The following is a 576,716-nucleotide window of genomic DNA, read 5'->3' on the forward strand; positions in this document are numbered from 1 at the left end:
CACAGACATGGCTCAAATGCTGTATTGCTGTGGGTGTGGCATAGGCCAGCACCTGCAGCTCTGATTCGACCCCTAGCCTACGAATTTCTATATGCTGTGGAATTTCCATATGCTTTTTTTTTAAAGCAAAAAAAAATTTTTTTTAATTAAAAAATTTTTAAATAAAAATGCCTCATATTCTTATACCTACTAATAAAAGTGAACAAATCAGAAATAATCTTTAATGTATTTGTATACACATACCAACCTCTAAGAAAAGTCCAGTCTCTCTCTCACACACACACATGCACACATACACATACACATACACTTTCCAACATAAGCCAAGGACAGAAAATTGAATTGAAGTGCTCAAGGGCTAAGACATTTGATGGAAGAGCTAAAACGGATAAGCATGCATAGAGAAGGCTTTTATTTTATTTTACTTTTTTACTTTTTTTCTTTGCTCTTTCATCTACAGTGATGTCCATTTCCTGGAACTCATTGTATGACTAGAATAATTGTAAAAGCATTGGCCTATCATCTGGATGAAGTATGGGTCTCTACTGATGAAAGGAAACTTCCAGAGCATACCTTTTCCATCCCAGTTCTCCAGAGGGAGGCCATTCAGGGGTTAATATGACCAAGTAACTGCAGACTTTAGTGATTTCTCAGTAACAGTATGCTATCAACAATACTTGCAAAGATATTTTTCTATTGCTGTGTAACAAGTTACTACAAATGAAGCAGTTTAAGACAACAAGCATTTATTCTCTCACATAATTTCCATGAGTAATGAGTCTGGACACAGCTTATCTGAGTCCCGCTCAGTGTCACAGGGCTGCGATCAGGTTTTGATGGGATACTTTCTCATCTGGAGATTAACTACAGAAGTATCCACTTCTGAGCTCTTTTAGATTGTTGTCAAAATTTTTTCTTCACAGCTGCATGACTGTGAAATCTGGTGTTTTCTGAGTTTCTGGAGAGTACAGTGAGGTTCTAGGGAAACACCCCAGTTCCTAGAAGCTTCCACCTTGTCATAAGATATTCTTTAATATAATAAATATTTCATCAAGCTAATAGGAGAGTTGGCTGAGACTTATAAGCATAATATAGTCAGGCAAGTAACATCCAAGGACCTTTGCTATATAACATAAACCATTCATGAAAATGACATTCTATGACCTTGGCGTATTCTAGCAAATTACAGGTTGTACCCACACTCAAGGGAATGGATTATACAGAGTAGGAACATGGAGTTAGCAAAGTGTCTGTCTATCACAATCTGATTGGCTTGGAGTCATTAACCTTGCATCTTGATCATCTCTATTTGTCCATTAGAAGTATAATTAACGTTGCTCTGTATTATCAATTTGTGGCCAGTGTACATACAAAACATTATAATTTAAGGACTGAGATCTCCAAGAACAAGATGTTATCTTCGTAAACTCAAACAGGGAGTTTTCAAATTTCATTTCTTTTTCAGAATTTTTAAAAATTTTCAGATTTTAAAATTAGAGTGAGATCACATGTTAGAATCAGCTATTGGCAAGGAATTCACACTGAAGACACATTTGCACATCTAGCACATCTTTTTTTCCACTAGTAAGAATCCTTTTTGGAAGAACATTGAACTAATCTAATAACCAGGTCATGAACAATTTATATGCATGTGTATTTGAATTGATGGATAATGCTGTTACTTACTAGCCAGGTTAATTTTTATTTTTTTTAATACAGTGACAGCTAAGAGGCTGATATGACACCAAGTCTTCAACATATTCATGTATAATTAGTATTCAAAATATGAGTTCTAACATGTATTTAAGAAGGAATATATTTAGTAGATCAATAAGTATGAAAAAATTATATGTATATACCACAGATTGAGAAGAAGACAAAAATTGAAATTATCACAAAGAGTAGCATCAAGGAAGAAGTTTGAAAATCTGTTTTTGGAACACTTTTCCTCAAAGAATTAGATTTGTTAAAGGCAAAAGTAAAACCACAGTTAGCAAGTTTAAAAAAAAATCTTCAGAATTTGGTATGTGAACAAAAAGTAAAGTTCAGACTTTGAAATAAGAACATCAGAAACTCAGGAAGATATAGGATCAACTTAAAAACAAATTTTGATCTTGTGGTCAAGAAAAAAATTCTAGGATAGAAAGAGAAAAGAGGATCCAACAAATTCTTTTAACCTACATGTGGTAGAAGAAGAAAGGGGCCAAGTTAAGCAATAGGTAAAAATTTTAAAACACAGATAAACTTTCATAAAGAAGGTAGATATACACCATGCAGAAATAAAATGTAACTGAAAGTTTTTGCTACTATTTGAAAAGAGAATGGGCATAGGAGTGTTTATGCAGTTTTCATTATGAAAAAGTTTGAACAAGGTCGTGGATATTCATGTTCACAGTTGTGTTATTGAAGCACAGGATAGGCATGCTGTTCCTTTCAGCTTTAGGTTGCACAGCAAACCTTCTTGAAAGTACAAGAAATGTAATGAAGAAAGTAGGCACAGAAAAGGAATTAAGCAGTTTTCATATTTAGGATAATACTAAGGAAGATGTTGGGAACTAACCTCATCGTCAGATAATCTTACATTCTGTCAAAGAAAGGCAATCCATGTGGATGGTAAATTTCTCCTTTAAATATGGAAAACTTAGTGTCACATTTTTAGGTATTTGATGATCAATTAGTCCAAATTAGATTTTCCAATTTCAAACACAATTGGGAACAAAAGAGAAACTAAACCTAGGACCTCTTTCTTTTTTTTTTTTTTAATTTATTTATTTATTTATTTTTTTTTTTATTATTTTCCCACTGTACAGCAAGGGGGTCAGGTCATCCTTAGATGTATACATTGCAGTTACAGTTTTTTCCCCCACCCTTTCTTCTGTTGCGACATGAGTATCTAGACATAGTTCTCAATGCTATTCAGCAGGATCTCCTTATAAATCTATTCTAGGTTGTATCAGGACCTCTTTCTTAGTCTCCCCTTCTTCCTCTCCCAATCATCCACCCCCAATCCTTCTTTTTTCTTCTTTCTTTTCAATTGCATATCACATTTTTCCTAGATAACATTTTTTGTATGTGATTGGCAGATACAATATAAGTCTGATGGCAGCATGTACTAAATTATAATACATACATTTTTCTTGGAAAATATATTTTGCATATACTGTAGACATCTGAAATTGTTTTGATTGGTTCTCGGATTTTTCCAGCATAATATTTTTACGAAATTAATTCAGTAATTTCAAAAGATATTTCTTGGCATCTACAATGGAACTTTCATACAAACATTGATATGATAAATGGCATAGAAACATTGATTTTGTTACTCCTTCAGTAGGAACTAATTCAGTTAAGTTGTTAATTCAAGTCAGCAGTGATTTTTCTAATAATGTTGTAGGAGACTATGAAAAGTAGCCCATCATATTATTAGAATTTATTTACATATTTCAGTATAAGTATGTTTTATAGTGACATCATTATGGTGCCTAAGGGAAGAGAATTGTTGGAAGTAGAAAACTGAAATTATAAAATATATATCCATTAGGCCTAATCAATAATTTAAATATTGGCATGTTTGAGAGGTTAATCCATTGTTCCAGATATTTAGGGGTTTAGCTGAGGGAGCAGATTTTTTTTTTCTTTTTAGGGCTGCACCCACAGCATATGAAAATTCTCAGGCTAGGGGTCGAATCAGAGCTGCATCTGCCAGCCTATGTCACAGCCACAGCAACACAGGATCTGAGTCATGTCTGCAACCTAAACCACAGCTCACAGCAATGCTGGATCATTAACCCACTGAGTGAGACCAGAGATCGAACCTTCATCCTCATGAATATTATTCAGATTCATTTCTGTGGCGCCACAAAGGGAACTCCCGATCTTTATATCCCTCATGAGGAGTCACTGGCCCAAAACTGAAGGCCGCAACTGAAGTTTCAGTTCAGCCTAATACTGTATGGGATTTTTCCCCTTTCTTTTAGTCAGTAGTTTTAAGTGTGTTAATTGAGTTCTCTTCTTCTCTTTGGAGAATCTTCAAACAAAAACAGAGATTAAAAATGAAAATACAGAGCTCCTGTTGTGGCTCAGTGGAAACAAACCTGACTAGTATCCATGAAGTTGTGGGTGTAATCCCTGTCCTAGCTCAGTGGGTTAAGTATCCAACATTGCTGTGAGCTGTGGTGTAGGTAAGCACCCTATTCAGACTCAGATCTGACATTGCTGTGGCTGTGGAGTAGCCTGGCAACTGTAGTTAGGATTAGAATCCTAGCCTAGAAATTTCCATATGCCACACCAGGCATCCCCCCAAAAAACGTGAAAATAAAATACGGGACTGCAACTATCAACATCTCTTTTAGTCCCTTGTAAATCTGATCATTGTTTATTTCGACTAATTTCAGAGGTTGATTACTTCCTGGTTAATTTTCATATAAAACAAAAATATCCAGGAGTTCCCTTTGCGGCTCAGTGGTAATGAACCCAACTAGTATGCATGAGGATATTGGTTAGATCCCTGACCTCGCTCAGTGGGTTAAGGATCCCGTGTTGCTGTGGTTGTGGCATAGGCCAGCAGCTACTGCTCCAATTCGACCCCTAGCCTGGGAACTTCCATATGACACAGGTGCACACCCCCCCCAAAACAAAATTGGGAAAAAAAAATCCATCATTGTTTTGACTAAATTTTCTTTTGAAAGTTCTCCTTCATGTGCATAATGAATTATGGAAAAAAAATCTATGTACCTCATTCTATGCCAACAACAATAAATGAAAATATCATTTAAGGATTTTTTTTTTCTCTCAATACTTAGAGGAGAAAAATATCTTGCACAATTCCTTTATTTGCACTGTAGGGTCACACCTGAGGCATATGGAAGTTCCCAGGCATGAGGTCCAATCAGAGCTGCAGCTGCCAGCCACAGCCACAGCAATGCAGGATCTGAGCCACGTGTGTGGCCTACACCATGGCTCATGGCAACACTGGATCCTTAACCCACTGAACAAGGCCAGGTATCAAACTTGCATCCTCATGGATACTAGGAGGCTTCATTATTGCTGAGCCACAACAGCAACTCCAACTTGCACAATGATAATTAAGCCCATTGCATATTGTGTATCCTTATAGGATTTCTCAACCTCTCCACCACTGACATTTTAGATTGGATAGCTCTTTTTGTGGAGGAATGCCTTGTGCTTTGCAGAAAGATTATCAGCATACTTAGTCTCTGCCCTTGATGCAAATAATTCTTCCATTTATGACAATAAAAAATGTCTCCAGAGATTGCCAGTATTCCCTGGGGGACAGAATAACCCCCTTCACATTGAGAAATGCTGCTTTAAATTGAGCGTGCAAATATCAGTTTTAAATTCATAACATACTTGAAATAATAATGGAAGTGAGAGTTTCATAAAAGAAATGGTTATTTGATTTAGGATAGAAAATGTCTGAAATCTGTGTATCTGAATTACTCCTGTAAAGCTCTGTTGAAATAAGAAATCAAAATATAGGAAAATTCATGTCAGCTTTAAAAAACAGGAAGTGTAAAAACAGAATCTTTGGTTGATGTTTTGTTTATTTGTTGTTTTTGGTTTAGTACTGATTGCACTGATTGCACTGAGTTCCCTATTCTGAAGGTAGATTAGGCAAACTTTTGACTGACTCTATATGATATCTCTCTTAGGTGAAAAAGAAAGTGATACTCAACAGAATTTTATCAACATCATTTAGAATAGAGGACCAGAAATCAGAAGATGCCATAAATTATTTCAGGTCGAAAAAAGACAAATATTGACATTATGAGGGGTTTCAAGATACACCACAGAATCAGCCCTTCAGTACTTTACTCTTGTTAATGTTTCATAGAAAGAGCAAGTGAAATAGGAGAAAACTTTGTTATGTGGCATCTGAATTTGAGCAGTCTGTCAAATAGGGAGAGAGTTTGTATCGTCTCACATACACACACACAGGAATACTTAGGGAATGATGATATTACCTGAGTGTTAGTGAATTTTCACACTATTCTCCAATCAGCCACTTGACCTTTTACTTGTAAAATTATTTCTTGCAATTAATAACATTAATTCTATATTTTCCTTTAATATTTTTTTTGGAGTGGGGGGCACACCAGTGGCATATGGAGGTTCCCAGGCTAGGGGTCCAACTGGAGCTACAGCTGTCAACCTGTGCCAGAGCCATAGCAATGCCAGATCCGAGCTGCATCTTCAACCTACACCACAGCTCATGGCAACACCAGATGCTTAAACCACTGAGCAAGGCCAGGGATCGAACCCGCAACCTCACGGTTCCTAGTCAGATTCATTTTCACTGCACCACAGCAGGAACTGGTTTTTGTTTTTTTTTTTTTTTCCCCTTAATCTTTATTTGAGATTGATATGATTATATAGAAACTAAAAAAGTATCACACAGGATCTATATTAGTCCCTGATACTGTGCAAACTTAGATTCTTACTGTGGGAAATTCAAAAGGAGAAAGAAAAGATGAAATTATTCTAAGTAATCTTAGGGATCAGAGAAAATATCCCATATGAAACTGATTTATTGCAAGAAATAAGCCCAAAAAGCTGGATAATAACTTTTAAACTTCTAATTTTCATTTGCTAATGAGATTTGAGGTATATCATCTCTGAAATGAGAATAATATGAAATTAGATAAGATTGTGTTTTTACCTAAAATGCATTACTTCAATATCAAAAGGCATAATAGAAGAAATAACATGTTGAATCCTTCAAAAATCCACATCCTGTAAACCCACTGGAACTGTAGCATGCTATGGGATAGTCTGGTCTAGCGTTTCTCATGTATCTCCATTCTTCCAGGAAAACACCTTGTAGGTGAGTAAGCATGTATGGATAGACTACAGTCTATTTAAATCACTTTGGTTTGTAAGAGCTCACTTTCAGGAAATATATTTTCATAAACTGCATTTTAGTGCTTTTATATTGAGTACCTAGTATATGTCAGATATTTTGCTAGGAGTGAGGATAAAATAATGGGCAGAGCATACAAAGTGTCTGTTCTTGTGGACCTGATATGTCATTGGGGGAACAGAACATTAAAAAATGATATAGACCATATTTATATCAGTGTGGAAGTCTGAATATTTCCATTGCCATCCAGAAAAAGATGCCTTCATGTTAATCTTTGGAACTTGTGAATATGTTACCTTAAATTGTAAAAGGCCGTTTTCATTTATGACTAAATTAAGAAATTTTGAGTTGATGATACTGTCCTAGATTAAACCAGAAGGGCCCAGTGAAATCACAGAGATCTTTATAGAAGTAAGTGGATAAGTGAAGGTCAGATACATAGAAGCAGAAGATACACAGAAGTGGAAGGAAGCAGTTTGAGAGAGAGAGAGAGACAATGCTACATCCCTGGTTTTGGAGATGGCGGAAGAGTCTGGAGGCAAGGAATGCAGTCAGCCTCTGGGCAGGGAGGGGATGCTATGGAATGGCTTCTCCCCTATAGTCTCCAGAAGAACTTCAGGCCTGACCACACATTAATTTTAACCCAATAATACTTATTTCAGATTTCTGACCGCTGGAATTGTGGTGTTAGAAGCTACTCAATCTGTGGTGATTTGTTATAGTGACAGCAAGAAACAATACAAACTGGTTTAAATGCTGTCAAGAGAAATTAAACAAAGGAAGGGAATAGAGACCGGTATTTTAAATAAAATGGACCAGCAAGAAAGAACTTCCTGATAAGGTGGTATTTGTACAGAGACACAAATGAAATGAGGACATAAAATAAGTGAATAGCTAAGGCAGTACAAGGGCAAGAAGTGCAAAGTCTCTGTCTGTGGTTAGAACATGCACCTGCTTGTATTCTAAGAAGAGCTAAAATCCCAGTGTCAGCGAGGTGCAGTGGACATTGAGGCATCCATAAGGAGATACAGTGGAAAAGACAAGTGATCTGAATTGCTCAGGTAATCTATGTGCCAGAGTAAAATCCTGGCTTTTATTTTATGGGAAAGGAAAAGCTGAGGTATTTTGTGATGAGCAAAGATGCATTATAAAAAGATTACCACAGCTTTTCTGCAAAGAAGAAATTTTTGTGTCTAAGAAACCTGTTGCTCTTGTCTAGACAGGAATTATAGGAACATGGTTGCTACCTGTATAAAAACACCTTTATCTATGCTTTTGACAAATCCCAATTTAACAAAGCAGACTGAAACCTAACATTAATAAAGACAGCATTTAATTTAGTAAATAGATTATGAAGTAAAATTCTGTTCTGCATATTTCTGTAGAGTGGTGTTTGAAAATATATCTCCCACATAGAGCAGCAACTTCATCAACACATTAGCTGTAATGAAAGAGTTGATATATAAACAAAGACAAAAGAGAATAAATAAACCTAACACAAAACACCCACCTCATGTACCGTAATTATGTTTGTGTGTGGTGAAGTATTTCTACATTTAAAAGACAGAATTGAAAAGACACATAAAAAGGTATTACAATATTTACTTTTCTAAAATATTGAAATGCCATGGTCCCTTGAAAAAAAATTTTTATTTTACTCTTGATGCTTAATTTTTGAAAGAGTGTTCAGAGACTGCTCATCCAAGATACATATACAAGAACAATATTGTGCCATATTCCATGTATAATTATTTTGCATTCCTTTTAAATATATAGATATAGATTTATAGAGATTTCTCCTCCAGAGGGAATAATGATTAGGAATGAAAGTAGTTTATGTTGTAGACAGGGAAGCATAAATCTTTACTCATGGCTACAGAGAATGGGAAATCTGATGAGATAGATGAAATGTAAATGATTATAATTGGTAAAAAGTTGAGGCACTAACCTGGTTTGCACCAACAAGAATAATTATACAAGTTAAAGAATAAGATTTTGTTTCCATTGTGTTCTACTTCCTAATATAATCCCAGAGTAGAAAATATTCTTCATGGTGGCAAAGTTTCTCCTGCAGAGGCTTCTCTAGTCCTTATGTCATCCAAGATTTTCCGATTCATATAACACAGCTATACCTGGATGTCACTTAGGCTTCTAAACTTGGTGTCATCAAAAGAAAGATCTTGATTTCCCTTCCAGATAAAACATGCTCCAGCTTTGGCCACTGAGAGTTGGTTGTGGTATCCCTTTTAAATATTCCCATTGTTGTGTGTGTGTGTGTGTGTGTGTGAGAGAGAGAGAGAGGGAGGGAGAGAGAGAAAGATAGAGAAATGTTATTGTTCCCCATCTCCTGACAGAGCAGTGAGGGCATTTTTCAACTTGGAAACCTAGTGGATTCCTCAGAGATAAAACCCACAAATGGGGGAGACTTCTATGACTATGACCCCCAGGAGTTTCTCACTGTCACATAAGTTGTCACTCAGTCTGCATCGATTCCTCAAAATGATCACTTAATTCTTCCACCAGTTCTCAGCTTAGTCTCCTCTGGATGTGCATGCTTCTCCAGATGTCTGCAATCTCACTTCTGTGATGAGTCCAAGAAAATTCATTATTATTTTGTTTAGCTTTTTCTTGTTGTAAGGACAGGAGTGACAATTTCCAATTTCCCTTTACATTTTCAGGCTTACTCTGAAAATCTTTCATGTGGTTCATTTATTTCCCTGGTGTTAATGATGTTGAGCACATTTTATATGGTTAGCCACTTGGCAATGACTGTTTATGTGTGCGAGTGTGAAGAAAAAAAAAACAATGTTGGTCAAAGGAAGAGAAGTAGTATTTTTATATCTATTAATAAAAAAAGAGCTTGTATTCAGAAAAAAGAAACTCTTCAAGTCTAATAAAAAGACAGTCCAATAAAGAATGTCTTCATGCTATTGAGATAATTTCTCTATCAAGATTTATTGACCATACATACCAAAATCCCCCAAATCTATTCACCTGTCTTATTCTGTACTTTTTTAAAAATGATTTTTATTTTATTCTGTACTTTTATCATCATAATCCAAAATGAGGTCATCCTTTACTTGAACACTGTAATTACGCCCATATTTATTCTTCTTTCTTCTAAGCTCTAGTATGTATTTTACCATACTAGAGTTGCCATCCTCCAAAGTTAGCCAAAGTGATTTTTAAAGCATAAATGCCATTTCACTTCCCAGCTTAGAACTCTCCAGTAGCTTCTAAATGCATATAAAATAATATCTACATTTCCAACCATAGTCTCCAAGCCTAGCATGTCACCATTTACCACTTCAGTTTTTTACACTGCATCCTCAAGTATTATGCTCTATCAGTTCTGGCCTCCCTTTTGTCTCTTGTTGAGGGTCTGCCTTACATCATGTCCTCGGCCTGAAATGATTTGTGCGTTGTGAGCTTCTGCTTATCATTCAGGTTTCAGCTTAAATGTCATTTACTAAAAAAAAAAAGTCTTTCTTTAACCATCAAATTTAATGTAATCTTCTATATCGTCAAATATTTACAGCTGTAAGAGAAATTTTTATTCAGCTGGCTTAAATCATTAAAAGATGTATAACTTTACTTGTTAGCAAGCTCTGAATTAGGGCTAGCTCTGGGTGTAATTTCTGAAATTACTCAATGATGGCATCAGAGACCCAATTTTTTCCATCTTTCTGCCAAATAAATTTTATGGCATCAGCTTACTGAGGATTAAAGAAGGGGACAATGGCAGCTGGGAGGCAACCAGTGGTGTCAGTCAAATGCAATGCCTTCTTTGACAGTCATTTTCTTGGCTAGCCTCTTATTTTATTTCTCATCCAACCATTTTTACTATTTGATATTTTACTGTTTGTTTATTTGTTCAGAAAGGATACCACTTTATGAAAAATAGTACAGATTCCAGAGCCCCCATGCTGAAGTTAAATTTCTGACCCCACTTCTTCCTAGCTCTTTGACTTAGACAATTTATTTGACTTCTCTGTGCCTCAGTTTTTCATAGAAAAATGAGAACAATTATAACAGTGTTTGTTTCAAAGCATCATTGTTAAATATTGTATTAGTTATATGTAGAACACTCCCAGGGGTATAAGGCCTATATTAAGTGCTGTATCAGGATTTATTATTTTTTAAATGAATTGCTTCTTTTGTCTCCCCTCCCCATCTACACATGCACATACCAGAAGATAAGTCCCAGGAGAACAAGGATTTTTTTGTGACTTTGTTCAGAAAAGAGTTAACATAGCAGTCCTGAGACCTTCAGAGAGTCTGTTTGCAAGTAAGCTCTGCTCTGGTATTTGGAGTCTTGAATTGCAGGAGACTTCCTAACAATCCCTATTTTATGACTCATGCATCCTAAACTGTACAAATATATGGCTTGTGCTGAACACCAGTTTTCTTTCATGGAGTCTATAGTTTTTGCACAAGGTAGTTAGAAATTGCTTTAGTGAGTTGCACCTAAAAAACACCTTTGTTATTGAGTATTTAGTGAGTTTCCCTGGAAGACAAGATTTTACAAACATTGTCATAACTAATTACTGTAGGAAGTACTGTGTGTAATATGTCTCCATTCCGAGAGGACCCTTTGCAGCTTGTGCCTGATTTACTTTAGACTTCACTCTTTGTAACTCTTCCCTTTGCTGAATTTGCTTTGTTTCCTTTTGCTGTAATAAATCAGGGCCATGAGTGCAACTATATAGTGCATATTGTGAGCCCTTCTGTGAATCACAAATCCTGGGGGTGATCTTGGGGAACCTGACATATTCTTATTTATCAAAATCTAGAATAGTGCCTTCCTCACAGTGGATACTCAACGAAAGTTGAATAAATTGACTCAATAATAAATGAATAATTTATGACTTCATACAGTCACATACACTTAAGAAACAAGAACCTTTAACTCAGAGAGGAGGCTCCTTTCCAACTGAAGGGACTGTGTTCTTTGATGTCTTTGTACTTACCACAGTTTATCATAAATAACTGAATTATCAGAATGGTGGAAATTGTGGGAAGGCACAAACAATGAATCTGTAAAACCTTTTATTATATCTACCAGCTGTTTTGGTCAATGCCTTAACCATCAGTTGAGAATTAGTGCAGAATATAAGTGCTGGAATGTTATAAGAGAAGGCTACTAACAAAGGTATAATAGACATTATGATTTAATGTGAACCTGATTTTGACCCCATGCAATCAGCCAGATGTGAGTGGGATGAGATAAGTAAGATAAATAGGAAAGTTCAGATAATTTTGAAAGCATGGAGTAAAGGAGAACTAAAAAAATTAAAAAAAAAACCCTATATATTATTCACATGCAAAAAAGCAGGGATTCTAGGAAGATGCATCAGTGGCTCCTTGCCTGAATCCTGCACACTTTCTTATTCCCTTTCCACTTTGGAAAAATCAGACGATGTTAAATTTGTATTTTGTTTACCTATTTTTTTCAGTCTGGACTTGAAGAACACTTTTCAGAACAACCCACAGAATGCTGTTGTGTTTTTGTTTTCTTTCCCATTCTTATTCCCAAACATATGTTTGACAGCTTACTAGAGTGTTCAGTAGAAGAGAATACAGAATTGTACTGACCATCTAGTAGGTAAAGCCTCTTCACAGAGGTTTCCAAAGGAAAGAACATAGTAGAGATAAAAACACTTCTGGGGCCTTAACATAACATCATCTTTCTATTTTACTTTGTATCCCAAGTACCTACTCTAGTGTCTTAAACAAGTAAGGAAACCAACAAGTACTTCTTGTAACAATTTTAGGTTACCTAGTTTGAAAATATGGAGACAGTAATGGCATGCTACAAGAATTATTAGGCTGGGGTCTGAAGATGTCAATTCAGGTCCTGACATATGGGGGTGCTATTGATGAGTCATTTATTCTTTTATTTTTATTTTTTTTATTTTATTTTTTTTCCCACTGTACAGCAAGGGGGTCAGGTTATCCTTACATGTATACATTACAATTACAGTTTTTCCCCCACCCCATTTATTCTGACTTCATCTGTAAATTGGAACAAATCATAGAGCATATGTAAGGATTAAAGAAATAGTGTAACCTAGAAAACTATTTTACAATCACTTTAGAAATGCTAGGCATTATTATAATCTGAAGAAGTGGTAGAAATTAAAAAGTAATGTTTTATCAGTCTTTGCAAGGCCTTGAATGTTTATATGGCAGCAGTGGAAGTTTTAGGAGGATAGTGGAATAATTATTTTTGAGGTTAAAATGTAAAATATTTTAATTTCTGTGACTAAATAGTATTAGAGCAACTCTAGTCTAGAAAAAAGTTGTAAGTTTATTGCAGAAATTTAAATGAAAAGAAATATACATTGATGGTGGTTACAATAGTGGAAATATAGGTAAAATGAATTGTAGAGAACTTTAAGAATTTGTTTCTAGTTCTTCCTAATTCTTATTAGTTTAGCCATTCGTTTTCAACTAAATAATATTCTGCTTAAATCTGTAGCCCACATCGCCTAGCATAATTGTATGCTTCTTTATATATTTAAACATTTACAATTTGTGCAGTTTCATTTACTATATTTCTAGATTCTTGGTAACAATATCTGGTTATATATCATTTGTTTCTTTCAATAATCTACAGTTCCTTGGAAAGGACTTTTCAAAAACTTACATTCAACAAAAATTGTTGAAGGAAAGAAGAAAATGAATAAATGAATAATTGAATCACTGATGTTCTAAACATTACCTCAGGGAGCTAATAGATGACAACCACATTTTACCACTCCAGTAGTTTTTGTTTTAAATGAATTTTAACTCCTTTTTTAAGGAAAAATATATTAAAAAGTCTTGAGAAAAAAATGTGCCAATGGTTTTTTTGAAACACTTTTTTTAAGGTCCTTTGAATTTTGATTGTTTATCATTATTAAAATTTTGCTTGTTTTCTGCATGTTCAACTGTTTGAATAAACAAGATTGAAAGTCAAATATGGTAACATTTTCTTTCTCTTAATTCAAAAGGCCTCTGGAAAGTAATGAGATTTATTCTGTAAATTACTTTATAATTGTCCTTTAACCGCACTATGATATTTGATAATGTCAGAATGATTTTGCTTTGGGGAAAGTGATTTTAGTCCTTGAAGAAAATTAATTACCTTTTCCTAAATAGACAATATTTTATATATTTTAGGTGAACTAAGAAAATATCTTTAAGGTTACTTAATCTGTCTTCTGAATTGCAGAGAAATTTTGAAGAAAATATTTTCTTATGTATTCAGGTGAGTTTTGCTTATGTCAATATACTGACACTTGAGGAAAATATCAGATTCATTCAATTATTCTTGAAGAAAAGGACTTCCATTTATTCCCAAATCCGAGATAAAAGGGTATATTTTATCTATTCTATTCTATTGTGACCTCAATTCTATTGTATGATCCACTTTCTAATGTACTTTGTTTAAAAGCTTGTGCCAGGAGTTGTTGTGAGTTTAAAAAGTGCCTCATTTCTACAGAAAATAATACATCTGTTATTGTTTTCTTGATGTTTCCAATTATTAATAATCTTTTTTTACATTAAACTCTCCAAGACTTTGTAGATAGATACACAGATATGTGTAGATAGATTAGTTATCCATTGCGAAAATCCTGTTTACAGTGATTATTTACCTTTGGGGAAAGGAATTTGATACAGGGGGAATAAGGTATAGAGACTTCTTTTTTTACATTATTTTTCTTTTTGTATTATTTCTTTCTCATATTATTACTGTTCATGTTATTCTGAGTAATTTGGGGATTTGTACACATTTTACTTTTTTTATCCATATACATTTTTAGAACAATGAAAATAAGAAAATTCCTTCTTCCCCACCTTCCATACTGTATGTACACAAATAACTATGGAAGAGCAAAAGACATAGTTCTGTAATTTACAATACATTCATTATATTTATGAAGCACTAATATTTATTTATATAACTTTTAAAATTATATGTTTTTGACAAATAATCATTGATGTATTCCTGCTCCAGGCACCATGCTAGGTACCTGGGATAACACAGTGAACAAAACAGACCAGGTGCTTCAGAATGGTGTTTCCTTTGTACTGGAGGAAGATATTAGGGAGATAAATGTATAAATGAATCATTGAACAAGATAATTGCTGGCAGAGATGGATTCAATACAGGAAATAAAATACGGTGATGAGAGGGATAGTGACAGATAGCTTTCCATCAGAGGATAAAGGGGGTTCTTTGAAGAAATAATTCAAGTGAGATTTGAATGACAAGAAGAAATGTAAAGAGCTAGAGACCAAGATCCAGCCTGAAGAAAGAAGTAAGTGTAGGTGTAGTGAGGCATAGTTCCAGGACATAGATATAATAGATAATATAAAGTGCACATCAGCTTGACCATTCCAGAAGTGGATTGAAGATCTGGAGTATAAGGAAGTAAAGAAGAAGCTGTAAAAGAAGAGGGTGGAGTGAGAAAAGTTCATGGATTTGGAGTCCATGATGAAAAATTTTATTTTATTCTGGTCACTATGAAGGGAAAGAAATATTTGTAGTTTTAAACTAAGACAGTAACTTGGGTGGTTTAAATTTTAAAAAATTAAATTGAAACGTTCCAGAGAAAAGAGTAGAGCTAGGAAATTGTGGACACAGAACTACCAGTTAGGACGTCATTTTCATTGTCCAGTTGAAACATAATGGTGGTAGCTGAGGACATACAATTGGATGGATTGAAGATGCTAGATTTAATGAAATGAAATTGTCACTGTTGAACTTCAAAAACAGTTAAATACCAGTTATTTTATAATAGTTCGGACTGACATATTGACCCAGCAAAAGTAATTGTGGAGTCATGGTAGGTAAGATGTGTCAAAGAAGGTAGACAGTACAAAGTTAAAGAAGATCTGGGTTACGTGCATTGGAGTGTGAGAGATCAGGAGCTCTCTTTGGACATAATCATTTGGAATGATTATTATTCATTCAACTGAGATGTCCAGTAGGCCATTAGATAATGTTATGGAGTACAGTGAAAAACAGAAACTGCAGAATGATGTCATCTCAATGCTTTTCACCTTGTGCAATAGTGGGAAATTCTTGTTCAGTTTTACAGTTTTTAGGAGATTATTCTCTCCCTTGTTTCAGTAATGGAGGTTGGTCATAATTTATGTACATTTTATAGTCTCTTTCATTTATTAAATAATAAATCCAGACTGGGGGTTTGGGATCAAAATGTTCTAAAATTAGATTGTGCTGATGGTTGTACAACTATAAATAAAATAAAATTCGTTGAAAAAACTAAAAAAAAATGATAAAATCAAGCCATAATTTCACATTCTTCAATTATTTCCTTTAAAAATCATGAAATACCAGAGCCAGATTAACTCTCAAGTTAATTCATGTCAATATTTGTGTTTTTTATGAGATGCTTATATTTTCTTTAATTCTCACCCTCACTCTTCTAGGTAACAGAATTGTCTAAAATGATATTCAGTCAACTACAACAGCATATTATAATATTTAAAATTAAATATTTTTTTAAAATGTCTCATATATTCATAATTTTAAATAAAAAAATCATGCTTAAAATTCTAACCATGACTTGTTCCACTGCAAAGAGGCAGGGAATATTGGATTTGGACAATCTAAAAGGCATTTTTTTTTTTGTCAATAAACCAATTCATTTTAAATATAAGGCAATTAGAATAAAACTCCAGTTGCATTATTAGAATTTTTAAGTTATTGTTCATTGAAAATTATTAAAATTCTTTTGGAAGAATTAAATATTTGAAGTAGCCAGGAAATTTATTTATTTTTTAAATGAGGAATTACTGGCTCTTTCAGAGACTTACATTTATAGTTCCTAGCATGCTTCAATTATGAAAACAGAATGATATTGTTATAAACTTATTAATCAAAAAAGTATGTAAATTAATTTTATGATAAAGTTAGGATTTCAAATCATTAAAGAAAAAAGATAAGTTGTTCATTAAATTGTTTGGGGAAAGAAATGAATCTATGTCAACCTCATGCTTTATTTTAAATTAAATTCCTTATAGAAGAAAGCTTTGGGAGGTCCTATTGTGGCTGAGCAAGTTCAGAACCCAACTAGTATCTTTGAGGAGTCAGGTTCACTCCCTGGCCTTGCTCAGTAGTCTAAGGATCCAGCATTGCCCCAAGCTTCAGTGTAGGTCACAAATGCAGCTTGGATTTGGCATTGCTGTGGCTGTGGCGTAGGCCTGCAGCTGCAGCTCCAATTAGACCCCTAGCCTGGGAACTTCCATATGCCACAGGTGCAGCCCTAAAAAGAAAAAAAAAAAGAAAGCCTTAATGTTTAGGAAAGAAATTATATGATGTATAGTCAGATTGTCCCACATATCAAGCCTGAGATTCTCCCAAATAATCACTCTGCATTTATTTCAAACATGTAGAAATCATGGATGCATGGATGGGTTGCAGTAAAAACAGTTAAAAACATATAGGTAACTCCATGGACCTTTCTTCCCACCAGAAAAAAAAAAAATATGTATATGACAGTTACATTTGAGGCTATGAGACAAATTGAATTACCCTGATTTCATTTTCTCTGGGGTCCCTTGTGAGGAGGACATGAGTTAAACTCCATATAAACTTGGAACTTGGGTGAAACTCTGCACTAGGGACAGAGAATGAGGGAGGTAAAACACCCACACACACACATACACATACAGCCAAGCATCATAGCTGTGCTGAACTCCTGTTGGGGTTAGTGGGAAGTAGATAGATACTCAAATAGTAACAGGCTTAGTAAGTTGTGAGCTCAGCTATGTCTTAAAATTTGAGACACTGAATCACTAATATGAGATGTTTGTGAACTGTAAAAACAGAGGATCAGATGAGAGGAACTTAAAAATACAATTGCAATAAGAAAGAACCATATCCTATTCAGAAGTTATCATCTTCTCAAAAACAGCACCAAAATTCAAGAAGTGAAAAATATTATGCCAACAAATAGAAATAAGAGAGGAATCTGAAAAGGACTTTATAATAATTATGTTTCAAATTTCTCCAAGATATAAATGACAGAATTGGAGTTAGGAAACATATCAATAGATTGTTATGAAAAACGAAAACAAATGCGAAGACAAATAATACGAACTGTAACATTTATGCAGGAGATGTTTATACAAGGAGAAAGAGATGAGAAATATAACATTAAAGTTAAAACCTATGAAAAAATGAATGAAATATTCAGTGTAAGTAATGGAAGAAATAAATGGTGCAGAGAAAAAAGTTTAAGAGAAATGGCTGTAAATTTGAAGAAACAGCTGCACAATTGGAAAATACAATTAAAACACATCAATTCAAATATAAATAAATGCACAACCAGAAACATGGTAACAGTATTATAAAATATCAAGTTAAAATAGAAAACCTTACAAGAATCCAGAGAAAAAAACATTATCGATGATAAAATATTGACCATAGGTTTCTTGCAGTAAAACTGTTCATGTCGGATGTAAAACTGACAGAAAGTAAAACTTTCAGTAACTACCAACCCAGAGATCTGTACTTATGTCTGCTGGCATTCAAGGGAAGAATGAAGTTACAATTCAAAATTGCCACCCAAAGACAGTCATAGAAAAGACTTAAAAGAATGGCAGCAATAACCAAAAATAACAGGAGAAAATGATGGAAAGCAAAAAATAATAATAAGCTAGATAATAGGAAAAATACATTGGTAAATCCAATACTGTAATGCAATTAAGACATACTTTTTCCTTGTAAAAATAAAGTCTATATTTTTGCTTATAAAACATGAAAGATAGGGTAATCAAGAAAGAGGAGAGATTCTTAAGGAAGTTAACATGGTAATTTGGCTGCTCTGGTAAGAGGAAAGAGGTGCTGAATAAAATTTAAATGTGTTTTTAAAAAAGTAAATGTTTTCAAAATATTATGGTTAAATTCTAAGAGAAAATAAGTGACTTCAATTTGTAAAGTATCTGATGTAAAAATAAAAAAATGACTTTCTTTTGAGTTTGTATACATTAAATATATATGTTTATCATACTTCAGTAAAGTGTTTTTTTATTATTTCTCCAATACAATTTTTTTCTACTATACAGCAAAAGTGGGTTTTTTAAGCAATAAAAAGCAAGCAGCTATATATATATTTTATGCACTATTTTTTATATTATTTTCAATCATGATCTACCCCAAGAGATTGGATATAGTTCCCTACACTTTAAAAAAAAAATTAAAATCAAACACCTACCAGAGGAAAAAGTAATTGTGTGTGTGTTTAACGTTTATACACTGGAAAGTATCAAAGATCTCTATCTAAGCTATAAGAACAATGCCAATGAAAAAATTAACAATAAAATTTGAATAATTGTCAGGAGTAATAAATAGGCATCAACAATATTAAGGGGCATTAAACAATAATAAAATAAAGTATACTGTACTCTCATTATATTCACAAACATTTAAGTATTGATAATATGAAGTATTAGCAAGGATCCAAGGAAAGGGAAACACCTTAAACATTGATAGGTGGCATATAAACTTGTAAAGTACTTTTGTAAAATCCATGGCCTTATCTAATGAACTTGAAAGACAGCAATATCTTACAGAAAGTGTTATAAACAATGGTTGTTCAGTAGGCAGTTAAGTGAAATCAGATGACAGGGCCATAAAGGAACATGCAGTTTCCTTGCATCACTTCACTGGTGGGGTGAGAATGAGGAGAGCGACATGATTTCCAGTGTGGATAAATGTCCAAGTTCCAGGTATTTTCCAGCAACAAAGCTTACCTGTGAGCCTAGATTGGGAGATGCACCCTGAGTCATGGAATAAAAAGGAGCCCCAGTTTCTCAAATCAGCTAGAGAAGAATGACCTTTGAAAAGAGGGTAATGAGGCAATTGAGTTGCATGTACAATCTTTGGAAGTTTCTTCCAGAAAACATTGAAAAGATATATTTCTACCGCTATTTTTCCCCCACCTTTTCTTTTGAATATTTGGCAGTTTTTTTCCCTTGAGTATAGTGTTTTTATATCTATTTATAATAATATATGATATTCTGAAAATCGCATTGTTAGCTCCGCTGGACTTGCTTAATTTGAGAGTTATAATTAGCTTCAATTTTCTTGAACAGAGTGAATGCAGAGTGTATTGGATTTTAATTTAAAATGCTATTTCATAGTTGATTTAAGTACTAAAATGTAATACACAAATTGCACTTTTAGTCAAATGACTCTGAAGTATTTTTTGAAGTGTATAATTAAAATATTCAAATGTGTACTGATAAGCCACTTTTAGAAGCTCTGAAGTACTCCTGAAGGTGACTTGGAAAAAACCCCAAACCAAACTTCCTCTGTTCCTGCCTTCCACAACACCTGGTAGACACTTTGAATAATTTGTTTTTGAAGTGCTTTGGAATAAGATACTTTTCACTAGTTATTAACATAATTCAGCAGAGGTAGTCTATTTTGCATTTTATAGGCATTAGAAGTAGGACACATTTTCAAATGACTACACCTCATTACCTTTAATAAGAGCAGCCTCCTGCTACTTCTATGGAAGCTATTCACAACCTTCCTTGGCACGTGTGATTAAATAAACATATTTATCTTATGCACATAATCATTGCTATCCCATCATAATAAGACCTTTTAAGTCCTTGGCTTTTTTTCAGAATGATCTATTCTTAAAAAAAAAATGTGTAACTTTGATAATTTGTTAAGGATTATCTTAAAGAGTTCAGGTTGCCTGCAAGATATTTTTGTGTCATCTAAGCTACATGGCTACACCTAAAAAAGGCAAACAGGCATTTCACTTCATCACATAGCAGTAAGATTGAAAGATAGTGGTGATATTTTTCCCTCCTATCTCAGGAAAGTAGTTTACTATGCCTTCTGCATTGGGTCAGTAATTTGTTGGACAATGTATACTAATTGAAGTGATATTTCACTCTGTGGATTGAAGTATCTCATATCTGTAGCAGCTTATAAATTGTTCTCCTTTTCCCTGATGACAACACAATTCAAAAACACAAATTCTCATTTATTAATGTGAATGACATTAATCTCTTTACTGTCAAATGCAATGTAAACACTTTACTCTTTTAGAACAGATAAGAGCACACTGTTGTATTGTGGGACTTTATTTATTCCACAGACACATTATGCATCGAAGCCTTAAATCAGATTGTGTCTCTTCTTAACAACTACAGAGATCCAGATCAAGATTAAAACTCACAGGAAACCCCTCTTCCCTGTCAAATGAAAACCTCTGTTTATAAAAAAATGTTTAGATCAAACATGATAATTCTAAAAAGAAAAAAAAAAAAGAATTATGCAATTGCTCTGGGTACTGAAAGCCAATATTTGAAAGGCAAATGTCCATAGAGGAAAGCTTGCTTTATTCTGAAGAACCGCAACTGGGGGAGAAGACAGACTCATGTCTCAAGGCCAACTCTACACCATCATTATTGGGCAAGAACTTTTAAAGGGGAGTTTTAGGTGTCTTTGGGTTGAGAGGTTGGGGGTACATGCAGAACAGCATAGTCAGCTTTCACAGTCATTTTTTTTTTTTTTTTGTCTTTTTGCCTTTTCTAGGGCCACTCCCACAGCATATGGAGGTTCCCAGGTTACGGGTCTAATCAGAGCTGTAGCCGCCAGCCTACACCAGAGCCACAGCAACACGGGATCCGAGCTACATCTGCAACCTACACAGCAGCTCATGGCAACGCCGGATCCTTAACCCACTGAGCGAGGCCAGGAATCGAACCCACAAGCTCATGGTTCCTAGTCGGATTTGTTAACCACTGAGCCACGAGAGGAACTCTTCACAGTCATGTTGAAATTGGTCATGCAGTGGTCTGATCAATATCACCTCGATCGTTTAAGTAGAGTTTATCTTCAGTTCCAGGGTCAGTTTGTTCCTACATCTTTGAGGCCAGTTATCAGAATTGTGGTATCTTATGTCATGGCTACAGTCTGGTCATCATATAGTTAAATTGGCAGTTTAAGTATCTACAAAAGAGTTCAAAATATATAACTTAGAATATTATCTATAGCCCTGGGGGGAGGAACTAAATATCCTTGACTTTTTTAGTGACTCAGGCATTATTATTTGGTCTTCTTTTACTGCTTTCCTTTGCTTCTGCATTTTCTCATTTCTCAGATTAAATTTATTCTTTGGCTAAATTTTTCCACAGACAAGGGTCAGGCAGAGGACGTGGGAGTGTTCTGTCTTGGCAAAGGATCCTCAATATAATGAGTCTAAAAATCATAAGTTATGGACTCCTTATATAGTTTACATATCAAAACATAACGAGAGCAGGTTTAGATATCAATGCATCATCATCTATGAGACTTTATTGCTTGTTGTAAGGTTCATAAATTGGCAGCTAACACTAGAAGTCAGTGATTTTCAGAGTTCTCATTGTGGCGCAGTGCAAACGAATCCGACTAGGAACGATGAGGTTGCGGGTTTCATCCCTGGCCTTGCCCAGTGGGTTAAGGATCTGGTGTTGCCGTGAGCTGTGGTGTAGATCACAGACACGGCTCAGATCTGGCATTGCTCTGGTGTAGGCTGGCAGCAACAGCTCCTATTAGACCCCTAGCCTGGGAACCTTCGTATGCTGTGGGTGCAGCCCTAAAAAGTCAAAAGCCAAAAAAAAAAAAAAAAAAAAAAAAAAAAGTCAATGATTTTCAAATTGTGGTCAATGGTCACTTTGAATCAGAATCTCCTGAGAGAACTGTTAGAAATACAGACCACCTGGATACTTTCCAGGCCTACAAAATCAAGTATCTAGAGGAATATGCATTTTGCCAGCTAGCTTGGTGATATGGATGTGCAGTGATGTTTGAGGTCTATGACACTGCTCAGCAGGTTCGGTTTTGTGTATTGTTTTTTCTCTCATTGCTCTCTCCCTTTCTCTGCTCTCTAGAGAACATCTGGAGAGGATGTGAATGCCTGAGCATGAGAGAGAATCCTCAAAGAATAAGGCCTGTAGATGGGAGCAGAGGGGAGGAAGAGACATAGCAATCATGGTACCCTAGAGACAGTGTTTTTTCATGTACTCCAGCTGCCAGAAGTATCAGAGAGCCAGACCATGGCGCTTAGATAAGAATTTATCTTGGACCAACAGTCTTCACTGCATCAAAGCCACAGCATCAGAATAAGAGCCATGTATATCAACCTGCTATCTAGCTGCAGATCTGAGAAGATCTGAACGTCATCTAAGTGAATAGAAAGTAAAGTAGGAAAAAAAATAACAAAAAGTAACACCTATCAAAAACCACAAAGTAAATGCATTCCCTATTTCTGACACATTTGAAGGGATGTTAGAAACATCATTGCAAGTAAGTGAATAATTATATATAGGCTTGAAAAGTAAAATACTGCAGAGCAAAGAAAGAAACACTATGCTGAAAACCACCAGGACAGTCAGGCTTCTGAAAATTATTTTTATAGAATCTGAGACATCTGACATACTCTCTGATATAGGAATCCAGGGATGCTGGGTAAAGAGAAGAAAGGTTCTCAGTATACACATATACAGTCCTTGTCTTCACTTAGTTTCATGGAAATACCCCCCTAATTGTGAGTGCCAGGCTTGAAGAAGGGAGGCAAGCAGACATAAATGGTGACTCTAATACTTCAGTAGCTATTGGCAACTGAGAAGGCATACAGGTCCTGACGGAGTGCCACAGGACTTTGCTGCTAGTGCAGGCAACATGTGTATTGGGCCCCTCAAGGTGAGAGCAGATTCAACAAACAAAACAAGTTTAGAGAGGTTTCAAAATTAGGTAACTAGGAAAAAATAATATATACCTCAATGAATGGAAACATTAGAAGTAAATACTTTTTCTGCTACAAAGAGATAAGGGAGTATTTTTTGAGAGTATACAGTTTTTCCAAGATTTTAAAAGTCCTTTTATTTATTAAGCTAGAAAAATTTATGTAATAAAAAAATTTTTAAATATGTGACATAAAGATATAGGACACGATCAGACAATTTTACGTGATAGAGTGATCCTCTTTCAAGTATGAAATAGTTTCATAAGCAAAAGGAGAAATTGATACATGTATAGATTTTTTAAATTAATATGGAGAATGATCTCTTTTTGTGTATTTAGTGGCCACTAGTTTTCTTAGAGTCAGAGTTGCCTCTTCTCTTCAGTCTATCTGAACTGGGTGTTCTTTTGCCTTTTTGATTGCTAATTGCTATTTTCATGTACAATACTTTAACTTTTCAGACTTTCCTCTTCACAAGTGTTTTCTTGATAATTATATTTACTTTTTAATTGCGTTAATTTATTTTCTTTTTAAGGCCACACCTGCAGTATATGGAAGTTCCTGGGCCAGGACTCAAATCAGAACTTCGGCTGTGGGCCTACGCTATAGCCACAGTAACACAGAATCTGAGCCACATTGTGACCTACACTGCAGCTTGTGACAACACTGGATACTTAATCCACTGATAGAAGCCAGGGATCAAACCCACATCCTCACAGATGCTATGTTGGCTTCTTAACCCGCTGAGCCACAACACAAACTCCCTGTTAACTTTATTTATGATAAAAAAGATTCAGCAGAATGTCTTTCTCCTCTGTGTTCCCCAATGATCCAGTTCCACTTTCAAAGAAAACACTGTTACCAAATCCTTAAGTATTTTGAAAAGAACATAATATGTTTATATAATAAAATGTATGTGTTTGTGTGTATATATGTACATGTATGTCTATATCTATGTCTACTTTTGATTATCACTGCACAAATTATACCATACATCTGCATTTGCTTTATCAAATGCATTTTTATTCATCAAATTTGTTCCATATCAACAATACATTTTAAGAACAACGTATCTCCTTAAATGAATCCACCAGAACTCATCTAACTAGCCTTCTACTGGGAGACATTGAAGCCATTTCCAATCTTTTGAATTACACACAGTGTTGTGATAATATCTGTGTACATAATACATGTTACCTATTTATGATACATCAATAATAATGCATTTCTAAATGCATCTGTGATATCAATTCCTAGAAGTGGAATTGCTGAGTTAAATAGTATTGATGGACTTTTTTTTGCCAAATTGTTCTTCATAAAGGTTTTGCTATTTTATAATCTCTATAATAGAGTGTTTATGCCTTCATCCTTTTGCATACAATGTCTTCAAAAAACTTGTTGAAATCTGCTAATCTTATAGTGAAATGTTTTCTCAGTTTATGCTAGTCTTTTGTTCTTATTTTGAGTATATTTAAGCATATTTTCACATATGTAAGAGTTATTTTTTCTCTTATTTTCTTTGTCCAAATTGTTAAAATTAAATAGAAGAAATGTTTTTCCTTATTTACCTTTTACCCTTGATTATTATTTGTTATATTTTATTCTCCATAATTTTTCCTTTGTAGCCCTAATGTTAAACCCAACAAGTCGTGGGTTGCTGCTCTAGCTAAAGTGGTCTCTATAAGTAAGTTTGGATGCCCCCAGATCTCTGCTCCTTAATCAGTAAAGTTGTCTTAATCATTCCCATAACTTTATAATCAATATTTTAAATGGTAAGCAGAAAACTGTTACAAAATAGGTGTTGTAATTTAGTCTAATTATTAATGCATATTTTTCTCAATAATTGAATTATTTTAATAATTTTCAAATCCACAGTGAATTGAAGGAACAGCACACTAAATACCCAAATATCTTTCTTTCAGATTTACTAACTTTTAACATATGCCAGATTCTGTCCACATATATACATATGTCTATATATACAGCTACATTGATGTAGATAGATCGATCTAGCTAGCTAGCTAGATCACACTCAGACACTTCCCTTTTGTTCACACTCAGACACTTCCCTTTTGTTAATTTATCAAAAGGTAGTTTGAAGATTTCATGAGACTCCATCTTTAAATATTCCCCCAATTTTACACAGCCATATCTCCATGCAGCATGTAAAAAAATCAGTATTGTTGTTTCAATTCCATCATCTAAAATATGACTCATATTTAAGTTTTGCAAATAATTTTAAAATGACCATTAGTGTTTTCTTTTTATGCAAAATCCATTTAATGTTCACACATTATACTTGCTGTTATGTTTTTTCCATGAAAATCAAGAACAATCTCAGTTTCACTTCTTTTGAGAAGGTCAGGTCAAGTCTCTTAAGAACATGCAATTTTAGAATCAACCAACTGTTTCTACTTGATTAGATTGAGCTAAGTGATTTCCAGCAAGATTACTACATAAGTGATGCATGCTGTCCTACTGTATTATATAACAAAAGCAATGCTAAACTTCAACATCTAGTTAAGACCTTGCCACCAAGTCTCCTTTTGTAAATTCGCATTTCTTCTTTATAATTAAGATGAAATCTGTGCAATGATGCTTTAAGATGATGTGAATATTGTTTTCCAACTTTTGCCTATTAGTGTTAGCATCCATTGGTTAAATTGCCTGATACAGTTATTACATGGGTTATTACAAAAAGGAGATTCAGTTTTTAATGAGCTAAAAATGTCTTTATGTATGCACAATTCATTTAGTAAAGGACATGAAGTTTGGATGACATTTATATCATTCACAATGACAAATCATAATAAAATTTAAAGCCTTTATATTGAAACTCATGTAAACTCACAACTACAAAATTTGCATATAATAGATGTATTCATTTTTAAGTACTTAACTGTATTTTAGTAGTTTTAATGTTTATTCTAATTTTACAGATTCTTTTACTTTTAAAAATAATTTTGCCACACTAAGTTATAGAACAAATGCAATATCTTCTTGAATTCAAATTTTACTTAGATAATTCACAGCATAGATAATATTCATGTGGATGATCAATAACTTTCCTTCATAATCAGAGAAGAGTAATTTATCATAGCAGTAGCAAGAGAGTCATGAGAATTTTCCCAGGAATAAGCATCATTGATAAATGTTCCAGAAATGGAGAAGAGCTGTAGGGAAAAAGAATATTAAGATATAAGGGTTTAGAGGTGAGGAAAGGGGAATGGATCAATATCTAAATGTGGTTACAAAATGTTAAACAGCTATTTATCTATGGGAAATGGATAGTCTTTGCAGTTCTGCAACTGAATAAGCAGAGACATGATTGTTGCACTACATCATTCATTCACTTCTAAGACATTGATCTATTTCATTTTGCTAAAATTGAATGACCAGTACATAATTCTTAGCTGGATCTTTTCTTGTTTAATAAATTGAAATACTTAGGTTAGTAACTAGCCATGTGGAAATCTCATAAATATTAATGCAATGTTCTGAAATGTTCCGTTTATTGTCCATGAATAGTCGTGAAAGGTAGTGAAAGAACTTGATTGAAAATAAGCCTTAAACTTCTATAATAAAGACACACTTCACTGGAAATTTTCCTGTAATGTCATGGTTTTATCTTTTGTTATTCTTTTTCATCAGTAATGTAGAGAATTGCAGGGAGGTTGAGCGAGAAATAAAGGTCTGAAGCTACCAAGCATAGCAAAATTCATTGCTTACATGAGATTTAATGATCCTTACATTTGTTAAGTGTTGGAGTCTGTATACATTTAGTTCTTTACCATACTCAACCAAAATACATACCATTTTTTAGATTCACAAGGCAAAAAGATTGTCTTAAACTTGGGAAAAATTTGCATTTGCTGACATGTATGGTTTTTTAATACCTGGAATTTTTTGTATTAACTAAAATTCTGCAAAGTAATGACTTAGGAGATACCATAGAAATAATTAGTTTTAATGAAAAACATGTAGAAGAAGCCTAATGTGTATTTATGAATCAGTCACACTTTATGTCACTAGTCTGTGCCTTACTGTGAAAATGGAAGTTTAAATTAGATGTGAATGAATTAGAAGCTACAATTCTGGTCAGTGATGCATTTATCAGAGTAATACTTCCTATATGCCCGGATTTGTTGCATATTTGTTCTTTTCACAGCAATTTGGAACAAAGAAGACTCCTGCCATTATAAGTAGGATTGACTAAGCAATGGTTCCGTACATGAATATCTTCATGTATATTGGATAGCTCCCCAACCCTTGTTAATTATGGATGCAGTAATTGTGGGCTATACCTCAGTACTCAAAGTATAAATCTGATAGTGCAATAATTAAACTTTTTGAATTAATTAAAAATTGTTCAAATATCCACAGTCTGGATTATCATGAATTTGTTATCTCACTCATGGGAACTTTCTCTTTACATTTCCTTTTTGGAAAAATAAAAGGGCCTTATGATACCCAAAAGGAGTGATTCCATAAACAAAGTGGGAAGACTCTAGGGTCTGAATCAAATAATCCTGCTAATGATTACTATGGTACATAGTATCCCTGCTGAGCCCTGGTCAACTCACTGATGTAACCTTTCTGAAGCAATCTTTTATTCTCCTAAAACGAAGAAAGGTGTTCCCACTGCCACTATACATATATATGTAGTGCCAGCAATATTAAAATTCCTGCTGTTTGAAAGACACTGTTAAGAAATTGAAAAAATAAACTAAACATTGGGGGAAGTACTTGCAAAACACGTCTGACAAAAAGTCCTGTAGCCAAAATACATGAAGAAATTCACAATCCCAGAGCAAAGTGAATAATAACAACAAAACAATGAAATGGGCTAAAGATCTGAATAAACATATGTGTATGACAATTTAACATGCTTAAGATGTTCAACATTATTACTTAGTACGGAATGTAAGTTTAAATCACAATGCGGTATCACCACACATAAACTGGAATTAATTAAAACAAACACAAAGACCAAAAACCTGTCGATACCAGGTGCTGCTGAGATTGAAGAACAATTTGTGTTCCTAAACAATGTTGTGGGGATGCAAAATGGGAAAGATAGTTTGAAAAATATTTTGTCTGTTTTTATAAAATTAAACATGCTTAAGAAATAAAAGGGAGGTCTGTGTAGCTTCTAAATATAGGAAATGAAAGACTAGTGGGAAATTTTGGGACAATGCCATCCTGAAACTTTAGGCAAGGCTGTGATGTAGGTTGAAGGAAATGGAAGAATTCCAGTTGTGTTTTGAAAGAACAAGATGCAAAATTTTCTGATTTACTGGCCTATGGATAACTATCAGTTTTTTTTTTTTTTTAACAACTAATAATGTATTTAATGGGAACATGAATAATGTAAAAATAAAATGTTCAAGGAACATGTTTCTAGTGCTAAGCAAGAATTGAGAATTCCTCCTTTCATTCATCTTTATTTCTCAATGAACTTGGATGGACCTCGGAGACATTATATTAAGTGTAACAAGCCAAGTGGTGATCTCATTTATATGTGGAATTTAAAAAAGTCAAACTCATAGAAATGGAGTGGAATGGTGGTTTCCGGGGACTGAAAGGTGGGGGAAAGGAGGAGATGTTGGTCAAAGGACACAAACTTTTAGGTATAAGACGAAGAAGGTCTGGGGATCTAACATCCTTGTAGATTCTTGCCAGAGATTTCCATGTATAGTTAATACAATGCTGATGACCTTGGCTGTGTTAGGATTATGGAATGTCTTGTCAGAAAGTATCTTCGTAGCAAAGACCACATGATATCCAAACCTCTTTTTTACCATATCCAGTTTGCAGAGTGAAAACAGATGGAGTCAAGATACGTTAGAAAACAGATACATAAAAATGAGATGGAGTCTTGATAAAAGCATAGAGAACAGAACAAATTTATGGGAATTTCTTGAGACTAGTGCAAGTGCTTTTGTATCCAGGTAGAATATGATTTATACAATTGCACTTTGTATCGTATAAATAGGAAATCAAGGAAAATATACCCATATCAATTAAACTTCCCTCAGCATGCAGACTCAACTTTTCTCTTGTGCACAAAACTGAAATCTTTAATATATTTTGACATTTCTGATGGGGAATGTTGGCTCCCCTGGCTTCTCTGGCCATTTATTTGGACTTTAGAGATCCACCTTGGGTAAGTCAAGACAAGTTGTGGAGATTTAAAATGAAAAATAGAGTTCAGTAAGATTTTCTTACCTGAATACCTAGAGTGCTGTATATCTCTGACTAAACTTAACATTGAAGTATTCCATGTAACAGTCCTGTAATTTGTGATATCAATGTGTTTGAGGGTTGTGTTTATATTAAAAATAGATAGTCTAATCCAAAGTTATTTTCTAATATAGAATTCAGCTTTTCTTTATACATTGGACTAGACTTTGGCAAGATGGAATTATTTCTTTCAAGAAGGTGGCATAAAATGCAGGTGTGAATTTTCCAAGGAGGATAAGACTGAAAGGAGACAATGCTAGGTAGTCCCTTTACTAGTTCCTCTAAAAGCAGGGGTTTTTTATGTATAATTACTCAACTTCCTTAATACAGACTCAAGCTTGTGACTGCACTCAATTCTGAATGTCTACTTGAAAAACAGATATAGACATGTGGTGGCATGATTTCAAGTTCATCAGGAGGGAAGGGGAATGGTCTACATCAGTTAGCTGGTATACTGGCCACTGTCCACATATTTATTCTAATAGAATTGGGAGTCTATGACATACAATGCTTCTATTCTTATTTACTAGTGTGTATTGTCCTGATGTTGCCTTTCACCTCTGCACATAAAATGTATAATCCGATCTAAACGGTATATAAAAGAATTAGAGATTCATGGACAGCTGGTTGTCAAAATTATACACATTGAAGTTAATCACTTCTAAGTTGACAAGATGATTTTTTAATTTATTTTTATTTATTTATTTTTCTTTTTAGGGCCACATTTGCAGCATGTGTAAGTTCCCAGGCTAGGGGTCAAATCAGAGCTGCAGTTGCTGGCCTATGCCATGGCCACTGCAACACGGGATCCAAGCTGCATCTGTGACCTACACTCACAGCAACACCAGATCATTAACTCACTGAGTGGGGCCAGGGATTGAATTCACATCTTCATAGATACTAGTCAGGTTCATAACACACTGAGCCACAACCTAAACTCCCACAAAATGATTTAATATACTAATTAGTGCCGTTAAGTGATTCAAGTGTTCTCAGAGAAGTGCCATGCAGGCAGTAAGGCATACAATCTTAACCCTCCATTTTTAAATTAAAATGTTGGAGGAAAATATACCAATCCATGTGCACCTGAAAGCTACTGCATTAAAGGAAATTCTAAATTGGAAAAGAGAGATCAGCTCTCATCCCTTTCACCCACCCCCCAAAGTAAGTTGTTTTTCTTTAGTTTGGAGAAAAGGTTTTGATACACATTAACATAGCACTTGGGTAAGCCTGATACTACCTACCATTGTGCTCAAGACCAAAATAGGCTGAACCATCACCTTCTGCCTGTGCCACGTGAAGTGATATTAGATATGAAATCAGAAGTCAACTGACATTTTGCTTTTTCTGAGACAGTGAGATGTAGAACTCCCCAGAAAATGAATAACTTAAATGATTATCTTCTCTGTAGGTAGATTAAGAGAAAAATGATAAAGATCAGTTGATGGTTTCATGGCACTCAGGATGGACAAAGCAGCATTGGCTTCTTGTAAGTGAATGGAGAGTTATGAAGAAAATTAGCCCTTTAAAAACATGAATCAGAATTTTCTAGTAATGCTAATTGCATGGCCATATCAATTCTGCTTAATATCCTTTACATGTGGCTTTTTTTTTTTAATTCAAAATTTTAAAATCTCTTTATTCCCTAGTGTTCTAAAATTTCACAGGTGTAGAGCTAATAGTCTTATTGAGGCAAGTGTTTGGGAGGCTCTGCCAATCTATTAATAATTATATATATGCTTATTATATATTTTATTTTCTAATTTCCACACAGAAAAGTTTTCTCTCCTCTCTCTTTCAGAGATTCCTTTTAGCTGGACTCCTGGATTGAAACTCTAATTTTCATATATCCTCTTGCTTTCTTTCTATGCATTCTTCAGTTCTAATTTTTGGAAGATTCCTCTTTCAGAAATTCTATAGGTACCAAAAAAATTTAGCTATCGTGTTTTCAAATAACTTTTTTGATGATTTTCTGATTTCATCTTTATTATTATGTTAGATCAATTTTCTTCTTTGTATCATCCATTTGCTTTCGTTTGCCCTCAAATAAATTAAAAAAAAAAAAAAAAACGAAAAGATAAATGGTCCATTGCTTCCTATGAAGCAACAATACTTTATCTTTACTTTTACTTGATAGTTTACAGCTGTTGTTCAGCTTATAATTCCCTCTGCTTTCAATCTTCCACCATGTCACATCTAAAAAACCCAAAGTGATTTCACTGATTAACCTGTGCAGATTGACTCCACCCACACCAATGACTTCTGTGGCATTCTTCTGCCTGGGATTTGGCATTATCCATTCTCATTCTTCTATTCTGTTGTTCTATAAACTAGTGGCTATTAAAAAATTAATTTTTTATTTAAAAAATTAGTCCTTTATTTAAAAAAAAGAAATCAAAGAGGAAATTAAAAAATACCTAGAAGCAAATGACAACAAAGATATGACACTCCAAAACCTATGGGATGCAGCAAAAGCTGTTCTAAGAGGAAAGTTTATAGCAATACAAGCCCACCTCAGGGCTAACTTTACATCTAAAGGAGCTAACTTTACATCTAAAGGAGCTAGAGAGAGAAGAGCAGACAAGACCTAAAGTTAGCAGAAGGAAAGAAATCATGAATATCAGAGCAGAAATCAATGAAATAGAAATGAAGAAAACCATAGAAAAGATCAATGACATGAAAAGCTGGTTCCTTGAAAATATCAACAAAATTGATAAACCGTTGGTCAGACTTATCAAGAAAAAAAGAGAGAAGACTCAAATCAATACAATTAGAAATGAAAAAGAAGTAACAAAAGACATCACAGAAAAACAAAGGATCATGAGAGACTACTGTATGCAACTATATGCCAATAAAATGGAAAACCTAGAAGAAAAGGACAAATTCTTAGAAAAGTACAATCTTCCAAGACTAAACCAAGATGAAATAGAAAATATGAACAGACCAGTCACAAGAACTGAAATTGAAACTGTGATTAAAAAACTTCCAAAAACAGGAGTTCCCGTCGTGGCACAGAGGTTAACGAATCCGACTAGAAACCATGAGGTTGCGGGTTCGGTCCCTGCACTTGCTCAGTGGATTAATGATCTGGCGTTGCCGTGAGCTGTGGTGTAGGTTGCAGACGCGGCTCAGATCCTGCGTTGCTGTGGCTCTGACGTAGGCCGGTGGCTACAGCTCCGATTCGACCCCTAGCCTGGGAACCTCCATATGCCGTGGGAGCGGCCCAAGAAATAGCAAAAAGACAAAAAAAAAAAAAAAAAAAAAAAACTTCCAAAAACAAAAGTCCAGGACCAGATGGCTTCACAGGTGAATTCTATCAAACATTTAGAGAAGAGCTAATATCTATCCTTCCGAAACCATTCCAAAAAACTTCAGAGTAAAGTATACTCCCAAAGTCATTCTATGAGGCCACCATCCCCCTAATACCAAAACCAGACAAAGATACCACAACAAAAGAAAACTACAGGCCAATTTCACTGATGAACATCGATGCAAAAATCCTCAACAAAGTACTAAAAACTGCATCCATCAATACATTAAAAGGATTGTACATCATGATCAAGTGGGATTTATCCCAGGGATGCAAGGGTTCTTCAATATCCATAAATCAATCAGTATGATACACCACATTAACCAACTGAAGAATAGGAAACCATATGATCCTCTCAACAGATGCAGAAAAAGCCTTTGACAAAATCCAACACCCATTTCTGATAAAAACCCTTCAGAAAGGGAGCATAGAGGGAAGCTACCTCAACATAATCAAGACCATATATGACAAACCCACAGCTAACATCATCCTCGATGGTGAAAATCTGAAAGAATTCCCACTGCGATCAGGAACAAGACAAGGATGTCCGCTCTTGCCACTACTATTCAACATAGTTTTGGAAGTCCTAGCCACAGCAATCAGAGAAGTAAAAGAAATAAAAGGAATCCAAATTGGAAAGGAAGAAATAAAACTATCACTATTTGCAGATGATATGATACTACACCTAGAGAATCCTAAAGACTCTACCAGAAAACTGTTAGAGCTCATCCATGAATTTGTCAAAGTCACAGGATACAAAATTAATACACAAAAATCGATGGCATTTCTATATACTAAAATGAAAGATCAGAAGGAGAAATTAGGGAAGCAATCACATTTATCATCGCATCCAAAAGAATAAAATACCTAGGAGCAAACCTACCTAAAGAAACAAAAGACCTGTACTCTGAAAACTGTAACACACTGGTGAAAGAAATCAAAGATGACACAAATAGATTGAAAAACTGGATTGGAAGAGTTAATATTATCAAAATGACTATACTACCCAAGGCAATCTACAGGTTCCATGCAATCCTTATCAAATTACCAAGGACATTTTCCACACAACTCGAACAAAATAGTTTAAAGTTTGTTTGGAAGCACCAAAGACCCAGAATAGCCAAAGACATCCTGAAAAAAAAAAAAAATGGAGCTGGAAGAATCAGGCTCCCAGATTTCAGACTCTACTACAAAGCAACAGTCATCAAAGCCATATGGTACTGGCACAAAGACAGAAATATAGATCCATGAAACAGGATAGAAAGTCCAGAATTAAACCCACACATCTACAGCCAACTAATCTATGACAAAGGAGGCAAGAATATACAATGGAGAAAATACAGCCTGTTCAATAAATGGTGCTGGGAAAACTGGACAGCCACATGTAAAGAATGAAATTAGAACACTCCCTAACACATACACAAAAATAAACTCAAAATGGATTAAAGACCTAGATATAAGACCAGGCACTATAAAATTCTTAGAGGAAAACATAGGCCAAACACTCTCTGACATAAATGACACCAATATCTTCTCAGATCCACCTCTTAAGAGTCATGGCAGTAAAAACAAAAATAAACAAATGGGACCTAATTAAACTTCAAAGTTTCTGCACAGCAAAGGAAACCCTAAACAAAACGAAAAGACAATCCTCAGAATGAGAGAAAATCTTTGCAAGTGAATCGACTGACAAGGGATTAACCTCCAAAATTTATAAACACCTTCTGCAGCTCTATACCAAAAAAAAAAAACAACCCCATCCAAAAATGGGCAGAAGATCTAAACAGACAATTCTCCAAAGAAGACATATGGATGGCCAAAAAAACCATGCAAAGATGTTCAATATCACTCATGATTAGAGAAATACAAATCAAAACCACTATGAGGCACCACCTTACACCAGCCAGAATGGCCATCATCAAAAAGTCTATAAACAATAAGTGCTGGAGAGGGTGTGGAGAAAAAGGAACCCTAGTACACTGTTGGTGGGATTGTACATTGGAACAACCACTGTGGAAAACAGTATGGAGAATCCTCAGAAAACTAAACATAGAACTACCATTTGATCCAGGAATCCCACTCCTGGGCATCTATCCAGAGAAGACCATGACTCGCAAAGGCACATGTACTCCAATGTTCATTGCAGCACTATTTGCAGTAGCCAAGACATGGAAACAACCTAAATGTCCATCGACAGAGGAGTGGATCAAGAAGAAGTGTTACATATACACAATGGAATATTACTCAGCCATTAAAAGGAATGAAATACTGGCATTCTTAGCAACATGGATGGACCTAGAAATTATCATGCTAAGTGAAGTCAGCCGTACAATGAGACACCAACATCAAATGCTTTCACTGATATGTGAAATATGAAAAAAGGACAGATTGAACTTCTTTTCAGAGCAAATACTGACTCACAGACTTTGAAAAACTTATGGTTTCCAAAGGAGACAGTTCAGGGGGTGGGGGGAATCTGCTGGGGATGTGGGATGGAAATCCTATAAAATTGGATTGTGGTGATAATTGTACAACCATAAATGTAATAAATTCATTGAGTAATAAATTAAATAAAAAATAATAATTTCACTGATTGACCTGTGCAGATTGACTCCACCCCCACCAATGACTTCTTTGGCATTCTTCTGCCTGGAATTTGGCACCATCCATTCTCATTCTTCTATTCTGTTGTTCTATAAACCAGTGGCTATTAAAAAAAAATCTGTAATTGTCTACTCACACTATGTCCTCATTACTGCTTCTGAGAGCAGATATTAGAGCAGGAATTGCACTAAGAATTACTATGAGTGGTTTCAAATTTTTTCCATCCTCAGCATATAATTTTGCAAACATTATGCATGTGTACATGCTTCTGTTAATATTTCCCTCCATTCACTATTTCTACTTTGACACGTTTAACTTGTATTAGTACTGAAATTCTAAAATACAGAATTACTTCCTCATCTTTGACTAAATACAAGTTTGTATTTAAACAAATTGAAAAGCTAAACTAGATACTTTATCCACATTCCAAACCTAACCAAGGATTATGACATAACCCCACTTCCACTTAGGAACTGTTAACAAATTTCCTTAGTTTTTTTCTTATTTAAATATTTTCATTATGTGTCCATAGAAACTCTCAGCTAAACAACTCACAAAATTCAAAATATATCTTTAATCTTGAAAGAATAAAAAAACAGGGCATTATCATTGCTCAAAGTCACCCTGCATGACAACTAGAATTATTACAGAAACTCACTATTGTTTTCACTCTTAAAAATTTGCCAAAGCTTACAGCAATCACACCTACAAAGGGAGAAGTACAATGGTATTAAAACATTACAAAATAGCATATCATATTCATGCCCATAAAGTACACATACTGATAATTAATACTTTCTGAAGGAGTTCCTGTCTTTGCTAAGCAGAAATGAATCCAACTAGGAACCATGATGTTGCAGGTTCAATCCCTGGCCTCGCTCAGTGGGTTGAGGATCCGGCGTTGCCCTGAGCTGTGGTGTAGGTTGCAGACACGGCTTGGATCTGGTGTTGCTGTGGCTCTGGCAATTGCCTGTGGCTACAGCTCCGATTAGACCCCTAGCCTTGGAACCTCCATATGCCTCAGGTGTGGCCCTAAAAAAACAAAAGACAAAAAAAACCAAAAAAAACCCCACAATTTCTTGAAGAGAAAAAAGAACACCTTCAACATACATACAGATTAAACAAAAATTGTCTACTTAGAAAATGTTATCATAACCAATTATGTTGAAATTTCTAAATTCTGTTTTATAGTTACTGTCATTTCTAAATCAAATTTATGTCTAATTAATTCACACAATTACAGAATGTGTTGGTATTATAAACATCCAGTTAGAATTGAAACTTCCTATTCAGGGAAAAAGAAAGTCTATTCAGCAAGCATTGCTGGGAAACCTGGACAGCTGCATGCAAAGCAATGAAACTAGAACACACCCTCACACCATGCACAAAAATAAACTCAAAATGGCTGAAAGACTTAAATATACGACAGGACACCATCAAACTCCTAGAAGAAAACATAGGCAAAACACTCTCTGACATCAACATCATGAATATTTTCTCAGGTCAGTCTCCCAAAGCAATAGAAATTAGAGCAAAAATAAACCCATGGGACCTCATCAAACTGAAAAGCTTTTGCACAGCAAAGGAAACCAAAAAGAAAACAAAAAGACAACTTACAGAATGGGAGAAAATAGTTTCAAATGATGCAACTGGCAAGGGCTTAATCTCTAGAATATATAAGCAACTTATACAACCCAACAGCAAAAAAACCAATCAATCAATGGAAAAATGGGCAAAAGACCTGAATAGACATTTCTCCAAGGAAGATATACAGATGGCCAACAAACACATGAAAAAATGCTCAACATCGCTGATTATAAGAGAAATGCAAATCCAAACTACCATGAGATACCACCTCACACCAGTCAGAATGGCCATCATTAATAAGTCCACAAATAACAAGTGCTGGAGGGGCTGTGGAGAAAAGGGAACCTTCCTGCACTGTTGGTGGGAATGTAAACTGGTACAGCCACTATGGAGAACAGTTTGGAGATACCTTAGAAATCTATACATAGAACTTCCATATGACCCCGCAATCCCACTCTTGGGCATCTATCCAGACAAAACTCTACTCAAAAGAGACACGTGCACCCGCATGTTCATTGCAGCACTATTCACAATAGCCAGGACATGGAAACAACCCAAATGTCCATCGACAGATGATTGGATTCGGAAGAGGTGGTATGTATACACAATGGAATACTACTCAGCCATAAAAAAGAATGACATCATGCCATTTGCAGCAACATGGATGGAACTAGAGAATCTCATACTGAGTGAAATGAACCAGAAAGACAAAGACAAATACCATATGATATCACTTATAACTGGAATCTAATATCCAGCACAAATGAACATCTCCTCAGAAAAGAAAATCATGGACTTGGAGAAAAGACTTGTGGCTGCCTGATGGGAGGGGGAGGGAATGGGAGGGATCGGGAGCTTGGACTTATCAGACACAACTTAGAATAGATATACAAGGAGATCCTGCTAAATAGCATTGAGAACTTTGTCTAGATATTCATGTTGCAACAGAACAAAGGGTGGAGGGAAAAAATGTAATTGTAATGTATACATGTAAGGATAACCTGACCCCCTTGCTGTACAGTGGGAAAATAAAAAAATTAAAAAACAAAAAAACAAACAAACAAAAAAAAAGAAACTTCCTATTTAGAGAAAGAGAAAAATTAGGTACATATTTGTAAACAGTAGTTCTATATCTTTGACACTGGAAAATTTGTAAGTCTTCATAGATAGCTCTCTGTGATTATGTCTTAGTATCTAACACTGGTAGGCCAGTTGGGAAGGGGTATGCAAAATTGTAAAAAGATAAAGTACAACTCTTTCTTTGACTGACCTATCCTGCAGTCTTTTAAAATAGTAGTAGTCTATCTTCTTATAATTATTTGAAGTTTACTAAATTATAAATTGTTGATTAGGACACACAGTTTTATGTTCCCACTCATAAATTTTAATGATAGTATGTATAAATTGATTATAAAATATTCTATGTGGTAAAAGGAACATATGTCTATAATTATGGATTGCTTGAGTTGGTCAATTTTCATATCTGATTGCTTTCTTTTCTTATTCCTTTTAAATAATAAATCACATGACTAACCATAGTTCCACAGTATGAATCATTGTAAAAACTATGTTGGATGGTTCTTGATTTTTTGAATTGAACAGAAAGCCAGAAATTGAGAAGTGTTCCCCCAGTGAAAGAATTTCCTGCTCTTTCAGAAGATTAGTCTTTTTCTGTATCATATTTAATATCTGAGGTGGTGGCAGAGGTATAGACAGCAAGGAGGTTGACAGTTTCAATTTTGGAGGTAGCATGATTGCATATCTATTACTCCCTCATTTTAGACAGCATGGAAGACCATTTCTTCATTTTTGTGGCATTTGAATGTTTCTTAAAATACACCAAATATATATTTGATGTCTTTCTCAGCCAGCAAAGAAATCTGCTATGTCAGGAAAAATATAAATTCAGCTAGCAAATGGCTTTCAGCATAGTTTGCTTTAATAAGAAATCTTCAATATTAAATTCATGATGTTTGGGCTAAAATAATGTCAGCATGTTCAAGACATTGAGCATATTTTTGAGATATGCCCTTTAGCAAGCCACTTGAAAATATGGAAATGGGAGTTCCCGTCGTGGCTCAGTGGTTAATGAATCTGACTAGGAACCATGAGGCTGAAGGTTCAATCCTTGGTCTTGCTCAGTGGGTTAAGGATCCGGCGTTGCTGTGAGCTGTGGTGTAGGTTTCAGACACGGCTCGGATCTGGCATTGCTGTGGCTGTGGCCTAGGCTGGCGGCAACAGCTCCAATTAGACCCCTAGCCTGGGAACCTCCATATGCTGCAGGTGCACCCTAGAAAAGACAAAAAAAAAAAAAAAAGAAAAGAAAATATGGAAATGATCTTTAGAAAGAACAATCATATAATGAGAAAGCCATTTGTGCTGTCATTTTTTTTCTATATTTTTCCCATTTTTAAAGTGCAAGTACCTTTTCTCTGAAAATCATTTGTGCATCCTTGTGAATTTAAATTTATCACATTTTTTCTTTCATTGCACAAAACATGAGACAGTTTGATCATATCAACATTATCTGAAACTTCAGTCAATAGAAACAAAAAATGGAGCAATGACAACTAACCACTCTTGGTTTTGAATAAATATTGTTTAGTAGGCATTTTATTACATTTTTGCTTGCATGCTGGCCCTCTTTCTGTTTTATACATTGTTGATTCTCCAGGAGCAGTAACTTAAATTGTCTATTACAATCATTATAGTCTTCAATTAAATGGAAATTCCCTTCAATGTAATAGAGTTTCACAGATAAAGAGTACAAAAACATCCATCAAACGCATTGACCTTGTGTATTTACTACTTTTATGCCAGGAACTGCTTTGTACTTTGCATACCAGAGGTTTAATCTGACTATAGAGCAACATACTTACTGTGAATCTGTCAGTAATTGCTTTTACAGATTGCGTGCCAGTGAAATTATGAAATGTGAAATAATGCCATTCAATGAAGCATTTTTTTCCTGATAAAATATTGTCTTCTTTCCAAACAGAAGGCATGATACTTTTTACCAATTTTTTCTTTTTGGCTTTTTGTCCTTTTTTAAGGCCTCATCCGTGGCATATGGAAGTTCCCAGGCTAGGGGTCTAATTGGAGCTGTTGCTGCTGGTCTACACCACAGCCACAGCAATGCGGGATCCGAGCCGCGTCTACACCACAGCTCAGGGCAACGTGGGATCCTTAACCCACTGAGCGAGGCTAGGGATCGAGCCCACAACCTCATGGTTTGTAGTAGGATACGTTACCGCTGTGCCACAATGGGAATTCCTTTTATCAATTTTGTGATCAGTAAGTTAAGCATCTCAAAAAAAGCCTAATAAGTTATGAAATTCTGTATCTTTTATTTTCCCTTGGAAAATAATTCAAGTTTTGTATGGAAAGGTATTCATTTTTCTTCTGGAAGCTTAAATTGTATCACCAGAGAGATCTTTTTTATAAAGAGAAAAATTTTATATTCTTTCCCCTTTTTATGAAAAGAAGGATTGTTTAATTAAAACAATCTTACAGATTCAATTCTCCAAGCCCAAACAGATTCATAGAATCATTTTAATGTGTATATTTATCACAATATTCTATGCTTATATTTATATTTCTATCTTTTTTTCCTCTTTGTGATTCCATGGCCATAAAATAAATGTGTAAACATTATGTGTATATTTTATAAATGGTTGACCCTTGAACAAGGGTTTGTCTTTTTTTTTAGAGCCTTACCCACGGCATGTGGAGGTTCCCAGGTTAGGGATCAAATCGGATATGCAGCCGCTGGCCTACGCCACAGCAACAGCAATGTGGGATACAAGCCGTGTCCATAGCTCATGGCAATGCCAGATCCTTAACCCACTGAGCAAGGCCAGAGATCAAACATGCATCCTCATGGATGCTAGTCAGGTTTGTTTCTGCTGAGCCACAATGGGAACTCTAAAAACATGGGTTTGAACTATACAGGTCCACTTACATGTGGATTTTTTCTTCCATAAATATGTACTACAGAACTACACAATTTGTGGTTGGTTGAATCAAAAAATGAGGAACCTTGGACAGAGAAGTTCTTCTGTAAAATTACACATGATTTTCAACTGCATGGGAGTCAATGCCTTGTTCAAGGTTCAACTGAACATATATATATGCACAATATGAGTCATATATTATGCAAATACACATGTTAAAACATATGTAATTAAAATGCTGTATTCAGAAGATATAGACTAAGATGTTGCTCTTGATATAAACTTCCAAATATTGTAAAAATAATAAATCATCAGAACATGATTAAATGATTATCACATTGAGTTAGTTAACATATACATCATCTCACACAGTTACAATTCCCTTTTTTTATGTTTTTAGTTTTTAATGTAGTGAGAATACTTAATATCTACTCTCAGTAAATTTCAAGTAAGTGATACAGTACTATTAGCTATAGTCATGATGTTGTATGTCAGATTATTTGTTTTATAGATGAGTTTATGCCCTTGACCAAAATCTCTCCATTTTCTGCACTCCCCAAATTGTGGTAACCACCATTCTATTCTCTGATTCTCTGAGTTGTTTTTTGTTTTGTTTTATAGACCACATATAAGTGAGATCATACTGTATTTGTCTTTCTCTGAATTATTTCATTTAACTCAGTGTCTTCCCGGTGAATGCATGTTGATGCTAATGGCAGAATTTCCTTCTTTCTTATGGCTGAACATATTCTACTGTGTATATGTATGGTGTATTTTCCTTATCAAATCATTCATCAAGGGGCATGTCGTTGTTTCCATGTATTGAATATTGTGAAAAACTCTGCAATGAATGTGGGGGCTCAGATTATCTAATCGAGATACTGATTCCATATCCTCTGGGTACATAATCAATAATGGAATTGCTGGGTCACATGGTAGTTCCATTTTTTAAATTATTTAAGAAAACTATATGCTGTTTTCCATAATGGCTACACCAATTTACATTTCTACCAACAGTGTGTAAGTGTTCTCTTTTCTCCACACCCTCAATCAACATTTGTTTCCTCTTCTCTTTTATATAATAGCCATCCTAACAGGTATGAGATGATATCTCACTATGGTTTTGATTTGCATTTCCCTGATGGTTGAGCATCTTTTCATATACTTATTGGCCATTTCTCAGTTTTCTTCGGAAAACCATCTATTCAGTTCTCTGCCCATTTTTTAATTGGATTATGAGGGCTTTTTTGCCTTTTTTTCAGTTCTTAACTTGCACAAAAAGTTTGTCTATAGCACACTTAGATAAAGGATAACTAACTATAACATTTTAAAACTGGAGGAAATAACTGGCAGCAAGAGACCATACATCAGCAGCATCATGAAAAAAATAAATTCAATATTTGAATCCCTGATTGTGGCTGGAAAATGTTATAGATTTAAAAATCACCTTTCTATATAACAACTGATTTATAATATGTGAACATTTGAGAACGTTTCTAAGATTGTTTGTAATTAGAATGTTAAACATGGATAGAATTTCACCCAATACCACAGATACAGCATTTTGAAGCCAAACATTGAGCTCTCACAATGCATCTTTTAAAATAATAACTGCATTCACCTAGCTGGCTTATATAGTAAGCAGAAATTTTCTAAAAATTGTACCCTCTTTTATACATTTCCTACATTTGGCTTATTTCCCTGAACAAAAATTTTTTTCCTGGCACTAAGTTGTGCCAAGCTTAAAAACAGACAATAAAGCTCCTCAACCCCTCCATCTCATGATCATTTACTATTATTATTTTTTCATTTTACATTTTGACTTCCTTCATCCATTTCTCCCACTCCTATCCTCTACCTCAGGCAAGCACCAATATGTTTTCTCTAACTATGAACTTTTTAAGAATCCCACATATAAGAGAGATCATATAACATGTCTTTCCCTATATGACTTATTTAAGTTAGTATAATTCCTTCAAGATCTATCCATGTTGTCACTAATAGCAATAGCAATGAATTAATTCTAATTATTAAGGCTGAATAATATCTCAATGCATATATTTGCATATAATAATATATATATATGCATGTCACATTTATTTATCCATCAATAGACACTTGTGTTATTTCCATATCTTGTCTTTTGTAAATAATGCTGCAGTGAACATGGGGAGCATATATCCTTTTGAGTTACTATTTTTATGAATACACAGACGCAATTGATGGATTGTATGTATGGTAGTTCTAATTTTTAGTTTTTTGAAGAAAATCCGTAGTGTTTTCCATAGTGGTTGCAGCCATTTTATTTCTTTTTTTTCTTTTTTTTTTTTTTTTGGTCTTTTTGGTCTTTTTGCCATTTCTTGGGCCACTCCCACAGTATATGGGAGGTTCCCAGGCTAGGGGTCTAACTGGAGCTGTTGCTGCCAGCCTAGGCCACAGCCACAGCAATGCCAGATCCGAGCCGCGTCTGCGACCTACACCACAGCTCACGGCAACGCCGGATCCTTAACCCACTGAGCAAGGGCAGGGACCGAACCCGCAACCTCATGGTTCCTAGTCGGATTCATTAACCACTGCGCCACGACAGGAACTCCCTATTTCTTATCTTTTTAATAATATCCATTCTAACATGTGTGAAGTGATATGTGGTTTTGCTTTTTATTTCCCTGATGATTAGTTACATCGAGTATCTTTTCACATACCTGTTGGCCATTGTATGTTTTTTTTGAAAATTTTATTCAAATCTTCCGTCTGTTTTTAAATTGGGCTCTTTGGTTTTTTGCTATTGAATTACATGTTTTCTTAATATATTTTAGATACTAGACCCTCATCAGATAAATGATTTGCAAATATTTTCTCATTAATTGGCTATCTTTTCACTTTATTAATGGTTTCCTTTGCTATGCAGAAGCTTTTTAGTATAGTGTAATTCTACTTACTTACTTTTGCTTTTGTTCTTTTTGCTTTTGGTTCATAAAAATCATCACCAAGACCTATGTCAAGGGGCTTATTGTCTGTTTTCCTCTAGGAGTTTTATAATTTCATTCAAATCTTTATCCATTTTGAGTTAATTTTTGTGTATGATATACAATAGTGAGTTTTTTAACATGTGGCTCTTCATTTTTCCCAAAAATATTTTTTTGTTTGGTTGTCTTTGGCTGCACCCAAGGCATATGGAAGTTCCTAAGCCAGGGATTGTATCTGAGCCATAACTGTGACCTACACTGCAGCTGTAACATTGCCAGATCCTTTAATCCACTGGTTCTTCTACTTTGTTCCACTGATTTATGTATCTATTTGTATGCCAATTCAATACGGTTTTAATTACTACAGCTTTGTAATATAGTGTGAAACCAGGGAGTGCAGCACCTCCAGGTTTGTTCTTCATTCTCAAGATTGCTTTAGCTATTCATGATCTTTGTGATTCAGTATAAATTATATAATTATTTGTTCTATTTGTTGAGAAACATCATTGGAACTGTAATAAGAATTGCATTGAATATATAGATTACTTTGGATAGATGAACATTTTAATAATATTGACTCTTCCAATCCTTGAGCATGGAATATTTTTCCCTTTGTGTCTTCAATTTATTCTAACAGTGTATTCTCAATATACAGGTCTTTATCCTCCTTGGTGAAAATTTTTTCTAGGTATTTTATTCTTTTTGATGCAATTTTAAAGGAGCTTGTTTTATTTCTCTTTTTGTTAGTTTGTTATTATTGTATGAAATAAAAAATTGCATATTGATTTTGTATCCTGAAACTTTACCAAACTTATTAGTTCTAACAGTTTTTGATAGTCTTATAATGTTTTCTATACATAAATCATGTTGTCTTCAAATAGTGACATTTCACTTCCTCTCCTTTTCGATTTGGATGTCTCTCATTTCTCTTTCTTAATTGCTCTGCCTAGGATTTTTTCTAATACTATGTTAAATAAAAGTAGTTACAGTGGGTTCCTGATCTTCAGGGAAAGACTTTCAGCTTTTCACTGTTTTCAGCTTTTCACTGTTTCAGTACAATATTAACTGTGGGCTGGTATTATATATTATTTATTATTATGAAATGCATTCCCTCTATACCGACTCTGTTGAGAGCTTGTAACAACTTATCTTCAATTACATACAAAATTTCTACACTTTTTCTTCTCTTCCCCCCACATCTTAGGCTATTGATATCACACTTCACACCTTTTTATAATGTGTATCCATCAACCAATTACTATAGCTTTACTTTATAAATAATTTATAATTTGTTTATAAATTATTATAGTTACTTTTAATACTATTGTCTTTTAAGTTTTAGCTGGGTAGGTCCTGGGCATGCAAGACTGGACCTAGCCTGTTACTAAAAGAGGCTGGAACAAAGTCCCAAGGCTGATTCAGGGCCCTAGTTAGGATGAGGTCTGCAGATCTATCTCTGGGACATGAGTGAGCATGTCATGTCTCTAACCAGGTTCTGAGTGGGCAGAACTGATCTTTGATCAAGGCTGAGGGTACTGGATCTGTCTCCCTGCAGGGTCCTGGGCCACCAAGACTGCTTATAGATTGGAATTGGAGGGGTTGGAACCAAGTATAGGTCTATTTCAGATGTCTGTGATGTAGACTGGCGTGTTTCCTGCCAGGCCTCTTGGCCAGCAGGACAGTTCACAGACTGCAGTTGAAAGGGGCTGTAATCCAGTTACAGGGCCATTTCAGAATGCATTGTCAAACTGAGTTCCACAGTCTTGCCTTCAGGAACTCCCAGGCTGAAGTCAAGAGGGACTGGAGCTGGTCACAGGCCAACTTCAGGGTTGATAGCTGGGGTCAAAGTCTGCAGGTCTGTTACCTGAGGCATGGATCTTCCCAAGTCCATTGACATATGGTGCTCATGGCAAGATCAAGGCCAAATAGAGCCATAGCTGAGTCCACAAGGATATGAAGATTTTTTTGGCTTTATAAATGGGAATATGGTCAGTGAGACAGCCAACTGAGCATAGCCTGCCATATCAAAATGAGCCTCTTTGGTCTTGGACCCCCTGGAGTTTCACAGTCTTCTTCCTGGATCCCAAAGCTCCCACAAATTCACTTTTGTTTATGGATAACTACCAAATTACAGTTGCAAAGGGGACATGTGAGCAGGAGACCTCCTATTCTGCCCTCTTGCTGACATCATCTTAATTGAAGATTTCTGCTTTTAATTGTGTTTTCTTCCACCAATGTAAGTGCTTGATGCTGGTTTGTGATGTTTGATACATACTTTTCCATGAGTTTGATATATTTCTTAGAGTTTTGACATTTTAATCACTGACATGTGTTGTAAATATATAGTAACGATGACATAGGATAAGATGCATCTTTATGATTATAAAGAAAATTATGGCTGTAACACTGTATTCAAAGAGACTATAAAGTTTCTTAGAGAAATGAACAGGCTGTTATGCTCATTAAAAGCTCTTAATTAATTAGCTTCTTTCAGGTGACATTCTTGCACACTAATTTAGGACACTGAACAAATGACAAAGATGCCACTGGAGCCTTGGGAAGGTTATTTAATGAATGCCCAAGCAAATAAAGTGCTATATGAATCATTTAATTGGATAAGTTGCTTAAACAACCAAGATTTTTTTTTCCTCTTTTTGTTACCAGGTGCAAAGGTGACTTTCCTTGCTTTTCTATTATTATTTTAATAGTGGATGGTAGAATCGATTTGAAATTGAACAGTCACCTCTAAAATGCTAATTCTCCTTAGTCCTCAAAATAATTTTTAATGTTAGAAGACACATTATTTTTTCTGTGTATGTCATTTATTTCTTCCATTGTTTTCACCTTTCTTTTAAAAAAGGATGTATCTAGTTGTTAAATCTTGCTTTTGAAATATATGTGATTATTTACAAATCTGTTTAATTTCAAAAAATTACATAGAAGAGAAGATGGAAAAAATGATAATTAGCAGAAATTTCTATTTAAATAGTAATGGATGATTTAAAATATGGGAACAGTTTTATTCATTCTAAATATGGTTTCCTTCGAGTTTATCAATAATCAAATAGATGATTTCTTTTTAACATATACATCCTAGAAAAGATGAGAAGTTGCAACTAAGAGTTTATTGTTGTTGTTTTCTACAGAAAATCCCTTTTTCTACCAAATTACATTAAAAACTGTTCATTTTTAGGAGTTCCCATTGTGGCTTAGCAGAAATGAATCTGACTAGTATTCAGGAGGACTCAGGTTCTATCCCCAGCCTAGCTCAGTGGGTTAAGGATCTAGCATTGCTGTGAGCTGCGGTATAGGTCACAGATGCGGCTCATATCTGGTGCTGCTGTGGCTATGGCATAGGCCAGCTGTGGCTATGGCTTAGGCCAGCAGCTGCAGCTCCAGTTCGACCCTTAGCCTGGGAACTCCATATGCTGTCAGTGCAGCTCTCAAAAGACAAAAAAAAATTATTCATTTTTACACCAAGCAAGGCACCTCTGGTAGAATAAACTGAATACTTTTGATATTGAAAATCAATGTCATATTATGATGGATTTGGAAATGTCAAATAAAATATATAAATAATTTTCCTTTATTTAAAAAATGAACCTGTTGCAGTTAAGTGTCAATAATGCTTTATTCTACTTCTAAATCAAATCATTTTAAATATGTTTGAGGATGCAATAATAGGAACAATTTGGGGAAGAAAAATTTCTTAATCACTTTTCCTGTGCTATCTTTTATCTCTGTTCTGCTTTATCCCCACAAAAATAAAAATTAGCTCCTCTTCTTTCAATAATGTAATACAATTATATTTTCTTTCATTTTGCCTCCTTGTGCTTCAGACTGGATGCTTTCTTCCGCCCTATCTCTAGTTCATTAATTCTTCTTTCCATTCAAAAATCAAATAACTACAGCATTTTTTATAAGCAAATTTAATCAGCCTGCATATATTATTATCACTGAATATATGTTTTGTCATGTCTTATGTTTCTTATATACTAGGTTTTCTTATTTCTTCCATTCTTAACCTTTCTCTCTACAATACACATGATTCTTCCATATTTTTATACATGTTTTTTCCAAAAACTTAGGGCTGCTTCTGTCTTTTTCCTCTCATACTAATGTGAAAAAAACTATTTGATGGAATTCTCATCATGGTTCAGTGGTAATGAACCCGACTAGGATCCATGAGGACGCAGATTCAATCCCTGGACTCACTCAGTGGGTTAAGATCCAGCTTTGCCATGAATTGTGGTGTAGGTCACAGATGCAGCTCAGATCCTGCATTGCTGTGACTGTGGAGTAGGCTGACAGATGTAGCTCTGATTCGACTCATAGCCTGGGAACTTCCATATGCTGCAGGTTCAGCCCTAAAAAAGCAAAACCCACAAAAAACCAAAAACAAACAAAAAAAACTCCAACTATTTGGGGCAAAAATTAACATTGTTAGTAAAATGGCTCTTCTACTCTTCTGATATTGGGCCTTGGGACATATGCTCAGCCTATTTTGTTAAAGAGAATTCCTCCAGCTACACATTTTTTGTAGTTAATATTTACCTTAGCACTTGTCCCAGGCTATTTTCCACTCTTTTAATCCAAAATTTGGATTTTTTTTTTTAAATAGTTTGCAATTTGTAGTTGCCTTCTCCATTGTGTGCAGTATGTTTGTGAGTTTGCTTTTTGGTATGTATTATTTTTGGATTGTTCCTATCCCTGCTCCACTGTATCTATTGATTTTATCTTGTAAAATGTTTAATTTCTAAAAAGTCATTAATGTCTGTTTTTTCTGTTGCCTGAATTTGTGAATTTACTGTTCCCATTTATATTTCTTTGCCACTGCAATAGATTTCAAAATAAAATGAGAGATAGATGCATCTTCTACTTTATTCATTCTAACAAATGTTGATTGTGGTCTCTTTAATGTCTGACACTATTCTAAGTGCTAGAGATATAGTAATGAAAAAACAAATTTCCTAATATAATTGCCCTTAAAATTAGATGCATGTGTAAGAGAGATACATAGAGTATACAGAAAAATCTCTAATATTTCAAATACTGTGTAATGATGTTACAAAAATTAGAATAAAGTAATAAAAATTGGTAGAGACTTAAAGTAGGGAGGTGCTATTTCAGATAAGGGCATCAAAATCAGGGTAAATTTCTCTGATAGATATCCTTTGCTCAGGTTCTCAAATGAAGTGAGAGACAAGCAAAGTAAAAACCGAGTGCAGGTCTTTCCAGAAGAAGGAAAAGATGAAGTTCGATTTGACGCATTGAGCAAAATTAAAGGACTAGTAATACTATATGCAACACAATACAAATAAAAATGTTGTATGAAACAAAGAATATAGTGGCTAATTTAACCTAAAGGAATCCAGTATTTAAAAACTAAAACAGCCTTGAATTTTAAATACAAGTGAATAAGGCAAAGAAGCAGAAGTAGGGTTGTGTGTGTGTGTGTGTGTGTGTGTGTGTGTGTAATCCCTTGATCCCTCCCAGAGGCAATAAATATAGCTGTCTAGTGTTCATCATTACAGTGAGATTCAAGTAGAATATATTAACAGAACACATGTAGTTTATGTAGTTTTCTTTTGTCAGTAGTATAGACTATTTTCAGATTAAGTGCTTTCTTTATGGCTCTGATACATAGTTCCATCTATATTCCTGTGAGGAAAATTGATACTTCAAAGGGATAATCCAAGAGATACTTTAACCTTTGCTTACTATTTCAGATATGCACATGATATGCATACTATTTGTCATATGCACATGACATTTATCTATGAAAGTAAGTAGTTTGTTGAGAATTAGGGCTATTATCACATCATCATGAAATAGAATATTTCAGGGCATTGGTGATCCTATGATCATTATTTAACTCAGCAGCAGTGGTCAGTACATACTTGATTATTTCAGTAAATAAAAAGCAGCAACTAAAAGGAAAATATATAAATAGCAAAACATATCTGAGAAAGTGCACATTTCAAAATAATCTTTCATCATAATAGAATGAAATAAAAACTGCATCAACTATTGCCATATATATTATATGTGTATATAGGTATATGTGTGTGTATGTATACATATATATATATATATATAAATAAAATAAATGATGGAAAATAAATTACACTTATGGAGTAACAGTCCTTAAATTAACTTTGAATAAAATTTAGACATCAGAAATAACTGGATTCATACATGAATCAAGGATTTTACCAGTATTTAGAATTTCTAAGTTAACTTCTGAAACATTACATATAATGATTTCTTCCAACTGATAATATTTACCCATTTGGCAAATAAAAGTATTCTTTAATTATGAATTGATAGTTTTGTAATTATGAACTTTATGTCAAAATTTGAATATAAACTTCTTAAGTTTCTCTCACACAATCCTTCCATTAACACTTTCATGTGGATTTCTTTATTTTTTTAATTTTATGTGTTTTTAATTAAAGTATAGTTTAAGTTACAATGTTTCTTCAGTTTCTGTTGTACAGCAAATTGACCCAATCACACACAGTTCCCTGTGCTGTACAGTAGGATCTCACTACCCATCCATTCCAAATGGAACAGTTTGCTTCCACCAACCTCAAACTCCCCGTCCATTGCACTCCCTTGTTCCACCCCACTGGCAACCACAAGCCTGCTCTCCTTGGCCTTGATCTATTTCTGATTTGTAATAGGATCATTTGTGCCATATTTTAGATTCCACAAATGAGTAATATCATATGTATTTCCCTTTCTCTTTCTGACTTACCACTTAGTTTGAGGGTCTCTAGTTGCATCCATGTTGCTGCAAATGGCATTATTTTGCCATTTTTAATGGCTGAATGAATTAACATCTTCTTAATCCATTCATTTGTCTATGGACATTTAGGTTGTTTCCATTTGTTAGCTAGTGTGAATAGTGCTACAATGAAGATAGGGGTGCAGTATCATTTTGAATTATGGTTTTGTCTGCACGTATGTCCAAGAATCAGATTTCTGGATCATATGGTAGTTCTATATTTAGTTTCCTCCATACTGTTTTCCATAGTCGTTGTAACAATTTACATTCCCACCAACAGTGAAGAAGGGTTCCCGTTTCTCCACATCATCTCCAGCATTTGTTATTTGTTGACTTGTTAATGATGGCCATTCTGACCATGTGAGGTGGTACCTCATTGTAGTTCTAATTTTTATTTCTCTAATAATTAGTGATGTTGAGCATTTTTTCATGTGCTTCTTGACCACCCATATTTCTTCTTTGGAGAAATGTCTGATTAGGTCTTATACCCATTTTTTATTGTGTTTTGTTGTTGTTGTTATTGAGTTGTATGTGTTGTTTATATATTGTGGAGCTTAGGCCCTTGTCTGCTGCATTGTTTGCAATGATTTTCTCCCATTCTTTGTGTTGTCATTTTGTGTTTCTTGTTTTTTTAAATAGTTTCCTTTGCTGTGCAAAAGCTTTTAATTAAGTCCCATCCATTTATTTTTGTTTTTATTGACCTTATTCTAGGAGGTAGATAAAATAAAAAAGATATTGCTGTGATTCATGTCAAAGATCATTCTGCCTATGTTTTCCTCTAAGAATTTATAGTGTCTGGCTTTATATGTTGGTCTTTAATCCATTTTGAGTTTATTTTTGTGTATGGTATTAGAATGTTCTAATTTCATTCTTTTGCAAGTAGGTGTTAATTTTCCCAGCACCACTTATTGAAGAGACCATCTTTCCTCCACTGTATGTTCTTGCCTCCTTTGTCCTAGATTAGGTGTTTAGGTTTTTACTACTGGGCTTTCTATCCTGTTCCATTGATTTATATATCTGGTTTTATGCCAGGATCATATTGTTTTGATAACTGTGGTCCTATTTGAGGACACCAGCTTGATCCCTAGCCTTGCTCAGTGGGTTTAGTATCCTACGTTGCTGTGGCTGTGGCTGGCAGCAACAGCTCTGATTCAACCCCCAGCCTGGGAACTTACATATGCCACGAGTTTGGCCCTAAAAAGACCGAAAAAAAAAAAAAGATAAGAAAAGAAAAGAAAAAAGTAGGATCATTTGCATCTTTACTAAATCATGTGAAGTACATCTCAGTGAATATGTGCAGAGTCAGAATTCATTCACTTTAGTGTCATGACTCTTGAGTCAAATACATATTTTCCCTATTTTATTCAGAATTTGAGGTGGGATGGATGTCTTTTAGTTAGGTTATATTTGAATTATTTATCCCACCTGTGGAGTCTGAAACAACAATATCGGAGGAAATTATTTCAAACATGTGAAACATTATTAATATGAAGCTGTATTCTGTAGGTGGAGATAAAAAGCTAAAAATTAGGAGTTCCCGTCATGGCTCAGTGGTTAACGAATCTGACCAGGAACCATGGGGTTGCGGGTTTGATCCCTGGCCTTGCTCAATGGGTTGAGGATCCGGTGTTGCTGTGAGCTGTGGTATAGGTTGCAGATGCGGCTTGGATCCTGTGTTGCTGTGACTGTGGTGTAAGCCAGTGGTTACAGCTCTCATTAGACCCCTAGCCTGGGAACCTCCATATGCCTCAGGAGCGGCCCTAGAAAAGACAAAAGAAAAAAAAAAAAAAAGCTGAAAATTAAACAGAAGAGGTAGAGAGATAGATTCAGGAGATCTCAGTAAGCTATAATAAATAAATATTGGAGAATTGTTGATGTACATGCAAACAACACTAGCCTAGTCAGTTTTCATCCTCAGCTTCAAAGAGGTTGAAGCTTATTATCAAGAAAGTCTGCCTTATCCAAACCCTTTACAAAGCCTTCACTAAACATAATAGACTCAATAAAGTAATTTTAAAGCTAGAGGGAAAAACACAAAAAGGCATGTGTGTCTATTGAATGGTTAAAAAGTAAATGGGCCACTATGCTCATTTAAGAAACACTACTGTATTATCATAATGAATAGACACTGAGGTCAAGAAAAGCTAATAATAACAGAGCAAAAACATTAATAAGTCTTGTAATTCCATTTAGTGGACCACAAGAAGCAGATCAGAACTCTGAGATGCTTGTAATTTCAAATATTATCACATCTGAGATTTGAAAATGAACAAAAAACAAGTAAACAAGCCAAAAACCCTCCTACAACCTTAAATATAAGATCAAGGGCAGTGTATAGAAAGGGAATAACATTCCAGCGATTATGGAATCTACATTAAAACTACATAAATGGACCTTTACAATTCCACAGAGAGTATTTTATGACTATCATCTACTCCAAAGCTTCATATTACATTTTAATTAAACAACCATCATTGCAACACTCTGCAAACATTAGGTGCAAAAAAAAAAAAGAAAGAAAGAAGAAGAAAAAAAAGAAATGAAATAGTTCTGCCCTCAAGTAGTTGAAAGGTGAGGAGAAAAATCAACTAAAATCTAAGAATGCTACATAGATATATTAATACCACTGGAAGGCTTTGTTCATAAACTGTCAAAGAATGAGTAAGAAGAATTTTTAGGGATGGTTCTGGATTTTCTGGTTTGTGCATACTGATGGATGGGGATATTATGTACTAAGATGATACATCAAGGAAGATAAATAGGCTTGGAGATTCCTTGGAGAGAATTTTAGTAGTCAGCTGGACATATTCAGAACTCAGAAAAGATCCAAGAAGCATATAAATTCGGGAGCCATATGAATAATAACCAAAGAGTTCAGTGCATGAGATTTTCCTAAAGAAAAAATTAAGAAAATATGTGTAAGAACAGAAACATGAAGATTATCATGATGTAATTGGTGACTAAAGAAAATCTATCTCTAAAAAAGGCTTAGTATGGATCCCTGGTGAGGATAGAGGAAGGAGTGTGGTGCCATGGGAGTCAAGATAATTCATATGTCAAAAACAACTTGGCAACAGCATCAATTTTGTGAATGAAACAGAGATCAGGACCAACAGTTTCAAAGCTTTGTTGTCATATTATCAATTAAAACATTTTAGGGAGTTCCTGTCGTGGCTCAGTGGTTAATGAATCCCACTAGGAACCATGAGGTTGGGGGTTCGATCCCTGGCCTTGCTCAGTGGGTTAAGGATCCAGTGTTGCCGTGAGCTGCGGTGTAGGTCACAGACGCGGCTCAGATCCAGCATTGCTGTGGCTCAGGCCTATGGCTACAGCTCCAATTAGACCCCTACACTGGGAACCTCCATATGCCGTGGGTGTGGCCCTGGGAAAAAAGACAAAAAAAAAAAATTTAAATAAGAACCTAAGTTTCTATCACACAATAATGTAAACAAATACCTACTCTCAAGAAGAGAATTCATTTTTTTCCATGCCTTCTCCTAATTTTAGACATTGTCCACATCCCTTGGTTCATGAACCCATTTCTCCATCTTCAAAGTCAGTAATAGTCAATTGAATCCTTCTCACCTTGCATTGCTTTGACAGAACTCTTCCGCCTCCCTCTAAGGATTCTTGTGATATATATTCTATCCACCTGAGTAATACAGTTTTCTCTCTTTATTTTGAGGTCAGCTGACTAGCAATATAATTTTAACCTGCAACATTTATTCTCCTTTGCCCTGTAACCTGACATAGTCATGTGCTCTAGGGATTTGGACATGAACAGCTTGGAGAGCCATATTCTTCCTATCATAGTATTTTCCTGGTTAATTAATTTTATCACTTTACTTTCAAATGTTATGTGACATATTCATTAACTGTGCTCAAGGTAATATAGATGTAGCCGAGTCTTTCTTCTTTTTCAATTTGATTTACTAATCTCTATTTTTAACAGGCGAAGTAATAAATTTGGTGATTGTGATTACTACTAAATTTGCTTGAGTCTTCTCATTTTTATCTTCTTTTCGTCATGCACTTTTTATTGCTCTCTTTTCTTTCTCTTCTTTACTTTATGTCCTTTATTCACGTATCTCCTTTATCTTGACTCTGACTTTCCTTCATTATTTTATACAAATCTATTCATGTACTTTAATACAGTCATACTTCCATATCCCAGGAGATAGATTCCAGGATCCCCTAATGTTACCAAAATCCATGGATGTTTAAATCTTCTCTATAAAATGACATGGTATTTGCATATAACCTACCCATATTATCTCTCATATACTTTATATCACCTCTAGATTATTAATAATGGCTAATACCATGTAAATGTGATGTATGTAGTTGTAAATACAATGTAAATGCTATGGAATAGTTACCAGAGTGTGGCAAATTCAGATTTTGCTTCTTGGAACATTCTGAATTTTTAAAAATGTTTTTGATTCACTGTTTCATGAATTTGCAGATTCAGAACCTGCAAATCCATGGGGACAAATGTACTAATCATTTATTCAGTGAACTTCCCAAATATAGTCTTGCTATTTTTGCACAAAGTTATAGTTTCAACTTTTGAAATACAAAACACATTTTATAGCCTTTAAACAGATATACTATCTTATTATAATTCATTGTCATGCATTACTTGCTTCTCACTTTTTCAACTCTCATCTTTCTTCTCCGTAAATATATTCTTCACTAAATGCTTCATCAAGGTATTGTAGGTTATATACTTTGATACCTTTTTTTTATATCTGAAAATATATGCCTTGATTAGCATGGTTGACTGAATATAGAATTCACAGTGACACTTAATTTCCTTCAACACTTTGCAGAAATTCCTCCATTGTCTTCTTACATCTGGAATTGCTTATTTTGCTATTATTCTGTGATTACTCTGCAATTAGTCTGATTTCATTCCTTTGAATATCATTTTTGTCTCTTTCAGGTAGTTTTAATATTTTCTCTTTGTCATTCATACTCTGAAGTTTTACTTCTCTTTTCTAGGTGTGGATTTATATTTACACATCTTATGTTTTCCATCTATAGGTTCATATATTTTATCAATTCCAATAAATTCTTAGTTATTATATCTTTGAATAGTTACTCTGACATTATCCCTGGTCTCTCTCTCTCTAAAACTCCCATTGGGCACATACTAAACTTTGTCAATCCTTCCTGCTTTCTTTTAAACTCTATCATGTTTTTAATTGCTTTATTTTTATGCATTGCTATCTGGGTCAATTCTTATTTAAAGCACCCAAATAATGTATTTTCACTTTGGCCAAGTTGAGTCTGTGTTTTCAAAATGTTCTCAAGTTTTCTAATTATTTCTTTGCATATCTGTGTGTAATGCTTTTTTTTTTTTGTCTTTTTTATTTTTTAATTTTTAGGGCCACACCCACAGCATATGGAAGTTTCCAAGTTAGGGGTCTAATTGAACCTTCAGCTACAGGCCTCCACCACAGCCACAGCAATGCCATGGGCGACCCGCATCTGTGATTTAGACCACAGCTCACAGCAATGCCAGATTGTTAACCCACTGAACAGGGCCAGGCATCAAACCCATGTCCTCGTGGACACCAGTTGGGCTTGTTTCCTCTGAGCCACAACAAGAACTTTTAAAATATGTCCGCACATTGTTTGACACTCATCTCACAAAAGATGAAGCCTCATTTGTGTACTTTTAAAAATCAGCCAGGCTTGTTACTCACTTATAAAACATGTGGAGGACATGATGCTCTATGGCTTCTGAGACTATTTTATAGAAAAAAATACAGTTTCTGCTCTTTTTTTTCCTTTCTGTGTCTCTCTGTTTTCTCTGTGTCACTCTCTTTTTTTCTGAAATTTAAGAATTATGAACTGCCAGGTAAGATGGTCCTGCTCTTGCAATTCCATCATTCTGGGAAAGCCATGTGTGGAGACCATACAAAGACAAAAAAAAAAAAAAAAAAAAAATGTGCAAGAAGACAGTAGCCACTCCAGAGGCCTAAGATATCCAAATCTTTACAGCTCAGACAGGTAAGTTAAAAAAGAGAAAAAGAAAAGATAAAGCTTCCCATAATGAATGCCTCTCATCCTGGGAATGAGAAGTGTCCAAAAAAGGACTTACCTTCTTTTTCAAAACCTTGAAAACCTGAGCAACTGTGTCAGAAGTCTGGCTGACTGGAATCCACCACCAGGAAGAGATTATCTAGAGAGAACACAGAGATAAAGATACTTGAGGAAACACAGCAGTTCCAGCTTTAGCTGTTCTGGTCTTACCAGCTCAGGGTTAAGACATATGAATGAACTAGGCATCTAGATGCTTCCAGGTCCTAGTCTTTGAGCTGCAGAGCTGCCATCAAGTAGAACAAAAGTGAGACTTCCTTTTGTGAGTTGTTCAGATTCCTGACCCACAGAATTCATGAGCTTGATAGATATTTGTTTTATGCCACTGAGTTGTGGGGTCATTTTATCACAGAGTAACCAACAACACGAGATCTTTATTCAAACCTTTTGTTTTCATTTCAAACTTACTTACTTCTCTATGTAAGTTTTGATTTAAGGCTCTTTGAACATCTTAATTTTAGAAACTTGTTATTTTAGGATTAATCTATTATTGATATTAATTAGAATAATTTCAACTATTTGATGTTAGTTGGCTTTTCTTTTATGTAAGTTTTATCCATATTTCTCCCAAAATAAGAGGGCTTATTTTGATATTTACCTTAATTTTATGTATTTTTCAATTTTCTTTTTTTGAGCTTAGCCATTTTGTCTAGCATTATGTGCCATTTTATCCAGTTGCCTCATTCCAGCACCTAAATCTATTTCAGAACATGATTGTATTTTTAACTGAGGATTTTATGTCATTGTGACATTGTAGATGTTTCAAAAATATTAATTAGCTATTATAATGCTCTATGCAGGTTTTATTTGCCTCATACTTTCCATTTCCTCCTGCTTATGCATATACTCAACATGACTCAGTTTCAGGAAGCAATGCAATATTTTTTAAGCCTGCTTTCTTTAGAGAGAGAGACAGGAGATTCATCCACCTAGGGAGTTTTAAATTTCCCTGTGATAGGAGGAGATGACAATGACCCAGAGACCATGGAAATATTGCCACGTTGCTTTGACAATGTGGCTCTAATAGTAGGCTACACATCGTTGTCTTGATCTGTGTGTTTGCTTGATAGATAATGTGTCTGGCAATTGGATTTGATCCAGAGATGGAAGTTTCCTAGTGGAAACAAAGAAAAGGGGTAACAGAATAAAAAGTTGACTATTCCCACAAGGGTTGCTCAGCATTGGACAAAGCCCCATCATCTACAAAGGCAGGAGAGTATTGTCAAGGAGAAAGAAGGGACCCATTCTGTGGGAGACCTAGTCGCTTCAGAGCAACTGGTGATGTATAGAAATGGAGAAGATGTACTCAAAAATGAAGTGTTTGGAGTTCCATCCATGGAACAGTGGGTTAAGAATCTGACTTCAGTGGCTTGGTTCACTGCAGAGATGTGGTTCACTCCCTAGCCTAGCACAGTGTGTTAAAGGATCCAGTGTTGCTGCAGCCGCAGCACTTGGATTCAGTCCTTGGCCCAGGCACTTCCCTATGTCACCAGTGCAGTCATAAACAGGGGGAAAAAATGGAGTGTTTTCACCTAATACTTCTGATTACAGATAGTTTAAGATTATTCAGTGACCCAAAATGTGGCCAGGTGAGTGAGCTGAATGTAGATAATATTTACCAGAAATGGATAATCTAAGTTAAAGCATTGGCTTGGGGATCCTAACAGACCTGGAATTCTCAAGAATGGTGGCAGCACTAGAAGGACAGTGAGTTAGCTAATAAAACAAGTCAGTCAATGGTAAGAAGCTTGGACATTAATGGTTTGATCATATTAATGACAAAAAGTAGATATATTGAGGAATGACAAAAAGTAGATATATTGAGGAATATTAGTGATATGTTTTATAAATACACAGTAGGAGTTCCTGATGTGGCTCAGCAGGTTAAGAACCTGACTGGTATTCATGAGGATGTGGGTTCAATACCTGGCCTCACTTGATGGGTTAAGTATCTTAGCATTGCCCCAAATTGTGGTATGGGTCACATAGCTGGCTTGTCTGGGTATCGCTGTGGCTGTGGTGTTGGGTGGCAGCAGTAGCTCCAAATTGATCCCTAGACCAGGAACTTGCATATGCCACAGATGCGGCTCTAAAAAGAAAAAAAAATATATACAAATAAAAATGATATATGTATGAACCAAATACTAAAAATTTGCCAGAATCTGAAGGGTTAAATGATAATGTTGTGTTTTATGGTTTTGTACATGTTTCCTTGATTGTTGTGTATTGCTCTTTGTGACAGAAGAGTAAAAAAACAGATACATTTAAAGAATAGTGTAGGTTGCAGATGAAATTAAGATCCAGTGTTTCTATGGTTGAGGCATAGGCCTACACCTGCAGCTCCAATTCGACATATAGCTTGGGAACTTCCATATGCTGCAGGTGCAGCTGTTAAAAAAAAAGAAGAAATACTAAATGTATCATAAAGATCATTAGATAAAAGGCTAGATGTTTTTAAGGTAGTTTTCCCAACCCTGACATTCCCGTGTTTTAAGTGTTTTAAAATTATTTACTATGAGTTAATCATTATAATTGTTCTTAAGACAAAAAATAAGATAGCATCCCTGAGTAAAAATCCAATAAAATTAAGATGATCATATAAACATTAGTTTTTCCTACCCTGTGTGTATGAATGAATATTATTTATGGTTGTTTGGGTGACCTTTTTTTTTCTGGTCCTTTTTTTTTTTTAATTGTTATTTCCCCAATACAATTTTTTTTTCTACTGTGCAGCATGATGACCCAGTTACACATACATGGATACATTTTTTTTCTCTCATTATCATGCTCCATCATAAGTGAGATCCTAATATTGCTGAACCCAAGTTCCTATGCCCAGTACACAGCAAAGCCAAAATGTGCCTTGCTGAAATGTCAGAGTTTGGAACAAAGAAAGATTACTGCAAGGGCCATACGAGGAGAATGGGGCAGCTCATCCCCAAAAGACCTGAACTCTGCAATGGGTTTCTAGGAAGCTTTTACAGTTTTAAATTTGGGTGGAGGGATGCAGGGTGTGTAACCCTCCTCTGATTGATTGGTGGTAAGGTCACAGGGTGGTTTCTGACTCATCAACTTTCTGGTTCCAACCAGAATGGGGTCCACATGCTTGTGCTCAGCCTGAAGTTGGCATCCTCCCCCTGGGTGGAGGCTTTAGGTCCTGTAGAATTAACTCAGAGATTATAACTGGATTGTTATGCACATTCCCCAGGAGTAACCAGGACCAGGCCCCATCCCTGTGGTGTTTCTTTCTGCCTTCCCTCACTCTCCTAATTAGTAACTGTTTAAGTCAGCCCTTGAAACTCAGGAAAGGTCTAGGAGACAGATAGCTTTTCCCTACAAATGAGTAACAGAGAACACAGAAAGACATTCATGCCCAGAAAGGCCCCCACTGGGTCCTGCTCAGTTTCACTAACACAATCATTTATGTCATAATTATACCAGAAAGTAACTTTACCAGAATGTTCAATTATTTCTTCATACATATGGCATATCTATAGTGATGAAGTTATGTCTTAAAACAGTGACATCTGGTTGCTTCAAGTGAGTGTTGTGTTTACTATATTTAAATTTGAATACAAATAAGACAGAGTGGTAATGCAACATTCCATGATGACCAATATGCTTGAAGTTATTTAGTTTAGAAATATATTACTTCTAATATAATGTTATATTATCATCTGAACATATTATTTTCAATTTAGAAAAATATTAACATTTGTAACATATGGTTTGACTTTCCATAATTACAATGTAAATCTTACTATAATAAAACAAAAACTTTGACCCAATATTGATTATTCTCATACTGTAGAAATGGGGCAAACATACCATAATTTTTATGATTACTTTTTTTACATTATTTTTAAAGAGACAATTTTGATTTGAAAGAAAAAAAAATGTTATCTTAAAATGTCCTGTCATATTCCCTGACTTTATATGAAATAAGGTATAAATAATAAGAAGAGCAAAGCTATTTTTCCCTTTTAGGCTTTTTTAAAGCTCTATTTTTATCGAGACATTTACTTTTGGAACTATTTTCCTTTTCTTGCATCTAAAAAATCAAATAACTGAAACAGAATTATGATCTTGTCTGATGGACTATAACTTCTCTCATCTCTACCACTTCAACTCTCCAATAGATTGAATATTATAACTGGAAAACACGTTAAGGGCATAAAGCATCTTCGATTTCTCTGAAGTCCTTCTTGTAACATGTGCAGTGCCAACAGTGCTAAGAACAAAGTTACATGTTCAATAAATTCTTGCTGAAACCAGATTCATCCTGAATCTTCTTTATTTACCCTTGCAATCATTTCCCTCTCTGCTCCAAAGTATCCTCTGGTTAATACAACTTTCCTCTCTCTAAGGCTAAAATTTCTGCCTATTCTCTTGACCCCGCCTCTCATTACCTCCTCAGGGAAATTGCTCCATCAATTACACATTTTTTCCCAGACTCTTCAATCATTCGCCTTTCACTTGACTTCTTCCTTTCTGCTTTCAAAATGTGTTTCTTCCAAAGTTGAAAACAATTCAAGCCAGCCAACCAAACCAGCAATCAAGAAGCCACAAGAAGAAATAGCTCTTTATTTCACACTTTAGATGTCTTTCTTTCATGGCCCAAATTCTACCTTGTGTCCACTTTCGTGCTTCCTCTTTTGCATAACTTCATTCACAGCTAATTTAATAGCCTCCAGAACTTTATAAAGACATTTTATTTGAATTGCCTTCTGTCTGAGCTCTTGTTTGGTCTTTGAAGACATATGCTGAGAAACCCACTTTTCTCTCCCTAAACCAGCTGCAGCTGATAGCTAAAATGGAACTAGGTATATTAAGCAATTCTGTGTCCTTCTGTCTTGGGCATCTAGAGGTAATGCTCAAATCCCTACCTCATCAGTTTGTCAATACATGGTGAACAGAAGAAAAGCTCTGCCTGCCTGATTTCCTTATTGACAAATGAAGATAAATAATAGAGAATTTCCTTATAGGAGTGCTGTGAGGATTGAATGAGCTAATACAAATAAAGCACTTAGAACATTGCCCTGCACTTAGCAAATGTCCAATAAGTATTAGCTATTATAATTACAGTGTAAAACAGTTACTTATTGTTCAATGATTTTCTGAGTACCAGTACCCTCCCTGCTTGTTTTGAACTTTTACCTAGTCATTGTTCATGTGTGTTTAAACAATAAGCCTCATGATGATTTCTCCCTTTCCATGTCACATTCGAATTACCCAAAAAGAATGATACCTATGTGTCACAAGCTACAACACCCATGCTACTCAATAAAGGCACTTGCCCATAAATCCTTATTCTGAACTCTCTCTGCCTGCTGTGACCAAACATGAGGTTGTCGCATGACTTTATGTAGCCCTCTGGTCATGCCATGCCCCTCTCTCTAGGACCCGTATGTATGTTGAATATTTTCATATGTATCTCTGAATGTAATTTCCACAGCCGTGTTGGAGTGATGCTGAAAGACTATGGAAGAGGTAGATACTCCCCCATTTAAAAACAGAAGTTAGTAGTATTCTTATTATTCATTATATTTAAAAAAAAAAAAATCAACCCCCCCCCCACAGTTTTTCCAAGGATTTAATGAAGGAGAAACTTAACAGTGAATTCCTGTTCTGAAACAATTTAAGATTCTATTCAATGCTGACTCATCTTTACTCCTGAACCTGCTGTCTTGTCTTCAGACTTCATTCACTGTGCCTGAGTGCAGCTCTCCCTTTATTCAACCACATTATGCAAGGTTCTTGCATATGCATTATGCATAGGAAACCAACTCTAATCAGATTTTCAGAAATATTGGAGGAGGAATACAGCACAGCTCAGAAGATGATGTGACTTCAAACTGGTCTCATGACATCAGGTTCTTAAAGTTCTATGGCTCTCTGAACCACAATACACTCATCTCTTTCCCTCATTTGTTTTGGGCCCCTGACCTGCCAGTATTTTGCTCAGGCCCACCTCAGTCCTGTTTCTCATCATTCTTATTTTCCTTGAATTCAGTAGCACCCTTCCAACTAACAACACATCTCAGTTCACAGAAGCTAATACAAAAATCTCTGTTACATTTTTAAAATTAGTTTCAAGTTTAATTGAAATCTCATTCATACAGTTCAACTTGCAGCTTTGTTTTACAAAGCAAAAGATTTTAAATCTTCTGAGTGAAAGAGCCAACATCTGCCGAAATGAATTCTTCTGCCCTACCACATTTCTATATTGCAAACATGAATGTTTTTGTATTTGTTTATATCACATTGTCTTCTTTTCTGCTCTCTGTATATTATGTCTGATATTTCCTATAGCCTAAGACCTTCCCTGTTATTTTAAGTAATATCATTCTTATTTCAGTTCACTTCCAACAAAATATCTTTTTTATTACTTCAGGCTTAACATGGGTAAAAATGGATTTCTCTTTTATTTCAAATTGTCTGCTGTCTGACTTTTCCTGGTTTTATAGATCTGTAAACAAAAACTACTTTCTCTTTCTTGCTAACATATATTTCCTTCATGCAGACAGTTCTTGAGAGATATCTCCTCTGTATACATAAATAGATTGACTTGGGTTTTCACTTAATAAGACTCATTTGCAGACTTGAACTACAAAAGACTGGTAGACTGGTACCCACGTCATTTAATATGGAATGATGGTGTGGTCATTTTTTTTATTATTATTAGAGAAGTATGAAGTAATTATTTTGCAGTAAATATTCTCCAGGTTTTTTTCTTATATTTTTATATTGTATGTTCACAGGTATCTGGATAGTTTTTTTATTTTTTTATTTTTATTTTTTTGAAAAGAATAGTTTATTGCAAAGGGGGACACAACAAGCTCATTCCTTCAAAAACTCAGTGTCCCTGGATAGTGTTTTTATACATTTGTTTCTTTTGATATATTCCACTGCATGCATTTTCTTCACTTGTGCACCAGAATCTTGGTGTAATTTATTTTGAATTGAGCTTTTTAAAATATTTTTCTTTAACTAGCAGTGATATTTTTGATCAACACTTTATAAATACAACCAAATAACTTTATATAATATGATTAAATCTCATAATATATACATAAAATACATGTAAAATTTATGTGCAGATCTAAATGGCACAATGTCAGGACAAGGTAAAAAAGATCTTGTAATTGATTCTAGCTTGAGTCTGCTTATTTTATTATTTTTGGTATAAATGATTTATTGACTTCAGAAAGTTCACATTGGTCTATGTCAGATACTTAACCTTCTGCATCTGATCTGAGAAATTAATCGCAGTCTGTCATTCTGCATTTGCTTAAGGTTTAAAAGTTAAATGAAGAGTTGTTATTTAGTATTATCTCTTCAGTTACAAATACGGTTATTATCTACTTTACAGATGTATGTACTTTGGAACACCAAGAACGTTTATCATTTCAAAGAGTGCTATGAAGAAAAACAAAAACCAAATTTTTTAAACAAATTTCTAACCTCCAGCGAGATGAACATCTTTAACAGTATTGTGAGATGATGGAAGTTTATACCGATAAGGGATACTAGGTTGAGGTCTGCATGATAAAATTTTCTATGGCTCTAAGTCAACTTGTTTTGGACACCTAAGGACCCCCAACTATGACAGCTTGAGATTGTGCATTTAAACATTCAGAAATAATTTAAGTATATACTACAGAGATGTTAGTGGTTTTGAAAGAAAATGCAAATTCAAAATGACCATTTAGAAAACTATAAGACGATGTTGTGGGTATCGAGTGAGAATCCAATTTCAGTTTGTCCACACATTATTGATTAATACTAGAACAGCCTTGAGTCAGACAGTCTTCATGGATGATATAGAATATGAACAATATTCACAAATGATGGTACCATAATAGTAATTTTCAGGGTTAATAATGAAGGTAAAATTAAATAATACGTCTGAAGGTTATATTAGATAGTACATATAATATTATGGGTACTCAATAAATGATTATTTTTTAATACTTGTTTTATTAGGTCCATTGAAGTGATAAAACTTTGGCTTTCGAATGTTGTTTGAACACATGTTGTTATCACCTTATATCCACAAAACCGCTAAAAAAATGGTGGAGTGAAAACATAGCAACAAACAAACAAAATTGGATACAACCACAAAGAGCAAAGGTATTATGAAAAGAAAATTCTGAAATAACACTTCAGAAGTTAGAATACCAGTAACTGTAGTTATCTCATTTAGAAGACTGGATAAATCTGAACTCAAGCCTGCAAGGTAAACCCACAATCCTAGACAACTGCAGGACTGGAAATATAAATCTTCTAAAAGTGTGGGAATGGGTGAGGCTGAAAAAATGTTGAATGTCTATATAAAGATCTTAGATTCACAGATCCTTTTCCTCAGCCACACTACTGCACAAACCTATCTCCCTAACTCCAGTGGAAAACTACAGGTTTATCCTTTAGTCAAGAGAAATTAAACCAGAGGGACTCAGGCAGAGACATACTGAACATGGGAGGTTGAAACTGAGTCCCCTAAATCGAAGTTCTTCTGCCAAGTTTATGATTAACTTCCAATCCCTTTCTTGTCCTGCTGCAACAGATCCCAAAAAGGCTTGTTTTACCTCTTTTTCTTTCCTTCTTTTTAACTTGCTTCCTAAGCCTTTAAGTATTCGTGCCTGCCCTGAAACCAGCATAGTCTTTTATACGTTATTCACTTAAACTAATACCTTGATTTATGACCCCAGTCTGCTGATATAATGTCCTATGGTTTCAATCAGCTGGCCCCGATCAGGCTTAGTAATCAATGACAACTGGAGTTCCCTTCATGGCTCAGTAGTTAATGAACCTGACTAGGATCCATGAGGATGGAGGTTTGATCCCTAGCCTTGTTCAGTGGGTTAAGGATCCGGTGTTGCTGTGTTGTGAGCTGTGGTGTAGGTCACAGGTGTGGCTCGGATCCTGCATTGCTGTGGCTGTGGCATGGTCCAGAGGCTGTAGCTCCCATTAGACCCCTAGCCTGAGAACTTCCATATGCCTCGGGTATGGCCCTTAAAAAAAAAGGCAAAAACAGTAGTAATAATAATAATAATCAATGACAACTGCAGGGTCAATTGAGAAATGAAACTCTTGAACCATCATTTAGGCCCTAAACAAATGATGAAATGCCTCAACTATTGCTTCTACTCTTTCCAGGAAAATTTCCCAGAATTGAAGGATATTCATTTTTATTTGTGTTTACCAAGTGCCAAGCAAAATAGAGGCGGGGGAAAGAGATGAAAATAACACACAACAATGAAAATGTCATTGGAGAGAGAAAGGGAACCTCGAAGCTCATGGAGAGAGCAGATGTCAGTACTAGTTATGCTATTTTGAACCAAATGAGGATAACCAAACTAAGCTAACTATCTAGATAACTTGACATGCGTTTTGTGGCATGGTTAGGCACAGGCACTGGTTCCTAGAGAAATCAGAAGATGTGACGTCATTTTTAGTTCTGAAGTAAAAATTGAGGGCTCTTGTGCGTGCAGTGCCCCACCCCCCCATAGGATTGGGGAATAGGAATTTTGATTTTCCTCTAGAGGAAGCATCATGGAAGGTAGCAGGGAGAAATAAATAAATTGAAAGAATCTTACTCAAGAAATGCAGGTAGGGTCACCCTAATGGGGCAGGTTGAGTGGGGTATGGATTGTTTCATGAAAACTTGTGCTAGAAATCAACCCAAAAGAGAACAATTTACATCAGGTGACCCCCAAAACAGTGCTTCTCTACGGAGGACAAAATCTACTTCATGAGAGCCCATTCTAAGGGTTTTCTTAACATAGGGTTCAAAAAGCAACGATTACCTTATCCATGGCTTTGATTTTAGGTGCCGGTTTCAGCGCCCACTACTTACATATTTCTTGGGGTAAATATTTAGTGAACTCCTGCATGTGCCAGGATGTGTTCTAGCAGTGACAATATATCTGTATAATAGATATAAATCCTCGTTTCATGGAAGTTTCAATCTAATATCCATATTCAGATGGCCAGGAAAGCAAGAAATGAAAATTTAATTAGACTATTTTCCATACACCACTTCTGTCCCAACAACCTTCTCCATACCTTTCCTGAACCCATACTGGATGGTCACATAAGAATTGGATGTGGCGGGGTCTAAATCAGTTATGTTTAAATTATAATGCATAAGTAAACCTTTTTCACTGTTGTGGCCTCTAATGAACTTCTGTTTTGTACTAGAATTTATCTCAGTTTATTCCATTCCCTAACTGTGAAATAAAGATTAAGAATAGCGTGCAGCAGGACTTCCTGTTGTGGCACAGCGGAAATGAATCAGACTAGTAACCATGAGGTTGCGGGTTCAATCCCTGGCCTTGCTCAGTGGGTTAAGGATCTGGTGTTGCTGTGAGCTGTGGTGTAGGTCACAGATGCAGCTCGGATCCTGCATTGCTGTGGCTGTGATTAGGCCAGCAGCCATAACTTGGATTTGACCCCTAGCCTGGGAACTTCCACATGCCACAGCCCTAAAAAGCAAAACAAAAACAAACAAACAAAAAGAATAGCATGCAACAGGCAATACCGTGTAGTAGTTTTATCTGTTTTCCCACTGTCTAAATTTAGACCTTTTAGACCTCAACTCTTTCCTTTGCTGTGTCTTCAGACAATGTTTCTTAAATGTTCTATGTCTCAGTTTTATTTTATTTAGTGAAGTATTGCAAATGTTTACCTATAGTTCTTACACGTTTTGTTTTAGTGTTATTCACAATTATTTTATTTCTATGTGTTATTGTAAAGAATTTTTTAAATGCTATATAATTTTTGAAAAAAGGAGAAATATTCTAGCATTCATGGAAGAAAGAAAATGACATGCTGATGTCAAATGGTTATTAGTTATATGTATAGCTCCTTATTTTTAAAATATTTTATTTTGTAGTTTTACTAAATTCATAAATTTGTGTTGCTTTTTGTTTGTGCATGTACGTGTGTGTATGTACATGCTTGTTTTTGAATTGTGTAACCTCAAGGTTATGCTAGCTTAATTAAATGAATTTGAGCAATTTTAAAAATTTTTGTCATGGAAAAACATGAAATTCAAAATAAATATATGCTTTCACTGGCCTCATATAGATTACCCTTTAAAATTATTGAGGCCTACTATTACCTAGTTTTTCCTATATTCATTTTTAATTTAAATTTCCTATTTTATTTCCTTTGTGTTTCTAAATATGCTACGTTTTTCTTGAAAACAATCTTTCCCAATTTCTTCTTTAAGACTGATATTGTAGGAGTCTCATCATGGCTCAGTGGTTAACGAATCCGACTAGGAACCATGAGGTTGCGGGGAGGTTCGATCCCTGGCCTCACTCATTAGGTTAAGGAACCCGCATTGCCTTGAGCTGTGGTGTAGGTCGCAGACCCAGCTTGGATCCTGAGTTGCTGTGGCTCTGGCATAGGCTGGAGGCTGCAGCTCAGATTGGACCCCTAGCCTGGGAACCTCCATATGCTGTGGGTGCAGCCCTAGAAAAAGACAAAAAAAAAAAAAAAAAAGACTGATATCGTAATTTTAAATGTGCTTATAAAGATTACCCCCCAAACCCTGGAATTTCTTGAAAAAAAAAGAAGGCTTAAAACAGAAGCTGTTGCTGATGTTTCAAAAGGAAGCATTAATTATTAGATGTTGGAATAAGTGCCAAGTATTTTGACTTAAAATTTTAAATTACTATGAGCGAAGCAATATTGAGACCAACTTTTGCTTTCTCCCATTGCTGTTTTCTCTGTACATTCTCTACATTGGGAGGGGACTCTAAGTTTTTCTGTCTTGTTAACTAAACAGAAAGAATAAATAAGCAAACAGGAAAGGGAGCCAAAGCAGACTCTAAAGTTTTTTCTCATTGCCAAGTGTGACTGTACCACATGTGTGTCTTTCTTTCTCCAGCTGTAGATACATCTGCTGGTGCTTTTTTTGGCATTGTAGTAGATACCCCACTAGGATTTCTCCAAAACAGCAATCTGTTAGTGCAAATGTTTACAAGTGCCATTTTCTGAAAGATGTTTTACATTCTCCCTCCCAATATATATAACAAAACATTTATACAACTAAATATTTTTATTGGAATAAAAATTCTTTATTGTGGAATATTTCAAATGATGTAGAAAGATTAAAGAATAACATAACAAATGTTCTACCATACTCTTGGTTCTACCAGTTCTAGTTATTATGTGTATTTGTTTCAGTTCTTCTAAGTATTAAAATCGGACAGGTAGGTGAGGTCCCTAAGTTCTTCTACCTAATCTCATTTCCTTTTTCCCCATCTAAACGGTAACTTCTACAACGAATCAAAGTTTGCGATTTTTGTATATATTTTTCCAAATAATCATAAATTGTCTATAAAGTATTTACATATAATCTATTATTATTTTGCATATAAGCTATTATTTATCTGGAATCAAATGCATATATATGTATACATGCATAATTCTGCAACTTGCAACTTTCTGTTCCTTATTTTTGATATATATATAAATATAATTTACCCCTTATCTTCTATACAATATTTTAAACAGTATGTGAATATATCAAAATGTCTTTATCTGTTCTGGTGACTGACATTTCTGATGTTTTCAACTATTTACTTGTTTTGAAATATAGAAATTAATATATTTGTAACTTTGTGCACCACTATGTGATTTTCCAGTAAGTAATAAAGGGAATGCCTAAATTACAGGGTTGGATAATTTTACATTGTATCATATATTGTCAGATATCTCTCAAAAAAGCTTTAGTGTTCCTTGTTCCAGCCCTTTCCAAAAATAACATTGTTAGACTTCTCAGTATTTGCCAAGTCAATGGATGCAAAGTGATGCCAGTTATAACAATAATTTATTATTCTTAAACAATTAAGTAAAATTGAACATTTTCACTAAATAGGTCTTTGGATTTTTCTCTTCTGTTACTTCTTTGTTCATTTTGCCTCTTTTGGCTTGGCTATTCTCTGTAGACCATGAAAAGCCTGCAGAAAAAGACAGTGGTTAAATAAGTTCCCTTCTAAAGGAACTTTGCTGATTTTTTTCTTCAAATTGAAGAATGAATTTTTAATCTTCCAGATGTTTTTCTTCATGCATTGTGGCGTATAATTACTGTTTTCTTTAAATCTTAGAGTTTTAATTTTTTCTGCTATTAAACTTTAATTTATATCTACCAGTAGTTTATATATAATTTGTATATATTTTATGTGATATTGGGATATAATTTTCTCTTTCTCGTAATCTTGAATAAAGAAGATTTTTATCAAAGTTTCAGTGTCTTTTTAAAAGAGAGACTTAGCTATTTCTCTTTTTCTAGTTTCTAAAACAGCAAATATATATTTAAAATGTTCTGAGATATTTGACAGCAGTATGGTAGCACCAACATGTGTTGGTATTTGCTCAGTGTTTATATTCCAGAATTCCCATATAAAAATACATAAAGCAATTAGATAACAACATCAAAATTCACAAATAACACCAAGTTAGAAAAGATATTCTCCTGAACCCCAAAGTATCTGGACAAGAGAAAGTGGGACATGGCAGAAGATAACAAAACCTAAAAACAAGAGAAGCCCTAAATATCCTCCATTCCAATATTCACAGTGTTCAGTGCATAATGCATAGTGCAATGAATTGAGAATGGCATCTGGAACTGTTAGCAGTGTTCTGATCAAATCACAGTTTAACACAAGGGGCTCGTGCTAAGTTCTCAGAGGCTTTAACCATATGAATTCATGTATGTTTGAAACAGATATGTAAAAATAACAGATGAGGTGACTGAGAAGTTTGACAAACTATTGTAAACAGTGTGTCCTTCTATATAGGCAAAGGAGATCCATCACATAGATTGGAAGAGTTACTAAAGAAAAAGACCAAACTAGAGGAGCAAAATATTTGTTAAAAAATCTATTTCAAGACTGCTGTCCTGAAATTTAAAAAAAAGAGAATACATAAACTACATATTGGGAAGCAAACATCAAATCCAGTAAAACTAACAACAAAACACAATCTAATAAAACTGGTGTGGACTATAAAGGAAAAGAAAAGAAAATGTTTTGGGGCATCTTGGAAAAAGGAGCCTGTAGCTATGTAAGGGGGATGAAAATAAGATTATCGTTCAGCAGCAATGCCTTTGCTAGAAGTAAATGGAGTCACATAATTGAAATACCCAAAGAGATTATAAGACGGATTTCACGACATAGCAAAATTGACCGTCAAATATAAATGGTGCAAATTTATCATTATGCCAGAATTCAGGAAAGATTGTTTAAATGAATCCCTCTACAGGAATCTTTTATAGAACATGTCCTAGATAATCAGAACTGGAGTTGTGCATTAAATATGAAGTTGTTTAGAAAAATGAAAACTAAATGAGACAACAGGAGAAAGTGTAGAATGCAGTGGATGTATACTTCAGTGTGCTGGCTGCATTGCTATAATACAGCTATTTAAAAATGAAAGGATAAGAAAGATACATGCAGAAATGTTTTCATTGTTTTCAATAGCTCTACTGGCATTCATAACATAGGCATTCTTTTTTCTTTTACTTTCTTTTTTTGTTTCTTTGCTTTTTAGGGCCTCACTTGTGGTGTATGGAAGTTCCCAGGCTAGTGACCTACACTACAATTCACAGCAATGTTGGATCCTTTCAATCCAAAAGCATCATATATATTTCCACTTTCTTGAATCAGCTTTGATTTCCTTTATCAATGCCGGATCCTTAACCCAGTGAGCAAGGCCAGGGATGGAACCCACATCCTCATGGATACTAGTCAGGTTCATTACCACTGAGCCACAATGGGAACTCCCATAATATTGTTATAGGCTCAAGGATAGTAGTTATTATGGAATATTCTATTTCTGTCCTCTCCTATGTCTTTGAAAATCATGATCCTGGAGTTCCCGTCATGGCGCAGTGGTTAACGAATCCGACTAGAAACTATGAGGTTGCGGGTTCGGTCCCTGCCCTTGCTCAGTGGGTTAATGATCCGGCGTTGCCGTGAGCTGTGGAGTAGGTTGCAGACGCGGCTCGGATCCCACGTTGCTGTGGCTGCAGCTTCGATTCAACCCCTAGCCTGGGAACCTCCATATGCTGCAGGAGCGGCCCAAAGAAATAGCAAAAAGACAAAAAAAAAAAAAAAAACATGATCCTCAGTGTAGAATAAAGAGATAGATAAACTATGGCCTTTATTTAATATTAGTGTGTAATATTGGTTCATTATAACAAATGCCTGACAACATTGTTAAATAGTAGTAATATGAAATAACTCAAACTGTGAGTGGGATAAGAGAACCTATCCATACTATCCTCTTTATTTTTCTGTATATCTAAAACTGTTCTAAATATGAAGTTATTTAAAATTTTTGCATCTATATTTATCAAAGATATTGGCCTGTAGTCTTCTTTTTTTTTTTTTTTTTTTTTTTTAAAGTGTTTTTGGTTTTCTTGTCAGGGTGATGGTGGCTTCATAGAATGACTTTGGAAGTGTTGCCTCTTCTGCATTCTTTTGGAAGAGTTGAGAAAAAATAAGTACAAATTCTTCTTTGTATGTTTAATAGAATTCCCCAGTGAAGCTATTTGGTCCTAGACTTTTCTTTGCAGAGTTATTTTTTTTTTTTTTTATTTTGTTTATGTTGGTCCTCTCTATCTTTTACTTAGGGAGCCTGGCTAAATTTTTGTCAATTGTGTTTATCCTTTCAAAAAGCCAAAATATTGATTTTTTTTTATTTTTAAAAAATCTCTGTTGTATTTATTTTTCCTCTAATCTTTAATATTTCCTTTCTTCTGCTGACTTCAGGTTTTGTTTGTTCTTCCTTTTCTAATTCTTTTAGGTGGTAGGTTAGGTTGTTTATTGGACTTTTTCTTGTTTTTTAGCACAATGAGCTTTTCCTCTCAGGACTGCTTTTGCTGCATTCTATAAATTGCCTCTAGTTGTGTTTTCATTGTCATTTATCTCAAGGTATTTTTTTTCTTTGACTTTATTGTTAACCTGTTGGTTTTTAGTAGCATGTCTTTAGTCTCTACGCAAATTTTTTTTCTTGCTTTTCTTTCTGTGGTTGATTTCTAGTTTCACAATATTGTGATCAGAAAAGATGTTTAAAATAATTTCTCTTCTTTCAAATTAGTTGATATTTTTTTTCCCTAGTATGTAATGTGTCCTAGAGAATGTTCCATATGTGCTTGAACAAAATGTGCATTCTGAGGGTTTTTGAGGGGGAATGTTAGGTCCTGTAGATAAGAATTAGTTCTAACCGTTCCTTAGTATTCTTTAGGATCTCTGATGCCTTATTGGTTTTCTTTCTGGAAGATCAGGCCATATTCTTGATAGACTTTCATTTGATGACATTTTTCTCTTGTCAGGATTATCGTTCCTCTGTAAAATTTACTTTACAATTAGTTTTACAATTATTTATGTGTATAGCTCATTTAATGTGTATAGCTCATTTTTTTGTGTGTTTTCTTTAAGCTAAAATGAAGACTCTGTCTCTGAAAAATGCAAATATCATTCATATTTATGTCATTCTGAAATATGTATACATATACTTTCATTTTGTTTTCCTATGTCTGATACTCATACATTTTTAATATCTTTCTAATATAAAAATATGCAGGCTATAATATAACTAATTCTTTATATCTCAGAGCCATTATCATAAAATTTAAGTTTTTCCTCTGCTGGTGTTCTGAGATTTTTCAAATCATAAAAGAATTTTAGGTTTCCAACTGGCCTCACTGCAGATCTTCCTCCTGTTACTTGTTCTAGTTGCCACTTTTTCATGTCACATAATATTTTTGATATATTCCTTTAGGTAATGTTGATTTTTTTTTTTTCTGGCAGATTTTTAATTTACTTATAGAATAGTTTGTTTCTTTTGAGTCTTATTTTTAAGCTTAGCTGTGATGGATCTAGGATACCCTTTACTCTATGGTTAATTTAGCTCTACTTGAAAGATGTAGCTTTTAAGTAGCTACAAAAAAAATTCTGGTATTCAACTTTCTCCCATATTCCTGGCCAACTAGTCTGTTTCTTGGTTTTTTTTCTTTACATCATAAGTAGAATCCTAAAATAGCACTACAAGACTCTAGCTGCCTGTCGTACAAACATCTCTTTCAGCTATTCAATCAAATAGTAATCTAGAAAATCCTCTGATAGGATTTTGCAGATGTAATTAAAGATCAAAGTTGTTTGATCTTAAGAATTTGAGATTATTCATATAAGCCAACATAAACAGATGAGCCTTTTCAAATCAGAGAGTTCCTCCAGGTAGTCACTCAAGTGGAAGTCATAGAGACAGACTCTTTCTGGTCTGGAATAAAGCAAACATCTATTCTGTGGACTGCCTATGGACACAGTGTGGCAAGTGTGAGTGTTCCCTAGAAGCTAAGAATGGTCCATGGCTCTTAGCTAAAAGGAAAATAGGAACTTTGTCATATAACCATGCACACACAAAATTAATTCTGTGACTCATCACTCAGCTTGGAAGAAGATCTCGATAAAAAATGAAGACATGACTCTCACTTTGGTCTCAGCCTTGTGATACCTTGAAAGGAGAATACAGTTCTGTCAGCCCCAACCTCTGACTCAATGAAATTGTGAGATAATAATTTTTCAGTTGCTAAGTATGTGGTAATATATTATGCAGTATTAGTACATTAAGATACTCCAGTAGCTTTTCATTGCCTGGTCTTAGGCAGTCTGGCCTGAATCTTTCAACCAAAGTTTCAACAGAACTCTAAGGATTAGTGTTTGCTCTGTGTGTATTATGATGCCTCCTTTTGGGCAGTATACCCTGTTAAATTTCACCTCTGTTAGCCCTCACAAACTCTCTGACTTTTCAGGTCAGCAATAAGGTTGTTCTTTGGTTACATTATCTCTCCTTGTTTTGGTGTAAGATAAATGCTTCAGGGGAAAAATATAGAATATGTATATTTTGTCCTTCCAAAGATTTTAGCCCTTTGTTTAGTATTTGAGGGCAAGGTCAATACCATTTATACTAGTATGTTTCCCTCCAAAACTAGAAGTTTCTTATGAGTTCATTGTGTTTTCTCCACAATACAACCCACAAATATGGTATTGAGAATTTTTTTTTTTCATGTATTCCTTTTTGTTTGCTCTCTGCTGGTTTGGAAACTTTGAATTATATCAGTGTTATTTTATGGATAGCTTTCATATCTTTAAAATTTTAAGTTTTTTTTTTTTCTGAGAAAATCCATTAATTAAATCCTTTTATTCTTTCCTCTTTATGGTCATCTTACCGCAAAGCAATCCTCTTACGGAGAATCTCCTCCCATCCTGTTAATATTTAAACATTCATTTTTTAATAAAAAATTAAATAGTTAAATAAATTTATTGTTATATCAATTATGTTCTTAATAGATTCTTATATTTTGTTATTTCTGTCAGCATTTGATTTTCCTTTAATATATTTTAGTCAAATTCTGAGGCCAATCAAATTTCCTATTATTCTGTGTGTCTTTAGCTGAAATACATTTTTATTGTGCTCACTCTTGAAAAACATACTTGGATATAAAATTATATGTTAGAGTTATTTTCTTTCAGCAGTGTGAAGATATTATCCCATTTTCTTTTGGCATTTATTGTTGTAATGAAATATCTATTGTCAGCTGGTCACTCCTCTATTGCTAAAACGCCTTTTTGTTAGGAATGTTTATAACTTATTTTACCCTAATGTATAGCATTTCTCACTGTAATGTACCTACGTATAGGTTTACTTATTTTTTATTATTAAAACTGCATATTTTACTAGGGTCACATAATGTCCCCTCCCAGTTTTGGAGACATTAAAATTGTTTATTTAAATACAATTTCTCCTTTATTTTCTTACATTCTTCCTTAAAACAACAAACAAAAAACAAAACTCCTATCGTGTAAATGTTCTACCATTCCTCAAGTTGGCACTTGCAATTGCTGTAGGTAGCATTTGGCGTTGTTTTTCTTTAACTTCCATTCTTTAGCCTAAGGGGCCTAAAACTAATCACTGGTTGTAATCTGTGAGTCTGATTCAAGTATTTAATCTTGACTAGGGGTCTTTCAGATGTTTCTTTCCTACAGAAGCAAATTTCCTGACTGGTGCCACCCACTTCTGTATCTGTCATAGCTCAGTGAGTTAACTCATGCATCATTGAACACATTTGCCATTTTATATTTCTGCTCTGTTTCTTGTTATAAAGATGTTGACCTTACATTTGATCTTTGATTATATATGTACATATTGTATATTTTTATATTTTGCCTTACAAGTGGCATTTGAAACATACACTCACATTATAATCCATATCTTGTGTTTCTACTCTCAATTTAAAAACTATTTAGGAGTGATTTTTTCCTAACAGCAACTTTTTATTGTCGTCATAGTGCTTTAGAAATAAATACATCTCCATTTTGCACATGCTTAAAAAGAAGTTAATTTTCCAAGAAAACATAATTGTTCAGTGTTTACAAATTTCAACCAATTAAACTCAATTAGTTCTCAATCATTGAGGACATTTTATAAATTAAATTTGAATGTAAGCCACATGAGATAAATCATAGTGTAGTCATTTTGAATCTGAATTATAGTCAAATATTCTGGGTCTATATTCCAGTTCTGCCATTTTCTATGTGATATTAATAAGGATTTCGAAATTCTCTTGTTTTTAGTTTATTGATATATGTGAGTGTATAACAGTATCTAAATGCACATAGATTTATTTAAAAATTAAGTCATTATGCACAAAGTACTTAGAACAGTACTTCACAAACTTCCTTTGATTATGAAATTACAAGAAAATGAGTAACAGAAACACTGTAAAAATTGTGTTCAAAATTACTTCAGTTGAATCTAAAGTTTTCTGCTATTTATTGGGCAATAAGTGCGAAAAATAAAAATTACTGCAAGAACAGAAAAAAGTCTAAATGTATTTAGTGATTATGATTTATGCATAATGTTATAACACTTACAGAAATAATGTGGACCCTGGAATGATATAAATAACTTTTTTTTCCAAAAAAAAATCTAATGTTTATACCACTAAATAAGGTAAAACGATTATTCAGAGTTTTACTATGTGTGGCATATTTCCCTCCCCTTCAAAATATATATACATACTTAAAAATGGCTTTCAATGACTCTGTTGTTCATTTAGGATAAAATAACAGATCTTAAGTAAAGTGACTTGAGTAACCTAACAGATCTTTAATAACCTCTATATGAATTAAGTGACTTCAGAACATAGCAGAATATAGAGTATATTTTCCAAGATATCAAAGTTAGCCTCTACATTGAGTAAGACATGAGTTACTATAGCTGCCAACCTGCAGCATGCTCTGAGTGGAATTCAGGGTGGAGACCAGGAGTGAGGCACTCTGCGGTGTGGGAAAACTGGAAGAACAGGTCTTCAGATATTTTTAGGAGATTTTATGAGTCCAATTCTTTTTTTTGTTGTTGTTGTTGTTGTTGTTTTTTTTTTTTTTGTTGTTGTTGTTGCTATTTCTTGGGCCGCTCCCGCGGCATATGGAGGTTCCCAGGCTAGGGGCTGAATCGGAGCTGTAGCCACCAGCCTACGCCAGAGCCACAACAACACGGGATCCGAGCCGCGTCTGCGACCTACACCACAGCTCACAGCAACGCCGGATCGTTAACCCACTGAGCAAGGGCAGGGACCGAACACGCGACCTCATGGTTCCTAGTCGGATTCGTTAACCACTGCGCCACGACGGGAACTCCTATGAGTCCAATTCTTACATCTCCTCATATGTAGAAAAAAACTAAAATCTGTGACTAGTAGTAACCTTCACTAGACCAGCAGAAAACTTCTGTAAAATGTGTGCATGGCTGCGTGTACCTCCCTCTTCACATTTATGACTTATATCTTGATATTTTCCCCTTTCCTCTTCTGAAATACTGCCTCCTGGGCTGTAGTTAGTGGGCAAAAGATGTCATGGCCATCTTTGAACAGCCACTCCCAAGGGTGGGTCAGTGAGCCCTGAGGGAATTCAGGGAAGAAACAAAGGAGACTGGCTCACAGCGGAGGTGCATATCAAAGGAGTGATTTCAGTAAGCCCAGACCTTCATGCCTTCCCACAGAAAAGGGTTTTGTGTAAATCTTCTTCTGTTCCTACTACCTTCCCTTTGCTGAAAAAACTTATTATCCTACCCCTCCTCCCAGCAGTTTCTCAGTGCCACCTGAGAGGCTGTCTCCTGGGCTTAAGTCCTAATTCACCCCAAATAAAATTTAACTCTCAACTTTCAGGTTGTGATTTTTTAGTTGACACTGGTTAACTTGCTTCTTGAAGGGATGAACAGATAACAAAAAGAATATCTATGGGAACAATAAAACAAAATGAGTGAACAAGTAGGCAAAACAGTTCTGCAGCCAAGATTCGTACTGTGTGATCTGTGATCTAATTAAATGAAATTTCAATATGTACTTTTAAAATTTTTTTCTTGTATGCAAATACAAATAATATGGCTTCCCAAAACACAATGATATTTCTTCAACAAATGATAAAGGAAAAACTGGGTATCTTTTTATAAAGAAGATGGAAGCTGGACTCTTACTTTATACCATATATCAAAATAACTCAAAACAGATCAAGAACTTAAATATAGGACATAAAACTATACAACTTTTAAACAACAATGGAAAAAAAAAAGAAGAGAAGCTTCATGGCATTGGATTTGGCAATAATTTTAGGATATAATATGAAAAACATAGATAACTAAGTAAAAATAATTGGACTACATCAAAATTAAGATACCTGTGGATCAGAGCACACAATCAGTAGAGTTAAAAGGCAACTCATAGAATGGGAGAAAATATTTGCAAATTTATGTGTGTTATGGGGTTAGCATCCAGAATATATACAGAACTCCTACAATTCAACAATAATAAAATAAATAACACAAAAACTCAGTTATTAAAAAAATAGGCAAAGAACTTGAATAGGCATTTCTCCAAAGAAGACATATAAGTAGCTAACAATCACATGAAAAAGTGCTCAACAACACTAATAGCTGGGGAAATACAAATCAAAATCATAATAAAATATAACCTCATACCCATTAAGCTGGCTAATATTAAAAAAAAAAGAATAATGGGAAGCTCTTGCTGTGGCTCAGCAGGTTAAGGACCTGACATTGTCTCTGTGAGGATGCAGGTTCAATCCCTGGCCTCCATCAGTGAGTCAAGAATCCAGCATTGTCTCAAGCTGCAGCTTAGGTCACAGATGTGGCTCAGATCCAATGTTGCTGTGGCTGCAGTGTAGGCCTCAGCTGCAGCTCGTTCTTCCATATGCTGCAAGTATAGCTGTTAAAAAGAAAAGTAAAGGATAGAATAATAACAAGTGTTGACAAGGGTGTGCAGAAATTGTAACCCTTGTGTAATTTTGTTGGTAATATAAAATAATTGCTATGGAAAACAATATGAAAGTTTCTTAAATTTTTTAAAATATATTTTTCATATTGATACTGGAAAGATGATACTGGAATCCGGGTTCTTGTTCATGGTAATCAAAGAATGAACTCCACAAACACATAGGCAGCAAACAAGCAAAGTCTTTATTAAAGGAAAGCAAATAGCTCCCAGGGCTGCTGGAAGAGGGGAGAAAAGCCCCCTTTCTCTATTGTCCTATAGGTGTTTTTATTCCTTAAAGTTGGGGGGGAATACCAATGTGGGGTCCAGAGAGATGTGTTCTTCTCCCATTAGCCTTGCTCATTTACTCATATCAGTCCTTGTCCAATAGGGTCTCAGGGGTGGAAAAGTCTTATGGTTTCTTTGTCCTTTTTGTCTGGTAAACTGAGTCACAGGGGTTTAAGGATCTACGTCTACCTGGGCGGTGAGTACACTTCCTACAGTAAACAAGGCCTGTGGGAATGTTACTCCCTGGAGCCCTTAAGCCACAAATGTTAATCAATAGCCTATCAAAGAATGCATCAGAAACCCAAGCTCCTACTCTGACTACCTGAGTTATTATTCTGCCTCAATACCTAGGGGCCATGGGGAGTGGAAATACACAGTTGTTTAAAGATATGAAATTGGAATTTATAATTTACACTATTTAGTGTTTATCTCATTCCTTGCACACAGCTCCAGAAACCCTTGTCATTTTCTAAGTGATAAGAGCCATAGAGCATCTTTTTGTTATAATATTTGGTCTTTTGCCCTCCATTCCTGAATGACTGCAGAGCCACAAAGAAGAAAGAAACATCTTTCATTATTTGTATCAAGCCCCTTTCAACCACTTTGAAGTTTATGTTAATGAGGTGGCTGTTGGAAAGATGTCCTTAGAGAGGCTGGTTGCCAGGGGAACTAACCACTAATTAGAGAGTTGGAACACTCTGCTCCACCCCTAATCTCCAGGTAAAAGAGAGATCCTGGAGATTAGGTTTTATCACCAGTGGCCAATGACTTAATCAGTCATGCTGCTGTAATGGAGACTCCTCAAAAATCCCTAAAGAAAGCAGTTCAGAGATTCAGAGAGCTTCTGGACTGGTGAACATGTGGAAGTTCTGGGAGAGTGGCATGCTAGGAGAGGGTATGGATATTGTGTGCCCCTTCACCCATGCCTTTCCCTATGCATCTCTTTCATCTGGCCTTTCCCAAATTGTGTCCTTTTATACTAAAGCAGTAATCTGTTTATAACTATTTTCCTGAGTTTTGTGAGCTGCTTTAGCAAACGAGTGAACTTGAGGAGAGTATTGTGGGAACCTCTGATATATATCAAGTTCATGGTAAGTATAGTGACCACCTGGACTTTTGATTGATATTTGATATGAATTGGGCAGTAGGGGTGTGTTGGTCTTTTGAGACAGACCGAACCAGTGAGATCTGGTGCAAACTCCAGGTAAAGTCAGAATTAAATGGAAAGACATATTTGGTGTCTACAAAGAAGTGGAGAATTGCTAATTGTGGGAAGACCCCAGCCATCTGGTATTCAGGCAGAATATTAACTCAGGTAGTCAGTGTAGGAGCATGGGCTTTGATGCATTCTTTGGTATGGCTATTGGTCAACATTTGTGGTTTAGGGGCTCCAGGGAGTAACATCCCCACAGGCCTTGTTTACTATAGGCAGTGTGCCTACTCCAGAAAGAAAAGGGCAAAGAAGCCATGAAATTTATGGGACATTTCCACCCGTAAAACACTTATTGGATAAGGTAATTGAGCAAGACCAGTGGGAGAAAACCACATCTTTCTGGACCCCACATTGGTAGCCCCCACCGTTAAGGGATAAAAACTCCTACAGGACAATAGAGAGCAGGGTTTCTTCTCATCTCCAACCCCCACCCCCACCCCCCACAGCAGCCTTGGGTTCTATTTGCTTTCCTTTAATAAAGATTTTGCTTGCTTGCTGCCCATGTGTTCATGGAGTTCATTCTTTGACTGTGTGAACAAGAACTTGGATTCTGGTAACATCTTTCTGGGATCAGTATCAGAAGTAAAGTGTTTTAAGAGTACTGAGAGGAGAACAGGTTTTTCCTTTACATATGTGCATAGAGTTTCAGTTTTGCATAATGAAAAAAAAATTCTGGAGATTGGTTGCACAGCAATGTAAACATACTTAATGCTATAGAACTGTATACTTTTAAAAGCCTAATATAGTAAATATTCTGTTATATATATTTTCCCACACTTTTAAAAACATTCTATGACAGTAGTAAAAGTGAAAAATACTGTCAAAAGAATGACAAAAAATCTTCATTGTAACCTTGGAATCAAAAAGTTTAAAACTAAAAGGACAGTAGAAATTGGCACACTGTAAGTCAACTATATTAAAAAAATTAATAAAATGGTACAAATTGTCACATTAACAGTTGTATTATTAAAATTGTTCCTTTCCTTAGTCTTAAGAGATATACAATTTTGACTTAAATATCCAATTTAAAAAAAAAAAAGCTCAACAATTAGAAGTTAAGTCATTGTATGCTATTTTATCCCAAATATTAGTTTTCTTTAAATTACCTAACTTCTATAATACAATTTACCTGAGTTGACAGTTCCTGTATATAAAGAAAACATGATTTACTGAAATGCTGTTTTTCAATTCTTAAGTGAAATAAATATTTGAATCATCTTATTTAAATCAAATTACTGGCTCTATTCTTTTAATAGTAAGCATCACTAAGTTCAACATTTTGTCTAAAACAGTAAGGATGTTAAGCGATTCATATTTTCAACATACTAATTTGGCATTTTCATAAACCTAGCTGAAGTTTAAAGCTGAGATTGATAGGAATAGGTTAGGATAGTTATACAGGTAGTTGTAGAAGTCCCAGAATGTGACCATAAATAGAGAGGGAAATCTAGGGAACTTTGGAAAATCATTATAATTGCTCAAGAAAGCCATCAGAAAGTTGTGGAATGTAGCCAACTTGCTTAACTATAAAACCACAAATAGAAGCAAGAGATATGCCTCAAATCATTAAGTGAAATATAAAATGAGGTCTGCATTCAAGGTCAGCAAGGTAATGAACCTTAGGATCAAAGACAGAAATTTAAGGGAAAGATGATATTCCAAAGTAGGAGACCTTCATTATATGGAAACATAGTATTATTCAACATCTTTTAGCATATGCTACCACCTTTCTACTGATTTGAATAAGTACCATGACAGTCCTAGGATCAAATACTCCCTTACCTGATACAGAGTAACTAGTGATATAAGCCTGATGTCTACACAGAGAATGAGGAAGAAAGCAGTCTTCCTACTCCTCCACTATCTTTGGATTTAAAAAATGAAGTCTACATAATCCTCAGGGCAGAGTCTCCTCACATGCCCACTTGTGTCCCTCACAAGCATCCTATTTTGATAAATCTGTTTCTTGCCTATCACTGTCTCTTGCTTAATTCTTTCTGTGCTGAGACATAAAGAACTTGAGCCTCAGTCCGGACACCAGGTGAATGATTCTCATTAAAGAACTCTGGGTTCATGCCCCAATCTGGGTTTAGGCTGGGTTCAAGTCAACAGTATTTTGGTTTCAAGATGATTCAAAAAAAGTGGGAGGAGCACTCTTAATCATTCTGAATTCCATGTTTGGATATTTTTCCATTTTGGAACTATGATGACCTTGTGGTCATAAAAATCCTAGTTTCATAAAAATGTATAATTATATTTTATATACATAGTAAATGCAACATCATATGCTCCCACAAATTTTCTCAATAGAAAATAAAAAGTTTTATTTTTGTTTTATTGAACTGTGTATGAACTGTTCCATAAAAGAAAGAAAAATGCATTGAGTCTTTCTAGTCAGTTTTAGTCCATTAGATTTGGTCTATGATTTAATTTTAGCACATTACGTAGTATACCCTGAGATTTGTTTTTAAAATACCTCCAAGAAGATTAAAATGTCTTGAGATGCAATAAAACTTACATCTTATTTTCTGTGTGTTAATCAATTTTTTTTCTATTTTAACTTACCCAGATACTGTTTAAATATCTAATTTGTATTTATATCAAGAAGTAGTATCACATGAAATGTTAGCAAAAATGTTGCCTTTTCAGCCTTTAAGTCACAGTTATTTAATTTTAAGGTTGTAACAATACAGCAGATGCATTTTTTTGTTTTGTTTTGAAAGATCATTGTTTCATGACTACAAAGTTTTTATAACTATGGTTCATAATAATAAAAAATATTTAATAATGTAATGACTACTCAAATATTTGAGTAGATGTAAATGATTTAATCATCCAGTACTTTATTAGTAGTAGCTTCATCTTCTAATTATTGATAATTGTATATCAGTAAGCATCTTTTTTTTTATTTTACTTGAAATTGGTGTAAAGTCAACCGAGTCATTATTGGTGGTACTATGTGAAGGGTTACCTAACACACCAGAATACACCTCATTTTTTTTGTTTTGTTTTGTTTTGTTTTGTCTTTTTAGGGCCGCACTCACGGAATTTGGAGATTCCCAGGCCAGGGGTCTAATCAGAACTGTTGTTGCCAGCCTATGCCAGAGCCACTGCAAAGCTAGATCTGAGCCTTGTCTGCGACCTATACCACAGCTCACGGCAACGCCAAATCCTTAATCCACTGCACGAGGCCACAGATCGAACCCACAACCTCATGGTTCCTAGTCAGATTCATTTCCACTGAGCCACAATGGGATCTCCTACATCTCATTTTTTGCAATCTGTTGAAAAGGGGGCTTTTCTTTTCCAAAATGTCCTTCATAAATTTTAATCACTTTAATTATTTTAATCTATTCTATTTCCTTTTTCCTGGAGTACACATCTTATATCTTCTCTAGTCATCTAGATTGTTTTCCTAAAGTTTCTGTTCTTCATTTTTCTTCTTCAAATGTCACATAAATTTTATTATTGCATGGCTGACTTCATTATAGTCTTATTTCATTACTCTGACATTTTTCATGACTATTGTAAGGTATGCTTTCACATGTATTAATCCTTAATGAACTTTTTACAATGACTTTAGATTCAAAGAAAATTTCTAAAGAGTTCCCAAGTACCTTGATCCAGTTTCTCCTATTGCTAACATCTTACATCAATCTGATTTATTTGTCATAATTAGTGAGCCATTATTAAAACATTATTATTAACTGAACTTCATGCTTTACTCAGATTGCCTTATTTTAATTTATTGTACCTTTTTTGTAAGCGTACTAGGATCTTAACAAGGATAACATGTTAGATTTAGTTATCCTGTCTCCTTAGGCTCCTCTTGGCTGTCACAGTTTCTCAGACATTCCTTATTTATGATGATCTTGACAATTTTGAGGACTGTTGGACAGATATTTTACACAATGTCCCTCAAATGGTTTCATCTGAAGTTTTCCTCATGATTAGACTTGGATTATGTGTTATTTGGAGGAAAAAATACACACAAAAATACCTGCAGATATACAGTGCCATTTTCATCACATTATTTCTGTGGTACTTGCTATATGTGTGAGTTATTAGTATTAATTTCACCTTGATCATGTCATTTGGCTGATATAGTTTTTGTCAGTTTTCCCCACTGTTCAGTCCCCCTTACCACACTCCCTTGCATACTGTACTTTTCAGAGAAAAATCACTATGTACAGCCCACAGTTAGGGAAGGGAGGTGTTGTGTTCTACTTCCTTGAGGATAGAGTATCTATATTTATTATGTGGAATTATTCAGCACTGAACAGCTATCTATTCTCCCTCATATATTTATTCAATCATGTATTGAAAATTGTATGGATACCTGTTATATGCCTATAGTGTATGTGTTTTGCATGAATGTTATTACATTTCTTTGCAACTTTGATTTTCATTAATCAGAATATGACATTTTTCCATGTCAGTAATCTAAATTTTCCTTTCATTTTATTTGCTGATTCTTATTTAATACCAGATTTTATTGACTATAATATGCATTTTTTGATGCTTTATAATTTCTTAAGTAGAGATGACTTAAAACCGACAGTAACTTTTATTCACTATAAGCCTCAGGAATTTGTATCCTATGAGTCATTGCTTAAGCACATAAATACTTGGTGAGAGATGTTCATATTTTCATCACTTCAATTGAATTTTGTTGTTATTGGTACTAACTGTGCTGATTTTAATTGACATTCACATACTTGGAAAAACTTATGCTCTGATTTGGCATTAAATTAAATGTTATTTTCCATGTAGAAAGGCATGGGCACAATAATGAAGTGTAAATTTAAAGTAACTATCCATCATTATAAATAATATATTTTGAGTTATTTTTAAAAAGCACAATAAAATTCTCTTTTAGGACCTAAGAGATACCTAGAGTAAATGATATCAACATTATTACTGAGAAATGCACAAAAGTTTGCTTTAATATTTCATACAATGCCACTTTATATGTACAAATAGATTATGATGATGATAGATGATATGTAAATAGATATAGATAGAAAATACCTCATAATAGTTGAAATAAATTTCCAAGTAAATAGAATGCAACTCATACAAGATGTTTAAGGGTCTTAAAGAACTATATTAAAGGCATTCTTTTGTATTTTAATATACTTTTTTTTTTTTTTTTTTTTACTTTTTATGGCCTCATCTGCAGCATATGGAAGTTCCCTGGCTAGGAGTCGAATGCAAGCTCCATCTGCAGCCTATGCTGCAGCTTGTGGCAATGCCAGATCCTTAACTCATTGAGCAAGGCCAGAGATCAAATGTGCATCCTCGTGATACTATGTTGGATTCTTAACTTGCTGAACCACAATAGGAACTCCAGACTTAATGATTTTTATTTTTTTATTTTAATTAATTTTAATTCAATTTATTTTTGATGCACAAAGACTAATGATTCAAGTTACTAATTATTTCACTTTAGATTCAGTATAATAAGCAAGCATGACTTTATCATATTTTTAACCATTTAGGTCTTTTACAATTTGGTTATTTGGTTATTACAGCTCATTCTTCAATGAACACATTTTCACATGCCTGCTTATTCTCTTGTTAAAGTATTTCTCTTGGGTAGATATCATGGGATAGAATTGATGGTCATAGTACATACACGTAAAAGTTAGTGTTATTATATTATTCTCCAAAGTGCTTATAAAAATAATTTAGTTTTATCAGGAGTGTATGAGACTATAAATTCTCTTCTCCCTTGAAAACATGTATTATAAAATGTTTAAATTTCCCAATTTTAAACACAATAAGTGGTGTCAGCATAGTTATAACTTGAAATTAATTTGCATTTTCAATTGCTGTTCTTCTACTGCCTGCATTAGTTGTTTCCAACCTTGAAACCATAATGATAGGAAAGAAGGAAAATGGGAAAAATTTAGGTACCATTTGATGAGCATTGGGTTTTGTTCCTCCTGGTTTTCATGGTTGTGAAGTAGCAAATGGTGCAAATGCCTGACACTCTGTGGTTCAGGAATAGGACCATTTCCAAATGAGTAAGGCATTGGAGTTATTGGGAAACAGGTTAGGAGATAATCTTGGAAATGTAAATCAGTACTAAATTGTGAATTGAATTTTAAATTATACCAAGAAAATTGGATTTTATTCTTTAAGGAGTGAAAAACAATTGTGCCTTTGAGCACATAAATGACATGATTTGAATGGCAGCATGAAAGATTACCAGGACAGAGATGATAAAAAAGTTAAAATTAGAGGTATGTATGTAGTCAAACAAGAATGTATTTATGAAGAAGCTATGGTTACAGAGATATTTTTGGAGGTTTACAAAATGAAAGTTACTGCTCCAAAAATTTGTGAAGAGAAAGGAGAAGGAACAGAGTCATGTATGACTTAAAATATCCTCGCATTGAAAACCAATGGATAAAATTCATTTTATTAAAAATCAAATTGAAAAGACATGCATAGGATACAGCATTATAGAGCAAAGATCACCTTCCTGTGACTGTGGCGTGGGCCAGTGGCTACACCTTTGATTTGACCCCTGGCCTGGGATGCCGCAGATGCGGCAGTAAAAAGCCAAAAAAAAAAAAAAAAAGAGCAAAGATCAACTGACTGCCAGCCAATAGTAGTCAATAGTAGTATAAATTTATTTATTTAATTAACCAAGAGAGCATCTGCCATCTACCTTGTTTAAGGACCAGATTTGATTATATAATCATGATAGGAGAGTATACCTTTCATGTATAATAGTCTTACTGGAATGCAGATAATAGAACTGTTTGTCAGTGGAGTCCATTGTGGACACAGATGAGCTCCAAGCTAACCATGAGTTAATGTGGTAGATGTAACAATCACAATATAAAGACATTCTATTGGGCTTGTTTGGGGGGCTACTCCCCAATTATAACCATGTTTAGCAGTGTTCCTCCTGAGTCACTGATGCAATAAATCTATAACTCCAAATCCCCTAGCTATTTGCATTTAGGCTGTTCTCTCTAGCTTTGCTATATTAAATGCATTTTCTTTACTAAATGGTACTTATCTATTTTTTGAATTCCTAATTGTGCTGCTCTCTGAGCTTCTCTCCCAGTAGCTGAAGAACCTGGCTAGGAACTTACTAATCTGCTGCCCTTAAAGCTACACTAGGTAGCTTTAATAAACTTTCCCAGTCTCTACCTATTCCAACCTTAGAAGTATGCAGTGAAGAAGAGTATCCCATCCTATTGTCAGGAATCATCTCTCTGAGTTGGCTCAGGCTAGCAATTTGTTCTCCCCAACTTTTTCTCTCTGCCAACATCCAACTACTGTCCTCCCTCTCTAAACAAGGCCTGTCTATAGAACAAACAGTGGGAAGGAAAAAATTCCACTAATACCAACTTATGAATTCATAATGAGAAGTACAACTGTCAAGTGAGCCAAATATGCTTGACATGCAAGAACTGCTGAATGAAAAGTTAATTATAATGTGAGGGCCAGCTTATTATTTTACTGTAGGGAGAAAACTTCCAAAGCCAACAAGCACATTATTCAGGCAGCACATTCTCTCCTTGTGGACATATTATTTGTTAAGCCAAATAATAATCAATTCTTGTGATGATAATTTCATAATAAAGGATGCAAGATACATGATTTGAATTTTAAGTGGCATCTCCTAAAGGTAAAATTTCTATCACTGTGGACTTCAGCAAAGCTGTTTACGCATTATCTTTGATTCCCAACAATCACTTCCCTGGACAGTGCTGGGTGTGTATCCTTACCTTTTGCCTCTTTTTGGTCTACTTATGTGTAACAAAGTAAGATATTATATATAATCAGCATAGAATTGGGAGACAAAGACAAGAAATAAATATCTCAGAAAAACATTATAGGAAAAGAAAGAAACAGAAGTATAAGGAATAGAGCATTAAAATAAAAGTATCATGAGTTGATCGACTATGGGTTCAGATTAACTATGAAAAGATTATATTAAATTTTTGAAAGAAAATCAGCTATACATTTATAGCTGCCCTTAAAGAACAACAGTTGCATATTTATGTTTTCAAGGATGATGAAGTAGTTTTAGAAGTTAAAAAAGCTTTAGGTGTAGCAGTGGTGAAATGACACACTTTGGCCAGGATCTACTGCTCAACACATCAATATCTAATGCCAAGAAATTATGTGGAAAATCAGTGAGTGAGGAGCCAGAAGCATTGGGTCCATTTGGATATTCAAGCCAGTTTGGATTTAACCAGATATCACAGCTAGCCTCAATCAGTTTTCACGCAGATGGAACTATTACTCCAAGTAGCTTGTATAAGGTCACAAAACATCAAAGATGGCAAATGTGTTTTCATCAGAAAGGTAGTAGGATAGATAATTTGAGAAATGGTTGCCTTAGGCAATTATGAACAATATCTTACTTTCCTCATTTTGCAAAAATGTGTATGTAATGAAAATGACACCCAGTGAAACACATGGAAGAAGCACATTGAAAGGAGCTTCTTTCAGAAAGTCTTGCTAATCAATGTATATAAACCATCAAAATGAAAAAGCAATGGGTTTTCACTCATTATCTATTCTACTACTAAAATATCTAAGACTTTTTTGATGCCCCTAGTTATGCCAGACTTAGTAAAGGATAAACAATTAGCAAATGATTCTCAAGCATTTGACTTAAAATCTTGCCTTTTCTTGGGTTACTTAGACCATTTAATTCATTTAGAAAGCAAATTCTGTTTCCACAAGGCAGAGGAGAAGTCTGAGCTGAAAAATTAGACAAAGTAGAAGTTCTTTACATACTTACTTCATATTTATCTTTTTAGCATGATATTTTTATCAAAAAAGTCAGAGAGACATGCTAAATATTATTCATGAATATAGTTATCACATGCAAGGGGAGTGCTTGTTGCAGGAAGTTCATGTTAAACGTTGTACATGCTTGGGTCATTACACTTCTAACAGGGAAGAAATATTTTTCAGATCTTTAGAGAAGATGAAGCTATCTCTGTTGTACGGTAGTGTGTTTTATGCAATTTGATATTTGTATCACTTATTCATCACAGAATTCCTATTGGGGTATAAAGATGGGGATTTGTGGGAGCATTTAAGTTCTTATTTTGTAGCTTTGATTAGTCCTGAAGAGAGCTATTGTACCATAGGGGAGGATGGAGACCACTCTCCATTTCTCTAGCCAGGTCGGTAAAGTAGATGAGTTTAATCTTATAATCCATGTCTTAAATCTCACTAGGAGTAAATACATTTCTCTTTCCAAGCACACTGGTCCTGCTGATTATTGCTACTTGGAAGGCAGATGCTTAGAATATAGCCCTTTTTTATGTTTCATAATAACTGAAATGATTGAAGCCAACAAGGCTAATCTGATTTGTAAGAATAATTGGGGTCAATATGTTCAGACTAGAGAGTGGAAGACTTACTATTAAATATAAATGAAATTATAATCTTCTCCATCTGAATGATAAGCACAGAGAGAGGAACAACTCAAGTAAAACTCAGCCTAAATAATTATAAGAATCGAAAGATGAAATGCTTGGCTATAATGCCTACCTGACATTTAATGGTAGACTGAGTTGAAGAAAAACATCATTACAGTACAAAATAAGCTATCATATCTAAATTACTTATCACTGAACATAATTAAAATCTTCTTAATAATTTAATTGCACACCATCATAGTACATGGAGAGGAAATGAACACAGTCCTTAGCAAAATATCACCGGAATCTCTTTTTATAGTGGGTTCACATTCAAGAAAACACTGGGTTAATGAAGTTAAGACCAAAAGAAATGTAATTCACCAGTAAAGATATGTTCATCATTATAAAATAGTCCCCAGTGAAAGACAATGAAGGCATTTTTTTCTTACTATAAGCACACGTATTGTCAAATCTTTAACGGCATGAGACATCACTTGTTTATTTTTCCATTCAACAATCATGTATTGGACATTTCAGTATGCTCAGTATGGTGCCTGACACCATGTGGGTTCATAACAATTTTGATTTAATAGGTATGAATAAATATAAATGATATAAGGTTGTACTGAACACATGTACGTGCAACCTTTTTAAACATCTTTCTTTATTAGGATCATTTGCATAATTAAAACAAAGCATATAATACAAATACAATTGGTAGGTTCCAAGAGTAGGAGCATATCTATTGCTAAAACTGGCTTCATTCTAAATGACTTCAGAAAATTAAATTTCAAAACAAAATGAGAATGTCTTCCATTTTTTTTTTTTTAGTTTACTAATTTAGCATATTCAAATTAAGAGCACAATTTCTAAACACTGTGTTGACAAATGAAGGCATCACAGGCTCATCTGTGGAAATGGCAACTGCATTATGGCTCCCCTCTTACAAGGCCTTTCTACTCTTCCCTGTGTCCTCCCATCTTCACTCTTTGGAAGTGAGGTTACAAATGGGAAATCACAGTCTCCATCAAAATAATAAAGCAATTATACTCAGCAATGCTGGAAAATGCTATACCAGCTGGGTACCTTGTAGGAAGGGTCCAGTCATCAACTAAAGTCTTAACTTGAAATTGACACTCTACAGGAAAACTTTCTCTTAGTGACACGGGAATTTGAATGAAAAAAAAAATGTTGGCTAACTTACTTCTCTGACTTCAGGCAAGTCAATATTTTTCTTAACTATATTTTGATGCCCAGATGCTGGTCCACAATGAAGCTAGAATCTAAATACCTTAGATATGCAAAGCCCCAATTTCCCACAAAGCCAATAGAAGGGGAGAGATGCTCGACAGGAAACTGATGGGAAATGAGTAATGTCTTATAAGTGCATGATTTCTGATATAAAAAAATGAAAAGGACAGTATGAAAGCTATGGTGAACATAAAGTTGCTAATGGCTTTCAATTTAAATTTCTGTTTCACTCATACAAAGAGAACTGACAATTTGAAAAGGAAAAAATTGTTGTATTGTTTATGGTTCATGTTTTCCTGTTTTGCATTGAGGTATAATCGGCATAAAAACCAATTTCTCATTTTTCAAATATCTATTTGATAAGTTTTCAGGTAAGTATACCAATGAAAACATCACAACCATCAAGAGAGTGAATGCATCCTTTACCTCCAAAAGTTGCCTTGTGTACCTTACAGCTTTTCTAGGGCTCCTCTTTCCCCATTCCTAGGTAGCTACTCATCAGATTTCTGTTCTTATAGATTAGCAACATTGGCATAATTTTACATGCATGCAATTACAAAGAAAGTACTCTCACTCAGCGTAATTTTTTTAAACGTTAATGCTGAGACGTTTCTCAATTATGGATATACAATAATCTGTTCATCTGTTTATGGATGCACATTTGAGTTGTTTCAACTTTTGAGATGTGACAAATAAAATCAATATAGAAATAGAAATCTGTGTACAAGATTTTCTGTAGAGATATATCTTCTCCTCAGTGAATTCTTAGGAGTGGAATTGTGGCAAACTACTTTCTAATGTGATTATTGAATCATTTAATTACATTCCTATTTGAAGTGCATGAGCGGTCCAGTTTCTCCCTTTCCTTGACAATATTTGATTTAGTCAGCCTTCTTTTTTCTTTAGGTTCGCACCCATGGCATATAGAGATTTCCAGGTTGAATTGGAGCTACAGCTGCTGCCTACACCACAGTGACAGTAACATGGAATCTAAGCCACATTTGCCTCCTATACCACAGCTCATGGCAATGCTGGATCCTTAACCCACTCACTAAGTTAGAATAGGGTTCGAACCTGCATCCTCATGGATACTAGTCAGATTCATTTCCACTGAGCCACAACGGCAACTCCCGCAGCCTTTTAATTTTAGCCATTCTAACAGGTATATAACTAGTATAAACTATGATTGTAATTTGCATTTCCCTAATAACTAATGATGTTGAGGAAACTCTGTTTCCTTTTTCTTTTTCCAAGTAGTGATTTTGTCTAGTTTTGTTATAAGACTCATTTTGGTTTTGCAGAATAAATTAAGAAATATTTATTCCTATTTATCTTTCAGAGTTTGTTTTGAGTTGATAGTATCTCTCCTTAAATATTTTGTAGAATTTACCGTGGAACACAATGGTCCCTGTACTGTTTTTTAAAGTTTTTTAACTGCAGTTAAAATTGCTTTAATGAATACAGTGTTGTTCTGGTCTCCTGTTTCTTCTTAAGTGTGTTTTGTTTGGTAGGTAATTTGTGTCTTTCAAGGAATTTGTTCATTATATCTAGTGTGTCACATTTATTGGCTTATATTTTATCATAATATAGCCATATTATCAATGTTCATATCTGTAAAATCTGTAGTAATGGTACCTCTTTCATTCTTGATATTACTATATTTGTCTTTCCCCTTTTGTTCTGCAATTGATATGACTAGAGATTTACCAGTTTTCCCCAAAGAAAAAGCTTTTGAATGAATTGATTTTTCTCTCTGCTTTTCTTTTTTGTTTTTGTTATGATTTTTTTTTTCCTTTAAGTTTACTTTGTGACTCTTCTCTAGTTTCTTGTGGGAGAGATGAAGTCATTGCTTTGAGACCTTTCTTTTTTTCTAATATAGATATTTGATATCATAAATGCCCATTTGATACTGCTTTATCAGAGTAGTGTCATTTTTACATGTATCTTTTTTCACTTCAAAATACGTTTTATTTTCACTTTTTAGAGCTTCTTTGGCCCATTTATTATTGAGATGTTTATTATTTAGTTACCAAATATTTGGCAAATTCCGAGAGGTCTCTCTGTTTTTAAGTATTAATTTAATTCATTGTGAACAGAGAAGAATATATTTTGTACAACTTTTATTGAAACTTGTTTTATGATCTAGCTTGTTAAATGTTTCATGTGCACTTGCAAAGAGCTTATATTCTACTGGCTTTGGGTTAATAAGTCTATAAATGTCAATTAGATAAAATTGAATGATGGCCTCTTTCTATACCCTTAGTGATTTTCTGTCTATTTCCTCTCTCAATTATTGAGAGTGGTATTGAAATCTTCCTCTGTAGGAATTCCCCTTGAGGCTCAGCAGCAGGGAACCTGACTAGGATCCATGAGGATGTGAGTTTGATCCCTGGCCTTGCTCAGTGGGTTTAGGAACCATCATTGCTGTGAGCGAGCTGTGATGTAGGTCTCAGATGCATCTGAGATCCCACGTTGCTGTGGCTGTGGTGTAGGTCAGCAGCTGCAATTCCTATTCAACTCCTGGCCTGGGAACTTCCATATGCTATCAGTGTGGCCTTAAAAAGCCAAATAAATAAATAAATAAATAAAAATAAACAAACAAAACAAGCAAACAAAAAAACTTCCACTATAACTGAATTTATCTAGTTCCTCTTGTAGTTCAATCAGTTATAGATTGGTGTTTTTTTTGTTTGTTTGTTTGTTTGTTTGTTCTACAATTGCAAAACAAACATTTCATTTATTATTGTTATGTCTATTTGATGTTATGATATTATGTTATGTCCCTTCAATGCTGTCAAATGGCCTTCTGTGCATTTTTACATATTTTTTGCTTTGAAAACTTTTTTCTGATATTAATATAGCTACTGTAGCTTTCCTTCTTTTCTTTCTTATTTTCTCCCTTCATTTGTCTCCTCACAGTTGTGTAAGCTAGGAATCTTGATAGTCTTAACTGGTTCTCTGCTTAGGGTTAAAGTCTGAAATCAAGATATTGGTTGGATTGGAAATCATCTAAAGGCTAATTATCTTCTAAACCCTTTCAGGTGGTTGGAAGAATCCAGTTCCTTGTGGTTTTAAAATGAAGTTCCCTGTGTCCTTTCTAGCTTTCCACTGGGGATAGTTTTCAGGTCTCAAAGACCACTCTCAAGTTCTTGTACTTTGTCCCTTCCATTGACAAGCCAGCACGAGTGCATCAAAGTCAGTAAAAGTGAATCTAGTCCTTCTCATGCTTTCAATCCCTGATTTTGTTTTCTGTAACCTGTCAGAGAAAACTGTATTTTTAAGGACTCATGTGATTAGATTAGCACTCCTCCGATCTTTGTTTGATTAATTTGTCAACTAATGAAGAGTTTAATTAAAATTTTAATATCCTTTGCAGTGAAACAGAGCCATGCATTCATTTTTTATCATTATATATTGCCTTTCTTTATCTTGGATTACAGCCTTGTCTTAAAGTCTATTTTGTCTGTTATGAATATAGCCACTTCTGTTTTCTGTTATTTCCATTTGCATTAAAGATCTTTTTCCATTCTAACTTTCAATCTGAGTATGATTTTTAGCTCTGAAATGAGTCTCATCTAGGCAGCATATAGGTAGGTTTATTTTTCACCCAATCAGCTACCCTATGTTATTTGATTGGTGCATTTATTCCATTGGCATTAAGGAAATGATTGATAGGTCTGTACTTATTGCCGTTTTTATTATCTGTTTTACTGTTGTTCTATAGTTCTTATCTGTTTTTTTCTTCTTTTTGTTTCTTCCCTTGTGGTTTGACAATTTTCTTTAGTGATATGATTATGTTTATTTCTCTTGATTTCTTTGTATTGATGCGCATTTTTGATTTGTAGTTACCATGAGGGTCATATATGTCGACCTATATGCTATGTCCTTGTTTTAAACAGGCTATCCTTTGAATTCAAGTACATTCTAAAAGACCTACATTTCTGTAATCCCTCCCCTCATGTTTTGTGTTTTGGATGCCATATTTATATCTGCACATAAATGTGTTTTGATTATTGTAGTTATAGTTGGTTTTATTAGCTTATCTAAATGTTTATCAGCTTTTGCTATATTTTTTCCTTAACTAGAGTTTTTCCTTTGATATAGATTCTTTCTTCTTGTTATAACTTTTTCTTTTCCACTTAAACATGATCTTTTACATTTATTTTAGAGTAGCTCAAATATTGGTGATCTCTTTGTTTTCTTGTCTGAACTTCTGAAAAGTTCTTTATCTCTTCCTTTATTATAAATGATAATTTTTCCGGATAGAGTATCATGGTTTGCAGAGTTTCCTTTTCAGCACTTTTAGTAAATTGTCGGGAGACAGGTTTCTACAATACCTTCGTAGCCTTTTTACTTCTATTTTCAATGCTTAAAACTCCATCCTGTCCTGCTTTACTTGACCCCATTTTCCTGCTTGAAAAAGCAGTGTTGGTAAATGACTTAAGCTTAAGAACAAAGACCAAAAGGCATAAGTTATTCATGTGGTCAGATGAATGAGGACATAATGCGTTGGTCTAGGTATTCTGGACATGTGCAGATTGGCATGCTGTTTGCACAGCATGACATGTCCTGTTAAAATAAAAGAGGAACCTCACAGCCCCAAGTGGTTTATGAGCAGTGGTTAGCAGAATATGCATCAGCAAGGAAAGTGAGGTGCAAACGTAGGCACCCTGGGGGTTGCCACAGATAGGCATGCCATTTGTGGAAGCACAATGATGATTTTCTAGATGCTATGCATAGATAGTTAACACCAAGCTTCCTCACATGCTAATGATTGTTAAATGCCTAAAGGTCAGAATAAAAGCTTAACTATCAACCAGCTGTGTGACTTTTAAGATAATAAAAGAACTTTTAAAATAATAATTAAAAAAAACTATATCCTGCACCTACAACCCCCTCCTCACTTGATGTAATCCTAAAGAGCACAATGAAAGCAGTGTGGTTTCTTGAGGTGGCACTCTTGGTCCCTGAGACCTTGAGTCCCCTGGTTTCTACATTTAACTAAGATAAATGTTTCTGTGTCTTGTTTTATGTTAACTTTTTTCTTAAGTTCTGCAGCACCCGTTCTTCAGCTCCATCCTGCTGAGCTGGTCTCCGCAGTAAATCATGCCACTCCAATCTGTTCTGCAAATTTCTGCAGAAAAATCAGCTGATGATCCTAGCAGGGGGTCCCTTGCTGCTTTAGAATTCTCTTTTTATCTTAATTTTAATTATGTTATGTTTTGGTGTGGTCTGTTTGACCTCATCTTGTTTGGGACTCTCCTTGTTTCCTGTACCTGTTTATCTTTTTCCTTCTTCATGGTTGGGAAGTTTTTAGTCTTAATCAAATGCATTTTTGAACCCCTTCCCTCTGTTCTCCTTCTGGGACATATGTAATGTGAGTGTTGGTATGCTTGAAATTGTACCAGAGATACCCTAATCTATTTTGATTATTTTTTTAACTTGTTTTTTCTTTTTGTTCTTCTGATCGGGTGATTCCCATCATTCTATTTTCCAGATCGCTTATGTATTCTTCTGTTATCATCTAGTCTGCTATGAATTCCTTCTAGTGCATTTTTCTTTTCAGATATTGTATCCTGCTCTGGCAAGATCTTTTTTTTTTTTTCTAGTTCCTTGTTAAATTCTCACTTTGTTCATATATTCCTTTACTTAATTAAGTGAGCAGTCTTTTTTTTTTTTTTTTTTCTTTTTCCTTTTTAAGGCCACACCTACAGCATATGGAAGTTCCCAGGCTGTAGATCTACTTGAAGCTGCAGCTGCTGGCCTACACCACAGCCACAGCAATGCAGGATCTGAGCCACATCTGCAACCTATACCACAGATCTCAGCACTGCTGGATCCATAACCCACTGAGCTAGGCCAGGGACTGAACCTGAGTCCTCAGGGATACTAGTCAGATATGTTTCTGATGAGCCACAATAGGAACTCCCAAAGTTAGCATTCTTATTAGTAATGATTTGAATTCTTTATCTGGTAGATTGTTTAGATCTGTTTCATTAGCTGTTTTTTTCAATAGTTTTTCTCTTGTTCTTCAATTGAGGCAAATTCTTCCCCTTATTTTGCTTAACTTTCTCTGTGTCTGTGACATTAGGTGAAATAGTTACCTATTGTAATCTTGAAAGGATACCCTTATATAGGAGCACCCCTATGCAGTATGCATGTTCCAGTGGCTTTGGTGGAAAACTTGGATTTGATATGAAAACAAGCCACGTCTTTCCTCAGAATGTGTTGGCAGGTATCACTTTCATAGCAGGTGAGGCTGAAGATGGAGGGTCTGGGGCTGAAAACAGTTATAAGCCAGGGCTTCCCCTCTGCTCAACGGTCATTATGGCATCACCCCATCAGGGGCAAGGGTGGGTCCCTGGTTTCCTGAGCATAAGTTCTGAGATTTATGTCTGAGCCTCTGAGCCAGAACATTTTCCTTTAAGTATGTTCTCTCTCTCACCCGGGACTACCACTTTTACCCCAAAGTGGAGCATTGCTAGAAGTAGAGGGGCTGTTGTGGACACTTGGCATGGCTCAGGGCACAGGCTGTGGTGGTCTGCCTGGGCTTTATGAACTAGGATATTTCTATAAGCACTGGTAATACTTGCCCATGCCCTGCTTAGATGCTGCTTTAGGTCTGAGCTGCTCCTGGGTCTCAGAGCTAAGCCCTCACCCCAGTACAGAGTTGTTTTGTGAAGTAAGTAGGACTGGAGTGTTTGCTCAGCTCAGGCTGGGACAGTCATGAGAAGACAGCCAGCTACCAAAACAATTTTCAATCCACTCTCTCTGCCCTGCTTTAGGATCAAGATAGTGTGAAAACTTTCATCATGAGTAGAGCCTAAGTTTCCCACATCCCTCCTGTCATTCCCATTGCCTGTCCAACCCACCAAGAAAGCTCATTTTCCCTATGTCAGACCCTAGAGTTGGGCACCCAATATGTGGCTTGAACTGTTAACTCCTTAGGGAGAATCTCAGCTCATACAGTATCCCTTCTGAAGGTCATAGGTTCAAACCTAGTTGTTTGTCTTCCCTTTTACCCAGTTTTCTATTTCTCTTTCTTACATCCTTGATTGTACAGAGGTCTTTCTGAGATTCTCCAGTTAGTTTTCAGTGTGAATTTTTCCACATTTATATGTAGTTTTGATATGTTCGTGGGGAGAGATGAATTCCATGCCATCCAACTCTGCCATCTTGTTCTCTCTCCCTTATCCTTCTTAGTATTTGAACAGTGTTTCTTTTTCCATTTTTTAATGTTATTCTATTTGAAATAAGCAACATATATTTGGTTTTGAATTTTAATTCAGTATGACATTTCCTGATATTTAATTAGAATGTTTAAATCATTTATATGTAATTATCACCATGTTTAATTAAAATCTAACAACTCATTATTTTCTATGTAGCTCATTTTTTCTTTGTTGTAAGTTTCTTCTTATTCGGCTTTATTTCAGATTGAATCTTTTTTATGATTCCACTTTATATCCTTTGCAGGTGATTAGCCATTTTAGTGGTTACTTTAGATTATATAGTATATTATATATCTTTAGCTTACCACAGACATTTGGCACAAGGAACTAAAACAAAGGAAGCTGGAAATAAAAATACAGCTAAGTAGAGTATGAGTTCATAGAATTCAGGAAGCTGACCTGAACAACACTCAGATTAATAGTCATAGATTATTCCCCTTCTTGGAGTTCCCGTCATGGCTCAGTGGTTAACGGATCCGACTAGGAACCATGAGGTTGTGGGTTCAATCCCTGGCCTTGCTCAGTGGGTTGAGGATCTGGCATTTCCATGAGCTGTGGTGTAGGTCGCAGATGCGGCTCAGATCTGGCATGGCTGTGGTTGTGGCATAGGCCAGCGGCTACAGCTCCGATTTGACCACTAGCCTGGGAACCTCCATATGCCATGGGAGCAGCTCTAGAAAAGGCAAAAAGACAAAAAAAAAAAAAAAGATTATTCCCCTTCTTACCTCCTAATTTGAGGAAAGATAAACATGTCATATGTGGTCATGAACTTATTCTGTGTGCACTCAGCAGAAGAATTCATGAATATAAGCATGTGAAACACCATGTAATATCATTGTATTGTATAAAAAACTGGATTCTCCAAAAGGACCCCCTGAACTTTACTACTGAAAGTATGCTTTTAGTATAATATCTATGTAGAAATTAGTTATGCAATTATTTAATATACTTCCCTAAAAGTTTTCCTAGCCCTCTTGTGATATGTATTCATTCAATAACCTCGGAAACATTTTTAAAGGAAAACTTATTATCCAGTTTGGTTGATGCTATAAATGTAAATTGTGTTTATATTGTGGAGAATAATGATGCTTTTACATAGATCTTATACGCTCTTAAACAATGAAAGTCTTTGATCAGAGTTTATAAATGATAACCATTATGCTTCAGGAAGAATAATCAAGCAGAATTATACACAATTTGAATAGGGTGAAATACAGGGAGAGAACTTAGCTTATCAGAGGAACCAAGGAGCAATGCCCAATTAAAGGCACTCAGGCATCTTCTATTAATTCCAATGGGACATTCAAATTTTAATGGGATAATCCAGTTAATCCAGTTTTCCATGTATAAATCCTTATACGAGTGCAAAATATAATTCGGGTTTAATACCTTTTAGTGCACAGAATGTATTCTTGTATTGAACATAAAACCAGAAAATGAAGTAATTTGTCTTTTATTACACTATCTTCTAAGATCAATCTTAATCATAAAGAACCTCTATTTTGCTGAGTAACAACAATCGTTTCACCAATGTTGTAATGACCTATCACATACTTGAATAATTCAGTGATTTATTCTAAAGTTTAAATATTCTTTAAACTTTGAGATAGACCTTGGGGTAGAGTTATACTAATCTAAATAGGCAGTGCCAGCTGTCAGCTAGGGTCCTAGACTGGAAAAGGCCCCACTCTTGATTTAATGGTATTCAATTTTCCTCTTGAAATTCCTATCAGTTTTATCTCTTTTGTGTTTTGAGGTTGATATCTAATGGAAGAAGGACATGCGCCAGAGACTAACAGCCTACTCTTGGGTGCAGTGGTACTTTTTAATTTCTCTCTTCCTCCCTAGAACAGGATTGCAGCTGCATTCCTCTGTTCCTGCCCAGCTATTGCTGGGGGTGTAAGAGGGCATAATTTTGGCTTGTGGCCTGGATATTGGATGGTACAGTGGACAGAGTTCCTGTGGGCCTTTGAGGGGTGCACTGCCTCCACCAATATCCTTGAGCCAAAGGCAGTACATTATTAAGTAACAAATTGGAAAACTCCATGACAGGACTAGAGAGAATCTAGGAAAGTAAAACAAGCTTATTTTTTGGATTTTGATTAAAAATCCATATTATCATTTTGCACTGGGTCTGACAAATCATGCAGCTCGCTCTGTGTTTAAGGGTTGAAACTATATGGAGAGGACTTGAGCAAGGGTACAAAAGAAGTGGAAACTAAATGGGGAAGCATAAGTTCAAAATACTGAGGGCTATTGATAAAAGAAGAGACTTCTACAAGATCATGGAGAAAGATGTATAACAGATACTTTTTTGTGTGAAATGATATTCTATATATATTGTCCCAAATAAACATTTATTATCAAAATCTTCTGAAAGTTGTATTTCTTACCATTCTAGTTATAGGAATTCAATGTTTCATAGTGAAAGCAGAAAAAAAGAACATACTACTCCAAAATTTCAAGTAAAAGGGATATAATAATAATTATTAGAAAACTGGTTTCTCCCTACATCCATGAAATAAACATCTATTAATATTTATTAGGGATTTTGATATATTTTACAAGTACCTTCAAGATATTTTCTTTTCCTAAGAGCATATCATGATTTAGGAGAGATAGCTGATGTGACGTCAGAAACCCAGCCATCAATAAACAGCACATGACAAAGAATATTTAATTAAATGTACATAAATTAATTAATAAAACTGATCCCAATGGAACCAAATGTAATTTAGAGTATCAAGAAGAAACAAAAATATTAACATCTTAAGATATCTGAGAAAAAGCAGTATATCCACAAAATGGCATGGAATGACCTAATTGCCTTTGGTAATACAAATGTTACTTCTAAACTATACCAGGATTAGATATATTTAACAAGTTTGACAATAAAACATCCTTAAGTTAAGAATCAAAAGTACCTCTTTGGGGGAGTTCCCGTCATGGCTCAGTGGAAATGAATCTAACTAGGAACCATGAGGTTGCAGGTTCGATTCCTGGCCTTGCTCAGTGGGTTAAGGATCCTGTATTGCTGTGAGCTGTGGTGTAGGTCAAAGATGCAGCCCCAATCTGGCGTTGCTGTGCCTGTGGCATAGGCCGGCAGCTATATCTCCAATTAGACCCCTAGTCTGGGAACCTCCACATGCCATGAGTGAGGCCCTAAAAAGACAAAAAGACAAAAAAGTCCTCCATTGGTTGGTCCTCAGTCCTCTCTGAATAAATGTAAATACCTAGAAGAACTTTAAAATAATCCCAAAACTTGACCATTGGCCTCCCTTCTCTGTTCCAGAAATTGGGGTTGAATCGGCTCAGCAATTTTACAGTTCTCCAAGTTTAAGAACAACTGCTTTAAGACAGAACAGACACTGAGCTACAGCCCTGAATTGTGTTAATTCTCTGCAATATTTTAAACCCTCTCTGATTTGATCGAGTTTCTATGCAAAGTTGGAGATAAATTTTCATAGAAATGCTTCACACTTTGCTACAACACTATGCTCCTTATATGAATCTGTCTCTAGGATTCATGTAAGCATATGGTATATAAAATAGATTAACAGACACACTCTAATTTCTTTGGGAATTTGCAGATCTAAAACGTGTCATTTATAACTAATTATTATGTGTTATATTAAGAATACTCTTAATTTGTAAATATTAGTGATATGTGATTCTGTCTGATTTCATTTACTTTACAAATGGTTAGCTGTTTCTTTCCATGATCCAGATATGACTTCAAATCATGCTTTAGGGCAAGAAAATGCATAGCTGCTGTGTTTTATGATAGTACCAAAGCCGTTCAATAGAATGATTGCCTTCCTGTATTACATATTGTTATAACCTACAATATATATGAATTTTCTGCTATTGAATAACACAACATCTCTTTTGTGGTGTGTCCCTACATATCATGTATCTTAATATTAATAAATCTATGTTCTCTCCACATTCCTCTGTGAATTGGTTTAGTTTTATGCCCAGGATAGTCAATCTTGTCAATTCAGATAGCATGTATTATTAAATATTTAATTGAAATAAAAAATCCATGAGACCCCTCAAAATTTCAAGACCATATTTACAGGGTACAAAGCTACCAAATTAGGACTGGTAATGTTTCTTCTTTTTTTCCTGGGGCTGCTATTTGCAAAAGTAAAATTTTATGTCAGTATTTAAACATACCAGTGTTCATAAAAATAAAAAAGCTCATTACTTTCCATTAACTCTTATGCTTATATTCATAGAGTTGTAAACAAATTTTTATGTGACACGCCCATGTGAATAGTTAAATGCAATAACCTTCCAAAGCTGGGGTTTGAAATTGCCAGGAGCTCCCTGAAATGGCCAATTGTTTTTATATTCTTAAGTAAACACAGCCATTGATTGAGGAGACTTTTTTATAAAATAGATACAATAGCTGTCATCTGCAAATTATGATCAGTTATAGATAGGACAAAAGTTTAAAAAGGTACCCAAATAATTTATGTTTCAGAAAATTAAAACATCCTGTGAAAATAAAATTTGGTAAGTATGTTCTAAGCAATAGGTATTATAAATCTGTCCTTTGGGTTATATGGCTATTCTGAATGGATGATGAGTCAATTCATCAGGTTTCTGTTCAAATTATATTTATATTTTAGCTGTATTTATACAATTTATCTCATAAATGTTAGGAGCCAATTTTCCATGAGTATCAGCTATCTCTGCATGTCTTGCCATCAAAGGCTCTGATAGTCTATAGTACTGTAGTTTTGTTTTTGTTTTTTCAGGGCTGCACCTGCAGCATATGGAAGTTCCCAGGCTAGGGGTTGAGTCCGAGCTATAGCTGCCAACCTAAACACAGCCACAGCAACATGGGGTCCAGGCCACCTCTGTCTGAGACCTACACCACAGCTCATGGCAATGATAGATCCTTAACCCACTAAGTGAGGCCAGGGATCAAACCCACATCCTTATGGATACTAGTCAGATTAATTTCCCCTGCGTCACAACAAGAACTCCCTATAGAACTATGGTATTTTTTTTTTTTTTAATGTTTGCACAATATACAAAGAGCTTTAGCAAATTGAGATCATGTCTCCTAGAGAGCAGATTTGTTTGCTGTCTAAGATATTGTCCCTCTGAGGCAATGTTTTGGTGTGTTTGCTTGCAGCCCATGTAAAAAATTAAGGCTTAAGCTCAAGGTTCTTCAGCTTGGAGAAATCAGACTAGATAAGCAACATTTTCCTAGGCCATCTGCTTCTCTCTCTTTTGAAACAGAAGCTCTTTCCTAGAAACCCCTCAGTGTACAGCCTTCCCATTGAATTGGCCAGAGTTGAATTTGTTACATTATTATGGATCTCCTAGAATCTAGGAAGAGATGGTTAACTGAAAAAAATGTTAGGTTCTATGAGGAGTAAAAAGGGGAGGATGGACTCTATGTAAGAAACCCAATCTGGTCATTACATGTGAAAAATTCTTTTATTATTTAAAAATGATCATTTGTATCCAGTCAGACACTGATATTATTATGTATTTATTTGGCCACTCTAGGCTAATTTATTATTTTGAATAGCTTCTTAATTTATCTTCTGGACCTTTCTAGATATAGAATTTTGTAATCTATAAATAGTGATAATATTTGGGAAGGGGAGGAAAATATATACCTGTAATAATTTTCTTTTTTAAGCTAGTAAATCCAAAACAATATTAAACAGTAGTGATCCAAATAATCACTCTTAAGTCATCTTCAAATCACATTATTTCCTAAATGAGTCAATCAATTAAAAGTGACTTGAGCTTAAATAACAACATCAATTTGGAGAGGTTGATAAATGCCATAAAAATATTTGAAGAAATATTAACACTGAAAGAATAATGCATTTTGAATAGAATCCCCTTACTACATATGGAAACACATTAAAAAGCCATTGTAATCAAGTTAGTTCGATTGTAGAGTAGGAATGCAAATGTTGCTTTTAAACATGCCAAAATCTGGGATTTCCTGTCACGGCTAAGTGGAAACAAATCTGACTTACATTCATGAGGATGCAGTTTTGATCGCTGGCCCGCTCAGTGAGTTAAGGATTTGGTGTTGCCGTGAGCAGGGATGTGGTGTTGCCATGAGCTGTAGTGTAGGTCGCAAACATGGCTCGGATCTGGTGTTGCTGTGACTGTGGCATAGGCTGGTGGCTACAGCTCCGATATGACCCCTAACTTAGGAACCTCCATATGCTGCAGGTATGGCCCTAAAAAGACAAAAGACAAAAGACAAAAAAAAAAAAAAAAAGCAAAAAACACACCCAAAGTCTTAGAAGTCTTTGTGGTAATTTTAGTGGAAGAAATAGAAAAATAATACAAGAATTCTTCACTGATGTAATATTTTAAGATCAATTCACCAACATTAAAAATCAAGATTAATCACTCTCTTAAGGAATTCATGTTTGTCTGCTTGGTGCTCAAAAACCAATACTTGAGGAGTTCCCACTGTGGCAGAGCGGGTTAAGGATCCAGTGTTGTCTCTGTGGCAGAGAAGGTTTGATCCTCAGCCTAGCACAGTGGGTTAAGGATCTGTCGGTGCCTCAGCTGTGGCATAGGTTGCAGCTTCATCTCAGGTTTGATCTCTGGCCCAAGAATTTCCATTTGGTGTGGGTGGGGCTAGAAAAAAAAAAAAAAAAAAAAAAAACAAAGCCAATACTCTAGAGATAAGTTCTAGTAGGAATGGAAAGATTGCAGGATCCTGCAACCTGGGGAGAAAGCAAACTCCTATTCCAGAACCAACTATGGAGATTTTGCTCAGCCATGAAAGTTTTTAATGGGAAAAAGAGGAAGTAATCTCAGAATCTCAGTTAATCACTGAGGTAGGTAGTTAGATTTAACACTGCCATTGCATGCAGACCTGTTGACTCTGTAATCTTTCTTTAAAGGCTTTTTTTTTTTTTTTTTTTTTTTTTTTTAAGGTCTGCCTCTGTGGCATATGGAAGTTCCCAGGCTAGGGGTCAAATTAGAGTTTCAGCTGTCCATCCACAATACAGCCACAGCAACGCCAGATCCAAATTGCATCTGTGACCTATACAACAGCTTGCAGCAATGCTGGATTGGATCTTTAACCCACTGAGCAAGGCCAGGGATTGAAGCCACATCCTCATGGATACTAGTCCAGTGCATTGCCCCTGAGCCACAATAGGAACTTCCCCCCCCTCGCCCCATGGCCACACTTCTAGCATATGGAAGTTCCCAGGCCAGAGGTTGAATCAGAGCTACAGCTGCAGCCTACACCATAGCCACAGCAACACCAGATCCAAGCTCCATCTGTGACCTATGCTGCAAATTGCAGCGTGCCAGATTTTTAGATGCTCTCTTGTTCACATAGAATGCTTACATTATTACTGAAAGGGAAGCTGGGGGAAAGATCTAGCCATTTGTTAATTACTTATTCTTCATTTCTACTTCTTTAAGGAAAGAATCAACAGGTTAGGCAGGGCATGGTGTGATCAAAAGATTTGAAAGTTGTACTTGGGTGCAAGATGAATAGAGTGTGGAGAGACACCTAGTATAAAAGTTAAGTTTAAAAAAATAAAGTTAACATACAGCTTTGCTAGAATGACAAAAAAGGCCTCCTATGGAGCGTTGTTGCCTGCAAAGAGCTGCTTCTTGCAAAGAGCCATTTACACATCCCCACCATCAGACATCATTCCATTTCTATAGGATTTTGGGTGAAGGTGCATCTTCCATAACTTATCCATGCTGACATAGTTTGCTGTATTCTTAGAGTGGAAAGTGTTGGCATGGGTCTATAGCATCTCTTTGATAATGCAATCTTAGTTGCCAGGCAGAGCAAGTTACAATTTTTATTATTATTATTATTATTATTATTATTATTTACAATTATTTTGGTGCAAACAAGGATATTGCTTATTATGAGCAATAATGTTAATCCTATTCTCTTAAGGTCAGTTCTTGGAATTCTACTAGCTGTAGATCCTGTACTGATCAAGATGGAGCAGCTTATGTCTAGCTTCAGTCTGGTCTACATATAGTTAGCTTTTTCCCTAGGGTGGCACTTAAAGTATCTCTAAAACAACTCAGGAATATGCCTCTAAAACAGAAAGATTTTGTGACTCTGTTGTTCTAATCATGAACTGATTAAGCCTGCTCTTTTGTGACTCAGGGGAGACCTAGGAGCTTTCAGCTTTTCTATAATAAGAGGCAGGGGATATGGAGTGGTCTTTGTACTTGGGAAGGTCCCATAGGGTTCTGCTTGGTTTCAACACTTTGACCTAAATATCTAATTTCCATCAACTTATTTTTCAACTATTCTCACATGGACACAGAAAAAAACATCCAAATATATTAATTTTTTAGCATTGTTTGCAATAGCAAAAGCAAAAACAAATAACTTGGAACCATGTAAATAATCACAAATAATTTAATTCTGTAATACCATGATAATACAATGTAAAATAATAATTTAATTTATGTAATACAATAAAATGGTTATTTAAAAATAATGATATTGATCTGTATCTGCTAATATAGAAATATCTACCCAGATAAAATGTTTGCAGTTCTTTTAAAAAGTTAGAAAGGCTTGCCTGTATGACATGGAATATGATGATATATCATTGGCTGAAAAAGAGTAGAGAGTATTTCTGTGTATAAGATTCTCTCTTTATACAAATGAGGAAATCTGGAATGTTTTATATCTAACATTCAGATGTCCATACATTTTTCAGTAATTTGGGGGAATAATAAAAATAAGATAATCAGAAGGATTTTATTTTCATTTTCCATTCTTTTACACTATTTAAGTCTCTTCATATTCCTTCAATGTTTTAATAATAGTAATAGAACAACAACTACTTTACATGTATAGTGTGTTTTGTGTTTCAGGGCTGTGAATAATGCATGCTGTGTCCCTAATATCACATGTGTTCCATGGCCTGAAATAAAGGATTTACATTTAAAAGACGTACTAAGAAGAATATACTTGGTTCTATAATGAAAAGCAGAGAAGGTAGCTATCCAGGTCTATAACCAAGCAGGACCCTATGGGTCCTTCCTGGGAAAGACTCTTTCCCCCAAGTTCCTCTGCTTTAGTTTTTCTCTGTAGTACCTAGACAACAGTATCTGATGCATATTCCCTGAGTTGTTTTACAGATGCTAAGACCTCCACCAAAAGGAAAAAGTCAACTACTTGATGACCACACGCACCAGACTTATTGGAGCCTGGGGACTGGTGATGTTAACCCCTGTGACAGCACCCTGTTACCTCACTATTGACCAATCAGGGAGTTGTACACCAGCTGATCACATACCCTGTGACTCCCTCCCCACTCCTCGCCTTTAAAAATACCTTCTTGAAGTCTATCTAAGAGTTTGGGTTTTTTTGAACACTAGTTGCCCCACGCTCAATAAACACTGCACTTTTCAATAAATAAATGCCTCACTTTCCTTTACCACAACCTGGTGTCAGTGGATTGGCTTTACCATGTGCAGGTGAGCAGAGCCAGGGTTGGTTTGGTAACAGTTCCAAGAAGATTGAAAAAAAAAAAAGCTGTTGTGGTGAACATAGGTCAGATTACAGAATGTGCTAAGAGCCTCCACACAGCTATTTTTCCCAAGAAACTATAGCATCCTTGGACAATAGAAAGAGTTATGTCTCAGAAGTCCTCTTTCATTTCCAGACTCGTAGGTAGAGATTGGAGACAAGCATCAGTAATAGTTTACAGGAAAAGCAGACCACACAGAGTAACTTGTAGGTCATAGGCACATCATGTGGAGAGAGCAGGCAGGAAGAATGGGATGAGAAGACTGGGTTTGGATAGGGCAAGCAACAGGAAGGAGTGAGGAGCTAATCCAGCTGGGAGCTGGGAGTGAGTAGCCTAACGAAAAAGCTATGTACAGAAAGTAACAGTCTCATCAAACACAAAGGGAAAAAATACAGAGATAAATTTCTCTTGGGCTGCCACTGCCTCTGGCATCCTTCCCAATTAATCTAATTCATTGCTCAACTGGTGACATAAATTTACATCAACCAGACCTGCTGCTTAAGCTCTAAAGGGACCTTCCAACAGTATGCAAGTGGACTGTTATTGCTATCAAGGAGAGGTCACACATGGGAGCTTTCAGGAGAATAAAAAAAATATCTGGAGGTCATTCATGCCAGCTAAGAAAAATTAATAAAAATAAGATCAAATCTTAAAGCTCAATTTTGCAGTTTAAAAGAAAGTTTTAAGGGAGAAAAAATAAACATTTTCTCTAAATGTAAAAATAGAAGAGCAAGGCTGTTAAAGAAGCAGCTTTGTAATATCCAAATGAAAATTGTTTTTGAAAAACAGAATGGTACTAGATAGTATTGTTATGTTGTGTGTTTTTCCTTTCAGTCAGAACTTACTTGGTATATTTTTTGGACAGATTTTTTTTGTTTTTTTTTTTTAATTAATTTTGTGAGTTTTCAGTTTTACTGAAGATGGTAGTGCAGGAAATGGATACATAGTAGATAGCTCAGATAACTTTAAGGAACTGCTCTGAAGAGATGGAGGTTAAGCCAATGTGTGTGTGTGTGTGTGTGTGTGTGTGTGTGTGTGTGTGTGTGTGTGTGTGTGTGTGTGTACTGCAGTCAAGCATACATCTCAATAAAAGTTTACTGCCAGTCAAAAGGCTCAGATATCTCATTTAAAGATTTTAGTGCTTTTCTATGTATGGGAAGAAGCAAGAATCTGGGTTTATTAAAATCTTTCCTGAGATATATATAATGACTTAAGGGCCTCTTTTTCCAAAACAGAGTATCTTATCCTGTTTTTTGGCCTGAATTCCTTTCAGGATATACTTAGGTCAATGATTGCAGTGTCCAATGGTTTAATCTTTTCAGAAACTGAGAGTGAGCAACTTTCTTTGTTTTACATAAGGCTGTTTAAAAGAGGAAAAATACATGTAAAATGTGATTTATAACATGCTTTAATATGCGATAGGGAGAGAAAAATCTAACACCGTATTAGATCTGTTTTCATTTTCTTTAATCTTTTCTTTCTGTTGCCTTTGTTACAAGTGAATCTCTAAAAGAATGTTGCCTATGGTTTATATCATGCATAATGGTTTCAGAGAACCCTGCCCCCTTGGCTTGAATGTTAAACTAAAATCCCTTTGTTCAGCTCACATGAAACATCCTGACCTTGATAGGGCTCACCTGTTAATGACTACAGGAAAGAAGAAATTAGCACACTGCTTCCTGGGTCTGGAAAAATCAAGAGATATTTGCAGAACTTAAAGACTTTTTACTTTACCTCCTCACCTCTCCCTTTTTCTGTTCTATGAAAAGACTAGCATCTGGACCTCCCTTAAGATGATCCTTTAGGATACTAATTCTCCATCTTCTTGGACTCCCAGCTTTCTGAATATAGTCATTATCCCTTTCCGCAACATATTGTCTTCCAATTTATTGGCCTATTGTGAGGTGAGCAGAACTAGCTTGGACTAGGTAAAAAATATAGAGAGTGTAATGTGTATGAGTGTGTTGCAGAGGGAGGATTTAATGTATAAGTTAGGTTTTCTTAGTTTGCTTTAATTGAGATGTATTAATTGAGACATATGAATGTACATGAATGAATGGTTAGTTAAGACTGATAAAAATTTTAATGCAGAAGTAGCTGTCATAAATGCTTCAGCTTCAACTCCAATCATCATCATTGTAGCTTTTTTTTTATTAGCTAAATGAATGAGAGAAGTGTTTGTTTGTTTGTTTCTTCCCTAGTTTTGGAAATAGTAAACTAGAGATATGGAGTGGCTAGAAATATAATATGGACACTTTCTACTACTGAATGTACTGTGCATAAGAATCTAGTGAACTCAATAATCTATATACTTGGAAAACCTATCCAAGGGTTGTTATGAAGGCCAACAACTATACTGGAATATTTTGGAAATCATGATTTCATTGTAAAGTTAGCTGAATACTGCCTTTAGACATTCCACAACTGCTTGTATTGAAGCAAGCTGTGCCACCTAGATAATCGGAAGGACAATAGCTGAAGCTTTATTGACCTTATAAAACAAGCTCATCCTCTGTGTCTCTGTGGGAGAGTTCAGTCTTAAACATCCATTTATCATCCTTTTGCAAGCTCCAGAAACTAGGAAAGAAACTTGTACATGAACAAGATTAACTTATGTATATTTGCAACCCTCATATACAAAATATTTAGGATAATAAATAAGTGACTATCTTAAATGCCAAAATTACAAACATTTATAAAAGAACTGTAAATTTGAATCTAAGAAATGAGAAAGCCTCTATAAACTAAAAAAAAAAAAAAATTCCTAAGAAGAAATCTTCAAAGACAAATAAATATAAAATGAAATTTAAAATTATCCTAAATTTAAAAGCATCAAACTCTTTCCAAGTAACTTAACTGTTTCCCAGAAAAAAAGCACAAGATTGTAAACAAAATACAAAGGTATCCAGAATTCAGTGAAAATTTGCAGTGTCTAGTCTAATGAATATAGTTGACTTTTATTTTTGTAAAGCAAGTGCCTGATTTGAGCCTTGATCATGGAGGCAGCCACTTAAAATAGAGCTCCACTGCAAAGATGACTATTTGTAATAAACACATTGCCAGTGATAGCCTGGCCTGGCCTCCCCCAGACTCCTTTGCTTTAGAGATTCTGGTTGATTTCTAGATAATTGACCATTTGCCCCTCCCCCATTTTCTCCTCCTGTACTTAAATTCCTGCTCTTAGGTTTTAAATTCACCAATAAAGATTCAGCCCAGAAAAGCCCTTGCTCTTGATCCCAATAAAGCAGAACCCCAGGCCTGCATGTGCTCTTCCTCCCTCTCTCTCTCTCCCTCTCTACCAGGGAGGCAGAATAATAACTCAGGTAGTCAGTGCAGGAACATGGGCTTTGATGCATTCTTTGATATGACTATTGATTAACATTGTGGCTTAAGGTCTTCAGGAAGTTACATCCCCACAGGTCTTGTCTACTATATGGAGTGTACCTATGCCCACATGGACATTAATCTCTAGCCCTGTGACTCAGTTTACCGGAAGGAAAGGGCAAAGAAACCACGAGACTTACGGGACATTTCTACCCCAAGACTCCTATTGGACAAGGACTGATATAGGTAACTGGGCAAGGCCAATGGGAGAAAACCACATCTTTCTGGACTCCATGTTGGTACACCCCCATCTTTAAGGAAAAAAAAAAAACCCTATAAGACAATGGGGGTCTCTTCTCACCCTTCCCAGTAGTGCTGGGAGCTATTTGCTTTCCTGTAATAAAGACTGTGCTTGCTTGCTGCCTTTGTGTTTGCAAAGTCCATTCTTACGCTGCAGGAATAAGAACCTGGATTCTGGTAACATCTTTCCAGCATCACTAGGACCCCACAACTTCACCGTGTGGGCCTAGCTGTGCCATGCAATTTCCAAGACGTGTAAGTAGTAAGTAAGATACTTTCTGTATTTTCACATTTTCCTGATGGTAATTGCTAAGGGCATCTTGAAATCATTCATAATAAGAACCACAAGGGCCAGCCCAGCCGTAACACTGGTTATTGTGAGGCTGAAATCAGCAGACAACTTATTGTATGAAATAAATTAGCAAGCATGTGATGAACACAGGTATGAGAATGAACAGACCCAGATATCAAATCAACTAGTATGACTGTTTTCTACATGTTGAATTACTTTGGAAAATAGTATTTTTTAAAACATTAAAATAGTATTTTTTAAACATTATATATATATAATGTGATCCAGTCATCCTATATTAAAGAGGAAAAAAAAAGCATAGTTCATAAAATATTTGCAAGTAAATGTTCATAACAGCTTTATTTTTAGTATCTCAAACCTAAAACATCTGTGACAGAAAATTAATCAATCGATCTAAGAAATAAATAGAAAATTTTACTTGAGCCAAATTGATGATTATGATCTGGGAACAGCTTCTGAGAAAGCTCTGAGAACTCTTCTGTCTATTAAAGGTCAAAGCACAATTATATAAGTTTTTGATGCAGAGGGCCACACCTTGAATGACTCATTATTGACAATTTACAAAATCTAGATCAGAGCTTACAAATTAGTGGGTCATGGGTCATCATGGTTCCCTTACAAGATTAAGAAGAAAGGTGATCACCTAAGCAGATCTGACTAATGCAGATACATAATACACATGGAAAGGGAGAGAGAAGGCCCAAAGGGCCAAAAAAAAAAAAAAAAAAAATACATATGCTTAAATGTTTGTTGTCTTGGTATAAAGTTGAATTGTATTCCACCATATTTCAAACCTCCAGTCACAAATTAAGGGTTAAAGAAATCATGATATGTCCATATAATGAGGCATTACTCAGTAATATAAAAGAATATATATTGATACACAACAACAAGAATAAATTGCAGCATAATTATGCCAAGTGAAAGAAACCAGACCAAAAAAGAGCACATATTGAATGAGTCACCAAAAATGCAAAAAGAAGATCAATTATTGCCTGAGGACTGGATGAGCAGAGCTGGTAGTAGAGTGGACCTATTTCATAGAGGCATTAAGGAAATACTGGAGAGTGGTAGACATTCTTTATCTTTGTGGTGGTTACTGCTCATGTAATACAGATACACACAGATAAATATATGTGTTTTTCAAACATAATTTTCTGAACTTTAACATCATTGTGGTACTTTGGAAACAATCACTGTTTATACAGTGAGAGATTTTATTTCCATCAATTTCTTAGTTTTATGTTAGAGAAGAAAAATGAAGAGGGATTATATGTACATCTTTCTATAAAAGTACCTACCATTTGAATGACCCCTGTGGAAAAATAACTTGTGTGATTTTGTCCAGAGTTTTCTGCAGGATATTTCATGATGTCCTAGGAAGATCCTTGTGTGTTGAATTTATGTTTCAAGTATCCCTCATGCTTCCTAGAAGCATTATGTTTCAAGTATCCCATGCTTCCTAGGAGCATTCATGCTTCCTAGGAGCATCTAGGGCTCAATCTTAAAACTGAAGTTACAATGCTAATATTAAACGATGCATGGTAGCAAGGGCTTTTATTCCTTACCTTCAGCTTTCAGCAAAGTTAAACCAAGCATTACATGTCCAGTTCATCAGCATCTCTCAGTTTTCTCTACTTTGATTTTCCAGTCAAATTCTTTAGAAGTAGTTAAATTAGACACAGTAACATACTTGATGAAAAGTTTTAAAACCTTATTTCTTAGCAATTTCTGGATCACTGTATTTGAGCAAGAGTACTCGGCATTAAATAACTACAGTTCAATCTAGGTTCCTGCTGCTTCAAATCACCCTTTGGATTCATAATTATTGCTTCTAGTTTTGTTAAGTGTTTTCCTATGGTTCTGTCATGGAGAGTTCATTATTTTCCTTCAGAAATATCTGGTCTTCAAAGGAAGAAAAAAAAGGTACAAATTTGTATTCTGCATAAGTGTCTCCCACAGTGCTCAGGACATATGAAATTGTACCCTTTAACCATCCATGCATGGGCTGATCCTGATAAACCACAAAAGTATTTAAATTATAAATTAGCAGCAAATCTGGGTTATAAAACTATCTCAAAAGTGTTTTGTACTTAGTACAGTTCTATCCCTGGATAATTCTCTGAAATAATTCAACAATTATTTATAGAGCAATATATATATGTGCATGTGTGTATGTGTGTATACTCATGTATACTATATACTCTTGGTTATGTATATTGAAAGGCTGAAAATGTCAGAAAAAAATATGTTGTTTAAGCTGCTACTATTAAGCTTGGGTGTTGGACAAATAATTAGTGTGTTTTTATAAAACAAAGTGTAATGTATTTTTTTGTGTAATAAGAACAATACAAATGCTTTGTTGGAATGTGGTGTTTGATGATTCAGAAAAGAAGCTAGTCACAGCCTAAAAGAAGAGAGAGAGAGAGAGAAGGGAAAAAAAAGAAGAAGGAAAAGGACCAGGAAGTCTAAACTAAAAAGTTGGCACTTGAAATGAAGGGCAAGTTGAATTTCACCCTTTCTCTATATTTGTATTGAGATGACAGAATTAAGTTGTCCTGAACTCAGCATTCCTAAATTGGATTACTAGTTCCACCATTGGTATAATGAACTGAGCAAATAATGTAATCTTTCTAAGCCTCTAACATATGATGTATATGATAGAGATAGTAGCATTTTAACCCAGATTTGCTGTGAAGGTTAAATGAGAAAATATTTAAAAAACATGATACATAGCCCTCAGTATATAGTACATGTTCAATGAAGGTTTAGTTCTTATCAGTAGTTACAATAATAATTTTAATTACTATATCTACTAGTGGGAACAGTACAATAGCAATAAAACAAATATGAGCCATACTCAGAAACAATAGCATGAGCATTTTTGAGAAACAGAAGTTAATTTTGACTGGAGGATATGGTTCATTTAGAGAGGCGACAGGGTGGCAATGCTGAAAAAGTAGATTGGGGATTTATGGAGGGGCTCAAGTGCCAGGTTAATAAATTTGTATTAATTTGAATAATACAAAAATGAGTCACAGGAGTTAATTGAGCATGGAAGTGATATAATTTGGCCTATTCTTTAAGACGATTAGTCATGGACTTTAGTGGAAAAAAGGCAAGAAAGAAAGTTTGAAACTTAATAAAGTAGTCATTGCAAAGGGAATAGCGTCCTTTATAAGGATAATAACTGTAGTAATAGGAAGAAGTATTCCAGAAGGATTATTGAAGAATAAGCTGCATACTGGTTTTGGGTAGAACATAGAAGATAAAAAGGTTAAGCTGCCTAAGATTGTTCACAACAACTGGAAGTCAGGTGAGAACTAAAATAAAACCTGGAAGGCAAGGTTCAGGGGATATTGATTCTCTGGAAAAGGTGGCATTTTTTGATTGGCACATGATAAGCTTGATGAGTCAGTGGGATGTACAGCCTAAGGAAATAAAGGTAGTTAAAATCCAAGCTGGGCCTGAAGAGAGATATTAGGACTATAAACAGATATTCTGGATCTATTTACATTGCATGCTGGTTTAATATATCAAAGAAGTTAAACTTTAAAGAAGGGTTTGAGAGAGAAAATAAAACTGAGAGTAGACCCCTGATTCTTTTCGTTCTTTTGTCTTTTTAGAGCTGCACTCTCAGCATATGGAGGTTCCCAGGGTAGCGGTCAAATCAGAGCTGCAGCAGCCAGCCTATGGCACAGCCACAGCAATGCCAGATCTGAGCCACATCTGACACCTACACAACAGCAGATCACAGCAACACTGGATCCTTAACCCACTGAGCAAGGCCAGAGATCAAACCCAAATCCTCATGGATACTAGTCTGGTTCCTTAACCACTGAGACACAACAGGAACTCCTGATTCTTTTCTTTTAGCTCTTCTAAACAGTTCAGATCCAACGGGGTCAGGTAGGGAAACCAATCTAAATTGTAGGTTTCTGCAAGTGATTGTCATAAACCTTGGTGTGCATATACCATACAGATCAGTAAGACATCACATATTTGCTCATCCCCAGTTCAAATCTGGTTATAAAAGCTGTGCAGAAGCTGGAGAGGTAATCAATGTGAGCAGCTACATAAACTACTATCTACACCAGAGGATGAAGTAATAAATTGGTGCCTTACCCAGGAATTCTTCTACAGATAGGTTCAGAATTCTTTTTCTCTCATGATTTCATTCTTTATCTACTACTGAAACCCTTCCTTAATTTCATCCCTAGATTTTCCCTCAAGGTGGAACTAGTCTGTTCAAGATGTCTGAATTTATTTTTCACTTTATTTTTTGCATTGTATTCTCATATTTGTAATACCATCAGTTTAAGTGGCATTTTAAATCCCCACTTATACTTTTGCTCCTTTGGGACAAATGGTTCTTGACTCATTCCAGTTTTAAAATCACATTCTTTTAAGCATTGAAAAATTCAATAAAATGTGTCCTGTGAGTTTACTGAATTTAACATTTTATTTGAAATTACACTGCTCATGTCCCCAGTATGATAAACAATCCCCTTATCAATATTTTCCAATTAATACCGATAACAGAAACATGAGGACCTCCTATTTTTCATTAGGCATATGAAGAGAAAGAAAAAGTGGAGCTTTCAGAAAAAGAGAAAAACAGGAAATTTCCACAGCATGAGAATTTCTATAGAGGAAGAAGTTTTAGTTCAATGTAGAGTTGTCAAAATATGAATAGTAGAAATAATTTGTAAATTACAGTTGATAATTTAAAAGTTTTTGTTAACAGATGAGGAATGTATTGCTAAACACTGTGAATAGAGGAAATCATATAAGCTACAGAAAATAGAGTCAGCAAATATAGACAATTCTTTCAAAACTTAGGTATTTATGGGATAAGATGAAATTTGATCTAATTATAACTACCCTATCAATAGTGTTAAATATTATTGGTTTTATTGTGAGCAGGGCAAGGAAAAAGGAGAAAATAAATAAAAGGATGGTAAAATCCTATCTTAGAAACTTTAAAATAGGGTTTATATTTATATTAATAAATATTAATAATATGTGTGGCTTTCAAATCTTTAACCTGAATTCTTTGCTACAAATACTGAACTAAAATATATATATATATATATATATACTTAACATTATATTCAAGTTCCTGGTTCTGTTTTCCAAATGAAATCTCCAATCCCATGTGGCAACAAAAACGTTGTTGATTCTTTAAAACATCTCATAATTATTATCTATTGTCATTTTTATTTTTGGAACTATGCTCCTTTTCTTCATCCCACCAGGCCTGGGAAAAAAAAAGCCACTTATTCCTAAAACTGTATTCTTAAGATCCTTTTTTATTCCATTTTATTTTATAGACAGTTAAAATTATTTATCCTGTAATGTTCAACCTTTGTCTGCAGGACACACTCTACCATTCAGGAAAATATAAACTGAAGTGTTCAGCATTTGTTAACATTCCCAGGTGTTATGTCATGGTCATTCTAGACTTTATATTTCCTCTTGTCTAGAGGGACCATGACTAGGAACTCCTAACCACAGAAAATTCTTATTTCACTGTGATCTATTTTTCTTGACTTGTCTAAATCTTTCTGTAACTAATACACATAATTACAATTTACAGAAGATTACTCTATATTTCACCAAGTACTTCCATATATAATCATATGCTAATCAATATTGCTATTATCTCTTGATCTTTCCTGCCGTGGATATTGAAGCTGGTCCATCCCCTGTAAATAGAATGAACCAACATAGTAATGTACTAGTAAGGTGTAAGCACTTCCACAGATGTTATATCTTATTCTCATTTTGCACCTGAGAAAAAAGGAGTTCAGAGAGATTAATTGATTTGTCTGCATAGTCTAGTGACTATGTAGTAGGGGAACTCCTCAAATTTTGAACCTAGGCCATTTCTCCTACTTCAAACACACTATTTTCTTTCATTTCCAATTACTTTCTCCACATAAATATAAAAACCCAGCACTACAGCACAAAGTGATGTATATAGATTAGCATTTCTATTTTCTATTTCTTCAAGGTGCTGAAGTGTTGGCATTAAATAAGAACTTTGGGTTTGACTTTGCTTTGGATAATACACCAGTTAAGAGATGCAAGCTTCAATCATATAGGATAATAGATGATCTGCTGAAGAGAGAAATTGATTTTGAAGTTGTAATTTACTTGAAGTGTTTTGATGATCTCATAAAATACAGGCACAAAATTGAAGTTATTTAGGATTTCATGGCTCTCTTAAAGCTTGAATTACTGCTTTAGTGCCAAAGTCCCCAGGAAAGATCCACAGGTTCCTGTATTACAGACTATATATTTATTGCACTGGTACAGGAGCTTTTTTTCACCCTCTCCATCTATTATTCATGACCTCTTTCTCTCTCTCCCTCTCTCAATCTCTCTACCACTCTCACTTTTCTTTTCTTTTTTCTTTTTTTCTTTTTTTTTTTTTAATTTTCCTTCTCATTCTCTCTGTCTCTACCCAGCAACTACTACACTCTTTCTGTGTGTGGCCTATGGCTGACATTTTTATTCAAAAATGTTTTTATTTAGGCTAGTTAGAATAACCCCATATGTATTATCTCTTTAGCTAGCAGCCATTTCTCTTGACCACAATTCTGGTGTTGTATTATTAGGTGGGAATTTGTCATTTACCTTTACTTTTTATCATTTGATCTATTTGAGTGAAGATAATAACATCCAGAAAGAAGACACAAGAAAACAATCTTCTCTTCCTAGTCTCTTCTAAGGAAGGAGGGTAGAAAAAGAGGCTGGAGAAGCTTGAAGGGTTGTTCTGCAGTGGTCTTCAGTACTGGAGGCAGAATTGAATCACCTGGAGAGCTTTTGAAACCACCCAACAAGATAAATCAGAATCTCGGGAGGACATAGATTTTTAAGCTTCCCAAGTGATTTCACTGTGCAGCAAAGTATAATAAGCATAGCTCTAGTGCAAGTACCTTTATTAGAAACATGAGAGCATTGGAAATCTTTATCCTCTGATAAGGTGTTTGTGTGTAGATAGATGGGCACTTATGGAGGTAGGAAGACAGACAGGTAGAAGTAGAAATCAAATAAGAATGCAAATTATACTTCTCAATTGGTTCAAAACCTAGAAAAATAAAAAACGAGTAACGTGATTATTACTGATGCGATTCTTACTTTGGGTGATATGCTGCCTGAAATACACTTGATCAACATTTTTTGATAAATACAATCATTTAGGTGGCAAAATATAAATATATTTTAATGGTTTTCACATAATGTGTAAAAGAAATCTGTATCATAGAAAAATATAAGATTTTATTGATTTCTTTGCTTAATACGAAGTTCTCATAGGAATTATTGCAACTATCCTTTTTTGCAGACTTCATAATTTACAGATGGCATTTAATCTTACCAGTGAAGCTTCTAAACCATTAATTTTTGTACCTCTTTTTAGGTTGTTGGATGTATAGATTACAGAGATAATACAGATCATGTGCATGGATTTTGAAATTTGAATTTCAAAAAATTCTTGTGGTTTTTAGAGTGATAAGTCTAAAACCATCTTTAGAAGTGAATGATTAATTAATCAAGTTTCTATAAACACATATAATAACTAAATATAATTGTGGCTACACTTTTATTGCTGTGGTAATGATAGTGATATTTTTTTAAAGCATCACTAACCCATGTTTAAATCTGGAATTTTTAAAGTGTGATGGTGCAGGTTTTAACTACTCAATGGTGTTCACACAAAAATTATACATTTGATTTTTGAGTGTTGACAAAGAGAGCAGTTCTATTTAATTTTCTCTCATCTGTGAAGTACCATTCCTAAATTCTGATATTGAATATTTCCATTTGAAATGTTTTAAAACCAAAAAATAAAAAAACAAAAATCACCATCGAAAACCTAATTTTGTTAAAAAAGAATAAAATATTCAAGTATCATAAGAAAAAGATATGCAGTGTGACTGGAAATAATGATGGAAAAGCAACATAAATATTATTTGTAGTCTTGTATTAAAAACACTGTAGCCACAAAAGTAATTTTGAATCACTTTTAAGAACATTTTTTAATGATAAAGGTATAAAAAGTAGCAAAATATGAACAATGTTTGATTAATTTCCGGTTAAACACTATAATTCATTATGGAATTATAGTTAGGCCTGGCATCTTGATTTATCAGACTATACCAACATGAAAAGCTAATAGTTTTCACTGAAGACTGTTGATACAACAAATGCTTTTAACTCCGCAAACTATTTGGTGTTTATCAGCTAATAGCTGCATAAGCTTTTGAACAAGAAAGTCTATAATTTTCCCATATCTATAACTGAAAATAATTGACAATTTACTAATGTGAACAACTAATGAACACAATACAATCTAGAAACTATGTTTTGGAAAATTGACAGAGGATGCTAAAGCTCTAATTGGTCTCTAAAGAGCATCGTTCCTCAAATCCAAGTTTCACATTATTTCAATTTTTCTGCTTTAGGTGCAGAATAGACTCAGATATACACACATGGGATCCCACCCCACCAGATATACTGAAGAAATGTGTTATTCATGTTAAGGGCAGCTTACCAGATGTCTCTCTCTTTTTCTCTCTCTCTTTGAGATCGTAAACAACTCATTTTCCAATGATGCTTGCTTGCTGGACTTTCATGCGTAAAAGTACTCTGCCCACATTGAGAAAAGAACATAAGATTATACAAATAAGACAGCATTTCAGAAGCAATGAATACATGCTTTGTTTAGCTTTGCATGTTAGCAGATTTAATTGTTTCACTTATCTTTAGAGGCAAAGTTATGTAGCAAAATTAAACTGGATGTTTGCAAAAAACTGGAGAGATATGCCTACATTCATATACTTGGTTTTATATTATCATGTAAAGAACCCACTCACAATATTCTTAATGTTATGAAAACATTTTTTTAATGGCTTACGTTTATTTTCTTTAGTGAATTAGAGTCAGTATGTGGGTGAGAAACTTTTGTCTTTATTTTGTGAGCATCATCAGGTAATTTGAACTAATCAGAAGAAAAATAGAATCTGGGCCTTATTCAGAAGACTTTTTGAAGTGAGTTAGTTGAACAAAAGATTTTTTTGCTGTGAAATTAATGTTCAATAATATAGTTCATCAAAGGACATAGTAGATTTTTGCCTTTTAGGATTGTACATCTATGAGTTGAAAATCTCAAGGAGAAGTAGAAACAAAAGTATAGAACAAAATTGAATTCTTGTCTTAGAATTACTTATTTTTAACTAAGTGACATTAAGTAGAGTATATATTTTATTGACTGATCAGAGTCAGCCTCATTCTTTCTTTATAATAATTTTCAGGGTTTTTTTTTTGGTAAAATTGGCTCAAGTTTTTCTTTTTGTAAATATCACTTTAGTCTGCTTTTAATTATATAATTTATCATTTGCCTGTCTTAATTGCATGATTTGATTTTTTATTGCATTAATTTGTTAGGCACTTCTGTTTTCCAAAGGATAGGGTTCCCTTTAAAGAAAATGGAATAAAATAAAATCCTTAACACAATATTATTTAAATTTAAGATACAGAGTTCCCTCTATGGTGCAACAGGATCAGCGGTACCTTGAGAGTACTGGGACGCAGGTTTGATCCCCGGCACAGTGGTTTAAGGATCAGGCATTGCCACAGCTGGTGCATAAGTTCCAACTGCAGCTCAGATCTGACCCCTGGCCTGGGAACTCCATAGGCTGCAGGGCAGCCAAAAATGGGGGAAAAAAAAAAAAAAAAAGAAAAAAAAGAAAAGAAAAAAAATTAGGACACAAGTTGATTTAAATAAGTAATAATAATGATGGTAGGCAGATATACTCAAATAGCTAAGATAGTATACAAATGACTGAAGCTGTTAAATACTGCACACATTGTTCCTACTTATTCTCTACCCCGCCTATTTTATATCCATTTATTTTCCTCAAATCTTATCCTCTTCATGAATATTGAAAATGCCATCTTAAGAGAAAAAAGTAGGTGTGTTGGAATAGAGCAGATAGAATTAGCAATTTACCTATTCATCTGATTGGTACAGGTTGTTTTTCTGATTCAGGGAAGGGACAGGGGAAGTTAAAAATTCTCACTTTCACTGAAGGCTGACAGGTTTTCTTCTTTTTTTTTCACACCTCCTCCTACCATCAATTTCTACCTCCATAGTAATGTACGCTAATGTAGTTTAAACTTCTGAACAAGAACTGGCTAGAAGTTTTTCAAAATGTTATACATTTAAAATCACAAATTGTAAGCAATGTAATGAACATGCCATCCAGTTTTAGAATTATGCTGTATTTGTTTTAAATTTTCTATTAGTCAATGATAGTGTAAACCTCTTTGTAACATGCTTCAAAGCCAATCCCATTCATTTCTCCCTCCCTAAAGGGAACTATCATGAAATGCCTGGGATTTTAAGTACCTTTATATTCATATGAATATTTCATCTTTGAAATAGCATTATTTATGTTTTTAAAAGTTTATTATATTATTCATAATGTGTTTTGACTTGCTTTTGAGAAACTTGCTTTAAAATTATTTTGATATATAAATAAAATTTGTAAGTTGTAGCTAGTATACTGATTCTTTTGAGTAAATATACTATATTTTATTTATGCTTTCATCAACTGGTGGGCATTGTGTTGCTTCCCAGTTTTTAATATCATAATCAGCTATTTTTTAATTATACTTGTATGTATATCTTTTTGTACATATGTAAAAAATTATCTAAGACATATCTGGAAGTTAGAATTGATTGGTAATTAATCATATCCATCTTCAAGTTATAAAAAACATCACATTTTTCTCTAAAGTGCTTTATTCTGTATATCCTATTACATTATAAAATAGCTCCACCTTTTTAATCCTTGATATAAAGTAATAATATCAAACATTACAGTTTTGCCAGTCTGATTGATATGAATTCATTTGTTTTAGTTTATATTTTCTTATGCCTTGCTAATCAAGAGTAGCTTTCATAATCACATTGGCTATTTTTTTCCTTTTCTGTTAATTACCTGTTTTTATCCTATGTAAAATTCTACCTTTAGGCTTTTGTACTTTTTTAGTATATTGAATCAAAGACATTTCTGGAAATAGTTACCTTTTTTTGGCTCTGTGCATTGAAAATATATTTTCACACATTTAGCTTTTTTCCAACCTTACTTTCAGAGTATTTTGACATACTTATAAAGTTTTAACATTTACCCTGGTCAAGCTTTTTTTCTTAATGATTTGTTCTTTCTTACGTTTGAGAAATTCCTCCATTTCCAGAGGATATGAAAACTTGCTCCTATATATAGGTCTAAAAATTCAAAACTTTCATTTTATAAATAGCCCAATAATCTATCTAGATTTTTTTGTAACGATATAGGTTGTCAACATATTTTTCATTTTCACTTGGAGATCCTATTGCCTTAGCACAGTTTATTGAATATTTGAATGCATTCCCACTAATTTGTAATGTCCCTGCTCTGTCATATTTCAAGTTTCCTTAACTTTTGGAGTCTCTTTATTGGTTCTCTATTTTTTTAGTGTTGATTTATTTGCTTTGCTCTATCAATTCCACATAATTTTTTTATTACTATAACATCAATAAATTTAAGCAACCAGTAAGGAAAACCTAATTTTCCTCATATTTCCTCTTAGAAAATAATCTTGGTTATTGGCTTCTTTACTTTCCTATAACTTTAGAAGTAGTTTATGATTATGAGTTAAGATTTTAAAAAAGTCTGTTCAGATTTTTATTCCAAAGACTTGGAATTCATGTGTAAATTTGGAAAAAGTTGATATGACACAGTAATTTATAATATGATTGATATGTCATCCTTGGATATGACAGTTCTATGCTGCCTCCTCCCGAACTCCCAGTACAGAAACAAGTTTTGTATCTGTAGTTAAGAGATCCCATAGCATAATGATATTGGGGCTCTTCCAAGTCCAGTATGTGGCTTGTTCCTTCTTGGTGCATGTTTGTACATGCTCATGCCAAATTCCCTTTCTGAGCCCCTTTATGTAATCCACAAACCCAGGCAGAGGTTGATTGCTCTTTCTTAGTTTCTCCCCAGATGAGTACATAGCCCCAGGTTTTAAGCAGTGAAGCTGACTTCAGTTTCCTGCCTTGAATGAACCAGTTTCTCCTAATTTTCTCAGGAGCCATCTCTTCTGCATGATTATAAGAATCAGGGATTACGTGAAGGCAATCAGCTTCAGTTCTGGGAACCCATGTGTTTATGTTCCATTTTCTGTATTTGGACATGCTTATTCTGTTTGGTGCAGATATATTTAGTTCATTTTATTTAAATATCTATTATAGTCCTCTATTTAAGGATGAGGATCTGAAAATCTTAACTTATATTTGTACATTGACTGGAAAGTATGTGCTTAATCATTTTTAAATGTTTGTAGTAAGAGTTCTTTTTTCCTTTCTTTTCTTTTTTTTTTTTTTTTTTTCTGCTTTCCAAGAAAGTTGAGAGAATATATTGGGGTGGTTAGTAAAAAATCATTTTAAATCAGACAACTGCAAAAATATTAGTAACATAAAAAGATAAATACAGTTTCATTTCATCATTGAAACTATCCCCGATAGTCTGATAGAATTATATAATGGTGAATCTCCCTTTGCACATTTATTATAATATCAATGATGATATAAACTTATTAGAGATTTGGAAACTGCTATTTCTTAAAACAAAGATGTTAATTAGTTTATTTTTGTATTCAGTTGAAATTGGTTGAAAATAACTTCTGTGTGCTCAAATCTCACAGTGGCATTTTTTTTTAGTTTTAATAAAAATTGTGTGGGAGTTCCTATTGTGGCTCAGAGGTAATGAATAATGAACCCAACTAGTATCCATGAGGACACGGGTTTGATCCCTGGCCCTGCTCAGTGGGTTAATGATCTGGTGTTGCTGTGAGCTACAGTGTAGGTTGCAGATGCGGCTTGGATCTGGCATTGCTGTGGTTGTGGTGTAGGCCCTCAGCTGCAGCTCTGATTCAACCCCTAGCCTGGGAAGTTCCATATGGCACAGGTGTGGCCCTAAAAAATAAAGTAGTCTGGGAGTCCCCTAATGGCCTAGTGGTTAAGTTTTTTTGGCATTGTCACTGCTGTGGCTCAGGTTTTGATCCCTGGCCCAGGAACTTCCACATGCTGTAGACATTAGCCCAAAACTAAAATAATAATAATAATAAAAATCAAAAGAATATATATATTTTTAAAATAGTCTTAAGACTTTGCCTTGGGGAATATAAATCCTAATGGGAATTAAAATTATACTTGGCAATAATGATGGCAGATACATACATTCACAGTAAAATGAGGATATACTCATTGCAATTACAGTCCTTATTTCTGTAACTGGTTACATAGTCATAGCTGTTATTTAAAAGTACCTACTTTTACTACCTGTTCTTTATTTCCTTTAACTTCAGCAAGCACATCAACTGGTCATGGTTTTTACCTGGTGGGTTACCTAATCCTTCACTCCTGAAGGGTCTGGAACATACCTAGCCCTGCTTTGATCTGAGTTTTCCCTTAACTTGAACCTCAAGCATGGTCATACCAAGAGATACTCTAAGGGATCCCGCATATTCCAGACATAATGTTCCTCACCTCCATGGTAAAGTAGCAGTCTAATTTTTCCTTGGTATTCAGGATCAATCACCCCAGCCAGCACAGAAACTTCCTTCTTTACTGGTGATTCAGAGCTAGGAGAAACCCAAAGTTGCCAGGTAGCTAGCAGTCCTAACTTCCAGTTCAGTTGAATCTATATACCCTACAATGAGCTCACTACCAAAACTCATTTACCATCCATTACTGTACAGTTGATGCCCTTTACCCATTTCATCCTCCCCCATGCCCTTTCCCCTCTGATAACTACTACTTTATTCTCTGTATCTACATGTTTGTTGTTGTAGTTCATTCTGATCATTAATTTGGGGTTTTTTTAATTAGCTTTCTTATATTCCACATAAGAGCAAAATCATATGGCATTTGTCTTTCTCCATCATACTCAAAATTCAAACATCACCCTTACAGCCACGTTGGCAAAACAATTTTGGCAAACTATGAATCTGATTTTTTACTTTGAGCTGTTCCAACAATAATTTTATTGCAATAACCACTAACAAAACTATACACTAGTGATTAATAACAAAATAAAATGTATTTGTGGTGAAGCATACATTTCCATTTTCATACCAAATAGATGTGTATTATACTAAGACGGACAACATACCTGCATACTTATAGCTCTTCTTAGGCATGAATAACCTTAAAAAAATGTTTCTGATTTCAAACTGTGCCTTATTAAACAAAAATTACTAAGAACACAAATATGATATTTTCTAAAGTATTTTTCTTAATAATATGCTCTACTACTTCATTGTAAGTTTTGTAGATGAAACTACAGATCACTTAAAAAAATCTTTCTTCTTATTTTCTGCTACTCTAACCATTGCCTCAATTTCCATAGGGGAATAAAATGCAGGTCAGGTATTGGTTACACTTACAGTGGAGAATGTCACATAAAAAAACAAACAAACAAACAAAAAACATTGATACTAGGGAGCCCTGACTTTATATGGTGCATATTGCCAATCCTGTCTTTTGACAACAGAGAGACATGTTATTTTCATTACCCTGAAACTTCATACAGGTCTTCTCTAGGAAAATGACATTTCTACCTTTACTTTTCTGGAATGTAAATAAATCTGATTCAGGGAAGGAGATATTTCTAGTTTAATGTCCTGAAATGTAAGTATATATATATGCTCCAGGAAGAGACATGTCTATATTTCCAAGGTTGCCTGCTATGCAAACATATTTGAAAAGGCAGTATGGAGACAAAAAGCTATGAAAGCCTTTGAAAATGCTCAGAAATTTGCTTGATTTACGGAGAATTTTCCCTCAAGAAGAGATAGCTTAAGTTTTGGAACAAAGCACTATACCTTACATGTCTAATTTGTTTGTGTGTCCAAATTTTTTATCTGTATTTTCAAAATCAAGGTCTCTAGGTAAATGAACTTGAAGACAGTCTCAAAAAGTGATGCTTGTTCTCATTATGTTGTTTATTTTAGCGTATGAGCTGATAAGGATGTTTATTTAGCATATAAACTAATGTACCAGCGATTATGAACAAAAAGCCAGGCCTTTCACAGCCAGGAAGACAGAGATGGCTCTTTCAAACCCAAAGAAAATAGATTTTTCACTGAGGGAAACTAAAGAAGAGGAAAATCCTGAATTAGTTAGTACCCCGAAATAAATGTGAAATGTATGGAAGTGGCTATATTTACCTTGTTTTTATTATATTGATTTTTATACCCCTAGAAGAAATGGGAACAGATTAAATGATAAATTGTTCTCTTAAAAAGAAATTTAAATTTTAATATTTTTCCTTAAGTTAGCTAGTGAAAATTAATTCAAGCTGCACACACAATAGTGCACATTTTTTCATAATGTTCAAATATTTTCCAATGGGTTTTTATAATTTTTTACTTAAATACTTTTTTTAGGATTTGTCCAAGGAAAATGAGGAAAGGAATCAGAGAAGAAAGATAAGAAATTATGTTGAAAATATTGTGATAAAAAGTGAAGAGGGATGATTGATAGCTGGAATTTATGTGGGCAGAGATGATATTTTCTTGACAGAAGATACTAATTACAAAATGTTTGTACACTTCTAGTTAAAATCCATAGGAGAGAAAAAAGTAAGACACAAAGATAGAGGGGAAATTTCTGAACTCAACTCTTGGAGTTAGCAAGAGGAGTAGGATTCTAATTCTTAAATATTATCATTGATGTCATGGTCCATACATGCAGGCCAGAAAAGGAATTTTCCAGCATAGCAAAGTGAAGAGAAAGAAGGGTTTATTGAGATAAGAGATGCTGCTAGTGCAGCAGGATGACTTTCTGATGATCAGGGAGAACTGACCTTGGGTACATGGTCATGTCTGTTTTTATAGCCCAGGGAGAGGAGAGGTCTTTCTGTATACCTGCTAATTGGTTGGGGAAAGAGAAATCTTATGACACGCTTAATGGCTTATTGAAGGCTTAAAATGTCCTTATAGGGGCGTGTGAGGAGGGGCCCACATACCTTTCCTGCTAGAGGGTAGGAAGGAGTAGTACAGGTTGCTCAAGTTGGAAGAGGGGGCATAACAATGAGAAGGGTAGAGCAATACGGATCTGGTAACTCTTGCCTTGGCCAGAGGTTTTGAGTTCTAGCTCCTTGAAGAGGCATTGAAATCCAACAGTTAATCCTATATGTAATCATGAAGGTTTCAATTATGGTAGCAGGGGTAATTGTAGGGATATGTGGAGTTTTTGAGTTGAAAAATTAGCTAAAGAGAAAAGTTAGCTAAAGAATTAGCTAAAGAGATTCCACTGTGGCACAATGAGATCAGCGGCATCTCTGGAGCACTGGGACACAGGTTCAATCTTAACACAGTGGGTTAAGCAACTGGCTTTGCTGCACCTGTGGAATAGGTTGCAACTGTGGCTCGGTTCTGATCCCTGGTACCCGAACTACATATGCCACTGGGAACCAACAAAAAAAAAGCTGATTCTGGAAATGCTAACATTTTAATTAATGGGAAAATAAAGAACAATTTAATTATATATTAGTAAAATAAATTTGAACTCTATAGAAAAGTAGGACTATTATTAATCAAAATAGTTTATGTGGTTTGTAAGTTTACATTGTATTTACTTATAAAAGTATGTATAAGGAGTTCCCATCATGGCACAGCAGAAACGAATCTGACTAGGAACCATGAGGTTGTGGGTTTGATCCCTGGCCTTGCTCAATGGGTTAAGGATCCAGCATTGCTGCAACTATGGTGTAAGTCACAGTTGTGGCATGGATTCAACTTCTGGGCCAAGAACTCCATATGCCATGGGTGTGGACAGAAAAAAAATGGTGAAAAATCTACTTGAACCCATAACCTAGAGTATAATAATTTATAAATTAAAAATTATTGTGAAAAGTGTCTGTTACAACTTCAAATATGAATATATGAATATACAGATGTGTCATTTTAGGTATTCTTCAATAAATCATAAAAACCCAATGTTTTATTTTGTCTATGTTTTTTGTTTTGTTCTTTTGCCATGCCTATAACATATGAAAGTTGTCAGCCAAGAATTGAATCCAAGCCACAGCTTTAACCTGTGCCACAGCTGCAGCAATGCTGGATCCTTAACCCACTGAACCGCATTGGGAACTCCCCAAACCCAGTGTTTAGGAAGTGTCAGCTTCCTTCCTTACCCAAAGATTATAATTATGAAAGAAAATAATTTTCATTTGACATTTAAAAAGAGGATAGGAGTTCCCGTCATGGCGCAGCAGAAACGAAGCTGACTAGCAACCATGAGGTTTCAGGTTAGATTCCTGGCCTCACTTAATGGGTTAAAATCCGGCGTTGCCATGAGCTGTGGTGTAAGTTGCAGATACATCCTGGATCCTGTGTTGAGTGGCTGTGATGTAAGCCAGCAGTGTAGCTCCTATTAAACCCCTAGCCTGGGAACCTGCATATGCCACGGGAGTGGCTCTAAAAAAAAAATAATAATAATAATAATAAATAAAATAAATAAAAAGAGAATAAAATAACTAGATTTTTAAAAATAAAGCTATTACTCTTGTCATGGATACTATTATTTATATATCTATGCACTTAAATAGAAAAAAAGATAGGTCTGTCTGATGAAATGTATCCTAGGATGAGCAAAATTAGTATTTTATATTATAAAAAACATCAAGGTATATTTGTCTTTATTTCATTTCTATTATGGGATTTTGCATTATATTATAACTAAACTTAGTCTTTGCTACAGAGTTTATTCTTTCTTTATTTGTTTTCCTCCTCAGTATTATGTTCTGTGTTACTTTTGTGATAAATGTACTCAAAGTGTCTACAAAGACAGTTACATGTAAACATATTTATTAATTCTTATAATATTTTCTCAAAAAAGTTTACCTTTTAAATATCAGAAACTCTACTAGATTTGGAAGATAGAAGATAAACCCGATTACCTGGGAGATAAAAGAAGGAATGAATATAGCTATTGAATTACTTTAATGTAATCATAATCCAAAACAAGAATCATTTAAATTTAAAGGTTACATTAAATTTAACCTAGCATAAGAGCCTAAAAAATTAGTTTTAGGTTTGTTATCACAAAATAGGGATGTTTGTACACTGAAATATGTGAACTGGAATTCACAATTACATACCATTTTTAATTTCGAAGCAAAGACGTGATATACATACTGAGATATACATTTTTCTTTCTTTTTAGGCTTTAAGACTTCTCTGGATTTTTTTTTTACATTTTTAATAAATTTTGTTGAAATATAATATTACTCAAATTTGAATAAATATTATCACACTACAACTTGATGTTTTCATTTAATATTATGTTTTAGAGACAGCTTCATTGGTATATGTACCTTTAGTTTATTCATTTTATCTGGTATAGAGTGTTCCATTATATAACAAAAACATTTATTAATTTAGTATCCTAGAGTAGACAGTTTTGATTTGTTTTGTTTACCTACTGGAAAGTGTTGCAATGAAGAGCTTTGAATATATTTTCTTGTATATCGATATGTGCCCAAGAATTTATCTAGGTAGGCACTGAGAATTAGAATTCCCTTATGGTCAGGAAATATATTTCTGTCTGTCTGAAGTAGTATTATACTGGACCTCAGATTCCAACTTGAAGGTTAGATTAATGCTGTGTCAGTTTGTTGGTGATAACAAAACTCCTTTGCTTCAATGGCTGGGGTTGGCAAAACTAAATGTGTAACTATTTTGCCTGAAATGTTTGTAATAATTTAGGAAATTCCAAATATCAAAATTAATCATATCTAGAAAGAATTCATTTGCCAGCTTTCCTTCTTTCAGACCATATCACATATCTGTGTTAGATATCTAAATCCTGTTTTACCACTCTTTACAACTCTAATCCTTCCCAATCCATGGGAAATTTTGAGGGTCCGTATTAAATATGCATATGAGTTTTATTATGGGGCATGAGCATAATAGCTCTGGTTGACCTGTCCTTGGCTATAATATGGAGTGTGTAATTATTCAACTATGCAATTGGTACAATACACATTATCAGAAATGATTTCTTATGTGTCTCAATTAGAGACAGGCACGGATTTTGCTTAACAGAGTAAATGGATCTGCTCTTTCTTGTCTTCGTTTATTCATAATTGCCACTTCAATTACATCTTGAAACAGGCTTTCTCAGGGCTGTTACAGTAATCTTAGTTTTATGTTTTGATTTTATGTTACCCTCAAGCATACTGGAAACATTCTACTGCTTCACTATGATACAAATAATGAAGTCAACAGGATTGTGACAGATCAATTTATTAAACAAAAAATGTGGATATGTTGTGGCTACTGGTTCCTACCTCCCAGAGATATTTCCCAGATTAGAAGAACAGTCAACTGTGGTCTTAAATTCCCAAAACTTGTAAGGTTGTCTATCACAATTCATGCTAATGAAGAACATGGAGCCCTTTCTTAGGGCCCTTACTGTGTTTAAACTCTTTATTTTTTTAATCAGTTATTTCTCTCTAAAATAAGTACACTTCTTTTTTAGTTAAGGTGTAATATGAATTAGGGAAATCTTTTTTCTTATAGATCATGCTTGTGTTGTTAATTTTTCTGTTTTGTTTTGTTTTGTTTGTCTCTATGCCCACAGAATGTGACAGTTTCTGGGCCAGGGATTGAAGACTGCCACAGTGGGGACAATGTCAGATCCTTAACCACTAGGCTACCAGGGAACTCCCCATTAATTTAGCTTGTAATAGGTCATAACTTTGGAAAATAAAAATAGCAAAATATGACCCCTTTCTTCCTTCGTTCTATACTTTGATCTGATCTGTTCCTTAAGACAATAAGTATAAAATACTTTAGTCAAATTCAAGGGCTAAAACACTATATAAGTATTCAAAAACATACCAAAGCAACAAGAAAGGATGCATGTTGGTATGTGAGCATAAAAATATTAATTCTCAGATTTCCATGTCTGGCTTTGAAGTGGTGAGATGGCCTGGAATTACTTAAAAAATAATAATAAGCAATTAGGAAAAAGAAAAAAAACTTAGAAAATATCTATTTTTAGTTTTAGGACAAACTGTGGAGGAATGTTATTCCTAATAAAAGTAAAATAAATTAGGAGAGCCTTATCATAGTCTAATCTTTATGTGCTAGAAATTCTTCACCTGTGTTATAGTACAAAAAGCAAAATAGATTGGTAATCTTGCTAAGTTCAAATTCATTTATATGATATACAAAGAATCTAGAGTAGTTAAATTACTTTTGAAAAAAGACAAAGTTTGGAGATTGATATTATGTGATGTCAAGGCTTAATACAGTGAAAAACATGTTTTGATCTTTATGGTAACAATAATTATGGAGATAAATGGAACTGAATAGATAGGTCCATTCATATATGATCCATTAGTTTTGGACAATGGTTAAAAATTTGACAATTTTATATAATGAGAAAAGGTATCATTTTCAACAAATGATAGTAGAATGCGTAGATATCTACGTGGAAAAATAAGAAAAGTCATTTTCACCTCATAAAACAAAAAGTGTCAAAATAGATCTCAGACCTAAAAATTGAAATATTTTTTATAGAAGGCATACAAAAGAAATAATGATTTGGGGTTAGAGAAATATTTTAATTGGTATACAAATAAATCAAAAGTGCAAACATATTGAAAAAATAGACTTCATAAAAAAGTAAATTGTTCTTCTTCTAAAGTAGATGCCAAGCAAATTAAAAGGCAAACAACACCCTAGAAAGAAATTGCTGTGAATCATTTCTGATAAAGGCCTTGATACAAAAATATGTAAAGGACTCTTACAAGTCAATACCAGTTATTGAATAAATGAATAATGAATAATGAAGGGAGATATAAACTAAAATCATAATTAAATCTTCTTACATAAACCAAGAATGACCAAAATTAAAAATTTTGATAATATCAACGTGTAGGTGACAGTACGGAATTACTAGAACTCATATATTGTCCACAGTGTTTCAAAATGATGCACCCACTTTGGAAAACAATCTGTCAATTTCTCATAAATCTAAAACATCCACTTAAAATGATTATTATAGTTTCTTTCTCTTTTTTCGCTGGTTATTGTCCTTTTGAGGTCTATTTCATATGAAATTAATATAGTCACTCCAACTTTTTTTGATTAAAATTTGCAGGGTAAATCTTCTTTCATCAGTTTATTTTAACTACTCTGTGTCTTTATAATTAAGTTGTCTGTTATATGCAGTGTTTAGATAGGTCCTTTTTTTCCCACCAATTTGACAACTTCTGCTTTAAATTGGTGCGATTTTGCTATTTATGTTTAAAAGGAAGAGTGTTGAACTTTTGAGTTAATTCTTCTGGGTCTCTACATGCATACACACTGTTAAGCTCTGTTTGATTTTCTACAGAAAATCAAAACCTAGAAGGGTAGAGGAAAACTTCTTCCTCTCCAGAAGTTGGTGACTTCGGTAAGATGCAAATTTACTAGCTGGACACTACTTGCCCAAAGTTGTTGCAGTTAAGAGGTAATAGATCAAGTAACAAAAGCTAGCAAAACATAAAAATTCTCATCATGTAAATCAGTCTTCTGATCTTGGCCTTCAGAGTCTGTGGGAAATGAGGGTGGTAAGAGTTTTTCTTTTTTTCTAAAATTAAATTATCAGGAGAAAGTATTTGTAGGGTTATCTCCTTGAACTCAAGACTCTAAAAAACTTTGAAAAATGAGTTATGCTTGGTCCAGCTGACTAAGATTGGGATGACTTAACTGAGCAAATTTTAATAACCAACGTAAGCTGGTGAAACTAGAATTTGGTTTTCACTATTAAGAAGACATTTCTTAAAGTATTGATCTATGTTTTGTAACAGATTATAAAATATCTTTACATTTTACATAATATGTTGTAATATCCTGTATTTGCCATTGAAATATTTATTGTCACTTTTGTTAAGTGATAAAGTATTGTTTCCTGGTGACCTATGATTATGTTTGACCAAGTGGTTAAAAACTTTTGATATCTTTGGCAAACTTTCCCAAATCAAGTTCTAAATAAAATCCTTTTGACCTCTAGTTAACATTGGGTTGTGTCAAACGGCACCTGGGAGTTCCCATCATGGCACAGTGGTTAACAAATCTGACTAGGAACCATGAGGTTGTGGGTTCGATCCCTGGCCTTGCTCACTGGGTTAAGGATCCGGTGTTGCCATGAGCTGTGGTGTAGGTTGCAGACGCGGCTCAAATCCTGCATTGCTGTGGCTCAGTGGCTACAGCTCGGATTAGACCCCTAGCCTGGGAACCTCCACATGCTGTGGGAGTGGCCCTAGAAAAGGCAGAAAGACAAAAAAAAAAAAAAAAAGCCCCTGAAACATCTCAAAGAGAGATATTAAAATAATTATGCTTATTTGTTATGTTAAATTACATAGGAAGCATTGTAAAATGAATATAATTCTTAGATAATACTGTATGGGTAAATGTAGCTAATAGAAATGTTTTAGAAATTATATAAAATTCTTAAAATTTGGACATGTCCTTATATGTTATCATCATAATTCTGGTTATTGTCTTAATACATATGTCACAGAAATAACCAAGTTTCTTTGTTAGTTATACTGCAATCATACCTTTAATTGTGTCATTTTATGACTTTTTTCATTTATAAAGAGTTAATTGTTTTACTCTGCTTTTACAAAAATACTTCATCTTCAAAAAGATTCATGGAAAGGACTCATTGACATAAACGGGTTTCCGATAACTTTTAGCTCACACTACTGAATAGAGTAAGAAATTACAGAACTCTAATGGAAAATTGATGAGTTTATAAAATGGCTAACAAAACATCAGATTCAATAGGAATTAATTGCATAGGTCTAAAGAAACTGATGAATAGGATTTTAGTTTTTATGACTTTTTGTCTGAATTACTACTGGCTTTTTACATCTTTGTTTTCCCCAAATAAGGAAACAGTTCCTCTTAAGCTAACTATGACTAAAAGCAATTTCTTAAATTATAACACATTTATAATTGTTATAAATTATAACAAGCAAAATTGAAACATTTACCTATTTTCTCCCTACCTGATTTGTCTAGAATTCGGAAACTCGGTGAATATTCTCATTTTCCTGGCAGTCATGTTATTTACATACATTCTGTAAGAATCTGTTCTTACAACAGGACACAGTTGGAAACATTGGTTATATTACCAAGGCTTTGTTGTATTTGAGAATGTGCATAGATTCAGATATGACCAGATGGCTTTAAGGGACTAAGAATGACTTTATGAAGCTGTAAATCTTGGAAAAGACAGTTCCGTAGCTTGCTTACAAGGATCCCAACAGACTTAACCATGTTAAGTAAACTTCCTGACAGGTACAAAAACCTCAGAATATTTTAGGTATCTCAAGAAGAGAGGAACTTACCCAAATCCATAGGTATTACAGGTAAATCTGATGACAAATCCTTGACTGGTTTCCTGGATTCAAGACATTGATGAGTTCAATCTGGAAATTCCCTTAAGAAAATTCCAACAAAGCAGATTGAAAAGAGCCTATAGGATCAATTGCTGTTATCACTGGACTTATGTAAATAATTAGGCCAAGTTAACTGAATAAAGACTTAATTTGAAAACAAATTAGTCTTCATTGGCTATCTTTGGTAGAACTGAGGGATAAAGTTGTGTTTCTGCAGGAACTATAATACAGTTATGGATATTAGTCTATTGTTATCTTAATTATGAGGTTTTCTTTTTCCATAAATTGGACTGAATCTTGAGTTCTAGTTTTCTCAAATTTTGGCACTCGTTCTTCAAACTAATTTTTCTTCTGCTTGTGACTTAGAATCATTGAAACACATAGCTTCTCTTTTCCTGAAGACCTGCTAACTACAGCTTAACAACTTGATATAAACACAAGAAATCAACACAATAAACCATATTTAGAAAATCTTCATGGCTGTTGCTGTTTAACTCACTCAGAAAGTTTACCCTAACACCCAGTGACATCATCAGAGACATTTCAACCTGCAAAAGATGTTTCAATACTGACATCTAGAAATCTTCTTTACTGGCAGCTCTCAGGACTCAGGCACTGCGTTTATAATTTGCACCAACCATTAACTTTTGTTTTCCTTTTTGTGTCCAGGGGAATGCCTCGTTAAAAATCTGATTGCTTGAGAAAACAGGTGTTGAACTGATACACAGATGAGTTACTTTGGGTCTGGTTATTTCTTTCAAAGTGTATTTTAATTATATTAGGAAATGTCCAGAGCAGTCTTTATTCTGAGGCTAATTTACCCTCACTACTAAAGTGATAATCACTGAGTATTCCTCATTATGTCTCATATATAACTCCCTTTTACTCCAGTATGGAAACTCTCTTTCCATCATATATGAATTTCAGAAATATTTTGTGTATTTCTTTCTAGCGGTTCTTTCGCTGACTTGAATCACAAGTATAATTAGATAAAGACTTGAAAGGACTCATCTGTGGATATTTACCCCTCTCTGTGTATCTTTCCTCTAAGGTATTTTTGACCTGCAAATTCTAGCTGCCTCTAATATTTAACTCTCTGTCATTGAATTAGCCCAGTTTTCTAATTAATAAGGCAGAGGAAATATTTTAGTCCCACTTAACAAATACAGAAATTAAAATTTGGTTCTTAATGTGTCAGTGAACAAATAGTTGACCCATCTCTGTTTTGTTAGGATCACTTAGGAGTTATAATTTTGATGTAATAATGAAAACAGAGTATATCAGACACTCAGTCATTTGTCGAATGCGGCCCAATCCTTATCTTTGTAAGAGTAATGGAAAATCTTTTTTACATTATGCCTAATGATTAATTTAATAGATGCCAGGAAGATATCCAATAAAATCTGCTAATATTCCTAATCAAAACTCTTAGATAAATAGCAATCATTTCCATAATAAAAAATAAAGATTGCACTTAACATTACAACTTCCTACTAAAGGATGGAACACTAAAGACATCAATTGAATTCATAAATAAGAGATAATAATAAATGTACATGAGTCATATAAAATGTATGAATGTAACTTTATTGAAAAGCATAAATGAGACGGTTCATGGCAAACATAGAACCCTCTTGGGTAGGAATTATAAATCATGTAAAAATTTCTATTTCCATAAATTTTCCATCTATTGAGTACATTTACAATAAAAAAATCAATGGTAATTATTTGTCCTTTGACAAAGAACTCTAAAATTCATTTGGAAGAATTCTAAAAACATTTTATTTTTATTTTATTTTATTTTTGTCTTTTTAGAGCCACATCCATGGTATATGGAGGTTCCCAGGCTAGTGGTTGAATCAGAGCTCTAGCTGCTGGCCTACACCACAGCCACGGCAACATGGGATCCGAGCCACGCCTATGACCTATGCCACAGCTCATGGCAATGCTGGATCCTTAACTCACTGAGCAGGGCCAGGGATTGAACCTGCATCCTCATGGCTTCTAGTCAGATTCGTTTCCACCGAGCCATGATGGGAAATCCTTAAAAATAATTTTAGAAGTATTAAGGAAGAATTTGAACAATTAGGGAGACCTCTAATCATCTTCTTGAAGAAATTGAATGTGTACATTTGTACAGTTTCTAGTAGAAAGTCGTGTTTTGACTAGAAATTCTAGAAAATTATCAAAGCATCTTAGAGATTAAGAGTGGCATTTCAAATCAGAAATAGGATTATTATTATACTCATTACAGGCTAACAAGTTGGGAGAAAGTGAGAAGACTAACTCATGTCATACGTAATAGTTCCTACGGTCAACATAAAACACCACAGACACTGAGGGTTAAAATAACAGAAATATATTATTTTACCATCTGGAGACTAGAAATCTGAAATCAAGTTATCAATCTCCTTCTGAAGATTCTAGGCAAGAATCCTTCCTTTCATCTTATGGCTTCTTATGGCCCTTGCCATTCCTTGGCTTGCGGCACCATCACTCCAATCATTGTTTTTATCCCAAATGACCTCCTTCTCTGTGTCTCTTTACATCTTTTTGTCTTTTAAGAAGACCACCAGTCATTGAACATAGTACACATTCTAAATCAAGGATGATCTAATCTCAAGATCCTTTACTAATCATATGTACAAAGAACACATTTCTACATGAGATTACATTCTGAAACTTTTCAAACTACTACACTATACTTTAAATAAATTTCATGTTTTCGTTTGTTTGTTTTTTCCCTTCCAACTTAGGCCAAATTTTTGATGAGGTATAGAGATTTAAATTAGTTCAAATATAAGTTCATCATACAAATAATAAGTGGAATAGCAGAGAAGAGCAATAATTTAAGTCATAAAAAAGTGAATGGGAATTCCTCTCATGGTGCAGCAGAAACAAATCTAACTAGGAACCATGAGGTTGCGGGTTCGATCCCTGGCCTTGCTGGGTGAGTTAAGGATCCAGCATTGCCATGAGCTGTGGTGTAGGTCACAGATGTGGCTTGGATCCCACGTTGCTGTATCTGTGCTGGTGGCTATAACTCAGATTCCACCCCTAGCCTGGGAACCTCCATGTGCCGCAAGTACAGCCCTCAAAAGCCAAAAAAATAAAAAGTGACTAAATAAAATACAAAGAAATAAGACCAAAATTGTTGAAACTGTAGATGACTATGCTTTTTCATACAATGTTGGTGATAGTGTAAGATGTGGTTACTTCTGGATCCTGTATTTCAAGAATATTACAATTAATTACATAGACAAGCATACAATTTCAGAGTAAATGTTCTGCTAAGTTGTCTTATAAAATCAAAATACAGGAAAATTCTTAAAAAGTGCTATTTAAAAATTTTTGTAATGTTTTAAATTATTTTTCAAGTGGCATTTGAAAAACTGTTTAGCTGTCAGAAATGTCATATATGATATATTTAAACTAAAGAACAATTTAAAAATAAATCAATAAATCATAATTCATTTCTGTGCTGGAAAAACAAAAGTAATTTATTACTTTTTTTCTATGAAATATAAATTGTAATCCATAGTCTTAAATCTGTAATGATAGTTTTTTAATAACTGTTTTATTTTCTTTCAGTGTTATTGACCTGGAAAGACATAATGTAAATATTGATAGTTCTATAATATACATATTAATATTTTCAAAAATTTTAGTTCAGCCTATCATATGATTATTTTCCTAATCTCTTGAGTGACTAGAGTTATATTTTTTCAGTTGTATCAGTGTAGATTTATCTTTTTCCTTTTTATCTGATTAGGCTTACAAGACGTTATTTTATTAATGCTGTTTAAAGATATGTTTCATAAAACACTTTTGTGTTAATCTTTATAAATAAGCTCTTTAGGGTTAAGAAATATATATGTGCATATTTGGAAAATTATTTCATGGAAATAAATGGAATCAAACACAGATGAGGGGACTCCATGCTCTGTGGGGATGACTTTACCCTGAGAAAAGAAACAATCCTGAATATTTCGCTAGACTCAGCAGTTAAACTGAGGATAACATGTAGGTGGTATGTCCGGGTACGACTTGATGGTTGTTGCTAATACATATTGCAAACACATCCCCATTAGGAGAATTCATGCAATCTAGGGAGAGAAAACCTATAAGTGAAATGTATAAAAAAGCCAAAACTGACACCCCCAAAAATCCTGCTATGGGAACATTTTGAAAGTGTTGACATCAAGAGAGACACATTTCTCCACCTATTTTACAGTGTAACAGTAAGTACCATATTGGAGCAGAGTGGAGTTAATGTCTTAAAATAATATGGCATGAATAGAAATGAAAGCTTTCCCTGGAGTAGAGCACCTGTGATACCAGGCCCCCACGTGGTATGGAGGAAAAATTGTAGTACCTTTCCAGGGCAACAACTGTGTGTATGGCAGCCTAAACTCTAAAAGATATATGTTGACTACCAACAGTGAAATTTTTCTCAATTGTGGGATAATTCAGGGTTTGTTTTATATAGTTTTATACTTGTTTACTTTCCAGCTATTCTACAATAAAATTGAATTTTATGTATATACTTGTTATCATACAATTTTTATTTTGGAAATAATTTTCTATAAAAACATATACATTCTCTTAAGAATTCTAAAAGAAACATAACTACACAAATAAACTAATATTGATTGAAATATACAAAATATTTGTAAAATTGAAAATATCACTACACTGATTTGACTTTCTCTGCTAAACTTCAGAGAAGCTAAGAAATTTTTATAAGCCCCCACAAATTTAAACAATGAAAATTTCTTAGCCTGAATCCAAGTAAAAAGGCAAGATAACTTAAAAATGTGTCCCTGAACACAGAAGAAAAGCAATCTGCGGAAAGAATAACAAGAAATTTGTACTCTAGGATTTGTTATTGTTGCTTTTTTTTTTTTTTTTTCCAAATATTGGCTTAGAAATCAGATACATTACAAATAAGTTACAAATAGCTCTAGGATTTAGTATCTGTATGTCTTTATGTTTACTGCAACCTGTGGTATAGGACACAGGTGCAGCTTGGATCCAGTGTTGCTGTGGCTGTGACGTAGGCCAGCAGCTGCAGATCCAATTCAACCCCTAGCCTGGGAACTTCCATATGCAATGGGTGTGGCTCCCCAAAAAAAAAAATTACTTTATGTCTAAGCTTCTCTTTCCTGGTTTGTAAAACAGAATTAGTAATACCTCTCTCGTTGCATTTTTATAACCATTACATAAGAAAAGCTATAAAATCAATTAGCCCAGTGGCCAGAGAAAATTCCCAAAATTGGAATTATGATTAATATATCAAGAGTTTATCAATCAATAAAACTATTAATAACATTAATCACCCTACTAACTTGATAAAATGAAGTGCATTCCAATGATCTTTGAATTTCCTCAAGAAGTCTCTTCTCTTAATTGCATATAGCACAAGAAGTTATGGAATCTCTGGGATGTTTAATTAAGAATTCCCAATATTCCTGTTATAATTGCAGAAAACATAGCCTCTGTTAATATGCAGTATGCTGAACACATTTCATGAACCAAATTTTAAATGGGTGTAAACTCAGAGGTCCCTGAAGTCAGTTCCCAATCAGCCTACTGCTAAATGGAATAACCTCAAAATTGCATTAGATGCTTTGATTAAACATAAAAAAGCTCTTGTTAAACAGCCGTAATGAAATATCTCATTAACTGTGAGATAGGTGTTTGTGTATGTGTGTGCATGTGTGCGTGTGAGTGTGTGTGTGTGTGAATGAAATCATACCACTTTTCAACTAGAGAATAGTTAACTAATTGTCTGCTGTTTGCCTTATGTGTGGAGATAGCCTCCTCCTTGGTCTTGATTAAGGTTAGATCACTAAAAAATCATTCACCTTTCAACCTTGGAGTTTACAAGCCGTTATTAATAGTCCCTACATTATATTGATGTATAATTAAAAGACCCTATTGGCTTTTGTGTCAACAAAGATATAGTCTCCAGAACTCAATTGAACACACTTTATATTTCATGGAGGGATCATGTCCTGAGGAGTCATCACTAGTCTTTAGATCAAATAATTTGTATCTCTGAAACTTGTCTTAGCTCAACCATGTACCCAAAATAAGGTCAAAAAAAAATTCCTTTATCAATATCTAGGTTTTGAACTCGTCATTTAATTTGCTGGTAAGCTGCAGAAATTTCTTAAGTTAATGGTAAACAAAAGTATAATGTTTTACTTCCTTGGCAGCTTTTATTGAATTTCTATTCCAATCTGAATGGTTTAGAACCATGACTCCTTTCTTCCTTTCTCTCTTCTTTCCTTTTTTCCTTCTTCCCTCCCTCTCTCTCTTTCTTTCTTTCTTTCTTTCTTAATGGCCACACCTGTGATATATGGTACTTTCTGGGCCAGGGTTTGAATCTGAGCTGCAGCTGTGGCCTATGCTTCAACTAGGGTGGTGCCAGACCATTTAACCTATTGCACCAGGGTAGGGATAGAACCCATGACTCTGCAGTGACCTGAGCCACTGCAGCTGGATTCCTAACCCACTGTGCTACAGCGAGAGCTCCAGAACTATGACTCTTAAACATTCATTGTGCATCAATATTATTAATGCTGCCTTTAAAAAATGGATTTATCTCAAACCCAGCATGAGAATTTATTAGATTGTGCACTGAAGTACCATAATTTAGCTTTCACCATACTAATGGCTATAAAAACTAAAAAAGAAGAAAAACACTCAAAAAGTAGTAAAAGATAGTATTAAGGAAGGAAGGAGAAAATTCTTGCCAGAATCTAAAATGAAACCAGCCTAAACAACAACCTGAAATCTTTAACAAATTATTAAAATTCCTCACATTGTAGGGAGTGTTCAAGCTCATATGTTTAAAAATGCGTGAATTTTTGACTTTTTTATCTTATTTCCTGCTCAAAAATCCCTAATAATTTAAATTATTATCACAGTAGCTCAGTTTATTTTAGCCTATAAAATATTTGTGTTTATTTGTCAATCACTTAGTTAATATTAGTTTACACAGAGTATTTTATAATATTCTCCAATTCATTTTTCTTTGTAATTAAACACATGTAGCTTGAGAATTAAGATTGGTTTGAGACTATAGATAAGAGACTTCTGGTACCTAAACATACCTCTTAATTGTATTCCATTTTTTATACCTAAAATTCTTATCATGTATCAGCAACTCCATTTTCCATTCTCTTTTTGCTTTTATAGCATAGTGGAATCAAATGCAGCAACACATTCTGTAACTGAAACAACTATTTTAGAGCCAAAGACGATGATGCCAAAATTAAAGTTAATTGACACACAGAACCACTGTGTTTATGCTTGAGATGCTTTCATCTTAGCTGATGGACAAATGTTTGAAATTATGGCAAAATTTTTATCTTAAATATAATGGTTTAATTGCCTAAAAGTTCACTGTATAAAAATTAAGCCACAGGCGTAGAAGATTTCCCTGTAATAAGCGAGCAGTAAATTCTAGACATATTATTAAAAACCTGTGATTTTACAAGTTGCACAAACATCACACTGGAGGCCTTGTGTTATAAAATATAAAACAAATATATAAATATCTTTCTATGTATATATCTCAAGAATCTACCTTTACTTGTTACTTCCTCTTTTCTTCCCTCAGTTGCCCTAGTATCCTCTGAGACAAACTCCGTAGGACTTCTCTGAGCTGGTAGGATATATTCTGCTTCTGAAGCAGGGACTCTGTGACACCCCTTTCCTTTTGCCTCTATGGCTTTCCTTAAAAGCATTCAACAAAGTTCATAATTATTTGCTTATTTGCATTAATGTTAAGTTAATGTGACTCTTCCATTAGATGTATTTATACTAAATTATAAAAATATTTGTGATATTTATGGGTATTAAGATTGGAGTGAGAATGTTCTGAGGTATCTCATCGCAGGGACAAATAATCAAGAAAGTTGATATACACATTTTAGTACAAGTTGTAATCCATGCAATCAATTCAGATATTTAGGGGGAAGGCGAAATATACAGGTAGGAGAGTTTTCTGGGCTAGAGACATATTTAAGTCCTGGGAGCTTTGATTGCAAAAGTAAAGATTTATAGACTTGTGTGAGAAACCTGTAAGTCATCTTTGAAACAGCCTAACTTCCAAATCATTAATGGAATCTGTATTTTTTTTTTTGTTGTTAAAAACATGATGAGTATGTCTTTGGAGTTCCCGTAATGGCTCAGCGGTTAACGAACCCGACTTGTATCCAGGAGGATGCGGGTTCAATCCCTGGCCTTGCTCAGTGGGTTAAGGATCTGGCATGCCATGAGCTGTGGTGTAAGTCACAGACAGGGCTTGGATCCAGCATTGCTGTGGCTGTGGCATAGGCCAGCAACTACAGCTCTCATTCAACCCCTAACCTGAGGACCTCCATGTGCTGTGGGTGTGGCACTAAAAAAAACATGAATGATGAGTACATCTAGTCTTCACTGTATGATATAGACAGCTAGAAGGAATGTTACTCTCACTTCTTCTCATTGCCATGAAAATGATCTAGAATAACTTTCAAAATCTTTTTTTCTTAACCTATTACGATCTAAGGTCACAGGGTAAAAACTGGTCTCAAATGAAATAAAGATGAAAACCTTCAGAGAGAGATGAAAAGAAAGTACTTGCTCATCCAGGGTAGAATAATTCAACTGAACACGGTAAACAAAGTTTGGTGAGAATTGTTGGTGACCTTGCTGACCCTGGAAAAGGAACTGGGGGTACTGTGCGAAACCCAAGAATCTGCTGAAATAACTGCAGTCAGTCAATTTTGTTGCTTCTTTTTTTCCTCTTTGAAGCTTTACTGGATTTTTCACTGAAAACAAAACAAACAAACAACAACAACAACAAAAAGAGAAGAGGTGCTAAGAATTATCCATTGTATGTGAAGGGCAAGAAACTCTGCCCAGATTCTTCTCCCCTATCCCCCTATGGGGGGAAACAGTTCGAATTTGAGGGGAAAAGGGAAACAGACTATGCTCTTCTTGGAAATTGTTAAAAACACATGGCTGCCAGGAAAGGGAAGAAAAGGAAAAGAACCCTACTCCTGGTGGAAAAGCAGAATTATGCACTGAATTTGTAACTATAACAAAAAAAAAAAAAGGAGTAAGAGAATGAAAAGGACAATATCAATGAATTTCCTTGACACAGTAGTTGCCAATACCTTAAGTTAATTGGAATAAATTACTCTTGCCCAAGCCAATAGGTCTTAACTAACAAATAACCATATTATATTACTGGGAGAGCATAGAGGATGGCTGTCTCTGAGATATAGAGCAAGAAGGGTTAGGCTCAGAACATAACAAACACGGTTGAACAAATCTACCCTACCCTAAACACAAAATATTGCTAGTGTTCAAAGTATATGCTATAATGAAGGTACCCATAGGAATGGCAAACCTTGGAACCTGCCAAAGTTCTAACTAAATAAACTTACAATTTCATAACAGAGCCTAGTAAAGGGAATTTTGTGCCCATTTCCAGGCATTAAGATTATTTACCTTATTCCACATCCCCTAGTCTACATAATTCTGCACAAAATATCTGGTTTCAAAGAAACTGAAAAGCATTTCAAATGGCAAGACAAAACACACTTTGAAAATACAAAGCAATTGTCAGAACACTCAATTATGAACAGAGACATTAGAGCTATATGACATGGACTTTAAAATAATTGTGATTAAACTGTGAAAGGCTCTAAATAAAACCTGGAACACAAGAGAGAGCAAGTAAGCAACATCATCAGATTCAAAAATTATAAGAAAAAATCTAATAGAAAGGTTAGACATTAAAAAAATTTTGCTATCAGAAATGAAGAATGCTTCTAGTGAGCTCATCAATAAATGTGACACAAATGAGAAAAGAATCGAATAACTGGAGTTCCCACTGTGGCACAGTGGTATTTCTGCAGCACTGGGACACAGATTCAATCACCAGCAGGTTCCAAACCTGGCCAGGCACAGTGGGTTAGGGAACTAGTATCGTGTTCAGATCTGATCCCAGGCCTGGAACTCCATGCTATGGGACAGCGAAGAAAGAAAGAAAGAAGAAAGAGAGAAAGAGAGAAAGAGAGAAAGAAGGAAGGAAGGAAGGAAGGAAGGAAGGAAAGAAAGAAAGAAAGAAAGAAAGAAAGAAAGAAAGAAAGAAAGAAAGAAAGAAAGAAAGAAAGAAAAAGAAAAGAAAAGAAAACCAATAAAGATTTTCTCAAAATTAAAAAATGTTCAAATAACTTGAAAAGTCAGGCAATATTACTCAAATTAAAATACACAGACACATACACATATATATATATATATACACACACAAATAGCATGTGTACCTGAAAATGTGCCAACTGAAATGAACAAATGAACACAAGTGTTATTGTTATCAGAATTCTTTTTTTTCTAATTTATTTTTATTTAATTAATTATTTTTATTTAATTAAAGTATAATTTATTTACATGGAGTGCCAATTTCTGCTGCAAAATGACCCAGTCATATATATGTATATAAAGGGAAGATATTCCCTTTCTTATATTGTCATCCATCATAGTCTATCCCAAGAGACTGGATATAGTTCCCTGTGCTATACAGCAGAACCTCATTGCTTATCCATCCTAAATGTAATGGTTTGCATCTACAGGCTCCTTTTCTATTCAACTATAGCTCTGCCTGGTGACATTGTAGAAATAGACAAAATGCATTCTATAACATCATGTAATAGAATAAAATAGAATAGGCCTGGATGGTTTTTACTCTTCCACATATTATGGGAGTAAAATAAAACAAAAGAAACACTATCAACATAATAATATATCAAAATTACATGATGAGAAAAAGTGTGTAGTTGCTCTCTGGTAAATAGAATCATAAAATGACCGGAAAATTTGAGCCTGCAAATATAAGAAAGAAAATTAATTTACAATAGTCCTTGCATTTGGAGTGAAGAAAAAAAAAATGCAAGAATCTTTAGAGATAGAAAAAGGGGCCAGACCAGCGGGCTAAAAGAAGAAAGAATAGGAGTTCTCATTGTGACTTAGCAGTTAGCGAACCTGATTGGTATCCATGAGGACTCAAGTTCCGTCCCTGGCCTCACTCAGTGGGTTAAGGATCTGGCATTGCTGTGAGCTGTGGTGTAGGTCACAGATGTGGCTCAGATCCCGTATTGCTGTGGCTGTGGCGTAAGTTGGCACCTACAGCTCTGATTAGACCCCTAGCCTGGGAACCTCCATATCCTGTGGGTGAGGATCTAAAAAGACAAAAAAAAAAAAAAAAAGAAAGGATAGAGGGAGAATTAAGAGAAGAAAAAGCCAGACTCCAATTGCATCCTCCTTTGCATCTCTGTATGTGACTAATCCTAATTTTATATTTGTGTCAGGGTCCAAAATGAACATTTGCAGACATTTGGGGCTTATGAAAAGTTATATTTGTAAAGAAGGAAACAGGAAGTTTGGGAATATTTGATGCATTCCAATTCTTGTGACCACTGATGTTCACAGCCCTCTGCAGCCTAACTCCTTTGTGACAATTCTAGAGATCAATAATCATAAGACATGCGGATATTTATATACCATATCAAAGAAATACAGTCTTAAATCTATTCTCTTAAAAACTACATCTTCATCTAACTCAGGAGAACATGCTTTCAAAATGTTTACATCTGGACAATTGTTCTCTGTTGTAAAATCTTGGAAGAGAGGAAATCTGTTATGAAAACCATAGCATTCGCATTAGAAGATACTGGTTGGAATACAGAGAAAATAGGGGGTGATTCAAAGGAGCTGATGGTAAGAAGCAGTTGGAAGATACTTTTTAAACTTCTGTCATTCAGTTCAAGTTACTATATTTTTCTTTGAATAGTATTCCTTTGTACGATTAGTTTTAAGCTCCTAATATTAAAAGATTTGTGAATCCATGACTTTGAATAATCATGACTATCTGAATATGTGATGTGAGCATTAAATTTCAAATGTAAAGAGAACATGGGTTTCAAAGTCTAAACTCTGAGTTCTAGTCTAAGCTCTGGTATTTACTAGGTGTGTAAACTTTGTAAATCACTTAAGCCTTTTGGGACTCAATATCACCACTTCTAAAACGCTTTTGTTCCAAAATTATTAAGGCTTAAAAGAGCTACCAAATGTGAAAGAAATTTTTATTCTATTTGATACAAACGTAAATGTTATTCTTAAGTAATTAATTTTGCCCAGCTGACTTCCTTTCTTTAAGGAGAACTCGTCATGGTCTGACTCCATGTCATGTGGTTCTAACAGTGGATGGCCAAGGACTGCATACACATACAGTTCCATTGAAGGGGTGAGAATATTACCTCTCTGTAGCCACATCACTGAAATTCCTTCCCTAGAAATTATAAGGTTGGAATCAAAGAAAGCAAGTTCTTCTATCAGATGGTGAGGCTGTGAAGATGTGGGCCAGATGGAATAAATTAGAGCAGCATGCAGAGATAGACTGACATTAAGATAGGAAGAATGCTGGCATTTTCCTCCTTAGTCTCTGTCCTTAGGGTCTGCTTATCTTCAGATGATTTTATTTCCTGGGTCAAATATATCATATTGCCTAAAAATTACATTGAATTGTCACCTATGAACAAAAATGACCTCATAGAATTATAAAGACAGGCTCAAACTTCTTTGGCTTGCTGGTGGTGTTTCAGACCCCTACTGCCAAAGGATATATTTCCTAAAGATGGTGAACTTACTTTTTTATTAAAAATAAATTAAATAGGTATGAGGTGATAGGATAAAGATATGCTAGTTCACACTACCACTGTTTCCATAATGAAAGCAGAAGATAATGGAGACAGGGAAGAGTTATATTTTCGAAGATAGCATCCTAAAGGGAAATTCCATTCTGCCAAAATCATTCCCTTTAATTCCCTGTCAAATACAGTACATAGCCTTGAGGCCATGAGAGCTAACCCAGTCCAGTATTGAATTTTCATTCATTTATTTGTCATCATGAAAAAACAAAAACAAAAACTGGCTATGATCTTGTGGAGGGTAAGTGTATATATCATATTTATATATTTTCCCCTAAATCTATTCCGTGGGAGATGCTTTATAAATATTTCCATTATAGAGAAATCTTGCCTTAAGCTCTGTATTGGAATCTTTGAAGATAATTTATTAATTATTTCTAATTATTTTCATGCATTTCAACGTTTTAATGTTTTACTTTCTTAGGTTTTGTATTTTTTTCCCTTGAAAAATAACTTCCTTGTAAGTACCTTAATTTCATTAAAAAGTGAAAAAAATCTTTAAAACGTGTAACACTTGTTTTTAGAGAGTAGATCAAATGCATTAATATTTTATTAAACTTATGCACATTATGAACTGCTATAATAAAAGCCTAAAATCTTTTAAAGAGAAATTTTAAAGGAAATGGCATAATATTCAATTTAAAGTGATAAATGAAAACTTAGCATGGATTTTAAATTATAATAACTGTAGACATGACACTTTTATATATGCTAGGTAGACATTTCTGGTATATGTATAATGAACAAATACATGGTATAAAATATCAAACATATATATCCAATATATTATGTGAATGTATCAGATAGAGGCTACATAGGAGGAAAGAAAAAAACATAATCATAAATCAACTTTTAATAAATAATATCCTTCTAATTTAAAAGATAACCAAAGTGACAATTTCCCACTTATGAGAACAATTAGACTGTCTTCTGATCCTTAAAAATTATAATTTAAGTGAACTAATCAGTGTGACAACAAATAGGTTAATTTGTAAGGAAAGTAACATATTTTCATAAGGATGAAAAACTCAGAATAGAAAGTGGGGTATAATTTTATCAATTACTAATTTTATCAATATATCCATTCCTCTTCTTATAGGTTTTTAATGTTTTCCCATTGAGTAGTTTAGATTTTTCAAGTTTCCATTCATATCCCCAAAACAATATTTTTATATCAGTTTTGCTAACTTTTAAATCTCTCATTTATTTGTATTTTCTAACCATATAGCATTTTTATTCTACGATATGTAATAAAGGAAGAACAGTCATCACTAGAAATCCTGACTTGGCTGTGGATGCCATATTACAATGGTATATATACATATTTTTTTTTAAATGGGTCTTGGAAATGATTCCAGAATAATTATCTGTGGATTCCAATAATAAAATTCTTTGAAAAAGAAATGAACAAAGCAAGTCCATTACACAGATTTTGGGTCATTCATTTCACCTCAAGATTTCTAGGAGAAATCACATGAAAATGCAAAAAAAAAAATAATAATAATATTTTTCTCAGTTTACTTTCAATTCTATTTTATTGGTTTAATATCACATTTTTAAATTATTGTAAGTAATATTTATCAGTTAAGTATTTGGAGGTAAATCAAAATTTTCAGTTCCTCTGTATAATCTGATTTTCCTGCTGAAGCATTAATAGTGTCTGTGTGCATGTATTTGCATCTGTTTTCATGTGTAGGATTAAGGGCATCTACTCATTACAGTATTTTTAAAAACATTATTTATTGTCTATCCAATTTGTAATAGGTTGTTCTGAAACTATTTCACAACAAATACAGCCTTCTCCTTTCTGATTTTCAGTGTTCTTTTCCAATGTGCCTTTCTTCCATATTGTAAACAAAACAGATGGACCTTAAATTTTTATAAATTTTCACATTATTTTAAATAAGTCATTTTAAACTTCAGCTGATGTCTCTAGGAGTTAATTCTAACATGCCACACATTCTTAAAGAAAAGGTCTGTTAAAATAGCCTGAAAAATCTTCCTAGTGACATCCAATGGAAGGGGCTTTATTTTTCTTTTTTGCAGGTTACAAGATCTATAAAAGCTTCTTTCACATAAGTATTTCTGAGTTAGAGGACATTTTGTAGAATTCATGTACTCATAGAAGAAATTTTACAAAAGAATCTAAACCAAGGCTCCATAAAGAGACTTACAAATCTTAAAGTAGTTATTTTAGACACATTTTGGGAGACTCACTTGGATATGAGATTCTACATATTAAAGCATCAGAGAGGTCCTTAATTGATTGCACCTGGCTGAAGGCAGAATATTTATGTCTTAATAAATATATATCAGGCGAAATAATCACTGCACTGGCTGCGATACAAGAAAGCTAAATATATGTGAACTAGATTTTATAGTCTGGTGGTACACAATTTAGGTACTTCTTGGCTCTGTTTCTTCTCCTGGCCTGCAGTCCTGATAGACCCCAAAGAAACTCATTTTTGGGATCAGCCAGGAATTGGAATTCTGGGTTCACAAATCTTTCTTGTGTTCTTTTAATTCTCAGGCCTAGCCGCCAAACCTAAGAAGGGGGAGGGAAAATTTTGCTCCCAGGGACATCTCCCTTCCTTCCGTGCCCAAATCCCAGATTCTGAATTCTTCTGTGTGCTGACATGCCCTCAGTGCCTATCTTCAGAAACACTGTGAATTCAGGCAGTATCTTTCAAAATGAAACACACTCTAACTATAAGCCAGTTCCAGGCTCCTGGGTACAAATGGACCTGAAGGAGTTGAATGCTGACATCCATGGAGCAACTTGTACATGGACCCTGGCAACTGAGAGATGTCCGTCCTTCAGGAGGTGAATGGACACATGCCTGGTCTACCTACATGCCATGGAATGTTATTAGCCTCTAAAAAGAAATCAGGCACAGAGAAGTATATCCAAGGTCCTATGATAAACCATAATGGAGAATAATATTTTAAAAATGAATGCATAAATATGTATAACTGAATCACTTTGCTGTACAGCAGAAATTAATAGAACATTGTAAATCAACTCTACTGCAATTAAAATAAATATATGTGAAGGAGAGTGGACTTTGTTTTCTATAATTAATCCATTTGTTGTTATTATTGACTAACACTACATTTACAATCACTTGTCTGTTATGAGTTTCAAGCAGTGCTTCATTTTTAAATCATTAAAAAAATCACTGTATTCTCATTATAATACTTATCCTCAAAGGTTTCTCATAGCTCTCTATAATTTATCTGACAGACTTAACTCTCATTATGCACACACAAATCAAATAGCACTGCTCACTTTCCTTAATTAAAGATTTCCCTGAATACATATTATTATATTATATTATTGTTATTAAATATATATAACATTACTTACAGAGAAAACTAATTATAAAACTAATTTTATTTATAATCAAACAGTGTAATATCTCCCATGCACTTTTAGATGTATTGATATTTTATAACCATCCATAAATGATAGACCATTCATGCCTGCCCTTCTATCCCTTTGAACGTGACAAAGGGCAGTTACTTCTTTATAAAGAACTTTAATATTTTATACTGTCAATGTTCTTATTGTATAATTACTTTCATTTGATGTGTAATTGATGTGAATTCATAGATTTTGAAGGATGAGGTTAATGATATCTGCCTAGGCAGAATTCTTTTTGTATTGTATTTTTTGTTCTGCAGAAAGGACATTTCTCAGATTAGTATTGCTATTCTTTTCTTTACAATGCCTATAATTAGAAAATATAGGTTTTGTTAGTGATCCATAAAATTATCTAAAGACCAAAGTTTTTGAATGTTCATGTGTGATTTATGACTATATGGAAAAAGATTTAAAGCATTACCATTTTAGGGCTGAAGGAAGTTAAATGATCCTGATATAATTCTTAGAAAATTATGCATTTATATTTTGATGAGATAAATATATATGGAAGCAATTACTAGAAAATATAGATTATATTTTACGGAAATATATTGTTAGTACTTTGAGTTCCTCTAAAGTATTTTTTTAACTAAGTTTGCAAAAATGCCTTGTTGAGAAACAAAGTTAATAAATAAATGGTTTTTGGCAATTATATCAATGCTCTGTGAGCAGAAATAAAATTTCATTTTGTATACAATATTACTTTCTCATTCAATCACAAACTTATTTACACTCATTCAAAAGTAGAAAATTCTGGTGAATAAAGGTGATAACTCCACTTCCTGTATTCATCTATCTTCAGTGAACACACCTAAATTACATACTAGATGGCAGAACCACAACCGAGCTAGCTAGAATTTTCTCCACTTTCAGCACCATTTCAACTTTGCCTATAAGACCCATTCACTGGAGATCCCATTATGGCTAATCCAGTTAAGAATACAACTGGTAACCATCAGGATGCAGGTTTGTTCCCTGGTCTTGCTCAGCATCGCTATGAGCTGTGGTGTAGGTCACAGATGTGGCTCAGATCCCTCTGTTTCTGGGGCTGTGGTGTAGGCTGGTGGCTGCAGCTCCAACTGGACTACTAGCCTGGAAGCTTCCATATGCCACAGGAAGTGGTGCTAAAAAGAAAACAAACACACACCCAAACAAAACCATTTGTTTTGACATGTAAGCAATGGTTAACAGTTTTTGTGTCAATCAAGTTTCCTGACTACAAATAACTTGAATTGTCTTCAATGAAAAACAAAATTATTGGCGATGTATAAGAGAATCACAGACTCATTCTGTAGCCTGGAGAAACAGACTTGGAAATTAGCAGGAGGCAAAGTTTCCAGGACCATGAACAATGTCAGGCCACAGGAATTCGTTTTTAAAACTATTTACAAATGCATACTGTGTTTTTAGTGTAATCATACATAATATAAATGCTCTAAGTACACTTAATACTGCTTACATTTATTTCTACTTTCATAATTAAACATCTACAGTAGAACTCTTAACTGGTACTCAATTAACCTACTTAGCAAACCTTCAAAACTAAAGCTTCTGGCATGTTTATGAGCCTAGACAGAAGGCCACTCTGCAGCAACCCTGGACATATCTACTCCAGTCAGTCCTCTTGTGTTTACCATCTCCTAGCAAGTGAATTCATGAGTCCTCAAGTTTCACGTGTTGAAATCCTAAGCTCCATATAACTGTATTTGGTGATACGGCTTTTGGGAGCTAATTGAGATTAAATAAGGTCATAGGAGTGGAGCCATAGTCTGAAAGGATTGATGGCCTTATAAGAAGAGTAGAAAGCTTTCCTTTTCTCCATCCATGGACACACAGTAGAGTGTGAGTACACAGAGACAAGGTGACTGTCTGCAAGTCAAGAAGAGAGCACTCATCCGAAACTTAATAGGCTAGCCTCTTAGTCTTGAACATTCCAGCCTCCCGAAGTATGAGAAAATAAATTTCTGTTGTTTAAATCATCCAGTCCATGGAATTTTGTTATGGCATCCTAGGCAGCCTAATACAGCAAGCCTATTTATGCTAAGTGTTCACATTACTATATCGTGTGATGAGTGTGTAAGTTAATGGAGCTTAAAAAGAAAACCTATGAAAATTAAGGTAACTGATTGGGAAATCTTCTGTAGAGTTTGCTTAAAAAAGTATTGTCATTTTAAGTGTGCAGACAATTGTAAAACCCTAGACAAAATGATAAAATCTGGAAAGTTTCTCAACTCACTTGCTTTCTTAAAATGGTTCTTTCGTAAATAACATGAACATAGAATTTTTTTTTTTTTCTTTTTTAAATGGCTTGTGGTATGGGGAAGCTCCTGGGCCAGGAATTGAATCCAAGCTGCTACAGCAGTGCTAGATCATTTAATTCACTGAGAGGGCTGGGTATCATACTTGTACCTTCTCAGTGACCCAAACTGCTGCAGTCGGATTCTTAACCCATTGTACCACACAACAGAATTCTGAACATAAGAATCTTGAAAAATGTGTTAATGTGTTATACAAGACATTTGATATGGAACACTAATCAGCATACTAATCCTCAAAGAAAATGACTTTGCACTCCCTGAAAAGATGTATGGATAAATTAAAGTGAAATGTTCTGAGAACATACATAGACAACCTTAAAGAATATTTATCAGGAGTTCCCATTGTGGATCAGTGGTAATGAACCTTACTAGTATTCATGAGGACATGGGTTCGATCCCTGGCCTTGCTCAGTGGGATAAGGAACTGGCTTTGCCGTGTGCTGTGTTGTAGGTCGCAGACATGGCTTGGATATGTCCCACTTTAGTGTGAGTGTGGCGTAGGCCGGCACCTGCAGCTCCCATTTGATCCCTAGCCTGGGAACTTCCATATGTCTCAAGTGTAGTAGGGTTGGCTATGACTGCGCCACAAAGGGAACTCCCTATACATAACTTTTTTTAAATATTCTTTTCTATCATACTCTTTCTTAGGAAATTGGATATAGTTCCCTGTTCTATACAGTAGGACCTTATTGGTTATCCATTCTTAATGTAATAGTTTGCATCTATTAACCCTAAATTCCTGGTCCATCCCACTCCCTCCTTCCTTCCTCTTGGCAATAGTAGGTCTGTTCTCTATGTCTGTGAGTCTGTTTCTGTTTCAGATTAATACTTTCAACACAATGTTTGGAACACAAATATCAGACACAAGGTAACATACAGAAACAAACACAATTATAAAAAAAAAACTCAGGGAGACTTCAGGTATTTAAGGATTTTAACACAAATTTTAAAGTACTTAGATTTTATATTCAAGAAGATAAAAGATATGTATATTAGCAAAGAACAATAAACTGTAAAAAAGCAGATTATTGAAGTACAATATATAATTAAGATTTTTCATACATACTAAGAATCTACTGGCAGAATATTTAAAAAATTCTTACATACATAAAATACCACATAGCGGAACAAAATCAAAACAGAGAAAGTGGAAAACAGCTAAATAAATCTGGGAGAGTGAAAGAGAGGCAAAGGGACAGAGAGACAGTATGACAGAGAAATGCCTTAAAAAATAATTTAAATGAAAAAAATTGGGAAAAAATGTGAGTAAATGGATGTTTTAATTCACTTGACTGTCATAATCATTTCACAATGTAGGGGTATATTATATATCTTAAAAAACAATTTTTAGGTGTTAACTATACTTCAATAAAATTTTTCAAAATCTAAAAATAAAATATAACACAGTAACATCAATAATAAAAAGTAAATTGAGAACTCATCTCTCAAAATTAATGAATGCTAGAAAAATATAGTAATATATTTTATCTACTTAAAGAGTATAACTGCCAATGTGCAATACTGTACTTAATAAAGATATCCCTCAGGAATGAAAATTGAATTAAAACATTTTCAGTTAAATAAAAAAAATGAGATAATCTGTGACTAGCAGACCCACACTAAAGGAAATATTAAATGTCATAATTAAGTCTTAATGAAGTATGTATACAATAGTGCAGGATGTAACTTAATGAACAGTAAGTGGAAATAATTATTTCAAGGTACTTAAATTACTCAGGAAGAAACTGAAAATATCACTTAATATTAAATTTTATAATTTAAGATTGCATAATGCTTTCTCTCAACACACTAGTAAACATTAAATAATATCTAAATTATAGATTAAATAAGAAAAAATGAAAGTATATAACATTTAACACAAAGAAATCATTTTTTTTGTGTAGACTAGTAATGGAAAATCTCAAAAGGAAATCATGAAAATAATTATATAAATAGTAGCATCCAAAAGAATAAAATACCTATGTATACATTTAACCAAGGAAGTGCAAAGACTTGTGCACTGAAAACTATAAAAATTTGCTGAAATAAATTAAAGACCTAAGTAAATGGAAAAAGATCAAGCATCTATGGATTGGAAGACTTAATATTGTTAAGACGTGAATGCCACCAAAAATGATCTATATATTCAATGCAATCCCTATCAAAATTACAGAACCTTCTTTTTTTTTTGAAATAGAAATGCCAATTCTTAAATTCATATGCACATGTTGGGGGGCCTGCATATTCAAAACAATACTGAAAAATAAAAATGAAGTTGCAGGACTTAGACTTTCCAATTAGAATAGAACTGAGTTCAGAAATAAGCAAAAACAATCTATTACTAATTAATATTTAATAAAGGTACCAAGACTATTCAAGAAGTGTCTCTTCAACAAATGGCATTAGGATAACTGGATTTCCACATTCAAACAAGTGTAGTAAAAGATTTGAATAAACCTCTCCCAGAAAATTACCAAAGAGAAGAAACATAACAACAAAATTTCAGTAAGCTTATGTAAGGGTTGAACAACACAATCAATGAACTTTATTTACTGGATATGCATATAACACTTCACTGAACAACTCTTTAAGGCCCATTTATTTAAGAACATAAGGAATATTTGTGAAAACTGACTATCTGCTTTATTTGATTTGTAAGAATAAAATGATTATCTTCAATTTAATGAACAAAACAAAATTAGATTAAGTAGACCTCTTGTTTTCTTTCCTTTCCTCATTTTTTTTAGAATTCAATTATTTCCCTGTTATTAAAGCATTCTATTTTGTCACCTTAAAACAACAATTTGGTTTAGTCTAGTTGAAGATTTTTGGCTTGTTGCCAGCTCCTTTGGCATATTCTCCATGTGAACTCTTGGCATGTTTGAGGTGGTCTCGAGGATAGAAAATTCTTAAATTCTTTTGTTCAAATTTATTTTTCCATACCTTTCATACTTGAAGGGCAGATTAGCTATATATCAAATTCTTGGCTCACAATGTCTTCCTTTTGAAATTTTTTTACGTATTGCTATATGTCTTTTTTTTTTTTTTTTTTTCCCAGAGCCACATGTATGGCATATGGAAGTTTCCAGGCTATTACCAGCCTATGCCACAGCCATAGCAACCCCAGATCTGAGCCACATCAGCGACCTACTTGGGCATTGCTCACTGCAACGCTGGATCCTTAACCCACTGAGATCCTTAACCCACTGACCAAGGCCAGGGATTGAACCCGCATCATCATGGATACTAGTTGGGCTCATTACCTCTGAGTCACAACAGGAACTTCTGCTAAATGTCTTTTGTGACATTGAATTTTGCTATAAATGAATTTGAAGCAAGCTTTGTTTTTTACTCTTTTAAGTTACTTGATATTTTTATTTTTAGCGTAGAAGAAATAGATATACTTACAAGTTAAATATTTTACTAAATTATATTGTGTATATTGTCTTCTGTATCTATTGTCTTTTGCATATGATGTCTACATGCTTACAGGTTTTTTTTAATTTATTGAAAGTATTCTCAAATTATATACCCAGTATATTTTATGTATTACTGTTTATTCTCCATGTGCTCCAATTAGGCATATTTACATATCTATTTGAACTACTTTGCATATCTGTTGTATCTATCTTTATTTCCTTGGTCTTTAAAAATGTTTCCTTTTACTTTTTTTCCCTTGCTAATTTCTACCTTGTCTCTTAGATGTTTCTTTCAGTGTTTATTTTTTCCTTCCATTTTCATCTTCATTCTCATGATTATTTTACTTTACTAAACTATGCCAACTCCTATGTCATTGTCTTACCATGATTGATTTACAAAATTCTATCATGGGAGCAATTGCTTTATTATTATTGATTTAATTCATTGAGAAATAGTTGGTCAAAATATGTATTAGATCTGTGAAATCATGTATTTTTGATGATTGAGTTCTATGTATTGTTATGTTTTTATTTGTATAGAGTATCTCCTTAAGAGGTGTTTGTTTCTTTGTTTGTTTGTTTTAGGACCACTCCCATGTCATATTGATGTTCCCAGACTAGGGGTCGAATTGGAGCTGTAGCTGCTGCCGGCCTGTGCCAAAGCCACAGCAACGCAGTATCCAAGCCGAGTCTTCGACCTACACTACAGCTCACAGCAACGCCAGATCCTTAACCCACTGAGCAAGGCCAGGGATCAATCCTGTGTACTCACGGATGCTAGTCAGATTTGCTAACCATTGAACCACGATGGGAACTCCAGTTTTTTTGTTCATTTATTTATTTATTATTTGTTTTAAATGCTGGTACTATGCTAGAGGACTTTCCTGAATGTGTTTGTACAAGAAATATTACTCTCTGAATAGGTCCAGGATATGTCCAGAATACATTTCACAAAGGCGTATTCCTTTGTTGATATAGTGACAATTGTTTCCTGTGAAGATGGTGACTCCTGAGCTCCTATGGGTATTTCTAATTTTCCCACTTACTCAATAGATTCAATAGATTTGCTTATCCCAATTCCTATAACCATCTTGCACATATGGGATGTCGATTCTGTTTTACGTTCTCTTTTTCTTTCTAAGAAAATGAGATTTTGCTGGAATTTTCTAGAAGATTCCTGCTATTTTCTTAACATTCTCTGCACTTTTTTGTGATCTTAATGGGGCTTTTAGCTAGTCTAAGCTGATGTGTCAATTTTTGCCTGATTTTGGTTGATGGATTATTTCTTTTTATCATTTTAAATGAGAAATAAAATTTTTATTGGTTTAAAAATATATCTTTGTTTCCTTTTTTAGGTTTCAAAAAGGGGAAAAATGCTAAGTTTCACAAATATTATTGTGCCTGGAACTTTGTCATTTAGTCTTTAAGGAAAAAAAAGTTCATAAGTGCCTATTCTTAGAGGAGCTAAGCAAAAAAAAACTAAGCAAAAAAAAGTTGCCTGAAGCTCCCGTATTTCCAGTCTGTTCCCAGGCATTCTTGAATTTCAGTATCCTGCAAATAAGTTATTTTTATTTTTTTTTATTTTTTATTTTTTGCTTATGTTATCCATGACCACCTTATTTTATTTCACCCAGAGAATTATTAAAGTTGAATACTGATATCATAACATTATATCAGCTAATTTTCAAATAAATTTCTTGTGTGAAAACAATAATCTCCTGGAGTTATAAATTCTATCATATAGCCTAATTTTAATATGGGCTATGTGATCTTTTAACAACACTGACCACTGTCAGCTTTATATTCTGATATATCTCCAAAATAGAGAGTGTATTTTATTGCTTCCGCAGAAAGTTTTTAAGATTACTTATTTCAATAGTGGTTCTGACAGACTATGTTAAAAACTTGCAGTTGTTCAAAAATACCTTTTAAAAATCATGCGCAATAAATTCAAGGATAATATGATGCACTTAGTTTTGTCTCTTTAGTATCCTTTAATCTTTTTGTTTTCTTGAATAGTTCATTCAAATTTTAAAAGCATATAGGTCAAATACATATAAAATTATAAAATTTTCCACAGTATGGGATTATATGAATTAATTTTCACTTAGATTAAGCTTAAACACTTTAGTAAGAATACTGCATTGCTAATTGATGTTGTATTCTTGCTATTGCATATCAGAAAATGTATATTCTTTATTTGATCCATTTTGGGTGACACCAGGTTTAATCACTTGTTTGATTTATTATTCACTCAATATCACTAATGTAAAAATATTTGTATTCTTGTAATTAAGAAGTAATCTGTGGGGTGATAGTTTGAAACTCTCAACATTTTTGTATTGTTTTGTTTTGTTTTGATTTTTAAAATTTTTCAGCATCTTTCGATGTGTTTGATATTTGTCAATTTTACAGAATACATTTTAATTTTAGATAAGTTGTATAAGAGAGTTCTACCATCATTCTCACATACAGAAACACAGCAGTTTTTATTTTTCTATTTCTAGAATAATGAAAGGAGGAGTTCCCGTCGTGGCTCAGTGGTTAACGAATCCAACTAAGAGTCATGAGGTTGTGGGTTTGATCCCTGGCCTTGCTCAGTGGGTTAAGGATCCGGCGTTGCCATGAGCTGTGGCATAGTTTGCAGAAGAGGCTCGGATCCCACGTTGCTGTGGTTCTGGCATAGGCTTGGCAGCTGCAGCTCCAATTAGACCCCTAGCCTGGGAACCTCCATATGCCATGCGTGCAGCCCTATAAAAGGCAAAAAGACAAAAAAATTAAAAAAGAAAATAGAATAATGAAAGGAAAGACTGAAAGACAAAGGGAGTGAAAATTAGCTTTCAACTTCCTTATATGTGCCAGAAAAATGGCCAAGTGAAATTCACCAAGGCAAAATTATTCCCAGTTTTATCTTAGAGCATTGGGCAGAGTTTCCTAATAAAACTCTATGTTACACTTTAAGTGATAAAAATTGGATGTTTTTACAGTGAAGTTAAACATTAGTATTGCCCTAAACTTAGATTTTTAATTTTACAGATTGGAAAATGAAGTTCCATTACCAAGAGATAATGTCAATATTGTCAATGTAGCCATAAAAATGCAAATAATGTCATGCATACAAAGGACTTTTATGCTTTAAAAACACTCCTCACAACTGCAGTAAAGACAGATTGCAACCCTCTCTTCTTGAAATGTTAAGATGCAGGGGTGAGGAAAGTAGCATAATGTCTCTTTCTGTCAGAAATGTGCTTGTATTTGCTTTTGAAAATCCAACTATTACTCAAAGTTCCATGTTCAAGCTAATCTCTCTTATTTCCTCTTAAATGCACTCTGCCTTTTCAATAGACCCATGTGATGTGTCAAGAAGCGTAAACCATTAATGTGTTGTCTTTTTCTTGTCCTTTCTAGGGTTTTTCTCATGTATTCAATTATGAAACAAAGAAATCACCCTTGTTTATAGCCGTCAAGAAGGAAACACACTGTGTAAATAGATATTTACAGAGAGTAGAAATAAATGGTAAAATGGCTTACTTTAAAATGGTGAATTTTGTGACACCTTTGAAAGAAAAAAAATTACTTTCTTGTCTCATGGATAAACTCCTCCATTCTTGATCATCTGCTGGGTAAGTAATCAGCTTAAATGTTCTTCTGGGAAATCTGGAAGTCCCAGGTATTTTGAACTTGCCTAAAACATAGTCTAGGGAGCACTGAAATCCTAAGGTAAAGTATGATTTTCAATACGATAGAATTTAAAAGTATGGCAAATTATAGAGCCCCAGATTCAATTCTGAAGTGGCTAATACTTTGTTCTGGAATTATATTTAAGGGACGGCCCTCAACTTTTCATTCAATAAAGGCTCCCTGAGTCCTCACAGAGACCCCCAGGGCTCCCTAGAGCCACTTTCAACACTTCTAATAGAGTTCAACTCACTTTCCAGTCAAGAAACTGTATCTCCAAGGACAAGGCAACAACTTCAAAGTCACTTATTTAATCAGGGAGAAAGCTAGAAGCAATACCTGACATCTACTCACATGAGTTTTTTGTTCACTCTAAAAATTAAATTGGTCTCTAGATGTGATATCATCCAGCAGCCAAAATTCCTCCTATATCTAGGATTTCTCTTCCATTTGCTGACTAGGTTTTCTATCCTTTTCTTTTCCGATGGAACATTTCAATAAGGCAAAAGAAAAGGGAGAAGTGGCTAGTGAAATGGAGGGGAGGAATGTAAGAAAAAGAGGTAAAAAGATGGTTGCAGGTGACCAACATCACACATCTCAGAATTTTACACAAGGATTACCTTGTGTTCACTGATGCTGAAGAAACAATTTTTGTCAGTTGCTGTTTGCCTATGCTGGCCAGCTGTCCTTGCTTGGTCATTAAAAGAAGATGAGATCTATCCTGTGATGCTGTTCCAAATCAGTAAATTAGACCAATACAAAATATGCAGAAAGCCTCAGAGAAATGAAAGAATCAGGGAAGATAACAGGGTCAAATGTGCTCCCTGACAATGAAGGTATTATCTTCTGGGAGAGATCCTCACTATCAAATCTGTCAACTACTCCATGACCATACCTAGACAATTAGAAAGAGCTTCAGGGAAACACATTTTACCCCTACCATTTCAACCTCTTCATTAGAAATGATTCTAAAATGAAATTCCTAGGATCACAAACATGTTTTAACTGTAGGTATATTTTATCTAACAGCATATATGCCTACAAATCTGTACGAATTTATGCTTCACAGAACAGAATGATATTGTTGCATAAATAATCCATGTTTGGACACTTTTTATGTTAATCTTTTTCCTATTATCATTCCATGTGTCTAAGCAAAGTTCTAATTTTAGGGATTGAATGCACAGGCAAAAACATTCCAAATAAAACAAATCTTTATCACCTTAATAGGTCATTATTGTTATAACTAATAGGTGCACTCAAATTACACAGCATCCTAAGTTAATTAGTAAGTAGTTTGAACTTTTGATGGAAAAAAAGTAACTTTATAAAATATTTAATATAAGTTTTAAAACACATTATGTTTAGTGTCATTCAGTATTCACTAGATACATTACTGTTACAGATGACCTGGTGTCAGGATGTAAACCCACATTTTTCTCACTTTCATGTCTGTGCATTCTAGCTCTTTACTAAAGCTTATTTACTTGTGTTAGCATCAAGTAGCCTTGCCTGAGGATAGTTCTTACCTGATTAACTTTACTATAAAATAACGGTTTTTTTTTTTTTGGTCTTTTTTTTTTTTTTTTTTTTGGTCTTTGTAGGGCCGCACTTGTGAGGTTCCTAGGCTAGGTGTTTAATTGGAGCTGTAGCCACTGGCCTACGCCAGAGTCACAGCAAGGCCAGATCCAAGCCGCCTCTGCAACCTACACCACAGCTCACTGCAATGCCGGATCCTTAACACACTGGGAAAGGCCAGGGATTGAACCTGCAACCTCATGGTTCCTAGTCGGATTCGTTTCCACTGCACTGTGTCACGACAGGAACTCCTAAGATAAAGATCTTATAGTGAGAAAACGCAATCCAGAAACTTAGAAAAATTGTAAATTTAGGGATAGAGATAATAGTATATGTTCTTCATTATTTCCAGCATCTGATTATGGTGAAAAAAATCAATTTACTGTGAATTAGGAAACAAAGATTGGAGTTTAAAAAAAGATACATTTTTACAAAAGATCTATGTATAGATCAGGACCACTCCAGCTACACCAAAAACAACCCTACCAAGTAAGGATTGCCTATCTTTTGGACAAGTATAAATATATATATACATATATACACTTATATATATATATATATATATATACATGAGTGTGTGTGTGTGTGTGTTTCTACCTCCTTGTTAACTCAAAATAGTTCTTTCTAATTCTTCTTCCAGTGATTTTTTACATTTTTGGTTACAAGACAATCTAGCATACACTTTTCAAAGGCATTTTACATGCATGACATATCTCAAAATTCTCAGAGAAATTTTAGTTATAATGAGTAGAATTATATACATTTAAAACAAATCAATTCCTTCTTTGTGTGTGTGTGTGCTGGAAATAATATCTTTTCCATCTTGTATCAAAGTGTCTATTGATAAAACAGAATCAGATAAGGAAACTATTTTAATGTCATTGATAAAGTAATATTTTTATGTATAAAAGGGTGGTTTAAATCATTGAATCATATTTATTAATTTTGAGTATAAATCTGTGTAAAAGACTTTTATTTAGGAGAATATTTTCCACTTTGTATTAGTTCTTTGCCCTAAATTTTCAAATCTATACAGCTAGAAACATTGGCTCCTTCTCTTTCTTATTCTTCTTAGCACTTTCCTACTATTTTCAAATTTGCTCATGCTCAAAATGGCCACAGAACTCAGCCATTACAATTGCACTCATATATCAGGAAAAAGACATATAAAAGGTAAAAGAACTGTATTTCTGATTGAGCCATGTCCTTCAAAACTCTCTTCTCAGGAGTGTCATGCAATATTTCTATTTATGTCTTATTGGCCAGAGTTTAGTCATATGGCTACAGTGGAAGTTGGGAAAGTATAATATAACTCTGTGCATCGGAATTCTCCACAAAATACCAAGGAAGAATGCTGTTCGGCAACTAATTCTCTCAGCTACAAGATAGAGAAAATGAATCAGATAAAGCAATTGTTTGTGTAATATTTTAATCCTAACTATGTTTTCTCTTAAGCTATAAAGATAAACCTTCTATATGAGTTTGCTAGGGCTACCATAAGACAATGCTACAGATTGGGTAACTTAAGAGAGAATAATTTTCTCAAAGTTCTGAAGACAGAAGTTCAAGATCAAGGTGTGGGTGGGTTTGATTTCCTTGAGGCCTCTCTCCTTGGCTTGCAGATGGCAACCTCCTTGTGTGCTCACATGACCTTTCCTTGCACCTGAGCTCCTGGGGCCTCTTCATGTATCCAAATTCCCTCTTTTTATAAGGACTATAGTCAGATTGCATTAGGGTGCCCCTAACAGCCTTACTCACCTCTTTAAAGGCCCAATTTCCAAAGACAGTCATTGTGAGGAAGTGAAGGTTTTAACATGAACTCTGAGGAGGCACAACTCAGCCCACAACACTAGGCCTTTAGGAATGCAGAGGATATAAAAGGATAAATTCAAACTTCAATATAATTAATTTTATTATAACATGTAACATAATGGACTCAGTGAAATGGATTTTTCGCTCTTTTCACTACTTGTATTTTTTCATTACTTCTAGCAATCGCTCCCCATTTTCACTTCTGTGAAAGGGAAAAAATATTTCCTACTTGTTTCTAATTCAAAAACTTATCATTTCTATGTTAAAAGGAAATATTACATAATTATATTCTTCAGTGATTCACAAATGAAGGCTCAACTGCTTTGTTGTGGCTTATCTACACAATAAATTTTTCTTCAGTCATTTAATTAATGTCATTTTTATATAATTAAATAATACACAAGTAGCCATACGAATCCGTATTTCTTTCAATGAAACTTTAACATTGGTTTATATTCTTCCACATTCTTGTTTTTGCATTTTGGAAGGAGTGCAAACACACATACATATACTTCTACTTTACAAACATTTGAGCATCTAATATAAATTATTTTGTCACTGAATTCTTTTCCTAATATATAATGCATAATGATTATCTTTTCAAACAACAATTATATTTCTACATCCTTCTTGTAAGTAGTGGCATAATATTTTATAACATTTATTTGAATTTATTTGCATAATCCAGTCTTCTTGGCAAGTTATCCCTGTATTTTTCAAGCCCATACCCCTATAGAAAAATGGCTATAACATTTATTTTAAAAAGGGAGAGTATTTTGACAAAAAAATTTTAAGATCAAAAGAATTACCCTCTCTTGATAGCATTTTATATGAAGGCAAACAGTTTTGCCCATCACCCTCTTAAATCATATCAGGGACATCAACATTAGAATAAATTTCTTGTAAGCCAAACTCAAGATGCATGTGACACGATACCCTTGTTTAGGAATTAATAACCACAATTTTTTCCTGAGCTTTTACTTAACATCACAGTCCCAGGGGAGGCAATGAAAACATGAAAACCAAGGATCTCAGGAAGTACACTTATTGTAAAGAATCTGACTTTTTTCCTACTTAGCTACATCTTCATCTATCTACAGGCAAACTGAATGTTTATGAAGTTGAGAGTGACACAATAACAGCCCCTAAAGCAGTTAAATTGCAAGAACTTTTTTTAAAACTAAGGAATTATAGGCCTAATATCTATTATTCAATGCAGAACAGTGAGTGAAAATACTGATATGCTGAAAATTGTAATTTCTAAAAACAGGGCTTTAATTCATGTAGTAAACTTTAGATTCTGACTTCATGACTTCATAGTTGTTATGGGTTCCCCATTTGGTAATATAGCTTCATGAAAGAGACAATTTTTTTTCTAAAACCAATTATACTGAAGGGTTTCCTAATATTTTACCTCAATAATGTTTGAAATTCACACATCCAAATCCAAATATCCAAGGCTGCTTCATTTGTTGTTGGAGAATTTGGGGAGTAGGTATTTGTTGTTGTTTTCTAATTTTACACATATAAGCAATTACTTTTTTAAAAAACTAAAATAGAGTTGATTATGATATTGTGTCAAATTCTGCTGTACAGCAAAGTGATCCAGTCATACATATATATATATTCTTTTTCTCATATTATGTTCCATCTTATTCTATCACAAGAGATTGGATATAGTTCCCTGTGCTATACAGTAGGACATCATTTCCTCTCCATTCTAAATGTCATAATTTACATCCCACTAACCCTAAACTCCCTGTTCACCCCACCCCTCTCCCCCTTGGCAACACAAATCATGATTTTTAGACTTAATTAATTTGCCAAGGGGAACTTGCTCATGTAACCAGAAACTCACATCAACAAACGGAAACTTGCCGCACCCCAGAGACCCCAACTACCATTATGAAGTCTGAATTTGCAAGAGTAACTATGATCTTTTCTTCTATCAAAACAGAATTTTAATGTTACATGAAATGTAATCATAATATAAGTGCTCTATTCTGGTGGTACTACTGAGTGCACAATTTTTGTGAGAATCATTTGTTTCTATATGTAGCAATGGTTTGCTCATTCTCGTTGCTGTATATCCCTCATTGTTTGAGTATATAATTATTTGTTTATTCATTCTCACAGGTAAGGGTTTGTATTTCAGTTTACTCAGAATGAAGCTCCTGTGAGCATTCTTCTTATGTGTGTATTCCAAGAACATATGTGCACATCTGTGTTGTATACATAGCTAAAAGTGGGATGGCAAGGAAACAGGTAACATGTAAACTTTAGTATATGTGGCAAAAAATTCGCCAAGTAGTTTTTTCAATTCACGACGTCTGTGATGGTACACACATATTTTTGATGTTGAGAAACAATTCCATTTGATTATAAAAAGCCAACAATAGGAGATTTCCTTTATAAAGATTTTGACAATCTATATGAAAGAACTGACTCTGCATAGATATTGATAAAATTATTCCAACAAAATAATTTATTTTCAAAGATAGTGTTACATTAATCAATGGAAAATTTCTACTAAAAATATCGACTATTTGTTATCATCTTTAGGTAGTATTTATAGGTGATTGACAACACCTATAAATATTACCTAAAAATTGTATGGTTGTTATATATGGAGAAAAGCATAATTCAAAAAGGTTATGCACCCCCAATGTTCATTGCAGTACTATTTACAATAGCCAAAATGTCCATCAACTGAGGATTGGATAAAGCAGATGTGGTACACATATGCAATGAAATATTACTCAGTCATAAAAGAGAATGAAATAATACCATTTGCAGCAACATGAATGGACCTATAAACTGTCATCCTAAGTGAAGTAAATCAGACAGAGAAAGACGATTATCATATGAGATCACTAATATGTGGGATCTACTAGAAATGATACAAAATAGAAACAGACTCAAAATATTTTGAAGCCAGGGAATTCCTACCATGATTCAACAGTATAGGGACCCAGCATTGCCTCTGTGAGGATGCAGGTCCAATCCCTGGCCTCTCTCAGTGGGTTAAGGGTCTGGTGTTGCTCAAGCTGCTGTGTTGGTCATAGATGCAGCTCAGATCCAATGTTGCCGTGGCTGTGGTATAGCCCTTAGCTGCGTCTCCAATATGACTCCTAGCCTGGGAACTTCCATATGCTGCAGGTGTGGCTATGAAAAAAAAAGAAGAAAGGAAAAATAATTGAAACCAAAGTTGTTAATAGTATACGTACTACAGTTTAGGTATTTCACAACTTTCATACAGGACAATCTTGCTTTTGCTGCCTGGACAAGTAATCCGCACCTCTGCTTTCCTGGTGGTTTTCTTTGTTGTGAACTGAAAATAGAGCTACTCGGTTTTCCAGTCTATTTTGCAGCTCAGTGTTAGAGTCAGTTTAGACTCGTGGTCTCTAAGCAGAGTTCATCTGAGGCAGTTTGTTGGAAAATTCTTGCCTCTTTTTGAAGGATCAAAAAAGGAAGATACTTCTTTTGCCCATTCCTCTCCTTCCTGACTTGATATGGTGTCTAGAACACCATCATTCACCCATTGATCATGAAGCATTCAGCATAAGTGCAAACAGCCTACATTTCAGGCATCACGAAATGCAGCCTGGGACTTTGAAGTCATAACTGAACCGTTTACATACAACCTGGACTACCTATACCCTGACATGTTCAGTAATAAAGAAAATGTCCTATATGTGCAGTCAATGTTGGGTTGTACATTTCTGCTGAATGCAATTCTAACAGGTATATTTTTGTAATTGTGTAATGGGCATATTCTTGTCCAGTATCTTTCAGGTTAAGAAATATTACATTGCTTTAATTTCCTTAAGTCACCTTGTATTTTAACACATCTGTCTTAATGTAATGAGAAATATTTATCCCACCCAGCCACAGGCAGTCAGTGGAGAGCTCTCTCCCCCTCTCTGGGATTTTTACATTTGCCACAGAGGGACTTTCTCTGACCAGAATATTGAGACAAAGCACTTGCCTATACACACACCTCCTAAATGAATGATCTAGTCAACATGGCAAACTAAGGCCTATGATCATTTTGAAAGCTTCCAACTTAGTTGGCTAAAGTCTATCTCTACTATCATTCATATAGACAGACCTGAGTTGTCTGGCTCCAGGTCAATTTTATGTCTAATTATTCAAGTCCAAACATAAGCACTGGCAAAGTCTTTACTTAAGGAGAATCACAGGGGAACACTGCTCTGCTCACACCAGACTTTACTGTATGGCCAATGCACTGCAGTCTCAGAACTCAGGGATCTGAGTCACACACACCCTTACATATACTTGAATTCCTGGCCCAAGCTCTCCATTTGGATGCCTCCCTATCTAAGGCCCATTGCAGAGAAGGCCCTCAGGTTATCTCTGTCCAGATCACCTGTCAGGGATCCTTGAAAACAGTTTTCTCCACTCTAGTTCCTAGCCCTTCCCTTTTGTCCGCCCTCAGCCCTCAGGATCAAAAATGAAAGGACCCTTTTGTTTGGGGGCTTCCTGGACAGTAAGCCAAACATCTATTTTGATCTATCTGGTGCCATTCCGTGGGGGAAAGTGGATCACTGGGGGAGCTGGCACTTTCTCCTGTTCAGTCTCTGACTGTATTATCTCAACAAGGAATTAAAGGCTTGACCATTACATTCATTTGGGCTTTTGCCTTAATCGACTACTTCAACATCTAGCAGCTAAGCTCTCCTTTAGCTCAGCTAGGTCTTGACAAGACCCAGAACAGGAACACACCTGCAAATGCTGTGTGAAGCAGAACCGGATCAGAGCCAATCCTTAGCAAAACACTCTAGGAAACATCATCATTTGGGGCCATATAACTGTCTTTCACTTTTGTCTTTTTTACTTTTACACATTTTGGAACATTCTAATTCTTAAATTTGAGTATTACCTAAGTTATTCTCACAGTTGTCCTCTCAAATACAGAAAAGCCACAATCCCTAGGATATAATGTTTATCAGACTTTGAGGAAGAGGGTAACAATTGCCTCTCATTCTTTAGTGGTTAGTATATATTTGCAAGAATGAAATAGAAATTAGCATCCATTAAATAATCCCGTCAAATTTATAATGATAAAAACTATTCTTTTGTCGAATATCTTCCCGGGCCTTAATTTCTCCTGAACCTTAAACCAAACACTTCTTTCTTGAGTCATACCTGCTACTTTGCTTCTGTTTCCTGTGTACTTAATGTTTATGGTAGCAGGTTTTTGGTAGTATTCTCTCTTGTAATTCTTCCTTCCCCTTGTCCCTGCTTCTTTTCTCTCTCTTTCTTTTTCTTTTCTTTCTTTCTTTCTCTTTCTTTCTTTCTTTCTTTCTTTCTTTCTCTCTCTCTTTTTTTTTTTTTTTTTTTTTTGCAATAGTTTTATTTTTGTGGGGAGGTTGCTTTTGTCAGTTTTTTGTTTGTTTGTTTTTAGGGCCGCACCAATTGCATAAGGAAGTTCCCAGGCTAGGGGTCCAATCAGAGCTGTTGCTGCCAGCCTAAGCCACAGCCACAGCAATGCCAGATCCCAGATCTGAGCTGCATCTGAAACCTATACCACAGCTCATGGCAACCCCGGATCCTTAACGTACTGAGTGAGGCAAGGGATGGAAACTGCAACGTCATGGTTCACAGTCGGGTTCATTTCCACTGTGCCGCAACAGGAACTCCTGTTTGGTTTTTTTTTTTTTTTTCTTTTCTGATTTTTTTTTTGTTGCTGTTGTTGGAAAGCATATGGTTCAACAACTTATGCCCAGACTGCACTGATACACAGCATGAGCAAATACAGAAATGACAATATGTCAGGGAAGGGGAGAATATATATGGACACACACATGATCAGAAAAATGAATCCTGTGTCACCATAGTTGTCACACTTCTCTAAAGTTCTCTTTTTTGTATTCTGTAATTGACCATGTCAGTGTCTCATGAAGACTGAGTGGATGGGAAAAGTGGAGGGAGTGAGAGAGGTGACATCTCTATACTATACTCTTCTATATGGCTCCTTTACTATGTGGAAAATTGGCAGATTCTTTTATAAAATATAATTGTATTTTTTCCAAGGGAAAAACTAGATTTTAAAAGGAAGAAGGAGTGTCCAATGGGAAAGCATGATTGGCCCCTGCAGGGGTAAAACAAGAAATATAGAAAAGAGGATAGTAGAACAAATGTATGGTTATTTATGTTTGTTTCTAAAATTGAAATATTTCCATAGTTTGTTCTATTTATTTATAGTCCTCAAGTTTGAAATGGAGAACAAAGCTAGTCTGTTAAAATATTAATACTTAAAAGAGTTTTTAATATTTTAAAGAAGAAAAACATTTGGGGTTTGTTCTTCTAAAAAAACCTACAGCAATTAAATTTTGAATGTCTCTAAAAAACAGCTTCTGGATATATCTGAAATTTTGTACAATATCAGACATATTATTAAGATCTGACTGATAGATAGTACCAATAAATGGGAAAGTATACTGCAGTCCTACTTGCCTTCCTTTATGAATATGTAAATTAGATAGTGTCAAATATCTCATTTCAATTATTTTTGGCAGATCAGAATTCCACTGTCAGTTGCTCAAACTTTTGACATTTTCAGGTTGTGATTTCTGACTTGTAATAGCTCACAATTGTAGCTGATCCAAATTTTTTAAGAAGCAGCTTCCTTGAAAAAAATAAGTGTTCCTAAATTTTTATACACTAATTTCCAATCAAATAAACTTTTTTTTTTTTTTTTTTTAAATGGAGAAAAGCCTTCAGAGGACATCATGTCTCTTTGGAGAATTACTGAGCAACAACACTGATAAAAATTGAATGTTTGCTGTTTGGAAGAACTCTATGGGCCTCAATCAGATTTGTAAGAGAACAATAAGACACTTTGTACTGCTGCATTATTCAGACTTTTTTGCTTAAAAATGACATGGATTCAAACTAGATTAAGCCACAAAAGTGTACTTATTGTTCCACATATCCAGCAAGTTAAATACCTGTGCTTATTTTAGGTGAGAATGGATCCCAGGGCTCAGATATGTCCACTAGCAACCTGTGTCATTTTCTGCCTCTCTTGTTTCTGGTATTTTTCTGAGACATCCTATCTTCATCATTATAAATGTTGCCTATTGTGTCCAGTTTAACAAAAACTTATTTTTCAAGACTTCACATGCAGAGATATTTTCCTTCCCAACTTCCATGTCTATAATTTTACCTACCTCTCCTTCTATCACCCTGAAAAAAGGATAAATCAAGCCAAATCACATTCATCAAGCTAGCAGACAAGGTAGCAATTCCAATTCTGACTGGTTCAGCTTATCCATGGGATCATCCTTAAACCAATTGCAATCTAAATGGAAAAAATAAAGTTTAAAAGTTGGTCTGTGCGTATTGCAGTGATAATTCTTAAAACTTATTTTTGAAATTACCTAAAAACTTAGTTTTGAAAAATCATATTCATTTTGCTCATGGATTCTGTAGGGCATGGTGCGGTAGCCTTGTCTCCTTCCCTTGATGTCTTGCCAGGGCCTTCCAGAGGCAGGAATCTGAAATCATTTGAAGTTTCTCTCACTCATTTGTCTGAAGGTAGATGCTAATTGGAGTTGAACAGCTTAGGAACAGAATAGACAAAACTCCTTAGGCATCTATCTCTCATTCTATATAATCTGATCACCTGACCTCAGTATTAAAGCATTAGGGTAGCCAGAATTTTTACATGTCAGCTGAGGAAGAGAGTGCTAGGTGGAAGTTGTATCCCCTCTTTCTTAAGAGATACATTCTAATCATTTAGAAGTGAATCAATAAACCAATCCAGATTCCAAAGATTCACATACTTTGTGAGAAAAGACAAAGAATTTGATGATACGTTGAAAACAACCTCAATGTGCCTAACTTTGGGAAGGATGAAAGACATTTTGATAGAAATTTCTCTCAAGTAGGAGAAAAAATAGGTAACAAATGTATGTTTGTGTGTGTTAGAGCATATGGGAATGGAATATATAAACAGCAATTAAAACTAATTTCAGTTTTAGGGGTTCAGTATACTACAGATATTCTTATTAATTATAATTTGCTTGTACTGTTCTAATGAAATTAATTATTATTTATATCATCTCTGAAGTATCCCTGTCTTATTTGTTTTACATTTTTATCAACCTTTTAATTTGAGTATTAATTTTGCTTTTTCTATCAATTAGTTGAAATGATCTTTATACATTTTTTTAAAGAAAGTAAACAAGTTCAAATTTTTCTTGAGCTATATTTATTCGAGTGGCTTTTATCTTTAAAAAGGAATATCTGGTCATAAGCTTTTATTTTCAACACGAAATTGCTGATGATGATGTGACTTTATATTTTTCTTCCACCATTTTGAGTTTCAATAGAAAATGTGAGGAAAATATGTTTGTTTATTTGCTTTTATTAGTATAAAGTTAATCTTTATTTTTGACTTGCTTTACATAGTTTATGTAATGAGATATCTAGCTATTCTTCTGTGTTTACCTGTAGGTGTCTTAAGGATAATATTGCATGACCCATAGTGATCATTCCATTACACATGTGATATTTTTTTTTCTAGAAAACATACATACCCTATAATTTTGGGTACAGCTTCTTCCCTATTTGTTTTATTCTACCAGTAATCTCTGGTAATATCCATTTTTAAATCACCAGTTTCCAGCCTGCCTCCATAGATACACTTGCATCTTTTATTTGGTAATTTTCATCTTGTCCTGTGAATTCTGGGAAAGCTTTTCAAATTATTCCCCATATCACTTAATCAATAAATTATTCTTCTGAGAATTCAAAATGATTCCCCAAACATTTTTCAGATCATGGAGTAGATCATCTTAAGAATTAATATCTTCCTTTAAGCATTTTGTATTTTGTTCAATATATTTTATTCTGAACTATATTTTCATGGGTTAAATGTTGTCAGTAATTACATTTTCTTCTTCCTTTTCTTTTTTTGGTTGCACCCACAGCATAGGCGTATGGCAGTTCCTAAGCCGTGGATCAAATCCAAGCTGGAGCTAAGACCTAGGCCATAGCTGCATAAACACTAGATCCTTAACCCACTATGTCTGGCCAGGGACCAAACCTGCACTCTACAAAGACAACACTGGATCATTAACTCAATGAATCACAGCGGGAACACCCTTTATTTTATTTTTTTTCTCCTAATACCATTTGAACTGTAAGCTCTCCAATTGTTTATCTAGAGATGGGGCAGGTTAATTCTACTGTTTGGCCCTGCCACTCTGTCTTGAATAATGTTTGCAGTAAATTTTGAAATTGGGAAATGTGAGTCTTCAAACTTTGTTTTCCTTTTCAATACTGAGGCTATTCTGAGACCTTTAAATTTCTAATAAATTTCATGGTCATTTTATCAATTTCTGTGAAAAGTCCAGATAGAATTTCAATAGGGAAAGCATTAAATGTGTCAGTTAATTTGGGGACTATTGCTATCACAATAATATTAAGTCTTCCAGTTCATGAATATGGGATATCTCATCACTTAGGTAGATCTTACTTAATTTCTTTCAAAGATGTTTTGTGGTTTTCAGTGTACAAGTCTGCACTTCATTTGTTTAATTTATTCTTAAAATATTTTATTATTTTATATGCAACAGCATAAATAAATGGATTTGTTCCCTGCTACTATATAGAAGTACAACTGATATTTTATATTGATTTTATATCCTACAATCTGGCTAAACTCATTTATGACTTCTAATTGTGTGTGTGAGAAATCCTTTGTAATTTCTCTATCCACTAGTATGTCATCTGTAAACATGTGTAAAATTTTATATTTGGCAAGACTTTCATATTTTCCTTTTGTTCATTAGGCATGCTTTACTTTAGTTTTTGGAATATATGTTATAAAGTTTGATACAAAGTTTTTGTCAAACTTTTTTCTCAGGGACAGTCCCTTTAGTCTTTTATCCCCCCACAAGTACCATAATTTTGTAATTATTTGCATGTCTCATAGTTTTTATTGAAAACTAAAAGCTTAAGATAAATAATATGGCAACTCTAGAAATAAAGATTTGTCATATTGTGACATAAGCAACAATTGTTGCTTACGGTTTTTAACCATTGTCCTGGAGTGAAAACTTATCACTCTGAATCACATGAGACACAGGTTTGATCCCTGGCACTGCTCAGTGTGTTGAAGATCTGGCATTGCTGTGAGCTGTGAGCTGTGGTGTAGATTGCAGACACAGCTCAGATCCTGTAGTGCTGTGGTTGTGGAGTAGGCAGGCAACTGCAGCTCTGATTCAAAGCCTAGCCTGGGAACTTCCGTGTGTTGTGGGCGTGGCCCTAAAAAGCAAAAAACCAACAAAGAAAAAAGCGGTGCAAAGTTTATAGGGGGCTGTTAGGTCAAATAATAAAAAATTCTGTAGGAATGGGGTTCCTTGGGGTACTCCAAACCTCTTCTGCCCTATTAGGACACTAACTTCAGGACTTCAGGAAGTGTTTCCCATTCATTTTTTTTTTTTTTTTTTTGTCTTTTTGCCATTTCTTGGGCCGCTCCCGTGGCATGTGGAGGTTCCCAGGCTAGGGGTCAAATCAGAGCTGCAGCCACCAGCCTATACCAGAGCCACAGCAACGCGGGATCCGAGCCTCATCTGCAACCTACACCACAGCTCATGGCAAGGCCGGATCCTTAACCCACTGAGCAAGGCCAGGGATCAAACCCACAACCTCATGGTTCCTAGTTGGATTCGTTAACCACTGTGCCGCGACGGGAATCTCCTGCCATTCAGTTATTTTTAAATAGATGTATAAAAGTACTTGAATAATATTTTCCTATTTATGCAATGAACGGGGGTAGTGAACAGAGGGTAGCTATCTTAAGTTTATAAATACCATAAAACTTTCTATAAAATTCATATTTACTAGAAACTTTTAGATACATTTTTCTTTTTTGAAATCGAAGTATATTTGATTTAGCAATATTATGTAGTTTCAGGTGTACAGCATAGTGATTCAGTATTTTTGTAGGTTACATTCCATTATAAGTTATTACAGGATAATAGATATTATTCCCTGTGCTATGCAATAAATCCTCATTGTTTTCTTATATAATGTAGCGTGGCATCTGTTAATTCCTTATTTTCTTAAGATTGAAAATAAGATCAGGTGACCACGCGTCTGCAACCTACACCACAGCTCAGGGCAACGCCAGATCCTTAACCCACTGAGCAAGGCCAGGGATCAAACCCACAACTTCATGGTTCTTAGTCGGATTCATTAACCACTGAGCCACGACGGGAACTCCATGAAAATTATTTTTTTAGTAAATACTCAACACAAACTTTCTAAATACACAGCAAGATTATTCGTCCAATAATAGTCCAAATATTAAAATAATAATAACTTGGAAGACTTTTCCTTCCCTGAGAGGATGGCATATTTTAAAGAATCCATGTTAATAAACAGTGTAGTATAAGCATCACAGTAAACAAATTAGCTTGTTGAACAGGATGGATATTTTTTAAATAGAAGTAAAACTCATATGAATGAGTCTGTTTTGTGATCAAAGAATTACAAGTGTTTGACAAAGTGTGGATTATTTAAGAGATGATGTTAGAAACCTGACTTACGTAGAAGAGTATAACTTTGGATCTCTGTTTTTCACTATTATACAAGGACCTACAGGAGAACAGAAAAACTGCAAATGTAATAGAATAGATCCAAGGAAAATATATGTATACCCCTGAGTTCAGTAACAGGTTTTAATGAAGCATTTGAAAGCACATATTTAAGGCCACAAAGTAAAAATTCTCTTTCAGTATTGTCAAATTTAGTATTGTTGTTCAATCAAAGACACAACTGAAAAATAACCTGAGATGAGAGAGAAATAGGAATTCACAAAATTAGTGCCCGGAAAATATTTCATATTTACAGTACACAATTTCATGTCAACAAAATAAAAAAAGAGACCTAATACAAAGAAGGCTAAGCTTGTCCATAAGCAATTAAAAGAAATACCTATATATACATTCAAGAAACATTATACTCTTGTCTTTCAGTATGTATTTTCAGAATATTTATTACAGCATTGTATGTGGAAGTAGCTAATTGGAATCGTCCTTGTAATTGGTTACTGAAAAATAATAATGCAAAATTAGGATATGTGTAATACAAATGATGCCATTATAGGTAATAAAAAGCAATGCTTAAACTAGAGGTACTCAGAATATATGGATGGCTTTTAAAATGTGAAATTCTTTAAAAACAAGAAGAAAAATAAAGCATTATTGTATTGCCATTGCACAGTACCACTTACGCATCTATACAATATAAACGTTCAAGAAAACACAAGCTTTAAAGGATACATATATATGTATATATGTGTATGTATACACACATTATATATACATATATATATTCAATTATTCTTGCCTGATATATTAGAGCGAGTGTCTCTTTTGGGGAAAATGGGAGTATCGAAAGCATTTGGAGAGTAAAAATGGGGAAATAATAGGCTTAATTACTGCACTCCAGGTACAAGATAGTGAGAGAAAAAACAAAAATAAAGTTATTCTAACCTCATGGGTAAAATCTTAAATAACTCTTGACCTGTGATACAGCTGTTTTACACTTTTTCTCCTACAACCTCTTTTCACAATCAAACTGTTATCCATATAATGAATAAATGTTTATTTCATGGATGCTGGTGGCTAATATCTTAAATATATTTTCCTCTAAGATTAAGATAATAGAGGAATCTATTTCATAGTGTTGTTATAAAGATTACATAATTTAATAGGCAAAAACATTTAGAATAATATTTGAGACATATTAAATGCTTAGTAAAATTTCCTTCTTGAACTTTTTGACTCTTACTACACATAAAGAAAAAATGAAATTATAAAATAAATAAAACAAGAATAGATATACACATATGCTATATCTATATAGGTATTTGAATAAAAGTCATTGTCTTTTATTCATATATTAAGTGACTAGAAATCTAAATTCTTTATTGTTTCAGTTCTAAAATTTACTGGTGGCCTAAATTTTAAACTAGTCTTTAAATAATTTAAACCAGTTTTTTAACAATTTAATTAAATATGGTAATAAATAAATATAAATTCACTTATTTAAATAAATAGGTAATTGATTGGAACATACAACAGAAAAGACTAGAAGGAGGACTGGATTCAGCTGAATGTTAATTTCAACATTCACACATCCTCAGAACTTTAGTTTCATTTTTGTGTATTCTGTGATGTTTTTGGCATTTTTCTCCTCTGTGAGTCACTTTCACTATTAGGACAGCTCATCTGATGAGTAAAAATATATGTAGCATTTACTAAACTCCCACCCCTATATATTTCAACTCTTCCATATTCTTTTAGTTCTCAAGGAGTTAGATAAAGCTTCTTCCCTCACTGCCTTAACAAAATGTTCTAAATGCCACATAATGTAGATTGGGTTTCATGATCATCTCAGGACAGAATTCTGTGGCTAAGCAAATGGGAGTGCTTCATGGAGCTTATGATGAATCATTCCCATAGAACTTTAAAGTAGAGAGTGCTATTACACAAAAGAAAACCTGGGTGATTTAGTGAGAACTCTAGGGAGTGAGTCTTGGGTAAGGAGCCAACAACTATCAACTGTAGAATTAATATGTGGAATACTTAATAATTCTATGCATTTCCTCTAGAGTTGTATTTTTTGTTTTAATTACAAAGTCTTAGCCAACAGGTGTGCTCCATTTTGTCTCCATTTTCTGCATGTATTTAAAGGTTTTTACAACACATCTACGCCCTTGGCTCCTTCTATGTCCGTGATTCAGATTCTGAAAAATCTATTGATTTTCATATTGATATTGCTCATAGAGTATTTAGATGCTCCGCTATAACAAGCAAAAATGGAGAAGTATAAAATTTTTCAAAAAAATCTGTCCTACAAAGATATTCAATGTTGTATTTATGTTATTCTTTTGTTATAGACAAAGAAAAGCAAGCACATATAGTTTGATGAAATATGTTCAACTGTGAAATTACCAGGGTCAAGATATAGGTTGATCACATCCTCTAACTACATGTTCAATTTTCCCCACAGTGCAAGACGAAGAAACTGTGATGCTGACACTTAAGAGGCCAATCAGTGTGATATTGGGGATGTCCCTGTTAAGGGAACTAAGCTAATTTCAGAGTCCCAGGATGGACTGCACCTTTCTTAGAGGCATGACACAAATTTGAAACTGATTTCAGAGAATGTGTGTAAAGTAGGAAACAAGTATAAGACCCTGGACTATTTTCTCTCTCACCTATAGATGTCAGATTGCAGAAAAACACAAGTGGAAGACCCCGTATATGGAAGAATGAAAGCTTGTTTCTAGAAAAAAAATACATAACAACAAAAAATAACCATAATAAATTTATCTCTGACCACTGAATGGTCAGGATTTTTTGTCAGGAAACGTGGGTTTTTTTCATGATTAGTCCAAAGTACAAATGAATATTTTACTTGATATCATAATATCTAACACAAAAAGCATGAATATAGCTTGTTTTGCTTCTGTCCTGTATTTAATAAATATCTGTGTAAAGGAAGTTCAAAAAATAAAGGAGCATGTTGGGGTACTGCACATTTTGCTGTATTGACAATAAAATTTAAAATGTCATTCAGGTACAGATTGTAAGCCTTAGGCCATAGTTTTTAAAATTCAAGTGTTAGATATAAACCATTTACATCCCAGAAACAATACTGTCAATGTGGTCAGGTCATCTGAAAACCTAGAGAAGCAAGCACAATAGGCCAGTACATTTACTTGGAAGTTCCGATTTCAAATAACAGAAAATCCCAAAACAATTTGTGATGAATGGCACATATATTAATGGTTGTAAGACATTTAGAGACAGGACATCACCAAATTTAGAAAGTTTAGCTTTGTTAACATCCAGCTATATTAACAAAGATCCTGTCCTTCCGATCTTTCTTCTCTTCCATCCTGAGGCTGTTTGGTGAAATGGCTGCTGAATAGCAAGGAAGGTGCTACATACAAATGTGGCCAAAGCAGGTAAATTCATTCTGAATTAAGAATTCTTTTTACCAGGGAGTTCCTGCTGTGGCTCAGTGGGTTAAGAGTCCAACACAATGTCTGTGAGGATCCGGCATTGCTGCAAGCTGTAGATTGCAGATGCGGTTTGGATCCAGGGTTGCTGTGGCTGTGGTGTTGGCCCCAGGGGTAACTCCGATTTGACCCCTAGCCTGGAAATTTTCATATGCCTCAGGGGCAGCCATAAAAAAATAAATAAAATAAAATAACTTAAAAACAATTAAACATTTTTAAAAAAGAATTATTTTTTCCAAAGACAAAATGGTTGAAATTATCTAGAATGAAGTCCACCAGCTGGGATTAACAGCACAGTTGCCTGCATTACCAAAAACTCATGAAAATGTTCCCATTGTGTCTTGTACGACATGTGGAAACCTGGAATAGATTAAGCATTTCAATGAGATTCATGTCTTAAATGGACTAGTTTTTTCTTTCTGCACCAAGCAGGAATTCCTACAGGATGGAGATTTTCTTTGATAAATTTGAATAGTTAGCCCTCTCCTCTATTCTGGAGGTTATAGGTGTGGTCATTTTTAGAGTCTTATGTACTCAATTTTGCTTCATAGATTTTTGTTGCTGCTGTTGTTGGCTAATTTACCAAGCTGGTTTTGCCTGCTTTTATCTGGGAGCAATTTTGTAAATGTCAAATCTGGAGGTGGAATTTAATCTATTTTGCTGATTAAAAAATTTTACTTATTTTGTATGTCTTGATGATTTCATTAGAAATTTGGAAGACTAAGCCAGTGGGTGGAAAAACACATCTTATTTTAAAATTTTTACTCCTTACATGGTACCATGTAAGCCTTTATATTTTTATGCATATGAACATTAATATATTAAAAAACATATTTTGCATCAATATGAACATTTTGGTATGTTGCTTTATCTTAAATTACTTTACAGGAGAAAACGAACTTTCATTGATGGTGACACTGTAGGATATATAATTATTGCTATTAATACAATTCATTAAGAGGGAAAAATAACAAATTGCTTTTAATGAGTCTTCCAGACATAAATTTGTTTCAATCTACAAACTCATTTGTATCTTTGTGTTATATCCAAATTAAATTAGCATTCTCTGATGTTCTCAGAAGAGCTCTTTCTTTGTAAAGTAATAAACATAGCACATAGATCAAAACAATTTCTTTTGTCAAGTTTTATAGCACTTGCAGGAAATTATTAATACTTCTGGAAAACTTTCTGCTTTAAAAAATACTTTTCTGTTCAATCGAATAAACTCAGACATCACTATACGAAAATGTGGAGCAGAACTTTGAAAAGGCCTCTTGTCTAACCAATCAGTATGTTATACGTACAATATTCCAGAATCATTTTTATCCAAAATATTGCAGCTATAACTATATAAATGCAGAAACAATATGTAAACCATCAAACTCTAGAGTATTTGATTGTCTCTGGACTATCTGGCTCTTTCTAGATATGGACAAGTAACTTAGAGCCTTTATGCTTTAGTTTCCTTATGTGTAGAAGTAAGAATAAAAATAGCATTTTCCAAATGAGTGACTATGGCATTTGAATATTATAATATAGGTGAAATGCTCACTAAAGCCATATTATTTTAATTATTAAAAAGTGTTTCTTATCTTGAATATATATATGAAATATATTAAAAATATGGTCTTTGCCTCCAGTTCCTGACACACAGCTTATAAAACTCTTGCAATTTCCTGAATGATAAGAAGATCTTTTGTTCTAATGAGACAAATTTTGGTGGGCTCCTGAATAACTTCAGAATGGGAACTGGTCACTAAAAAGATGAAGACATGATTAGACCCCCATTCTCCAGAAAGTCAGGAGGGGCCAGAAATTGACTAAATATTTGATCATGTCTATGTGATGAAGCCTCCATAAAAATCCCTGAGCTACAAGGTTTGAGAGCTTTCAGGTAGTGTACAGTTGAGAGAGGTGCACCCCCAGCTCCACAGAGACCCTTCCAGACCTTGCTCTATATGCATCGCTTCATCTGTATCCTTCATCACATTCTTCATAATGAACTGGTAAACATGTCAATGTTTTTCTGAGTTCTGTGATTTGTTAAAGAAATATTGAACCTACTGAGGGCACTGTTCAAACCCCCAATTTATAGCTAGTTGAGCAGAAGTACAGGCAACAACTTGGGACTTGGGACTTGGGACTTGGGACTGATGTTCACAGGGGGCACTGTCTTGCAGGACTGAATTCTTAATCTGTGGGTTCTGTGCTAACTCTGGGTAGTTGGTGTCATGATTAAATTATAAGACACCAGTTGGTGCCTGGAGAGAGGGAAATTGGTTGGTGTTGGGCAAAAACCTGACACTTTAGGTGTTGGGAATATTGTGAGCACAGAGGAAGCATGTATTTATTTTAAACACATACAGGCACAACATTTCCTTCTACAAAATAATAGCTATTAGCATGTTTCACTAGTCAATTTTATTAGCAGTTTTTATATTTACGCTTTAAAATTCATTTGCATTACTGTTCTTCCTCATGCCTCTTTTTTGTCTTCATGTACATCTTATCCTTTTCATGTACACATTATTCTTCTTGTAGACTCTTCTCCACTTTTGGCTTTTCACTCAGTGTGGTTGACTGGTTTTCAACATCTGCTGGTTAATACACAAACTGAAAAGGGCATGTCCTCTGAGAAGGGAAAGATAAGGTAAAGTAGAACAGCAAATTCAAAGCATATCTGTAATTTGTGGTTGTAAATCTGAAGGTATTCTATGTGGGTGAGCATATTTTAACTAATCAAACTATTTCAAAATGTTAAGAACTGTGTAGTTTCCAATCAGATGGTTTTGTGAACTTGTAATAGTGTGTAATTTTAATGACTTATCCAATCAGATATTAAGGTGTACTTGATTCCATTTTGTTTCCAAATTTATGGGAATTTTGCTAATTTCTTATTTGGGTCTAAATTTTTGGCTTTTTTTTTTTTTTTTTTTTTAGCTTGAAAAGGGTTAGAGAACTTCGCTCTTTTATAATTCTCATCTGATTTTGATGAGTTTTTAGTGTCAAGAACTATGTGAGGGCCCTGACAATTTTACCTTACAGGCAAACTTATAATGTAGCTTGCCAGGTTCATAGACACTAGCAGAAGAGATGAGACTCCTGGGTCAAAGTCTAAATGCTTTATTACTTATGGCATAGAGGCAGCATGAGCTTAATGCTCACATCTCTTCCTTTTGTCCCCCAAATCTTACTGAGGTGACATGCAAGAGCTCATATTGGGTGCTGCACACTGGGTGAATTGTGTCACAGCTGAAGAAACTTAAGTTTTAAGAGGGCTGCTGGTTAATATGTCCAATGACTCTTCCAGGGGAGGGAGGGATTACCATTAATATTATAAACAGTAACAATAGCCAACAACAACAAAACTTTCCTCTTCCTTAGAGGGACACACTATGCCTTTTTTCCAGCGCTAATTACTATAATAAATTCTTGAAGAAATAATCAGCACAAAGGCTGTCAGTACTTCACTCAGACTGTGTAGAAATATGAGAAACCCATAGAGAATTGTGTCCTAATTATATCAAGAATTGTTACTGGTCAATAAAGAAGCGATAATATATTAAATGTTGCTGGGAATATTTCTTCTAAATATGAAAAACAATATAGCATCTCTCATGTAATAGATTCATAAAACCATCTCTGTAGATTGAAGACTTAAATATGAAATGTAAACTTTTTAAATGTGCCAAAAATAAGTGAGAGTGTCTTGTTATTCTAGATTCAGATAGAATTTTAAAACAATACACTAAAATCAGTTATGTAACTGCTAAATTTAAATAAAATTACAAAATGACATGTATATGTATGTATAAAATCTTAAAGCATCCTTTTTTGGGCCACATCTGTGACATGTGTAAGTTCCCAGGCCAGGGATCAAACCTGTACCGTAGCAGCAACCCAAGCCACTACAGTGAGAGTGCCTGATCCTTAACCTACTGTCCCACAAGAAAGCTCCTTAAAATATCATTTAAAAGCTGGGAAAGTATTTGCAAATCATGAGATTTATATGGAGAGATTTTTAAATTAATAACAAAATGAAAAATTAACCAATAGAAAATTTGCAGAATTCTTGAATTGGCATTTCAGGAAAAAAATAAATACAAAAGACTAATTAACCAGCAAAAATTGCAAAACCCAGTTATCAGGATATGTACACTAACATTAATTTGCAACACTATTTTAGATGGTAAATCAAAATGAAAAATAAAAATAAATATGTTTTCAAAGATATGTGGCCACATATCTTTTGGACTAGGATTTGGGGTAATCAGACATGAAGAAAATTTGCATTACACAAATAAAATTGATTTACATACATAAAACAATGCAGAAATATCACTTCTAGGTATACTCTAATTAATCAAAGGGAAATGCTTGTGACAGCATTTTTTAGTAGTAGCAAAACCAATGCAGAGCACAAATATTTGTTACTATGAGAATGAAAAAGCGAAGTGTGATATATTCAAAGGAAATCTGTAATAGTAAAAAAAAGAATGTACAATGGCTCCATCCATTAACATAAAGTTATACGTTAATATAATATTAAATACATAGTTATAGAATACATACTGGGTGTTTCCATTTATGTAAAGTTTCAATCTTATAAAGCTAATCAGTATATTATTCATAAATACTACTATAAAATAATCAAAGAATAAAATGTGAAAAATGGGATATAACTGTGAAAACATCAATAAAAGTATAAATCAAATTATGAAATATGTGAACAATGAAAACCTTGATGACACTTTTGCATTACTAAACATACAAATATACTTCCAAAACTAGCACAAGAATAGAGATATTTAATATACTAGGAAAATAACTTTATTTTTTATTTTTTTTTATTCAGACAACCAAGAAAGTCCTTGCCTGCTGGACAGGACTTCAATCTGGGCACCTCCTGGTCAAAGTTTGGAGATAAAGGAAGAATACGCTAAACAAAATAAGAAGCTCAAGTATGTACTGGTAGTTCTTTAAGTTTTTAATTCTCTGCTGTCTGCTATTGTTTATTTTCAGAGTTCTCAATCTTTTTTGTTTTCTCTCCAGAAATTTTAGCTGTCGTCTGTGGGAGTTGTTGACTTGAGTGGTCTACTCCTTGTTGGATGGCACAAGAAAGGAAATGGTACAGTTCTGAAAACTAGAAAAAAATTTGCCTCCTGCAGGATGCTATAAGGATGTAGTAGTATTAAACATTCAAATATATGATAAGTGGGGTATCATTAGAAGCCATGTAAGGCATCCAATACGCAGTGTACCTAGGCCTTATGATATAGCTACCTGTTTCCTGATACTGGTCTCTCTATTTCTGTCCTCCATATAGCATCATCTCCTGTATTTTCTACCCATTCCCTTCCTGCCTGCTTTCATAGATTTTTTTTTTTTTTCTTTTTAGGGCAGCACGAGTGGCATTTGGAAGTTCCCAGGCTAGGGGTTGAATCAGAGCTACAGCTGCCAGCCATGGCCACAGCCAAAGCCACAACAACATGGCTGAGCCATGTCTGCAAGCTGTATCACAGTTCATGGCAATGCTGGATGCCCAGCCCACTGAAAGAGGCCAAGGATCAAACCTGAATCCTCTTGGATGCTGGTCAGATATGTTTCCACTGTGCCACATTGGGAACTCCTATAGATTTTTTTTTTTTTGGTCTTGTCTGTACTACTAGCTCATGAATTTATTCTTTACTCAATCTTTTCTGTAATTTATTATTTTTGTCGTGTTCTTTATAATCTTCATTATTTATTCTTCCATATGGTTCTTTTCATGACTTCCTCTTTCTGTTTTACATTACTAATGCCATACATTTCCTTTTTGAAAGATATTTATTATAATTATTTTAATTTCTAGGTTTTTCTGTTTTATTTATTCTGGTTCATGTCGTACCTGTAACTTACTCAGTGTCTTTCTTTTATTGTCATTGAAATTGTGAGGTATCTATTTTGGCAAATAAGAATATCTGATGGTATCAGCTTTCCTATCTGGTAATGTGTAGTGGAAAAGCTAAAGGTCCTATAAAAGTTTGGGGCCCTCTCATTGGGTTTATGAAGTGGGCATATAAAATTGCTAATGATCACATCACATCACCAGGCAACAATTCTGCTAATGAGTCACTCTTAAACATTTACAAAGGAACCGTATTTGGAAAATATACTCTCTGATCTCCACAGTTTGAAGTATATTGTTGGGAATTTGATGTAAGAACAGAGGGAGCTGTGAACACCTGGAATCTAAAGGTCAGTTGCACCTCTTTTTAAAGCTCCTAATCCAAGCAAAACTTTATGCCAACCCAGCATTATGCCCATTCACACTGAGCAGCTTGGCCTGATGCTCATTATTTCTGATGTGATAGGTCAGTTGAAGGCTTTCCCAAATAACTCGTGTGTGTCAAGAACAGAACTTAAATCTTTCCCCAAGTGCATTCTCTTCCCAAGGGAATCCCGCCTTCTTTCTCATGAGTTCATGATACTCTTTATTTTCCCTAGGAGTTTCACAAAAATTGTATGTCATTTTTTCACATTCAATCTCCTCTGAAATTTCTGTATTTTTTTTTTTTTCTACAGCCGATTTTGGAGAATATACACAGGAGCACCTTCTATTTGCCACCTTGTCTGGAAATTTTAACCTGTTATGTAGTATTACCTATTTTTAAGCCCTACTTAAATTGATTCTTCCAAACGATTGCTTAGAAAACCTGCCTTTCTATCCTTTTATCACCCAGAAACATATTTTAGAAGTCTCCCCTTGCTTTAGAATAACTTGCATTATTTCCATGCCCCCAATAGATAGTTTTTCAGATTACTTTTGAATTTTCTTGTTTTCAGATATTTTGCACACTGTTTTCATCAATAAATATTTTAGAAATCATTCCATCTTGATTATTTAAAGATAAAATATTCTATTACCTAAAATTGAGGAGGCGTTAAAGTATTACTGAGAGAAATTCACATGCATAACTATTTCCTATTCTTCACCAAGAATATACATATTTATAGAGGAAGCCTGAACTACAAAGCTGTAGAAAAAGAAAGCTAATGTGAAAAAGTGATCTAATGCATATCCCAGAGGAAGTATCATTATTATGCAAATAATATATTCTACTGATGAACTGTTCAGAGAACTAGATAATGCAAAATAATAGATAAGCTGCCTAGTTACAACCTTTCATTAAACAACGCTGAATTGGAGGTAACATACTCACAGCATATCTTATATTTTCTAACGTATCTAAAAGATAAGTTTTATTATAATGATGTTATAAATGGTCATGATAAAGAGAATATACTTTCCACAAAGGTAGTAGTTATAACTAATTCAAGTATAAGATTGAATCACATATAACATGATCCTAAATGTTCAAGATGGTTGGTAAATGCAGTTTTCTGATTAATTATATACTTTAACAATGAATAACTGTTCTTTTAACACCTACTCTGGGTGTATATGCAGAATATATAATAAAAATAAAGTAATAGGCACAGAACTAATTAAATATTTGACTTTAAAATACATTTGAGCAGACAATAATTTCTTTCTGAAAGCAGCAAAAGAAATGTACAATGTTGTTATAATTTAGAGAATAGCCAGTGTAAAGAATGCTATTATTTAGATACTATATCAAGATAAGATGATTGAATACAAAAACGTCAGATGATTGAATACAAAAACGTAAATGTCATCAAAAGATTCAATTTTAAAAGCATTTTAGTCATTACACCATATATGAATAATAATTCTGAGTTTGAAAGCTTATTGCTTCCTGTTTTATTTTTATATTTTAAGTTTACTGCAATTTGAATACAGTTAAACTCTTTTTACTGAATGTAATATGATTGCAATTACTAATTACTTATCTATTTTTCACACACACAAGCATATACGTAAACATAACGCATATATACGTATCTGTATAGACAGACAAAAATCTTAATATATTGATAAATGAAACATTCTTTTAAAAGGAGTCTGAAAATAGCAAAAAACAAAAAACAAACGGAGTTCCTGTTGTGGCACCACGGAAACGAATAATCCGGCTAGGAACCATGAGATTGCAGATTCAATCCCTGGCCTTGATCAGTGGGTTAAGGATCCAGACACTGATGGGATTTGGTTTTTCTGTGGCCTAGGCCAGCAGCTGTAGCTCTGATTAGACCCCTAGCCTGGCAGCCCTAAAAAAGACAAAATAAAAAAATAAAAAAATAAAAAATAAAAGGAGTTTGAAATATTTACAGAAAGAGAGGAATTCACATGGCTGCACAAAGAAATGATCATGTAGTTGAAACAAAAATGAATATACCAACAACAACAACAAAAAATAGGAGTTCAGACAACCAAGCTGCGTAAGGAAATTGCTTAGCCTTGTGGGTGCAAGATCAAAAAAATCACAACGTAAAATTGTATGCAATTTGCCCAAGACATCAAATGAAATGGGACGAAAGTTCCTAAATACATAGAAACAAGATGAGTATCAGAGAAAATGTAACCTTTGCTGTCCATGGAGACAAAACCTAGAAAAGTCTATGACATAAAAAATCACTCAACCATTAACATAAAATTGTTGAACATCTATTACTAGTAAGAAATGCAGAAAGAAGAAAGGAATGTCTGACCCTTATTATTTTCCCCATTCTGCAATAGGATATAAATATTCAGGTGGAAGATCATATGCTCTGTTAGGTTTTTCCACTCCCACTCCATAGCCACTACTGGGCTTCTTTCTCTGAAGAGGAACTTCAGAGTGATGTATAAACAGCTGTTACCTTCTATGCAAAAAGAAAAGCTAGGTTCATATATGTTATTTTACCTTTTACCAGCTCCATGATTTGGGACATATTAGTTAAGCTCTGAAAACTGTTTCTCCAGCTTCCAGTATTTTTACAGTATTAATTTGATACTGTATTTTACTTTAGTCTCGCAACTCTCCTGTAAAAGGAATTAAAGGGGTGCCCACAAAGTATACCTTAGATGCTAATAAGGCAGTCATGTCTGCTAGTCTTATTGGTACTTTCTATTAACATCTTGGTAACAGCTTTTTACTCGTCTCCATTCATTCCAAATGAATGACTAAATTGCCCCTTTAAGTTTAACAAGTGGATGATGATGTGCTTTGTGTTACATTCCATTGAAAACATGTACAAAAAGAGCTACCTGCACTACATAGTTAAAAAGTGTTTTAGTGAAAATCTTCTAGTGTTGTAACTTAGTTTGGTCACCAAGGGCAACTCAGCTGAGAGACATATCCAAAAAACAAACACTTTACTATTATCAAAGTTGATTCTTCCGTTTAATGACTAGGGCGCTTCTTGGGACTAGGACGTTTTGCCTAGTTCCACTTTCTAGAGTAATTGTCTCCCTATAGGTTTCTCAATTGCTATCCCATTTATTTAATCCGATTTATTTACCTCTATCCCATTTATTTAATAAACAAATGTTACAAGTTTTATGACTGCCAGGGCTATTTTATATTGTTTCTGACTTTTCACTATAACATGTAATAGGGAAATGAACATCTCTTCTAAGGCTTTTCACTTACATTGGTTTATTACTTTGGGATCACTTCCCAGAAGTGGTATTACTTTTTCAAATAATATGAATATGTTTATGACTTCAGATACTTCTTAGTGAAATGCTTTAAAAAGTGGTGTGTATAAATTTACAATTCCTCTAAAGTGAGAATTGAGCCAATTTAATTGCATATGCACAATAACTGTGGATACTAAACAAAACATGAAGAGAAATGCCATCATGAAATACAGTATAACAGCATGAAAGTAAATTTGAAAAAAATATGATGTGGATGTACTGTAATAATATTATCTGAGAAGCAGGAAAAATGTCATTGTACTGAAAAACTTAAAATATATTTCGGTTTTTATTAAAAGATTACAGCAAAAAAGCCACTTACCCTGGAACATTATAAAGAGAATCATTTCAAATCATTTTAAACATTATTCTCATGATATATAATCTGATGCATATCATATATCTTAAAAATAAAGCAACAGATGACAATAAAATTATAAGTATTGCTACTAGAAATAATTAGGATAATTAGGATTCACTCATAACTAATACCAATAACCACAAAAAAATAAATTCCATTCAACCTATTAACATGAATATACATTATTATGACATTTATTTATATCCAAAGAACAACCAGTTACAATTTATAATAGAAGTTAGCATAACATATTTAAGGATAACTAATGAAAATACAACTATTTTTACGGTGACAGTGGGAATGGAGAGACTGGACACAATTCAACAGAAAAATAACATGTAGAAGCAGTAAGAAAGCACTAAATAGAAAATCACTGTGGGCTAACTTGTCTTAATGGCTATTAAAAGTTATAAAACATCAAAAATGGTATATAAATAGACCAATGTGAATGATAAAGGAAATCTGGAAAAAGTAAATTCATGTAGGAGGGTATGGGATCTCAATTTAGAGAATTTTCAATAATGTTGGAGTAATTTTCCAGCCATCTGGAAAACCATATATTTGGAAATTAACACTATATACTAGCATAAGCTCCAAATGGATCAAGGATTTAAATGTGTAAAAACATAAAAATTACAAAAATGTAAAAAATGTTTGAATAATACTTTTATATGAATATGTGCTCTAAATTAAAGAAAGCACTTGGAGTTCCCGTCGTGGCTCAGCGGAAACAAATCCGACTAGGAACCATGAGATTGCGGGTGTAATCCCTGGCCTTGCTCAGTGGGTTAAGGATCCTGCATTGCCATGAACTGTGGGGTAGGTCACAGACACGGCTCAGATGCCACGTTGCTGTGGCTGTGGTGTAGACTGGCAACTGTAGCTCCAATTGGACCCCTAGCCTGGGAACCTCCATATGCCATGGGTGCAGCCCTAAAAGAGAAAAATAAATAAATAAATAAAAAGAAAGAAAGCACTTAAGAAAATGATTTTTTTAAATGTTGCTATAAAAAGAGGAAACATACTTGCACATCTTAGTAAAATGAGTAAAAGTAAAATATAAATGAAAACTAAGAAACGTGCAATTTTCATCACTCTCCATAATATATAAATCTCACGATGCATAAAGATTTTTGATGAATATTGATAGGAGAAGAATAACAATCCTATGGAAAAATTTGAAATCACATTGTAGATATATGGACTTGAAAATAGTATTTAAACATAGTAAAATATAATGCGTTCTATTTTTGAAAAAGGAAACCAAGTAATTTTACAATGATACCATGCTTCTTAATAACATTTCCAAAATTTAAAAGTTTAATGGCATTCCCTAGGCAAGGCTGTAGGGGAGCAGGCACACAAAATACTGGTTCTGGCATTAGAACTTGTCAATACAATTTCAAATATATAGACATTGACCTGGGAATGTTTAAAATTCTATTATACTTGAACAATTGCTTGGTATTATTTATTTAGGCTTATTTGTAACTGAAAAAGACTTTAAGCAAGTTGATGGAAGGTTAAACAATAAAGGATGGTTAAATAAATCATGACATAGCTGGACAATAGAATACTAGTTAAACAAATGTCAAAAAAAACCAGAGTTCTTTTGAATGTAAATGTAGATCTAATTATTAAATGATGAATTTAAATATCTGAAATTATTAAAATTAGGAAGGAATATTAGTAAATAATAAATAAGAATGAAAATCAGTATTAGGATTTAATATTGCAAATACATGATACACAAATGAAAAAACTTTTCAAACTTTGTCTAATCAAGATATTTTTGTGAACATGTATGTTTACATTTAAAGATCCTGTACAATATGGATTAATAGAGTGTAAAGGAAACTATAAAAAGTATCCAAAAATAGATATTCACAATATAACTAATAGAGCTTTAGAAATTTGGTATTAAATCCTGTGAAATTGGATTGTTATGATCATTATACAACTACAGATGTGATAAATTCATTTGATTAATAAAAAAAAGAAATTTGGTTATTAAAGACAAATTATACCAGAAATGTACAAGATTTATTTAATAAACATATAATGTATCCTTATCTCATACCCTAAATAAATTTTAAATGGATTAAAATTTCATTGAAAGTACTTAAAGTTTTTGGAGTTCCTACCATGGCTCTGTGGATCAAGAATCTGACTTCAGCAGCTTGGATTGCTCTGGCTTGGATTGCTCTGGCTTGGGTTGCTCTGGAGGAATTGGTTCAATCCCCATCTCAGTGCAGTAGATTAAAGGATCTGGTATTGCTGCAGCTGTGGTGTAGGTCACAGCTGTGGCTTGGATTCAACACTGGCCAAGGAACTTCCATATGCTTCTGGTTCAGCCATAAATAAAAAAATGAAAATACTTAAAGTTTTGATAAAAAGAATATCAGTTAAATTTTAGATACATGAGGAGAGTGATCAAGATGGCAAAGGAATAGGACTTTGAGCTTACCACCTCTCATAAAAACATCAAAAATACACTGGTAGAAGAACTCAGACTTTTAAAACGGCAAGAAAATTTCCACATGACCAGATAAGAGAAAGGAAAAAAGAAAAAAAGAAAGAAAAATGACTCAGGAGGGAACCTGCACCCCTGAGAAGGAATTGTGAAAGAGAAATTGTTCCTACAACCCGGAGAAATCCCCTCACCAGCAGTGAGATCAGCCAGAATGGGGAGGGAGATTCAAGGCATGGAGGAGAACGCAGCAACTGGTCTGTGGGAGGCAAAAGGGAGAGAGACCTGAAGATAGTTTGTACCGCAGCCTTAATTCTCCCTGGCCTGAGATGCTCATCTCCTGGTACAGGCAAGGCTGAGTGTGTAAGCTTTGGTTGTCAGAAATCAGACCCATGGTTGGTTGCAAAGAGATAGCCTGAGCACCCTGGAGTGTGGAGTTGGCTCCAAATAAGGGTATACATGGAAGAAGCCTGGTCCTGCCAGAGAAGCAAGGCACCGTTGTTGGAAGGCCCAGTGTAGGGAGGGGTGGGATCACCATAGAAGCTTCTTTATTCATATGTACATGCTTTTAAGCAACAGGATACTGCCTATATGAGCTCCTGGGGCAGGCATGAGCTGCCCTAGAGGTGGGCATGGAGAACAGACATGTAGTTGCCCAGAGGAAGGGGCTGGGAGTGGGTTGGATTGGGAGTTTTGGGTTAACATATGCGAACTATTGCATTTGGAGTGGATAAGCAATGAGATCTTGCTGTACAAAGGGAACTATATTCAGTCAGTTGTATTGGAGGGTGATGGAGATAATGTGAGAAAAAGAATGTGTGGGCTACTTTGCTGTACAGCAGAAATTCACAGACTATTTTAAATATACTTTCCCAGCTTTTAAATGATATTTTAAGTCTGACAAAAATGAAATAAATAAATAAATAAAGGGTGGATTCAGGCCAAAAAAAGATAAATTGAGTCTAGTGGATGAAAAAAACAATTGCTAATTCCTAATACATGTGACAACTAAAGTATAAACATCTCATAATAAAGAAATAGAAAGATATTCCATGCTCCTGTGTTGGAAAAGTTAATATTGTAAAAATGGCCATACTACCCAAAACAATCTACAGATTCAGTGCAATCCCTACCAAATTTCCCAGGACATTATTCACAGAACCAGAACAAACAATCCAAAAATTTATATGGAACCACAAAAGACCCAAAATTGCCAAAGCAATTCTGAAGAGCAAAAACCAAGCAGGAAGCATCTCTCTCCCAGACCTCAGGCGATGTTACAAAGCCATAGTCATCAAGACAGTGTGGTACTGGTACCAAAACAGACATACAGACCAATGGAACAGAATACAGAACCCAGAAATTAACCCAGATGCCTAGGGTCAATTAATCTTTGACAAAGGAGGCAAGAATATAAAATGGGAAAAAGACAGTCTTTTCAGAAAGTATTGCTGGGAAACCTGGACAGCTGCATGAAAATCCCTGAAACTAGAAGACAACCTCAAACCACGCACCAAAATAAACTCAAAGTGGCTGAAAGCATAAATATAAGACAAGACACCATCAAACTCCTGGAAGAAAACATAGGCAGAACATTCTCTGACATCAGCCTTACAAATATGTTCTCAGGTCAGTCTCCCAAAGCAACAGAAATAAGAGCAAAAATAAACCAATGGGACCTAATCAAACTGGCAAGATTTTGCACAGCAAAAGAAACCAAAAAGACAACTTGCAGAATGGGAGAAAATAGTTTCAAATGATGCAACAGACTCTAATCTCTAAAATATACAATCTAAAATATACAAACAACTTATACAGCTCAACATCAAAAAAACCAACTACACAATGGAAAAATGAGCAAAAGACTTGAATAGACATTTTTCCAAGGAATATATACAGCTGGCCAACAAGCACATGAAAAAATGCTCAACATCCCTGATTATTAGAGAAATGCCAATCAAAACTACCATGAGATACCACCTCACACCAGTCAGAATGGCCATCATTAATAAGTCCACAAATAACAAGTGCTGGAGGGGGTGTGGAGAAAAGGGAACCCTCCTGCACTGTTGGTGGGAATGTAAGCTGGTATAGCCACTAAGGAAAACAGTATGGAGGTACTTTAGAAAATTATAATAGAACTACCATACGACCCAGCAATCCCACTCTTAGGCATATATCTGGACAAAACTCCACTTTAAAAAGACACATGCACCTACATGTTCATTGCAGCACTATTCACAATAGCCGAGACATGGAATCAACCCAAATGTCCACTGATAGATGACTGGATCAGTAAGATGTGGTATATATACACAATGAAATACTAATCGGACATAAAAAAAGAATGACATAATGCCATTTGCAGCAACATGGATGGAACTAGAGACTCTCATCCTGAGTGAAGTAAGTCAGAAAGAGAAAGGCAAATACTGTATTATATCACTTATATCTGGAATCTAATATATGGCACAAGGGACCCTTTCCACAGAAAAGAAAATTATGGACTTAGAGAATAGACTCGTGGTTGCAAAGGGGGAATGGGAGGGAGTGGGAGGGACTGGGTGCTTGGGGTAGATAGATGCAGAATGTTGCCTTTGGGATGAAGTAGCAATGGGATCCTGCTGTGTAGCACTGGGAACTCTGTCTAGTCAATTATGATGGAACACGTAATGTGAGAAAAAAGAATGTATACATGTATGTGCAACTGGGTCACCACGCTGTGCAGTAGAAAAAAATATATATATAAAGAAATAAGAAAATAAATAAAAAATAAAAAGTGTAAACATCTCAAAGAAAAATATGTTTAAAATAATACGAAGTTAACAATAAATAAAATTTAAAAGGCCAATAGGAGTGTGAAATAAGAGAACAGCTTTAGTTTTGATGAATGGGGCAGCTAATTAAATCATAATGAGTCAGAAATTTAGGTCTGCAAATTGGCTCATAATACTTTGGTGGTTTTAAAATACAATATTCTTGGTGCTAAGAGTAAGCAAAATGAATAGTCTTACAGCTGGTAGAAATGTAAAATAGTAAATGTGAAAAATCTATATTTGTATGCATATACGCTTGTGTATATGAGTGTGTGCATGTGTGTGTAGAAGAATAAATCTGACAGTGAATATAAAGACCTAAAAACTCTGAATCCCTCATGCTTCTTCATATAGCCATTTTACTGCTAAGTATTTATACTCTTAATGTAAGAATCATGTGTGAGCAAAACTGCATGAACAGCAGTCTATGCTGAACTATTTTTCATTTATAATCTTTTGAACAAAAATATTCCTATTAATGTTGTAAGATGGAAAGTGATAAAAATTACAAATTATATCACAGAGAGATGATTATAAACAAAAGAAATGTTCATAATGCACCAAGTAAAAAGTTCAGATCTCTATATAAAATCTGGAAAATAATGATAGTAAAAAAATCAAACCTACTATATTGTCACTTTGAACATAAACCCTGTTCACCATGAGGGAAGGGGTCATATAGTGACATATATGTAGTGTATATGTAACACACGTATGTTATTTGTATGTGAGGACATATATATTTTTTCAGCATCAAGTCTAAAGTACAAATGTAAAAATGGAAATTCTTTATAAATTTATTTTTCCTTAATAATCTGTGCAAAAAAAATCTCATGCATAATGAAATAATTCTTAATGAAAGATGAGAAATTGTCGTGTACCTGTAACTGGAATTTTCATTCTATACACTAATTTTTTTTCTTAATCAGTTTCATTATCTTAATTCTATTTTGAAGTATGGTATCTCTGATTCTAAGAAGTAAAACTAAGCTGTATATTGTCAAGACAGAAAATAATATACATCAATATGAATAGCATGTTTTTAAGTTTGTAGACAATATCCCAGTGAAGTTTTAGGGGAAGTTGTATCATAGTACCAGTTTATATAGAAATTACTTCTAAATTTGAGCAATTGAGCAGGATTTGCACATTTTATTTTAGTAGTGGTGGTGATTAAAGATTTTTTAATGAGAAGTAAAAAGAAATATGATGATTATGGAATTTACCTTCTTTCTTTCACCGTAAAAATACCAGAAATATTTTCTCCACCTCAACCTTAGAAAGAAATGTAGGTAGTGATGCAAATTGCAAAATAAATTCTAGAAAAGAAGTTCTGTTAGAATGTTAGTAGTCTAGCGTGGTTGGTTGCTTGAAGGCCATTGGGATTCTCAGAGTTTATCTCTATCACTCCAGATATAAGGTCAGGTTAGTGGATTTATTAAATCCAAGCACAAATATGATGGTAGAGCTGACTTTTATTATTCTTCCTGTGAATGTTACGAGTGTCACACTTACTGTGATAGGATTGAAGCTATGTTGGGGCCAGTGAGCTTGGTCAACAAAAATTCTAGGTTGATAACAGTGATATACTGTACAGACCTCCAGAGATGAGACTAAAAATGTGGCCTCAATTCTATGTCCTAATACTGACATTCTGGTGACTATTAGAAAGACATCTCACCCATTAAATGTTTATTAAATTGTTTAATCCTTTATTTCAGTAGCTATACTTCTCTCTCTCTCTCTCCCTATTTCTATCCCTCCCTCTGTCCTTATGTGCATATGAGTGTGTGTTATGTATGTTATATGTGTGTAAATATTTAGATCTCAGTCAGTTGTATTCATCTAGAATGAGTAAATGGAAATTGGAATTAATATGTATTAAATACAATATGAAATTTCAGATTTAAAGACTAGTATCTATTCTTTCTACACATTTTATTTTGTATCATGCAGACATGATTCATGACTAGTTTCTCCAACTCTTATGACTGTATTGTTATAAGAAGCCATAATAATGTTTCTTACAATGTTGAAATGGACAAAACATTCAATTGAATGACTGTATGAGGAGAAAAAAAATGTATTAGCCTGGTTTAAAAGATATATTTATCACCGGTATGAAGAATGCTATTCCGGCAACATTCTTTCCTATTATCATAACAGTTTTAACTCAATATTACAAATGAGTTCAGTTCATCAATTCTTTAAAGCCTTACTTTGTAAGGAATTTGGAATTAAATTAGAAAATTCCAGTAACTTCCTGTTATTATTAAATAGAGAAAAGATTCCATATTTATCTGAACATGGATAACTATAATTTATTTTCAGTTTTCCTGTTTATGCCAAGATTAAGCAAATAATCAAATTTATATTGATTACAGGGCTTTATAATGTTCTTATTCATCATCTTATAGAACACTGCCTCTGAGGAAACAATGGAGAGAATATTAAAGTTGGAAATTTTTTAATGCATTATCTGAAACCATGGGCAGAGTGGAAATAGGGATGTGCAATTAATTCTTTCCCCAAAGAAAAATTTCCACACTTGATCTTAGCCAAAAGGCCTAGAAGCGGTAAGAAAAATTTCCAAAAGTAATGCATAGGCAAATGGCTGAAGTGGATTAAAGTAAATAAGTTATCACCACATTGGTGAAGAATAAAAGGTGAGCTAGTCTGTAAAAACTTCAAAAAATGAGATTGAAATAACCACCAAGTATTGGAAAGACTAAAATGAAAAGAAAGATGTGATTTGAATGAACTGGAGGCTTACAATATAAAAATGGAAAATAAATATAGTGGTAGCAGTGAGAAGTAGGGAGAAAATCTACTCTACCTCCAAGTCTAAGGACAATGAAAAATATTCGAAAATAATTTATTGGGGATACTGGAAACACACACACACACACACCAAGAACAACCCACAGGAAACAGATTTCTGCATAGAGCACTTTCAGAGAAGATCTTGAAAAAACGAGAGGTTGTACTGGTGACTAAAAATGCCCACCAGAGGTGCAATGTGAAAGTTCTTGGATTGAAGAGGACTGAGGGTTTGTTTTAGACTAGGAGATGAGGAACTGAAAGGAGAAGGGAGTCTGTAAAGGAGGGGAGTGTCAAAGATGTCACAGGGGATGTAATCAATAAGTGTTCTCAAATTTAGGCACACATTTCTAAAAGCATAAATGAGTGACAAATAAAAAATAAATAAAAATCAAGGTAGACTCAACAAAAATCATTGTAATGGTAGCTAATAGTTCTATATTCATTTTAAATAAAATGTCTAGAATGCAATCATGAATAACTAACTTTTACTTAGATTCCATTATAGTACAAAGTCTTTGATTCTTTCTCATTCTTAAAACTCAGAGGTACAGCTGGGGAAACAATTTCCACAATTACTCAAATTTGCTAAGATTTGAGTAACAGCGAATATTTGCATTCAGATTTTCTTCTGTTATAGAACTTACTTTCTTCTCATATTTCCCATTGTATGTAATAAGCCAGGACATACAGCTTTTTAGATAGGACCACTCAATTTGGAAACAGAGAAAATTACTTTTAAAATCTAATATAATAGTAATATTAGCAAACATAATTATATATGTTAGGAACAAGGGTACTTATAAATTATTTGATATTTGGATTTGCCTTGCTAATTACATGCACATTTATTTAGTATATTTAAATAAAAACTTGCATATACTATTTTGAAATAATTTTGAAACAAAATTTATATCAATAAAATAATACTTATAAGATAATGGCTAGATAAATGCTGGAGTATTCTGATTTGAAACATTTTCTATTAAAATTATAAGTAAAAGCATTGTAGGATCATGGAAATGGTTATGATGTCTTGCTCATAAAAAGTATACAACTGAAACAATTTTTTTCCCAATTGGCATTTTGTAAAAATGGGAAAGATAGGAAAATAGGTAATTATAGTTTTATTTGGAGGATAGACCAACAGATGATTTTCTTTACATTTTCAAAAGTTTTTTTTTAACATTTTTGTCATCATATTTAAATTATACAAAAAATGAAATATTTTGAAGTTATGATTTTATCAGTGGAGTGACTCTGCATGGCTCTATTCATGGAATAACTCTAACCTACATTTGCCATCACCCATTCTCTGAGCTTTTATTTAATGCAGGCTTCATAAACACAAATCTGGTGCCTGCAGGGACCTTTATTCCACTCAGCAAATGCAGAAAAGTTGCTTTCTGTTTTGCTGTCATTATTATTTGTTGGATCAGTCAGGCCACTGACCCCTCTCCTGCCAGTTGAACAGCATGGCTCTGAAAGAGTAGGAGTGTCTGTTCTCACCTCGCACACACAACTGTGGAGAACAGGGAATGTTTATGACATTGCAGCTAACAACAACCATGAATATACTGAAATAGAACAAGGACGACAAAATCTCGGCTTTTAAGTTTACCATAATTCAAGTTTATTATAATTGTTATTTGTGACATTATGCTTTATACTCATGGATAGTAGGTGAATTATGTTCATTACAACTGAAATTTCACTTTTAGTTTCCCTTTCTTTAGCAATGTAGAGTAAATAATTAATATATAGAATAATGAAACAAGATATTTAGAAAGCCCGGAAAATAGTTTCTTAACCAATGTATTTAGTTCAGAAATGAATAGAAAGTTACGAAAGTCCTATAAAACTTAAAATGTGTATTTAGGTGACCGATTTGAAATCCTCTGGGAAAAAAATTGACCAAATTTTTGACAAAAGGCAACATATTTGCTATGAGATCTAAGTTACAAAATTGAATCATGCTCAATTCAGGCAGTTAATTGTTATTAACTTCATAATTGCTTATTTTGATCTATTTGAAAATGATTACTTATCTAGAATAAGACAAAGCATTCTATTCTGCTAGTAAAAGCAGAAGGTTTCATTTCTCTTGCGTAATGTGAGGATTTTTTAGGCAATTTCCTTCCTTTTAAAGAGCAAAAATAGCAAACAAACAAATGAAAACCTAAACACTCCAGTGGATCTACAGAAGTGATATGAGTAAGGGAAGAAATTATAATTCAGAAGATTAATGCTGGAATTATGTTGAGAGCAAAGGATTATCTGGGAAAATGTATTCAGACTGATATTGCGACATGAAAGACTAGAACACATGGCTTCCATCTGTTTGTATTTACTCCTGATGATCCTAAGGAAGAATCACCCTCCAAATGTGAGAATCTCTTGAGTAAAATGCCTGGCATATCAATCATGAGCTTTGATGATTCTAGACAGGCTTCATATGCTGGGAAACTGAAATGCTGGTGAGTTTAGGTAATTGCATTATCTTTAATATTATATTGATTTTGAATTCAAAAGGAAATTTTAAAAGTGAGGGTACTTAGATATAAGACACATCCCTAGTCTTTTATAAATAATTTAGAAAAACCATTAAATTGCCAAAGAAAGATAGAGATATCGTCTCTTACTAACATGAAAATTAAGAAAATGTTTGCTATATTAAACAAATGTATGTTTACTTGATATTTTTGATATTTTAATATACAAACTAAAATATTTTAAAGAAAAGAGACAATCATTTTTATCTGTAATGATATTTGGTTTAAAAAATGTATAGCTAACATTAAACGGGGTTTTTTTTTGATAATTTATTCAAGAAGTAAAAGATGTATGTTTACTTGTTCTGGCTTTCCTGGTTCACAATAAACAAAAAAAAATAGTTACCAGCAAGTTAAGAATATTGATGAGTCTAAATCTCCATTATTAATCCATTATGAATATTAAAAAGGAACATGTATTTTATGTAGAGTATTAACAAGATTGAATGAAAGCCATTATTTAAATTTTGACTTGTGTTTATTCACAATGTTTGAAATAATTCAGTAAATGGATGAATGGCATATATGTTTCTTGAGACTGTACTATTTTGAATAGAATATATAGTATAGTCTCAATTCGGATTAATATAGAGGAAATCAAGATTATTTGGCTATAGTGACAGTTTTAAATGCAAACCAAATAATGATTCTATAGGTGGTTGTCCATAGATTTCTACTGTTTCTAAATTGCCGGCCAATTTATTATTTGGACATTTTTCTTCCCAGGATGTTCAAAAATCTCTTTCATAATAAGAAGTATGTATCAATCACCCATGTGCCTTAAAAAGAAGTGGAGACCTAAAACTAGTTTGAATTTTCTTTGGCTCCTTTTTCAGTTGCAAGTTGTCAAGGAGCATCCCTCCTCCCAAAGCTCGTATGCTGTGCAGTTGTAAATTGCTCTTCGATTTTGACAGGCTGCTGTTCTGAAGAATATGGCTATTTATTTCAACAGGGAATTTTTCCAGGCTACTAAACTTTCTGGTCTTGAAATGAATTTTCTATTACATAACTGACCTTTCAACTATCTAGCCCCTAAACACATAAACAATTTTCCCTTCTATATCTCAGAATCATTCTCACTGTATTATCTGTTTTGCTTCTCTCTACATATGCATTTTCCAAGAGTATGGCAAAGGTAGGTGAAGGAGTTAATGGTGAAGAAGAGGTTATACATGTGAATTAATGATCCATACAAATATTTCAAAATTATTATATTTCCCCTGTCATCCCAGCTCCAATAGTGCCTGTTCCCTCCTCACTCCTTGTATATCACTTAACTACATAATTATGTACATTTGCTCTGCCATGGGGATTAGAGAGTCAAGAATATTTTTCCCCTCTTTTCATTTCTCTTTAAAATATCAAAAGCCAGTATAATGAAACCATATTTGTCAGTAAACACAAATTCCTTCAGTGTTTCAATTTTAGCATGCTTGGAATATTCTAAATGTTGACAGAACATTTTATAGTGTTGCTAATTGCTAAAGATAAAATAGAACTAAATTCTATAACAATAAGTGTTGCTGAAACTTGTCCTCTGTCCACTGGTGGTGAAAAAAAATGAGGAGACAGAATTTTGGGTAAAGGAGAAAAAATAGCTTTTATTGCTTTGTCAGGCAAAGGAGACCACAGCAGGCTAATGCCTTAAAGACTGTGTGCTCCTTTGGGAGAGCATAGGAGATGGTCTTATAGTTTAGGAGTGAAAAATAGGGCCATAGATAAGGATTAGTGTAGGTGTAAGCTTACATTCCTCAAAACTGGTGTTTAGTGGCCTTGTGATTGGTTTTGGTGGTCCTCCTTCTTTCTGGAATGAAGAATGCTTCTCATCAAATAGTTAACATCTTTAAGTTGTTGGGAGTTTTAGTTTTGCAGGAGAGCTGAAAGATATTGCTATATCTGTGATATTCCCTTGAGGGGGAACAAGGCCACTACCCCAAGGCTGCACTATTGTTTCTTGACTTCTCCCCTGTCTCCACATCCCCTCCCTTCCCTGATTAGCAACTTTTTGAACCTGCCCTTTGGAACACAGGTAAGTTCATAGAGAATAAAGCTGCTTCCCTAAAAATAAGAAACAGGGGACAAAAAAGGTTTTGTGCCCAGGAGCCCCACAAGGCCCTGGTCCATTACAAAAGTGCTCTTTATTGAGGGAGGGGCCATTCCCACTCCAAGAACCATCCCTCTACTGAGGCCTCACAAGTTTTCCACTACAACCTATTTTTATAGGTTAACAGCAGCAACAAAACATTGCAAAGGATCTGATCACCCAAACAGATTTTATTCATAGAATTAAAAGAGAAACTTTAAATAAAATTTCTTATCTTTTTTTGAACAGAATTTCCTCACTCTAGCATTGATTTTAATGGACAAGATAATTGAAGGAAAAGCTGTGGTTTAGGGAGATACTAATATAAGACAGCATGCACACACTGTAGTGATATTGAAATGTATTATTATTTGCATCAGTGTTGAACCCCATAACAAAGTGATCTTGGCATTCATTCAAAGGAACACTTTAGGCCTACTCTTTCAACTCATTCAATTCATAGATATACTTCTTGAACTAAATTTAATTCATCTAAGGAGAACTGGATAGTTTTTTTCTGAGAACTTGGGCATCCTCCATGACATTGACCTTCTTGGATCCAGGATACTAGTTCTCCTAAGAGTTTCTCATGTCACAGTTTTGTTACAGCAGAGAAAACAAAACAAAAACTAATAAACAAAGGAAACATCAACATTTCCTTCCTGAAAACCAGTTTAAAATAAATAATTTATAGACAACTTCAAGATATAACTGATAAAAAAAGGATAATTGTGTAAAGACCACATCGATAGCCCAAATTTAGTATCAAACAGTTTTTACTTTTTCTCATCAATTGAGGTGCACATGGGAAACCACATGTATTTTGAATTGATAAGAAATTATGCATTTCTTTAAGTAGGATATAAAATTGTGTAAACATTTCCTGGATGGCTAATTTCAGAAGTATAAAAAATCATTGGACTTTAAGATCATATTACATAAGCTCTCATTTACCCAACTGACAGCTAATAAAAATCTTTCCAATATTTTTCTGTGGCATTTCTACTTCCTATGAATTTTTGGCCTTTAAAAAAATCATACATTATATATACTTTTTTAAATACACATTTTTATAAGTAATGAATCTAAATCATTTTAAGAGCTTATTTCATGAGAATAATGTTCCATGTGGAGAAGAATTACCAAGATAAATGTTACAGTCTTTGAGCAAGTCTAGTATACTATTTGTGGGGGGATAAAAAATGACAGGAAAAAGAATATATGGATATACTTGCTTAGTTTTAAGGAAAATAGTTGGTACCTACAAAGAACAGGAGTGACAAGGATAGTAGGGAAAGAAGAAACAGTGAGGTTTCATATATAGAGATAAATCTATATTATTACCGTATTACTGGAAATTTGACCAACGACTTCCGATTTTCCCTATCTCCCAAACCCTGACAACCATCATTCTACTCTGTTTTTATGAGTTTGTTTTTTTTAAGATTCTGTACATAAGTGACATCATATAGTATTTGTCTTTCTCTATTTCTTCACTTTAAGCTATCCATCCATGTTGTCACAAGAAGCAGGGTTTCTTTTCTTTATCATAATTGTATAATATTCCACTGTGCATATATACTTTAGTCTTTCACACATTGATAGCCACTTAGGTTATTTCTGTATCTTGACTATTGTGCATATTGATGAAATGAACATGGGAGTGCAATATCCCATTTTAATTTCCTTTAAATATATATCCAGAAGTGGGATTTCTGGATCATATGATAATTCTATGTTTAATTTTTTGAGAAACTTCTATACTGTTTTCCAAAGCAGCTGCACCAATTTACATTCTCACCAATGATGCACAAGAGCTCTCATTTCTCCACTTCCCTGTCAATATTTAACTTTTTCCTTTTTGAGGATAGTTATTCTGAGGATACTGCCTGGTAATATCTTGTTATGTTTTCATTTGTATTTCCCTGATTTTTAGTCATATTAAGCACATGTTGATATTCTTTGGAAAAATGTCTACTTGGTTCCCACATCCATTTTTAATTGTATTGTTTTCTTTGTTTTTTTGGTTTGTTTGCTTGTTTTGGGGCTATTGAGTTGTATGACTTTTTTATACATTTTAGATATTAACTCTTTATCAGATATATGATTTTCAAATATTTCTCCTATTCTATCAGTTGCTTTTCTGTTTTGCTGACTTTTTATGATGATAGTATATATGGAAAATCCTAAAAGACTCCACTAAAAAACCGTTAGAACTAATTAAAAAATTCAGTAAAGTTTTAAGATAGCAAAGCAACATATAAAAATCAGTTGTGTTCCTATTTACAAACAATGAAATATCTTAAAAAATGAAAACAATTCCATTCACAGTAACATTACAAATAATAAGACATTTAGGAATAAATTTAAACAAGGAGGTAAAGCTCTATGTATTGAATATAATCATTTTGTAGCTGCCTACTCTGCCATTTTCACTGGAATAGAGTCACATATTTTTAAAATTTTAGTCCTGAGAACATTTAATCTACCTAAAATTAAATTTAGATCAACTAGAATGATTTAATATTGAACATAGAAAGTAATATGCCTAAGTACATATCAACTTCACAATAGTCACACAGAAGAAAATTTAAAAACTACTTACGTTTATATATTTTATTCTACCTGTATTTTCAACACTGAATATATACAGACAAAAGACTGCACAGGACTATTAAACTCTACTAAGTAGGGTGTTTTTTTGGTTTTGTTTTGTTTTGTCTTTTTGCCATTTCTTGGGCTGCTCCCGTGGCATATGGAGGTTCCCAGGCTAGGGGTCTAATCAGAACTGTAGCCACCAGCCTATACCAGAGCCACAGCAACATGGGATCCAAGCCACGTCTGCAATCTACACCACAGCTCACGGCAAAGCCAGATCCTTAGCCCGCTGAGCAAGGCCAGGGACTGAACCTGCAACCTCATGGTTCGTAGTCAGATTCATTAACCGCTGCGCCATGAAGGGAACTCCCTAAGTTGGTTTATTGTTTGTAGTGGTGCATTTGATTATACTTGTATATATGTTGTAACATATTAAGATAATTAAAAAGCATCGACTCCTAAGGAATGAAAATTCTCATCGTATAAGTAAAATACAGTGGTGAAAAACCCTGTTTTGTTGGCTAATACTTAAGCATTAACATTAACTTGTGATTTTCATACTACTTATTCTCTTATTCTGGCCACTGAAACAAATTAGACCCAATGACATTCCAGTAGTAATAAACAAAACTAGTGCTCAAATGTTGATTTCTAAATTCTATTCCACATAATGGAAGCACTCTTAGAATCCCATATTAAAATTTATCCCGTATTAATATGTTGCTTACAGGTCTAGACAGAAGTGTAAAATACAATTTTCTCCCAAAACAATTTGTTGAGGGGGGAAAAAAAGTTCTCAAAGACTAATTGTAATGTCTAAAAGGAACATTTGGGTATCAAAGGAAATAGTGATAATGATGGATTGTAACATGTTGAGTAAAGAAAAAGTACTCATAAACTTCACATAGATAATCTAAATAAATATAGAAAGAGAGAAAGAGAGGGAGAGAAGGAGAAAGAAAGAGAGAGGCAGGGAGGAAGGAAGAAAGGAAGGAAGGGAGGAAGGAAGGAAAGAATGAAAGAAGAATGAAAGGAAGAAATTATTTTTTAACAGAAGTACAACAGCTAATAAATGTAAAAGAGATGGCAGGATTATAAAACTTCATTTGATGACTTTGTGACTTGCTTATAGAGACCAGCTCTCTCTAATTTAATAGCACCAACAACAGGACAAACTGATAGAACGTTCCCCTGTTGTGATAAATACACATCATTTTTGTAGTCCTGCCAAATCTTGGATCCAATCATGAGGCAATTATCAGACAACCAAATGTGTACATATTTAAAAATAACTGGCCTATACCGGTTGCCAATAACAAAAAATAGTCTAAGTTAGATTTTAAAAAGTTTAATCTAAATTAAATTTAGACTCAAACACAAAACAATCTAATTCAATGTATGATCCTTAATTAGATCTCAGAGTAAGAGAAAAACAATTTGTTTGTTATTAGGGCAATTGCAACATTGCATGTATCAATGTTAAACTGTTGAGAACCATGCAAATATTATCTTTATGTAGAAGGTTCTTCTTGTTCTTAGGAGATACACATTGAAGTATTTATTGGTAAGGCATAATGATTTCTTAAATTTACTTTCAAATGGCTTACCAAAAAAAAATGTGTACATATGCCTTGATGTGAATGTGTATGTTGCATATAAGTTTATATATGCGTATGTAGATATGCATAAAGGAAGATGGGAAACAAGTGTATCAAAATGTAAATAATTGGTGGATATAGTTGAAGAAGTTATCAGCACATTATGGCTTGCTATATTGCAAAATATAAAGTTTGTGGACAAATCTAAACAGTTTTTGTGAGCAAAAACAATCAAGCCAATTCAGGGATGTGTCCCCTGAGATGGGAATCACTGCATGGCTCACATATGCCAGCCATGGTCTGACATTTCATTCAATATTTTTCACTTCAAAAGAGATACAGAAATGTGAGTGTGGCCAGGGGCTTTGCTTGGTGTGGGAAGGGCTAGATAGCATTATATGTACTCTCTCCACTTCAGAGGATTAATGAGGTTTTGCCTGGGAAGCAGGAACTGAGAATTTGGAGGGCTTACTGTGATTTATACTCTCACCATTGTATCCCTATAAATGGGATTTTGTTTCAAAGCCTATGTATCAAGAGAGCAAAATTTTGTTAGTTCGTTGCTAGTTGGGGAGAAAAATAAATCAGAAAATACCATGGAAGCTCATACTTTTAAAAATCTGTACTCAGATTATCAGAGAATATTTAGAAGCAAGTTACAATTAATCGTAGTGAAAAACAGACCCCATGTTTTTATATCAGACTCCACTAAAAGTATAAGTAATAGTCAAATATTTAAATTTAAAATCTATAATTGTAAATGAGGAAGGCTGGAAAGTAGGCAGGATGAAGAAAGAAAGAAAACTAAATTACTCTTGTTTCAAGAAGAAATTAAAAACTGAAAAGATAGGTATTTAGAAATGTAAAATAATGAGAAGATTTTGAGCCTGACAATTTTAATTTTAGAGAGCAGGCTATATATCTTCACATTTTTACTAAAGAATATACTGATGCAATTGTAATAAACAAAACAAAGTAAAGCAAAAAATAAAATTAAAAAAATTAAAACTAAAATTAAAAATAGCAAAATAGCAACATTTTATTAACTTTTTAAAATGACAAACCCCCAAATTAAACAGTATTAGGAAAAGGCAAGCAAATATAATCTTAGTTACAAGATGATTAAGCAAAAATTATTACATAAATTCAATATAATCTCATTTTTAAAAAAAACTTATAGAAGTTATGATTATCAGTGTAGATCTATATATACATGTATTATCAATGACCAATATTTATTTAAATAGAATATATAATTAAACCAACTATCTAGTTAAGTAGTAAGTTGTTTCATCAAATTACAATAAAATATTAAAATATCTACAAACTGAACAATTTGCAATTGCTTTTAATCGATTTTTCCTATGTAATCACCTGAGTCTATAAACAGAATATTTGTTATTTCAGTAGATAAGAAAAAATAGCATTTCAAAATATTCATAACTTTTTAAAAAGATTTTAGAATATGGACGTAGAAGCATAAGTCATAATATTTTTAAAGGACCTAATCGCACAGCCAATACCTTATCTATTGTTTATAGCAATCTCTTCTAACTTTCTTTGTGTGATCCTATTCCCTTTATTAAAAAGTGGAATCTCTGCTGAATAGCATTGAGAACTTTGTCTAGATACTCATGTTGTAACAGAACAAAGGGTGGGGGAAAAAATGTAATGTATACATGTAAGGATAACCTGACCCCCTTGCTGTACAGTGGGAAAAGAAAAAAATTAAAAAAAAAAAAAAAAAGTGGAATCTCCATTTGACCTTGAGAAACAAGTATGAGTTACAGATAAGGAAAAAGGCAAACTATCAGAAGGAAAACTGTATTATTTTTTCCCCTTTTTCATTTACAGTTTTCCTATGGGTTTTCAAATGTGACATTTAGAAGCACAGGAATCCTCTTGCAACCATGGAGAAAAAAGTATTAATGTGGAAAGAACTTCAGCGCTGGGTTACTTCAGGGAACAGTTTTTGGAGCTGGCAGTCCTGTTTTGAGACTCCCTCTGATCCAGTTTCCTTTAGGGGCAGCAACATGAAACACAAAAATATTAGCATGAAATATATGAGTGACTTTTTTTGTGAGCATCTAATGGTGTTTTAACTGTTGTTCTTTAAGTTATTACTCAGAAAATAAAGAATAATAATGAAGTTTAAATCTTGGAAAGGAGAAATCAACATTATTTTTTTGAGTATGTTCATCAGGCAAGCAACACTATCATTTGGAAAATTTCTTGCACTGGTAAATACATAAAACATTTTAAATATAAATCTCATCAGATGTGACTTTTTTGGAAAAAAGTTAGCATGAAGACACTCCAATTTCCTTTTGTAAGAGAATGCGTGTATTACAAGCATTAAGTGTAAGACAAGCATAAAGAGTGAAGAAAGATATATCTTAACTCGTACACAACATTTTACAATCACTACAACTAAAATATAGAGCCAGTAAAAAGCTATAAGCATTAATGAACATGTACTAGATATATTTGATCCACATTTAGTAAATACCACAACTGTACTGTGGGTTCCTTTTGACAAGAGTGGCATGAGAGAAAAGATTTAGTGTGTGGGAAAAATACTAAGGGAGAAATAATGATCTTCTTTACTTAGAGTGGTTAAGTTTTAGATGCCCAATGGCATTGTATAAAGTGCTTAGCATTTTTACCAGAGGCTGTTTTTTAAGACTTTTAAACTAATGATTTTTTAAAGACAAGTGGTATTGTTTTGAGTAACATGATTGAATATATTTATAATCATAGTTACACATTTTTATTTAACTACTTTGAAAACATTGAAAATGAAATGGAAACAGTTATCAAGCAACTGGCAAATACAAATTATCAAAAAATTACCGTAGGCTTAGGGAAATGAACTGCTGTCTGCAATATTCCTCAAATTTGGGAGAAAATAAAATATGACACTAGAAATAAGTTAAATATGTCTGCCTTTGGTGCAGTTATTGGGAGTGGTTGATATGGGGGAGTCAATAATGGAATGGGGATATTTATACAATATGAGAGAAGTAGTACTAAAATAAAAAACAGACTAAAAGAATTTCTTGATTGAAACTGTGTAAAAAGATGATATTTAAAAATAGATAAAATAGGAGTTCCCGTCGTGGCGCAGTGGTTAACGAATCCGACTAGGAACCATGAGGTTGCGGGTTCGGTCCCTGCCCTTGCTCAGTGGGTTAACGATCCGGCGTTGCCGTGAGCTGTGGTGTAGGTCGCAGATGCAGCTCGGATCCCGCGTTGCTGTGGCTCTGGCGTAGGCCGGCGGCTACAGCTCCGATTCAACCCCTAGCCTGGGAACTTCCATATGCCGCGGGAGCGGCCCAAGAAATAGCAACAACAGCAACAACAACAACAACAGACAAAAAGACAAAAGACAAAAAAAAATAAAATAAAATAAAATAAAAAATAAAAATAAAAATAGATAAAATATAGAAGGAAATTATAGAATATACTTGTATCTTTATACATTATATATATATGAAGAATTTATTTATGTTTATATATATGGGTGTTACATTCTTTTTCTTAAATGAAAATCAGCCACAAAATGTAGGTATTTGTAAGTTGGGAATAACACAGAAAGTTCTGGGGGGAAAATGTTCAAGTTTCTTAGAATATGCTCTTTGAAGATCACTGCGTCCAGGAGTTGCCACTATGACACAGTGAGATAATGATCCAGCAGTTGTCTCTATGCCTGCACTGGTTTGATCCTGGCACAGTATGTGGGTTAAGGATCCTACATTGCTGTAGTTTTTGTGTAGGTCGCAGCTGCAAATCAGGTTCAGTCCCTGGCCCGGAAACTTCCCTATGCCTTAGATGTAGCAGAAAAAGAAAAGAAAAAAAAATCACTGTGTCCAAACAGAAATAATCCTTATGTCAACAATTCCTGCTCTTGTATTCTATTCTCTATCTCAGTTAATGTTACCATAATGTTACCATGATCTTCCCAATCAGAAATATTCTATTTTCTTGCTCACACTCCCAACTATGAAGTCCCTATATTCTATCTAAACTTCCTCTTTAATATCTCTTGAATTTATCTTGTTATTTCCACTTCTGTTGTCTTTTCTTTGGTTCAAATCATCACACCTTACAGCTGCCAGGTAAAACTTTTCTCTGGTGTGACTCTTTTTGAAACATCTCTCTTTTCTGCTGATGCAGTTGACGTTCTAAAATGCAAAATTGCTCATGTCATTCCCCAACTAGATTGATAGTTATGATATTTGTTTTTAAGTATAATTGATTATGTTTATACTCTATTCAACCTGCAACTCCAGTTGACATCTTAACTAACAATATATTAAACAGCACATGTATAAAAATTTCTAAGTATTGCAAAGATACTTGGTAGAAGATACACTGTTCTCTGTAGCTGAGGAAGGATATATTTAAATTTAAAAAAAATAAGGTAATCAATGAAATAGTTGCCATCTAACTTTCTTTACTAAATGAGAAACATCAAAAAGCATTTTTCAGGTTTATTTATTATAATATACATATTTTCCTACTCAGATGTCCAAAGGAGAAGAAAATAAAATTGCTACCAAAATGAAAATTTCTGAGATTCAGCAATTTTGTAAATGATTTGTTTATTAACTTTACTCCATTTATCTTAGTGATGCACATAGTTTCTTTTCAACTCTACTCTTTAGTGCTTATCTTAGCTTTTTAACCACTTTTGGTGGAGAATCCAAATTGAGGCCAAATCAGAAAACTTGTGAAGTACTCACCAATCCTTTTTCCCTAGCATTGCTTTATTTATCCCTACTTGAGAGATGAAAAATCTGAAATGTTCAGGTATTAGAAAATATACTGAGAGTCTAATATCTAAAAAACACCAGAGTAGAGTGTTATCCAAATAAGAAGTAGGATGAGGGAATTAGAGCATAGTGAATGTCAAAATAGGGACAAACTCAGGTTAGTTGAACTATAGTCACAACTTGATGCTGTTCCACCTTTTTAGAAACCAAAATATTTGAGGTTAAGAATCCTAAATTTACAATAAATTTTTTTATTTGTATTTATCAATAAAGGTATCATTTTCAATATCACAAACTATTTTTTCAGAAGTCTTCTGCTAACAGCAATAGTTACAAAATATCTTTGCCATTGTGTTAGATTGGATGAGTTTAGTAAACTCTGATAAGCTTTATGCCTAGATTAGGACATTGATTCAAAAATAATTCAATTTTATACCTGGATGAAAGGATAATGCATTCCATCAAATATCCAGCTAACAAGTAAGTGTCTATGAACTATTTTTGGATATACCACACTAGACATGAACATATTAAATTAGAAAATGACAGAACAATCTCTCATATTGCGCTCCTACAAAATTTTTAAAAATACTTGTTGAATAGCAAGGAATAGTGGAGAGCATTCACTGGTTTCTCAAGGAAGGAGCAAAAAGGGACCAGTGTTAATACATGTGAGTGAAATTCATTCCAGTACTTTCCTGAAATAAATGAATTCTCCTTGAGATGTGAGCAAAGTGTTTGTTGGCCTCTGTTCACATGTATGGATAAACACAAGCCCGTATATTTATAAAGGTGCATTACCTATCCATCTGTATTCATGGTGCAATAGGGGAACTCTTCAAAGGCAAATGTTAATATAGAGACTCATTCTTTCCAATTCTTCAATCTCCTGAGACTAAATATGGGGATTTATTAACAAGGCAATGTTTTAATCAGGAACTCTTCCTCCAGTCTTGGGGTTTCATAAGAAAAAAAAAAAAGCTGATAGCAATGATGAGAAAAATTTTAATACAAATAAATTGATTTGATTGCATGAAACATCAATTGCTATCACAAAAAAGGATGAAAATAGTTTCTATGCTAATAAGATAATTTAAATTTTGTTTAATTCTTTAAATCTATTCCAGTTTTTTTCATTCTTTCCTAAGAAATTTATTCTTCCATAGAATTTTTAAAACTGTCATAATAAATCAAAAATTTGTCTGAATAGCTAAACATTTTTTCTTAAACTGAAAAATGTTTATGCTCTTGCAAATCATGTGTTCATTCCATATTTGCCAGAGAGAATGAAGAGTCAAATATAGAACCAAATTAAAAATCCAGAAACATACACTACAATTTTTATAAATGATGACTATATAGCACGTTTTATATTTATAAATATATATGTAAGTTTAAAAAATATGTGGCATAAATATGATATTAAAAAATGGCCAAGGTAGTCAATTACGATGGAAAGAAAAAAATTAAAATGTCAAAATAAAAATGTACAAGGATAATTATAAGGTTACCACAAATATATTGATGTTAATATTAATGAACATGCATGTAATCATATAAGAGGAAAAGTTTTTCATTCATGGAAGTAATAGGAGAACAATAAAAGTAAAACTTTTTAATTTGCATAAACACATAACATCCTGCACCCTTAGGTAAATGTAAGTGGCAAGTGAGAATTGAGAAAACATATTTATGTGGAATAGAAAATATAAAGATATTAAATTATAACATTCATGAAATATATACAGCATCTCATATATCACATTTTATAGAGTCTTACTCATGAATATATGCAGTAGGTATATTTACAAATGAACAAATGAATATAAACATCAGATGTATATCAAACTTAGTAATTTGAAAAAGAGTCTCTTATTTTGTTTTATATTTTCCCCCCATCACTGGTAATTCCATTATGTATGATGTAAATCTATCATCTATCATCTATCTCTCATCTAAAACAACTTTCTTCCAAATGTCTTTTTCTTTATAGAAAGGCAAAATCAAGGAAGTGTCATCTCTTTTTCCATTCCTTCTATTCTGCCTCATCGTTATTCTTGCCATTCCATTGAACATACCCTTGTAGGAAAATATGCCACTAATTTTTCATTTCTTCTTTTTATACTTCTTTTCCACAAAGAAGAAGATACCAAATATATATTCTTATTTTCCCTGACACATGATATTTGGGCTTAACTGAGTGCCCACACAATTGAAGCCTTACCCCTCATTACCTTGGAATGTAACTGTCTTTAGGAATTCCTGTTGGGGCGCAGCAGAAACAAATCTGACTAGGAACCATGAGGTTGCGGGTTCAATCCCTGGCCTCACTCAGTGGGTTAAGGATCTGGTGTTGCTGTGAGCTGTGCTGTAGGTCGTAGACGTGGCTCGGATCTGGTGTTGCTGTGGCTGTGGCATAGGCCAACAGCAACAGCTCTGATTAGACCCCTAGCCTGGGAACCTCCATGTGCCACGAGTGTGGCCCTAAAAAGACAAAAAAAAAAAAAAAAAAAAAATTAAAAGAATGTAATTGTCTTTAGAAATAGGGCCTTTAATGAGGTTAAGTGCTGTTAAATGAGGCCTTCTGGATGAATCCTAACCCAAACTGATTGATGTTCTTTAAAAAAAAGAAAATTTGAACACACAAAGGGACATCAGGGATGTGCAAACAGAGGAAAAACTCTGTGAAGCCACAGAAAGAAGACATCATCTAGAACCCAAGGAGAAAAGCCTCAGAGAAACTAAAGCTGCCGATACCTTGATCTTGGATTACTGGCTCCTTAGGACTGTAAGAAAATTAAATTACTTCACACAGCTGTGGTATTTTGTTATGAAACCCTTAACAAATTAATATACATAATCATAAAGCATATATTACATATCTATACTCAGAGACTAACATTTAAATTTACAAATAAGAATAATTATCAAGGAGCATTTAATTGTTAACCTCCAGAAGTGATGTGAATATATAAAATATAATAATGGCTGTTAAATTATATTAAAACCCAGTAGTCATAATTTTATATAGCTATTATTAAAATTGTTTAGATAAAAAATCATAAAATTATTATCACCCTCTGTTCTAATGGCTTCTAAACACTCTACCTGGAAAAAACAAGTACACATGCAAGAGCAAATAAATGCAAAACCTCTCCACTTGCTGCAGCTTTGATGTGTCAGATTAACAACTCTAGCCTGAACTCTATGGGAAGCTCACAAAGTATTTTTCTGTTGTTTTTATTCCAAAATCTTGTAGAAATTCTATCACTAGTTGTCTACCCACTGAGGCAAGAAGGCAAGCACTGTCACAGGGATGCAGAGAAGTACTCTGAGTGACAAGTGGCCACGGAGAAATTACTCTGAACCTGTGGAAAAAGTACAGATACAGTACTGGTTCCACCAACCCTGTCAAAGTCAAGACACATTATATTTGCTATTTTGAAGAGCCCAGTGGTGGGTGTGGGTGAAAAAAATGAATAAAAGTACCATATCTTTCTGCTACATGTGCACAAGTGGTACCAAATGCTGACCTAAAGGACAGCCAGTTCTTTGCGTTCAGCAGAGCCAAATATGGTTGAAATGGTTTGACAGTGAAGAGTATTTTCTGTGTTCTGTAGTACTATTCAGCTCAATTTCAGCACTTGTTGTACTGAAGATCAAGCCAGTTTTGTGGTGTCAACGGAAGACTGAGAAATGATATCCCCAAACGAAGGGGATTCAAGGTAAAACTGGAAGTTACATTGAACAGTTGATGTCTCTAAGAGTGAAAAGGCCATTCTTAAAAAGTGGAAGAAACATTGATAGCTTTGCTATAGAGATTTTAATATACACAGGAATAGTCTACAAATTTCTAATCCCACAGTTTGTTTTGTCTATCCAGTTCTGGAAGGAAAAAGGCAATTTGGATAATTTGAGGAGAGTTTAAAAAGGTACTTTCAAAGATATGAGAAAAGTTTTGGCAAACCGTAAAGGATACAACACTTCCATGGAACTGGTGAGAAGTGGGAGAGTGAGCCTGTCACCACTCTGCTGTGGGAATGGGTAAGAGAAATGGAGAACCATTAATGCAACTGAAAATACAGGGTCAAGTATAAATGTCCTTCCTTGGCAGAAGCTGTGAAAGCTATGATAAAACATCCAGAAGGAAACCAAGGGCTAACGTCCCCGACCTCAGGCTCCTCCTGCTGGAGTTCACCATTGAATAAGCTAAACTAGATGTCAGATGGAATAAAGGTTAACTGCATATGTCCTTTATGCTATGGTACTCAATCTTTTGTCCAATACTAGTTCAAATATTGCTGTGAAGGTGTTTTTTAGATGTGACTAACATTTAAATTAGTAGACTTTGAATAAAATCCGTCACATTCCGTAAGGTGTGTAAGCTTCATCCAGTCAGTCAAAGACAAATACCGTATGATATCACTTATATGTGGAATCTAAAATGTGGCACAAATGAACCTATCTACAAAACAGAAACGGAGTTATGGAATAGAGAACAGACTTGTGGTAGCCAAGGTGGAGGGGAGAAGAAGTGGGATGGATGGGGAGTTTGGCATTGGTAGATGCAAACCATTACATTTATAATGCATAAGAAATGAGGTCCTGGAGTTCCCGTCGTGGCGCAGTGGTTAACGAATCCGACTAGGAACCATGAGGTTGCAGGTTCGATCCCTGCCCTTGCTCATGGGTTAACGATCCAGTGAGCTGTGGTGTAGGTTGCAGACGCGGCTCGGATCCCGCGTTGCTGTGGCTCTGGTGTAGGCCAGTGGCTACAGCTCCAATTCGACCCCTATCCTGGGAACTTCCATGTGCCGTTGGAGCGGCCCAGGAAATGGCAAAAAGACAAAAAAAAAAAAAAAAAAAAAAAAAAAAGAAATGAGGTCCTATTGTTCAGCACAGGGAACTATATCCAGTCTCTTGGGACAGACCATGATGGAAGATAACATGAGGAAAAAACATATCATATATATATAACTGGGTCACTATGCTGTACAGCAGAAATTGACTCAATGCTAAATCAATTATATACCCTAATAAAAATTCATTTAATAAAAAACAAATTTATTAAAGTGGAACAGAAAAAGAGGGCGAGAGATTGAAGTCCACCTGGAAGTTAGGAACTCACTTGCAGATTACCTGCAACTAAAGACGTCAACATCAGATCTTGCCAGAATTTCAAGCCTGCTGTCCAGCGCTGCAGACTTAGAGCATGCCAGCTCCCCCCACATCATATGAACATGTGAAAATCTCTCTCTGTCTCTTTTTATACACACACACACACACACACACACACACACACACACACACATACACACAATTTGTTCTGTTTCCCTGGAGAAGTGTGACCTGCACAGAGGGTAAAGGAGCACCAACCAAATTCTTACCTGCAGGATTTGTTTACAGGTCTTTGCATGTAGATATATCAAATTGGTTATGGTGGAAACAGTTTGAAATCTTGCAGAGAATACTAAAAGAATAATCAAAAGTTTTGAAAGTTATATGGCTGACAATAAGTAAACCCTGCCCTCAGTGGAAGCTGCCTTTCTGTTGTGCTGATGTGAGTGTCCAAGTCAAACCTCATCATTTTATAGCAATGATATAACAGGAGCATCACCTGGGAGGTTGTTAGACATGCAAATAGTCTGGCACCACCCCAGATGTAAGAATCAGCAATCCTGGTGTTAGGGCTTAGGAAATTGTTTTAGCAAGTCCTTTGTGCATTTATGATGCATACCCAAGTTTGAAAATCATTGTTAATTAATAAAACAGGAAACCAAATATATTTTAACATAGTACTAGCTAAAATTTATCATTATTTTACCTAGTTTGTAACCATAAAAGAAATAAAGGTCATCAATTCAATTATGAACAGTCTATCAATGATGGATATATATATATATATATATATATATATATATGCACATATATATACATATATATATTTTGTCTTCTGTATTTTTAGGGCCCAAACTGCAGCCTATAGAGGTTCCCAGGCTAGGGGTCTAATTGGAAATACAGCTGCCAGCCTACACCACAGCCACAGCAACATGGGATCCAAGCCATGTCTGCGAACTACACCACAGCTCTTGGCAGCTCTGGATCCTTAACCCACTAAGTGAGGCCAGAGATCGAACCCACAACCTCATGGTTTCTAGTCGGATTTGTTTCTGCTGCGCCATGACAAGAACTCCCTGTCAGTGATGTATATTTTAATAAATAATGAATAACAAGGGAATGAGAGGTCACCCTTTCATAATGCTCAATGTGTTTATAGAAAAGGAAACCAGTAATGTCTATGTGATTATGTTACGATGGAAGTTTCTTGACAGAGAAGGTGGTTTTACTATTTTAAAAGTACTTAATGGAGAGAGTTTCCAGGACTTCTCAGTTCAGTTTCAAAGTAAAATAGATAAAGCAAAATATATAAATGAGACATTAAATCCAAATAACATTTTTATAAATCATTATTTTTGTGATGGTTTTTTTATATAGTAAACACTGATTCAGAAAGAAAATCACATTTAGCCAATAAAGTGAATGTACTGTTTTACAATTTCTTCGTTATTGTATGAAAATCCTGTTGCCCCCATATCCTTGCCAACATTTTGTATAGTCATTTTTTAAAAATCAGTCTTTCCAGTGAGTGTGCTGTGATATATCATTGTGATTTAACTTATATTTCCGTACTGATTAATGATACTGAACATCTTTTCAAGTCTTTATTTGCCATCATTATATCTTTTTTGCAAAAGTGTCTATATAGTTATTTTTTGCCTATTTTTAATGGGTTTTTTTGGTACTGAGATTTGAGAGTCTTTTATATGTTGTTTATGAGACATTGTTTGTAAATTATTTCATTCAGTATATGATTTACCTTTTCATTCTCCTTACAGCCTTATACAACGAGCAGAGAATCTTACTTAGACAAAGTTCAATTTACCTGTATGCCAATTTTATGAATTGTATTTTTTGGACATATCTGTGAAATCTTACTCTAACCTAAGATCACAGAGGGTTTGCCCTATTCAAGCCTAGACTAGAGTGAAGTAAGTCACGTGAGGCACGTGATTTAAGTAGACACTCACTTTCAGAGTCATGAAAATTCAAGTTCATTGTCCTTCTTCTCTGTGCCTGTCCCACCACCACTAAAGGCAAGACTTTTTTTTTTTTTTTGTCTGTGGAGCTTTTTTCTCTATTCCGAGTGATTATAAAAGTTCCTAGTGCAAACTAGGAACACAATAAATATTAGTTAAAAGAAAGAATAAAATAAATAACAATGTTTTTCATTTTAGAGAGCCGATGACAGGTAAGTATAAGACACAAAACATTCATTGTACTCTGACACGTGAGGTTTTAACTATTACAGAGATGACGGTGAATAGATGTACTGATTATGAAGGAAATATATCTGTTTATTCATAATGATCATGGGATTAAGGCATCAACGTGATTTCAATTTTCTTTTTTAAATTTTCTATTTGCTATTTTAAAAATAATCATCCACTGTTTTTTTAATTGAAAGAAGAAAAGCAGTAAAGGTTTATAAATTGGATTCTATTCCACTGGAATACCAAAGCATACTCCCACATCCTTTTAAATGCTGAATGTAATTTTTAATTTTCCTAAAAGTGTCAGATTCATATAAAGCCTGATATGTATTAGAATAAGATAAAAAGAAAAAGAACAATGGTCCGTTATTCAGTTTCAATGAAAAAAAGTCCCATATTCTTTCATATTTTTTAATAGCCACAACTGAATACCATAATTGGATCTTTAAATATTTAACAAGGAACAGCAAAATGATCTGTGTTCAAATCAAAAAAAGTTGTCTCCAAAAAAATCACATTGAATTACAAAAAAGCCTTTTTAGTAAAAGGGAAAAACTCCCTAGACTCTAAAAATCATATTGCCTCAGTAGATGCTATTATTTTTACCTAGACGTACTCTAAAATAAATTACATGTGTTAGGGCTTCAGTAAAGAAAGTAGTTTTCTTCTCTTTGTGGTTCTCTTTCCTCTAATATCTACAGCAATAAAATATACCTTCCATGCAATGGATCAGGAGGTGTGTGGTTTCTCATGTCTGTACCAAATTTTTAGCTGTCTTTAGTAATGACACAACATTAACTATAATTCTCTCAAAGCTTCCATTTGGTTTATTTGCTGCTGCTATTATTATACTTTTGTTTATTTTAATTTCTTTCTTTATTGCTTTTTTTAAAAACATAAGAGCACTATACCTTAAATCTGGAATTTTACTTGAAGACTTAAAATAATGATTGTAAAAATGTGAATGCTGGATTTTGGTTGTGCCTGTGTGTGTGTGTCTGTGTTTGTGTGTGTGTGTACACAGGATTATATACAGTTATGAGTGTAGATCTCTAATTTTAAGTTATTTTATTTATTTTTTAGAATTCTAAAACTAGTCAGTTATGATGGTTTACTAGCCACAATGCAGAATACAATAGTCTTGATTATTAAAGAAGTAATATTGGTATTTATTATTATTTTATAGTATATGTTACCTGAGTAACAAAGTCCCTTGAATACTATATATCTTTAAACTAATACTTCTGAAATATAATTGAGTATATTACTCAAGTCACCTATATTGTGATTAAACATAAAATCTTTTACCTGGATTTTTTTTAAGGTTTTAGTTAAATGGGCTTGATCATAAATTATAAGTTACTTATGTTGTTTATACAAATTTGAGGCCATGATCTTAAAGAGTTCAAATCCTCTAATAAGGAGTACAGTTAGTTTTCTATCAAAATAAAATTTGAAACTATATGTACATTATCTCTGCTTAATTTATTTCCAGTGGTTGGCGTTATGTGTGACAAATAAAGCCTTTATAAAATCTCTGTTTGAAGGAATAATGGTCTTTTACACAAATTTCCAGCTAAAAAGAATTTTTAAATTCCATAGTTTTTATTTTTTCTAATTTAAGAGTGTTAAAGAATTGAGGAGAGAGCAGATAATTGCTAACTAAATTTGGTAGGCTGTGAGAAACTAGAGACATAAGAAAAATACCTCCCCAGTAACTTCTACTTTAAGGAAAATTTAAGGTCAGAGCAAACTGAGGTTTCAACCCTATGACTTGGAGGGAAAAGGAGATGAAAGACCAGGTTCAGGTTCTACCCATTATAGGAAACTTAGCTCTAATATTCTGTGAACCCAAAAGGTCACAAAATTAATATGAAAATTAAAGAAAAGAAACCCACTTTTCCTCCCTTATAATCCTCATTTCCAGGAGACTGCAAGAGTGGAGTAGATTAAAAAAAAAAAAATCTCTGAGAAATGATGATTATAGGTCATCTCTCTCATGGATTTTTATTTTCCGGTAGATAGAATTTTTAATGCCATAACAGATTGCTTTTAAGACTGTCTCTGACCTCCAAAGGCTTTCATACCTTGCTGAAGCTAAAGACAATCCTTTGAAAAAAACCATCCTCATTCTAGGTCTTAAGACACCCAAAATACATTATATAAGCAGCATCTCATTGAAGACAAATAAGTGCAAAAATAGCAGACATGAAAACTACCTCAGGTGAAGAACTTATTAGACATATATTATGAAATAATAAGATTTGATATTTTTGAAGCAATAAAACACTAATTTAAAATATCTGTAAAAGAAAGGAAATTATAAAACATGATAGCACATATGTAAGAAAAAAAAGGTGGGCTTCACAAAATAGGAGTGCAATGGCCAGTTTGACAAAAAATGTGATGTGACAAAAGTGAGAATCAGCTAACTGGTAGGTAGACCAGAAGAAATGATCCAGAATACAACTCAAAGACAAAGAGATTTGATATAAGAAAGAGGTTTAGAAAGTCAGAGAATGTTGGAAAGACTAAGACACATACAAATGGAATATAAAAGAGGAAAAAAGATTAAAACAAAGACAAAAGTCAAAGAAATAATCACAAAGAATTATTCAGAACTGATAAAAGACACAAGACCCAGGTACAAATTCCACAATGTATTTGAAGCAGATGAAATAAAAAAATATTTCCACACTGTCATGAATGCCAATAAAAGAAAAGAAGACAAAGAAAATAACGGTGAGCAATAGCCCAAGAAAAAGACAGATTTAGATTACCTGAAAAATAAAGATTCTAGAGATGTCTTACAGTCTAGTAGATTCCTGTATACAGTAGAATTGTTTTTCCAGTGGGTGATAAAAGTAATTACCAACCTAGAATTCCAAGGTTAGTAAAAACATATTCCAAAAACAAATGATGATGCAATTTAAACATATTTTAAAACACATATACATAAGTAAATTACAGTAGAGCATCACTAAATGCAAGTCTGAAAGATATAACTCAGCCAAATGGAGAATGGTTATTAAAATGACCAGAAAATAAATATAAAGTGTGATAAACACATGTGATAATTTCTACTGTACGACAAGTGATTCAGTTATACACATACACATATCCAATCTGTATTTGATGATTATTTTTTGTAGTTTATCCAGTCAAAATGATTCTCTTAGGAACATATTTATTTTGGAAATCTTTACATTTTATGATTTGAAGAGGTCTTCAATTACTTTATCCTATGTAATCTATGATGCAAGCCATAAAATGTGTGAATGGGTACCGTTTCCTGGCTAGTTCCTGAAATAGAAATGTGAAAAAGAACATAATACTTTAAGTAGAGAAAAATCTTACTGCTTTATTTAATGGGTGAAATCAAAAGTTTTGTTGGTAATAAAAATAATCTTTTAGAATTATGCAGTCATTTGGAGTGCTATAAAGGAGCTGTTGTCAATAAAAGCTGTGATTATTATTATGGTTTCATTCCATTTCTGTGGGTAATTAGTTATTATCATTATTTATTACTTTATTTTATGGTTATTGCTTGCAATTTCAGACTTTAAATACTGAAAGCATAAACAGTGCTAATTTAATTACAGTATTGGAATTTTGAATACTGCATGCAGTTTTAAGATTATTAATAAAGTGTATTTCAGATGAATATTCTAATACAATTTGCATTTTTGCCCTGTTTCTTGTTTATCATAATTTTTAACAAATTGATAGGTTTGTAGTCTCGAAAACTGTCATGCAGAAATAAATGTCATCCCCATGGGGTGATTTTAGGAATTAAATTTTATAATATTTATAGTTAAATATAGAGATAACATTGATAAAGGAGAGAAATCTTATATCTTTAATAAATGATACATCTATTATTTGAAAGCATCTTCTAAAGAGATCTAAAAACCCTTGAAATATCACACAGTATAAAACAACATTAAGAAGGCATGGCATTAACACACTGATCCATTGTTTTCTATTTAATAAAGCATAGTGTCTCTAATAAGTATAAGAGAGTTTTAAGATTTATCTTGAAACTTTTTTTTAGGGCCATACCTGTGGCATATGGAAGTTCCCAGGCTAGGGGTCGAGTCAGAGCTACAGATGCTGGTCTATGCCACAGCCACAGCAACACAGGATCCCAGCTGCATCTGTGACCTGTACCACAGCTCATGGGATCCCCAACCCGCTGAGCAAGGCCAGAGATTGAACCTGCATCCTCATGGATACTAGTGGGAGTCGTTTCTGCTGCACTGCAATGGGAACTCCTATCTTGAACTTTTCTGATTCTATTTCAATTTTTACTTCCAGCCCCTTGTAATAGTTATCAAAACATTAGTTATTTGGATCATTAAAAGGCTAATAGATTTTATGTGTGGGAAAAATAATCCTAATGGTCAAATAGAATTTAGCAGGGAAGAAAGATGAAGATGAATGGCCTTTAGAGTGTTTTGAAGATTCTCCACACATACTTTTTTGAAGTTAACACATTAAAAGTAAAGATACAAATAATGTGTAACTATTCTCCTGTGACAACATCCTTGGATTAATCAGAGATAAAAGCATTTCTCTATGGAGTACCATACATGCAATGAACACACATGTGCATATACATACATACACACACTACTACAGAAAGTAAGTCAGTGAAGGTTGCTGGTTCATAAAAAGCTAGATGGAAATATTTCAGAACAGAAAGAAATGTGAGTTATTTCAGCCAGCGTCCCTGGGAAAGAATGAGAGGACATTTCCATACTGGAAGTTGAGGAGAGATCTTATATACATCAGTGAATGAACCAGGGTGAGCAGGAAGAAGGGGAGAACATTTCAGCTTCAGATGATTCCATGAAGAGCTCTGAAGTTCATATACATCATCAGACTTGTTCCAGGGGAGTCTTAGAACTACCACATAGTCAGTATAGAATAGAGGTTGGCTGCTCTTGGTGAGTCTGTGTAAACTGGCAAATTTACCTGTCGGCGATTCTCAGGAAGAGATCCATTCTGAGCTGTGAAGTAGACACTGCATTACAGCATTATTCCATCAGAGTGATACATACCTCATAAGGTATCTAAGGTGATATTAGAAAAAGGGAAGCCCAGGAAGCTCCAGTCCTCCTTCCTCCACTGAGAGAGTTCATTCTACCAGACCTGCTCTGCAAGAAATGATAAGGTCATTCCTTTAAGTTGAAATAAAGAGATCTAGACAGGAACACAAATCAAATGAAGAAGTTTACTAAAGATGAAGACATGGACAAATGCATTAACCTATAACATTGTAATTTTTATGCACAGAGTTTAAATGGCAAAACGGAAAAAATATAAATCTATAATAATGTGTAAACAATATATAAGGATATGATTAGTCACATCAATAACACAAAATCAGGTAGGGGGAAATGGAAAAAGATAGAGATTGTGGATACAATCAAGTTAAAATATTTATAAATTTAATACAATTTGTGATTACAATGGAAAAGAATGAAAATATATAAAAATAAATAAATACAGTCAGAGGGCTTGAAGTATATTCTGACCAAAAAACAAAATAAACAGAAAGGAAGTTAAGAGAGTAAAAAAGGGCAAAAAGTATGATATAATATTAATGATTAATAAAATGGCAATGTAATTACTTTATTAATTTCTTTAAATATAAATGTATTAAGCCCCCAATGAAAAGACATACCATGGCTTAATGGATTAAAAAAAGATACTATCCATCTATATTCTGTTTACAAGATACTCATTCTAGGATTAAGGACACACAAAGGCTAAAAGTGAAGTGAAAAAAAGAGATAATCCACTCAAACAATAACCACAAGAGAAAAGGAATGTCAATACTAATATATGGGATGGACTTAAGTTAAAAACTGTTACAAAAGACACAGAGCAACTTTAAACAGTGATAAAAGGGAGTTCCCATTGTGGCACAGGAGAAACAAATCCGACTAGGAACCATGAGGTTGAGGGTTCAATCCCTGCCCTCGCTCAGTGGGTGAAGGATCTGGTGTTGCTGCGAGCTGTGGTATGGTGTAGGTCGCAGATACAGCTTGGATCTGGTGTTGCTGTGGCTCTGGAGTAGGCTGGCAGCAACAGCTCCTATTGGACCCCTAACCTGGGAAGCTCCACATACCGTGGGTGCTTCCTCTAAAGACAAAAGATAAACAAAGAAACAAACCAAAACAGTGATAAAAGGATGTATTTACCAAGAAGATATAAAAATTATCAATGGTGCAGCCCTAGAAAAGGCAAAAAGACAAAAAAAAAAAATTATCAATGTTTATGGCTCAGGCCTCAGCTCTGAAATATATGAAGCAAACACTGATGGAATTGAATGGATAAAAGGTAGGAGCATAATAATGGGAGGGGAGTTCCCATCGTGGCCAGTGGTTAACGAATCCGACTAGGAACTATGAGGTTGGGGGTTCGGTCCCTGCCCTTGCTCAGTGGTTTAACGATCTGGCGTTGCCGTGAGCTGTGGTGTAGGTCGCAGACGCGGCTCAGATCCTGTGTGGCTGTGGCTCTGGCGTAGGCCAGTGGCTACAGCTCCGATTAGACCCCTAACCTGGGAACCTCCATATGCCACGGGAGCGGCCCAAAGAAATAGTAAAAAGACAAAAAAAAAATAAATAAATAATGGGAGGAAATTTCAATACCCACATTTAAATAATGGGTAGAACAACTAGAAAGAAGAACAATAGGGAGATAGAGGCCTTGAACAACACTATAGACAAATTCTTGAAACTATAGCAAATTTTCAAAGATTGAAATTATGCAAATCTTTTCTGATCAGCAATTGAATGAAACTAGACATTGATAGCAGATGGAAAACTGGAAAATCTACAAATACGTGGAAATTCCACAACACAGTCTTAAATAACCAGTACGTCAAAAATGACATCTCAAGGGAAATTTGGAAATGCCTTGAGACAGATGAAACCCAAACCACCACACACCAAAGGTTGTGGAAGGTAGTGAAATCTATGCAAGGAGGCAAATTTATAGTTATAAATATATACATTTATAAAATAAGGATCCAAAACCAATGACCAAAATTAAACATTAAGAAACTAGAAACTAGAATAATAAACTAAATCCAAAGTTAGCAGAAGAAAGGAAATAACAATTGGAAAAAGGAAAAATGAAACAGAGACTAGAATTATCAATAGAAAAAGTCAACCAAACCTGAGTTTCAAATTCAAAGAGATATCTGTACACCCATGGTCACAGATAACACCACCCTTTATAATACTCAAGAGATGAAAGCAACCCTGACTCCATCATGAGATGAAAGGTTAAACAAAATGTGGCATAGAATGCCTTGGACTATTGAGCCTCAAAAATGAAGGCTGTCATATGCTACAACATACATGAGTCTGAGGACTTTATGATGAGTAAAAAGCCAGTAATAGAAAGGCAAATACTCAGACTGCATTTACATGAGATACTGAAAGTAGTCAAATTCTTAGAAACAAAAGGTAGAATGGTATATACCAGGGGCAGGGAGAGGGGGAAATGGGAGTTATTTCATTGGTATAGAGTTTCAGATTTGCTAGATGAAAAGTTCTGGAGACCTGGTTTACAACAATATGAATATACTTAACAACACTGAACCATATACTTAAAAATGGTTAAATGGTAAATTTTCGATTATGTATTTTATTACATTAATAATTGCTTTATATATATGTGCATATGTATTTATATGATATGTATTATTTAGAATATAATTACTTAGTATTTTGTATATATTAAATCAATCTCTGGGGATCTAAGCATCAGTATTTTTAAGGTTTCCTGGATGAAAACCATGTACAACCAAGGTTAAAAACCAGAAATCGGCTTGGCACTGAGCTAGTAAGTGGACCTAGTAAGAGGTTCTGAACCTTGGTTTCTTTATTTATAAAATGAGCATAATAATGCCTGCCCTGTTTACGTACAATATATAAGAAAGGATTTTCTGGACTTCAAAAAGTAATCAGGAGTTCCCGTCGTGGTGCAGTGGTTGGCGAATCCGACTAGCAACCATGAGGTTGCGTGTTCGGTCCCTGCCCTTGCTCAGTGGGTTAACGATCCCGCGTTGCCATGAGCTGTGGTGTGGGTTGCAGAGGCGGCTCGGATCCCGCGTTGCTGTGGCTCTGGCGTAGGCTGGTGGCTACGGCTCTGATTGGACCCCTAGCCTGGGAACCTCCATATGCTGCGTGAGCGGCCCAAGAAATAGCAAAAAAAAAAAAAAAAAAAAAGTAATCAAAATTTGAAGTAAAATCTTGAAAGAACCTAAGTTTTGTATATATGTGTGTTGACTGTTAAATTCTTTCAACTTACAGGTTTGAAAAAAATTATTAAAAATCAGGTTTTGTTATGTTGCAAAAAATAGTTCTCAAAATTTGGTGTGATTTCATTGAAAAGAAAAAAATACTCGATCATTTGGTAGATTAAAGTATTGTTGGTCCTAATTATTTACTTCCCCTCCCACTCAGAGTATTATATTTCTTTATTCTATGAAACATCAGGATTTGCCACCTGACTTGCTTTGGCCAGTGAAATATGAGCAAGAATGACATATACCTGCCACTTCTAAAAATAATCATGGCTCTTTTTGGTCATGTGGCCATTGTTCCCCAACTAAGGTGGTTTCTTTGTCCTTAAATAAGGAGAAGAGCTTCTAGATGAGTCATGAGGCCATGTAAGCCAGACAAAAAAATAAACTTTTGTTGTTGAAAGCAGCTAAGATAAGGAAGCCTTTTGTTAATGCGCTATAAAAAGACCTCACTAGCTGTTTGAAAGCTATTAAAAGCTATTAAAAATAAAATTATCTCTAACAAAGCAAATCAGCCTGATGAAGAAAAAAAAATAATACCTTAACACCATAAGCACCTCATTTGCACAGACAGTTTCAGAAATATCTAGTTAAAAATTATGGAATGAACAACTTATAATTAACAATACTCCTAAGTTATGTCTGTACCTTCCTGCATTTAACAACATGCTTTTGGATTGTTTTATATTATCCCAGATAAAAGCTACCATCTTTTCTAGTGAATTAATTGTAATCTAATTTAAAGCTGTACTGTACTTTCAGTAACCAGTGTTGTATTAGTTTTACTCTATCTTTTATTAATACAAGTAATGCTGAAATGAAAAATTTTAGCCAAATCACAATCCAGTTTACTAAATAAACTGAACTTCGTTCTTTTTTTACTGACCACCCCTTCAAGTTTGCTCTGCGAGCTCAGAACTTTTCCATGCTATGTAAATACTTGTGCACTCCTGTAGTTTGTCAGTCATGCTCACATAATAAAATATCTTCTAATCATTTAAGGTAAGACATCCTAACAAATATCATATCAATGCAATTAATTTTTATCCAATTAAACAATTGTTTTTCTTCTCTGGTTTGAGTGTACCTCTACTAGAAAATCTCTAGTGAAGTGGACAACAAGGTGAGCTTTATCCTTCTCTTGCTGACTTTTCCATTTAATAGCTGCATTTGGGGATAATGCATCAGAAATATTTCGTTTGATTGATAGAAAAAATGTAAGAATTTTTTTCTGATAAAATTTTTATCTACCACTGTTGGCCTCTGGATGTGGCAGAATCCATTGCTGATTCGTTCTTCCTTATCATGGATCTTAGGGTCTTTAAATAGTCCATATCCTTTATCTGTAGTATAGTTACCATGGGCAATGCCATCTCCAACCGGTAAACTTAAAAATCCCTCCTCACGAATTGTGAACAATAATGCAATCTAGTACATATGGCTTCACTTTATATGAACTCTGTCTCTGCTCCTCCAACCCTCTGATCTCAATTTCTATTGTTAATATGCCCTGTGGGAGTAAGAGGGCTTTCTATAGCTAGTTTGGATTTTGAAGGAAGAGAATAGTTTCCATACAGCTTAATGGTCATAAATCCATTAACTGTAAAGCGGAGTTTCCATTTGGCTCCAACTTGTGACTGCTTTGTTGATTTATTTTTATAATGAAATTAGTATTTTAGAATGTATTAAGATTTAATTTTTTGTTTAAATGTGATAAAAATAAAAATGTACATAATCCTAAAAAAAAAAAAATCCCTCCTCATTTTGGAGTTTCCAGTGGCACACCCTTTTGTAACTATCATCTCAGAATTCCTGAAGTACTTATTAACAAGCCAATATCTGCATCATGGGAAACTTGAACGCTTTTGGAATTGCAATTCCAATACTACCCCGTTTCTTTGCTATACCACAGGCTAGGGCAATTTCAATGAAAATGTTTCCGTTTTCAGGCATAATTCATGCACTGAATACCATGTTCCTTAAACTGCATAATAAACGTATCCAGCAATCTCAGAGGGCTGTTGAAGGCCCCATCACTAAGCTTGACAAAGATAGTAAGTATTCCTTTCTCTTCTCACATGGAGAAAATACAGAGTATAGGAATGTATTGAAGTCTTAAATTCTTTCTCAAGTTATTCTCATCACTGGCCTCCCTGAACCACTCAGTAGAATCTTAGCATTCTCCTATAAAGACTAGAAAGGGAAAGGCTGGTCCTAAGAAGGCTGGTTTCACAATTTCTGAGCATGTTTAGGCTACGCTATGATGCAGCTGGCTTTTGGACATTGGGATATTATAACATGGTACAGAAAAAAGGAAAATATTTGAAAAAAATAACACTCAACCTATTGTTTAATAACTTGATATTCACATGTGATCTTGTATCAGGATGTATCACTAGAGGTGTACTGCTTTGTCAGAGAAAATGTGCACTGTTAAAGAATTACCTCGATACCCTCCAAAGAGGCCACATCCATTTCTATTATTAAAGTTTGAAGTTACTTGTTTCCCCATTTCTTTGTTCACTCAGTTTAACCAGGATACTGCTTTTGTCCTTTGAGTAGATGAAAACAATATAATTCTTTTCTAATGTATTCTTTAAAAATTATTAAAGCTGCATATCTGTTTATTTGTTGATAGGTCTTTTTACGTATATAATCTGAGTTTATATTTTGAAATGTGACTGATTTTTTTAACTTGTAGGTCATTTTACAGAGACTGTAACAATATTATCAGTCTAATCAAATTTCTCTATATTTGCTGCCAGAGTGAAAGATGACAGTGTAATTTGATCTATGATGACAATAGTACAGTATTACAGCCTACTATTTAATTCACTGACAATCATCTTATAATTCAGTTAATTAAGCTAGACATCTAAGCACCGTCTTTGACTTGTCCCTCTTCATACTAAGTATCTTTGCTAGATGTCACTTCTCTTCTTTTTCAAAGCATATCATGATTTTGAAATTTTATAAAGATTTTGACTCAGTGAGTGATTCCATATATAGATAGTAATAAAACATGTGTTCAAGGATGTGTACAGAAAAATTTATGGAAAAATTCTATCAAGTAATTGAGAACTGTTTATGTAAATTTATTTCTAGATGATTAAGTGATATCTAATTCTATGAAGGGCATTTTATTAATTTAATATGCTCATTTTTAATTTTTATTTATTTTTAAAAACTTTTTATGGCCGCACCTATGGCATTTGGAAGTTACCAGGCCAGAGACTGAATCTGAGCCACAGAGGTGACCTGCACTGCAGCTGCAGCAACACCTGATCCTTTAACCCATGTACTGGGCTGGGGATTGAATCTGACTCCACAGCCACGCAAGCCACTGCAGTCAGATTCTTAATCTATCATGCCACAGCAGGAACTCCTAAAATGTTCATTTTAAAATTCAAGATGAAGACAATATTTTAAATTAATAGGGTATTATGCTGTATTCAAAACCACATTCCTACAAACATGGTGTGGACAGATATATAATTATATATACATCTAAAGCACATTCATAGAACATAGAATATATATGCAATATATGCAACGATTTATTTATCTATAAGGTCATTCAAAGGACTAGAGATAGCTTTTTACACATACACAATTTTCTTTGGTTGGCCACATGGCATGCAGAAGTTCCTGAGCCAGGGATCCAACCTGCGCCACAGCAGCAACCCAAGCCACGGTGGTGACACTGCCAAATCCTTACCCCATTGAGCCTCAAGAGAACCCTAAATACACAAACACAATTTAAGTACAGTACTTGGTATATTTTAGTTTTTGATAATGGGATTATAAATGCTTTTATTGTGGTTTTTCTTTAAGTATTCTCCATTTGCCATATAATTTTCACATCAGAAAATTATTATATATGATTAATATATATGAATATAAATTTTTACAACAATTAGGTTGATTGGGGATAAATATAAAATTAAAAGTAAATCACAGGTGTTCCCATTACGGCTCAATGGTAACCAACCCAACTAGTATCCATGACAACATGGGTTTGATCCCTGGCCTTCTTCAGTGGGTTAAGGATCCAGCATCACTGTGGCTGTGGCATGCCCTGACAGCTGCAGCTCTGATTTGACCCCTAGTCTGGGAACATCCATATGCTTCAGGTGGGGCCCTAAAAAGCAAAAAAAAAAAAAAAAACCAAAGTAAATCACTAATATATAAGTAAAGAAGAGTAATAAATTGTTACATTAAAAAAGACATATATATAGAACTATGTATCTGCTAGAAATGGATCATAAGTTTGATGCTTCTTTAGACATCAAATATGCAATAAAAACAGGAATAAAACTGGCAGGCCAGATAAAACACAGATTTTCTAGGTGGCAAAGGTAAGTATTTTCTTCTTTTTACACATTTAGGGATGATTCTGGAGTGTTTAACAGTGGAGTCTGTGCAGTATTACTATCTTATCAACAGTGACAGTTTTTATTAGGCTGTTTGCTCTAATGTTCTATGGCTATAGAATAATGGTATAAAATGTATCATTTTGAAACTTGAAAAAAAAAACCCAAAAACAAAAACTACGACTAAGAAGCTAAACAAGCTCCAGGAGAAAAGAAGATGTTTTTGGAGGAAGTCAGATTAAAAAATAGAATGACTTAAAAATCAATGTTATAACTCAGTGATTCTCCTATATCTTGATTATATCTTTATAAGGTTAACATTCACTGTGGGAGGCTCTCTCTTTTTGGGTAAAAACATTCTATTTTAGAATTACCCATGGTGAAAACCAACATGTGCCCTAGAGAAAAACTCCTTTGTAGATATTTAAGTAAGCTATTATTTGGAGAAATCTTCAAAATAGAACCTCTCTTGAAGGTGCACTGAATGTTCAGAAAAATTATTTTAACTGCCTCTTTACAATTCTACCATGAAATAATATGGTCTATAAAAAAGATCCTGGAGCAAAACTTAGAAGTATGGAGGAGGATATGTATTGTTTAACCAGCTGTTATAAATTTAATGTGGTAACATAATTGTCACAAAGAATTTTATTGATTTTTTTTCCAAGATACTTATCTACACATTTATTGTGTCAGTTCTCAAATTTATTTTACTCTGAATTCCGGTAAGGACATATTAATTAACAGCTATTTAAATGAAAGTAAAGAAATATGATTTCATTTGAATCAGGATTTAACGGAATATAAGTATTGTACTGACATTTAAATCCTTTATTTTTGCCTGACTTTGAAAAATGTCACATCATTTGAAATTTGATTTATCAACATATGCAGCATGAATCATTTTGAAACAAATTTTTGCTTTGTGTTCTTCACATTTGTATGATATATTTATTAATTAAAATGAATTAACTGATTTCCACCAGTAACATTGAAATACATAGATTACTACAAATTGTTTTTTTAATCTATGAAGACTAAGATTCTCTGGCACCATATCAAGTGTATAATAGTAACCCACTGAGTACCCTTTAACTGATATTCTTCCTTCCTATTTTGTAACAAGGAATAGAGAGTATTGCTACGGAAGCCATTTTAGGAACGTAGCTTAAAAGCATAGTTCTTTGTTTTTTTAGCTCACGACAGTTTCCTTTCTTTTTGAAACTGTGGCTGTTTGAATCTGCACTCTGAAACATTTTAATTCCTGAGACATCCCAACTTCCAATTCCATACATGTATGCATTTTCTGAGAGGGAGGGGGGATTAAGATATTAGTAAGGTTTAACTTCATGACTGAGAATTGCTTAGATGGTAATAATTACTTATGATTTATAAGATAACTATATATAGCATTTATGATAATACTATTTATAACTATATACAGCATTTATGTGCATTGATGCATATATCCAAAACAGAAAGAAAAATTACATCTGCAATAGATCTTTATGCCATAGTCAGTGATCTAAAATCTGATTTCAGCATCGATGCTTACTAACAGCCTTTATCTGTGTTTTAAGGTGTCTAGCCCATGTTTTATATATTGGAAATCAGGAGGGATGATAAGTAGCACCTCTATATTGATTAGCTATTGCTGAAAAAATGCTGCACACTACAGAATGTCTGAAAGCTATAATCCTGTATTCTCATGCATCTACATATGGGCTGGGAATTAATTCATTCAGGATGGGTTCAGCTGGGTGGCTTTATGATGCACTTAGATTTAACTGAGTTTAGCTAGAGTCTGCTACTCCCCATATGTATTAGGCAAGGACCCAATCTGAAAGGACAGCAGTTTCAAAGAATATTATTATTTAGCAAAATTCAAGTCTCCTCAGGCCTAGGTTTGGTATTGGTGTATTGTCATTTTCTCAGTCAAAGAACATTCTTTTTTTCTTTACTGGAATTCCAAGCAAACTGAAAGAAAAAAAGAGAGACAAAAATCAGACAGCTGGAGAAAAAAAAAATTAATGAGTAACTTTCAATATGGGCAAAATTGCCTCAATCATGTTTCATCCTTTTATTAATTTAACTTATGTTTGTGATATCACTAAAACACTAGAAATTCATCCCACTGAGAATTCCTATAAACTTACCATACTGTAATACTGAATTGCACATACTCAGTTGTTCATGTAACTCATCAATGAGATTACTCCTTGCTCCTTTTATTCTTTAGGGTGGGCCAAAAATACCAATTATAGCAAACTGATGCAGAAGGAAATATGGTAATTGGAGGATGACCGTTAAATAAAAAACTGAATTTAATAAATTATAATAAAAATCACAGTAATAACCAAGATGGTATAGAAAAGAATCAACACAGATGAACTCTAGGAAGTGATATATAAAATAAAAAAAAACATATTTGAAAAATTAATAAAATGGTAAATGCCTGGACAAAATCATTAAAGACTATGTCATAGTAAGGTTTATGGATACATGCTACCTGCACCATACAGTGCAGAGAGAAAATAGAGTTCATTGTTGAAATTCTTACAAGTATAGGAGTAAAATACTGCGCACACTCTCCTTCATTATTGGTGTGATACAAGAAGTGTGCTTATTCTGAAAAATCCAATGTGGTTTGATGGCCAAGGTCAGACCTCAGTAATGAGCACTATGTCTATAGAAAAAGAACACAATAATGTTCATATGACTATGTAAAGATGAAAGATCTTTTACTGAGGAAGTGGTATTATTATTAAAGATGACATTGTTAGAGCTGCCAAGGCAATTCAATTCCATCTCAAAGCAAAACAGAAAAAGAACAATATAGAAGCGAGAAATTAAATCCAAGCATATATTGGGAAGATTAAACTGTTAAAATACATAAATGTCCTGCTTCCACTTGGGATATAGAAATCAACAAGGGAATGCCAGGCTAATGAGATAAAATGTATAAGTAATTTAAAAATTGAAATTATTCAAATCTACTAGAGTGCTGAGTTTTCAAAATAACCATATAAACTGAATTCCAAAGTGTAACAAAATGTGGCAAGTTTCTCTAAAGATGGACAGGTCACAAGACTTTTTTCTGCTTTGGTAGAGCATAAAGGGAAGAAATGGAAAGCCATAATATAGCCATAACATTAGATGAGAAGGAGAGAAGTGAAGCATTTAAAATTTTATAAGGGGCTTGGTCAGGTCTTAAATGAGAATTTAGAAATTTTAGGTACCCCAGCACAGGGAAATATGCACTTACTCGCCTGGTATTTCCATAGGATTTCACAGCCTGCTCATAAGAAAGACTGGGTGGACAGCAAGACACCTGAATAGCCACCTTAGTGGTATGAGTGTGCAAGATGTGCCCATATTTTAGGGTAGAGCCAATAGACCTATATAGTTTATGTCCTCTTGGTAAAAGGTGGAGATTAAATGCCACTGGTGAATAGATATTAAGCCTTCTTGTGCCCTGGTCCCTCATCTGATACAAATCAAACGTTGGCTCTTTCTAGGGGAATAGTAGAAAATGTACCTTTCCATACAACTTGTCATTGACACAAGGCCATAGTAATTAACTGGTTGGAAAGGCAAAGAAACTTGATCATGTGCTCAGGTACTGATGATGGAAGGCAGAATTCAGCTATAAGAGGTTGGGAGGGACAGAGAAACAAGCTGTACTATAGGCCAACAATAAATAAATGATAGCCTGGGACTCATCCCATCCCTCAGCTTGTTTTTGTTTGTTTGTTTGTTTTTAAGGCTTAGAAGCCGGAGTTCCCATTGTGGTGCAGTCCAGAGGATGTGAGTGGGTTGGGGATCTGGCTTTGCTGTGAGCTGTGGTATAGGTCTCAGATGCAGCTAGGATCATGTGTTGCTGTGGTTATGGTGTAGGCTGGCAGCTGTAGCTCCTATTTGACCCCTAGCCTTGGAACCTTCATATGCCATGGGTGTGGCCCGAAAAGAGCAAAAAAAAAAAAAAAAAAAAAAAAAGCTCATAAGCTAAGAATATTTGAAGAATGTTTGCTTTTTCACTTTTTCAAAGGTTTAAAACTTTATATGATGCAAAGCTTAAAGTATCTACTATCTTGCTCTTTATAGAAAATAGTTTACAATACTGATCTAGAACATATTACGAATACTAAGCATATGTTGTCTGCCACTAGGGAAGCGGCAGGAGTGAGAAGAAAGGGTTATCCCTCAAGGTGTGTACACAGTGTCATATAAGACTGAACCTGGAAAAGGAAAATCAAGAAACTGCTATGTACACATCATGGGCCTTAAGTCGAACAATGTGCTTTGCTGAGAAAGAGAAATTTCCTCTGAGGCATGGGTGTGCATGGCCTGCTGAATCTGAAGATGAAACAGGAATACTAAGAATAAATATCCAGTCCTCCAGGCCTTACATAAAGCACAAGGAAGCAACTGAAGCCTAGGTTAAAAATTATTAAGGTATAGTTGATTTATAGTATTGTGTTAATTTCTGTTGTACAGCAAAGTAATATATATATCCTTTTTCATATTATTTTCCACAACAATTTATCATAGGATATTGATTATAGTGCCCTGTGCTATTACTAGGACATTGTTTGCTATATGTAATCATTTGTACCTACTAATCTCAAAATCCTTCCTTCCCCAACTCCTTCCCCCTGCCACTTGGAAACCACAAGTCTGTTCTCTGTGAATCTGTTTCTGTTTCATAGATATGTTCACTTGCATCACTATATTCCACATATAAGTGATAAAATATGGTATTTATCTTTTTCTAACTTGCTTCTCTTAGTAGGATAATCTTAAGGTCCATCCATGTTGCTGAAGATGGCATTAGTTCATTCTTTTTATGGATGAGTAATATTCCACTATGATGATTAAATTCCACAACAACTTCTTTATCCATTCATCTGTTAATTGACTTTTAGGTTGTTTCCATGTCTTAGCTATTGTAAATAGTGCTGTTATGAACATAAGGGTGCATGTACCTTTTTGAATTATAGTTTTGTCTGGATATATGCCCAGGAGTGGGATTACTGGATCATATGGCAACTCTATTTTTATTTGTTTGAGGAACCTACATACTCTTTTCCTTAGTGGTTTTATCAGTTTACATTTCTACCAACAGTGTAGGAAGGTTCCCTTTTTTCCACACCTTCCCTCTACCATTTAGTTGTAGACTTTTTAATGATAGCCATTTGATTGGTGTGAGGTGGGACCTTGTTGTAGTTTTGATGCATTTCTCTAATAGTAAGCAATGTTTTTGTATGCCTGTTGGCCTTCTGTATGTCTTCTCTAGAGAAATGTCTGTAGAGGTTTTCTTTTCCATTTTTTATATTGGGTTGTATTTTTTTAAATTCTTTTTGTTTGTTATTGAGTTGTATGAGATGTTTGTATATTTTGGAAATTAAGCTTTTATCAGTTGCAAAATTTGCAAATATTTTCTCCCAGTCTATATTTTGTCTTTTTGTTTTGTTTATGATTTTCATTTCTGTGAAAGAGCATATAAGTTTGATTAGGTCCCATTTGTTTATTTTTGCTTTTACTTGTATTTGAAGCCTAGTTTTTTAAGGTGGCCACTATTTGCACAGTGATATTAAAGCCTATGGTACACTGAAGGTCACCACACAAATATCGTCTGTCCTCATTATTTGCGGAGTCTTAATCTTATAATTCTCTCACTTGCTAGCATTTGTTTATGATTTCAAAAATAAAAAGTATCAGCATTTTTGAAGTTATTGTAGAGACATACAGAGTGTTGAAAAATTTGAGTCACCTGACATATACGTTCTTTACTGAGGTCAGAGTAATGCTCTGCCTTCTTGTCTCAGCTGTCATACTGTCAACAAGTGTCCTTTTTGTGGTCTATTAATGCTATATTTTTCATATTTTTATACTTTTCTTTAGTGATCTTGCTGTTTTAAATGATCCTTAAATGTACTGCTAGTGTGTTGTTTAATGTTCTAAAGTGCAAAAAGGCTCTTATGCTCCTTATGAAGAGATGACGAAAATACCAGTGTTATATTGACCTCATTCAGGTATGAATTATAGTTCAGTTGGTCATGCTTTTAATGTTAATGAATAAGTAATATATAATTAAATGATATTTTTAAATAGAAAAACATACAAAACAAAGGTTACACATTGATCAGTTAATGAAAATTATGGGACTTGACATTTCAGGAAACTTATTCTTTAATTCTTCTAGAAATAATGGTTCAGTATTCACACATTCAATGTTCTTGGCAACTTTATAGAACATAGCTACTTCAAATAATGAGGACTGGCTATTTTCAGAAACTCAATGGAGATCAACTACAGGTAAACTAAACTCAACCCTCCACACTGATAGCCTGAAAAAATAAAAGGATGTCCAAATTTCAAGCATAAATAAATATTCTTACAGTCTCTGCTGGGTTGCTTTGGGTGTGTGTGTGTGTGTGTGTGTGTGTGTGTGTGTGTTTTTATATACAATGTCCAGAATTAATTAAAAAGAAAGCAATACAAAAATATAAGAAAAATAAACTTTATCAAGACATAAAATCATCAACAGAAGGAAACACTGAGATGAACCACCTATTCTATCAGAATAGAGACTTTAAAATAATTCTGATAAATTATTTTAAAAGATTTTATTGGGAAAAAAAGACAACAAAATTGAGAGAGATTAGGGGAATTCAGAAGAAACAATATAATAGACTGAAGTGAAAATACTGAAAATGAGAAACAATATCAGAGATAAGAAATTCTTTTGGTGGAAATATCACAAGACACAGAAGAAAGAAATATCAGTGAAACTGAAGATAAATCAATGTAAAATTTCCAATTGAAACACAAATAAAAATAAAAGAGCAGTTTATCCAAAAATTATGTAAGAATATTAAATGGTCTACAAGACACATACACATAATTTAAATTCTAGATGAAGAGAAAGAGAGCAAAGCAGAATGTATTTGAAGAGATGATTAATAAGAATTTCCCAAATATAGTGAAAGACAAAAATGTATGTACCCTCAAACATCAGAGAAATATAAGTGGAATAAACATTTTTTAACTGGTACATAGTAGTCTGATTTTTGAAAAACAAAGATAAAATCTTGAATAAAAAGAAATATTATATAAAACCTAACAAAGCAGAGTTCAGCAGGTTAAGAAACTGATGTTGTCTCTGTGGGGATGCAGGTTCTTTTCCTGGCCTTTCTCAGTAGGTTAAGGATCCAGCATTGCTAAACTGGATCACAGATGCAGCTTGGATCTGGTGTTGCCATGGATGTGGTGTAGGACTCAGCTACACGCCTGATTTGACCTCTAGCTCTGGAACTTCCATATGCCATAGGTGTGGCCATAAAAAAACAAAACAGGCGTTCCCGTTGTGGCACAGTGGTTAATGAATCCCACTAGGAACCATGAGGTTGCAGGTTCGGTCCCTGGCCTTGCTCACTGGGTTAAGGATACAGCATTGCCATGAGCTGTGGTGTAGGTTGCAGACACGGCTCAGATCCCACGTTGCTGTGGCTCTGGCGTAGGCCAGCAGCTACTGCTCCAATTAGACCCCTAGCCTGGGAACCTCCATATGCCATGGGAGCGGCCCTAGAAATGGCAAAAAGACAAAAAATAAATAAATACATAAAAGGTCACAATAAAATAATCTAAAAAACCCAAACCAAAACACACACACACACACACACACAAAGATATAAGCATTTCTTCAGAAACTATGCAAGGAAGGAAATAATTGTGTAAAGAATTTCTAAAGAATAAGGAGGGGGAAAAAGAACAATCAGCCTAGAGTTCTATTCCCAGTGAAATACATTTCAAAATTTTTTTTAAAAAGGCTTTTTAATATAAATGAAAACTGAGAGTGTTTATTTCCAGAAGACCATAGTATAAAGATTGTTAAAGTCAGTTCTTTATGTAGAAAATTTACAATATCTACTGGAATAAAAACCTATAAAAAGTGAAGATCACAAAAATGAAAATGTGGGTAAATGCTGTTTTATTATATTTTAAAATTTATTTCAAAGATGATTGTGTAAACTGAATAAAGAATAAAATATCTAAAACGAAGTTGGCAATAGATATACAAATATAAAATACACGTGTAGGATAAAAAGAGCTACAAACTTGCCTTTTGTAAGCAAAATTAGTAGAAAGTGAAGGAGGGGATAGCTTTGGAACAACTAAGAACTCTAACACCCCAAATTTTTACTAGGTACTCACTGAGAAGCTTAATGGGTCAGTCTAAAAGAAGAAGCAGAGTTCCCATCATGGTACAGTGGAAATGAATCCGACTAGGAACCAAGAGGTTGCAGGTTCAATCCCTGGCTTTGCTTAGTGGGTTAAAGATCTGGCATTGCCATGCACTGTGGTATAGGTCACAGACATGGCTCAGATCTGGTTTTGCTGTGGCTCTGGCATAGGCTGGCAGCAACAGCTCCAATTAGACCCCTGTCCTGGGAACCTCCATATGCCATGGGTGCAGCCCTAAAAAGACAAAAATAAATAAATAAATAAATAAATAAATATATAAATAAATAAAAGAAGTGGCAAAACCATGTTGATTTATATCCCTAAATTCACATCGTAGGACTTGAATAAGACAATGATAACACTTGCAAATACTGAAGAAATTGTGGTTTTATGAACTTCTGAAACTCTAAAACTCCTAGGGCAAGGGCTCTACACTGTGAGTTTTGCTTGGAGTTAAAAATAAATAAAGTGGTGTTCTCTTGTGGTGCAGCAGGTTAAGGATCTGGCATTATCACTGCAGTAACTCGGGTTTTGGGGAGGCCACCCCCAAAATAACAAATAACTCAATTGGAACAGGGACCAAAAAAAAAAGTGCAGACAGAATTGGAAAAGGAAAGCAGTGGAGGAAAATTTTAAAAAGTAGAAGGAAACATGTTTTATTACTTCACAAAAGAAAAGAAGAGGGAGCTATTGAATTATACAGGTAGGAAAATTACTTTGATACAACTTTCCTTACTAATGTACAAAATATTCATATCTCTTAAAACTGAGCAACAGTAAAGGACCATGTAAAATCCCATGCAATTTACTATATGTTACTATAAGAATCAACTTAATGTTCCTACAGAAAATAAAGAATAGAAATGTGTATCTGTAAAACAAGAAGAAACGATGCTTTGATATTTTAAAATAAACTGAAAGAATTTAAGATAATCTAAAGTAAAAATACTCTGCTATTCAAGTTTTTAAAAATAAAAACAATTAAACAGTATAAACATTAACATTATAAGCCAATAAAATATATTAAAATTAAATTCGTTATCTCACATGAATTTATTATAGTTGTCTTATTCCTAAAAAAAAAAAAATTGAAGGTAATTTTAAAGTAATATATTGAAAGAACACACTGCAAACTTGGGAACTTAAAGTAAAATGAACAGCACATAATTAACAAGAATTTATTTAAATGTGTTTCCAGGGGTAATGAGAGAGAAAAAAGAGATTGCTAGTGAGTTTTAATATTGTTTCAAAAAAGGAAACAATGGAAAATAGACCTCTCATTAAAAAGTAAAGTAATAAACAGAACAAACAATCCAAAAACTTATATGGAACCATAAAAGACCCAGAATTGCCAAAGCGATCCTAAGGGAAAAAAATCAAGCAGGAGGCATAACTCTCCCAGACCTCAGACAATCTTATAAAGCTACAGTAATCAAGACAGTGTGGTACTAGTACAAAAACAGACATACAGACCAGTGGAACAAGATAGAGAACAAGAAATAAACCCAGACACGTATGGCCAATTAATCCTCAAAAAGGAGACAAGAATATAAAATGGGAAAAAAACATTCTTTTCAGCAAGTGATGCTGGGAAAACTGGACAGCTGCGTGTAAATCAATGAAACTAGAACAAACCCTCACACCCTCACACAATGCACAAAATTAAACTCAAATGGCTTAAGCATAAGACAAGACACCATTAAACTTCTAGAAGAGTATATAGGCAAAACATTCTCTGACATCAACCCTACAAATGTTTTCTTAGGTCAGTCTCCCAAAGCAATAGAAAAAAACAAAAATAAGAATAAACCAATATGACCTAATCAAGCAGAGAAGCTTTTGCACAGTAAAGGAAACCATTAAAAAAAAGGCAGCCTACAGAATGAGAGGAAATAGTTATAAATGATGCAACTAACAAGGGCTTAATCTCCAAAAGATACAAACAACTCATACAACTCAATGGCAAAAAAAACAAACAACTCATTTGAAAATGGATAGACCTTTCTCCAAAGAAGACATACAGATGGCCAACAGGCACATGAAAAAATGATCCACATCACTAATTATTAGAAAAATGTAAATCAAAGCTACAATGAGGTTTATCAGATAAATAAAAAATACATACATATGTATATACATTTGGGACACCCTTATATTAAAGGGTGTCCTATTCCTTTTTTTGTTAAATACCAAGCTTATTTAGGCATCTTACATTTTATCTCACAGTACTATTTACAATGAACATGATTAATTCCACAACAAATTAATGCAACTAGTTTAGTTAGAGTAGAAATTGTCACTCAGCAGCTTGGCAAATGAGTTCTAAAAAAAGTATGTTGGGAACAAAAATAATGTAGAGATGTGATACACACTGCATTTTGTTTCAGACTTTTTCTACTTATAGTCATGAGCATATTTTTCTATATCACTTTTTAATCCTATTTGTTGTTTAAAAGATAAATATGCTATAAATATATTTAGTTGGATTAGTATATGATACAACTATCATTGAATTTCTAGAGAACTGAGGAATAATAACAAATTTAGCTCATTGGCCATGTACAGAAATAGAGGATCTGGTTGATAGATGGAAAGGAAGCAGCTGCAAGCTGTACTTCATTTATCAATTATATTCACTTTTCTTAGTGGTGTAATAAATGTCTAGGGAATTCCTAATGCCAAGAGTGAAAAATAAATAGAGCAGAGGGAGTGATGTGATATGGAACAAAAGGATTTAGAGAAGTTAAGTGCAACCTGAAGAAATAATTCATTATTTTGACCTTCATAATCAACATCTGGTGAAATAGAGGATTAGCAAATGAGTGAGTTCCATATTCTGCATTTTAATTGGCTGCTGCAGACATTTCAGAGGTAAATTATATTTCAGCCAGAAGTCAGATGTTGTTTTATAATATATTTATCATGACATATTTATGATAGTTTTAATAGGTTTAGAGAAGGAAAAAAAAAAAAACTTAAACTATATCTCCTTGTGGCTCTATATCACCATAAATATGTCCTGTTTTCATTCTCTCTCTTTCTTATTCTTTCTCTCTTCCCTTCCTCCACCTCCAGATATTCACAAAATATGATGCTTAGAAATACTGCTTGTCATAAACTCTGGTCAGGATGGGATTCAAACATCACTAAGAAAAAGTATAGTTGAACACATATTTGCACCCTCATGTTCCAATATTATTCATAGTAACGAAAACAACCTCAATGCCCTTAGAAAAATGAATGGATAAGGAAAATGGGGTGTACATACACAATAGAGTATTTTCAACTTTAAAAATAAGGGAATCCTGCTGCTTATGACAACCTGGATAAACCTAGAGAACATTATGCTAAGTGAAAATAAGCCCAGCACATAATGCATGGCTTTACTTATATGCAAAATGTGAAAATGTCAAACTGATAGTGGCAGAAAGAATGTTGTTACTAGGGGCTACGGTGTGAGAGAAGTGGAAAAATTGGTCAAAGGATAACGCTTTCAAGGAACTGATGAATGAATACTGAAAACAATATACAGCATGGTGACTATGAAAACATATCCCGTACTTGAAATTTGCTGAGAGTAAATCACAAGTATTCTCACCCACCCGACACTCAATGGTAACTATTTGAGTTGATGAATATGTTAATCAGTTTGATTCTGATAATCATTTCACAGTGGATACATATATCAAAACATCAGGTACATCCTGTATCTATATCTATCTATCTATAAAATATATGTTTTATATGAAAATCATACCTCAATAAAACTGGTGAGGGATCACAACCAATCTACACAAATTTAATTTGTGTTTGCCTTTTTATGACTACAAGTCTTAAAATAAAAGATAAGCAACTTTTTATATTTAATAATTAGTTCATAAAAATATTTAATGGCTTAAGACTTACTGAAAAATTTTGAGAGCTTATGACCCTATGTCCCACTCAAAGAAACAATATTCATCTGCTCTAACAAATCTTTTTCATCCTTGATTTCCCTAAAAAAAGAATCCTGGTCAAGCTTATTTTCTGTAAGCCCCAAGTGAAATGTTCTGAATCAGAACAATGAAATTTTTATGCCATGTGTCCATTTTTCAAGCCTTAGTGCTTACACAACTCAAGCTGCTCCTGGAATCCTTCACATGGCTTCTCTGAGTAAAAGACAAGCAATTATTTACATCAAACAGTGTCTGAATCTGGTATATAACTAGGCTTTTATTTTTTCCCCCGCTGTACAGCATGGGGGCCAAGTTGCACATACATATAAACATATTTTTCCTCCCATTGTTGTGTTGCAATGTTAAGTATCTAGACATAGTTCTCAATGATACACAGCAGGATCTCAACCAGGCTTTTTAACATATTGTTATCCAAAGATTTTGTTAAATTCTTAGTAGTAGTAAGCTTTTTTTTGTAAGTAAAAAAATTACTTTCCACAATATCTACCATTTTTCAGTATAATTATTATTATTATTTTTTTTGCATTTTTATGGCCACACCCACAGCATATGGAAGTTCCCAGGCTAGGGGTTAAATCGGAGCTGCAGCTGCCAGCCTACACCACAGCTGCAGCAATGCCAGATCCTTAACCCACTGAGCTAGGCCAGGGATCGAACCTACGTCATCATGGTTGCTAGTCAGATTTGCTTCTGCTGAGCCACAATGGGAACTCCTTCAGTGTAAATGTATGAGTAAATCTTTTCAGGCTCTGTGCTAAGTACGTTATATGCATTATATCGATTACTCTTTCTTAAAATAATATTATCATCACTTTACACAAGTAAAGTGATATTTACAGAATTTGAGTAATTTTCATAAGGTCATACAAATACTGAATGGCAGGGCTAATATTTTAAAAATCTGGGCTCTCTGACTTCCAAACCTAAATGCTAGGTCCCTTTGCAATACTGTCTGTCTCTATCTTACATGCCAAATAATTAGTGAAGTAATCGAACAAATGACATGATTAAAAGTACAGACTATTAAAGCATCAGATAATAAAATTATAAGAGAAAAATACAAGTGTTTTATATTCTATATTTAAGATGAACATATGTTGAAAATAGTTTGGCGTTATGAGTTTCGATTTTGGCTTCTGATTTTATCTTAAATTAGCATGTAGATGTTGAAACCCACTCTGAAATAGTGAGAACTGCAAGAGAAGCTGTAGTTCTGTGGTGAGACATTTTAAGCAAAAGGACATAAATCCATTTCTCAGATGTTATCTATGATTCAATTTATGAATTGAAATAGAATGAGTGATTCTCAAATGAAGTCACATACCTAAGAGGCTGACATAAAATGCACATTCATAGGCACCACCCACAAATTATGATTCATATATGTTGAAAGAATCCCATAAATGTACTTTTTTTTTTTTTTTTTTTTTTTTGCTTTTTAGGGCCGCATTCGTGGCATATGGAAGTACCCAGGCTAAGGGTGGAATCCGAGCTGTAGCCGCCAGCCTACGTCACAGCCACAGCAACTGGGAATCTGAACCATATCTGCGACCTACACCAGAGTTCACAGCAACACCAGATCCTTAACCCACTGAGTGAGGCCAGGGATTGAACCTGCATCCCCATGAATCCTAGTCAGGTTTGTTAACAGCTGAGCCACAAAGGGAACTCCCTAAATGTGCATTTTTAAAAGACACTACAAATTATATGGATATAGAAGACTCAACAATTCTTTAGCATATCCATTCAACTTATTACAATCACATTCTTAAGAAAGAGAATCATTTGTTTCAGTAAAAATATTTCCTTCCATTTGTCCATAAGTAAATAGAAACTTTACAATATAGTTTGTACAAACAACTATGTACAACCCTGAATTCTCAATGAAATCACAATAAATCTAAAATCATTGAAGAATTCATTTTCAATTGCAAAGAGGAAATAAGACAGATCGAGGATCAGAAATTTTAAATAAAGTTACTCTAGGAATAACAATAGAAACAATATACACAGCAATTTAAATAGAAGTTAAGGAATTTCGATAGTGGCTCAGGGCATTACAAACCTGACTAGTGTACATGAGAATGTGAGTTTGAACCCTGGTTTTGCTCAGTGGGTTAAGGATACAGCGCTGCCTTGAGCTGTGGTGTAGGTTGCAGATATGGCCTGGATCCTGCATTGCTGATTCTGTGGCATAGGCCAGCAGCTATAGCTCTGATTCGACCCCCAGCTGGGAACTTGCATATTATGCAAGTGCAGCCCTAAAAAAAAAAAAATACACACACATATATATATATGAAAACATATACATAAATAAATAGCAATTAAAGTAAAATTAAATGCACAGAACCAATTTTTGAAGATAATTGATAATGTATGGTAGCACTGTATTGTGTATTTTTCAAAGGCAATATTTACTTTAGATATCATTCACCTGCAATCATTTTCATTTTTAATTAAGTATTTTTTACTTCAAAAAGTTTAAGATATGATCCTCAATTATTTTGTTTATTTCCCACCATTAGCCAAATTCTGCTCAAATTTAATTACAGTTTTTAAATCTTTCATATCAAGTAGATATCATTCATTTTTCACTAGGCCTAAACCTGATCCAGAGACTATAACAATTCAACTACTTATTGAAATATTACTAAGTACTGGAAACTTCCTTGAAACATATCAACTAGTCTATCACAAGCTTGAAGTGGATATCAGAGAAAAAACTGGAAAAACATCTAATAATAAGTTAATTTTCAGAGTCACATAGTTAATAAAAGAGTTAAATATTAAATGTAGATTAAACATCCCTGTGAAGGATGATCATGATGAATGACTCAAATAATATATTTAAATATGATAATTTATTAACCAAGATGATCCATTGTCTAAGGTAATCAAGAATGAACTCCTTAACAATGCTATCAGAATTTCAGAAGTATAACCATGGATAGAAAAAAAAAGAAGAACAAGATCCCAATTAAAAATATTCTGGTCATGAATACTTAACATATATAAATGTATAGGAAATACATTGTTGTAAGGATTTGAGTGAATCGTAATCACTTCCTTTTTTTTTTTTTATTTCTATTTATTTATTTTTTATTTTTTTTTATTTTCCCACTGTACAGCAAGGGGGTCAGGTCATCCTTAGATGTATACATTGCAGTTACAGTTTTTTCCCCCACCCTTTCTTCTGTTGTGACATGAGTATCTAGACATAGTTCTCAATGCTATTCAGCAGGATCTCCTTATAAATCTATTCTAGGTTGTGTCTGATAAGCCCAAGCTCCCGATCCCTCCCACTCCCTCCCCCTTAATCACTTCCTTATAAGAGATTTGCCTTTTGTAAAGCTCCTCATGAGGACAAAATGAAACACCAGTCAAAACAATTAATCTTTACCATAGATAAATACATCATTTGTGTGTGATTGCTGTGGAACATTAATCAAGTCTCCCATGTTAGGTATTCTCATAGAATACCTTATAACTTTTAACATAGCTTGTTAGATATGTTTTAAAAATATTACAGGAAGCATATCTATTCTTCAAAAAATAAAAAAATTAAAAAAATTAATGCTTTTCCTGATGTGAAAAATAAGCCAAATCCATAGACGTATAAGCCTGCTGCTTACCAAGTTTCTAAACTAATGTTAATGCCTGGGATTTTCATTTTAGTAGGATTTCAAGAATAAAAAAAAATCATCATAAACATTAGGGAAACAGTTGAAGGATTGCTATGGAAAGAAACTAAACAAGATAGACCCTGAACATAAAGGGAAGTTGAAAAAAAACATATATATTCCAAAGGTATTCCATTATTACTCAACTCTCAGGTCTTACATAAAACTTAGCTAGACTAAGAAAAAAAAGGGTGTTACGAGACATGTTTTTACAATATTTTCTTAGCCTCTCTGCTGCAAACTCCATCTTGTCCTTCCTTACTTTGTCCCGTCTTCCTGCTTGAGAAACAGTCACGGTCATGGTAAATGACTTAAGCTTAAGAACAAAGACCTAAAGGCATGTGTTATGGGGTCAGCTGAATAAGGACATAATGCATTGGTCTAGGCATACCGGACCTGTGCAGATTGGCACGCCATTTGCACAAGCATGATGTGTCCTCTAAAGAATAAGAGAAAGAGGAACCTCGTGGGCCAAGTGGTTTATGAGTGGTCGTTAGCAGAATATGCATTAGCAAAGAGGACCAAGGTGCAAACCTAGGCACACAGCGTTGCCACAAATAGGCATGCCCTTTGTGGAAGCACAGTGAGCATTCTCAGAAATGCTATGCATAGACAGCTAACTCAAATGCTAATGATTGTTAAATGCCTAAAGTTTAGAGTAAAAGTATAACCATCTACCAGCTAAGTGACTTTTAAAATAATAAAAGAACTTACAAAAAAATATAAAAAAACCTATATCCTGCACGTACAACCCCCTTTTCCCTTGAGCACAATAAAAGCAGTGTGGTTTCTTGAGGCAGGGATCTTGGTCCCTGAGACCTTGAGTCCCCCCGGTTCCCACCTTTACTTAAGATAAATGTCTCTGTGTCTTGTTTTATGTTAACTTTTTTTTCCCTTAAGTTCCACAGCACCCACTCTTCAGCCCCATCCTGCTGAGCTGGTCTTGGCAAAGGGGGAAGACTCAAATAAATCAGAAATGAAAAAAGAGACATTACAACTAATGCTACATGAATAAAGATCAAAAGGAATTAATATAAACAATTATATATACCAACAAACTAGATAACCTATAAAGAAATGAGTAGATTCCTAGAATTATACCCTATCGAGACTGAATTATAAATAATGAAAACATGTAACAGAGTAAAGGGATTGAATCCATATCAAAATCATATAGTTATAACATCATATATCATATAGTTATATGTTTATAGTTAAAGCATATAACTAGTAAAGGGATTGAATAGATATTTAAATCTCCCAACAAACATACTCCTGGGGCTTTACTGGAAAATTCTACCAAACTTTTAAAGAAGAATTAACACTAATTCTTCCAAAACTCTTCCAAAATATGACAGAGGAGTGAACATTTCCAAACTCATTTTATGAGATCATCCTTACATTACCTTGATAGCAAACACAGGCAAAGATATACAAGAAAATTCAGACCAATATCCCTCATGTATATGGATGCAAAAATTCTAAACAAAATACTACGGAAACAGAGTCATCATCACATTAAAAGGATTATACATCATAACCAAAGGGGATTTATGCCTAGTTATAAAATTGTAGGTCAACAAAAGAAAAGAAATTGGGGAGTTCTGTCGTGGCTCAGTGGTTAACAAATCCAACTAGGAACCATGAGGTTGCGGGTCTGATCCCCTGGCTTGCTCAGTGGGTTAAGGATCCGGCGTTGCTGTGAGCTGTGGTGTAGGTCACAGATGCAGCTTGGATCCCGCATTGCTGTGGCTCTGGTGTAGGCTGGCGGCTATGTTTCTGATTAGATCCCTAGCCAGGGAATCTCCATATGCCACGGGAGTGGCCCTAGAAAAGGCAAAAAGACAAAAAAAAAAAAAAAAAAAGAAAATAAATTGATAAAAATGCACCTCATTAATAGGATGAAGGACAAAACCACATGACCATCTCAACTGATCCAGAAAAAGTGCTTGACAAGATTCAATATCCAGAATTCCCATTGTGGCTCAGTGGTTAATGAATCCAACTAGGAACCATGAGGTTGTGGGTTCGTTCCCTGGCCTTGTTCTGTGGGTTAAGGATCCAGCGTTGCCACGAGCTGTGGTGTGGGGTCTCAGATGCGGCTCAGATCTGGTGTTGCTGTGGCTGTGGTGTAGGCTGGCAGCTACAGCTCTGATTCAGCCCCTGGCCTGGGACCCTCCATATGCCATGGGTGCAGCCCTAGAAAAGACAAAAAAAAAAAAAAAAAAAAAAAAAAAGATTCAATATCCTTTCGTGATTACAAATACTCAACAATCTAGGAACAGAGGTAAACTATTTCAGCATGATAAAGGCCATGTATGAAGAGCCCACAGCCAACTTCATACTCAGTGTTGAAGACTGAAAGTGGTTTTTTAAAGATTAAGAACAAGGCAAGGGTGCTCACTGTGGTCATTTCCACTGAACATAGTAATGAACGTCTTAGCCAGAATGGTTATGCAAGAAAACTAAATAAAAGGCTTTTGAAATAGAAAGACATAAAATTGTCCCTGTTCACAGATGATATGTTATTAGATATATAAAACCTAAATATTCCACCAAGAAACTGTTGGAAATAATAAACAAATTCATCAAGATACAGGATAAAAAGCAACATGCAAAAGTAAGTTGTTTTTCTGTATACTAACAATGAACGATCCAGAAGGAAATTATGAAAAAGAACCCTATTTATAGAAACATCAAAAAGAAGATAATTAACCAAAATTCAGAAGATGTATACATTTAAAACAGCAAAAAATACTGAAAGAAATTAAAGACATAAATGAGACATTCTCTGTTCACAGATTGGAATGCTTGTTATTGTGCATATGTCAGTGCTCCTCAAAGAAATCTATCAAATTCCTGTCAAAGTCCCAGTGGCCTCTTTTTTCAGAAATGGAAAAACCAATCTTCAAATGCGTGTGGAATGTAAGGGGCATCAAATAGGCAAAAAAAAAAAAAATCTTAAAATATAAACGCAATTCTTAAAATTGTAGTTATCAAATACTGTAATACTGTCATATGAAACCCAGATGTACAGTCATACATCTTTGACCAATTGATTTCGACAAAGGCATCAAGATCAATCAATAGGAAAAGAATAATTGCGGCAAAAAATGGTGCTGGAAAGAAAGATCGAATATCCACACAAAAGAGTGAAGTGGAACTACATCACACCACTTACAAATATTAACTTAGAGTAGGTTATAGTTCCACTATTACACCCTAAGAACAAAACACAGGTTTAAGGCAAATTTCCATGAGCTTCTTCTTGCAATAGATACTTAGATATAAAACCAAAATTGTGAGCAACAAAAGAAATAAAATATTTAATTTGAATTTTGTAAAAAATAAAACTGCATCAAAGGACAGACAGACAGTGAAAAGATAACCTGCAGAATGGGAGAAAATATTTGAAAATTATACATGTGATAAGTATTTACTATTTAGAATATACAAAGATCTCACAATTCAATAATTTAAAATGGGCAAAAAATTTGAATAGACATTTCTTCAAATATATTCAAGTGGCCAACAAGCACATAAAGCAAGTCAATATAATTACTCATTAGGGAACTACAAATCCAAACCACAATGTTTCTCTTTGATAATGTGATTCACTTTACTGTACATCTAAAACTAACACAATATTGTAAATCACCTGTACTCCAATAAAATTTATTTTAAAAAGAAAGAAAAAGAAAAATTGGATGCTTTCTAACACTCACAGTGAGGTAAGCAGAATTAGCAAATTTATGCACTATGTTTAACTCTGAGTTTGAAATTCTAATTATTAAAAAAAAATGTGGTACTACTTCACAGCCAAAAAAGAAAAAAATAAAATAATAAGCTCTCTGCACTGTTGAAGGGAATTTAAAATCTTGCAATTAAGATGGAAAACAATGTAGTGGTTTTCCAACCAGTTAAACATAAAATTACCATATGATAAATCAATTTCATTGCTGTTTATTCTCAACATAAAAGAAACAACATATAAAACAAATAACTATACACAAATGTTCATAACAGAACTCTTGACAAAGCCAAACATGCAAATTATCCATTGATGGATAAATGGATAAACATTTTGGCATGTGCACATGGAATATTATTTAGCCAAAAAAAGGTGCTGGATGCTGACATTTAGTACAACTTGGATGGACTTTGAAAGCAATATGCCAAGGAAAAGCAGGCAGACACAAAAGGTTAATACTGCATAATTTTATTTATAGTAAATATTCAGAATGGGTATATTTATATTTAGAAAGTAAAGGCTTTTGAGTTTAATTAGGTCCCATTAGTTTATTTTTGTTTTTATTGACTTTATTCTAGGAGGTGGATCAAACAAGATGTTGCTGTGATTTATGTCTAAAAGTGTTCTACCTATGAAAAAAATACAACCTAGAGAATGGCAGAAAATAGTTTCAAATGATGCAGCTGACAAGGGCTTAATCTCTAAAACATACAAAAAAACTTATATAACTCAACAGCAAAAAAGCCAATGACCAAATTGAAAAATGGTCAAAAGACCTGAGTAGACATTTCTTCAAAGAAGGTATACAGATAGCCAATAAGCACATAAAAAAATGCTCAACATCACTAATTATTAGAGAAATGCAAATCAAAACTACAATGAGGTATCATCTCACACGTCAGAATAGCAATCATTAATAAGACTACAAATAACAAATGCTGAGAGAGTGTAAAGAAAAGGGAAACTTCCTATGCTGTTGGTTCTTATGCTGTTGGTTCCTATGCTGTTGGTTCCTATGCTGTTGGAACTGGCATAACCACTACTGAAAACAGTTTGGAGGTACCTCGGAAAACTAAATATAGAACTACCTATGATTCAACAATCCCATTCCTGGGCATGTATCCAGACAAAACTATAATTCAAAAAGATACATGCATTTCTATGTTCATTGCATTACTATTCACAATAGCTAAGACATGGAAACAACATAAATGTCCATCAACATGAATGGATTAAGAAGATGTGGTAAATATATATAATGGACTACCACTCAACCATAAAAAAGGACGAAATAATGCCATTTGCAGCAACATGGATGCAACTAGAGATTCTCATGCTAGGTGAAATAAGTCTGAAAGAGAACAGCGAATACCATATGATACATGTGGAATCTAAAATATGACACAAAATGATCCTATCTACAAAACAGAAACAGATCACAGAGAGCAGACTTGTGGTTGCTTGGGTGGGAGTGGTGGGAGGGATGGGGTGGATGGGGAGTTTGGGGTTAGTAGATGCAAACTGTTATATTTGGAATGGATCGGTAATTGGGTCCTACTGAATACTGAAGGGAACTATGTCCAGGAAACAATGTCCAGGGAACTAGGTCCAATCTCTTGGCTAGAACATGATGGAAGATAGTATGAAAAAAAAAAAAAAAGAATGTCTATATATGTACAACATATAGATTGAAGGAACACTGCATTCTTTTTTTTTTTTTTTTTGTCTTTTTAGTGCCGCACCCGCGACATATGGAGGTTTCCAGGCTAGAGGTCAAATCAGAGCTGTAGCCACTGGCCTATGCCACAGCAGCAGCAACACAGGTTCCAAGCTGCATCTGAGACCCACACCACAGCTCACAGCAGCCGGATCCTAAACCCACTGAGTGAGGCCAGGGATGGAAACTGCATCCTCATGGATGCTACTCAGATTAGTTTCCACTGATCCAGGACAGGAACTCCTGAAGGAACAATATAAATCAACTATACTTTACTAGTAAATTAAAAAAAAAAATGATTAGGGGTTTCCATTTGCTAAGCTGAAAGGATTGTCTACTTAAATGGATATGAAATCTTTTTGAGGGGTGATAGAATGTTTTAGAACTGGATGGAGGTAAATGCAGCACAATATTTTCAATGCACTAAATACCACTGAATTGTACACTCTAAAACATTGTTTTTATATTACATAAATTTTACCTCAATATGAAAAATAAATTATAAATATTAAACCACCATTTAATAAAATATGTTAAATTTTAGAGACTACAAGCCGACAATTTTTATAGTAAAAAAGAAAATGTTGAATAACTTCTTTTTCTCCTCAAAAAAAACTCAGCTTGGAGAGTTCCACAAGTAACCTTCACTCATTACTTAAATAACATATATCCTAATAATATATTTCAAAAATAAAAACAATAATGCCACCTCTGATATTTTTAATATTTGAAATAGAGTTGTTAATTGCTGGCACTTAGGAAAGCAATCATTTTTTTTTTCTTTACACTAACTTTTTTTTTTTTTTTGCTTTTTTGGGGTCACACCTGCAGCATATGGAAGTTCCTGGGCTAGGAGTCAAATGGGAGCTGCAGATGAGGCCTACACCACAGCCACAGCAATGCCAGATCTGAGATGTCTCTGCAAACTATACCAAGCTCACAGCAATGCCAGATAGTTACCCCACTGAGGCAGTCCAGGGATCGAACCTGCATCCTCATGGATATTATTTGGATTCATTTCTGCTAAGCTGCAAGGGGAACTCCTATATTAACCTTGAATCCTACCATCTTTCTGTATTTGCTTATGTTCCATGAGTTTATTTATTGATTCTTTGGGATTTTCTTACAAAGACAATTTTGCCATTTGAGAAAACCATCTCAAACCATTTATTTCATTTTCTTGTGTTACTGCACTAACTAGAACATACTGTATGAAGTTGAGAAGGCCATTATTGACATGTTCTCGTTCTTAGGATAAAAACATCCAGTTTCTTATCAAGTATGATATTTTCGCCAGGATCACAACCAAGATTATGTCATTTCTATAGCATCCCTGTGATAGTTTGCATTATTAACTCCATTTTACAAATAAGGTAAATAAAATAACACGAATAAATATTAAATAACTTGTTTAAATCATAGCAATGCGTACATATACAAACAATATCCAGGTCTTATTAATGATATATCAATGCTCTGAAACATTATTCTACATTATTTTTACTATTGAAAAAAATACCCACCCAATAACAACAAAAGATTAGCAAGTGTGACTAGAATTGATTTATAAGTATTTGTTGATATTCTAGTGAATAAGTAATTGCTGATATTCAAGTGTCTGGCTGAATTAGCGTACTGATTGTTTGTAGTCAACATCTGTTCTGATTTAGTAAATAGCATGCCCCCTATAGCACTGTTTGTTGAGTGTGTTGAATGTCTCACTACTCTTTAGTCACTAAAAATTACTTTCTGTTATGAATACCTAGTAAAAAATAATTGTATAACACCATGTATGTTGAAATCCTAATCTGGGAGTATACTGGAAAGGATTGTAATCAAGATGTTAACCATGGATATTTAAGATTACAAATAATAATTTATTTCTCAACAATATTTAATAAAGATAGTGCATGAAGGTAGAGTTATGTAAACATATGTGTTCCTTCTATTTAATCAATTGACCATGAGGTTTTAATTAGTTTCTTTTGCTGGATTTAACTTGAATGAATTTAATATATTTCTTTTCATGATAATTTGTAGGGTGATTCATTATAAACAAGTAGTCTATTGGTTTGTTTCTAATGTGACTCTTTGCATTCTTATGACTTATGAAGCATTCCAGGTAATAAACTATCTTCCATTGCTCTCAGAGTTACACATTAAAGAGTAAAAGATAGTTTTATAAGTCATATTTCAAAGGATACTGGATAATGAAATTTAAAGCATCCAAAGGAGAATGTCATTAGGCATGTGGTTACAACAGCATGCACTCACTCAGGTCCTGGTCAGTTGATTTTTAAGTAGGAAACAGAAATCTAGGGCACACATCTTCCACTCTGGAGGCTCATCAGGGTTGCTGTGCAGCTGTTGCTATGTGAGAGAAAACCCCTTCTGGAATTATTTAAGATTGGCAACAGTTGGTATGATTAAGGAGGAAACAGTTTTCCTGCTAGTTCTCTCTATAAACCTTTGTAAAATAATGTAACATCATTTTAAAATGTGACTTTAGAAAACCTTTATTTCTAGATGATATAAAACTTATATACATAAGTTTCTAAGATTATTCCATTTGTGAATTAGATAGAAAATGTACTCTTATATTCTCCTACCTAAAATTAAGCAATCAACAGTATGATGCATAACATTATCTGAGAATTTTTTTATTTAATTGAATTCATGGAAAGTTATTTCCGCATTTTTTTTTTTTTTTTTTTTTTTTTTTTACCTAGCGATTCTCCCTTTATAAAAATTTAATTTTACTGGAGTGTAGCTTATTTACTATGTTTCAGGGTTTTTTTTGTTTGAGAGAAAATATTTTTTAATTACTCAATGAATTTATTACATTTATAGTTGTACAATGTTTCAAGTTAATTAGTTTCAGGTATGCAAATATCCATTCTTTTCCCCCATATAGGTTATGACAAATTTTTGAGATTTTCCTGTGCAATACAGTAGGTTCTCCTTAATAATCTATTTTAAAGAGTTGTGCATATAATAGGTTTTAAGATATTTTCATATTTATAAAATTTATTCTTAGGGTAATTTCAGGAATTTAAAAAATATAGACATTTTCACCTATTAGGACTATGAGGACACCATTTAATAATGGTGGTTTATTACACTATGCTTTTGTGACCCGTAGATTACATACACATTCCAGAAATTTCTAAGGAATTCTATGGACATAATTTACACATTTAAGGGAAAAATAAACATGTAACTCTTTAGACAAAAAATAATTCATCAGAAAGAATAACCCTATTAAGCCATAAGTGAATCCAAGTTCAAGACATTTATTCATTCAAACCCTCTAACGGAGCCCCAACGCTCTCAGAGTAAAAGCCAAGCCTTCACAAGGGCTGACAAATACCTATATGTCTGGCCCCCATTATCGCTCTTGACTCATCCCCTGCTAGTCTCCCTTTACAATATTCTGTTTCAGCTAAACTGGACTCATTGCTGTTCCTCAGAAAGGTCTGTTCCTACATCAAGGCCTTTCACTTAAACATTATGCTATCAAAAAAATCTTTCCCAAATATAAGTATGGCTTACCTACCTGTTTTAGGATTTTACTTAAGTTTCAACTTCTCAGAGATTCCTTTATTAATCATCCTATTGAAAACAAAACAAAACTTCCCCAAGCCCATATATTCCTATGTACAATTACAGCTTAAGTTTACTTCACAGCACTGTTAACTTTTCAGCATAGCACAGAATTTCATTTCTTTCTTCATTAATTCATTTTTTGTTTTGTCCGTCTCCCCACTGGACTGTAAGCTCCATAGCAGCAAGGATTATTTGTATATTTCTTTTGCTGGTGTATATTAAGTACCTAGAGTAGTGTTCAGTATATAATAGAGAATTATTTAGTATTTATTGAATTAATAAATTATTCATTCTTACTACTCATAATATTCTAGTTATAGAAGTAAAATAAACTTCCACTGCATCCTATCAGAGACTACTATATGAATTACTGCTATATACACATTTTTTTTTTTTTTGCCTAATTGAAAACTCTCTGAAAGAAAGGACTGTCTCATACATTTTTATGCCTTCACACTGGTCAAAAATACTAGAACTTAATAGATATTCATAAAATGAATTAATAGAACCAATTTCAAAGCACATGTTAGCAGAGGTAAACAGAGTGCTGACTAGATACGTAAATGCTACTGAGTACAGGGTAAAAAGTCATTCAATTTAGATGCTACCAATAGTCAATTTTTCTAGAAATATGTAGCAGTAATGCAGAATTAGGGCACATATATTCATAAATGTGCCTTGTTTCATGCTTATCAAGTGATACTTATCTTTCTTTCCATTGATCAGCATCAGATCGAAGGGGAAGCAATATATATCATGGCCTCATGTTTCTGCTTCTAAAGGGACCCTCTGCCCAAACTGTAGAGCATCATTAATGCCACTGGTGTCAAAAACTATTGCCGTTTCTGCTTCTGCCAGATAACACCATCACTGGTCAGTATCACTGTCTCTTCCTCTGGGTAGAACTATGTATTTGATAAATATTATTGTGTTCGTTCCTTCCACTTGCACTGTTTTGGCCATGAAGCTTAGGAGATAGCACAACTATGAAATATTAATTGATAATTTGAGGAAGAATCTGTCTTTTTTTCTTTTGGTATGCTTAGTTATGCTCTAGTACCTCAAGGCTACTAGTGTCATGTGAAGTAGACTTTAACATGATTAAATAGATAATTTATACCCATGATCTATCCTGACAAGAACCTAAGGCTGAGTAGTAAATGAAAATGAAGGAAATATACTGATAACAAAGTCAGAAGCTTCCTGTTTCAATTGGAAAATGTGCATGAACAGATTTGTTCTGTCAAGTAGAATTTATTCTTAGGAAATACCAGAATCCCATCATTTGCTATCAGAGAGGACTGATCAATTTTAAACTTTTATGAAGGAGGCAAATTTGGCCTAATGTGGGTCATTGCCACAAATTTAAAAAGTGTGTTTAATAATCCCTCTTATAAATACTGCAGTTGCTTTGTAAATTTGAATTCATGACTATTATCCTGATTTCACTTCTTGTTATTCTCAGAAAGGAATTAATAACTTGTGAATAATGACTTAGTGACAACAGACCATGTTCTTAAATGTCTATATCTGTAATTCATTTTTATCTCACAATAACTTTGAGATAATTTGATATGAATATATTAAAAGTAACACAAATAAATGGCTGAATAATAACTTAAGTTCAAGATTTCTGACTTAAAAATGTTCTCTAAATCTGGTTTTGAATGGTATTTGAAATATATATTAAAATAAATTATTAGGAATGCGTGCTTGGTGATTTAAGGTATTTATATTAAAAGATCATGATAATTTAATTTCAGCAAAAAAAGTTTTTATGGTTTAATCTCTAGTAAGAAAACTTAAAAAAATTGTCAGAGCAGAACAAGGGAAAGAAAACATCATAAGAATCACCTGTTCTTAATAAGGAATAATTCTCATCCAGGTGGAAAACCTGGAAAAGTTATACTCAAGGATATAGTCATATGGGGGAAGGGGCTCCTGGGAGCTTGTGCAAGGTAAGCAGGACTGACTTTAAGTGCACAGTTCAACAGAGAGTCAAAAACATATTGGACAGGAAATTTTCAAATTATGGATGCATCATACATTCCTAGCTTTTGCACCTCCAACATACTCAACAACAAAAATTTGACATTCATCCCTGAACATGAACCTCTGTGTGAGTTGTGGGACCCAGTACTATAAGACAAGGTACCCCAGAGGAATCTTGACCACCTGCATATCTGGTAATAGGGAGACAGATTCGGTAATGGCTGTGGAACCTACAGGAGACTGTGAATCAACTCCAGCTCCTCTAGGCCATGGTGTAGGGACACTTGCAGAACACTGACTGGGCAAGTCACTCGGTATGAGAGAACCTGTGTGGAAATATAGGTTTCCAGAGAATTTCCAGGACTCCGTGGCACACTCACACAAAATACAAATTTGGATTCATGAAATGGGTAAGGGGAACAGCATGCCAGCATTACCCCTCCCCCAAGATGACACAGCCTAGGGTTAAACAAGCCATCCCATGAATTTGCCTGTGGAGAAAGATAGCTAGTAAGTGAAGACACAGCTTCCCCAGTATGTGGTACACTACCAAAGAGACTCCTTTCTCTCTCACAGCTTCTAGTGTATTAAATTGGGAGTTCCATGACTGGGGATAGAGAGAAGATAGGTACAGCTGCAAATAAGATTCTTGGATGGTTCTAAAGGGGCACATTTCCTGCTGATTGCATTTTGAATTCCAGTAAAAAGTCTGCCCTTGATTCATGGGGAAAACATCACCCATGAATAGCCTGAACTAGCCTGTGGACACCTTCAGTGCCCTACATGCCACACCCTTACCCACCCCACTGCTGCCTCAATCTGTTGCCAGTGATCTGAGTGTAATCTTGAGGGTGGCAGCCAGAGCAAACTTTGGTAGGTTAGGGAGCTTGTGCTGACCACAGGCCAAGATCTGTGGGCAAGGGATAAACTATGAAACTTGAGCTGTAGCACTGGAGAAAGCAAGAGAGGTGATAACAAGAGAGGTGATAGCAGCTAGATTGGTAAACTGTAAGATCAAGAGAAAAATCTACAGTTTCAGGAATTCTGCCACTGGAAGGAGAAATAAGCACAAAGCAGAGGTGTTCATACATGGTCTAAGAAAGGTTCAGAATCCATAGCAGAACTGGAAAAAGGTATCTCTATCTTGAATGCAGATAGTAAATGTTGGAGGAGGCCACTGCTACTTCAAAATATGAAAACAATGACAGAAAAATGCCAGAAACTGGAAAAATCAGGGAAACATGACATCAACAAACTATTACAATAATCTTCCAGTAACCAAATCTATGATTTGCTTGATAAAAAAATTCAAGATAGCTATTTAAAGAAATCTCAGTGATCTACAAGAAAACACAGAACGATAGTCAATGAAATCAGGGAAAAATATGGGGTCAAAACTCAAAATTAACAAAGGGTTAGAAATTATAACACAAGAACAAAACAGAATGCCCAAACTGAAGTATTCAGGGAAGGAAATGAAAGATACAATAGAGAGTACTAAGAGCAGAATACCAAACAGAAGCAATCATGAGATAGAGGATAGGGACTTTGAAATAAGCAGTCAGAGGCTACAAAAGGAAACAAAAGAATTAAAAACAGTAAAGAAAGCCTACCCTTGATCCATGGGACACAATCAAAACAATATCAAAGTCAATGATATTTCAGGAGAAAAGAAGGAGAAAGTATCAAAAAGCTTACTTACATAATTAATAGCTGAGAATTCCCCATACTAGGGAGAGAATTGAATGTCCACGTTCATGAAGCTGATAGATTGCCCTATTATTTCAATTCAAAGCAGTGGTCCCTAAGACATCTTACAATTAAATCACTAAAAATTAAAGACTAAAAGAGAATCTTAAAATCAGCAAGAAGAAAATATAAGATTGTAAGCTACTAAAAAACTACCATTAGGCTATCAGCAGAGTTCTCAGCAGAAATCTTTTATGCCAGGAAATTGTAGAATGATATATTCAATACACCAAAGGAAAAAAAAAATACCAACTAAGAATATTTTATCTCGAAAAGTTATATTCCAGAAATGAGGGAGAATAAAGACTTTCCCAGACAAACAAACCTAAGGGTATTCATCACTATTGGATACTGCAATATGATGGTAAATTATTAACCATTTAAATGCACTAAAATAAAGGTTGAAGGATAAGTGTATCAAAAATAAATATATCTACAAATATTTACTAACAAACACAATGTAAAAAGAGGTAAATCATGACAATAAAAAAAGAAGATTGAGGGGCAGTAAAATGATAGAAATTTTGTATGGTATGGGAGTCAATTATTAGCATAATACATACCGTTATATCTATCTTACTTTATGTAAGTATCTTGGAATACCTATAGCAGATTCACAAAAATAAAGACAAAGGAATCAGACTGTACTCCCATGGAAAATTACCAATTCATGAAAGAAGGCAGCAAGACAGGAAAAAGGGAACAATAGACTTACAAAATAGCCAGAAATCAAGTAATAAGATATCAATAGTATGTCCTGACACATCAGTAACAACTCTAAATGTAAATGGACTGAATTCATCATTCAAAAGGAACAGAGTGACTGGATGAATAAATAAGAAGACCCAATGATATGCTGCCTGCAAAAAACTTGTCTCAGCTCTAAGGAAACACAGTGTCAAAGCAAAGAGATAGGAAAATATATTCATGCAAGTGGAAACCAAGAGAGCAGTGGTAGCTATACTTAGACAAAACAGACTTTAAGCTAAAAATGGTTCAAAAGACAAACAAAATCATTGTATAATGGCAAAGAGGTGAACTCATTAAGAAGATATTACAGTTGTAAATATATACATATCCAACTCTGGAACACTTAAATGTAATTAAGATCTGAAGGGAGAAATAGCCAACAATGAAATGATAGTCACACAATGATACAAAAACACAATAATACAATAACAATACAATTTATAACATTGAATGCTCTATGTTCAGCAATGGATAGATCATCCAGACATAAAATCAGCAAGGAAACACTGGGCTTGAAACATAATTTAGACTGAATGGACTACATATATCTGGCATTCAGCAGCTATAAAATATACATTCTTCTCAAATGTTTACACCACATTCTCAAAATTACATCTTATGATAGTCCACAAAACAAATCTTAGCAATTTTAAGACCATTTATGTTCTACCAAGTATCTCTTATGACCACAGCAATAAAAAATTTAGAATCAACATTGTGTATAGCAAAATAAATGATCATCGAAGTGAAAAGGAAACTTACAGAATGGGAGAAAGTATTTGTAAACTGTACATATGATAAGAAGTTAATATCTCAAATATAGAGAGAACTCATACAACTCAATAGAAAAAATAATAATCTATTTAAAAATGGGTAATATAACTGAATAGACATTTTTCCAAAGAAGTTATGTAAATGTTCAACAGATACCTAAATGGTGATCAACATCACTAATCATTAGAGAAATCCAAATCAAAACCACAAAGAGATCTCATATCAAGCTGATTAAAAATGGCTACCCCCGGAGTTCCCGTCGTGGCGCAGTGGTTAACGAATCCGACTAGGAACCATGAGGTTGCGGGTTCGGTCCCTGCCCTTGCTCAGTGGGTTAACGATCCAGCGTTGCCGTGAGCCATGAGCTGTGGTGTAGGTCGCAGACGCGGCTCGGATCCTGAGTTGCTGAGGCTCTGGCGTAGACTGGCAGCCACAGCTCCGATTAGACCACTAGCCTGGGAACCTCCAAATGCCGTGGGAGAGGCCAAGAAATGGCAAAAAGACAAAAAAAAAAAAAAAGGCTAGCCTCCAAATGAGAAGAAATAACAAGAGCTCATTAGGTTGTGGAGAAGAAAGAATCTTTGTAGACTGTTGCTGGGCTTGTAAATCAGTTCAGCTATTATGGAAAACAGTATGTGGTTTCTTCAAAACATTATAAATAGAATTTTACTATATAATCAATAACTCAACTTTTGTATGTATATCAGAAGGAAATAAAAACACTGTCAAAGAGATAGCTGCCTTGTCATGTTCAGCATTATTTATATAGTAAGTATTATATTAAGATAATCGAGACAATCAAGACAAGGAAACTACCCAAGTGTCCACTGAAAAATTAACGGATAAAGAAAATGTCATATAGAAAGAGAACAAAAGAGTACTAAGCCATAAAAAAGAAGGAAACCCTGCCATCTGTGACAGCATGAATGGACCCTAAGGGCATCATGCTAGGTGAAATGCCAGACAGAGGAATGTAAATGTATATAAAATATATATGATGACTATAATAGTCAACACTACTGTATGGTATATTTGAAAGTTTTTAAGAGAGTAGATCCTAAGAGTTCTCATCACAAGAAAAATCTTTTCTTCACTTTGTTTTGGGTTTTTTGTTGTTGTTCTATATGAAATGACAGGTGTTAATTAAACTTTATTATGGTAATCATTTCATGATATATATATATCACATCATCATGCTCAATACCTTAAACAGAATACAGCACTACATATTACTTATATCTCAGTAAAATCAGAAGTGTGGGAAGCAGAAAAAAAGAAAATTATATTGGCTTTGAGAAGGAGTGTCAGTGGGAAAGCCAAAAATATCATACTTTCTGGCAGATATAAATGATTTTATATGCTATAGACTTGTAAATGGATAGGATGAAAAGGGGAATTTGAAACAGGAATATGAGGTACAAGGCAAGGTTGAGATTAAGTCTCAGTTTTCAGTAACAGATACCCTGATGCTATGGATCAAATTCTGTGGATTTAGGTTCAGGTGAAAAAAGAAAAAAGAGTTTCCCAGTGTATTATAGGATTAAGGATCAAGTGTTATTACTGCTGTTGCTCAGGTCACTGTGGTAGCATGGGTTGGATGCCTGACTCAGGAACTTCCATATGCCATGGGTGCAGCCAAAAAAAAAAAAAAAAAAAAAAAAAAAATTGGTCAAAGGATTGTGACTCTTTGTGATGTAAATATATAAAGATCTTAACTCAAAATAGTTATCATACAAAGCAGGACATAAAATACTCTTTAAAAAATAAGTATATATTTAACTTCTGATATTTGTTGTAAAATGTTTTATTTTTCATTTCTAGGTTTTTTATATCCTATTGATTTCTATTGAAACATAATACTGCATTATTTAAATCAGACTACATATAGATAGTAAAGAGATTACATCCAAACTATTAATAATTTAGAGAGGTTGTCTTGCACAACTTCATTTACTGCCCAGAATCCTTAAGGACAGACATCAAGGACCTTCTTAGATCTCAGAGCTAGCACAATGTCAAAAAGGCAAAATACTTATGAAAGGAAGGCCAGATTTAGCTAATTAGTTTATTTTACATCAAATAGTAGAAAAATTTATTGTAAGTAGGTAAAGGGGAAGCATGTTGGAAGTGAAATTTTATTCAGGCAATTTGCAGCATTTGACATCATCAGTTTCTAAGTAACTGCGAATAATATCTATTTTCAAATTTTACCACTTCAGAGTGTCTTAGAAAGCCCCTTGTTCAACATGGTAATTACCAAATTTACTAATAAGAAATTTTCCTTATATATTCCTAATATATTACACTTTATTATGCTGTAGTGTTTCCAAGTCCAAGCTCACACTGCTTACTGCAGGACAGGCCAATAAGTCTAGAGACAAGGTGTTGGAGAAGGAACAGTGACTTTATCCAGAAAGCTGGCAATCCTAGGTATTAGGACAGACTAATGTCTGAAAGAACCATCTTAATTTAGGGTAGAATTTAGGCTTCTTTTATGCTATGGAAAAAAGGGAAGTGGGAAGATTTAAGATTAAATTTAGGTAGATTGCATACTTTTTGGTGCCACCTGCCCTTCAAGGGAAGCATAACACTTTTTTGTTGTTCTTCTGCTTGGTCATTTAGTCTGGATCACAAGGCTCCTGCAAAACTTCAAGTTATTAGCAGTTATTTTAATTTTACCACCCTTATCTCTGCTTATTTGCAAGGTTTCTAGGATGAAAGGAACCTAGCTACAAGAAGTAATACCCATAACTACCTCAGGATCATGGGATGGGGTCTTAAAGGAATTTAACAAACTATTTGGACACAAACAACATTTCTCTAATATTTAATCATCAATATGCAGGGCAAAAGTAATATACTACATAGGCTAAAGAATGAGGGAGGCAGTTTCAACACAGTGTTAGTTCTGTTTTTCCTCTGTCATACTAGCATTATTATAATTCATTGGTGAATCCGATTTCCATTATTATATTTAGAATTTTGTGTGCATGCTCAAAAATATTAGTGTTCTTCATTTTTGTTATTTTGTTAATTTGTCATATTGTAGTATCAAAGTTTTATTACCATGGTAAAATCAAGTGGGAGTTAGTCCAACTTTTTCTGTACTTAAAAATGCAGAAACTCTTGTTGCTTTGTATATATGAGGGGAAAAAAAATCTCTTGTAAAAGCTTTGGTGATAGAAGAATTTATTTCCTATCTATTTCTATTAGTTTCTTTTTTAATTTAAAAAATTCTTATTTAATTTTTCATTTTCACAAATGTTTAATGAACTATTTCATAATTATTAGCTGATAAATGGCCATATTATGCTGTGTATGTCTTTAATCTTCTCTGAGTATTTTATTAAAATTTTTAATTCTTGAGTTATAAGGAAGCTTTATAATTTCTTTAAGCTTATCAATAAATAAAATATATTTGATCAATGTAGAAAATTTCAAAAGTTTAGAGAAGCAAAGAAATACAATAATCATGCCCTCTTTGGCCACAGGCAAGAGATAATTACCATGGATATATTCATGTATTCTCTTACAGAATCAAAAATATGCCTGAGCATATTTCTATGTATAACACTTTCATTCTATGGTGTTTTCAATGCTAGCTTAGCACAAGAGCCTGAGAGTGCAAATTAATTTCCTAAAACTATTCCTGAATATCAAAGTTATGTCCAATTTTTTACCATTCAAATGGAACAATGATCATAGAATTAAATATTTGCGTACATATTTTACAAAAAGTTATAGCACCTTAAAATGAATAAGAGTTTAAAGTTTTCAACATTTTAAACTTATACCCCCAAGGGATTTTACAACTTTATAATTCATCTAGCAGTGTCTTAGAATGCTAGTGTACTTAATTTTTCTTACTGTAATTCTTTTTAAAAAATATATTTACTTATTGGAGTTCCATTCGTGGTGCAGCAGAAACGAATCCAACTAGGAACTATGAGGTTGCAGGTTCCATCCCTGGCCTCGCGCAGTGGGTTAATGATCCGGCATTGCTGTGAGCTGTGGTATAGGTTGCAGAGCAGCTTGGGTCTGGCATTGCTGTGGCTGTGGCGAAGGCCGGCTGCTACAGCTCTGATGAGACCCCTAGCCTGGGAACCTCCATATGTGGTGTGGGTGTGGCCCTAAATAGACAAAAAGACAAAAATAAAATATGTATATATATATATTTACATATATTTACTTATCAACATCCTAAATTTTACATTGTTGACATTCTAGAAAAGCTCTCTTGTATCTGAAAATAATGGTAATTGTTTTCCTTTTCAATTTTTACTGTTCTTTATCCACATTATTATTGAATTTTACAAGGACAACGTTAAGTAAAAGTGGCAGTCACTGGCTGTTTTCCTTTCTTTTCCAATTTACCACTTCATGTTCTATTGGTCTCTATTGGCATTAGCTGAAATATGTTCAACTGTGGCTAGATTGTCTATTCTCCGGATATTGAATATTCATCTGGCGCTGGTAGTTTTAGTTTCTTTCATGGCCCCTAGTTCTGAGCCCATGTCTTTGCTACTTCCTCATTTAACCCCAGACATTTTGAGCCCCAGAGCTCAGAAACTTTGAGCTGCTTTACCCTCAGCTAAGTTTTCTACTGTGACCTTACTTGTCTAGAGTCATTATATCTCCATGGAAATAAATTTATATTGACTCCATCTTCCAGTTTTCACGTCTATTGTCATTTGTCTCTTAAAATTTTTATCTGAAAGAACATAAGGAAGTGTCAAGAGGATGGTAATTGGCATGGAAAAAATGTGTTATAACCTCATTTTGAACCCTAACTCAAAAAAGGGAACTTGAACAAGGACTTTGAGCCTCAATGAACTGGTTGTCAAAATGGGGAAAATTAATACCCTACAGAGTTGATGTGATGGTTAAAGAAGATGCTGCATTTACTTTCATTGGTTTAGAATGTTTCCTCTCATCCTCCTGGCAAGATTCAGCTCATCAGTTAGGTCCCACTTGGCTTATCATCTTATTTGTAAAATATTTCTCTGTACTTCAAGCAGAATTAATTGCCACTACCTCTCTGCTCCCAGAGCACCTTATTTGTAAGCACTTATCACATTATTAGCTACATTCCAGATTGCTTATTAGCCAGCACTAAACTGTGAGCTCCATTTTTAAAGAACACTAATAGAACCGACTTAACTTTAAAAATCTTAGAACCTTTTATTTTGCCTAGCATAGTAATGAACAGACATTCATTGAATTGGTTTGAATTGGATATCTCTTCTGCAGAAAAATCCAAATATTTGGTCATTTTATTGTCAAAAATTTGGACTACTTTAATTCAAAGCTTGGGAGCAAACTGGCCTCAGTCATCAAACTGATTTGTTCAGCTACCTGCTCCTGGCTGTTCTCTTATGGCTAACCTACCAAGCTGACCAGAATATTCTCATTTGTTTTTCTGATGAGTCCCCTTCTCTCTTGTCAGAGTTGAAGACACACAGCTGGTATGTTTTCTTCAGCTTTGCTTTTTAGGCATTCTGAAAACAACTCATTTTCTTAATTGATGTTGATTCACTGTTTCAGACAGTCAGGTTATATTATAAATGATTATTCAATAAGGTATGAATTTTTTTCCTAGTCCATGTCTGGGTATGTAATTTATACTTTTAGTGGTGGAACAACAAAAGAGTGCTTGGAGCAACAAAAGACTCAAGCAACAAAAGATTTTTAAGGAAAGGACTATCTCTATAAGTTGATGCTTGTCTACATTAAAAATTGACTATCTTTATAAACTGATGCATATCTACTTTAAAAAAAATATTAGTTCTACTTCTCTAAAGGCAGTATTTTCCAGACAATTTCCTAATTTGATGAAACTAAAAGTTTGGGCCTAGTTATTATATAAGCAAAGAATATAATAAGTAAAATAAAATGCCATGATTTAATAAAATGATAGATACTATGTATTAGACTCACTCACATGGTAAAATCTTTTTGTCTTGGATGATAAAGTGAGGTGAGAATGGCACACAAAATTTGAGTTTTTGCAAAATATCAAGCTATACTTAGGGTATTTGAAAAATGGTTTTCTAGTTCTAATCTACTGAAGCCTAAAACTATCAGAAGGAAAATATATAAACATAATATGTATGTTCTGATTTCCGGCAAAATTTAGTTTTTAAAAAGTTTACTAAAATACAGTGTAAGAACTGAAAGAGATAATAGATCTTTTTCAAGGCAGATTTATGGCTATTGCATTTTTTTTTTTTTTCTAGTGTCAGCTAACCTTGGCAAAAAGAACCCCTTTTGCTAAAGGAGCGAAACCTGCAAATCTAGATTTGTCTCCCTCCCTCCCAAAACCTTGTCTTAGGCCTTGTCACTTTCCACATTCATCACAGCTATACTTAAATGTGGGTGAAATGATAGAATGTTTGATTTGTATTATACCTTGAAAATTCTTTTTTAACTTTACAATATAATTAATTGTAAGTAATACATATTCTTTGTCTGTATATAGAAAATATTTTGAAGAACATACTTTTTGATTTGGCCTTATTCTGATGTTAAAAGAAAAATGTAAGAGGGCTGTCTTTGTATGGCCTATGTTAACAAAAATAATGCCACTAACTTTCATTTCTTGTACAAATAACTGTTTTAATATTATATACAAATTACATGTATATAACTAGGTAATATGTATTTATTCTATGTTTTATCTAAATAATTTATTATTTTTACATATGAAATATGCACATATATATACATATTATTCAATATATATATGCATGGACTTAATTGTATGCTTAGAACATTTAAACATATTTACATATCTTAGAGCTGAATTGGATAAAAGAACCTGTCATGTTAGGAAACAAACTTTGCTGTCTTTTCTATATATTTAATTTTGTCCAATGTACTTAATAAATAAGATACAGTTTTCTTTTTATTACAAGTAGTTCCCTTTAAAAATATCAAATTATCAATTATTTTTAGTAATATTAACTTCTTTCTAGCCTGAGACCAATGAAATATTCAGGAAATCATTCACACTATAGAAAGTAGGGAAGTGTTCACATGTATGGCCATTACTCAAAGACATTCACAAACAAAACCCACATACTCATCCATCTGCAGACACCAATAATACAATTTTTATGTGTAATTAGGAGCTGTTACTCTCATGCTATCGTTGATCATTTTATTTTTAAATTAATGAATATTATTACATTTTTGAAAAGAGTTTGGAATTACATTAAATTAACTTAGTTATTTCCATTCATTATTGTGGAAAATATTTCTGGAAGAAATTTTACTTTTCCTTTCTCAGGAAATATCTTCTTACATGAAATTTAGATTTTCTGTTATTTCTGTGAAAGTAATGCAAGCTATGAAAATATTATAATACTCATTTTAATGTTGCAAAATACTCTATAAGCTTTTTTATTGATAGCACTAAATGCTTTTTTTTGCTGTTATTATAAATAAGGAATTATTTTTCTGTATGAACAGGAGAGACATCTATGAGAAAATGATATTCATCTTGGAAATCTTTTGGCTTATTTTTAAAATCTAGTTTTTATAGAAAATTAATTTGTAAAAGCAGTCATTTGGCTTACTGCATAGAAGATCAACTTTCACATTTACTGAACAGAAAATAGCATCTGGAGTCTGCATAATGAGATTTTTTTCTTCTACTTAGAAAGAGGCTTCCACAAGTAGATTGTATACATTTTGAAAATAAAGTAACTTTGTTAAATGCATCCCTGAATAAACTTAAAGAAAGCCGTTAGCCTTTTCTCAGTCCTTTACATGACCCTAGTCTATTGGTTAACTGGTATAAAATAGACATGGTACCTAAGTGACAGATGATTATAGAGATTTGTGTATAAAACATTTAAAATAAAGAAAAATAAAATTTCCTGAAATTTATCATTAATTCATTCACTTTAAATTCATAATGCAACAACTTTACCCATATTATTATGAATAAATATTATCAACTCATTCATTAAAAGGGAAACTTCTAAATGTAAAAATTTCTGGGCTCATTTATTTCCCTTATGTCATAACATTGAGGAAAAAATATGACATTTTAATTTTCAATAGTGTTTTTATTAGCAAGAATACAAAATTTGTTGACAACCTTTGACAGCTTAATATGATATCCAAGCAAAGAGATGTTTCCCACCGCATCAGCATGCAGGTTATGGTAATGGATTAGGAGCTCCTGATTTAGCTGTGGAATCCCATCCAAATCTGAATAGGACTCCTTTTCCTTTTTGGGGAATTCTAATGTTAGACTAGAAAAAGATCTTCAAAATATCTAAATGTGGGGTGACCGGAGTTTCAGACCAGATGTCTGGTGCATATCATGATGGGTATGACTGGATGAAGGAAAATGTATTTTTGAGAATTTGGTCCCTTTAACCACACTTTAAGACTCAAAGATTTTTTTAAATGAATTATATACTGATCTTTGGATGTCTCCTCAGTTGGAGTATCTGGACCAGAGAGCATTTAGGTTTTTATTTGTTTCGAATTTTAAATTGTCTTTTAGTTTCTGGTTCAATGAAATGCTTTTTTTATTGTAGATAATTTGGAAAATAAAATAGAAATAATTTGATAACACAGAGATAGAAAATGCTTAATGGGTGTACTATTGTATAATCATCTCACATCTATTTACCTACCCATCTTCTATCTTTCTATCTGCCATTTATTTATCCATCTATCCCATGATTCTACCGATTTTAAAAATAGAACTGCTAAATGCCTTTTTAATGCTGTAGGCAGCATATCAGTCTCATCAAATAAAGCTGCTGTCACACTATATATTGCTAAAGAATATGTATTTTGTAAATGTATATACTTACATATTTATTTAAACAACTGAAAAGCAGTCCATCTTGCAACACTGGAATAAATAAACATTAGAGATAGCTTTGCAAATAACCTTAAGAAAATTCACAGCTGGAGTTCCTGTGGTGGCTCAGTGGTTAACGAATCCAACTAGGAACCATGAGGTTGCGGGTTCGGTCCCTGCCCTTGCTCAGTGGGTTAACGATCCGGCATTGCCGTGAGCTGTGGTGTAGGTTGCAGACGCGGCTCGGATCCCGCGTTGCTGTGGCTCTGGTGTAGGCCGGTGACTACAACTCCGATTTGACCCCTAGCCTGGGAACCTCCATATGCCGCAGGAGCGGCCCAAAAAATAGCAAAAAGACAAAAAAAAAAAAAAAAAAAAAAGTAACAGTCAATCCCTTAATCATTTACTATATAGCAAAAGTGAAGGGCTAACCTAGACAGAAAACTGACTTCCTACATTGGTCTGTTTTCCCTCATGGATTGGCACTGGTCATGGTGGGGGACCATGGATTAGCGCAGATGTGGGACATAGCCTCTTTGATGAGGCCTGAAAGAAAGCTTCTTGTAGCCTTATGGACCTAGGAGGAGAAAGAATAGTAAAGGGCTAGGAGTGAAAAAAAAGTAGAGAATCCAAGTAGACAAAAAATGTCCTCAAGATTTCTTACCTCCATAAAAAAAGAAGGTCTCAGCAGAGCTGCCTGAGAAAGTCCTCTGCTGAAGGCCCCATCATGGAGGTATGTGATTGGAAGTGCCTGGACTGGGACTTCAGATCTGCATCAGGGCATGGTCACCTGTGGGAGGCTGTGTCCTTGACTGCAAGCACCTTCAGAAACAGCAGTGCATTGGCTGTGCACCAAGTCTCTTGTGAGCAGGGCAGCTTTTCCCCCTGGGAGATATGCCAAATAAAGCCTTTAGAATTGCCTATGGTCAGGCTTAAAACATTATCCATAGATTTTTATTTATTTATTTATTTATTTATTTTTGGCAAAGAGCTAGATTCGTCAAAGAGACATGTCAAATTTAGTAAATATTTGTAGTTCTCATGGCACCTAAACAAATACATTGAATCATGCAAATATCAACTCTGATTTTATGAAAAATAGCATGTGTTTGCAGATGGATAGATTTTTCAACTGGCTTTCTATCAGTAGAAATTGGGGGGAGGGTGCCCAACAGCCTTCTCCCATTTTGTACTGGCTCTTTCCTTTTCAAGTGTAAGCTTGCAGGGTTTCTGCTAATACACAATTTTCTAGAACTTCCTGGGTCTCCCTTATATTTGACATGGGTTCAGTTCATTAAACAAGAGGGTCATCCACACATCTTTCTGTTATAGTTCCATCTCTATTTTGCCTTTTGTTGAAATGGCTGAAACCAATACAAGCATGTTTTTGGGAGGCCTCTGAGTTGGACTGAGGGGGTTTGTGAACCATATTCTTAAATCTCTTATGACTGAATACTGTAAGTTTTTGGTCTTTCCCAGTTTTTAAGGGAAGAGATGGAGGGTCAAACACATATCTTTTAAGGTGGAATGTGCTTTGCTGACAGTGAATCTGTTAGGTTAAGGCCTTTTTATCTTGATAGGCTGAGAATCAGCTATATTAAGGGTTGGTTAATTTTTCTTTTATAATTGTTCTCTCATTGTGTTTTTATTTTACCAAACTGTCAATACCTTGTTCTCCTGGGCTAAATATCCAGATTTATTTACAAATTATGCTTTCCATACAATTTACAAGACACAGTTCCATCAAACTTTCTGCCAACTTCCATTAATATGTTTCTCACCTTTGAGACCACATCAGTAGCACCTTTAATATCCATATATCTACTAATAGAAAATCTCCCTAAGGCAGATTTTCTTTTTATGCGATTCAATTCCTTTGTAGCCCTTTCTATCAGATTAGTTAGCATTCATATTGCTAGTAGCATTTCATTCAAGAAACTCTGGGTTTTTTCTATCATGTTCATCAAAATTCTTCCAGTCCCTGTTAACTGTCCATTTCCAAAGCCAGTTTTACATTTTTAGGTATCTGTTATAACACACTCCACTTTTGATACCAAAATCTTTCTTGCCTTTTTATGACTTTCATAACAAGTTACTTAGCGGATTATGATAATGCATCGTCATCTCACAATCTCCCAATTTTGTCAGTCTGAAGTTGGGGTGGTCTCTATGTAAAAAAAAAAAAAAAAAAAAAAAAAAAAAAAAAAAAAAAAAAAAAAAAGGTGTTGGTAAAGATTAGCTCTTACCTGAAGACTCTGGGGGATCATCTGCTTCAAAGTTCACTAGACATGTTGTTAGAATTCATTGCCTTGTGACTGGGTTGTAGAACTTATGTTCTTATTTCCTTGCTGACTGTCAGCCAGGAGCCTTGCTCAGCTCCTTCAGGTCACCTTCATTTCCTTGTCATTTTGACACTTCCCTCTTTAATACCAAAGTACAGTTGTATTTAGATAGCCAGTATAATTCTTAATTTTTTTCTCATGACGCATTGAGTGAGAATTTTGCTAGTCTTTTTCTTATAGAGACTTGATTGTGATTTGCATTAAAGAAATGTTAGCCACTTCTGTAAAACAATTTGTATTGATTAAGCCAAAGCCAATGAGTATAAAAAGCAAACTATAGCCCACTATTTGGACCCAAAGTGCAAGAGTGAATACAAGTCAGTGTACTAATATATGAAATAGCTTTGGAATGCAAAAATGTTTTTTATTTTTCTTATGTATTTATTTATATATTTATTTTTGTCTTTTGAGGGCCACACCTGTAGCATATGGAGGTTCCCAGGCTAGGGGTCAAATCGGAGCTGTAGTCACTGGCCTACGCCATAGCCACAGCAACCAGAATCCGAACCACATCTGCGACCTACACCACATCTCGTGGCAACTGCCAGATCCTTAACCCACTGAGTGAGGCCATGGATGGAACCCACATCCTCATGGATACTAGTCAGGCTCATTAAAGACTGAGCCACGATGGGAAGTCCTAGAATAAGAAAATATTTTTTCATCCCATATGATATCACTTATATCTGGAATATAATATATAGCACAAAGGAAACTTTCCACAGAAAAGAAAATCATGGACTTGCAGTATAGACTTGTAGTTACCAAGAGGGAAGGGGAGGGTGTGGGAGGGACCGGGAGCTTGGGGTAAAGAGATGCAGAATGTTGCCTTCGGGATGGATTAGCAATGGAATACTACTGTGTAGCACCGGGAACTATGTCTAGTCACTTATGACGGAACATGTAATATGAGAAAAAAGAATGTATACATGTAAGTGTAACTGAGTCACCATGCTGTACAGTAGAAAAAAAATACACATAAGTAAAAGATAAAAAAAAAGAAAATATTTTTAAAATGCCACTTGTGAACATGTCACAAATATAGGCCAATAAATTTCTGTAGTATAGTATATCAGTGTAAAGAAAGATTTAAATGTTTAGGAGCTATAAATGCAAGTAGAATAATTGAGGTATAGCTAGTCTGAAAGTTATGCCTTGGTGGATATTATATTTTAGTAACTATGAATGATAACTTTAAAATTTTAGCATTTCATTTTTTAGTATATTGTGTCAGGGACTCAGCAGTTTAGACAGAGTTTTGTGGTAAATTACCAATATACTATGGAGGTGCTTGCAAATTGCAAGAAATTTTCATAAGCCACCTCAAATTCATGATTAAATTCAAACTGTCAATAGAATTAGACTGCAATATTTACTTAGAAACATTTTCTTTGCAAACATAAAGAGTAGTGAACATATCATTCAGTACAACTATTTGCTTGAAATTGTTATAATTATGATTTCTGGAACACAGCATCAAAACATAAATTCAAAAAATAAGTATTTTCAGGTGCCAGACCACGAGAAGCATTTTCTCTGGATATTGAATACATTAAAGTCATAAAATTGACAGACTGTATACCTTTCATAACCACAACTTAGGTATTCCCTTTGCATTTTTAAAGCACATGAGGGATGGAATTCATTTTCTTCTCTTCAGTTCCACCTGTGGTAGGCCATGAGTGCATCTAGCTTCCCTGCTCCCTAGAGAAATGGTGAAGTTTATCACTATCAGAATCAAAAATCCCAGCCCTCCTGAGGGAAGCAACTGGCCCAGGTGTGATATTTATACTAGAAATGCCCTTTGCCTTTTTGTAGGTTGAATAAACTAGTACATTTAGTAAATTATATAATACACCCCCAAAAGGATTCCAAATTTATTTGTAGAATTAAAAAAAAAACACTTTTTAGCTATTGTAAAATTTCCTCTAAAGTATTAATAAACCAACATAATGAAAACAAAACCCTGCAAGAAATCCGAACTGAGAGTTAGTCAACAAAATGTTATGTAGGTGGATGGCAATGGGAGTGATTGGAAATTATTAATAAAGCTAATGGAGCTCTATTATATGAAATTAGGGTTTACCTCTTGGCCAACGAAGGCTTCGATTCATGAAATAGATCCCATATAGGAAAGTGTGTCCCCTCTCACTGCATGCAGCTCTACCTGGACAACAATACAGGTGATGAAACTACTACTCATACTATACTAAGTGCTCCTCTTAGATGTGAAGCTCATTCATCATTTCATCCCCAACTCTTGGCCTTTGGAAAGTACTTAGATATAGCAACATCCAGAGGAGGAAAATGAAAGAAGGAAAGAGTGAAGAAGGAAATTTAAATGGTACACTATTTTAAGGAATATTCTAGGCAGGGTCACCTATAGGAAGAATCCTCACTTTTTTCTAGAAGCATTAGCTTTTATTTTTGTACCAGGATAGTATAAAAGAAGTTCAGTGCAGCAGTCTTGCCTGAAAAATATTTGGAGAAATGAAAAATTCATCCAAAAGCTATGCCCATTACTTGGCCATCAGTTTAACTTTAAGAAAGGAAGGAGTTCCCATCGTGGCTCGGAATTCCCAACGTGGCTCAGCAGAAACGAATCTGACAGGCATCCATGAGGACACAGGTTCAATCCCTGGCCTCACTCAGAGGGTTAAGGATCTGGGGTTGCCTGTGAGCTGTGGTGTAGCTTGCAGAGTGGCTTTGTTCTGACGTTGCTATGGCTGCGGCATAGGCCAGTGTCTGCAGCTCCAATTTGACCCCAGCCTGGGAACCTCCATATACTATGAGTGCAACCTAAAAAAGCAAAAAAAAAAACCAGAAAAAAAACCAAAAAAAAAAAAAAAACAGGACAGGACTACTACCATCATTCCTTAAATAATAAACAGAACCATAATTCTTAGGTTTTAGGGAAGATAAGGTCTGAAACAATAAATAAATAAATAATAGTTATGGTTTCACATTTCTTCAGCTTTAGCCTAAAACTTTTTAGACTACCCTCATGTATCAAACCGAAGACCAACTCTACTTGCATTTTTCTCTTATTTAACAAGAACCCAATGGGTATGGTTATAGGGCTGAGTTATAGACCACTGCCACAAGAGAGATTTTGCCTCCTTGTGGTTTAGTCTGATTAAAATTAAGAAGCATACACCAACTTTTATATTTGGCTTCTTTCAGATATTTGTGGTTTCTACATCATAATTCATTATTTGTGCTATTATACAACTAAAGCAAATAATTTTACAAACAGTTTAACACATATGAAACCCTAGTTCTATGTTGGTTTTGTTATTAATGTGCCTATCACAACATGGAAGATTTTAGTTCTTGGTATGATTGCACTTGGCTGTGGTATGAATATATTTAAATTCTGGTGACTTAATGTTTTCTCAATTTTTTTTTTAAATATGGGAGTATGGTTGACTTACAATGTTGGGTTAGTTTCAGGTATACAGCAAAGGGAATCAGTGATACATATACATATATCCATTCTTTTTCAGATTGTTTTCACATATATGCCATTTGCATCAACATGGATGGACCTAGAAATTATTATACTAAGTGAAGTAAGTCAGGCAGAAAAAGACAAATATCATGAGATCACTAATAAGTGGAATCTAATTTAAAAATTAACTTATTCACAAAACTGAAACATAAAGATTTAAGTCTTTGGTTTTTGGACAAGATGCAATCATTTTTCTCTTTTTTTATATAATGACATTTTTTTTCCATTATAGCTGGTTTACAGTGTTCTATTTTCTACTGTACAGCATGGTGACCCACTTACACATACATGTATACATTCTTTTCTCTCCCATTTTTATGCTCCATCATAAGTGACCAGATATAGTTCCCAGTGCTACACAGCAGGATCTCATTGCTAATCTGTTCCAAAGGCAATGCTCTGCATCTATTAACCCCAAGCACCCCATTTATCCCACTCCCTCCTCCTCCCCCTTGGAAACCACAAATCTATTCTCCAAGTCTATGATTTTATTTTCTGTGGAAAGGTTCATTTGTGCCATATATTAGATTCCAGATATAAGTGATATCATTTGGTATTTGTCTTTCTCTTTCTGACTTACTTCACTCAGTATGAGATTCTCTAGTTCTATCCATGTTGCTGCAAATGTCATTATTTTGCTCTTTTTATGTCTGAGTAGTATTCCATTGTGTATATAAACTCAAAGACTTTGAAACCAAACTTATGTTTACCAAAGGGGAAACATTAGAGGGAGGGATAAATTGGGAGGTTGGGAGTGGCATATATACACTACTATATACAAAATCAATAAGTAACAAGGACCTACTGTACTGCACAGAGAAATCTATCCAGTACTCTGTGATGGCCTATATGGAAAAGAATCTGAAAAAAATAAATAGGTGTATGTATATGTATAACTGGTTCACTTTGTTGTACACTTGAAAGCTAACATGATATTGTAAGTCAGTTATATTCCAATATATATTTAAAACAGAAAAGAAACATATAGCACACTGCTAAATGATGGCCAGTACTTTACTGGAAAGTTCAAAGAATTGTGGCCTGAGATTATTAGAATTATTGCCACAAACCACAAAAGCAATACCACATTGGGTAGAAGTGGTTACTTCTAAAGCAGAAGTGCTGCATATTTCAGATTCAAGGGATGGAGCAGCATTGGTCAGCAAGAAGGAATTCAGATCATTGCATGTGCCCCAAATGGTGTCCAGTTTAATCTTGATTCTGTCTAAAATTTTCTTTTCTTGAAGAACTTTCAAGACTCATTCCTACTCTACTTCTTAGTCTTGCCTTGCATTAGGCAGAGTTTCAAGATGGCCTCAAAATTCCTGCCTCCTGTTGACAGGCCATTTACAGTGCAGTTCCCTTGCCTTGAGTGCAGGCAGGCCTGTGGATATGATGGCATTGTCATTCTGATGATTATGTTACATTACATAAGACTCCATTTAGCAGGTTGCCTTCTTTGAAGAAGCCTGTGAAAGGACCATGCTGTTGGGACTGATTGTGCTCTATAGGAACTGAGAGAAACCCTCAGCAGGCATCTTGGGAGAAAGCAAAACCTCAGTCTTACCACCTAGAAACTCAATTGTGCTAACAACCTAAATAAGCTTGGGAAAGGACCCTGGGCTCCAGATGAGAACACATCTAGTTGATACCTTGATTTCAGCTTGGTGAGACCCCAAACAGAGGACCATTTCAGGGATGCCTTGATGCCTAACCTATAAAAACGTTGAAAAAATAAAGAGGTATTGTTTTAAGCCTTTAAGTTTACTGTTAATTTTTTATACAGCAACAGAAAACTAAAACATTTCTCAAATGCCAACTTGTATAGTTTTTTTTTCCATTACTCTGTCTGAAGTATTTCATCCCACATAGTCAAATCATACCTGTTATGTTGTCTTATTTATTTTTTCAGAGAATTTGTCACCACCTGAAATTATATATTTTCTAATTTAACAATTAAAAAAATCTAATAACCAGTGATAATTGCATTCTTATAATGCATCAGTCCTTGTACAATACTCACTTAAGTTCCATTAAGTATACGAAGAAAGCAGGATGACTTTTATTTTACAGAGCCTATTCTGGGACATTGATATGTTCAGTAATCATTTAAAGATCACATAATTGTCATTAGAAATATCTGGATTTAAATACAAGTTTATCCCATTTGGTAGCTTTCCCTATTTTACTCTGACTTAAATAATGTATCTTACATTATCATAACAGTTGCACTTTATTTATTACTTTAGTCTTCTTTCATTTTTCCACTTTGAAAAATGTAAAAAGATAATGTTTATAATATCATATAGAGCCATGAATTTTTTTTAATCCTTTGTGGGAAAATATGCTTTTCCTTTTTCATATAATGATTGAAGTACCCAAGGTATCTTTTTCTTATGAAAAATAGTCGACATTAAACTATTAAAGCAATAAAACTCAGAAGATCCAGAGAGAATTTAATGCTGTGAAGATCGGCCACAAAATTGTTCTTTCATATTGCAATGGAGTCTCAAAGGGCTTGTTTGATAGATACAACATGAAATAGCAACTAAAACATGGGTAGAAACAAGTTCTAATATATTATGAATGCAAATTATTTTTCTTACTATAAAAATAATGTATGCTTATTGTGGAAAATTTAGACAATCCTGATAAGGAAAAAAATAAACCTCAAAAAATCACATAGAATCCCACCAATTAAGAGATGACAATTGAAAACATATGCTACAAGATTTCAAGATTGTTCTATATTTACATTTACAGAAATAGATTTTATTGCATGTATTTTTAGAAGTTTTTCCCAATTTAGTGTAAATGTAAAATTTTACATATTTATCTATATTGCTATACTGAAAACTGTATTCTTATTGTCTAAATCAGGAGAGTTTTTTGTTGTATCACTAATTAAAGTGTGTATGTATCAAAACTCTTGGTGTTCCCATTGTGGCTCAGCAGATTAACAATCCAACTGGAATCCCTGAGGATGCAAGTTCCGTCCCTGGCCTCGCTCAGTGGGTTAAAGTTCCAGCATTGCTGCAAGCTCTGGTGTAGGTGGTAGTTGTGGATCAAATCTGGTGTGCCTGTGGCTGTGGCATAGGCCAGCAGCTGCAGCTCTGATTCAGCTCCTCAACTGAGAACTTCAATTTGTCGCAGATGTTCCCCCAAAAAGAAAAAGAAAAATTATTGTAGGTAAAAAGACATGGGCACAGCATTTATTGTTCCTGCACAGTAAATTCCTGAAAGTGAGATCACTGTAACAAGAGGAATATAGCCATGGAAACATACAAACAGGTACACATATATGTATATGTATTCATTTATGTATTACCTCAGGCTACACATATACTGAAATGTTCTATACAATTTTTGTATCAATTTATATATCTAAGGTTGTATCTAAGCATAATAATTGTCAGTCATATTGAACACTGACATTGTCAACACCTCTGTTATTACCGTCCACTTAGGTGGTTACATTGTATGCATTAACTCATTATTTAGAAATATTTATTGCTTTTTTTCATGTGCTTAGTTTTTCCCTGAGATTTTTTTCCTTCATGGTTTTCACATGATTTTGATACACTCATCATTTATTTTCTCTGCCGTATGATTTTCATAAACATTTCTAAAGAAACCTTTATCTTTTATGGTCAGGTGTTCAAATAAAAATGCTTCATTACCAAACAGGTGTAAGAAAATGGAGTGGAATTAATAAATCATTAGTAAAATATAATATATTGAACATACACACAATACCTATTCAGTTCATACCTATTTCACTTTGAGGAAATTATCTTCAACCTCACCCACCTCCTCCATCTGTCTTGCTGTTAACCTTTCTGAGGTGAATCTCTGCACCTGAGCTCTAGACACCATCTCTTTTTGCCTTGGCATGAATTTTGTTATTTTTTCCACTCCTTTGTCCTTCAGTTATGTGCTATCCATATCTATCAACTTATCATCATATTATATCAAGTTCTACAGGAGACAAACATAATCAATGATGAAGAAAATGTGAGAATAAGGATTGCATGATATTGGGGGGAGGGGGAATTCTATGGATTGACTAAGAAAGAACATGAGGAACCTGAGTAGTCCAGTGCCTGGCCAGAATCTTAGTGGTGATATTTTACATCCAACCATAGGGGATCAAAAAGTCTTCATATGTCAGGCTTCATGGGGGAAACCTTCCATTCCCACATCAGATTGCTGCACAGCCAGTGTATTGCAGTCTATGAGAGGAGTTGTTGTTAGGTACTCAAGTTCCCCAGGAGGGCCATCCCTTATGCATTTTGAATTCCTTGCCCAGGTGCATCTATTTGGAGGCCCCTCTTTCTGGGGTCTTCCTCAGATGCTTCTGAAAAGGCACGCTTATATAGGAAGGAAGAGAAGAAAGGAGAGTAGAAGATATTTTTAATTTAAATTTTATTTTATTTAAGTATTCATTACTTCTTTTTCATGTTATTAGAATATAGTTGACTTATAATGCTGTATTGGTTTCAAAAGCTCAGCAAAGTGAATCAGTCATACATATACATATACATTTACATATATCCATTCTTTTTTCCCATATAGGCTAATACAGACTCTTGAGTAGATTTCCCTGTGCTACACAGTAGATCCCTATTAATTATCTTTTTTTAAATGGCCTCACCCATGATATATGGAAGTTCCCATGCCAGGGACTGAACACGAGTACAGCTGCAACATATGCTATAGATCCAAAAATGCTGGATTGTTACCCTCTGCTTGGGACCTGGGATTGAATCTGTGCCTCCATAGTGACCCAAGCCATTGCAGTTGGATTTTTAACCCATTGCATCACAATGGGAACTCCAGTTATCTATTTTATATGGCACAGTGTGTATATGTTATTCCCATTCACCTAATTTATCCCTCCCCCCATGGTTTCCCCCATGGTAACCCTAACTTTGATTTCTAATTATTTATCTTTTATAAATTAGTTCCCTCATATCATTTTTATTAAATTCCACAGATAAGTGATATCATATGATGTTTTCCTCTGTCTGACTTTTATTTCACTTAGTATGATAATCTCTAGATCCATCCATGTTGCTGCAAATGGCATTATTTCATTTTTTTATGATGGTCAAGTAACATTCCATTGTAAATATGTCCCGCATCTTCTTCACCCATTCCTCTGTCAATTAAATTATTTTCTTGCTTGGCTATTGTAAATAATGTTGCAATGAACATTGGGATACATGCATCTTTTTGAATTATGGATTTCTCCAGGTATATGCCCAGGAGTGGGATTGCTGGATCATATTCAAAGACACTTTTTTCTCCACTTTGTCTCAACACCCAATAATTTCCCACTTCTACCCCTTCCCCTTCTTCCCAGTTGTAGGGTCCATAAACCTGTAGGGCCCTTCTAGAAAATACAGTGCAGCTAACATGATGGAAATAAACAGCCTCTTCCGGGCAAGGAAACTAAGGTATTACTACATAGGAACAAGAAACACACAAGAACACGTCCCTCTTCCACTCTCCAGTTCCAGCCTTTCTTCTAGGATCCCTATTGGAAGACCTGAGAGAAGCAGCTAATGATGCTCAAATGTGATTTGCAGAGTTCCAACCTCATTATTGCAAAATACAGCACAGAGGAGGACTAGAGCTGAGAGACAATTATTTAAGAAAAGGCATATAATTGGTCATAACCATAACACATTACCTTAAGCCTCAATTTTATCGTCAGTGTATGTATTTATGTAACGATTAATATATGTATGTGTATATGTGTGTATGTACACATATACATTTATATAGACACACACATATGCCTTGTACCAGGTTAATAAATTAATTTGATGTCAAATGTGGGAATAAATGCTCAGAACACTCTAATAAAAAAAATTTCCTTTGTAATATTTGTGATGGACTATAGATGAAATCATGACACTTAGCTGCTACATAGCTCAGGAATTGTTTTTTAAAAGTTGTCTTCAAATATAGGACTCGTTTCAAGTTTGTATTGTATTTATACTACAAGAGTATATTTACCATGAGATATAAATCAACAATGCAACATATGAAGTTTGATCTGATCATACATAACATAAAAAGTCCCAACTCTCCTTGAAAATTGAAATTTGTCAATACACAAATATGTGCTTGGACTAGACATATATTTTTATTCTATAGAAAAGAAAAAATCCATTCTTATATAACAGGTGGGAAGCCTTGGTAATCTAGGAGCACATCATAAGATCAGTCTGAGGATTAGCTGATGTGCATGTGTGTGAATGAAATGCCATGCATAACCATATCTAGCAGAGTAGGTGCACAATAAATATTTATTGAATGCCTAAATGGGAGATATTATAACTGTAGCCTTTCATGTGAAAAGTATTTATGATGCAGAGAAATGATGAGATGCATATCCTTCCAGTCACTAATTCAAAAGACTCTGTCAGCCAACACTGGGTGATCAATGACTGGCCATTGTGCTACATACCTTATATATAATTTCTCATTAAAACTCTAAAGATCAGAGGCCATGTGGTGGCAGTGGCAGAATTCAAATGTAGGTGTATTTGTCTCCAAAGATACAGTGCTTAATGTCTTATCCCACCTTTCTGAAACAATGTTACTTCAGCTCATACTAAACTTTGAGCTACAGTATTTTGCCAGGAAATAATGATGAGATTTTTTTGTTTTTGATGTTTTGTGATCATCTAACCCGAGTAAATTAGGAAATGGTTGATTTCCAAAATATATGTGATACAAGGCAACATTGTTGCCCTTTTCTTCTGCAGCACTCCAAAAGCTTCTGTCTTTTGGAAAGTGATATTTTAAAATGCCTCATTATGGCATGATAGACTATGCCTTGTGAAAAGGGCACATTCTTTGTTCATTGGCTTCTCATCAAATAAACTATCTAACACTAAAGAAGGATATCTATTAGGATGCCAGGATAAGGGAAAAAAGAAAACAATCTACAAGTTTAACCTCCCATCTTTTTTGCACTTTACAAATAATATAGTGTAATCAATGGAATGACAGGGGGTCTTGCTGTGCACAGGGCAGAAACTTCCAGTTCATGCTCCCTTCTTAACATGATGCAGTCATTTCATGAAGCCAGCACCTTTCTTCTACACAGAGTAGTCAAGAACAATAGATTTGTTGTTCTTAGGAACTCTGACTCAAATTTCATTCTTATTCCACACTATAGCCTACAAGGTCACCACCTCAGAGATTACTGTAAAGAAAAGATACATTTGCATAATTTGTTTGCAACTGTTTTCCCTTTTCTTTTACTTCCATCTATAACTACCTCCCCATATTTGTGTGTGGATACACACACATACACACAAACCTTCTTTGTTATCATAATTAACTATAGCAAGTTGCCTTAGTCCACTTGGACTGCTATAAAATAATACAACACTGAGTGACTTAAAAAAACAGAAATTTGTAGAGTTCCCATGTGGCTCATTGGGTGAAGGATCTGGTGTTGTCACTGCACCAACCTGGGTCACTACTTTGGCACAGGGTCGATTCCCGGGCAAGGAATTTCCACATGCCACAGGCATAGACTGAAAAAAACAAAGCAAAACAAAACAAAACCCAGAAATTTACTTTTACATATTTCTGGAGGCTAGAAATACAAGATCAAGCTTCCAAAACAGAATGATAAGTTCCTGGAAAGAGATCTCTTCTTGGATGGTAGATGGCTACCTTTTTTTGTATCGTCATATGGTGGATAAAGAGAGAACTCCCTGATGTCTCTTCTTGTAAGAGCATTAATCTCATGATGAGGGCCACGCTTTCCTGATATCATCTGTACCTTTTAAACTCCCACTCTCCAAAAATCATCACATCGGGGGTTACGGTTTCAACATATGTATGTTAGAGGGACACAATTTAGTGCATAGTACATACAGTGCTATATTTTAAATATTATTAAAATAACTAAGATTATCTACTTTATCCCTTTCATTTATTTTTTCTTTTTTTTTTCAGTTTAAGTTAACTTTCTGGGTTATCTTTTTTTAACAGAATGTACATTTTTACCAGAATCCAATTCAGCTGTGTTATTTCTATATTATCTAGCAGACACTGCACCTGCGTTTCAGAGTATGTGCTTCCATTGTTACATGCACTCTGAAAACATTGTTTTTGTCTTTTTCTGTCTGGATAGTTCATAGACAATGACAAATGGGGCCTAATTCCCATATAAATTGTAAAGTCTGGCTTTGTCTAATTTCATATATTCAGGTGAAATGCTGAAGTATTAGAATTAATTTCCTAGAGGCATTTTTAAATTTATAAAATATATGCAAAATCACAAAGAAAATAGAGATTTCTCAGTGAGGACTGAAGTTTACTGCTTGTGTGGTGCCTTCATTATCTCTCTCGTCTCTGGAAGAAAACCTGGAATTAAAGTAGTTAACTTTTTATCATCACTTTTTGTTCTGTTATTTCACTTTATCTCATTCATTTTATTTAATACCTAATGGCCATTATTATCTTAACCTTGGCTTTGAACTAAAATTCTATGCAGAAAAATGAAGTTTTTTTTTCCCATCATTTTCATGTAGGCATAAGTTATATGCCATGGAATGTTTAGTAGGTATATAACACACACACCAACACACACAAGTATAAACAATTCCAAGTCATTTATTTAATCAGCTAAGATTCTGGGACTACCTTTCTCCAAATATTTGGAAGTAAACCTGAATGTAAGGCCATGACTTAGTGCTCATGTATAAGAGACAAATATTATTTAATGTCAAGTATTTAATGTTCCTGATGCTCAGAATTTCTTGCTTGAAACTAATTATCTTACAGACTAAAAAATGAACAAATGATATTAACTGACACATAACCATATATAGGTGGCAAATAAGCATGTGAGATGATGCTAAGTATCATATATTTTTGGGGGAATTTCAAGTTAAAATGATATTGCCCTACGCATATATCAAAACAGCTAAACTCCAAAAACCTGACAATGCCAAGTATTTGAGAACACTATTTTTTTCTTTTTTTCTTTTGATGGCTGCACGTGTAGCATATGGAAGATCCCTGGCTAGGGGTGGAATTGGAGTTATAGTTGTTATACCACAGCCACAGCAACACTGGATTCCAGCAGCATCTGTGACCTGCACCACAGCATGTGGCAATGCCAGATCCTTAACCCACTGAGTGAAGCCAGGGATCAAACCAGTATCCTCACAAAGACTGCATCGGGTCCGTAACTCACTAAGCCACAATGCGAACTCCAAAAACTCTTTACCTTTGATTCAAGTTTCTGTACATCTAAAACTGTTCTGAAAAATAAAGTCGGTTAATCCAAAGAAACAAAATTTATTTCCCACTTAACCTCTCAATTTTAAATAATATAAATACTAATTTTTGATTACTTAAAATTTTTAAATATTACCAGGAAATTGGCAAACTGGAAGAGAAAGCAAACAGATAAATTAATTCCTGCAAATTTAATGTCAATTCAAGAGACATAAAAAATTTGCAAAACTTACTAAACATAGGAAAACCTAATAGTTACATGAAACTTTACATAAAAGAATGGATGTTTAAATGTATTTAGGACAAAAATAACAGAATAATTTCCTGTAATCTAAAACATTATGTAGTAACCTTTGCCCAAATCACCACACAAAAATATAAAGAAAAATAAAAGTAAAAAGACAAGAAAGAATCGATTTAAGAAATCCAATTATCTGCTGTGAGTTCTAAAATAAGAAAATTTAAATCATGAAAAACTTCACAAGAAACATATTGTATTATTTTGTTGAATATAGAAAGAGATGCACTTTTTAAGTTAAGGTTTTGACTAGATGGTTGCAAAAATCTGAGAAAGATACTATGTATATAGAATTAACACAGTGAATGTGTTCAGCAGTTAGAATTTTGAACCAACATTATGTAGAACAGATGAAATATGGGTGTAGAAAATAAACAATAATGGTTGGAAAACATCTAGCCAGTAATCAACATGAGTTAGCAAAAGGAGAACTACTCTTCACAATATATAAAAAAAGATTTATAATACTGCAGTAATTAGAAATAAAGACTCAAGAAATCTATTAATAAATTGGGATTAGTAAATACATATTAGTTGTTAAAGGTAATTTACTATTTGGAACAGACTGAATAAACAAAAGATAAATGATATACTCAAAAAAAGAAGTTCTTTATAACAGTCAGGGAGAGTAACAATGCTGTAATTTATCAGAAGAAGGGTTAAATATGGCAATTTCTAAGACAAGATAAAAAGGCATTTTTTTTTTTATTTTTATTTTTTCCATTATAGTTGATTTACAGTGTTCTGGCAATTTCTACTGTATAGTTAAGTGACCCAGTCATACATATATATATATTCTTTTTCTCAAATTAAAAAGGCTTATATTCATGGTGATGTTTCTAGATTTGTAAAGGGGATGGGAATTTGTGGGTAATTATGCAAGATTGCTCCAGTTATCTAGTAGAGCAGGGAAACAACACATCTTTTGAAAGTACAGTTGGGAAGGATTTCTATTATTGGGTTTGTCTTTGGAACAGTGTTAGAGAAATGGGTGAAGGAAGGTATAGGAGTGAAATAAATGATTGTTACATCATTCTGAGGTCACGATCTAGTTTAAAATCGAGAAATTTTGGAGTTATCATTGTGACTCAATGGAAAAGGACCCGACTAGTGCCTATGAGGATGTGGGTTCGATCCCTTGCCTCATTCAGTGTGTTAAGGATCCGGCATTGCTGTGGCTGTGGTATAGGCCAGCAGCAGCTCCCATTTGACTCCTAGCCTGGGAACTTCCATGTGCCACAGGTGTGGCCCTAAAAAGCAAAAGCAAAAGAAAAAAAGAAAGAAAAAAAGAAACCCAGAAATTTTAATGTTGACCATGGTTTCAAATTATTTTCTCCACTTGCACTTAGTAATGCAGATATAGGATTGTAACAGTTACCTAAGTTTTCCTTTTTCTTATTTTTTTCTCTCTTTCTAGGTCAATATGGCTGAACTAAGACATGAGTGGTAATTAGGGACTGGAAAGAGCATATGTAAATGTAATATAGGATGCAAATGGAATCAGAGTTTAGCTGATTTATATTCTTAGAAACATTGAAGGATCAGAGGTGCATAACTTTATGAGGTCTAGAGTCTGTGACTGGGAGTGAGAAGATAAAAAAAAAAAAAAAAAAAAAAAAAGTTATGCGGTTGTGGCCAAAGATAGTAGATGTGGATTTTAATATTTATATGGTGAACTGGCCTTTGAGGATGAGAATATCTAGGTCAGTGTTTCCCAAAGTGTGATAAGGAAAGCTACTTGAATGAGACTTTGAGTTTTTATAACTATGCAGGTTCCTGGTCCCTATTTCTGTCCTAATAGAAATTCTGAGAATGCTGCCTGGGGATCACCATTGTTAACACAGACCCAGATGATTGTAAACAACAGACGAAAAAGTCATGGATAAACGTGATGACCAGTAAGGGCATGGCAGATGCTGAGGTGAAGTGGAGTCTGAAAATTATAAAATATGGATGATAATATTCTAAACTAGGGAAATCTTTGACATTAGTGATAAATGTTGGAATGAAGAGAAAGAAATAAAAGAAAAATTACCTTCTTATTCCATTCAATAGGTAGCTGCGGCCATAAGTATAATTTTTCTTTTTTTCTTTTTACCAGTTTTTGATGATCTGATTTAGGTGACATGCTGGATTAAACCATCCATGTGGGTAGAGAGAAAGCTGGAAACCAGTGAATCAGTCATGAGTAAAACCTCAAATCAAAGGGCTGAGCGCTACAGAGCAGCCACTGTTTCATTCAGTATTCTTTTTTTTTTTTTTTTTTTTTTTTTGGTCTTTTGTCCTTTTTAGGGCTGCACCTGTGGCATATGGAGGTTCCTAGGCCATGGTTCCAATTGGAGCTGTTGCTGCCGACCTATGCCAGAGCCACAGCAACGCCAGATCCAGTCCGCATCTGTGGCCTACACCACAGCTCATGGCAATGCCTTAACCCACTGAGGGAGACCAGGGATCGAATTTGCAACCTCATGGTTCCTAGTCAGATTAGTTTCTGCTGCATCATGACGGGAACGCCTCATTCAGTGTTTCTTGATCAAACAGGAATGTCAAGTTCATGATGAATTCCACCATCCTTTGATATGTAGGAGAGCTCAGTATCGTACAACCCTCTAAATATTTTAATTTGTCCTTCTAGGGTTGTCACAATTACCCCATTCCTGCCCCTAGGGAATCAGCTGAATCAGCTGGCCAAAGAAAAAATTAGTGTTGAATTTGGATTGAAAGGAATCAGATAAATACTCAGAAAGAATAATATTGAGGCCTATTTATTCCTCTGAAGCAACATAGCAGGGAACAGGGAGAGTGTGGGACTAGTTGCCCTCATGAGCCCCCTGGCGAAACCCACATTAAGGCATTCTGAATACAGCCTGACAAAACCCAAGCTTATTTCCCTACTCCATTGACTGTCATGAGGAAGTGCATCATTTGGTTCTTTTCTTATACAGAATCAGATCAGGAATATGTAAGACTGAAATTCAAGAGTTTGGCAGCCATGACTTCATCTGGAAAGGCTACCGAAATTCAGAAATTTGAAGGCAGATCCATTTAACTTTCAAATGAGGCACAATTGCTGTTAGCATGACCTTTCATTTTCAATTCTCTCTGGTGTGGAAGGAAGTGTATCCACTGTGGAAGCAGTTTTGCATAAAGAAAACATGAGGAGGTTTGCCTGATTACATGGAGCAGAGGAGAGTATGTATTTATAAGGAATTAACCAAAGGGAAAATAATCAAAATCACGAATCTAGACAGGGACTTCAAATACATTGGAGAGTATGTAAAAAAAATTGTATCTTAAATTTTAGTATCAGCTTTAAAGAACTTTTCTTTCTCTTATTCCTTATTTTAATTCCTCAGTATTCGAGCTTTCCAGACAGAACGCACAGAATGAAATAATTAATTGATCACTTTCAATTTGGTTAGAGTTGCTAATAGAAGGATTCCATTGTGTTCCAGAATTTTGGATCACACTAAACTCCAATAAAAACATCTTCTTATTTTTCCCTGTGTGTGTGATTGATAATTTTGCGTGTGTGTGTGTGTGTGTGTGTGTGTGTGTGTGTGTGTGTGAAAGAGAGACAGAGATAGAGGAAAAGGGATAGAGGATAGAGGAAGAGGGAAAAACAGGGCAGGAGAGAACATGGGTGTGTATATAGTATTTGAATGTAGAATTACGCATTCATAGTCTACACCTTCTTGTATTGTTGTTTACCTTGGCGATGGCCTTGATGAAATATAAGAGGTAAGGCACTAAGGGTTAAGTTTGTTGAAGCTATTTCAGATCCCTGGGTATTTTCTTGAAACAGGACTGAGATGTGATATTATAGCCATAAAGTGCCTCAGTGCTATTCACTGTGTACAGAAATATCAAGTGATTAAAACATAACCCCAATTCTCAAAACTTGTCTAGTTTACAAATCCATACCTAAATGAAAATTTACTAAGATGCCCTTTGACGCAGAAGGATCAAAGACAGGTACATGCTTGCAGTTAAAATATATAAAGTACAAAGTGAAATATAGCAAAATTGCTGCTGTTAAGACTAACAACTGCATAGCTATTAACCTAAGCCTATTCAATACTAATTTCCTTCACCCAACCCAAGAAATCTGTGAAATAAATGGATATTGGATCACAATGTTGTGTCCTAAAATATTCAACATGGTATTTTGAATGTTGTTAAATATAAACATGAGTTATTTATATTGATAAAATAACTTGAAAGCCGTAACAGCTAGTACCACCCAAACCTACTGTAAATCAAGGTTTGTAGTTACCTGGAACAAATTGTGCAGCTATATTATTTGTCAATTACTAGTGGGTAAAATTCAGCTACAGGAGACTACCTGGATGGTGCCTTCACTTGGATATTCAACTGGTCCCTTAGAACTCTCTTCAATTAAGTCACTAAAAACTTATTTTCTTGTGTATCTGGCTGATCTAGGATCCTGCTCCAGGAGTAAGGTCAGCATATGTTCTGATGGGTTGATGCCACACCAATTGTTAAAGATTCTAAATGTTGCCTCCCTCCTAACTATCATCCTCTGAACAATTCAGCTATATGAAGATGATACAGCCACAAAGAACAATGAAGGAAAAAATAAAAAAATAAAAGTAATACTTTTTCTTTTAAAATTTGTATCAATTCCCAAGCCCACAGTTTTGGGAAACTTATCTGAATTATATGCATCAATGTGGTTTTGACAAGCTTTTTGAACTAAATAACTTCACAACAAAAACAGCCCATTTAACAATTGCAGGGAAATTTATTCAGTGAGAGAAAGGCAACATAAGAACGCAAGACTTGGCATTTGTCTCAAGTGCCTAGTGATGATTTGGCCTTGTTTGCTAGACTGATGGTGGTTATTTTCCCTGCTGGCTATCAGATGGGAGGAGGGAAAACAGAGGAGACAGCTGGGCCAGCACAGGGGACACGCCTTGGGACCCATTCCTGCTTAGACAGCATATGCGCAAGACAGAAAGGAAACCTCTGAAAACATGCCTGGACTTCATCTCATACCCTGGGCTGTGGCTCACAGCACCACAATGGTGTGGAAAGAAGGGAAGTAGAGAGAGAGCCACTACTACACACATCCTTTTCAACACACTTTGATCCTGCAGACAGGTAAATCGTTATCCTGCAGTGTATCACTATAACTGAAGATTTTTCTTTTTTTTTTTTTTTGGTCTTTTTGCCATTTCTTGGGCCGCTCCCGCAGCATATGGAGGTTCCCAGGCTAGGGGTCGAACCAGAACTGTAGCCACCCTCCTACGCCAGAGCCACAGCAACGCGGGATCTGACCTACACCACAGCTCACCAGCAATGCCGGATCGTTAACCCACTGAGCAAGGGCAGGAATCAAACCTGCAACCTCGTGGTTCCTCGTCAGATTCGTTAACCACTGCGCCACGACGGGAACTCCAATAACTGAAGATCTCTTAACAACTTAATTTAGCTATATCTATGCTTACAAATATTAGAGTGGAAAAAAATATTAGAGTAGAGTTTTCACATATATTTTGCACGTCATACTTGTTTTTGCTTAAATGTTGACATGACGGGAGAGGCTATAAGGAAGAAGGAAGTTTGATGACTAAGGTAGGACAGCACAAGCAAATGGAAGCTTGAAGGCTGGAATTTGAGCCTTATTTTTAAGCCCATCGTTTTCTTCCCACACTCATTTTTCCCAAGTTTTCAAAAGAACTGATGTATTAAATTTATTCTTTTCTATACAGAGTCAGAGCAAGGGAAGTTACCTGGAAACTCCCTGGGAACAAGCTATGGGGCCTGTAACACTCATGGCTGCTGTAAAGACATATTGGCAATCTAATTCAAAATATTCACCTTTGTCTGGACACGAGATCCTCTAGAGAAAGCCCAAGAAACACTGAAAAATGCTTATTCTAAGAAAATATTACTTTCTTTGATTGAGTTTATTATTCATAAAGTTATCTACATCAAAGTTCTTTTCATTTTAGCTATGTTACCTAGTAATTGTCTTTGATTAGATTTAGATATATTGTCAGCTATCTATTTGCAGAAACTGGGGTGAATCATTTCTACAGATAATAAATCATATTCATTGGGTTTGATTTTTGAAGCTTATTTATCAAATTGTCCTTTTATAACCAAGCTCTGAAGGAAAGTTACCCTAGCCTCATATATTTCAAAAGCATTATTTTACCTCTTAATCCATACAAACCCTGAGAATGTGTGGGATTTCAAGTTGAAGTTTTTATGTTGTTTGATTTGTTTTCATCTTGCTTTATTTTGCCCACTTGTGACATATATTAATACCGTCCACTATTCCTTCTATTTGCTCCCAACAGCAGATTTTTAGCCAGGCTCTACCATTTACTTAAGGTTTTGTTTTTGTCACCTGACTCATTGTCTTTCTATTCACCTTAAATGTAGTTATCTACCCTACAAAGTAAATTTACCCCCCAAATAGACATCCAAAATGCAGATTTCTTAGTCCCTTACCATTTTCAATTTCTGGGACCCTCAACTTGACTGTTTCAGCCATTAGTTTCCATAATTATAATTGCTGCAATTCTAAACTCATGAAATCAAATACCCTCTCTCTCACCCAAATCCATGTGGCTTTCCCATGTGGCTGCCCGATACATCTGTTTTGCAATCTTACCAAGAACTCAATCTCACTGCTTCTATAATGCCTCCCCATTGATCAGCCTCCTGCCCAAATCCCTGTTGCTGTATTTTCTATCATCCCTATTTTCCTAAATTCTATAGCACACCATTTTAATCATTCTCTTGCCAACATCAAATTCTTTTCCTGATTTGCATTTCTATTACATGCTGCCAGTAAAACTGCAATTTTGCAAAAGTCTAAATATTGGCTTCTCAGCTTTTCAACCCAGTTTTTAAAAGCTGCTGGAGAAAACCACATCTTTAGGGAGGCTGGTGGCATCATTACTGCTTATGAATCTTTCCATAATAATCTGGATACTGTACCCATTTAAAATATTCTCTAATTTCCTAAAATAATCATTTTCACCATATCTGCCCCTTATTCAAAGAAGCATGAGAGAAAAATAGAAGCCTCTTCCCAGGAACATCATTTACTTTTTGCAAGCACATCACATTGGAATGTTATCTCTTGGTACCCCATTTCATAACTTTTCTATCCCGTATCTTTGTACTCACTTTTCCCATCAATGTTGAACCATGTTTAAGGTTATCACACATTCAAAAATGCATTCTTTGGCTTCAAGTTTTCTCCAAGATAATAAGAAAAAAATAAACAACTTTTTTTTTTCAACTCATTCATAAATAAGCACCTGAAACAATTTTATATATCTGTTGTCTCCAATTTTCACCTTGCCTGTACTTCTAGAATAAGGAATATGAACTACCACTCCAGAGAAACTATTCAAATCTAACTCACAAAAGGCACACATGCTGTTGATTCCAATGAATACTTAGAACTTTTCACATTTGACACCTCTAAAGCATTTGACCTTGTTGACAGTACAGTAATCATAAAAACGTATTTTGCAGAAGGAGCTTAGTCACTTAGTTGGTTAAATTGTCTGTCTAGTAGTGTTTATCATTATCATCCCAATGCTGTGAAAACTCAGATTTCTCATTTATATCTCTCCTGTTACTCATTGTTTAAATATTGGTCTTTTTTCCAGGGCTTTTCCCCTTGAAACCTTTGTTCTTACCATATGCATTTTCTTGATAAGCCTATTTCAAGATTTGTTAACATTTTCCAGTCCAAAATATACCCAAAAGATTGAGTATATTTACATTAATAATTATTAATTTTAAAGAGAGGTTTTTTTTCTTTTTTTTTTTAACCAGAGGCAAATGACCACTTCAATAAGAATCTTGAGAGGTATTAATGTATAAAATGTCTTAAATTAAAAGAGGCACCCTCAAGGTAATTATGGGTAACATTGGTTTATTTCTTGATTCTAAACTCAAAGTACATGCATTAAAATTCCTATTGGATATATGCACTGGGTGTTCTCTTTGATACTTCAAACTCTTCTTGCGAGATACCAATATTTTTTCTCAGCTGTTTTATGTTAGCCAGGATAATGATAGAATAGTGGCTACAACAAATAAATCCTTCCTTTATACAACAAAGATTAACAGAACATGATGGGTTGAATAAATTCCCTCGAAGATATTTAGCCCTAATTAGCATTGACTATTAATTACATAGTAAAAGGGACTTTTCATATGTGATTGAATTAGAGATTTTGAGCTGGGGAAGTTATCCTGGGTAATCTGTGTAAGGACAATGTAATCATGTAAGAGGGAGCTAGGAGAGTCAGAATCAAGGAAGAAATGTGATGGCAGTGGAAGCAGGGGTAATAGTCAAAGAAGGAGATTGGAAGTTACTGTGCTGCCACTTTCAAGGATGAGGAAAGGGACCATGAACCAAAAAATAGAGGCAGCCTATAGATGAAGGAAAAAGCAAGGAAATGAATTATGTCTTGGAATCCCCAAAAGGAGGCAATTCTGCTAATAATTTGATTGATTGATTGATTGATTTTTAGGGGTACACCTGTAGCATGTGGAAGTTCCCAGGCTAGGGGTCAAACTGGAGCTGCAGCTTAGGTCTACATCACAGCCACAGCACCACCAGATCCAAGCCACATCTGTGACCTATGGTTCAGCTTACTGCAACGGAACCGAGCAGTGAGGCCAGGGATGGAACCTGCATCCCCATGGAGACTATGTTGGGTTCTTCACCCACTCAACCCCAGTGGGAACTCCAACAGCTTGATTTTAGACTCACAAGACTCATTTCCACCTTCTGATTTGAAGACCTGTGAGACAGTGCATTTGTACAAAGTTTGTGGTGAGCCGTTGCAGCAGAAATAGGAATGTAATACAAACAGTAAAGATTTACTTCTTATAACTTCAATCCAACACAGATTCTCCTTGCTCTCCTCCAGTTATGCAGGTATCTGTTATTTTAAATGTGTAGTTCACATATCACCGTAGAAGAGGAAGAGGAACTCTGATCAACCTTGTTAGAAGCTTTATGGCAATGTCTGGTAATGGGATATATCATTTCTGTGCATGTCTCTCTCTCCCACAATAAGAGAGCCCAAGACGGTGTTTATGTATACTCAGAAAAAGCAACTGATATTGGTGAACACCTAGCAGGTCTCTACTATCATTCATCTTCCTGATCACCAAATACTCATCTCCTGCTTTCTCCTGAACATAGAACATAGGGACTGTCTCTCCCTAAAAGACACTGCCACATTCCCATCTAGTCACTGCATTCAAGCCAAGGGTAAGGATTTTTAGATAATGCTCAACTATCCCCATTAATGCCAGATTTGTCCCCCAGCAACCATTAAGCTAAAAAGATGAGTTATTTTATATTTCATTTCCATTTACACAGCCAATATACAAAGAGGTAACAAGATAACCACAACAATTCATCCCATTTGAAAGAGATAAAAATGGGAAACAGTAGACAGGTTTTTTTTTAAACAGCAATTCTGAAATTCTTCTGAGCAGCTATTATGAGGGTCCCCTTGCTCATGGTGGCAGAGATTTAATTAGCTTTGAGTTTACCCTCTGAGAGGAACTGTCTTGTGCATTGTTCCCCATAGTAACATTGTCTAATGAGCCTATTAGAAAGATTCTTACACATAACTTTCATTAAGTTACACCTAGAACATTTTCTTGAGGTCATCACTGTTAAGTTCAAAAGGTGAAAGAGAGAAGCTTGGTGCTGAGAAAGCGGAAAAATAAAAAAATATATAGAACTGGGTAATTATACAACTGGTAAAGGAAAGTACTTTGGGTAGAGTTCCTGAAACATAGACCAAGAGGAAACATAATATTTTAAAAGTTCTGTTAGAAATCAATGACCAAATAGCCCAGACCCCCTAACCTCTGCTAAGGGGAACAACTCTAACTTCAGTATTTAAAAGAGTCTGATCACTTAGCTTTCCATGAATTGGAGGCAGGTTTTCAGAACTATGGAGCATCCTTGGAGGTATAAAAGGGCCCAACATACTGGCATATTTCAGCAGGAAATCAGAAAGCAGAAGGGTATCTTTTAGAGATTAATTTTTTTTACCAGAAGAAATGGCCACGAGCACAGACTCCAGCAATAAGTGTTTGCATATCATCAATAAATAAAAGCCAAATAAAACCCATTTGTTTTTGCTGGTCATCATCCTAGAGTTGGAGAAAGTCATCATTTTTTTTCCTGCAGAGAATTCAGAAGACATAATTTGTGTGTGTGGAACTCAACTTTCGTACCACACAAGGGTCATGTTTACTACAGAATTTCTTCATACACCCAGGGGACCTTCAAAAAGGAACATATGTGATCTTAAAATAAGGCTTTTTTTTTTTTCTTACAGAGTAAGTTACTGAAATACATGGTTATTAGCTGGGGCAGTGGTTACTGGAAATGGCCATTATGACACCAATTCTCTTCCTCTCACTAAGTAGTGAGTGAGGGAGATAAAACCAGCATCAAAGAAATAAAAAAAAAAATTACACTTTCTATGCATACATAATTTAGTGTGTAGGTAAATGTATGACCTCACTTGAGTTTCACTATAGTTTTTTCTATTAATTTTAAAGTTTTAAGAAATTCAATTACTTTGTATTGTGATGGCCTCATTAAGTAAAAGCAGAGACTTTTAGATTAGGTTTCTTTCCTTTTCTACAATTATGTATAAGTCCTTGTTTTTGGCAAGTATGCTTTTTCTGCCATACCATTCAGAAGTTAGGATTAACATGATCCCATCCTTTTCAGTCTCTCTTTGGTGAGTTTGTTTGTGTAGCAATATAAATAGTTTTCTCAACATGCAGACAATTAGAAGGATGTGCAGTTGAGTTCTGCTAGGTGGGAAGAAAATAAATGCCTTCAACTTCAGCATAAACACATTAGCGCCATGTGAAGATTTAAACCATCTAATTTGCATAATGAACATTTTATGCCACATTATTTGCACTTGGTTTACAAATTTACTGAGCATTTCACAACAATTATCAATGATCGTATCAAAATGTCAAATATCCCAAAATGACATTTTGTTAGGCACTTATCAAAAAGACTTGCTTTTCTATTGATATTTGTTGACAGTTTAATTTGTTGCAATTTATTATGCAAGGAGGATTATTGAAAAATATGTCATTTTGTTACCTTTTGGTCAAGAAAAAAAGAAAAAAAAATACGTTTTAGGCTTTAAAAATCCTAAAAACCCACTGAGCAATATTCAATATTATGGGATAAAGAAATTGTACATCTTTAAAATATATTTACTATAAAAATAACTGATAAGTTAGAAAATAGGGTTCCTGTTGTGGTCTAAGAATGATGAGGTTGCAGGTTGGATCCCTGGCCTTGCTCAGTGGGTTAAGGATCTAGTGTTGACCTGAGCTCTGGTGTAGGTCACAGACATGGCTGGGATCCTACATGGCTGTGGCTGTGACTTAGGCTGTCAGCTATAGCTCTGATTTGACCTCTAGCCTGAGAACCTCCATATGCCACAAGTGTGGCCCTAAAAAGCCAAAAAAAAAAAAAAGAAAAAAAAAAGAAAATACAGATAAGCAAGCAATATTTTACATACTAAATTTCACTCCATAAACAAACACTGATGAATTTTTTTCTGTTATTCTTAGAATTTTATATTGTGTCTGTATTCTTAAATACAGTGAGATCAAATATACACACAATTTTGTAAAGTCTACCTTCATTTATCAATATGTCATAAAATATGTTCATGCAGATAAATAATTGCAATAATCAGTTTACTATCTATATTGAAAATCATTATATTACACCATAATTTATCTAAAGAAAACTTTATTGGATAATTATAACATTTCTAGTTTTATTGTTCTAATGAAGACTGTTATGAATATCCTTTTTTTTTTTTAAATCTTTTTTAGGGTTGCGCCTGTGGCATGTGGAAGTTCCCAGGCTAGGGGTCAAATTGCGGAGCTACAGCTGCTGGCCTCCACCACAGCCACAGCAACGAAGGATCCGAGCCACATCTGTGATCTGCACCACAGCTCACAGCAACGCCAGACCCTTTACCCACTGAGCTAGGCCAGAGATCAAACCTGTGTCCTCATGAATGCTAGTCAGATTTGTTTGTGCTGAGCCTTGACAGAAATTCCTGTTTGAATAGTCTTGCATTTCAATCCTACCATAGAATTTTATATATTTCCTTGACATAAATATTTTGAAGGGGACTTTTTAGGTTAAAAGTTAAGGTAAATTCTAACGTCCCTTATTTTAGTTTGCTTAATTACTTTAAAAAATTATTTCAAGAGACAAATACAGTAAAAAACTCTAAGTATTTTTATCACCTTTGGAACATTTCTATCATAAATGTGTTTTACCATGTGACATAATTAATGAACTAGTACATGTAAAAATATACTGAGTAGTATTATTGAAACTAATCAAAATAATGTTTTGAAATGTGTTGTGTCAGAGGGGTATTTTTTGTTTTATTATTTTGGCCTTGCTATGCAGTGGCTTGATGTGGGATCTCAGTTCCTAAACCAGATGCTGAACCTGGGCCACAGTGGTGAAAGCACCAAATCCCAACCACTAGACCACCAGGAAACTCTCCAGAGGAGTTTTTTTTTTGCTGTTTTTTTTTTTTTTTTTTTTTGGTCTTTTTGCCATTTCTTGGGCTGCTCCTGCGGCATATGGGAGGATCCTAGGCTAGGGGTCAAATCAGAGCGGTAGCTGCCAGCCTACGCCAGAGCCACAGCAACGCGGGATCCGAGCCGCATCTGCGACCTACACCACAGCTCACGGCAACGCCAGATCATTTACCCACTGAGCAAGGGCAGGGATCAAACCCACAACCTCAAGGTTCCTAGTCAGATTCGTTAACCACTGCGCCACGATGGGAACTCCCCAGAGGAGTATTTTTATATAAGGTGTCAATAGCTATATCACAAAGATATTGAAGTACTATCTCAGATAATAAGGAAAAACAAAGGCTTTGCTCATGTTAAGCAAACATTAGAGTTCCAGACTGAATTATCACCTACACATGAAAACTAAAAGATGATCAGTTGATCATAAAAATATAGCAAAGGAATTCCACAGTAAGAAACTAGAGGTTTTCGAATAAAGAGTTGTGGAAGAATTAACCAATTGCTATTAGTTAGGTAGCCCATAAATCTGGAGCAGATTAATTTCCAAAATGTGTCCATCTCTGCAGAATCAACCATATTTAAAACTTGCCAGCCCTTCAGTCCCTATGGTGCTGTGGAGAAGAGCTCTAATAAACTTGATCTCATTCCTCCAAGTCTACACTAGAATTATGTTTGAGGCCTCTCTGAACACTAGGAGGAAATATGCAGGTTTCTTCTAGAAATGAGAACCTGCCTTGCATTTACCATTTCTTCTTAGAACCGACAGGCCTAAATCTGGTGTAACAAGGAATCTCTATATCTCTGAAACGTGGAAAATATCTCTTCTGGATACATTTTAATCACACCAATTTCATAACCCTATTCCACTTTCTCCCTTACCCAGGTTTTTGTTTTGCTTTTGTTTTTTTTAAAAATAGATAACACCGTTTTTTTACGGAACAAATAAAGATAGCTTAGAGCTTTATAAAAACTCCTCTGTCATTTACTTGGAGTCTAAATATAATTTACCTGCTATCCTTCAGAGTATTTTAGAAAGACTGATATATTATTTGCTTGTTACATATTTAACATAGTCTTTCTCTAAAATTTAAGACCAACATTTGCATAATTAAAGATGATAATCAGTTGCTTTGTTAACCACCAATTGAAAATATACTGAATTAAAAACAAATCTCTCTAGTATCATTCAGATTAGTTTATTCAAATGCACCTAGCTTTAATAGGTATCAGCTACCTACTGGTCTTTTTGTTTTGCTCTTTGGCTAAAGTCATCTTCTTAGGGTCACATAAACCTCGAGACATCTAAGTAAGCCCAACATCTGAACTAAGGAGATCAGGAATAAAAAATTTACGGAGGTTCCCACTGTGGCTCAGCAGGTTAAGAACTGGACTAGTAGGAGTTCCCATCATGGCTCAGTGGTAAGGAATCCAGTAGGATCCATGAGGATGTGAGTTTGATCCCTGGTCTCTATCAGTGGGTTAAGGAGCCAGCATTGCTGTGAGCTGTGGTGTAGATCACACACACGGCTTGAATTTTGCATTGCTGTGGCTGTAGCATAGCCTGGGAAATTCCATATGCTGTAGGTGTGGCTGTAAAAAGGAAAAAAAAAAAAGAACTGGACTAGTATCCATGAGGATGTGGGCCTGACCCTTGGCCTTGCTCAGTGGGTTAAGGCTCCAGAGTTGCCATAAGCTGCAGTGTAGGCTGCACTTGTGGCTCAGATCTGGTGTTGCTGTGGCTGTGGCATAGGCCAGGTGGCAGCTAGGGATTTGACTTAAGCCTCGGAACCACCCTATGCTACAGGTGCAGCCCTAAAAAGCCAAAAAAAAAAAAGAGGAGTAAAAAATTTGCTGAGAATCATCTTTTGGGAAAGAAAAATAATCAAACTGTAAAATAATTCATAGTATTAATGATTGCAAATAATCTCACTAATGACCTTAATGTGTGTTTTTCTGTGAACATTAATATTTGTACAAAATTCACTTATTTTGTAGCTCATTCAATGTCTGCGGATTGTGCTATTGATCATACTATTGATTTGCTGTCTGGCACCAAGAAAGGCAGTTAATAGCTGTCAGTTAGTACTTCTGAAAACATGAAGCTTGAATATGTTCATGATATTGTTTTGACAATTTAGTGGTGAAATGTCAAAATATTCACAAGTCAACATATTTTAATAATGTCACTTTCATGTATTTCTAACATGAATGCCAATGCGTAGTCACATTTTTAAAAAGTGCTAATTTATCCTTTCTTCTATGATGCCCATCACTTCAAAATTGATATAGGGTAGAATTTCTTCAAAATACAATGAAAATCTATTCAAGGCAAAATTAGAAATACAATTAGGTTAAAGTTGTGAATCTTTGTATGAATTCCAATAAAAATGACTAATATCCATACTATGAGAATATAGTAAGCTTTTTACCTCTGTGAAAATGTGATTTCAAAACTGGGATCTCAGAGCAAATATGCATAAAATTAAAAAATACTTAAGAATTTTGGAGTTCCTACTGTAGCTCAGCAGGTCAAGAACCCAACATGGTATCTGAGAGGAAAAGGGTTCAAATCCTGGACTCACTCAGTGAGTAAGATTCCAGCATTGCTGTGAGCTGCAGCATAGGTCACAGATGCAGCTTGGATCTGGTGTCACTGTAACAGCTGCACAGGCCTGCAGCTATACCTCTGATTCGACATCTAGCCTGGGAACTTTCATATGCTGCAGGTGTGGCTGTAAAAAGAAAAAAAAATATTTAAGGATAACTTATTATCCCAGAAAACTAGGCTCCACAGATTTTACAACACACACACACACACACACACACACACACACACACACACACACACACATACACGTAGTAGAGTTTTGGGTGGTAATTTTTTTGCTGTATTGTGTGTTATATAATGAACTGAAAAAAAAAGTGAACTTTTCAGCAGACACTTACTTATAGTAAGATAAAAATGTGTTGTTTTGTTTTTTTTCCCTCTGCCATAATTCTCTAATTGAGAGGAAGGAAGGCAAAGAACCATAAAAATGCATTTTGCAGCTACTAAGAATCAAGCCTCATTTGTTGTAGATTATACAACCATGTGAAGTAGAAATACTTGGGGAAAGGCTTTAAAGTTTCTCTGAGTAAGTTAGAAAAACAAGGGAGTTACAGTGGCTTTCTGACAGTTGGGCTAATTAATTTCATTTAAAATATATGGTAATAGTAAACAATATGATACACATTAATAGTGGAAGTCATTCAGTGGATTGTAAAGGAAAATCCAAGGTGTTTCACCCCAACTGACTCCAATTAAGGTGGCAAATCTAAATTTAGAACTGGGAATTTATAAGAAACTCAAATTGAGTTTATTATACTCAGTGGAAAATCTTAGCTAAGAAAAGATTGATGACTAACATGGATTAAAAAAAAAATGTAAAACTCGTAGAGGGCCAGTTTGATAGTGTTTTTCCAGCACTGTCCAGAAGATAAATCAATGATCATCAAAGTTGTCACATTGGTGACCTGTATTTTTTTTTTTTTTTTAGGAAAAAGAATGACTCATTCTTTTCCATGACTTGGTTAAAATATTACTTATTATTACTTAATTATTTACCATGGCTTTTATGCCTCTTAGCCCAGTGGTAAGCAGAGACAGCAGAGTCCATTTATTTCACTGCATTAAAAATTGTCTTTTTCTACTTCAGTCTTGTACTTCCAAAACAGAGGACCAGATCTGGAACTTCCAGGTCTTCTCTAAGCATTAGTTTTCCCATCTATAAAATGAGAAAATCACATTAATAATGGTGATGCTGACAATTGTATGGACTAATTACACTAGTGTATAAAGCCACTTATTGATATGAGTGTATTTCTTATATAACAATTATTTACAAAGGAAGTAAATACATATAGATATACACTTCAATGCAGTATATATATATATGTGTGTGTGTGTGTATGTCTGTATGTTCTTATATAAATAGAAAAGAAAAATGGCAAGACATAGCACTGCCAATCTGTAGACAGTGATGCTTTGGATCAGCAGTTAGCACATTATAACTACAGTCCAAACCCAGCTCACCATTCATTTCTCTGTGAGCCGAGAACAGTTTTCACATTTTTACTTAGTTAAAACAGGCAGAAGAAGAATAAAATTTTGTGACATGATTATTATATGAAATTCAAATTTCAGTGTCCATAAATAATGTTTTACAGGAACAGAGTCATGCTCATTTCTCAACGTAATGTCTGTAGCTGCTTTTGTCATAATCATGAATAGAGTAGTTTAGATAGAGGCTGTATGGCCCAGAAAGTCTAAAATGGCTTTTTAGTGAACAAAATACTCTTCTGTTCTAGGTCACTTCCATATTTATTTCTGTTTCTTTCCTGATCTTTCAATATTTTTCAAACTTAATTGAAATGATTTTTATAAATTAAGGGATTCTCTATTCACTAATCAATTTGAAAACATCATATATGCCATTGAATTGTGGCAAGTTGATTTCATAAAATATTTATTACCATTCATAAAGACATTACAATTTGATCATCTCATTTTTTAAAAATTTGTTTTAAATGAACATTTTGACAAAAACCATTATGTATAGGTTTGTATATTTCATTGCTTGTTTGCCTTCTAAGACTAAAGCAGTCAATTAAAGCTTTTGTAAATGGTAACATTTGGCAAAGTTTTAAGGTTAAATAATCCAAATGAGTCCAAAGATTATTATACCTGGCTGATAGCCAAAAACCCCCAACAAACCTCTCAAACAGAAGCCCCAAGAGAATAATCTCTCCAACTGTTCAAATGTCAAACAATTTACTCCTGCTATAATCACTGCTTCCTTCAAAAATGACCTACCGTTGAGAACACACTGAGTTCAAATAAAAAGTGTATTTGCTACTATGAGATAAGACAATTGATTATGGCCTTTATTGGTATCAGTTGTAGACAACTTGTGCTTTCTTAAATAAACCACAAATGAATATATATATTATATATTTTATATATAAATATATAAATCATATATAAATAAATACATATATAAAGCATCTTTAAACAAAAGGTATATGTATACGATCTTTCTGGAGAACTCCCTTACAATACTCACCTTCCAAGTAGGACATTTCAAAAGATGACCTCACACTCTAACTTCTCTTCAGTTTACTGGAGAACAATCATATACACATTAATACTGTAGGTAATACAAAGGGAAATAGATATAAATTTTACCATGATATATGTAAATAATCTTAAACCCTGTAGCTCAACTTCTCAGGTCCCTATTTGTTTTGAATATTTAGGTTTGGAAGAAGAAGTGGAGTGGGGGATTAGGAAGAGGTGGAACTTTTATATTGTAAGAACAGCCAAATAAATAAAATGGTACACACTCTATTATGCATCAGGGTCTCCAAAAGACAGCAATTGCATAGCCTCTTTTTGCTCTGTATTTGGCTTCTGCTCATTAGATTGAGAAATCCAAATATTGCACATAATTTGTGCCCTTGCTCAGGCTTTCTAGCTATCTACAAGTACTTATGCATTGCTTTGATGAGCAGTGTAGTTTAATGATGTTTATTCTAAGGGTGACTAGTGTAAATTGGATTCCAAGAACTTAATTATAGATCATCTTTGTGCCTCCTTCCAGGGAGTCTAATAGAGAGACTAATTTGACTGCTAGTTGCCAGATTTCATTGAAGAAACTTTTCCAAATGGGATTTTCTGCCCATTGCCTTAAATTTCTGTTTATGCATGTTGGTCAATATTATAGATATTAAAAGTTAATTTCTAAAATTTAAATATTTGCTTCAATTTTTTATTTGTGTTTACTTTTCCCTTGGCTAAATTTAATTTTTTTACTCATAAATAAATCATCATTTTTTAAAATTAAAGTTATAGGCATTTTCCAAATATGAGGCAGCAGGATTGCATGGAAAATACAAAAATGAAAAATATGTATCCTAGTAATTTTTCAAAGTCATTAGAGTTTCTATGTGGAAAAAGGAAAGGTGAATGTGTTTTGACTTTTAAGTAATAGACTTATTTAACATCAGATTGTGAGTCTTTCTTGTGGACCAATTTTAAGATTTAGGAAAAATAAGAAATCTGTTACCGAGCAGTGGAAAGATCATTGTGAAGCTAAATGGGTAGTTCAGGGAAACAGAGATTAATTTAACTTTAGTATGAGCATTTTTTTTTTCACAGTTGTCCCTAAATAAAATCCCTTCATTTCATTTTGCTGATGCTTACTTCCTATCATAAGGATAGGAAAGTATTAAAAACACAGAATAGAAGTTAGCAGTAACAAACCCGACTAGTATCCATGAGGATGGAAGTTCAATCCCTGGCCTTGCTGAGTAGGTTAAGGAACTTGTGTTGCTGGGGCTGGCAGCTACAGATCTGATTAGACTCGCTAGACTGGGAACTCATATGCCGTGGGTATGGCCCTAAAAAGACAAAAAGAAAACAAAACAACAAAATAGCTATTGAATGACCAAGAAAAAAATGGGGGGGGGGGACAAAAACGGTGGCAAATACTGTGAGAGCTTGGTCCAAATCCCAGGATCCCTCTGATATTTCTTTGCATTCAACCATCATCTTTTTCAGCTTTCCCAGCTCATACTTGGGCCTTCAGTGCACCAGAGCTGCAAGATCTTCAAGGAAAACAGAATTGCACCAGAGCTGCAAGATCTTCAAGGAAAACAGAATTTCCTGACAATTTTATGACTTTGGAGAAAGCTCACGGCCAATGACTGACCTGTGGGAAGGAAAAAAGTCAGGTTTCTTGGCCTCAGTCTATTTTATACTCCAGAATTTTAAGAGACCAAGTAGAGTCTGGACATCACCTGAAATAACACCTCCCTTTTCTCAGCCAGCTTCTTCCACTCTATTACTGCTTTTTCCTAGAGCAGCTCTCCTTAAATTATTTATACTCAAATACTAGGGTTTGTTTCTGGGAGAACCCAACACTAAAACACATTCACACCACACATGAGATTGTTTTTCTGAGTGAACATCACTAATAGTGATAAGAATAACATGCATTTTTATAATTAGGTCTATGGTTACCTGAAACAGATGCTTATCATTTAAAGTGTGTTTCCAGATGAGTCTAGTAAGGCATCAATGCAAAGAAGATGAATAATTTTTATTTTGCATAGCTACACATATTAATTAAAAATGTCTTTCTGGAATATTGTGTGGGATGAGAGATTAAAAAGAATTCTGTTCTCAATCAAACATTTGAGAACCTAGCACAGAAAAAAAGTTCAATAAAACATTGTCCAAATATCTAACTGCCAAATAAGGATAACAAAGACAGTATGAAAATAAACTTCAATCATTTTATAATTAGGATTTGTATATTCTTTTAACCAAAGTAACTGAATATGCTTTGTTCTTTTCATTATTTCAATGACTTTATGCTGAGTTTTTCTATAATCTCTATTTCCAGAAAGCTTTCCATTTATAAATACAGTACCAAGGCCTCCTGACAGGTACTCATTTACATCACCAGGAGACAAGGCCCAAAGTATTCTTCTTTTGTACCTAGGACCATTCAATTAAAAACCTATCAATAGTTTCTGCTAGTTTTATAATTTTCTTACAAACTGAAAATACATCCTGGTGGGAGGAAGAAGTATATTGGAGAGTTTTTATCCCAAAGAAAAGCAATAGAGCACTAAATTAAAAAAATAAATAAATAAAACCCTCCTTTCTCAGAGAAAGAAATGGATGATCTATATTATTTGAGCCAGAAACAGGTGCTGTAACGAAGGGGGAGGCACTTTAATCAGAACCCATAAGGAGTGCCTTCAGTCTAGAAACTCATCACTTTTTTATCAGAATTGAAAGTCATTGTACAATGTAACCTTGTAAACAACAATCAATACTTGACTGTTGAGGATATTGTGAAGGGCTAACAAATCCTCAGTCATGACGGATATTTAAAGTTCTAATCTTCTGTCCCTGAAACTTGCCTGTGTCCTAAAGGAAATCCGCTCTCTAAAATCTCAGCTATAATTGGTATTTCACTGGTCAATGATAAGGGGATAATTGAAAATTCATAAGTGCACTAATAGCAAGTAAATACTCCAGAGTCAAACTGGAATCAGGGTCTGTGTGACCTGGGAAAGTTATTTAATAGCACAGGGACAGAGATTTGGCTTTGGCAAAATAGAGTTCAGCTTCGTTAAAAGGATAGGGAGCAGAAGAGGTAAGATAAAAGGGAGAAGAAAAAGAAAAGAAAAAATAACATACATTACACCTACTACGTATGAAATTGCCTAATGTACTAAGGCTGAATCTACAGTGAGAGCAATAATGAATATTCATTTAGCTTTTGGATTTTATTAATTGATTGTTTTTTAAGTTGAAAATTTTAACATTTACAGATACATGTACAAATACATATTCTATAATTGAAACCACGTGGAAGCAGACATTTTAAAAGAATGCCCAACTTTTAAATTATCAAAGAGAAAACTGCAAGTATTATCCACATGGTTGATATAGGAGCAAAATAAATTTTAAAACTAAAATACTGTATCACGGCACAGCATAAATAAGATAAAAGAGGCATATCAAACATAACAGTCATAACAATAAATGTCAAAGTTTGACATGACATTATAAATTGACAGTCTGTCAGACCCTATTGAAAAATACAAAGTTACAATATGCAGTATAAAAATTATAATCTAAACCCAATTGACTCAGAAATGAAAGCAAAATATACAAAAATGAGTATAAAATAAGTAGAAGCTATATTATTAATACTAAAAAAGTTAAGAAAGGAAAATCAGATTACCAGTATGTCCATTTATATTAAATGGAGGTCTTTATTTTTTTTTTAATTTTATTGGGGTATAGTTGATTTACAGTGTTATATTAAATTTAGGTTTACACCAAAGTGAATTAGTTATACATTTTCCCATATAGATTATTACAGAACATTGAGCAGACCTCCCTGTGTCTGTTAGTTATCCACTCTACATATAGCAGTGTGCACATGCAAATTTACCCTGCCCACCACAGTTTCCCTTTGGTAATACTAAGTTTGAACTTGAAGTCTTTGAGTCTGTTTCTGTGCTACAAACAAATTCTTTGGTATCATTTTTATTAGATTCCACATTAGCTGTATCATATGATATTTACCTTTCTCTGCCTGGCGTACTTCAGGTGGAGCTCATCTTTAAAAATATGGAGTTCCCAACATGGATCAAAGGAAACAAATCTGACTAACATCCATAAGGAGGCAGGTTTGATCCCAGACCTATCTCAGTGGGTTAATGATCTGGTGTTGTTGTGAGCTGTGGTGCAGATCACAGACACGGCTCAGATCTGGCGTTGCTGTGGCTGTGGGGTAGGCTGGCAGCTGTAGCTTTGATTTGACCCCTAGCCTGGGACCCTCCATATGCTACCAGTGCAGCCCTTAAAAAAAACAAAAAAAAAGTCCAAAAAATATGTATTATGAGCGCATGTAGCATCAATATAGACAAATATTTCAATGGCTACATAGTTACATAATCTGTATCTACTACAGTCCATCCTGTGGCTTTACTATGATTCATTTATCTACTTCTCTATGTGTTTGATGGTTTACAGACATGTAGATTGCACAATGTATATGTATATTCAACCATCATGTTGTATGCCTTAAATATATAATTTTTATTTTTTTATTTGTTGATATACCTCAAGAAACTTGGAGGAGGAAGATAAATACGTAAAAAGGAACTGCTGTAAATAGGCCTTTAGTAATGTGAAAGCGATGTGTGGGAGATGGGGAAGCAGCTCATAATCTCATGATTTAGAGACAGCTCATGATCTCTTGTGCTAAATTTCACAGGAGCTGCTTGATCCTCCTCCACACCACTATCCCTGGGTAAGAGAGGACAGCTAGAAGGGACTGAGGCTGGGTCCTCTGGCATAGAGGAGCTTCCAGCCAGGGACCTAATCCAAGCTGGAGCTGAGACCTATGCCACAGCTGTAGCAATGCCTGATCTTTACAAGCCACTGTGCCTGGGTGGGGATCACACCAAGAACCTCCATGGAAACAACCCCTTGCACCTCAGGGGGAACTCCTAACCACTTATTCTGCTCTTCATTCTCTTCTGAAGGTTGTAATGTACATGTAACAATTGAATTACCTATGTATCCCTTTTTTTCTGTTAGTCTGTCTTTGTCAGTTTAATTTTCAGATATGTTCAGGATCTTAAATATCATGTTATGTTGTACTGCCAAGGTGGTACCATCTATCAGTAGCCTCCTAGCCAAACTGATATTCTTGCTTAGTGCTAAATCCTGCCCACATTAGTGAAGGAATGGCTTGATTTAAATTTTCTTTTCAGAAAAATAGATTCCACTCTCTCAAAGATAAATTTTCCTAGTTCTTCCATGGTTTTGCTCTTCTCGAGGTTATCGGGTGGCCAAGAGCAGATGGTTGTTTTCTCTGCTGGTTCAGGCCAACAGATTCCTACCTTACAAAATACCATGTTTGGGTTCTTTGGAATACAAGGAAATTCCAGCCTCTTTGGGAAAGGTCACAGAAGCAATTCTGAGACTAACATCACCCATTCCAGGCTGTCCAACAGGGTCATGGTCTGGCTTCATACTCTCTGTTCTCATAGATACACTCTGGATTTTGGTCAAGGAGCATCCTCAAAGTAATGGGTGTGTTGTAGGAATAAAGCCCACTCTTCTATTGCTGAGGAATTTAGAGGAGGTGTTCAGGAAGAATGCCACCTTGGAAGGGGGTGACCAGGTCACTCCTTGTGTCTCATCTCCAGGGGAGATTTCGAAGGGAAAAAATACCTTAGGGACCACACAGAGACGTTTCATCTATCCTCGGATGTAATTTCCTTTGATTTAATAGCATCTCTTTTACAGTGCAAATGTTTTACCTTCTTTATGGCTCCATCCTAAGTAATATGAGTAAGAAGGTCCCTTTGAATGATAAATAAAGGTCAACTGTAAAGGAAAGAGAGTAAAGTTAATGGACTGAAAAGTAGAAAGAAATGATTTTAGAATAATGTAGGAAATGGTTTGAATATGGAGATTTGGAAAGATGCAGACAGAAAGGAGAGATAGGAAATGCACAAACTGGGACATTTTCATTTTTGTTATTCCTGTGCCCAGAGTATCATCTTTAATTTACAGTTGGAGACTTAGTGTAAGGGAGACTGAGAGAATTGGAGAAATTCTCTTTTGCAGAAGTTTTTATTTTCTCTGTGAATTTCAAGGTTCTCATATTATAGGAAGAATTCAGAGAAAGCCAGAGAGAGAGAGATCTTTGGGAAACTTCAGTAAGTAAACTGGTAATAAGCTCCTTCTTTTGTCTCTTCTTTTTTCTCCTTTCCTTCATTCCTTCCTTCTTAGCTTTCTTCTTTCAACATGTCCTTTTTTTTTTCTTCTTTACTTCTCTCCACAAATATTTACTTACTTTTGGAATATGGTAGATCCTATGCAAGGTGCTAAATATATATAAAAAAAGAGACTTTATTTCTCTGACAAATTTTAATCTAGTCTAGACGGAAGGCCAATTTCACTATATATTTTTTAAAGTAGCAGGTTGGTATATCTTAAAATTATAAATCAGATATAAAATGTATATATTTCTTTAGGATTTCAAATTTTGTAAATGAAAGGTACTAAGATGGTGATTAAAACTCCTATTTGACAGTACAGCTGTTAGTATCAGGGTGTTGGAGCTTTTGCTAGTCTTAATTTAATGTTGTTGGGTATATGCTTGGATTTGTTATTCATTTTCCATATAATGTAATTTCTATGCATGTGATACTTATTATCTGAAGGCACTGAGGAGTTCACACTCTGAGGCAGGGTTCACCAGAGCCCTTGGCCCAGATGGAAGGACAGGGGTGGGAAATTTGTCAAGGGAAGTTAAAAAAGTGTATTATTGTTAGGTTTTGTGTATTTGCATTAGTTCCCATGAAGAGTATTCAGGTTTTTATGAGATATTCAGAGAGATCTGTTATGTCTTCAAGTTCAAGGACTATAGGTCTACATTCAAACGTAAATTAAATAAATATACTTCTTTTTATTTCATTGGCCCTTTTATATATATTTTCAGGTTGTTTTATTTAAAGACAGATTTTAAGAACATCAACAAAGATATCAGGAAATAAAAAGAGCTATATTAAATTGACCTTTTCTTTCACACTCTCTGCCTTAACATTGTTCTTCATAATGCACTCACAATAAGTATAATTTTGTTTCCAAAATATTTATTTTACATAATCCCAGGATTATATTCTTAGAGTACAACTGCAGAGATTAACATTTTAGTATCTTTATAGGAAAATGATGCCTTGGCCATTTTACTCTATGTAAATATTTGATTTCTTAGGGCTGAGGGAATAAGAATATCATGCAGTTTATCAACACCACTCAACCCAAACACATTCTTTTTCCAAAAATATGTAATCCTGAACAATCTTTAGTTCATGATATGCTATTCTCATCAATTTTGGTCAGTAAAAACAGTGGAAGCAGCAGCAGAAAATTTAAATGTGGAGATATTAATGCTCCTATGTTTAGGAAATCTAAACATTCCCTTTAAAAAGTTGGCAAACCACAGAACGGTAAGGAAGTACACAATGGTGACTACACAGCAACAGAAAAGCTTTTCTGGATCCAAGTGAAGAGGTTTAAAATAATCTGGATGCTGTTCTGTGTGCTTCAGATAGATTATTGAGGTTCCTGGTACCACTTCTTCCCCAGTCAGAGAAATGCTTTATCTTTTTAGAAATGGATAGTAATGTATTTGGGCACCCATTCTTTAATAGTATTAAAAATTACATGGAACAAAAGCTCTACTGAGATTTTTTTTGTGCCTCAGAAACTGCTTGAAATTTGGAATCCTCAGATAGACAGTCCTTTCTGCTCTTTGAACTCTAAGAATGTAAGAACTGGGTTTTGCTACAAAATGTATTAAACTGTGAAAGTTTCCATAAGCTTTGAATTGAGTCATGAAGTTTACTTTTACAGGTAAAATACCATCCCTGCTGTTTATTGCTTCTTAAGGCCTGGTCTTTAGAAGACACCTATTAAAAAGCAGCTTTAGAAAAATGCTATGGGTCAATTTATCACAATTTGTGCTTTTTGTCTGCAAAAAAACAAGGTTGTAGAGTTATAGAGCTAAAGTAGAAGAAAAGCAAAATTTAATTAAGCCACAGTTGGGGATGTGGTGAAGGCATGACATTTACTTATTTATTTAATAATTTTTCTTAATTTCCTTCTTTATTAAAATATTCACCAAATATATAAAGAGTTATAGCTTACTACTGCACACTGTGCTAAAATTTCATATATCCTTAGGATAAAAAAAACACTTCCTGATCCTCTGATAAATGAGACAAACAAAATACAACAATTATTTTCTAATTCTAGAACTAGTGCCTGATCATTGGAAAAACTGCTAATCTATGTGAAAAACGTAAAATTATATACATTTATAAATAAGTACAAATATGAATTGTTTCTTTTAATTCCAATTCCCCAAAGTTGTTATTTTAATATTGTTGTGTACTAATTGTAATTATTATAAGATCAATATTTTTCTCCTTTTTTTGCTATACCTAGATCTGTCTCTTTATTTTTAATTTCTGATAAATTATATGGAAGTGAATAACAACATTCTAAGAGAGCTAGTAAAAGGAGAAATCTAGCCCATGCCAGAGCATTATGGAGAAAAAAACATTTCACCTGAGTCTAGGGTGAATTAGAGATTAACAGCCCAGTGCTAGGGAAACCTTATGCAAGTACAGCTTTCATAATTTGTGAAAGCTTGGTGGTGCAAAAGAAAAATATAATTTCTGGAATGGAAATAAAGCCAAGTTCATTGACATGAAAAACTAAGAGGTTTCTTGTTTATTATGTAGCAGTTTATGATGATCCAGTAGGTAGCAGTTAGCTCAACCAGATACTTTTGTATGGCTCTTACTAAGGAGTCTTCTCGGTTCAGGAAAGTCACTAAAGGGTTTTAAGCAAGTTCATGACATGATCGAATTGAACTTTAAAATTATTACTCAGGATGCAATTCTGGGAGAAGATTGTGCTGTAAAAAGTGGATGGAGATAGGAGTTCCAGTCGTGGCACAGTGGTTAATGAATCAGACTAGGAACCGTGAGGTTGCGGGTTTGATCCCTGGACGTGCTCAGTGGGTTAAGGAGCCAGCGTTGCCGTGAGCTGTGGTGTAGGTCACAGACATGGCTCAGATCCTGCGTTGCTGTGGCTCTGGTGTAGGCCAGTGGCTACAGCTCTGACTTGACCCCTAGCCTGGGAACCTCCATATGCCACAGGAGCGGCCCAAGCAATGGCAAAAAAAAAAAAAAAAAAAAAAAAAAAAAAGTGAATGGAGATAGAACAGTTAGAAAACTGTTACAGGGTTCCTAGTAAACAGAGATAAAAGTTCAGACTAGAGTCATGGCAGTGAAAATGGAGATCTCTTATTGAGGTAAAGCATTGTGGTTGAAAACACATGCACACACACCAGACATCCATGGGATTAGAGGGGAATCTTAGATTGCCAGAGCAACTAAAACAAAGGAATCCCCTGAGAGGAAACAATAGAATTAAAAACTTCTGCCTTGCGAATTTGCCAAACCCAGGTGAAACACACACATCATGTTAGTAGTGACACGTTTCCACTTTATTATTCACCAAACATTGAAATATGTAGATTTAAAGCTGGAAAAATGGACCTCTAAAATCTGTGATCCCATTTCTGATTTACCTTCCAGACTAAGATGGTGGATTTCACACCTCCCTCTAAAATGCTTCAGAAGGCATTGAAATAATCCATGGAAAGTGAGAATGAAAGCTTGTCCAAATCTGGAATAACTTTCCAATTAATAAAAAGTAACAGTTGTTTGATAAATCACTATCCAGTCTTTACTTTAAACTGGACTTCCTCTTATGAAATAGAATCCACACCAACAAAATGATCATTCTCAAACTTTCCATACAGGCTCAGAAATATGTTCCCTACTAACCAGAGAAGCAAGCAGCGTTCCTCCTTATATCCAAGTGAGAAATGTGAAGGATTCCTATGAAATATGTCTTCCACCCTGGTTTTATCCAACAGGTATTCATATAGCTCTTGAAGGTCATGGGACTAGAATCTGAAAAGGAAGTAGTCATGAAAAGGTACATTGGCCTTGTGTTCCTGGAACTGGACTTTTCAGACAAACTGAAAATTTAAGACTAATAAGATAAAATAGTAAGTTACAGGTCCCACAACCCTTTGGGTCTCAATCTTAAGTAGTATTCCCTTGAATATTCCAAATTACAGATACTAGTATAGTGGCCTGTATCCTTCTAGAGTTCTTTTCAGTCATGTGTGATCTGAGTGAGCTCTGTAGATCTGCACACATTAACACTGTAGCTATCTCTTACCGCTGTAACACTGATGCTAAAACAGGAGCCAACAAATGGCACATATATGATCAGTATGCTAAGAACACTTTATTTTTTCAAAGGGTTGGAAAGAAAAAATAGGAGAAGACATGGGGTGAGGAGAAGGAGAAAGAAAAGGAGAAGGAGGAAAGGATGGAGGTAAAGGGAAAAGAGGAGGAGAGACTATGGAACAGAAAAGTTATATGTCCCCCCAAACCTAAAATATTTGCTATCTGTCCCTTTACAGAGGTTTGCTGACCCCCTATGTACATAGTAAACTCCCCCAAATTTATGTTGAATGAATGCATAAATAACATTTAAGGACACTGGGGGCTCAAAAATACAACACAGATGAGGCCAGATACACACATTCACTCACATCATTAGCCATGATGCATGCTACATTTTGTGGTTTTCTGGCATCTTGATCAGTTTAAAGTAAAAGAACGAGAGTTAGGAAAGAGAAATTATGCTTATTGGGAGAGTCAAGGCTAAACAATGAATAGCTGGAGAAAAGTAGTTATGAAATGGCACATTATCTCAGCATATACCAACAAGACATTTAATAATATTCAGGAAACACTTGAAAGATGAAGTGAAGAAGTGCTTAGTAAACTTGGCAATTAAGAGCACATAAAGAATACTCGCCCATTTAAAAATATTTAATTCCAAATATGAGAGACAATAGAGCCTTTTCAATAGAATCATTGGTAAATATTATAATTGGTAAAATATTATAATTGGTAAAATCAGATATATTATATACAGTATTAACTACATATTTTAAAGAATCTTAAATGAAAGTTTAATTTTAAATGAAAAATTTAAGGGCATATATACAGATTAAGACAAAACATTAAAGAGAGGAAAAAGCATTCTACTTTTTATATAATAGAATGTAATTTGTCAGAGAATCAAAGGGAAAACAATCAAAATATTCAATTTAACACAAAAATTCACCAAGTTGTTTACCTTTTTTTAAGTTTCAGAAATTAATACAAATTCTAAATCCACTGAACTAAGTAGGTAAAAGTTTTTCAAACTTAATTTAGTGTGAAATTATTAATGCATATATGCATGAGTTATATAAAGCTGTGGAAGCTGACACTTTTGAAATGATTAAATTATGGAAGAGTATTATAAATATGTTATTCATCTCTCAAATAATTCTATATAAGTAATGCAGTTTGAAGAAAATACCACTTAGCTCATTAATTAATTTGCCTTGGTGGAGGGAGGACAAAAATCACTCTTTTTTTTTTTGGTCTTTTTTTTTTTGCTATTTCATTGGGTGGCTCCTGCGGCATATGGAGGTTCCCAGGCTAGGGGTCTAATCAGAGCTGTAGCCACAGGCCTAGGCCAGAGCCACGGCAACGGGGGATCCGAGCCGCGTCTGCAACCTACACCACAGCTCACAGCAACGCCGGATCCTTAACGCACTGAGCAAGGGCAGGGACCAAACCCGCAACCTCATGGTTCCTAGTCGGATTCGTTAACCACTGCACCACGACGGGAACTCCATCAAAATCACTCTCTTTGAGAACTGCAGAGTAGATAAACATGTAAAGAAATATAGTGGGGAGTTCCCGTCGTGGTGCAGTGGTTAAGGAATCCGACTAGATACCATGAGGTTGCGGGTTCAATCCCTGCCTTTGCTCAGTGGGTTAATGATCCGGCTTTGCCGTGAGCTGTGGTGTAGGTTGCAGACGGGCCTCGGATCCCCCGTTGCTGTGGCTCTGGCGCAGGCTGGCAGCTACAGCTCCGATTCAACCCCTAGCCTGGGAACCTCCATATGCCGCAGGAGCGGCCCAAAGAAATAGCAAAAAGACAAAAAAAAAAAAAAAGAAAGAAAGTGCATTTTTGAAGATGATTATTATTGGGATATAGAGAGGAAGCATACAATTAAATATTAGTAAGTTTCAATTATAGAAGACAGTATACTTACAGGGAAAGAGGAAATAAAAAATGAGATGCAAGGACAAAAAAATTTTATTAAATGAACAAAATGAAAATTTAAATCCCATATTATTATGTTGGAATAAATAAATCCATTATAAAATTGGCTAGCAATTGTTTTTGGGTTTTTGGTTTGCTGTTTGTTTTAGATGGAGAGGATAAAAAACGGAAAAAAGAAAAATCTTTAAAAAACATACACACATATGCACAGACACACACACACACACATCAAATAAGGAATAAGAAATTCTCAGAGTACCCATTGTGGCACAGTGGTTAATGAATCTGGCTAAGAACCATGAGGTTGCGGGTTCCATCCCTGGCCTCGCTTAGTGGGTGGGGAATCCGGCGTTGCAGAGAGCTGTGGTGTAGGTTGCAGATGTGGCTTGGATTGCAGTCTCTGTGGCTGTGGTGTAGGCTGGCAGCTGCAGCTCCAGTTTGACCCCCTAGCCTGGGAATCTCTGTATGCCATGGGTGCGGCCCTAGAAAAGACAAAAAGACAATATATATATATATATATATATATATATGTTTATAAGAATTAATATAACATTCTAAATTTCAAATCCAAAAATCAAGTACAGAAAAATAACACTGTAAGACGAAATATAAGTTGACTTCAGGCTCAATAAAAAAAAAAAAGAAATTCTCAATGACTTTACGAAATTAGAAAACATGGGCCAATATTTGTTTAGCAGATGAGATCACTTTTCTCTCCAAAGTATAACAACAAAGGCAGAGAATCATGAAAATGAGAGGTACATTTCTCTATTAAAAATCAAAATTCAAAGTTCCCGTAGTGGCTCAGTGCAAACAAATCTGATTATTATTATCCATGAGGACTCAGATTCAATCCCTAGCCTCACTCAGTGGGTTAAGGATCCAGAGTTGCCATGAGCTGTGGTATGGGTTGCAGACATGGCTTGGATCTGGTGTTGCTGTAGCTGTGGCCAGCATCTACAGCTCCAATTCAACTCCTAACCTGGGAACATCCATATGCCATTGGTGCAGCCCTAAAAAGAAAAAAAAAAATCAATATTCCATTTGTCATACAATATCATAAATGGCTTGATATAAAATGTTATTAAGAATAGCAGTTGTAGTCAAAAAAAAAGAATAGCTTTTGATGTCTTGATTCATGCAGTGTTCAAGAATTTTTAAGTTCTTAGTCATTTATTCTATTAAGATGCAATAAAGACTGAAAGCTTGGAATGACTATACAAAACAATATATTTAATCTCACAGAAGTATCCATCATCAGGGTTAACAATATTAATTTTATTTCAATAATGATCAGGTTCCAAATTCAACTCCGATGGTTCCTGGCTGTGAAGAGCATGTTATTTATCACTTTGTATGACTAATATTTCATCAACAAATGATAATTCATGAGAATTGAGTTCATCAAGTCCTAGACTAGAAACTAGATCATGTTAAGCATCAATTTATATTAAAAATAATCTTAGTAATAACTATGCTATATCCCCTCAATTTACTAAGATTAGAAAAAAAAATCATACAATTTACTTTAGTGTCCAGAAACAATGTAAAATACAGTAGTTTAGAATATAAGTGACATACTTTTTTGAGAAAGTGATTATTCTACATTTTTCAATGGTACAAAGTCAGCAAATGTCAGCCATTCCAATTCTTGGAGTTTATACTTATAAAAAAAAAAAAAAGAAATTCCCCAAACATCATACAAGCAAGATAGTTTCTCAAACACCATTTACATTATAAAAAAGAAAACCCAATATCTTATAACCTCAAAATATATATATATCAAGGTATAGATGAAGATCAATTCAAAACTCTATTTAAAAAGATAATTATAGATATGAGAGAATACTTGCTATATAGAATTGTGTCCCCTACCTCAGTTGCTTTAAAGTTTATCTATATATTTGTCTTTGGTCTTCGGCAGTTTGAATATGACATACCTGGGTGTATATTCCCTGGGTTTCCTGGATTTACAGCTTGAAGTCTGCAATTAATTTGGTAACACTCTTAACCAGTATTACTTCAAATATTTTATCTGCTCTATTTTCTTTCTTCTCCTTCTTATATTCTAATTACATGGATAGTCTCTCTTTTAAAATTGTCACATAGTTGTTAAATATTATATTTGTTTTTTTCTTCTTTTTCATTTTTGTATTTCAGTTTAGGAAGTTTCTTTTACATACATATGTATTCTTATTTAACTATAGTTATTTAACAATATTATAACAGTAGGTATTTTGAAAATAATATAATGTATATAATGTAGTAGGTATTTTGATTGGAATTGCATTAAATCTGTAGATTGCTTTGGGTAGTATGGACATTTTAACAATATTAATTCTTCCAATCCAAGAACACAGGATCTATTTCCATTTTTTTTTTTTTTTGTATAACTTTCAAATTCCTTGATCAGCGTTTTATAATTTTTTGAGTATAGGTTTTTCACCTCTTTGGCTAACTTTATTCCTTGATGTTATATCTTTTTTGGTATGGTTTGAAATGGGATTATTTTCTTTCTCTTTTTGATAGAAAAGAAAGTAGTGTATAGAAAAACAATAGTGTATAGAAAAACAAGAGGTATGTGCATATTAACCTTGTATTCTGCAACTTTACTGAATTCCTTTATTAGATCTAATAAATTTTTAGTTGAAACTTTAGAATTTTCTATAAATAGTGTCATGTCATCTACAAATAATGACAGTTTTCCTTCTTCCATTCTAATTTGAATTTTTTCCTTTATCTTGTCTAATTACTGTGTCTGGGAATACTGATATAGTCTCAAACTCACTGATCCTTTCTTCATTATGTCTGTGCTACTGATGAGTTGATGATATTCTTAATTTCTATTAGTGTTTTTATTTCTTGCATTTCCCTTTGATTTTTTTCTTTTTCTTTTTTTTGTTTTTTTGTTTTTTTGTTTTTTAGGTCTACATCTATGGCACATGGAAGTTTCTGGGCTAGCTATCTAATCACAGCTGCAGCCACCAGCCTATGCCACAGACACAGGAATACCAAATTCAGTCAATGAATGTGACCTACATCATAGTTCATGGCAATGCCAGATCCTTAATCCACTGAGTGAGGCCAGCGATCAAACCTGCATCCCTAATGGATACAAGTTAGGTTCATAACCTGATGAGCCACTATGAGAACTCCCCCTTGATTCTTTCTTAGATCTTTCATCACTCTTCTTAACACTAACCATTTGTCCTGGTGTATTGTCTACTTTTTCTCATACCATATTAATAATCATAATTTTTAAAAGAGTATCTTTCTCATAATTCTGATTTCTGCATCATATTTGAAGTAGGTTTTTATTTTGCTTTGTCTCTTCAGATTGTTATTTCTTATCTTTTAAAAGTTCTTGCAATATTTTGTTGAAATTGTCATTTTGTATCAGATAATAAGAATTGATGCAAACTGGCCTTTAGTGTGAGGGTTTTTTTTTTGGGGGGGGGGGGACCGAGGGAATAGGGAAGTTCCCAGGCTAGGGGTTGAATTGGAGCTGTGGTTGTCAGCCTATGCTATATCCACAGTAATGCCAGATCCAAGCCACGTCTATGACATAAATCACCACTCGGGGCAACACCAGATCCTTAACCCGCTGGGCAAGATCAGGTATTAAACCACATCCTCATGTATTCTAGTCGAGTTTGTTACCTTGAGCCACGATGGGAACACTCTAATGTGAAGGTTTATGTTAATATGGCTGTGACTTGAATCGTGTTTAATTTTTGTTTTACCTATAGGTGATAGCAATTTCAAATTTCTGTAGTGTCTCTATTTCTTCTTTCTCATCTTTATGTTTTTCCTAAAAACTTCTTAAATAGAGTCTGAGCCTTATGGCTCTTATCAGCTGTTACCCAAGTTATTATAATGGAGTCCTGTTGACTTGGTGGTTATGTGAAGATGACAGGGAACTTTCTATAATTTTATGATTAAATTTCATTCTTTTAGTAGTCTTTTACCCCTGGGCTGTGATTTTCACAAATATTTCTTAAATTTCTTTCCTCCTCAGCTAATACTGGGAATGCTAATATGAGAGGCTGGAGTTGCACGCTTGCCCTCCTCTCAGGTGCAATAACTGTCTAGTGAAGACTTTTTTCCTGGAAAGTATGTTTTGTTATTTAGAATGTTCTGGGCATACATCAAAATGACATTGTTTTCCTTTCCCCTGCAAAAACTATGAGGAAATTTTCCTTAGCTCTTCACTATGAGAACCTACTGGAGTTCCTAGAGGTAAAACTCTCAAAATATAGTGGGTTTCTAAGAATGTGATTGTCAGAAATTTCTTATTCTTATCCTATTCCACCATAAGCCTCCCATCATTATCAAAATTTCCTCTTAAGTATTTTTATCAGTTTATGGTACCAGAAAATTCTCTCCCAAGTAAGTTGATCTCAACTGTGATTCTCTGTATTCACCCATGTCTCCAGATTTCTGAGTAGCAATTTGCTTGATGACTTCAATTTTCTGATAAGTCATTGGTATTTCTTCTATTCTTCTTTTCTCTTGTTATAAAAACATGAGTTATGATACCAAGGTTTTTACTGATTTGCACTAAGGTCAGAGTCTAATGCTGGTAATATAATATTAAGGGAAAACCAGATTTTTTTAAATAAACTAAAAGTTAAAATGCAAAATATTACAGAAGTGATTACAACCTTGTTCGATCTACCCACGGTTTAAAATAATTTCCTTTGAATATGTGGGTAACAGTTGATTGTCTTTGCTTTTTACCTTGTCATGTTTTCCAAATTATGTTCAGTGACCACATTTTACTTTTATAATTATAAATGCATTTTGAAATATTCTAGGATTCCCAGCAGAAATGTACTGATGTTATTTAAGGACTTTAGAGAAAATTTTCCTAATTTGGATTATTGGCTCACCTCATTATATTTTAAGTGATACTATATGAATTTCCTAATTATTCAGTACCTCAGATTCCTTGTATGGAAAATGAGAATACTAATATTGTTACCCCATAACATTGTCATGAGAATTAAGAGATTCATATATGAAAACTGCCTAGTACCTTAAATAAATATCTCGCTTATTATATTGTTTGAAATAAGTGATTGAGAAACCAATTTATTTTTGAATTTATTAAAACAGATGTAATTTATTATTCATTTCCCTCGATGAATCCATAGTCTGAGTTACTCATCATCTTCTCAAGTGGGTCAATTAAATGTTCCTCACCATCTGTTTGGCCACTGATCTAGTCTCTTGCTTCCAGTCATATGCAATGGCTTTTAACAGTGCAAGGGTCTGAGAATGCTGGAACAGCACCAGACTGGAGATTATCTGGCCTTGTAAAAACACCACAGACAAAAATACATGAATATTTAGAGGAAATAAAATATGCAAATTTAAAAAATTGTTTTGCAAATTTTATCTCCAGCTTGCAACTCTGACATCAGTTAAATAAATGTGAATACCATGTTTACCCACTTGACAGTCATTCCTCTGGGAAATCAATGTCGTTCATGTGACGGATTTTAGTGGAGTTGGCAGGGGTCATATTTGACTTTCCTTATTTATTATAACTTTTATTAATATTAGATTGATTATCATTTAAAAAATAAAAAAATAAAAAATAACACATTTTAAGAGATCATACATTTTAGGAGAATTGAATCGTTTAGCATCTTGATGTTCTTAATTAACCCATTCTTGGAAAACTAGGTGAAATTTAATTTTGATGAAAATAAAATAACAATACTTCATTGTAAAAAAGACATTTAAAATATACTTATCATAGCCTAACCTTTTCCATACCTGTTTACTTCAGTTAGAGTTTTTGATATCCCTATTTTTTACCTGAAAGGCAATGTAATTTTTACTATGAAACTGCAATTTTAAATATGATTTTGAAAATTGATTTTTAAAAATTTCATAGAGTGTTGAAAATTCCATGCATTATTTAAAAGAAGATTGGTTCAAAGTCCTTATTCAGGTGGCTTGTCTTGTATTCAACAAAAGGAACAAATAGAATACAGAAAGATACAATGATTTAAATGCTTAACTTGAAGGTATGTAACAAATGCATGTTTCAATGAAATGTATCTATTAGATTTAAATAAACTAAATTAAAATGTAATGGTAAAATGCTAATGTAAAAAACTATTTTTTGTTGTTAGGAAAATTCACATTGATTCACAACATTTTATAACAGTTCTGAACATAGTCACCGGATCTATATATTTTTACACAAGAACACAACCCATTCATGCATTATAAATAAATCTTTGAGAACTAAAATAGATTATACCAGAAAAATGAAAGATTGAGAAGTGTAATTTGCAGATCATTTGGCATTAACAAATGATACTTTTTTTTTAAACTCATAAATGAGAGTAGCATTCAAAGTGGAAACATAGGTGTAAAAATCAAAGTGTCTCAATGAATTCTATCCTTCTAGTACTTGGAAAATCACTATTGGTAAATATTTGAAATAATGAAATAATAACAGTGTAACAAATCTGGATTTGGAAACAATATTTAAATGAGTAAAAGATACCTGGTATTTGATTGTATTAAGTGGACAATAAACAATTCATTGTGGTAGTAGTAATGTTATTCCAAATATGGAAAATTATATTACCTTAAAACATGGTGAACTAAACTTAGGTTTCATTTTCCCTCCTTTCTGGAAATAAAAGCAATGAAAATAAATGTGAGGTTGAAATATGTGAAATTCTAAGACAAATCTAAGATAAACCTTTGATACAAAAGAAGGTGATTGGTTATGGATGTGTATAGGGTGTATGTGTTTGGAGATGGGGAGGGAGGGAGGAAGGCAAAGGATCATGAACTAAACACAAGAAAAAGGCTGGGGCAGAGTTTTTTTTCTTAAAATTTTATTATGAACGTTTTCAAACAGAAAAGTTGAAATAGAGTAAGCACCTATTTCACAGATTCTAACATTAATTTTATTATAAAATACACTATTTTGGGAACAGTTTCATGATCACAGAAAAATTGAGCAGAAATTAGAAAGTTCCAATATAACCCTTGCCTTCCTCCAATAGGCCCTGCCCTTGTACTTCTCATGTCCTTCAGTATCTATTCACTTACTGAAGGCCATCGTTGTTACTTTGAAGTTGTGGCAGTTAGGCACACACCTGCTATAAATATTTGTATGTTGACTTTTGTATGGATATAAGTTTTCAACTCATTTTGGTTAATAACAGGGAGGACAATGGGTGGATTCCATGATAAGAATACAGTTAATTTTATTAGAAACTTTCAAACTGTCTTCTAAAGTGGCTTTTGTGGGTTGAATTATGACCCCCTTGCCCCAAATTCTTATGTTGAAGCTTTAAACTCAGTGTGATAATACTTGGAGATAGGCCTTTGGGAAATCATTAGGTTTAGATGAGGTTATGAAGTCAAAGTCTTTGTCATGGGTTTAGAGCCCATATAAGAAGAGAGTGCTTCCTGCTTGCTCTCTTTCCCTCTCTTCCACTCCTCCACTATGTAAGGACACAGCAAGAAGGAGGCCACTTACAAGCCAGAAAGTACTTAAATGTGCTGGCAAACTAATCTCAGACTTTTGAATTCCAAAACTAAAAATATAAATTTTGGTATTTTTTTATGGCAGCTAAAGCTGACTAATACAAATATTGGTACCAAGAAACAGGATGCTCCTGTAATGAATTCCTAAAATGTACGAGCACTTTTAGAACTAGATGATGGATAGAGGGTGGAAGAATTTTGAAGTATATGACAGGAATATGGACATTAAAATGATTCTGATAACAGTTCAGATGGAATTGAGGAACATGTTACTGGAAACTGAGGAAACAAAACAAAACAAGACACTATGCTGGTTATAAAGCAGCAAAGAACTTAACTGAGCTGAGTTCCAGTGTTATTGGAGGAAGAACTTGTGAGTGATGATTTGAATATTTAGTTTAGGATATTTCTCAGCAAAGTGTTAAAAGAGTGGCTTGGTTCCCCCTGACTAGTTATATTAAAATGTAAAAAGGAAGAGATGAATTGAAGAATGAATTGTTAAACAGAAAGGAACAAGAATTGAAGATATAGAATTTTTTTAGCCTACCCATTTGGCAAAAAAAAAAAAAATAAGTAAAAAATAAAAAAGATAAAACATGTTTTGAAGAAACCTTTAGGGTATAGCTGGACTATCACATGATAAGGGGTTTATAGTATTATAGGAACAGATATGTTACCAGTTTGAACTGAAGGGGATAAAGACAGGACAAAATAAAGGAAGGCTCTCAGACTTCTTGAATTTAACAGGACAGGATGATAGAACTATTTGACTGTAAATATTTGCTATTTTTCAAGAAGAGAAAATAAGTAATTTCAAAGGCAAATGTACAGATCATCAGGACCATGGGCTTGGCTCCAACAGATCAGAAGACCTCCACATAAAGGCCTGGATGCAGGAATGCATAATGGAGCCATGGAGATGGGGACCACCCACCAGAGCCCTGGGGGGTAGGACCCCAGCCCAGTAGAGTCAGAACCCATAAGGGTGATGCTTCTGCCCTACAAGGCAGAGTGTTGAACCAAAAATTATTCTCAATGGTTATGATCTATTGGAATGTGCCTTGATAGATTTGGGACTTAATTGAGAACTGTAGCCCTATTTTTCCTTCCAATTTCTCTCTTTTGTAATTGGAATGTGTATCCTATGCCTATCCCACCACTGTATTTTGGAGACACATAGCTTGTCTGGTTTTACTAGTTTACAGTTGGAGAGCAATTTTGCTCAGGATGAATTGTACCTTGAGTTTCATCCATATCTGATTTAGATGAAACTGTTGACTTTAAAATTAAGGATGAAACAAGATTTTGGGGTTTGTTGCAATGAAACTAATATATTTTCTAGGTGTGAAAGGAATGAATTTCAAGGGCCCAGAGGTTATAAACTGAATTGTATTACCCTAAAACTTATATTTTGAAGCCCTATCACTCAATATGACTGTATTTGGAGAGAGTTTTTAGGAGGTTTTTAAAATAAAAGGAGTTCATAAACATAGTGTTTTAATTGACATCTTTTATCAGAGTTTTATAGATTTCCTCAATTTTGTACATATTTTATTGGTCATTTCTATATATTTCATTTTTGATGCTAATGTAAATAATATTACGTTTTAATTTCAAATATAATTGTTTATTGCTTATGTATAGGAAAGAATTTGACAATTTTGTTAACCTTTTATGTATATTACAATTTTGCAATAATCATTTATTAATTTCAGTAGTTTTCATTGTTGATTTATGGGATTTTCTACATAGACAATCAAGTAATCTGTGAACAAACACAGTTGTCTTTCTTCCTTCCCAATCTGTATACATTGTATTTCTTTTGTTTGTCTTATTGAATCATCTACAACTTCCAGTAAGAAATTGCCTAGTAGTGGAAACAGGGTATCCCTTCATTGTTCCTCATCTTAGGTGGAAAGCATCTAGTTTCTTAGCAAGAAGTATGAAAGTATATATAGGACTAAATACTTATATTAAGAAAAAGGAAAGTTCTCAAATGATCTAATTTCTTACTTAAACTAGAAAATGAGCAAAATAAACACAAAGCAAAGAGAAAGCATAAAATAGTCAAGATAATAACCAAAATTAATTAAAGACAAGAACATGTGGGAGAAGGGATGGATTGGGCATTTGGCATTGGCATATGCACACTGTGGTACATGGAATGATTGTCCAAAGGGGATATGCTCTATAGCACAGGGGATTCTATCTAATATTCTGTGGTAATTTATATGGGAAAATAATTTTTTAAATGGATGAATGTATAAGTACAACTGAGTCACTTTGTGATACAGCAGAAATTATCAAGAGCATTATAAATCAAATCTTCTTTTTTTAAAAAAGAATACTTTGGTTATGGAACAAAAGTTGGTCATTTTTTTAAATCAAATTAATACATCTCTATCAAGAGTAGCAAAATAAAAAGAGAGAAGAAAAAATTACCAGTATCAGTAGTGAATATGTGCATCACTACAAATCCTATAATATTAAAATGCTATTAAAGTTATACTACAAACACTTCACACTCACAAAGTTAAAAACTCAGATTATGGATTGATTACAAAACACATATTATAAAAACTAAATTATGATAAAATATGATAATATGAATAATCCCATAACCATTAAATAAATTGATGGAGGGTTTTTTTAGCTATACTCACAGCATATGGAAGTTCTGGAATCTAATATAAGACACAAATGAAACTTTCCACAGAAAAGAAACTCATGGACCTGGAGAACAGACTTGTGGTTGCCAAGGGGGAGTGGGAGGGAGTAGGATGGACTGGGAGTCTGTGGTTAATAGATGAGGACTATTGCATTTGGAGTGGATAAGCAATGAGATCCTGCTGTACAGCACAGGGAGCTACGTCTAGTCACTTATGATGGAGCATAATGGAGGATAATGTGAGAAAAAAATGTGTATATATATGTATATACATACATATATATGTGACTGGGTCACTTTGCTGTACATAGAAATAGACAGAATATTGTAAACCAACTATAAGGGAAAAATTAAAATCATTAAAACATTTAAAAAATAAAATAATTTTCTTTTGAATAGAAAAAAAATAAAAACTGTTCCCTATTACCATCACTTTGTAAGAGAAAATATAGACTAATAGTGAAAAATTAAAACAAGCAAAATCCTAGAGTAAAAAGGCACATCAATAAATTGAATAAAATTGCTAATGTGATGATTCACCAAATAATCACTTTTAAAACTATTTTGCTTTGGATTGGTGAACCTTTTCCATGGGTCGTAGGTTTAGATATGGAAACTGTACTAAATTTAATTGGCTTCTGTTTTATGAATTGGAGATGGTTACCTTTCAACCAATTGACATCACAGAGGGATAATAAGTAATGTGGGAGACATATAAACCCAAAGAAAATTAAAGTACACATGACTGGAAATATTAACATATTCAACTTTAATTACTTTCTAAAAATATATGCTTTAAGTAGTGTAAGAACTTTTTGTTTTTTGGGTTTTTTTGGTCATTTTCTATGGATTTCCTAGTCAACCAAAATAGTTTTTACATAAATTTACTTAGTAATTACTAGTTCGTGTTCATCAGGACAGACACAACAGAGGGGTAGAAAGGTTAGACAGGTGGTTAGATATTTTAATGTGAATTTAATGTCACTGGAAATGCTTATGTAAATAAATGCTACAGCAATTTGCTTGTATTTATTTACATATGTATTTCACTGACCATTCGTGATAGAGCATGTGCCAAACAGTTATCAAAAACTGAACACATTTAATTGTAACAGGTGAGACTTGTTTTGATCTTTTGCTAAAGAATCTGACAGGTAAATGTTTGTGAATCCATCCTTTGGCAGATGGGTGCTGTCAACTTGATGACATAAAAATAGGAATTTAAGTAGTGCAACTCCCAAGAGCAGATGGGAGATCAAAAAGACTTCAAAATCACTGGTCATTTTTTAATGGGACTACTTGAGACTACCTACAGGATAGAGTACAATTGGCCAAGCCACACAGGCTACATAACAACCTTTCTAGTAATATGTCAATTATTGCGAAAAGTAAGAAAGACACATTTCCACCTCCGAAGGTGTAGGAAAGGTTAATTAAGCACAGGGTTGGATATTATGCTAGGATGGCTTGCCTTCAAAGTGGTCAGCTGCTTTCTTCATAAAACTCCCCCTGGTGTTTAATAAAGTCCAACTCCCTCCTCCCCACGCCAAGAAAAAAGTACATGGTTGGCTATAATGGGTCCATATGCATACAAATGCCTTTGTGATATTTTAACTATTGCTTCTTTTTTCTTTTTCTTTTTTTATGGCTGCACCTGCAGCATATGGAGGTTCCCAGGCTACGGGTTGAATCAGAGCTGAAGCTGCCGGCCTACACCACAGCCACAGCAACACAGCATCCGAGCCACATCTGTCTGTGATCTACACTACAGCTCACATCAACGCTAGATCCTTAACCCATTAATTGAGGCCAGGGATTGAACCCACAACCTTGTGGTTCTTAGTTGGATTTGTTTCTGCCACAACCACAGCAACACAGGGTCCGAGCCACATCTGTCTGTGATCTACACTACAGCTCACATCAACGCTAGATCCTTAACCCACTAATTGAGGCAGGGATCGAACCCACAACCTTATGATTCTTAGTTGGATTTGTTTCTGTTTTGCCACGATGGGAACTCCTTATCTACTGTTTCTAAACAATACTTGGTGTTTCTGAAATCATCCAATACAATGCATAAAATATGGTCTTCATATAAATTATTTTTTTACTTTATTTTTTCCTTTTCTTTTCTCTCTTCTCTTCCTCCTTCCACTCCTACCTTACTTCTGAACTGGCTAGGATAGTTGTATAATTTATTCTATAATTTATTAGATTATAACCAGCCCCCATTAGAAAGGTAAAGCAGTAAAATAAAAATGAGGGAAACACAGCCCTAGCTTTGTACAGGTTGGCTGTGTATCAAGTCAAACAGATAACTACAAGTGCAAGAGCATTTGAATGTTTTATGTTACAGTGGATGTTTCACAATTCTATAAAGATATTTTATTTCAATCAAACTTGTCTCTTTATCCTTCATAAATTTATTTTTCTACTTAACTTGTAAAATTTTAGGAGGCCTCCTTTATTATTCCATTAAGAACAAATATTTTCTTAAACTATCTCTACATTAATAAACAATTTTATAATTTTCAACAGTTTTAATTAAATGATCCAGAATACATACATATATATATATATATAATTTTTAAAAATATTATGAAGTGACATCAGCATCAGGGAAGCATGAAACATCTCTTGCTTTAGACTCTTCTTAACATCTAAAATTTGAGAACTATCACAAACAAAACTGCCTCCATGGGAGCTGTGGGATCCTGGCCAAGGGACCCAGGAATAGTATTGCCACCTGTGTGTCAGGGTATAGGGCAGACAGATCCTGGTGTTGCCTGTAGGTCTGGCAGAATTCTGTGAATGAACTCCAACCCCTCTCAGAGGCAGCACCTGGAAAAACACTGACTTGGGCAGATGCCCATAGACAAAAGTCTTTGTAGAAATGGAGTTTCTAGAGTTCCCAGACCAGCTCAGCAGGTGAGGGCTGAAGAGCAGTTGCTGTGAAACTTAATGAAAAAAGTTAACATAAAACAAACACAGAGACATTTATCTTAAGTAAAGGTGGGAACCAGCGGACTCAAGGTCTCAGGGACCAAGAGCCCTACCTCAAGAAACTACATTGCTTTTATTGTGCTCTTGAGGATTACGTCAAGTGAGGAGGGGGCTGTAGGTGCAGGATATAGATTTTTATTATTATTATTTTAAAAGTCACATAGCCAGTAGCTAGTTAAGCTTTTATTCTGACCTTTAGGCATTTAACAATCATTAGCATTGGGTAAGCTTGGCATCAGCTGTCTATGCATAGCATTCTAGAGAATCACCATTGTGCTTCTGCAGATGGCTTGCCTATCTGCAGCAATCCGGCATGCCTATTTGCACCTCGGTTTTCCTTGCTAATGCACATCCTGCTAATGACCCCTCATAAACCCCTTGGGGCCATGAGGCTCATCTTCCTCTTATTCTTTAGAGGACACATCAGCCTGTGCAAATGGCGTGCCAGTCTGCACAGGTCTGGCATGCCTAGACCAATGCATTATGTCCTCATTCAGCTGACCATATGAATAACTTATGCCTTTAGGTCTTTGTTCTTAAGCTTAAGTCACTTACCAGCACTGAGACTGTTTTTCAAGCAGGAAGATGGGGTAAAGTAAAGCAGGACAAGATGGAGTTTTCAGCCTAGAAAATAGAAGCAAAGAGGCTAAGAAAATATTGTAGAAACATGTCTTGTGACACTAGAGGAGAAATTCTGGCACTTGGCAAGAACATAGAGTTTGGATGCATTGGAATGGTGAGAGGAAGTTAACCAGCATCACCTCTCCCACCAATGTGGCATAACTTAGAGAAAGAGGAAGACAGGGATCCTTTCTGAAGAGAGAAATGAAGAATGGTGAATGAGGGTTTGGCTTCCTTTGTCCCTTAAGGAACAATGCTAAAGAAACCCATTTCTCTCCTAGAGTATAAATGTTAAGAGTTCCCTGACTGGGAGGCGGGAAGATACTAGGAAAGAAACAAACAGAAATACCAGAGGAAATTGAAGGGACAAGGTTCTAGCTGACTCCATTGTAGAATTCAGCAGGAAATCTGCCCATGACCACAAGGATAACCTCACCTGAGGACTCCACAGTTAGCCAGTGGGCACCACTGATGCCTTGAGTGCCAAATCCACACTTACCATCACTCTGTGGCTGGCTCCTTACCGATGTTCCCGAGAACAAACACAGATATAAAGGAATGTGTGTGGAAAACAAAAGTGAGTCTGTGGGCAAGAGAGAACCACAATCTTGAGCTGTAATGACATGGGGAAAATAAAAGCAGTGATACTCAGTCAACCAGGTACACTGTAAGATTTAGAGAAGACATATGGGCTTAAGAATTCTGCCACAAGAAAGAACAAGAAGCATGGAGCAAGTGCATCCGTACAAGGCCAGAAATACCCGCAGATATAAACAGGACCAATAAAAAAGTATGTCTCACCTGAAGATAGTTTTAAAAAAAAGAAATAAAGTTAATAAAATTACAATCTTGAATGAAATCTGTACTCTAATGTTTATTGCAGCATTATTCACAATATCCAAGATAGGGGAACAACCTCAATGCCTGTCAAAGAAGATGTGAGATGGATAAATATCACATGAATATTATCAACCTATGAGAAAGAAAGAAATCCTGCCATTTAGGACAACAGGATAAACATTGAAAACATTGTGCTGAATGAGATAAGACACACAGAGAGAGATATATACTGTATGATATCACTTCAGTGTGAACATGAAAAAACCTCTCATAGAAAGGAGTGTACATTGGTCATTACCAGGAATCAGGGTATGGAGCAGGGAAGATATTGAAAGAAATGTTCAAAGGGTAAAATCTTAAAGTTAGGTGATGCATAAGTTTGGAGATCTAATGAACAGCATTATGATTATAGTTAAAAATACTGTGTTACATACTTCAAATTTGCTAAGTAGACAGTAAATATTCTCACAACCCAAAATAAATAAACTCATTGGACATGGTGAAGCTATAAGCTAATGATATGGTGGTAAAGATATCACAATATATAAGTATACCAAATCAACAAATTTAAACTTGCACGATGCTATGTCCATTATAGTTTAATAAAAAAGTTAAAAATGTTAAAAATATGTAGCATCTCTCTTACAATTTAATATCTTAATTTTATCCATTTTACATGTGAAAATAAAATTATCAATCTTGATTCTTTGTTGACATTTTCTTGGAAAATATGTTTCCATGCTTTTATTTGAAGATATTCTTTATTTTGTCTCTCCTACAGTGATTTGATGGTTAACATCCATTTTACACTAGAATTTTACCTAAAAAATCAGCAAATATGGGAAAAATAAGATTTACTTCTAGAGCCAACAAAAATATTCTCTTTTAGGTGACTGATCTGCCTTCATTTTAGTACACAAAATATTTATAAACTACTTTGATCTAGCCACTTCAGGACAAAAAGGCACAGTTCAATTGCTGTGCATAAAAAAGTATTGGAAATTATGGAAATTAGAAAGAGTAGCATAAAAGAAGAAAGAAGAGATGAAAGTTTAGTAAAGAAAAAAAAACAACTTAAGCATGATAAAAAGTTTGAGCATAATTCTAAGAGTTAAGCAATAAATTCTCTTTACAGCTCTACTGGTTATTGACTAGTTTTAAATTCTTGCTGGTATATATCTTGCCAAATTTCTTCAATATTTTTTCTTAAAATTGTTGTATGATATGTTGAATTGGCGTTTCTTGGTGAGTTAATAATTACCATTGACATGCTGTTCGGTTGGTCAACAATGGTAAAGCTTAACACCTATTCAGAATATATAACTACAAATAAGTTTGAAAATGTATTGAAGAAACTAAGTTAGAGGTGACCAGGAAACTACAAGAAAACAGACATCCACTAATACTGGAAAGAGTTAGTCACTATGTTAGGGGTAGAATTTGAAATATTCATACTATAAAGTCACAGCCCTGTGAGATTCCAAGCTGAAATTAGAAAAATAAATTTTAATAATTAATAAGCAATGCTATTAAGCATTAGTCTTTACAACATACTCAAACACCATCCAGGGTATGAAACTTACCTTATCCATAATAATCTTCACTTCCTAGGATTTATGCACTATATTATTTATTTTCAGATATATTTTTTCTTATTATAATACCTGATTTCAAAAAAAAATCCCCAAAAATGGATGAAATAATCAAGGATTATTTAGATGTAATTAATATTTACCTTTTGCAACAGATCCTTATAGCTTCTTATATACTATTCCTTCTTTTATTGAATTCTGCATGCCAACTTATTTTTCATTGGGTCTGATAAGTCATTAAATATTATCTAACACACTCTAATACTTCCTTAACATTTATCATTGTTAGGCAGCAGCAAAGGCTCCTACTAGGAAGTTTCATCAATGGAATCAATCACCACGATCATCAGAAGAGCCAGGACATTCACCTGATACTTTTGATGGATGTTTCTGATGAGACAGACTAATTCATTTTCAATTAGATCCCATTGAAATGCTCTTCATGAAGTTCACCACCTAGTAGCAGCTCTTTTATTTTTCATGGTGTATCCAGAGAATGGAAATTTCTGACTGGAAAACAAACTGGCAATGACTGGGAGAAGATATATAGTTTCAGGAGCACCCCAAACTGGGGAGGGTGTGTGCTGCATGTAAGCAGTGGGCTAGAGAAGCATCCTGTGAAAGGATGCTACTACCCAGTAGACGGGGGTAGATAGCAGTAGGATTCCCATCTCGAACCACTATTCTTAACCAAGAACTGGCTAAAACCCTGTCCTTGGATCTCACAGATGTAATAAAGTATACAGGCATTTTGGCAAGAATCTGAACTCTCACAACAACACTAAACCCTGTATCTTTTTTAAGGAAAATTTTGTCTGGATATATGCCCAAGGGTGGGATTGTTGGGTCATATGGCAGTTCTATGTATAGTTTTCTAAGGTACCTCCATACTGTTCTCTATAGTGGTTGTACCAGCATACATTCCCACCAACAGTGCAGGAGGGTTCCCTTTTCTCCACACACCCCCCAGCATTTGTTATTTGTGGACTTATTAATGACGGCCATTCTGAATGATGTGAGGTGGTATCTCATGGTAGTTTTGATTTGCATTTCTCTAATAATCAGGGATGTTGAGCATTTTTTCATGTGCTTGTTGGCCGTCTGTACATCTTCCTTGGAAAAATGTCTATTCAGGTCTTTTGCCCATTTTTCCATTGCGTTGTTGGCTTTTTTGCTGTTGAGTTGTATAAATTGCTTGTATATTCTAGAGATTAAGCCCTTGTCAGCTGCATCATTTGAAACTATTTTCTCCCATTTTGCAAGTTGTTTTTTTGTTTTCTTTTTGGTTTCCTTTGCTGTGCAAATCTTGTCAGTTTGATTAGGTCCAATTGGTTTATTTTTGCTTTTATTTCTGTTGCTTTGGGAAACTGACATGAGAACATATTCATAAGTTTGATGTCAGAGAATGTTTTGCCTATATTCTCTTCCAGGAGTTTGATGGTGTCTTATCTTATATTTAAGTCTTTCAGCAATTTTGAGTTTATTTTCATGCATGGTGTGAGGGTGTGTTCTAGTTTCATGGATTTGCATGCAGCTGTCCAGTTTTCCCAGAAATACTTTCTGAGAAGACTGTCTTTTTCCCATTTTATATTCTTGCCTCCTTTGTCAAAGATTAATTGACCATAGGTGTCTGGGTTTATTTCTAGGTTCTCTATTCTGTTCCATTGGTCTATATGTCTGTTTTGGTACCAGTACCACACTGTCTTGATGACTGTGGCTCTGTAATATTGCCTGAAGTCTGGGAGCATTATGCCTCCAGCTTGGTTTTTGTTCCTCAGAATTGCTTTGGCCTTTCTGGGTCTTTTGTGATTCCATATAAATTTTTGGATTATTTGTTCTAGTTCTGTGAAAAATGTCCTGGGTATTTGATAGGGATTGCATTGAATCTGTAGATTGCTTTGGTTAGTATGGCCATTTTTGCAATATTGATTTTTTCCAACCCAGGAGCATGGAATATCTTCCCATTTCTTTACATCTTCTTTACTTTCCTTGATGAATGTTTTATAGTTCTCAGCATATAAGTCTGTTACCTCCTTGGTTAGGTGTTTTCCCAGGTATTTGATTTTTTGGGGTGCAATTTGAAAAGGTATTATAGTTTTGTATTCCTATTCTAATATTTCATTGTTAGTATACAGAAATGTGACTGATTTCTGAATGTTAATCTTATATCCTGCTACTTTTCTGAATTTGTTGATTAGCTCAAGTAGTTTTGGGGTTTAGTCCTTAGGGTTTTCTACGTATAGTATCATGTATTCTGCATACAGTGAGAGTCTTCTATTCCTATTTGGATGCCTTGTACTTTTTATTTTATTTTATTTTGTCTTTTTACAGCCTCTCTTATGGAAAATGGAGGTCCCCAGGCTAGGGGTCAAATTGGAACTACAGCTGCTGGTCTACACCACAGCCACAGCAACACAGGATCCAAGCCACATCTGTTACATACACCACAGCTCATGACAATGCTGGATCCTTAACCCACTGAATGAGGCCAGGTATCGAACCTGTGTCCTGATGTCCTAGACAGATTCATTTCTCCTGAGCCATGATGGGAACTCCTGCTTATTTTAAAAATTATTTTTAGGGGTGGAGATCAAGATGGCAAAACAGAAGGACATGTAGTTCACCTTGTCTCACAAAATTACATCTACATGTGGAACAATTTTCACAGAATACCTACTGAACACTGGCAGAAAATCTCATAAAACCAAAGCTGTAAGAAAGAGTACCATATAACTGAGTAGAATGAAAGAGAGAGAGAGAAAGAGAGAGAGAGAGAGAAAAGAATGAGTACAGGACCTGCACTCTTGGGAGAGAGCTATGAAAGAAAAAATTCCCTCACCACAAGATCCCCCTTCACCTGCTGGGGGATAATTCAGGAGAGATAGGGAGCCTCAGAAATAAGAGGAGAATGTAGCAGCTGGCTTGCAGCAGGCAGGACAGAAAGAGAGCAGTACAAATAATCTTGGCCACCTGCTACAGTTTTCAGCTGGCGATGCATGTCTGCTAGAGTGTGCAGAAGCTGAGTAATGAAACATGATTTATCAGACAGACTCAAGAAGAGAACTGTGATTGGCTTCATGGAAACAGCCTGAAGGGCCTGGAATGTGGTTTGTACTGCAACTGGGGGTTTGTACAGGACAGTGCCTGGATCCACCATAGAAATCCCATTGTCGATGTGCATATGGAAGGTGGATGTGTGGCTCTGCTATAGCATCCTCATGCTCAGCATGCTCACAGCGAGCAGGGCTCCATCCCTGCAAATTCTGAGACTAGGCAAGTAGCTTTGAGTTGAACAGCATACAGAAAGAAAATTGAAAAAAAGGAAAACAATAGATGAGACCCATGGGATAATATAAAGCATGCCAACCTATGCGTAGTAAGAAAAAGAATAAAGAGAAAGGGGGGACAAAAATGTATTTGAACAAATGATGGATGAAATCCTCCCAAATTTAAAGAAGGAAACAGCCGAGTATAGGAAGCACAGGGTGCCCCAAACAAGATAAACTCTAACAGACCTATATCAAAATAAAATTTAAAAGTTAGAGGATTTTAAACCAGAAAAAGGAAAACAAATAATTAGTTACATAGGAATCTCATAAATTGTTAAGGTGATTTATCTATAGAAACCTGGAGACAAGACGCAAATGGCAAAATGTATTCAAAGTCCTGAAGCAGAAAAATGTGCAACCTGTGATACTCTATCCAGCAAGATTATAATTTGTAATAGAAGAAGAGGTAAAAAAAATCCTTCACACAAACAAAAACTGAGTACATAATACAAAACCTATTCTAAAAGAAATAGTTAAAAGGTATTATCTAAACAAAAAAGAAGAAAGAATTATAGGAAAGAGAAAAATCACAACAGGAAAAATGTATAGAAAGATTGTAGATTACTTAAATAAATTAGTACTGGATTAAAAATTGTAAAAATGACTCTAAGTAAAATGTGCAGCAGAAGATTAAATATGTCTGTGCATTCTCTTAATATCTTTTTTCCTTTGGCACTTTCTATTTTTTTCCTTGATTTACTCCTTCATTTTGTTGAACATTTTCAATATTCTACAGAGAAAAGGAGTAGGGGGAGTAATTTTATTGAATAATTCAATATCTGAAAGTATCTTTATTCTGCATTCTCACTTGATAATTTTTTTGACCAAGAATTATAATCTTACACACTTTAACTTCAAAATTATAAAGATGTTTTTCATTTTTGAGCATTCAGCATTCAATTAGAAATCTAAATGAATTATAATAATTTCTCATTATTTGTATAGGAAAGGTCTTATCTGATTTATAAAATTTCACAAGTACCTTGATCAAATGCATTGTCAACCATTGTGCTAGATATTCTATGGGAAATTTTCATTTGCATCTTGCTTTTTTTTTTTTTTTTTTTGTCTTTTTTTACCATTTCTTGGGCCACTCCCACGGCATATGGAGGTTCCCAGGCTAGGGGTCTAATCGGAGCTGTAGCTGCCAGCCTATGCCAGAGCCACAGCAACACAGGATCCGAGCCGCGTCCGCAACCTACACCACAGCTCACGGCAACGCCCGATCGTTAACCCACTGAGCAAGGCCAAGGATCGAACCCGCAACCTCATGGTTCCTAGTCGGATTCGTTAACCACTGCACCACGACGGGAACTCCTGCATCTTGCTTTATGGAAAATTTACTTTATTATTTTTGAATGATTTTCTCTGTTTCTTTTTTCATTCTTTCCTAGATCTGAATGTCCAGTTACATTTGTTGAACTGATGATCTAATATTCTTTTTTAAAGACTATTTTCTATTGTCTTTGTCTTTCCATATTGTCTCAGAAAATTCCTCAGTTTTGTCCTCTAAAGCATCTATTGAATTTTTCATATGTTACCATATTTATAGGTTCCAAGAGTTCCCTTCATTCTCTAAAAGTTTATTTTTAAGAATGTTTTTCTTTTTCTTTTTTTTTTAGATGAAACTTCTTGTTTTATTTATTTATATGTCTTTTGTCTTTTTGAGGGCTGCACCTGCGACATATGGAGGTTCCCAGGCTAGGGGTCTAATCGGAGCTATAGCTGCCGGTCTACACCACAGCCACAGCAATGCCAGATCTGAGTCACATCTGCGACCTACCCCACAGCTCACGGCAACGCCAGATCCTTAACCCACTGAACGAGGCCAGGGACTGAACCCTCAGCCTTACGGTTCCCAGTCAGTTTCATTTCTGCTGCGCCACAATGGGAACTCCTGTTTTTCTATTCTTAATTATTGGATGCAAAATAATCTGAGGACAACAATAGTTTTAATTTCATTATTGCTTTCTCTTCTGCATATTTTCTCATATCTCATTTTTTAAATATTTGCTTTTGTTTTGCTTTCTTTATCTTTCACGTTGGAAAGTTTTTATATGTGAATGATGATTTTTGATGTTTGTATTAGTTAACTATTTCCACAATATTGTTCAATAACAAAGAACTATAAAACCTCTGTGATTTTTTAAGAACTAAATATGCATTTGTCACTTATCTAAAGGGTTAATATAGTCTAGACTGACTTTACCAAGATTGATTGTATTCAACTGATCTCATACATACATCTCTGTGTTAGCTACTTTACTCATGAATCTGTGGGTCAGGCAGGACTAGAAAGTGGGGAGATTCTGTGCTCTAGGGCTCTGGAGTGAATGAGTTCTAGTAGCATTCTCCTGCAAGCTAGCTTGAGCAATTCTCAAGATGATGTTAGAGGATCAAGGGCAATGCATAAGTCCATTTCAAACCTCTTTGTCCTCTTATTAGTTAATATCACATTAGTCAAATTAAGGACACTGCTGAGCTCAGACCTAATTGGTAAGCAGGAAACTACAAAGAGTGTTTGATGCAGTGAAATGTGAAATATCGGGGTCATCCTCAAAATTTTCTGTAACATTTAGGTTTAGTTGATTAAGGAGCTGATTATGTCCTCTGAGTAAACAAATGGGCACGTTATTTTTTTATCTTCCTAGGAAGATAATTTTGCCTGGCCATTTTTCAAAGACTGCCCCTTATGTCAGCAGTTTTTGATCTCTCATCTAAAGCCCATTTTCACATATCCTGGAGAAACATGTTTTACTCTCTTACTAAGAGGTTTAAGGCAAGTTAAGGAGAGATTAGGTTTTCAGAACTATTGGTACAGAGTGCGCATAAATTCACTTCTATATTTTCAATAAAATGCTGTAGCCCTTATCTCTGCATGGTTCCCTAATGGGCAGTACCTCTCTGGATAATAAACTACAAGGTGATAGGAACGGCAGAGTGAAATTGTTGGAAACTGAAGTTGAATAAACTTAAGGATCTAATTAATTCTAGACTGGTTGCAATCAGTCAATATTATTTTAGGCCCTCTTTCGTCCTTAACCGTAATTTCAACATATGTGGTGCTCTCATAATCTGAGACTTCTGAGAATTCTATAAAATAAATCAAGTTGTTTCCGCTCTTACAATAGGATTTCCCTTTCTCTCTTTCATTATGTGAATTACTACTATCCATCTGAATTCCATCATCTATATCACTGTTGCTGTCACTTCCATTTTCATCATCCTCGTGTGTTTAGGCTTTTTAAGAGATCATTATATGAATATAGTCTTGGTTTGTGTGAGTGATTAACATTAGGTTACTGAGTTACAGTGCAGCAACCTTACCCAGAATTCAGCTAGTGTTTTTGTTCTCATTTTATTTGTTTTTTAACACTTTATTTTTCAAATCAGTTTTAGCTTTACAACAAAATGGAGAGGTATATGCCCCATGCCTCACATATGCCTACTCTCATGGATAACAATATAATTCACTGGACTGGTACAGTATTTTACCAAGAATGAACCTGTATGATGATAAGATACATCCTAGTCACCCAGACTTCATAGTTACCTTAGGGTCATTCTTTGTGTTGTATATTTTGTAGGTTTGAATAAATGTGCAATGACATGAATTCAATATCATAATATCATACAGATGATCCTCACTGCTCTAAAAGTCCTCTGAGCTCTGAATATTTATTTCTTTCACCTCATTCCTAGGGAACATTGATCTTTTTTATTTTTCCATAGTTTTGCTTTTCATATTGGCTTATTTCACTTAATAATATGAATTTAAAATTCCTCCAAACTTTGTTCATGGATTGAAGCTCATTTATTTTTAGTGCTAAACAACTTTTTATTGCCTGGATGTTCCACAACTTACTTACCATTCACTTACTGAAGGGCATCTTGTGGTTGCTTCCAAATTTTGTAAATTGTGCATATACCCACTCTATTTGTATAGTAAACATACATCTGTGTGCAAGTTTTTGGTGGACATAAGTTTTCAACTCCTCTGGATAAATATCAAGAAATGAGATTGCTAGGTGTTATGATAAGAGTATGTTTAGTTTTATAAGAAAGTGCCAAATTGTATTCCAAGGTGGCTGTACCATTTTGTGCCTCAACTATAAATAAATGAGTTCATATTGCTTCACATCCTTAGCAGAATTTGATGCTGTCAGTATTCTGGCTTCAATTTATTTTCACAAGATTTCATTTATCTTTCTAAAAATTTATGTTTGTTTCCAATATATTTGAAGGTTTCATCAATTTTCTCCTATTTACAAGTGTGTGAATTCCTCAAATTCCCAGCAACTCTTCTTTTTCCTTTGTTCTATAATATTTTCTATCCAGTGGCTTATATTGCTGTTTTATTTATATCTATGCTTAAGTTATTCATTTTGTAACAAAATGGCATTTGTGTAGAACTAGTGTTTTCATTTTATAAGGTCAGTATACATGTGATAAGTATTTTACTGGTCTAAAAATCCATGAAGTACAAAGCAACAGATATCTAGACTCCTAGTTGTTAATATTCTGAAGTACTGAAGTTAGTAGGCAGATGGTGAAGTGAATTTTGGGCACTAACACATTAATGAAGTTCACTTGTAAATTTAAAAGCTTAGAAAGTTTTACACTTAATCTGACTTCATCTATGTGAAAATTATTATTAATTCTCCCCAGATTTTATTTTTTATAGGTTTAAGAATTCTTGAAATTTTTGTTTGTTTTTTATGTTTATTTATTCATGAATATTTTCATGGGAGTTTCTGAAGGATGGCTTTGAAGGCTGTTAATCCCATAGAGTTTTGTTGTGTTATTTTTAAAATTGTACAGGTATTCATATAGTTGGCAATTGCTGAGAACTTTTCAATACATCTTCTCTCTTATTTCTTCCCCATGACAATCTTAAACCAAAAACTTACAACAAATCCTTTTGAAGACTGTAATTATTTTATGACAACATATCAGCAATCTTTCAAATGAACAGGAAAATGAAAATCTTTTCTTTCCGTACATAATGATAGATAAAACAATATGACTAAAATTTTATCTTTTCTGCATTTCCTATAATCTTTTTGAAAAGTTCCATTCATTTTTTAAAATCAAATAGATATTTACTGTTCACTAAGAAGTATACACAATTTTATGTGAAATTATTGTCTTATTTTGCTTTATTGATTTTTTAAATTGTTTTATAAATTATATATTCATACATGACATATGGAATTTAAAGTTATATTTTGCCTAGTTTTCAATTAACCTTGAGAACTGAAAGTATTCATAATTCTCTGAGTTAAATTTTTGAAGACTCATAAATTTTGATTTTTTTAATCTCAAAAGATATTTGATTGAGTCATTTAAATCCTAGATGGTTCAGGTCGCTTTGACACAGCATAAAATATCTGGCTGAAAATACAGACTCACTGTAATCACAGTCTCCTTTTCTAAATCCAACCTGCTTTAAATAACAGAGAACTATAAATCTCAGAGCATAATATGTGAACTTAGGTAAATGTTTCCATGACAGGCATAAAAATATAAGAATCTGTGTGTTATTAAATAAATTTGTGACATTTCTACCATATAATTAAGTAACAATAGCACATATTTTTTTATCACTTTAGGTTTTCAAATATCAATGATCTGATATTTAAATATTTCTAACACTTATAGGTGCCTATGAATTTATTATGTTCAGATTAATTGGTTCAGTCAAGGGTAATTGATGTGGTCACTCTTCCAACTATTTTTTGAAAGTTGTTAGAGTTGTCAACTGTTCTGATGATTAATTTTAAAGCAACTATATTCAAAGACATTTAAAATTATTTCAATTGGTCTTTATAACACACATGGTTATTTAATCATTCTTTATTTCTCTGTTGGAAAACTGCTTTCTTTACTAGGCTAAAGTATTGTGAGTCAGTATTGGTATATGGAGGTAAGAAGGCAGCAGCCTACCTGATGAGTGCTGTCTTATCAAGGCTGAAATAATGGTTGCAGGATGGTAACAACTATATAACCCTCATTCTTTCTGACATGAGTTCAAATCTTTAAGCTGTCAAAAAAAATGATTAGCTCTTTAAGTATAGATTGATTGATGGAATCTTCTTTACGAAGATAGTATTAGGTTTAGTTATGTACCAAATGAAATATTTGGTAGAACAATCAAGTGGAATGTATAATGTCAACATTTTACTATTTCCTCATTTTTCGGATTTACAAACTATTACATATTTAATGTAATTATTCTAGGCTATGATGTGTGTTTAGAATTCAGTCCTTTTTGTGTTCTATTCACAGTTGTTAAAGTCACTAAAATTCAGTGATAGATATCATATTGAACACGGCATTTTTCTCTTTTGACTTTCATAAATTCATCTGTTTCCCTTGAAATTTCTTCATATTCCCACTTAAGAAAAAAAAATGACTTTTTTTCTCTATTTATAGAATCAAAGTCAACAATGTCTTGGTCTAGAAGATAAATAGAACATTAGACTCACTTCATCTCCAAACATAGATAAAAATGTCCACTCAAAAACTACCAAAACATTTTTCAAGTGATTGTTCTCTGGGAGAAAAAAAAATATATTACATTCATTTTTCTTATCAAATTGTGATTAGATATGGTTTCAAATGGAAGAAAACCTTGCTAACATTTAACTAGATACATCTTATTTTCCTTTTTTTTTTTCTTAGATTATAAGGTTTTTTTGTTTGTTTTTTGTCTTTTGGTCTTTTTAGGGCTACACCCATGGCATATGATTGTTCCCAGGCTAGGGGTTGAATTGGAGCTGTAGTTGCTGGCCTACCCACGGCCACAGCAATTCTGGATCAGAGCCATGTCTGTGACCTACACTACAGCTCATGGTAATGCTGGATCCTTAACCCACTGAGCGAGGCCAGGGATCAAACTTGCATCCTCATGGATGCTAGTCAGAGTTGTTTCTGCTGGGCCACGATGGGAACTCCCAAAAAACAGGTTTCGATTCAGACATTCTTACACTCTTTTTAAATATAAAATTTGTAGTGTTGGCCTCTGATCTTTAGTAATAAATAGTAGAGAAAGAAATCAATTAATACAACTACAATTATCTGTAATTAATGAAGGGGGTAAATAATTTAATATGTAATGTACCATCTTCAGTAAAAACTTTACCTTATTCTGTAGATAAAACATCTGTTTTCCTAATATTTGCAATATGACAGCAAAATAAACTGAAAATAGAATGTCTGATGTCAGAAATGAATATGACTTCTTCCTTTTTGTAGCTGGTAATTGGGCCCTAGAGGATTTAGTTCATAGACTATTCTCATCCCCTGTAGTACTTGTCACTTCTATCTTTTTCTCTTAGCAATCTCAGAGTTAGGATTTTTGACAGAAGCCCTGAGGACAAACATCTAAAAAAGGAACATAAAGCTGGATTCCGGGGTCAAATTAAAATGATCTAGACTTTATTCAGTTAAGCTACCCACTTGGGAATTGAATCATAATATGAAAGAAATTTCCATTTTGGTTTGAAAGAGAGAAGTTCAATTTGAACTGTAGTCACTCATCCTTATAATTACCATTTTGTTTTTGTTCCTCTCTAGAGAATATTTTAATGCTTTCTCTCAATTTTCTGTGGATTCTAGCATGCTGTGTAACCTGACTGTACTCTTCATGAATTTATTGTTATTTAGATAGACCACTTTTGCTGAAATCAGGATGTTTCTGACCATCATATATAAGGACATAGAGCCCTCTGGTTAAGATCTTTGTCTTTGACAATGAGATGACTCCTTCACACTCCAGAAAATGGCTGGAATTAAAAAGTCTGAAAATTCCAAGAGTTGAGAATAATGTGGAGCAATCAAAACTTTATATTTTATATAATGAATATATCTTATGTGCTGAATTATAAAATAGTATAACCACTTTGTAGAATTGTTTGCAGTTTCTTGAAAATTAACGTCTGCCTTCTTTAACATCTGTTAACATCTTTAACATCAGCAATTCAATACCAAGTTATTTATCTTGAAGAAAGGAAAACATATGTCCACAAAAATTTCTGTACTAGACATAAGGTCAACTTCACAAAATCTTCCCTGTATACATCCACAGAAAGAAACCACCCACATGTTTATCAAAGCAAGAATGGATAAAGCATCTGTGGTATTTTATATGATGGACTCCTTACAGATTTTTTTAAAAATAAACAATTTAATAGGCAACAATATGGATAAAACTTAAATACTTCATGTTGAGTGAAAGAAGCAAAGACAAAAATAATGCCCCCTTCTACAAATATGAGCAGTCAAAACTAAGCAAAAACAGCAGTTACTTCATTGTGAATAGGGTTTGATGGTAGAAAGAGACAAGAGAGAATTATCTGAGATGTAAGAGATAGTGTGTTTTGTGGTTGAGTGGTGATTACACTAGTGTATACAACTGTCAAAAATTACTGAATTGAAAACACAAGATTTGTCTATTTTAATGTATGTAAATACATCTCTCTTTCAAAAGATAAGGGAAAAAAAAGCCAGAACTCTACAGTCCACTTGTCTGAATGCATGCATGCTCCACACTCTACTAACTGTGTACCTGTGGTGAGCTTATTTCTGTGTGCATCTTTTATAGAGTGTAAGAAATAATTATATCTATCTTAGAGGGTTATTGGGAAGAAGTTTGAGCCAGGAATATGAAACATTCAACACATTTTTAATGACTGTCATGTTTTCATGTCCTATTCTGGGGGTTTATTTTTTTAATTATAACCCTATTTATCAGTCATAATAACTATAAAATTCTTATTAAATATCCTTCAGTGTATGCTTAATTTTTAATATTTCATGTTGTCTTTTGTAAGTTTAATTTTGTATGTATGTATAGAGATAAATTAATATACTCAGAATTAAATATGCATACCTAAAGATAAAGAAACTACACTGGGAGAGCTTAAATTACTTGCCAATAATCACAAAACTATATTTGCAAAAGTTAACTTAACTCAGAGCTCTATGAGTTCTCAACCTAGAATATTTCACAGTCATCCTGGAGAGAGAGTATATAGTGCATGGGCCAGGACTCAAAGCTGATGACTGGATAGACAAATGGTTTGCTTTTACTTTTAGAACTTTATACAATTTGTGTCCTCTCTTTTTGTATGCTACATGGATTATTATTCTTCTATAACAAGAAATTAAGAGAATTTATTTTACTCATTTTGATTACACTAATTCTGCAGAACAATTGTTTTTTTTTTTCCCATCATCCAGGGTTTATTTTATTTTATTTTTCAGCAATGGATAAAAATATTATTTTATTTTTTAAATTAAAACAAACTTTTTAATGCTTAACAGAGCTAATTTACATATTCTGACAATCAAGGATGAATGATCTCTATTGCAAATAGAGAACAAATGGGCCTTTAGGAGTTAATGAATAAGTATATTTAATTCTGTTTTTTAGTCGGGGGGGTATTATAACTTTTATTTAACTCTTCTTATTTTAGCCTTATAGAACTTTGATTAGAATAATCAGATTAGATTTTGATGGAAGGATCTTTTCTTTTTTTTTTAATTACTTAATGAATGTTATTACATTTATAGGTGTACAACAATCGTCACAACCAAATTTTAGAGCAAACCCTCAGTGCATCTCCCTACCCCCCAACATGTCTCATTTGGTGGCTTTGTAATATTGCCTGAAGTCTGGGAGAGTTGTGCCTCCTGCTTGGTTTTTGTTCCTCAGAATTGCTTTGGCCTTTCTGGGTCTTTTGTGGTTCCATATAAATTTTTGGATTGTTTGTTCTAGTTCTGTGAAAAATGTCCTGGGTATTTGATAGGGATTGCATTGAATCTGTAGATTGCTTTGGTTAGTATGGCCATTTTTGCAATATTGATTTTTCCAACCCAGGAGCATGGAATATCTTCCCATTTCTTTACATCTTCTTTACTTTCCTTGATGAATGTTTTATAGTTCTCAGCATATAAGTCTGTTACCTCCTTGGTTAGGTGTTTTCCCAGGTATTTGATTTTTTGGGGTGCAATTTGAAAAGGTATTATAGTTTTGTATTCCTATTCTAATATTTCATTGTTAGTATACAGAAATGTGACTGATTTCTGAATGTTAATCTTATATCCTGCTACATAAAGCAATCTTGATTGTGTTTCTTGCAATGTAAGACTAGGCAAGATAGTTTCAAAGAATAAGTAACACAAATAAACTGTTTCATGATGGTTTGCTTTGGATAAAATATCAAAGCTATGTGTCTTAACAGTTACCACATTAAAAATACCCAGTCTTGAAATTGATTCAATATGAAAAACAATGGTTTGATTTACAAATACAATAGCAATTAGACATTCAGCATAAATTAACTGTACATTTTCAGTAATTACAGTTATATATCAAATCTTCAGAAGTAGTTCTTGTGTACACTGACATGGACCCTTTTTAAACTAGGGTATAAATTGTAATTAGCTTTAATATCTCTGACAGGAATTTGCCTCTTTCAGAATGTCACATATAAAATTAAAAGAAGGTATATTCTCCTGTGAGAAAAACAAAATCAAATATCCAATTGTGTAGTCTAGGTAAAGTAAGGAAAAATTATTCACATTACAATAGTTTCATAATTGGTATTTTTTCACCCTGACTTCTTTATTCCAGATTGATTAAATGTGATTTGTTTATAATACAAAATTTCAATAGTTTGAACTCATGTACCCCTTATGAAAAATAACATTCAGCACTGAAGATTTAATTATTTAAGCACTAATTGCCACATATTTATTGCCACATGTAAATAAAAATAAAACAAAAAAGGTGGATATAGTTGAACAATGTGAAACTATAGGCAAAATTGTCTTGTAAAAACAAATTTAAAAACTAAATATTAGCATACTAAATCTGACATAAATATATAGTACATATATATTTATATGTTTGCACAGGAAAACTACCTTCTGTATCTGGCTTAGTCTAAGAATACAAGGTAGTCTGCCTGTATAAAATAAATAAATGTAATGCAGCATATTAATAGATTGCAAAGTTACAGTAGAAAAAGCAATTGATCATTTCAGAAGATGCAGAGAATATGTGTGCTAAAATTCCGCACTATTTCTGATAAAAACTTTAAAAAAGCAATAAAGAGAAAAGAAATTCCTTATCCTGATAAAGGATATCTGAAAATACCCCAAAGTAATCATTACTGTCAATCAATACAAAAATGCAAAATCATTATCTCTAAAATTAGAAACAAGATAACAATGTCCACTATGACCTCTTTTATTCATCATTGTAAAGGAGGTACCTAAGTGCTTAGTAAGAAACAAAATCAAAATGTAGTGTTTACAAGAACTGGAAAGAAATAAATTGAGCTCTCTAATAAGATAAAAAGATAGAATAAGGAGTTCCTGTCATGGCTCCGTGGTAATGAACCTGACTAGTATGAGGTTGCAGGGTAGATCCCTGGCCTCACTCAGTGGGTTAAGGATCTGGCATTGCCACCAGCTGTGGTGGAGGTTTCAGACATGGCTTGGATCTGGTGTTGCTGTGGCTGTGGCGTAGGCTGGCAGGTACAGCTCTGATTCCAACCCTAGTCTGCGAATTTCCATATGCCATGGGTGCACCCTTAAAAAGACTACATGCACTTTCCAAAGACTAAATATCTCATTTGTATTTGTATACCTAGGAACAAAATGTTAGAAATGCAATAAAATTATAAAATTTCAACCCACAAAAATAATGAAAAATAAATTCACCAAATAAAAGACTTGTATTCTTTTGGAGGAAAAAAAATGGACTATGTGGAAATCCATAGATACATAAATAAAGAAATATAACTTCTTCAGGAATATGGAAAGTCAGTATTTTAGCCATGTAAAATTTCATCAAAATGATTCACAGATTTAATGCTCTATCCTTAAATTCTGGCAGAAGTTTGAATGAAACTTAACAAACATACTCTAAAAATTATATGGAAGAAGACTTGGCAAATAATTGTCCAGATACCCTTGAAGAAAATCAGACAAGTGTGAATTCAAGCCATAAATATACTGACCATTGGCACTAAGCAGAAAAACTAGAAAAACATTTATACAATTGTGGAACTTTAAAGATTACAGGTAGTATGGAAAATGAAGGAGAAGGGAAATTTCTATGTAGTATAATTATATGATTTGTTTTTCTAGGTATAGAGAATGTAAAAAGAAATAATTCATATCACATATCATACATGATACAATAACAAGCAGATAAAATAGTTAAATGTAAATAAACTAATTATAAAGATGTAGAAAACTATTATTTAACTGGGGTTAGGAAATAATTAAATAAGACATAAAATATGATACAATGAAAAGATAAAGATACATTAGTCTACAATATAATAAAATAAAATGTATATACAGTATTATATATATATATGTATATATTTACACATCTTCTTTAACCTGTGATCTTCCATATGCTGCGGGTGCAGCCCTAAAAAGACAAAAAAAAAAAAAAAAAAAGAAAGAAATTGCTGATTTTTTTTATTACCTCAAAAGTTTTGCCTTTTCCACAAATCATATAGTTGGACGCATATACTGTGTAGCCTTTGAAGACTGGCTTTTTCATTTAGTAATGTGCTTTTAAGGATCTATCATGTCCTTTTATGGACTGATGGCTCATTTCTTTCTAGCATTGAATAGTATTCCATTGTCTGAATGTACTACATTTTATTCTACTACTGAAGGACATTTTTTTTGTATTTCCATGTTTTGACAATTACAAATAAAGCCGCTATAAACATCCTCATGCAGACTTAAATGTGGACATAAGTTTTCAGGTCCTTTGGAAAAATTCCAATGAGTGGATTTGAAGAATTTTATGGTAAGTGTATGTTTAGGTTTGTAAGAAAGTGTAAAACTATCTTCCAAATTGGTTTAATCATTTTACTTCCAACCAGCAATAAATAAAAGTTCCTGTTGCTCCACATACTTGGTAGGATTTTTAGTGTTGTCAGTTTTAGAACTGGCCATTCTAATAGGTGTGCAGCAGTAGCTCATTATTTTAATTTAAATTCCCTAATGATATATGACATTGAACATCTTTTGATAGGCTTAGTCATCTGTTTTCTTCTTTGATGAGATTAGTCATATTCAGGTATTACGCTCTTTTTAAAAATAGGTTGCGTATTTACTGTTGATCTTTAAGAATTCTTTGTATACTTTACGTATTAGTCCTTTATCAGATGTTTTTTTATCTTGTTCTTTTGACAGTGTCTTTTGCAGAGAAAAAAAATAATTTTTAGGAGGTTCAGTTCATTAAAGTTCAGTTCTTGCATTTTTTTCATTGATTATGCCTTTGTTACTATATATAAAATTTATCAACATACTCAAGAGCATATAGACTTTCTCCTTTGTTGCTTTCTAGGAGTTGTGCAGTTTTGTGTTTTACATTTAGATCTATTATCCATGATCATGTGATCTACGGCCTATGAAACATTTTGAGTCAATTTTTGTGAAGTATAAAATTTGTATTCTAGATTCACTTTTTGCACATGTAGATGTCTAATTGTTCTAGCACCTTTCTTTTTGATATCTGTCTCTCTCACTGCATATATATATAGTATGTGTTTGTCTCACAGGTAAGTTTATTCACATGCAAAGGCAGCAGCACTGATACAATGCTCACGTTCTCACAACACAGACAGACCGATGCTCCATCCCAATAAATCTGGTTAATGATGACCATGAGCAGGTGCAGGATTGAAGCTTTCAGTTCTTTACTTCTTTTATTAGCACTTCTGATTTTATAAATTCTGAAGCTCCTCAACTCCATGGTTACCCAAATCTCCTAGCAAACTTGGGTATAGTAGAGGTTCATGGGGATCCAAATATTTTAAATCAGGTTTTAAAGCATCTTGACACAGGACCAGTATCTCAAGCAGCCCTGAGCCACAACCAATGACTCAGAAAAGTCACCAATAATTATATAATGAGAAACTCAATTTTTAGATCAAAACAGGTTTATGTATTATGCTCTTGGTTCAAAGTAAGATTTTTTTTCATTATTAAGTCTTCTAGAAGTCCCAAGATTTGTTCAACAGAAGTTTCAGAAAAGTGAATAAAGTCAAAAGATGGATTGGATGATGTATTAAATAGAGAAAAACGTTTCAAGAGATGGAGCAAAACTTACGTACCTATAATGAAACATAAGGGAAAAGGACCATTTTCTTGTATACAGTAGAAAATATATAGTGAAAAATATAATTAAAAATTTAGAAATACAGAAAATAAATAACAACCAGCAAAAAACAATAAACATATTGCTTTAGATAATATTGGAAACAGGATTGAAGAAAACTTTTTTTTTTCTTTTTCAGCTGCTCCCAGGGCATTTGGAGTTCCCAAACTAGGGATTAAACCTGAGCTGCAACTGCAACCTATTCTGCAGGTTCCACGTTACTGGATCCCTAACCCACTGAGCCACAACAGGAAGTTTCTAGAAAACTCCTTGAAGTTCGTGTTTTGTAGAAAAGTCATTTAGAATTTTAAATTCTACAAACAGTCCAAATACTATACGAGTGTGAAAAAAATGAAATTATCTTCAGTGATATAAAGACTGAGGAGCTTTGGTACCTGAAAAGCACATCTGAAAGAAAAACAACAGAAAGTTATTCAGTGGGAGTTCCCTTGCAGTGTAGTGGGTTGAGGATCCAGTGTTGTCACTGCAGTGGCTTGGGTCTCCACTGTGGCATGGGTTCGATCCCTGGCCCAGGAACTTCTGCATGCCATGGGCATGGCAAAAAAATCGCTCAGCAAAATAAAAATAAATGAACAAAATTATTTGTTCAAAAATAAAAAAACAGTCATGGAATTCCCGTTGTGGCACAGCGGAAACAAATCCAACTAGGAACCATGAGATTGCAGGTTTGATCACTGGCCTCGCTCAGGGGGTTAAGAATCTGGCGTTGCTGTGAGCTGTGGTGTAGGTCACAGCGCGGCTTGGATCTGGAGTTGCTGTGGCTCTGGCGTAGGCCAGCAGCCACATCTCGGATTAGACCCCTAGTCTGGGAACCTCCTTATGCCGCAGATGCAGCCCTAAAGTGACAAAAAGACAAAATAAAAAGAAAAAAAGAAAAAACGGTCATAAGCAAATCAATAGTACATAAGGGTAAGGCTAAATTAAGTCAATTTTCTTATTAAAATTATACTCAGGTTTTTTTTTGGTGGGTAAGCTCAGAGTATTTGCAAGAGAAACACTGAAACATTATGAAAAATGATTTAGAATGAAAATGCGGAAAATAGAAACACCAGAAAGAAATACGTACTATAAAAGTATTTATATCAGTTTTAATTTCAATACTACAAAAGAGCAAAGGAAAATATACTAAAAATAGCATATTGTATTTGGCAGTTTGGGTGATAGACTAATGGATGTACATTTTACAATCTAACTATTGAAAAATTTGTATATATCAAATATTTTATAATTTAGAAATGCAAATCAAATTGTAATTAAATATCACTGTAATGTAACAAGTTAAAATGCATTTTCTTTTATATAATTCTTCAGTATTAGTTATGTGCATATATATGTCTGTGTATGATTTTGTCTTAAAATTGAAGCATGCACATAATTTTGCTCTGTGGACTCTTGCCATATTCCATATTGAGAATTCCTTATGGAATTAAATGACTTTAAATATAATATTAATAACAAGGAAACTTTCCTTTATTTGTTAAAACCATAAGCAATATAATTACCCTCTTTTATTGAGGCCATTGCATTGCTTTTAATGTTTTACATTGACTTTTTTCTACTAAAATAAAAAAAATCTCTTTTTATTTATTTATTTATTTATTTTTGTCTTTTGTCCTTTTAGGGCTGCAACTGCAGCATACGGAGGTTCCCAGGTTAGGAGTCTAATCAGAGCTGTAGTTGCTGGCCTGCTCCAGAGCTACAGCAACGCCAGATCTGAGGCGCATCTGCAACCTACACCACAGCTCACGGCAACGCCTGATCCTTGACCCACTGAGCAAGGCCAGGGATCGAACCCTCAACCTCATGGTTTCTAGTCAGATTCATTTCCACTGTGCCATGACGGGAACGCCTCTTTTTATTTACGCATTTGAAATTATTTTAACTTTGTAAATTTTTAATAATCCTTAGTGAATAAAATAGGATATTACATTTTAAAAGAGGAAAAATTACCCATAGGTACATAATTAACTACATTTAATCCTTGATTTAGAGACTTCCAGAAATACAGCTTTAAAAAAATACTCAAAAATGCAATTATACTGCATACTTTTTTAAAATTGTTATGGTTGCACCCATGGCATATGGAAGTTCTCAAGCCAGGGATTGAATCTGAGCTACAACTGCAACCTATGGCAATGCTGGATTCTTTAACTCACTGCACCCTGCTGCTTCAGAACCCACCTCCACAGTTACCTGAACCGCTGCAGTTGGAATTATTATTTATTTATTTATTATTAGAGCTGATTTACAATGTTCTATTCTGTTCTATATACACACATATATATATATTATATATGTATTATATATCTTATATATATATATATTCACACACATTCTTTTTCTTACGTTACCCTCCATCATGTGTTTATTAAAAGTGATTGAATATAGTTCCCTGTGCCATACAGCATGACCTCATTGTTTATCCATTCTAAATATAATAGTTTGTATCTACTAATACCAAACTCCCAGTCCATTCTACTCCCTCCCCATCCCCGTTGTCAACCAGAAGTCTTTTCTCTACATCCGTGAGTTTGTTTCTGTTCTGTAGATATGCTCATTTGTGCCATATTTTAGATTCCACATATAAGTGATATCATATGGTATTTGTCTTTCTCTTTCTAACTTCACTTAGTATTATCTCCAGTTCCATCCATGTTGCTGCAAATGGTATTATTTTGTTCTTTTTATGGCTGAGTAGTATTCCATTGTGTATATGTTACAGTCAGATTCTTAACTCATTACACCACAATGGGAACTCCCATTTTTAAAAAAGAATGTTTTAAATATCCAAGAAATAGTTAACTGTTTTCCCTCTTTCTATTTATTATTCTTAGAATTTATCAATTTTTTATCTATTCTTAATCCAATTTATTTATTCCTACATATACCCGAAGTGGCACAATCTAAATGAAGTCATTGATTACCTGGACTCAGGCAATCAGAGGCTTCTCCACCCTTGCCCTATTCATGAAATGTGTTTCATTTTTTTTCCCCTTCTGGAAAAACTGCACCAAGGATGCAAGCTTGAGATAGTGCTGTGTTTTGTTGGAGAGTATATTGAGGCCTCTATATCAACTTATAAGATTCTGGTGGGCTATGTGAAGCCTCTCGTGGCTGCTCAGAACAAGTCTCATAAGTAAGTTGCCTAGTTTTTTTAACCTGCTACCTACTAAGAGCAGTGGTCTGTCTCTTTCTCTGTTCTCTAATTGCTCTCTATATATGAGGACCAGTTGTGGACCAACAGGCTGACTTAGCTGAAGTACTTCCTCCAGCAATTCTCATTGTGAAGATGTCCGGGTGTAAATTTTTTTCATCCTTTTATTTCTAGGAGTCTATTTAGGCACCACTCTCATGATTGCTAATTTGGCCAGATGCATAATTTTCAGTTTAAAGTGATTTATTTTCCCTTCATCATTTTAAAAATGTCCCCAGATTCATTATCATAGTGACTCATTTTTTTTTTTTTCCTTACTTTCAATTCTGAATTACCCAGGAAGAGGTATCTTTTTACCAATTTGAACATCACCGTGTTGAACAATTTTAATATATATGCAGTAATATATATGCAGAGGTCTTCCTTCTATTCAAGATAATGTTTCTCTACAGCTTTAGTTTTATTTCTCTATTGTTGTCTTACTCGGCTTCTGTATTTTAGAGTTTCATTTATGTTTTTGTCTTCCCTGCTCTAATATTCATTTCTTAATTAAAACAAGAAGTTATTTTTCCCTTTGTGGTAAAGTTTATATATTTTTATTCTAATTCCAATTGCCTTTATTTATTCCTTCCTAGATGGTCTGTCCAGCACTGAAAACTTTACCTCGTGTTGTTTCCATACAAACTATTTTTACCTTCAACATTTCTATTTGAAGTAATCTTTGTTTTCTTTCTCCTCCATAATTTAATATTATACTTGAAATTTTTAAAATGTATCATTGATAAAAAACATTATTAAATCTTTTTATGTGAAATTAGAAAATAAGTTATTTTTGTTCTCCTAACTTTTTTATACATATTGTTTTATTAACAGAATAATAATCATATTAATATAAATTAACATATGGTAATTTATATTTAAAAATCAAATAAATTTTGTTGAAAATGATTTTAAGTATTATTTTCATTTTTAGTATTTACTTTGAGGTGATATTTTCAAAATAGATTGAACCTTATTTTGCCTATGAGTGAATTCAATACTCACTTTCAAAGCTTTCATGTAACCACATCTTCTTGCATTTTTATTTGTATTTATCCTTTTTTTAGTACTTATTTTTTTTCAGAAAAGATATATTGTTATGATACCTTTGATTCTTTGAATATCTCAATATTATTTTGTATTAACTACAGACATAAGAATTTTAGTGGTAATAAAATCATAGAATTACATTTTTCCCTCAGTGATTTGTAGCCATTTTCTCCAGGAATTTTTGGCTAGTCAGCCTTTATTGGAATAAGATTGGTCCATGATTTATTTTCTTTATAGAAGTATCCCTGTTTCTATTTTTTTCTCTGGTTAGGTTGATTGTCAGATTTTAAATTTAAATTTTGAAACAGATTTATATACACACACATACACAGCCACACACATATATATATCCATTTTACATTATAATTAGGTTTTAAACATGATGTGTTCTTTTAATCACTTAATGTGTCTATTTTCATGCCCCAGAAAGAAATCTGGGTATCTGACCGTTCGCATATTTTTGGTTGTTCTCCAATTACTAGTCCAGTCATACCCATGCTTTAGCTACTATAACTGTAAGACAAAAATCTTTAAATTTCAATAACTGATTCCTAATTCATATAATTTTATTTGATATTTAGAAACTATTTTAAATAATAGAATGGATTAAGACAAATGATTTTGAAGATTATAAATTTGGGGGAAATGCTGCTTATAGTTATGGTGACCTTTTATACAACTGCCATATATAATACCCATAGAGCAATGATGCTTAAGAAATTCTTATATTTTATATTTATAATTACATCTGAACATATAAAGAAGTCTGATTTTTTACTGGTGTTTTTTTCATTAAATTTTGTATTATTTCCATCTTTACAAGCAATTAAATGGAGTACTTAGTGTACAAATGTTACAAATGAGGCAGCTTTTAACAAAAAGTAAGGATTATTACCTTTACTAGATTTACGGTATTTGAAGATCAAACACACTAAATCCGTGAGATTGCTACAGAAAGAGCTAACAGTAGTAAACAAGCTGAGTCCATGCTAAAATTGACAGCTAATTTATTTGAATACAGAATAGGAAAATATGTATATTCTCTGGAAATTTTGGAGATTATACCACTATGGCTAGAGCATACCTATTTTCCTTTACAAAATTCAAACTTTTAAAAAATAGTATTTTATTATTTTAGGTATTTTTTTAAAAAAATAGCTTTTGCATATAGTTTCATTATTGACTAAGACCATTCTCTGTCTCCTTGATAACTCACTGCAGAACAAAAATCCGGGGTTTTTCTCACTCAACGTTTTACATTTAAAGCAAAGTGATAGAAATTTAATTTTAAGAGCCCTTGCTTTTATTTTCAGTCCTGCTGTCAATCTTTCAACAATTCACTTGACCTTTCTTTTCAATCAGTAATAGTGGTGGAAGTAATGACTTTTTTTCCTACCATAATGACCAAAAGAGAACAAATAATTTTTGTAATGACAGCCTGCACTTAGTGAAGAAAGGTGCTATAAAAGAGAGATTTATTATCATTATTATATAATTTTCTTGTGTGTAAGGCAGTGTAATCGAAAGACCTTATTATTTTATTTATTTATTTTTTTTTTTTGTACCTTTCGAGGGATACTGAATGACCTTAAATACATTAAACTCACTATTTCTCAGTGATGGGATCAATGTATGTTCCACTGTAAAAATTTTTTTGAGAGCATTATATGTTTTTAAAATGAGTCTTTTCCCTTGTTCTCATTTCACTTAGTTAAGAAATGTCTACTATGATTTTTTCAATTATTTTCCCTTTGTTTACTATGTTTTCTCCTTCTGAAATTCATATGTTAATTGTATTGATTATCTTGAATTTTTTCGTAATAATCATTAATCTGTCTCTTTTATTTTTGGAATAATTCTCTATCCTTAAGTCAGTTTTTCTGCAGTAACTACTCTGCTTTATAAGCTACTCATTGCATTAAAGAGTTTAGCAGTCTTTTTTTAATCCAAGAAAACTTTATGATTACAAATTTCTCCCCTACACAAAATTATTGAATTGATTCCGTTACAAGCTTCAAGTCCCCTTCAAGGAGATTAAACCCAAAAGCCTCTGGCCATGTCTCATTGCTATGCCCCTTCCCCCACCTTGACACCTCTGGGCTGCTTACTCCCTACTAGGGAAGAAATGTCACCTAGTCCTCATCCTGCCTTTATGTAACCTGTTCCCCGGTGCAAATAGGTATCCTGCCCAAGACAGATGAGATCAAATGTGCCCCATACAAGATCAAACAACACTCAGTCTTTAGGCACAGTATAGGGGGCTGGGTCAGGAAAAACTGGGTTTCCACTCAGGTCGGCATTGTGGGGTACAAAGACAACTGCAGAATAAGTCAGGTCCTCTTTTTAACCTGTACACACGGTGAGTTTGTGCTCTTTCTGAAAATTTACTTTCGCCTTACAAAATTCGTAGAAGGTCTGCTATTCCAGTGCTTTGCTAGGGAGGGACGGAGTCCGAGGAAACGTGACTCTATCAATCATTGTTTACAATTTCTGTGTCCTGTCGAGCTTAAATTAAACGTTCTAAATCATGTTTTTCTCTTTTCCTAATTGTAACTATTAATGACTTTAAATTTCTAATACTATTTTCTTCTTATGAACTGCTGATTTATTAAATATTTTCTACTATTTACTGTACTTGCAAATAAAAAACTTATAGATAAATGGCATGAATTTGAGTAGAATGTGGAGCTCACAATTCAAATATTTAGTTCATATAGACCTTTGCTCTAAATAGAAATGAAATTTGTTCATAAAATATCCATTTCCTTCCTTCCTTTTTTCTTTTGGATGGACATATTTGGTTCCAAAAGCTATCTCTGGGAAAAATTTTAGTTGAATTGGTACAGAGATGAGGGACACACATATACATATAAACATATAAAGGTTTATATATACTCTAATAAGTGAATAATCATAAAATACCTTTTAAGAACCTGGTTCCCTTTCATTAAGCTTAATTCTTATCATTGCTGATTGAAGAGTATTCCTTTGCCATACAGTGACTCTATCCCTGTTCTTTGTGTAAGTTAGTGTGTTTTATAAATTTGCAAGCAGTGTGATTTCAGAGTGATTATAAATTTGTAGGGATTTATAAAAATTGATATGATCTTAATCACAGGCTGCTATCACCAACATGCCTTCTAGAATGATGTTTTCACTAAAAACAATGTTTGACTCCTTCCAACTTTTGCAATAATGGCCTTATTATTATACTCTGAAAGCTTGCACTTTAATAAAAAAACATTTATCTTTTTAACCACATTCCATGAATCCCCATAATTCAAAATATTAACAAACTAGACAAAGAATTAATCAAAATCATATAAAATATTATTTCTCATGGATAGGAAAGAGAATAGGATGAGGTAAATTAAAATATAACACCATTAAAATACTCTAAGCCCTTCTAATGGTAACATTAAATATATAGTATTCTATTTAAAAATATTTTCAGAGATATTATAAATGGTGAGAAAATGTATATATAATAATTTTCCACTTTATTAAATTGGTTATATTATAGACAGGAACAAAATAATGTTAAAATTTTAAATTCAAACTAATCGCAGATATAAATTGATCTCAAATTGGGTAGTAAATAATTTTATATCTTAACTTTCAGTTCTCTTCATGTGCTTCTATATTATTTTAGAAAAATAACAAATTATAATGTACACATGTACAAATTTGAATACTTATCTCAATCTCATGAGATCTAAAATCCTTGAACTTCCTTCCATCCTTTTTTCCTTCTTTCCTTATTTATTTATTGGTAATTTTGACTGTAAAAGTTAATTGTTGGCGACATTTTATCAGAATGGACATGTGAATGAAAAATGAAGGAAATATAATAAATTTACATATAATAAATATTTTAAATTTAAATAAATTTAAATTTACATATATGCATATCTCCAACTGAATGAATATTTATATAACTTTGCAAAATCATTAATGGGTTTAACTACGGGATGTTGTTCCTTAACATTTTTTCATAATACACACTCTATGTACACCTTAATGCTTTATGCTGTGAATTTATCTACTTAATCTATCCCCACACATACAAGAGCTTAAGTTATTATAAAATTATACTTTAATAATTGTGATAAAGAAGAATTACATGATGTTAAGAAAGTATGCTAACGTAATGGGCTTTAGGAAATCACAAACAATTTAACTGAAGACTGAAAAAAGAATGCAATTAAATAGATTAGACAGGCAAATCTCTTGATGGTTGGATGCCCTGTAGCGTAAGGGAACATAGTAAGTACAAAGGTTACAAGAAGTAAGTATGCCTGTGGAGATGATCATAAAGGTGAGAAAGGAGTAATGTGAGGTTATTAAAAAGAGTGTAGCATATAGCATATTATAATTTTGTCTCCATGTTGTCCTTATCCTGAGAGCAACAGGAGGACTTTTGGATGTTAACATGGTCAGATTTCCTTTTTTTTTTTTTGACCCCATGCAAAAGTTTCCAAGACAGGGATCACATCCTCTTCACAGCAGGAACCAGAGTCATAGTAGTGACAATGTCTGATCCCTAACCAGAGCTAGCAGGGAACTCCAGATTTTGCTGATTTTAAAGTTTGATGTGATATGTCAAGCTATGAGAGAGTATGTAGACCAGTTACATACAAATGGTCTAGGAACAGTATATAGGCTTCTTAAATAAGGGTAGAAACGATGGGTACTGAAAATAGTGAAGAGATTTAAGACAGATTCATGATATAAAGAGAAGGGAAGAGATATCAAGGAAGAAATTAATGTTAATTTCTTGAATGCATTGAAAGATCATTCACTAATGGGAAACTGAGCAGATTTATATGAGAAGAAGAAATTAGAGTTCTGTTTTGGACAAATGGAGTTTGAGTTCCTTTTGAGACAACAGGCAGAAATTTTAATAAAGCAGTTAAATATATGGGTCTGAAGCTTAAATGAAATTACCAAGCTGAAGATGTACATGAGTGAGTCATCATTTACACATGACCCTTAAGCAAGGATATCAACATAGAATTGCCTAGTAGCAAGAAAGCTAAAGAGGAGAGAGCCCAATGCTGCTATAAGGATTTTCTTTTTAAAGTTAAACTCTCAAAGTAGAAAGAGAAGAACCAAGGAGGGAAATCAAGAACATACTGTGTCACATACTCAAGGAGGAAAAAAAAAAAATATGTGTGTATATATATATACACACATATAGATAGATAGATAGATAGATAGATAGATAGATAGATAGATAGATAGATAGATAGTGTTTTTCAAGCTGCACCTATGGAATATGGAAGTTCCCAGGCTAGGGATTAAATTAGGGCTGCAGCTGCTGGCCTACACCATCTAACCTACTCCATAGCCATAGCAATGCCAGATCTGAATTGTGTCAGCAACCTACACCACAGCTTGCAGCAATGCAAGATTTTTAACCTCCTAAGTGGGGGCCAGGGATCAAACCCTCGTCCTCATGGATAATAGAAAGGTTCATTACCACTGAGCCACAGTAGAAATGGAAAAAATATATTTTTAAGAAAGGAATCATGAGAAATATGTTTCTTTAAATAAAAAAAAAAATTCTTAGGATTTAAAAACATTTTCATGTATGAAGTGAAGGTCATTGGCAGAAAAGATAGGTCAAATAATTAACAATTATATAACATCAACAATGATCAAATAGATTGCAAAGCTAAAGCAAGGTCCTGAGAACCCCTGTTATGACAAGGAATATTTAAGTTGCAAGTCCTAGGAGATTTTGGCAAAAGGGAACATAAGGTGAAGCTCAGCTGATGGGCAAGAGGAGTAGAAGACTAGCTGGGCACATGTCCCAGAGCAGAAGTACTTTGTTATTTTAAGAATTGCTATAGACATAGTAGTACTTTATTCCTAAATACGCATCCTGTTGATTGTGACTTTAGAAAAATCTTCTTCAAAAAATTGATGGACCAGCAGTAGTAGCAGTCCAAAAGTGAATGAAAAGAAGAAAATGACAAGAATTTTTTTTATGGAGAGTGGCTAAGAAAGTCATGTGTGTAACCAGATGGAGATCATCACTGGAGTCATATTGTTTTGTTTAAAGAAGAATCTGTCAGAGTTCCTCTGTGGCACGGAGGATTAAAGATCTGAAATTATCACTGTTGCAGTTCAGGTTTCTGCTATGGCATGGGCTTGATCCCTGGACTGGGAACTTCTGCATGTCATGGGCACAATCAAAAATGAATGAAAGAATGAATGAAAAATAAATAAATAAATAAGAATGCGTTTTAAAACCAATATGACTGGACATGGTGAAAATGATAGGAAAAATCAGAGATTATATAATCCATACTTCAAAGGATGGGGAAATGATTACTCTTACGTAGAGAGAGGATGGTTCTCTTATTTTAAAAGGTGATAACGATAAAAGGGTATTGTGACAAATAAATTTGAAAGGAAAAAAAGTGACCATGAGTCAGAGTAACAGTATCAGGAAACCTACTATATGACCATGTTTAGGAATTTTAACTATAAATTTAAAGCTGAATAAACTTATGATGCTTGTGAATTTCTATAGAAATTTGTATCTCTGTATCATAAATTTTTTGAACTTTATAATTCCCTAATTTCTCAGCATTACTTCAAATAGGCTTTGAGCACACTGCTCAGGCAAACAGGTGCACCAGTGTGGTAAGGCTGGTCCCTGCCACAAGTTCCCCCTTTTGCCCTCCCTTGACTATGACAATGGATACAATTTAAAATAAATGGCATATATCTAGAAATAAAAGTAATACAAAGTATAAGCCACATATGTAAAATATTAATATTCTATATCCATGAGATGAAAAGTTTAAAATAAATAAGTAGACTATATGGAAAATTAAGACCAAGTGTTATTGTTTTCAAATCAAAATCTTAAAAACTAGGAGGAGAAAAAGAAAATAATTTTCAAGTTTTTCCAAGACTAGCTATTTTTTTTAAATATTAAAATTAATACAGAGAATAGGAAGCATTTAGAACTTGAGCAAGAAAGAAAGTTTTTGGAGTTCCTGTTGTGGCTCAGTGAAAATGAATCTGACTAGGAAACACAAGGTTGCGGGTTCAATCCCTGGCCGCGTTTAGTGGGTTAGGGATCCGGCGTTGCTGTGAGCTGTGGTAAATATCGCAGATGCAGCTTGGATCCTGCATTGCTATGGCTGTGGCATAGGCTGTCAGCTGTAGCTCCAATTAGACCCCTAGCCTGGGAATCTCCATATGCTGTGGGTACAGCCCTAAAAAGAAAAAAAAAAAAAAAGAATGAAAGTTCTTTTTCTAATTCAGTATTCTGAGGAGGGTACCCATAACTCAGCAGTAGAAAATATAAAAGAAATTCTGAGATCAGCAGCTTCTAAATTTCATCTTCTTAAATCTTAATGCAACCTATCACCATATTTGGATTAGCATTTGCACTTTTTATTTACACTATTCTTATCTTGCCCCAGTTGGGCCTAATAACCTGTCACAAGGCTACATTTTCTATGACAGATTTAGGATCCCCATAGGGTTTTTCTATTACTAATTGTTACCTTAAGACTGAAACTAGGGGAACCTAAATTAAAGTTTAGCCAAAGCATAAAGATAGAATAGATATCACATATGAAAAGAGTGTACCAGATCATATGCAGAGTTCAAAAATGTTTCGTTTTGTTTTTTAATATGTTGTATGACTTTAGAATTTACTAGCAATGCTGAGGATATAATAGAGTCAAGTTGTAGCAAGATAAAGATGTTTGAAGAGAACTTATTTGTAAAAAGTTGCTATTGTACCATGAATTCCATTGTTCCCAGGAGGAAAGTATGTTTACATGGGATGGGGTTCCAGTTTCCCACGACAAGCCCACTGAGGGTTCTTCAAGTGGAAAATTCAGCAATATTCAAATGAGTTTACTGAAAGTAAAGGAAGTGGTAAACTGGTAAGTTATTCCTGTCTGGGACATCTAGGGGATGAGAATTGAACTATCTACTCTGGCAATGAGGATGAGGTGGAATAAGTGGCAGCTATGTTAATTAATTCAGTTGTGCTCCTAGCAATGAATGCCTATGGTCACACTGAATTGTTGGGGGGGGGGCTGCAGAAAGGGACAAATAAGTCTTATTAGAGGAGAATCTAGATGTATACTGACAGAGTAGAGAGTGAGCCACCAACACAATGAAGTGCATTAACTCAATTCAAGGGGATTGTGGGAGAGTATCAGTGTCCCCAAATAAACCAAGAAAATATTCTATTAAAAGTCATCTTCACTCAGAGACTATGAAGAAGTCAGGTTACAAGAGCATCAATGAAACAAATATACTACTTTCTAACCCTCTTTTTTCCTCATTTTGGCTTTGCCCTTTGGGAAAGAAATAAGCAAAAAATAGAGGGAGCAAATTCCAAACCTACCCTCACACTGCCAACAGCATTACTATAAACTGACAAAGATAAGCAGGTTACAATTACCATCAAATATTCGCAACACTCAAGAAATTCTGGAAAAACTGATTGCATCACAAGCATATTTCTGATCATCTCAAGATCCCCAGGAAGATCAACCTTCTTGACTTCTACTTTGACTTTATTATCTGCCTCAATCTCTCATCTTTTATGATCCCCCAAATATTACAATTTGTCGTTCATGATCAAAATAACCTATAACATCTTTATCCCTATGTCTGAAAGTTTGATTTCCTTTTACTACAGTATTTTATATGGTGCATTCAAGAAAATACTTTTTCACATTTACCCCAAATTTGGCTGAGTCTGGAAGTAGGGCAGTTGCTTCTCTGTGTTCCAGATGGCATCTTCCTGCCCATTTCTAAAAATCATCTGCTTTTTTGAAACAGTTATCAAACAGGTTGTTCTCCTCTGTAAGTGGAGGGCTATCAGTACCGAAGCCTATCTCCTCTTTACTTCTCTTACCATCCTTTCTGCACAATCCAATTTCAGCCTCACCTCTGAGTTTCATGGGTTATTCTTTTTTTTTTTTTTTTTTTTTTTTTTTTCCCACTGTACAGCAAGGGGGTCAGGTTATCCTTAGATGTATACATTGCAGTTACAGTTTTTCCCCCACCCTTTCTTCTGTTGCGACATGAGTATCTAGACATAGTTCTCAATGCTATTCAGCAGGATCTCCTTGTAAATCTATTCTAGGTTGTGTCTGATAAGCCCAAGCTCTCATGGGTTATTCTTAATGATCGTTCCTCTCCTCTCGCCATACATCCACTTGACCTAAGTACCTTTAATGTGGGGTCACCTCAAAATCCCATTATCTGCTTCCTAATTACTACTTTTTCTACCTTCCTTTAAAAACTCCATTACATGAATATGTCATTCCCATAGTATGTTCCAATCCAGTCCATCCACCAATGTTTACTCGTCATTGCCCATGTTCATTTCCTTACTCCTGTACTTACCTTCATCCTTCTCCACAAAAATATTCTGAAATTCTTTGTTTCCTTTTTTAATTAAAAAATAAAGTATATTTTATTGAGGTAACATTGTTTTATAACATTACGTAAGTTTTATGTGCACCACATTGTATTTCTACTCTGTCTGCACTGCAGCATACTCACCACCAATATTTAGTTCCATCCATCACCACACAGTTGATCCCTTTTACCCATTTCACCTTCCTCCTACTCCCTCCTCTCTTAGAACCACTACTCTGTTTTCTGTATCTATGTTCTTGATTTTGTTTGGTTTGGTTGTTTATTTTTTGTTTTGTTTTGTTTGCTGCAGCTACTATGGGAAATGATATAAAGATTCTTCAAAAACTTAAGAACAGAACTACTATATCATCCAACTACCCCACATCCAGAGTTTTATGCAAAGAATAGGAAAAAATACATGTATCCTAATGTCCCCTGTGGTGTTATTTACAATATCCAAGATGTGGAAACAACTTATAAGCCCACCTGGATAAAGAAGATTCAGTGTGTACATATACCTTTGCATTATACAGCAGAAGTGCCTAGGCAGGTAATATGGTTTTAGTTTATACAACACTACATCACAGGTGATAGTTCCATAGGATGTTCCATAGAATCAGAAGGGAGAAAGAGAAACAAGAGAGGCCTGAGGACCAGCAGGATGCAAAAGAGGTAGAAAATCAACATTAAGCTGCAAGAAATGCTCAAAATATTCAATGTTTGCAATTACAGGAAATTAGTAAATTATAAAAACAGAAAGTGTCAACACATTTCTACTTATCATAACAGAATTTGTCATCAAAATTAAGATATATGCTCTGAAAAAGTATGTTAACCACATGCAAATTATTATTTTTACCTTAAGCCACTATTGAAAATGACCAGATATCATGTTTATTTACAAATGTATGTAGATATCACTATGTAAGAATTATGGAGCACATCTAAAAATAACTTATGCTTCTGTTTCTATCACCAAATTACCTCTAAATTGAAGAGAAAAGCAGATTCCACAGCTTGTTTCTTATTATTTTTATAATGATAGGGCTGTAATGGCATTCTAATGATAGTAGTCCCAGTGACTCCATTCAGGGAAAGATGTGAGAACTGCACATTTATTTTAGCAAATAAGCATGCGGTTAATTATAGCTTGTGGCTCTAGTCTGCCTTTCTCTTGCATCTTTGGAAGCTGGATTCACATAGTTCACTAAAATAGTAGTTTTTCTAAGAGTTACAATGTTTCTTTAAAAAATAATATCGATGGAGAATCTCATCTTCAACCAGAGGAGAAAAAGTTTCTTTTTCATTGTAAGGAGCAATGAACTATTTTATGTCTAAACAAATGGACAACTGAACCACAAGTTATTACAAGAGTTGATATTGGTCTAGCTTTCAAATAACTTTGTACTAACCCCAGTAGTTGTTTTCCATATAAGCCTTAACTGCTTACACTATGTCTATCCTGCACTTGTGTGTGCCACTCCTCGGGATTATAATAGATTTTTTAAAATTTTTACATGTGATTGCAGAATGAGTATTCATGTTATATAAATGTGGTTAAGAAGTACAAGGTGTGTCAATGATCCTGTGATGACAACAAAATGGGATTAAAGGATGCCTTATAATTTGAGTAGGATGGTGTGAGAACAAAGAAGCAGCTGAGGTCTTATGTTTGTCAAATTTAAGGGCTTTGCTGAAGTATTACAAGAAATGGATACTTTCCAAAGATAGAACTAAGAGGGATTCTAAACAGATGTGATAAAGAGATGGAAAATAGCTGACTGGGACCCCATTCATGCAATCAGTCTATATAAAGAACTGAGTAGTTGTGAACACTCATTTAGCCCACTATTGTGATATTAAAGAATCCCCTTAACATGCCCCACTAGATACCCATTGCAGAGGGGTTTTGATCATTCTGAGGCACCCAGTCAGATCTTTCATGTTGCAACAAGAACAATAGAGGTCTAATGAATATTAGTGCCTATGGAAATGGGTTTTTGACAAGGTCATGTTGTATTTACTCCACTCCACAATTAGTACGGAACAAAGGAAAGAAGGGATCCCTATCAGTGTTGTCCATTGTTTTATTTCCACACTCAAGTCAGTGAACTTCTGCTTCATGAGTCTAAATTTAAGAATATTTAATTTTACTAGATTTGTCCCAAACTGGAGGGAAATTAGGGCTCTTCAACAATAACATGAACCTAATATGGAAACACACATTATGTAGGCTCTTTGGCCCTGTGTTGTTCGGTTGATTTTGAAAATCTATGACTATTTATATACTAAGAATTTCAAAACATTAAATCAGATGCTAGTTTTATATGCATCATTTTGGGAGATTTTCTTAACTATGTTTGACGTGGAAAAATAGTCGAAATAAACAAAGTGACACATATGCTAAAATATAAGTATGTTTATGGAAAAATGAAGTTGCATCCCTCTCATAGATATAATATCTCTCACAAGCCCCTCCCAGTTCAGTCAATTAACATCACTTTAACCAACCGAATTTCACAACAGCAGTTACAACACTCACATAAAAATGATTGTATCTTCTTAGATACAATCTAAGAAGATATGCAACTGGCCATAACTGGCAGTAGGGGAAAGTTGCCATAAGTAGCTAAAGTATTCTTATATTTTGGGAACTTCTACATGCATTTGGTAATTATTTGTTTATTTATTTTCATCACCACACCTGGAGCAAATGGAAGTTCCCAGGCTAGGGGTTGAATTGGAGCTGCGGCTGCAGGCCTATGCTGCAGCCATGGCCACAATGGATCAGAGCCCCATCTGTGACCTACACCAGCAGCTTACAGCAATGCTGGATCCTTATCCTACTGAGTGAAGCCAGGATCAAACCTCAATCCTCACAGACACTATTATGTTGGGTTCTTAACCTGCTGAGTCAAAACGGGAACTCCCAATTTGGTAATCATAACCAACCCTGATACATAAAATGTAATGTATCCATCCTATCTGGGTCCTGGAATCTATGGGATACAAAAGTGGGCAATCAGAATCTTCAAGACCCTCGTAAGCCAATCATGCATCCAGCCACCACGTTACTACCGTACCTATTCTCTATTAGTTCCAGCACCTATAAAACATTGAGATAAAGTAAGCAGGGCATTGAATACAGACTGCATGATAATTTGGGGGAAGATAAAGATTAAAAAGCTAATAGAATGTCATAATATGCAAAGACACACATATATTTATGTGTACATAACAAAAATATGCATAATGGTTAAGCAAAACATTACTTACAGAACATTAAGATACCATAACAACATAAATGAATTTAATAGAAAAAAATAGGAGAAAACTACAGACTGAGGGGCAAATTCCTCTGAATCAACCTTATTCCTAAGGCCATGTCTTATATATCTTTTACAATAAATCTTTTTCCTGTCTCATATTTGCTATTGCACTAAAATGTTAATTTCAATAGTGTTTTTTTTGCTTAATATTGCATAATACACCAAAGATACAACTGCTAATTAAATAATAATCATTCATTCACTATCAAAAGCTAAAAAACTTGAGTCATATTTTGTTCCTCTCCCTTTATCACTATAACTTTCATTAATTCTTCTCATTTTGTGAAAATTAACAGAAAAGAAGTTCCCAATAGAAATGGTACTTTTCCTAAATAGAGTCCCATTCAGATACAGATTTAGTAGAATAATATATATTCTCTATTTCTGAGGTTTACCATAGCACCCTAAACCATTTCCCTGCCACTTCTTTTAAATTCTAGTCCTCAATTTACTTTATAGTCAAAGTGGTAATTCTCAATATTGCATCTACTCATCCCTTAATGTGGTAGGCTGTCTACACCATTCACATCACTTCCACAAATGCCCATGTCCTTATCCCCAGTAGCTGTTAATATATATCTTACAGAGATAAATGAACTTTGCAGGTATGATTATGCTAAAGCTCTTGGAATGGGAGAAAATCTGGACTAGGCAGTTGACTTGAAGTAACTACAAGTTCCCTTGTAAGAGAGAATCAGAGGAAGCTCCCGTCACTGGAAAGAAGGCGTAATGATGGATCTAAAGGTGGAATGATGTACTTTGAAGATGGAGAAAATTTTGAGTCAAGAAATTTAGGAGGCCTTTCAAAATGAAAAATGCAAGAGAACGGATTTTTTTCTCTGAAGCTTCCAAGAGGAATTACAAACTTGTCAAAACCATAATTTGTTTGTCAATCCTAGAAATGTGACATAATAAACGGATACTGTTTTAAGCCAATATTTTTGTGATGTTTTGTTATAATGTCAACAGGAAACAAATACAGATTTTAAAATGGGATATTGCTGTAACAAATAGTGAAATATAGAATTGGCTTCATTACTATACATTTCTCTTTTAGAATTTCCTTTGTTGCATACGATAGGTCTTGTCCTTTAATCTTTATATTAGAGTTATCCTAGACACCTCATCTCTACTTTTGGTGTCTTGTGAGATGGCTGAAGGGATCCATGAGACCCATGCCTAATATCCTTTGTGTGACCAAATATTGTGATCCTTTTTCCTTCCTAGACACTTGCCAAAGGTAGTCCAGCCATACACTTGGCATGTGATCTGGCAGTCCCATTTCTGGGTATTTATCTAAGGGAATTGAATCAGAATCAAAAAGAGATTCTGCATTCCCATGTTCACTGCAAAATTATTCATAATAGCCAAGATATGGAAATAAATTTTGTGTCCATCAACAGATAAATGGATAATAAAAATGTTGTATATGCAATGCAATACTATTTAGCACAAAAAAAGGAAATAAGCTACAATGTGGTTTAATTTTGAGGGCATTATGCTACGAAAACAAGCTAGTTATAGAAGGCCCAAGAGTGAATGATTATACTTATAATGAGGTTTCTAAGGTTAGGCAAACTCAGAAAAATGAAAAGTAAAATAGTGATTGTCAGGGGCTGAAGTCGTAAGAAAATGGGGTAACTGCTTTTCACTTGTATATATTTTCAGTCATACAAGTGGAAAATTTCTTTTTCTTTCTTTTTGCCTTTTCTAGGGCCCCTCCCACGCGGCATATGGAGATTCCCAGGCTAGGGGTCTAATCGGAGCTGTAGCCCTGGCCTACACAAGAGCCACAGCAACGCAGGATCTTAGCCACGTCTGCAATCTACACCACAGCTCATGGCAATGCAGGATCCTTAACCCACTGAGCAAGGCCAGGGATCGAACCCGCAACCTCATGGTTCCTAGTCAGATTCATTAACCACTGCACCATGATGGGAACTCCAGAAGTGAAAAATTTCTATAGCTCTCCTGTACAACATTGTCTTTATAGTTAATGTTGAACTCAATACTTAAAATTTTCTTAAGGGAGAGATATTATATGTTTTTTAGTTCAGTAGAACAAACGAAATTTTACTCCACATTTTAGCACAAATTTTACTTTCCCTGTGTATGCTCTTTCCAGTCTCAAAGGAGGACAGTATACTTTTCTCATGTAGGCACTGCAATGGCCATACTTCAACTGTGCAACTTGTTGCCTCCGTTTACACTGAAGTATACACATCAAGCTCTCCTACAGAATTGAGAAATTCTTCATGCCAGGATCAGTGTCCTAATCATTTGTTCATCTATAATGTCTAGCATAATGTTTGGCACATAGAATGAATATAATGCACATTTTCAGCTGAAACTATGATTTTACAAATTTATGAATGAATGAATAAATGAGTGAGTGGATGAGAAAATGGGGGAATAAGAAATCTTACATAGTTTTAAATAGCATTGTAGCTGAATGAAATATGATCAAATATGCAAAGAATGTAAAATCATATTATAAAAATTAAAATTCTTGATATTGCTCTAGACTTCATATTTGAAGAATTTGTGCAGCCATGAATAATAAAGATGAAAATAACTATTGAAGAGTTTAAACAATGTCTTACGATGAAAAGAGCTAACTATTTACTTTGTATTATGGTTAGTTTATCTGCAACATGACAATAATATGCATAAGTACAGATTTTGTAAAAAAGATTTTCTTCTTTTTAAAAAAAGAATAGGAAAAAATGAATGAAAGGGCCATAGGAATACTTTTACATTAAACCTAGAGAAACAAAGAAAAGGAAAAAAAATTTACTTTTATTATACGCTGATTCAAATGACCTAAGTAGTCTATATATTTAATTTTTGTGTGTAAAATAGCATAGTGATAGCAATTTTCTGGCCACATTTGAAATCTATTTCCACTTTAAAGGAAGTGAAATCAACAACAGTTTTATGAAAAATCAATGTGTTTTTCAGGCATCTAGTTGTGGGATTTTAAAAATTCCCTGAAATGCCTTCTTAAAAATTTGACTGTGAGGTGGGATATAATTTTTTGATAATCAAAATCTATGTATTTATTCATTCAAAAATGTTTATTATTATTTTTTTTTACTACCACCACTATTCCGGCTATTAAAGATTTAATGGTAAACAACAAAAAGCCGCAATTCTTAAGTCTATGAACCTTGACAGTTGCCGCGGAGACCAGCTCAGCAGGATGGGGCTGAAGAGTGGGTGCTGTGAAACTTAAGGAAAAAAGTTAACATAAAACAAAACACAGAGACATTTATCTTAAGTAAAGGTGGGAACCTGTGGACTCAAGGTTTTAGGGACCAAGAGCACTGCCTCAAGAAATCACACTGCTTTTATAGTGCTCTTGAGGATTATGTCAAGTGAGGAGAGGGTTGTAGGTGCAGGGTATAGGGGTTTTTTTAAGTTATTTTAAAAGTCACATAGCCAATTGCTGATTAAGCTTTTATTCTGACCTTTAGGGATTTAACAATCATTAGCAATTGAGGAAGCTTGGCATCAGCTATCTATGCATAGCATCTAGAGAATCACCATTGTGCTTCCGCACAAGGCTATCTGCAGCAATCCTGCATGCCTGTTTGCACCTTGGTTCTCCTTGCTAATGCATATCCTGCTAAGGACCCCTCATAAACCCCTTGGGGCCATGAGGCTCCTCTTTCTTTTGTTCTTAAGAGGACATACCATGCTGTGCAAATGGCGTGCCAATCTGCAAAGGTCCACGTGCCTAGACCAACGCATTATGTCCTCATTCAGCTGACCCTATGAATAACTTATGCCTTTAGGTCTTTGTGCTTAAGCTTAAGTCATTTACCAGCACTGTGACTGTTTTTCAAGCAGGAAAATGGGGTAAAGTAAAGCAGGACAAGATAGAGTTTTCAGCAAAGAGGCTAAGAAAATATTGTAGAAACATGTCTCATGACAGACAGTCTAGTAGGAATAACAAAACTAAGCAAATACTTATAAAATACATCCATAAGTGTTCCTGCTGTGATGCAACAGGATCGGCCACATCTCTGGAGCGCTGGGATGCAGATTTAATATAAGGCCCTACACAGTGGGTTAAGAATCAGGCATTGCTACAGCTACAGCAGAGGTCACAATTGCACCCTGTATCTGGTTCCTGCATCAGGAATTACATATGCTGTGGCACGCCAAAAAAAAAAAAAAAAAATCTACAAAAATAAATGGTATCAATTCTATAAGGGGAAAGTACACAGCGGTGTAAAGATTTGTAATAGAACTGTCTTCACTTAGTAGGAAGGCAAGTTTCTCCTGAGAAATTTATATTTCAGATATGGTATAAGAGCAGGGGTTAATTTGCTGAAGTCTATATGGATATTGGATTTACCTAAGAGTGAATAATAATTGTTGGAGAATGCAGTTAAGAAGTTTGCCAAACAGTTGTCCCTCCATATCCCAGGGTTCTGCATTTGCAGATTCAACCAAACTTGGATCAAAAATATTCAGAAAAAAAAATTCCAGAGCATTCCAAAAAGCAAAACTTGAAGTTGCCCCTTGTTGACAACTATTTACACAGTATTTACATTGCATTGGGTATTATAAGTAACTGAGAGATGACTTACCTCATATGTGAGGATGGTGTAGATTGTATGCAAATTTATTGTATTGTATTGTATTGTATTGTAGATTGTATGCTAATTTATTTTTATATAAGGGACTTGAGAATCCTAGAGTATCAAATCCCTGCCTGGGATAAACAGACTCAGTAAAGAAGAACTGCCTGAAATAGAAAGAAATATATCACCACAAAGTAATCACTACATTTGTGAAGGGGATTATTTGTCCTATTAGTAACAAATCTTGGTATGTTATTTAGTTATATCCTTCCTTTTTCAAGAAGAAAACATTGGCTAGTGTAATAGGCAACGTACAAAATGGTCCTTAATAATCTCTTCTTCTAAATATTCTTTACTTTGATAATTCCCCAAAAAATCATGTGTTTATAATCTTTGACCCACAGTCAATTGTGCTCAAGGTGCCTAATCTGTAGCTCATGGGTAATTGAGTTTATGGTGCAATTAAGCCAGGGAGAAGCACAAGGAAGAGCTCTAAACTATTCATTTTTAAACTAGTCATTTCTAAAAGAAGCGTAAGGAATATAACTTTTCTCTTAGGTGTGTGAGGTGCCTGCATCCATGGCAGCTCTAATGTCACAGAGCAGCACTGCCAAATCCAGCAATAGCTCTCTTCCAAACTTATAGTCACGTGAGAAAATCAAGCCAGATTTTTTTATGTCACTGGGATTAAGATTCTGTAACTAGATACTCAAGTATTTCTGATTTGGTACTCATGAGAAAGACATATACTTTGGTAATATTGATACATTAGGATCTTGGGTTTGTGCTTTAAAAATGCCGCAAAATAATGACATTGATTACTCATCAGAGGATGAAGTCCAGTATTTTACCTATATCATCCATTTGTATATCGGAATAACATTTTCTACATATAAAACTAAGATTTTAACTTGAATTAGCATTCTGAAACATAACTGCAATCTATCCATTTTTAAGTATAACATTATTCAAGAACATAACCTATGTATCTATCTACTATCTATCCCTCTATTATCATATTCAATTCTAATATATGTTTAAATTAACATTATAACTATGTGGCATTTTATGATATTTATAAAACACTAGGAGTTCCCATGGGTAAGTGGTTAGTGAACCCGACTAGCATCCATGAGGACGTAGGTGTGATCCTTGGTCTCACTTAGTGGGTTAAGGATCTGGCATTGCTATGTGCTTTGGTGTAGGTTGCAGAAGTGCTTGGACTGGACCCCTAGCCTGGGAACCTCCACATGCTGCGGATACAGCCCTAAAAAGACAAAAAGACCAAAAAAAGAAAGCTAGAGCACATCTGAACATCTGATAACTAATAAAGTAACACATATGTCTGGTTCAAAAATTCTATTACTTGTTTTTCCCTTTAGAGATGTTAAATGGGCTGATTCAATTGAGGAATTTCATATTCAATAATCTTATGTGACTCATAGACATTAAATATTTATGCTTATTTATAAGCTCTTACCAAACTAGAATAATGTGAATACTGAAGTTTTGAAGAATTATTCATCTGGGTATCACATTTAGAATGTTGATAAACTGGTTGTTTTATTTTCTAAGTAAATGAAATAGATTAATAGCCTAGTTTTACTAGAAATGTGCAAAGTAACATGGTTTAGTGTGAAGAAATCTAGTTTGGAGTGAGGAAATCTGTTTACTTTTGATTTTGGAATTATTATATGTGTGATCTTGAACAAAATTTTGCTGAATATCCATTTTTTCATATCATTGCACTTCCTCATATGGCTGTTTGGGTGGGGACAGATGACTAGTGCTGGCCATAAGCGGTAATAAAGTACTGTCTATCCCCTTCAGCTAGGAAATTTAATTTCTGGAAACAGAACAGCAGAAGTTGTCTTTTCCTCTGTGATAGTGACAAACAATGCTAAACATAGTAGTTATTTCAGGGAGTAGCTTTGTCCCAGAGAGAGGACCACACAGAGAAGAGCCCAAGCAACCCTCCATGGGCATATAGACCAAGCCCCAAACACCCTTTGTTTCTTAAGCCTCTGCTATTTTTGTAATTTTATTGCATCACAACTTTGTATATCTTTAATGACAGTAATTGATAGGAATAGAGTTAAAGCATCAACAAAACAATAACAAAAACCTACAACAATTCTGGACTTTTTTTTTTTTTTTTTATCTTTTTAGGGTTGTACCTATGGCATATGGATGTTCCCAGGCTAGGGCTCAAATTGAAGCTGTAGTTGCCAGCCTCTGCCACAGCCACAGCAATGCCAGATCTGAGCTGCATCTGTGACCACAGTAGTAATAATACACCACAGCTCATGGCAATGCCGGATCCTTAACCCATGGAGTGAGGCCAGGGATGGAGCTCGCATCCTCATGAACACTAGTCAGGTTCGTTACCACTGAGCCATGATGGAAACTCCAGTTCTGGACGTTTGAAGTTGCCTAATAAGAAATGTTAAAGTCATCACAATTACTATTGCTAAGGGTCATTGTCAATGTCATTCGATATTTTTAGCTTCATTCTTATAAGAGGTTTATGGAATGTGATGGCTAAGTTTAATGAACAGTACAGTACTTTCTTCAGGTTGAAAAGTAAAGAGGATGACAAAGATGTGATTGAGAAAACGGTTGGAAGAACTCAGACTGTGAAGATTTGTCTAGAACTGAGGGTAACAAAAAAGGTGACTATATTTTAAATAATTTAGCCTCTATAGATCTAGGCTCTCATTCACAGGAAATCAGTTAATATTTCTTAAGACAGTAGTAATAATCATGCAAATAATTCTTAAAGCAGAATAATAATACCAATGGTATTTTCATACTTTCTACCTCAATGGTTTGTATTGAATCTATTGAAGAAAAATGACCTCCTGTATATAGGGTAAACATATATGGTAACATCTTGCAACTTTTTGGAAGTATAAGCTCATAGTGTTGCCTAAATATCGACTGCTTCTATATACTGATGCCAAATAGAAACTTGGAGACAAGAGTTGGAGTAAACAGAAAAAGTAGTTTCACTTGCCAGGTAAAGAAGAAACACAGCAGGCTAGTGCCACAAGGACTCCTTGGAAGGGGATAGGGTATTATAATGTTCAAGGAGCAGAGCATGATCAACTCATGAACATTTTCCTGATAGACTGATGGTGAGTAATTGGAAATCACTGTCATCAATCTGCTGCAACCAGTCTGGGGTCTATATGCATAATGGGCAGCCTAGAGTTAACTTCTTCCACTCAGTAGGGGCTTGAGCACCTGCAAAACAGCTCCAAGGGCGTGGCTTAGAATATTATACACAGTCCTTAAAGAAGAACTAGATAAAGGTCCTTGCCTTTGTTGAATGGTTAAACTATGATGATTCTGTCTTGCTTGTTTTCCTTTTCCCCTGAATTGTATCAGTTCTCTGATTAAATTGATTCTTTGATTAAGTTTTCTACAGACAAAAAGGCAAGTGGAGGACATGAGTGGAGGTCCATTCTGGGAAGGCCTCATGGGGTCCTGCTTGGTTATGATATTTAAGCTATATATAACAATAAAACAGATAATGCATATATGAATTCCCTCTCTCTCTCCCTCCCCTCTATGCTCCCCAACCCAGAAATATGAACAAACAGAAACAAATAATGTAAATTATTCTAAATTGGGAAAATATTTCCTAAACAACAGTAAGCAAGAAAAGTCTACCTGAAAATTGTTTTGCTTCCTCAATATTATTTTTAAAACTAAGAAAATTATTTTTTAAAATATGATAAAATATTACATCCTTTAATCCATGTCAAAAAAGTATAATTAACACTACAAATTTATGCTGTCTAATTATTTATGTCCTGCAAATACTGCCAATATGATATGGTTCCTTACCCTCTTCAGTGAAAGAACATTCTTGCTGTATTGAATTTCCAAATGGAAGAAAAATGGTATAAATTTTCAATGTTCATATTTCTCTAAGTTAGATCTATGTCTAAATTCTGCCATTTCTTTAAGAGAAAAAACTTCCCATGAATTTCCATTTCTACCATATTAAAAAATTTAAAAATATAGCACTGGGATTATAAGAATTTTAATTCTGGGACAAAAATGGTAAAAACTCAAACTGTCTTGTTTAATTTGTTTGGCTGATCACCATAGTCTAGGAAGATATTGTCCCTGTTGCCTTTCACATGATGGAACAAAATACCAATTAAGCTGTTATCTTAATTTGTCTAATTTAGATTAATTAATTATATATTTTTGAAATGCTAAATAGTAGTTTGGGCAGATAATTAGATGTTTATTTTCAAGTTAAATATTCCAATTATATTATTTTTCTTTGACTCTGCATTGACATCGAATTATGTAAAGCTTATCAATAACTGAGCATTTAAACTGCATCATACTAGGATAATGTAAAAATATGATTTTATAAAGAAAGGACCACATCTTCAATTTCTCCTTTAGTACATCCCTAAGATAGGACAAAATAAAACAAAAAATTAATTTGATGGATATTTATTTATAAAGAAAGAATGGTTCTGAAATATTTATCCATGTGTTTCTATAAAGCTTACTTCTCTTAATCTATTCTATTATTAAGTAACATCATACTATTAGTAGTGACACACTTTAAAATATAGGTATATTTAACTGTTTAAAAATAAATTGAAAACAAGAAGAGTTAGGATGTCATAAAAATGGCTGAATCTAAGGGTGGGGCATAGTAGGAACTATACAAGATAATTCTGGAGCATCTTTTAGTGCCAGAAATTAATAAGTGCTCAAAAGCACATGCATGTGCACACACACACACACACACACACACTCACATGTACACACACAAAATCATGAGGATACATGAAAGAGACACAAAAGCCAACTGAAAGATACCTTAATAAACTACCATAGACACCTTAATAAAAAATATTGATGCATAGGTGTTAGGCTGGGGATTGCATTTTGCTATGGTTATTTAAACACGATTCTTTATTCTGGGCTGCAGCCTCTGAGTGTAGGACTATGTAGATGAAATGATCCATCCAAGTAAAGAGAAAGTCAGCAAAATGAAGTATTCTGGGAAGGATGCTGGAAGAAGAATGATACATCATCACTGTCTATACTGAGAACATTAGAAGGCATTGTTTTGATATCCTGCTATCCTTCAGCTACATTATCATCCTAGAAAATGAAAATGCATTATATAGTTTTTGTCCCAAAGAGAAAACTCATTAATTTTATTCACCTTCTTTAAGTTAGTTTAGTAGGCTATTTAGTTCCGTTAAAATGGCAGGTAGATTTATGATCAAGATGTCCGGTAAATTATTTTTTTTCTTAATGTGTGTTATACAAGATGTCTTTTCTCACATCAGGTTTTATTTGAGAAAAGAACCAAAGGAATCTCCCTCTGTTACATCAACCTGTCCCTTGGCTCTGAACAGTCAATGAGTTATTAGCCTAGGAGTAATGCACTATTTTATTCTCTCTGCATTTGGGTATGTATTTGTGTAAATGTGTTGTGCATGTGTATAAACTCAACATTATTATTGGCTAACTGTATGTTAGACAACACATTATGTACCCTAATGAAAAGATCTGGAAATTCATGATGTTGTCCCATTAGGAAATGCCAGGATTTATTAGAAGAAACACAACACCTCATTGCATACATAATTATTGCACTTACTTGTCCCTGCGGAATTGCCTTCTTTGACATTTTAAGGAAGTACTAATCAGAAATGTTTAAAGGCATTGAGTAGCATTCCTAAAAACTCTTACCTTCCCTACAGAAAATTTTCTTTCTTTCTTTCTTTCTTTCTTTCTTTCTTTCTTTCTTTCTTTCTTTCTTTCTTTCTTTCTTTCTTTCTTTCTTTCTTTTCTTTCTTTTCCTTCTTTTGTTCTGAACCCTTTTATTACTTAGTTGAAGTATCAATTCTGTCATAAGGTTTTCTTTAAAAAATTTATTTCATATTGGATAAAATTCTTTTTTGTAGGTTTATTGAGGTATAACTGACAAATAAAATTGTGAGATGCTTAAAGTTTACATTGAGGTAATTTGATATATATATATATATATATATACACATATATATGTATATGTCTGTACATATACACATTATTAAAAAATCCCTGCCATCTAGTTAATCTAGTTAATCAGTACGTCCACCTCCCCCCATACTTATACATATTTTTTTGGTGATAACAATTCAATTATACTCTTATAGTAAATTACATTTATGTAATAATACAGTGTTACAACTTTAACCATCATGTTTTATACTAGATCCTCAGAGATCATCAGAAAATCTCTTTTTTATTATATTCCTCCATTCCCTGATGAAATTATTCATCTAATGAATTCAGCGAGGACAGAAATCAGATATATTTGTATCTTTTCCCAAGAATATTTCAGAGCCAAAGCATCTTGGGCTCTGATTATATGAAAACATTTTTTCCTCAGCTTTTTCATTATCTCATACTCCTATGGTGCATTTTTCATATACTCTAAAGTGTAATTTTGTATAATAAGGAATATATAGTGACAAAATTTTATGCATACCACACTATTCTCCACTTTCAGATTACAATCCACTGTAGTCAACTCAAATAACAAAAGTAGAATAAATTAATGTATCATACAATAGATATTATTTACTAGTGAAAATACACAAATTATGTTATACCCTCAAATAAATAAATACCACAGATGTAATTCTGAGCCAAAACAACAGACACATGGGTTCCCATTGTGGCTCAGCTGGTTAAGGACCCAACATTGTCTTTGTGAGGACGTGGGTTTGATCCCTGGCCAGCATTGCAGCAAGCTAAGGCATATGTCACAGTTGCAGCTCAGATCTGGTGTTACCCTAGCTATGGCACAGAATGTAGTTCCAGCTCCAGCTCCACCCCTGTCTCAGGAAGTTCCATATAGCATAGATGAAGCCAAAAAAAAAAAAAATAGAAAAAAGAAAAACCAAAAAAAAAAAACAGACACAGAAGAATATGCATGTTCATATAAGCAGGATGGATGCCTGCTTACAGTGCATGAAAATAGGTAAAAATGAACATGCAACAATAACAAGTTAATGTGAGCCCTAGAAGAGGACACAAGTACTATTATTTTCTATTTTTTATCTGAGTGGAAGTGGCATATTGTCTTTATTTTTTTTTTAAAAAAAGAGCTATAAATTTGTGTTTATTCCATTTTTTATATTTCTGTGCTTTAATTAAAATAGCTTAAGTCAAGTGAAACGTAGGAAAATAGAGAATTGCAAGAGTTGGATTGATTTCCAGTTCAGTGCCAGCAGATGAGTTAACTCTTGACAGTTTTGTATTGCCTCTGAGATCAACAATGAGGTTGGAATAGATTCCACCACCCCCCTTTTCACAATGTGTTACATTTTGAGAAAACTAAACATCCTTTTCTTCCCCAAAGTCTAAATGGTCCTATTCCAATCTTATAATATTTATATTCACTGAAGTTTTCATTACATAAATTTTGTTCAAGAATCTAAGTGTGTCATCAATTAAGGCTGATAAGTTTTTCTTACTTTAGTGGGAAATTCAAAATCCAATCACAAATTGGTGTATTAATTTATTAGAGTCATAACAGTGTCTTTTCCCAACCCTACCCACCATCAACCCCAATCCTGCCATCTCTTCTCAACTCAAATCAAATGATTCTAAGAAAACATAATTTGAATCTATCAAAGAGGGCTTTTTCTTAATGCCCTCTAATGACACCTCATTTTGCATTTTAAATATTGTTATTTTTCTTACCAGGTCACCTACTTCTCTCTCCCTCATGCTCGCCTCTCTACCACACTTCCCTTCCCACTATTTCTATATTTATTAGTTCCTTCTGCCTCAGTGTTTTTCCTCAGATATCCTCTCAGTCAGATTTTTCTCAACTTTCACATATTTGTTCAAATTTGAATCCCTGATCTTATTCCAGTATTAATGTCACTTTTCTTGATTTCCTTTCTTCCTAAATGTTTATATTTGTCTGGAATATTTTATTTATTTAACATCTATTTTATCCACCACAAGCAGAGATGTCTGCCCCCCCACCCTCTTTTGTTCACCGTTATTTCCAGAAATTAGCAACATCCTTGCCAAATAGACATTTGTTGAAATAATGAATAAAATCTTTTATTTTCAGTTACAGAAAATTGAAATTGGTCTCTTCAGATGTGTTAGCAAATATAAGGTTAGCGAAGAGACAAATATATAAATGTAAATCTAGGTTTTCAAGCCTTTCTCTGTAGAAATCATAAATTGATAGATATGAATAATTTAAACCAACTTCACCATACTTTTATAACATTTTCCCAATAAAATTTTTAGTACCTTTTAATTTTTAATACTTTTAATACACAAATAACTTTAAAATGGGAATTAAAATTATCAAAATATATTTCATCTCTAATTAGACAGGATTTCTCAGCTATGGCTGCTGCCTCCATCCTTCACCTTTTTATTAGGGCCTCTTCAGCAGAGGCAAGGACCAAAAGGCGTAATCAACATAGTTGACCCCCACAGATTTTTAATGACAACTGTACAAACAGATAGACTCTAGTTCCTGAAAGCCAGCAGATGAATACACTGCATCATCTCCTGGGGAAGTTTACCTACATGTCAGGATGTTCTTTTATAAAACCAAAAAATGGGGCGTTCCTGTTGTGGCTCAGTGGTTCTGAACCTGACTGGTTTCCATGAGGGTGAGAGTTCAATCCCTGGCCTTGCTCAGTGGGTTAAGGATCCAGTGTTGCCTTGAGCTGTGGTATAGGTCACAGACATACATCCCACCTTGCTATGGCTGTGGTGTGGGCTGGCAGCTGCAGCTCCAATTTGACCCTTAGCCTGGGAACTTCCATATGCTGCAAGTGCAGCCCTAAAAAGCAAAAGATAACTAAATAAATAATTTTTTAAAAAGTTAAATGCCTCACCCAGATATTCTTGAACTTGCAAAGTCCATATATTCCCCTCAGTCTCTATTATTAAATTTTAGCTGTTTTATACATTTTCCCCAATTCTATCCCTGGGCTTTCTTCAGTTTGGTGGTTTCAAAAATATCTAAATAATGCAAACCTTTATCTAATTATCTTGTGTGAATCTTCAATCACCTTCCTGCTTGAGAAAATGTCTTACTAATAGTTAAATAGGGAATTTTTTATTCCCAGCTACATTTATAAAACCCCTATGTTTACTACTCAATATATTCATCTACTTTATATCAGTGATTGTCTCCATAACCCATGTGACCCACAGATGTATAGCCAGGCATTTGTATAGGAGACTTTCCACAAAGTCATATCTCTTTCCAAATTGCTCCTGTTTTATAGTTTGCTCTTATGAGATGTATCCTTGACCCCGTATTCTTTGTAACAGTCTGTCAATTGCCTTCAAATGTGAATTACTATAACATGCTTTAATTAGTTACCAGACATTAAATAACTGGTGATAACATTTGGCTTTTCTATAAGCTTCCAAATGTAAAATCAAATATAGGGATAAAAGCATAATGGCCTGAGATCAGACCTTAATTAGAGTTTTATAAAGAAGACTTTTAAATTTATAGTTACCTAAAAGTTGTCTTTCCTGTATTAATTCACTGAGAGAAGCATTTTTAGCAACAGAAACAATCTCCCACATACCACTAGTAAAAGATAATAAACAACTTTGCATATGGAAAGAATTTCTATGAAAAGAAGTCATTTCAAAATAAAGACATTAAACATGATGTAAAACCCTTTTATTATTTAATAAGTATTTTAAAAATTTTATTATTTAATCTCTTTCAAGCATTGCAACAAAAGTTAATGTACTTTTATTGTTTTGCCATGACAATTATTTTTGTTCATAGCAACTGTAAAATTCTATAGTAGCTTATCAACACCTACCTTCTTCTTTTAGGAAAATGTACTTGTGTGATTCTTCAGCATAATTATTGTGGTTCATAAAAACTCTGTTATTATGTTGGCTTAGTATAATATGCTTTTTACATAAAAATAATTTATAGTTATTCTCTCCTCTGTTGGTAATTATAACCCAAGTCCATTGCAGTAATAAACTTGGGCTGAGTACTTGATGGACCACTTTATTTTATTCTAACTGCTCTTTTTCTATTATGACTATTTATTATGTCTTCATAAACGTGATGCACAGCAATAGTAAAGTACAAAGACACTGACACATCTAACTCTGTTCTGGAGGTGCCTTTATACTTAGGCAAAGTCATCAAGTTTTTATTTATTTGAAACATTGGAAAGTATTCCAAAGCCATATTCTTCCAGGGGTTTTCATCATGAAAAAGAGCTGTGTGAATACATTATTCAAGAGCACCAACATTCGCCATGAGACATGTCACTGTAGCCTATGACAGCTTTACTCCTAATTTCACTGAAATGAAGAATAAAGAAGCAATAGGATTGAACACAGAGAAAGCATTTGAACAGTATGCCTAGTGGTGCTTATTATTAAGGCCGCAAAAATCTGGTAACTAGTCTGATAAATCTCTTTTGCTATATTGACCATAGGAAATATGAAATATATACATTATATTTTTATAACATATATTATATATGCCATCTTCATTTCAAGAAGTATTGTTTTGTTTTTCTTTTGTTTTTTGCTTTCTTTATGACTCGAGAAAATATGAAAATTTATCTGTAGAGATAAACTCTTTCCTGAAACTGAGTTGCACAACATATGTTGCACAAAATAATATTCCTATTATAAAAGGAATGTAATAATTTCTCTGCCATGACCTCAAGTTGTAATTTTACTTTAAAAAAACACATTATGAAGCAACTCAGTAAAAGTAATTCTAGACTTAATAATATTGTTATCCAGGTATTTTGCCTATTTTGTCCAGCGTATTTGATTTCAACCCATTTTCATTTGTCCTCTCCTCAGAAACTGCTGAATAAATACTTCAAAATATTTACATTATCTTCATTCTTTTGTGAAGATTGAATTCAGTTTTGCATTTCATGTCTGAATGATTTGTTGGATATGAGTGTTTGCTATGCTTTCCACATAGGTCCTATTCTCTCTGCATTCCTGTAATTTTAGAAGTCTTTCTTAACTTGGGAAGACAAAAAAAAAAAAAAAAAAAAAAAAAAAAAAAAGCCACAAAACAAAATCAAACAACCTCTCCCAAACAAAACAAAATTATTTGTGTAAATTAGTTCATCTGGATTCATGATGTACCCATATAGACCCATGATCTACCATGTATCGCATTGTTTTTCTCTCCCAGCACTGTGAATCAGCTTTCTGGCTGGTTGTTATGTTTCTTTCCCCCTTAGAAGTTGGCAATACATCTTGGTCTAAATTTATGTAAAAGGTCAGGCTTCTGTCCACAGTTTCCTTCTTTCTGGTCCTAATATCTCGTTCCCACAAATGATTCTGAGACTTAGCTACTTTAGTCACCTTGGATTCCAATTCTCTTTTCCTTGGATCTTTGATACTTCTGAGAAAATTAAGTTCCTGCTTTTCGTTGGGATACAAAATTTTGCCTCAGGAAACAAATGACCTGAGAGGGAGAAATATACAGGGGATATCTGTCATCATCTATTTATTTATTGATTTGTCTTGCTATCTACCTATCTATGCATCATATGGACCTCTGAAAGTAAGTGCATACATCAGTATTTTCACAGACAGATTTATTTATGCATAATTTTGAGTGTCCCAGGATGAGTTATCAATTAGTACAAAAAGAATCACACTCTTTCTACATTTCTTTAAGCAGAATGTCAGAGGAAGGCTATTAAATTTGTTCCTGGAGTTCCCGTCTTGGCACAGCAGAAACAAATCCAAGTGGGAACCAGGAGGTTGAGGGTTCGATCCCTGGCCTCTCTCAGTGGATTAAGTTTTTGGCGTTGCTGTGAGCTATGGTGTAGGTCGCAGATGTGGCTCGGATCCTGCATTGCTGTGGCTCTGGCATAGGCTGGCAGCTATAGCTCTGAGTGGACCCCTAGCCTGGGAACCTCCATATGCCATAACTGCGGTCCCAAAAAACAAAAATGAAAACAAACAAACAAAAAAACAAAAATTTGTTCTTATGTCCGTTATTCCCTTAAAGAAGACTGATGGTTAGCATCTTACACACAATGGAAAATGTTTCTACTTTTGTGTAAAGTCTAGAATTTTAAAACCTTATTATTTTTCAACATGATATCCATAGTGAACAATAATAAGAATTTTTTTTTCAACAGTGTAGATAATACTATGAAATGCTGGCTTTTGTTATGTACTTTTGAGTATTCTGAAATGACAACTTTAAAATGAAATTGTGCTCTGATCCATAGATTTCAAAATAAGTTATTATTAATTTAAATATTTCTTCTTATAAATGGGTTACATTGAGTGGTATAATTTTCTTTTCTTAATAGCAACAAAAGTCAAAAGCTAAAGCAATGGTAGCAACAAAAATACAGAGAATATTCATTTCAATAGTAAAATATTTATTTATTTATTTAGCAGAACCCAAGAAAGCTGAGATAAAATGACAGCAAAAATAATAAAAATCATACATTGTATGTTGAATACACTATCATTAGAAAATTAACACAACAATTAATATGAAAATAGTAATTTAATAAATGTTTCTGACACATTACTTACTATTTCTTAAATACTGTAGGCTCCCACTTCCCAAGTTTGGAATAAACACACACACACACACACCATAAAAATACTACTTTAATAGCATACTTTTCACTACTAACATATGCATTCAATTTGGAAGTGAGTTAGCATTAATCAAACCCCCAGAATGGTATGACTAATTTCAGAAAGGTATACAATTTAGTCATCAAACAAAAATTATAGTATAGTGCTATATTCCTTTTAAAATAAATTACTTAAGGCAAAACCTCTTAAATAATTTTCTCAGTGTCACTCAGTTGGCAGTTTTGAATTCAAACTTCAATCTGTCTACCTTCAAAGTACACACAATTCCATTATATGTCATCACATTCCTGCTTAGACCTAATAAGAAGTATAATTGACTAATCCGGATGGGAGAACAGAAGATAACTGCCTTGAAGGATATTGATAGATGGATGTGTACTTAGAAAATCTGACTCCACTGTCTGTTCATAGGAAATATGAGCAATTAGAGACAAAATAAGCAAGACAATACCCACACTTACTGGTTGCATTCGATTTGGTTAAGAATAAATTAATGGGCCTTGAAAAAGAATATCATTAGGAAAAGTTAAAAAGGAAGAGAGGAAAACTCTTAGAAAGAAAAAAAGAATTAGGATAAACTGTATCTAGGTTAAAAAAAAAAAAGAGGGAGTTCCCGTCGTGGCGCAGTGGTTAACGAATCCGACTAGGAACCATGAGGTTGCGGGTTCGGTCCCTGCCCTTGCTCAGTGGGTTAACGATCCGGCGTTGCCGCGAGCTGTGGTGTAGGTTGCAGACGCGGCTCGGATCCCGCGTTGCTGTGGCTCTGGCGTAGGCCTGTGGCTACAGCTCCGATTGGACCCCTAGCCTGGGAACCTCCATATGCCGTGGGAGCGGCCCAAGAAAAGGCAAAAAAAAAAAAAAAAAAAAATTCCGATCCAAAAAAATAAATAAATAAATAAATTTAAAAAAAGAGGGAAATTTTCAAGTAATGTTCTACTGCTACAGTAGGAAAATTAGAAACAGTGTGGATATTAATAATAACGAACTTGAAAACGTGTCTGATTAAATATTGGAAGATGCTATCCTTAGTCATTCATGTATGAAGAACATTGTTTTTGTTTTTTTAAAGAAGCAGTGTATGTGGGTATGTCTATATTGCATGAAGCAGTAGAATAAAATAGAATATTTGTTGAGATTTATTGTTGGTCAACCCATGATTTAAAACAGGTTTTCCTATTTATTGTTTGTTTGTTTCCCTATTCTTTAATATGCAGTCATTAGGAGGAAATATTTTTTTTGAACACTTTCTTTACAACCTACAAAAAACAAAAATATAAATATATATCTGGTAGTATCATAGTGAATGTTATGTAACATGTATGCCTGCATAGTATAGGCATTAAGTAAAGAAATGTTGTGGATTATTATTGCATTAGTTTTTTGGCAGTATTCATCCTTTCTTTTTGAAAATACATTTAAACATTTGGCTTAATTTTTAAAGCCAGATTCAAAGGAATTATTTACACATCACTTTGTAGTATTTATTAAGCTTATATATAACTAGCTTTTATGTTGTACTTCTATAGTTAGGTTTTATAATTGCCAAGAGGATCACACATTAAAATACAACTTTTTGAGTGACCGTAAGAATAATAGACAAAAAAGCAAAGTTTTATATAAAGGGCACTAAATGCCAAGATAGAGGTTATGGAACAAAACAGGAAACATTTGACTTAGAATGGTAATGGAAGGTTTCTCTGAGGATGTGGTACTCATATTAAAGGCAGGAAGTAGGCAAGATCATAAGCAATTGAACAAAGTTATTTGCAACACTATTCTTTTTTTGCTTTTTTAATGTCTGCACCATCAACACATGGAAGTTCCTGTGCCAGGGACTGAGTGCAAGCCAGAGCTGCAACATACAAGGCAGCTGTGGCAACGTCATATCCTTCAACCTACTGTACCAGGCCAGGGAACAAACCTGCACCTCTGCAGTGATCCAGGCTGCTTTGGTTGAATTCTTAACCTACTGTGCCACAGTGGGAACTCCAGTAATAATATTTTTACTGTGAAGGATATCATTCCATATATCAAAGGACAGAAATGTTTTGATAGGGTATAACACATTTAAAGGACAGATATTTCACATGAGAAGAAAAAGAAATATTTTATTATGGAGAGTAAAATACTAACCTGCGTTGTAGATAAAGACCACTTCACAAGGATCATTTAATGTCCTTAAATAAAACATTTGAATTTTATCCTTAAAGTAAAGGGAAATAATGTCTAAATTTTAAGCAGGGATATGATAAAATCATATTTACTTTTTAATAAAAGTAGTATTCTTGCTATGGCAGAAAATGGCTTTAATGGAAACAAAACTAGACTGTAAGCAAGTATTCCAAGTATTGAAATTTTATACCTGAGAAACTAATCTGAGGCATTTAGACAAAAAAAAAAAAAAAAAAAAAAAAAAGTTATTTAAGTTACCAAGCCAATTGGATTTGCTGATTAAGTGTGGGGAAGTGAAGAAAAAGGAAAAATCAAATACAACCTGTGAGTTCTGCATTATTAATTAGATAGTAGTTAATGCCTTTCCCTGAACATACAATGCAGGAAAAGGGGCTGATGTTTGTTTGATTGTTTGTTTGTTTTCCAGGGCAGGAATGGTGAAAAGGAAGTGAGCTTAGGTTCCATTTAATCATCCCTGAATATGATATGCTTAGGAGTTGCTCCTATTTATCAAAATGTGTTACGTGTAACCAGTCTTATACATCAAAGCTCAAGAGAACATTTCATGGTGAAAGTGTTGATTCTGCCACTTTTCAGATGGATAGTGGCATGTGAAGCAATGCATGTGAGTTAGAACAACCTGAGGAAATGATGAGGATTAAAACTGAAGAGGGACAAGAAGGGCAACCCAAAGAGAATTGAACTTTTACATGGTGTATAAAGGGAAACAGAAGCCTTAGGAGAAAAAGAATAGACGTGTCTGGATATTAAGGAAAGGCAGAATAGACTCCATTATTTGTGAAAGTAAATCAGAATTAAAAAGTGTGAAATGAATGTCTGGAAATACTGAATTAGATGATGTAATTGAAAAATAAGGAAAATATCTTATAGGATTGTCTACTAAGTTTTCAAGAAGTTTAGCTACAACTTAGGGGATGCACTTGAAGCTACATGGAAAAATCAGACTGAATTTCACTATTTTTAATATAACAAAAAAAATAAGAGGGGAAGGCTATTAATTAGTAAGAAGTTGTGATATTCAGGATGAAGAGGAACTGTTCACAAGCAGAATATGGTAATACTGACTTGCACATGACTGCAGACCCATGTCTGGTGGCAAAGGAATAAGTTTGGGTGAAGATACAGGTATTGTTGGAAGGTGGAATTAGGAGGAAGATTTGCAGAAGTTCGGATTTAATGGCCATCTCTTACTGTCAAAGATTATAGAAGAGAACAGGTGTGGGGCTTGAAGACAGTGGGAAATATTTGGAAAAGAAGTTCTAAAAACTGAGAGAGTGAACATAAAGAAAGCTTTCAGGTCACAGCGAAGACCAAGCTAATCCTATTGAACATTACCTTTTATTGGATCCAATTTACATGCTTCTGAAATTCCCTCATAGTTGTGCTGGGTAAATTGTCTGCAAAGGCAGATCTTACAAAGTCGTCCTTGGCTATAAAATGTCACAGGACACTAAGACAGAGGACCATGGTTTACTGGTTTTAAGGGCATGGGAAAGAGTTGAGGTCCCAGAAAATGTCATGTGGCTTAAAATGAATAGGAAAAAAATAAATCCAGGGAAAAGATAATTGATGGGAAAAATGGAGATATCAGGAAACAAGAGTTCAAATTCTAAGGATTGAGAGTATGATGTATTCAACTGTCGGCAGTGGACTTGTCCAGAATGCTATCCATTAACACAATCTCACTGGTCTTAATTTAATGTAAAGAGGATGACACAACAGATTGAAACAATCGAACAAAAGGGCTGTGACATTTTGGGCCCTGTATCCAATTAGCCTTTTCAGCCTCACATTCTGATGTAAATACTAGTTGCTTAACATTGGACAGTCCAAAAATGTTCTTTGTCTCAGTTTCTTACTCTCACAACTTTGAATTCATATAACTCTTGAAAAATTGTAGTAACCCACACTTCATTGGATATTAAAAAAAACTTATGGAAAACTTTCACTAGATTCAGAAGATGAGTACGTGTTAGCATTTTGTTATGAAATATGCAAAAATTAAATTGACATTTCAAAAATATGACCTAGTATGTGGTATATAAAAGCAATAAACAGGAGTTCCCGTCATGGCTCAGTGGTTAACGAATCTGACTAGGAACCATGAGGTTGCAGGTTTGATATCTGGTTTTGCTCAGTGGGTTAAGGATCCAGCATTGCTGCGAGCTGTGGTGTAGGTTGCAGACACGGCTTGGATCTGGTGTTGCTGTGACTCTGGCGTAGGCTGGTGGTTATAACTCCAATTAGACCCCTAGCCTGGGAACCTCCATATGCTGTGGATGCAGCCCTAGAAAAAGACAAAAAATTTTAAAAAAATTAAAAAAATAAAAGCAATAAACACCAATAAATAATAATTCATTCAAATGATCGTATTACCAGATCTCAGAATCCCAGAGTTTACACATTTAACCAGAAGAAGTTTTCAAGGTAAGCAGAGTCATTTAGGGGTAAAGGAACCAAATGCTGGTAGTGTTTTAAAGCTAATTTGGGAAGGAGTGGCCTACTTAAAAGGCGTTTGTAAGATAATAGCCTCTCATAATTCATTGGACACTTCATATAATTAGTTGTCGTTATTGTGGAAGTGAACAAAACATGTAAAAAAAATCACATGGATATTCAGGGAGAGGCTTTTGTGTTATATTAATTGGAATCTAAGGCAGTAATGCAAACCTAAGTATGCTTCATTGAAAAGAAAGAAAAATAAAAGAATCTGTAGCCTCTCCTAATTTTTTAGTTCCTCATAGCTACCGGCATCCTAATGATATATTCATTTCTTAATCTTTATATGTCTTTTGTCTGATTTAATGGATTCTGTTTAGGTTTCAGGCACTAATCTCAAAGCTTCATAAACTGATTCTTTTCATCAATCCAACCATCTGGGGAGAAGTTTAGAGTATTTATTAGGTTTTTTTTTTTTTTTTTTAAAGACACTAATGCACTGCCTTAATTAAATATTTATAAATAGTGAGCAGAATCATACTAATTTTAACTATTAATCTTTTTCAGATAATCTGTCTAAAAATCTTCTGGATCAAAACCAACTTGAACAGTAATGCATTCAGAATTAAAATTATAACAGTCTGTGATTGAAGCATATCTAAAGAGCTAGAATTTAGTTAATAGTGTGTTCACAGCATCTCCTAGACACTATCTTTAATTTTTAATGTATTTTCCCCTGTTACAAAGTAATTCCAGAATAGTAAATACAATTTTGAAAATCAAAATAGAAAACACACAAATTATCAGTATTATCACTCTATTACAGAGTATAAATATTTGTATAAATATCAATATTTGATAGGGAAAGCTCCTTCATTACTGTACAAACAATTGATAGAAGGAAAGATAATCTTTTGGACTAGTAGTGCTAGAGTAATTGGACATTCACAGGCAAAACTAACCAACACACACACACATAAGATCTTTGGAATAAACCTCGCCTCACACCTTATAAAAATTAATTTAAAATGGATTATTGATTTAAATATAAAACTATAAAACTTTTACAAGAAACTGGAGTTTCTGTTGTGGCACAGTGGTTAAAGAATCCGAGTAGGAACCATGAGGTTGCGGGTTCGATCCTTGGCCTTGCTCAGTGGGTTAAAGATCCAGTGTTGCCGTGAGCTGTGGTGTAGGTCACAGACGCAGCTCTGGCATAGGCTGGTGGCTACAGCTCCGACTGGACCCCTGGCCTAGGAACCTCCATATGCTGTGGGAACATCCCTGGAAAGGGCAAAAAGACAAAAAGAAAAACCACAAAAACAAACTAAGCTACTTACAATTTGATCCAGTAACTGTACTCTAGAGAAATGAAGATCTATTTCATATCAAAACATACATGAGTTTGGGATTGGCATATGCACACTATTGTATATGGAATGGATGGTCAATGGATATCTGCTATATAGTACAGGGAAACCTACTCAATATTCTGTGGTAACCCAGATGGGAAAAAAATCTGATAAAGAATGAATATGTGTAACTGATTAAATGAATCACTTTTTCGCGCAGCAGAAATTAACACAATATTGTAAATCAACTATACTTCAATAAAATTTAAAAAACCTACATAAATGCTCATAGCATGTTTTTTGTATAGCCAAATTTTGGAAACAACACTAACTTTCAATGAGTGAATAGTCAAATAAAATGTGACACACAAATACCATAACTTATTAGTGAGTAATAGAAACAAGATGAAACAAAACTCACTGTTGAAAATGTGACAACTTGTATGCATCTTGAAGGTGCTGTTCTTAAAAGTGAAAAAAAAGGCAGACGAAGAGCTTATATGCTTTATGATTTCATTTACACAATAGTCTTTAAATGAAAATATATTGAGAACAAGAACAGATTAGTGATTTCCAAAGGGTGAAGTGAAGAGGGACAGTAAAACTATAAAAAAGTAGGAAAGGAACTTTCTTTGTGGAGAAGGAATAGTCCTGTATCTTGAGTGTGGAGACGTTACATAAGTCTCTATACACAGAATAAAATTGCATCAAACCACACACACACACAAGTGCCTTGTGAAAATGGAATAACATCTACAACCTAATTAACAGTAATAAACCAATATCAATTTCCTATTTTTTATATTATACTGCAGTTATATATAATATTACCAATAGGGAAAGTTTAATAAGTCTGCACAACTTTTTGTACTATTTTGTAACATCCTCTAAATTATAATTATCTGAAAATATACAAGTTAAAATATCAAAAAAGCAGACTAAAGAAAATAAATGACATGTGCATAAATATAATAATAATAATAAATTATACAATAATAAAAATGGCTTAAATAAATTAATTGAAAACAGATACAATATACAAAACAAGTAAAACAGCCAAATGTCTGATGAGTAAGAAAGAAGGATTAAGGAGTTCATGCTGTGGCTCAGCAATAACGAACCTGACTAGTAACCATGAGGATGCAGGTTCGATTCGTGGCATTTCTCAGTGGGTTAAGAATCCGGCCTTGCCCTAAGCTGTGGTATAGCTCGCAGACACGGCTCGGATCCAGTGTTGCTGTGGCTGTGGTGTAGGCCGGCAGTTTTAGCTCTGATTAGACCCTTAGCCTGGGAACTTCTGTATGCTGCAAGTGCAGCCCTAAAAAATAAAAAGGAAAGAAGTATTAAGTAGACAATATTATGGAAATAAAGAGACAACTAAAAATACGATATTTCCTAAGTTATAAGTAAAATGCTTTGAAAAAAATTATGCCCAGTGTACATGAAAAACTCTTGAAAGGCTTAGTTTTTACAAGTATAAAATATTAAAAATATGTGAGATAAATTTTGATTATTAAAATAGTTGACACATATTTAAAATTTTACAAACATATTACCATCTGTTTCAGACAATTAAGAGGCAAATTACTCAAACTTTGAGGAATGAAAATAAACTACCTTCAACTCAAGGTACAGAGAATCGTTTCAGAAACAATGTGTCCAACTGTGTTATTAGACCAAAGTATTCTTCAGAAACCCAACATTTTCAGAGCATTAGAAACAGAAACCTTAGCCCAATCTTGGTTAGAAACAGAGAGGCACGAATCCAAAATAAAGTCAGACAAAATAAATCACGTATATATTTTAAAACTGAAATTCAAAGGAAGAAGATAAGTTTTTCTCAGGACACTTAGAATTATCTGTATATTAAAGTAGCATTTGATGCAATGCACTGCATTAATAAACTAGAAGAGAAAAGTATCATACCAAGAAATGCAAAAAATAATTTCATTAAATATACTATTATCACATTCGTTATACATATATTACATTTACTATCAATGGATTTTCACAATTTTAAAAATATTCTTAGCAATCTAAGTAGAGCAACATCCTTAAGTAAAATAAATAGATAAATATATCAAATAAATATGTTTAAGTTTGGTAAACATTAGTAAAAATCGGTGTTCCTGTCATGGTGCAGTGGTTAATGAATCCGACTAGGAACCATTAGGTTGTGGGCTTGATCTCTGGCCTCGCTCAGTGGGTTAAGGATCCGGCATTGCTGTGAGCTGTGGTGTAGGTCGCAGACATGGCTGGGATCCCGCGTTGCTGTGGTTCTGGTGTAGGCCAGCAGTTATAGCTCTGATTAGACGCCTAGCCTGGGAACCTCCATATGCCACTGGTGCGGCCCTAGAAAAAGACAAAAAGACAAAAAAAGAAAAAAAATATTAGTAAAAGATCATTTAAATATAGGAAAATAATAAGAATGTTTCTTATACTGGTAATAATAACTAATGGAGTATGAAAAAATGTAAATGTATGTAAGAGTTAGAAATAAAGTAGTCACTTTTCATAGGTAATATAACTATAATCAAGAAAAATACTATAAGGATATATAAACGATTATACTTAAAGAGTAGTAGTTTGGGGGACACAGCATCAATGTTGAGAAATCAATTACATTCCTACATATTAGCTATAAACAATATGTAAATAGTACATTTCTCTTTAAGGTCCCATTTGAAGAGATAAATCTATATCTATAAGTAAATTGAAATATGCATAAGACCTTTATAGAGAAAATTATGAAATTCTAGAGAAACCTGTTTGAGACATCCCAAACAAAGTAAGAGATATTTCAAGTTTATGAATGAAAGATATAGACCCCAAATTTATAATCTGGAAATTTCCTGGACTTTCTCTTCAATCATTTCTATGGCTTTCATATCTATAAAACACACACATACATCTATGTCTATATTCACTCATATATATGAAATTATTTTCTATTTTGTTGATCTCCATTTTTCACAGCAGCCTATTTTATCATCTTCAATGTCTCAAAGGAAAAGAGAGACATACAGAACAGCAGGCTTTACTGTATACAAAGGGAGTAGAGATACACTGACAAATCCGTCATAAAATAAGGAGAACTCTCATTTGATGAGCCCATCCATGTTCTGAGATGCTCTGGCCTTCCCAAGCATATCATTGCTTCTTTTATTTATTTATTTATTTATTTTCACTTTTTAGGGCTGCACTCACTTGCCGATCATGGAAGTTCCCTGGCTAGGGGTCGAATTGGATTTACAGCCACTGGCCTGCACCACAAGAAGGTATCTGAGCCATATCTGCAACCTACACCATGGCTAATGGCAACACTGGATCCTTAACCCACTGAGCAAGGCCAGGGATCAAACCCGCATCCTCATGGATCCTAGTCAGGTTCATTAACAGCTGAGCCATGAAGGGAACTTTTTTTTTTTTTTCATATTTTTGAAGTTTTATTGAAGTATAATTGATTTACAATGTTGTGATAATTTCTGCTAAACAACAAAGTGATTCCATTATGCATGTACACACCTCCATTCTCATTAAGATTCTTTTCCCATGTGGATTATCACAGAATATTGGATAGAGTTCTCTGTGCTATACAGCAGGTTCCTATTGGTCAATCATTTCATATACTTTGCTGTGCATATGCCAATCCCGAACCCCCAGTCCATCCCTCCCCGCTTCTTTAAAATGTTTCTTATGGCCTTAACTTGTGGGCCAAAGCAAATTTTGTGAAATCAAGATTGAAGGTGGAGAATACTCTTTCCATAAACAACTCGCCCCTTGGATCTTTGGTTCCCTAAGGGTTCTGCTCTCTGCAATTGTCAATTACAGGGCTGCCCTTTTGAAGACTAGTTCACGATATTGCTCCTCCCTTCTCTTGGTAGACTTTATGTTGTTTTACATCTAATAGAGTTTATCCATCATAATAACCCACATTTTCAGTGCAGGAATATAACTAAATATCTGGAGTATTAAGGTCTTCACTTCTAGTTATCTGGGGTTTTTAAATATTCATTAGTTTATTCCACCACATGAAATGTTTTAGGAATTTAGATAGGGAAGACTATAAATTAACTTGCCTGGATTTCCATTTTGAACAGAAAGTGTCTTTATTTTTTAAGTTTAGATATTTATCTTTTTTATTTATAGATATATTTAAATGACTATTTGGAGTTCCCTTCATGGGTCTGTGGAAACAAATCTGACTGGCATCCATGAGGAAGTAGGTTCAATCCCTGGCCTTGCTTGCTCAGTGTATTAAGGATCCAGCATAGCAGTGAGCTGTGGTGTAGGTCACAGACATGGCTTGGATCCCATGTTACTGTGGCTGTGGTGTAGGCTGGCAGCTATAGCTCCAATTTGACCCCTAGCCTGGGAACCTCCATGTGTTGCAGGTACAGCCCTAAAAAGGCAAATAAAATAAATAAAATAAAATAAAATAAATGACTATTTATCTGGCAAAAAGATTGCAAAAATGGAAATAAGGTGATTCAGTCCCAATAATTGTAATAATAGCTTTTATACTAGTTTTGAAGCACTTAATATTTGCCAGGCATGATACTAAATATACCAAATGAATATCTCATTCAATCTCCATAACAATCATGTGAAGTGTTAATAATTTTGCTCTTCTTTTTTTCTGAGAAAGAAACTCAGGCTGAGGAAGTTTAAGTAATTCACTCATGATCTTGCATATAATCATAATAGTATATAATAAATGAGCTAAAGTATATCCGACTAAAAACTTTCTTCCTATCTGTGATAAAAACTTAATTATCTGAGGGGAATTTTTAGCCCAGAATGAATTTGGAAATATTGTGGCTTTTTTTCAGGTACTTCCAGCAGTAGTTATATGTGTCTTTAAATGGGAAGCCAGGCAAACATATATAAAAAAATGGCTGCAGGTAGAGAACATGGAAAGTAGGAGGATGCAGAAAAAATGAGAGCCAGTATTACGGTGAAATAAGAAAATCTTCAGAGATTTCCCTTTCCTAAGAAAGTTACACAAAAGTCCACTACTAGCACAATTGAAGACTGTGTCAACAATACTTAAAAGAAAATAAAATATAACCAAAGACACTTACAAGTGTTCCCTAATCTCTAGAACCATGTTTAACTGTGTTCTTTTCTACCTCTGTTCACTTATGCAAACTGCCTAAAGTGACAGTCTTTGTAAAATTGGAATAGCCACAGGAGAATTGATATATTCAGCACTAGTCTGTGCTGCTTTTCATGCGCCAGTGATGCTCAATGTAATTTTGTGATTAAATCCAGATGCTTCTTTCCACTTGTAAAATCATATTAAAGAAAGTATAATGTAAAACATTAATCATGTCATTTTACTTGATAAATCATAAGGGGTTCTTCTAAATAATCAAAGCTGCTAAATAATCTAAAAACATAAATGTCATTAAGGCAGACTAAGTGAAATTCTCCCATGGGTTAACAGTTCAATTAAAATGAATATGCTTCATCAACACCTGTAATTTGCAAGACAGGTGGATTAGGTAACACCATCCACGAAGTAATGGAGAAAAAAGTCAAGGTAGCAGTCAACTCACATAAAGGTTTACAGATGGATTCTAAAATTTCAAATACTCAAGATAACTTATAGCAAGTACTCTTTATTAACAGACTTCAGGGAATAAATCCAGTAATGCAAAAAAAAGAAATTTATTCAATACCTAGCATGTGGTGTTTATTGAATGAAGTGGTATATTACAAGTCCATAGACACAAAATACCTCTTTTGTTCACAATCTAATTGGGAAAGTAAATATGTAAATATATAAATTAAAATACAAACCTCTAATTATGTTATAGACACATGAACAAAATTATGCTTAAGCACAAAAGCTGGATAGGCTAACCTATGTTTGATGGAACCTCAGATGCTTTACAAAGAGTTTTATGGTTTGCCAAAGAAACGTGAAGTTTTGCAAATTCTGTTCATTTGAGTTCATCTACAAACAGTTAATAAATGTTGTTATTTTCAGGGACCCTGCAGGACAAAAAGGTAATGTCACCAGCCATTTGGGAGTATGTACAATTTCGTTAGAGTCAGAGAGAGAATCAAATTATTGTGAATATCATTTATTCTTTGGAGATTATATAGAGATACTGATGTGAGGTGTAGCAGGAAAAGAGATAGGGCCAGTGATGGAGATTTGGGGAGCAGTTGTACAATTCATAGAGGTATGATGAGCAACCTCTTTCCTTCCCACCAAGGAACAGTTGCTATGGTAAGCACTGTGGGTGAGTCTGGAGCAGGTGACTTGACAAAGCCCAGATGTACTCTGTTACAATTAGAAACAGTGAGTTTTAAGCAGTAAGAAGATTGGTAGAGTTGACTTCATTTTTCAACCATTGATAAGGATGGCATGGAGGAGAGGAGACTGGTGGCAGGGAGTTAAAGCTGATAGACCTGCACTCATTCTTAGAAAGAGAATCTGGAGAGAGAAGCCAGGATTTTAGAGATATTTTTGCAATACAGTTGATGAAGGCTATGGAACAAATGGATGTGAAGTGAAGAAAGGCAGAGGGAAAAAAACATGAAAAGTAATTTTGAGTTTATAGCTTTAGTTTCAGTGGTTTTAGCTGAAAAGCATCACTCAAAATGTAGTAATGCCAGGAAGTACATTTAGAAGATGGGGACTAAGGATGTTATAAGATCCAGGATGTACACCATTTGTGAATTTTTTTCAATGTTTGTGATACTTCTAAAATATACAAGTAGAAATAGCTCACAGGCAACTGAAAGTCAGCAAACAAATGACAGGTAGAAAAATTTCAGGGTCATCACCATGAAATGTTTGTAGAAATGGTAGGAATATTTGCAATCAGATAGAAATTACAGATCAAGAGTAAGAGGTCTTTTCTATTTTTAAAGGCTTATGAATATATACTTTTAGGATATCAGTTTAAATTTGTTGGAGATTTGAATTCTCATGACCAATTTGAATCAAACCGCAAGCATTTTTTCCCCTAAATTATAAAGTGGAAAAGTGGTTTTTTGCATTAAAATATGTAGGTAATATTCCACATTCAGTTTACCAGAAGTGTTTCTCCTCAAGACATAATTCTTCAGAGGTCAGGAAAAGAAAGCAGCAAAATTGTTTGCCATGTATTCTACTGGAGGGCCAGTGTTTATTCAAAAGCTGATTATAGAGTTGTCATTGCTTGCCATTATCAGAAAAGTGAAAAAAAGAAGTAACTCCAGCTGAAATAAAGGCCCAATTCAAAACTGATGGGAAAAGAGGGTAGTTTGCAGAGAAAACTTAAAAGGTTAAATCCCCAGATAGCAGTAACTTTGCTTTGGCTCTCTCCTGGGTTCAGAAGAGAAAAATAAATAGCAAAAGAGAAATCTTCTAACTGCATGTCATGTCATCTTATAGAGATGTGTAAAAAGGAAAAATATTGATGGTGTACAAAGTGACATTTCAACTATTTGCTTCTCCTGAGAGCCTAACTGCATTCGGTTTCATATTCCCCTCTACCACGCCCTCACCCTCCTCTTCTCAGCTCCCTGTGCTTCTACATAAATCGTGCGTGTTTTTTCACATGTAAACTTTAATTCAGACCCTGCTTAATTTCCATAATCTTTTCAGGCCCCCACAGCTCACTTAGATAATGACCCTTTGGCTTGAATTTAGCCATGTACAATTGATCATCTACCGGTTTTCTCTTGGAGTTTAATTTAATCATTCTGATTTAGTTCAAAAGGATAAATAGTTTTCCACATGGTGTTTGGTTAAGAAATCTATTCAATTATGCCCTTACTCATTATTATTCCCTCTGTAAGCTCTGCTTTGCCTAATCCTTTCTCTCTAATATCATTCTAGGGAAATGCCATTAAGCCCAAGTTTCCGCAGCATCACCCAGCCCCTCCTCCCCAACATCAGCAGTGCACAGGCACAGTTAGCCCTCACTCCCCCTCATGTGTGCAGTACTGGGACACTGAACAACTTGCTTAATGTACATCCTTCCTGCTTGATATCTACCCGGGCCTTAACCCTCGAAAATACACAGCTGTAAACCAATCTACAAATTGCAGTTACATTACAGGATATAAAAACTATATCCTCCATGACAATGATTTTGATGTTTTATATCTAGACCCCTAATGCCACAAGAGATATTGTTATGAAATCCCACAAATATGGGGATGAGACAAAGAGAGCCCAGAAAATAGGGAAGTAATCAATTCTCTGAGATAAACAATCAGTGAAATGACTTAATGCAAATTTTTAAGTCTTCATAGAATTGTGCAGGGTTTAGGGGCTAGTAATAGTTTTAGGGGCAGGTAGGCTGAGCATTCACATATGCCTTTTGTCCAGGAATCCTGAGCACTTTTTTTCAAAGCCGTATTTGGATGGCTGATTTCAGTATGTGAGAAAGCAACTTATATTGGAAGTCCTGATCTCAGCACACCAGCCACTAAATCTGCTGATCGGAAAAACAGATTTCCATTCCCACTTTAAAAAATCTATTAAAATATAGTTGGCTTAAAATGTTGTGCCAATTTCTGCTGTACAGCAAAGTGACCCAGTCATAAATATATGCATTCTTTTTCTCATACTATATATCTCAAGATATTGGAGATCCCTATGTTGGACAGTAGGACCTCATTGCTTATCCATTCTAAATGTAATAGTTTGCATCTACCACCCCAAACTTCCCATCCATCCCACTCCCCCTTGGCAACCACAAGTCCATTCTCTATGTCTACGTGTCTGTTTCTGTTTTGCAGATAGGCCCATTTGTGCCATATTTTAGATTCCACATGTAAGTGATATCATGTGGTATTTTTCTTTCTCTTTCTGACTTCACTTAGTATGAGAATATCTAGTTGCATCCATGTTGCTTCAGTTGGCATTAATCCATTAACCCATTCATCCATTCCCACTTTGAAATCATGTTTTCTGTGGGTCTAGTTTTCACTCCCAATTACCTCGCATATTAAATAACTTTGATTTGCAGTACGGTTGGTAATCAGCTATGTTGAAATAAATGTAGTTACAAATCTTTGCAAGTATTTAAGTATTAAGAACTATTTAATATTTGAATTTGCTTATAATATTGCCTCATATGTGGAGTGCATACTTCAGCCTTTATCAGTTCCTTCTAAAAATGAAGAATGATTTAATTTTCCAAGTCCACTGCCTCCAGTGTCTGGCCTTGCTTCAATAAAATCTTTAAATATTTAAAGATTATGTTTGACCAAGGCCACATATTCCTTTTAGGGAAAGAGTTTGGTGAGGGCACTAAACCTATTTCTGGAAGCAAAGTTGATATTCTTACTTTTTTGTTTTGTTTTTTTGGGCCACCCCCACAGCATATGGAAGTTCTTAGGCTAGGGTTTGAATCGGAGCTGCAGCTGCTAGCCTACACCACAGCCACAGAAACGTGGAATCTGAGCCGCATCAGTGACCTACACCACAGCTCACAGCAATGCTGGATCCTTAACCCAGTGAGCAAGGCCAGGATCTTCAAGGATACTGGTTGGGTTCATTACCACTGAGCCACAGTTGGAACTCCCAAAGTTGATATTCTTGTGCACAAGTTTCTAGTGTTTATTATTCCACTGCAGACTTCTCTTCTGGCTTTGTTTTCCTGACTTCATTGAATATTACTTTAATCTAGTAAATTTAATAATCTACCACTATGAGCTAATTTTATTATTATTGTTATTATTATTATTATTATTATTCTTTTTTTTTTTTTTTTTTTTGCTTTCTGGGAGCACACCTGTGGCATGAGGTTCCCAAGCTAGGGGTCAAATTGAAGCTGCAGCTGCCAGTCTACACCTCAGCCACAGCAAAGCAGGATCCAAGCTGTGTCTGTGACCTACACTATAGCTCACAAAGATGCCAGATGCTTTACCCACTGGTTGAGGCCAGATATTGAACCTGTATCCTCATGGATGCTAGTCAGGTTTGGGCTTCATTGCACCTGAGCCACAATGGGAGCTCCACCATAGGTTTGCCTTTAAGAGCAAAGGAACAAACTAAGCAAAGCGGTTTACTTGCAGTACTTAGTATATAACATGAGCTCAGCATGAATTAACCTTGTATCATTACTATGAGCTGTTCACTTCAGTGAATATAGAAAGGTGGAAAAAATACATCAGTGAACTTATCACAGGAAGAGAAGCAGTTATTCTGATGGGGCAGAACCACACTCTTCTGAATTTAAACACAGAAACAGAGTATAGGAGAGGCAAATTTTCTTGCTATTGAACAGGTGATCTTGTTTAAACAAATTATAGTTCAAAAATACCAACATCCTCATAGTTTGTCCAAATTGACCTATATAAGTCTCATAGTTAGTAAGAAATTGCCCCTTATTAAAATTGAGATTATTTTGTCTTTTTTCATTTTTGTACATTTTTTTTATAAAAATTACTTTGGAATTAGAAGATAGGCTGAATGAGAAGTTCCTATTCTGAGATCAGTACCCAAACCTGCTATCTGTGCTAGTCTGCTCTCATCTACTGAACTACTGTGACTAATTCTTTTCTTTCTATTTTATTTTTCATTTCTTAATCTTTGAATTTATCTCATACAGTTATTTTAAGTAACCTTTCCCTGCCTTCTTTAGTCGTTCAGATTCACTTGTAAAGAGGCTGTATCAAGTTTATTTCTTTATTTGTAAAGTATAGTAAAATAAATACATGAAAATGTGCATGCGCAGACACGCTGCTCTTATATTTGGCTGGAAAAAAAATTTATTATTTTGATAGATGACCCATGTCAGTCTATAGTAAAGAGGAAAGTTTTTAGATGATTGACTTTTAAGGGAGGAAAAGAAGAAACACTTTCCTTTTTTTAATATTTTTTAAATTTTTAATCTGTCCTAAAATTGGCCATGAGTTATTCTTTTAAATTCATTTTTACATGCATAATTTAATTAATATTTTCAGTTTAAGATTTTTAATATTCTAGTGATAAAAACAGCAGGGCAGTTGAGCTTGATTTAATTTATTATAAAATCAGCAGTTAAATGCAAAACAAATAGAATATGTAATAGATATGCTAAGATCACAGTCAAAAGTAAATAATTAATGTTTTGCTATTAATAGTTTTATTACATAAAATTTTTCATTATAATTATACTTGAAGCTGAGTGAGAGCAAGAGTCTTCATGTTAACTGCTCTGTTTCTGGTTCTTAGCACAGTGCCTGACACAGAATAAGTACTCAAATGTTTCTCGAATGATTGAATTAATCAATAAATAGATAGGTATTATGATTACCAGTAGCCTTGTCTAATCCTATATGACTGGTTGCATGTTTTAAAAAGGTGAATTCTCCTTATAATATCTTCAAGAATGTGGTCCTGAGATTATTTTAATCAATAATTAGCATGGTGCTAATCAGAAAACATAAATTTACTGAGGATGATCCAGCAAGTTAATATTGCTCTTTAGACAATTCTGATAAATGAAGTAAGACTAAATACACAGAGAAAACAGAGAGGCAAAAATATACAAACAATATTTGCCTCAGACAAAATTAATACACTTACATTTTTTATTATTATTTATGCTTCCATCATGAGACCTAATTATTCACAAGCGCACCATGCAAAAATTGCATGAGACACAAAGTTTGTTTTGAAACGTCTCCACTCAGTGATCTCAAGGGCTCTAAGCCAGATTTTTCTTTTTCTGCAGAAGCGATTTCAGTCTCTCTATTTCAACATATTCCACTCCATGTGTGGGCCATTCCTCTCATTGTGGTATAAAGGCAAGAACACAGTTCCTTCAGTTTGGATTTAAGAAGAGCCAGGATGTAGTCACAGTGCTCTGGGGAGAAGATAGTGAATTTGGTTTGAACCCTGTTCTGAGTTGGTGAGCACATCTTTCAGGACCTCAATGAGCAGTGGTTCTCATCCTCATAACTATCTCATCCTAATAACCAACACAGTTAGCAGATATACTCAGGAAGTTCCCTGTATTTCCAGTATTTGCCCCAAATGTCATGCTATTTATTTCTTTTCATATGAATTATTGGAAGTGGAAGTTTATCTTAGAGCTAACTTGCTACAGATAAAATGGCTTTCTAGTGAGAATAACTGGTCTTTATTTATAGGAATAATTCTTTTTCTTTCAGTCATAGCATTGACCCATAGTATGCAGGGTCTATCTATGATCAAAATAAGCATAAAGTTACATGAGATGTTAAACATATTAGACTTGTGGAAATAAAATATTGAAAGACTTTATGTGTGTGAGAGAGAAGGTTTCCAAGTTTTAAGCAGTTTTGAAAAAAATACTATTATTTTATTTTGCAACAGGTTCCGTTGCAATCCTGTCCTAACACACTTCATCACAAAATTTTTCGTTATAATATTCTAAATTCCCAAAAATTTGAAAGTCAGTAATTAAAAGAAATGGTTAACTTTTCAGCCATTATCATGTTCTGTATAAAATATCAGTGCATAGGAGAAATCAATTACAAATAATCCTTACAACAAAAATATAATAGAGTTCCCTTGTGACGCAGCAGAAATGAATCCGACTAGGAACCATGAGGTTGCGGGTTCAATCCCTGGCCTTGGTCATTACGTTAAGGATCTGGCGTTGCTGTGAGCTGTGGTGTAGGTTGCAGACGTGGGTCAGATCCTGCGTTGCTGTGGCTGTGGCATAGGCCGGCAGCTCCAATTAGACCCCTAGCCAGGGAACCTCCATATGCCATGAGTGGTGCCCTAAAAAGCAAACAAAAAAACAAAAACAAGAAAGAAATATAATACTTATTTGTAGGCATTTTATTTAAAAATCGATTGAAAATTAAAATATATATTGAGCACATTCAAACAGATAATTGGAATAGATCAGTGACTTTTTAACAGATGAGGAATAATAAAAACTTATCCTGAAAAATATATGTAACTGAAACAACAAAGGTAAAATTAATCTCACTTTAACTTATTTAGGAAATATTCATTATACACCTACCATGTGTACATATCTAGATGCTAGGAATGTATCGAAGTCCAGATATCATAGAATAAATCTAATAAATATATAAAGAAATGAATAATATGGTGACATATATGAAAAAATATAATTTAGCAGATTTGAGTAGTTCCCATTGGTTTATTTATGTTTTTATTTCTATCGCATTGGGCGACTGACCTAAGATAACTTTTGTATGGGTGATGTCAGATAATGTTTTGCCTGCGTTGTCTTCCTGAAGCTTTATGGTGTCTTGTCTTACTGTTTAAGTCTTTAATCCATTCTGAGTTTATTTTGTACATGGTATGAGGGGGTGTTCTAGTTTCATTGATTTACAGGTGGATGTCCAGTTGTCCCTTGGTTTGTGCTCACTATTTTCAGGTCCTGTTCTAAAAATTTTCCTTAGGTATAGTGTCCTTGAAATCCATCCAAGTTTTTACATGTGTTAATAGCTTGTTTCTTTTTATTGCTGAGTTGCAGCCCATGCTATGTATATACAATAGTTATTTAACCATTCCTCTACTGAAGGATAGAATTATTTCCATATTTGAACTACTGCAAATAAAGCTACTCTGAACATTCATTTATAGGTTTTGGTGTGAACATAGGTTTTTATTTCTCTGGATAAATGCCCCAAAGTGTAATTACTGGATCATATCTTCACTTAGCCCTGTACATGACATGTAGAATTCACTTGTAAGTTCTGGTTATATGAACACATGAAAATAAATTACATATATGTCTTCCTAGTGAATATATATATGTGTGTGTGTGTGTGTGTGTATATAAAGATTATTTTTATCATTTTAGATGCTCTATTTATAAAGTGTTCATCAGCAAGTTGTAAAGAATTTCTGATTATGTGTTTTGTACTGAATCAAGAAAAGCTGAAAATACATAAGACCAAATTCCTATTCTCAGATTGACAGTAATTTGTTTATTAAATTATGCTTGTACCATGAAATAGTATAGACCCTCCAAAAACCAACTGGGGTTCAATGGAAATGTGAGTTGATGAGCTTTTGCATGAATCAAGAACAAAAAGATGGAAAATGTGAAGCAATGCTTTCCAAAATATGGTATGCAATCCATCACCAGGTTTACAAATGTATTATTTCTTAAAATTTAGGACTAGCTATAAAATAGAAGAAAGAAGTAAAGAAGAAATTTTGTTATAGAGACTTGAGAAACTTAGTTAATCTGCTGTGCCTTATTTTTTCCCCTTTACAAAAAGAGGGTATTGGATAAAATAACTTCCATCTGTGAATGTTATTAATAAAATAGGGAAGAGAAAGCTATGTTATAAAAATTGGGAACATTTGAAATATAAGCAGAAATGTTACCAATCTTCTTATAACACTGAAAAAAATAATTTTTGGTGATGGAAAACACTGTACTCTAACATTTTAATACCAGACATTTTTCATGAGCTAACATATCTGAACAGTACCCTCCCCAAAGCCCATAAATGCTCTGAAATACTCTCATATTAATGAGCTTTAATGAGACACTTAAATAATACCTAGATGACTACAGCACTACTTAGAAAAGAAACACACTTCTCAAACTAATTAGAGTTCTTGAATGACATTGAAAGAGGGAGCTGGTTAAATCATTTTCTCCAGCGCTAGATTTAATTGACGTAGATATAATGCCAGTGATAATTTTATGCAATTGCAAGATCAGGAGTTTAATATATCTGGCAGTAAGGCAGGGATTTTCTTTCTCTGGCAGTATTGAATAAACCTCTCTAATCCTTTTCCTTTAGCTTTCCCTTATTTCTAGGCTTAAGTTTAATAAAAGGCTAAAGGAAAAAAAAAAAAAATCAAAATTCCACTAGGCTTCTCAAAGCTCAAGCATAGAGAGAAAAAGATGTTATCTCAGAGAGGTTGTGGCTCAGAATCATTAAAAAGACTAATGGCAAGATCATAGGGCTAAGTTTACAATTCCCCTTGAGGATCTTAGAGGCACCCTCTCTCCTAGTAAACACTTTATCTACTTTCATCTTGTTTCCAAATCACCAAAACAGAGGCAAGAATCCAGGAGGGATTGGATGATTATAGTTTACAAGGTGCTGCAAAATGTTTTGTTGGATGTTCAATTTGTTGTACATATGGTGCTTGTTTATTCATTTATCAGTTATCCTAAAGCCTTGCTATATAGAACTAAGATATTCTGATGTAATGAACTTCTACAACATGTTTCCTGTAACATTTTAACGCTTTGCAGTTTAAATTGTGATCTTGGCCATTTGGCAGAGGCTCTGAAAAGCATATTTATTAAAACCTCTGAAATAAGCCAAATGGTGTTAAATGAAACAATCCTTTTTGCTTTGTTTTAATTATAAATTATAAAATGCAAACTCAAGCAGGTCTGGAGTTTGAATCTTCATAATGCCGAGGAATGTCTGCTTTTCCTAAGTTTATTTTATGGCTTTCTTTTAAACTCCTTGAACAAGATGCCTAGTTCATAATTTTATTTCTTTCTTCATTCTTAGTCAATATTACAGTGTTGATAAACAGCATTCTTATTTTTTATTATTTTCTCAGTCTTATGTAATTACAGCTTCTATTACCACTTAGAACAAAGAGTCATTTACTCAAATATCTTTTTTTATTTTCATACAGCTATTCTCACCTTTACACTTTTTTTTCTAACCATATCTTAAGTTAAATATATAGTGACCATGGAATGTTGCCTCTGATTTGTCGCCTTTTAAAAATTCATTGAGTTTTTCTTTGTGGTCTAAAGTATAATTATTTTTTAAATAAATATGCCATGAGAATTAAGAGTAAGTTGTAGAGTACAATTCAACATTTAACTATTTATTATTTTAACTCTATACTTTAAACAAATATAGGTAAGTTAAGTTTATGCTTTTACTTATCAACTTCTCTCAAGTCAAAAATATAATCTGTGATATGCTTACTTTTTATTTTAATGGTATTATTTTAATAATAAAATGAGGAAAAGCAACTGGAAATTGTTAATTAGATAATATAATTCTACAAAATAGAATAATATGCAACCATTAAAATTCATGTTATAGAGAAAATTATCATGATATAGTATTATTAAATGAGAAAAGCAGGTTATAAGAATATGCAAAGTAAATTTAAAAACAATACATTTTTGGTTTTCTCCATAATTCCCCAAAGTATGGATAACAAAAGTCATCACATTAACTAAAGTTTTAATTTGAGAATAGTACATAATAACAATAATAAAGAATATAGTGTGGTATAATCTCTTGAAAGGACATGAAATTGTATTTCTTTTTCTCCTTTTTTTCAATTACTGATTAGGAAAGGGGAATGATTTGAACTTGGGCTATTGGCACAAAGGTCTTATTCCTAATGCAATGAGATGATATCTATTTTAAGTAGGGTTAACCAAAATGCTTAGGGGAAGGTTCAGCTGTCCATTAGTGCAAAATTTGGAAAAAAAATAGAGTACATGATTAAGATATAAGGTATGCAGCTGATAATAGATCATGAATTTCAGAAGACCTATTGGAATGGTTTTAGGATTTGAGGAAGTATAGAAGAGGAGACAATAACAGATGTAAAAAAAAAAAATTGACGATTAAGAAGAATATAATATGTTATTGGAAGTAAGACAACTTTTTTGAGACCAACATAAAAGGATACAAATTATTTAAAAAATTAATTATCATATGTTCAGGCAGGTAGTTGTGTTTTGGGACAAGGTCTAGGGAGAAGTAGACATCTAGAGACTCTATCAGAATGATTGGATAGAAGCCTGTAAGAAATAGTTTTGTTTCCATGTGCTTGTTCATGCTGACTTCTGTTTGAATTAGGAAAGATCGTATTCCAAGTGCGTGTGCACTATCTTAATGGCTTATGCGATTCTGAATAAGCTGAGTGTTATATCAAACACATAGAACACTTTTCATTAAAGTTGGGCCTATGTGTGCATCTATGCATATGTGAAAAATATATACAGATTTGTACTCTTTCTGTTTTGTTAGATTCTAAAAGTGATGTATTGAAAGCCTCTGCATTCTTTTCTAGAAATGTCTCAGTTTATTCTTTATCTTTTTCCTCAGATACCCTTTTTTCTTTTGATTTTGTTGAGCATGCTGTTATTAAGACTTTGACTGCAACTGCTGAAGCAGAATGGTCTGTAAACCTTGGGCCTCATGAATATGTGGAATTAAAATCTCAGAAAAAAAAATCAGTTTTTTTTTTTTTTTTTTGCAGTCTTACCTTTATAAGATTCTCCATTATTGTGACTGAGTTTGTTGCTTACATGTCTTAGTAAATGTTCTGTGGGTATGGAAGTTAAATTTGGGATTGGACATGATCAGACTTTTATTTTCTTATGGAATGTTTGGATACTCTCACAGATCTTTTACAGGTAAAGCTTTTTGTTTTGCTTTGTTTTGTTCTTTAATGTCAGGGAATTTTTCTCCTTTATGGAGATAAATTTTTCCCTAGGCTTCATTTCTCCTTTGGGGCATCAAATTTGAAAACATTAGGTTGACCAAAACTCCATTTTTTGAACAAATATTTAAAAATTAAGTTATGCTTATGCCAGACTTTACATTTTTTCTTGTTAAACAGTATGATTTTTACTTATCAATTCACCAATTATTTATTGTTTATACACTATGTTTTGGGCAGAGTTTTTAGTGTCTTGAATGTAATAGAAAATAAAAAAGAAATATAATTATTGCTAAAATTATACTTTATGTTGATATCAATGACATAAGATGGAATAGGGGAAAGATAGAAAATAAATAATATAAAATAAATACAAGTAAATTTAATGGTATGTTAGAATGTGATAAACCTTATGGAAAAATACAGGGCATTGCAGGGAATAAGGCGTGTTGGAATAAAAAGAGGTTGAAATTTTATATAAGGCTGTTGGTCAGGACTCACTAATAAGGTGATACTGATTAAAATTTACAAGCAAATATTAGAGGAAATAGCAAAAGAAGCAAAAGGAACAACCATTGGAAAATTCCTGAGTTGTGATAGGATGTGTCTTTGAGGAATAACAGGAAAGTCATTGTGGCAGAAGCCGTATCATCAAGACAAAAATAAATGAAGTCAGAAAGGTTATAAGGGTCAAATAATTTAGGGCATTATAGGCTATTTTAAGGATTTTTCATTTTTTCTGAATAAAAATTAAGAAGCTTGAATCAGAAAGTAACACAGTCTGTCTTGTGTTAAAATGGATTATTATGACTTCTGATAATAGAATGGGGCAAGGATGGAGGCAGAAAGATGAATTTGATGGCAATTGTATAAATCGATATCTTTTTTTTCCTTATTACTCTACCTAACATGGTTTCTACTTGCTCAGAATGACAATATCAGATCATCTGATTAGAGTTGTTTTACTCAACATTTGGAAATCTTTGAAAATTTGTTTCCCCAACAAGTGACCTATCATATTAAAGCACATTCTAGAAAACAGGCACAATGAGAGATGCCTTCGTATGAAATGAAATAAAGGTGAAGAGGATCTGGAAGAACTCCTCCCTTTCCTTTGTGTCTCCTTTAAGGAGTTATTTAATGCTGTTGGTTTGCTATCGATACAGTATAAAAGCACTAGACTAGAACAACAGAATCACAGAAACTAATCCATTAAACTAAAGGATCCCAATTACTTGTATATCTTATCTGTTAAAAAAAATCAAGTTCTCACTTGCAATATAGTTCTACATATTTGTTTATAAATTACATTCATATACCACTATGCTAGTGTGTTTTATATTGTGCATAGAAACATTTTAATCTAAACATCCACTTTAAAAAATAAAATATAAATTTAAATCTAAGGATAAATTTAAGTTCTAATATTTTCTCCTAACACACTGATGAACTTCCTTGCACATTTGGTTGACTTACATGAGACTTCAGAGACCATTACTCTATATTAGTGATCCTTAATATACTGTTTTAGAGGTAGATGAAATGTGATAAAATTCCCAATGCTAAGTAGCAAAAGAAGATAAATAAGAGCAATATAACAAAATGTCCATGAGTTAAATTAATTGCATTTAAAGAATAGTTCTTAATCTGAGGTTATTTAATTCCTTTTGTTTAACATACTGGATATCAGTAATTAGATATCCATATAGAGATATCAATATTGATATCAATTTCTGAATGCCACTAGTCATGTAATGTATGTATATTGTTCCAATTTTTGGGAGCACGAGATTTGTCTTTTTAGGGCCACATCCATGGCATATGGAAGTTCCCAGGCTATGATGGGTTCAATAGGAGCTGTACCTGCCAGCCTACCCCACAGCAATGCCAGATCCAGGTCATGCCTGAGACTTACACTGCAGCTCATGGCAATGCTGGATCCCTGACCAACTGAGTGAGGCCAAGGATTAAACCTGTGTCCTCATGGTGAGGCCAAGGGTTAAACCTGTGTCCTCATGGATACTAGTTGGGTTAGTTACCACTGAGCTATGATGGGAACTCCTATTGCTCCAATTTTTAAAGTTAATAAACTCTGTTAGCTTATAAGACCCAGTAACTAAAGTGTTGGCAAAAGTTATTACATATATGCAAAATAAACAGTATGAAGTAGTCACACAAGTGAACATTCAGATAAAAATTCTATCTCTCTCTCTTTTTTTTTTATTCTTTTTAGGGCCTTTTTTTTATTCTTTTTATCTCTCTCTCTTTTTTTTTTTATTCTTTATTCTTTTATACTTGTGGCATATGGAAGTTCCCAGGCTAGGAGTTGAATCGGAGCTGCAGCTGCCAGCCTTCACCACAGCCACAGCCATGCCAGATCCTTAACCAACTGAGTAAGGTCAGGGGTCTAACTCACATCCTCATGGATACTAATTAGGTTCATTACCACTGAGCCACAATGGGAACTACAATAATTGTGTTTCATTCTGAATATAACTTCACCAAGTGAAAGGATAGTGTCACAAGTGTCACATGGTTATCAAGGAAAAAAATTGAAAATGAAGCCTTTTTATCAATGACTCTCCAGCTAACTGCTCACTGGTGATATCTCATGGATCCTTTCCCTCCTGAAGTGGAAAAGGAAACTCTTTATAGAAATTAAAGAAAAACAGTTTTCGCTAGAAATGATATGTCTGTTTTTGAGTACTTTTGCAAAGAGAAAATACAAGGACTATAAATATCACCAAAGATAAGATTAGTCAATTCACTGTCATCAGAAATAGTAGTAAAACTGAAATTCTAATCCTAGAAAATACATGCCACAGCTGTGTTTACGGGGAGTTAAATATTAAATTTATTGACAAAATTTTGTCAACTTTGGAAGAACTGGAGAAAAAGAAATAGAAGAATCAGCAAGAGCAAAGGGAGAATGTAATATGTTTTAGTAGCCTGAAATAAAAAAAAAAAAAACTCCTGACAAATATATTTTAAACATGACCTGAAATTTATTTTTATTGATTTCATTATTTAACTTATCTAACTTATTTAATTAAAGAATATAAGTAATCAATGTTATTTCAGGTTAATGAAAATAACATTTTAAAATTTTATTTCAGAGATGTAAAGATTCTATTTTTAGCATATTTTAAAGTTCTTTATTGAAAATAAATTAGTAAATACACGTTTTTAATTTAAAAAATCCATTATTCTCTGTCTCGAGACACAGATGTGCAAAAATATTTTATAAACATCTGGTGGATAAGGGCCCCATGTTTAAGCTCACCCACTACACTAGACACTAATGTGAAAAATAAGGGCAGAGCTGCTCCTATACGTTAGTATATTGTCCAGTATTTTGTTCACAAGTAGGGTCTTTAAAATATAAAGGCACTTTCTATGAACATTAGCGGTTCACTAAAGATCACTCATCGAAGTAATGCAAGCAGAAATATGCTTTCCTTTAAAATATCAAGTTATTCAAAAATTTTTCAATATAAAACTCTTGCTTTCAAATACTAACATACAATATTATCCGATATTTAATGCATTTACTTTTGAGTTAAATGCTTAAACATATACCCACTAGTGAAAGAAAGAGTGAAAAATAGTCAGGACCAAATTTGTTTTCCATTGCAAAATCTATCCGTTCTGGTAAAGGAGGGGCTAGAAGGGAAACATCAGTGGACTGTCGACTGAAAAACAAAACAAAACAATGCACAATGAAAAAGCTATGAGTCAACTTTATTCAGTGTTTTACTGAAGAGAACAACCTGGGAAACAGCCTCTCAAGTAGCTCTAAGAAAATGTTCCAAAGAGGTAAGAGGGGAGATCTGTATATATGGGAATTTGGTAAAGAGGTATGTGCAACCAAGCACCGATTTGGGTAGAAAATTGCAGCTAGTCTTGAGGGACAGACATCTTAATGGTTTTAGTGCCTTCTAAGCATGGGAAGATTAAAGAAATCAGGTTTATAACATTTTCTCCTGAAAACATCTCATTGTCTTTAGTCCTATTTTGCCAGTTTTCCCAGAGAACAGAGTTCCTCATCCCGATCTCTGACCTGAACAATTTCCAGGGTGTGTTGAAGGCCAGTTGCGAATGACTCAATCCTGGTAGAGCCTCATGGAGAGCAACATTCTTTATTTGGTACCTACATATGTGAGGAAAATACCATGGTGAGATATTCTGAGAGAAGTACCTCACGGCCAAAGAGACATCCTTGGTCTCTGCTTTAGAAAACGTCCTCAGGTGGACAGAGCTATGACAATTCTTGTGGTTCTAATAAATATTCATTAATACATTATAGGACCTTAAGTGGTATGTAAAATGCCGTGACAAAAATAGAAGTTAATACAGAATCCTTTCAAAAGCGCTTAATTTGGTAAGTACTTCAGATGTCCTCAGTCTGAAGATAAATGTGTTGAGATATATTGAAAAATTATAAGTTATATCTGAAACAATTTAAGGCATGATTTTCTAAATACATGAACAAACTCCCAACCATAAAAAATAATCTATAAAAATAGAAAAAAGGCCATAAAAGAAATGTGATACTATGTGGTTCAGAAAGGAGCTACCAGGATTCCGGAAAGGTGAAATGGGAGGACAGTCGGGAAGTTTTCTTAGGGAAAGTACAACTTAAAAGCAACACACGGAACCAAGGTCAGTTTTCAAGGTGTGCCCTGTCTTGATCTCTGGTTTAACAGGATGATTTACAGTAACTTTGGCTTTGCAATGTTAGAAGACATGGCCCGGAGCCTAATTGTCATCTGAATAGAGTTTCTTTCAGGCATTGTATCATTTACACTTTAAATACTCTCTTTCCTTTCAACATATCACAAAAGATTGGCCCTTCTTTTGTGAGAGAAAAGTAATACTCTCAAGCACTTGAAAAGAAAGATATCAAACTCATGAGTCTGTACTTAAAGAGGCCATTTCTTTCCTGAAGAGCTGCCCGGCAGCAATAATGTTCTGTAAAGAAAAAGTGACATTATCTCCTCCTTCCCAAGCTGAACAATTTGTGGAGGATTCTACCGTGAACTTTTGTGGGAAGTGTGTGTGTGTGTGTGTGTGTGTGTGTGTTTGAGGCTGATTTTCTAAATTGAAGTTGTAGAAATGATCATGTTACTAAAATACCCAAAGCAAAATTTTTTGAATATGATTTCACAATGTCAATCATGACTTTTAATTGAGGTATTTCAATTAGATGGGCAGGATTTTATTTTTTAAAAAAATATAAATAATAAAGAGTATCTAATATATCCATCATGAAAGATAAAATCACCTAATACTGAGTATAGACCATTGTGAAATAGTTGCTTAGAGACTCATAGCCAAAAATCACTAAACAGGAGAGAAGAGAGATTGTGTACTTACTTGTGCAATGAAAAATGAGATATGGACATTGGATCACAGTCAGTTCCTCAAGACTCTATAGGTTAATACAAAAATAACACTAGGAAGACATTTTCAGAAGTTAGGAAATAGAATATTGATTTTACAAACTGTAAATTAAAATGAAGCATAGAGAGATTAGAAGGAAGCAAAAATAAACCAAAGCTTTGGCCAGGCCACATAGTTTTGCATTTTTAGAGTTAAGGCTGGTACATTAAGTTCAGAAAAAGTAATCCAGGCTCCCTTTGAGACTGATCTGCTTTACTCAGCAATTCTGACTGGCTTGAGGTGATATCCAGAAGTGCATAAAATTAGAGAGAAATTTGAGTGGCATGGAAAACAAGAATTGTCTTGATTATTATTTTTTCACTCCCTTTGAGCATTATACAATATATCTACTTTACATATTTGTTTTTAATGATATTCCAAAATATATGCTAGTTCAAATACATAGCCCTCTATTGTTGAATATTTGTTTCTCTTATTTTTAACATAAAATTGGAATTAACATTCTCATAATTAATTTGCAGATTGACTAAACTTGGATTCTTTCTTAAGGATACATTTTTGTAGAAATCGAATCTTTCATTCTATGCAATGCTTCAAATCCTTTGGTACTATTGACTACTGCCTGTCAAAAGACCACCAGAAAAAGCTCTTGATTAAGCAAAGTTAAGTTTATTAGTCTTACTGCAAAAAAGAGGGAACACTGGCTTGACAGAGTGTTTCAGGAGGGAAGTGAGGAGAGTATATTTATAGAGTTTGAGAACCAGGGTTGTGTGATAATAAGGTGAAAATCGCAATGTGTGAAACTGGTTGAGTTTAGGCAGACTTTATGATATTTTGGCTTTGAATTGATATACAATGTGAAGTAAAGGTCTTAAAGTAAATCCTAAGCAAACTATTAATCTTGATAAGAAAAGTATTTTAGTTGGTTCACTGTCACATCTTCCAGAAGCAGTTATTTGCTTGTCCCTAGCACTTTAAGATAGGGACATGGATGGTCCAGTATTGTTCTTTCAATACTCAGACAGGAAAGCATATTGAAATATTTTGCAAGGAAAAATTTTATAAAGCTACAAGCATTTCGTATAAAGCAAAAAAAATTAATTATTTTCTCCTGACAAGACTGAATTTTCTTATTAAAAAAGGCTATTTCCTTAGAATCCAAAACAGTCACAAAAGAATAAAATGTCCAAAACACATTCATTAAAATTGTGTATAAACATATATATATATAAAATCTTTTTTTTTTTTTTTTATTTTCCAACTGTACAGCAAGGGGATCAAGTTACCCTTACATGTATACATTACAATTACATTTTTTTTCCCCACCCTTTGTTCTGTTGCAACATGAGTATCTAGACAAAGTTCTCAATATAAAATCTTTTTGATGCAGAAAAGCAAAATGTAAATTATGCTGACATCACTGTATCTCTTAACATGATGTTTGTAGCACAGAGTGTGATTTAATGATTACATTTTCTAATTTTATTAACTTTTAATTGTAAATTGATATTATTTAGTTAATATTTTACATAAAATCTTCATATGTTTATACATTATTTCATATCAAGCAATCAGGATTAATTTAGAATCATAGATAAAAATAGAAAAGTTCAGACAAGGAAAAAAAATCACTTTAAATAATGTCATCAGAATGCAAATATTAATATATATTTTGAGGGTATGGAGTTCCCATTGTGGCTCATGAGGTTGTGGGTTCGAAACCTGGCCTTGCTCAGTGGGTTAAGGATCCGGCATTGCCGTGAGCTGTGGTGTAGGTTGCAGACGCGGCTCGGATCCCGCATTGCTGTGGCTATGGTGTAGGCCGGCGGCTAGATCCCTAGCCTGGGAACCTCCATATGCCACTGGAGCGGCCCAAGAAATGGCAAAAAGACAAAATATATATATATATTTTGAGGGTAGAGTATATAAACTTTTTCTCTGCCAGTTTTATTGTGATGAAATTGAAATTCAGCCATATATAAGTTTAAGGTACACAGAATAATGATTTGACTTGTATGCATCATGTAATAATTACTACAATAAGTTTAGTGAACACCTGTTATCTTATATAGATTAAAAAAAGGAAAAGCGGAGTTTCCGTCGTGGCTCAGTGGTTAACAAATCCGCCAAGGAACCTTGAGGTTGCAGTTCGATCCCTGGCCTCACTCAGTGGGTCAAGGATCTGGCATTGCCATGAGTTGTGGTGTAGATCACAGACGCGGCTTGGATCCTGCGTGGCTGTGGCTGTGGCTTAGGCACATTGGACCCCTAGCCTGGGATCTTCATATGCCACGGGTGTGGCCCTAGAAAAGACAAAAAAGACAAAAAATAAATAAATAAAAATTAAAAAAGGAAAAGAAAAACATTTTTCTTTGTGACAATAACTCTTTTGTTTTACTCTTTTAATAATTTTCGTATAAAACAGAGCTGTGTGAATTATATTAATTGTGCATATATGCTGATTTATTTCATAACTGGTAGTTTTTAGCTTTGACCACTTTCTTCAATTCCCTTTCCCCTCATGCCCCAGCCTCTGTTAACCACAAATCTGATTTCTTTCTATGAGCCTGTTTATTTGTCTTTGAAATATAAATGGCATATGACCCTCTGTGAGTCCCTAGGGTACAACATAGAGATTCTATATATGTCTATACATTTCAAGATGATCACCACAATCTACTTACTATCTGTCACCACACAAAAATATTACATTCCTATTGACAATATTTCTCCACACTGTGCATTTTATATTTGTGAGTCGTTTATTTTGTAACATGAATTTTGTACCTCTTAACTTTCTTTACTTATTTCACACATACCCTCACTCTTTCTCCTCTGGCAACCACCTCTTTTTTTTCTCTGTACCTTGAACTTTACTTCTGTTTTGCTATGTTTGTACTTTTTTTTTATATCCTACATGTAAGTAAAACCATATGGTATTTGTCTTCTTCTGTTTGATAATCTCACTTTAAGTAACAAGCCTTCTAGGTCCCTCTGTATTATAGCAAATGACAAGATTTCATTTTTGTGGCTAAGTAATAATCCATTGAATATATATGCCACACCTCCTTTATCCGTTCATCTACTGGTATACACTTAGGTTACTTCCATGTTTTTCGCTATGTAAATAATGCTGAAATGAACATACAGGTGAACAGTTCTTTTCAAATTAGTGTTTTCATTTCCTTGAGATAAACACCCAGGAGTGGGATTACCAGATAGTATGGAAGTTTAGTTTTTATGCTTTTGAGGACCTTCCATACTGTTTTCAAGGTGACTTCAACAATTTACATTCCCACCAAGGTGTATGAGGTTTTTTTTCCCCTCCACATTCTTGCCAACATTTGTTACATGTAGATATTTTGATGATAGCCATTCTGACAGGTATAAAGTAATATCCCAATTATGCTTTTGATATGCATTTCCCTGATGATTAGTAATGTTGAACATCTTTACACGGGCCAGTTGGCCACCTATACATCTCTCTAAAACTGTTTATTCAGGTCCTGTATTCATTTCTTAATCCAGATTTTTTTTTAGTATTGAGCTGGAAAAGATGTTTGAAATGATTTCAATTTTCTTAAACTTAACAGAGACTTGATTTGTGGCCTAGATAGTGTGTAGTCTATCCTGGAGAATGTTTTATTTACACTTGAAAATAATATATATTCTGCTGCTTTTGGAGAATATGTCTTATGCTTATATATGTACATAATATATATATAACTTATATGATATATATTATCTATATTTGATATATAGATAAGTTCATTTCTTGTATATATGTATAACTTAATTTGTTCTAATGTGTCATTTAAGGCCACTCAAAGGGCCTAAAAAAGAGAGTATCTTTAGAGAAAGGACCTCTTGAGATACATTAGATATATTTTTTGAACTGCTTTAAAACTTGAGAATAAGTGATGTTTTATACTAGTGGTGGTAGTGGGGGGTGTTGAGGACTGAGAGTGTGGCCCCAGTGTTAATTAGGACAGGAAAAGATTTATCCCCAATCTGGAGAAAAGTTTCTCCAACTCAATTAAAAGGGAGAATTGAAAAGAGTCCCTGTGTTTCCTTGAAAACTGAGAGGATGTTAGAAAGGCTGGATAGAAGACTGATGGTGGAGTTTCCATTCTGCAGGTAAAGAACCCAACATATTCTCCATGGGATGAAGTTCAATCCTTGGCCAAGGTCAGCGGGTTAAGGATCTGGCATTGGGATGTGAGTTCAAGCCCTGGCCTAGTTCAGTGGGTTAAAGATCTGGCATTACTGCAATCTGTGGCATAGGTCACAGATGTGGCTCAGATGCTGCATTACCGTGGCTGTGGCAGAGGCATGCAGCTGCAGCTCTGATTGCAGCTCCAAGCATGAAAACTTCCATGTGCTTCTTAAAAAAAAAAAAAAGAAGAAAAGAAAGAAAGAAAGAAAAGAAAAGAAAAAACAAGGCTTGATTTTGATTTTCCCATTGTGGCTCAGTGGTAATGAGGTTATGGGTTCAATTCCTGGCCTAGCTCATTGGGTTATGGATCTGGTGTTGCTGTGAGCTATTGTGTAGGTCATGTTGCTCTGGCTGTGATATAGGCCAGCAGCTGCAGCTCCTATTTCACCCCTACCCTGGAACTTCCATATGCAGCAGATGCAGGCCTATAAAAAAAAATAAAGAAAGCTGATGGTACCTAAGCATTTAAATTTGTAATAATCTCTTTTAAAATGTCCCAGATCTTTGCACTAACAGCAGAAACTGAAGGGGGTGGTTTGTTTCCTTTAGTGGCCTTTATTGCTGGATTTAGAGATTAAGAATTTTGGTAGTCTTTCTTTTAGGTGACTTATCTAGGATGTGAGAGAGCTGGTTTGCCATAACTAAACCTCCAGTGAATATATTTTCCATTTTATCTTGGCCCCTTTTATTAGAAGGGAAATATTCCAGGTAAACCCACTAATACATATAGCATTAAAAGCTATTTGATTGGAATCAACATCTGAAGACCAAAATTCTCTTTAAAAAACAACCTGAAGTTGATCATAACAGTCAAAGTCAGTTTCACAAAATTTTTCATGTGCAAGCCTGAATTTTGTTCCAGTCATCAGGCTTTGGAAAATTCCTAGGAATTGCCCTATGATGTTACTTAGCTATTGCATAAGCCTGATTATATGATAAGTTAGCAAGCTAGTCTCCCTGTTATAATTCTCGAGACTTTCCAGGAAATTCCTAGTTTTCAGTTTTTGTCTAATGCTGGGCCTAGTCTTCACCAGCTCACATATAAAATAGCTAACAACAGAGAAATCAGGTCAATAAGTTTGAATAACTATATTAAATTTCTCAGAAAGTCTCTGGGAATCTTATGTGGGGACAATTTTTGCCTGCAAATCACAGTTCACTTTAGTCCAGGGAACATTAAGACTTTAATCTCTGGATTCTTATGAAGTTTAATTTTAAAGAAATGGAGTCTGAGAGTTTCACAGAAAAAGAAGGTAGGGAGAATTTCAGGTGAAAAAGAAAGTTTGGCCAAAGAATTAGTATGAGGGAACTGAGATTATAAAGGAGGTATAAGCTGTAAAGAAGAGGAGGAGGAAGATTGTACCAGAAGCAGGGCCTGAGTAAAAGGAGCCACGGAAGAGGAAGAAGATGGCATTGGAGGGAAAGCCTGTGACAAAGAAGCTGGAAAAGAAGAGCATGAGACACCAGAATCAATTTTATCTGTCTTTTATCATTTTTCTTCAGTTAATGTTAAAATCTTACTTTGTGGAGAGTTACTTCTATGTTCCTGATAACATTTGGAATCTTCGGTTGAAATTTTAGGGCTAAAGTTTTAAGAAAATATCCCTCTGACGGCCATTGATATTGTCAACTGCCTTTGATCAGGTCAGTTAGAAATGTGCATAAGGAAAGACTAGTTTTTAAACATAAAATCAGCCAGGGTCCCTGTACAGGAGGTGCCCTCAAAATATTTAGATACTGGGGATACTATATCTCACAGGCTTGTCTCTAGAGTGAAGAAACATTTTCAAACAGCTCAAAGAACTCAAACAGCTTAAACAGCTCAAAGAGCCTTCAGGACTAATATTAGTCAGTTCTAAGGGAACAGCCTAGTTTCAAAGGAGCTGGACTGAAGGCTGATTAGCACAGCTCTAATGCCATAGACTAATTCTTAGAGAGTAAAGCTTAACAACAAAGTTCTGATAGTACAGTTCCTATTCCAAAAGAAATCAGGACAAAAGCTAAGCCTATACAGTTGCAACAAAAGAGCCCCTGTTACAAATGCCAGCCAACTTCAATAGGAAGAGCCCAATTTCAAAAATCAGGCTGAAGTACCAAATGAGAACAAGGCCTTAATCATAAACAAGGAAGCCTTAAAGTTGATCCCAAGTGAAATCTGGAGAGTTTCAAAATATAAAGAGGGTGCAAGCTCAGATCTGGTTGAAAAGACTTACCCTGAGGGTTGACAAGTAAAGCAGTGAACAACAACTGACTCAGTGTGGGTACACTTATTTACTCACCAGCTGAGAGTTGTTGGGGGTTTTCTCTGCCTCTCTGTATGGGCCACCAAAATGTTGACCTAAAAAAGGCTGCTAATTATTTCTTCAGCAAAAATGGGTTTTGTTCGGAATCAACAAAGAATTACAGACTCTAAATTATCTAATTAACATAAACTATTCCTTGTGGTCAGTGGGGCTCATGATTGATAAAAAATAAAAATTAAAAAGCTACTTTTATCACTCAGAAATCCAAGGGTCTAGAAGTTATCATCTAGGAGCCCAGGACAAAATACCAGACCTCTCTTTGGGTAAGGTAAATTTTTTTACTTCTGTCTCTGATTCTCTGTCTCTGCCTTTCTTGTTCTGTCTGTCTGACTCTCTCTCTCTCTCTGTTTTTTCCTCCATATATGGCCATACATGTTTCCATTAAAATCCTATAAGGGAGTCTGATCTCTCTTTATTCCATATCAATGGGTTATAAAATGTGGCTGCTGCTGTACAAGCACTTGGAAACTTTTTGGAAATGCAAATTCTTGAGCCTCACCCAGACCTACTGAATCAGAAACTCTGAGAGAGGCATAGCCATCTGCTTTATAACAAGCCTCCAGATGATACTCATTCATGCTTAAATTTATAGTCCACTATTCTAATCCTGATATCCTTAGTCATTATGGAATAAGGAAGAAAAAGGAAGAAAACTCAGGAGCCTTTCTGGAGGAGTAATATCACTGGAAAGCTAAATAATAGTTTAGTTAAATTAAATTAAGTAGCCAGATGGTTATTCATTCGCTTCTTAAACTTGAATCAAATTCACATTTGTGTCAAAGGAAATTCTCATAAGAAACTTCATTCATCTTCTATTTTTATTTCTGATTTTACTCATTTTAAAAATAACTATTAAGTTAGGTTAGTAGTAACCATCAGGGAATTATACAGAAAGAGCTTTGCCAAAATGAAATTTGTGTCTTCATTTTCAATGCTAGATTTGTGGGTATTTTTGTTCCCTTAACTGAAAACAAAGATAATTCTCTCATAAGTGGAGAACTTGTATCATATTCTGAAACATGGAATAACTTTTTTTAATAGCTCAGCTATAAACCACTCAACATAGAAGTCCATGATATGAAGGCCGACAGTTTGTAATGTAAGGTTTAATTAAATTGGGCACTGCTATAATTAAAGGTTTTGAGTTATTAATGCATCACTCTGGCAAACATTTAATTTTTATCTCACTGGTGAAACCCTTATTAAAGCAGAATGTTAGGATGGCTAAATAGAATTTGCTGCAGGAATGGTTTGGATTTTTATATGTAATTCAGCACAATACACTGCGGTGATTGTTTTCTTTTTAAATAAAAAAAAAAAGAGGACTTTTGGAAGCTCAAGAGAATGAGCACAGTCTAAGATAAGAGAGCAATTCCATTTTTAAAAAATCATAAATCAGTCATAATGAAACTAACTTGAAGAAGAATAGTTGTAAACGCTCAGTATTGGAAATCAATACATGGTCACCCCAAATCACCATGGCATTTGGGTTCTCAATATTGAGTCTGAAGTTTCAAGTTATTTCAGTATCACTTTTACTATTTTAACAGATATTTTACTTATTCCATTTGCAACTACAAAAGGCAAAAGGACAGATTCATCATTAACCTGTTGATTTCCAGTTTCTCCTCAGAGCTAGTATCAGTTAAAAACATCATCTATCAGGGGTTCCAGATGATTCTCTCAAGTAGAGGTTTTTTTTTCCCCAGCAAGTATTCCAATGCAGATTCAGCGGTATTATCCTTTCTCTGATTCTCAGAAACTAAATATGGAGTGAGGAAACTCAAAGCTCAACATTTCTCATAGAGATTTCTAAGGAAAAAGTTGTTTCAGAGTTTAGCCTGTCATAGAACAAAGCTTAAGTTAAATGAAGAATATTACATTCTATATCTCCTTTTGCAAGATTCAAATTATGTGATAGTATTTCAAAAATTATGAGAATTCTTGCAGTTAAGAGATATGGGATACTGTGTTTATTTTAACATTTGTTAAACTTAATTTATCACAAAGCCTCTCCCGGTCCCCGGACCATGATACGGTTGCCTAGAGCACGCATTGGAAAATGCTGTTTTAATGAAACGAGGGCTGATTTAGGCATTAAGGGACTCTAGATCAACCCAACTTCCATTACTTGCTAACTGTATGAGCTTGGAGAAATTAATTAATTGCCAGAAGATTCAATTCCTCATCTCTAAAATAAGGTTAATAATTATAGTCCAAGGTTATTGTAAGGATTAAAAGAATATATAAATTCAGAAACTCAGTAAACTTTAAAGTACAATTGAAAAATTCATTTTAATTTGTCTCTTACTTAGAAATGTATCAGTTAAACCTATGAATTTCCCAGGCACCTTTTTCTCTTTCTGTCATTCTGTGTATTCTGCGGACTCAGTCTGCAGAAGGTGTTGGGGAGGATAGGAGAAGTCCCTAAGGTGTATTAGGATAGAGTAAGTCCACTTTGCTAAATATTTATCTCCTGGATATATTCAGGCTGAACTTGTTAGAATAACTGTACAGAAAATACTGTACAAGGTTAATTAATGTCAGGTTCCTTCTTAGTCAAAGACAATTTGACTTGAAAATCTATTAGTGCCCATAACGTAAATAAGCCATTGACGTTGTCATCTAATGAATAATTACTGGCAAAGTATGGAGTGTGTATTCAGGTACAATGAAAGGGGTAAAAGTTCATATTCACGTAAGTTTCCATTAGCTAGTAATAGTTGCTTCAAAGAAAAGAATATCTATGGATAGATGATAGATACATACATACATACATAAATAGGTTGACAAAGGGGAAAATAGCAAAGTCTATTTTCCGATATGTTATGTGAATTACTCTATCAAGAGTTTATTCATGGAATTTATGGATTTAGTATGGATATTTTCAGAAATGGAATGGAAGAAAAAAGTTTTGTTTGGTTTGGTTCTCACTAAAATAAGGGGTTTCTGTGATCAGTGGCACAAGTGGAAACAAAAGATTTAACAGTAAAATTTTTTTTTTTTTGTCTTTTTTCTATGTCTTGGGCCGCTCCTGCGGCATATGGAGGTTCCCAGGCTAGGGGTCGAATCGGAGCTGTAGCCACCGGTCTACGCCAGAGCCACAGCAACATGGGATCCAAGCCGCGTCTGCAACCTACACCACAGCTCACGGCTCACGGCAACGTTGGATCGTTAACCCACTGAGCAAGGGCAGGGACCGAACCCGCAACCTCATGGTTCCTAGTCGGATTCATTAACCACTGCGCCACGATGGGAACTCCCTTAACAGTAAAATTTAAAGAACATGCCTATCTGGAGAATGGGAGGTAAGAAAACAGACACTTTACATTCATGTAACTAACAGAATATAAAATTAGGATAACCCAAATTCAAACAGCTTCTTTTGGGAACCATGCATTTTTTTTTTTTTTTTGCATACATTACTCAGAATTTATCTGTTAATTCAATACTGAATATGGTTCTAATGGAAGATAAAGAAATTTCTTGGGGATTGTGATTGATTGCAGCCTGCTCTTACAGAAAGAAATCCTGTGTTTGTGCTTTGTTCTGGTTGAGTCCTTTAAATTATTAATCAAACTCTGTGTTGGGTAAGAATTATCATTACATGAGCCTCTTTTCACAGTTTAACCCTCTATGTCAACACAAGACTGATACAATTATCTGATATTTTAGCATCATCCATTACTTCCCACTATCCAGTTTCCTGTGGACAACAAACATCACAGTTAATGGGATGCTCTTTCAATGCTTCCACTCAAAACAGAATCAGACTCTGGATTCAGATTTTTTTTTTTTTTAATGTATGTGAACTCTCAAACCATTGTTAATCCTCACAGAAATGTTAGAATTGTTGTCAAACATTGCATTTTTTATTAACTTCAATTAGATAGTAATGGTTTCACCCAGGACACAGTTTTTATAAGAAACTGTATCTTTCTGATACTGCAGAGAGAGAAATTTACATATCTTTATACCCCAGGAGGTGACTGACAGTAAATGATTTTAGTACAAGATAGTCACATCTAAGATTTAATTGATTTTGCATAAAGAAGCATCTAACCATACCACCTAATTTTTGAGACTTTTAAACAATTTCAATATTGAAAAGTGACATTTATAGAGAACATGATACAGATAAAAATTCCTGAATAAATAGATTATACATGTTTAAGTTTCCTAGGATGGGAAACTATTCCTAGTTTTTCACTACTTGGCGTCTTTAAAAAAAAAATATATGATGTTGGCAGTATTTATCAACCTTATAAAAATCACACATTTGAAAAATCTAGTGCAGTATCTTACTTGAATAGTCCCTATTTAAATGCAAATTTTAGATTCCTTCTGTCATAAAATGATTTTTTTCAATAAAAAGAGGTGTGCATTTTTTTAACACTAAAGGCCTATTTATCCCACTCCATGACTTGGCATTAATAGCCAAGCACAGGATATTTGTCTTTGAGAGGATGAAAAAGATAGATATACAGAAAAAAAAATGCATAAATCTTCTTTGGTGGGGAATTTACTAATAGGACACAAAAAAAATCTAAAGAGTAATTTTGAAAATGGTCTCTCTTAGGAAAGCTAATTCTATTTTACAACAAAATATAAAATAAAAACTAACTTCTTAGTGACAGCAGCTTCCTTTAGGGGAAAGTATTTGCAGTTCTATAAATCTTATTACAGTATAAAGAGATATGGCTGAGTTTGTTGAGTTCAAATTTAAACTGTGTATTTGTTTCATTTTCCTTAATGGTTTAACTTTTTAAAATGACTGTTAAGTGTGGAACATGTATTGAAGAAATACTATTGAAGGCTCCACATGCACAAGGCACCTTACAATTAATCTGAGGGACAGTAATTCTGTGCTTAGTTTTCTCTAGTTTTACTCAGGTGAGAAAACATGCCTCACAATTTCATATATTTCAAATTTCCTTACTGATACTAACTGAGCAGGTAATTGGATTGATGTCTCAGTCTCCCTGTTTTAAATATAATATTAGAGCTGTGATATTATCTGTATAATTAATCACAGACATATAATTACCTCTGGCACAAAGCCAAAAGTTATACAGGCCTTAAAGTAAATAAAAACTACATGCAGGGGATAGGGTGAGGCAGAAAATTGTGTGGGCTTCAAGAAACTGAATCATTGGAACTCTGAAGGTGGGCAAAGGTATATAGGAGAAAATGGTGAAAAAAATGAACTTTTCATTAGGGAAAATTAAATAAATAAAAGACACAAAATTAAATTTAAGGGGAGTTCCTGTTGCAGCACAGTGGAAACAAATCCAAATAGTATCCATGAGGATGCAGGTTAGATCCTTGCCCTCGCTTAGTGCGTCGGGGATCCCAAGTTGCCATGAGCTGTGGTGTAGACTGCCTACATGGCTGGCATCCCACCTTGCTGCGGCAGTGGCTTAGTCCAGCAGCTATAGCTCCAATTTGATCCCTAGCCTAGGAACTTCCATATGCTGCAGGTACATCCCTAAAAAAGCAATAAATAAATAAATAAATAAATTTTAAGAAGTTTAATTCATACAGCAATTTTTGAGCAACATAACAATAAGATAAGAGAAAAGCTTAATTTGGGGTAAAATTGTGGAAGACCTTGAATGGCAATTTTGGGGATAAATAAATTGAAAATGGTAAATGGTCTCTATAAAGAAGATTCAGATATCAGAACTACATTACTTGCAAAATTTAGTAATTAATTTCTGATTGTATTATTAATGTATATTGGTCCTCTTTCTCTAATGTTGATTACATTTATGAATATAAAAGGAGAAGAAGGCTGCTATTATCATATTTTAACCCCAAGGTAGAAAAGCACCAGATTCATGTCAAGACAAAGAAAATTATTTTGTGAATCAAAAGGTGGATTTCTCAAATATTATGGTTTTGTATTCTTGTATTCCTTATTTCCCAATGACATCAACTTGACTCTTTCCTCTAAAATACTTCCTCCAGTTGCCTGGTATGGTAAAAATAGAATTGGCTAAATTTCTCCATTGGGTATTTCACAGAGATTAGCAATTTAGTTTAACTCTTCTGCGGACCTTAGAAACAAATCTCTTAATCTGTATTTTTCATTATCTCTTAGATTTATCACTGCCTTATCTCACCATCAGAATAAAAAAAAAATAAAATTTATAGTTCAATAGATTGACCTAAGAATATGCAATGAGACAAGGAATCTGAGAAATGTCATATCAGGTCCTAAAACTTAAAACTAACTTTATTTACAACTATATTTTTGTAAGAAAAGTCTTTAGTCAGAAATTATGACTTTGGGATTTGGAGAGAATTTGGAAATATAATCTGGATTGGCATGAGTTCTGTCTGGGGCTAGCTGAGCTCTACAGATCGAATTATATCTCAAAAGAAGCTAAAGGGTTCTAGGTTTTTCTTTCCATTCCCCATTCTCACATCTTCCCACTTCCACCCAGGAAATGATCTGTTTTCTAGAGGCAGAGAAAAGGCATCTGAAAGAAGACATGATTTTATGGTGAAGTCTTTTAAGTCCTCTTTGACAGCTTTACAGTAAAGTTATTATTTAATTTGGTTAAAGTTCATGACATCTGCATTACATCTAGCAGGCACATAGAATTTATTTTTAATGGAAGTCACCTTTTTTTTAGTTTCAGTTGCTGCTAGAGGCTTTTCTTTTTTAATATTTGTATTTTTCTATGCTCTTTTCACTGAGAAACTTGAGAGAGGTTAAGGTATAGGGGTTTAGAAGCATGTGCACACTTCTGTAACTGTTAAGTACACTGGAGGCATTTGAATAGTGCTTTGAGAACACTGTTGAGATGCTTCAAATGTAATAATATTTCAGATTGAAAAGATAAGCAATATTGATTGAAAAACTCTTTCCTTAGATGACTCTTTTTTCTTCTAAAATTAACAATTTTTTAAAACCAGAGCAGAAATCTTGAGGAAACACGAACAAAAGTTCAGGAATGTAAAGAGTGAAAGGGTTGTTGGAGGGATTTTTCTCACCACTTATTCTGGCACAAGAGGAAAAGCTTCAGTGTCTATGAGGAGGTGAGAATTACACTTATAAAGTTTCCTGTTAATGGCAGAAATAGGCAGAAAGATGCTGCTTGGATTCACTATTAATAAATCTTCATTGGGGATTATTCCACTCATCTAATTCAGAGATTTAAATTTGAAGTGCACCTTCAAATATTAATCGCAGAAATCCTGGAAATTAGAAGAGGAATAAAAGACAAGAGTTACCTAAAGTGGAAACTGCTCTGCTAAGAACCCTATGATATCTGCAATGACTAGTGAAAAATAGGTTCTAATACAACATATCAAGATAATGAGAAGAAACTCACAGGCCATCAGAACTAAAGGATTTCTCTTCAACCTATATAGAACTAATTTTTCTAGAATAAACTTAGGTACACTCTCACTCCATTAATGTTGTTAACAAGAGACATATAAACTAAATTTAGTATCAAAGATAAAAGCATGAAGGAAGATAATATAAAAAGAATGTATATATTTATGTGTGTGTGTGTGTGTGTGTGTGTGTGTGTGTGTATGACCAGGTCACTTCACTCCATAACAGAAATTGGCACAACATTATAAATCAACTATACTTTAATAAAAAAAGAATTTTCAAAAAAGAATTTTAAAAAAGAATATCCTGTAATTTTAGCTGCTATACCTTACATGAAGGTAATCTGAAAAAGGTAGGCTATGACTAAAAGAAAGCTGGTTATTTCTTTAAGATATAGTGACAAATCCTAAACATTTTCACCTTTCTTTCTCCACCTCTACTGATAGGGTGAATAAGGGACTGAGGAGAATTGACATAATTCATTAATTTATTTATGCATGGAAATTAATCTAGGGTATGATTGAGTACTTAACTATGTTCTTTGCTTTTCCCCAAAGCATATACACATGAAGTTGTTCTAACAATTATTTTTATGACCATTATTCCTATATTCCTATTCCATTATTCCATTCGGATTTCTTAAAACACTTAATCTTAGATTTTATTCCATTTTTCTATTTTTCATAAGTCTTCTGAGCTTCATTTTCTTCTAAGCTTAGTGAGCTCTTGTACTGAGAATTATATCATTATTATTTTCTTTGAAACTTATATTCACCCTAGATATTTTTCTGCCTATTATATATACCAAACTACAAAGAATTTGCCCCTGCTTTCTTCATCTCCTGAGCAAGTTATATCATCACAAATAGTTCTTATTAACTCATCAGTGCCACTTAAGACTAGAATATATTTTGGTTTCAATATTGAGGGCTTGTTGAAGGGGATACTTTTAATCTCCACAATATCTGGAGCACCACATGAGTGGAATTTTCTAGGATGTAAAGAAAGGATGGTTATAGGCTTCATTCTGTTACACTTGTGCTCAATTTTAATTTGATAACAGTCTGTGTTATGCAGGGGAAAAGGTCAGTCTATATCATGGTTAAAGATAAATATGAAAATAAAAGAGAAAACACAACAGTTCCAAAATTATCACGTGCATGGAGTTAATGTGTTTCCTATAGAAGAAAACACTAAGTAAAGTCTCTCAATGGCTCTATAAAGGGAAATAACAATCTGCTCAGTGTCTTATTCTGGTTTTCAAAGGCAAATTATCCTTAAAATAAAAGTGAAATTCTTCTTTCTTTACACATTGAGATAAAATAATCAATATATTTTTTAAATTGCAGTAAAAGATTTTAAAAAGCACTGATCTTTGTCCATAAAAATGAAATAGCAATATTTGGTTATCTGTGTTTTTCTAACTAGTATACTCTAAGGAAAGAAAATGCAATTGTTGTTTTATTGCTTTTTTCCCTGCCTGATTAAGAAAGAATTGCATTTTACTGAAAAATAAAATCATTTACACATTTTGGAATCCAAAGCAATAGAGTATTAAAAGAGGAATATTATATATGGCATCTTTTATTAAATTATAGGTCAACATATACAAATTGACAAATGTAGATCTTATGTTAGGCACTATAAACAGGGCTTCATTATGCGTTACTTCATATGAGCTCAGCCTCATGTGCTCTCTGGGTCTAGGCTACTTGCCTTGCTTCTGGGCCTTAGTGATGGCTCATCTCATTCCCAAGGTCATTAAATTTTGGCTTCTGCTGGTATGACTCAGTATAAGAGTGAGCAGATCACACCATTTATTTGAAAAAGAAGCAAGAGAAACAGCCAGAGAAACAGTCTTGAACGCAGGTCCAAAGAAATTAGAACCATGTCAACTCTGTTCTTCCAGCTCTTCCTTTTACCTGGAGGAGTGAGGTTACACAAGCAGAAGTACCAATGAAAAGCAGGAGACAGGAAGGAGCCAATAGGAAAGTAGCTTGATTTTTCTCCTGACTGCTATGGGAAGCAAGGGCTTTATTAGAGCTGTCTTCATTAACTATTAATCACCTGTCTTCTTAAGAATTGTACTCAATTTGCAATGTATCTCCTTGTGTTTATTTTCCTTCTTCATTTCCTCAACTCTCCACCATTTCCTTTTTTCCCTCAATCTGTCCTTTCTTGGACTGCCTCTCCAAAAAAATTATTAGTTTGAAAATGTGCCTTAGGATTTTCTTCCTAAAACAAACAAAAAAACAAAAAACAAACCAAAAAAATACCTTGGATTTCCAGCCATGGCGCATCGGTAATTAACCCAACTATTATCTATGAGCAGGAGGGTTCAATCCCTGGCCTCGCTCAGTGGGTTAAGGATCTGACATTGCCATGAGCTGTGGTGTAGGTCACAGATGCAGCCTGGCTCTGGTATAGACCAGCTGCATCTCTGTTTCTACCCCTAGACTTGGAACCTCCATATGCCACAGGTGCTGCCCTAAAAAACAAAAACAACAACCAACAACAAAAAACAACTTTTTAAAAATTTTCTTGAATATCCTCTTGATATGTTCAAGGTCCATGAAATGATTTATTATCTTATATTACTAAATCATAATTTTATTAGTGATTTTGACACCTTTGTTTATATCACTTTTAAGGAAAAAAGAAAACATAAGCAAGTGTCACCCATGAATGAGGAATTTTCTAAAGAATAATATGATTATTTCTCTTTGAAAATGTAAATAAATGATATTCTGAAGATTTTTTTTTTCAATAAAAAATGTATCAGTTGCAGCCTTGTACTACTCAGCATCAACATTTCACAGGAATACTTTGAAACCCAATAATTGTTTAGGCTCTGATCTTTTAGAAAAGGCCATCAAAGCGAGGGCAATTAAGCTTCTAGTGATTTTAAGGAAATTTAAGACAATGAACAATAAGTCCCAATTCTGATATAAAAGTGTGTTTTGGGATGTTTATTAAGAAACTGTCCTTTGTAGACAATAGAGACATATAGTATTCCTCCAAATTATCTCCCCAAATGGTGAAAGCTATGTAATTTCATATCTTTAGCATTACATGCAAACAGAAATGTTGAAACCATCAAAAATCTCTGAGGAAAGACACGAAAAAAATAAATATCAATTCCAATTCTCACATTCTTCCAACAACTCCCACCCTGCCACAGAGCTTAGTGGCAAAAGAAAAAAGAACTGTGAGAAATGCATAGAGTTGGGACACTAGAAAAGAGGTCTGAGACTGAGGTTCAACAGTAAGAAAGATTAACTCTACCTTGCCTATAAAAGTCAAAAAATATAAATAACAAAAAATATCAGACTATAAACTACACAGAAATAATTTCAACATATGCAATCCTTAAAAGAATAAACATTATAAAACATGCCAGACTTGATATAATGGAGCAGGCTCTAATTCATGAAGCAAGCTAATTTAAAAGGCACAATTAAAAAGAAAAATTTAAAGAGATAATCTTAACCCATAAATACTGGAGGAGAGAAAAGATCCAAAGGGAAGGAAGAAATACTGAAGAAAGAAGAACAGGGAGATTTATGGTCCTACAAGCTAAATAAAATCACAATTCATACCACCAGATTAACCAGAAAACAAAGAAGCCTTGCACCAGGACTTTGCTAAAATTACAGCAAAGTGTGTTATTAAACTAGGAACCATATAAAACACTTCAATATAATTTTAAAAAATGATGAAAGTAAGGACTATAGAGAAGTATTGTAATCTGGTAAACAGTTAAATCAAGGAAAAATAACAATGAAGCACGAGATAATTGTAATCTATGTTTTGAACAGAATTAAGTATACTCAAAGACATATTTTAGAATGTGCAAAACGACTGTGTAAGAGAAAATTTTTTAAAAACCCCAGATAGACATTAAATAAATAAATAAATAAATAAATAAAATACTTATTTGAACTCAGGAATAAAATGGATAAAAAAGACAAAATTATCCTAATATTAAATATTAAATTAGAAAGTTCTGAGGAGAGAATATAAGCAAATACAGTTTTAATAAGGAGCATGAAAGGTTATCAATGAAATGAAAAGCGACATGAAGAAAGAAAAAAGATTCAACAGAGCAAGCAGTGAAAACGGAAGGCAAAGACAATAATATTTGTAATATTGGCATATTCAAAAAAAGAGAAAAGAAAAGTGGAGTAGAGCTAATGTGTAAGTCTATATCCCAAGAAGACATACAAGGAACTGAAAAAGAAAAGAATATACAAAATTCAAAGAGCTCACTGGGTACTTGAAAAAAATATCAAGTACTCCTTAAGAAGTTTGCAGAATTCTAAGACATATACTCTAAGACATATCATATTAAAACTAAACTGACATATCATATTAAAACTACTAACCATCAATGATTAAACTCTTCAACAATTTTAATAAAGATCAAATGATAAAAATTAGAGTAAGAAAGTTATTTTCAAAACAGCAAAACACACAAAAAATGAAGGAACTTTTTTTTTTTTTTTGTCTTTTTGCCATTTCTTGGGCCGCTCCCTCAGCATATGGAGGTTCCCAGGCCAGGGGTCTAATTGGAGCTGTAGCCGCCAGCCTACGCCAGAGCCACAGCAACGTGGGATCTGAGCCACATCTGCAACCCACACCACAGCTCACAGCAATGCCGGATCCGTAACCCACTGAGCAAGGGCAGGGATCGAACCCGCAACCTCATGGTTCCTAGTCAGATTTGTTAACCACTGCGCCACGACAGGAACTCCAGGAACATTTTTTTTTAAAAATATGAAAATGTGATCCAAAGATTTTATATCCAAGTAAGATGTCCCTTAAATATCCAGGCTAGATTTCAACATAGAAAAATTGAAAGAATTCTGCAAACTTCTTAAGGAGTACACTAAACCAGGAATCAGTAAACATGATATGTAAAGGGCCAGGTTGTAGATAGTTTAGACTTTGTGAGCCTCTTGTAAAACTACTCAACTCTAACATTACAGTGCAAAAAAAAAAAAGCCTTTCAGGATATTTGGGCCTGTCCAAAATGGCCACTAATGGGAGTTCTGGTTGTGGTGCAGCAGAAACGAATCCAACTAGTATATGTAAAGATGCAGGTTTGATCCCCAGCCTTGATTAGTGAGTCAGAGATCCAGCATTGCTGTGAGCTGTGGTGTAGGTGGCAGATGTGGCTTGGATCCTGCATTGCTGTGGCTATGGCTATGGCAGGCAGCTCTAGCTTCCATTTGACCCCTAGCCTGGGAACTTCCATATGCCTCGTGTGTGGCCCTAAAAAACAAACAAACAATAAAAACAAAAACCAAAAAAAAGTCCATTGAGACATTTGATTCATGATTTATCAAATAATACAAACATTTACTTTCATTAAAATGTTATTTATATAATTTTTACTGCAATTCACACATTCTGAATTTCAGATTTATTATTATTCTATGTCATGAAATTTGGCAAGGTTACTCTTAAGTTGATGAGCAACAAATCTCAGTTCATCTGATTATGGAACTATGTTCGTTGTATCTGTTAACAATTGCAGTTATAGCAATTTGATTTTGTCAATGTTGTTGTAAAGTTGGTGGCCTTATTTCATTGTGACTCCCAAGAACGTGGATGGATGATAAGTCGTTCTAACAATTTACATTTGTCTTTAAACACTTCAATAAATATGCAATTTGAAAGATGATGTACTACTAGCTTTTGAAATTTTCCATACCAGCCTTCTACTGTGTCATGTGCCCCATGATCACCATTCAATGCTGATGTATAACATTCCATGTTTCTAATGAAACTCCTGAAGCTTCTGGTCTTCTTCTATCTAGCCACATCTTCCACAGGCATACACTTTCTTAAAATAAGCCATTAGGTTATCTAAATTTTCTTCTGAATTCTCAACAATGTATTCAAAAATTTCATTTACATATTCCAAAGGCAAACATAGGAGTCCAAACAACATGAATCCATGTTTACAGGTACTACCTTCTATTGTCCTATACTCACATGTTAGATACAAAGAATGTATTTTTCATCACAGTGATTGCAAAAAGTGAAACAAGCATCTTTTTACTTGTGTATTGGTAGGTGTAATTGAATCACATTTATATTTGCAACCTCAAAATCTATCATGCACAATGAAAGGCAAATGTCAGGATTTTTTTTTCCTGTGCAAATGCAAGTATGTGTGTGTGTGTGCCTTTTTACATTTTCATTATTACATTATAAATCAATGGTATGGTATAATCCAAAACTACACCCTCACAGTAATAACTAAGTGAACTGTGCTGATGCCACCTTGAAGGTGCCATTATTGAATAATGTGGTAGGACACTTAAATAGCAAATATTGTCATAAGTTTTATAAATAAGAATTATTTCATTATCTTGATCATAGGAATTGTACATAAAATGGTGCATCTAAGTCACTTTATACTACTATGGACTTTCAATTCCATACAATTAAGTTAGAGTTTGGTGATCCATGTCTGTTTTGAACTCTATTTATTTTACTCTTTCATGAGTTCCTTTCTGTGAGGACCTCTTCATCATGAATATCATGGAACATTCTATGAGGTGTATGTAATCATGTTGGATTTGTTCTTCTTCTATGGGATATTTTGCCCTATTCGGGATTTTCCTTATTTCCCCTTTAACATCAGTTTTGTGTTGATGTGTTCCTGTCCCCTCTTGTGTGATGGTAATATTATCCAAATCCTGACTAGTTAGGATTTTTTATTCTCCTCTTTTTGCAGCACCAGTACCTTTCATTCCTATCTCTGTTAAAGGAAAAGAAATGATAACAAAACCCATTATAATGTAACCTTGACTTTTCTTTTTGTGAGCACGCTATTTATGCCATATTCCACTGAGAAATTTTAAATAAAGACACTATATTGCCTAACAACAGAGGAAGGGATATTCTTTTGGTAGCTGTGTGACCAATTATCTTTCGTTTATTGATAAGGGAAAGCTTATTAATGTCTTATGGATTTAACATTCAGTTTGACCAGACTGTATTAGATGGTATGTAGGCACCAGCCAAGAGAGTGGTGGTCCATGTCAACGGGCAAGTGAGCCTAGAATTATCATTGGCAATACAGCCACAACACAATGACTGGATCAACAAAACATGATAGTGTGTTTTATGCATTAATTCTGTAAACCAAAACTATAAATCAATTTTATGGGCTATTTAAGCCCAGGGACATTTTCTAAGCATGGACATTTTTGACAGGTATCAAATATCAAGGACCATTTGGCATAGACAAATATGTTCATAGATGTTTTTAATAGGACAACATTTTAGGGATGTCTTTTGTATGGATCAAGTGTCTCATGGATGTTTTAAACAGGACCAAATATCAAGGACCTTTTGGCCTTGAGATCGAGCATCTCAATAGACATTTTGGACAGGATCTTATATACACTGGTTATGTAAAAATAATATAGATAATACATAAAAATGATTGTGCCCATGTACTAATAAAGCTTTATTCACAAAAGCCAGAGGGCCAAATTTAGTCTGTGGTCATAGATTATTAATCCTGTATAAGACCATGAGTTTTATTCAATCGAATAATGACCTGATAGTTCACCAAAATGATGAAAGTTTTCAAAAATGAGAAATATTTTTAAAATACACATATAGACAGACCAAAACAAAGTTAGGGATGAGATTGGAAGATTATTTTTCAAATGTTATATATTGTGATTAAGTAGAAAAAAATGCAACTAGAGATAGGAGAGGCTAAAAGAAACAAGAAGGAAAACCTCAAGTATAATTTGAAAAAACTAATAAACAAAATAATATATAGTTAATTTAAAAATCAGATAACTATGGGTTTAAAATGGACATAAATACAAAGTTAACTGCTGAAACAAAATGTAAAACTGTATATAAACAAAAAATAAGAAAATATATATCTTTTAAAGAAACAATAAAAAAACAGTATTCATGTAATATAAAATATTATGACTAACTTGAGACCCAAAAAGTCATAGTAAAAAATTTGAAAGGGCTTAACTTGAAATTGTATCAATATATCTCACAATGCAAAATTCACATATGTGTGATTTATAAGAAATACACTTAAAACAAAATGATATAGAATCTACAATTACATAAATGGGTAAATATATCCCAGCCAGACTGATGGCAAAAGAGATCATGAAAAGGAATATTGATATAATGCAATTAAGGTATAATTCAACCCCCAAAGCAAAGAACACTTTTTAATACTAAAAGACACAATCACAATAAAGATATAATACTTATGAATATGTATGCATCAAATAACATAGCAGCTGCTATTTCAAAACAAAAACACAAGAAATGCAAGGAGATGAAGTAACATACAAAAAATAGGAGAATTTGCTACATTACTTTCACTATAAAACAGGTTAAGTGAACATAACAATGTAAGGGAATAAAGGATTTAAATGACATAATGATGTATGTTTTTTATATGTCTATTGAAATCCATAGCCTGATAGTAAGGAATACCTGTTCTTTATCAGTCCCCATATACTTTCATAAAAATTGTTCATATATAGATTACAAATAAGTTATCTGCTTCATAATGCAGAATTATTAAAAAATAATTACCAATCATATTGCTATTAAACTAAGATTAACTAACAAAAAAGGTTGCCTCATGTGGAAATAAAAAAAATAAAATTTTTACTAATCACGTTTTAGTTGAAAAATGAATACAAAACAAAATTACAAAATTTCTTAAAAAGACAAAAAAATACTACATAACTGGATCTATGTGATGCATGTAAAACAGCAAGGAAAGCAAATTCATTGCACCAAACACACCAGTAAAAATAAAGGAATCAAATTAAAATAATTAAATTTCCAGTTCAAAACACTAGAAAATAATAACTAAGGAATCATAAAGAAAGTATAAGAAATAATAAAGAAGTATAAGTTAATAAGGTAGAGAATAGAAAACCTAATTAGTAAAATACCTGATTTATCAAAAAGATTTAAGACAATATACAAATCATTAGCTAACTTTTTAGAGGAGAAAAAAGAAGGAGCAAAAATATGCATGGTAAGAAGTAACAAGAGAGAAATAAACATTGGAAAAAGAAATAAAAAATGAAGTTAAAACATTTAAACAGGAGTTCCCATCACAGCTCAGCAGAAATGAATCCTGACTAGCATCCATGAGGACACAGGTTTGATCCCTGACTTTACTCACTGGGTTAAGGATCCGGCATTGCTGTGACCTGTGGTGTAGGTTGCAGATGCGGCTCAGATCTGGCGTTGCTGTGGCTGTGGCATAGGCCAGTGGCTAGACCTCCAGTTCGACCCCTAGCCTGGGAACTTCCATGTGCCAGGAGTAAGCCCCTAAAAATACAAAAAATAAAATAAAATTAAATGTTTAAACATACCAATGTTCATAAGAAGAAATAAGGATACTAAGGAGTACCCCCCATAAGCTCACCAGGCTCAGATACTTTACAGAGTAATTCTACCAATTCTACAAGGACCAGGCTGTCATATACTCTATTATTTACTCCAGGCCATTGAAAAGGAAATAAATTATTCTAATTATTGTTAATATGCAAAGATAAACATAATACTAATAAAGAAAACTAAAGAAAATTTCATTAATATGTATTAATGTAGAAATTGAAAACAAAATATTAGAAACCACAGTGAGAAAATAATGCATGATGATCAAGTAGGATTTATATCAGGAACAAAAGTTTCTTCAATATTAGAAAATCCAGTAAAAAACATTCAACATATGAATACACCTAAGGAAAAAAATATTAACCTCAAGCATAATGAAAAAATCTCCAACAAAATTCAACTTCCGTTTTTGGTAAAAAAAAAACCCAAAAAACAAACAAACAAAAAAAACAAAACTCAAGAAAACAGGAATTGAGGATTATATTCTTAACATGATAACGTTATCTTTACCTTAGTCTTAAAGCCAGTGTCTTCTTTCATGAGGAAAGCCTAGAGGCATTTCCATGGATATCAGGTACACAGCCAGGATGTCCACTATTTCTATTGCTCTTCAAATAATACTAGAGATGTTTCCCAATGCAACTGAACAAGAAAAATCAAATAGAAACCTTAGAGTGGGTTAAAAAGAAGCAAAACTATTTCTAATTACAGAGGATATGATAGTAAATTCAGAAAACTAATAATAAAATGAATGTAAGCAATAAAATCATTCAGTGAATTAGGACTACATAAAATAAGCATACAAAAATCAGTAGCATTTATATGCACAAATAAACAGAAAACATAATGGTAAATAAAATTTTGTTTATTCCAACAAAAATTAAGTACTTAGGAATAAATGTAGCATGAAAATTGAAAAACTGGGAGTTCCTGTTGTGGCTCAGTGGTAGAGAACCCAACCAGTATTCATGAGGACATGGGTTCAATACCTGGCCCTGCTCAATGGGTTAAGAAGCTGGCATTGCTGTGGTGTAGCGTCACGAGACGTTTCTACAATATTTTCTTAGCCTCTTTGCTGAAAACTCCATCTTGTCCTGCTTTACTGTACCCCATCTTCCTGCTTGAAAAACAGTAGCAGTGCTGGTAAATGACTTAAGGTTAAGCACAAAGACCTAAAGGCATAAGTTATTCATAAGGTCAGCTGAATGAGGACATAATGTGTTGGTCTAGGCACGCCAGACCTGTGCAGATTGGCACGCTGTTTGAACAAGCATGATATGTCCTCTAAGGAATAAGAGAAAGAGGAACCTCATGGCCAAGTGGTTTATGAGCAGTTGGTCATTAGCAGAATATGCATTAGCAAAGAGAACCAAGGTGCAAACCTAGGCACCCGGGGTTGCTGCAAATAGGCATGTGAGGATTCTCTGTAATGCTATGCATATAAAGCTAACTCAAATGCTAATGATTGTTATGTGCCTAAAGTTCAGAGTAAAAGCTTAAACTTCTGCCATCTAAGTGACTTTTAAAATAATAAAAGAACTTATAAAATAATAAACAAATCCTATATCCTCCACCCATAGCCCCCTCCTCACTTGACATAATCCTAAAGAGCACAATAAAAGCAGTGTGGTTTCTTGAGGTGGGGCTTTACTTAAGATAAATGTCTCTGTGTCTTGTTTTATGTTAACTTTTTTCCTTAAGTTTCACAGCATCCATTCTTCAGCCCCATCCTGCTGAGCTGGTCTCAGCAGTGTAGGTGCAGACTATGGCTCAGATTTGGCATTGCTGTGACTGTGGCATAGACTGGCTGCAGCTGTAATTTGACCCCTGGCCTGGGAACTTCCATTGCCCTGGGTGCAGCCCTAAAAAGCAAAAAAATAAAAATGAAAAATAAAAAAGTGTAAAACTGCTATCTGCAAAATTTTAAAACATTCCTGGATGATGCAAACATATACCTGAAAAAATCAAAGACATCCATATACTTGGATAGGAAGACATAATTTCATGGCAATTTATGTTCTCCTTAGTTATTTTATGAATTAAATGCAATTTCAATAAAAATACCAACAAACTATTTTATATGGCCAGATAAGTTTATACAAAATGTCATATGCTGAAAACTAACATGCAAAAATAGGCAGAAAACTACTAAAAAAAATCTCCAAAGTGTGTGTAGTTGTACTAGACATTAAAACTTACCATTAAGACTTTATAAACAAAAGAGTTCAGTAAAGGAACAGACAAAGAGAGAGTAAAATAGAATAGAAAATCCAGATTTAGACTCAAATAAATGTCAGAGAAAACAGTTATAAAAAGGAAAGAGAATTAGTTAAAATGAACCCAAGGGTATTGGATTCCAACATTATCAGTAAAAATGGATAACTTTTGATAGATATATAGCTAATAATTAGATAGATAGATAGATAGATAGGTAATAGATAAATAGATAAAAACATGATAGATGTGGAATCTCAATGAAAAGACAAAATAGTTAACCTCAAAATTCTCCAAATGGCCAAACTGGAAAAATTAGAGCTAGAAAATAAATGATGATATATTAAATAATAATATAAAATGAATATCTGAATATTTGTTTTTATAAATATGTTAGTATATATTCATATGTATCTGAGTATAACTAATTTGAGTAAAAATAATTGCATTAAATGGATCAAGAAGAAGTAACTGGTCTTCCTATTAAAAAAATGCAAGAATGAAATAGAAAATCATCTTTTGGTAAAAGTTGCTATAATATTTATTTATTTTTTGGTTTTTTTTTTTTTTTTGGTCTTTTTGCCATTTCTTGGGCCGTTCCTGCGGCATGTGGAGGTTCCCAGGCTAGGGGTCTAATTGGAGCTGTAGCTGCCAGCCTATGCCAGAGCCACAGCAACGGGGGATCCGAGCCGCGTCTGCAACCTACACCACAGCTCACGGCAACGTCGGATCATTAACCCACTGAGCAAGGGCAGGGATCGAACCCTCAACCTCATGGTTCCTAGTCGGATTCATTAAGTTCCGAGTTCCCGTCGGATTCCCACAACGGGAATTCCCGCTATAATATTTAATGAAGACAGCATCCACTGACAAACATTAAAATTGTTTGAGGAGAAATATAATAGTTTAATCTCAAAGCATCTACCCAAGTTATTTATTAATTACAAAGGGAATGAGAGTAACTATATATTGGAGATGCATACAGAAATTACCTTACACAAGTGATCAAGGTCAGCATGACCAATAATAAAGATATATTAGCATGAAGCCTGGGATGTAAAGTACTGATAAGGATAGACTATCATTTCTATGGTATTCTTGGCTAGAAAGCATTACCTCAGTCCATTCATAAGTAAACATGAACTAAATTGAAACCAAGTGAAACTGAGAGAATGAAAATCCAAAAAACTGATCAATGCTCTTCAAAAGTGTCTAGGTCATGAAAACCAGGAAAGAATGAGGAAATGTAAGAGCAGCATGAGAGACTGAGGAGAACGAACGAGCATATGCCATGTGGGATCCTAAGTGGGATCCCAGAGTAGAAATAAAAATAATATTAGTGAAAAATTAATAAAATTTTAATAAGTATATCAGTTAATGGGACAAGTTTTAATTTCCTAGTTATGTTAATTGCACAATGGTTATGTAAGAGGTTAACAGTATATGAAACCATGTGAGAGATACATAGGAATTCTCTCTACTACTCTTTCTACTGTTTCAGCCAGTTTTTCTGTATGTCTAAAATTAGTTCCTCCAAAAATGTTTTAAAGTTTGAAAAAAAAAATCACAAATTAGCCTACCTCTAATGGACTTAAAAGTGATGACTTGTTGCTATTCTGTGTTCCTCTTGTTTGTACGAAACTCCGAAACTCCGAGGTGCAAACTCATGCACATAGCTCTCCCAGAACAGGAAAATTGAAGACTGGCTCAGATGAAGCACAGTCCATATAGCATTATAAATATAGCACTAATTGTGAAGGACATGTTCCTGGAAGAGAATAAAATGTCTAGAGGAAAAGGATGCCCTACACTGGGATCAAAAATGAGAAAAAACCCACAAAAGTAATTCTGATATGCTCTTGCCTGAAATGCTCAATAATTATGACCGTCTCGAAAGTTTTTTTTGTACTTTTAGAAAATTTTGCTCAATTTACATTAGGCACATGTGGACAATAAATAATTTCAGCGTGCTATTTCAATAGTCCTCTAATTTTACTTACTGAAACAATTTCTACATCCTTAAATGTGCAATTATAGGTTCCCATGGGCTTGGATAAATATTCCTCTTTTTTATTGCTTTATTTTTGTTTTAATTTGAGAAATGGCATGGTCAAGATAGATATGAGGAAATTTAAATATTTTAGATAAATATATCAAAGTCATTCTGCATTACAGAAGTACAGATATACCTGCTTAAACTAGGAATTTCCAAGATAAAAATCGTGTAACCCAACAAGTAAGTGGAAGCTATATAAGACAAATATTAACTTTTTGCTAACTGTTTAAATTAATCCTTCAGGATGGTGAACTAAAAACAAGTGAATTGTACCAAGAGGTAGATGAGAAGAAAAATTTTTAAATCTGTATCAGTTTGGCAACTGCATGGTGAGAAATATATTACAAAGTTCTGGGGTTAATTTAGGAGCTATTAATAATTCAAGGTCCCTGAAGAACAAACTCAAGAATTTGGAGTGTATGAACAGTAAAATCATCAAATCAAGGACTAATTATTATAATAAAAAGAAACATTCAGAATAAGTTAAACTTTTCTCTCGATTTCATTTGTATTCCATTCAAACATCTATGATAACACTAATTTCATTGTATTGTTACTGTTGTACTTCTCCTCTCTTTTCACTTAGTCATACATTCCTAACTTTGCACAATGCCTGGCACAAAGTGGATATTCTATGTGTGCTCTAAAGCAGTTAAGTAAAAATACTGTATTAGTCATTTCAGGAGATATTTTGCAATAGACTTTCTATTTCTTAAATGTATTGTTTCAAAAAGTGTTGGTATTTTCTTTATTTAAAAGTTATGTATATTCTTAGAAATATTTTGGAAAATTAAAAACAAAAACAAAAACAAAAAAAATCCCTAGGTTAAAAACTGCCAATAATGTTTTGGGGATCATGCTTTTAGAACTTTTTTCTATGAATAATTATGCTGAGGTGTATTATATTTTTATCTGTCTTTCTATATACATTATGTAGATTGAAAGTTACTCTGGCATTTATATGTGTATCATGAACATTCTTTCCATCACTGAACATTTTTTCTGTAACGTTTCTTATGTGTGTAATGTTTATTTGCACAGCATTCATTTTGGAGACACTATATTCAACAACAACTTTTTGATTAGTACATCATTATAAATATTGGGCTGTTATATATAACTGTACAACTATTCTTGAGGGTAAACCTGAACAAAATTATTATTGCATAATTTCTATCCCTCAAAGAAAAATTACTCCATTCAATGATGTGCACATTTTAAAATTTTACTCTTTGCTGTCAAATTGTCCTCCAGAAATGTTTTACATTCTCAGCAGCATGGATGAAACTCTCTTTTACCCAACAAATTATATTCTTTAGTATTACTTGGAATGAATTGTTTCAGTACAAAAGTATTAATATTAATCATTTTAAATTATATCATAGAGGTAGGCCATGGAATAATATGAGCTATATATATTTTTTATTAAAATTTCTAATTGAAGTACAGTTGATTTGCAATGTTGTGTTATTTTCAAGTGTACAGCAAAGTGATTCTTCTTCAGATTTTTTTTCTTTTTAAGTTATCACAAAATATTGTGTATAGTTCCCTATGCTATACAATAGGTCCTTGTTGATTACCTGCTTAATACATAGCACTGTGTGTATGTTAATCCTAAACATCTAATTTATTCTTCCTCCCTGAACTGTTTAAAAAATTAATTATTAAGTGATTAAAAAAGAGAACTCACCTGGACCATAGAGCTCACTTGCATTTCACAAATCAATATTTAACTGTTACTTGCTTATTCTTACAGGAGTCTGTACTCATTTGTGGGAAAAGCCAAGATTCCAATATCTACAAAAATCCCATTAAAAAATCCCCACTTTTTAAAGTGCCCCAAACAGCAACAACAAGTAAGTTGTTATCAAAGGGAAATTTCAGATTGTTCCCTCAAAATAATTCTGTTACTATTTTGCCTTTTCAAGTTGTTTAGCTAAGGATACAGAAGCTTAGCTGAAGAGACATGACTATGGGAAGTGAAACAGCTGCAGCTTTTCCATGTGCAATTACAAAGTTCTGCACTGGAAGATAAATCTGTGGGTGCCAATGTCAATGCAAAGAAGAGCCTTATTGAAACCAAGAAGAATAACAGTACATACCACATTTTATAACACAGACATACACATGTATGTATATATTATAAAATATATATCTTGCAAAATATTCTGCATATATTATAAAATACATCTATATATTAGAATATATATATATTATAAATAGTATCTAGCTATATGTAATCATAAGGTAAAAGGTATACACAACATTCACATTTGGGAACATTTAAGGAACTGTTTTCCCAAAATAATTAGCCCTGACGGGAAATAACTACATAACTTCTGAAGCATCTTTCACAATTTTCTAACCTCATCCCTATTCAGGTTCAACCAGGCCACATCCTATATTGATGGAAAAACCCTGGGAGTTCCCATGGTGGCTCAGCAGTGAAGAGCCCAACTAGTATCCATGAGGCCACAGGTTTGGTCACTGGCCCCACTGAGTGGGTTAAGGAACTGAAGTTGCTGTGAACCATGGTGTAGGTTGCAGACTCTGCTCAGATCTGGCATTGCTGTAGCTCTGACATAGGCTGGCCACTGCACCTCCAATTAGACCAGTAGCCGTGGAACTTCCATATGCCACAGGTGTGGCACAGAAAAGGAAAGGAAAGGAGGAGTTCCCATCGTGGTGCAGTGGTTAACGAATCCGACTAAGAACCATGAGGTTGCGGGTTTGGTCCCTGGCCTTCCTCAGTGGGTTAAAGGATCTGGCGTTGCCGTGAGCTGTGGTGTAGGTTGCAGACGCGGGCTTGGATCCCACGTTGCTGTGGCTCTGGCGTAGGCTGGTGGCTACAGCTCCAATTAGACCCCTAGTCTGGGAACCTCCATATGCCACAGGAGCGGCCCAAGAAATGGCAAAAAGACAAAAAAAAAAAAAAAAAAAAAAAGAAAAAAAAGAAAGAAAAAAAAAAGGAAAGGAAAAGGAAGAATAAAGAAAAACACCAAAATCCTTGTCATTGCCCAGGAGTGACTCCTAAGCAGTTCTTTGCCTTTGGAGTTCATTTGTCTAAAATATAATTGAAATGTTCTTTAATGTCTAACCATCATGGAAGTGCATATGCTAAACTATTTTATAAACTGTCCAAAGCTCTAGAATATTTATCTGTAAAATTCACAATTTTGGTATAAATTTATTTTAAATGCATAAAAAATTACAGAATTTTGAGGAAGTGGTTGAGAAATGGGACAAATGAGGCAATTTTTATTTCATTGATTTGTCCATCAAATTGTATCATGTATTGTTACATAACATATATTGAATTTATTCCATTTGGTGAATATTGGTCTGAGATTCAAAGGAAAACTAGACACAATTCCTGTCTTGGAGAGACTCACATATTATGGTATAGATGAAAATGGAAATAAACAAGAAAATGTTTCAGTATGGTCATAGATATGTGAAAATCAGGAGGAGATTTTGAACCAGGCTGCTAAAGTGTAGCTTAATTAGCCTGAAGGTGTGACCTCATTGACAACTTAGAAGGAGCTCAAATCTGCCCTCTTGGTGGAGTCATTCTCCCACTGAGTGCCCTCCTCCTCAAAGGGACTTTGTCATGTGCTGTACAACCTGATCCTCATATTGCAACTTGAAAACCTGAAAGTGTTAGTTCCAGAATTTTCCCAATTTTACTATTTCTTCTTTTTCATAATTTGTCACTTTTGCCAATTTGTGGCAAAAAAAAAATGTGTGCATTTATTGCTGAAAATACTATAGCATTCACTTTTCATGTAGTCTTTTTTTATATTTGTATGTAATATATGAGTAGCTTATACATGGAAAATGTATTCAAATTTAACAATTTCATCAAAAAACATATGATGGCACAAGTAAAGCATCTATATTTAACACGTTGCTAAATTAATCTGTTTGCCCTTTGGTTTTACTTTCTGATTTGCTAGACAATAAAACAGGAAAATGGGAACAAATAACTTGAGATTCATGGCCAGTTCATTTTGTGACAGTGGGTAAAACAAGTCTGATATTTGTATCCCATTTTTCTCCTTATAAAGTGTGTTCTATTGGTGCTAATGATAATGATTTTCAAGAAGATCCAGCCAAAACTGCCAGCCTTCTGTAAACAAATCTATAAGTATGATAAAATAAAACATAGTCTCTTCTTTCTTCACTAACCTAGTATCTCCATCCGGTGGTGCCAAACAGTAACTTCAAACAATAAAAGCTGCAAAAAACATAAGATTGCTTCAGTATTTGTCATTCTTACATTCAGCAATGTATTATGGCAAATCCTTATTATCTATTGCTCATAAAACAACATAATTAGATAAAATTTTAGTTTATAAATCACGATATATAATGCCACACTAAATAAGATGATAATACTCTGGAAGTAGCTCGGAAGAAAAAGAATTCATTATTTTTTAGATGATTTTATTGAATTAATGAGCCTCTAAACTGATATTTTCCCTTAAACAAAGAACCTAGGGTCCAAAAATTGGATATTTAGAGCAAATTCTCTAAATGAACACATAAAAATACTTATTCTCAATTTTATATATGTTAATATCACAGAAAGAAATTATGACTATGAAAAAGGAGAAATTACTCATAACTTGGGATTACTTAGAAAATGATAGCACTGAGCTTTGACAATAATTTATACTGATAATATGCTATCAGTTTAGATTATTAAAGGAAATACCCAATAACTTTTAATTCTTGACAATTTTCATAAAATAGCACCTTTTGTTGCTTAGATGTTCTATGCTCCTTAAAAAAAAAAAAAAAGTAGAAGTCAAAATTTCTACCTCTGACAATGAGTATGGTTGCTATGGAAATAATTATGACTTTTGGTGTGAAAGGATGAAAAAGCTGGAGAGTTTGAAATGTTAAGAAATAAATACACTATTATCATGCAAAACTGCCTGGTAGAAAGAGACATTTAAAAAGTATATACTGAATTAATCAGAACTTTTCTAAATAGACCATTATCCCAAATCTTCAAAGTTTTGGCAGCTTCAAAACTTCAATAAAGTGCAGTAAGAGAATGCGTCCTATGCGCATGAACATTCCATATTGGCTCATGAGTTGCTTATAGTTGGAAGAAAGATGTTTTAAAAAATTGAATTATTTTTCTAGTAAAAAGCTGATGACCAAGATTACCTGGTACTGGTAATCTATAAAACGATATGTATCTACATGTACCATTGTAGGTCATCATCTTAGTTTGTCACTTCTGTGTTATCATATCCTTCCCCTTCTCATCTTTACAGAAGCTTATCCCTGAAATAAGTCAATAAAATATCATCTTTTCAACCATATGTATTAAATAAAATTATACTAAATAAATGATAAAAGTAGTTGAAACCCCATTTTCACACCCCTTTAATTGGCAACCTCTTTTAAATATATTTTTGGAAATTATCCATACATGGAAATATTCATAGGTGAAGATATACAAATATTCTAAATATTTTTATTTTATAGGAAATGACACTTTTTTAAACTGTATATCACACATATTTCCATGTTAGTAAATAAAGCTTTATCACACTTTTCATTGACTATATAGTATTAAAATTTTGGATGCATTACAGTTAATTAATATATACATGAATATATTAAGAATGTATCTATCTATGATGCACATATCAAAGTAAATATGCAAAACCAAACAAATTTTCTTTACCCAAATTTTGTAAATTCTTTGTTTATATACATAATTTTTGGACATATGGAAGCTATTTTTATAGGCTGAATACCTAGATACTAAGTTGTATTGTAAAAATAAATCTATTTTTGAAATTTTGATAAAATTGGCACAACTGACCTTCAGAAAGACTAAAATAGTTAATCCCACCATTTACTGCCCGTGTTTAGAAGCTTTGATATTTGGTATTGAAATTAATTTGTTCAATAAATATCTATAGATTCACTACTCTGGGAGATATTTTTGTCAGATTCCAGGTATGAAGTAGTTAATAAAATAGACACAACATACAGTGTAGAGGAAGGTAGCTTTTTAAAAATCTCAACAACTTTGATGTAAATTATGATGTGAAAATACTAACTGCTACTTATTTACTTGGGGTTCTAAAAAAATGAGAGGGTCTACAGGAATCTCATTCAACTATCCATTCATTTGTACTGTTTTTGCTTATTATTTTTCTTTATACCACTTGAAGTTATTCCTGCAGTTGTTCTTAATTTGCTGAAATACCTAGAAGTAATTTTTCTGAGAATATGAGTTAATTTTGAGATTTCTAAAACTTTGTAACTTGAAACCCAGAGACCTAAGTAGTAATGGACCCCAATAAATCAATGAAATAGCATATTAAAGGCAGAGATTAAATTGCCCCATGCTTAGGATAGTGACCTTTCATGTTGTTTTTGCATTATTTAAGTATTTCTCTACTTTGCCATATTGTGGACAATTACCCTGCTTGTAAGAATAAAAACCCATCCAATGATAAGGAAAGTGACGCGCTCGGGGACAATGGCAGATTCAAGTCTGAAATGCAACCCAGTGAAGAGGTGCTGATACTCAGTGGTCTCACATGAATGACAATTCATGTGAGTTGTCAGCACAAAACTGTGGTTAGAAAATGAAGAATGAATGTCCCTTGACCAGTCGTTTCAGATGAAAAGCAAATGATAACACTTATGTGTTTGTCGGAAATTTGATGGGCACATAGAATCGTTTAGATTTTCATCGAAAATCAGTCACCATGTTGATTATTTCACAAGATACAAATAAGCATGATTTATAACAATATAAAAGATAAACACCAAAATGTAGAGTGATAGCACTTAGGAAGATCTACTGTTTCAAGTCTAATGCATCTGTGATTCAGCAATCGCTTTAGCGTCTGTATTTTACCAAGAAGAGTTCTTTCTTTTTTTCTAGCCACACAAGCGGCATGTGCAAGTTCCTGCGCCAAGGATCTGCGCCATAGCTCAGGCAAAACCAGATTCTTAACCCATTGTGCCAGCCTGGGGATTGAACTTGTACTGCCACAGAGATAAGCCAGACTATTAACCCACTGTGCCACAGCAAGAGCTTTCTACCAATGAGTTTTGACTAATATATGAAACTACACATTTGGGTCAAGAAGTTTTCAAGTTTGGTGACAGAGCAACAGTCAATATTTCTAGGGAACGACCCAATATTTAGCTCCAATGTGATCGTGGATCCCCGATTTAGACATTTTGAGACATGTTAATGATCCCAGCTTTTACCAAGTTGACCTCTGTCAAATAAGAGGACAACAACATGGGACTGCAAAATGTCAAGGTTTGTTGTCAATGATGATAATCACATTAGCAATAAGAATAACAATCAATTCATTTACTGCTTAAGTGATACAGCGCTTATGTGAAATGCCGTCTAAATTAGGATAGAATAGGTTTATGCTACTCCAGGTGAACATACTGCTCCTGTGAGCTCATGCAGGTGCCCATGCGCCCACCGCTCCCACCATGCACACACCTTGTTTCTTGCTCACATGAAATCTTCTATAGATCTGGGAAATCTATTGAAAAACCAGCTTATCTGCATGGAGCTGCTCAGTGGCGTTGCTACACTTCCATGGTTCTGGCATCTGAATGCATGGCCTCTGAAAAGGAAACAAGAGAGGAAAATATACCCATCACTTCTGCTCTCTTCCTATTGGCTATTTCTACATGAAAAATAAAGGGAAGCAGAGAGTATCTGATGAGCAGGATGATATATGAATTACCACCTTTAATGTTCACAACAGCCCTCAAATACAAGAGGAAAGCCATCCAAACTGCTCTGGAAGGCTAATGTTTAGAGACAATTTAATCTTCATATCTTTGTGAACATCTTCAAATTGAAGAAATACTCAATGAAAGCAATTGAAAAAAATATTGTAAAGCAGGACCATCTATTTGGACTGTGTGAATACATAGGACACATTTTTATGCCTTACTCTGAGCCTTTTTAAACAGTTATAAAGTGAAAGCTTTTAATATGTCAATAGTAAATGACAGCTTAGACTAAGCAATATTCAGTATATGCCTATACAGGCATATGTAATGAAATAAAATGATATTATAAATAATGAATCTAACAGTTGGATAGAAGTTTACAAAGTACATTTAAACTGTGCTTTCGTTTGATGGAAAACAGCTGAGCACAAGCTTTGGCATCTGATTGCCTGTGGTACATTTGGTAAATACTTCATTCTATGCTTCTTTATTCTGTCTATAAAACATCAAGGACATAACTCATGAGGCCATGTGGACATTAAATGGACAAATACACACAATGTTCTTAGAATCATGTTTGGTATATAACAAACATGCAAAAACCGCTAGCTGTTTTTCTTGCTATTATGTAAGCCTCCCACTTGTTTGTGGAGTTAGTATTATCAGTCAGATGCTTACACCGGTGGAGGCAACCAGGCTTAGAAGTGGAGTAATTTATTCAAATATCCCACACTTAGGAAGAAGTAGAACAATAACTAAGACTCAGGGGGTATTTGGCTTCAAACTCAGCTCCTAATTCTTTCTCTAGTCAAGTTATAAAAATCAGTAAAATTTCTGTGCATGCTTTTAATGTGTAGGTAGTGATCATTTAGGACCCATGTTTTAATACAAAGGGCTCATGAATAAATGAAAACCAGCTGTCCATTTTTTGTAATGCCTTGTAGGAGTTCAGTTGCAGAATTAAATTTATAAATTATGTGCTAAAAATGCATAGTGTCTCAATGTAAAAATCTTCATTCACTTTTTTTTTCTTCCTGTCATATTCATTGTCTGAGTTCAGGTACATTGGTGGGGTTAAAAGAGAGGTAGTTATGTGTTTAGGAAAAATAGAATATTTTCTTAGTCACGTAGATCTAGAGGCAAAATACAGTCCTGTCGCTAACCAGCTGAACAATAATAGAAATCTTTTTAAAATTTCAGCGCTCTTCTGTAGAAAAATGGAATTAAATAACTTTCCGGTATGTTATTGTGCACATTAAAAGGTAGTTTAAATTTCCATTGGCAATCTAAAAATATGTTGGATTTTCTACTGGAACAGAGTTTTTCATGAATTTATAAAATGGAAAAGTTAGAGACCCACTAAAGGAAATAAGCCACAACTATTACTGAATGACAGTGCCGGAGGAGTTGTTCAGAGCTCTGGCATAGCTTTCCCTTTGAATAAACTAATCTAAGGTCAGATAAAGGAAAAATAATAGTTGGCTTTCTTAACTTTTTTATTTAATGAACACAGAGAGTTCTTAAAACACCAGAGAAAATTTCAGCCAAAAAAGAGCAACTGGCAATTAGCTGATGCAATCTGTCCCAATGCAGACTAAAATGTACATGGAGAACCAGAAATGTAAAAAGGCAAAAGACTCTGAAAATTAAGAGTAAAGAAAAACTAAGGGATACTTTAATCTTTAGTTTTGCAGGCACCACCCACTAAAAAACCTGAATTAAAAAAAAAAATTGAAATGAGATCTTGGACAAGATGTTATATTTATAAAAATATAACATCATATTTTCTTGGTAGAATTGATGTAAAAATTAAATGGGGTAGGGAATTAAATGAAGTAAGTACATTTAAATGTATAGAGCACATAGTAAGTATCCAATTAATGTTAACTAAAAATAGTTTTGGTTCATATAAATAAATCTACTGCTATAATTGAGTGATAAATTAGTGTAGCATTTCAGTTTAGATGTTTTCTCTCACGTACTCTTTAGAAGGCTAGACAACTAGCAAACTCTCATCTCAGTAGAGCTGAACAAAAGGAAAACCTGGTGGTAATGGCACTTGGATACAAGTGTTCTTTTGAACCCTTCTTTAATGGATTTAGCACATTAGAGTGTGCCTACTAGTATACCTACCTCTGTGTGTGTATATACCTGACCTTCTTTTCTAATAAAGAGAATGTAATAAAGAGAACATATTGGCTAGGCTTCCACCAGCTGTAGAAGATCCCTCCACCCTGTGCTCCAGGTTCCTCTTCTTTTTCCCTGTTAAAGGACACCACTCCTACTTCTTCCCACTGCCCGGAACTCCACTTTGTCATTTTTTTCTCAGTTTCTGTGAAATCTTTTCCACTGTCCTCTCTTAGCTTCCAGATTATTGAATTCACCTAGTTCTCCCTCTGTTTTACTGGCTGCCCATTCTCGATCTGGAGGTTAATTTGTATGTTAAACTAATGAGTTAACATAGTGAGGTAAAATACTCAGAAAAGTTGAAAACATGGCAGAATTAAAAGATATTTGTGGAGTTCCTGTGGTGGCTCAGTGGCTGACGAACACGAAGAGTATCCATGAGGATGCAGGTTTGATCCCTGGCCTTGCTCAGTGGGTTAAGGATCCAGCGTTGCTGTAAGCTGTGGTGTAGGTCACAGACGCAGCTCAGATCTCACGTTGCTGTGGCTGTGGTGTAGGGTGGCTGTGGTGTAGGCCAGCGATTTGATCCCTAGCCAGGGAACCTTCATATGCTGTGGGGGTGCTGTTATTATGCCTGATTTTTAAGGGATTAAACTGAGGCCCTGAGATTTTAATTAGCTTGGAGAAGGTCACACTACTAGCAACTAGAAGAGATAGAAAAGGAATGCCTGGTAATCTGGCTTCAGAGGGTGAGCTTTGTGAAAACATCTTGGTCATAAATTAGATGGAAGGATTAAATGAGTTAGTACATGTAAAACTCCAAGGCATTTCCTATGCACCATTAGTGCTCAATACAAGTGATTTATTTTGGTTCATAATTTACATTTTTATGTTTGTGTTCATTTATGTTTTTTTTTCATTTTAATATGTGATACAAATTTTCCTTTTTAATGTATGCATATGTGTTTGTGCTTATTTTCTTCTAGTATATTAGGACATTTATAATCTAGTCTATGCTTACTTTTCGATGTATACATTTATAAAAGCATATCTTTTTCTACTAATCAGCTTTAAGGATACAGCAGTGCTTATTTAATTCCCCTATGAGCTCGTATTTTTTTTTATTTAAATATAGTTGATTTATAATATCTCTTCAATTTCTATTTTACTGGAAAGTGACCCAGTCATACAGTTCCCCATATTTTTATTTTCTCCATTTCATCATGCCGTTTAGATTCATTCAAATAGCCTCTAATATTGTATTTTGTGTAGTCGTCTAAAATAAGAATCTTTTGCAAAAGAAGAAGAAAAAAAGAAAGAGAAAAGGAAAGGAAGGGAAGAGAAAGGAAAGTATAAAGAAAACTGGATACAACTACAGAACTGGATACAATGATTTTGCATGCCCTCAGTTCCTAGAAATGTGAGAAAGATAAGTTTACAGAGATCAAAGTCACTTTAATTTTTTTTTTTAATTTTTATGGCCACACCATAGCATATGGAAGTTCCTGAGCCAGGGACTGAATAGTTGCTGACCTATGCCATAGCTGGAGCAATGCCAGATCCTTTAGCCCACTGTACCGTGGCTCCACAGTGACCTGAGCCACTGTAGTCAGACTCCTAACCCACTGATGGAGAAGTCACTGTTGACAAAGTTTGATTTAAAAGTGTTTTATTCAGTGGTTTTACAATGCAACTTTGTGCAGGAAGTCTGAAAATACCCAATTTTGAAACTCAATCATAAAAATTATTTTGAAATTAAGTTATCTAAACCCTTGATTTTTTGTCAATCTTAAACTGATAAGGCAATGGGATAGAGATCATCTGCCTATTAAAATTTATACATTATATCTGGACAGAAAAATTGGTGCAAGTAGCTGGAGGAAATTGTTAATGTGGACAGATTCCTAAAACTTGCCCTTATCTTTGATTCAGTAATTCCATAGCTGTCATTTATTTCTAAGGTTATATTCAGAAAAACATGCAAATGTATATATACACATATACATATATATATACACACAAATATATATATTATATATATCACTAATATTAAAATCATTTATATATATATAATCCTTTATATTTAAATGATTATACATAAAGAATTTTTTTGATATTGGTAAAATGCTGAAAATACATATTCAATCATGAAGAATAATTACGACTAACAATAGAATGATGTTCAGCCATTAAAAATAATGGTACACACAGAGTACAAATAAGTACAGGGAAATAAGTCTTAATATGTTAAAAAATACCTCTTAAATATTATTTGTAATGATTAACTTTACAAATATTAGTTTGTTTTTAAAAACCTCTAAAATGACATATGAAAGATTTTAAAATAATGTTTTCTAGGTATTGTCTATTAGTTTATCTATTTACTTATGTTTTCACTGTTTACTGTAATTATTTTTGAGACAAAGCACATTTATTTAATAAATTATTTCAAGAAAAATAAATTTTATTTTAAAAAATCAACATACAGGATATTTTTGAATATTTTGTGTTGTATGTGATATTTGGGGGACAAAGTCATATTTTTTCTTCCGTAATTAAAAAACTAGTTATTTTCATTTACTTTCTTTTTCTTTCCAACACTTTTCCTTTTTGTCTAAAATAGGGAAAATATCTCTTTCATTTAGGATTTCTTTAAAATTTCCAAAGGATACAATTTGAGAATGGTTAAATTACCTGGCAAATAATATGTTTTTAAGTTAATGGAAGATATTATTAGAAATATAACAATCTCTCATATCTCACTTAGAATAGCAAGTAAAGGCCATTTGTGTGTGTCTGTGTGTCTGTGTGTGTGTGTGTGTGTGTTGGCAGCGGTCATTAAGACAGTATGAATGCTGGTTGACCTGAGAGCTGGACCCATGCAACTGGAGGCTCTCTGCCCCATCCCCTATCCTCAGAATGTATGTCTTGCCTACCATTCCCACAATAATAGTCTATTTTTGGGTACGGCCTTGAGAGAGCAATGTATTATTGAGATCATTTGCACTGAATGAATTCCCTTAAGTTCTCTATGCAAACATTTAAGATTCTCACAGTCAGTGCAGAGATCTACTTATATATGTTTCCCTGCTAATTAAATCTCCCACTTGCTAATATGGAGTAATACGTCTTTTTCTTTGGTTTCTTCTTGTCTTCCGTGTACTAGAGCTAGTTTTTTTCCACCCAGGGAACTCCTGAGATTTCTAATCAGCTGTTAGCAAGCCAGGCAGGAGACCAAAGCAATAGATCTTGGGAAAGAGGTGATCAGAGGGGAAATCATATTGCCCATTGACCTCTGTGTTGGGAGGGGTGGTTTGTATGTCAGATGCTTGTGGATTACTGTGTGACTATGGGGATATCTTGAAAATGTCAGCTTGTAGAAAATCCTTCTTTGAAGACTGACAGCAGAGAAGGGAAACACAGGGCAGCACAGTGGGTTGATCCTTACTGTAGGCAGGCCAGTGGCCACCAATGCTAAACTAGAAACTGAAGCTCCCATTAGATAGTTATAAGAAGAACTGAGGTTAGAGAAGTACAGAAGAACATGTAGCGTCCACCAATCTCTTCATTTTTGGGGCTCACAGACAAGATGAGAGAGAGGGATAATAAGTTGGAGACCTCAGCCTCAGGTTTTGCAAAGCCAGGGGGGTTCAGTCTTCTGCGAATAAAGGTCTGAGTGCTTGTGACAAAGCCAGATTGGGATCTTAAGAGGTAGAATCTCTGGGAAAGTGAGGATAGAAAAGAAGAGGATGTGGTGAAAGAAAGTGAAACAATAAAATGGTCTTTGCCATCCAACCCCTAATACAAAGGAAAGAAAAGACACAGCCAGTGAGGCTGCACTCAGGTCAAGAAACATTCATGTTGAAAGAATACACTCCCATGGAACTTATTGATGTATCTGCCAAGTTCCAGAAAAAGGCCACAGAAAGTATCCAGGCACAGTTAATATAGCCATGGGATATGGGAAGTGATGGCATTTCCCTGACTAGGCAGGAGGCAGAGAACATGAGTAACATCAGCACATACCTTGCCCCTTGGAATTGCCTACAGGGCACTAGGGCATTCAAGGTAGTTCTGCCTTTATAGATTGGGTTATTCTAGCCTGCAGGAAAGCTTGGCCCAATGAAGAGGCTCTTTCTGGGCACAGGGGACCCTGGAAATCTATAGAGAAGGCAGAGCATATTCTCAAGAAACTGGGAATATGATAGGCCATCTATACCCTTATCTTTGGAGGTCTTGATTGGATCACACTGTCTGCAAGAATGAAAGCCAGGGTACTCCAGTCTCCTGCCAGCCCACATGATATGGGATGCTGATATCCATCCTGAGCCCAAGGATGGAGCAAATCATTTAAGATGTTTGTCAACACATTTATGATGCTTGACAACAATTACTGCTAGGAGAAAACTGGAAAGCCCAGGAATAGTACTGGGTTGGAAAATACTGAAATCCAGAGGGAGCTCAAGAAGTCAAAAGGCTTTGCCAATTAACTGTAAGTCTTTGGGTAAAGGTAGCCTAGAAGCAAGTGTGGTTTGACGTCCATGGCTCCCAGGACCCTACCAGAAAAGACAGACCAGCAACCCAACACTGTGTTGTTGTGCTTATGGAAACCCTGCAAATAGGATATTCTCCTCCATGAGAATATAAGGTTTTCTTCTCACCAATACCAGAGAACATATTGGGCATTGATATTCTGCAAGATCAAGCTCTGCAAACCTCTACTGGTGAAAGCTGCCTCCAGGTTAGAGTAATCAAACCAGTCCTGGGGGGAATCACCAACTGGAATGAGTAAGTCTATCTCCCCCTGAAAAGAGTGGTAAATGCCAAACAATATAAGTTGCCTGGAGAGCATAGAAGATAGGAGAAGCTATCTAAGAACTGCACCAGTAGGTATTGCATGTCTTGCCCATAGTGCTTCACAGAGCTGGTATGACTGGTAAAAAGCTAGAAGATGCATGAAGGATGACCATGGACTTCTGATAAATTAACAAGGTAGATCCCTTTTATCCATGCCTTGTGCCCAGCTTTGCTGCCATCTTAACTGACTTAGCAAGTACTTGTTTTTTTAGCATACCCCTGGCTGCTGAGTCATAAGATCAATTTTCCTTCATGTGGGAGGGGCAACAATGGACCTTTAAAATTCTCCCCCAGGCTACCTCCACAGCCCCACATGTCATGGGATGGTTAGCCAGAGATTTGTCCCAATTCTCCTTCACCAACAGTAAAATGGGCCCATTACATTGATGATACAATGATAACATGTGAAGATTTGCCTCTGATACAGGACTGCAGTTTTTCCTGGAGTGATTGTGAAGATGGGTAGAGAACTCAAAAAAAAAAAAAAAAAGTCAAGCCAGGGACCATTGGAAATTTTCTGGGAGCCAGAGGATTAGGAAAGACACAGGTTGTCCCAGAAGCTGTGATTGATAAGGTGCAAGCCTGTCCAACTCTTAAGAACATGAAAAAGATGCAAAATTTTGTAGGGATTGGGGGGGTTTAGAAGACTTTTATTCCCCGCCTGGCACAGCACCTCCACCTCTTATATACCACCTGGCAAAGAAAAGGCTTTTATGGGCCTGGGGAATCAGAGTAGCAAGCTGCCTTGAAAAAGGCAAAAATACTAATGAAACAGACTAAAGCTCTAGGCATCTCCCAAGCAGGGCCACCATTTGAGTTAGACATATCTGTGAATCCAAGAGGTATGCATTGGGCACTGTGGCAGAGACAACAAAAAAGAGAACATCCCTAAGGTTTTGGTCCCAGCTCTAGAAGAGGCTAAAGCCTAATACACCTCCAAAGAGCAACAGCTACTTGCAGTGTGCACAGGTACACAAAGAAACAGCATATCACTGTAAGAACTCCCCATCCTATGAAGAAGTGGGTTAACTCTATGATTCATCCACCTACCTCTTCCTTGGCTCAAACTCCCACTTTGACTAAATAGCACACCTATATTTATCTGAAGAGTACCTTGTCTGCCAGCCCTCTGTCCCTAGAAATATGATGCTTTTAGGCTATGTAGAGTATATAGATCTTCCATATGTCCATACCCCTAGTCTTGTGGAGGCCCCTGTAGCCTGTGGAGAAGTAATGGAGAAAATTTCCACTGATGCCTGGTAAGCAGATAGGTATAGTGGTGGCAATCCACCCACATAGACTGTAGTTACTCTTCACTCCAACCTTGAGACCATCTGGATTAAAATAAAAACAAACCATGGAAACCAGTAGGTTTGGCTGGTGATCACTCTGGAGAGCAGGCCATTAGTGTAAAGACACTGGGTTTCCCTAAAAGATCCTGAGGAAATATTCTCTGGCTTATATGTCCTAGCTCATAAGGCACTTGTACCCTTTTGCAATTAGGAGGTTGATACCTTAACTCAGGTATAACCTCTTAGCAACTGACTCATCAATAGATACAGCAGACTGGATGCGTAGGAAGAGTGGCCATTACAGTGTCCAGATGGATTGCCCTTGGAACACAGTGACTTATTTAACACGGTAACAGCATATACTCTGCATTCTAAACAAGGCCCAGGACAACTGCCAAAGGAGTCAGGGGCCATCCACCAGAATTTACGCTAGTGAAGGACTGGCAAATTGGTTATATTGGACCCCTCTCTCTGAGTGTTGGTTTTGAATATGCCTTGGTTTTTGTGGATACCACGTCTAGTCTAAGCCAAAGTTTCCCCTGCCACAAAGCAAATCAGGCTGCCACCATTAGGAGATTAAAAAGGTTGAGGACCTTGTCAAATATGCAATGATCTAGGGTTAAATTTGAAAGGCTGTGATATGCAGGACTGAGCCAAAAATATGACATTGAATGGAGTTTCCACCTCCCCTTGAACTGGCAATCAACAGGACTGGTAGAAAGGAACAATGGGATATTAAAGCAGCAGATTAAATTATTAACAGGAAAAACTATTTTGGCGGAGTAGTCTAAAGTACAGTCCTAGATTTTAATATAACTGAATGATCAATCAGTAGGGTCTGTTACCCCATATGCTAGACTAAGGGCCACTGCTGTGACACCCAAAATCTTAAAGGCATGAAAGTCTTTGCCTAAATTTGACCTTGTACCAATATATTGTGCTGCTGAAAACTCCAAGTCCCATCATGCCTAGGAAAAATGCTATCTACTGGAATTTGTAATTGGATGTCTTACTGGGATGGGTGAGTTATTTTGCATCCCTGGGTGATGGGGAACTACTCAGTCTTCACTGGGATCCTGTTGTCCTATTGAAATGCACTGTAGTTTGAATGGAATCTACACTGCTGAAAGAGAGCAGAATTGGCATGCCCCAACCCTAGTGCATCTCTTCACACCAGTGTAGCCTCCCTCAGCTACATGTATGATATGCACAGCAAGGTCAAGTTCCTAAAGCTGCCAACCTCCCTCTCCTGAAGGCCAAATGGGTGTTTTCTCTTCTCTACCAGCATGATCATTTGGCTTCTCCACTAGCCTGGAGCATGACGGAGCAAACACAGAAGCTCTTACTAAATTCACCCAATAAGTCTTAAATGACAAAGCTCATTTTTACTGAACACTAAGGTGACCGAAGTGAGAAAATTTGTCCTCCAAAATAGCATGATCTTGGACATTATCATTGCCTCACATATGCCATATCCAAACATAATGTGTTCTTATTCCTGGTGAATCTACTAATGGATCATCTTTGTTAAATCTTATGAGGACAGAAGTGAATGCCCTGAGTCTTCCAACTATCTTCCTAAGGAGATTTAAATCAGTGGTTCAGATTTAATTATGAGATTTTGGTGGAAAAAAGTTGTTACTTTGGAAATTATTATCTTAATCTGTGTTTTCTCTTGCATGTGCCTATGTAGTTGCTATGTTTTCTACCTCCAGTGCAGCCAGAGATCCTCCAAACAAGCCACCTCCATGTGGTGACATCTCTTGCTAACAGTTCAGGGCACATTTCAGAAGAGGAAAGAGAGAGGTGTGTAACATGGTAAGAGCTGGGCATAAGGGGTGGAGTGTTGGGGGAAGTCATCAAGAGGACATGACTGCCAGCTAACCTAAGAACTGGGCCTGGGCAACTGGAGGCTCCATATTCCTTTCTCTGTTTTTGGTACATATGTCATTCCTACTAGTCCCACATTAGCAGTAACTTCAAGGACATCACCTTGAAAAAATAAGGTATTGTTGAGACCGAAGTGAATATGTGGCCAAACCCTTTTGACACCTCTATATAAACTTTGAAAATTCTGGCTGACAAATGCAGAGATCTAATCATGTTGCAGCATCCCAAGACAAACTTCCTTGGGTAAGTTGCCTGCTTATTAAATCTGCCACTTGCCAATCCACAGTGATCTATCTCTTTCCTTGGTCTCTCTTTTCCCTCCATATTTGTGGGCCAGTTTCAAATTTCATAGGGGGAGCTCTCAAGTTTGCAAACCAACAGTATGGTGTATTTGTTTGTTTTCCAGTCTGCTTTCAGTAGAATATTGACTGTTTTTCCTGGACTCCTCGATACATAAGACATTTCTGCATGTTTTAATATATATATATATATGTTTTAATATATATTAAAACATTTTTAAAACATGTTTAAAACATGTTTATATATATATATATGTTTTAATATATATTAAAACATGGTTTATATATAGAGAGGGAGAGAGAGAGAGTCACACACACATATATATGCCTAAGTGTATATTTTTTCTGATATTATATTTAGAAGTTGTGGTTTTGTTTGGCTTTGACAGGTAGGGAGAAATTTAGGGAGGAAGTTAATGTAGAGGTACTCTAGCAGCAGAGAAATCCCCTTTTGTGCTTAGAGATTTATTTTTCTTACATTTTTGGACAACCCTTGTAACTAACCACGGCAATCATGTCATTGTGTTATTTGGCATGTATTCCAAAAGTATCTGTAAAACAAAATGAGAAGGTTAGTTGCTGGTCGAACCAGTCATTTACTTTGCTGGCTAAGGTCTAGGATCTGTCTTTGGCCACTTTTGCCTTCAAATCCTGCTACTTTAGCATCAGGATGTTAGTTACTAAATATACTTCATTGGTAAGTAAGTTGGGGGTAACCACTATATCTCCCTTCAGTCTACATCTGGAAATTTGCAATATGTCTTGGTATTTTCATAGGAAAATTAGTCTATTAAATTTTAGATAGTCCTGTTTTTCACATGTTTTGAATCAAGAGTTAAAGTAATTCCCTTCTAGGATGCAAACTTTCTGTGGTATAGAATTCAGAAATGCATTGTAATTTGAGTCTATTACGACACCCTTCTCTGCTTTTTAGAAATTATTCAAATACTATTTTGGAATTTCACAGAGGGAATTCCTGGTGCTTTAATTTACCTTAATTGATTTTGTCAATTCTATGAATATTTGAATATAATAAATATACATAACTATTACATGAAAATAACAATTGGGAGTTCCCATTGTGGCTCAGCAGAAACGAATCTGACAAGTATCCATGAGGATACAGATTCAATCCCTGGCCTCACTCAATGGGGTAAGGATCTGGCATTGCTGTGAGTTGTGGTATAGGCCGGAGGCTACAGCCCCAATTTGACCCCTAGCCTAGGAACCCTAAAAAGACAAAAAACAGAAAAAGAAAAGAAAAGAAAAAGAAAATAACAATTCCTCTCAATTAAATTACTATTTTGTTTTCTTCCCTTAACAACATTCCCCCTACACCATAGACACTTTGTATGTTAGCTTAAAAGCATTGAAAGTATAAAAAGATTTTGTGGTTTTTGCACTGCTTGCCCCTTGAGAAAAATATTGTTACCTTTTTCAATGAACATATGAGCTGTAATTTTCATGAAGCATAATCACATTTTTAAGTTAAAGTTATACCTTTTTTTACAACTTTTGACCTTTCAAATCGTGAGGAAAGATAGGTAATTGATGCTTATTCTTTAATGGCTCTAAAGGAATGAATAAAAGTGACCTTTTGATAGCAGCTTTACTTAGTGATTGTGCCAAGGCTGCAATTGGCATAATAGAATTACAAAGTAGGGCCCAGGTGTGTGAGTGTATATGAATGTGTGTGCTCTTTAAATATCCATAATGAAATTGAAACACTAACTCAACATAGGCTTTCTGCCAGCTGGCTCTAGATAAGTAACATTCAGCTCTTTTATGATTCACCTTCAGGTAGTGGACATTTACATTGCAACTTACTTTTTTTGTTGTTGTTATTGCTGTTGTTTTTTATTTAGTGCTGCATTCATTCTAGAAATGTAATGGGCTAAAAATTAAGCAATAAGATCAAGTAGATAGTGTTGTTCTGATTATAAAAAGTTTCACATTAATTATCTTTACTTAGTTTAGCATCATAGATATTAATATAGCATTGTTTTTCACATACAGAGATGAAATCCAAGCCCAAGTCTTACACTTTTGTGTTATTTCCATCACAGCATATATCTTTACAAAGAGGAATACTACGGAATACTTTATAAAACAAAAATCCTGCAAAGAAATGCATGTGAGAAAACTTTCATAGATGCTTTTATATATTGGTTAAATTACAAAATTGCATTTTACTTCAGTAGATGTTATCTGGATGGGTGGCAATCCATTAAAAACATAACCAATGCACAATTTAGCAATTAGAGTGACAAGTGAAATTATGCACTCTTAAGATTTTTCTAAGTCCAAAATTAGTACACAAAAAAGGAGCCATATTTTTAAAAGAAAATCAAGAAAGATAAAAGAAAGGCCCGTGATTTCCTCATTTCTCAGTGCCACAGAAACAAAAAGGCAGACTCGAAGTTACTGTTCTACTTTTAAAGAAAACAAATAAGTTATATTCTTTCAGAAAAAGTAGAGGGCAAATATATTAAATGAGTCTTTTGGAAGTCAGTAATATTCCTATTTCCTTAAAGGACAATTTCTATTTAAAATCTAAACATAATTTATATTTATCAGGGAGTTCCTGTTGTAGCTCAGCAGGAACAACACAACTAATATCCATGAAGACGCAGGTTTGATCCCTGGCCTCGTTCAGTGGGTTAAGGATCTGGTGTTGTGAGCTGTGGTGTAGGTTGCAGATGTGCTCAGATCAGGCATTACTGTGCCTGTGGTGTAGGCTGGCAGCTATAGCTCTGATTTGAGCCTTAGCCTTGGAACTTCCATATGCCATTATTGCAGCCCTAAAAATACCCCCCAAAATGATATTTATCAGAAAAAAATTTGAAAATTAAAATATGGCCTAGGAGTTTCCATTGTGGTATAGTGGGTTAAGGACTTGGCATTGTCTATGCAGCAGCTCTGATAGGTGCTATGGCACAAGTTCATTCCCTAGCCAGATGCAGTGGGTTAAAGACCTGACATTGCCACAGTAGATTCAATTCCAGGCTGGGGGACTTCCAGATGCTGTGGGAGTGGCCAAAAAATTGCATAGAAAAATTAAAAATCACCTATAAAGAGTTTTTTCTGGTTATTCTTTTATATCATTTTTATCAGAGTCTACACATAAGTGATATTATATGATGTCTTTCTGTGCTGACTTACTTCACTTAAGATGATATTTTCTAGGTTCACCTATGTTGTTACATATAGCATTATTTCGTTCTCTTTATGGCTGAGTAATAATCCACTGTATATATGTATTACATTTCTATATCAGTTCCTCTGTCCATGGACACCTAGCTTGCTTCTATATTTTGGCTGTTATAAATAGGGCTGCAAGGAACACGGCAATGTTTGTATCTTTTCAAATTGTGGTTTTCTCTGGAAAATCCCAGTAGTGGGATTGCTGGGTCATATGGTAGTTCTACATTTAGTTTTTTAAGGTACCTCCACATTGCTCCGCATAGTGGTTGCACCAACTTACATTCCTACTAGCAGTGTAGGAGGGTCCCTTTTCCTCCACACACTCTTCGGAATTTTTTGTTTGTAGGCATTTTGATAATGACCATTATGACTGGTATGTGGTGCTAGCTCATAATGGTTTTGATTTGCATTTCTCTAGTAATTCGTGACGTTATGCATTCGTTCATCTGTTTTTTGGCCATCTGTCTGTCTTCTTTGAAGAAATATCTATTTATATCTTCTGACCACTTTTCGACTATTTTTTTTTTTAATGTAAAGTTGTATGAGCTGTTTGTATATTTTGGAGATCAATCCCTTGTTGGTCATTTTATTTGTAAAGATTTTCTCACATTCTGTTGTTTGTCTTTTCATTTTTTTATGGTTTCCTTTGGTGTGCAAAAGTTTTTAACTTTAATTAGGTCCCATTTGTTTCTTTTGATTATTAACGTCATTACTCTAGTAGGTGTAGCCAACATGATATTGCTGTGATTTATGTCAAAGAATATTCTGCCTGTGTTTTCTAACATTTTCAAAGTAGCTGTCTGGTATTTAGGTCTTCAATCAATTTTGAGTTTAATTTGTATGTCCGGTGTGAGAGAATGCTCTAAATTCATTCTTTTACATGTAGCTATCAAGTTTTCCCAGCACCACTTTTTGAAGAGGCTTTCTTTTCTCTATTGTATATTCTTGCCTCCTTTGTTGTACATTAATTTACTGTAAATAGGTCTGTGGGTTTATATCTGCCTTTCTATCCTGACCCATAGATCTATATTTCTGTTTTTGTGCTAGTACCATACTACTTTGATGACTATAGGTTTGCAGTATAATCTGAGGTCAAGGAGCCTGATTCCACCAGCTATTTATCTTTCTCAAGATTTCTTTCTTTTTTTTTCTCTCTCTTTTTAGAGCTGCATCTGTAGCATATGGAGATTCCCAGGCTAGGGGTCGAATTGGAGCTGTAGCCACTGGCCTATGCCACAGCCACAGCAACATGGGATCTGAGCTGCATCTGTGAACTATACCACAGATCACAGCAAAACTGTGTCATTAACCCACTGAACAAGGTCAGGGATGAAACCTACATCCTCATGGATACTAGTCAGATTTGTTTCCACTGAGCCACAACAAGAACTCCCACTTTCTCAAGATTTCTTTAACTATCTGGAGTCTTCTGTGTTTGCATACAAATTTTTAAAATTTTGTTCTAGTTCTTTGAAAAATGCCGTTGCTACTTTGATAGGTATTGCATTGAATCTACAGATTGCCTTGGGTAGTATAGTCATTTTGACAAGATTGATTCTTCCAATCTAAGAACATGGTATATTTTTCCATCAATTTATGTCATCTTTGATTTCTTTCATCAGCATCTTATAGCTTTCAAAATACAGGTATTTTGTCTCCATGTGTAGTTTGTATGATCCTTGCAATGTGTTGTCATATTCAATTTGCTAATATTTTGTTGAAGATTTTTGCATCAATGATATTGGCCAATAGTTTTCTTTTTTTGTGATGTCTTTGTCTAGTTTTAGTGTAAGGTTGATGGTGGCCTCATAGAATATGCTCCGCAATTTTCTGGAAGAGTTTCAGCAGGATAGGTGTTAAGTCTTGTCTAAATGTTTGATAGAATTCACCTGTGAAGCCATTCCAGTTCTGGACTTTTTGTTTGCTGAAAGTTTTTCAATCACAGTGTCATTTCAGCACTTGTGATTGTGCACTTCAACTTTTCTATTTCTTCCTGATTTAGCCATAGAAGATTGTGCCTTTCTAAGAATTTGTCCATTTTACTGGCATATAGGTTCTTATAGTAGCCCTTTATAATCCTTTGTATTTCTTTGATGTCCATTTCATTTCTAATTTTATTGATTTGAGCACTCTCCCTTTCTTTCTTAATGAATCTGGCTAAGAGTTTATCAATTTTGTCTATCTTTTCAAATAATCAACTTTTGGTTTTATTGATCTTTTCTACTGTTTTCTTCATCTCTAATTCATTTATTTCTGTTCTGATCTTTATTATTTCTTTCCTTCTACTCAATTTGGGTTTTCTTCTTCTTTCTCTAGTTGATTTAGGTGTAAGTTTAGGATGTTTATTTGAGAATTTTCTTTTTCCTTAGGTAACATTTTATCACTATAAATTTCTCTCTTAGATCTATGCTTGCTGTTTCCCATGGTTTTTGGATTGTCATTTGCCGATGGGTTTTGATTTCCTTTTTAATTTATTCAGTGATCCTTTGGTAATTCAGTGGCATATTGTTTAGCTTCCTGGTTTTTTGTTTGTTTGTTTGTTTGTAATGTTTCGCTGGGGATTTTTGTTTGCTTATTTTTTATGGTTGATTTCTAGCCACATATTGTTGTGGCCAGAAAAGATCTTGATATGATTTCAGCTTTTTAAAATTTACTGTGGTTTGAAGTTCCAGCTGTAGTTCAGTGGGTTAAGGACCCAATTAATATCCATGAGGATGCAGGTTTGATCACTGGCCTCTCTCAGTGGGTTACGGATCAGGTGTTGCTACAAGCTACAGCATAGGTGGAAGATGCATCTTGAATCCTGCATTGCTGTGGCTCTGGTGTAGGCTGATGCCTGCACCTTTGTCCTGATTCCACCCCTAGCCACTTCTATATGCCATGGATGAAGCTCTAATAACCCCCTCCCCCCGCAAAAAAAAAAAAAAAATACTGCGGTTTGATTTGTGGCCCAATATATGATCTATTCTGGAAAATGTTCCACCTGCACTTGAGAAGAATATACATCTGCTGCTTTCAGATGAAATGTTCTATAACTATCAATTAAGTCTATTTGGTCTAATGTATCATTTAAGGCCTGTGTTTCCTTATTTATTTTCCATCTGGATGATCATCCCATTGATATAAGTGGTGTATTAAAGTCTCCCACTGTCATTGTGTTACTGTTGATTTTTCCTTTTAGAGCTGTTAACAGTTGCCTTATATGTTCTGGTGCTCCTGTGTTGGGTGCATATGTATTTACAATTGTTATATCTTCTTTGGATTTATCCTTGGATCATTATGTAGCATCCCTTTTATTTCTTTATTTTAAAGTACATTTTGTCTGATATGAGTATTGCTACTCCATCTTTCTTTTGCATGGAAAACCTTCCACCCCCTCATTTTCAGTCTGTATTTTTCCCTAGATCTGAAGTGGGTCTCTTGTATACAGCTTATATATGGGTCTTGTTATTGTATCCATTCAGCTAGTCTATGTCTTTTGATTGGAACATTTAATCCATTTACATTCAATGTAATCATTGATATTTATGTACTTATTGACTTTTTCTCAATTATTTTGGGTTGCTATTTTAGGTATTTTTCTTCCATTCCTCTTTTGTTCTCTTTGCTTGTGATTTGATGACTATCTTTAGTGTTGTATTTGGTTTGATTTTCTTTTTGTGTGTGTGTGTGTCTATTATGGATTTTTTTTTTTTTTTTTTTTTTTTTTTTTGTGAATTTTTTTTTTTTTTTTTTTTTTTTATTAAATTTTATTTTCCCACTGTACAGCAAGGGGGTCAGGTTATCCTTACATGTATACATTACAATTACAGTTTTTCCCCCACCATTTCTTCTGTTGCAACATGAGTATCTAGACATAGTTCTCAATGCTATTCAGCGGGATCTCCTTGTAAATCTATTCTACGTTGTGACTGATAAGCCCAAGCTCCCGATCCCTCCCACTCCCTCCCCCTCCCATCAGGCAACCACAAGTCTCTTCTCCAAGTCCATGATTGATTTTCTTTTCTGAGGAGATGTTCATTTGTGCTGGATATTAGATTCCAGTTATAAGTGATATCATATGGTATTTGTCTTTGTCTTTCTGGCTCATTTCACTCAGTATGAGATTCTCTAGTTCCATCCATGTTGCTGCAAATGGCATGATGTCATCCTTTTTTATGGCTGAGTAGTATTCCATCGTGTATATATACCACATCTTCCGAATCCAATCCTCTGTCGATGGACATTTGGATTGTTTCCATGTCCTGGCTATTGTGAATAGTGCTGCAATGAACATGCGGGTGCATGTGTCTCTTTTAAGTAGAGCTTTGTCCGGATAGATGCCCAAGAGTGGGATTGCAGGGTCATATGGAAGTTCTATGTATAGATTTCTAAGGTATCTCCAAACTGTTCTCCATAGTGGCTGTACCAGTTTACATTCCCACCAACAGTGCAGGAGGGTTCCCTTTTCTCCACAGCCCCTCCAGCACTTGTTATTTGTGGATTTATTAATGATGGCCATTCTGACTGGTGTGAGGTGGTATCTCATGGTAGTTTTGATTTGCATTTCTCTTATAATCAGCGATGTTGAGCATTTTTTCATGTGTTTGTTGGCCATCTGTATATCTTCCTTGGAGAAATGTCTATTCAGGTCTTTTGCCCATTTTTCCATTGATTGATTGGTTTTTTTGCTGTTGAGTTGTATAAGTTGCTTGTATATTCTAGAGATTAAGCCCTTGTCAGTTGCATCATTTGAAACTATTTTCTCCCATTCTGTAAGTTGTCTTTTTGTTTTCTTTTGGGTTTCCTTTGCTGTGCAAAAGCTTTTCAGTTTGATGAGGTCCCATGGGTTTATTTTTGCTCTAGTTTCTATTGCTTTGGGAGACTGACCTGAGAAAATATTCATGATGTTGATGTCAGAGAGTGTTTTGCCTATGTTTTCTTCTAGGAGTTTGATGGTGTCCTGTCGTATATTTAAGTCTTTCAGCCATTTGGAGTTTATTTTTGTGCATGGTGTGAGGGTGTGTTCTAGTTTCATTGCTTTGCATACAGCTGTCCAGGTTTCCCAGCAATGCTTGCTGAATAGACTTTCCTTTTCCCATTTGATGTTCTTGCCTCCCTTGTCAAAGATTAATTGACCATAGGTGTCAGGGTTAATTTCCAGATTCTCTATTCTGTTCCATTGGTCTGTCTGTCTGTTTTGATACCAGTACCACACTGTTTTGATGACTGTGGCTTTGTAGTATTTCTTGAAGTCTGGGAGAGTTATGCCTCCTGCTTGGTTTTTGTTTCTCAGGATTGCTTTGGCGATTCTGGGTCTTTTGTTGTTCCATATAAATGTTTGGATTGTTTGTTCTAGTTCTGTGAAAAATGTCATGGGTAATTTGATAGGGATTGCATTGAATCTGTAGATTGCTTTGGGTAGGATGGCCATTTTCACAATATTGATTTTTCCAATCCAGGAACATGGAATATCTTTCCATTTTTTTACATCTTCTTTGATTTCTTTGATTAAGGTTTTATAGTTCTCGGCATATAGGTCCTTTACCTCTTTGGTTAGGTGTATTCCGAGGTATTTGATTTTGTGAGGTACAATTTTAAAAGGTATCGTATTTTTGTATTCCTTTTCTAATGCTTCATTGCTGGTATACAGAAATGCAACTGACTTCTGAATGTTAATCTTATATCCTGCCACTTTGCTGAATTTATTAATCAGTTCAAGGAGTTTTGGGGTTGAGTCCTTAGGGTTTTCTAGGTATAGAATCATGTCATCTGCATACAGTGACAGTTTGATCTCTTCTCTTCCTATATGGATGCCTTTGATTTCTTTTGTTTGTCTAATTGCTGTGGCTAAGACTTCCAAAACTATGTTGAAGAGCAGTGGTGAGAGTGGGCATCCCTGTCTTGTTCCAGATTTGAGTGAGAAGGCTTTCAGTTTTTCCCCATTGAGGATTATATTTGCTGTGGGTTTATCATAAATGGCTTTGATTATATTCAGGAATGTTCCCTCTATACCCACTTTGGCGAGGGTCTTGATCATGAATGGATGTTGAACTTTGTCAAATGCTTTTTCTGCATCTATTGAGATGATCATATGATTTTTGACTTTTTTTTTGTTAATGTGGTGTATGATGTTGATTGATTTGCGTATGTTGAACCATCCTTGTGAACCTGGGATGAACCCAACCTGGTCATGGTGTATAATTTTTTTGATATGTTGTTGGATTCGGTTGGCTAAGATTTTGTTGAGAAGTTTTGCATCTATATTCATCAATGATATTGGGCGATAGTTTTCTTTTTTGGTGGTATCTCTGCCTGGTTTTGGAATGAGGGTGATGGTGGCCTCATAGAATGTCTTTGGGAGTATTCCTTCTTCTTCAACCTTTTGAAAGAGTTTAAGGAGGATGGGCACCAATTCCTCTTTATATGTTTGATAGAATTCACCTGTGAAGCCATCTGGTCCTGGGCTTTTATTTGTAGGGAGTGATTTTATGACCTCTTCAATTTCATTTCTAGTGATTGGTCTGTTCAGTTGGTCTGTTTCTGCTTGATTCAGTTTTGGCAGGCTGTAAGATTCTAGAAAATTGTCCATTTCTTCCAGATTGTCAAACTTATTGCCATATAGTTGTTCATAGTATTCTCTTATGGTTTTTTGTATTTCTGCTGTATCCGTTGTGATTTCTCCTTTTTCATTTATAATTTTGGTGATTTGGGTTCTTTCTCTCCTCTTTTTAGTGAGTCTGGCCAGGGGTTTATCAATTTTGTTCACCTTTTCAAAGAACCAGCTCTTGGTTTTATTAATTTTCTCTATTGTTTTTTGAGTCTCTATTTTATTGATTTCTTCTTTGATCTTTACAATTTCCTTCCTTCTGCTGACTTTAGGACTTCTTTGTTCTTCTTTTTCTAATTCATTTAGGTGGAGGGTTAAGTTGTCAATTTGGGATCTTTCTTCTTTTTTGAGAAAGGCCTGGATTGCTATAAATTTCCCTCTGAGCACTGCTTTCGCAGCATCCCATAGATTTTGAGAGGTTGTGTCTTCATTATCATTTGTTTCAAGGTAGTTTTTAATTTCCTTCTTGATTTCCTCATTGACCCATTGGTTTTTTAGTAGCATGTTGTTTAGTCTCCATGGAGTAGGTTTTTTCTCTTTCCTTTTCCCATGGTTGATTTCTAATTTCATGGCATTGTGGTCAGAGAAGATACTTGAGATAATTTCTACGCTCCTAAATTTATTGAGATTCGCTTTATGTCCCAATATGTGGTCGATTCTTGAGAATGTTCCATGAGCATTTGAGAAGAATGTGTATTCTGATTTTTTTGGATGTAGTGTCCTGAAGATATCAATTAAGTCTAACTTTTCTATTGTTTCCTTTAGGATCTCTGTTGCTTTATTGGTTTTCTGTCTAGAGGATCTGTCCATTGATGTGAGGGGGGTATTTAGGTCTCCTACTATGATTGTATTCTCATCAATATCTCCCTTTATGTCTGTTAATATTTGTTGTATGTATCTGGGTGCTCCTATGTTTGGGGCATATATGTTGATGATAGTAACATCCTCTCCTTGGATGGATCCCTTAATCATTAAATAGTGTCCTTCTTTGTCTTTCTTTATGTCTTTTGTTTTAAAGTCTATTTTGTCTGATATGAGCGTTGCAACTCCTGCTTTTCTGTCATGTCTATTGGCATGAAATACTTTTCCCCAGCCTTTCACTTTCAATCTATATGTATCTTTTGTCCTAAGGTGAGTTTCTTGTAGGCAGCATATTGAAGGTTTTTGCCGTTTTATCCACTCAGCCATTCTGTGTCTTTTGATTGGGGCATTCAGTCCATTGACATTTAAGGTGATAATTGATAGATGATTATTTATTGCCATTTGATCCTCGTGTTCCAGTTGATTCTATGGTTCTCCATTCTTCTTTTTTTTTTTTTTTTTTTTGGTTGGATGGTCTCCTGTTATTATCTGCTTGAGTGTATTTTTTTTTTTCATTTTTTGCAAATGCAATATTTGGTTTTGGCTTGTGGTTGCCCTGTTTTTTAAGTATGCTAACCCCTTCCCATAATTTTGTGTTTTAGCCTGATGGTCCTGTAAGTTCAAACACTTCATTATTATATTAAAATTAAGAAGAGAGACATACATACAAACAAAAAGGATTATTTACCTCCTAACATCCCTTGCCCACATTTTATGGTTTTGATGACTCTTTTATTTTTTTCTTTTTAATTTTATTTTGTTTGAAGCATGTTCATGATTAAATCTGTATGCTGGCTTATTTGAGTGACTGCTCTCTGATTGTATCTTCCTCAGTCCTAGTTCTTCCTCTTCTTCTTCTTCTTCTTTTTTTTTTTTTTCCTTTTCTTTTTTCTTCCCTTTCCTTCCTTTCTTTTTGGTTTAGAGAAGCCCTTTCAATATTTCCTTTAACCTGGGTTTTGTGTTGCTGTATTCTTTAAGTTTTTGTTTGTTGGGAAAAATTTTTATTTCCCCTTCTATTTTAAATGATATTCTTGCTGGATAAAGTATTCTAGGTTGCATATTTTTTCCTTTGAGCACTTTAAATATCTCTTGCCATTCCCTCCTGGCCTGTAGTGTTTCTGTAGAGAAATCAGCTGATATTCTTATGGGGGTTCCCTTGTAGGTAACATTCTGTTTTTCTCTTGCTGCCTTTAGGATCCTCTCTTTATCACTAACTTTTGCCATTTTTATTATGATGTGTCTTGCTGTGGGTCTGTTTGGGTTCAGTTTGTTTGGGGCCCTCTGTGCTTCTTGTATCTTGAATCCAGTATCCTTTAGATTTGGGAAGTTTCCAGCGATAATTTCTTCAAATATATTTTCCATTCCTTTATCTTTTTCTACTCCTTCTGGAATTCCTATTATGCGTAGATTGGCCCGTTTTATATTATCCCATAGGTCTCTTATATTGCTTTCCAGTTTTTTGATTCGGTTTTCTGTCTGTTGACCAGATTGAGTGATTTCCATTATTCTATCTTCCATATCACTGATTCGTTCTTCTGCATTATTCATTCTGGTTTTTACTGCCCCTAGTTCAGTTTGCATCTCTGCAAATGAATGTTCTAGTTTTTCTTGGCTCCTCCTTATATTTTCTAGCTCCTTTCTGAGGGTATCTGCATTGCTGTTCATATCTTCTCTTAATTCCTTCAGTATTTTCACTATTTCTCTTTTGAACTCCAGGTCTGTCAGACTGCAGAGATCAGTTTCATTGTTGACTGTTTTAGGTGAGTTCTCCTGTTGGTTTGACTGGGGGTGGTTTCTCAGCTTCTTCATCTTGCTTGTTGTCTTCTTTCTCCTGAGGGAGTTGTACTCTCCGTTATCGGGTAGTGTTTGCCTTGTCACTGCCCTGGAATATTTCCTGAGGGCTGTCGTTGTTGGTCAATCTTTTTTTGAGGCAGTGTGGCTTTTCTGGAGTGTTGATGGGACTAACAGTGTTTCTTTGAAGCAAAGGAGGACTTCCTGAGGGCAGACAGGACTGGGAGGTCCACCCCACGATGGTAGCAGATTTCACTTGGTTCTCAGCACCCCCTGGGGTCTTGGGCGGGTAGCAGGGCCCTTGGAGGCTCAAGAGGCTCCTCCCCAGGGCAGCCCGACTCAGAAAGACCGTCTGAGATCTTTTCCCGATTCCGCCAGGCTTGTTGTAGCTTTTCTGGGCTGCAGGGGGTCCTGCCTGGAGCTGGCAGTCCTATGGAGCTGGTCCACTAGGTCTCAGCACCCCTTGGGGTCTTGGGCGGGTAGCAGGGCCTTTGGAGACTCAAGAGGCTCCTCCCCAGAACAGCCCGACTCAGAAAGACCGTCTGAGATCTTTTCCCAAGTCGGCCAGGCTTGTTGCAGCTTTTCTGGGCTGCAGGGGGTCCTGCCTGGAGCTGGCAGTCCTATGCAGCTGGTCCACTAGGTCTCAGCACCCCCTGGGGTCTTGGGCGGGTAGCAGGGCCCTTGGAGGCTCAAGAGGCTCCTCCCCAGGACAGCCTGACTCAGAAAGACCGTCTGAGATCTTTTCCCAAGTCGGCCAGGCTTGTTGCAGCTTTTCTGGGCTGCAGGGGGTCCTGCCTGGAGCTGGCAGTCCTATGCAGCTGGTCCACTAGGTCTCAGCACCCCTTGGGGTCTTGGGCGGGTAGCAGGGCCCTTGGAGGCTCAAGAGGCTCCTCCCCAGGGCAGCCCGATTCAGAAAGACCGTTTGAGATCTTTTCCCGATTCGGCCAGGCTTGTTGCAGCTTTTCTGGGCTGCAGGGGGGTCCTGCCTGGAGCTGGCAGTCCTATGCAGCTGGTCCACTAGGTCTCAGCACCCCCTGGGGTCTTGGGCGGGTAGCAGGGCCCTTGGAGGCTCAAGAGGCTCCTCCCCAGGACAGCCCGACTCAGAAAGACCGTCTGAGATCTTTTCCCGATTCGGCCAGGCTTGTTGCAGCTTTTCTGGGCTGCAGGGGGTCCTGCCTGGAGCTGGCAGTCCTATGGAGCTGGTCCACTAGGTCTCAGCACCCCCTGGGGTCTTGGGCGGGTAGCAGGGCCCTTGGAGGCTCAAGAGGCTCCTCCCCAGGACAGCCCGACTCAGAAAGACCGTCTGAGATCTTTTCCCAAGTCGGCCAGGCTTGTTGCAGCTTTTCTGGGCTGCAGGGGGTCCTGCCTGGAGCTGGCAGTCCTATGCAGCTGGTCCACTAGGTCTTAGCACCCCCTGGGGTCTTGGGCGTGTAGCAAGGCCCTTGGAGACTCAAGAGGCTCCTCCCCGGGGGAGCCCGTCTCAGAAAAACCGTCGGAGAATTAGGTCGATCTATTCACGGCCTGGCTAGGCTTGTTCTAGCTTTTCTGGGCTGCAGGCCTTTTCTAGGGGGCTGGTGGTGTTTGGTGCTGCTCTGTGGAAGTGTAGCCCCTCCAAAGGGCAAGCAGGCCTGTGCAGGGAGAGCCCCTGCGGTGGTAGGCTTCAGGCAATTGTTGAGGCCAGCCCTCCTGGATGGCAGGCAGCCCCAGGTTCGGCGAGAGCGTAGGGGGTGGCGGGGGTGGGGGGAGGGAATGCACTGGGAAGCACAGCTTTCTGCTAGCTAGCGGGCCTGTAAGCTTGTTGTGGCGTGGGGGGTATTCTAAGGGGACCCACCCCTTCTTCTCTCCCCTCCCCAGCACGGGCGCAGACCAGGCTCTTCTCCCAGGTTCCCTCTGAGGCGGCTTTCCACTTCCCCGCCCCTAGAGTATTGCTCCCTTCCTCTGCGACAGCTTTGTTTTCTAGTCTCCCAGGCAGTCTCTGCCCCGTCAAATGGTTTAGAGACCTCCCAAGCAGTTTCCGCTCTTCCCCGCCCCCCTAGCCCGGGGACTAATCTCTGGAGCCGAGGTCTCGGTGCCCAGCGCCCCCCCCCGGGCGTCCCCCGGCCCTTTCTTGGGGACTAACCTTCGGAGGCGAGGTCTCAGTGCCCAGCCCCAACCCAGGCGTCCCCCGGCCCCCTCTCGGGGACCAACCTTCAGAGCTGAGGTCTCGGTGCCCAGCCCCCACCCAGGCGTCCCCCGGCCCTTTCCCGGGGACTAACCTCTGGAGCCGAGGATTCGGTGCCCAGCCCCCACCCAGGCGTCTCAATTTTTGGTGACTGTGCCCGTAGTTCAGATGGTCCGTTGGGTTCTTGATCGTTTTTCCGTACTCCGACTTACTGCTACACTCTTCTCTGCATCTGGAGATTCCTCCGGTTCGTTTGATCTTTCCCCCGGTAGGAGACTTTCCAGGGTGCGGGATCCCTTTCTCCTCCGCAGTTCCCTTTCGGGAGCGCCCGTCCCGCTCGGATTCACCTTCTCTCACTCTCCTCTTTTCTCCCGTTCTGCCCAATAATGTCACGAATTTCTTGCCGTTATTGGAGTTTAGGTTCCTCTGCCAGCGGTTGGTTGTTGTTCTGTGCGAGTCATTTCTTCTGTAGATGTGCTTTTTTTGTTGTGTTTGTGGGAGAGGGCGAGCGTGTCCCCCTACTCCTCCACCATCTTGTCCTCTCTATTATGGATTTTTGATTTGCAATTTCAATTAGATTTTGATATAGCAGTCAATATATGTACAGAATTGTTTTAGATAGCTGGTTTCTTCCTTTCAAATGTATTTTCAATATTCTGCATTTGTACTCTCCTCTTATCACAATTGCTAATTTTATATCATATTTGTCTCTGGATGCTTTCCTAATTTTATTTTATGTTTTCTTTAACTAGTGAGAAGTTTTGTAATTTTCATGTTTCTAGTCATGGCCTTTTCTTTTCCACTTAGAGAAGTTCCTTTAACATTTGTCGTAAAGCTAGTTTGGGGGTGCTAAATTCTCTTAGCTTTTGCTTTTCTGTAAAGCTTTTGATTTCTCTGTCAAATCTGAATAGATCATGCTGGGTAGAATATTCTTACTTGTATTTTTTTCCTTACATCACTTTAAATATATTCTGTCACTCACTTCTGGCCTGCAGAGTTTCTGTTGAAAAAACTGCTGATAACTTTATGGAATTCCCTTGTATGTTATTTATTGCTTTTAGTAATTTTTCTTTTTATTTAATTTTTGTCAGTTTGATTTTTGTCAGTATAGATCTCTTCATGTTACTCTTTGTATTTATTCTATATTGTACTCTCTGTGGCTCCTGGAGTTGAGTGAGTGTTTACTTTCATATGCTAGGGAGATTTTTCAGCTATAATATCTTCAAATATTTTCTCTGGCCCTTGTAATCTTTCTTCTTCAGGGATCCCTATAATAAAAATGTTTTATTATTTTTGACGTCCCTTAGACTGTCCTCATTTCTTTTAATTCTTTTCTCCTTTATTCTTTTCCATAGCAGTGATTTCCACCCCCTTCTTTTCCAGGTCACTGGTCCAGGTTCATTCTTCTGCTTCAGTTATTCTACTAATGATTCCTTCTGGAGTATTTTTTTTTTAATTTATTGTATTGCTCATCTTTGTTCTTTAAATCCTCTAGCTCTTGGCAAACATCTCTTGTAACTTCTCGATCTGTGTCTACATTCTTTTTCCAAGACCTCAGATCATCCTTACTATCATTACTCTGAATTCTTTTTCATGTAGATTTCTTACCTCCCCTTCATTCATTTGTTTTTGTGGATTTTTTCTTCCTTCATCTAAAATATATTTTGTTTCATCTTATTTTGTCTAACTTTCTGTGTTTGGGATTTTCTTTCAGCATGTTGGAGGATTGTAGTCCCTTTGCATTTGATGTTTTTCCCCTCTGGGTGAGATTGGTCCAGGGGCTTGTGCAGGCTTCCTGGTGAGAGGTACTAGTACCTACCTACTGGTGGGTAGAACTGGGTCTTGTCTCTCTGGTGGTCAGTGCCATCCCAAGGGGAGTGTTTAAAGGTGGCTATAAACTCAGGGCAATTTTATGTAGCTGGTCTGGGGTTAATGATTTTTGATTTCAAGGGTTTTTTTTGCCCCTTGATGGCTGATATCTCTTTCCTCAGTGTATGCTGGCTATTAACCACTTAATGGGAGTGTGAGTAATGTGATGACCAGAGACTCCACTGGATATTGAGTAGGTCCTCCTCTTTGCTCTGTGGTTGTCACTGCCCTGTCAAAGGCAGGGTCTGTAATAGTCATCCCTGTTGGCCTGCTGTGGAAGCTATCAAGCATCTCAGACTCCAGCCTTATCCAATCTCTGTGTGTTTGTGCCAACAAAACTAATAGCTGCTAAAGCCAGACCTGTCTCATCTTCAGGAACTCTTGTTGCCTGTTGGAATGGTCCCCAGGAGCTAAATTTAAAAAGCTGGTGGAGGTTTACATCTGTGGCTCTCACAGCCAGGAGGAGAGATTTCAGCTCTTCTTTCTTAGTCTCATAGCCCCATGGGGCATAGCTGTGGTTTGTCCCTGAGGCAGCAGGAACACAGGAACCTATCCAGAAGGGAGGTAGGTGAGGTGGTGATCATGCACATAGGGCTCACTCTGAGGGGAAGGGACAGGACAGAAGTCTGGGCAACTAAGCCTGCCTGGGTGGGAGCCTCATCCAGAGCCTGCAGAGGGAGGGACTTGCATGTGGAAAGAAACTGCAATGGTAGTCCCACCCCTCACACACCACTTAACAATGGTGCTTATCCTCTGTGGCAGCCCAGGCCTCCTCCCTGAATATTCTTGGTTGAAGAACTCTGCCCTCCAGTCCTTCCAGAGTGTATTTGCACAGCCAAATGCAGTTTTTTTTTTCCTATGTCTGTTCTCAAAACTCCATGTTCCTGCACCCATGCAGTTGTCACTCATCTCAAGCTGGGGCATGCAGGGTGGTGGTATGGGCAATCCATGATTGTCCATCTCATTCTGTTCTATCTGCCACAGACTGGCTGCTATGTTCTCTTCTGAGCCTCTAAACTCCTTTCCTGTCACAGCTGATCTCCCTGCCTGTGATGGGACTCTCCTGTGTGTGAGAACCTTTTTTCCCCTTCATATCCCTCGTAGGGTCCCAGGTCCTGTCCTGCTTCATCTTCTCTTTACTTTTTCTATTTTCCTTTCAACCTACTCAGGTACATGAAGATCTCACTTGTCCTTTTAGGTGTTTGAATTCTTCTATTAGTGTTCAGTAGATGTCTGATAAGGATTATTACATTCGTACACAAATTCCTGATGTATATGTGGGAAGAAATGAGTGCCACACCTTCCTCCTACTCTGTTGTCTTGATTTCTTCTCACAACTTCTATTCAACATTGACTGCTGGTCCAAGTCTGTGCAATAAGACAAGAAGAATAAATACCATATATAGCAGAAAGGTAAAATTACATTTTTTGTAACGATTACATGATTAAGTAAAAATGCAATGGACTCTATCCCAAGCCTACTAGATCTAAAAAGTGAAATCTGCAAGGGCACACACACACAAAATGTTAATATGCAAAAATTAATTGCATTTCTATTTGCAAGCAAAGAAAAAATTAAAATTATTAAAAAAACCTTCCTGCCATGATAGTGGGCAAACACATAAAATAATGAAAACTCTAACAAAAATGTGCAGAATTTGTGTTTTTCAAACAACAAAATATTAGAAAAAGTAACAATGATCTAAATAAATAAATAAATCATACTTCTTACATTTAGTGTTATAGAAATGTCTATTATTTTCACCAATGATATATAGAATTATTGTAATTCATGTTAAATCTTCAGTTGGCTTTTTTTTAGAAATTTATAAATTAATAATGAAACATACTGATACAGAATTCCATGGATTTGTCAAAATAATCTTGATAAAAAAGGAAAAAACTAGGAGGATCACACTATTATATTTTAAGTCTTACTGTATAACCACGATACTTAAAATAGTATTTGTGCAAGTTTAGACAATACTCAGTGGAAGAAAGGGCAGAATTAACTATGCATATAGAGTGAAATGTTTTTTGACAAGGGTAAAAATGAAAGCAAATGGGACAGATAGTCATAAATAGTACTTAAACAATTGTATTCATATCAGAGGAAGAAACCTCAAACTATTCCTTACACTATATACAAATTGATAGGCATGGGATATAGATCTAAATGTAAAAGTGAAATCTCTAGAGGAAAATACAGAAAGTATTAATACCTTGATATAAGAAAATATTATTTTAGACAGACCTCAGAACCACTAAACATAAAATAAAATAAAACTGATTACTTGATAAAATCAAAATGAAAGTCTCTGCTTATCAAAGAGTAGTCCAGGTCTCAGACTTTGAGAAAATATTAATAAAACATATATCTGACAATGGTCTCATATCTGAAATACACAAAATATCTCTTACGTCCAATATTTTTAAGTGGGCAAAAATTTGGAAATAAATTTCAGAAAATATGATTGACTAATAAGGAAATGAAAAGATTCCCAATCTCATTATTCATCAGTGAATTGCAATTAAACCTACATGAGATATTAATAGAAACCTAGTGGAATGCTTAAAATTAAAAGGACATAAGCAACTGTTGGAGAAGATACATAACAACTGGAACTCTTATACATTGCTAGTGAAAAAGTCATTGCCACTTTCATAAAAGTTCAACATATATTTAGCATATGACCCACTAATTTCATGTTTGGATAGCATCTATAGGGCTAAAGGTGGATTCACTTTGGCGAGGACAATGATTCACCAAAAGATATGTTTAAGGTGATCATTGGAGTTTTGATTACACATTTATGTATACTTGTCAATAATTACTGAACACATATATACTTTATTTTTTAATGCATCCTGAATTTTTCAAGGACAAAAAATTATCCCTAATCATTGGATTAAGGTTTAAGCTTCTTACTGTTTTAGTGTATATTTTTCCTGTCGTTTTCCTAGGCATATTTTTAGAGTTGAGTTTGTAATGGATATACTATATAGTTGCTGGTATTTTTTTCAATTTATATTCAACCAATACTTTCTCCATGACACTTTAGTGTTATTAGTTATTTCTACTCCATTCACACATATAAATAATACATATTTTAATAATATAAATATATATGACACAATATATAGTGTTTACAGAATTCCACTCCTATCACCTATAATTTCTTAGGAGTGAAATTAGTGAGTCAAAGTTATGAGCATTTAAAAATTTCTTGCAATAGAAGGGAAAATATGGCCTGCAAACAATATTTATTTTAGTAATTTTTAGGAATTTATCCATGGGGATGTTGTTAAGCATACAGACATATACATTTAAATGTACATAATTTCATTTTATATGTGTTGCTTTTCAAGCATATTTGAATACCACTATATATTTAATGCAAAGCTGATTTTCACAGGGAAGTCTGAACTTGAATGTAATCATCCATTTACTTCAAATATAAAGAATACTTTTGTCATAAAGATATGTTCTTTGTTCTACAGAACTAAAGTCTAATCAAGATGTGTAAGTGAACCAAGAAACAGATATAGTAAGGAAAACACTGAATTAAAATGTGTATTAATTAATTAATTAATTAAAATGTCTTTAAATGATGTATAAAAAGGAATTCAAAGCTGGAAATGTTCAAGATCTTTATATTTGCTCTACCCACTTCCTATACTTTTCTTCCAGTGTTCACATGGCAAGCTTCCTCATTTACTTAGCTTATGTGCCTTTCCTGCTTTATTTTTCTTCACAGCACTGATCACTCTACATGTATGCCTGTGTGTATGTGTGTGAGAGAGAGTCAGAGAAAAAGACAGAAACAGAAAGACAGGGAGAGAGGGAATGTTTATATTCCCTCTGTTACAATATTAGCTCTTTGAGATCAGGGATTTTGTTTCATCTATATCTCTCACTTCTGGGACAATAAGTGACGCATATTATTTGGTGAATAAGGAATAAATTGTTAGTAGTCCATATAGGTTTTTAATTTTCATTAATATTCTAAGTATAGCTATTAAGACCCAGCCTCTCTTTTTATCCTCTACTAGTGTGTTTTTCTTTAAAGATACTGCTATAGCCACTATAGATATTTACATTGTATTTATAATTTGTGCACTATAACTGCTTTTGTCTATTTTGTTTCAGCCTTTTTTTAAAATATGTGCATGTATCTTTTCAGAAACAAGTAACTGGCTGTTTTTATTAGTTAATTTGCTAACTTGTTAAGGTTAAGTTTTATACACTTATTCTTATTGTAATTACTGATATTCATATTTGCATTAATTAATGCCATCTTGATTTGCATTTTCTGTTGAAAGGTGGTTTTTTTCTATGACTTTTGTTTGAATAAATCAAAATCTCATATATTTAATTAAAAAATGTAGATACATTTGTATTCTTTTGGTATTTGGAGATTATAGGAGCTGGATATAATTATACTCCTTTTATAACAAGGCCTATATTTATTGAATATTTTTTCTCTTCCCGACAATTGTAAGCAATTTAGTACATATTCATATCTAGTTAAAAATTTATGAGATTTACTGTCATATTTTAAACAAAAAATGTGTACTTAAAGTGTGTTTATTAAGTATTTTAGTTTGTAAACTTTTATTTTTTTTCTGAGTTAAATATATCTTCCTTCATACCTCTCTCTGGGTTTAATTTTCTTCTTGATAAAAGATATCTTTCTACTGAGTATCTGCGTATAAATCACTAAATCTAACGGAAATTTTAAGCAATTTATCCTTAAACAGTACTTTTCTTTCATTTCTTCCAAGCTCTTTACCTCCCTATTAGACAAAAATAGAACCTCTTCTTCTATATTACATCTCTATTAACACTCTTAATTTTTAAACTCATCTCTCCTCACCATATTTTGCATGAATGTTTTGCTTTTCAATAGACTAATTCTATTTTTGAATTCGTTCTACCTAGAAATCATTTAATTTATATCATTTTATATTTCAAACAAAACATAATTCATATGCAATATTTCCTAACTTACCTTATTTCACATTTTTGTTTTATAATTTATGATTTTAAATAAGATTATGCTTTTGATTTTTTATCCTCCTGAGAATATTTATTTTAATATTTTCTGGCTTATTGTTTATATTTTATAAATGAAACAAAAATTGATTTGATGATTTATCTTATTGGCTGTGTTTCTTAGCAATAGATTGTCTTATGCTTTTTACAATTTTGTATTCAGTTCTTTGTGTTGTTGTTGGTAGTGGAAGCTTATTTTGTTTTGTTTTCTGATTTTCTTCTCTCCCTCTGTACCCACATTCTATCCAGCTGTTTTGCTGCTACCTTTACCTAGTGCTCTACGCCTTAAGCAATTTATGGATTATTGTCAGGGTTTGATATACTGTGCCCATTGAACTGTTGGGGATGATGCAGATTCCAACCAAAACAGTAGGTGACTTAGCTCATTTCTGGTGATAAGGTATGTTTATCCCTCCACTTGCAATCTCCAACCACTTAAGGCATGAGTATGAATAAAATTCCAAACTCCCAGACTGACAAACATGTAATGAAGCTTCTCTTAGAGAGGAACTCCTCATTAGCTCCTGGATTTTAGCAGTGAATTATTTCTAGTATCCTACTTCATAATAAACAACTGTTTTGTTTTATTTTATTTTATTTTACTTTATTTTATTTTATTTTAGTCTTTCAGCTGCACCCAAGGCATATGGAGGTTCTCAGGCTAGGAGTTGAATTGGAGCTGTAGCTGCCAGCCTGCACCACCGCCATAGCAATGCAGGATCTCAGCCACGTCTGCAACCTACACCACAGCTCTTGGCAATGCTGGATCCTTAAGTCACTGAGTGAAGCCAGGGGTTTAACCCATGTCCTCATGGATACTAGTTGGGCTTGTTAACTGCTGAGCCATGGCAGGAACTCCAGAAACAGCTTTAATATCTCCTCCTCCATCTCCATCTCTGGCTTCCTTTCTCTTCATCTTTGCCTAAGGATAGATAAATGGTCTTGGGCTTGGATAGTCCATTTTCCAAGATGGATGTAACTTACCACAGCTACTTCGATCATGCTCTTCAATGACTCAGTCTTTAGTTTTCATCTTGAGAATGGCAGGTGCCAATGCTACTTAATTTTATCCTAATCCCTATTTTTAATTAGTCATATAGAGAAATTTCAGAAATATTTATTATTATGAAAATGATTCAGTTGAACATATTTAGATACATTTTATATTCTTCTCATATTATTTTCCTTAAGATAAATTTGTAGAAGAGAATATTTTGCTTAAAGTATATGCAAATGGAAAGATATATAGACATTTCATGGTGGCTAAAACTTAGTCCCTTGCTTCAATCTGATATTTATTAAATGTATTTTAAATGTGACTCTTTGTAGAGGCAGGGACATCCTGGTTTTTATTACATAAAATTTGCAAATTGAAACCAATAACTACCCTAATTTGTTTCCTCAGGTCAAGGTTTTAAAGAAAATCTACAAAACATTTCCTAAAGGGCTTCATTTTGTCTAATTCAGTTTTCTTTTTCCATTTTCCAAAACAGAAACTTCTAGGGGTGTGTTACAGGTTTTATCACCAGGTAATAAAAAAATCACTGATTTCCACCAAGCAGCACATTGTGACTGATTTTTTTATACAATTCTTTTTGCCTGAGGTTATCAATTTTCTGCTAACTTATCACTTTATATGCACATCTATAATATGAATGAATATAAGTTTTATGTTTGTTAGTTTATTATTTGAATTTGTTGTAGAGTGTGGGTGTGTGTTTGACTCTATTAGGTTACATACTAAATGAAAGCAGAAACAATTCATACATTTCCAAATTGGTCTATTTTGAACATTCTGTTTTAAAATATTTTATACTTATGTGTCCTGTCTAAATGACCAGGTGGCCAGTCCTTAATTCTTTTCTTACTATACACAGTGAGATATTTCATATTACAGAATATAGTGGATGATTTTCTCCATTATATTCTCTCATCTACTCTATCATCATATCTTTCTACTTCAGAGATTTTGTGTTCTTTAGATCTGGCAATTAAAATATTAATGGTATTTTCATATGTGGTTACATTCTAGGAACAAACAAAACATAAATCTTCAGAATTGATTTGAACTTACTATTTTAAATGCTTAATATATTCATTTTTATTTATTTCATCTAGAGCTATTGGTTACTTAATATAATGGATTTTAAGTGTCATTGAAACTTGCATATCTGTAAAATGTTTGCAAACATATACTGAATTCTTTTAACATTAAAGTCATTGCTATTTTATTTATTTTATTTTATTATTTTAATTTATTTTATTTTATTTTTATCTTTTTAGGGCTGCAACCATAACATATGGAAGTTCCCTGGCTAAGGGTCAAGTCAGAGCTGTAGCTGCTGGCCTACATCAAGCCACAACAATGCAAGATCCAAGCTGCATCTGCAACCTATACCATGGCTCAAGGAACAATGGATTTTTAACCCACTGAGTGGGGCCAAAGATAAACCCACATTCTCATGGATTCTAGTCTGGTTTGTTACCCCTGAGCCACAAGGGGAACTCCTATTTTATTTTATCTGACAGGTATTTATTATATCTGTTATCAGAGTAATAGATTTGTCTCAATTTCATTTCATACATTTTACAGACAATGATAACACATGTTATATTTCCACCTTACTCTTTGTCTCAAGTTGAAATCCATTTTAGTTAATGTTATAGAAGGATTATTCAGAATTTTCAAAAATATTTTTCCAGTTCCTGTTCATATATATAGATTACATTAATTGCAGTTTACTAATATATTAAATCTCATGCATCAGTCCCCTCTACTCTAACTAACAGTAAATTGAGTAGTGGAGCTACTATACTGACATATTTTTGTGACAAACAATTGAATAAGAAATTAATATTTGTAAGCAAGATGCATAACTTGGCAGTTTTCAGAAGTTCATGAAAGCATGCTATATACATAAACACATTAACATGCTTTGTTTTCCTTTTAAGTCAATCTGTTACTATCAATTTGAAAATCATCTGTTGAGTGAAAAATCTTTTAATGTGATAAAGTTGCTCTTGCATCTGTTTCTGGAGTTTATATAGAGTATTGCTCTAGATTAGAGTTTCCAAACATTTTCTATATAGTAAATTCTTTAGATTGTATTGGCCACACAATCAGTTACAACTACTAATCAGAATGATTAGAGTCAAAAGTAGCTAAAGAGAATATGTAATCAAATGAATATATAGTCATGTTTCAATAAAACTTTATTTACATAACAGGTAGATACCTATATTTGGCCTTCAAGCTGTAGTTTACTGACCCCTGGTTTAAAGAAAGCACTGGAGAAAAATTATAGTACGATTTTAAACTATACAATTATTATTAATTTAATAATATAAAATATTAAAATATTAAAATAATTAATAATGTATAACAAGATATGCAAAAATGGACATATCTCTTTATATTCAACAGCTCTAAATAGAACAGGATTCAAGGGCTGTTATCAGAATAAGTTTTTTGTTTGTTTTGTTCTTCACACTTGTGATACATGAAGGTTCCTGAGCCTGGGACTGAATCTGAATCTGAGCTGCAGCTGTGACCTAGGCCACAGCTGTCACAATGCCAGATCCTTAATCCACCCATCAGCAAACAGGCTGCCTAAAGCCCTTCTAGGCACAGGGCCATTTCTAATCACACCCAGAAACAAAGCCACACCTATCAGAAGGACAAGAATCAGCTCCATCTACCAGCGGGCAGGCACTAGGCCCTCCCATCAGAAAGCCTGCAACAAACCTCTGTACCAACATCACCCACAAGAGAGCAGATGCTAGAAAAAAGAGAAGCTAAACCATATAAACAACAAAAAGGAGACCATACAAAAAAGTTACACAAAATGAAAAGGCAGAAAAATATTACCCAGAGAAGGAAAAAGAAAAAAAAAAAAAAAAACACAGGAAAACAGCTAAGTGAACTGGTGATTAGCAACCTCCATAAAAAAGACTTTAGAGTAACGATGGTAAAGATGACCCAAGATATTGAAAAAAAACTGGAAGCAAGATTGATAAATAACAAGAAAATTGAATGAAAAAGTTGAAGATTTAAAGATTAAACAAGAAGAGATGCAAAATACTATAACTGAAATAAAAAATTCATAGAAGAAACCAACAGTGGAATACAGAAAGAGAAGAATGAGTAAATGGGGTAAAAGATAGACTGGTAGAAATCACTGACAGGGGATAAAAATTAAAAAAGAATGAAAAGAAATGAGGACAATGTAAGAGAATTCTGGGACAATTTTAAATGCACCAGCATCCAGATTATATTGTTGCCAGAAGGAGAAGAGAGAAATGGCTAGAGACAACATTTGAAGACATAATAGCCAAAAACTTCCCTAACATGGGAATTCAATCACTCACTCAAATCTGAGAAGCACAATGATCACCAAATAAAATAAACCCAAAGAGAACACCCAAAGATACATATTAATCAAACTGACCAAAATTAAAGACAAAAAGAAAATATTGAAAGCTATCTGTTTTTCTATCTGGAAAAAGTAACAAATAACATGCAAGGGAATCCCAATAAGGATATTAGCTGATTTTTCAGCAGAAATTCCGTAAGCCAGAAGGGAGTGGCATGATATACTTACAGTGAGGAAATAACAAAAACCTCCAACCAAGAATATTCTCCCAGCTAGGCTTTCATTCAAATTAGAAGGAGATATCAAAAGCTCTCAAAGAAGCAAAAGCTACAAGAATTCAGCACCACTAAACCAGCTTTACAACAAATACTAAAGGAACTTATTAGGTGGAAAAGAAAAGACCACAACCAGGAACAAAATGATTACAAATAAGAAGGCTCACCAGTAAAGGCAAACATATAGTAAAGGTGGGAACTTATCCACATGCAAATATACTACCAAAACCAGAAATTCTGAGAAAAGGAAGGTAAAAAATTGTGAGAAGAGGAGGGTGTATGATACTGAAGATGAATTTGTAATTTAAGAGACTAGAAATGTAAAAAAATCTTCTTATATTGAAACCTCATGGTAACTGTCAACCAAAAATCTGCAAAAGATACACACACAAATAAGAAAAAAGCATTCCAAACACAATACTAAAGATAGTTATCAATCCACAAGAGAGGAAAACAAGAGAAGATGGAAAGAAAAAAGACCAACAAGAGAAATCCAAAACAATTTTTAAAATGACAATAAGAACATATATATTAATAATTAAAGTGTAAATGGAATAAATGCTCCAGCAAAAACACATAGACTGGCTGAATGGATACAAAAACAAGACCCATAATATGCTATCTTCAAGAGACCCACTTTAGTTCTAGAGACACATACAAAATGGAAGTGAGAGGATAGAAGATATTCCATGAGAATTGAAATCAAGAGAAATCTGGGATAGCAATACTCCTATCAGACAAAATAGACCTTAAAATAAAGAATGTTAGAAGAGACATAGAAGGTCATTACATAATGATGAAAGTATTAATCCAAAAAGAAAATATAACAATGTAAATAATATATGCACCCCTATATGTAAGGCAACTGCTAACAGCCATTAAAGGAGAATTTAACAATAGCATAATAATAGTGGGGGATTTTAACACCCCACTTAAAGAAATGGACAGATCCTTCAGACAGAAAATCAACAAGGAAATACAGGCCTTAAATGATACATTAGACCAGATGGACTTAATTAGTATTTATAGAATATTCCATCCAAGAGCAGCAGAATATATATTCTTCTCAAACGCACACAGAATATTCTCTAGGATAAATCATATTCTGGGCCACAAATCAAGCCTCAGTAAATTGAAATCATATCAAGCATTTTTTTCTGACCATCATGCTATAAAACTAGAAATCAACAAGAAATAAAATGCAGAAGACACAAACACATGGAGACTAAACATTATATTAAACAGCCAATGGATCACTGAAGAAATCAAAGAAATTCAAAAATACCTAGAAGAAAATGACAATGAAAACATTGTTATCCAAACCTATGGACATGGCAAAAGCAGGTCTACAAGGGAAGTTTATAGCAATAAAAGCCTGCCTCAGGAAAAAAGAAAAATTTGAAATAAACATCCTTACTTTACACCTAAAGCAACTAGAAAAAGGAGAACAACAACAACAAAAAAAACAAAGTTAGCAGAAAGAAAGAAGTCATAAAAATTGGAGCAGAAATAAATGAAATAGAAACAAAAAAAAATGAAAAATGAAAGCAAAAGCTGGTTCTTTGAAAAGATCAACAAAATTGATAAACCCTTAGCCAGAAAGCAAGATAAAAGACTCAAATCAATAAAATTCGGGATGAAAAAGGAAAAGTTACAACAGACATTACAGAAATACAAAGAATCATAAGAGACTACTATAAGCAACTACATACCAAAAAAATGGACAACCTAGAAGAAATTTACAAATTCTTAGAGAAGTATAATCTTCCAAGACTGGAACAGGAAGAAATAGAAAAGATGAATGGACCAATCACAAGTACTGAAATTGAAATTGACTAATAAATTTTCAACAAACAAAAGTCCAGGACCAGATGGTGTCACTTGTGAATTCTATCAAATATTCAGAGAAAAATTAGCTCTCTGACATAAACAACCACAATATCTTCTCAGCTCTACTTCCTAGAGTAATGATAACAAAACAAAAATAATCAAATAGGACCTAATTAAACATAAAAGTTTTTGCACAACAAAGGAGGCCACAGCAAACGAAAAGGCAACCCACAGAATGGGAGAAAATCAAGCAATTGACAATGGATTAATCTCCAAAACATATAAACACCTCTTACAGCTCAATAAAAAAAAAAATCAAAATGGCAGAAGATCAAACAAGTATTTCTATAAAGAAGACATACATATGGCCAAAAAGAAAAAAGAAAAAAGAAAAGATGCTGAACATCAGTATTAGAGAAATGCAAATCAAGACATCTATAAGGCACCCACTTATTCCAGCCAGAATGGCCAGCAACAAAATGTCAACAAACAATAAATCCTGGAGAAGGTGTGCAGAAAAAGGAACGATATTACACTGTTGGTTGGAGTGTAAATTGGTGCAAGCACTGCAGAAAAGAGTATGGAGTTTCCTCAAAAAATTAAAAAAAAAAAATAGAACTACCATATGATCCAGCAATCCCAATCTTGGGCATATATCCAGAGAAAACCATGACTCAAAAAGATACATGTACCCCCATGTTCACTGCAACACTATATACAATAGCCAAGACATGGAAACCACCTAGATGCCCATTAACATAGGAATAGATAAAGAAGATGTGGTACATATACACAATGAAATATTACTCAGTCATAAAAAAGAATGAACTAATGACATTCACAACAACATGAAAGGAACCAGAAATTATCATAAGTGCGGTTGGTCAGATGATGAAAGACAAGCATCATATGATGTCGCTTACATGTGGAATCTCAAAAGAAGATACAGGTGGACTTATTTGAAAAGCAGAAACAGACTCACAGGATTTGGAAAAAATAGTTACCAAAGTGGACAGGTGGTGGTGGAGAGTGGTGGTCTGCGGTTTGGGAATGGAAATGTTCTAAGTTAGGTTGTGATAATGGTTGTACAACTACGAATACAATAAAATTCATGGAAAAATAAAGGATTCAGGAGTTCTTATCATGGCTCATAGGAAATGAATCTGACTAGCAAATCTATGAGAAAGTAGGTTCGATCCCTGGCATAGCTCAGTGGGTTAAGGATCCAGCATTGCTGTGAGTTGTAGTGTAGGTCACAGACTTGACTCGGATCCTGTGTTACTGTGGTTGTGACATAAGATGGCAGCTGAAGCTCTAATTCGACCCCTAGCCTGGGGACTTCCTTGTGCCACGGTGTGGCCCTAAAAATATGAAAAAAGAAAAAGAAAAAAATAAAAATAAAGGATTCAGGAAAGATACAAAGATAACCATTACAGCATTTCTTCTAGTTTAAAATTAATTTTAATTACATGTGTGCAATTTTTGAAAAATGAAATATTATTAAGAATTAAAGATTAGAGAATACATACACTGTATCCTCATGACATCGAAAGAATAGCCAAGAAAACTCCTCAGAAATTTGAGGAAAGAACATTAGTGAGAGATGTAATTAATAAACAATAAAACAAAGATAGGACAGTATTAATATAGCTAAAATTGGTTCAAAAATTCCACAAATTAATAAAACAATTAACTACAACCATTATAAAAAGTAAAAGCAAAGATAATTAATGGCAAGAATTAAAGTAAATATATCCAGTTCATACATAAAGAGATGAAAAAGTATATCTCAAAAATATTTTGTCAATACAATTGAAAATGTAAATGAAATGGCTGTATCGCAGGAAAATATTACTTATAAATAACACAATAAAGAATAGAAACTCTGAATAGTCCTAGAGTTAAAAAGAGTAAAGATTTTCAGTTGAAGAATAACACAGGCCTTGATATCAGATTTTAGCTAATACAGAGAAAGGAACCACTAATCAACCTTGACAGGTTACAGATAAAGTGGACATTCCCCAGCATGTTTTGTGAGACAAACATGATTTTCAATCAAACAAAAAAAATAAGAAAAGGGAAATTACAGTCTAAGCTTAATCATGAACATTAATAAAATATTTAAAAAATTTTATCAAGTTGTCTATCTCTTTATTTAAAATACTAAATATGACCAACTGGGATTTATTCTGGACATTAAAGGCAGATCTAATATTTTAAAACAATGTAATTAATCTTTTATAGAATAATTGGGAAAAATAAATGATCATAACTGATGCATAAAAAAGATTTGATAAGATTCAAATTCCATTAATGACAAAACATTTAGCAAAACAGAAAAAGGGGAGTTACATAAAATGATAGGGCCCTTCAGGACTCTAAAGAAAAAAATGGCTAAAGTTTTGTGTCTTGGTTATACAATACACTTTGTAATAGATTGAAAAAAAATACAAAGTTTAGATCTTTATGTAGCCATGCCTTTTCAAGGTGGATTTTCAATTATTTCCTTCAAGAGAAACAGATATCTTACCCATCTTGAATCTAGTATAGTCTTGCATGTTGCTTTGCTAATGAGACATGGCTGAAGCAATGCTATATCATACATTAGATTATGCTTCAAGAAATCTTTCATGCTACTCTTGCCCTTGGTCATGCCCAGCTGGTTAGGTTAAGAAGTTCAAGCTAGTTCATTGGCTAAGGGCTATGTGAGCAGTTCATCCTCATCATTCAACTTAAGCTAACTAACCCCAGAAACAAAGTTACACTGTTAAGCAGAGTGAGTGACTGCAGTTGCATGAGTTAAACTAGCTGAGATCAGTCCTTTAGTATTTATTCACAGACCGTAAACAAAATGTGTAGTTTTAAATCAGTAAAATTTAGGTCATTTATTATGCAATAAAATTTAATAAATAATGAGTCAAATAGGCATATCATTTTAAGATATTCAAAAGAAAATCTGTAATAAAGGTTAACTATCATCAAGAGAAAAAAACAAGGATAATACCCAATGTTGACAGTACTTGTTGCAATTGGAATTCTTACACATTCATCATGGGAGTATGACAATAATTTAGCAAACTGGTTGGCAATATCTGATCAACTCAAAGATTTTTATACTCTATAATTCACACCCTAATTCTAATTCCAGGTAGCATTCACTAGAAATGCATGCATACATGCATATTCATTGCAGTAATAGCTTAATATTAAAAAAGAAACTATCTAAAAGTCCATCAACACTATATTCGATACTTATTTGTGGTATACACTTATAATATCTTAATAGGAAGTAATTAAACTTACCTACTAAACCTACAAAACATAGATGAATCTCACAAACAAAATTTTGAGCCAAAGAAATCAGAAACAAAAATAGTATGTACAGTTTAGTTCCATTATTGTTCCATTATGTCTCAACAATTCAGCAAAGATAAATAGTAGTATTTAGATGTCTATGTTTATCTAGTAAAGCTCTAAAGGAAAGCAAACAAGTTTTATCTAATAATCATGTTAATGCTCCCATTTTAAAGATAAATTTTATTTCAACTATATTTTACTTTTAACATTTTACAAATTTAAAGTGTAAAGCATGTTGATTTGATATATTTATATATTGCAATATGATTGCAATTGTAGTGTCAGCTAACAGCTCTATCACATCATATAATTATTATTTATTTTCTGTAGATGGAATAATTAAGATCTAGTCTCTTAGGATTTTGATGTTTATAATACATTATTGTTTTCTATAGTCACTATATGATGCATTAAATCTTCGGCACTTATTTATCTTCTGGTTGGAAGTTTTATCCTTATACAACATGTCTCTTATTCCCCAACCTGTAGGGCTTGGTAATTCTCATTTTACACTATTTTTATGAGTCTGGATTTTTTAGAACACATAGATAAGTGATATCATAAAATGTTTGTCTTTTTCTGACTCTTTTTACTTAGCCTAATATGCTCAATTTATACACGTTGTTGCAGATTTTCTTCCTTCTTATAGATGAATGATATTCTATTTTATAAATATATATCACATATTCTGTATCCATCTGTTGATAAGCACCTAGCTTGTTACCATATCTTGGCTATTGTGAATAATGCTGCAATAAACATGGAAGTGCATTTATTTCTTTGATATCACGTTTTTATTTCCTTTGGGGAAATACCTCAAAGTGAAATCGCCAGATTATGCAGCAGTTCTATGTGAAATTTATAAACTCCATACTGTTATCTACAGTAGCTGAATCAATTTACATACCCATCAATAGTATACAAATTTCCTTTATTTTTTTACATCCTACCCAACAGTTATCTCTTGTTTTCTTGATGATAGTCATTTGTTATGTGTGAGGTAACATCTTACTGTGGATTTGGTTTTTAATTTCAGAATGATTAATGATATTAGACATCTCTTCATGTACCTAATGTCCATTTGGGACATCTTCTTTGGGAAGCTGTTTATTTTATTTATATTTTTACTTTAATAAAATATAGTTAATTTAACTTGTGCCAATTTCTACTGTACAGCATGGTGACCCAATCATGCATATATATACATTCTTTTTCTCATACTATCTTCCATCATGTTCTATACCAAGAGATTGGATACATTTCCCTGTGCTATACAGTAGGACTTCATTTCTTATCCACTCTAAATATAATAGCTTGCATCTACCAACCCCAAAGTCCCCATGCATCCCACTCCCTCCCCTCCCCTTTGGCAGCTACATGTCTGTTCTCTATTCCATAAGTCTGTTACTGCTTTTTGGATAGGTTCATTTGTGCCATATTTTTGATTCCACATATAAGTGATATCATATGTTTTTTGTTGAAAATTATTTTATACACCCATTTTTAAATCAGACTTATTTAGTTGAATGAGTTCTTTATGTTAAATATTTATCCCTCATCTGATTTACATTTTGCAAATACTTTGCCTTATTCCACAGAATTTTTATCTTTTTGTTTATTTCTTTTTTTTTTTTTTTTTTTTTTTTCCCACTGTACAGCAAGGGGGTCAGGTTATCCTTACATGTATACATTACAATTACAGTTTTTCCCCCACCCTTTCTTCTGTTGCAACATGAGTATCTAGACATAGTTCTCAATGCTATTCAGCAGGATCTCCTTGTAAATCTAAGTTTTGTCTGATAAGCCCAAGCTCCTGATCCCTCCCACTCCCTCCCCCTCCCATCAGGCAACCACAAGTCTCTTTTTGTTTATTTCTTTTGCTGTAAAGAGGTTTTTAATTTTGATGAAGTCCCACTTGTTGATTTTGGATTTTGCTCTTTATTCATTTGGTGTCATATCCAAAAAATCCTTGTCAATAATAATGTCAAAGGGTTTCTTCCCTTTGTTTTATTTCTAGATTTCTAGGAATTTTATTATATCTTTAATACATTTCAAGATAATTTTTGTGAATGGTATAAGATAAGAGTCCAGTTTTATTTTTATTTATGTGTTTACCCAGTTTTCCCAATGCCATTTGTTGAAGAGACTATCTTTTCTATATTGGGTCTTCTTGGCTTTCTTGAAAAACTTAGTTGACTGTATATATAGGAGCAGGATCCACATTCACCTTAAGTATACATGGAAAATTCTTCAGAATATATCAAATTAGGAACCAAACAAGTCCTAGAAAATTTAAGAATTTTCTAAATTAAATTATGGTCATTATCTTTCTCACCATAATGATATGAAACTAGAAATCAATAGCAAGAGGAAACCTGGAAAATATACAAATACACTGAAACTAAAGCACCATATTTCTGAACAACCAAAAGTTCAAAGACTAAATCAAAAGGAAAAATTTTAAATATCCTGAAACTAAGGAAAATGAAATAACACATCACTTCCAGTAAAAGCAGTTCTGAGGGTGGACTTTACGGCAGTAAATCTGTGTATTAAGAAACTGTAAAGATCTCAAATAAGTAACTTTGCCCCTCAAAAAACTAGACAAAAAAATTAATTAAGGATAAAGTTAGCAGAAGAAAAAATGATAACACTTCATGCACAAATAAATGAGACCATAAAAACAATAGAAATAATCAAAAAACTAAGAGCTAGTTTTTCAAAACTATAAAAAAATTGACAAATTTTTAGATATAATAACTAAGGAAAAATGACAGAAGATTCAAATAAATAAAATAGGAAATGAAAGAGAAGATAATTCAAATGATACTATAGAAATATATAGTATCAAATAAGATTATAATGAGCAATTACATGCCATATAAATTAGATAACTTAAGAAAAATATGAACATACAACTTACCAAGACTGACCAATAAAGAAGTTGGAAATCTAAGCCAATAACAAATTACAAGATTGAATCAATAATCAAAAAACTCCCAACAAAGACTACAGGATCAGATAGCTTTGATGATGATTTATATTAAACATTAAGAAGAATTACTATCAATCTTCTCAAATTCTTTCAAAAAATTAAAGGGGTGGGAACAATTCCAAACTCATTCAATGAGGCCAGCATTATCCTGACATCAAAGCCAGATGAGAATACACATACACACACACACACACACATCCCTGATGGATATAGAGGCAAAAATTCTCAATAAAGTATTAGAAAAGTGAATTCAAGAACATTAAAACTACTATACACCATGACTAAGTGGGATTTATCCCTGGGATGCAAGGATGTTTCAACATATGCAAATCAATTAATCCTATACTCTACATTAACAGAAGGGAAGAAAAAAATGTAATAATCTGGATAGACGCAGAAAAAAAAATTTGCAAAAATAACACTCTTCCATAATAAATACCCTCAAAAAGGATGAGTTTATAAAGCTATTCCTCAGTATGTACAACAAACTCACAACTAGCATTATATTCAAATGGGTGAAGAATTGAAAGCTTTTCCTCAATCATCAGGAAAAATATAAGAAGGCCCACTTTTACCCAACATACTACTGGAAGTTCTAGCCAGAACAATTAGGTAAGACAAAGAAGTAAAAGCATTAGGTAAGACAAAGAAGACAAAATTAGAATGAAAGTAAACTTATCTTTACTTGCAGATAATATGATTTTATACATCAAAGACTGAAACAAAAAACTGTCTGAAACAATAAATTCAGAAAAGTTTTAGGATATAAAATCAACATCACAGAAATCAGTTGCTTTTCTATATGCTAACAACAAAACATCAGAAAAAGGAATAAAGAAAACTATTTCATTCAAAATAGCATCAAAACAATAAAACATCAATAAAAAGTTTTAGCCAAGGAATTGGTAGATTTTATTCAATGAGAACTACAATTTATTTCTATGATGAAATAAATTGAAGAAGACACAAAGAAATGGCAGACATCTCATGTTGATAAATCAGAAAATATAATATTGTTAAAGTGCCCATACTACCCAAAGTCATCTACAGATTCAGTGAAATTCCTATCAAAATCCCAATGACATTTTCCACAGAAAGAGAAAAAATAATCCTAAAATTTTTATGGAACCTCAAAAGACCCCAAGAGTCAAAGCAATATGAGAAAAAAAAAGAATAAAGCTGGAGGCACCATTCTGCCTGATTTCAATCATACTGCAAAGATGTAATTAAAATATATGGTACTGGCATAAAAAAATAGACGTATAAACCAATAGAGCAGAACTGAGAACCCACAGTTAATAATTATCTTTTAGGATTTGGGTAAAGTTGTAATTCAAACTGTATGAGGGGGGTTTTCTGGGTTCAGGTAACAAGAGGGTTATGTTATAAACATTGAGTTTTATAGCTGTTTTTGTTTTTCAATTTTTATAAGTATGTCTGATTTAACATTTAAAATGAGCAATTAATGCATTCATTACATCCTCACAATAGAATATAATTACGCTATTTAAAAAGTCACAACAGAGGTGGTGCAAGTAAAAGATTCTAAAATCCCTTCCTATTGTCTATTTATCAGGAATGAGCAATAGAGACAGCTTTTTCAAAAATAAACTCTTCATGTTTACTAATCTTTTTTTGGAATCTTTGTTATGTTCCATTGGTCTACTTTGCCAAAACTGACTACAGTGCCACATTGGTTTATTTTGGCTTTATAGTAATTTTTTTTAAATCACACAGTGTTAGTCCTTCAGTTTTCTTCTACCTTTTCAAAGATGTTTTGGTAATTCTATGTCCTTTCTGTTTCCATATAGATTTTAGAATGTGTTAATTTTTATTAAAACAAAAACAAACAAAACACCTGCTAAAATTTTGATTAGGACTGCATGGAACTGACAGAAAACTTTGGAGAGAAGAGACATCCCAACAATATTGAATCTTCCAATCCATGAACCCTAATATCTATGCATTTAGATATAATTTAATTAGTGTTTTATACTTTTTATACTTTTTACTCATCAGAGTTTTATAGTTTTCACAGGTCTTCCATACTTTTTGTCAGATTTATTCATATTTCATATTTTGATGCTATTTTAAATATCACCTTAAATTCTATAAATTTTATTGAATTTTTATTATTGAAAAAAATTCATTCTTGTATATTGTTCTTAGGAACCAATTTTAGTATAATTTTTATTTGCTTTGTACTCCTCTGATTTTCTTAGTAATACTGTTATTTTTCTTCTATTCATGTTGTCTTTCATTGTTTTTCTTTTCAAATTTCTTAAGTGGATGCTGAGTTATTGATTTGAAATCTTAGTTCTTTTAGAATATTAGCATTCAGTGCTATAAATTCTACCTAAGTGCTGCTTTATTGGCATCTCCTAAATTTTGATATTCCACATTTGTGCTATTATTCAGTTGAAAAATCCCTTCTAATTTCCATCTTTTTAAAATTTCATTCAGAGGTTATTTAAAATGTGTTATTTAATTTATAAATATTTGAGGATTTTCCAGGAATCCTTACTTTGGTTTCTAATTTACTTTGTCAGTAAACATTATTTATGCAATGTGAATGTTTTTAATATATTGAGAAATATTTAATAGTCCAGAATAAGATCAATTTTTCTTCTTGTTCTAAATGCTTTAAAAAATAACATATATTTTCTATTTGTTGAGTAAGGAATTGTATAAACAACGAAGTCATGATGACTGATAGTTTTATTCAGGTCATTGATATTCTGATTTTTTTATCTTCTTGTTCTATCAGTTATTGAGAGAGAAGTATTGGAAACTCCAATAATATTGTAGATTTTTCTGCTTCTCTTTGTAGTTCTCTTATTTTACCTCCAGTATTTGGAATCTGTTTTATTTGGTGTATAAACATGTAAGATTGGCATAATCTCTCATTAATACTTTATCACCATGAAATAAACTTCTTTATCTCCAACAAACTAATTTTCTCTGAAAGTTACTCTCAGTCAAAATAGCTTATCCAGCTTTAAAATCTGTTTTCATTTGGTGTCTGTATACCTAAAAAAATTGTATTATGGTTGATATGCATTGTTCTGTCAATTTATTCCATACAGCAAAAAGACCCAGTCATACATCTATGTATATTCTTTTTCTCATACTTTCATCATGTTCCATCACAAGTGACAGAACATAGTTCCCTGTGCTATACAGTAGGACTTTGTTTATCCACTCTAAATGTAGATTTGCATCTATTAACCGCAAACTCCCAGTCCATCCCCCTCCTTCCACCTCTCCCTTGGCAACCACAAGTCTGCTGTCCATATTTGTGAGTCAGTTTCTCTTCTATAGATAGATTCATCTGTGCCATATTTTAGATTCCACATATAAGTGATATCGTATGGTATCTGTCTGTCTCTTTCTGACTTACTTCACTTAGTACAAGGATCTCTAGTTCCATCCATGGTGTTGCAAATGGCATTCTTTTGTTCTTTTTTATGACTGAGTAGTAATCCATTGTTTATATGAAACACATCTTTTTAATCCATCTGTAGATGGACATTTAGGTTGTTTCCCTGTCTTGGCCATTGTAAATTATGCTTCAATGAACATAGGGGTGCATGTATATTTTTCAATGAATGTTTTTCCAGATCTATGCACAGGAGTGTGATAGCTTGATCATATGGTAGTTCTACATGTAGTTTTCTGAGGTACCTCTCTACTGTTTTCCATAGTGGTTGTACACAGAACAACAGGGCAGGAGGATTCCCTTTTCTCCACACCCTCTTTAACATTTGTTATTTGCAGGTTTTTTAATTATGGCCATTCTTATTGGTGTGAGGTGGTGCATCATTGTAGTTTTGATTTGCATTTCTCTAATAATTTGTGGTTTTCTCTAATGATTAGCATTATTTCATATACCTTTTGGTCATCCATATGTCTTCTTTGGAGAAATGTCTAGTTAGGTCTTCTGCCCATTTTTCAATTAGGTTGTTTGTTTTTTTGCTGTTCTGTGGTATCAGTTGAGTTTGTATTTTTGGAGATTAAGCCTTTGTCAGTTGCATCATTTGCATCTCTTTTGTCCCAATTTTTATATTGTCTTGTCTTTACTTTTTTTAATAATGTTTTCCTTTGCTGTGCAAAAGCTCAAAAGTTTGTTTAGGTCCCATGGGTTTACTTTTGTTTCTATTTTTATTGCCTTGTGCAACTCAACTAAGAAAACATTTGTACTGTTGAAGTCAGAGGATGTTTTGCCTATGTTCTCTCCTAGGAGTTTCATGGTGTCTTGTCTTATGTTTAAGTCTTTAAGACATTTCGAGTTTATTTTTGTGCATGATATTCTAGATTTATTGATTTATTGGAACTGTGCAGTTTTCTGAGCACCACTTGCTGAAGAGACTGTATTTTTCCCATTTTATATTCTTTCCTCCTTTGTTGATGATTAATTGACCAGAAGTGTTGGGGTTTATTTCTTGGATCTCTTTTCTGTTCCATTGGTCCATATGTCTGTTTTTGTACCAGTATCACAGTGTCCTGAATACTGCATATTTGTAGTGTTATCTACAGTCTAGTTAGAGTCATGCCTTCTTCTATTTTTTTCCTTGATTTTTTGGCAATTCTGGGTCTTTAGAGGTTCCATGTAAATTTTTGGATTGTTTGTTCTTGTTCTGTGAAAAATGTCATGGGTAACTTAATAGGGATTGAATCAAATCTGTAGATTGCTTTGGATAGCATTTTGGCCATTTTAATGATATTAATTCTTTTGGCCCAGCATCATGGGATATCTTTCCATTTCTTTGAATCCTCTTTCAATTCCTTGATTAATGTTTTATAGTTCTCAGCATTTAATTCTTTCATCTTCTTGGTCAGGTTTATTCCTAGGTGTTTATTTATAGATATTACTTTATTATATTTGTTTTCTAATATTTCATTGTTAGCATACAGAAATGCAACCGATTTTTGAATGTTAACCTAAAATCCTGCTACTTTGCTCAATTTGTTGATCAGTTTGTGTAGTTTTTGTATGGAGTCCTTAGGATTTTCTCTATAGTGTATTATGTCAACTGCATATAGTGACAAATTTACCTCTTCTCTTCCAATTCAGATATGTTTTATTTCTTTTGTTTGTCTGATTACTGTGGCTAGGACTTCACTATTATGTTGAGTACCAGTTGGGACGGTGGGCATCCTTGTCTTGCTCCAGATTTCAGTGGGAGGGCTTTTGACTTTTCTCCATTGAACATTATATCGGTTGTGGGTTTTTCATAAATTCTTTTTTATTATGTTAAGAAAACTTCACTCTACACCCACTTTGGTAACAATTTTTTAATCATAAATGGATGTTGGATTTTGTCAAAATTTTTTTCTGCGTCTATTAAGATGGTCATGTAGTTTTTGCTTTTATTTTGTTAATGTAGTTTATGACCACTTGATCTGCATATATTGAACCATCCTTGTGAACTTGGGATTAAACCCACTTGGTCATGGTGTATGATTTTTTGTATGTGCTATTGGATTCAGTTAGCTAAAATTTTGTTGAGAATTTTTGCATCCATATCCATCCAAGGTATTTACCTAAAATTCTTTTTTGGTAGTATCTTGATCTGGTTTTGTATTAGGGTAATGGAGGCATCATAGAATGTCTTTGGGGTTTTTCCTTTTTGTTCAATTTTTTGAAAAGTTTAAGAAGGATTGGTATAAGTTCTTCTTTGAATATTTGGTGGAATTCACCTGTAAAGCCATCTGGTCCTGGACTTTTGTTTGTAGGGAGTGTTTTTTGTTACACACTTAATTTCATTTCTAGTTATGTGTCTCTTTAAATGATGTATTTCTTCTTGATTCAGTTTTGGTGGGCTATATATCTCTAGAAAGTTATCATTTCTTTTAGGTTGTCAAACTTGTTAACATAGAATTGTTCATAGTATTCTTTTATTTATTTATTTGTATTTCTGTAGTATCTGTTGAGATTTCTCCTTTTCCATTTGTTATTTTATTTTATTTTTTTTTAATATTTGGGTTCTTTCTCTCTTCTTCTTGGTCAGTCTGGCCAGAGGTTTGTCAATTTTGTTAACCCCTTTCAAAGAACCAACTCTTGGTTTTACTGATGTTTCTAATCTCTAATTTCCTTTTTTCTTGTTATTTCATGTATTGATTTCCTCTTTGATCATTATGATTTCCACCTAACCCTAGGTGTTACTTGTTCTTTCTCTAAGTCTTTTTGGTGGTAGTTTAAGTTGTTGATTTGAGATTTTTCTTCTTTTTTGAGGAAGGCCAGTAGCACTGAACTTCCCTCTAAGAACTTCTTTTGCAGCATCCCATAGATTTTGAATGGTTGTGTTTTCATTGCCATTTGTCTTGAGGTTTTTTTTTAATTTACCTTTTGACTTCCTTATTGATACATTGGTTTTTTATTAGCATGTTTTTTAGTCTCCACTTGGTCAGTTTTTTTCTCATTTCTTTTCCTCCTGTTGAGTCCTAGTTTCATGCCATTGTGGTCAGAGAAGATACTTGAAATAATTTCTATACTCTTAAGTCTGTTGAGGTTAGTCTTGTGCCCCAGTGTGTGGTCAGTCCTAGAGAGTGATCCATGTGGACTTGAAAAGAATGTGATTATTATTTTGGATATAATGTTCTGAAAATATCAATTAATTCTAACTGTTCTAGTGTAAGAACAGGATTTCTGTTGCCTTATTGATTTTCAGTCTGGAGGATCTGTCCATATATGTGAATGGGGTGTAAAAATCTCTGACTTTTATTGGATTCCTATCATTTCTCCTTTTATGTTTATTGGTATTTGTTGTATATATGTGGATACTTTTTATTAGAGACATATATTTTGACAAGTGTAATATCCTTTTCTTGAATGGATTCTTTTTATTATTAAATAGTGTCTTTCATTGTATTTCTTTATGGCCTTCTATTTTGTCTAATATGAGTATTGCAGCTCCCATTTTACTGTCATTTACATTCAAATATTTTTTGCCCATCCCCTAACTTTCAATTTATATGTGTCCTTTGCCTCAAGGTGAGTCTCTTGTAGGTGACATATTGTAGGCTCTTGTTTTTTCATCCAGTCTGCCACTCTATGTCTTCTGACTGGAGGTTTCAGTCCATTGACATTTAAGATAATTACTGATAAATATGTCTTTATTGCCATTTTAAACCCTATTTTCCAGTTGATTCAATGTTTCTCTTTTTTGTTCCTTTCTATTTTGGTTTGAATAGTTTCCTTTTATTTTATTCTTATGCCCTCTTCTTTTTAGTTCTTGTAATTGTCTTCTCTGCTTTTGATTTATGGTTGTCCTATTCTTCAAGTATGTTAACCCCATCCCTAAATCTGCTTGCTTTAGCCTGATGGTCATATTAGCTTAAACACATATTTAAAGTAAAAGACTCTAGATTTTCTTACTTCCCACATTTTATGATTTTGATGTCTTTTTTTTTTTTTTTTACATCCTCATGTTCATCCTCTTGCTGCTCCTTGTATTTATTATCTATTTTACAAATAGTTTCTTTTTTTTTCCTTTTAGATCTGTATACTGGCTTTTTTAAGTGATTACTTTCCAGTTGTGAATTCCTCAATCCTATATCTTGTTATTTCTTTCCTAGTAGAGGAGACCCTTCAGTATGTCTTTTAGAATGGGTTTAGTATTGCTTTAGTGTTTTGGTATTTGCTTGTTGGGGAAATTCTTTACTTTTCCTTCTATTATAAATGATAATCTTGCTGGGTAGAATATTATAGGCTGCAATTTTTTCCCTTTTAATACTTTGAATATATCTTTCCACTCTGCTCTGACCTGTAATGTTTCTGTAGAGTTATAAGGTGATAACCTTATGGGTTTTTCCTTATAATTAACTCTTTGTTTTTCTCTTGCTGCCTTTAGAATCCTCTCCTTTTGTTTAATATTTGCTGATTTTATTATAATATGTCTTGGTGTGGGTCTGTTTGGTTTCAACTTGTTTGGGCCCTTGTGTGCTTCCCGTATCTTGATATCTGTTCCCTTTAGATTTGGAAAGTTTTCAGCCATAATTTCTTCCAATATATTTCAATCCCCTTTTCTTTTTCTTCACCTTCTGGAATCCCTATTATGCATAGATTGTCCAGCCTTATATTATCCCATAGGTCTCTTATATTGTGTTCTTATATATATTTTTTTAATTTGGTTTTCTGTCTGCTCTCCTGATAGGGTGTTTTCCATTATTCTATTTTCCAAGTCACTTATCCACTTCTCTGCATTATTCTTTCTGCTCTTTAATGCCTTTAACTCAGCTTGTGTCTCTGAAAATGAATCTTCTAATTTTTCTTGGCTTCTCTTTTTATTTTCTATTTCCTTTCTAAAGTAATATACATTACTGTTCATATCCACTCATAATTCTTTCAGTATTCTCATTATCTCCTTTTTGAACTTGATGTCTGTTCGAATGCAAAGGTCTGTTTCATTATTTGCTCCTTCAGGGGAATTCACCTGTTTTTTTAACAGGTAATTTTTCCTGACTTTCTTCATTTTGCTTATAGTTTTCTTATTCTGTGAGTTTAAGGAAAACAACTACTGTAGTCTTGGAGAACTCTTTATAGCAAGAGTTCCCCTGGGTAGTTTGTGAGAGCTTACATTTTTTTTTTTGGCATTGGGGCTGCTTTTAGTTTGTATGCTTACTGCCTTTCTTCAGTGTGTGCAGCCTATTATCGCCTTGATAGGGAATGTGCTATTGTAAGACCTGCACTTGCTTCCAGGAAAATGGAGGCAATGGTCAAGACCAGTAGCCAGTGCCTATTTGCTAAGCCCTTGAAAATGGTGAGGACCCTCAGGGAAATACCACTGGCTGTTTCTGTTAGATCAGGCTCTGGATTTTCTTGCTATGGAAGTAGTGTCCCTTAAAGCAGGCTCTCTGTGCATGTTCATTTACACCAACAAGAAATTTGAACTGGCAGCATCATGACATTCACAAATGCAAACATCCATGAGAATGTCACTTCTAATCAAATTGGGAAAATTTATTTTAGGAGAACAGTTCTTGGCATTGTTAGAGATTAAGTAACTATGGCTCTAATAATTTTGAAATTTAATCTACTAGTACTCTTATGCTGCCTACATTCTTTACATATATTTTTGGTTTTGAAATTGGATGCAATAAATAGGAAAAAACAGTTTAAAAGTAATTTAATTTAAATAATGTGACAACAAATATGTTTTAACCATGCAATATGCTTATACTTTAGATAGTTCTAGCATGAACCCATTTAAAATATAATTTACTCTAAATTTAACTGTATACTTGACATTTGTGTAAAATAAATTAGCAAATATTCGCATTTATCTTTATCACTTATCTTTTATTTTTTATTATGTGCAGGTCCTTTGGGAGGCACTAGGAGGTAAATGGTGAACAAAAGTCATACAAGCCATACATGTTACAGCTATAGGGTGTGGGTTGCTGTTCTACATCCTTCACATGTATTACCTCATTAATTTTTCAACCTAATAAGATATGATTAATGTTTAGTTTCTGTAAGAAAAGATCTCAAGTTTAAATAATTTGTTCAAGATCATACTGATAAATAATGGGAAAACCAAGAATTGAGGCCAGAATATCTAGATAAATATTGAAGAAAAATATTATAAATAAATATATTAATAATATTTAAGGATTTCATGAACTGAAACTATAGGTAAAAATGCAGTTATAAAATTTATATTTGATAGCTTTTACCTATGATATAAGCAGAGGGTCTCTGCAGGACAAAAAAAATAGTTTCATGTTATACCAATTTCATTCAGAAAGAATTGTAAATTCTGCTTACGGCTCTATTTTTATAACATTAATGACACTGAAATGATCTCTTGGCACTAAAGTAATAATACAAGCTATGGTACACTGAAAATATAAAAAGGTTATAAACTGTAATAAATGTCATAAAGGAAAGGACAGGGTTCTATGATCGAATGTAATAGGGGCCAGCTAATCTTTCAATGGATAATGTCACTAGAATTGCAATGTGACATCTAAGTAAAGTTAGATCCAGGGATAAAGGCAAGAATTCCAGTAGGAAGGACCACATGACTAAACCCCTGTGAAGGGTGGAATATTGTGTTCTCCAAGAGCAGAGAGAGGATTGAGGTGGCTGAATACTAATGAGGAAAGGGAAAATGAATTTGAAATGAGTTTTGACAGTAAGGAGGGATTCCCCTAACCAATCCTTTTTGGCCATTAATTTAGCTCTGATTCAAAATGCAATGGTGTAAGATTGCAGATTGTGAAGCTGAGTGAAATGATGAACTATGTCCCGTAAATGTTATCCTGTCATCTATGAAGAGAATGAATTGAGGAGACCCAAAGCAAGAGGCATAAGACCAATTGGATTAACAGAAGTTTAAATTAGAAACCACACTACTTTGCATTAAATGGTTTGATAAATAAAGTGAAAGGTGGGAGGCAAGTTACTCTAAATGTGGATTTTGAGGTAGGAGGATGAAGGAAAGTGATATGTCAAGATTTCTATCACTGTAAGGAGTAACACTTACTGTATGAAAGTAACACTGGGGAAGTAAACTTTTTGTGATGAGAGAATAAAAATTGTGTACTTTCTCAAGTTTGAGAAGAATGTGAAACACACAGAGAGGTGTCAACAAGGTAGTTGAAAACGTGTAGCTTAGAATCGAGTTCTGGGCTTGGTGTGAAGGTTTGAGACATGTCTGCATTTGGATACTTTTTGTAAAGATTTCAGAGTGTGTACAGAGGGAATGGAGAACAGCAAAGCACAGGGGAGAATCTCTTGGATAGTAACTTAGTGGCCGAGCTTGATAAAATGTGGCCAAAAAATGTAAAAGGAAAGTATTAACTTGGATTAAATACTATTTAGATAGAACTCACATCTGTTAGATTTAACAAAAGTAGCTCACTAGTGAGTTTCTGTGAAAACATCTTGTGTGGTGTTAGGCGAGTAATCACACCACAGGGAGTTAAAGAGTACATTCCTTAGCAGAGAAAGACTGGGAGAGCTACCTAAATTTTGCTAAGAACCTTGTCTATTCAGAGGTAGTAAGCAATAGGGAAATATTGCAATGTTAGTAAGTAGCATTGTTTGCTTGGGTTTTTGAATTGCATTTGTTTTTACTTTATATTTATTACTTTGAAGATACAATTTAGAAGAGGTAAATATAGCTTATATTTAAGTATCTATTCCTGGAATAGGTACTTAAATATTAAATGTGCATCAGATCGCTTTCTGTTTTGTTTTGTTTTTTAAATTTTATTATTTTTTTCTAGGTGCACCCACAGCATATGGAAGTTTACTGGCCAGGGATCAAATTCAAACCACATCTTCAACCTATACCACAACTGTGGCAACACCAGATCCTTAATCCACTACACTGGGTGAGGGATTGAACCTACCTTGCAACAGAAATAACGTTGGACCCTCAACCCATTGTGCCACAGCAGGAACTCCACTCTCTGCTTTTTTGCTTTTTTTTTAAGATAATGCTAAGTCTCCACTCCATCTCATGTTTTCACTACCATATCTTCAAGAGGCAAAGCTTAATGTAAGAATGAATCATCCCAATGTAAACTTTATGTTTCTACTTTACGTAAATTTGTAAATAAATACAGAATTTTGTCACATTGTCCTATTGTCATAGTGTTTCATACTTGGCAAATACTTCTTAAACTTGTATTTATGTCTTGATATTTATCCAGTGATACATTTAGATAAAGCTCTTTTTGATTTCTATTTATTATCCTGTTAGAATAAACTAAAATATAATTCATTTATTCACCTTTGAGGGGCTTTTAGGATTTCCAGTATTTAGTTCCTATAAACAGAGAGATAGTAAACTTTCTTTTATTTCTCTTTGAAAGCATAAGATATTCTCTAGGGTAGACACTTAAAACTACAATTGATTGGTTGTAGAGTACATACAAAATTGCCTTATAATTACCAATTTTACTATTTCCAAAATACATATTTTCCAAAATTTACCCATTGGTTTTCTTGTTAACTTCTTCAGCAAGAGAGAATAATTATTATTATATTGCATTCTTTAATCATTAGTAGTAAAGTAGGGCATTTATTTATTTGATTATTGGTTTTTGGTTTCTTCCTTGGTTAACTGCACATTTTTATATATTTTATCCATTGTGACTTTTCATTCTGAGTTATGGGTGATTTGAGATGTGAATAATAGGGGATCCTGGGAACAGAGCATACTTAAAGGAAATCCTTGTCATTATTTTGAGACCCCTCTATAAATCTATAATATGTCAAAAGTAAAGTTTACTTCTCTTTTTCCATATGCTAAAGAGCAAGTTTCTTTATGTTTTGCTGTATGAATTGTGAGCTTAAATTTGTTTTACCAAATATACCTGTGGTCACTTTCTACCAATCTGAAGCTCTGCTGTGAAGTTCCAAAAATCTTAATGTAAAGAAATGAGTACAATATAAGAATGTTGGTGATTATTTGAAGAAAGGGATTACAATGTTACATTTTAATTTCTTTGAAAAAAAAATTAAACTCCAATTAAGAAAATGTATGCTTCAGAAACAATCTATCTCATGCGTAGTGAAAAGAGGCAACACCCAAAAGAGATAAGCCTTTAATCTTAATGCCCTTTTTTTAACCTCTACCTGAAGCTTAAATAAGAGGACTAAACTCATCAGGTTGGGGTGAATTCCGTTTTTGTTTTTGTTTAGGAATTACACTGCTTAGAACGTTTATGAGCCAGGGAGATTTTTTAAAAAAATAACAAAAATAATACCAATGGTAATGATAATCTGAGTAACATCAACGTCACATTCCAACAAGGATTTTTACTTACTCTGACTTCTCTACTAGAAAAATCAAGATCTGAAAAATCAATTTTCCATTGATAAAATCTATAAAATCTCAATCTATGAAGTATTCAGTTCAATCAGTGAAACATACACCTCAATCAAATACATGAATTCGTAAAAACACACAATTAAATTGCATCAGTAAATTTTGTTTCTTGAGTTGTAGAGCAATCTAAAATTTTGAGTAAATCAAGCAACCATGAAATTATGCAACATTTTAATAAATTAGGCCCTGAAATGCCTTGATAAGAGAGTAGTCAAATCAGTAAAATCTGCGATTCATTCATAGGATAATGCATACCAATTGTTACATCATGATACTCTATCATCAATGTACCCAATTGAAATTCATTGTATTTATTTCCAACATTTTGTCTACACAGAATCTACTCTTTTTTTATTAAAGTATAGTTGACTTACAATGTTGTGCCAATCTGTGCTGTATAGCAAAGTAACCCATGCATTTATATATTATATATATATAAAACCCAGTCACTCATATATATTAAAAACATACAATATATATACATTATTTTTCTCATATCATCCCCCATTATGTTCTATCCCCAGAGACTGGACAGTTCCCTGTACTATGCAGCAGGACTGCATTGCCCATCCATTCTAAACGTAATAGTTTGTGTCTACCGACCCAGACTCTCAATCCATCCCCTCCTTCCCCCTCTCTTGAATAATGATCATATTTCATATATAATTCCTCTCTGCATAGAAACCTGATACATCTTACAGTTCATCATTAGCTATATCTGTGACCCAAATAATACTGGAACAGATATTCAAGTAAATTCTAAGTGTGACTATAGCCTCCCTCAAATTCTGCAAACATGCTATAGATCAGAAGAAAAGTAAACTGACTCTGCACTTTGTAGGTGTGTCAATCACACACAATTTCCAGATGCTATTTTTTAGCTAGAACTAGAAATCTCTCTGCTATGACCTCACCAGTTTGCAGAGAAGAGATTCAAGGTTGTCTCATGATTTTTTTTTTTTAAGTTGGAAAAGAGGAAGACCTTCTTCATTGTTTCAGATGAAGCACTTAGGAGAAAATACTAGCTTTCCTCAGTTTGTAATGTAAATTCATCTTTTCATCTAATTGGAGTCCTTGTATCAGAAATGTTACAAATATGGAGAGAGAGTTCTACTCTTTTTTCACTCTCTCTTGTTTTTTGTTCCTCTATTCTGGCTACCTTTTAAAATTAGTGTTATTTCATTTCCATTTCTTTATATTTCTAATTTAGATGATAAACATAGATCACTTTCCCATACTTATGATTCATCACACATGTACATAACTCAAATATATACACCCACATGCATGAATACACTTCTGTCATGGTGGATCTACTTGCAAAAATGTCAGCAATCTGATTGGAGCTATGAGTCACAGTGTATGTAAAGGGCCTCTACTATTAATATAACATGCATTGTAGATTGTAGTTAGGTGCCAAGTCCTCCACAACCTTTCATTCAAAAAGTATAAAAACAAGATATAAGTATAAAAGAATAAACAAATATACAATGATATGTAAGAGGCAAGTGTGGAGATGAGAGGGGTTAGTGGGAAGGAATAAGCAAAAAATACGTAAAATCATAACATGTGGACCAAAACCATTATGGACTTTTTAATATATTATCCTTGTCTTGCCTTCCTAAATATTATGGTAATGAACCTTTCCAAGAATTAATTGTCAATTTAACTTAAGCTCTAAAGGATGACCTTATGGCCTGCAGCAATTCCTTTCTCTGGAAACAAAAAATATCTTATTTATAAATAGTGAAGGTAAAATGCAATGGTGTAGATGGTGAAAAGGCAATGCAATGACCTCCCTGGGATTTCTATTCATAAATAACTACTTCTTCTAATATTGGGTCATAAAATTTTTAGGACTCTTAAAACAAGGCTAGTTTATGTCACTGGAAGGGTACCTACTATTATTTACACTGTGTGTCAGGTACTGTGGATTTAAGATGGGTGATCCAGTGTAGCATAGTGTATCAGAGAAAGTTTATCTTTAAGCAAAGAATTGATATGAGATACAGAATATTATTGGGTACTTAGAAGCTAATTGTTGTCTAGAGCTGAAGGACTTGGAAGGCATTAGTATGGATCATGAAACCTGGTTTGAACACACTAATGAAGGGTCTAATTTATTGTAAACAAAGTGAATAACATTTTCAAAGACACAAATTATGAACTTATGTGATAAGTTGAGGGAACAGAGATTTGATTAATGTGGCTGGGCATTGATTATTACTAGAAATGCTCTACGGAACTGATCATGGAAATCTCTGCATGTTACATTAGAAAGTCCTAGAATGGGGAGGAAAATCATGCATTTAAAATTCTGGAAGAAAGGGGGGTAGAGTGCCTGGGATACTGTGCCTTCAAGTATCAATGTTCACTTATAAGTATATGGTCTAGCATATAAGCTAATTTCTTACAAATTTTCTTTTTTATTATTAACTTTAGGTGGGTTTTATCATAAATGTATATCTATAGTTATCAAACTTTCATTATATATCTAAACATTATTTTTTTTTTACTTTATTTTTGTACTATAATGAGCTATATTTCCTAATTTAAATGATCCTTCTATTTCTGGAAGAAAACGTAATTGGTCATATTTTTCCCTCTACTATCCTAGACTCAATATGCTAGTGCTCTTATTCTGGATACTTAAAACTATTGAGTGACAGAGACTTTTTCACCTAATATTTTTTACCTAATATTCATTTTCTCCTTATTCCATCTAATGAAAAACTGAATATTTTACCTGTGGACATGGCACATGGCTGAAGACCACATTTCTCAGCTTTCTATGTAATTAATAAGGTCAGATGACTACATTTTAGGCAATATTAGATGACAAAAATTATGTGAAATTTGCAAGTGATATACTTTTAAAGGAAGCAGTTAACGCTCCATGATTCTTTAATTCTCCTAGATTGAAATTTGAATATGGTACTTGTTCTAAATCACTATTGACCAAAGATTGAAGAAGATGTAAAAGATGAAAAAGTAAGAAAAAAGGAATCTGAGCCTCTGGATGACCTTCTAAATCAGAGGCACCATTTTCCCTTTCACAGCCTCCATCCTGAAACTTGCATGGAAGAGGAAAGGAAATTTAAAAGAGCTATTTCCCAATTTTCTCTATGCTCCCGTAATTTATATGTCACACAAATCATCTGTCTTTTTGAAGTTTGATAAAGTACAGCTATAAAATTATCTAGAACAAGCAAAGAAACAGATGTACACGTACCTTCTTTTAGAAATAATGTTATTATGAGTTCCTGCTGTGGCACAATGGGATCAACAGTGTCTCGGCAACACTGGGATGCAGGTTTAATCCCTGGCCCAGTGCTGTGGGTTAAAGGATCCAATATTTCATGAACTAAACCTACAGGTAAAAATACAGTTAAACAATTTATATTTGATAGCTTTTACTTATGATATAGCCAGAGGGTCTCTGCAGGGTGAAAAGATAGTTTCATGTCATACCAACTTCATCAGAAATTACTGTAAATTCTGCTTACAGCTCTGTTTTTATAGCATTAATGCCACTGTCTACATTTTTGCCTAAATTAACCTGAACTAGATTTTGAGTTTTGCACATAACAAAATTCCTTGGTCATCATATGGGATAAAGTCCACATTGAAGGCAAGGCTTTTGGAGATACAAGTAATTGAGCTAAATGACTAAAAAAGTCAACTGCTCTACATTGGGCTAAGATAATTTTGTTTCTAGAAGCAAATATCAAATTCCAATTAAATATCTTAGTGTTTGCTCTCAGCACTTGAAATTTAAAATACCAGTAATTATGTTACAATTTATAAGATAAAAGGGCAAAACTTTGGAAAAAGGATGCTGTAAATAATTTACTATGTTACACCTACCCAATAGTGTTATCAAAAAGGACACAGAAGACATAGCAAATTCTTAGAAACACATTATGAGGGTGAGCACTAGAACCCTTAACAGCATTTCAATGACTAGTCTCTGCAGTTTGTAATCCAACATAGTATCCTTGATTTCAAGGAAGATAGAAAAGTTAAGGAAAGAGAGCAATGAGTGACATTTAAATCTTAGAAATTAAGTTAGGTTGAACCTCAACATTAGCAGTTGGCTTCGAGATGCAGGCCATATTATAAATGTAGGTAAAAATTGTAAGTTAATCTTGAGTCCCTGTGAGGATTCTCTAAAATGTTCCTATCTCTTATTTCCCAGAAATCCTTCTAAATAATTGTACAACATCCTGGTCCCACCAGGGCAGTCATCATCCCAAATGAAGGAATCAGCCAAGGGTCCACCGCAATATTATTCTTTCACAAAAGAGAACATTGGGGTGGCAGATAGTAGGAATGAGTTCTGTTATCAAATATTTAGCTGGTTTCTACCATTGTCAGTCTGCTGAATTACTTTGCACATGTCACTTACTTTGGGCAACCCTACATGACAGATGTTTCACTTGCTACACAGGGGAAATTAAGAGTGTGGTCACAGTGTGCTTTTCCTTCATTACAAATGCTTGCATCGATTCAATTTTTACTGGTTTCTATGTTCTGTTTCTGTTTAGAATAAACTTTGTGTCAATCTTTGCATGGATGTCCCTCAACTGAACTAGTTTTCCTAGTTCAAAAGTGAAATGACATTTATTTCATTTATTTCTTTCTAACAAATTGTCTTGATTCTATACCTCAGAAACTAAGCTTCAAGATAATTTCTCTTAACTATACCAACACAGAAAAATCTCAACCTACTTCATTTTGTCAAGCAATACTGTTTTATTATTCATCCTGTTTTAGGAAATTTAGGCTTTCTAGTAGTATAATTTCTCCATATACTCCCCTCTTCTCCATAATCTGATGCATCTTTTCTTCATCTGTAAAATAATTGTGTAACTTCTTGTATAGTTGGTGACTGAATATAGACAATATCTATTAAAATATTTTTTATCTCTAAAATCTCAAAAAATGAAAGTATTTATATTTATATTCATGAACTATGTTGCACAATTTTAGAATAATGTGAGTTTTTGCTATACAGGTGGTGAATTTTTCCTTCCTATATAATTCCTAGGTTCCACTCTGCCATTGATTTAGCTTTTCTATACCTCTTTTCCACAAAGAAATAAAGGAAAAAACATTTACCTGGGCTTAAAGTGGCAATGAAATTAGTATAAAAGCAACCCCCAGGCTCAAAAGCTCAAAATCAGTGGGACAGATTATTGCCAATCTTTCTCCACTCTTTTTTTTCTTTTTTCTTTTTCTTTTTGGGCCACACCTGCTGCATATGGAAGTTCCTATGCTAGAGATTTAATGTGAGCTATAGCTACATCTGTGGCAACACTGGATCCTTAACCCATTGCATCAGGCTAGGGATTGAACCCGCGTCACCACAGAGACAATTTCAGATCATTAACCCTCTGCGCCACAGTGGGAACTCTGAATTATTTTCATTCCTAAACATTTTCATTAGACTGTCTTCCTACATTATTTTCACCCTATTCTTCACACATCTTAGCGGTCAGTTGCATCCAGTCAAACTTAACTCTTCATGTGCTACAGATATAGCCTAGCCTTCCCTAGCTCTGCAAATTTGCTCAACATGATTTGTATCATGTTAGTATCATGCCATTCCCCATGGCCATCACCACTGTATTGTTTATTACTGATCTACCTTGGCAAATGTGATCTTTTTCTTCCCATGTCTCTAGGTCTTTGTCTTTTGCTTAATGCTCTGCCCACACTCTAGTTTCATCTCTAGTTTTATCTTCTCTCCTCACATTCTGGTAAGTTCTCTGAGGGCAGGGTCTAAACTTACATGTTTTTAAATCCTCTACAAAGATTATGGCTCCCCCACAGTAACAATTAACATTTTAATGGAATAAAATTGAAAAATGATTTAGAGCAATATATTATAATGAACCTTTTAGAAAGGCTATTAAAAAGTTTATAACTCAGCCAAGAAAACCCTTAAGGCTAAATCATCATTGTGAGATTGATTACAATAGACCTTGAGAAAATTTCTGACTGAGAGAGAGGTCAAGAACTTTGCCACTAAACTATGGCCATTCAGATATTTAAGTGGCAAGAACATCCACCATAGGCTTATATCCTTCTACTCTCTGTGAACATGCTGCCCTGATTCCTACCTTCCAGGTGTCCATGATTTAACCAACTCTAAGCCTCTAGATTGAAGTTTGTGGCTTTCCCCCAACACCCAAATGTTTTTACACTCTCTGGGAAGTTAAAACAACACAGGTAAAAATTATAATTGTTTCTTTGGGTGAGTGTTATGGAAAGCATTTCCTACACAATAATGAGGCATAAAATACAATTTTACCTAATTTTACCTTTAGAGGAGAGTTCCAAAGAAAATTTCCCAGTACCTCAAGACATTTTTCTAACTTAACTGTATCTGTGCATTTGCTTTCTAACTTTATCATTGTTAAATGTTTTGAAAATTTTTGTCTGGAATACTACTTTCATGGAAATCCATGCAAGCCGAAACTATATTAACCTATAAGGCTATTACCTTTGTCAGTTTCCAATATTATCAGTTCTCCAGGTGCCTTTAACATATCAAATTTGGTTATGTTTGTATGTTTTAGAGAATAAATGCCTCTCTTCCACCTCTATTCTTTCATACTCAAACAGAAAAAAATGATGGCAAATAAAAGCCTAAAACTTCATAACTAATATTTCCAATGTCTTCCAAAAATCAAAACAAAAATTAATAAGAATTCTATAAACTTTTTTATTTCACAGCTCAAAAAACCTGTGACCTGGGAGTCAAACATATTTTTTAAATAAAATTTTATTAGAACACACTTATGTCCGCTTGTACCTATTTGTTGACTTACTGTCCATGGCTGCTTTTACAATATAATAGAAAATTTGAGTAGCTGCTAAAGAGATCATATATCTAGAAAATCTTAATGTATCTTTTATATGGCCCTTTGTACAAAAAATTTACCTATCTCTGATTTATTTCATCAATTCATTCCCACCTTACCCTGTGTAGGATAGCCCAGAGAACAACTGATAGACCAACATTTATTTAAAAGTATAATCTCACTTTTACAAAGAACAAGGATGTTTCTTAGGATTAAGTTGTTACATAGCCAGTTTAAATTCACAGGTGGAAGAATATGTCAACAGATGCAAAATTTTGACTCTTGCTATATTTTTTGTGAGCTATTTCAACAGTAATTTGTATTTAGTTAAAAAATATTTTTATTACAATTCAAGCTTAAATAAGCTCTGTGTCTGTCTGTTATGATACTTTCATTTGTTGGCCTTTCTTCTGAAGCCTTTTCTGAATAAAAAACAGATGGGATTCCAGAACCAGAAAAACTGTATGCATATTTGAGTTACTTGTTTTAAAAAAGTAAAAAAAAAAAAGAGAGAGAGAGAGAGAGAGAAAAGTCTATAGCTAACTTAAAACTAAATAAATAATCTAGAATTTTTATATCTTGTGGGCTCATCTTTTAGACGAAAGTTGAACTTTTCTTTAGTTTGTGGATATTTGATTACATGGTTACAAAGTATGTGATTTAGCAAAGTAACAAAGTTATTATACCAATAGATGTATACATACACATAAACCGATTGTAGATCAAGATAACACAAGTGGAAAACTAAATAGACTATTTAATATATTATCCACAGTCTATACAATTCATATAGAAGGGCCAAAAGGTGATTAAGATTCTCATAGACAGGAGAAAGGGAGGATTTGTTCCCTACACAAAATCCTCCCTCCTCTAAAGGTAAAATTAGGTAAAATTGTATTTTATGCCTCATTATTGTGTAGACAGGAAAGGGAGATTTGTTCGGCCACAGAGCTTTTTGTTCATGAGCTAAACATATATCTATTGCCTAGAGGAAGCACACATACCCTTATGTACTACAAAGCCAGGGAGGAGTCTTCACAAAGAGGATCTTGTGTCATTGAGAGCCTCTTCCAACCAATTCATGCAATAGCTAAAAAATAAATCTTTATACCATCTCGTTAAAGGGGAAGATGTTAGACAAAGAGAACAATTTATTTATTTATATTTATTTATTTTTAATAAAATAATATTCTAAATGGAGAGCCTAGTCCTTTGCCACACAGATTTGAAGTAAGAGTAAGTGTTAGAATATGTAAAAACATAAGTTACAAAATAATTTACTGTCAAAGAAACATCTATATATAATATTATATACAATACATAGTATATGCCATACATATGCTTTATGTATATAGATGTACACACACATATATAAGATTTTTTCTTTTTTTTCTTTTCATTTTTTTTTTTTTGTCTTTTTGCAATTTCTTGGGCCACTCCCATAGCATATGGAGGTTCCCAGGCTAGGGGTCCAATCGGAGCTGTAGCCAATGGCCTATACCACAGTCACAGTAACACGGGATCCGAGTCGTGTCTGCAACCTACACCACAGCTCAAGGCAACGCCAGATCCTTAACCCACTGAGCAAGGCCAGGGATCAAACCTGCAATCTCATAGTTCCTAGTCAGATTCGTTAACCACTGAGCCACGATGGGAACTCCAAGATTTTTTCCAAACTTCTTTTTACATAATGGTGTGTAAATGACCTCATAAACTGCAATGACAACAGAGTTAACAATGGATTTCTCCTACTTAGAAGAGAACTTTGGTTGATTTGTTTTGTTTTTGTTTTTTCTAAAGAGATTAAATTAATCAAGTGGTACTTCTGTAATAAGAATTACAATTTAAGACTACCATTAACCTTAAAATTTTCATATAATACTTTATCAAAAGACCTGCTTTTTAAATCATTTATTAAATGTATTATTATTAAAGATATTTTATTCTTCAGATATCTGTTTATATTTTAAAGTGGAACCAGCCAGTCAGAGCTTTGAAGTGCACTAAAATCACATGGGCAGACTTAAACTTGAAATATGACAGAAAGCATTCATGATATGATTATGATCCATGCTGCTATCCTTAATTTGGGGTTATGTATTGTAGAATTTACATGAAACTCTATCTAGAAAAAAGCACACCAGGTATTTCTTGCAACCTCCACATAAATCAAGAAATACAAATTAAGAAAACCATGAAACATGTTAAACTATGAAATTGCAATGCTGTATTTCTTTTTTGCGAACTTCAGTATTGTTGAAAGGAAATAGGAATTCTTAAAGCATACTCTTAAAACTATTATTGAATGCAAAACTTCTGGATGATGGTTTGGCAATATATATCAAGAGCACAACCTCTGATCAAGCAATTAACTTAGAGGTCTTCATACACTAAATAACATCAAGATATGCCAAGATTTATACACTAGAATATTCTTAATTATCAGTCAGTCCCAGTAAGCAAAATAGAATTTAATATGGAGGATTGGCTACACGGGTGATGGGAGAGCTGAGATGTCAATCAAGGAATTAAGTTTGATAAGAGCTGGAGTTCTTCACCACTCTAGGTAAAAGGGAGAAGAAAGAAAGAGAAAAAGGAAGAAGACTCCCAGAACTCAGAGATGGAGATTGCTTGCTAAGAGCTGGAGCCATGTCACCATGGCCTTTCCTCTGGATGCTGAAGCCTCAGAGAAGATGAAACTGATATGAGAAGTACTATGCAACACAGAGAGAAAAGAAATACTCTCTCTTCTCCACCAGCTTTATAATGTCCTGTTGATCCAGCCAGCCAGAAGATAGCTAACCTAGGATCTCCCCAAACACAGGATGCAGGAGTCTCCTGAGCTACAGAGGAAATCAGGGCTGGAATGGCTCAGAGCATAATCAGGACAAGAACAAGAAAATTAGCAAAAACAATAATCTTTATGTACAGTAAAATGGTAGAACAAATAAAATATGAAATATTTTGTATGAAAGACCTTATAAACATTTAAGCTATATTAAAAATTCACATATAAAATATTTTTAAAAATATGATTCAAATATATATATATTTATTTATTTTTAACAAGCTATATTATCTTCCCTCATACACAGATACACTCTCTCAAAAAAAAAAAGAAAAATAAGTGGTCTGACATATTTTGGAATTTGTTGGATACATATAAAGAACATTGTTTCAACGGGCTTAGATGCAAACATTGTGCCTTCAATATACACAGCAAAATTCATTTATTTAAATTTTGTTTTAGTAAAGGCAGGAAAAAATGTCTTCATAAAATTGAGATATATTCATTTAACATATTCAAGGTGTTAAATATTTGATATAATGTATATTTTGATCTGAATTCAGCGATTTTGTTTATGCAGAACTTAGAAGATGATATAACTGGATTTTTTTTTTCCTTTTGGAGATTAAAATGTCCACAAAATTGTGATCTTATAGTTTATTCCTGTTTGATTGATGACAGAGAAAAAAGGGGAGAGTGAACACATTCTCATTACTGTATGGTATGTATGATTAAGGACAAATTGTAGTTTGGTTGTGAAAAGTTAAAAAGAAAGGAAAGATCAAATGAAGGTAAACTTAGAATTGGTTACAATGTTTTAAAACTGGGTTCCTGACAGAAGACAATAAATAATAAATAAATAAATAAGTAAATATATAAATAAATAAAAACTGGGTTCCTGATGCAAGTCAGGCATGTTGAAGAAATCCCCATCTTCTTATGAGAAGAAATGTTTTCTGAAGGTTTTACCATGTAGGGACAAGGCAATACTTTCCAAATGTTTATCAACCTCCATTTCAGATACTTTACCTTGAAGTTTATTTATTACCATTTCATCTTTTCTACAGAATCTTCTCTACATGTTTCTGCTGCCCAAATGTCAAGAAGTCTTTTTGGACCACTTTCATGCCATGAACTCCCCCATCCTGAGGGTCAGAAAGCTTTCTTTCCCTGATTCTCACAAAGCCTTTCTTACAAGAGGTCTTAGGTGGTGCTCTGATCACGACGTATCTGTAGGTTTGATGTGTTGGGGATGTAGGTTGCCCCAATGACTGATTTGTAAGAATGTTTTTCCTTACATTTGCAATTCTGATTTTTTAAAAAGATCTTTACAATTATCCATAGAAGATTTTCAATTCTAACTCTGTGGTCTTATTATATATTGTAGTGAGAACAGGCAAACTTGGAAAAGGGAAAATAAGATAACGTGTTCATGTTTTGACATGCTAAGTTCTATGAGGTTAGTAAGATATTAAAATGCAGACGTCTTGTTTGAAAATGGAACTATAGGAATTCCCGTGGTGGTGCAGTGGAAAGGAATCCGATCAGGAACCATGAGGTTGCAGATTCAATCCCTGGCCTCGCTCAGTGGGTTAAGGATCCAGTGTTGTCATGAGCTGTGGTGTAGGTCGCAGACATGGCTCAGATCTGGCATTGCATGGCTGTGGTGTAGGCCAGCAGCTGTAGTTCCGATTTGACTCCTAGCCTGGGAACCTCCATAAGCCGTGGGTGCAGCCCTAAAAAGAAAGAAAAAAAGAAAATGTAGATATAGAACTAGATTAAATGTTAAATCTATAACAATGAAGGTCTATTCAAAAATGTCATAGGAACTGTGAAATAATTCAGAATTTTTGATTGTCGTTAAAAATAAATTAAATTCTGGAGTTCCCATCGTGGCTCAGTGGTTAACAAATCCGACTAGGAACCATGATGTTGCGTGTTTGATCCCTGGCCTTGCTCAGCAGGTTAAAGATCCAGCGTTGCTAGGACCTGTGGCGTAGGTCGCAGACGCGGCTTGGATCCCCCGTTGCTGTGGCTCTGGCGTAGGCCAGCGGCCTAAACTCCTATTTGACCCCTAGCCTGGGAACCTCCTTATGCTCTGGGAGTGGCCCAAGAAAATGGCAAAAAGACAAAAAAGTAAATAAATAAATAAAATAAATTAAATTTTTATTTACCTCAGGACGTTTAAGTGTTGCTCATTTTAAAAAGGAGTTCATGGAATTTTTTGCAGCATTACCATTTTAACTAAAAAGAAATTCTAGAAAAGGGATACCTCATATTTACTTGAATTTCACTCCTTAGAATATGCTTTAAGATATTGCAAATTTTATTCAGTGTGTTTTCTTGTATAGAAAAAAAAAAAGAAAGATTTTTCTGTCTTTTTTTTCTTCCTAGGTACAGAAGCAGTATTTCTATTTGTAGTTCTGAGATGCATTAAGTGAAATAATTCTCAGTTGTTCCCAAAATAATCTTTCAAGATGGGTATAATATTAAAATAGGCAATGCCACTGAATTTTACTGAGACAGAAAGGAATACTTTCAAATGAAAAAATTGTATCTGGATAAATAGATGGTTAATTTGTAAAATATAATATAATTATGAGTGTATTGATTATTTAGAGAATGTAGCTTCTTTAGTACATTCAATTTTGAAGTATAAATTAACAAAGTGACATGTTATTTTTATGATTCTCTGTATTGTCTGAAATGTTAGTCTGCAAATATTTTGAGAGAAAGAATTGAATTATCTCATCTTTCTGATATAATAAATCTGTCTTTACCATGCCAGAAGTGAGATAAGTTTCTTTTTGTGCATGCTTTAAAAATATAAGAAATCAAACCACTTCATTGTTTACTTTGCTTCCTTTCCCAGGGAAAATATATGTTCTATGGCATAAACTTCATTTCTATTTTTTAAATGAATTAAATGCTTCTGGAGCAATACATTTTTGACACATGTATATAATGAACACTTTCCCATTAATATTTAATTGCTTTTCCTAGATCAGAAATCTGAATATGTCTACATTTCTTTTGTTTTCAACCCCTGCCTTTTTTCCTAAGCAATGCCCTTTTTAAAATAGCCTAAGCAATACAAAATATGTGATACTACAAAACTTGATCTTTATATTCCAGCAGTTCAATCTAAAGAAAATTAAGGTTTAGAAGTCCTGCATTATCAAGTATTTAATTGCTTAAAACTTGTCTAAAATTATAAAATGTGTAGAATTTTCAGAATGGAAACTACCTTTGATTTTGAACAATCTCCTAATAGAAATAATTTCTCTTATTAAAATAGCTGCCCTTTTCAATATGGGCAAAATAAGTATACTACCTGAATAAAACTAGGTAGTGTGGAATTATTTGGTTTTGTTTTGATGTAAAAGAAATATTACAACACATGTAATTTTAATATGTGCTTAATTTTATCTAAGAGATTTTAAAGGTTAAGCATAAGTGAAATAATTGTCTATACATTTGAACTAGAGTATTACTGTATGGTTTTTTGCACATAAATTATACAAAAAAATGCTTTGTAAATGAAATGAAAATAACACTTAGAGAATCCTTAGAATGTATTCCCATCTTCTATAAGGCCTTATGCTATTATGTTCAAACCTACCTCTAAAGTCTTAAATTCACAACTCTCATATAAGTCACTCTGCCCAGACTTGCTGACTTTCATCATGTTCTTTCAACATGCTAGGTTCATTCCAATTTACATTTAAGACAGAAAGGGAATTTTAAGGTAGCTTGTGAGACTAAGTTAATGACCACTCAGAAAAATAATCCAGTAACCTAGCAACAATCTACACTGTCTTGAAGGAAGACCAGGTGTATTTAAGTGCCAAGCACACTCAAGTCACATATCCTGATAGTTAAAACACATGACAATTGACATGGGTTCTGAATCTTATTACAAAAAGTCAGGGAGTCAATTGTTCTTGAGGAGTAGCATTTCTGAATGTAGCCAAGACAGATATACAGGTGAAAAGGGAAATAAACTAGTTGAAAAGAGACATTATACAAAAACCTGAGCTGAATTAACACATTTTAGTGTATCTTACTGCATTTTTACTAATATCCATATGATTTAAGTAGCTCCATGACAGTCCTAGTTACTCCTTATAAAGGAGGAACTAATGATGCAAGCCTTGTGATCTACCCAAAAATGAGGAAGAAGTGGCCTTCTCCCCTCCCTATTTTCTTCTTTGATTATAAAAATGTAGCTCTCTTTGTTCTTGAGGCTTCATTCCCTTGCCTGCCCACTTGTGTGTCTCACAAGCATCCTATGCTAATAAATTAACTCTTTGCCTATTGTTTTGCCTCACTCTGAATTCTTTATGTGATGAGACAAAAGAACCTGAATTTCAGTAAGTCCTGATACCAGGTGAGCAATTTTAACTAGAAGATGGTTAGTTTGAATCTTTCCTCAATCAGGGAATGTGAGTTCAGGTCCTAGTTTGAGGTGTTAAGTTCAAATCTCATTGCAAGGGTTCAATTCTCACTCTGAGTTTTGGCTGAGTTGGAGACTCATCTGAGAAGGAATGAGGTTTTGCTGTCACCAGGTCCCATTTATTACATGTTATATAAAAGATGATTTTACACTTTGTCTTTTAATCTAGTCTCTTAACCTAGTCTCAGTGTAATTCCTCAAAAGGATCTATAAATATTTCCTCATGGGTTTCTAAATATAGCTATATATATTAACACACACATATATACACAACTATATACATAAACACTTTAGGTTTAATAGTTCCTCAGTTCCTAATGCAACAATTTGTAATAAAACTAAAGTCTATCTGTTTTCTTCTTAATTAGAATTGTTATTAATAAGTTCCCAGGTAAATGACTGAATATGTAAAAAAAAAAATACTATATATACTTAATTTACTTTTTTATTCTTGATCTCATAGTGTTTAACATAAATATTTTAAATTTATATAATCAGCTGAATAATATTTATCTGATTTAAACTTAAGAATTAAGTTTAGATCTTAATTTTAGACCAATGAAAGTAGTATTTTCTAGATTTCCTGTTGCAAGGCCATTGACAAATTTATTAGTGCTATGATGTTAGTGATGACATATCCTAACTTAATGTTATTAAAGCATTAATGGTTTTATTCATAGAATGAAGTCTCCAGGATCAAAAAGAAAGCAGGGTAGAGAAAATAATTTCTGAAATTATTTTGTAATACAAATAGCTTTGATACAAAATCATAATAATGATAGTACAGTAAAGAAATCTATAGGCCCATAATTTAAACATTATAAGAATATAGATTTTAAAATATCAATACATTTAAGTAAACTATTGAGTAATGTACTAACTGAATAATATAACATATCCCAATAATTAAATATCCTAGAATTTCATGCCAGTTCAATAATAGAAAATATAATAATTCATTTACTCAGCACATTTTTTATTGAGCACTTAATAATGACCATAGGATAAAACAAACACAAATTTGCCTGTTCTCATGGGACCTGGATTTTGGATATGGAGAGAGCAAATAATATAAAGGATAATAATTAACGCATAATATTAAATTAGAAGGTGGAAAGTGCTTTCAAACATAGCAGGAAAGGAAGAATTGGAATTAATCACATTTATAGATTGATGAAAATAAAAGCTATAAATATTGAGAGTTCAAACTTCAGAAAACATGACAGACACTGAAAAGCATTTGAAAAATAACATATCTCTCTGATTCCCAAAACACTGGTAAAATAGAAATAAAATGATACCCTCTCACAAAAAATATCTGTACCACAAATTAATACTCAATAAAATTATTTTAGATTAGTGTGTTATTTTTATCTCCTTGTTCTATATTTACCTTGCCTATTTATAATATTCTTTTTGGTTTTTTTTTTGTGTGTGTGTGTCTTTTTGCCATTTCTAGGGCCGCTCCCTCAGCATATGGGGGTTCCCAGGCTAGGGGTCGAATTGGAGCTGTAGCCCCTGGCCTACACCAGAGCCACAGCAACGTGGGATCCAAGCCGCGTCTGCAATCTACACCACAGCTCACATCAACAGCGGATCGTTAACCCACTGAGCAAGGCCAGGGAACCTGCAACCTCATGGTTCCTAGTCAGATTCGTTAACCACTGAGCTACAACAGGAACTCCTATAATATTCTTTTTGTATCTTATTATAATTAGAAATTGAACTCCAGCTCCTTTTTAGCTGGTATAACTTTTTTCACCCTAGTTTTCAATCTACATTCATTCAATAAATATTTGGTGAGAAAACACCAAAAGCCGGGCACAATTATTTTAAGACATGTTGGTAAATAAAATAGACACATGCAACAGGTAGTATTAATAATTAATTATAAAACCTTAGGAAGTAATAAATATTTGGAAAAACAAAGCAGTTTATAGTTCATGAGCTGCCATTCTAAATAGGTTGGTTTGGGTAAGCTCATTGAAAAGATAAAATTTCAGCAACAATTTGAGGTAGAAGAGGGAATTCTGTATGAAGATACTGGAGTAAAACTGTACCATATAGGAGACTTATCTACCACTAAAGTATAATGTAGAAAGTGCATCGTATGTTTGTGAAAATGCATGGAGGGAAGTGTGGTGGCCAAGTGTTTGAGAGGTAGAGCAGTAGAATGTGCTCTTAAAGAGAGGTTTTTTGCACTGGTGTCAGTGGCTTTTACCTTGGGTGAGGTGCAGAACCATCAGATGATTTTAAAGGAAGATAAAATAGGGGTATTAAATGTTAAAAGGATCACTCTGTTCTTGTAGGTACAGATAACAAGAACAATGTAGGAAATAGAGAAACAGAATGTTACTGCAAAAAACTGCCTAAAAGATGATCAGAGGTGGAATGTACCAATTCATTAATTGTGAGTTTCTAATAAGTAATATGGATATATTGTCAAGGCAATCAGTAGGACTTCCTATGATATTATATCTAGTTTGTTAGAGAAAAATCTTGAGATATGAAGCTTGAGCAAGTAAATTATGAGTTGTTATTGAATCAGAGGGATAGATTATATATGGGATGTGTTTAAGAGACAAAAACAGAAGTTGACCTTGAATATGAGATGTTGATATTTATTATACCAAGTGAAGATATTTAGGAAAGAATAGATATGCATCTGTGTTTAAGGAAATAAACCTGAGCCATAAATATAAATTTGTGAGTCACTGGATGTTAGATAGTTTTTAAAGGCATCACAAAGGGAGTCAAGTGTAGTTACAGTAGAGAAGGGCTGAGTCATATCATCTTCATTGTTAAGCATTTTGAGATAAAATGGGAAAGATGAAAAGTTGACTGAGAAGAAATAATCAGTGTAGAAGGAACACAACCAAATAAATCACTGTAGTATATTGAAAACAAGTGTAGAATGGAGAGTGTGATAAACTGTGTCCAAGGCTTCAAATAACATGTACTTGAAATTAGCCATGTTATATTGATGTAGCAATTAGCAAGTTATTGTTGACCTTGACATGAACAAGTGGATGGTGAAAACAAAAGCCTGATTTGAATGAATTTAGAAGAGAGTTAGAATAGAGAAATTAGAGACAAGGGCAATGAGTAAAGATATTTCTTTTAAGGAATTTTGCTGCAGAAGGAAGCAAAGAAATGGGATAACCTGGTAGAAAACTGAAGAAATAATGTATTACTTTTTATATAATATTAGAAAGATAAGAGAATGTTTCTGTCTTGAAAGAAATGAAAAAAAGAAAGTTAACAGAACAGGAGAAAGGGAAGTATCCTTGGAACCACTTCCTTAAGTAACTGAAAAGGGATGAAATCTATATACAAGTGGGGATATTGGCTTCATATGGAGCACAGATGGTTCACTATAGTAACAGGTGGGAAGGTAGATATTATGGGTGCAGATGGTGGAGGATTGGGAAATGAAGTTGTGGGAGTTGGTGGAAGTTTGCTTCTGATTGTTTAATTTTTTCTCAGTGAAGTAGGAAAAGTTCATCAGCTGAGAGTGAGCATGGGGGAAATATATTATAGGCTTCAGGATAGAGAAAAGGTGAAACAATTATCTATCTTAGGAAATGGTGGAATACATGACTATAAAAATACAGTATAATTGTTGTACAGCATTTATAAACCACTTTTTGATAATAGTCATGATTTAAAATGGGGCTCATCGTTGCTTTTTTTTTTTCCTACAGCCATATTCTGTTGCATGGGTGTGGGTGTGGAGTTGGCTGAATTTTATGTAATCCAGTATGATTTTATCAAGTGAGTATGATGATGCAAGTGTTAATCGTGGGTAGGAAAATAGGATATTTGCAAGAAGGTGATTATGATGATCATGGAACTTGAGCTGAGGAAGTAGAACAGAGTCAGGATGGTGAAGTATAAATAGAGAAAATGTGTTAGTGGACAAAGAATTGTGGAAATTAGATGGTGGGGGAGTGAAAAGGATATATATAAATTTATGGTCATAAGTAATATGTGCCAAATGAAATTTGTGGAGGGATTGAAGTCACTTGAAAAAAAAGTTGTTGAGTATGACAATGCAATGTGTGTTTGAGACTGGGTGATATACAAGACCACTGAAGGAAAGTAAAAGGAAATGTGAGGCCAGAGTATTGGTAGAATCATCCATATCTATATCAAAGTCACTGAGAACTAAAACAAGAACAATATTAGAAACATTAGGAGTAATCTAGAAGCAAATCATTGAGAAATTAAGGAAAGTGGCTCAGTGGTAATTACCAGCAACAATAAGAAGTAGACTACCCCTAGTCTTGTGGGTGATCGAACTTTTAGACAACATATGGTAATAGTGTGATTGTTGTTCTGTGCCTCCTCCCATCTAGTATAAGATTCACAATTCTGATAGCAGACTAAGAGTTCAGAATTCTAAAGGAGATTAAGTGGTACCAACTACCAATTAAATTAGTCATAAAGATGTAATATACAACAAGGAAATAGTCAATAATATTATAATAGCTTTGTATGGTGCATAATCTAAAATAATATTGAACCTCTACATTGTACATATGAAACCATACAATATTGTAGGTCATCTATACTTCAATAAAAAAAATCTGATATAAATCCGGATTTTGTTCTTGTAGTTAATGTGTATTTTCTCTTTAAACTTGGAATTAAATTAATCATATTCTCTAAGAATATTACAATTTGTCTAGGTTGGGTTTTAAATTACCTTTCCTATTTGTAATTTGATGATTACATTCAATCTGAGGATTCCCATCTGTCTTTAATTCTGAGAAGTCTATCATCATTATGTCTTTAGATATTATCCATTTAAAATCATATTTTTCTCCTGAGATACTTATTACCTACATGCTGTCACTACTGACTCTTGTCTCCATATTTTTTAGTATTTTTATTTTATTTTATTTTATTTTATTGTATGGCATATGGAAGTTCCCAGGCTAGGAGTCAAATTGCAGCTACAGCTGAGACCTATGCCGCAGTCACAGCAACACTGAATCTGAGGTGCATCTGTGACCTACACTAAATCTTGCAGCAATGTCAGATACTTAACCCACTGAGCAAGGCCAGGAATTGAACTCATATCTTTACAGAAACTATGTTGTGTTCTTGGCCTACTGAGCTAAAATGGGAAATCCTCTTTAGTATTTTCAATATTTTGTGTTCTTCATTGTGTCATGTTGTCTTTTATTAAATTGTCTCCACTCTTATTTTTTTACATACAGACAATATTATTTAAAATAATTGATATCTCCCTTGAGTTTCAAGGTTTACATTCAATATTTACTATTCATAACTTTGTACACTGGATAGTAACTACAGTAAACTACTATTTAAAATGAATAATGTTGTGAAGAAGACTTAGTTTAGTCCTGATATTTGAAGGTTTTACTCTAATGCTTGATCAACACAGGATTGTTCTTGAAAGTTTATGATAGCTATAATAAGACAGTTAATCTTCTATTTCTGGTTTGCTAAGAAGCTTTATTGAAAAAGAAATTTGCATATAAATTAATGAAGTTAGAACAGTCTCTCACACCATACAAAAAATAAACTCAAATTGGTTTAAAGACTTAAATATAAGACATGACTCTATAAAACTCCTAGAAGATAACATATGGGCAAAATATTCTCTGACATAAATTATAGCAATGTTTTCTTTGGTCAGTCTCCCAAGGTAATATGCAAAATATATGTATATAGGCAAAAAAAGGGGACCTAATCAAACTTATAACCTTTAGCATGGCTAAGATATAATAAACAAAGCAAAAAGACAACCCACAGAATAGAAGAAAATCTCTGCAAATTATAGTACTAACAAGAGATTAATTTCTAAAATATAAAAATAATTCATACAACTTGATAACAAAATAACAATAAACCCATTCAAAAAATGGGCAGAAGACCTAAAAAGACAGTTCTCCAAAGAACACATACAGATGGTCAATCAGCACATAAAAAGATTTTCAACATCACTAATTAGAGAAATGCAAATTAAAACTTCAATGACGTATCACCTCACATTGATCAGAATGGCCATCACTAAAAAGTCTACAAATAATGAATGCTGGAGAGGGTTTGGAGAAAAGGGAACCCTCCTATACTGTTGGTGGTAAAGTAAATTAGTACAGCCACCATGGAAAACAATATGGAGTTTCCTAAAAAAACTTAATATGGAGTTGCCCAATGATCCAGCAATTCCACTCCTAGGCATACATCTGAAGAAAACTCTAATTCAAAAAAATACATGCACCCCAACATTCATTGCACCACTATTTATAATATCCAAGATATGGATATTATATATATGTATACATATATATACACATGATGAATATTTATATATTGTATATATATATACACACACACATACATATATGTGTATATATATCTGTATATATAATGGAATGCTATGCAGCCATAAAAAAGAATGAAATAGTGCCATTTCCAGATTTCCAGCAACATGAAGAACTTCATTCCTTGAAGACCTCATTCCTGACAACATGTCGTGCATGCGAATCTCTGTGTCAGAGGCTATTTTCCAGAGGCAAAATCAATTTGAATAAACAGCAGTCCTAGCAGCAAACATTAAAGTAAAAAATAAAGAAATGAAAATAATTTAAATAGTAAAAAAGAAAGATAATCGATACAATAAAAAAGAAAGTAGGATCATATAAAATGAATGAGAAAAGGACGCAAACACTAATAAAAATAAGGAAAAGTGAAAACTTGGAAATTTGGAAATTTGATGGATAGTGAAACAAATATTTCAAATATTTATTTTAATTCAGTAAATATTAAAACAAATAAACTCATATGTGTGAATGATCTAATTATACCAATGCAAAACAGACTGTCAGAGTGAATAAAAATACAAACTATGTTGTTTACAAAAAACCTTTTAATACAATGACACAGATAAACTAAAAGTAAAGGAATAAAGGAAGGCACACCATGCCAACACTAAACAAAAGTAGAGTAGTAGAGTAGCTAAATTACTTTCAGATAAAGCAGACTTCAAAACAAGGAAAATTGTCAAGGATGGAGAGGAGCATTATCAGAATTGCCCTATACTCTTAAATAAATTGAATGAATAATTAATATCCATTCAAAGCAGAAATCATCCAAATACTCATTCATGCTGCAAAAATAAATCCCAGCAAACTAGAAATAGAGGAGAACTTGTTCAACTTTATAAATAAGATCTATAGTATCTACCATTAATATATACTTAATGATGAGAACCAGGATCAGTTTTCCCTAAAATCAGGAATAAGAAAATATGTGCCCTATCAGCACTATTATTTCTTTTTAGGGCTGCACCTGCAGCATATGAAAGTTCCCAGGCTAGGTGTCTAATTGGAACTGTAGCTGCTGGCCAAAACCACTTTCACAGGAATACCAGATCTGAGCCGCATCTTCAACCTACACCACAGCTCACCATGATGCCGCATCCTTAACCCCCTGAGCGAGGCCAGGTATCAAACCTGTATCCTCATGGATACAAGTTGGGTTTGTTACCAATGAGCCATGATGGGAACTCCTATCAGCACTATTACTAAAGTTCACAATGATAGACATACAGAGTACAAGAAAACAACGTGGAATAAAAATAATAGAGTGAGAAGAAAAAAATAAAACCGTCTTTGTACACAAATGACATGATGCTAGCCTATGCAGAAAATGCCAACTATTTGAAAAATATCCCAGAACTAATAAATTATTTCAGCAATGTTACCAGATTCAGGATTGATTATAAATTATTAATTATTATGCTGATATTCTATATAACAGCAATGAACAATTGGAATTTGAAATTATGACACAATACCATTTTTAATAGCTTCACAAATTCAAATACTATGTGCAAATATAACAAATATGTACAAGATCTCTATGTAAGAAAACATCAAACTGTGATGAAAGAAATCAGAAAAGATTTGAATGAATGGAGAGATAATACATGTTCTGAGATTGGGATACTCAGTATCTTTAACATTTCAGGTCTTTCTAACTTTATTTATGGATTCAACACAATCCTGATTATAACCCCAGTAAGCATTTTTGTGGAAAAAAAAACAAATTATGCTAAAATTTATACAGAAATAAAGATTCATAATAGCCAACATATTACTGCAAAAGAGCCAAGTTAGAGGATAATAGTACCTGACTGCATTAAAGTACAGAAATGAAGAGTGTGGTATCGGAGGAAAAAAAAAAAAAACAGGTATATTGAGAAATGAAATGGAACAGAGGGCACAGAAATATATTGTCATAAGTATAATCAATTGATTTTTCACAATGGGGTAAAGAAAATTCAATGTGGAAAGGGTAGCATTTTCAACAAATTTCTCTGGAGTTATTCAATGCCCATGTACCAAAAAAAATGAATTTAGACATAGATTTTATTCTTTTCACATAACTAAAACTGAACCATAGACCTAAATATGAAACTACAAAAATTCTTCAAGAAAAACAGCAGACAGTGTTGTGACAGCTGTGGCATAGGTCACAACTATGTCTTGGACCTGATCGCTGGCTCAGGAGCTCCATATGGCATGGGTGGCAAAGAGAAAACATTGCACAAAAATGTAGGTGACTTCTGTTTGGCAATGCCTCTTCAGATACAACATCAAAAGCACGATCTTAAGAGAGAAAAATTGGCAATTTGGACATCATTAAAATTAAAATGTTTTGTGAAAGATATTGTCAATAGAATTAAAAAGTAAGTCAAATATTGAAAGAAAATAGGTGCAAAATACATGTCATAAAGGACTTGTATCCTGAATTACAAAGAATAATTATAATTCAATAATAAGAAAACAAGCAATGAAAAATAAGCAAAAGATCTGAAGACATATCTCACCAAAGGAAATATGCAGATGACAGACAAGCAAATGAAAAAAAAGTTCAACATAACTTGTCATTAGATAATTGCAAAATTAAACAATAATGAAGTGCCACTACATACCAATGAGAGTGGCTAAAATAAAGACACAGTCTGACAACATCAAATGCTGACAAGGATGCAGAGCAATAGGAATGGGTCACTCATTGCTGGTGGGAATGCAAAATGGCACCACCGCTTTGAAAGACTGACAGTTTGTTGCTGAGTGAAATAGCCCTAAGGTCCCACCCAGCATTTCCACAGCTCGGTATTAACCCAATTAAAATGAAAACATATGTGCAAACAAATGCCTCCATGTGAATATTTACAGAAGCTTTATTCATAATCTTTAAAAATTGGAAGCAATCAAGATGTTTTGAATAAATGGATAGATAAAAAAACCTCTGATATATTCATATAATCAAATACTACTTTTGATAGAAAGAAATGAGCTATCAAGTCCTAGAAGATAGAGGAAAAACTCAAATACATGTTGCTAAGTGAAAGAATCCAGTCTGAACGTCTATAAACTATGTAATTCCCATTCAGACGTTCTGAATAAGGTGAAACTATAAGAGTAAAAGATCTTTGTTGCCAGAATTTGTAGAGTGAATAGGTGAAGCCAAAGGCTATATAGGGAAGTGCTTTTCTAATGGTGGATGCATGACATTATGTGTATTTGACAAAACTCAGAGAAATTATAGCACATGGAGAATAAACCTTAATACATGAAATTTTAACAATTAATATCATTTAGGGAGATTGGGAGGTCCCAGGAAGAGATAAGGATGGTTTCAAGAGATTCATACTTTGAAGAGACTTTTATAAATATGTGAAACATTTTATTGAAGGTAACGAAGGAAAGTGTGGACCTAAGTGACTTAGGAAATAAGTCACATTCTTTAAAGAGTGAAGTAAACTGCATATAAGCACTACACTATATTTAAAAAATTTTCTCCCACAGGGTCTAAGTTACCAATTCTGATGTTGCTGTGTATTTACACTGAAATGAAGCAATTAACTTTATGGATAGCAGGTAATGAAAGCCAATTTTGTCTTTGTCATAGGTGGGAATTTACAGATAGACAAGGGGAAGGGGACTAAATAATCCACACAATAGTGGCTTAGAATTGAAGATATCAGCATGAACTAATGTTTAGCTTAATATAAATACAGAAAGTTACAAAATAAAATGCTTACAGGTACGGGTACATAGAAGGGTTAGCATACACACACATGTATTTTTGCTCTGTCAGTTTGAGAACCTAAAAGAGCTCTAAATCAGTAGTAAAGAGCACACCTAGGACTCAGAATTGAGCTTTTAATATGTAACATTTTAATAAATATAACCAGAGTTCCTATGATAAATGGCTGGCTTTAAAACTGGGGTGGGGGGAGTTCCCGTCGTGGCGCAGTGGTTAACGAATCCAACTAGGAACCATGAGGTTGCGGGTTCGGTCCCTGCCCTTGCTCAGTGGGTTAAGGATCCGGCGTTGCCGTGAGCTGTGGTGTAGGTTGCAGACATGGCTCGGATCCCGCGTTGCTGTGGCTCTGGCATAGGCCTGTGGCTACAGCTCCGATTCAACCCCTAGCCTGGGAACCTCCATATGCCGCAGGAACGGCCCAAGAAATAGCAAAAAGACCAAAAAAAAAAAAAAAAAAAACTGGGTTGGGAAACACACACGATGATCCTGGAGCTTCCTGTAGTTTCAAAAAGTGAAGATGTGCTAAAAAAATATTGATGAGGTATATCACAGGAAACAGCTGAAAACTTGCCAGTGGCCAATGCCAGAACAAATTGAGCAACAAATAGTGTTTTACTGGATTATAACCCAAAGTATAAAACAAATATGCATGCATCCATACTAATATAAATAAATGATCGAGTGGATTAATAAATCTGAGAGAAGAGACAAATCTCCCATAGAGAAGGATTTCAAATAATTTAGTTCAATAGTCTGCCTTGAAGAAGATGGTATGACTCTCCACTTAGCAAGTATGGGCTCCTCAGAATGATTTCCTTCCAAAAGAACAACAGGAAAAGGAGGAAGTGAAAAAAGAGTAGTTCTTCACTGGGTAAACCTGACAAACACTACTTCATCCAGGAGATCAAGATCATTATCATGGTGACAAATTGTGTTGATGTCATGTACACTTTAGGAAATGTGATGAAAATAGCACTTTACCACAGGGATTGTCCCCTTCAAAATGCATTACCCATGTCTAATTATGAGAAGAACATGAAACAAATTTCAGTTGAGGAACATCCTGCACTGTACCTGACCAGTGTACCTCTAAACTGACAGAGCCATCAAAAATAAATAAAGTCTGAAAAATAGTCACAACCAAAGGAGAATGCTGGAGAACTGTAATATAGTACTCTGGATAGGGTTCTGGTTCAGAGAAACAAGCTTAGATAAAAACTAAGGACATCTGAATAAATTAAGGTTTTTATATTGTAATAATAATTAATATTGATTCATTTTTATAGCGAGTGTCTGATACAAAGATGTTAATAATGGGGGAACTTGATTTGGGGGTGTATGGGAATTCTATGCACTATCTTCTCAAGTTTTCTAAAAATCTAAAACTGTTCTAAATAATAAACTTCAAAACATTTTCTGGGCTTGTGGTTTTCAGATCACAGGTAATGTACATACAAATTTTAAGTATACATAGGACAAAGCTGGGTTATAAATTCTTATGGGAAATGGCCTTTATTTTCAATCTGAATGCATAGCCAAAGCACATTTTTGCAAGAAGGAAGATATTTTATAAACCATTCCACCCTGCAATGAAAGCACTGTGGTGTCCTCAAAAATGTCAGTTCTACCTTCAGGTTATTGTTGGCCCATGGATTTTTGTCAGAAAATATCTTCCAGGCACCAATTATTTCATGCTAAGTTTTCACTGGCTGGTTTCCTCTTACTTTCTTAACACCCAAGCCTGTGTACTTCTGTTTGTGTGGAAAGAGATACCACAGTATTTTATCCAGCAGGTTCAGGTGTTCAGTATCTGTAAAGGTTTTCAGAATATATAGTCTGCTTTTTTTCTGAAATCTGTAAATTCCACTGACATCTCGTTTTTAGTATTGTGGATGAGAAGTTCATTCCTATGCTGATATTTCTTTCTTTTATACATAAACTCTTCTCTCTGTATGGGTTACATACATATTTCTCTTTATTGTATGAATTCATAAATTCCACCAAGATACAAGTGGATATATTTTTTAAATTTAGTATATCTTACACTCAGACTTTATAATCTTGAAACCTAAATTTGTCATGTTGGGGGAGTTTATTCTCTTATTTCTTCTTCTATTTATTATTTCTTCTCTAACCATTTTCTTCAAGAAGTACTCTTTATTTTAAATATTACTTTTTATTTCTTCATTTTTATTCAATAAATTATTTTCTTCAGAATTATTTACTTGTGGTTTTCATATCTTTTAGATCAATCTTCCTTTTAAAAGTGTTTGTTCATTACTATAAGAGATATCCTCTAGTTATTCATTTTCTATTATTTCAATGCCTCTGTCTGTGAAATTTACATGCCATCTTTCTGAAGAAAATATTCTGAGATAGATCCCTCTGCTGAATCTTCACAAAAGTTTTCCTTCCTGTGTTTATTCCCAGGGCCCTGGCCTCTAACTTGTTATGATTATTAATTTAGTTCTTAATCTCCAATTACTTCTTGGTCTCACATTGCAAAACAGGAAGTTGATGATTACAAACCTCAGGTCAATTTCCAATTTTTATAAATTTTTCTTCTTGAGATTTCTATTCTCCCAACATGAAAACTTCTCTCACCTCCATGTCCTGTTTTGTTATTATGGGGTTATTTTTGTTTTAATACAGAAAATAAAAAATAAACATCAATACTAGGTACCTTTCTATGTTTGTTTCTCCCAGAGAGCTTCCAAAACAGACCTTTATTTAAATAGATTTGAGGGAAGCACTATTTCTTAAAGCAAGAGAGCCCATTATAAGAGTGATAAAGGAGGTCGGGCATGGGACAGGCAGAAGGAGACCTGACTCTGGCCCTTATCTAAGAAGCATAGAAATTCAGTTTCCTTGGTAGCGGCTCCCTGGATCTTCGGTATCTGTATCAGCGGCCTGGGAGATGTAAGTAAGCTTTTTTACTTTTGTTAAGTCATCTGTTTTATGGGATGGTGATTGAATAGGTTTTTCTTAATTAGCATCTTGTTAGTATGGAATTTATTCAGGATCTTGCCATTATATTTGTCATTCGGTTGATGAGTTTAGTTTGATGAATTGTTGGGAAGGTTATTATACATTTCTAACAGCATGATAGTTGCTTCTAATGACAATTGGAGAGACTACACTAGGAACAACTATCCACATTCTCCTTTTAAGGAAGTTATGATCATAGGTTTTTGTGTAGCTATACCTGATACTTGCTTTAGAACCTAATTGATTCATCCAGGAATTAGAAACTATAGGATTATTTTTATTTCAAATTGTATCTTTTAAATGTCCCTTCTTTTACAATAGTATTTGGAATGCTTTAATGGCTTGCATTTCATTTTATTTTATTTTGTCCTTTTAGGGCCACACATGCAGCATATGGAAGTTCCCAGGCTAGGGATCGAATCGGAGGTATAGCTGCCGGCCTAAGCCACAGCAACGCGGGATCCAAGTCATGTCTGCAAGCTACACCACAGCTCATGGCAACACCGAATCCTTAATCCACTGAGCGAGGCCAGGAATCAAACCCGTGTCCTCATGGATACTAGTCAGGTTGGTTAACCATTGAGCCATAACAGGAACTCCTAATGGCCTGTATTTTAAAGCTCGTGCATTTCTTGTGTTCAGAAAGGGAAGCAGACTGACTGAAAAAAAATTAATAATTTAAAGGGTTAAATATATTTTCGTGGTGCTTTGGCCCTTAGAGATGTTTGCAAACTTCACAGAAATTATGATCAGAACTTAAATGCTGAAGGGAAAATAATATATTATTTCATATTTTTCTTTCTTTATTTTATAGAGTAAAAAGAAAATAGTTCAAATTAGTGCCACAGTACTCACCTGCAACACAAGGTTGGTTTGGTTGGTTTGTGATGTTCAAGATTAGAAATGATAAAAACAGTAGAAAAAGGAGAGCAAAGATATAGACGGTGAAATGAAAAACTGTTATGTTTCTTTGCTAAGTTGCTGTCAGCCTCATTTACAATTCAATGTTGATTTGTACTAAAAACATTTAGCATAAATAACCTTTCTTTATTTCCCTTTCCTGCTTCCATGAAAGTTCAGAATATTAAATCAAGCCTTCCTTAGCAGCAGAATACAATGACAGCCCTACATTTCTGTAGGTGTATATGTACTCAAAACAAAACAAAAACAAAAAAAAGCATCAGTGATGTCTTTGGGATATGAGAGGGTTGCCTAGGCACTGATCACTGTTCTGTCATTATTTCTGTTTCTTAACAGTCAGAAACTCAGAGTTTATGCCAACAGACCCCTTTTAACTGGCAGGTATAATTACAAATTTAAACATAAAAGAATGAAAATGTTGTATTTCCAGATAACCTAAGACCTAGTAAGATTAGGTAAACAAAAGATTGTTTTTTTTACTTTAATTTAAATCATTAACTACAAGGTCAATAAGTAAATAAATGTAAATATAGATTACATGCATATACACACACACCATAATTGTTCCCTAGGGAGATGTTGAACAGAAGTTGGAGTTTTTAAATTATGTTACTTTCATTCTAAACATAGTTGTTCCTCATTCCTAATCTACCATCCTTACTGATTTCAAAAAGTGTTCTTTAAGAAATTCATCACGATTATAAAATAGAACAAAAAATACAAGATGGCTTATAACTTAAATGTGTAACTAGTAACTTCAAAAATTCAAGATAATTTGTGTTCCAGTCTCCACAATATTCTGAATCATTAAATACCAAGTATAACCTGCATTTGGTTATTGGTAATAAGTACTCTGAAAGGAATCTTGCTGCTGCCACTGGCCATCTGGCTAATGAGCATTTGATGTTGAATTGTGTTTCAGTGATCTATGTCTCCATAACCAAAAATCCTCAAAATTGAGTGGCCTAAAGGAACAGACATACTATTATATTTCATTTTTTTTTTGGTGTGTCTTTATAGTGATGGGAAAATTCTGCAGTGGGATCTTTTGCTCCAACACAGCACTGACAGGAGTCACTCAGTGGTATTAATTTGTGGTGTATGGTCCAAAATGGATTCACTCAAATGTCTTTCACTCCATCATGGGGGCTTGAAAATTGCGCATAACTGGGCCTTTATTTTTTTTTCTCCAGGTAGTCTTCAAACCTCTCATTTGGTCTCCCCAACAGGGTAGTTGGACTTTTTACATGCTGGTTGAGTGCTCTAAGAATATGTGTTCCCAGAAATCTGGATGGGATACCAAAGCCACTTTATGGCTCAGCCTCAGAAGTCTTGGAGAAATATTCCTGCCATATTATATTGGTCAAGCAATTCTCTAAAGTCAACCCAGATTCACAGCAAAAGGAATTAGACCTCATCTCTCAGTTGGAGGAGTGGCAACAAATTTGAAGTCATCTTTAACAGACCACAACTGTGTTAGATCCCTTTTGTTTAACCCCAAGACATCCTGGAGAAGTGAATGGATAGTTATTGTTTCTAACATTCAGGAACTTTAAAAGTATTCATTGATATTTCCTGGAAAATGACTCTGGTGGCACTTCTAGGAATCAAAATATACATAATGTTAAATACAAACCTTTTCCCTGAGGGTGAGAACAGTATTAGGGGAAAAAAAAAAAGGAATTGTAGATTATAAAATAGAGGAAGCTATAGAAGACGTGAATAGAAAAGCAGTTGGCATGGTGAATCTGAGAGACCAATAGAAGGAGAAAGTGAAAAGGCAAATTAGGACATCATGAGATTAAACTCAGCAGTAGCAGAAAATTAGATCCAAACCTACTCATCTGCTGCTTGGAAACTGTAGCCAATTCATTTTTTAAAGTAGGAATTGATTTGCTAAGCAAGACCTATAGTTAGAGAGGATGGTAACAGACTGTGTATTCCATCTATTTGTCAATAGTAATGTAAATTTTATTTTATATTTTTTATATAATATATTTAAATATAGGCTAAAATTTCACTGAAAGGCTTAGCATATTTGAATTATAATTTGTATTGTCTTAATACTGGCAAAACTTTACTACAGAGAAATAAATAAAAATAAGAAAAAGTGAAAACTTAGATAACTCTTGGAAATTTGGTGGATATTGAAAGGAATATTTCAAATATTTATTTACAGCTGTAGAAGTTGACAGATCACAGTACAGATTGCTGCTTCTAAATCCAAAGTGGCCCCCAAATCAAGATATAGTTTGGTCATACAATGTCATGGTATACAAGTATCAGAACAAAGGTTCAACAGGTGTCAATAAGCTGGGAAATGGGATGTTGTCTAGGAAATGGGATGCTGACAAGTATAAGGAAACTTACATGACTTTCTTCAGCTATTTGGCTACAAGTCATATTAAAGCCAAAAGTGTAGCCTAAAATGAAAATTCCCAAAAGCCTCAAAAATCATCAGTGTCCTTGATTAAACATTTTACTTTTCATACCCAAATTGTTGTTTCCCTGTTTATCAATATACCAATGACTGAAGTATTCCGAAAATGGCCAGAAACTCCAACTTATTTGCCCAGGGATATAGCATGTGATTAAGACTTTTCCAGATCAAGAACAGAAGGGCTTTGGCTGAATTTCTTCTCACACTCTGAGGCTATCACTGATGCTTCTTCTTGTTTCTGTTTTATTTTGAGTACATATACACCTGCAATACCTTTCAGTTCACCAGGGCATACTTTACAGCACCTTTATTGAAGTAGATATAATTGGAAACACTGAAAGTGCCTACATTCCTAAATATATATATGTCCACTCAACTGGTATAAGGATTAGGATATTACACCAGAGGTTTATATATGTATCTTTGAAATTATTAATTTGGGTAAATACATGTGTATAAAATTTTAATATTTAATTAGAGTATTTACTTTGTGTCAAGTACCATACTAGGTACCATGCACTGGATTTATTTCACATAATTAAATTCTGGTGGAAACTTTTTTGTGCATCTGTCAATAAAATTGTTCTTAGAGAATAACTGACTTCTCTTCATTGTGTCTATGTATTTTAAATCTAGTTTGGTCTAAAAGACAGAGCTTTGAGTATTTTATAAAATACCTTAAAATATTGAAAGAAGCTCTTGAATTTTGAGAAGACTTGAAAAATTGTGCTGAGTAATACAGACATAATGCTTAAGAAGGTTAAAAATTATCATGCAGACAGGCAGATGATAAAATTAGAGATTTGCCAAAAAATTTTTTTAATAATATTATGTGGAAATCTTCTTTGTAGACTATAAAATTACTTATTTTTCTTCCTTCGTAAGGATTGAGCAGAATAAGGATAGTTGTCAAGTTGAGATTTTTTTCTTATGGAAATTTCATCATTTACCTCTCTTAAATTTCTTTAGCACTTTATTATTTTCCAAGTACCTACAGATCTCTTAATTATGCTCAAAACAATCTTTTAATAGACATCTTTGATTTGATAGACAAGGAAATCAGCACAGAGAACAAATTCTCTGCTTAGTGTCACAAAACTAAACTGTAGATATCAGTCATAAATTCAGATATATTTTAGTTAGGAATTGGACCTTATGAGCTCATTTTCTGATGGTTATTTAAGAGCCTTCATTTAGCTGTTGACATAAAATATTCTGGTACACATTCTGCCACTTATAGATAAATAGATATTGTATATATCCAGAGAGGAGAGAAGAAATACAGTGGAGAAAGAGCTTTCTTCCTTACATTCCAGAGTAAACTTTCAAAGTGCTGTGCCAACTAATATAATCAAAGTTGTAACCCAGCCACTCACATAGATCTACTCAGGTATGCAGATCTATTTCAAAACGTATCAGTCCAGGTCAGGTCAGAAAGATGAGTCTCACTCCAATTAGTTCAATAGATGGAATAAATGAAACTATTAACTAAAAATCTTTTTAAGAAGTCAATATCTAACATTAACAATGACAAAAAAAGGTAATGCAATTTAAATTAACAATAGTAATTCCTACCTTTCCTGGGATAGAAGAATAAGAGGAAAGGATATTACCAAAGTATACAATCTCAGTTCACATAGAAAATGTTGAAACAAAAATGATGGCTTCCAGTGATAGCCGTGTCCATAGAAGGAAGTGCTGTTAATGCCTGGGGGTTGGTGGAGCCTCAAATTGCAGTGAAAAATGTAGAAAATTCCACAGATTCAGCCCCAAACAGAGAGAGTGGAGGCATGAAATCCCTGTCTTCCAGTTTCTCATTTATCATCTAATTTAAAAGAAAATATGCAAAGGTACTAGGTAAATATCACTTGCAACAATACAGGCAAAATAAAGAAAGTATAATATATGGATATAAAAACAAATAGGCACAGAAACGTATATTATTGTGTAAAATCTAAGAAATATGGAAGATGGTGGAGTAGAAGTACTGGAGCTCACCATCTCTCATGAAAACAACAAAATTACAACCAACTGCTGAAAAACTGTCAACAAAATATACTGGAAACTATAAAAAAAAATGATATCCTATTCCAAAAGATAAAGAGGAGGCCACATCAAGACAGTAGAGGGGGCGATTATGTGTTAAAAGAAACACCATGCCCTTTGGGTGGAAAGCCCACGGACTGGAAAGTAATTTACACTGCAGGGGCTCAACTATGGGAGTGAGAGTTCCAAGCCCCACATCAGGTTCCTGAGCCTGGTGATCTGGCATTGGGAGGAGGAGCCCCTGGAACATTTGTCATTGAGGGCTGTGAGAGTGTGTGCACAGGTGCTCCACAGGACTGGAGGAAATAGAGACTCTGCTCTTGAAAGGCACACATAGGCTTTTGTGTGCACCAGGTCCCAGAGCAAAGCAGCTATTCCATAGGAATCTGGGTCAAAACTACCTGTTATAGCTATTCCATAGGAATCTGGGTCAAAACTACCTGTTATTCTTGGAGGATTTCCTGGGAAAACTGGGTGGTGACTGTGGCTTGCTGTGGGGAAGGACATTGGAGGCAAAAGTCTTGAGAATAATCATTAGCATAAACTCTCCTGGAGGTGGCCATTTTGGAAAAATACGGCCTCACCCATCAGTGCTGAGAAGCCCCAGGACAAACATCAAACCAGCTGGGAACACAGCCCCACCCATCCATAAACAGGCTGCTTAAAGACCCTCCAAGGCACATACCCACCTCTAATTACACCCAGAGACAAAGCCTCACCCACCAGAGGGATAAGAATCAGCTCTCTCTACCAGTGGGCAGGCAACAGTTCCTTCCATCAGGAAGCCTGCAGCAAAAGCCCTGTGTCAACTTCTGCCACAAGGGGGGGGCAGGCATCAGAAGCAAGAGAGGCTACAATTCTATTGTCTGCATAAAGGAGACCACACTAAAAGTCTATACAAAATGTAAAGGCAGAGAAATATGACTCAGATAAAGGAAGAAGGAAAAAACCTCAGGAAAATAGTTAAGTGATCTGTGGATTACCAACCACCATGAAAAAGGCTTCAGACTAATTATACTAAAGATGGTTCAAGATCTTGAATTAAATGGGAGTCAAAGCTTGATAAATTAGAGGAAACATTGAACAAAGAAATAGAAGATTTCAGAATAAAAGAGAACAAATAAGTGAGGTGGAAAACAGGCTGGGGGAAATCACTGATGCAGAACAGAAAAGAGAAAAAAGATCGAAAAGGAATGAAGACAGTCTAAGAACTCTGGGACAATTTTAAATGCACCAACATCTATATAATAGGAGTGCCAGAAGGAGAAGAGAGAAGGAGCTGGAGACAATATTTGAAGAGATAATAGCTGAAAACATCCCTAACATGGGAAAGGAATCACTCACTCAAATCCAGGAAGTACTACAATTATCAAATAAAAGAAACTTAAGGAGGAATACCCTGAGATATATATTAATTAAACAGACCAAAATTAAAGGCAAAGAGAAAATATTGAAAGCAACTAGGGAAAAGAAACAACATACAAGGGAACCCTGATAAGGTTATCAACTGATTTTTCAGCAGAAACTCTTCAGGCCAGAATGGAGTGGTACAATACACTTAAAGTGAGGAGAGGATAAAACCTCCAACCAAGATTACTCTAACCAGCATGGCTCTCATTCATATTTGAAGGAGAAATGAAAAGCTTTACAGACAAGCATAAGCTAAGAGAATTCAGCAACACTAAACAAGCTTTACAACAAATACTAAATCATCCAAATACAAATAGGCTACCAAAACCAGAAATCATGAGAAGAAGAGGGTACAAATGCAGGATACTAGAGATACATTTGCAATTAAGAGACCAACAACCTGGAAGTTCCCATTTGGCTCAGTGGTGATGAACCTGACTAGTAACCATGAGGGTATGGCCTCACTCAGTGGGTTAAGGACCCAGCATTGCCATGAGCTGTTGTGTAGGTCACAGACATGGCTTAGATCCTGCATTGCTGTGGCTGTGGCATAGGTCGAGAGCTGCAGCTCCTATTTGACCCCTAGCATAAGAGCTTCCATATGCCACATGTGCAGCCCTAAAAAACCAAAAGAAAAAAGCATCCCTCCCCCCCCAAAAAAAGAAAGAGACCAACAACTTAAAACAAGCTTGTATATATATATACATAGACTCCTATACCAAAATGTCACAGTAACAGCAAAACAAAAAATCTATGATAGATAACACATACAAATGAGAAAAAGCAATCCAAATACAACAGTAAAGGTAATAATCAAACTATAAGAAAAGGAAAGAAGGGAAGAATAAAGACCAACAAAGAAATCCCATTGTGGCTCAGCAGTAACAAATTTGACTAGAATCCATGAGGTTGTGGGTTGGGGAGGGGTGAATTGGGCTAGGGGTTTGGGATGGAAATGTTCTTTCATTAGGTTGTGATGATGATTGTAAAGCTATAAATGTAATAAAATTCATTGAATTAAAAAAAAAGCATGGCCCATTGTGTAATCAGGATTCACTAGCTAGAGTTTAAGTTAATGTACAGGAATTCTTTAAAGTAGTATTTTGGGTAATCTATCAATTTTGATAGTTTGAATTATGCTTCTACTTTGTATATGCAGGGAGAATATTTTATGCTTGATTAAGGAATGACTGCATTCTTAAGAAATAACCTTACAGCTAAAGTCTAGTTTGGTCAATTTGCTGTAATTTAGAACCTTAATCAGTAGTTCATCAATGGATAACTGGCACCTTTCAGGATAGGAGTTGAAGATGTCATAGCCTCCAGTTCTTCCTCAACTATCTTCCAAAAAGCTGTGACAACAACTAGAAGGAGAGAAAGAAAAAGAGAGAGCATAAATAATACTGTAGAATAGGATTAGGATGTGATGTGCTACTAAAAAATGAGAAGAATATCCCGAGCTCAAAATCTGGAAGTCTAATAATACTGGAACAGGACCATCATATAGGGCTGTTGGAGATTTTGGAAAGGAAGGAGTTGACTTTGGAAGGGGCCTGGAATTTAAATTGAAAGGCCAGGTCTGAAGTTGTATAAATTGCTTTGATTAAAGAAAAGGAAACTCTGTAACTCACATGAAGAAGGAGATAAAGAAAAGTGAAGGGAAAGAAAGGCTCTACCACCTATTGTTTATAACTTGTTTCTCTCTCTTAACTAAGCCCATGCCTAAGAATACACTTCCTTATCCATCCTGTTTTTCCAGTATTTAAAGAAAGCAAAATACATTTTGGTATATTGCAGTAAATCAACATTCATTCCTATGTATTTTGTGCTAATGAAGTTTTCATTCCTTCTTCAAATAAGAACAGAGAAACTAACAGATTTGTTCTCTGTATATATAACCTTCTAATCTTTCTTTTCAGTGATGCTCTCCTTCCTTAAAACCCATGACATAGTCATGAACTCTTCATCTATTAGGGAAAGCTAGTGTTTTACTTATCGAAGTTGTTCTCTGAATATCTACGATTCTACCATAATCAAATTCCCATGCTAGTGCTTATTTAATTGATCTGTTTGGACCAGTGACTCATGGCATTTAAATTATGACACATAAAACTGAGAGTCGGAAAAAAATGAATTTGGAAGTGGCATTGGAATGGTACAATGTTGTAATTAATCTTATCTAGAAGAAAGAAGAAACTAAGAAACTGTTTTAAACAATCCACAGCTAAAATTTACTTCCAAAAAAAGAGAATAAAACATAATGGCAACTTCATTCCAGTATATATTTATAAAACAAAGACTTCAAAACAGCAGGAAGTTAGCTGAAAATGGTGATATCCATCAGTTTTCCAATAGTAAGCAAGTTCTAACACAAAAATGTTGGGTCAATGAGAGACATCACGAAGCCACACAATTAGGTACTCAGAATATAGGTGTTAAATTAATGGAAAAAATGTGATATAATTCAAATCTACTTGTCACTGTTATTAAAATTTGATGTCTTTCTAAGCTAATTTTATTCTTTTAATTTTTATAATAAACCATCAGTTCAATTCTCTGTGTAGCACCACCAACCACAATAGACCAAATTTGTCCAAACACTTTCTCATTCAAACCTGGAGTCATTATGTAGATGAGAGGGTTTTTTTTTGTTTTTAATTGACATTTTTTAAGGTGAAGAGAAAATGTGAGGTCAATATTCTAAATTTTCAACTCCAGTGAAAATTTCAATTTACAGAAAACGACTCTTCTTTACACTATTAATTTTCATTTTCAACTTAAAAACCCCCAAAGACAGTCTAAGCAGGCCTATAATAGATCCTTTTGAGGCATATGTTTTAGAGAAAGAAAAAATGTTGGCTGACATAATCTATCATTTTTGAGAAGCCTAGGGATTCTTTTTTTGTAAGCACTGGTTAAAGTCGCCATAAAATCAAATTCATAGTTTAAATTGACACTTTATATCTCATAGTAATTTTTTTCACAATTAAAAATGAGCTTAGATAAAGAGGGATAAAAATAGAATCAATGAATAAGAGTTATTAACCTTATGAGAGTTAGAGGGAGTTAGTGGGAGACAACCTCTAGGAATTGAGTTCAGTTCTGTGAAAAGAACTTTAAGTACAACATAAACAAGTTAGAGTGATTTCAAAGAAGAGTATGAGACTATGTCATAGGCAAGATATTAAATAACCAGGGGTTTATATTCTGGAAGAAATAATTAAGATGGTACAGGAAAGATTTCTTCAAATTTTGGAGAAGATGACCTCTGGGAAAGGGAAAGAAGAGTTCCATGAGACCCCAGAGTTCAGATCAAGGATGAGAGAATGAATATTTCAGCATAACATTGCTGTTCAATGAAAGGAAGAATTACATATCAGTAAAAGCTAACAAAAAGTATGATGGGTTTTGTAAACTGCACAGGAAAAATATTAACAAATAATGAACCAGGTCCTGCTGCTCATTGCTTACAAAATAAATTACATCCTCATCATGGTAGGTGCCTTTAATCAGAAGGCTGACAATCTGGGAGAGAGTAGACTTGGTGTCCCCCAAAACCACTTCCAAAGATTCTGCTTGGCTGTGAAACCTTTTAAAGAGAAACAGAGAAGCAATCTCAATTAATCATTGAGATGAGAGTGCCTGGTTTAAAAATTAGTTACCATATAGATTTGCTAAAGTGACAGGAAAAGAGGCTTCCTGCTGAGGGTGGTTTCCTGCAAAGAGCTGCTTACACTGTAATTGAATGTGAATAAAGCAAAACAGAGAGAACCTACTTGGATAATTTGTAGAATTTCTTCATCTCACTTTCTATGATTTGATAAAATGATATAACCAAAGATACAGATCGGTGGGGTTTTTTAATTGATTCAAAAGATAAGGTGGAAATTTTTACCAAAATATTAAAGTCAGGTAGCTACATAAATTATTTTCAGACTTTAAGCTGTAATCTATTAATAGGACTAAAACCAAGTTAGTGGGTCAACTGAATAAAATAAAGTAGATAAACTATGGGAAATTTCACCTAATGATGATAAATATTGTTTCCCCTAACTTTTTTTCACTGTGTGAGTATGTGTGTCAGTGAGTGTGTGTGTGTGTGTGTGTGTGTGTGTGTGTGTGTGTGTATCTTCTGTAATGGTGTAAAGTCTATTTTCCACTGTGGACCGTATTCTAAAACTTTTGAAAATCACTTTCTTAGACCATGTCTCCGTATATAATCTGCACAATCTTGACTGAATTGGATAATGATATAATAGGAACATTCTTGTCAACAAGTGGTCAGTTATCTGATTTTTTGTCAATTAACTCATTTTAATTACTTTTTTTTTCTCTTGCTTTTTAGGGCCACACCTGCAGCATATGGAGATTCCTAGGCTAGGGATCAAATCAGAGCTGTAGTTGCTGGCCTACGCCACAGCAACACAGGATCCCAGCCATGTCTGCGACCTACACCACAGCTCAGGGCAATGCGGGATCCTTAACCCACTGAGTGAGGCCAGGGATTGTACCTGTGTCTTCATGGATGCTAGTCAGATTTGTTAACCACTGAGCCATGACGGGAACTCCTTAATTACCTTATTTTATGTACTATTTGTATTGTTTCACACTAGTGGTCTTCTAGCATAGTGTTTCACCCTTTGAATGAGAAAGTGTTTAGACAAATTTGGTCTGTTGTGGTTGGTGGTGCTACATAGAAAACTGAACGATTGTTATAATAATTTAAAAAATAAAACTAGTTAGAAAAACATCAAATTTTAATAATAGTGACAAATAGATTTGAGTTATATCACATTTTTTCTCATTAATTTAATACCTATGTTTTTAGTACCTAAATGTGTGGTTTCCTGTTTACTCTCATCTTGATCCAACATTTTTGTGTTAGAACTAGTTTGCTGTTGGAAGACTGATGGATATCACCATTTTCAGATAACTTTCTGATGCTTTGAAGCCTTTGTTTTATGAATACATACTGGAATAAAGTTGCCATTATGTTATTCTTTTTTTTGCGGGGGGGAAGTAAATTTTAACTGTGGATTGTTTTAAAACATAGGTTTCTTCTTTCTTCCAGATAATATTAATTACAATATTGCACCTTTCCAATGCCATTTCCAAACTCATTATTAACCTCGGGCAAATTATTCCACACCTCTAATCCTTGATTTAAAGTTATTTTTATTCAAAAGTGTTCAATATTTTATGTCATGCTCCTCCATGAGATCTAACTTAATGAGTGACATTCAGGTCACAGAGGACACTAGAGCCTTTGCACTTTTCATTGGAGTCTTGAGTATAAAAATTAGGGAAAGCTGGAGTTCCTGTCATGGCTCAGCGGTTAATGAACCCAACTAGAATCCTTGAAGATGTGGGTTCAATCCCTGGCCTCACTCAGTGGGTTAAAGATCCAGCATTGCTGTGAGCTGTGGTGTAGGTCGTGGATGCACCTCGTATCCAGCATTGCTATGGCAGTAGCATAGGCCACCAGTTGTAGCTCCGATTCAGCCTGTAGCCTGGGAACTTCCATATGCCATGGGTGTGTCCCTATAAAGCAAAACAAACAAACAAACAAAAATTAGGGAGAGCTGGTGTTTTACTTATCAAAGTTGTTCTCTCAATATTTATAATCCTACCATAATCCAATTCCCACTCCAGTCATTATTTAATTGATCTGTTTAGACTCAGTGACTCAGGGCATTTAAATTATGGCATGTGAAATTGAGAATTGGAAAAATTAAAAGGCAAGAAAGAATGAAAGAGAGAAATAAAGAAGGGAGGAAGGAAGGAGAAAAGGAAAAAAGAATAAAGAAAAAAGAAAGGAATGGAGTAGAAAATCTCTTCCTTCTACTTACTGTGTAGTGCTATGCTGTGGTGGAGAGGATGCCATCTGCTTAGGAAATACTGTTCTTAACATGGGCATTTGAAAACCAAGAAGAAATAAAACAAACAAGGAGTATTTTTCCTTGTATAAAAAATGACTGGGACCTTGACAAGGGTTTTACCACAGCACCTAAAGATTTTACCACAGCATCTGATAATCCAGCTAAGATTTTAAGATAAGAGAGTCATGTAAGAATTAAAAAGTATTAATTTGGTTAATGGCAGCTTTGTCATGTATACTCAGGTATCCTGTATTTGTTTCCAGGTGGTAATAAGCATTGGAGATTTAGAAATGTAGTGCTCCATGTTCTGGTAAGGAGCCTTAAAAGACAGTCCCCTAAACTGTCTCCTAAACTAAGAAAGGCTCCTAAAGGAAATAGTATTTTGCAAAGGGTTTTTTTTTTTTAATACTGGTCACCAGGTTATCTCTAAGTGGCTGATATTTATAGATTTAGGTATAAGAATAATGGCTACAATTTGTTTATAATAGTGTAATTTGAATTAACACATATATAAACACATGCCATATATATATATACATATATATGCATATACATACATATAAACACATACATGACTGACTTTAATAATCTGCTGGAGCTGATTTATACTGGCTCATAAGAACCAGTTTTTACATGTTCAGGGAATTTTGAAACTGACTGTTAAAATTTAAATTGCATAAATATACAATTAATACATTATTTGGGCAAATCCTTAAAATACACACTTATCACTTCTTAATTATCTTACTATATTTCATTATTATCTATACTCTTGAAATTATATATTCTATCATTTCAATATATTATAAATGAGATACAGTGTTATGCTACTGCACAGTTTTACCCCCAATGTGCAGTGATATACTGTTAGCTTGAAATCAATATTTCTGGGAATAGTTACACTACTAGAAATAGCAAATACTACAAATCAGGGCTGTTTTTTTTGAGAAGTCAGTTGTTATATAATTGCCATCATACTAATGGATTTTTGTCAACAGATTCCAAAAGTATTGGTGATTTACATTTGTCTAGGAAGCCCAAGACCAGAAATTCCCAGCTATTTCAATTTCATTATTATGCTGCTTTGCCTATCTTCAGATGACCTGACATTAGCACCTTTAGAGGGAAAATCAGAAGACTATAGTCCTGGAACATCTGAAGGCCACAGTACATATATGTATACACCTGTCTCATTCCCCTGTCTGAGAACAATTGAAGAAAAATCTATACTTCTTTTACTTAAGGTAAGAATAACCCAAGATCCAAGAGACATCATGAATAATTCTTGAGACAATATAAAACTTTGTTTGCCACGTATAGTTGTACACAAACTTAGTTCGTGTCCATTTTAATTTTTTTCTTCTATCAACATGAACTTGTTTTTCCTCAAGTTAAATAATTTATTCTTGCACAATTTCATCTGAGACTCAAATCAACATGTTGTGCAAGAGATTTCCATAAGATTGCCCCTAAATCATTGTGATCTAAGAATAGGTTTTTTCCTTTCACTCCTATATTCTCCACTTGCAAACATTCACTACAAACAATAACTTGTCCTACTGTTGAAATTTAGTGAAAAGACCAATGGGTAACGAAGTAAAAAAATCATGAATCAACAATAGTGACTCTATTGACAGCTTCATAACAAAGTACAGAACACATTGATTTTTTTAAGCTGGCTAGAGTTCTACTCCTGTGTCAAAAGGGAGTTCATATACAGGAGTTTTCTGTCTACTGAGATGGATGTAAAAACTGTGCATTACTGGGATATAGTGAAAAGTTAATTTTTCTTTTTCTTTCATTTTTTTTTTTTCAAACTAGAAGGTCAAAGGAAGAGAATTACTAGCGTAGCTATGGAAATAACAGCCTGTGTTAAACTACTTCCTGTGTCCTCTGTGGATACATATCTTAATGGAGTTTATTCTATTATAATTTCTGTGGAAAAATATGCTATTGACATGAAAGAGATTTGAAAATTTGTCTTGTTCAACTGAAGTATGTTTGTAGATAGAAAAAAATTTTTTTCTATTAGGTTGTATAGCCTATTCTCCTGGAGATGCTATTGTGATATTTCTTCTATGAAGACAGCCAATTAAGAACTTTATAAATACTCAATATAAATGTCTTCCACATTAATTTAAATCTTCTCCATGGATATGGAGAAAGGTAGTAATCACTGCCTAATAAGCACACTCCTTTGGGAAAAACTAATCAATTCACATAGGAGTTTTTTTTTCTGTAGCCTAAAATACTACAATAGGGTTCAACTTTGGAAATGCTCTCCATTTTAGGTTTTTTTTTTTTTTTTTTTAATTTTCATCCACACTTTTTTAAACGTTTTCCTCTTTTTTAAATCTGGGAAGTAAAATTATACTTTATCCTTAGTTAATATGTCATCTTTCTACTAGGAAGTTAAGGCAAGTATATAGATAATTCTGAGTCCCAGATTTAACATCTTGTCATAAATGCTCCAAGTGTCTGACTCTATTTTTGGCAAAGACAAAAACCCGTAAAATAAACTAGTAGAAAATTAACTTTCAAAATATCTGGATATGAGGAGAGATCCTACAACATTTATTCTCTTCTGGTTTTATTTTGTTATTGAATTTTCAAAAGCATCATTATACATCCTTATTTTTAAAATCCAGAAAACCAATTATTTTGTAAGCACACTTTTACTATGAGTGAGACACTATTTATTGGAATGATATGTTTCTATAACTCAGGCCTATTAATGCCAAACATGCTATATGAAGTAGTATTTCACTATGTGTCAAAAAGGTGGACTCAAATTTTATGTGATATGTTTTTTCAGTATTTCAATATTGTAATATTTGTGGAAAGCAAATTATGTATAATTTAATATTAAAATTATAAATATTAGTGGGTTTTTTAGGATTGTTATGTACAAAATTTTTATAGTTTATAGATATATAACAAGCTAGAGATTGCTTCTAAATACAATATATATCAAATGATTTATAAACTCTGTCTTTACAAAGCCAGTTTATTTTGGGCACACTCTACTGTGGGATATATCACTAGGAGTGAATTTAAAATTTCAGTAAGTGCACTGAGAAATCGATTTACCACCTAATCTTGTCTCTGTAGGTTATAGCAATAAAACATTATTCAAAATGTGACAGAGACTCTGGCACGTGCCTCAGTACTCGGAATTGTCAGTAAAACAGTTATTTATGTTTATTAAGAATTAATGTAGTTGGAAGCACTCTGGAAAGAACTGTAGGTAAATTAGAAGTCTATGTTTATTAATTATGAGATTCAGACTCCACAAACATAATGTTCTCTAGACTTGTATTACTTTCTTCACCTTCATTATTTACATACATTTTGATTCCTCCCTAATCTTGTTTATGATTATCAATATGTTTGATGGATTACTTCATTTTATAAAAAGACTAACTGAATATTGAATTTTTGCAAGAATCTCAAGTTCAAACTGAGAAAAAGCTACTATTTCACAATCCCAGGACATTTGGAATTTATTATCAAAGTAGTTAGATAAAAGTGAAGTTATCCCTCCAGTTTTAGCACAACCTATTCAGAGTAATTTTTTTACCTGAAAATGTATTTTAGTAGTTAGTATGCAGATAATTTTTTTAGCTTTATGTGTTTTAATTTTAAGATGCCATTTTTCTTATTTATTTATTTATTTATTTATTGTGCCACACCTGCTGCATATGGAAGTTCCCAGGCCTAGGGTTTTTTTTTTTTAATATTTTTTTATTTTCCCACTGTACAACAAGGGGGTCAGGTTATCCTTACATGTATACATTACAATTACATTTTTTTCCCCCACCCTTTCTTCTGTTGCAACATGAGTATCTAGACAAAGTTCTCAATGCTATTCAGCAGGATCTCCTTGTAAATCTATTCTAAGTTGTGTCTGATAAGCCCAAGCTCTCAATCCCTCCCACTCCCTCCCCCTCCCATCAGGCAGCCACAAGTCTCTTTTCCAAGTCCATGATTTTCTTTTCTGAGGAGATGTTCATTTGTGCTGGATATTAGATTCCAGTTATAAGTGATATCATATGGTATTTGTCTTTGTCTTTCTGGCTCATTTCACTCAGTATGAGATTCTCTAGCTCCATTCATGTTGCTGCAAATGGCATTATGTCATTCTTTTTTATGGCTGAGTAGTATTCCATTGTGTATATATACCACCTCTTCCGAATCCAATCATTATCTGTCGATGGACATTTGGGTTGTTTCCATGTCCTGGCTATTGTGAATAGTGCTGCAATGAACATGTGGGTGCACGTGTCTCTTTTAAGGAGAGTTTTGTCCGGATAGATGCCCAAGAGTGGGATTGCGGGGTCATATGGAAGTTCTATGTATAGATTTCTAAGGTATCTCCAAACTGTTCTCCATAGTGGCTGTACCAGTTTACATTCCCACCAACAGTGCAGGAGGGTTCCCTTTTCTCCACAGCCCCTCCAGCACTTGTTATTTGTGGATTTATGAATGATGGCCATTCTGACTGGTGTGAGGTGGTATCTCATGGTAGTTTTGATTTGCATTTCTCTTATAATCAGTGATTTTGAGCATTTTTTCATGTGTTTGTTGGCCATCTGTATATCTTCTTTGGAGAACAGTCTATTCAGGTCTTTTGCCCATTTTTCCATTGATTGATTGGCTTTTTTTGCTGTTGGGTTGTATAAGTTGTTTATATATTCTAGAGATTAAGCCCTTGTCAGTTGCATCATTTGAAACTGTTTTCTCCCATTCTGTAAGTTGTCTTTTTGTTTTCTTTTGGGTTTCCTTTGCTGTGCAAAAGCTTTTCAGTTTGATGAGGTCCCATGGGTTTATCTTTGCTCTAATTTCTATTGCTTTGGGAGACTGACCTGAGAAAATATTCATGATGTTGATGTCAGAGAATGTTTTGCCTATGTTCTCTTCTAGGAGTTTGATGGTGTCCTGTCATATATTTAAGTCTTTCAGCCATTTGGAGTTTATTTTTGTGCATGGTGTAAGGGTGTGTTCTAGTTTCATTGCTTTGCATGCAGCTGTCCAGGTTTCCCAGCAATGCTTGCTGAATAGACTTTCCTTTTCCCATTTTATGTTCTTGCCTCCCTTGTCAAAGATTAATTGACCATAGGTGTCAGGGTTTATGTCCGGATTCTCTATTCTGTTCCATTGGTCTGTCTGTCTGTTTTGGTACGAGTACCACACTGTTTTGATGACTGTGGCTTTGTAGTATTTCTTGAAGTCTGGGCGAGTTATGCCTCCTGCTTGGTTTTTGTTTCTCAGGATTGCTTTGGCGATTCTGGGTCTTTTGTGGTTCCATATAAATGTTTGGATTGTTTGTTCTAGTTCTGTGAAAAAAGTCGTGGGTAATTTGATAGGGATTGCATTGAATCTGTAGATTGCTTTGGGTAGTATGGCCATTTTTACAATATTGATTTTCCCAATCCAGGAACATGGAATATCTTTCCATTTCTTTCCATCTTCTTTGATTTCTTTGATTAAAGTTTTATAGTTCTCGGCATATAGGTCCTTTACCTCTTTGGTCAGGTGTATTCCGAGGTATTTGATTTTGTGAGGTGCAATTTTAAAAGGTATCGTATTTTTGTATTCCTTTTCTAATGTTTCATTGCTGGTATACAGAAATGCAACTGACTTCTGAATGTTAATCTTATATCCTGCCACTTTGCTGAATTTATTAATCAGTTCAAGGAGTTTTGGGGTTGAGTCCTTAGGGTTTTCTAGGTATAGTATCATGTCATCTGCATACAGTGACAGTTTGATCTCTTCTCTTCCTATATGGATTCCTTTTATTTCTTTTGTTTGTCTAATTGCTGTGGCTAAGACTTCCAAAACGATGTTGAAGAGCAGTGGTGAGAGTGGGCATCCCTGTCTTGTTCCAGATTTGAGTGAGAAGGCTTTCAGTTTTTCCCCATTGAGGATTATATTTGCTATGGGTTTGTCATAAATGGCTTTGATTATATTCAGGAATATTCCCTCTATACACACTTTGGCGAGGGTCTTGATCATGAATGGATGTTGAACTTTGTCAAATGCTTTTTCTGCGTCTATTGAGATGATCATATGATTTTTGACTTTTTTTTGTTAATGTGGTGTATGATGCTGATTGATTTGCGTATGTTGAACCATCCTTGTGAACCTGGGATGAACCCAACCTGGTCATGGTGTATAATTTTTTTGGTATGTTGTTGGATTCGGTTGGGTAAGATTTTGTTGAGAATTTTTGCATCTATATTCATCAGTGATATTGCCAGGCCTAGGGTTTAATTGGAGCTACAGCTTCTGCTGGCCTATGCCACAGCCATGGCAACACAGGATCCTTGGAGCAAGGCCAGGGATCGAACATGCATCCTCACAGACACTATTTTGGGTTCTTAACCCACTGAGCCATAATGGGAACTCCTAGATATATTTTTGTTTAAGTGCTTAGTCTCCATAATAAAAAGATAAATTCTGTTTCTGAGGAAAGTAGAAAGTTGTCTTAAGAACTGAATAACTGAGACGAACCTGAGATGTGGATTCTTTTCAAGTTGCTAAAGGCAAGAGAAAAAAGCTGACCAGGTATATAGTCTCAGCTGGAAACTTGCCTCACCTTGATCATGTGGGAAAGCCCTGGAACATGACTTACTCTTACAGGCAACCCTCTGAATAGAAGCGGGTCACTTTTCTGTATTCCTAGGTTGATAATTTAATCAATGACTGGAGACAATAGTTCTGGAATGCCTGAGGACCTATCTTTGGAGTAGGGGGCTACTATGAGGCATACGTAGGCTGCACCAACAGGGTCTGGGGTATGTATGGACCATCAGTATAAAGGGGATTTGAATGAATCACTAAAAGAATATATTATGGAGACTTAAAAATAAATTAACTACTAGATTTAAATGGTAACTATCTAGTTAGCTAGCTAGCTGGCTAAACAGATTTATATCAAATAAAAACACTTGATACATATGTCTAATGGCAATGTGCATATTTTTTACCAAATTAAATTACTGTATTGATTTGTATTTATTTAAGCCAGAAGGGCTTTAGACCAGATATCACCAGGCACTATTTCCTAGATCCCTGCAGTCCTATACGCATTAACCTGACAAACTGTTATTATCTCCTTGGATCGTAAAGGGTTTTGAATGTGGAAAAATGTAGCATACATTTAGGAGGGACTTAATTGTGACAATTGAATAAGAGTTATGCTAGGATACTTGTCTCAAAATTTATAAATCTCCACAGTCACCCCTTGATACTACAACTTTTTGTATCTTCAGTTATACATCATAAAATCAGAATTAAGGAGCTTCAAAGCCCTTAGACCTGCCTAACTTTATAAATAAAATGCAAATAATGCTTAGGTCATAGTAAATAGACATATATCTTTAGATATTACTGTTGCTAGTTTTTCTAATTGTTATTATTCTCCAAATAACCTAAGAGAAAAATAAAATACATAAAGAAATAAGAAACGATGGAAAGCATATGCCACAGGTGCGGGCCTAAAAAACAAAAACAAAAAAAAAGAAAGAAACCTGAGATTGTTCAACTAGTGAGAAGAAAATCAGGACTTGATTAACAAGTTTAAGATCAGCAATTCTAACTGGATCGGTAAATAGGACTTGGTCTATAAAATCTATTTACTTTTCTACGACTTCTCATCTTCATCCTTAAAATCAGTACTTTTTCTGTTTTATATAGGATAGTTTCCCAAGACTAAATATCCCACTTCATTAATATCTGTTTGAATGTAAGCCATGAAACTAATTCATTCCTTGTGGTTTTTGATGGCATTCCTGGCATGGAACTGATCCTGCCACAGTCCTACTGTTAGAAATATCTTTTTCTTCTTCTCATATTTCTATTAATAAAGCTCCCTTCAGTCACACTCTCTGATTCCAGGGCTGGAGTGATTCCCTCTGATGGAATGAGTAACTGACACACTAGTGAAATTTTGTTTTAATTTTTTTTTATAGTAACAACTCAATTTTATGATCTTTTAGGATGAAACAAGTTTTAAGACCTTTTAAAGGCTGAAGAATAAGTGGCCTGAATCCAGAGAAAAACGCACAGATTTTTCTACTCTACCTTTCTTCATATCCTATCATATCTTTAAACTTGCTTACTGGTCTCCTTTCTGCCAAGCTTAGATCTAAATTGAGAACCCACCATATCCTTCTGTTCGATTTCCTAAGCTTTTATTCTTTATATTTATTTCTTCACTTTCTCAAAATTTTCTCATTTAGCATATATATGATATGTTTTCAAATTGATATTTCTTATTGATAATGTTTATTGCCTTGATTGGAGTAAAAAAACATGCACAAAGGCTTAGAATGAAAAACTAGTCTTGTGATCCAGGCTCTGCCGCCTCAGTACTCCTCTACACAGACAGATATTGACAAGTATTTCTAGTTTTATTACTGCTAGTAACTATTACTATGTCTATAATGGCTTGCAATGATGTTTATTAATGTTTCATCTTAATTATTTACATACTATTTATGTAATATGAAGATCTGTACAACTTAATCTATAAAATATCCTCTTTTATGCTCTAGAGACTTTCTCCCAGGGAGCTCTATGGTCTATCAAGAAACAGGGACCTTAGAACTTATATTCACTTGTCCCTGGAGTTGGGTCCACTATTTACTATATTCATAGAGTATACGAATGAATCTCAGAAGCATCATGCTACGTGAATGAGCCCAGATACAAAATACTAAATATTTTGTGACTCCATTTATATAATATTTTAGGAAGAGGAAAACTATCCAAAGGCATAAAATAGATTGGTTTTTAACACTGGCAGGGAGTGGGCAGGTGATTAACTACAAAGAGCCATGGTAGAAATATCCGTGGTGATAAAAATCTTCTGTTTAGATTTTTATGGTTGTTATGCGACTGAACATATACATCAATATCTCTGGTCACATATTCAACATGTTAAACAAAATAGAAATTTTTTTCCTGTAGAGTCTGAGTTGGCATAATGTGTCTACTCCACAAAAGAGTGAGCGAATGAACTATCTCAGTAAAAAGTAGACACTTTTAGAAGTTCTACATAAAAATTAATATCTCTGAAATTAAAAACAAATACTGGCAAATTTAGCAGCAGATTGGAGACGATGGGGAAAAAAGTCAGCAGACATAAAGATAGAATAATAGAAATTATCAAATCTGAAGAATGTAGAGGGAACAGATTGAAAGAGAAAAATTATAGAACCTATGGCACTTGTGCAGCAATATTAAAAGGTCTACTACAATGTAATTAAAGTTCTAGAGGGAGAGAAAAGGTATTTGGGGAATGACAAAGTATTCAAAAATAAGTCGGAGTTCCCGTCGTGGAGCAGTGGTTAACGAATCCGACTAGGAACCATGAGGTTGCAGGTTCGATCCCTGGCCTTGCTCAGTGGATTAAGGATCTGGCGTTGCCATGAGCTGTGGTGTAGGTCACAGACGCGGCTTGGATCCCGTGTTGCTGTGGCTCTGGCGGAGGCCAGTGGCTACAGCTCTGATTGGACCCCTAGCCTGGGAACCTCTGGCTAGGGGTCCAATCGGAGCCCTAGAAAAGGCAAAAAGACAAAAAAAAAAAAAAAAAAAAGTAGACATTTTCTAAATGTGCTGATATTTACTTACATTCCATTCACATTGAATAAAAAATACGGAATTACAAATTACTACTGAATTCATATTTAAAAACAATATAGAGCCTAGCATGGTGGAAAACAAATAGTAAAATTGTAGGCATAATCCCAAACATATCAAATATTATATGAAATGTAAATGGACAAAACAGTTCAAATACAGTAAGAGATTTTCAGACTATAAAAAGGCAATACCCAGTTGCATGCTATTCTCAAGTGATGCACTTTAAATATGATTAAAAGTAAAGTAATGGGGAGTTCCCATCATGGCTCAGTAGAAAGGAATCTGTCTAGAATCTATGAGGACACAGGTTTGATCTCTGGCCTTGCTCAGTGGGTTAAGGATCCGGCGTTGCCATGAGCTGTGGTGTAGGTCATTGATGAAGCTTGGATCCTGAGTTGCTGTGGCTGTGGTGCAGCCAGCAGCTACCGCTCTCATTGGACCCCTAGCCTGGGAACGTCTACATGCTGTGGGTACAGCCCTAAAAATACCAAAATTAAAGTAAAATAATGAGATATACCATCAAAACACCACTTATAGAAAGCTAATGTGTCTATATTAATATTAAAGTAGAATTTAAGATAATAAGTATTACCTTAAAGATAAAATACACAGCTTCACAATAAATAATAAAATAGAAAATATATTAATAGTCATAACAAGGTCAGTGTGGATGAAACTAATAGTTATGTTCAAAAAGCATGATGCAGAAGCTGACAAATTCACAAACATATTTAGAGGTTTTTAACATCAGTTTATTAGATATAACAGATTTAAAGTGCTGTAAATCAACATAATGTAACAAATATTTCTAAACCACTATACTCAGAAAGGATGAGAGAAGCAATTTTAAAAGCCATAGATTACTCAATTACATAGGCAATATAATGACTGATAAAAAATCTCGATAAAATTCAAAAATTTGAATTATACAGAGTATGGTCTCTGATTATAAGCAATTTAAATTAAAATTAATTTAAAAATCTGAAATTCTCAACAGTTTTTAAATTAAGAAACTCACTTTTAAACAACTCATTAGTCAAAGAGAAAATCGCAGGAACATTTAGAAAATGTTTCAATTTGAGAAGATTTTAAAATTTATTAAAATGTATGTGACACCAAATATTTATATTGCTTAGAAGTTATAATACGTTGAGTGCTTACAGTAGTAAGACACACAATTTAAAATATATATTGTAAATATTTACTGTTTAATATAAAAGCAAATTATATCCAAAAGTTTTAAAAAGTAAACAAAAGAAACAAATCAAACTGAAAAGCAATACATAAAAGTGTATCAAATTGAAATTTTGTTCTTTATAAAAATAAATAAAAGGAAAAAAACACTAGATAAAATAGAAAATATAGAAAATATCTGTAATGGAAAAGGACACAGCATTGCAGACTCCATCTACAGATATAAGTATTACTAAATCAAGTATAGACAAACTGAGGCCTAAAGACCAAATCCTGCCTGCATCCTGTGAATAAAATTTTGTGAGTAGAATTTTACTTAAACACAGTCACATCCATTTGTTTATGTATTATTTATGTCTACTTTCCCATTACAATAGAGTTGAGTAGTTGTGTCAGAGACCATATATTTTGCAAGGCCTAAAATATTTACAATCTGGTCCTTTACAGACAAAATTTTGTAGACCCCTGCTGTAAATATTAAGGACATAGTAAAAAATTATTATGATAAATTTTCATCAATAAATTTGTCCACCTAGCTGAAATGTATACTATAAAAACAGAAATTAACAATATAACTGAAGAAATATAAAATCAGAATAACCCTATGTTTATTTTTAAAAATTGAATTCATAACAAAATCTCACTATAAGGAAAAAAAAAACAGTTATCTTCACTGGTGAATTATGTTAAATGTGTCAAGGTGAAATCATAAAAATTGTATATATTTTTTTAATATTAGAGGGGCAAATACTTTCTAATTCATGAATTCATCACCATAAACCTAATTCCAACTCCAGGAGATACATTAAAAATTTCAGATGAATATTCTTCTTAAAAATAGATGCAGTGATTCTTTACAGAAGATGAAGAAATCAAATCTCTCACTATAGAAAAGATTTTGTCCCAGAAAAGCAATACTGGTTTAACATCAAAAATAAATCATTGTAATTCTCCTTATTACTATAATAAAAGAAAAAATCCTATAACCATCTCAGAGATGAAAAAAAAACTATCAATAATATTAAACATGGAATCATGATGAATGTTTTCTGAAGTGTATAAATAATTGCATAAAGGAAAACCCCACAGCTAATATCATGCTTAATGTTGTAAAATTGATTACTTCCTCTCTAATTTTAGGAAAAAGAAAATGTATTTGCACTTCCTATTGTACTAGAAATATCAGCTAGTGCTATGAGGCAAGGGAAAAAGAAGTACTGATTGGAAATCAAAAATTAGAATGCATTTGTTCACAACTGATGATTATTTATGTAAAAAAAAGTCCTAAGAAGTATACCTCAAAATTTAGAACTAATAATGGAGTTTAAAAGTATCACTATATATGTTATACAGAAATATAAATTTATGTACATGTAATAGAAATAATTAGAAAATGTAGGGGGTTTTTTTTGTTTGTTTGTTTTTTGCTTTTTAGGGCTGCAACCACAGCGTATAGAGGCTAGGGGCTGCTGGCCTATACCACAGCCTATACCGAGCCTTGTCTGCAACTTACAGCTTGATCTGACAGCTTTGGGCAATGTCAAATCCTTAACCAACTGAGTGATGCCAGGGATCGAACCCCCAATCTCATGGTTCCTAGTTGGATTAGTTTCTGCTGCCACCAAGATGGGAATGCCTGAAAATGTAGTTATAAAAAGAGTATTTTAAATTACATTTAAAAACATAAAATATGCAGGGATAAATTCTGTACCATTACAAACTTGCTCTTGAAACAAATTTGTGTAGCAGAATATGTGTTTTACATGTGTGACAATGTAACTGAGATTTCCACTAATCAATTTTCATACAGAAAAAAATGGTTATTAAAACTATGTAAGAAAAATGCACTAATTGGAAATTTATATGCTAATTACTAAAATTCCACAGTAAATATATCAACTGCTTATAAAATAAACCAAAGATTGATTTTATTTTTAGGAAGAGTATTATTTTTCCCCAAGGATGATAAATTATAATAATAACCAAAATGATTTTTTAAATTGTTTTTTCAATATTTAATTTCAATGGTGGTCTCGAAATAGAGCCCCCAGGAGCAGCAGCTCCAGTATAATTTGGGAACTTTTTAAAATGCCACTTCCTGGGCCCTACATTAGCACTCAAGAATATTTGAGGACTGGTCTCCTCAGATGATGAAAGCCTGTGTTGCCTACACCAGGACTAGCAACTGCCAACACTCTATCTTTGGCATGTGGCTGCACCTCATAGTTTCCCTCGTCTTCTTCTCCTGTATTCTTCCTCTTTTCACTAGGTGACAGCACCATTGTTCCTGTTCTAGTCTTATTTTATATATATTTTGTATGTAATAGTATATAGTATATAGTATACTATATATATACATTCATTGTGTTATATTACACTGCATATGTTGCATATACTCTATTATATCTACCATATGCCATATTATATATACATATAGAAATATACATGTGCATATATATGCATACATATATAATATTTTGCAATCGTACTTGCCTACTCTTTCCTTTTCCACATCCTATTAACAAATTCTATTGCCCCTAATTTCATAATATATTGAGAATTAGATAAATTCTTACTAATCCTACTGCTACTGCCACATTCTAAACAAAAAAATATGATCTTGCTTTTGCTTTTCTCCCTGTCTCTGACCTGGACACTTCCAGATAACTTTTTTAAATTTTTTATTAAAGTATAGTTTATTTACCATGTTCTTTCAATTTCTGCTGTACAGCAAAGTGACCCAGTCACACATACATATATACATTTTTTTATACCATCTTCCATCATGTTCTAACCCAAGAAACTGGACACAGTTCCTGTTCTACACAGTAGGACCTCATTACTTATCTATTCTAAATGTACCAACCTCAAAATCCCCAGCCATCCAACTCTCTCCCCCTCCCCGCTTGGCAAACACAAGTCTGCTCTCCATGTCCATGATCTATTTGCTTTGTAGACAGGATCATTTTCCCATAATTCAGATCCCACATATAAGTTATATCATACAGAATTTTTCTTTCCCTTTCTGACTTACTTCACTTAGTATGAGAATCTCAAGTTCTATCCATGTTGCTGCAAATATTTTGTCATTTTAATGGTTGAGTAGTATCCCATTGTGTATATGGTACCACGTCTTAATCAATTCATCTGTTGATGGACAGTTGGGTTATTTCCATGTCTTGGCTGTTGTGAATAATGCTTCAATGAACATAGGGGTGCATGGATCTTTTCAAATTGAAGTTTTGTCTGGATATGTGCCCAGGAGTGGGATTGCTGGATCATATGGTAGTTCTATGTTTAGTTTTCTTGAGGAAACTCTATACTGTTTTCCTGTAGTCATACCAATTTACATCCCCACCAACAGTGAAGGAGGGTTCCCTTTTCTCCACACACTTTCCAGCATTTGTTTTTTATAAGTGTATTGATGATGGCCACTCTTAAGGTGTTTTTGATTGCATTTCTCTAATAATTAGTGATGTTGAACATTTTTTCATGTGCCTACTGGACTTCTGTACGTCTTCTTTGGAGAAATGTCTATGTAGGTCTTCTATCCATTTTTTTCAATTGGGTTGTTTTTGTTTTGTTTTTTGTTGAGTTGTATGAGTTATTTGTATATTTTGGAGATAAGCCCTTGTTGATTCATCATTGGCAAAGATTTTCTCCCATTCTTTGTATTGTCTTTTCTTTTTTTTTTTTAATGGTTTCCTTTGCTGTGCAAAAGTTTTGAGTGTAATTATGTCCCATTGGTTTGTTTTTGTCTTTATTGTCATTATTCTAGAAGGTGGATCAAACAAGTTGTTGCTGGGATTTATGTCAAAAAGTGTTCTTCCATCATATTTTTCTACATTTTTCTCTATAAATTTTATAGTACCTGTCCTTACATTTAGGTCTTCAATATATTTTGAGTTTATTTTTACATGTGGTGTTAGAAAATGTTCTGGTTTCATTCTTTTACATGTAGCTCTCCAGTTTTCCATGCATTACTTATTAAAGACACTATCTTTCTTCCACTGTATGTTCTTGCATCCTTTGTCATACTAGTTGACCATAGGTGCTTGGTTTATTTCTGGGTTTTCTTTCCTCTTTGATTGATCTGTATTTCTGTTTTCATGCCAGTACCAAACTGTTTTGATAACTATAGCTTTGCACTATAGTCTGAAGTCAGAGAGCCTGATTCTTCTAGTTCCATTTTTTTCTTTTCAATATTGCTTTGGCTATTTGTGGTCTTTCATGTTTCCATATAAATTTTAAAATACTTTTTGTAGTTTTGTGAAGAAGGTCCTTTGTAATTTGATAGGAATTGCGCTGAATCTGTAGATTGCCTGGGTAGTATAACCACTTTGTTAATATTGATTTTTCCAATCCAAGAGCATGGTATATTTTTGCATTTGTTTGTGTCATCTTTGATTTCTTTCATCAGCAGCTTATAGTTTTCAGATTACAGATTTTTGTCTAGGTAGGTTTATTTCTAGATATTTTATGCTTTTCAACTTGATGGTAAACGGATCTTTTCCATGATTTCTCTTTATGCTTGTTCATTGTTAATATATAGAAATGCCATTAATTTCTGTGTATTAATTTGGTGTCTTTCAACATTACCAATTTCATTGATGATCTCTAACAGTTTTCATGTAGTGTCTTTAGGATTTTCTAGGTATATAGTATCATGTCATCTGCAAACACTGATAATTTTACTTCTTATTTTCCAATTTGGATTTCTTTCATTTCTTTTTCCTCTCTGATTTCCATGGCTAAGACTTTCAAAACTATGTTGAATAACGGTGGTGAAAGTGGACATCCTTGTCTTGTTCCTGATATTATGGAAATGCTTTCAGTTTTTCACCATTGAGAATGTTAGCTGTGGGCTTGTCATATATGTTTTATTATGTTGAAGTAGTTCCCCTCTATGTCCTCTCTAGAGAGTTTTTATCAGAAATGTGTGTTGAATTTTCTCATAAGCTGTGTCTGCATCTATTGAGATGGTCATATGGTCTTTATTTTTCTGTTGGTTGATGTGTATCACATGGATTGATTTACATGGTTTAAGATAGTTTTAATATATATTTCTATGCAATTTTCTAATATTTCGTTGAGGATTTTTCCATTTATGTTCATTAGTGATATTGGTCTGTAATTTTCTTTTTTTGTGTGGAATCTTTGTTTGATTTTGGTATCAGGATCATGGTGGCTTTGTAGAATGAGATTGGGAGTGTTTTTTCCTCTGAAATTTTTTGGACTCTGTGAGGGAAGTGTCAGCGATTCATAGCTCACAGGAATGCTTTTTTAGCATAAGGGGTGGCAGTGTCTCCTGCAACCCCTCCTGCTACTAGATAGCTCTCAGGACTATTTTCTGTAGCTAATAATGTCAACAGCTTCTATAGTCCCTTCCTTCACTGGGGAGGCTCTTGAGACTGCTCTCTGAAGTGTCAGGGGCATGTGCCTTTCTGTAGTCACTCCACTTGTTTGGCCACTCTAGAGATTTCTCTCTGTAGCCCCGAGGGCAGGGGCGACTCCCTAACTGTTGCTAAAAAGCTCTCCCTATAGCTGTAGGACTTGTACTTCTGGCAGTTCCTCCCTCTGTTTGGCTGCTGGCAGAAGTGCTCTCTGTAGCTGCCCCAGATAGGAATGTGGACCAATGGGCTTCTCACAGCTCCTTTGGTGCAGAGGGAGCAGTATTGGTGTGGTCCACCCTGCAGGCCCACTGGAGGGATCCATGGAGTTTGTGTTATTCCCCCAGGTGGTTACTGTTGGTCCTCTAAGTTCTTTAGAGCCCTGAGGGCAGGAGTGCTCCCTAGAAGTTGCTAGGCAGCAGCTGCTGCCAGGCAGCTCCCAAAGATGAAGCAGACAGTGCCTACAGCCTGAGAACACACATGCAGGGAAAAAGGCTGTAGTGGTGGATCCTGCCCCTTCCATCCAGCATCCCCAGACAGTGCAACCTGGCCTCTAAGCCTGACTGTGTTGCCTCAGCTTACAACCTCAAATGTGGTCACCCTATACTCCAGTCCCTCCAGCCTGTTTCCATGAGCCCAATCCCCATTTTTTCTCATGTACCTTGCCCCTCTTTGAGTCTGATCTTCAAAGCCAGAGTTTTAGTTCCAGACACCTGCTTACACCACACGGTTGCTGTAGCACTGACTATTGTGGAGGATTGTTTCCATTTTAACTGCTTCAAACTGATTGCCATGCTCTCCTCCAATATCCTAAAGTTCCTCTTCTGTCCCAGGTGATCTTGTCACTCCTGGGAGGACTTCTCAGGGTGCAGGAGCTTTTCCTCTTTCCAGATCCCTCTAGGGGTGCAACTCTTTTCTCACTTCTTTTCTCTTCTCTCTTTTGTCTACTTCTCTTCTTTCCTTTGTTCTATCCTGTTTTGTGAAGTTTCTCATGCACTATCATAATCCTGAGGTCTTTGTCAGCATATAGAAAATTTTCTGTGTGAATAGTTCCACATGTAGATGCATTCTCTATGTATTTGTGGGAGTAGGTGAGTCTCACGTCCTACTATTCCAACATCTTCTCTCCCCTCCAAATAATTCTTAACACAGGAACCACAGTGATGCTGCCAAGTTATCAATCAGATTATGCAAAATCTGTACTCCAAAATCTCCGTAGGCTTACCATCTCACTTAGGGTAAAATGCTAACATCCTAGTAATAACAATATGGTTCTATAAGATCTGGTTCCCCGTTAATTTTTGACCTCATTTTCCATGACTCCTTTTTAAAAATTTACTTCAACCCCAGTAGTAAACTCTCTTCTAACTGATGACATTTTACTTTTCATTTGGCAGGGGAAGTTGTACAAACTTTATCTACTGTCTTGAGCAATACACATTGTCCAATTTCGGATACCATTCCTACTGTGACTAACTACCTCCCTTTTTACATGTTTTCATTTAAAACTCACCTTATCAATAGACTTTCCCAACCCGCTACAGCTGAAATTTCAAACCCCTTCACACAAAACTTTAAACAATTTTCTTTCTCTTATTTTATCTTCTAGTGTTTTTCTATAGTACTTATCAATGTCTATCATATCATAAACTTTATTTATTTTCTTTATTCATTGTTGTCTTCCTCTTTTCCTTAAAAGTAATATTCTTGAATGTAGGTATCTGATTTTTTTTTCCATTTTGCTAACTGCCAAGCCAAGGACACTAGCCAATATAGAATCAGTGCTTAGAAAATATTTGCTGAATGAATGAAAATATACTGGAACCTGAGTTTATGTCACCTGCTCAACTTCCCAAAGTTAATTAGTAGGTTCTTATGTTCTTTTATTATTGTTCAAATGAATGAGCATCAATAGCCCACAAAAATATGCATATTGTTTATCAGGCACTGGTCTAAACTCTCTGTATATGTATTTTCATTCTAACTCATAAGAACTCAATGTGAGGCACTATCATTATCATCTCTGTACCTCTGCTTCAAAAACAAAGACAGTGACATAAAGAGTCTATAAATTGCCCAAGGTAAAGAAACCAAGAATTAAGAAGCCCGGTAGCCATAACATATCTTTTGACTTCAGAGTCTGTGTACTTAACTGTGTCACTTGTGTGATGTGTGATATATTATCCTGAAACTTGTGTTTGTGGATATATTATCCTGAAACTTAGCAACTTAAATTAACAAGCATTTATTACTTGACATTTTCTCTAAGTCAGGAATCCAGGTACCACTTAGAGATGCCTGTGATTAAGGATCTCTCATGAGGCTACAATAAAGGTTTATCTAGATTATGATTATCTCAGGGTTTCACTGGGAATGATACTCTTCCAAGGTCATTCATTTGGATGTTGACTACTCTTGAATTGTCACTGGAGGTTGGCCAGAAACATTACTTATTTGGCATATGAGCCTCTCCATGGGTTTATTGATAGTATGCTATCCTGTTTTCTCCATAATAAGGGCTCCAAGAGAGGAAGAAAGAAACCATATAGTGGCTATTAGAGGAAGTCACATTATTTTTCCAGTTAATCTTGGAAGTGACTTCACTTTTGCTATATTCTAGTCATTGTGAATGAATCATTTGGTCTAGTGCACCCTCAAAAGTAGGGTATTCTGAAAGGGCATGAATATTTTAAAAATGGGGATTATTTGGGGACTATTTAGAAACTATCTACCACAATAACCCTTCTGGATATGTGAACTAATTATTGAATGAATGAATGAATGAACAAATGAAAAAATATGGCAAGATGAGAACAACATCACATATACCAACACTGTATGCCTAAAATAATGTTTAAATTTTAGTCATATATATACATATATCTTAAATACTAAATTGCTTACAGTAGTTGTACAGTATGTTTTTGGTTGCCCTGTAGCAAAAATAAAGCTCTTACACTATTGATCATTTAGCTCTTAATGCCTATGGAAATATAGACATCTTGTGAATACATTTTAGGTGTTAATGGTAATTATACATAATAGGCTGAAATTTAACCAACTATCAAAATAATTCATTTATGGGATTCTCACGGCAACAGTGTCTAAGAGTTGAATAACTTTTATCCCAAATCTTTTTATTTTAATTGGTCCTAAATTTACTGGCTGTTAATCTGACCAAGTGGCCTCCTGTTTTCAAATGGTAAGGCGTACATTTTTTAAATTATATTTAAGTTAGTTATCTGGTAGGTACAGCAATAAAACTCTTATAGAAATACTTAATCTCAATGATAGGAATATTTTCACTATGACTCTCTGGTAATGATTTCTACCCTCAAACCCACACCAAGGCTTCAAGGAGCTCTTTAGCCTCCTAGTGGTTAGGTATATTTTGAGGGAAAAAACTTCCCCATTTTATGCTACCAGGTTTTTGCATCATAATTCAAATAATAATCCAATCCTAATCATTGAAGGAGTTTAAAATCTCTCCACAATTATCTTAATAAAAACCTATTTCTATGATTTAACTGTATGGCTACTGTGGAAGAAAAAAGAATGGGAGAAGTCTTCAGTGTATGCATGCAGTGGGCTGAGTGTTTATGTTCCTCCAAAATACATGTATCAAAACCAAATCCCCAATATGATGCCTTGGTAGGTGCTTATGTTCTGAAAGTGCGCCACCTTATGAATGGAATGAGTGCCCTTATTTGAGAGATTGTGGAGAGCACACTTGCACTTCCCATTATGTGAAGACACAGCAAGAAGATGGCCATCTATGAACTGGGAAGCAGTCTCTCACAGACATCGAATCTTCCAGTGCCATGATCTTAGAATTCCCATGTATGTGCGTATGTATATAATTTTCCTTTCTCTCAACCTATATAAAATAAGGAGGCATGTTCTCTGACTCTTTACCTTAGATATTATTATAGAATTGAAAATGGAACTATTCAGAGGTAAAGAAATTCTTTTGTAAATTCAAGCTTATAGAGATAATATTGTGTGCCCTGAGGAACAAAGATCAGGTAGAAGTTTTTATTCCAAAAGCTTCCTTTGGACAAGATGGAGAGGTCTGTGGATCTTGAGAACCAAGTATAATGGGAATATTTTTACCCTGCTCTTCACTAGCAATGTCCCTGAAACAGGTGGAAAAATGTCAAAAGGGGTGGGTGATTTCTGTACCTAGGAACTTGCTTCAGGAAAGATAAGGGCAGAGATGCACCAAAGGTAAGTGAAGGCTTGGATTTGAGAAAAGGAAAACTAGAATAAAATCCAGTACACCAAGAAAGAGAAGACTGTATTAGTTACTACTACATGACAAAATATTCCCCCAGCCATCACTGCCCTTGCCCTTTTTTAGAACAATTCTTTAGAGCAGATGGGGCCAGTGTGGACCCTCGGTGTATTTTGCAGGTGAGTTATGGTGGAATGGTGGGCTGCTTCTGAGGCCCCGCTTGAGTAAGCACCAACGATGGCCACCACTGCACCAGTGGTGCTTTTGCACCAGGTAGACTCTCTTCCATGGTTTAGTCTTTCCCCTGATTGTGGCAGCCTGAGTTCAGCATTGTTCTGTGATGTGAAGTGAAGGGGGCCTGAATTTTCATTCAGCTTAGACTGAGACATGTCACTAGTTGGTTGCAGGCAACGCAGCAGCCAATAGAGCAGACCTCTCTCTGCCCTGCCTTAGGGGCAAGCCAGCATCCATGCAATGCTCACTAGTAGAGTCCAGGCTTCTCACTGCCCTTCTTTTAGTCCCAGAGGTACTCCAATCAGCCTGGGGGCTCATCTCCCCTAGGTAATACCCCAGGACTAAGTTACACAATCTGTGTCTCAAACTGCTTACTACCCAGGGTAGGTGTGCGTATATGTAATCTGCCTTTTCCTCTGACTACCCTTCCAGCAAATATCCCAACCTGATCACTTTTGCACCCTTCCTATCCAATCATGTATCTGTGTATCACAGCTATAGTTGTATCGAAGTCTTTATGCCAGTGTTGAGTTAGTATTCAGTGAAAACTATTCAGATGTATATGTATTTTTGATATGTTCATGGGGGTGGGAGCTCAATACCCTTTTATCTTGCTATCTAGATCCCACTCTATTTTAATATATTGATAGAATATTATTTCATTAGGTATCACATATTTTTTAAGAAGTGCTGATTGTTGAAAATTCTAATATATTATTGGTTAAATGGTTAGAACACAAAAAATAAATTTTAACTTTGTAACAAATATGCAAGTATTTTAGTAAAAATCACCAAAGACATAAACAAATACATAATGATCATTTTTGGATGTTAGATTTATTACTAATTTTGTCCTTTATTCTCCTTGTATTGTCCACAAATATATATTAGGTTAAAAATATGTAATAGGTTTCACAAAGAATATCCATTGACAACTATTGTAATATAACATTGTTAAAGCAAAGTGGTCCTTAATATTGCTGTGTCAGTGTCAGTGTTGTGTTGGAAACAACTTTTACTGGCTTAGAAGAGACCACTTGGTCATCCTTTCTTAAAAGATTGGTTGCTTGAAACTGGCCATGGTAAGTTTTTGCACTGTGGACATCTGAAAATGCTACAAATACAGAAATTATAGAATCTCTAGTTGTTAAATATTTACCGCCACACCACAGAGCTATGAGAAACCAAATAAAGATACTTCAGACAATATATCTAGTAAACAATTCACATTTCTCCTGAAAGTGATAGTTTGATGTCTATATATTTATTTCTTCAAAAATAATAATGTTCATATTTAATAGCAGCTAGCAAACCTATTCTTTTCATGACTCTCATTTTGTTACTCATGTCATCCTACTTGTCATTTAGTCCAAGTTATTATTTTCATTTATTCTAAAGTCATTTTTGTTTAATGTTTACCCTCATATAGTTATGCAAAAGACCCTAGTAAGATTCACACCTTTAGCAGTCAGTATTTATGAAGTAAACAGGTCCTAGAGTAATAACTATACATTTGGTTGCACATAATAACATCGTAAAATAAGATATATATAAATATAACAAGTATTAATAAAAATGCATCTTGCTGGGAGAAACACAGGCTTTTTAAATCACAGATGTTAATGAGACTGTACCTGCTGAGAGTAAGAGAAACTGAACATTTTATGTAGATGTACAGATACAGTGGACCCTGGGGACTTTTTACCAATGTTAACCAATCTAATCAATGACATTTAAAATGTCATACAGAAAAAAATATATATTTTACTGTTTACTATTTTTAATATGGTTTAAGCATATTTGCGCAGATTTCTGTCTGTATTTCATTTTATTTATTTATTTTTGGCTGCACCTGCAGCAAGTGGAATGTCCTGAGCCTGAGATCGAACTTGTGCCACAGCAGCAGCAATAACAATACTAGGTCCTTAGCACCACTGTGCAGCAAGGGAAGTCTTCTGTCTGCATTTTAATAGCTCCTCCTAAAAAAGGAAGTTCAGGTTTTTGAATTGTAAATGATTTGTCCTATAATCCATTGTTATTCCAAGTGTACTCCATAGAGAAGTAACATCAGCATCACCTAGAGCTTGTTAGAAATGTAGCTTCTTAGGCCCCACTACAGATCTGCTGAAACAGAATCTGCATTTTAACAAGATGCCCATTTAATATGCAAAAGAAATTTTAGAAGTGACATTCTTATTATCTTAGTAGACTATTCTTTTTACTTGTTTTAATATCAAACATCAAAAAATCCTTTATGAATCAAAAATTTTAAGTGAATGTGACATATTTTTAGGTTTTTATTATATCCTTACAAATTCATCAGAAACTATGTATGTAGTACATATTTTGTATATAACGCTATCTAAACATAATTTTACAGAGCCATCTTTAGGCAAATACATATTATAGACCTCTTTGGAAGAGTAGGAAGATCCATGTCTTTGAGAGTCAGATTTTATTTGTATTATAGCCTCAGTGCTAACTAGACATCTCACTCTGTGTGCCTCTGTTTCCCAGATTATAAATTATAGGGACTAATTTGTTTATCTTTGGGGAAATTAGATGAGTATATAGAAGAAAGAAGTTGGCATGTATTGCTTGATAGAAATGTATTCATGCAAATCCATTAGTATTTAAGTGTATGATGTCTGAAACATTTCTCCTTCTTAAGTCAATCATTAGATGCATATAACTCATTTTGATAATAAAGAATCTAGGCCTCTAGAGAAGAATTATTTAAATTGTTATAGATATTATGAATATTTTCAGAAAATAATAACTTCATTTGATTAGTCTTAATACTAAGAACGCTTTATCTAATCAATCCACAGAGATAACTTGAGATTCCACAAGGACTCTCGCCAGATCTTGCACCACTTGGATAACATCTGAAGAGAGAATGCTATATATTTTGAATCCAATTTCAAGCAAATTGCCTTTCATTCTCTGCTAACTTAAAGCAATTTTTAACAATATTCATCACAATATTGTATAAAATGGAAAAAATACTAAACAATATAAATCTCCAAATAGATCAGGAAATCAAATATTGCCCATTCATGAATAGAGATCACAGACTGAAAATGTTCAGAAATATTTTCTGACATAACAAATTATTTATTATCTTTTTAATATATTCTTTCATCTGGCAACCCAAGTCAAACTAATACAAATGATGACCTTTATTGAAAATGTGAATGATTATTTCTCACTTTTAATTATCTTTATTTTCCAATGAATAGTTAAAAACAAGTATTTCATAAGTAAATTAAATCATGTGGCACACTTTAAAACTGGAAGAAAAAAATAATAAAAAGTGAGCTCAAAACAAACAAAATTTTAAAATCCAAATATTCTTATGGACAGATTCTATTAAAGTTAATATTTAAAACAAACCTCATTTGTTTGGAATTTCTTAAAGATTTTATGTAAAAATCACAATAATTTTTATATGTTTATATATTTTGTGCTAAGCATAAAAAGTTTTATCTGTTTACTAATATAAGTTAATTTATCAAAGCGTTATAAGTTGATTCAGTCTTCCATTTTAATATAAATAGAAAATTCAATTTATCAAGATTCCTGTAGAAGAAATGGCATTGTAATCACTAAGAAGAAAAACTAGCTGGGCTCCTTTTCTTCTTGAGTTTCTCTCTCCTAATGTTACTAAGTTAGATGTATTTGACAACGGAAAGATAATGAAACAATAAATCAAGGTAAAGTTTAATGCATTTCAGAAAGTTTACATGTTTACTAATGTAGCTCTCTTAAACATAATATTTTCATAAGTTAACAAAACAGTTAACTAGAAAAGAGTGAATATTAAACTTAGGTATTAACTACACTTAATACTTTCTATAAGTAATGCCTCTAAGTAAGTTTGCCTCTGATTTGAATACTACTTCTATGATTTGAAGAAACTGGAAAAGAGTATTTACGAGTTTCATAACTGACTGAATGACAATGTATTTGAGCTTTTTAAAAAGGTTTATTATTTAAAATAGCTTGTACAGAGAAAAACACATTATCAACACAGAAATATCAAATATTTAGAAGTATATTTGAATAGTCTTCAATTCCCACATTTTCACATAATTATTAAAAGGTACACAATTCAAGATTTATTCTTATTTACAGATGAGTAATTTTCCAATTTTCACAGTGTTATGTACTTGGTATCTCTTATAGATCTCAAAGCCAGACTACTTTTAACATGTATCCTATATTCTCCTGTATACTATCATTTCTATAAAAATACTCTTAAACTTTATTCCATGAACACTTAGATTATCCTAACATAGTTTTATCAACTAATTGTATAATTAATTATTTTAATGAATGATTGCTTGTGTGAGTCCCACTGGATATACAATTGCCAAAAAAAAAAAAAATTTGGTATGACTATGTTTCTCTGTATAAGAGAAAATAACAGTAGCAACACCTGATCCAGCCTGCTTCTGCAGCCTATAGCACATCTCACAGAAATTCCGGATCCTTTAACCCACTGAGCAAGGCCAGGGACTGAACCTGTGTTCTGATGGTAGTCCTTAAGTTCATTAAAAATGAGCCATGAAAGAAACTCCCTCCCCCACCTTTTTTTTCATATTCATTACTCTAGAAAAGATATTGCTGTTATTTACATCAAAAAGTGTTCAGACTTTTTTTTCACTTTTTTTTTTTTTTTTTTTTTTTTTTGCTTTTTAGGGCCACACCTACAGCATATGGAAGTTCCCAGGCTAGAGGTTGAATGAGAGCTTCAGCTGCATCCTACGCCACAGCCACAGCAATGACAGGTCTGAGCCACATCTGCAACGTATGCCAAAGCTCACTGCAATGCCAGATCCTTAACCCACTGAACAAGGTGATGGATTGAACCCACATCCTCAAGGATACTAGCCAGGTTCTTAACCTGCTGAGCCTCAATGGGAACTTCTAGATTTGTTTTTCAATGAGTTTTATAGTATCTTGGCTTTCATTTAGCTCTTTAATCCATTTTCAGTTTACTCTTGTGTATTGTGTTAGAGAATGTTCTAATTCCATTGTTTTAAATTCAGTCGTCCAGTTTTCCCTGGATCAGTTATTGAAGAGACTGTATATTCTTGCTTCCTTTGCCATAGATTAGTTGACCATAGGTAAGGAGATTTATCTCTGGGCTTTCTATCCTATTCCATCAATCTATATTTCTGTATTTGTGCCCATACCACACTGTTTTGATGACTGTAGCTGTGTGGTATAGTCTGAAGTCAGGAGCCTGATTCCTCTAGTTGCATTTTTCTTTTTCAAAATTGCTTTTATTATTTGGGGGTCTTTTGTGTTTCCATATAAATTAAAAGGGTTTTTTTGTTTGTTTTAGCTCTGTGAAGAATGCCATTGGTAGTTTTATAGGGATTGCACTGGATCTGTAGATTTCCTTGGGTAGTATAGTCATTTTGACAATCTTTATCCCTAGGATAAATCCCACTTTATCATGGTGTAGGATCCATTTAATATTTTATTGGATTCAGTTTGCTAATATTTTATTAAGGATTTTGTTTCTATGTTTATCAGTTTTATTTGCCTGTAATTATTTTTTGTTTATGGTTTCTTTGGTTTTGGTAGCAGGGTGATGGTGGTTTCATTGCATTAGTTTGGGAGTATTCATTTATCTACAATTTTTTGGAACAGTTGCAAAATATGTGTTAATTCTTCTCTAAATATTTGATATAATTCACCTGTGAAGCCATCTGGTCCTAGATTTTTGTTTGGGGAAGTTTTTAAATCACAGTTTCAATTACAGTACTTGTGATTGTATTATTCTTTTTTTTTTTTTTTCTTTCGTTTTTTCCCTGTTCTGTCTTGGAAGGTTGTAACTTTGTAAGAACTTGTCAATTTCTTCTAGGTTGTTTATTTTATTGGCATATATTTGCTTGTAGTAATCTCTTAGGAGCCTTTGTGTTTCTGCATTGTCTCTTTTTTTCATTTCTAATTTTACTGGTTTGAACCCTCTCCCTTTTTTTCTTGATGAGTCTGGATAAAGTTTTTTCAATTTTGCTTACCTTTTCAAAGAAACAACTTTCAGTTTCATTGAGCTCTATTTTTTTTCTCTATTTCATTTATTTCTGCTCTGATGTTTACTATTTCTTTCCTTCTAGTAACTCTTTCTCTAGTTGTTTTAGGTTTAAGATAAGTTGTTTATTTGAGATTTTTCATTTCCTTAGGTAAGATTGTACTGCTATAAATTCCCCTTTAGAACTGCTCTTCTTGCATCCCACAGGTTTTAGAACACCATGTTTTCATTGTGATTTGTCTCTAGATTATTCTCCATTTTTTAATTTCCTCTTTACTTCAGTGATCCATTGGTAGCATAGTGTTTAGCCAACAGGTATTTGTGGGGTTTTTGTTGGTTTTCTTTTTTGTTTTTCTTTTAGTTGATTACTAGTCTCATAGAATTGTGCTTGGAAAAGATGCTTAATATAATTTCAATTTTCTTAAATTTACTGAAATCTTTCTTGGAGACTGTTCTATGTGCTCTTACTTGAGAAGTAAGTGTATCCTGTGATATTTGAATGGAATGTTTTATAAATATCAATTACATCCATTATATTTTAATATATTTAATTATATATTATTATATTTTAGACATTTTTATATCCTCAGAAAAAAATTCTTTAATTCTTATGTATTATGTATTTAATATTTTGTAAATGTACATCATCAACTAGATAATTACCAAAGAGAAAGAAAAGTCTAATGGTGAGCTTTGGTACTGGGAACATAGGATTTATACAGAACAGATAAAAAACCCTATTTTTAGCTCAGTTAATCCAAGAAAATTAAAAGTATATGTTTCAAAAAAAGACAAAAGAAAAGGTAGGGTTAGACATTTGTCAAAACGGTGAAATAATTCTTTAGTTTGTGGGTCAATTGATATTATTACTGGTATTCTTTATAAGAATGAGGATTCCACTTTTGCAGTTTTCCTCAATGCACTTTTCTTATACTTTGTATATAGTTTTAATATAGATTCTGATTTTTTTCCAATTATACAAAATTCATTATAACAAACACAAAAGGAAAATAAAAACAAACCCAATACAATTAGTAAGATAAAGCTTAAAGTTTTGTATCATCCAGATTTTTCATATTAACATGAAATAACAATGTTTGCATACACATGCAAAAAAGCATATACATACACATACATTCATAAGCATGTAATATAATTCCAATTTTTGCTTCTATGAACATAACTTTTATGAAGTTGTAAATTATATCACATTTTTATTATTTAAAATAAATTCAATGAAAAAGAATAATTCAGTCGAATAAAATATATTTTAAAATATTTATAAATGGTGTCAAATAGACATCTAGATGAATTACCAGTTTTTGTTCCATTTTACTTTTACTTTTATTTCTATTGGAGACTGATATAAGAAAATAATTGCAAGACTGAGGTCAGAGAATGTTTTGCCTATGTTCTCTTCTAAGAGTTTCCTGGTGTCATGTCTTATGTTTAAGTATTTAAGCCATTCTGAATTTATTTTTTGCATGTTATGAGGGCATGTTCCAGTTGCATTGATTTACATGCGGTTTTGTCAGCACACTTACTGAAGAGACTGTGTTTTTCCTATTTTATATTCTTGCATTCTTTGTCAAAGATTAATAGACAATAGGTGTCTGGGTTCATTTATGGGCTCTCTACTCTGCTCCATTGATGTGTAGTTCTGTTTTTGTACCAGTACTTCACTGGTTTGATTAGTGTAGCTTTTTAATATTGTCTGGGAGAGTTATGCCTCTTGCTTGCTTTTTGTTCCTTTTCCCCTCAGGATTGCTTTGGCAATGCTGGGTCTTTTATGGTTCCATATACATTTTTGGATTATTTGTTCTAGTTCTGTGAAAAGTGTCATGGGTAAATTGAAAATTATCACATTAAATCTATAGATGACTTTTGGGCGTACAGCCAATTTAACACAATTAATTCTTCCAATCCAAGAGAACAGGATATCTTTCCATTTCTTTGAATTATCTTTAATTTTTTGATTAATGTTTTACAGTATCAGCATTTAAGTCTTTCACATTCTTGGTCAGGTTTATTCCAAGGTTTGTTTTTTTATTTAATTTTAAAATGTATTTTTAAATATTCATTTTCTAATATGTTATTGTTAGTAAAGAAATGCAATCGATTTCTGAATGTTAATTTTGTATCCTGCTACTTTGCTGCATTTGTTTATCAGATTGTATAATTTTTGTATAGAACTCTTTGGGTTTTCTATATATAGTCATCTGCATATAGTGATAATTTTACCTCCTCTCTTCCAATTTGAATAAATTTTTTTTTTTTTGGTCTGATTGCTGTGGATAGGACTTCCAATAGTATGTTGAATAAAACTGGTGAGAGTAGGCATCCTTGTCTTGTTCCAGATTTTAACAGGAAGGCTTTTGGCTTTTCTCCATTGAGTATTATATTGGCTGTGGGTTTGTTATAAATGGCTTTTATTTTGTTGATGTATGTTCCCTCTCTACCCACTTTTGTAAGAATTTTATCATGAATAGATGTTGAATTTTGTTAAATGCTTTTTCTGCATCTATTGAGATGAATATGTGATTTTTTGACTTTTCTTTTGTTAATACAGAGTATTGCATTTGCATTGATTTGCATAAGTTAAACCATACTTGTGAACTTGGGATGAATACCAATTTGTTTGTGGTATATGATCATTTTTCTGTTGTTGGATTTGGTTGGCTAAAATATTGTTGAGAATTTTTGTATACCATATACTTTTAATTTACCTATTCTGGCTAGGACTTCTTGTACTATTGAGCAGAAGTAGCAAGAGTGGGCATTCTTGTCTTGTTCCTGATCATAGAGAAAAACTATTTGAGTCTTTCACTATTGAAAGCTGAAAAAACCTGTTGAAAGCTGTTGATTTGTCATATATAGACTTTGCTTTGTTGAGGTAAGTTTCTTATATTCTTAGTTTGAAAAATGTTTTTTATCATGAAAGCGTATTGAATTTTTTCAATTTTTTTCTATATCTATTGAAATGTTCATTTAATTTTTTTTTTTTTTTTTGGTCTTTTTGCCTTTTCTAGGGCCACTCCCGTGGCACATGGAGGTTCCCAGGCTAGGGGTCGAATCGGAGCTGTAGCCACCAGCATACACCAGAGCCACAGCAACTCGGGATCCGAGCCACATCTGCAACCTATACCACAGCTCACAGCAATGCCGCATCCTCAACCCACTGAGCAAGGCCAGGGACCAAACCCGCAACCTCATTGTTCCTAGTCAGATTTATTAACCACTGCGCCACAACGGGAACTCTAGAAATGTTCATTTAATTTTTATCCTTCATTGTGTTAATGCGGTGTATTATATTGGTTGATTTTTATATGTTCAACCAACTTGCATCCCAGAGATGAATACCTCTTGGTATATATATACCTCTTGGTATATATGGTATATAATCCTTTTAACTTAAGTTTGCAATTATTTTCTTGAGAGGTTTTTCATCTACATTCATCAGAAATATTAATTTATAGTTTCTTTTCATGCAACATCTGATGCCAGCCTCACAATAATTGTTGGGAATGTTTGGAAAAATTTGAAAAATATTGATCCTAATTCTCTCTAAATATTTGGAAGAATTCACCACTGAAGTCATCAGGTCCTAGGCTTCTCGTTTTGGGGATTTTAATAATAATTCAAATACCTTGCTACTTATAGATCCATTCAGATATTTATGATTCTGTCTTGGTTGTTTGTATGTTTCTTTCAGGTTTACTAATTTCCTTTAGGTTATCCAATTTATTGGTGTATAATTTTTCATGGCAGTCTCATAATCATTTTTATTTCTGTTTTATGAGTTGTAGTGCCTTCTGTTACATTTCCAATTTATTCCTATGTCTTCTATTTTATTAGTAGAACCAAAGCTTTCCCAGTTTTATTGATTTTTAAATATAGAATTTTGACTTTATTAATTTTAATAAAATGTAATAATTTTGTTAATGTTTAATAAAATGTAATGTTTTAATGTTTAATTTTTGATATTTTATTAATTTTAATAAAATTAATATTTTTATTAATTTTTAAAATTCTGCTCTTCTCTATTTTTAAATTCTGCTGTAATCTTTATTGTTTTCTTTTATCTTCTAAATTTGGGCTTACCTTGTTCTTTTTTTAAAGTTTCTTAGCATAAAATATGGTTAATTATTAGAGATCTTTTTTTTTTTT

At 34.2% G+C, this 576,716-nt stretch overlaps 1 pseudogene; it reads right to left on the bottom strand.

Annotated features, from left to right (window-relative positions):
• LOC100522071 lies at positions 349,421-349,602 on the bottom strand (annotated as a pseudogene).

Source organism: Sus scrofa, chromosome 3 (assembly GCF_000003025.6).
Source record: "Sus scrofa isolate TJ Tabasco breed Duroc chromosome 3, Sscrofa11.1, whole genome shotgun sequence".
NCBI classification, from domain to species: domain Eukaryota; kingdom Metazoa; phylum Chordata; class Mammalia; order Artiodactyla; family Suidae; genus Sus; species Sus scrofa.